Source organism: Podarcis raffonei, chromosome 4 (assembly GCF_027172205.1).
Source record: "Podarcis raffonei isolate rPodRaf1 chromosome 4, rPodRaf1.pri, whole genome shotgun sequence".
Taxonomy (NCBI): domain Eukaryota; kingdom Metazoa; phylum Chordata; class Lepidosauria; order Squamata; family Lacertidae; genus Podarcis; species Podarcis raffonei.
The window spans coordinates 53,603,317-54,180,032 of NC_070605.1; the positions used below are offsets into that span (position 1 = coordinate 53,603,317).

At 42.0% G+C, this 576,716-nt stretch overlaps 18 protein-coding genes, 1 long non-coding RNA gene and 1 other non-coding gene across 40 annotated transcripts; 12 read left to right on the forward strand and 8 right to left on the reverse strand.

The window, feature by feature from the left end:
- The first annotated feature begins 19,116 nt into the window (after positions 1 to 19,116).
- On the forward strand, positions 19,117 to 21,936 carry OLIG2 (oligodendrocyte transcription factor 2). The gene is made up of 2 exons (XM_053386609.1): positions 19,117 to 19,233; positions 20,918 to 21,936. The coding sequence occupies exons 1-2, from the start codon at positions 19,148 to 19,150 to the stop codon at positions 21,870 to 21,872; spliced, it is 1,041 nt and encodes a 346-aa protein (XP_053242584.1). The 5' UTR covers positions 19,117 to 19,147; the 3' UTR covers positions 21,873 to 21,936.
- Positions 21,937 to 47,577: 25,641 nt separating this feature from the next.
- OLIG1 (oligodendrocyte transcription factor 1) lies at positions 47,578 to 49,514 on the forward strand. Its single transcript, XM_053386611.1, has one exon. The coding sequence runs from the start codon at positions 47,777 to 47,779 to the stop codon at positions 48,473 to 48,475; it is 699 nt and encodes a 232-aa protein (XP_053242586.1). The 5' UTR covers positions 47,578 to 47,776; the 3' UTR covers positions 48,476 to 49,514.
- A 62,144-nt stretch (positions 49,515 to 111,658) lies between these two features.
- Positions 111,659 to 120,988, forward strand: IFNAR2 (interferon alpha and beta receptor subunit 2). The gene is made up of 9 exons (XM_053386616.1): positions 111,659 to 111,845; positions 114,399 to 114,500; positions 115,783 to 115,824; positions 115,977 to 116,097; positions 117,184 to 117,356; positions 118,084 to 118,226; positions 118,835 to 118,997; positions 119,231 to 119,352; positions 120,215 to 120,988. The coding sequence occupies exons 2-9, from the start codon at positions 114,458 to 114,460 to the stop codon at positions 120,941 to 120,943; spliced, it is 1,536 nt and encodes a 511-aa protein (XP_053242591.1). The 5' UTR covers positions 111,659 to 111,845; positions 114,399 to 114,457; the 3' UTR covers positions 120,944 to 120,988.
- Positions 120,989 to 127,299: 6,311 nt separating this feature from the next.
- On the reverse strand, positions 127,300 to 143,213 carry LOC128412980 (interferon alpha/beta receptor 2-like). 2 transcript variants are annotated; one of them, XM_053386612.1, is made up of 12 exons: positions 143,062 to 143,213; positions 139,234 to 139,330; positions 138,271 to 138,329; positions 134,967 to 135,008; positions 134,713 to 134,833; positions 133,429 to 133,500; positions 133,103 to 133,183; positions 131,521 to 131,693; positions 130,551 to 130,693; positions 129,763 to 129,925; positions 129,409 to 129,530; positions 127,300 to 128,583 (listed from the first exon to the last, which is right to left on the reverse strand). In XM_053386612.1, the coding sequence occupies exons 3-12, from the start codon at positions 138,311 to 138,313 to the stop codon at positions 127,855 to 127,857; spliced, it is 1,689 nt and encodes a 562-aa protein (XP_053242587.1). In that variant the 5' UTR covers positions 138,314 to 138,329; positions 139,234 to 139,330; positions 143,062 to 143,213; the 3' UTR covers positions 127,300 to 127,854. The 2 variants fall into 2 exon arrangements, with proteins under 2 accessions (XP_053242587.1, XP_053242588.1); XM_053386613.1 differs by lacking the exon at positions 143,062 to 143,213 and adding an exon at positions 141,032 to 142,098.
- Positions 143,214 to 148,039: 4,826 nt separating this feature from the next.
- On the forward strand, positions 148,040 to 162,842 carry IL10RB (interleukin 10 receptor subunit beta). Of its 2 annotated transcripts, none has more exons than XM_053386619.1 (7): positions 148,040 to 148,159; positions 155,171 to 155,300; positions 155,981 to 156,141; positions 157,762 to 157,940; positions 158,470 to 158,620; positions 159,694 to 159,836; positions 160,590 to 162,842. In XM_053386619.1, the coding sequence occupies exons 1-7, from the start codon at positions 148,108 to 148,110 to the stop codon at positions 160,806 to 160,808; spliced, it is 1,035 nt and encodes a 344-aa protein (XP_053242594.1). In that variant the 5' UTR covers positions 148,040 to 148,107; the 3' UTR covers positions 160,809 to 162,842. The 2 variants fall into 2 exon arrangements, with proteins under 2 accessions (XP_053242594.1, XP_053242595.1); XM_053386620.1 differs by having other exon boundaries at positions 155,171 to 155,294.
- Positions 162,843 to 163,840: 998 nt separating this feature from the next.
- IFNAR1 (interferon alpha and beta receptor subunit 1) lies at positions 163,841 to 180,213 on the forward strand. Of its 2 annotated transcripts, none has more exons than XM_053386614.1 (11): positions 163,841 to 164,036; positions 169,381 to 169,504; positions 170,185 to 170,378; positions 171,752 to 171,906; positions 173,470 to 173,608; positions 173,971 to 174,088; positions 174,736 to 174,935; positions 175,476 to 175,636; positions 176,207 to 176,351; positions 177,099 to 177,250; positions 179,554 to 180,213. In XM_053386614.1, the coding sequence occupies exons 1-11, from the start codon at positions 163,973 to 163,975 to the stop codon at positions 179,782 to 179,784; spliced, it is 1,683 nt and encodes a 560-aa protein (XP_053242589.1). In that variant the 5' UTR covers positions 163,841 to 163,972; the 3' UTR covers positions 179,785 to 180,213. The 2 variants fall into 2 exon arrangements, with proteins under 2 accessions (XP_053242589.1, XP_053242590.1); XM_053386615.1 differs by lacking the exon at positions 163,841 to 164,036 and adding an exon at positions 168,694 to 169,184.
- A 904-nt stretch (positions 180,214 to 181,117) lies between these two features.
- On the forward strand, positions 181,118 to 183,709 carry LOC128412987 (uncharacterized). The gene is made up of 2 exons (XR_008330214.1): positions 181,118 to 182,392; positions 182,460 to 183,709. It is a non-coding gene; the product is annotated as an uncharacterized LOC128412987 (long non-coding RNA).
- A 3,672-nt stretch (positions 183,710 to 187,381) lies between these two features.
- On the forward strand, positions 187,382 to 207,790 carry IFNGR2 (interferon gamma receptor 2). Its single transcript, XM_053386621.1, has 7 exons — positions 187,382 to 187,671; positions 193,566 to 193,701; positions 196,058 to 196,230; positions 197,939 to 198,087; positions 198,903 to 199,047; positions 202,319 to 202,473; positions 205,586 to 207,790. The coding sequence occupies exons 1-7, from the start codon at positions 187,602 to 187,604 to the stop codon at positions 205,742 to 205,744; spliced, it is 987 nt and encodes a 328-aa protein (XP_053242596.1). The 5' UTR covers positions 187,382 to 187,601; the 3' UTR covers positions 205,745 to 207,790.
- A 2,521-nt stretch (positions 207,791 to 210,311) lies between these two features.
- Positions 210,312 to 225,314, reverse strand: TMEM50B (transmembrane protein 50B). Of its 2 annotated transcripts, none has more exons than XM_053386623.1 (7): positions 225,240 to 225,314; positions 216,576 to 216,741; positions 214,741 to 214,853; positions 213,996 to 214,063; positions 212,944 to 213,036; positions 210,911 to 210,968; positions 210,312 to 210,598 (listed from the first exon to the last, which is right to left on the reverse strand). In XM_053386623.1, the coding sequence occupies exons 2-7, from the start codon at positions 216,672 to 216,674 to the stop codon at positions 210,553 to 210,555; spliced, it is 477 nt and encodes a 158-aa protein (XP_053242598.1). In that variant the 5' UTR covers positions 216,675 to 216,741; positions 225,240 to 225,314; the 3' UTR covers positions 210,312 to 210,552. The 2 variants fall into 2 exon arrangements, with proteins under 2 accessions (XP_053242598.1, XP_053242597.1); XM_053386622.1 differs by lacking the exon at positions 225,240 to 225,314 and adding an exon at positions 220,493 to 220,619.
- On the reverse strand, positions 222,708 to 227,733 carry DNAJC28 (DnaJ heat shock protein family (Hsp40) member C28). The gene is made up of 3 exons (XM_053386617.1): positions 227,699 to 227,733; positions 225,240 to 225,312; positions 222,708 to 224,061 (listed from the first exon to the last, which is right to left on the reverse strand). The coding sequence occupies exon 3, from the start codon at positions 223,969 to 223,971 to the stop codon at positions 222,850 to 222,852; it is 1,122 nt and encodes a 373-aa protein (XP_053242592.1). The 5' UTR covers positions 223,972 to 224,061; positions 225,240 to 225,312; positions 227,699 to 227,733; the 3' UTR covers positions 222,708 to 222,849.
- A 6,476-nt stretch (positions 227,734 to 234,209) lies between these two features.
- Positions 234,210 to 256,992, forward strand: LOC128412988 (trifunctional purine biosynthetic protein adenosine-3-like). Its single transcript, XM_053386624.1, has 21 exons — positions 234,210 to 234,665; positions 235,955 to 236,050; positions 237,271 to 237,445; positions 238,284 to 238,395; positions 239,231 to 239,299; positions 240,866 to 240,991; positions 241,915 to 242,002; positions 242,349 to 242,434; positions 242,856 to 243,024; positions 243,335 to 243,566; positions 243,887 to 243,981; positions 245,465 to 245,574; positions 245,980 to 246,178; positions 247,268 to 247,519; positions 247,958 to 248,110; positions 249,880 to 250,083; positions 250,905 to 251,054; positions 252,294 to 252,424; positions 252,719 to 252,860; positions 253,115 to 253,230; positions 254,732 to 256,992. Exons 1-21 carry the CDS (start codon positions 234,521 to 234,523, stop codon positions 254,963 to 254,965), a joined length of 3,084 nt encoding a protein of 1,027 aa, XP_053242599.1. The 5' UTR covers positions 234,210 to 234,520; the 3' UTR covers positions 254,966 to 256,992.
- Positions 256,993 to 257,010: 18 nt separating this feature from the next.
- On the reverse strand, positions 257,011 to 288,372 carry LOC128412989 (trifunctional purine biosynthetic protein adenosine-3). Of its 2 annotated transcripts, none has more exons than XM_053386627.1 (22): positions 288,249 to 288,372; positions 283,664 to 283,812; positions 281,514 to 281,609; positions 280,548 to 280,722; positions 280,277 to 280,388; positions 279,518 to 279,586; positions 277,890 to 278,015; positions 277,606 to 277,693; positions 277,201 to 277,286; positions 270,448 to 270,616; positions 268,684 to 268,915; positions 266,792 to 266,886; positions 265,973 to 266,082; positions 265,134 to 265,332; positions 263,347 to 263,598; positions 262,084 to 262,236; positions 261,040 to 261,243; positions 260,603 to 260,731; positions 259,615 to 259,745; positions 259,302 to 259,443; positions 258,424 to 258,539; positions 257,011 to 257,803 (listed from the first exon to the last, which is right to left on the reverse strand). In XM_053386627.1, the coding sequence occupies exons 2-22, from the start codon at positions 283,806 to 283,808 to the stop codon at positions 257,606 to 257,608; spliced, it is 3,027 nt and encodes a 1,008-aa protein (XP_053242602.1). In that variant the 5' UTR covers positions 283,809 to 283,812; positions 288,249 to 288,372; the 3' UTR covers positions 257,011 to 257,605. The 2 variants fall into 2 exon arrangements, with proteins under 2 accessions (XP_053242602.1, XP_053242600.1); XM_053386625.1 differs by lacking the exon at positions 288,249 to 288,372 and adding an exon at positions 285,804 to 286,826.
- Positions 288,373 to 290,969: 2,597 nt separating this feature from the next.
- Positions 290,970 to 326,871, forward strand: SON (SON DNA and RNA binding protein). 5 transcript variants are annotated; one of them, XM_053386628.1, is made up of 12 exons: positions 290,972 to 291,115; positions 293,244 to 293,410; positions 299,228 to 306,841; positions 308,085 to 308,248; positions 309,645 to 309,788; positions 310,427 to 310,609; positions 311,299 to 311,409; positions 312,405 to 312,521; positions 321,956 to 322,103; positions 324,171 to 324,239; positions 324,843 to 324,958; positions 325,951 to 326,871. In XM_053386628.1, the coding sequence occupies exons 1-12, from the start codon at positions 291,036 to 291,038 to the stop codon at positions 326,107 to 326,109; spliced, it is 9,072 nt and encodes a 3,023-aa protein (XP_053242603.1). In that variant the 5' UTR covers positions 290,972 to 291,035; the 3' UTR covers positions 326,110 to 326,871. The 5 variants fall into 5 exon arrangements, with proteins under 5 accessions (XP_053242604.1, XP_053242606.1, XP_053242605.1 ...); XM_053386629.1 differs by lacking the exons at positions 324,171 to 324,239; positions 324,843 to 324,958; positions 325,951 to 326,871 and adding exons at positions 318,675 to 318,753; positions 321,259 to 321,341 and having other exon boundaries at positions 290,970 to 291,115; positions 321,956 to 322,063; XM_053386631.1 differs by lacking the exons at positions 321,956 to 322,103; positions 324,171 to 324,239; positions 324,843 to 324,958; positions 325,951 to 326,871 and adding exons at positions 318,675 to 318,753; positions 320,491 to 320,608; positions 321,259 to 321,347 and having other exon boundaries at positions 290,970 to 291,115.
- Positions 326,872 to 326,999: 128 nt separating this feature from the next.
- DONSON (DNA replication fork stabilization factor DONSON) lies at positions 327,000 to 337,532 on the reverse strand. The gene is made up of 10 exons (XM_053386633.1): positions 337,135 to 337,532; positions 335,875 to 335,955; positions 335,109 to 335,312; positions 332,986 to 333,164; positions 331,012 to 331,190; positions 330,794 to 330,917; positions 330,497 to 330,601; positions 329,176 to 329,374; positions 327,901 to 328,113; positions 327,000 to 327,397 (listed from the first exon to the last, which is right to left on the reverse strand). Exons 1-10 carry the CDS (start codon positions 337,432 to 337,434, stop codon positions 327,260 to 327,262), a joined length of 1,722 nt encoding a protein of 573 aa, XP_053242608.1. The 5' UTR covers positions 337,435 to 337,532; the 3' UTR covers positions 327,000 to 327,259.
- Positions 337,533 to 340,376: 2,844 nt separating this feature from the next.
- Positions 340,377 to 367,511, reverse strand: CRYZL1 (crystallin zeta like 1). 9 transcript variants are annotated; one of them, XM_053386639.1, is made up of 15 exons: positions 366,369 to 366,506; positions 365,408 to 365,551; positions 364,154 to 364,225; positions 360,915 to 360,992; positions 358,976 to 359,048; positions 355,810 to 355,854; positions 354,736 to 354,804; positions 349,756 to 349,889; positions 348,030 to 348,141; positions 345,173 to 345,193; positions 344,361 to 344,459; positions 343,113 to 343,231; positions 342,146 to 342,251; positions 341,588 to 341,633; positions 340,377 to 340,565 (listed from the first exon to the last, which is right to left on the reverse strand). In XM_053386639.1, the coding sequence occupies exons 2-15, from the start codon at positions 365,408 to 365,410 to the stop codon at positions 340,466 to 340,468; spliced, it is 1,077 nt and encodes a 358-aa protein (XP_053242614.1). In that variant the 5' UTR covers positions 365,411 to 365,551; positions 366,369 to 366,506; the 3' UTR covers positions 340,377 to 340,465. The 9 variants fall into 9 exon arrangements, with proteins under 9 accessions (XP_053242614.1, XP_053242615.1, XP_053242616.1 ...); XM_053386640.1 differs by lacking the exon at positions 366,369 to 366,506 and adding an exon at positions 365,791 to 365,854; XM_053386641.1 differs by lacking the exons at positions 365,408 to 365,551; positions 366,369 to 366,506 and adding an exon at positions 367,178 to 367,354.
- ITSN1 (intersectin 1) lies at positions 366,992 to 454,331 on the forward strand. Of its 4 annotated transcripts, none has more exons than XM_053386636.1 (39): positions 366,992 to 367,016; positions 386,507 to 386,566; positions 387,514 to 387,606; positions 389,965 to 390,028; positions 394,107 to 394,267; positions 395,948 to 396,127; positions 396,393 to 396,486; positions 396,713 to 396,813; positions 399,405 to 399,468; positions 399,739 to 399,876; positions 400,791 to 400,906; positions 401,954 to 402,216; positions 404,374 to 404,523; positions 404,734 to 404,874; positions 407,250 to 407,337; positions 407,479 to 407,618; positions 410,930 to 411,051; positions 412,231 to 412,454; positions 413,992 to 414,113; positions 415,067 to 415,314; positions 416,228 to 416,387; positions 417,590 to 417,795; positions 420,723 to 420,802; positions 421,480 to 421,646; positions 422,370 to 422,415; positions 423,008 to 423,129; positions 425,136 to 425,253; positions 427,738 to 427,929; positions 440,233 to 440,354; positions 440,976 to 441,082; positions 442,202 to 442,385; positions 444,335 to 444,433; positions 445,641 to 445,808; positions 447,012 to 447,224; positions 448,930 to 449,051; positions 449,787 to 449,869; positions 449,956 to 450,039; positions 450,936 to 451,109; positions 452,049 to 454,331. In XM_053386636.1, the coding sequence occupies exons 2-39, from the start codon at positions 386,539 to 386,541 to the stop codon at positions 452,195 to 452,197; spliced, it is 5,133 nt and encodes a 1,710-aa protein (XP_053242611.1). In that variant the 5' UTR covers positions 366,992 to 367,016; positions 386,507 to 386,538; the 3' UTR covers positions 452,198 to 454,331. The 4 variants fall into 4 exon arrangements, with proteins under 4 accessions (XP_053242611.1, XP_053242609.1, XP_053242612.1 ...); XM_053386634.1 differs by lacking the exon at positions 366,992 to 367,016 and adding an exon at positions 367,539 to 367,635; XM_053386637.1 differs by lacking the exon at positions 366,992 to 367,016 and adding an exon at positions 367,539 to 367,635 and having other exon boundaries at positions 400,794 to 400,906.
- A 1,917-nt stretch (positions 454,332 to 456,248) lies between these two features.
- ATP5PO (ATP synthase peripheral stalk subunit OSCP) lies at positions 456,249 to 462,763 on the reverse strand. The gene is made up of 7 exons (XM_053386649.1): positions 462,719 to 462,763; positions 460,830 to 460,880; positions 459,763 to 459,873; positions 459,390 to 459,519; positions 458,668 to 458,780; positions 457,479 to 457,565; positions 456,249 to 456,440 (listed from the first exon to the last, which is right to left on the reverse strand). Exons 1-7 carry the CDS (start codon positions 462,746 to 462,748, stop codon positions 456,327 to 456,329), a joined length of 636 nt encoding a protein of 211 aa, XP_053242624.1. The 5' UTR covers positions 462,749 to 462,763; the 3' UTR covers positions 456,249 to 456,326.
- Positions 456,825 to 456,961, reverse strand: LOC128413279 (small nucleolar RNA SNORA2/SNORA34 family). Its single transcript, XR_008330301.1, has one exon. It is a non-coding gene; the product is annotated as a small nucleolar RNA SNORA2/SNORA34 family (small nucleolar RNA).
- Positions 462,764 to 512,533: 49,770 nt separating the features above from the next.
- Positions 512,534 to 529,435, forward strand: SLC5A3 (solute carrier family 5 member 3). Its single transcript, XM_053386650.1, has 2 exons — positions 512,534 to 512,643; positions 520,374 to 529,435. The coding sequence occupies exon 2, from the start codon at positions 520,669 to 520,671 to the stop codon at positions 522,811 to 522,813; it is 2,145 nt and encodes a 714-aa protein (XP_053242625.1). The 5' UTR covers positions 512,534 to 512,643; positions 520,374 to 520,668; the 3' UTR covers positions 522,814 to 529,435.
- On the forward strand, positions 512,539 to 541,447 carry MRPS6 (mitochondrial ribosomal protein S6). The gene is given in 4 exon segments (XM_053386651.1): positions 512,539 to 512,643; positions 532,393 to 532,532; positions 541,097 to 541,253; positions 541,256 to 541,447. Coding segments are annotated over 4 exon segments (381 nt in total). The 5' UTR covers positions 512,539 to 512,598; the 3' UTR covers positions 541,295 to 541,447.
- Positions 541,448 to 576,716: the final 35,269 nt, after the last annotated feature.

The following is a 576,716-nucleotide window of genomic DNA, read 5'->3' on the forward strand; positions in this document are numbered from 1 at the left end:
TCTCTGAGTGGAAAAAGGCCTATTTGTGGAGTGCAGCTGCATTTCAAAGGTACATTGTTGACGAGTTATGAATTTACATGCCTTTACTAATGTGTGGAAACAGGAGGATCCTTTTGCTTTTTCTTCAAAATTGATGTTACTCCTCTGCCAGTGGCACCCAAGGAACGGTTTTGTTCCATTTCCTCTCCTTTCATGCCGTCCTATTTATGTTTAGATCTGGTTTGCTGCCACTAAGAATCATTGTCATTACCACCAGTGTCTCTGGGCTCGCCAAATCTAGCAGCTGTGTGCTTAATGCCTGCCCTGGCTATGGTTTATTTCCTTGACAACACAAAGTTGGGTGAAAGCAACTTTCTGTATACATGTGTACTTAAATCTCCTCGTAGTGTGTTTTAATGGTGCCACTTTGCAGTCAAGTTTTAGTATTACAGTATGTTGTTGTTGTTGTTGTTGTTGTTGTTTAATTTTGCTTTGGAAGTTCCCAACTGCCATCGCCCCCTCACCAAAATAAGCTAGCTGTGCCTAACCCAGCATTTCAAATAGAATACCTAGGTGGCCAAATGGGACCCCCTGACCCCTATATCCTGTTCCTTTCTCCGTGCTTTGCTGCCAGTTTCCTTGATAAAAGGAGAGAGTGAGAGATAATTAACAAAAAACATGGCCTCTAGACAATGGAACAACTGGCCTTGGCGAGCAAGAAATTTATCCTGGTTTTCTAGGTGAACTTTCTCCCATCAATCTTTCTTTTAACCTCCATGTTAGTGGAAGCAATAGGAACACCCCCTCCCCTCCCCTGAGCAAATGCGCTCTTTTGACTGAAAACAAAAAAAGGGATCGGAGAGCGCTGAGGTAAAATCTGGGTGGTATAGTGCTGCAGTACAATGCCACCACTGTTCCATTGGCAATGGCTTGTGTTTTACAACAGGGGAGGGGAGAGCATGAATAGGCTGATGATGTGAAACCATTCTCCCAATTCAGGCCTACAAACCCATCTTCTGTTCCACAGAGTTTCTGAACAAAAAAGGGAAAAGCAGGGAAAGGAGGGGAAAGAAAGAAAGAAAGAAAGAAAGAAAGAAAGAAAGAAAGAAAGAAAGAATTTAAACAAAATGTGTTAATCTTAACAACAACAACAACAAGAGCAATCTCCTGGAAATACTTCTGCAAGATTCCTAGGCAGAGGTGGAAACTTCTCCTCCTTCTTCTATGGGTGTTAAAGTTGTTGACAAAGCTTAAAGGAGCTAAGGCTTGTGGATTTTTTTTTGTCTAAAGGATAAAATACAATAAGCCTAAGTGGTAAAATCGCTTAACTTTCCCTCCCTCTCTGAGAACCAGGGCAGTAGTAAAAAAATGATTGGCGGTGCTGATTGGGAGAGCATGTGACAATGCGTATCCACTTCAGGTCCCCTTAAGAGGGTATTATAGGAAGGGAAAATATTTGTGCTCTGAAGATGACACTCTCCATTTTGTTAATGGCTCTCATCTGGTGCTGATAATCGTACTCACTGCACTCCTGTCAGTTGTGTGCTTTTTTCCAATTAATGGGGCCTTGGAGAAAGCATCCCTTTTTCTGCAACCAAGACAATTACATTGTGTTCACCTACTTGAGATGAGGGAAAGGTGACTATGAGGGCATTGAGCATTGTAAATTACTATTAATACGAAAACAGAAGCAGCACCCCACCAATAAATCAAGATCCTTGGCTTCTGTTGGGTCATGGCTTTGGGAGGCTTTGAGTGTAAGGAATCAGCACATATAAACCAGGGCCAAGTCAGCACTTGTTACACCAAATGAGTCCCATGGGGGAAAAAACATTCTGTATTTGAGATACCCAAATACATTTTGTAAAATGGTGTACCAGCCTGGCCGGAGCTGAAGAGTGTGTTCATATCAGTTAATTAGGAGGCAGAAACAATATCATCAGAAGTCTGTGAAGTAATATCCTTTAAAGAGATTAAATTATTTTGATGGGAAGTGGCAACAATGCATGTTATGTTGTTCTGTTAACATTTTTGTCCTTTTAACTTTGATGAACTAAGGAGAATGACACCTCAGTTTCAGTGCTTGGAAGGGAGGGAGGTTCTCTTGGAAATCTCCATCTGGAAATGTGTTGGTATATTGTACTGCAAGGACAGCCAAAGTGCTGTCCTCTCCCAAATGTTGGACTCCAACTTCCATCAGTCTCAGCTAGCGTGGCCAATGATCAGGGATGATGGGAGCTGTAGTCCACCAATGTATGGAAGGCCACAGATTGTCCACTCCGTGGTAATGTATAAAGTGGGATATGAATGGTATAAATTGTTTTTCCCCTGCCATGTTTAATACATATTTTATGGGTGCTTTCTTTTAGGGATTAACTTCAGCTTCAACTTCAGCTGAGGAGAGCAACATACAGAATGTTACCTCAGCCAAGGAACTGCCCAGCAGAACAACAAGAGCAAGGATTCAGTCTAGAGACCTGAACCAGTAGGGAAGCTGTCCAGCAGATTTGGGCAGCAGACTCTGAGGAACACAGCTAGATGAGGGAGCTTCCAACAGTGTTGTTGCGCTATCAGCTAGTGTTGTGGTTCCCCAGCTATTTTTAACACAAACCACTTGAAAATCTATGTATTAGACTTTGGCCCGTTTTAGCAAGGGCCTTCAGGGATGCTGGACTAGGTGGACCTGAACATATTATGAGCATGTAGAAATGCCTCCCTAGTTCCTAACATTATAAAGGGTCTCCAAAGCTATTTCAAATGCCCTTCTTCAGTTCAGGCTAATCTGGTATGGCAGAGAGAATGCCACCCGTTCCTTTCTTTCATGTGTTACATTCAAGGATTTTGAATTTAAAACTATTATTATAGGCAGTAAAGTCCTGTAGAAATGATTGCACTGCAATGACAGTGATACAGCACAGAGACAAGATGTCCCTGCAGCAGAAACAACAGCGGCAATATGCTGCATTTTCACACAGTCTTCCCATATAAGGTCATGATTACTCGGTATCTGTGCTAACTGGAAAACATGTAAATGGGCAGGATGCCATCTTAATAGGAATAGCAAACTGCATACATAAATTGAGATAAGGGGCTATGCCCTGAAATCAAATCAGTTTGGAGACTTATACATGATGTTGGTCTGTACAGAAAAGATAACATTATCAGTGGCTGGATCTCTTTATTCTCAGAAGTAGGGATGCGGGTGGCGCTGTGGTCTAAACCACTGAGCCTCTTGGGATTGCTGATCAGAAGATCAGCAGTTCAAATCCGCTCAACAGTGGTGAGCTCCCATTGCTTCCCAGCTTCTGCCAACCTAGCAGTACGAAAGCATACCAGTGCAAGTAGATAAATAGGTAACACTGCAGCGGGAAGGTAAACAGCATTTCCATGTGCTCTGGCTTCCGTCACAGTGTCCCGTTGTGCCAGAAGCAGTTTAGTCATGCTGGCTACATGACATAGAAAGTTGTCTGTGGACAAACGCTGGCTCCCTCGACCTGAAAGCGAGATAATTGTTGCACCCCATAATCACCTTTGACTGGACTTAACTGTCTAGGGGTCATTTACTATTTACCTTTGCATAAATAGTAAGTCCTCCATGCTGGGGAGGACTTACCTAAACCATTCAGGCACCACAGAGTCAGATATATTGATACAGCCTTCTGTTGCCAGTTAGTTGGTAAAATATGATAACATCTGGCAGGCAGGACAGCTAGGGTGGGCTTTCTAGCTATGTTAGTTCAAGTGCTTCTTTGGTACCCTTGCACTGATTTATATTGAAACAGCTTTTTCCTCAAACTGCTGGAGGCTATTATTAAAGGTGAATTAGAGCAATAACTGAAAAATGTTTAAAAACAATTTACAATATCCGTAATACACTAAAGCAGCTGCAAAACACTAAAGCAGCAGAAAATGGAGATTAAAAAAAGCAAACAGCTTTCAGAACTAATTTAACCACACATCTTTTACCAACTAAATCAACTTCAAAGGTCCACCTAAAAATGATAGTTTTCACTCTCTTCCTGAGGGCCGTTAGACTTAGTTCCCTCAGGAGAGAGCTGCAGAGTCTGAGCACACACGGCTAATCAGAAGGCTATGTCCATAGGCCCAACGAATCACATTTCTGGAAATGGTGGGAGTGGACACACAGGAGGATCTCTGCCAGTGATCTCAATAGAAAGGCAGGTTTGTATAGGAGGAGGCAGTCTTCCAGATAACCTGGTCATAAAAACCCTAAAGGGCTTTTAAGGGTCAACACCAGCATTTTGAATTGGGTCTCGAAACTAACTGGGAACCAATGCATGAGCTCCATATATGCAGCCCCTGCTAACAGTCTGGCCACAGCATTGTGGGCCAATTTTAATTTCCATGTGCTCTTCAAAGACAGTCCTGTGTAGAGCACATTGCAGTAATCCAGAGGTGATGTGACTAAGGTATGAGTCACCATGGCCAGATCTGCAGTTTCCAGGCATATTTTGGCACACCAGCCTGAACTGGGCAAAGACTTCCCTAATTACAGGCAACACTTGGGTATCGATGATCAAACTGAACCTGCATTTTCAAGGGCAGTGCTAAATAATAATAATAATAATAATAATAATAATAATAATAATAATAATAATAGTACTCCACCCATCTGACTGGGTTGCCCAAGCCACTCTGGGTGCCTTCCAGCACATGCACAAAAATAATAAAACATCAGACATTTATAACTTTCCTATACAGGGTTGCCTTCTATCCAGCACTGGTAGGACTCCTATGGATCAGCCATACAGCCACTGGGCTAATGAAGGATGTGGTGTGGGGAAAGGCCATAGGGCTGAGTAGAAAGGGACATGTTTGGGGTTCTCCATCCCTGCACTAGATAACATTTCTTGGCAAGACCTAGAGTTATGTCATCCGAGGACACAATTCTACGTATTGAGGGAAATGGTGAGTGTTTCAAAGAAAAGTGTGTGAGTGCCTGATTTTAAGATGATCATAGCAGCTAGATTGTATTTACTGATCAAGGATTTCAAAGGTGTCACAAGTCCTTGCAACCACAGGAAGCAGCATGACAAAGTATAGTGCTTCTGAAGGAGCCCAGAGCACAATGATCCTGATCAAACATGTCCCCGTATGAAAGAAGCGACCACATAGAAAGCAACTTTTCAAAGTTAAAGAGATTTCAAGATTTATGTGGGTAAGTCAAGGCTAAAGGTTGACAAAGGGTCAAGCGTTGCCCCAACGGCCTGCCCACAATGTTGAAAAAGCTGAGAGCCAGGAAGTGCGCCAATAAATTGATCATTAATTAGAATAAACAGTTTCATTAGAAGAAAAGGCTCTGTCCTCAGGCAAGAATGGCCCCAATACTGCTCCAAAGGCAGCTCTCTCACTGATTTCAATAGCAGCAGTAAGTAGGCTGCTTACAAATCTTGTAGCAACACATTTTTCTTTTGCAGTGCAATCCTAGGCATGCTTATTTAGAAATATTCCATTGCCGTTCCATTGCATTCAATGGATCTTATTCCCAGATAAGTGTGCATGGGATTGCAGCCTTAGAAACTTAATTTGCAGAATTGTGAGAGAGATTCAGCTTTGTGCTCTGATTTTTCACAGCTATTTTGAAATGCCCTTGATAGCAGTTGCCTTTCTTTGTAGACATGTCATTTCATGAGAAAGGTTAGAACTTAAATACCTACTCAGATTCTCGGGGACGGGGGATGGGGTAGTGCAGAGCAATAAGAACAGTCCGTAGTAGGATGCACAATTAGATTTATTTGAAGTTACACAAAACACCAGACAAATCAGCTCATGGAGTCTAATCTGTTTCAGGGCACAAATGGTCCTTCATCAGAAGAACTGTGTATGTTAAGAAGATGCAAGGTTTAAATAAACAAGAGAATTTAAAAAGAAGCTGTGGTCCAAAATGCACTTGCGTTTTGAGCTGATGGTCTCTCCTGTGTTTTGTAACTTCAGGTAAATCTGTTTCTGATTTCTTTTACAGGTTACATAATTTAGGGAGCTTTTCCTTGTTGCATTCTGTTTTAAGTGTGCCTAAATGAAGATTTAATACTCATTTGTTGCCCACGGTTGGCACATCGTCCCTGTTGATCATGTTTCCACTGGGGGTGAGAAGGTGCTATCGTTTCAAAAATGGTGCAAATCCCACTTGGGTGCATTTTGCAAACTAGTTGCAGCTAGTTCTTCATATGCCTCCAACAAATCATCAGCTCATAATTTAAATTGTTAGGGTCCTAACTTCCTGTTAACATCTTTGGCATTAATAAAAGGATCCTAACCCAATGGGGAAATGCCTCAGCGTTGAAAGATCACATTTTCTCTTATTTTTGCTTCCCATGCGCTAGTAAGCAGTGAAGCACCTAACATCTCAATGCTGCCCTAAGTCCTCTCAAAGCTAGCGAGGGCTAAGGAGATCAAAGCATTTTATCTAACCAGCATTGCAAAAAGCTGTATCCTGACAGCCATCAGGGCCTCTGGCTGGGAAGTCTTGGGGAGAAGGAGGGGTTGTGGGGTTGGGTCTTTAATAAGTGCCATACTCACGCAGCCAAGCATGGGGGGAAGGGTGAAAAACGGGAATAGTTCATACACTGGGACATAATTTTAAAATTACAAGTAGCATCAATTCAATTTCTCTAATCAGTTTCAAAGGACTTGTAAGACTCCCGATACCATTGTGTGGCTGGTAATTCTGTGTCACAACTAATTACTGCCTAATAGCCGTTGAAGGGACAAAGTCCCCTGTTTAAAAGAGAAGTCTATTTCATCTCGCATTCAGGCCTAATCTGACCCTGAATGGTGGAGATTACATGAGGTAATACGGCAGTTATTTCTACCTGCTGTAGTTCATAAGCTCCATCTCCAGCTGAGGCAGCAACCCCCCTCCCCCTTCGCAAAGATTATTTGTCATTAAAATGCTCAGTAGTTTCTCCCCTCCCTTCAAATCTGGTTGTTGCCTACACTTTCAGAAAGGTTTTTGAAGGAAGATTAGCAGGATTAGGAAAGGTTCACATATGTTCAACTTCACTATTGGTATTCAAGACATCACAACTGCACCACCACCCAGGCAGCACAAGGGAAAATGAGTGCAGGGAGAAAGTGAGAGGGAAGAAAAGGAGGAAGAAAGAAAAAGTATGCTCGCTTCCAACCTTGTAGCCACCTGATCATTTTGTTTTGTGACAGATTGCCAAAGCTGGGTGTGTTCACATATCTGCAGAAGTATAATTAAGGTAATTAATATGTTAATATGAATTACATATATGTACAGGGGGTATTTTTCTGGACATTAGTTTATCCCCCCCCCCTTCGTTAACAGTTCACAGGTTGTGCAAATCCCTGTTTGGTTTTGTTCGAATAAATCGTACACACATCCTTTCGCTGGGTTACTTTCATTTATGCTGTTTATTTCGGTTGCAGAATTTCTGGCAATCAAAATGAGGTTGTTAAAATCAGAGCGTTTCGAATATTTATGAGGACAGTGAACTCAAGGATCTGTCTGTGCAGTTCCTCTTAAAACAGAGAGGGTTTCCTTCAGTACAATACGTTAAGAACCAGACTGTAAGTCCATAAAACACTACACTTTAAATTACAACTATGTGCAAACTTAAAAGAGCACCCTCACTATCATTAGCCCCATTCTGAGTGTTCGGAGAGCCTTGTATACATTAGCTCAGGCATTCTTACAACTAATTTATTAGGTTGGATTTTATTTGACATTTCCCTTTCCCCTTTAAAGAAATATGTGGGAGTTGGACTGGTATTTGAACTTAAAACGTAGAATGGAACTATCACATTAAAATGAAATGACAATAATTAGATCAAAGTAATCAAACCTTTCAACACTCAGACACTAATTAATAGTTGCTCAGATCTGTTCTTTTTTTTACAAAAGACAGAAACTGTGCTCCAGGTAATATAATATTACTTTTATTTCGATTGGCTGGCTAGCTCAGTTTGTCAAAATGTGGTGCTAATAATGGCAAAGCTGTGGTTTTAGGGCCCATGTTTGTCGCAGATGGAAGCCTGTGGATTCTCCTTTTATAAGAGATGGGTAGAATACATACCCTCTGTTCGAATCCCTGACATTTTCAGTTTTATATATATATAAAAAAAAACAATCAGAAAGCAGGTGGTAGAAAAAAAACTCTCTCTGCCAGAGACCCCAGAAAGTCACTGCCAGTCAGAATAGATAAAACTGGGGGAAATGGCTAAACAGTCTAAAGCAGCTTTTAAAGTTTTTAATTAAACTGCCTCTCATAGTGAACAATATGGAAAACTTTCGGGAAAGAATGTGATTTGGGTATATAAATCTTCATTGTGCACACTGCTTAAATCTCATTGGCCTTATAACTTTTTATTCCTTGTCTAGATACTGCTCTGAATTGTTTTAAAAGTAGTCACAAATATATTCTTATCAGCCTAAAGGACATCAGAAGGATATTAAATTTAGTGAATTATGTGAGAACACTATCCTACCTCCAACTTTGCCTTTGTAGACTCTCCTGTAAGACTCTATGTCACACCCTGCTCTAGTTTGTGACTCAGATTTTTTTTGCCACTGCCTAAGAGCTTTGCCATCCCCTGGTTTTCAGCACGTGGTGAAATGTAGCCATTTTGCATAATATGCGTCATCTAAAAAGTTCTATAGCATGTGCCTATCACCACAGTCATATGTGACTGAGATCTCGACATTCTCGGCCTAGCCTGTTCATCCCACAAATCCCTCTAGTCTTCTGCTTCCCAGAGGGTAAGTCAGATTCTAGCTTGCCTGAGCAGAGGGAGGAAGAGAAGAAAACACAAGCTTTTTGGCATGGAAGGCTCCCGTACAGTTTGAACTCCTCCCACCCGCTGGAAGTTGTTTTAAGTGGTGTGGCTTAAATGCATCCCAGAGCTGGAGAGGAAAAGAGTATGTATATTGAGATACTGTCAGGAGCTAGAGTCAGGCATAGGTCAGCAATAAAGCACCCAATGTCAGTGAAGTTCACTCTTTATTCAAAAAAACAACAACACAAACAGCTAAGTCATAGTGGTCACAGCAGCCTTTCCTAGTACAGTGGTACCTCGGGTTAAGAACTTAATTCGTTCTGGAGGTCTGTTCTTAACCTGAAACTGTTTTTAACCTGAGGTACCACTTCAGCTAATGGGGCCTCCCGCTGCTGCGGCACTGCCGCTGCACAATTTCTGTTCTCATCCTGAAGCAAAGTTCTTAACCCGAGGTAATATTTCTGGGTTAGCGGAGTCTCTAACCTGAAGCGTATGTAACCTGAAGCGTCTGTAACCCGAGGTACCACTGTATATCTAGATCTAGATTAATCTAGATATATATGCACACACACATATACACTGTTCTGTGTATGCGACAATGTGCTACGTGTTGTCATACTGAAAAGGTACAGCCTCTGCCCAATGGACTTACAGTCTTACACTGTACATACACAGCATCCTTCGGGTTTTAAGCAAATTTAATCTCTCTCAAAGGCAGAGACGACTACCTGCATAAGTTCCATTGAAACTGGAAGTTAAGTGATCTGACTAATAAGATGCAGTTATCTTTCACTCTTACCCTATTTATTTTATCCTTCACAAATTAATAAATTCTAAAAATATGGTGAGGTTCTGCTGTAACAGAGAGTTTAATTGCTCTTGTGGAATACGGTCTCTGAACTGCTTGAACTATTAGACCTGGCCACATAGAAAATGGAGTGGTCCAGTGGCCAGCCCATAATCTGAGAGGATCGTCTTTCCTGGGAGATCAGCTGTAACCTAAAGTGCAGCATCTTATGGAAATAGGGAGCATCATGTTCAAGTGATTCCCCTTCATGCATGCTGAAGTGGTTCAGCCTGTAGGAGGAGTTTACCACACGCCTCCTTTGCACACTTGAATGGAGCCTAAGATCCTTTCATTTGGGTTTCATCTGGTTGCTGGAGCTGGGCAAGTACGGAGGTGATTGGGTGTTGTCATTTTTTTTAATGATCTGTTCAATTCAGGTGGAACACTTGCTTGTGCAGGACTCATTGAAATGAGCAGGGTTTTGCGAATGAGTACATTTCAGTAAGCTGTGTACAGAATTTCCTATGAGATCTCTGCCCCTACAGCCCTTCCTCCCCTCCTTACCTTTCAGTAGAGAAGAGTGGGCAGAAAGTAGATGAGAATCTACTGGTAGGTGACTGGGTGATTTGTGGGAAACCCAAAAAGGGGCTTTGACCCCCCAATTATTACCACACTTTCCCGTTTATAAGACTAGGATTTTTTTACTGAAAAATAATGTTAAAAGGGGTGGGTAGTCTTATACATGGGGGCAATCTCTCCCCATTTTCTTAATTTTGAGTCCCCCAAAATAGGGAGCGTCTTATACACGGGGGCATGTTATACATGGAAAAATACGGTGTCTTTTTTTACCTTTTCCCCCACGTAGGCTGATATCTCCTGTACATTAGTGGTGCCATATTGGTTACATACGCAATGGTGCTCTTCCCCTAAAGACTGGAAGTAGAATAAATGATTATATACTGTTTTATCTCCAGGTCTTTTCCTATTGATTCCCACCACAGAATTTTCCTTTTTCTCTCTTGCTGCTGCACACCGAGCTGGCTAAATAATCCACATGGGATGTTTGCTAGCAGAAATAGAGAAGGACTAAAGACTCCTAGAGTTCCACGAAGTTGGAATGAATCTACGAGAGACATATGGTTCTAGTGCACCACCAAAAATGTAATTACTGTCTTCAGGTTGCACTGCTCCCGATTCCACATAATGAGTAAGATATTTAAAGTCCTAAACTATTTATGTGACATTTCAATAAATAAATGCAGAGATTTGACAACATTTCCATATTCCTCCTTTAATGTCTGAATGTCTCTGACTTAATCCAAGTTCCTTGGCATTTATTACTGTTTGTTACACTAACAAGTGAGATTATGAGAATTCTAATGAAGGCTTCCAGTGGAAAAACTCTGTGATTAAATGCCATAATAACAGTTGCATGCATTTATGTGCCTGATTATCATAATCTATTTAGCACAAGTAAACATACAAACAGAAGGAGAAAAGCAAGCACATTGACACTTCAGCTAAAGGAGAATTTGAAATGAGGGAGAAACAATGTAAATATGTAAATGTCTTTGTGTATTCCTTTTATCTTCCCCCTCCCTCATCCCTGCTTTCTCCCCCTGTTTGCTAATGAGACATCTATGCTTCATCACATGTGGTCCCCCTTTGCTCCGCCGAGGTGTGTTTTTGGGCCATCTGCTGGGGCCAGTACCCCAAACAATGCCTCCCAGAAAGCAAGGGATATATTTGCAGCAACCTTTGACATCATGGGATACAAGCAGGAGTGTCATACAGACTACAGCCTTTGATATGCTCATTCTCAACTCTTAGTTCAGCTGTTCCTCTATTAATGCATTTAATGTCATCCTGGACTCCATTAAGTCCCAGTGTGACATGATACCACTACATCCCCTTCCTTAAATCTTACTTACTTATTTAAATAATAATAATCCTTGATTTTCACTGTAGGCTTCTTTTGGTTTGCCTTTTGGGGTGCGGCTAACAGCCTGAGGTTCTGTTCCACCCCCCATAGAACTCAGTGGGAGTTACTTCCAAATAAACATGCACAGGACAGGGAACGTGGTTTTAGGGTTGGCTTATTGAAAAATCTAGGTTACCTAACAAAAATAAATGATTGACTCTGCTGAGCAGGGGATATACAGTGGTACCTCAGGTTAAGAACTTCATTCATTCTGGAGGTCCGTTCTTTTTTTTTTTTTTTAATAATTTTTATTAACAGGCCAATCACATCACATTATCCATATCACATTGATTCCAAATTATACAGCCAAATTTTAAATTTTGTTGGGGGTACCCATACATCAAGCTCAGCTCGAGTCCAAAACAGCATCACTTATCTTACTGCATTAATTGGACAGTTCTGTCCACTTTGATCCGGATAGTCCTTTATTACTTCCTTTCTCTTCTTGTTGTTATCATAAATTCCTTTCTTTGCGATCTCTGATGATTTTCACAAGCAGGTTAAAAGCTGGCATTCTATGTGGGTTTTGTACTCTTCCAAAAATCATATCGATCCAGGACAGCCTCTGTACAACGCTTCCATAAACAAAATTAATCTCCGATCTGTCCTTTATTTTTCTCAGGCTTACCAAATAAATCAAATGAGTCTGGGAGTTCTGTCAGGTCAAACTTACATTCCAGCATTCCTTCTCATTCAAACAATCCTGATTCTCCTCCCCCAGTCCTTTTTCCTCTGGCAGACCTGTCATGGCGAGACGCCATTTTTTAACTGCGTCATAAAAATTTTCCTCTTTTCTCACCGTTCTCCAGTCTTCTTTCCTGTTATACTCCGTCCCACATAGTTCTTAAAATCCTGCCTGTGATTCATAGAAACGCGACGATCTTGTTTCTATCTGGGGTGAAGGGTTATTAATGTCACATCATGCAGAGAAAAAAAGAGTTTTTTCCTCCACCCCCCCTTCATTCCAAACATACAGTCTCCTTATGGTAATTCATCAGAAGATTTACTTATCTGTCCGTCACTCCTGGTCGCAGAGATCCATTAATCAGCAGTCTTATCAGTCGAGCTTTACTTGATGTATGTGCTTTCAGCTTCATTTCCAAACGTATGTTTCCAATTATAATTCCAAGCTGCAGCAACCAGCATGCGCTGATTGGAATCGGCGTCAGGAAGATCTGACTTCACCGAGGGCCTGTGCCAAGTGTTCAGCACCCCCATCACTCGTTTCAGGGGGTGCATTGTGAACACCGCTGGCAGGACAGTACTCCCCCACATCCTGGGGGAGTTTAGGAAGGCTGCATACTTCCCATAGCAGCCCCTTAGTACCTCGTATGGGTCAGAGAGATGTTATTGTCGGCCATCTTCCAACACGCCACCTGGTGGCCCTCTGGAGGTCCGTTCTTAACCTGAAACGGTTCTTAACCTGAGGTACCACTTTAGCTAATGGGGCCTGTTCTCATCCTGAAGCAAAGTTCTTAACCTGAGGTACTATTTCTGGGTTAGCGGAGTCTGTAACCTGAAGCGTATGTAACCCGAGATACCACTGTAAGCAGTTTCAAATCCAAAAGAGAGGCCTTTCTTCCCATTTTATTTAGGGCTGGACTAGAAAGCAGGAACTGATTTTGACAAACTATTTACTAAATCACATGAAAATGAATTATTTCAGGTAGAAAATGAGAACTACTGACAGTAGATTTTGAAGGAAGAATGGGAATCTTAACAGAATAGAAAGCACTCAGTTCCTGCCTATAAGCTTCCCATGGACCTATAGTTGACCAGTGTGTGAACAGGATGCTGGACTAGGTGGGCCTTGGGTCTGATCCAGCATGACTCTCCTTGAGTTCTTATGCTATGTCACAGTTTATTCAGCAGGGGGCAGGTGTCACAGGATTGGTTTTCAGAAACCTGGGTGCCTTTTATATCAGATATAGGTAAAAGGGTCTCCAAACTTGCTTCCATCAAACACTGAAAAATCACTGTGGTATGTATGCCTGCAAGTATGTAGGCAATTCTAACTCAAGGATAATTGTCCCCACAGAATTCTGACCAAGTCTTACGTGGACTTGAAAAAGACCTTGTGTTAAAATGGACACTTACTGACATTGCAATTTAATAATTGACTGTGTTAAACAGTTACATGATTGTGAGTGTGTTGAATACCCTGAGTTTTTATCTGTTGTACAGCTGCTCTTTGGGATAGGGAGAAGTGTCAGTCCCACTTTGGACTGCCTATAAAGCATTTCAGAAGTCCACACATCACCTGTGCTGCTGAGTCCACCCTGTAAGAGAAAGGAGAGAGCCTTTTCAGTGGTGGCTCCCTTGTTCTGGAATGGTCTCCCCAACCAGGCTTAACTTGGCAGGTGCCTACATGAAGAACTTGTCCAACTAAGTTGGATCCCAGTCAGTCACTGCCATCTACAACCGAGGGTCTCTTGCAAATACCATCCCATCAGGAGGTCCGTTCTGTACAACACAGAAATCAAACTTCTGTGTGCTGGCACCTACCTCTTGTAACTTCCATTACAAATAAGACAGGCACTGTCTCTGTGGTCTTTCTTTTCCAACAAGCATTGGAGATTTTTAAAAATCGCTGTCTGTATCTGAATTGAACTTCAAATTGTTTTTATAGATGTTTTTATTGTTGGAGTCTTTACTGTTACATTGCTTTGGGGTGTTTTACACCCCAATGAATACTAACTTAAATCCAGTTATTTCAATAGGTCCACTCTTTAGATGTTTTTAAACAGGCATAGGCAAACTCCGGCCCTCCAGATGTTTGGGACTACAATTCCCATCATCCTTGACCACTGGTCCTGTTAGCTAGGGATGATGGGAATTGTAGTCCCAAACATCTGAAGGGCTGGAGTTTGCCTATGCCTGTTTTTAAATGTGTTGATTGCTTTCTTGCTTGTGTGTTTGCTGCCCTGGACTCCTTCTGGGAGGAAGGGTGGGATATATTTTTTATTTAAAAATACTCTGAGGAGTTGGCTCCTATGTCTACGACAATGACTTGACCACCCTTTCAGATGGTGAATCAGATCTGCACTTATTTCCACCGATCCTGGGTTGTTGTTTTTAAGGCAAATAAATACCTCTGTAAAAGGTAAAGGTGGCTTTTACCATGCGTAAAGCTGTCTTCTCCGGGAACCGGTTAGGGTTCGCTCCTGTGGGAGCGCTTTTGCAGATCGCCCTGGCTGCGGAGTTGGCAACCCAGTCAGATGGCCCGGATTCATCTCTCTTCTAGATGCGCCGACCAAGGAGATGTCAAGTCCCACTGAAAGCGACCAGATTCCCTTCCACGTCGAAACTCCAGAACTTTACGCAGCGCCCGGCTCGGGTCGTTTGGATTCAAGGGCTCCCGCCGTGTGGGGGCGCCAACGCGCTCCCTTCCTCTGCCATCCCCGACGCGGGGAGAAGACGAAGAGAAGATCGGCTGAAGAGTAATACCCAGTTTCTTGACCTGCTAGCTTAATGAAATGGGGCTAGCTAGAAAACAGCACAACAGTCAGTCGAAAGGGACCCGAAGGTCTTTCGATGCCTGGAGTCTGCATCGCTGTTCATTCGGCAGTAAGTCCCAATGAGTTGGCTTCTGAGGCCTTGGAATTGGTAACCTCAGTGTTAGATTACTGCCATGTGCTCTTTGTGGGGCTTCCCTTGGGCTCCACCCAGAAACTACAAGCTGGCACCGAATGTAGCAGCTTCTTGGCTGAGATACCCTGTTGACCCCAAATAACAACTTGCTGAGGGAGCTGCATTGACCGCCAAGCTATTACTAGGTGCCACGCCAATGCCCTGATGGAGGAAAGCTTCACCTGTTGGACTCCCAGCTTTCCTGTTAAAAGGAATCCAATTAGATTTGGAAAGCAAAATCTATGCTGCAGTAGATTCCTCTTTTCCCGGGGGGGGGGATTGTTGCTGCCCTGGCTGTCGCTAAGAGCACCACCGGGCAAGAGATTGTCCCCTTATAACTTTGGAATAGCAACCAGTACGGAATGACTTTGGACCAACTCAGACCACTCATCTGTATGAGGTAGTACAGGTAGTACCTGGGAATCATCCCCATTGACGTGACGTGCTTGTGGATCGGGCCGCTTAGCAGGGACAGTGATCACACCGAAGAGGCTTCTCCCCGGTTGGAGTAAGCCAAATAGAGGACCCTCCCGCAAAATAACTGGCCGTCCTGAGGAGTTTTTAAAGCTGCTGTATTCTCCAAGGACTGCCGTGCATTTTATTTGAACTCCTGATCCCGAAAGATTGGGAGCTGTTTAAAACGAAGGGCGAGGGAGGTCGGGACCCAGTGAGTTGGTTGGGAGCAACTGCCGAAGTTAAGCTGGTGTGTGGGCCAGATCCCGAACAGTCATCCCCTTGGAAAGAGGCGGATAAATGCAATTCTACTTCTTAAGGGAAATAAATACGTAATTTGCATTTGCATCTCGGGTTAGCACCTTTCCCTGGTAGAATTTCTGTGCTTTGAAGAGCTCAGCATGCCAGGCAGACATGCAACTGGGCAAGCTTTTAGGGTAGGTGCTTCGCTGAAGGTCACCAGGCCTTGACCGTCTGAATTCCTCCGCTCCGGAAAATGGACGCTGAAACGAAAATAACGTTGCGCAATAAATATCCCTGCAAAGGATTCGAATCCGCGTGTAATCTAAGGTGCGTTTTTATCCTCTGTATAGTCAAATACTTTCTGTTCCATTCATAGCGTCGGACAGGAGGCAGCACTTTTTCGTCCGGTCCATTTCAGTGGGGGAGAGTGACGGTTGTAATCGATGGGATTTTAAACAGTGCAATCCTATGCGTGTGTATTCAAAGGTAAACCCCAGATAGTTCAGCTCCTAGTTATATGTGTACAGGATTGCAGTCAAAGTTGAGCCCAACCGCGCATTAAAAATAAAAACCTGACGCACGGTGATCCGGTGCGTAAAAAACAAAAAGTAGCGTTCATCAAGGCGAATCTCCAAGGCTGGGGCTTAGTTATGAAACAACATGTCAAGCAAAATGAAAGGGAGGATCACAAATTACGTGCAAGAAATCGTTCCCAGAGATCCTGAACAATCATAGCTCATCCCCACAGGAGCAAGTATATAAGGCGTGGCAGTGGCTTCTAGGGTTTAAAGCGGGGTACTGCTCTTTTAAGAAATCGACCAGTCCCATAAAAGTGAAGGGAGTTAGAAACTGGCGGGATTAAGCAAAAGCTAAGTACCCGTATTTCACTGGATTCGCCTTGTGACACTGTGCGTGTAGACCCATAAACAATATCTATAGAATTTAGGACAGAATCTAGGATTCTCTCTCTCTCTCTCTCTCTCTCTCTCTCTCTCTCTCTCTCTGTGTGTGTGTGTGTGTGTGAAAGAGAGGGGGATCCATTATCCAGTTAAACAAAGACACGAATATAAAGCTGGAATGTAACTAGGGTTTCTATGCTATCCCGAGGACAGCCTAATTCAGACTTCTGGGAGACACTCTTCGCACGATCCATTTTCGGAGGGAAATGCTGATGTTTCAAACTCAGGTGCGGTCCTTATTATACCGAGCATGATCCAGAAAAAATTAAGCACCCAAAAGTCCCACTGAACTCGACTGAAAAGATGGAAACACGTGGAGAAGACTGCGGCCTTCCATCCTTCCTTCTCACTGAACCCCCCAGGACTTGAGCGCAGACGCTGGCGAGAGCGCTCTGCCTCTCTTGGATGCGGAACGGCTACGAATTTGTTGCTCCCACGGATTTCCAGGGGACAGACTTCTGAGGAAGCCTCCTTCCCTGTCGAGCGCCTAGAAGTTTGCTTGCAGCCGAGCCAAGGTGCGTCGACCTGTTTCATCTCAACCCTCGAACTCAACCTATTTCTCTCCAACTTTCTTTCCAGGGCTGCCTGGCAGACGGGGGTCTTTCTTTGACTCCCTGACGCAGACAGCCAAGCAACGAGGCCGGGAGGAGCCAGCCTGTTCCTGACAGATTTTTTTTTCTTTTAATCTAATTGCGTTGTTATGGATCATCACCAGAACCGTTAGAAGCAGCACACTTCCACGCGTCACTTCTTTGCGTTTTAAATGCATCTTTAACGGATGATTGGGGCTTTCCCGAGCCAGCTGGGAAACACACGAGTCTCAAAATTATATAACAAAAGGTGGCCAGGCTTTGGGGGCGAGCCGAGGACGACAATTTGTTCAAATGAGTGGGAAGACTCAGTTAGATCTATAACTGTCTTCCTCTGCCCGCCACCAACCGCCCCCCACCCAGTCTGTCAAAGGCCTCCCACCATGCAAGAACAAATAGGGGAGGCATTGTTTTGTCTTGACACCAAATTGCGCAAACCACTTTCCAAAGGGGTAGAACGTGCAAGGCGCTTTCGGGAACGTGGATCCTGAAGTGCACTTGTAAATTCTATAGACCCACGAAACTGTAACTGAAACTGGGCCCGCTGGCACTTGCTTCCGAGTAGACGGACGCAAGATCCTACGGCACAGCTCAGCGAATCGGGATGAGCGCAGCGTAAATTCCATTTAAAATTCGTGGGAGTTGCAGCCAAGGAAACGCACGCCGTTTCGAGACTTCTTACTTTCTGAAGGCGTAGGAAGTGTAGGGGTAGGAGGTCGCATATGCAGCCTTCTAACCTGTCGAAACACTAAACATTAATAGAGTTTTTAAAGATCTAAGCACCCCTCGCCTGGATGTGGCTGTAATAATTACTAAGTTTTGTTTCTTTTTAAAAGGAAAAAAAAGCCTGTAAAGAGTATTATGATCAAATTCATAACGATCGTATGGTTCCTGGTAGCCTTTTTCTACTATTTATGTCAAAATATTTAAATAGAGGGAGATATTTTTTAAGTAGCTTAGGTGTTTGATTTGTTCTGGGTTTGTTTTTGTTGTTGCCGTCTGGTCTTTAAAACCACACGTTTGACAAGAGAAAACGCTCTCTAGCCTACTTCCTTGAGCAAGCTCTCCTCATCTCCTGGCAGAAGGAGGCGATGCGGAGGGGAGCGGAGCAGGGTCCTGGGCGCATCTTTCCAGTTGCGCTCTACGGAAAAGGCAATCCAAGCGCCTTGGAAGAGAGAGAGAGATCTGGGTCCCGGGAGCAAAGGGAGTTTGCCCGGGCTGAAGATAAGTGGCTCAGTAAGTGCGGGACGGTGCCGCATTGTGACCCGTGAGTGTTTACATTGCAAGGGAGGGTGGAGAGAGAAGAGACTGAAATGCCCAAGTGTTTGTGAAACCCTATTAAAACTCTCCAGCCAGGGCGGCCAAGTGGAGTGGCTGGCCTCGGGTGAGTTGGGGGGCACTGCTCACCAAATGTTATTGTTGTACCGGGTCCGAGGCTTGTTTGCTCGATTCCCCCCCCTCCCCACTTTCTCCCCACCAGCTGTTGCGAGCGCTGTCATTGTGGCATTTCAGGCGAGAGGTGACAAAGCTCTCCCTCTGTCTCTGGGTCTCGATCTCTCTCGCCATTGGCCCGCAGAGCGAGGAGGGGCGTGCGCTCGCAGCCCGTTTCATTGAGCGGAATTCGCGGGCGTGACATCACTTTGCTGGCCCCCCCTCCGGCAGCGCCTCGCTCATTGGTGCAGCCGCCTGTCCCGGACAATAACATTGTTCTGGCCCAGCTCGGCTGCGCAAGGTGGCTATAAAAACACCAGTCAGGCGCGCAAAGATGCTTCTGTATTCATTGCGCTCTGGGACAGCCACCAGCGCTGCTGGAGAGGATCCGGCCGCTCAGAGAGATCCCCCCTGCAAACTGTAAGTGCTCCTCCCTTTCCATCGCGGGGCAGACTCGCCGACAGGGTCGCTTCGGGAGCGCAAATCCCCTAAAACACAAGCCAGGTGCGCTTCGGAGTGTGGAGGCGAGCGAGTACACGCGCAACCTTCTCCCAGCGCCCATAAAGAAGCGCCTGCTTCTCTGATCGGTTCTTCTCTCCTTCCCTGGACGCGCCGGGCCTGAGCCATGCGCATTTGCTTAGAAGGAAGTTCGTCTGATGGAACTTTCTCCCGAGTAAACGCCCTCTGGTCACTTTTGGGAACAGCGGGAGGCTGGCTGTGATTCCAGGTTAAGGGGAAATAGATGCGGGTGGCTCTTACGTTGCCAAGGAAATATTTAAACTCTGGAGAAGATCACATTGTCCACCTTAAAGAGCACAAGCGAATTTTCTTTGCAGCTGCCCGGAGTTCAGCATCGTGGAGCTTTCCCCCTTCCTCTTCTACTTTGGAAACAAGCAACACGCGATAAACTTTGGGCTGGTGTCTCGGTGGCCCTTCAGGCATCTGCCAGTTGCAGGGAAACAACCGAATAGCGGTGTTGTCGTTTTAAATGGTATTGCCTGTGATGTTCGAAGTTGGGAGCTCTGGCGGGATCTTGGAAGAACGTGGAGTGCAGTCTAGATGAGAGATGCGAACAGTACTGCTTAGGTAGAAAGGGCCGCATCCAAAGACCATTTGGCTTAAAAGGAGACTTCTGAAAGCTCGTTTCCAGATTGCTCCAGCCTGCCCTTTCTGCTTTGGATAGTTTTGGTAAACTGCTCTGAATTGAAAAGTGTGTGTGTGTGTGTGTGTGAGTGAGAGAGAGAGAGAGAGAGAGGGAGAGAGAGAGAGAGATGGAATCCTTTTGGCTCTAGTTTATGTTGTTTGGCAGGTGTGGGAAGTGAGAAACTACATGGTGGCCGAGGGGGTGCTTTGAGTTTTGGAACAGGAGGTTACAGCTCGATCAGCAAAGCGGATAACCCAAGACGCAGTTTCTCAGAATCCAACAAATGGATTTTGGCACAATATGTTCCCCCTTAGGGCACCTTTGCTCCCACAATGCGTTTTAACCAAACTTTTTTGAATGCACAATCTGGGCGTTTAATGAGTGCTAGAAACCTGGGAGAGGTTATTTCAATGGTGGTTTATCTGCGAATAGTCTAATTCAGAGTGACCGGGAGTAGAATATAAGAACAGGTTTCCCTGGGAATTTATTGATCCGGGATAAACTGTGATTTGTGGTTATGTCATCATAATTGGCCATAATCCAGCAATGCAAGCAGATAAATTTACGACTAAGCCCCATTGAGATCGATGGGAATTAACGTTCCGTTGCTTCCCATGGAAATCAATCCCGACTAACTTTTGCTGAATTGCACCCCTGCCCGGGTTTAAGTCCCACTGAACTGGAGGGGAGGCACATCTTAAAACACCTTTACCCAGAGGTGAGTCCCGCGGAGCTGCCTTTGGAGGGAGCGTGTTTTAAGACGGCAGCGAGCGATTTCGAAGCTGCCTCTTTCCAGCCGGATCCTGTGCACATTGGCTGGGAGGTCGACCTTTCCAGTTTCCAGTCACCGCGCACAGGACCCGAGCTTGGCAAGGCATCCCCTCGATTTCTGGGGCACGTCGGGCCGACCTGACCCTGACTGATGCCCAGCGCCTCTGTCCTCTTGCTCCCCCTCTGCAGGACCAGCATGGACTCGGACGCGAGCTTGGTGTCCAGCCGCCCTTCGTCGCCGGAGCCCGATGAGCTCTTCGTGTCGTCCAGGAGCAAGAGCGGCGGCGGCGGCGGCGGCGGCGGCTTCTCGGCGGGCGGCGCCGTGTCCAGCTCGACGCCCAGCGACTCTCCAGCGGAGCTGAGCGCGGAGCTGCGCAGTGCCATGAGCGCGGCCGGGGTGGTGATGGTAGACAAGCTGGCCTTCAAGTCTCCCTCCTCTTCCTCCTCCTCCTCGTCGTCGTCTTCTTCGTCGGCGTCCAAGAAGGACAAGAAGCAAATGACAGAGCCAGAGCTGCAGCAGTTGCGCCTGAAGATCAACAGCCGCGAGCGCAAGCGGATGCACGACCTGAACATCGCCATGGACGGCCTGCGGGAGGTGATGCCCTACGCGCACGGCCCGTCGGTGCGCAAGCTCTCCAAGATCGCCACCCTTCTGCTGGCGCGCAACTACATCCTCATGCTCACCAACTCCCTCGAGGAGATGAAGAGGCTCCTCAGCGAGATCTACGGCGGCCACCACGCCGCCGGCTTCCACCCCGCCGCCGCCGCCGCCTGCCCGGGCGGCATGGTGGGCCACTCCGCGCCTCTGCCGGGCCACCCGGCTTCGCACGCCGTGCACCACCCGATCCTGCCCCCCGCCGCTGTCACCAGCGCCTCCCTGCCCGGTTCCGCGGGCTTGTCGGCTGTCAGCTCCATCCGGCCCAGCCACGGCCTCCTCAAGTCGCCGTCGAGCGCCGCCGCCGCGGCCGCTGCTGCCGCTGCTGCAGCGGCGGCGGCGGCTTCGGGCCCGCTGGGCAGCAGCTTCCAGCACTGGGGAGGGATGCCGTGCCCCTGCAGCATGTGCCAGGTGCCCGCCCCGTCGCACCACCACGTCTCCAGCATGAACACGGCCAGCCTGCCCAGATTAACCAGCGACGCCAAATGAAGAGGCCTCGACGGGACGGGAGAGAGGGAAGGTGGGTGGGAAGGAGAGGGGCCGAAGGCGCACAGAAAGGACAAAAAAATAGGGTTGTCCTGGACTCCACAAACTGAAGCTCTCCCTTCCAGGACGTACAAAACTTGACCCCCACCCTTTATTGCTTCACAACAACTCTCCCCGGCCGCTCCCCCAACTAGGACTCCGTTACTTACTTGGAGAGGGAATAGAACTCAAGACCCCGGACGCTAAAGCCCCTCTGCCTTCTCCGCCGAACTGCTGCAGAAAGCTGGCCCGGGCGGGACAGGATTCCTCTTGTACTCCATCGCTTGGCTTCACTCTGATCTCAGTCCCTGTTGTGCGTAAACTCACCGCGCATTGCTTTCGGAACCTTCTATGTTGTTCTTTAAAAACGGTAGAAGGTGCGAGTAAGTTTAGGCCCTCGCCTTCAAACCAGAGGAACCCAAACTGCCTTAGCAGCCTAGCATCTCTCTCTCTCTCTGGGTGGGGGGAATATTCAGTCCTGCACACTTTATAACTGGACGTCCAGTCCTTTGGAAATCCGTGTGGTTCACTTCCCAGGAAATTGATCACAGAGGACTTTAATTCCACCAGAAGCTGAGCAGATTTGCTTACAAGTGGGCTCCGCTGCTGGTTTAAATTCCAGGTAGCAGCAACTGAATCCTGAACCCGCTAGGCTAGGCTGAAGGGGCCACTGAGACTAGTGAGTTGTGGTTCCAAAGAGGGGACACGATCCAACCAGAGTCAGGCAGCTTTGAGAGCCAACGAAGAATCTTGTGGCACCTTCGAGGCATTGATTTTGGCATCAGCTCTGGCGGGCTAAAGACTGCGTCATCAGGTGCGTGGCTTGCTACAAGGCTCTTGGTCGGTCTCGCTGCGCTGCCGCCCCTCTGGAAAGTGTGACTTTCCGTAGGTCCCTATACCTGATCCTACATACATATAAATAATGCAACCGGGCTTACTACCAAGGTGCTTGAGCGTGAAGAACTGCAACAGAAATTGTTGACTGGATCGTGCCCAAGCTGGTTAGGATCGCCACGCTAAAATGCCGAGCGGGATCACTTTGGGCCTGCGTCATTAGAACGGCCAAGCTAAGGGGGAAAGTTATGCATTTTGCTGCTGGGGAGTCGGATTTGTATATACGCCGCCAGATCTAGTGCAAATGGTTCCCTCTTGCGTTTTCTGATTGTGAGGGCTTGTTCTGTAAAACCTTTAAGGGCGGAGTGCGTGATAAGGGCCTTTTCTTGTTTCAGGGCGCGTGGCCTTAAGGCTTTCTTGATCAAACTTAACTGGTTTTTCGAGAGCGCCCCACAGACGAGATCGCCGCACTGTTTGGGGCTGCAGTATAGAGACACTCCCCCCCTCCCCCCGCTTGTTTCTGAATAACCTATTGTCTTCTTTTCTTAGCGCTGTCACCTTCAAGAGATTTTTTATCACCTGTTTATTTTTTTATATATATTATCTATATAAAATAAAGAAATGGAAAAAAGTTGCTAAATAATATTTATTGTTTGGTTGCAAAAAAAAGTGATCCACTGTTGACATTTTTAAATAATAATAAAAGAAATAAAAGAAAGAGAAAACACGACCGTTTTGCATTTATTTCCTTTGTGAGATGTTCTCCAGACAGGATAATGAAGCCATTCGGTGGGAATAAGACTCAGCTGAGGAATCGCCATCCTCACGGGATGAAGGCCAGCACCTTGGCGATGAAGCGAAGACCCCTCGCTTTTCTCCGAGCACATATTCTGAAAAACTAACTCCCCCTTCACTTAAGTAGGAACTTTATTCTGAGTACAAGATGTGTTGGATCGAGCTTCAAGTGCTCATATTATGGGCACTCAATGGGCGCAGGATCGGGGCCACATTATTAAAAGACCAACAGCTTCCGGCCCTCTCCTAAGCATGCCTACTGGGAAGGAAGCCCCGCGGTGGTCGGTGGAGCTTTACTTTCCAGTAACTGTGCCTTGGATTGCGGCTCCAAACTATCATTCCGGGTGCGTGCTTGGCTTTACAACAAACTCTTTCTGTATGCAGCCCAAGCCTTTGCACGTCCGTACGAAAGAGAAGCTGTAATCATACGCACACTTCACTGGGAGTAAATCCCGTTGAAATAGAAGGCATGGATAGGATTGCGCCTTTTCCTCACGCATAGTATGGCAGCCTTAAGGCTCGGGGAGTTCTGAATCAGCTGTATATCTTAAGGGCCAGACTTGTTTCTAAGGGGCGAAATTGCCACCTGGGGAGAACAGAAATAAGGGCAGGTGTCCAGTCTTTTTAAAGAGGGAGGAAGTCAAAGGCGCTCAATCTCAAGTGTGATCTTACACCTTGCGTATCCAGTGGGCTGTGCTGGGCAAAGAGGCTCTTAGTCGTTTTAGGACATTTCAGCCCTAGATGCAGTGATGGGTGAAATGGAATCTTCACCACCATCATCATGGTGCACCAACACCAGAGGCGAGGAACTTGAGGTTCCCCAGATGTTGTTCAACTCCCAACATCCCCAGCCTGCATGGCCCATGGTCAAGGTCTCAGCGATGATGTGAGTTGTAATGCAGCAACATCTGGAGGCCCACAGGTCCCCCGGCCCGACCCTACATAATTTGCCCCCGGGAGGAGCTAATGCAGGCGATCTCGAAGTTATTGGAATCAGCGGTCCCAAACGCACCCTCTCGGATCACACCATCTGTAGCCTTATGACTAGAGGAGTCCTTTCTGACCGAGCTCAGATGAAAAGAGGATTCCGGGCCGAATCACGGAAGCTCCATTGGATTTGCTTCCAAGGAGCTGTGTTTAGGATTGCGTGCTCCGAAGCAACTGCGTGGAAACCTCCATCCCTGCGGCAAGGAGTATTCCATTGGAATCCGTGCAGCCCTGGGCAGTGGCTCTGCCAGCTTTTTACTTTTCCATCCATCCATTTACTCTCTCACTCTCTAGAGCCACCAGTCACAGACAGCTGCAAAATGATGGCGCAGATTATTCCTGCTGTTTTAGATTGAAGGGCCAGGGGGTCGCAAGGGACACGCTCAACCCAAGACTTCCTTTTCCGGATCAGGTCTGACTTCAGTCCTTTTACACACAAATCACTCCTGCGCGCACTCCCCAAGTCTTTTTTGTTTTTAATATTTTCTTTCCCATTTCAGCAACTCGATTTGAGAGGGGAGAACGCTTTTCGTTCTTGCTAAATAATCGGGAGTCCAAGTACTTTTGCAGATCTATCTACTACAAATTACCAGTTAGTTGATCGCGGTCCATCTTCTACCCAGCCCAGGACCGGATTCGAAGCACAGGAATCGAAACTGCAAAGGGCGGGAGGAGGCGGGGGGAATTGCAATCCTAGGAACGTGAAAACCGGCTTCTTACGACGCCGTCCACGAATGAGGCAGGACTTTAATCCAATAATTCGAAGTTCGAAACTGCTCTTCTCTCCTCAAAAGTGGCGCACTGTAGCCATCATCTTGGTCCTTCCGTTCACCGACCACTTCCTTCAAGTTTCTAGGCCTCATTATTTTTCTTTTTTTAAGGTTAAATCACTCTATAAACATTTTAGCGAAGGGAGGGAACCATCCCTCAAATGCTGAGAGGGAACCCGACCCTTTCAAGTAATTTTCCAAAGCAAAGGTTTTAAACAATCTTGGTTGGATTCACACAACGATTTAATAGCTTCTAAATCATTAGAAGGCGTAGAAGTAAGTTTACGTTGCAGACATTTAAAATTAAATCTTTGCTGAAGCACGTAAACAGGCCCTAAGCACCTCTGAGCATGTGCCAAGTGTTGCTACTCAAACGCTGCCTATCTGGGATGAGTTCGCCAGGTCCCAGAGAGGGTGGATTTCCAGGTAGGCTTAAGTTTCTGCACCGGCCATTAAAAAAACAAACTCTGCCTCTCAGGTTTCCATGTGTTAATGCTCTGAGTTCTAATCCCGGGGGTTTGACTAATAGGAAACGCCTCCTTCAATCTGCTCCGCAGGAGGACTCATTAACAGATTTAGCGCTGGAGGAGAGCCGAGGTTCGAGGCTCAGGTCACAGAAGACAGCTGCCGAGTTCCCACCGGCTCGGATTGGTGTAGGGAGATCTAAAATATTTTCTCTTTCAGCTGGCTGAAGGAGGGCGACGCCAAAACGGTTCATACCGTCAAAAGCAGGCAGCGATCTTTGAAATGGCACCCGAGAAAAACGCGTTTCCCAGAATCTGATTTCCTCGAGACATTCTGCACAGCGCTGGGGGAAGCAGCTGGGCCAGGCTACCTAATAACTGGACGTTGCTGTCTCCTTAGGGGACGAGCAGATCGTACTTCTCCATTGCTTTCCATACGTATAAATTAAAATTATTTGTACAGGCAGCTAATCAGAACCTTTTCGAAACAAATTACTGCTGTTGAGATTAATCCAAGGTACTAATAAATCGAAGGCTAAGGCCAAATTCTCTTGTTCGGCCAACCACACTCCACACTCCCTTAAAATGTAGAGAAAGCATTTGCAAACACGCCCAATGATCCCCCAAGTTCAGAACCCTTTCCTGGAAACTGGTCCTGCCTCTCAAATTATAGGGTTGCCAAGTTTCGTGGTGGCCTTTTCGGCTGTGCTCCCGCGCACCTGTTAGAACAACCTGGCTTGGAGAAAATCGGCAGGTGACGCTTTTTCTTCACTAGAACCAAACTTACTTTATTTAGCAAAAAATTATATACCGCTTGCTTTCAAAACAAACCACTAAGGTAGCGGTTTACAAATTACCTGCTAAGCTGCTGCAGGGTGTCCGGTTGCTGTTGAAGATACTCAGGTGCAGGGCAGGCATAATGATAAGAAGAATAAAGGATGATGACGATTGCTAACCCGAAGTTAGCATTGCCTGCTATAATGGGGCAAGATCCTGCCCTCCCCCCTTTGGCTAATAGGCCCAAACGGAGGCAAAGGCCGGATCTAGCCGTTTCCCCTGACAATGTTTATGCCGCTCGCTTTCTTTTCTGTTTTCAGTCTGATCGAGGCTCAGAGCTGAACGCGACAAACAAATTGGTTTCCTGACCTCAGTTAAAAACCTCACACACCGAAACTCAGCTTTCTGCCTACAAGAAATGCAGTGATGTGGCGGAGGCTTCACCGGTTGAACTCCTGCGGGCCGGGGCAGCTCCGCGTTCCTGTCCGTCTCTCTGCCTGCTCCGCTCTCCTCGCATCGCCATTTGACCAGGCAGTTCCAGAAGCGAGACCCCGGATCAGTTCTCCTTAAATGCATGAAATTTATGGAACAAATATAGGGGAACTGGACTGGATTATTCAATTGTTTGCACATAGGTTATTCCTCTTCTGTTTAATCTGTTTATAGCGCTTCTGTGGAGAGAAGCTGGCGCTTGCAAACGACTGAACTGGGCAGAACAAAAGAAGTAACAGAACTCCTGAGCATGTGCAGAGTACGTGCGATTTGCAGAAGGACTCTGTCCGGCATCGGGCGCGTCTGAACCCGCCGGGATCATCCACCTGCAAAGAGGCGCTCAGCTTCGAGGACCAGGATGGCGCTTCGAGCTTGAAGGACTGGGCTGGGTTCCTGGTTTAAACGCCCCTCTCCTTCCAGCACCTGCTCCGATTCCAATCCGGTCCCTGGCACTGGCGCAGTTAGGTCTCCATAGGACTGAATGGCCTTACAGGGCGGGGGAGGGGATTGCTCTTTAGATGGATGTAATAAAAATAAAATAATAAAGATAACATATGTGTTTCAGGAGGCCCTCCTGCGTGCTCTTCCAGGTGGGTACGCCCTGCCCCCAAAGTCCGGCCGCTGCTCCCTGGTGATGACAGGACTTCCTTACTCCACATCTCTCGGGGCGAGGATCCCTCAGGAAGGGCAGGAGGGGCCTGGGGAGACGCCTCGCTTGGGGTGCTCTTAGGGTCTCCTAGGAGCGATCTGTGCGCTCCGAGTCTGCTCGCGGACTTCCTTTATTTGGGCATTTATTTATTTGGTTATATTGCGTTTATAACCCACCTTTCCCCCCCACGGAGCTCAAAGTGGCTTACATGATTTTTCTCCTCCTCATTTCATCCCAGCAACCCTGTGAGGTAGGCCAGGCAGTGACTGGCTCAAGGTTGAGTCCGATGCTCTAACCACTAACAGCACCACCAGCTGGCCACTGTGAGGACAGCTGGCTGGACTTGGTGGGCCTTCGGCCTCTTCCGTTAGCGGCGACCTGGGAGATGCACAGCAGGGATTTCTTTCCAGGTGGCTTGGAAGAAAGAGCCAAGGCAGGCAGGAGTTCCAGATGGGCGAGATCGTGGGTCGGGGGCTGCCAGGCTTCCAGACCTCATCTGGGTCTGGTCCCTCTGGTGGATCTCAGGATGTCCCATCGCTGCCTCTTCCTGGGAGACACATCCACCCCGTGCATTCAGAGCCCTTTTATACAGCCAGGAAGATGTCTGGGAATTGCATTTTGTTAAGCGCGCTGGGAATTGTAGGTCTGTGAGATCAGCGCCCTTCAACTACAGTTCTCGGGATTCTTTGGCCCGACCCCGTGACTGTTAAAGTGGCATAAGGGTGCATTAAATGTGGCCGTGGGCATATTTCTTGAGAAATATGCAAGTCAGGGCGCAGCTGGAAACTGTACGGGTTTCGCTTTGTTAACCTCCAGGATCGGAAGTTAAAGGAGAAAGCCAGCATCGCCTTAGTTTGGCAGGATAGAAGGGGGAAGAAAAGGACCGAGAACTCTCCAGGCTTTGGAAACGGGGCTCCCATCCGGGCAAAGGATTGTGCCTTGAGCAGCTGCAGAGGAACCTTGGAAACTGCCCTGTGCCCAGTCAGACCCGCAGATGCGGATCCTGCGGGAAAAGCAAGCGAAGAGGCGACAGCGCCCAGCCTCATCCCTAACGAGGCGTCAGCTGTGATCCCTGCGTTGCAGGCGGCATAGGAGCCAACTCCCTTCGCCCCCTACAATAAAATATTTGAGGGAGCACAGTCCATGGGCATGGCCATACAAATAGCGTGCCTGCACTGCGTCTTGTGATTGATTATGCGGGGCGGAGCTTACCTGCCCCTCCCCCATATTTTATTCAAGCTGGCACCCCGGTAGAAGGTTGAACTAGATGACCTTTGGGGGCCTCTTCCAAGTCTACAATGCTATAACTCTATGTAGTTTCCCTTAAGCCAGCCAGAGCAGAAAGCAGCCTGATGCCCTGGAAGGCGGCGAGAGAAACCCTGCAGGTGATTTTGCGCGCCTGCTGCCCTGCTCCCTCCTGGCTCCTCTCTCTTGCCTACAGAGCCATCGGGGTGAGGAGTAAGAAATGTCAAGCCACGCAAGGGTTTTCTTCGCCGATCTCATCAGCCGTGTGCTGTTTCCATATGTTCGCCTGCTGGCTCGACGTGATGAGCGCCCCAGAGGGACCTGCTTATTATATTTTCCGTAGGTCCTACCTTTAAATCGGATCGTATAACGTTGCAGAATTAGCAGGGGTAGGGTGTCGCCCGTATGGTTCCAATTGAGCCTAGTTAGTTTTATTTGACATCACTTCCTGCCCCTGCGCCACCCCATTTGGGGGGAAAAACCGGCAATCCGATGCATTGTGTGCACTCTCCTCAGAAAAGTCCCGTTGAAGGGGGGCGAGGGGAGCTACTTCTGAGCCAACATGTCTATAAGATGCCGTTGTTAAATCTTTGCACACTGATTAGCAACTAATTCTGCTCCTTTGCAAGATTACGTGATGCTACAATATTAAATTCAGCATAATAACTTACTTGGAGGTAAGTCTCACTGAATGCAAGATCCATCGGATTGCAAATGAAAGTCACCCAAGGGTGAGACTAGGTTGATTTCTTTGACTGAGTAATGTCACTGCAAACCCTGTTTGCTTGCTTGCTTGCTTGCCAAAGGCTTCCAAATGGGCCTGTTTGGAAATGGGACTTTGGTCGAGATGGGCCTTTCGCATCTAACCTGGCTCTTCTTAAATCAACCATTTCACAAAAAAATTAGTGGCAAGTAGATAAAAGAGCAATCCTAATAATAATAATAATAATAATAATAATAATAATAATAATAATAAATTTTATTTATATCCCGCCCTCCCCAGCCGAAGCCTGGCTCAGGGCGGCTAACAACAATAAAACAGTACAAAAGTACAACACAAACAACACTCTAAAATCATTCATTATAAAATTAATCCTAGGTTGGAAGGTGGCTCAGTCACTGGCATAGGACAGTGTAGCAATCTAGGGAAGTGAGGGAGGATCTTTCCCTTCAGAAGGCCTGAGCATCTGGAGTACAAATGAGATCTTGAAAGACTGGGGAACACGTGGCCTAGTCCAATGACCTGCTGTCAGGTAGTATTACTGTGAGAATGTTCAGGGAGGCAGGAGAGGATATATTGTTTCATTATATCCTTCCCAACTTGTGTTAACAAGTTCTACAATTTAGCAGAGTAACATTCCCCTTTTAAACTTACACAGCGGATAACGTCTTTGCCAGGCTTGTTAAACCTCTAAAATAAGTTTCCCGGTAATTCCCCTTTATTCCCTCTTAAAAAAGAATAGACATGACATAAGGTAAAGGTAAAGGTACCCCTGCCCGTAGGGGCCAGTCTTGACAGACTCTGGGGTTGTGCGCCCATCTCACTCAAGAGGCCGGGGGCCAGCGCTGTCCGGAGACACTTCCGGGTCACGTGGCCAGCGTGACAAAGCTGCATCTGGTGAGCCAGCGCAGCACACGGAAACGCCGTTTACCTTCCCGCCAGTAAGCGGTCCCTATTTATCTACTTGCACCCGGGGGTGCTTTCAAACTGCTAGGTTGGCAGGCGCTGGGACCGAGCAGCGGGAGCGCACCCCGCCACGGGGATTCAAACCGCCGACCTTTCGATCGGCAAGCCCTAGGCGCTGAGGCTTTTACCCACAGCGCCACCCGCGTCCCAGACATGACATAGTCTTGTATAAAAGTATAAAAGAGTTTACTCACATTCTGTTCACAGATGGATCCCAGAAGGCAGACTTAGGTTACAAAATATATACACGTGGAATCTATCCCATAAGGAGATAGTTCTTTTGTCCTCTCTTGGCTGGAAGAGCATCTCAGGCTAAGGAGATGTTGCTTCTTTGAGGAATGGAGTCAGAGAGAGATGGCTGCCTCCCCTGTCCTATTTTGTTACCTGTACAGGTGAGGTCACGCCCACCTCTGGTCACACATAGAGGAAGTTTGTCCAGCCCAGGAGGAAACAGGAAGTTCCGACTGGCTGGTCCAGACATCCCCTTTTTATGTCCACTCTAGGAATGTTGTATTTGACTGCTCTGTGTTTCACACCCCACAATTACTCCTTAGGTGAAGATCTGGGTTGAGGAATGGCAAACTGAAGGTGTCCATAGGGCAAGAACAATTGAATGCACCTTCTGTTCCACATGGCTTAAGTAGATAAGCCACTCTGAAAGAACGTAGACAGTCTACCAGCTTCATGAAGCACTTCCTGCCACTCAAAACTTTCTTTCTTTCTTTCTTTCTTTCTTTCTTTCTTTCTTTCTTTCTTTCTCTCTCTCTCTCTCTCTCTCTCTCTCTCCCTCTCTCTGTGACACTAGCCACTTCAACTCAACCCTTCATCTTCCAAATTTTTATTTGATTCTTGTGAGTAGGATTGCACATGAATGATTTTTACAACATTTTCAAAAATAAAAAAATCTGGTCAAGGCAAACCCAAAAGTATTTTTGGCAACTTGCATAAAGTATGAAAAACAAGCCCAATGGCATCTGTGCCTTTTGCAGCTGCATGAGGTGGGAATGGAAATTTTCTCCAGCATGAGGATTCAGTGACAGGCAGATTTCCCCATCTCAGCACCTGCAGGTTGGGGGGGGGGGAGAGAGCCTCACCTGTTCAGTCTCTGCATATCATTTTGTTTAAACGGTATAGGCAAGGGCTACAATGTTTACTGTGCAATCCACTGTATCTGCTCAGAATTAAATCCCATTGAATTCTGTGGGACTTACATGCCAGTCATTACAGGATTGCAGTCTCAAGTCAATTAATGGCTTTAGGTTAAAAAAGCCTGCTCTTTAAAAAGGAACCCCAGACAAATGGGACAACATTAAACAACAATGTTATTTAAAATGTAAATGCTTGTCAAAACTGCATATGGTGGTCACTATCTTAAAATCTTATGCTTTCTGTGACATGCATGCATAGTTCAAAAGGAAAATATTTATCTTTACAACTATTTATGTATATGCAAAGTTACTCAGATTTAATCAATGAATGGATAAAATCATGCAGTTAATTGACTGAGATCTCTTTTAATTGGGGATGAGCCCCAAGGTGGTTTTCCTTACAGCTGCACAGAAAAGTCAGAAATAACGTCAGGCTCAGCAAACGAAAACTATAGCTTTGCCTGCACTCTTGGTAGCACGTGATGTGAAACTTATAAGGCAAACAACAAAGCGTCAAGAAGCAGATGGGCGGAGGGATTAGCTCTCATGCTGATAGCCTTCCACCCGAAGTGGAATAGAAAATCTTGTCGCCTCAGCTGAGATGTGTGCCTCAAGTCTTCTGAGCCGCTCTACAGGATAAGAGAAAGGGATGTCATGCAAAGAAGGGTGGAAAACTGATCTGCTTAGCCAAGCAGGAAGGAAAAGATTTAGCAGCACTAAACCTCCTGTTTGCAGGCAGGGAGTGCCTTCCTCTCCAAAGAAACTGAAATGAATTAGCATGGTTCAGAGAAACTACACCAGTCTCTAAGTTTGTTGTCTTTTGAAGTTATTGATTCTATTGCTGCTGAAGCAGAAACATAACTTGCAGGAATTAAGCATGCAAACAGGGTGACCCGTTTCAAAAAGAACATTTAAAAGTTGTGCAGGAGAAGGCATATCAGTGAGGATAAAGGTAAAGGTAAAGGGACCCCTGACCATTAGGTCCAGTCGCAGACGACTCTGGGGTTGCGGTGCTCATCTCGCTTTATTGGCCGAGGGAGCTGGCGTACAGCTTCCGGGTCATGTGGCCAGCATGACTAAGTCGCTTCTGGCAAACCAGAGCAGCACACGGAAACGCCGTTTACCTTCCCACTGGAGCCGTACCTACTTATCTACTTGCACTTTGATGTGCTTTCGAACTGCTAGGTGGGCAGGAGCAGGGACCGAGCAATGGGAGCTCACCCCGTTGTGGGGATTCGAACCGCCGACCTTCTGATCAGCAAGTCCTAGGCTCTGTGGTTTAACTCACTGCGCCACCCGCGTCCAGTGAGGGTAGCTTCCTGCTAAAAGCACAGGAGTCCTGCCTTCATTCATCTGCCCAGTCAAGATGTGGAGCTTTCCCCACCACCTTTTTCTCCAGGCTAGGAAAAGACTGGGCTGCAATCCCATGCACTTGGGAGTCCACCCCATAATATAGTGGGACTTATTTCTGAGTAGACATCTATAGGATTTTGCTGCAGCACTGCAGCCACTTAACTATCAGTGAAAACCTGAGGTCAGGGGAAAATTTGTAGGCACTGGATCCACACTAAGGGCTTGTCCAGACTTCTACTTGTTCCCTGCCTAGAAAGCATGGGGCAGAGCTGTTTTCTACTTGTCCTGAGGTTTCTAACCACGGGTCTGATCAGACTTTTGTTTGCCTCACCACTTTCCCTGGGAAAACTTGATGATGTTTTCTCCAATTCAGCAGTAAAGAATGGGTTTTCCTGGGGGAAGAAGCAGCGGGACAAGTGGAAGTCTGGTTGAGCCCTAAGGGCTCATGCACACTTCCATTTGCCCCCCTACTTTCCCCTGGGAAAACTCAGGCTCAGCACTGAATCACAACAAATGGCAATCTGGTTTCATCGGATTGCCATTTGTTTCGATTTAGTGCTAAAGAGTGAATTTTCTAGGGGGAAGTGATGGGGCAGAGGGAAAACTGCTTGGACCCTTGCCTAGAAAGTATGGGACAAGTGGAAGACTGCTCAGACCTGTGCTTTCTAGGCATGGGACAAGTGTGGACAAACCTTAAGCTTATCATGTGGGATTAATGTTAGTCATAGTGACTAGCTTGTCCCATTCATTTCAATGGGACTAAAGCTTGACTGGCTTAACCCAGAACCCTAAGCTTGTTTTCTTAAGCTTCTGTGAAAGAATCAACACAGTCCTTCCTGAAACTGTGTGATGAATCCATTCATGCCGTGACCCTCCTGTTCATGATAAGGAGACTTACAGCTCACTCCTACAAGCGTCTACACAGAATTAAATCCCACTAATTTTAAAAGAACTTAATCTCAGGCAATATTGGTGTGATATTGCACCTTAGTTATGGTGACCAGTTACAATAGAGGACAGGACTCCTCTGCCTGAAATCTCTTACTCTACACAACTATTAAAGGTGGAAAAGCCTTGTCTTGTTTTGCACCATCCTGGACTGGGCATCAATAGGTTTGGAACAGCAGTCATGATTTTGGACTTTCAGGTCTTCTTTTAAAAATGGTTCAAGCCATATTACATGAAAACTTTCAACAGCCTTGTTCATGACTCTGTTGGATCAAAGCACTTAAATGGAAGGTGACTGGATCTCACCCTGTCTTTGATTATTTTACATTAGCTGTGTTATGGATCACTCAGGCTCTGCATATGTGACTATGACCCTGTAGAAGTACAACCATTGTTTGGCATGAATACTCTCATGGAGAAGGTGGTGGTTCTGGACTGTGTCTTTATTTATGTTTAATGGATGGAAAAAAAGAGCCAGCTTTTGTGTTAACTCCGCTGCATGCAATGGGCACCGTATACCATTTAGACATAGCAGGATGTTAATGTGCTAATGCAACACAGTCTGCAACAGATGGTTGCAAGAATACTGCCAGCTTTGATGGGCTCAGGGAGTGTTGCTGCAGAGTTTCTAGTTTCAGTAGAGTCAATAAAACCTTTTTGCCTTCAAGCAATGGGAAATTGGGCTGCCCTGAGGGAGGCCTAAGAGAATCCACTCATACGGACATCTGCATGGCTCGCTGCTGATTATGGGAGGACAGTTTCTGTAAGGCAGGAATAATGGCCTAACTACTCTTTGCTGGGTAGGCTGGCTCAAAAAGGAAGACACTGTTTTAAGAGAATTTACTACTCTGCCTTTAACAGACAGATGTGTTGACATTTGCAAGATATGCCATGGATCTCAATCCCTGACGAATTTCACTTGTCTTCCTGCTGAGCAGCCGCCTGTGAAAGGCACAGAAATAGGCCAGACTATTTTTGTCTTTCAAGTCAGTTGCCAACCTTAGTGATCCCGCTTGGCAAAGTAAGATTAAAAGCACCTCGTGTGGCATCTCTATGGGAATGTTCAGGGAGGCAGGAGAGGCTATATTGTTTAATAACATCCTTCCTAACTTGTGTTAGCAAGTTCTATAACTTAGCAGAATAACTTTCCCTTTTAAACTTACACAGCAGATAAGTTGTTGCCAGGCTTGCTTAAGCCTCTAAAATATGTTTCCTGGTAATTCCCCTTTATTCCCTCCTAAAAAGAATAGACACGACACAGTCTTGTGTAAACGTTATAAAATAGTTTACTCACACATTCTGTTCACAGATGGATCCCAGAAGGCAGACTTAAGTTACAAAATATATAAACTTGGAATCTATCCCATAAGGAGATAGTTCCTTTGTCCTCGCATCTCAGGCTAAGGAGATGTTGCTTCTTCGAGTAATGAAGTCAGAGAGAGAGATGGCTGCCTGCCCTGTGCTATTTTGTTACCTGCACAGGTGAGGTCATGCCCACCTCTGGTCACATGTAGGGAAAGTTTGTCCCAGCCCAAGAGGAAACAGGAAGTTTATCTACTGGCTGGACAAACATCCCTCTCTAGGAACGTTGTATTTGACTGCTCTGTGTTTCACATCCCACAATCTCTGCCTATGTAAAACATCAGTTGTCTGTAGGCTTTAGCTGGGTATTGTGGTGAGGATTATAACACCCCCCCCCCAATGTTTCAAACTGCTTCCAGACTTCTCAGCAGTTCAGCAGCTAGACAAAGTATTATTATTATTATTATTATTATTATTATTATTATTATTATTACTGTTATTAACATTTTAAAACTGCTTTTCAACCTAAAAGATCCCAGGACAGTATGCAAATAGCTCAATAACATACATCACATAATAACATAAATACTAACATCTTAAAACAAAAAAAAATATCACTGAAATTATTGCAATCCTGCAGCAAACAAGACAGCCCTTAAGCTCATTTGCCCCCAAAGTCCAAAGGTAGGTAATATGTCTTCACTTGATATTGAGAAGTTGCCAGCAAGGGGGGCAGTTGTACTTCCAGGAGAAGGGAATCTCCCGAAGTGTAAGAGAGAAGACTCAATGGGCCACAGGCATCTGTGGGAGGGTCTCCACTGCCAGTCTTAAGGCCTGGACCAGCAGTAGTCAGAAATGGCAGACTCGCCTTCAAATTATTGAGTCCCAAATTGTTTTTATGATCCATATCATATGTTTGTTACATAAACAGCCCTCTAGCCTAAAGGATGATCTCCCCGCCCCCCAAAAAAAGAAACTTCTCTTGAAGAGCTGTGTGTGTGTGTGTGTGTGTCTGTGTGTGTGTAGTACAGTGTAGGTGAAAAGACAGTTAGTAGCAGGTCTTATTTTGACCTTTCAAAAACAATAACTTTTTTCTTCTGTCATTAAGGATATTGGAGCCAGAATCGGTGCAAACAGATTGCTACATATTCCTTCTCTTTCTTTCTTTCTTTCTTTCTTTCTTTCTTTCTTTCTTTCTCAAAAAGTTCTCCTAAACTATAAATATTTTATAAAGCATATTAATAGGATAGGATATATCTTTGGGAAACTGAGTTCTTTCCAAGGTTTGGATTCTATTCTGCCCCATGCCCTGATCCTAAATAACACACACACACACACACACACACACACACACCATAAATGCAAAATAAAGTTTCCCTTCCCCATCCCTATTCTTGAGTTTATCCATAGAAGTTTTGTTCTGCCATTTATCTTCACTTGTTGGAGATGTCTTGACAAACTCTTGAGAATTAATTTCCCATCAGCTTTTTGCCACCTCTTCTTGAACTGGCAGGTCAGAACTTGCCATGTGCATTTGAAGGGGCGATTTGGATGGGCCACCCAGTCCCATTGTCCCTCCCCATGCATGTCCTGACACCAGCAGGGAGCCAGTAGAAAGTCCTCTTAAGACAAGAGACTCCAGGACTCTGTGCCTAAGCAGACCTCAGCTTCCCAGCCACCATCAATCATTGTATTCCCCTGCCAAAACCAATACAATTGGATCAGGCCCAATGCACAAGAGTGTTCCTTGAAAGTAAGAAGCGTGCCTTTCAGTTTAATATATTCCCTGGCTTGATCCTCTTGGAAGAGAAAGAAATCCATCAATGTCACCATACATTATCAGAGTGGAGATTGATCACAGTGTTGGATTGTCTGAGAGTTTTACAGATGCAAAAGCAATTGTGACATTCCTATTTTCAGTAAAAATGTACATCTTTAATTGGAAGCAATGTCAGCCCATGCCCTTTTGATTTGGTTACAAAGCTTTGCTCATATTCTACTCACTAATCTGGAGAACAGTAGGGCTGTCAACCCATTACAGCAATGTTTAGTCAATTACCTGTCTTGAATCTAACTGTTCATTGATTGATGAACCATTTAAAATAAATATTATAATACCTCCCTGGCAAATGAAACTGCCTGAATCAAAGTGTGCCTTTAGATGTTCTACCAAAGTGGTCTTTTCAACATCAAACACAAAGCAAATCAGATTTTACTCAGTTGTTACGATCTGCATTTTAATGTGTCATTTCTAGGATTAATTATCCCGATACAGCAGTTGTATGCTTCCAACACATTGATATCAGTGGGTTTTTCTGTGCTCAGCTTCTGCTACACTACTGACTGAAAGCTTGTGCTTTCAAATATAAGACCATCAGTTTAGTTGGGTAAGGTTGTAGAAGGGCAGAAACAGAGTAGAGGTGCTAGCAAATCTGTGTAGCCCAAAATGAAGATCCTCCAGTTGCTATCTCTCCTAAGATATCTCTCAAGTAGAAATGGGAAGGGGAAACCTATTTCAGTGATGTGACACATCTGTGGTCATGTAGCCTGAGAGTGCGCCTTAGCACAGCGATGGGGAGCCTGTGCCCCCCCCAGTCTTACTGGACTCTAATTCCCATCAGCCCCCGCCAGTGCATTCAATAGTCAGGTAGGATGGGAATTGGAATCCAACTATATCTGGAGGACCAAAGGTTTTCCCCACCCTCACACGAGTAATTCATAAGACAACCTGGTGGGGATAATATGGTCAGCGCATTGGAGCAATTCACACAGAGGGAAAAAGACATAGAAAATCTGCGCGCAATGTCATCCTTTTGTCTTTTCTGTCCATTTCCCCCCCACCCTCTGAGTTTTGAGCTGAAGAGTCGCACTGGGGAACATGGACCTTTCTTAAAGTCTTGCCCATTAGGTAAATAAGAAAAGCGCCCAAAACGGAAGAGTTTTAACAGGAAACCACCTTTGGTGCATGTCCAAAGTCCATTTAGGGGGCCAGTTAGTTAGCCCTATAGCAGTTATTCCTAGGGTAAAATCCTAAAAAACTTCAATCCTAAAAAAAGGTTAACAACTTTGGTCGGCCCTTCACTTCATCAGATCTGGCCCTCTTTGAAAAAAGTTTGGACACCACTAATGCATTGTTTTTTGAACTGTATTCTGATAAATTTGGGGTTCCTTGGATGCTTAGCAGGGATTCCTCAATGAGGTGATTACAAACAGTGGGCAACCTTTTCTGACGCCTTCACCATTAGTAATCTGCCCATGCAATGCGAAGCTAGAAAGACGTGTGTGTGTGTGTGTGTGTGTGTGTGTGTGTGTGTGTGACTTGAGTACCACGCACTGCAAAGACAAGGCCTATCAGGTGCATAAACTGATGGGGGAACCACCTGAACACATTTGATGTAGTCTCTTGCTTTTTCTAATCCACTAGAAAGCACTATTAATTATTCTAAACATAATGTGTGACATCATCTGTATTTATGTAATTTAGCGTTCAACGGACCGCTTTACTTTGTACTGTGCTGCTTGTTTTTGATGCTGTATATTTTGATGCTGTATATTTGATGTTAGCTGTCTTGGTCCCCTTTGGGAGGAACGGCTGGATATAAGAGATGCTGATCTCGTCTTTGTTCTCCACAGCTCCAGCCATTCAAGTGTACTTTACTGGTGCGACGATCAACCTTATTTTCTCTTTCCTCATACACGCAAATCCTAGCTATACTCTAGAATCATATGAGGAGACTGTTCAATTGATACAGAAAACCAAATGCACTAGTTGTGTCACAAAAAAAAGGGTATGTGAAAGTATCTGGATACATAAATGTTTCCTTGTGTGACTCAAAACACACTAATTGACTTTTTGTTATTTCTACTGATTATTTTTTTTTACCTCTTTTTTTAAAAAACCCCACAATCCTTGCAATCAGTTTACAGTTTGTTAAGAACACATCACCGTCTTCCTTTGGGTACTGTGAAGCAAAAAGATATATAACTTTTGTGTTGGAGGGAAAGAGATCGGTGAAGCTTTGTGTCCATATGTTCTTCCCTCTCATTTCAGTTAAGCTTGCACTGTGCGACCAGGCAGTTTTAAAATAAAATCCATATGCTCTTCATTGCTGGCACTGATTCAAGTCATTAGTTACTGTGCTAATATAGTGCCATCAAGATTCACAGCACTTTGTGAGCAAAAGATAGGTCTTTGCTTATCTTGCAAACAATCTATGATTATATTATTAAGGCTGCCACCCTACACACAGTTATCTAGGAGGAAGTCCTGTGAAGTCAATAGGACTGAGTAGGCAGCCAGAGGATTGCACTCTAAGCCTGTTTTATTTTCTAAAATACTAAAGAAATAAGTAAATAGCTCTGCTCCTTAGCCCTTTTCATGAAAAGCAACACTTTAGGAAGAGCAATATGGAAGCACAGCGCATCTTAACGGTTCTTTCGAATTTATAAATTAAAGCTTTGGGAGAGTACATTGTTCACATCACAATGTCCAGAGACTGAGCCAGCCTTCATTTTTTCTTCTTCTTGTACTGTCAACGAAGAGAATGACGATGTCTTGTTCAAAACTGCCCTTGTTATAAGCTATCATTGTGCAACTTAATTGAATATGCTACATGACTGTGCGAGAGACATATGTCTATTCACTATGACAAACATCGAGAGGCTGCCACAAGCTTCTGCAATGCTGAAATAAAAGCAGAGCAAGTGCTCGTTCTCCCAAGGACCTGTGGCCCCAAGCAGCTTGAACAAAATCCGGCAGTATTCACCGATTAGTTACAGTTTATTAACAGCCCATACATTTCTCATCTGCTCACAAGGACTTGTTAGGAGTGTCACCTGCACTGCCAAAAATAAAAAATACACAACTGATGTCCGAACGTATTTTCCTCCACAGTTCTTTTAGTTTGATTCTGTCTAATAAGTGATGCCCACACACTGAAAAAAGTATAATATTTAGACCTTTTTGCTGCCTTAAAAAGAAATAAGTATTTTAATTTTTTTCATTTAGTTCATATTAATCTGCTGTTCATAACAATGAAATAAAGAGACCTGAGGTTACAAATCAGCATCACACAAACCTAGCACAATCCACAATGTACTAGCATCATGAATGCACAATAAAAATGTATTCTGGAGGGCAGCCCTTGGACTGTGAATTGCATCAGCTCCAGCCTGCCTGTCCATACTGTAGATATTTGATATGGGCTGATATGCTTCTGTTTGCATGCAGATTGTTTAGGAGTTGAATAACTCAGAGCAATATTTCCCTTTTCGTCTGCATCAAAATATATCTTCTTTTCTACATTGTCTCTGGGGGGGGGGAGAGGGAGAGATTTGTATCCCAAATACTTGGATGAAGGGAGAAGTCTCTGCAGACTACAGACAACCCTTAACCACCATCTGCTCCTCACTGAAGCAGGCAGGCATTTTCTCATAGTAACTCCAACAGAGAAGCAGGTGCCAGGCATGACTGACAATCCCCACTTCACTCTGACACGGACTCTTGCCTTTTCCCCTTCTTCAAAGAGCCACTCCTATGACAGAATAAAACTTGGTTCAGTAAGTGGGATCTGATCTACAACAAAATGTTGTAGCATATAATGCTCCTGCTCAGCCAGGCCTGCCTTCTTCCATTCCTCCTTCCTGGTTTTCCTCCACTTCCCCCTAGCAGTCAGCCACATTCCATGGTTTCTGAGTATGCCCAGTCCTCATGGATCTGTTGTTGGGGGTTCTCTTTATACTTCCAGAGACCTTTGGAGTTTCCCCTGAAGCTGTTGATCTTTTCCTCTTGTGAGTAGGTCACACTCCTTTAGCTACATCCACTCTGCCTAGGACCAACAGATCCCAATCCAACCTTCTGCCCACTGCTGTCTTATGCCACCAGCCCCAACAAGATGCTCGGCACATTACGTGCTATGGCATCTTCTGCCTCCCTCAGTGGCCGCAGTCCTTCAGCACTAGCACAGCCAGGCCTGTTGGGCAAATAAATACAGGGTGTGTTTCTTAATCTTCTCCAAGGGAAGTAAAAGCAGTAGGATAATTGCCATGGATTGAGAGAGGTGGCATTCTGGGCCTGGGAGGGTGGGGTACTCGTAACTAGGTAAAGGGTAAAGGGACCCCTGACCATTAGGTCCAGTCGTGGCAGACTCTGGGTTGCGGTGCTCATCTCGCTTTATTGGGCAAGGGAGCCAGTGTACAGCTTCCGGGTCAAGTGGCCAGCATGACTAAGCCGCTTCTGGTGAACCAGAGCAGCACACGGAAACGCCGTTTACCTTCCCGCCACAGCGGTACCTATTTATCTACTTGCACTGGCGTGCTTTCGAACTGCTAGGTGGGCAGGAGCTGGGACCGAACAACGGGAGCTCACCCCGTCGCGGGGATTCGAACCACTAACCTTCTGATCGGCAAGTCCTAGGCTCTGTGGTTTAACCCACAGTGCCACCCGTGTCCCTTACTCGTAACTAGGCCTCACTTAAAAGCTCCCCAATTACTGCAACTGCACCACACCTATGTCCTGCTAGCTCAGTGGGAAGAGCATGACTCAATTTCAAGGTCATGGGTTCAAGCCCCTTATTGGGTGAAAGATGCTTGCATTGCCGAGGGTTGGACTAGACGGCCCTTGTGGTCCCGTCCAACTTTACAATTCTACAATTAAAGCCCATTGAAAACACACACAACCCCAGAATCCTGGGAGCAGTAGTTTGTTAAGAGTGCTATGGTTCGTGGTTCTGTGAAGTGTAAAGTACAGTTCCCATAATCCTTTGCAGCTGTGATGAATGGGCTCTAATTGTACAGTATGTATGCAGCCTAGTTGGGTAGGTTGATTGCGGATGGCGGATGCATTGGACGTAGCAGTACAGCTTGGGACAAATTCAGACCCCAAGTCCTTTTTCATTAGCCGTTTGCTGCCTGCCTGTCCCCCTCTCTCTCATACCCTGATTGAATGGTGTTTTATGCAGAAGGCCAGCAGGCCTGGCTGCTGCATACATTGATAAGGACTTTGAGCCAGCGGCAGAGGAACGGGGCAAAACTGGGAACAGTATCCCTCTGTGTCCGCTGCAGTCCGTCTGCTTCCAATAAAGAGAGGGCTGCTTGGTCCTATAAAGCCCCCCCTGTCTTTGCAGGTGTCCTAGGAACTTGGCCGTGGCACTTCAGCTAGACACATTTTATTACCTTTTGGATGCTATAAATTTATCATTCATTCCTTTCCAAGGGCAAAGAATAGAAGCCGGGCATCAAGCTGCCCCTGCCTTCTCTCTCAGGTCCCTCTGCCAGTACATTTGGCTGGTTTGTTCTCTTTCAGGCTTGTTCTTCCTGTTGCATTCTGCCTATTCATGGAAGAAAGAGTCAAACCGGATGGCTGGATTCAGTGCAGGGAAATGACTTCAGAGCTACCTTTGTTCTCCCCTTCGTTCCTTTGAACACACTTGGCCATGTGTCCTTATGAAAGGGTTCGTTTTAACCATTTGGAACATCCCGCAAGCGAAGCTGCACTGGCCAGAATCACTCACATCTTTTGAGTCTGACGGAGAGTCCGAGTTAAACTGCCAGGGTTTTGTCACGCAAAAAACCTGACCATGACATTGGGCACTGTGTTATAAATCAGCCACAGCCGTCTAAGCAAACTGTCTCTTTTATGGCAACAGGGAGAACCCTCTACAGTGTTTGGCTTAAGCTACCAACTTTAGAATGGCTCAAAGAATATCGTTATTTCTTTTTTTTCCTGCAAAGAAAGCCAGCCCTTTGAAATTGATTTTATAGACTTGTGTGTGCAATTTCACAGCACACTGGATCACACTGTTTTAAGGCAGCCTGGCTGTTCTATGCACAAGTACTCTTTCAAACCTATTCTGAAGTTTGAAGTGAATGTTTGATTGCCTATCTTAAACCCATTTATAAAGAAAAAGGAAACAGACATCTTTTTCATTGGCATTTCTCTCCCCCCACCAACCTTCCGTGTCAACAAAAGTATTTTGTCATTTCCCTCTCGTTTGAAACAGAAAGTAGGTTTTTCCATGGGCTTGATAGATCTAAGCACTGGGGTTTGTTTTCAAACTAGAAAACTTGACACTTAAGATTCAGTATCCTTGTTTTTCTTATCCTTACCTATTTTAGCCAACAACCCACAATTTGCAACAATAATTTATATGTTAATTTCCCCCAATAAGTGTGTTTTAACAGTTTTTGTTTAAAGTGCTCAGATCAAAGCGGTTTCCATCAGTTTGAAGAATGTGCTCTCTCCCAGGCATCCAGAGTTTGATAAGCTCAATTGTGCAGATCAATTTAAAGAACAACAGTTGAAAAGAAGATTTCTGGTTTTGTTTTGTTTTTTAAAAAACACATTTATTTATTTGTTATTAGAAGCATTAAGTTCTTATTATATTAAAATTAGATGCAAACATTGCAAAAAAATAACCACTGAGATTTTCTAGTACCTACATTGCAAACAAAAGTGGAGACCTGAACTAGCTAGTGAAAGGAGGGGCCTTGTTTATTTATTTACCATATTTATATCCTACGTTTCCTACAGCAATCTAAAAACGGTGCACTTGGACACTCGCACATCCTGGAATTTCATCCCCGCAACAACTCTGAGGGGTGGATTAGGCTGAGAGATAGATCACCCTGGAAGTTGCACATTTTATTGTACATTTGTGATGGTTTGTGCTCAGGACTGTATTGGGGTGGTTATATGCAATCCTGCTTTCCATACTGTTTGTGCCTGGGTGGACATACTGCTTTGTTTCTATCCAGCACATGTCCCATAATTTCCTGCTGAAATCCTGTAACTTTTTATACCACGAATGCTCTGGTTTCTTTCTTTCTTTTGTCCTGGTTTGGTAGCAAATGCCCCTCCCAGTGGCATTAATTCATGACACTGGAGAAGCAGTGTAGACAGTCTGGTATAAATCCACCACAAATCATAGCTATTGTATCAATGACCTGTTGCAGAGTCTTTTTTTTTTTACAAAAAAAGAAAACAAGATCAGAGGGACCCCTAGTCTGATACTCTAACCACTTTACCCCACTGCCTCATTCTTGTGCATATTCCAGTCTTGCCCCATCCTTACCTCCCATTACAACATGGCATAATTAAGAGTTTCCAGCTCTCAATCCTACCTGGAGTTCATGGCCTATAACTCTGGAGCCCTTCCTTCAATTAATGGCTCCCAGCTTTCAAAAGTCAGTGGCAAGACAGATGCTTGGCAATGGTTCTCAGATGATGTTATTATTATTATTATTATTGCTACTACATCATTATCAACACCATCAGCATATTTTCCAAAGTGACTAAGGCTGCAATCCTAATCCCACTTTCCTGGAAGCAAGCCTCATGGAATTCAGTAAGGTTTATGTCTGAGTAGACATTGCTCTGTGAAATAGGACTGGGAACTGTGCCTTTGTCCAATTCATCACAACAGTGCAGAAAACTCCATAAGCCAAGCCACACTAGCTTATAATAATGGACTGATGGAGCTCTGAAAGCTCCTTATTATCAACTCGAAGTCAGAGGCCATGATTTCCAAGTAGACTAAGTGCATTGGGCTGGGAAAAGAAAAGAAAAAGGAGGAAGTAGCCAGAGCCTACAAAAGCAAAGCACCAAGGTGGAAGATCAATCTGCAGGATCTCATCCTCTTCAGCCAAGGCTGGCGGGAGACATTTTGCTGCCTGAGGAGAAGAACAAGATGGTGCCCTTCCTCAAGGCACATACAGAAGCCAATTTGACTGGCAGTTGAATCTTACTCCAATACTGATGAAAGGACAGGATCTTCCACTGCACCTGAGAGCAGCAGGCTATCGTAAGAGGTACAGGGCAGGCCATATGATGCTCACGGTTCTGTCCACTCCCTGCCACCTGAGGCAGCTGCCTCACTTTGCCTCATCATAGGGCTGGCCTTGTTTCAGTCACCCACATGCCAGTCACCATACCCAGTATTTGGACACCAGTCTGCACCGCCATACTTATGAATGAGACCAAGGACAAACTTAATGACTATGGCTCAAGTGATCACATGTGTGTATTGAAGCTTATGCACTAATATAATGATGTGGATTGTCTAGCTCATGTTTAAAATAGACTTGCCTAGTCTTCTCAAATTGTGGACATACCTTTGAGAACCACCTCTTAATTTTCACCATATATTTGTATGGTGGTTGTGCTGCTGTTGTGACCAACCTTATGTCAGGCTGTGACCCAGGAGTGGGTTCCAACCCACCACTTGAAGACTAGCCTGTCACACCACAGGGAAATGGGCTTTCTACAACATATTCCTTTGCCAAACATGGGGGTGGTCCTGCCCCAGAATAATTCTGGCATCAGGAAAGATGTGGGGTCTCAATATTTGTTTATTCCTTGTATAATTGTTGGTTTATTATTGATATAATTATTCTTCATTTTAAAGAGTAAAAAAATCCAGTATGTACACTTAAGCCCTTGGGCATTTCTTAATGAAGCTTCCTTAGTTATGGCATAAAACCGTGAGAACATAGGAAGCAGCAATGTAAGCATGGCATTGTTATAGTTCTATTTGTTGCAATTTTATATCACATTATTACCAAGGCAGTTCACAATGGGCTATCTGAGAGTGGATGGCAAAAGCTGTCTTCCCTCAGGCCACAGAGGTTTGTCTTAAGCAGCCCCAAGGAAGGCAGGGCAGGGGCTGCCACAACTGTTCTCTCAGGCCATCAACTGTCCCTGCAGGAAAGGCTGGCATGATCTCATTTCCCCCAAAGTCCCACCCAAGAAAAAGGCAGAGTGTAAAGAATACAACAACAACAACAACAACAACAACAACAACAATGCTACTTCAGAGCTTAGTCACTCCATCAGGGCAGAAAAAACTTAAGTAGTCCCTGGCACCTACCACAGCCTGGACCTCTCCCCTTCTACTTTCCCTTAGGGCACACATGTCTAAAGTATCTCCAAGGAAAATGGGCTACAACTTACTTCTGTCTCCAAACCCTTTTATCTAGCTGTAAGGTATATACAATTAAAAATAAGAAAAACCATGGGCCTGGGCATTTTGCATCTATCTGATTTAACCTGAATTACATTATCCTGCTGTTTTATCATTTTGTTTTATTGCTTTGTATTGTCTTTGATTTTACAGAATTTTTGTATCTCAGTTCAATGTAAAAAAAGTTTTAAAGTTGTTCTTGACTTATGGTTTGCAATTCTAAGAACACTTACTATGGAGCAATGCCCATTGAGTTCAATGGGACTTACTTCTAAAGAAAAATGTTTAGGATTGCACTGTTTTTTACTGATACTGAATTTTACATTGCTTTATTTCATACTTTGAGCTGCCTTAACAGAACGGCTGAAGAATACTTATAATAAATACCTGAAATCAAAATGAAACAAGGCTGAGACACAGCAAAAACATTTGTGAAATATAGATGGGGGAGATCATGGCAAGTAACCACATTAGGCTTTTGAAGCATAAACAATTAAGAGTCTTGTGGCACCTTCAAGACTAACCAATTTATCATGACATAAGCTTTGATGGACCACAGTCTACCTCATCAGATGCGTGAAGCATTATCATGAATTATAGGTTGAATTTATATTCACATGGGGGTTGGGGGGGTTATAAAACGGGAGGTCAGAGGCAAGTGAAAAGGACAGATAATGATAAACTGATAGTGGTAGTTCACAAAACAGTGCTTGATGATGCAGACATATTGTCATCGGCAAGCCAATTAGCATATTCAATGGGCTATAAAATCCTTTGCTGTATGTCAAAGTTAAATAAGCATGTGGGTGCAAACACAAGTCCTGCAACGTCCCATTTCTACATGTAATATCTCAGCTCTGTCTTCTGCTTTATTTTAAAATAGCTTGTTTTTAACCAGTGGCAGGGGGGGGGCAAGTTATTTTATGACCAAAACAAACAAATATCAAACACCACTTTGCAGTCTGAAAAGCAGAGCAAGTTTACAGATCCCAGCCCTTCGGAAGGCATTTATATTCCTGCCAGCAGTCAAAACGCAGGAGAAGGAACCAGAGCACATATAAACGGGGGGGGGGGGGGACAAGCGCGCTCCAAAAGGTGAGCGGAATGGACAGAAGCCCTTGCGGAAGTTTGGGCGGCGGAACCCGCAGAGCCCGGAGGCGACAATAAACTTCTTGTTTTGCCCAGCGCAGCGTCTTCCCTCCACGCCACGCGGCAGCCAATGAGCGCCGCTCTTTGCCCAGATTTGCACTCCCATTGGCCGCCGGCCTGACATTCCTTTACTTTAACAACAGAGTTGGATTTAAAGAGGGTTCGGCCGATTATCCCTTTCCTCACATCTCACGGCAAATCACCGGCGCGTTCCCCGCCCCCCTTTTCCTTCCAGCTGCTCCCCCCCCGGCTCCTTTTTTGTGCTATGGAAGTTTTCTGCCTGCTCTGAAAGCGCAGCAGCGAAGCGATCATGCTGAGGCAGCCGCCCTTCTATGAACTGGTGAGCTACAGGCAGCCCCCTCCCGCCTTGCTGGCCAAAGCAGCTCCGGAGCGGCCAGACTTTGCTCCAGAGCCTCTCCATGGACCCGGGAGCGCCAAGGCGACCGCGGCAGGAGCCCCTGCCGGCGGCGTCACGCCCAAGAGTGACCAGAAGAGCGAGCAGCAGCAGCTCCGGAGGAAAATCAACAGCCGGGAGCGGAAGCGGATGCAAGATCTCAACCTGGCGATGGATGCGCTGCGGGAGGTGATCCTGCCCTACTCGGCCGCGCACTGCCAGAGCTCGCCGGGGAGGAAGCTCTCCAAGATCGCCACGCTGCTCCTGGCCAGGAACTACATCCTCTTGCTGGGGAGCTCCTTGCAAGAGCTCCGGAGGATCCTAGGCGAGATGAGCGGCTCGGGCCCCCGGCTGCTCCTGGCCGGCCTGCCCCTCTTCGCCGCCGCCGCCCCGGGCCCGGTGCTCTTGACGCCGGGGGCCGTGAATGCCCATCACCACCACGCTCCGCACCCGGCCAGCAAGTACCTCTCGGTGGCCCTGGAAGAGCAGCAGTGCGGCCAAGTGCACCTGCCCAGCGGCACCAGCCTCTGCACTTGCGCCATTTGCAAGTTCCCCCACTTCATCCCGTCGTCCGGCCTCAGTTTAACGGCCGTGCAGGCGCAGTTCTCCAAGTGACTGACCCGGGACTGCGGCGGAGTGGGGGTGGGGGGGGTTAGAGGAGAGGAGAGGCGGAAGATCGGACCTGGAGGGAGGGGCGAGGACAAGGACACGTGCGCAGCAGGAGCACTAGCGCGAGCGGAGGGGGAGCCTCCTCCTCCGTTTAGTCCTCGCCGGGGTCGGGCGGCGAGAGTGCAGACAGTTCAGCAACGGGAGAGAGGAATCCCCGGGGTATCCGGCTCTTTAACAGGACAAGTTGCATGCATTTCAGTGTCCTTTCAAATCAGATGTGAGATCGCTTCCGGGGCGCGCGTGTAAGGAGGCGGGAGACATTGCCAGGGAAAACGAAAAATAAAGCTGTTGCCCAGAAAACTTGCTTTACAGTTTTATAAGGGGCAAAAGACCAACCAAAGTTATGTACCGTGAATGTTGAGAACTTGTGCGCGTTCACTTTGGAATAAGCCACGAGGCTTGCTTCCAAAGTGAACGTGCTTAAGGTCGGGCTGCTTGTCCAATTGACGTAGTGCGCATGCTCCACAAAAGTCCTTAACTTAATCATGCCTCTGCAACTGTATTTGTCTTCACCCAGTGCAGTAACAAGCGAGTCTTGTCATTTACCTTGGCAACCCTGAGATGCCACCCGTTCTCCCTCATTGCCTAGTATTTAATTGTAGATCGTATAGTCATTAGTCGCCACTGATGTATTGTTTGAAGATAATACCACCACAGTTATCATGGGGCAGCCCAAACCTATCCATTTTTACTCAGAAGTAATTGATTTTAATGGGACTGACTCCCAAGTAAGTTTGCACATCATGGTAGCCCTCAGCACAATCCTAAACTTGCTTACTCAGAATGGAGCTTACCGCTTAGTAAGTGTTCCCAGGATTCCAGTTTTCCATTACCTAAAAGATAATGATAAATTTGTAACATTACCCTGAGCAGATAATCCATAAAGTCTCTATTTTAATGGTGATGAGTGAAACAGGAGAGCCATTGTCTTGGAAACAGAGAAAAATTAATAAAGAAATGCTTGTAATTTCATTTGATAGTTCCACCTCCTGATCTACTGCTTCTGATTTTAGTACTTGATAAATTCTGTTTCTAGCCTGGGTTTAAGAGATGATGTTAGAAAAATACAACTCAGAATGTTCTAATATGTTGATACCATAATATATTACAGAGTCTGTGCCACTGGAAGCCCCCCTTTTAATCCTTTAGTTATTTATACTTGATTCTGATTAAAGAGCGATCTTGAGACAGCCTTTTAAGATATCTTTCAATCCATTTTTCCAGTTTTATATACAAATGAAGCTCTATAATTCTAGAAACAATGGTGTTTTAAATTCACTTACGTCTGAATGGTTTTATTCTCCCCTTTAGTTTTTGTTCACTTCAGTTATTGTGAGTTTACCATTATAATGTGCACAAATAAACACCAATGCATCTGTATCAATGAGAGGCAAAGTATGTTGTCATAATCCATTTATGCCTGAAGGAGAGCCAGTAATTCACTTCAGTCTCAAATTTGACTAAGCTTAATTAGAGGTAGGAGCAATCTAGTATCAAGGAGAAGAGCCCCAGAATAATTAGGGACTCTGCCTCTGATGAAGTAGTCACATAAGCAAAGACCCCTGTGTAGAATCTGCAATTCATTGAAACTGTATGGTAGTTTCAGAATGTCTTGTTAAGATTCAAGATGATTAAAACATGGTAGACATAAATTAAATCTGGAAAGCTAGGTCAGTGAAGTGGGGAAGAGAGGATGGCTGAACATGGAGTGTAAATGAAGTCCTTAGAGCTGGCCTCCTTCTCCAGTGTCCAAATCTTCTTTCAGGTTGGTAACTGCTGGGGAGTTTTCAGATCTTGAAGCATGCACACCCTTTCCTTGCTTCTAGGCTGAAGCTGGAAGCCTTCTCTCAGGGACTCTCAGCAGGAGGGCTGAGAGGAGACTGATCCCAGCCCGACAGCTCAATCCCTAAGCAGCCTAACTCAACAGTAAGACCCAGTGTGTCAACGGGATATTCCCAGGTAAGTATGGACAAATTGCATCTTTGGCCTCCTCAATTCAATTTGATTAATTCTGCCCAGGTGGTTTCCCCTGTTCTTGACTGCTCGGTTTCCATTCAGAGGGGAGGAAAGAAGATCTAATACTCCGGCTCAGATAGCAGGGCAAACAAACAGCTGAAAAATTAAATGTGATTCACAGTGGAATCCATGTGTAATGGTGCCTAGGAATATAGGACACTGCATCACAGTGAGTCACACTCATTGGTCTATCTACCTCAGCCTTGTCCACAATGACTGGCAGCCGCTCTAGAGGTTTCAGACTGGGGTCTCTCCCAGCCCTCCTTGAAAATGCCAGGAACTGAACCTGGGATCTTCATTCAAGGCAGATGCTCTTCCACATACATTTATGTCGTTTGAACAGTTTTTTTTAGAAACATGAGTGCAATAGCCTAGGAAGAAAGAAAGAAGGAAAGCTTAACTTGCAAACATATCTAGAAAATGCTTAACTAATCTAGAAAAGGCCATGAAGAAATCCAGAGGGAGGTGGCCAAACTACTGAACGGTAAACCTGAATGCAGATGAAATACAACAAGATGAGAGTGAAAATAATGGGTAAGGAAAGGCTCATTTCTCCTGCTTCTTATAGAGGACATTTGCAGATTGAGAAGCACACTTGTAGCCACACATTGCAAAGCTCATGCCTCTTCCATACTCTGCAAGAGAAAGGAAGGTGTAAGGCAATTCAGGGGAGATGTTACGATCTGAGCTGAAGAGCAGGTGGGTGATAGCAAAATATAGTCCTATAGATAGCTTTTGGGGTTAGTTATTTATGGTGTGCTTTGGGAAGATTGGTTTGTTTCTAAAAGCTGATTAATGCATTTTAAAAATAGATTAACATGTATGTTTATAATATCATTTCCCCCCATTTATTCCTGCCTCTTTTATACCCGATTTAACTGTTTCAGAGTGAGCCCCTGGGGGAAAGAAAATCTCTTAACATTTGAGAAAACTGCTTTAAGCCATTCTGAATCCATGGGATTGAGCAGACTAGTTATTAAGTAAGTAAGTAAGTAATGGGACAGTATCATGTCTAAGTCAGGTAGTTTAATAATGTAACCAAATTCACTTAAATTATTATTTCAGATCTTTGGGGATACAAAAGACCCAGAGAAGTGGAAATTGCCAACAAGACAAATTGGAGGGTGCTTGTGTTTCTTGCCGTGGGACATTAATACTTTGGCCTGATGTTTTTGTTTAGAGTTCTCTGAATCCACAGAGAACCCTCCACTTTCACTATGAGAGTCTTCCTGCAGTAACAAAATATTTAGCTGACAAGAAACTGCTTACTTTATTGTTATTCATAGAATTGTACTTTGAGGCGGCACAAAAACATTTTGCAATAAATGCAAAATAAATTTTGCTGAAGATGCTGGACAGCAACCCACAGGAAATCTAGCTATGTTAATTAGTCACTGAATGAATGATTGAAAATATTGGCTAGGAACCATGAAATTACCCACAACAAATACTGACATGGGATCTACTGAGAATGATCCATCAGGAGCTACAGCCATTTCCCAAGAACTGGAAATAAGATAATATTAGTTATTCACCCCAAGTATGCCCATAGAAAACTGACCATTGTAGAATGAAAGCTTCAGGTGTGCCAGATAATAAGAGAATATGCAAACAAGAATAAAAATTCAATACCGAGATTAGCTACATTTTGTACTTCATTAAACATTGCGTTACTTGAGCTAAAAATGAAACTGTCCTCAGGGAGATTGCGTTATACACAGATTATTTTCAATCTCACAGATTAGAATAAGAAAGTAAAGCTGCAATTCTGCACATGCTTACCTTGGAGGAAATCCCTTTGAACTCAACAAGGCTTTTTTCTAAGTGGACATCTATAGGATATCATGTCAGTATGTCTTCAGAAGGTGAAGATCTGACGATGACATAATGTGAGGCCACATTATGTGCAATGCCTTGAGAGGCAGGAGCTCCATGAAAAATAAATGTTCTCTTGGCTTCCATGCCATTGTTTTACTTAAAGTGTGGGAGAGGAGAGGATATCTCCAGTAGTAACTGCTTTTACTGCCTCAGAGTGGCACCAAGTTATGAGGGTTACCTCACGGTTGAATCCTGGCATATGGATAAAAGGCTTATTTCGGGTGCCATTGGATCCAACGCTAAGGACAACGGTTTGGAGAGATAGAAACCTGTTTGTTTATGTAAGTCCTTACAATTATTATCTACACTTACTTTTTGCCCCACCCTTTCCAGACGCAGGCCTGTGCTTTAAAGCTCCTTGTCTGAGTGGGGTTCTTTGCCCCAGAGTTCTTAGTGCTCAGTCAGAACAGATGTCAATTCAGGTTTTTTCATAGATTGACATTTGCTCCGGTTGAGCTTTAAAGAGTGGGTTTTCTCAGGGAAAGCTCCAAAGCCCAAAAAAGGCACTCAGATATGGAGCTGTAAAACACAGACCATGCTTGTAAAGAGCAGGTGAAAGATAAATGTGATTAAGCCCTAAACGTGGTATCTAATTAATAATCTGTTTCCATAGGCACTAAGGGCTGGAATGGTTCAGTTTTATATTTTCTTTCTCTCTCATATATATATATTCTTATATTGATACATAAGAACCTCAAGGACGTTGTGCAAACCATTATCCTAGTGATTATGTCAATGGGTTTAGGTGTGCTTAACTCTGAATTGGTATGTGGCTGTTGTGTGGTGTGGTGAGGTTCACATAAAAATGGGTTCACTATGTAAGTCCCCCAACACGCCTGGCAAAAATTGCTATTAGCAAGGACAAGGAGACTTCTGTATGAATTAACTCTCATATAAATTAAATAACTGACCAAGAGAAAAGGCAATTTGGATCTGTACCTTTCATGGTACCTTAATGATTATGAACTAGCCTGCTCTAGGGAATTGGGAGAGACCTTGCATTTCTCTGGCAATGTGATGTAAATCATTCAGTTCTCTTCCAATTCCTAAATGACTGAAGGTACACTTTTAATTTCCTAGTAAAGGATGTATATGAAAGGAATTTCTCAACGGGCATACGAAAGATCAATGGAAGACCACTCTGGCAACGCCACTGTTCCAGCTGTGGTAATGAAAGTGTAAGTAGAAAGACAGCTGGCAGAAGACCTTGGTTTTTCACACGAAACACACATTTCTGCCTTTTTATTTCAGGTTTCTGAGTAGAAAAATAGCCTCAGTTGTCAATCAGCTAACTTGCAGTGCTAATAGATTCTGATGGTTGGGGAAGAAGGGGGGGGCAGTCAGTGCCGAATTTAATTTAACAACTTACAATACATCCACATGCCCAGAAAATGTGGACAGCTTGATAGGGTTCACTGAGCCAAAGAAGTAAGACCAAAACAGTGCATTAATGTATAGGGGAAGAATAGTTGCAATCAGCTCTCTTGTGCATTGGACAGAGAACTTGGAGATGAAGCAATTATCAGCCATCGGGGATTAATAGTAAAGTGTGAATGCCAAGCTGTATATGTTAGGGGCAGAATATGTTGCCTATAGAAAACAACAAAGAGCGTTTCTTACTATTAAGTGAGATTAAACGTAATGGCCTGATTTAATCACAAAGGCAGAATTAAATTCAGATGGCAACTTCAAAGTGGACACATGCACACCAGCTACTGCATACATTTACATATAGCTGGCATAGCTTGGCTTGCATCACAATAGGATAAAGTTTCTTTGGCCACTTAAACAATTTTCCATTCTTTGCCTTTCATTAACATTCACTGTATTTATCTCTAAATTGCTTTTAGTTAATAAGATGGTGCTAACAGTTATATTTATTCATGGAAGTCCATGAATAATTCCTCCAAGTAAATTTTTAATTCTACCAAGTAAAAAAAACAACCCACAGCAGCAGAGGGTCAATGAGAATAGAATAGCTGTAATCAGGTAGTCACAAAAAGCTGCTGTAGTAACCTCCAGTCCTGTTTTTCATCTCTCCTCCCCACCCCAAGGTATCAATATTCCTAAGTATCCATCTGAATTCAATACCTCCCATGAAAAGTGCCTTCTTTTCATTCTGCTGGTAGAACACCCATGTTTTAATGAATGCCAAGCTAATTTTGGGGGTTTTGTTGTTGTTTCTGTTTGAAATTAATTAATTGAGCTAGTTTGATCTTGCTTCTATGGTGCTCTGAGGAGTTTTCAGATGCCGTAAGTTATTTGTTTCCGAATTTAGCCCCACTTGAGGCTATGCAGTTTCCATTCCATAAATTAAGAATGTTAAATGCCCTGATCCTAGGCAGATTTACTTGGAAGCGATTCCCACTGATTCCTAGTCAACCCAAGATAACTTGCTTAGGATTGCTGCCAAAGTGTACAAAGGTCCAAGCCATTATATCAGTTCATTAATTGGTTGCGTTGTCTGCTTAATAGCTCATTAACTACAGAGTAAACTCCTGAAATGAAGGTTTTATGCAGCACATATGTTTTCAAATGAATGACAACAGGTTGTGCTATAAATGGAATTCAACAGAAGAAATGTTGAGTCCTCTCACACTGCATTCCAAATGCTACTTTTGATAGTCATACATGTATAGAGGAAATAATTTATAAAAAGATGGGCTAATGAGTGTTTCATTGATAAAAGTTTAGATATCTAAGCTACTAGCAAAGGCCTTTTAGAAATCATGGTATTACTACTGCAAAACAAAAAGGGAGTCCTGACCAAAAAAGAAAAAGAAAAAGCAAGTATGTGGTACCCCACAAATGAGGAAAAAAATATACCACCTCTGTCTAATCCACAATGGCAGTGAAGAGCATACAGTGGTTTAAACTGAGCCAATGTGGGTCTCCCCAGATACTGTTAGATTACAACTCCCATCATCTCTGACCATTAACCACACTAGCTGGGGCTGATGAGAGCTGGAATCCAACAAGCTCTGGTCAATGCCAAGCTATAATCTAAAATTGTTGGTATCACTTAGGTGAGATCAAAGTTTGTGCAACAATGGCGTGTGTTCAACTAAATCGTACTCCGAGTTAAAATTGATGAACCTAAGGTAGTTGTGTATATTAAATTAATAGGCTTACTGTGAATAGGACTAGCATTCAATGCCTGCAAGTTCAATTTTATATATGTCTGCCATGACCCCCATTAACTAAATAGCCCCAAACCAATTAGAGGTCAGTATGCAACTATCATGTTCCATCAATACAAGGATTTCTGATTGCTCAACCGAATTTCCCTCTCTTCTAAAATGTTGCCTAAATCTGTTCTAGGGGTTCGCCCCACCCAATACAGCATATGTGGCGTGGAGTGGGTTTGAGATGCTTGTGGGGAGAGGATGGGCAAGGAAGGAATTCTGCTGTGGCAGTGGAAATTCTTGCATTAATAGAATACATTAGTTACATACCACCCAGAATAAACTTTTTTGTAGGGGAGTTCCAGGCCTATGGTTATTTTGATTGCCCTTTTGGGCATTTTTTCCAGTTCTACAACCTCTTTTTAAATATGCCACAACCAGAATTGTATCAGTTTCAAAATATCAAGCCTGATGCCCAACCAACTCATCACAACAGGAATGTCCCTGGGACTCAGGTTGCTTCCCTGTGGGTTTTAAAAACTAAAATGTTTGTGAGTCAGAATGAATTTTCGAGAGTGCCAAGTGAATAAACTTGCTCATAGTCCTCTCTTCTAACAAGGAACATCTGCTTTTTTAAAAATTAGTATTTTAAATAAACCACTTCCATTCAATTTTTAACAGCCCCAGTGTTTAGCATTTGACAGCCAATATCTTATTAAATTTTAGGTTTAAAATAATGTATTATTTTGCAGTTTACTCCCCCAGAACTTGATTTGATGAAGGATGCTATAGCAGTGTTTTTAAGAAAAACAAGTTAAACATTGATAAGGTTTTACATTTTGAATTTGCATTTCAAATTTGAAAGAAGTTTATAAACTGAATTTTAAATATTTGAAAATCTTCATTTCAATTCTGCCCCCTTTCACATACTTTTCACTTTCAATGATTGATTGATTCACATTGATTTTCCAAGTAGTTTATATCATGGTGCAACTGGAACATGTCACCACCTCTGAGTTTACAATATGTTACCTTCATAAAATCAGATAATTCCATTCTATCCCAATCCACAAATCACAACAGATGTGACTCCAAGGTACTCAGTTTCTACAATTTTTCTATTTTTTAGTTTATGGTAAGCTGAGTGGTTTGGGGTTCTTGTCTTTTTAGTCTGTTTCAATTATTTAATCATATTTTAGACTTTATGATGTGCAAAGACAAGACGCTCCCTTGACTCTCGCCATTAAATGTGTTCCAGGGGAAAATGATGGTTGTAACAACCCTGTACAAATCCTCTCAAATGAAAAGAGGAAGGCCAATTTCAAAGGACAAAAGACTGAAGTCCTGGGGTGACAGGTCACTAAACACTTATCTACCACTGCTCCAGGTTAGAGAGGTCCTGCTAAGTAGCATAGAATATGGAACAAGGCCTTAACTGTGTTCTGGGCCTGCAGACCTTGGATGTAGAGGACTAAAGAATTTCAAATGAAACTCTGAAACAGGAGACTGGAAGGGTAAGGCCTATTCACATTGCTTCTTAGGCAATTGAAAGGGGTAGCTACCCCGGCTGACTTTCACCTCAGTAGGATGCGACTGCTGACCAGTGAATTCTGTATCAATAATCAAAGCACAGACATGAATGTCTTTTCCACCTGCTGTAACTCTGACGCAATCCATATTGTTAAGTTTTATTTCTTGTAAGTGTTAAGTTGACTCAAGTAAGCAACAGCAGTGATAGCTCTGTAGTTCATAGTTTCGTAGAGAAAGGCATTGAAAATAATCATGAGCAAATGAGTCTATCACATTCTTTCCAAGGTTTAAATCTGGATCTGTTAACCTGTGTCCCTCCATATGTTGTTGGAAGATGGGAGTTGTAATCCAGTAACATTTGTAGGGCCACAAAAAGCCAGAGCTGAGAGTTGTGTGTGTGATCTATAAGTTAGAAGCAAGGCTGCAGGCTGGGCAGTTGGGAGACAGAACCATACCTGATTTCTGCTGGAATCCAAGGCTGTGGCTATGGGAGAAGCAAGACCCTCTTGGTGTGCAGCTGTTGTTATTATTTCTACCCTGCCTATCTGATTGGGTTTCCCCAGCCACTCTGGGTGGCTTACAGTACATATGAAAAATTGTAAAACATCAGTCATAAAAAAATTCCCAATACAGGGCTGCTTTCAGATGTCTTCTAAAAGTCAGATAGTTGTTTTATTTCCTTGACATCTGACGAGAGGGCCTTCCACAGGGCTGGTGCCACTACCAAGAACGCCCTCTGCCTGGTTCCTTGTAACCTCACTTCTTACAGTGAGGGAACTGCCAGAAGGCCCTCGGCACTGGATCTCAGTGTCCAGGCTGAACGATGGGGGTGGAGACACTCCTTCAGGTATACTGGTACACAGTATACAGGTATACTGTGTTAATGCTGTGACCCCCATTATCATAGGTTCAGGTTGTATATATGTGTAAATAAACCGTATATCATAAAGACACCACAGACCCCTTATCCTGAAGAAACTGAACCCTGGGTAAGTGCGTAGAAACCCTGGAATCTCACACTGCTCCAAGATTGGGGTGGCATTCAACAATATACACACAGGAACAATAAGCAGACCTCTGTACTAGGGCTAGGTGTGGAAGCTGATATTTGGATCTTTTAAATACTGGTACCTAAATGCAACCACCCAAGGATGACACTCAACCATGAAGCATGCATGGAAGGCGGAGTCTGACCACAACTTGAAGAGACCTTCCATCCTAAACCCAGGGCTTAACTGGGAGGTGTGCCACCACTCTGCTTCACTTTCACCAAACTGGTGGGTCAGCTTTGGAGAAAGCAGCGCAGGCTGCATAGCTGTGAACCTGCGTTAGGGAATCCTGTGGATGTGGCAACCAAAGCAGCAAGTGAGCTCCTCTTCTGTGTCTGGTCTTTTGCTGCTCCTGAATAACTTGGGAAGAGAATGGCTCCAGCTTTCTGTTCTGGAGGACTGTCAAGGGCCTGCACCAGCACTGCCGAGGGCCCGTTAATGCATATTCTCAATGAGGAAAAGATTGTCACGACTATGCCTGTCAGTAGAATTAAAAGGGAAGGAATACAAGGCCGTTGTTAACAATTGCCTTGCAAAGAAGCAGCAGCATCTCCATTTCATGAATGGTCATTAACACAAAGCTGCACTTTCTTTCCCATCTGGCTTTGTTGCTGTAAATACAGTCCATGCAACATCTTGATGGTTTCTCTTTCCCAATAGGTTGTTTCTGGTGTTTTGCCAAATGTGTCAAACAGAACCATCTGGGTTTGGGAAGGTTCTGCACTTCCCCAGGCTTGGCTCCATATGCACAGCGCTGCCGGCCTCCTCTGCCCTCTCCAGGCCTGCTGTGAATCAAACTGATTGTTATTCAGGTGGGATGGCCCGGTCATGAACTGCGCTAATCAAAAAACAAACTGCACCAAAACACTGAGGCTCACACGCTGGCGAAGGCCTCCCCCTGACCTCTCTTCACCAGCCCCTTCCAATGGAGGCGGATTCAGGTTGTGTTCTCCTTCTGGATTTCTGCACCTTCCACAGTTACCAGGCATCTGTGTAAAATCCCCATCCCCATCCAGCCCCTCCCCTTGCCTTGTGCTGGGCACTAAGGTCAGTTAATGCTCAACAATTCAACGTGGGAAGTCTTCCTGAGGAAGTACCAGGCCATAAATTTCACCTAACAAGAGCCACTTATCACGTTTGGCCTTGTTAAAGAGCCTCTCAGATATTAATCACAATAAAGTCTACAGTGTCTGTAGTGTGGTGTGGAAAGAATGAAACAGTTGGAGGGTGCAAAAATGGAGAGGTTTTGTTTTGTTTTTAAAAAATGTAGCCTTGCCTTTATGGTAGTCTTGATGGGAGGCAACATTGCTGGATGTAAGCTAAGTAGCATGAGAAAGTGGGATGTATGTTATGGGCATATCCTATTTATTTACCTACAATAGCTCTGGGTGAATACCAAGACCCTTGCATCTTTCCTTACCAATTCATACTGGGATGGATGGTTTTCTGTGGAAAATTTAAATAACTTCTCAACCCAACTGAGCAACAGTGAATGACATCAGTGGGACTGTTTTTTATTCTCCGTTTCAGTGGTTGCTAATCAGTCTTTTGAATGCTAGGTATGTTTCTATATGATAGTTCTTCACACAAAATAATATCTGGTCATTTTCCTTTTAGTTTATTAGTGCTAGAGAATATCTATCTGGTCATTCTAAAATTCATAATTAAATGGACACTCATTCCCAGCTAGTGGACATAGGTAGTAAATACTGTATGCTTTGGACACAAAACATCGAAAAAGAAAACAATAATTTAAGACATAGTGACTATGAAATAAATTGTAATATATTTAAGTATACCATTTTTAGCAACATTAATAATTAAAATGAAGTCACAAGCCTTATTTAAAATGCTATTAATATATTACAAACTACTAAGCTAAACTGTATGAAAAATGTGTTAGTATTTGGGCTGTGCAGCTGATTTGGATGAAGCCTAAATCTTGAACCAGTGAGGGATTCTGGGCTTGTCCAAGGTGCAGTGAGATCTGTTCAAAGCACCCTGAACTGAAGCAGGCACCTCTGTAGTGTTTCGTGGTTGCATTGTAAGTGGACAGTGGACACCCAGTTAAAATTTCTTTAAAATTGGCTTGGTTAATTTTGGTATGTATTTGCAGAATCAAAATCTAAGAACAGTGTTCCTGTTCAGCAACAGAAGGTATGGGCACCACAGAATTACAGGGGTTGCCAACCTATTTTGCGGCCAGTGGGCACATTTGGAATTTTGAGAAGGTGCCATCAGTGTCAGTCACGAAATGGCTCCCACAGAGTATGTGGCAGAGCACACGATGGCTGCCAAATCCAACAGAGCAGAAAAATTGCCATCAGGAAGGCACCTACATCAGCAACTGCCACACTTGCCCACAGAGAGAATTTCTTTTGCACCTCTCCTTTGTACAGAATGGATGGGGAGCGTATGAGTCCAATCCTGGCATGCAATTAAATGTGTGCATGTTTAAGGGGGTGTTCAGTGTAGTAGAAACTGAGACAATGCAAATGGGAACTTAGCTGGACGCTAAGGGTGGATTTTTGAGTGGCTATTGACGGGGGCTTTTTCCAGGCCCCATAGAAGGCACTGGCAGTCACACTAGCATCTGTAGGTGTCATAGTGATAACTCCAGGTTTAGGAACTGCCACCCTACATGTCCTGCCATTAGGTTATGGTCATCCACAAGTGGCCATCTGGCATTACTTTCTTTGCTGTGCAATCATGCAAAGGGGTGCATAAACAAATGCATGCACACATTTGTTTCATTTAGAAACAGACACAAATAGCCAGACTCTTCGAATACAATCATGCAGAACAAAACAGACATTGGAATATGAGGCAAGTATCTAAAGCCTGGTTCATACATACTATCAGCCACTTTGAATCCAAATCAAGTGAAGGTTGCCCTACATTGTAAGTTGATTGTGTGTTCCCACTTGCCAGAAGGATCCACCGCTTTGGCCATTTCGCGACATCACTGCAATCTACTTTCATGCTGGTTTCCAGCAAGAAGGATGGCAAAATGGATGGACTCATACAACATCATCATCACCATCACCATCACCATCATCATCATCATCATCATTATTATTATTATTTATTTGTATCATCTGGCTGAGTTTCCCCAGCCACTCTGGGCAGCTTCCAACAAAGATTAAAAATACATTAAAATGTCAGATATTAAAAACTTCCCTAAACAGGGCTGCCTTCAGATGTCTTCTAAATGTCAGGTAGTTGTTTATCTCTTTGACATCTGAGGGGAGGGCATTCCAAAGGGTGGGCGCCACTACTGAGAAGGCCCTCTGCCTGGTTCCCTGTAGCTTTGCTTCTCGCAGTGAGGGAACAGTCAGAAGGCTCTCGGCGTTGGACCTCAGTGTCTGGGCAGAATGATGGGGGAGGAGACGCTCCTTCATGCCATGCGCATCATGGGCTCACCACCTGGAGCAACCTCCATTCACTTTGGTGCTTGTTTGTATGATTTAGGACTCTCAATAAGAAAGCATCTATCTCTTGTCATTGAAGTTAATGAAACACACTCAGGTTTTTAATATTCCCAGTACTAGATCTGAGTATCTTGATTCACAGTTACAATCAGAGTAGCTAGTAAAGTTGCAGGACTTCTCAGCCTGTTCAGAGCTAGTCTGGGAGAGGCAAGTTGTCTACAAGTCGAACAAAACCCTCCTAGTTCTTTCTTTCTTCTTAGTGGTACAGCACCCAGTGTCCATTAAGGCATCTGCCTGCCTGCACTTGCTGCTTATCCCTTCCTAATGTAAATCTGGGCATTGCCATATAAGGATGGCATATCCCCCAATCCCACCAGCCCCTGTGAACGTCAGGAGCAAATCTCCCACACTGAGATTTCCCATGATGCCGCTGGTCCAAGGAGAATGGAGAGAATTAAAAACCTTTCCAGTTTCAAAGAGTTTAAAAATCTGTTTGGTCTCCTTAGGATAGTTCGAAATGAATGGGGGGTGGGAGCGGGGGAGACAGGGTCCGTGCTGTGTGCTGACAAAGATTTGGTAATTCTCAGGATCACACTAATACCAGTTGTTAAGACACAGGTTGCTGCAAGCTCTTAATTGTGTTTGGTGTGATGTACAAAACAATATGTCTTGATCATCTGAATGGCTAGCTGGTGTTAGAATATTCCTGGCACCACTATAAAGCAAAGCTTTCCTTTTAGTTAACCGGTTAAGGAATGTGGGTTAATGCAGCCTCCCCTTTTTACCCCCACAGCTCTGTTTTTCGGAGGTTGGCAGTAACTGACACTTTTTCTTTTGCTTAATTAAGTTGTTCAGAAGAAGGCTGGTCAAACAGTTGCATCTACGTGGGGAGTCTTGAAATGAACAGAAAGCCGTGGGCGTTGCCAACATAGAAAGGGGGATTCTGTTATTGTTTGGGTGTAGACGGGTCATTTTTTCAAAGTTACTGCTGCCTGAGTGACCACAGCCCTTCAGCAGCAGCAGCAGCAGTGAAAGCACATTCAGCTGCTTAAATGCAACTACCTTCAGCTTCACAATGTGGGAGAGAGAGAGAGAGAGAGAGAGAGAGAGAGAGAGAGAGAGAGAGAGCCAGCATCAAGAAACATTTTCTGTATCTTCTCCTTTCTTCCCTTTTTAAAGGCAAACAGTGGGTTCTCTTACACTGTATTTGTCAATAGATGGTGAAGAAATTCAGCTGGTAGATCGGTTCTTCCTCCCAGTCTGCAAAATGAAAAGGGGGGAAAATACAGCAAAACCCGATTTTCTTTTTTAACTGCAAAACTCATGTTTATTGGTTCAGTCAGTTTACACCTGAACTGATTTACGCTGAATAATAAAATGCTTCACACTTTAGAACTGACATGTATTGAATAATGCCATCTTTAGAACTTGCTTTCTTCATTCTTTGACACAGGGCTGAATTCCAACAGTGGCCGTCCTCCTGCAAGCAAAGCAGTAAATTGACGGCCATGTTTTATGGAAAGAATGAGAGAGAGTCCACGCCTGGACATGTGCATTCTTTCAAGGTTTTCTTTGTCCTATGGAGCTTCTCAAGAGTCCTCTCAGTCTCAATGGCCTTGTTGAAATTCTGCTGGGCCACTTTGTTTGCATAAGGTTAACATCTGTCTGTCATATGGCCATTCAACAGGGAGATCCTAAACTGGAGAAAGGCGATTTTACATCACCTTAAGATGGGGACTGCCTTCTATTAGGGAACATTCTCTCCAACTGCTAAGTATAGCTACCCGACTTGTTTACCTTTTACCTAGGCACAGCTACCAAAATTACTTTGTGCCTTTGCTAATATAAGGACTAGCTAGTTTCTCTTGATGCTCATTTTCTGCCTATCGGAGAACCTGTATGTTTTGCCTGAGAAAGGAGATAGACTTGGGTAGCAACCAGTTCTTATATTTTCAGAGATGGGAAATCAGCCATTGTTATACAGGAGACTCCCCACTTACACGTGGGTTATATTCCAGGCTCCTGAGCGCATAAGTGAAATGTGCATCACTGGGGAGCACTGGGGAGAGTGCTGTGGCTCGTGAGGAGTCCCTCCCCAGATCATGAAGAAGACATTTTCCTCAGACTCTGCGGAGGGTCTCCTCGTGAGCCACAGACTTTCTTGTTCTCACCACTTCTGGGTTCTCATGCCACATGGTAATGCACAGGTGTGGAGTTGCCTGTATTTCTTGATCCCTGTAGGCCTTGGTACAATCAAATACCTGCATAGCACCTAAAGAACCATGTTTGAATGTCTGCTACCTTTTGCTCCCCATATGCCATCTTAAGACTGATCAGCTGCAGACTCCATGGCTTCAACACCAGGCAATTTGAATCTCGCCCCCGTGTTACTCCTCTTACCATCTAGCCTGATTTAAGAATTCTGGAGAACCCAACAGATTGAACCATGTTTTTTGATATTTTTGTTGATAAAAGCATTTCTCTAATATGGATTTTGGAATCTGTCAGATTCCTTACAGTTCACTTAGGATGAGTATAGCAAAGAGGAGATGTACCAGTCAATTTAGTGGTTTTGTTCTTGATTATATCCAAGTAACAGGGTAATAGTAGATAACAATGTAGATCTGCTTCTTCAAAACATCCCTGTTCTACTAGAAATTCTCAAGCTATTTGCCTAAAAAGATATGTAGTCACCTTTATATTCTCTATTAGGAAAGTGGAATATGTTTACCAGCACCTTATGTTTTTAAATAGCTTAAACAAATTGTTGACAAAAGTGGGCCAATGACCACTAGTAAATAGTAAAAATGTTGTATGAGGATCTTTACACTGGGTGCTATGGAATATGTGGTATATAACAGGCTGTCTCTGAGGGGTAGCTGACTTCTAAGCTAAGGACTAGGGCTGGTTAGCATCCCAAAAAGAAGAAAGCATTTATTTAGAGCATTACTTTAGTAAATGTGTAGTGAGTCCTAGCTCAAAACCAGACTATTTCAAGGCAACTGTCCCTCAGAGCTTGTTGGACTAGTTGTTGATAGTTTTTTATTTATTAAAATAAAAGGGTCCCTCCCCCTTAAACTCTGATTCAAAGAGGTTTCTGAATTTTGGAGTTGGGTTAAAAGGGGGGGGGGAATGATTCAGTTTAAGTTTAACAATGAATCTATCAAAATTGTTGGTAGGCATCCATCTGTCTCAGGAGACAAGCAAAATTGCGCTTTTCAAAACAATATGAGCACTGCAGCAGAGCTGTCCTTTGAAATTTGCACTTGTCTGAATTTTGTGATGCACTTTTCTAATATAGGTTTACAAAAATGCATATACAGTGGTACCTCGGGTTAAGTACTTAATTCGTTCTGGAGGTCCGTACTTAACCTGAAACTGTTCTTAACCTGAAGCACCACTTTAGCTAATGGGGCCTCCTGCTGCCGCTGCACCGCAGGAGCACGATTTCTGTTCTTATCCTGAAGCACTATTTCTGGGTTAGCGGAGTCTGTTTCCTGAAGCGTATGTAACCTGAAGTGTATGTAACCCGAGGTACCACTGTATTAGGGGAAAGTGTACAAAAAAAACAAACATATTAGTTAAACCAACATACAAAAAAATCAATATACTAGGGGTAATTTTTTTGCAAAAATGTGTACAGTAGTACCTCTGGTTACAAACTTAATTCTTTCCGGAGGTCCTTTCTTAACTTGAAACCATTCTTAACCTGAGGTACCACTTTAGCTAATGGGGCCTCCTGTTGCTGCTGCGCCACTGGCGCACAATTTCTGTCCTCATCCTGAGGTAAAGTTCTTAACCCAAGGTACTACTTCTAGGTTAGCAGAGTCTGTAACCCGAAGTGTTTGTAACCCGAGGTGTTTGTAACCCGAGGTACCACTGTATATTAGTCAAAACTGCATATAAAACTGCATTTATTATAAGAAATTCACACTAAAATGTTGATGAATTTTCAGTATGATTTTCATTCAAAAATATCACAAATTGTGGCATAAATGTGAAGAACTGCATTTAAGATTGGGAAAATGAGAAACCAAGTGGACCAAAATTGACAGATAATTAGTTACAAATAATTCTCTAGTTTTTCTCACAGAGTCTATTCATAACACATGTTACACTTTTGATGCCCTTTCAAAGCTTATTCTTCCTTTTGGTACATTTTATCTGATTTTCCTCCTCTCCATTCCGTCTGTTGTCTCATCTGCATATTTACATTTAGACAACAAAGTCATCAAACCTGTCTTTCTTGCTTAGGCTACACACTGTAAAGTACTGTGTCTGCTATTGATGCTGCGTAATATTACTAATATAATATTACCAATAATAATAATAATAATAGGTCAACCTTATTTTATTGCCTTTAATAACTCCCTAGATGTGTGACATACACATACAACATTAATCTCTGTGTATTATTTTTTTTTTTTAGGAGGGCAGAGTTAATTTGCCATTAACATTTCTAGGCATCCAGAGGTGACGGTTAAAATTGTATTTTTTATATAAAAAAAACAAAGCTCTTTTATAATTTCAAGAAATCCATCTGTTATTAATTAAAAACAACAACAACTGTGCAGATACTACCAAAACAATTCCTGGACAAAGTATCCCTTGACGACAAATTGTTAAAGATGCAGCTTCACACCCTGTTGTGTTGTGAGATACGTGTCAAATAGTTTAGTTTAGCACATCAGCCTGCTGCCTCTCCTCCTTGGCTAGCTGATGCAAATCGCATGCAGATTTTATGCAGCTCATACAGTGCTCTTAAAAAAGCCCCAAAGTTCCAGCTGCTCAGTTTGCTCAAATGAGCTCTCTCATTTTGCAACGACTCAGCTAAGAGGATGCCTTTACTCCCAGGAAAACAGAAGCCTTTCCTTGACATGGATAACCCAGCATGAGTTCAAACGCTGAAGTGAAGGTCCAGAAGACAGAAAGTCAGATTCACAAGGGCTGAACAGAAGCCATTTCACCATTCCTGGCACTTGCAGTTCCACATGGAGCTTTGTTGCTCCTCAGGACAAAGAAGAGCGCAGTTCCTTTTCGCCCCATATTCTGCTGACAAATGCATAATAAACTGACAGAGACCAAGCAAGATTTCAGAAGGGGGGGGGGGGGAGAAAACCCCAGTTACACAGGCGGTACAGCATAGAAGGACCGGGGGATGGTCACTTTCTGCAGGTGTTCATCCACTGCCCCTGTATTTGCATAAATTTGCATGCTGTCAAACAGCCAGCTGACAGGATCTCTGAGAAGGTCTGGACTGAGCCCAAACCTGTCAGTGACTTTCTCCTTGCCAGTCAAGGTTGGCTTTGGGTGCAATTAAAGAAAGGAAGAACTACTTTTGACATTGCACAGAAAGAAAGAGTCACAGATGGGGGCAGACACACATACGCACTCAGAGCTCTGACTGCCTAAAAACAAAACAGGAAAGTATTATACAGTGAAAGTTTCTGTTATCATCCTTTCTTGATGGGGGGGGGGCATTCTGTGAGCCAGTGGCTGCCGAGGCTGAGAATGTGAGATTGCATACAACCATCTTGTAACAGTTATTTTTTAAAAATAGCTGAGAGAGAAAGAAGCGATTCCTATTTTACTGATCCATAGTTAGCCCAATCAATTTATTTGTTGTCACAATTTTTCCAACTGTACTATCAGGCCACCACAACACACCCAAACTACAAGAATTGGATATTTATTCAGAATGTGTAAACCATTCCCCCATGAAATGTTTCTGAAGCAAAAAATAAAAGTAAATAAAAAATAAAAAAGTTTCTAATAACTAAGCATATAATATAAACACAGCAATTTAAAAGCAACTCCTTAAAACAGTGGCCCCAAAAGTGGGCCATACTACCCCCTCATAGGGGGGTGGGATTACTCGGGGGGGGTACTAAGAGGCAGGCAGGCGGGGGGCATTGAAGATGTAAATGACTAACAGACTTTGAAAAGCTGTTATCACTGGATAAAGTTCATCAATTTTGTCAAATAGTGTTAACTGGATTTTGAAAAAAATGTGCCGTTAATTGTTACTACTTTGAATTTTATTGTGTTAATATCTTCCTTAGTGGGTTGTGCGAACCTCTGCTATTCTGAATAGTGCTTTTTATACAGCAGGATGAGTTTATGGAACCAAGGAGGAGTGGCCCCCAAAAGTTTGAGAACCACCGTTTTAAAACATCAGTTTGTTACACAAGTTAAGCATACATTATAAAATGGCTAAGTCACACTTCACAAGCAAATTTAATTATTCTGTACTCAGTAGCGGTGGAAGGGGGCAGGGTGCCATGGGTGGCACGGGGGCTGCAGGGCACCCTCCAGCGGATGGGCCCAGCACTGCCTGCAAATGCAGCATGGATGTGGCATGGGTCACGTGAGGCGCGCAGCCTGCAGGGTACCCCAGCCACCACCTCCCTCATGGCTGCCCTCCAGCTGAGGGGGAGGCGGCTGGCCCCTGCCCCAGCTTGCCCCACCCAGTGAGTGGCTTGCCCCCCCCATGGGCAGCTAGCTCTGCCCCGTGGCATCTCATCCCGCCCCCTGTGTGGGTGTCCAAGAGGCTAGCTATGCCACTGGTGTGGAGGGGGGAGCATTCACCAGACTGGGGAGAGCTGAGTGGCCCTGCACTCCTGCTTGTTGTTGTTGTTGTTTAGTCGTTTAGTCGTGTCCGACTCTTCGTGACCCCGTGGACCAGAGCACGCCAGGCACTCCTGTCTTCCACTGCCTCCCGCAGTTTGGTCAAGCTCATGCTGGTAGCTTCGAGAACACTGTCCAACCATCTTGTCCTCTGTCGTCCCCTTCTCCTTGTGCCCTTAATCTTTCCCAACATCAGGGTCTTTTCCAGGGAGTCTTCTCTTCTCATGAGGTGGCCAAAGTATTGGAGCCTCAGCTTCACAATCTGTCCTTCCAGTGAGCACTCAGAGCTGATTTCCTTCAGAATGGAGAGGTTTGATCTTCTTGCAGTCCGTGGGACTCTCAAGAGTCTCCTCCAGCACCATAATTCAAAGCATCAATTCTTCAGCGATCAGCCTTCTTTATGGTCCAGCTCTCACTTCCATAATCCTGCTTCCCTGAGCGGCTAACTATGCCACTGTCTGTACTTCTAAAACAGGGGTCAGCAAACTTTTTCAGCAGGGGGCGAGTCCACTGTCCCTCAGAATTTGTGGGGGGGCGGACTATATTTTTTTTGGGGGGGGATGAACGAATTTCTATGCCTAGCAAATAACCCAGAGATGCATTTTAAATAAAAAGACACATTCTACTCATGTAAAAACACGCTGATTCCCAGACTGTCCGCTGACCGGATTTAGAAGGTGATTGGGCCGTCTTCGGCCCCCGGGCCTTAGTTTGCCTACCCATGTTCTAAAATGTGATGCTGGTGTCCAATTTTGACCTGAAAGGCATCACTAACAGTAATCTCAGCTCTCAGAGGGCCTGAGGAGGAAGGTATCAGCTGGCTTGCAAGAACCTCATTTATTATTATTTTTTGCACAAGTACAAAATATCTGGGAGGTGAGGGACTGCTCCCCAGAATAGTCTGATGATATCTGCGGCTGCTTAGTGGGCATGGAATTTTGTGTGGCTGTCTGCCACAGACACATGTTGTGTTGCATGTTGTTAGGAGACCCCTATACCCCCCCCCACATATTTTGTGTGGCTGTCTGCCACAGACACATGTTGTGTTGCATGTTGTTAGGAGACCCCTATACCCCCCACAAAACTACAGTCCTCGGTATGGTTTAACTGTCAGTCCTTCTTGCTAGGTAACTCTGGGAATTATAGGCCTGTGAGAGAGATAGCTGACTCTTCTAATTCCTCCTCCTCCTCCTCCTCCTCCTCCTCCTCCTCCTCCTCCTTCTTCTTCTTCTTCTTCTTCTTCTTCTTCTTCTTGCCATTCAACACCAGGCAAAGCCTCTCTTATTTTCCTAGGCTGATTATGTTTTACATTTTTAATTAACAGTGGAATTATTTTAATTGTTGCTTTATTTTGCTGTGTATAAATTGTTGCATTTAAAACAACAAGAACAATCTGTTGGTTTTATTGTGTTTCTGACATATTTGTACATTAAAGGGCAACATACACATTTATTAAACAAATGCACGGTTAAGAAATTCATCTTTCCCTTAATCTGGCCCTTGTAATATAAACATTGAGCAAAGCTCCCTGGAAATAGACCTCTGGGTTGATTAGGCTGGTGGGTGTCTGGTAGTTGGAACTACTCTACGGGGGTGGCAGGTTGAATAAAATAAGAGGGCAGGTAAGCCCTGCCCCACATGATCGATCACATGATGCAGTGCACACGCACCATTTGAATGGCAATGCCCGTCAACGGGGTGGGTACCCCCTCAAATATTTTATGGGGGGCAAAGGGACCTCAGCCCCTAGGAGTCAGCTCCTAAGGTACTCTAGACTTAAGAGGCTACAACTGCCTTCAGAAGTTTGTGTACCAGCACCATGTACTCAGATTGGTGTAGGGGTAACTGCTGAGGCAGTGACTGTGGTAACCACTGGCAGATTGACATTTTGACACCTGAGGTAAAGGACAAGATGGTGCATCACCCATTACATGTACAGAAACTTTGTGGAATGGCAGGTGAACTTATTTCAACAGTAGAAGCTGAATGACATGACCCACTGCACTTGAATTTTGGGAGTGCTTAATCTCCAAGAGAGGGGAATGCCCAGAGGGAGAGATGCCTCCAGCGTCTGTCACCTGAGGTGAAGGCTTCACTCTGCCTAGTGAGAGAGCTATCCCTGGCTACTAGTTGACACCATCTCTACAGATGCCCTTACGTCACAGGTAAAGGGGATATTGGAGGCTTGGTGGATCTTAACTAAAAATGGATAAATAAAAAATACATATTTTCAAAGCTCATGGTTGTCCCCTGGTTGTTTTGCATATTCTCACCAAGGCACGGAAATTTAATAGCTCATGTTTAAACAGTGACGGGCACTAGAGTTTCATGAGCAAGAGACAATCGGTTCTGTTTATTCCCCAACAATGAAGAGCCTGTTTAGCTCTGGACTGCAAGTGACTGAGCCATCTGGCCCATATCTTCACAGTAAAACATTGTCCATGACACAAAAATGATTGCATCCCCAGGACAAACTAATGTGACCTCCAAAGAAAGCCTTCCTCTGAAGCTATGATATCATACTGCATAGGAGACACCAGCACAATTGAATCTGGTCACCAAGGGCGCAAGTGAGATAGGACTATTTAAATCAAATTTTATAGGAGACTTTTTGTCCTCCGTGGCAAATCGTCGAGATCCGACGACAGCATTGAAACATCTTTTTTTATTCACTCATAAGGCAACAGTGCCGTTCTGTTGTGTGTTGGCAGGCATCTTTAGCTTGTGCTCAGTCCAGGAAGTACACATCCATTTGCAGAATTAGCACCTGCAAGCTTCCCTTCCAACAATGTTTTACTGATGGTTCACCACCTGCACCAGCCTTTTCTCTTGCCACCCCAGAAACAAGCAGCCCTTTCTCCTCATTGCCAACTGGGATGTCCAAAGTCTGCCACAGCCTTACAAATAATTTTCTGAGCTGAAGAAGCCACTCACAATGCTCCTTTACCTGAATGGCAGTTCATAAAGGAGTGGGCGGGGGGGAGGAAGGGAATCTAAAGAACAACTCATCTCAGTGAAATAAATGAAACTTTCTAAATAAGGTCAATGTATCTTTGCCGGTGCTGTGTTTGCTTTGCAGCAGCCTTTGAAAGGAACGTCTAGTTAAGAGGAATTGCAAATCCAGTTAAAGACTAACCCTTTTAATGAAGACTAATATGAATCTGAGCTGACTTGTGGAGATATGACTGGTGTTAATTGTTTGAGCTCAGCTAACGTCTCTTTTGGAGGGACGCGGGTGGCGCAGTGGGTAAAAGCCTCAGCGCCTAGGGCTTTCCGATCGAAAGGTCGGCAGTTCGAATCCCCACGGCGGGGTGCGCTCCCGTTGCTTGGTCCCAGCGCCTGCCAACCTAGCAGTTCGAAAGCACCCCTGGGTGCAAGTAGATAAATAGGGACCGCTTACAAGCGGGAAGGTAAACGGCGTTTCCGTGTGCAGCTCTGGCTCGCCAGAGCAGCGATGTCACGCTGGCCACGTGACCCGGAAGTGTCTCCGGACAGCGCTGGCCCCCGGCCTCTTAAGTGAGATGGGCGCACAACCCCAGAGTCTGTCAAGACTGGCCCGTATGGGCAGGGGTACCTTTACCTTTACCTTAACGTCTCTTTTATGACCCTGGCATCTCCAGTTTGCTCAAGTGTATTAGCCACACTTCTACGCTTTTCAAGGTATCAGTGTAACAAGTCTCATTCTGAAAAGATTAGCATTGTGTAAGTGCTAATTATCTCCTGCCATTAGTACAAAGGGCCTCGTTAGTCTTCAACCTGAGCTAGATACAATTACAAGAGTTGTTATATGATGAGTTTTACCCTTGTCTTTGAGGTCCCCACAAATAGGATATTGGATGGGAAGAGGTGCTCCTTGTTAAGAAAAAAAGTTCACCTACAATCAGAGGGTGGGCTTCCCTTCCTTGCTCCAGGAGAATGTTACACGTGTGTACGAGGCATGGCCATGTTTCCACTCATGTGTGCATGTGCATGTGTGTGTGTGTGCGTGCACACACACACACACACACACAACACTGCAGAATTTCTTTTACAGAAGTGTGTTTTTAGATTTTTACAGCAGCATATCAAAAGCAGAGTTTCAATAAGTTGCAAAAATCTGTGAACTACCTCTCAGCTTGATTGCAGTTGAAACAAGGAATATTTGTGGCTAAAATGATAAAGTAAATGCATGTCACATGGTTAATACTACTATATAGGTAAAGGGACCCCTGACCATTAGGTCCAGTCGTGACCGACTCTGGGGTTGCGGCGCTCATCTTGCTTTATTGGCCGAGGGAGCCGGCGTACAGCTTCCGGGTCATGTGGCCAGCATAACTAAGCCGCTTCTGGCAAACCAGAGTAGTGCACGGAAACACCGTTTACCTTCCCGTCGGAGTGGTACCTATTGATCTACTCGCACTTTGATGTGCTTTTGAACTGCTAGGTGGGCAGGAGCTGGGACCGAGCAACGGGAGCTCACCCTGTTGCAGGGATTTGAACCGCCGACCTTCTGATCGGCAAGCCCTAGGCTCTGTGGGTAACTTTAACCCACAGCGCCACCCGCGTCCCTTAACATTACTATATAGCCAAAGCTATATTTACTGCAAGAGATCCAGTGTTTGGCCCCCACCAAAAACGGGCCTCATGCTAAAGGTTGGAGCCAGCCCTGTACCATAATACATTAAACCATTAGAATAAACCCAAAAAACGGGCCTCATGCTAAAGGTTGGAGCCAGCCCTGTACCATAATACATTAAACCATTAGACTAAACCCGACAGGCTATATACATATATTTAAAAAATAATAATCAGTATTGACAGATGGGAATACGCACCACACACGCATATATACCCCAAGAAAAGTTCCTCATATCCCTAAGATTCAGTTGGCCTTCACTAGGGACCAAGTGTTTAGTGTGAGAGATACCCGCCCTGTGGAAATGTCCTGTCAGTCTATTCCTTCAGAATTTTTAAAACTGTATTGTTTAGACAGGCCTTTGCTAATGTGATTCTTTCTCTTTTTCATCCATCAATTGATTTACTGATGTTTTTATGGAAGCCTTGTATTGATGCTTCTATTCTTATATGTCGTCTACCACCTTGACACATTTTTATGAAAGTGAATATTATGAATATTATATTATGAATGTAACTAAACAAATAAAATGAGAGCTCAGTATTCAGTAGTTGAATATGAGTTTTGAAGGCGAGCAGCAAAAGGCATACTTAGCATAAGAAGAGTTCTAGGAATTTGTTTCTCTTTTTCTTACTTTCCGCTTCCTTCTGGGTTGACGCGCCTTGTTTCCTGGTCGCAGGGATTATGCAGTAACCAAATTCCCTGGAGAAGCTACACATCTCCTCAGCGACAAGGATCTGTTCTCTTTTTAAAACTTCACTCATTTTCAATTCCTTTGTTTTGTTTTGTGTTCTTTTCAGATATTTAAATCAAGCCTCCAAAAACAAATCAATTCATTGAAATGCAGCATGTTTTTGACTTACTTTTACATCAATAAAATTTAAGCTTGAATGTCAGCTAAGTTAGTGGACAAGCATTAGTAAAACAGGACAATACTACTCTGTTTTTTAAGGATACACATGCACTGCTTAATGCTGAAAAGGGCTTCCAGCTAGCTGACTACCACCCTATATTTTTTATGATACTTAACTTACTCAGAATAGGCTCATTTAATGGATGAAACTTAGTCATGTTCATTCATTTCAATGGATCTACAAGTAAGGGGTGTGTGGGGTGTTAGGAAAGGAGTAGTACCTCTGGTGAGGGACAGGTCATGCTCTTTCTGGGGTAGTTCGTCCACCTCTGGTCCCCACTCTGCAATCAGCTCTCACCTGTGGCTCCTAGAAGCTGTCAGTATGTGGCAGTGGCCACACCCCGGGAAATGGCTTTGGCTGGCTGGCTAAACCAGGTGAGGGTTGCCAATGGTCTCAAACCCTTAGTAAGTTAGGGAGGTCCCTTGAATGTGAAGATAGCCTCTGGCAGATTGAGCACACAAGACTAATAGTAGGTCCAACAGTCAAGAAAGCGGTTTCTGCATGTGCTGTAGAAGGAAGGAAGAGGAAGATGGGGTTCATCAACCTGGCAAGACTGCCCATCTAGGAGAAGGAAAATTCTGATCCTAAACCTCAGCTGCCTTGTGGGATATCTTGGGAGAGAGGAAAAGACTAAGGAGTAAACCCTAGTGGAGTCCCTAAGGTGGTTGGATGGCACCTTGTATGCCTCCTTCCAGCAACTCCTGCAGCCAAGCTGGTGCCAAATGTATTGCTCTGCTTTCCTTTGGACCACATCAGCAAGGCCGAGCAAGAGGGTCTTGTCTGGGCAGCCCAGGATCTCCATACCCATTGCCCATGTTTGTGTCCTGGGGAGGCCACTTCAGCACTGCTAACAAAGTAGTTTGGTTTCACCCCCAGAGGTGCACTCCATTGTCTCTTGATGCCAACAACTCTGAGTAAAAGTTGAATACTACCCACAGATATAAAATAAATGGCCCTCTCTAACCATCCAGATTAACTGTTGGAGATGAGAGTATGAAAATAACTAGAATCGAGTCCTCTTACCTGGAACTGCATTGTGAGAACTGCCATCACTGCCTGGCAGTGAACCTGGAGTCCTATCCAGCAAGAGGCATGGTCCAAACAGCCATGTGCATCATTTTGCATATAGAACAGGGCTGGGGAACCACTGTCCCTCCAGATGTTGCTTGACAACAACTCACATCATCTCTGGCCACTGGCCAGGGATGTCTGAGGCTGATGGGAGTTGGGAGTCCAACAACTCGTGTAGGAGCACAGCTTTCCCAACCCTGATATAGAATGGAGGCAGAAAGCTGGGCTAGATTAGGACCCTGCCTTGGAAGTTATCCACCTCTGACCTAATGAGGTGGTTGGAAAGCTTAGCTAAGGGTCCGTCTCTTCTTCCTTGCCTCTTCCTCTTTCTCTACGCATGACATTTTAAGGGGGAAAGGAAGAATGGGAACAAGCTCTAAAAGCTGCCCACTGTATGTTGGGGATATAATGTTTATTAATAATAATAATAATAATAATAATAATAATTTATTATTTATACCCCGCCCATCTGGCTGGGCCTCCCCAGCCACTCTGGGCGGCTTCCATAAAAGCCAAAAATACAGTAAAATATCACACGTTAAAAACTTCCCTGAACAGGGCTGCCTTAAGATGTCTTCTGAATGTCAGGTAGTTGTTTATCACTTTGACATCTGCTGGAAGAGCGTTCCACAGGGCGGGCGCCACTACCGAGAAGGCCCTCTGCCTGGTTCCCTGTAGCTTTGCTTCTCGCAATGAGGGAACCGCCAGAAGGCCCTCGGCGCTGGACCTCAGTGTCCGGGCAGAACGATGGGGGCTGAGACGCTCCTTCAGATATACTGGACCAAGGCCGTTTAGGGCTTTAAAGGTCAGCACCAACACTTTGAATTGTGCTCGGAAACGTACTGGGAGCCAATGTAGGTCTTTCAAGACCGGTGTTATATGGTCTCGGCGGCCGCCCCCAGTCACCAGTCTAGCTGCCGCATTCTGGATTAGTTGTAGTTTCCGAGTCACCTTCAAAGGTAGCCCCACGTAGAGTGCATTGCAGTAGTCCAAGCGGGAGATAACCAGAGCATGCACCACTCTGGCGAGACAGTCCGCGGGCAGATAGGGTCTCAGCCTACGTACCAGATGGAGCTGGTAAACAGCTGCCCTGGACACAGATTTGACCTGTGCCTCCATGGACAGCTGTGAGTCCAAAATGACTCCCAGGCTGCGCACCTGGTCCTTCAGGGGCACAATTACCCCATTCAGGACCAGGGAATCCTCCACACCTGCCCGTCTCCTGTCCCCCAAAAACAGTACTTCTGTCTTGTCAGGATTCAACCTCAATCTGTTAGCCGCCATCCATCCTCCAACCGCCTCCAGACACTCACACAGGACCTTCACCGCCCTCACTGGTTCTGATTTAAAAGAGAAGTAGAGCTGGGTATCATCCGCATACTGATGAACACCCAGCCCAAACCTCCTGATGATCTCTCCCAGCGGCTGCATGTAAATGTTGAAAAGCATAGGGGAGAGGACAGAACCCTGAGGCACCCCACAAGTGAGAGCCCAGGGGTCTGAACACTCATCCCCCACCACCACTTTCTGAACACGGCCCAGGAGGAAGGAGCGGAACCCCTGTATGACAGTGCCTCCAGCTCCCAGCCCCTGAAGACGGTCCAGAATGATGTTATGGTCAATGGTATCAAACGCCGCTGAGAGATCCAGCAGAACTAGGAAACAGCTCTCACCTTTGTCCCTAGCCCGGCGGAGATCATCAACCAGTGCGACCAAGGCAGTTTCAGTCCCATGATGAGGCCTGAATCCCGACTGGAAGGGATCCAAATGGTCCGCTTCTTCCAGGCGTGCCTGGAGTTGTTCGGCAACCGCTCGCTCAATCACCTTGCCCAAGAATGGAAGATTTGAGACTGGGCAATAGTTGGCCATCGTGGCCGCATCTAAAGATGGTTTTTTAAGAAGCGGTTTAATAACCGCCTCTTTCAGCGGGTCTGGGAAGGCTCCCTCACGGAGGGAAGCATTCACCACCCCACGAAGCCCATCGCCCAGTCCTTCCCAGCTAGCTTTTATAAGCCAGGATGGGCAAGGATCCAGGAGACAGGTGGTTGGTTTCACTCGTCCAAGCAGCCTGTCCACATCCTCGGAGGTAACAGATTGGAATTGATCCCACTCAACTTGACTAGACAGAACTCTAGCACTCTCCCGCCCCGGCCCTGCTCCCACGGTGGAGTCTACTTCTTCCCGAATCTGAGCGATTTTATCTGCAAAAAAACTTTGCAAAATCATTGCAGGAGAGCATGTGGCCTGTACTGGGCCCCGATGTTACAGGTGGTTCCGCTAAATTGTGAACCACCTGAAAAAGTCTCCTGCTGCTGTTTTCTGCAGATGCAATAGAGGCGTCGCTATCGCCACTTGGTAGGCTCCACGTTGAGCTCTAACCTGTGTCTGGTCAGATTCGGAATGAGTTATCCGCCACCAGCGCTCTAGCCGTCTCAACGATTGTTTCATTGCCCTCAGATCCGTGGAAAACCACGGGGCTGTCTGGGCTCCATGCAATCGGAGAGGGCGCTTCGGAGCCAAACAGTCAATAGCCCTTGTTAACTCCACATTCCAGCGGGCCACCAGGGAATCAGCTGAGAGGCCATCAACATGGGATAAAGCATCCCCTACCACTCTCTGGAAACCATTTGGATCCATTAAGTGGCGGGGGCGGACCATCCGAATTGGTCCCATCTCCCTGCAGAGGGGATGGGTCGCAGAGAAGTCCAGTTGCACCAGGAAGTGATCTGACCATGGCACTTCTTTCGTTTCGCTTTTACTTAGTGTCAGATCACCAACATCCATAGAGGTAAACACCAGGTCCAAGGCATGTCCGCGGCTATGGGTTGGGCCAGACTTATTCAGGGACAACCCCATGGAGGCCATGCTTTCCACGAAGTCCCGAGCGGCCCCTTGTAAGGTCGTGTCGGCATGGATGTTAAAATCCCCTAGGACGACCAAGCTAGGTGTCTCCAGGAGAACATCCGCCACAACCTGAAGCAGCTCGGGCAGGGAATCCTTGGTGCAGCGGGGAGGTCGGTACACCAAAAGGAATCCTGTACTGCCCCTATTGCCCAACTTCCAGAACATGCACTCGGAAAACTGGGTCTTCCCAATAGGACGCCTGGTGCAAACTAATGACTTCCTAAAAATCACTGCAAACCCCCCCCCCGCCCACATGACCTGGGTTGCTGTGCGTAAGAGAAACCTGGTGGACAAGCAGCGGCAAGGACAGGCCCATCTGCTTCATCCAACCAAGTCTCTGTTACACATGCCAGGTCAAGTCCTCCATCCATGATCAAGTCATGGATGGCAGTGGTCTTATGAATCATTGACCTGGCATTGCACAGCAGCACCTTCAAGTCATGTGGGTATCCCTTGATGATTCTAGTATCCATCCGGTCAGGACCAGACCCGGAGGCAGGAATAGTCCTCAGACAACGACTAAACCTGCCCCCTCTGTAATGACATGGTCTAGCCTTAGCGTAACTCCTCCTCCTACCCGTGATCACTGAGATCGGTTGTCCCAGTGCATCCCCCCCTGTGGAACATGCCCCAGCCATTTTGTGGGCTGGGGCCCACTCCCCAGCAGCCCTGACCCCTCCCCCTAAGAACAAAATAAGACCTTAAACAAACAAACAAAACCAATAAAACAATACAAACAAAAAATGTAAAAATTACATTGGAGGCAATAAAGTGTCTAAAATTCTGGAGAGGAAAGCATCACCCCCACTCTAGTCCATAACTGGCATACTCTGTATTCTTAAAGATAAAGGGCAAAAACATCTTTGTGTATGCTGAACAATACTAGACATTGCATGCCTAAATATCTGCCTCTAGATATTCTCTGCCATTCTGTGCTTCTCTCTCCCAAATGTCCAGCACATGCTGATTATCAAAATCTAAAGCAACATTACTTGCCTCTCGATATATCCATTTAATATGTCCGGTTCAGGCAGCTAGCTCCTTGCTTTCAAAGGACTATCTGACAGATCCTATTCATTTTCAAAGTAGCTCACTACAGTTTGGGTAATTATCTTTCATTTCCCGCTTTCTGACACTTTTCAATGATTTGCTGACATCTGAAGCGATACGTGCAAGCCTATAAGAGACAGCTGGACTCTCCAGCCAAAAGATAGAAATACACTTAGAAAGGATTCCCATACCGAATCTGAAATAACCATGTGCTTTGCAAATGGCAAGCTGCATCTGCATTTTAATAGGACACTTTTTAAAAAGGAAGAATTCATGAATCAGTTATCAGTTTTAACTTTTTCATTGCCAGTTAAAAAGTCATACTTGCATGCAAACTAGATCCAGATCAGTTTGACATATTTACAGAACATCTTTACTTTCCCCCACCCCAATAGCTTTATTCCTAGATTGCTGAAAAATAATTATCCAATATATATCCTAAGCTATGATTTTTGAATGGTGATAGCTGATAGGCACTGGGTTATAGGCAGCACGTCTAGCCTGACATAGTTGATTTGTCAAAGCTGGTAAGTACCTTTCCAGTCCAGCTGATTAAATGCCAAGTTGTTTATACCTAAATTCCACTAAAGGTGCATAATGCAGAACATACCATTGCCTCTAGTTTCAGTGTTCAGACTGTGTCATTGCTTAATATAGCCAATATGACACTATGGGCATGGACACATGCACAAGGCACGGGACGGCACAGTTTGCAGAAATACAAAACTTGGTGAGATTATGTGTGCATAGCATCACACTGTTGTATGTTTAGAATCATCTACATGTTTGCAAATAAACAATTACCAAGTAAGATTTAAGGAAGCGCAGCAACAAGTGTATACATGGAGAGAAGAGGGGAGTCATAAGACAAGAGCAGATTTTCTCTTTCTTTCTCTCTTCATCCAGGGAACTTAGGGGGCCCATGTAATATAATTTAGTGGGGGGTGTTAGGCTATATGCCTGAATCCCCTTCTAATTCCTGGATCCAGCAGGGGTTCAATTGCTGGAATAGCCAAGCCAGCTTCTTAGTGAGGTAATGGGCTAAGTATGGGTCGTTAAGGTAACAAAGGAAGTGGCTCTGTGCCAGGGAACAAATGGGTGGCCCCCACCCCAACTAGCTGATAGTTAGAAGGACAAAAGCCAGAGCCGAGTTGTGTGAGAGAACTGGAAGCTGGAAGCAGGCTGCAGGCTGAAGCCTGTGAAGGAGAGACTTTCGTGATTTTGGATGGAAGAAGCAAGACCTTATTGGGCTGTTAATGTTGTGAGCCCCTCCATCATAGGCTCAAGTTGTATATGTGTAAACAAACCATATATCATAAAGATGCCACAGTCTCCGCTATGCCTCATTCCCAAAGGAGAAACAAACCCTGGTAAGCACCTGGAATCTTGCACCACTCCAATGTTGGTGTGGCATGTTACAATCATCTATGTGTTTGCAGATGAACTATTAAGCAAGAATATATAGGGAAGTATATCAACAAGTGCATAAAAAGAGAAAGAGAGATAGTTGTAAGAAAAGAGCAGCTTTCTTGTTCTTTTTCATGTCCTCCAAGAACCTTAGGGACCCCGTGGAATTTAATTTAATACTTGGGAGTTGTTTGAAGATGGCAGCTGTACTTTTTTTTTGAATGTTTGCTTGTGTGCATATCAGTTCTGAAATGATGCTGCACACAAACTACCAGGAGAGATCACTTTGGCTCTCATTTCAAATAGACCAGATCCAGGCACTTTTAGAAGAAACTGATTTTCTGGATCCATTTCAATTGGGGTTTAGGCCCGGTTATGGCACAGAAACTGTTTTGGTTGCCCTGTATGATGACCTCTGTCGCGAGAGAGACAAGGGAAACATGTCCATGTTAATTCTTCTCGACCTCTCAGTGGCTTTCAATACCATCGACCATGGTATCCTTCGGGAGCGACTCTCCGAACTAGGGTTGGGTGGCACCGCTTTGAGGTGGTTTGAGTCCTACTTGGACGGTCATTCCCAGAGGGTGTTGCCTGGGGAATGTTTTTCAGCTCCATGGAACCTTCAATGTAGGGTTCCGAGGGCTCAATCCTATCCCTCACATTGTTTAACATCTACAGGAAACTGCTGGGTGGGGTTATCTGGAGGTTTGGATTATGTTGTCAGCAGTATGCTGATGACACTCAGCTCTATTTCTCCTTTACATCTGCAGGTGAGGCAGTGGAAATGCTGAACCAGTGTCTTGCCTCGGTAATGGACGGGATGGGAGCCAACAAACTGAAACTCAATCCAGATAAGACTGAGGCACTATTAGTGGGTGGTTCCCTAGACAGAATGGATGGGAGATTGCCTGCTCTTGATGGGGTTACACTTCCTCTGAAGGAGCAGGTTCGTAGCTTGGGGGTACTCCTGGATCCTTTGCTGTTGCTCAGGGCTCAGGTGGCCCAGGTGTGCCTTCCATCAGCTTTGGCTAGTGGCCCAGCTATGCCCCTATCTGGACAGGGCTAGCCTAACTACTGTTGTCTATGCTCTGGTAACATCAAGGTTAGATTACTGCAATGTGTTATATGTAGGACTGCCTCTGAAGACGATTTGGAAACTTCAGCTTTTGCAGAATTCAGTAGCCAGGATGCTCACCAGAGCAAAACAGTTTGAGCATATTACACCAATCATTGTCCGACTACACTGGCCACCATTTAGTTTCTGGGCCCAATTCAAAATGCTAGTTTTGACCTATAAAGCCTTAAATGGTTCAGGACTGCAATACCTCAAGGCCTGCCTCTTTCCAGATGAACCTACCCAGACTCTGGGATCATCTTCTGAGGCCCTTCTTTGTGTGCCTCCATCCTTGAGAGGTCCGGAGGGTGGCAACACGAGAATGGGCCTCCTCTGCAGCGGCTCCCCATCTGTGGAATGCTCTTCCCAGGGAAGTTCACCTGGCAACTTCATTATACACTTTTAGGCGCCAGGCAAAACCATTCCTTTTTAACCAGGCCTTTGGTTGATTTGATTTGATTGATTTGACTGACATCCTGTTTGGGGGGGGCTATTGGGTTGTTGTCTTTATTTTGATTATTTATTTTGTAGTTTTATATTTTGATTTTATTGTGCGAACTGCCCTGAGACCTCCAGGCATAGTAAAGTAAAGGTAAAGGTACCCCTGACCGTTAGGTAAAGTCACGGACGACTTTGAGGTTGCAGCGTTCATCTTGCTTTACTGGCCGAGGGAGCCGGCGTTTGTCCGCAGACAGCTTCTGGGTCATATGGCCAGCATGACTAAGCCGCTTCTGGCAAACCAGAGCAGCGCATGAAAACACCGTTTACCTTCCCACTGGAGCAGTACCTATTTATCTACTTGCACTTTGACGTGCTTTCAAACTGCTAGGTGGGCAGGAGCTGGGACCGAACAACAGGAGCTCACCTCATCACAGGGATTCGACTGCTGACCTTCTGATTGGCAAGCCCTAGGCTCAGTGGTTTAGACCACAGCGCCACTCACGTCCGTTCCAGGCATAGGGAGGTATATAAATTCAATAAATAAATAAAAATATTGGACAGAGGGGGGGAAAGCCTTATTAGACTGTAAGAAAATTGAACTGTGGAACAGGTGGAAGAAATGAGGTTTCATCGGCATTCATACTTAGTGATAAATCAGCTTGTGAACAACAAATGAGTCTTGTAGCAATTTAAAAACAAATTAATTCATTATGGCATAAGTTTACATAGACTCCTGTCCACTTCATCAGCTGCAGGAAGTGTTTTCATTGCTTGGCAAATCCTTAGATATGTGAGTATAGAAGAAGGGGAAAGGGTAAAATGCAGACTCAAATATTAATTAAATTCAACAATTCAATTAAATGCTTAAATGTATGCAATATAAGCACAGTGATGATAATAGTAATTGCTGATAGCATCTTTAGAATATCTCAATGCAACTTGGAAATATGTCATTAATTTACAATTAGATTCCTACAGTTGTGTGACCTGCGAGAACTGGTATATATTTTCCGTTTTGAAGCTTGGAGAACAGCACCTGATGTTTGTGCTTATGAATCAGTCAGTCCATAATGAAAACTGGTCCTTCAGTTACTGACCAATTACCATAGTTCTCACAACAGTGCCCCTTACTGGTCAGAGAGCTGAAAGAAGAAAGGTTTTGTCTACAATTCTTCCCACCCACACCATATATATGTGCCTTTCATAATAGTTTAACATATGTGTTTATTGCATGTTGAATGTAAGAAGGAATAAGAAACATTGAAATCTCCACTTGGGGATTAGTGCTCCTTTGCAGTCTGTTTCATGTTCCAGTTCTGGTAGATGTACGCTGCAATCCTATACCCATTTACATGAATGTATATGTCCCATTGAACTCAATGGGAATTACTGTGGAGTAGACATAGAATCATAGAACTGTAGAGTTGGAAGGGACCACAAGGGTCATCTAGTCCAACTCTCTGCAATGCAGGACTCTTTTGCCCAATGTGGGACTCAAACCCACCATCCTGGGATTAAAAGTCTCATTCTCTACCAGCTGAGCTATTCCAGCAGACATGTATAGGATTGTGCTGTTAACTTGATTATTTCTCAACCGATAAGCACTTCAAATCTATAAACACTTCAAATAATACAAATACAAACAAATAATTTCCCATAGTCAGACACCCTTACAAAATAACTGAAATGAAGTGTTCCAAATAAAGCATTTCAGATTAAGAATTTCAAACGTGAGAATATCTATAAATAAGGATGTTCCCTAGCTATGGTGGCATTAAACAAATAGTAGAGGGGAAAGTATCTTACAGAACAACTATCAAGTAGCAACCAGTGAGATGGGAGGAGGTTCTGCTTTTGTAGAAACCTTTCAGCCAACCCTCCTACTTCATTCAGGCCAGCAACAATAAGCAGGAACTCGGTGTTGTTCCCATATGGACTGCATAGAACAATAGTAATTGGAAAGAATTGGGCACAAGTCATCCTCCATTACTTGAAACAAAACTCACCAATTCATTACTAAAAAGTGCCACACATATTATTTTACACAGTAGCCATTTTATGTCGTGCCATGGTGAAAGCAGTGTAAGATGCCAGTTACCTATATTTAAGACACTACAATGACTAAGGCTTTTCCTTTTAAGATAAGCAACCACACACTAACACCAATCTATACCCAAATATCACTTTTAATGAGTTCTCATTTTGATCAGCAGATATCAGCCACAATTCAACCCCTGAACTCCAGTGTGATCCTACTCAGAAGCATGTCCCATTAAGCTCAGTGGGACTTATTCCTAGATAAGTGTGTACAGCAAAGGTGAGAAACATTTGGCCCTACAGAAGTTGCACAGCCACAACTCCTATTAGCCCCTCAAAGCCTGGCCAATGGCCAGATATGGACATTGTAGTTCAACAACATCTGGAAGGCCCAAAACTAACTACCAAGGAAAATATTAGGCTGCGTCTCCACCCCCACCTCCTATTTCTGCCTAGGAACTTCTCAATCATTTCTCTGACCCAGGGGGAAATGATTTTTAAACATTCCGCTGCAGTTTGCCAGAGATGGCGGATGGCACTTCAAGCAGCAGGACTTTCTGGAAGAGGCAAATCCCAGCCCAGCCATCTTAGGCCTTGTTTACATTGGGACTTTGCCCTGATTTCAGCCATCTGTGGCCAGCAGCCAATGCGGCTGTGTCAGAGAAAACCCCCGAGAGCAGAACAAGGCAAGCAGCAATTGGCTTGCCTTTGCTTTTTCATTTCCCCCCCTAAAAATATTGGTGATCCACACAGACTGAATTATCTAGGCCAGCTCTACAAAATTGAAGTCCACTAGGCAAAAATCAAATCAAAGATGCATGTTCTGGGGGGGAAAATACTCATTCAGATTTGATATGAGTTGGCAGTAGGGTTACTACCATTGTCACTGTCCAGGCATCTATGCCTATAACTGCTGCCTAGCAGGCAGGAATTCTACTGGTTAACAATGCCTTAGCATTATTAGGTGAGGAAAGCTTCACTTGTTGAATTTTAAAGGCAGAGAGAGGGAGAGCTGCATCTGTGTTGTACTAGGGAATGCTCCCTGTTTTTGTTAGACAGCATCATTGCGCTTGTGACCTCCACAACAGGGACCAGCAGGGCATAGCTGACTCCCTTTGCTAAGTATGAGGTCTTCCAGAGAGTGGGGCAACACCCATGATGGTACTCTTGCTAATTTAGTATCCTGCCATGCCCTCACAGCAGCCACATTGTGTTATGCCACACACCCCAAAGCAGTCGTTTTTTGACTGGGGGCCATAGAACTTCCTCAAAACTGAAAATGTGCCCACACACTGGTCCAGAAAAGTTGGCGACTGCTGGCTTACTAAAATCAGAAATCTAGTAAAATCTAAAACTTTGAACGTTCCTGTTCTGTTAAAGAACTGGCATAAGCATAAGAGAGAATTTCTGTTTCAGCGGAGAAGAACAAAAATTTTTAAAAAATGTTTTGAGGAACCCAAAATTCACTTTTCTTCTTCTCTAGAAGAGCTTAAAGCCCTTTTCAGGACAGTGAAGAGGCAGGTGTTCTGTTTTATTTTATCGCTGTGTCTAATTTTAGCTTCCTGTGCCTCATTACTGTGTTTCATGCAAACAATTGTTGGTTTCCAGAATAACAAGGGGAGCTGGTGCTGTCTGGGTTGAAGGCATTCCTTAGAGAATACCAAACCTCCAGTGGAGAAAGAGGTGGGTTCTTATTAAGGGCTGGAAATAAAGCTGAGATGTAAATGTGTATCCCTTTCTTACAACATGCCTAATTACCCATAAATGTCATTAAGTCAAGAAATGTTTTCCACCAAATTAACTTCAACTCGTCTCATCTAATTAGCTGGGGATGCTGAAAGGTAGCAACTTAGCAGTCTCTGTTGTAGAAAACATGTTTAACGGTTGACTTTTTTGTTAACTGCCTTCCTGAACCAGGTATTGCAGCTGTCAAAACTGAGCATGATCATAGCAATTAAATCCAGTGTCTCCATGCCACTTCAGACAAAGGTAATTTTGACAGCTTAGTCACAGGCAAGAAACATAGCGAGCCTAAACTTTTGGAAGGCAGTTCCAGACATTAGGGTTTTGGGGTTGTTGTTTTTAAGTTCTGAATATGCTATGATTTGCTGGATCTAATTGGTAGCCTGCAGTACTTTTTATTTTCTGCAACTGAAAATAGGATTTTATGGATTGTCATAATACTGCTGCAGAACAGACCTGGAAAATCCAGCACAGCTACTGAATAACATTTTCCTGCTGTGCTATATTGTTGCTTAGACCTGTTTATAGTCGTGGCACTGTGGATTAAATTATAGAGCCCTTTTCATTCTGTACAGTGCCATATCTTCACCCAAGCTGTTTTTGAACAGCAGCAAAACATTTAAAATAATACTAATTGTGTTTGTGATTTGGGGATTGTGTAGATATCCAGGAATACCGCAGATTAGTGTTTGGGACTATAATGAACTAGTTGGCATGAATCGGGCTTGAGGTGCACATCAGCTTGAGTGCCTCTTCATTGCATGGTTCTCAATATTTATTTTTTCAAACCCACATATTAATTTCAATAAATGAATTGAGGCCAAGGGGGAAAAGAAATGACAGAAATGAAGCAGGCAGTTTTGCAGAAGTCAGTGTTCCTGAGCAAGGCAAACAAGGTTGCCAGACACTACAAAATAACCCCCTCAATTAATCTATACATCGCTTACCACATGAGTATGGTTTGTTTGGTTTGACTACACACAGAGTTGCCACAGCAGTGGGGAGGGGGGCAGCACAATGAACACTCTCTGTAAATCTCAAGAATATATTGCATCCTGTATGGGGGAATCTTTCAGTCCTGAACATTGTCATGTCACAAAGAAAAAGTCAGAACGCCCACCTTTTTCCTGTTCAGTATTTTAACATTAGGGACGCGGGTGGCGCTGTGGGTAAAACCTCAGTGCCTAGGACTTGCTGATCGTATGGTCAGTGGTTCGAATCCCTGCGGCGGGGTGAGCTCCCGTCTTTCGGTCCCAGCTCCTGCCCACCTAGCAGTTCGAAAGCACCCCTAAGTGCAAGTAGATAAATAGGTACCGCTTTATAGCGGGAAGGTAAACGGCGTTTCCGTGTGCTGCGCTGGTGCCGGCTCGCCAGAGCAGCTTCGTCACGCTGGCCACGTGACCCGGAAGTGTCTCCGGACAGCGCTGGCCCCCGGCCTCTTAAGTGAGATGGGCGCACAACCCTAGAGTCGGACACGACTGGCCCGTACGGGCAGGGGTACCTTTACCTTTACCTATTTTAACATTATACTTATATGTGGTGTACAAGGAGCTAGAAAAATGGTGTCAACTCTGCAATCTGAAGCATCTCTTTAATGTTTTGTTGTAAGGACAGCTTGAGGGATAAGATTGCAGCCCAAATCAAATGAATTCAGGAGTGGGGAGAAGTGAGGAGAGGATGGGGAGATGAGATGAGATTATCCTATCCCAGTCCTGCTAATTCTCCCTGACCCTCCTCAGCATCCCCCCTAAGCCTGTCCCCCTCCATTTAGGGCTTACTTTCCATTTCAGAGACCAGCAGGAGGGTATTTGCAGGGGGAAATCAGCAGATAACAGAAGCCTTAAGCACCCCTGCCCAGTACTCATTGATTGATTGATTGATTGATTGATTGATGATGATTATTATTATTACTGATAAAATTCTTTACAAAGATGAACAGTCCAAAAAACCCTGTACACAAATGCTTTAGCACGAATGGTTTCTTAATTCATTGCTAGTCATGCCAATCAATGTTTTAAAAATCCGAAATGTATCCTAGGGCAATACCAATCAAAACGTCACAAAATAGTCATCAAGGTTTTGAGTTCTTCAGAATCCTTCATCATGCTGGTGTTTAGCAAGTTGAAGAGAAGTGGAGAAAAAGCTGGAGATAAAAAATAACCATCATGACTACAAGCTACCAATAGACATATCCTCCATGAATTGGTTTAATTCCCCTTTAAAGCTATCCCAGTTGCTGGCCATCATCACTATATTTTATGGTAGTGACTGCTTCCAGACCTCTCTTGGCAAGGAGTTCCACAGATCAGGCCCTGTCTCGCTTAAAAGCTCAATCCCTGAGGCAGGTCGGCCAAACCTAAGGAGCACGGGGAACCACTAAAAGCACCCCATCAGAAGATCTAAGTGACCGAGCTGGACCAGAAGGGATCAAGTGGTCCTTGAGGAGTTTGGGTCCCAGGTTGTTTAATGCTTTGTTGATTAGCACATGGACCTTGAACCTGTCCCAGTAGTAAATTGGCAACCAGTGCAGCTCTCTCAGCAAAGGAGTGACATGTTGCCCAGAGGCCGGCTGTGAAAAGAAGTGTTTCCTTTCCATAGAATTGTAGAGTTGGGAAGGGACCCTGAGGATCATCTATTCCAACCCACTGCAATGAAGAAATATGCAGCTCTCCCATACAGGGATCGAACCTGCAACCTTGGTGTTATCAGTACCACGCTCTAACCAGCTGAGCTGTCCAAGGGCATCTCCTGCCTCTCCCACTACCATTCATCATCACTGGATGATCCTGGATTCTATTAGTAATGCAATAGGAAGAAAATTTTCTCTCTTCCGATAATCAGGGGGACTGGGGTCTTTAAAGATTGGCAAAGAACAATCTCAAGATATATCTGGCAAGGAAAGAAGCCAAGAATTCAATTTAAGTTATTAACTGATGCAAAAGAAAGAGGAGGCTTTGCCTTGCCAGACTTGAAATTGTATTATGAAGCCTCAGGTCTCTGTTGGTTAAAGGAATGGATAAAATTAGAAAATACAGAACTGTTGGACTTAGAAGGATTCGACAACAGATTTGGATGGCACGCGTACTTATGGGCTGGAAAGAAGAAAATCCATAGAGGTTTTGGAAATCACATCTTCAGAGGATCATTAATAGAAATATGGGAGCGGTATAAAAACCTACTGGAAGCAAAAACTCCACACTGGCTGTCGCCATTAGAGGTTATGGCTGTTAAAAAAACTAATATGAGAAAGAATTGGATCACATATGGAAATTTGATTATTAAGGAAGGGGGGAAATGGAAAATGAAACCATATGAAGAAGTGAAAGAATTTATGTATGATTGGTTACATTATTTTCAAACAAATGAAATGTTTAAGAAAGATCTCAAAGAATACGGATATATAGAAAAAGATTCTAGATTTCAAATAGAAATAATAAACAATGAACATAAAAACTTATCCAAAATGTACAAAATATTGTTGGAATGGCATACAAAAGATGAAGAAGTTAAATCAGTTATGATAAAATGGGCCAGGGATATTGGACATAATATACAATTTGATGATTGGATAAAACTTTGGAAGGATGGTATTAAATTTACTGCATGCACTGCATTAAAGGAAAATGTTATGGAAATGATATATAGATGGTACATTACACCAGTAAAATTAGCAAAAATGTACAAAACATGTAAGAAATGTTGGAAATGTAAAGAAAAGGATGGTACATTTTTTCATATGTGGTGGGAATGTAAGAAAGTGAAAAGCTTCTGGGAGATGATATATAACGAGCTGAAAAAAATGTTGAAATATACATTTGTTAAAAAACCAGAGGCTTTTCTTTTAGGAATAATAGGAAATGAAATAAATAGAAAGGACTACAAAATTTTCCTGTATGCAGTGACAGCGGCAAGAATATTATTGGCCCAGAATTGGAAACAAGAACAAATACCAACGTTGGAGGAATGGAGAACAAAGCTGACGAACTATGCAGAACTTGATAAGCTGACAGGGAAGATTAGATATCAGCGAGATCAAAGTTTCATCGAGGATTGGAAAAAATTAACAGATTATTGGGAAAGTATAAGTGATAACGAAATAACGTTAGTGGCATTTAAAGAAGCTCTGTAATAGATTAAGAAATATTGCAAAAAAGCAGAATATAAGATGGGGGTAAGCATAAAGGTAATATTGAAATTGGGAAATGTGTATTAAAAAATTAGAATTCGAATGATTATCAGAGAAGCTGAAGGAAGTCAAAAAATTGGAAATGTATTACAATTTGTTAATGTGAAATGATTGTATGGAAAAACTAATAAAATATATTTTAAAAAAAAAGAAAATTTTCTCTCTGGCTGCTTTCTCTATCACACAGTGCGCAATCTTATGCACCTCTACCTCGTCCTTCCCTCCTTTGCCTCCCCCCACAAAATAAAAACTTTAAGAGTTCCTTCCTCATGGGGGAGTTGCTCCCGGCCCTTGATCATTTGGGTTGCCCTTTTCTGCATGACTGCACTATTCTTCCTGACTGCTGAGAGTCAATGAGGCTTGTTTTCCTGGCGCTGCTGCTACCTGTTGACCGGCTTCTCTCTCCCTCTCTGTTTCAGATTTTCTGTTGCTGTCAGGGACCCACGCTTCCTTTCTCATCGGGGCTGGCCCAGCCTCATTAGGAAGGGATTTGTGCATGTTTGTTAATTGAGTCCCATTCTCGCCACCTGCCACTCGCAAGTCTCATCTGCACACTAACTGCCTCTAATTGTCATCATACGGCCGGCTCATGGCAACAACTTGAGAACAGATCCCTGGCCGTACGTGTGCCGTAGGGCTCTGCAATCTTCCAGGGACCAACGGTGTGGTGAGGAGCGGTAACTGTAACAATTTGTCAAGGGACCAGATGTTTTGAGCGGAAAGGCACCCTGTGCTAACATCAGGCACCGAGGCCTTGATGTTTATTACCGTGTCAGATATTAATATAGAAGTCTAGTGTGATCAAGGCTTGCCAAGACTCCAAATGAACAGATATCACAGACCCTTTGCTCTCTCGCTGACAACGGCCATGTAAACAGGGGAACCAAGTACAATGATTTATTTCTACATAAGTGATGCTCTACAGCTCATTAGTCAGCAGTTCAAAAGCTCGGGGGTGGGAGTGGGGAACCTCAGCGCTGGCAACATTTATAGCCAGAAATGTACTGCTGAAATATGCTCCAGAGAGAGAAAATGCATTGCGGGCAGGCAGATGAGGAAGCAAAGGCACAAGCCTTGGACACCTATGTTGCCTACAATAAATACTAGTTCAGGCATAGGCAACCTTCGGCCCTCCAGATGTTTTGGACTACAATTCCCATCATCCCTGACCACTAGGAATCATGGGAGTTGTAGGCCAAAACATCTGGAGGGCCGAAGGTTGCCTATGCCTATACTAGTGTATAACGTACAGAAATGGATGCAGTCTTTTAACATCGGTTTGAAGAAAAGTGGCAGGAAGAGTAATGTGTCCTTAAGCATCAAGAGTTTGCAGATATAAAGCTGCTTGCAAAGCTTTATGTGTAATATGGAACATGGTGTAATATTGCTTCTTTGTCTCTGTATACATTGATGTTACCTGTGGCCTTTTATACCGAACACAATCTAAATTAATTAGCCTGCATACAGCTTCTGAAGTTGCCTTCTTAACATATTGCATTATTCCTAGCAGCAGCATTTTAGTCCTAGTCTTCCTCCCCTCCCCTCTCTTCCCCTCTCCATCACAATTTCTTACATTTAACTTTTTATTTTCATGTTTAACTAGAAGAGTTCGGTGAGGCTGGAATAGGAAGAGTTCTGTGAAGTTCAAAAGCTAGCTCATTGCTTGTGATAGATAGAGATGATAGATAGATAGATAGATAGATAGATAGATAGATAGATAGATAGATGATAGATAGATAGATAGATAGATAGAAAGAAGAAAGAGGGGGGGTTCTAAATAAAAGGTTTGCTGTAATTTTCCGTGTTTCAGTTGATAATGATGTCATTTGTTTCCTTTCCTTTCCTTTCCGAGTACAGAACCCTAAACATGCTGGTTACTATCCATACACATTTGAATGCAGAACATGACAGAATATTTAATGGTAAAAGCCAAAATATTAATTTTTAAAAAGAGAAAGAAGAAAAAGGAAGGAAGGTTTGTAGATGCAAAGGGCATTATCTTCTTTGGGGAAGATGAGATGTGTGTTCAATTCTAACATCTGGAGAGACACCCCTCTCTCCATGTATTTCTGTCCTTCACTTGTGTTACTTACATGACTGCTTTTTTTGGGGGGGGGACTTAGGCTTTGCACTCATAAGCAAGCACTCAATACCTATCTGTGTTCAAAACAGTAACTACAGTGGTACCCCAGGTTACATACGCTTCAGGTTACATACGCTTCAGGTTACAGACTCCGCTAACCTAGAAATAGTGCTTCAGGTTAAGAACTTTGCTTCAGGATGAGAACAGAAATCGTGTTCCGGTGGCACAGCGGCAGCAGGAGGCCCCATTAGCTAAAGTGGTGCTTCAGGTTAAGAACAGTTTCAGGTTAAGAACGAACCTCTGGAACGAATTAAGTACTTAACCCGAGGTACCACTGTATTCAAAAGTGCTCCCACAGTTGTGCCTCGAAAAGAGGAAAACCCCTCAGTTGGGGTTTTTGTTTTGTTTTTGTTTTTGGTCCATTTGACCATTATTTCAGGGCTCAAAGGATTCACTCTCTCGTTTTCTTGATGGTTAATCTCTGAAATTAAACTCTTCCAGTCCCTGAAGATTACTGGTACCTGACTTTCTCTGCAGCTCCTCTGAGTTCACTTCCCTTTAGATTACCTCATCAGCTACATTAACAGTTGGGGTAAAGCTCTGATTTTTATTTTTATTTTGCATCTTCTTGACTTTGAAGCAGCTGCCTCCAACTCTCATGACACAAAGCTTGTTTGTTTGACCCTGGTCCTTTCTTTCAAAAGAGAGAGAAAGAATCTAGTTATCTTCCTGCTTGGACATCTTCAGGACACCATTACATTTATTGAAATAGATTTTGAGGCAAAACATCTGATTGATTGGTTGGTTGATTGAAGACAAGAGATTTCTGCACTGTGCTCCTTAGAAATCTTTCTGATTTTTCAACAAATTTTCAATGACACTACTAGAAAAAATAATATATAGTGGGGTGAAAGGAAGGGCAAAATAAGTTCTGAAGTTACAAACTCCATCTCACACGTACACATAGTTAATGACATTGTGTCCAACAAATAATTTCAGCACAGCACCTGCCCTTATGTGAAAGGTAGGGAACTTCTGGCTGAGATGATGAATATAGCCATCTAAGATACTTTATCTGGCCTACAAGACTTTCCTCAGACCATGCCACAGACTTTGCCCTGACTGAAATGTGTCCTTAAACTGTGACAATACCTTGCCTTCATGGAGGAGTGTAGAGACCTCTGACTTTTTCCAGAGTGCAAATACAGTCTCTTCAGCTGAATAACCTATTAAGTAAACAACAACAACATGCTGGTACTCATGATGCATAGAGAAACCTCCAGGTTGTCCTTATCTTGTGCTAGGAGCAGCTTTACTCCCAAGATTGTAAACACATTCCTAAGTGTCTGCATTTGAAAAGGAGACATGCTCTGCTCAAATGTCCTAACCCCCTCAGGTAGAAAGGAACGCAAAGAGATCATGTGCAGCGGGGGTTGCTTAGAAAGAGTCATTTGTTTTGAGACTAAGGTAAAGGTACCCCTAACCATTAGGTCCAGTCGTGGCCAACTCTGGGGTTGCGGCGCTCATCTAGCTTTATTGGCCGAGGGAGCTGGCGTACAGCTTACAGGTCATGTGGCCAGCATGACTAAGCCGCTTCTGGTGAACCAGAGCAGCGCATGGAAACGCCGTTTACCTTCCCGCCGGAGCGGTCCCTATTTATCTACTTGCACTTTGACGTGCTTTTGAACTGCCAGGTTGGCAGGAGCAGGGACCGAGCAACGGGAGCTCACCCCGTTGCGGGGATTCGAACCGCCGACCTTCTGATCAGCAAGTCCTAAGCTCTGTGGTTTAACCCACAGCGCCACCCGCGTCCCTGTTTTGAGACTAATGAATAGGTAATGAAGGAAAGACCATACATGGTATAATTAGTATTGTGTTATAACTTTAGATTGGAGGAAGTTTATGCATATGTATTGCTTTAACAGATAACAGCTATGTATATTAAGGAGGCCCCACCCCTCTGGGGCTTGCTCAGCTTTTGGAAAGTAATCCCACTGAGGCTTTATTGCTAGCAATAAACACCCTTTGTTTTCTCACCGCGCGTGGAGATTTCCTTCAGCCTCAAACGTTGATTTCTGCAATGCTCATAGTGCCGGAACTGAGCCTATAAGGAAATTTCTGTTATGGAGAATAAGCCAAAAATTTTAAACATTTAATTCATTTTGTTTCTATGTCAATGACACACATATTTGAACTAGGACCCTAATTGCAGAAGCCAATTTATAGATGGTCAAGCCAGACAAGAAGGGTCTTCCTCACCTCAGTTCTGCCTCCACCATGGCCACTGCCCAACACAAGTCTAGAATAGGGCAAGAGAGGGTTGGGAGTGGCAGCGGGGCAATAGGCACTCCTGAGCCCAGTGGAGTATCCTTTCCTTCCAGGGCTAAGATTGGGACTAACTCCCGCTCCTACCATCCCAAGAAGAAACAGACTCAAACACATTATTTTCCCACTGGGGATGCTGAATCGTGTAGTTTCAGTCCCATCCCCAGTGAAAAAGGATCCTCCCTGCTGATACTGTACTGACGTTCCCAATACTGCCATTGCCTTTGCTTCCTTTCTCTGCCCCTGGTAAGTTTTGTGGGGCAACAGAAGGAGAAAGAGGCAGGGGTAGCAGTGGGGCTGCAGGATCTCAGCAGAGATTCCTTTCCCACTGAGGAAGGGACTGAGACTTTCATTCCCAGTATCCTTTGCAGATGCTATTTGTAACAATAACCAAGGCTGCCATACGTCCAGATTTTCCTGGACATTACTGGGATTTCAAAGGGGGAATTGATGTCCGGGGGGATTCCTGAAAGGCAGTGCTTTGTCCTGGATCTTAGACAAGTCAATCGAAAAATTGTGGGGGTTTTTTGGGGCATCTTTGTAAAAAAAAATTCCTATAAAAAACCTGAACAACTTTCAGGGTGTCCTGTTTTTGCTTTTTGAAATAGGAAACCCTAGAAATAATGCTGTTTGTATCTTCTTTCACTGCCACCTCCTCTTTCCCCTGCCCTCAGTAAGCTTTCTGGGTGCCTGGGAGACAGAAACGGCAGATGCAGTTCACAGAACAGAGGTGAGCACAGGCCAGCTCATCCTGCTGACCATCTAAAGTGGCCAATGCTTCAAGGCTGCACGGCAGTTTAAAGTGGACTCAATGTATCCTGTGTACACTCAGGTCCTGGTACTGGGACTTCCCATAGACATCTGGTTGACCACTGTGAGAACAGGATGCTGGGCCAGATTGACCGCTGGTCTGATTTGGAAGGCTTTGTCTTAGGTTATTTTGGTGTTCAACCTGTTCTAGATGGGGTTGTAGTTGTAGCTTCCACTTTAAGGATCAGATTTGCATTTTTAGGCTGCTATGAGATCCAGCCTGATCTCTTGATCCCCAATTTGTCCACAATGCAGCTGCTTTTACCCAAGACCATGCAAATGGGGGGGGGTGGGGGAAAATCTCTTAATAGTGTCTAAATGTTTATGGATAAATGTTTTCCCATCCTTTCTCACTGTGTCTGCTATGTGGTATATATAATGTTATACTCTGGGAAGTTTGACTGGCACAGAACATAATATTTTTAGGTGCCTAGTGAAAGACTTTATGTTTAACCAGGCCTTTTTAAATGCTTCGGTACTGATATTGCTATCCTGCTGCTTTTAGGTGTGTGTTTTTAACAGTACAATCCTGTGTTTACTGCATTAAATGGGGCTTGCACCCAAATAAACATGCATAGAATTTTACCTGCTTGTGTGCACTTTTAAAAACTGTTGCAGATTATATATTTTCTGCATTGCATTCAAATATTATTTGCAAGACATTGTAAGCTGCCATGGAAGTTTTTAAAATGAAATTCAGAGGGGAAATATTTAAAACAAACACATGTGATATAATCTGGATCCTGGCTACTGAATTTTATTAGATTATCTTAATATCTATTTTCTCAACCTCTTAACCAACTAGCCTTTTAAATCTGTTTCTATAGACACCCATGCCAGCCCTGAAGCAATGTTGCTGGAGGTTTCAGTATATAATAGCTCACAAATGCTTGCAACTGATCCCTTAGCAAACAGAACCACAGTCTCTTCAATGAAAAAGATCTATAGAAAATGCCCTCTAAGTTGCAGGGCTATTGCTTACCCACTGCAATTATTTCCCTTGATCTCTTTGCTTGGTCTGTCTCTTTATTTTCCATGTGTTCATTTGTGTGTTTGGTTGCTTAAAGAATTACCATGTCAAAGAAAAAAAATAAGATTTCATTGTATGAAGCTTTAGAATGACATTTTAGAGAACTTATAGTGTTGCACCGTTATGTACACAGTCCAAGACATTAATGCAAATAGAATGCAAATCTAAGTTAGCACTCTCCTGCTGCACAGTACCATAAATGCCACAGCAGTTAGTGAAATTTGGGTTTTAGCCAAACAGAAATAGATTTAAAAAGTTTAACACTTAACAGTGCAATCCTATAAATGTCTGCTCAAAAGTAAACCTCACTAAGTTCAGTGGGGTTTTCTCCCAGATAAGTGAGTATAGGATCGAAGCCTTATCTCCCAGGGCTGGATCCCAAATTATATTTTTGTCAAGTTCACCATATTAGTTAACCAATAAGTTAGCTCTTCTCCCCTAGGCTAGCAGACAAGCTTGCATAAATTAGATTTCTCTCACCATTACTACACTGCTATTTATGAATGAAAACTAGACTTTCTATGACAAATAGTATGTTTATCACATTTTAGAATTTTCATTTTGTACAACATGAAAGCACTGGGAATAGTGAAATGACACCAGTTAATAAACTTAACTTTAAATACATTGCTTTAGAGTTTCGTTACCATCTAGTCCAAGTGACATACTTTCAACTGAGTTTGGGATTCGGTGTTTCATATTCTGCACCTAAGTATTTTTAATTGATTTGTCGTTACGGTTTTCTTAGGGAAACTAGAAGTTCTGAAAAGCAACTTCATTCCATGTTATATCTTTGTCGTATTTAAAATAGATAAAAAGGAAGTGTTTCTCTTCTAAAAGTGGGACTCTCCCATTTACAGCAGATTAAAATTTGAATTGAAATATGTACTCTATTTTTTTGTCCCTTATCCTGTGAACTTGAGGCTAGGGGTTTGCTGCTACAAAGATATGACAGATTTTCTTTTTTTAAAAAAAGCAGTGAGAATGGCAGTTTGACAGTGTCCTGTCACAGTTAAAATGGGTCCTTCATGTGACCCAGGCTTGGACGCTAATGCTCTGTACCTATTAACAGCTGAAGCAGCATCTGCCACGTTTCGTGGTCCCGCCACTTCATGCTGTGCAACCAGCTGCTTCTGTTTATGCTAGACTCATTGCAGCCTTCTGACTGGGTTGGAGCAAGCAAGAGCCTAATATTCCATCACTGGACTTCCCTGCCCCCACCCTCCCTAAAGAAAATGCTGCTTATATTGCTTTGATATGGTGGAATAAAGTCAAGTTATGTCTTCAGTTGACAGCCTTGGCTGGCAAATTGCATTCCAAAAATGCAGTTAAGAAAAGCTACTTGATGGAAGTAGATCAGCCAGACATAAGTTCTGTGAAAATGGAGGCAGGAATCTTCAACTTAACTCTTTCTCTCGCCGTTTAAATTTAAAGGACACCCCCTTCCAAAAACAAACAAACAAACTGGGAACTTCAGTGTGTTAAGAGTCCTGGGAATTATAGCTCTGTGAGGGGTAAACTGCATTTCTCAAGATTCTTGGGGACAGGAGAGTGTGTCTTAAATGTGCTTTAAATGTTTAATATTTCTTAACTTGGTGTCTAACAAGGTGTTGCTTTTTTAATGGTCTAAAGATTACTTGTTTGCAGGGCTGCATGGTTGCATTTAAATCTCCCACAGGAACAACATCAAAAAGCAAACAGGTTAGCTGAAGTATCGATTCCTTATCAGTTGCAAAGTATTTTATTTAGAAGATGTATATACCACTCAGTCAAAGAGATCTCTAAATAGTGTACAAATAAGAAGGTAGATCAAACACAGCTAAAATCCACCAAACAATTAGAAATATAAAATCATAATAATTACAATCCAGTTTAAAAAAATAAAACTTTCCCCCCTTAAAGTTCTTAATTTTTTAAAAGTTCAGATCAGTGCTTTTGTATTGTCACATAGTTCAGATATCTTAAAGCTGTCTCCGAATGGTGCAAGATTCCAGGGGTGCCAGGCATGCTTACCAGGGTCTGTGTTTCCTTTTGGACAATGTGGGACAACAGAGACTGTGGTGTCTTTCTGATATATAGCCTATTTGCACATATATACTACCTGAGCCTAGATGGAGAGAGTGCAGTGTTCCTTCCACTGCTGCAGCCTTGGATCCTGAGAGACCTCAAACATCGTGCCCGACTCTCTCTTCAGCATAAAACAGGCAGCCTGCCTTCTCCCTGGCCTCCTGTCTCCAACTTTCAAAGCTGATGCTTCTTTTCTGTTCATTTACATCATCCTAACCGCAAACCTGAAACTTCCCTCCCCCCCCCCCATGCTCCAATCTGGCACTGTCTTTTGCTAACTACCCAAAGTGCAGGGTAGGGCACATAGTCTTAGTCTTAGGGTTTTTCTCTCTGTCTTCTGTTAGGTCAATAACTCAGCCATTCTGTTGAGTAGATCTTCATGGTTCCTCTTGATAACTCCTCTGTCATGCGGTATCCTGGACAGAGAAAGCTGAGTCCAGCTATTTAAAGTCTTAACTTTCAAATTAACCCTCCAAGAATAACTTTTATTAGACCCAGGAATTTAGGGGGGGTCTGCCCCCCCAAACTCTTTACACAATCATGAATGAACCTTGAAGGAAGTTTTGCACAGCTAGATCAAGTGAAAGAGAGGAAATGGACCTGTGAGGCAACTGGCCTTCGTTAACCAACAGGATAACTTGAAGGCCTGGAAACTGAGGGGTGGTGTGGAGGTCTTACCATCCCACGGGAAAGCGGTACAGCCTGAGCAGTAAGATGTTCAGGCAAAAGGATCCCTAGACTCAGCGCAGCAACAGGGCGACAGCAAGCAATTCAGCCATGTCACTTGCTTCCACCTTCCCCATGGTTTCTTTGTCTATTTCAGGCTGCCAAGAGTCCACTCAGCAGAAAAGATAACAGGCCAAGGACATTCCCCCTCAGAATACGAGGCAGAAGGCGTGCTATGCCATGGAGCAAACACCATCCGCCAACCTCAGATGCTGTCAGGAAACACCCCCTCTCTGCCCATCCAAGATTACAGGTCACCCTTCATCTGCTTCCTTAGTTCTCTAGAAGTCAGAGATGCAGAGTTAATCAGAAACTGATCAAAGACAGGCCAGCGCTTTCCTTGCCTTTTAAAATGCCTGTGACAGTCTGTTTAATTTGACCAGTTAATAATTCCTCTTCAGTCTCAGGCCCACACATGCCTTTCTGTATTAGAGTCCTGTGGCGTGTGGGCAAGAACTATTACATGGAGAATAATGCGAGTGCCCACACCAGCCTCCTGGGGTCACATTTGTCTCCCTTTCCATATGTTCCTCATTGCCTCAGGAATTTTTCCTTAACACATCCTGGGCCAACTTTGTCAGTTGCTTTGTCAGCGACCAATAAATTTAATAAATACATAAATAAATTAAATAATTTTTATTCATTTTCCAAACAAATTTTATACAATCAACAAATTATTTTGCACTCATTCTTCAATTTTTGACTTCCCTCAGTTTCTCTGTCAATCTTTCGTAAAATTTCTATTTATTGACACATTTCTAAACATGATATTGCCTCTCCCAACTCCTTTTCCTCTTACTCTCTTTTTTGCAATATTTCTTACTATCTCACAGAGTCTCTTCAAAACCAACAAGCGTTGTCTGTACATCACATATATTTTTCAGATATTCTGTAAATTTCCCCCAGTCCTCGATAAACTTTTGGTCTTTCTGATATCGAATCTTCCCAGTCAATTTGTCCAATTCTGCATATTCAGTCAATTTCCTTCTCCATTCTTCCACTGTTGGAATTTCTTCCTGTTTCCATCTTTGGGCCAGAAGTATCCTTGTGGCAGTCACTGCATATTGAAACAGTTTACAGTCTCTCTTATTAATTTCGTTTCCTACCATTCCTAATAGAAAGGCCTCTGGTTTTTTAACGAACGTATATTTCAACATCTTTTTCAATTCATTGTATATCATTTCCCAGAAGTCTTTCACCCTTTTACACTCCCACCACATATGATAGAAAGTACCTTCTTTTTCTTTACATTTCCAACACTTATTGCATGTTTTATACATTTTGGCCAGTTTAACTGGCGTTATATACCATCTGTAGAACATTTTCATTACATTTTCTTTCAACGCAGTACATGCCGTAAATTTTAACCTTTCATTCCATAATTTCATCCAATCATCATACTGTATATTATAACCAAAGTCTCTTGCCCAGTGTATCATTACTGCTTTTACCTCTTCATCTTTTGTATGCCACTCCAGCAACATTTTATACATTTTAGATAGATTTTTATACTCATTATTCAATACCTCCACTTGGAATTTTGATTCTTTACCTTCATACCCACACATTTTACAATCTTTTTTAAACATTTCATTAATCTGAAAGTAATGTAACCAGTCGTAAACAGATTCTTTCACCTCTTCATAAGTTTTCATCTTCCATCCCCCCCCTCTCTTGTTACCAATTCTCCATATGTTATCCACCTCCCCCTCATATTAATTTTTTTCACACTCATCATTTCTAATGGTGAAATCCAATGGGGGAATCTAGGTTCCAACAAGTTTTTATACCTCTCCCACACCTCTATCAATGATCTTCGGAAGATGTGGTTTTCGAAACCTTTGTGAATTTTTTTCTTCTCATACCATAGATAAGCATGCCAACCAAATCTGTTATCAAATCCTTCTAAATCTAACAGCTCTCCATTCTCTAATTTAATCCATTCCTTTATCCAACAGAGGCATGATGCTTCATAATATAATTTCAAATCTGGCAGGGCGAAGCCACCTCTTTCTTTTGCATCTGTTAATAACTTAAACTGAATCCTTGGCTTCTTACCCTGCCAGATATATCTTGAAATTATTTTTTGCCATTCTTTAAAAATTGATGCCCCCTTGATTATCTGCAGTGATTGGAAAAGGAATAACATCTTTGGTAGCACACTCATTTTTATCGTAGATATTCTCCCCAAAAAGGACAATTTCAGTCTTCCCCACACCTCCAAATCCCTTTTTATTTGATTCCACATAGGTAAATAATTGTTTTGAAACAAATCAATGTTCTTCGGGGTTAACCATATTCCTAAATACTTCACTTTGTTCACCACTTCTATCTCTGTCCTTTGTTGTATTTCCTCAATTAATTCTTGATTCATGTTTTTAGCCATAATTTTCGTCTTTTTTTTGTTGAGATAGAATCCTGCAACTCGTCCAAATTGTTCTATTTCTTCTAAGATTCTTTCAATACTTTCCACTGGTTCTTCTACTGTCATTACCAAGTCATCCGCGAATGCTTTAACTTTGTATTCATTTTTCCCTATAGACACCCCTTTTATATCTTCATTTTTTCTTACTGATTTTAGCAAAACTTCCAGCACCATAATGAATAATAATGGCGACAGTGGGCATACATAAATAAATTAAACCTGGTCTCCTCCAGATGTTTGGATTACCACTCCCCTCAGCACCCAGCTAGCTCATGGGAGTTGTAGTTCAATAATGTCAGTAGGCCTCAGGGTCAGTGTTGCCCTTATAGAATTTTGCAGGGAGGCGGGCAGATGGGGACCAACTAGAATTAGTTGGCTCTGCCTATCATTGGCTGTGGCTCCACCTCCTCCACCTGCATGGACCTAAAATCTTAATATAACCAGAGCAAAATGGGCAGAGGGAAGAAATGAATGAATATGTATAAAATCTTTTGTATATATTTTAAAATGAAAAGGACTCAGATAACAAAGGGCGAGGCAGGCGAACCAAATGGGTATGTGCAGGTTCAACTTTTTAATTAGAACATGAATAAGGTTCTGACTGCAAAAAAGGGAAGTGATACAATGGCAGGCTGGGGGGTATTGTGACCCATTCTTGTGACAGTTTTGTTTGTTGGGCTCCAACAACCATGAGCTCCAAGCAGCATGGCCAATGACAAGGAATGATGGGAGTTGTAGTCCAGCAACATAAGGACATTGGCTGCCCCATCGGCACCAGTTGTGTGGTTTCCTCAAACATAAACACAAGAGAAGCAGGAATCCGAGGGAAGAGGAGATGAAGGAGGTTTGATGAAAAGGGCAAAGGACAGTGGGAACAAGAGATGTTATGGTTTGGAGGACAGGGGGCTAGAGACAAGCATAAAGCTGCTAGGACTAGAGTTTAGGCCAGGGTAAGAAAAAGCGAAAAAAAATTCTTACCGTGAATTTCGGTTTAAAGATGGTGTCCCCTCCATTTGGTAAACCTTCCTATGAAGGGCTGCTGATCATGGCAGCCAATAAGGGGCCACAACCAATGGTGAGTGGAGTCATAGACAAAAGTGGGTGGGACCAGAGCCAAAAGTGGGTGAAGAATGGCCAAAATGGGTAGAGTTATGGAACTGCAAGATGGCATGTCTCTTAACTCTTATCACCACCCGATACCTTTCTCTTTCTCTTGCACTTTTAACAGTTGCATAGAAAAAAAATCCTGTCACTTGCAGCACTGTAACCTGGCAACCTGAAGGTCACTGCAGGGCAATGTAGGTCAAGAAGTATCATGTGTGTGGGAGGGGTAAATTTTACATAGTGATTTGAGCTAACTAGTTATTCTTCAACTTCAGGCTTCTAGTATTCTTTCGAAAGTATTTAAGAAGCCTGTTTACTAAGAGTCAATAATGCACAGAAAGGGGCACTTTCAGGGGGCCTCACAAATTCTAAGAGCGATCTAGGGATTTGGACACAGAGTTGCATTTGTAATTCTTTGAAAATTAGTTCCAAATGAATGATAATGAGAGCATGCGAGAAAAAGTATTTTTACAGCTGACACAAATGCCTTTAAGATGCTTTTCAGTTTCCTGGTGCCTATCTAGCTAGAAGATTAACAGTTTGGGGGATCCATTTGAACCCTCTGCACACAATATATGCAACCAAAACATAGTGATACAGAAATCACAGGGTTACGGGGGGGGGGAGGTGAGATAGTTCCGCTCCAGCCAAAGACAATGATCATCCAAGCATTGCTAACTCACACGAGACAAATGACACAAGGAGAGAGCAGGTAGCTATCAAAACCCAGGTGGGCTTTGAGAAGGTGGTAGAAGGACTCTTGGACCCGATGGAGCATCGCACCTCCCTCCCTAAGCCAGGGAGAAGCTTCCTGGGCTTTGGGAAGGAGGCGCCAGGGGAAGATATGGGGAACTAGCCTAGTCCCCCTAGTCCACTGACCACACACCACTGCCCCCTTGTCTGAGTCAGATCCCAGGCTGCAGGTCTTGACAAAAATGCACCTGGATGCCTTTATGCACTGAGTGTCCAGTTGCAATAGTAGAGCCAGGAGCAATGAGAACCTGTCAGAACCTTCCAGCTGCCTCAGCCTGAAGTGGATGGGACCTCCTTGGAAAATGAGTCCCAGCCAGAATGCATCACATTTCTGAATGGCTTCCCCAGTGTAGGCTCTGGGACAGCTGCTCTAAAGGATGCACTATCCTTAGGTAAAAATGTAAAGGACCGCTGGATGGTTAAGTCCAGTCAAAGGCGTCTATGGGGTTGCGGCGCTCATCTCACTTTCAGGCCAAGGGAGCCGGTGTTTGTGCACAGACAGCTTTCTGGGTCATGTCGCCAGCATGCTTCTGGCACAACGGAAACCCGTGACGGAAACCTGAGCGCACGGAAATAGCGTCTACCTTCCTGCCACAGTGGTACCTATTTATCTACTTGCACTGGTGTGCTTTCAAACTACTAAGTTGGCAGGAGCTGGGACAGAGCAACAGGAGCTCACCCTGTCACAGGGATTCGAACCACTGACCTGATCGGCAAGCCCAAGAGGCTCAGTGGTTTAGACCACAGCACCACCAGCGTCCCTACCATCCTTAGATCCCTAAACGGCACACCATTTTTGGACCCTGCTAAACCCAAGGCTTGTTAATTCCTAACTGATTAGGAGTTCATAATTCAAAACACATAGTTCTCTGATTTCATATGCAGAATCATTTGTGACATTCCACGACAGCCACAGTATTAAGATGAAAATGCTTGGTGATGCTATCTATGGTGCCCTCCAATGAAGACTCTTCAAAAGCTTCCCAGTCGTTACTGTCTTTACATTTCAAGATTATACTGCAGGATCAGTTAGGAAAATTCGCTCCCGCAGTCATCTCAGCTGCTTTTAGTTAAATATACTGTATTTAACCAAAGTAAACCTAATGTCAACACTTTGTAATTTCAATTATTTTTTTAAATGCATGCTTTGTAATAAATGCTGACTTGTATGCAAATCAGCATCTAATTGTTTAGTACTCCCCTGTGGCTCTCTGCATGCTGTAACTTTACAGATGTTATCAAATCGCTCCATGGATTATATAAAGGAAAGACAACAATTAAGGGTTGTCTTGTTTAAGGTCCACATGCACCATTAGTTCCCAACAGCTTATGTGCCTTCAATCAAGCAGAGATTTGATATACATCTGCTTCTTTTACACTATCCTTCCAAGAGAAACAACAGGACACTTGTTTGCTGATTCTTTTCAGAATTAAGAAACACTTGTTTCTTTTGTTCACCAAACAATAATTTCATGGCTGGAGAACTGCCAGTTAGTCCTGCAGCCTGTTTACTGCCGAGAGATGTATTGCCTGAGTAGGTGTCAGTTGTGGGCTGGATAAGAGTGTGTCTGTTACTCTGCAACTAGTGAGCACTGTGTCTGCAGAGTGCCTAGACAGCACTATCTGGGCAACAGTTTCAGCTCGGACTGTAGAGTCACTTTACTAATAAGATAGACGTTTCCATTCATTTTATAAGCAAGATAAGCCTTCTGTTTTTTGATGGATGACTGACTACTTCTAAACTTCTATCTCCCTTGATAATATGGGGAATTAGGAGCGAATGTTGAAGATAGGTGAGTGTGATAGGTTGGAAAGAGAAAGCGACATGGAGTCAGGTCAACATTTATAAAGTAAAACAGGCACGCACCAATATTAAGGTGAGGGTCTAATTTGTTTTTTGCTTTGCATGACAGCAATACGTTGTGACAACTTGCAAACCCAAGGGGATTGTTGGGCATGTACTAAATGTTCAGTTTAATTGAGTTACATATATGGGAAGTATTGCTTGTTTGGGGGAAGGACACCTCTGCTTCAGAGATACTACCTTTCCCCATCAATCAATCCTAAATATAGTGTTGGGGGGGGATGTGATTCTTCATCAGCTAGCAAAGATTTGGTGCAATTTGGTGCAGAGGCGCCAGCTTCTCCAGACGATTGAAGGGACCCAATGCGACGTCCTGACACTGCACGCATGATGTCTTGCGACATCCTGACATCGTGCACATGGCCCTCTGAACATTGAGGGGACCCAGCCCCCCCAAAATATATGGGGGGAGCAAATTGCCTTGGCCCCCAGAAGCTGGCACCTATGATTTGGTGTGTGCTGTCAAGAATGTTGCCTGCGTGCCACTGGGCAACTACTAGATAGCACTGGTAATCTCACTGATGATGAGATACAACTCTTCTAACTATGCACATGACACACACACACACACACACCTTGTACCGTGTTCATCTGGGAGTTTTCTTCCTGATGCCACCTTTCCATGCACAGAGAGATCTGGACAAGAGGGAGCTTTCAAATAAGCAGCCCCTACATGCATGTGAAAACTGTACATGCACCCTATCATATCTTCAGTTCTTAACAACTTCCTTCTCCAAATATGTAGTAAGGAAGTCGCGCTTAGAGGAGCTCATTTACTTTTTATAATATTTACAATATTTCCGTAATGAAGGATTCATTTGTGGAGAGAGAGAGAGAGCGCTTGCTTAATATGGTTGATATGCACATTTTCTGCCCCCATGTATCCCATAAAGAAACATAGTACATGGACTCTTTTCTTGGCCTTTCTTGTATTAGAAAATTAGGTGGGATTAGGATGGCGTTGCACAGATACAGGAAATTCATTTCTTGCATGAGCACCATAAGGTTGCATTCCTATACATATACCTGGGAGTAAACCCCATTGATCTCAATGGAAGTTACTTTTTAAAGTGGCCTAGAGAATGCATGCTCCAGAGCAGTGGACACTGGTGCTGATTGTGGCTCACAGAGAAGAAGGAAGAGAAGCCAATAGTAGGTGGAGCCATAACAAATGGCTGGTGGGGCCAACTCATTCCAGTATCCCCCCTCCCCAATCCTCTTCCCTACTGGATTAAACAGGAGGAGGTTGGGGGGCTATTAGGTTGTTTTTATTTTGATTATGTATTTTGTGGTTTTATATTTTGATTTTATTCTGTGAACCGCCCTCCGGGTATAGGGCGGTATATAAATTTAATCAATCAGTTGACAGCCAGTACAATATAGGCAGGTGTTCATCTGGTTCAGGGCAGACTTGAACTCCATGGGGCAATCCCTCATTTATTCTAATTCACCAGCCTCCATTGCTCCTGAGGTCTAAGTCATACGTGTATTCTTTCATCCAAAGATGTGTGTGGTAACCTGTGTACTTGTGGCATCAGTTTTTACACTGCACTTCATATGCAATACTGCATATTTTCTTAAAATAGGTTTATTTCAGTGTAGAAAATAAATGGCCCCATATTAAGCAACTGGTTTTGTACTTGTGAAAGTGGAGAGCATTTTTGTCACATGGAAAGCAGGCCTTTTCAATCACCCAAAAGAAAGTCCTAAGCATTCAGTCATAATGTGAAATGTCCCATTGATCCACCTTTCTCTATTTGTTTGAACAGACCTGGTTTTGTACATTAGGGGCACTAATTTTTTTAAAAAAATCTGGCCCCTTCTTGGAGCAAAAACTTAAGTCTGCCATCTCAACATTTGCAAATCAGGTAGTTGCTTGCAGAACAATCACAGAAATCCAGCAAATATAAATGGTAAGGCTGCCTGATATTTAGAACATTTTAGTTTATTAACCAATGGATAACTCAGCTGAATCATGCAATTTGCATATTGCCCAAACTGTAAGATTAATTAGTAATTTTTGTATCGCCTGTGAAAATGCTGTAAGGCTGTGCTCATATGTACGGTACATTTACTTTGCATAAGCTCCACTGACCTGAATGGGATTTACTTCCAAATAATCATGCATAGAAATTGGGCTTTTGTTAACTTTTTCAAATATACTTGTTGGGTCTGTTACTATGTTTTCCCAGTGATTTTTTATGAAAACAGTTTTCACACATCTACTGCTCGAACTCAGAAGTTGGCACCCAAAAATAAAATGAAACAATGGTGTTTGCCACCATAATCACCATGCACATATCTGTACATAGCTGAGGTCTGCTGCTCACACTTTGATGCAAAGTGGGAGAAGCAAGCATCTATGTTTGATACAAAACAACTGCTAAAAATTAAAAGAATTACCTGAAAACACTGTACATGTTTCTTTCAGCTAATTAGGCAATCTGCCCAGGTGTTTAGCACCAAGGCATCATCAGCGCCTTAATTGGAACAGCATTAATCAAAAGCAGAAGTCTAACAATAATTAACCATGCATCATTACCATAATCTAGCCCCTTTATTACATAAGATTCACAAATTACTTGAAGTATCACAATAACCCCTGTTAATAATTATTGCCTGACAAAACTACAAATTAGCTCTTAAATTACACAAAAGCTGACAGGCACAACTATTCTGTATGAAATGGGAACACGAAGCATTCCAAGAGCTGGCAAAGGCTTAAAAACCAAGAGGTGGGCGGCTTGTTTTGTAAAACAAAAAGAAAAAGCAACATACCTTCCGCTCTTTTGCCCTCTGTGATGTAGGAGAAAGAATGAAAAAATGCTATCCCCTCTCACCTCACACCAACATGTATACACACTGCAGGCACAAGTTAAACATTTCTAAGGTCCACTGTTTTCAACAGAAGAGATACTCACATGCCTTAATCTACTTTGCTGAAATCAGTGGGACCAAAAAAACTTATTTTGGCTGGATCATGCCCACAAAGTCATAGTTTCAAGTTGCACAAAGCTGGAATTGCTTCTGAATTTGGAGTCCTTGTAACCCAGCCTAAGCATTTGTTCTAATATATAGTGTTCCTTATCTTGGCTATCTTCTCATAAATTATGCTGAAAATTAGCCTGATCTTATGTTTTTGCACTGTGTTCGCATCTGAACTATTTTAAGCTCCTCTCCTTTCACTTTGTGTGGCAGAAACAAAGCTTATTTTTGCAGGGAGCTGAAAATTATTTTCACGTGTGTAGAAGGGCTATGGTCAGCTCTTGCCAGTTGAGCTGTAAATTACATTATTATAATATTAGCAATTATTTGCAGACACATCATTAAGTGATTATTCACAAGAAGGAAAACAAGGCAGAACTGAAAGCACTGTAACAGTGTGGCCCAATTTTAGGGACCACGGAGAGCTAATTCTTCAGACCCATACAACTTGCACAGATGAAATTTTAAAAAATATTTTAAAGTGGAACAGCTTTCCACATAGCTCTAGCCCTGATCCTAATGCCTTGCAACTGCGTATCTATCCAAACATAACTGATGATAACAGAAGCACTACACGGCATCCTAAGCGTGCCTTATGGTAGCATGCCCGTGCTAAATATTCTGCATGCAAGGTGGTGAATGAATTTGCTAAATCCACAGGCAGGATAACTAGATCCATAATCACCACATACTGAAATGGTTGTGAGGACCAGCCGTTAGGTGCCACTGCTCTTCAACGCTCTTACAACTCTGCTGCTTTCCCATTAATTTTCAGTACCCCATGCTGCACATTTTAACTGACTACCTCAACTCATTTTTTTCTGCTGGTCTTCCTGCCACAGCTACAGATAGACCTGGTGTCAGCTGCAAGGAACCAGGAGCCTTGCCAGGGCCTCATGGGGCTGATGCCAACCCACCACCACCATTGATCTCTCTTCCATTGTTGCCACGAACACTGTGGCCACCAGCAGCACTGCAGCTAGTAGTCCTTCCTCACTTGCACGGCCATGTTAATGGGTTCAGGACCTTGTTAGACGTGCAATAATGCTTGGGTTTTGCCTCTGTGACCTTGTTGGTCTGTTGTATATTCAGATAACCTCCCCCTGTTCCTATAGGGTAGTCCTCCAGAGTCGGAGAAACGCACAGGAAAAAAACTTGGAACATGGAAAATAATGCAATGCCAGTTGTTTTATGATGACCTCAGAAAGCTTTTTATTTCTTTTGTCTGTGGTCCAAAGCAGTTTGCTTCTAAATGCATATTCCACACCTTATTCCAGTCAAAAAGCTTCAGTAACAGCATCATTAAGCAGGCTATTCCCCAGAACTGGGAAAAGAAAACCCACTGTAAAATAACTAGTTATTAGGTAGCCCAACTGCACTATATAAGAGATACTGTGGTGGTTTAAAAGCGCACAAGCTCTCTGTTTACTCTTTGAAAGAAAAGGGGAAATAAAAGGAGAACTAGGAAGAGAAAACAACCATTGCAGTTGGTTTGGTTGCACTAAGAATAATTGCTGTCAATATTGATTAGTCCTTAGGGACCATGCTGAATTTGAAATTTGCAGGCGGTGAAATCCCAGATGATATGTACACCACTTGTTATGGCTCCTATGTTTAAACATCTCAGGAAAAAATGTGAAACTAATGGTCTCACATTGGGTATAATGTGTTATCCTATAGCAAGGCTACTCCTGTCACCAAATAACAAATTCCAGAAGGGTAGCCACGTTAGTTTATATAGCAGGGAAAGACAAATCAAAAGAATCTTGTAGCACTGTAAGACTAAGCAATTTATTGTGGCATGTGCTTCTGTAGGTTACAGCCTGCTTCATCAGAAGGAAAGCAGCCTGGAAAGCTGGAAGGTATATAGTTTTACCTAGTGAAGGTAAACCATAAGAGATTTCGGTACACAATACAATTTGTTAATGATGCCTTAGACCGTAATCCTATACTGACTTACTTGGGAGTATGCCCTACTGAACTCAGTGAGATTTAATCCTGATGAGATGTGTATATAATAGCACTGTAAAAGCCAGCTTAACATTTTGAAAGAAAGTACAAAACCTATGTGACTTTAAAATACACATAGGGCACCTTCAGGGATGTGTGAAAGGCACACACACATCAAAAGGGCAGGTTTCCACATAACATACATGGAATCCCTGACAGAGAAAGGCTCCTGCTTCACTGTCAATTGCAGAGAAAAAAGCATGAGGTATTTTGTTTTAGTTATCAGTGGAAATGTTATCTAAAATTTTTAAACTCTAAGGGTTCCTCCAGACTGTCACTATTATATGGAAGGGATTCATGATCATTCTCATGCTACTTGGTCTAATTTGTTGACATACATCAATTCAACTGAAAAGGAACATAGACTCTTAGTGGTTATGTTTTAGAAGATTAGGCTAAGGTGATTTCCTCAGTGCCTTGGATTGTGACTATAAAAGATACATCACATGAATTAAAGTCTGATATTACCTTCCCTATCTCCCCCCTCCCTCTTACCCACTCCATTTTTCTTCCCCCCTTTTCTCTCTCTTTCCTTCAGTATGTTTAATATTGTTTATATTTTGTCTTATTTTAAAAATTAATAGTTTCTTTGAAAAAAAAATCTTAGTAAAAATCAGGCAATCTAATCTAACCACCACATGAGTTTTGCGCAAGCAAATCAGGATGAATGCTGAATAAACAGGCTGTCCAAACAGTATGCATTTGTTTGTAATTAATTTGCAAAACAGATAGGTCTTTTTTTCATGGCCACTTACATATTTCATTGGAATGGGCTGGAGGACTTCCTAAGGGGAGTAAGCATCTTAAAGGATGAAGAAAGCTGTATTTCTAATGGAAATACAGACAATGTCGGCACCTGAAGCAATGTCTCCATCTTATTCAAGAGAGTGCAGTATATAGAAGGCATTCCTCAGGTATCCTAAGCCCAGACTATTTTGGACTTCGAAATATATAACAACATAAATCAAATACAATTTATTGTGTGAATGCATTAAGGACTTGGTTGTTGAATTATGTAGTCTTTTCTGAGAATTTGTTCCTAGAGAAACAGCACCGCCTACAGGCCAGAACACACTCAAGCAGGCTTTGGGAATCATTTTCCATTAACAAATTCTTAAGGCCTAATCATACGCAACTATGCCCCAAATCATCTCCTAAGTGACTTTTCGGAAGGGAAATAAATTGCTATCAGTGTTTGCTCAGATGTAACTAGTTAAATGATAATTTTACGATTATCATTTGCTCCCAACTATGGTCCAAACGTTTGTCGAGAACTTTTGACTGTTTGATTTTACATATAGGTTCAAATGCCAGGTGCAAATGTACATCTCACCCTGCATTTTTCACAATATGGGGCACAAGTCTGATATCTAGTACATCCCATTTAACTACTTTTGAAGACCTCAAGACGTAAATTTAATCACCATATATGGCGGAGTTTATTAAAAAAATTTTTGGAGATTATCGATTTGTACATTTTCTCAATATGTTTGGCAAAACCAGCTCTTTTGACACTCCGATCCAACCGTGATCAGCTGCGGTGCAGAACTCGCCGCCTGTTCTCATTTCCCATCCGCTCAGTGCTTGGTTTTGCAAGTTCGCTGCCGAGAACACCACATTAAAATGCATAAAAAATATATTTATTTCATTAGTTGGGTATACAGTATATGGATAACCTGCCTTTCTTTCCTCGCGGATGGAACTGCGCCACCAAGCTAGCCTTGTTTCCATAATAAGGGAAAGAGACGGGGCTCTTTCGAGTACGTATTTAGAATTCCCCTTCTTCGCCCTCCCCGAGCCCGGCCACTTGCGGCGCAGACAAGATAAGCCTCCCCGCCCGCCATGCGTGGCTTTCGCTTTCGGATCCGGCGGAGGCGCCTCGGCTGCCGAGCGAGCGACACGGCGTCCGCCTGGAGGAGAGCCTCGAGGGCTCGGCGGCTGCAGCGGCGCAAGCGGCGGGGATGAGAGCAGCGGGCGGGCGGGCGGGCGCGGCCAGGTGAGCTGCGGGTGGGGCGGGAGCGCTGCCTGCCCGCCTTCGAAGGCGAGGACAAGGTGCCCGAGTGTCCGCGGGGGGAGCGAGGCTGGCGCTGCGCCTCGGCGGGTCCCCCGCGCAGCCTGGAGCTTCTCGGCGAGGTGGTGGAGGCCGGGACAAGCCGGGCTCCTCCGCCGACCCTCGCAGAGATCGGGCCTTGCAGGCTGGCAAGGAAGGGGAAGGAGGGGAGGAAGTTAGCGAGGGATGGCGGCGCTCCTTTCCGAAGGAAATGCCGCTGAAATAAACGGGCTGGTCTCCTGAGCGATGCTGGTTATATATAGCTGCAGACTTGTGTTTAAAGTGTCTATGGTTTTAAAGGTAAAGGTAAAGGTACCCCTGCCCGTACGGGCCAGTCTTGACAGACTTTAGGGTTGTGCGCCCATCTCACTCAAGAGGCGGGGGGGGGGGGGCAGGGCTGTCCGGAGACACTTCCGGGTCACGTGGCCAGCGTGACAAAGCTGCATCTGGCGAGCCAGCGCAGCACACGGAAACGCCGTTTACCTTCCCGCCAGTAAGCGGTCCCTATTTATCTACTTGCACCTGGGGGTGCTTTCGAACTGCTAGGTTGGCAGGCGCTGGGACCGAGCAGCGGGAGCACACCCCGCCGTGGGGATTCGAACCGCCGACCTTTCGATCGGCAAGCCCTAGGCGCTGAGGCTTTTACCCACAGCGCCACCCGCGTCCCTATGATTTTAGGCTTCTTTAATTGCATATTTCTGTACAGTAGTACCTTGGTTCTCAAACTTAATCTGTTCCAGAAGTCCATTTCGAAACCAAAGTGTTCCGAAACCAAGGCACACTTTCCCATAGAAAGGAATGCAAAATGGATTAATCCGTTCCAGACTTTTAAAAACAACCCCTAAAACAGCAGTTTGACATGAATTTGACTATCTAACGAGATAAAATGAGAGCAATAAACAGTGTACTGCAGTCACAGGATCAATCAGTCAGCAGCTGAAGTGGGTTCCACACAGTCACAAAACCCCCCAAAAGAGCTGCAAAAACAAAAACGCAAAATAAATAGCAAAAACAGACAGACCTCAGTGTAACACTCAAAACGGAAGCATAACAATCAAAACAGAGCACGTTCAACTTCCGAAAAAAGTTCGCAAACCGGAACACTTCTGGGTTTCCAGTGTTTGGGTTCCAAGTTGTTGGAGTACCGAGGCGTTTGAGAACCAAGGTACCACTGTATTGTGTCTTACATTGCATATTCAGTGTTGTGAGCCACCCTGAGTTAATAATAATAATAATAATAATAATAATAATAATAATAATAATAATATCCCACCCATCTGGCTGGGTTTCCCCAATCACTCTGGGCGAATTACAGCACATACAAAAACATAATAAAACATTCAACATTAAAAAACAGAATATCTTATACAGACTATAAGTAACCAATAAATCAATAGAATCATAAACATAAAAATAATCAGTTTACAGTTATACCCACATTAAAATAACCGCCAACGGAAGAGCACAGTATAAAATCCACATAATAAGTAAAGTGTTCATCATTAAGGCCCTACAAAAGCCTTCCCTGTTTTTAAATAATGTTTATTTCAGTGGGCTCCAGCGAGGTCAACTTGCACAGGTTTGGATGGCGAGAGCGCCACTAAGTGTGTTTGTTGCCTTCATTGTTAGGGCCAAACTACAAAGCAGCTCATACATATTGTATTAGAATGAAAGGCATCTTTTTTGGATAGTGTGTGGCTTAGCATCTAAGAAACAAAACCCAAAATCAGTCCTGGGGAAAAAATGAATAATAATCAAATAATAAGTGTGCCCCAAGGCGTTGTTGGCGACATTCTTCAGGGGTGTGAGACTGAGCAGCAGAAATCACAACCAGGCATTTTGACTGAATGTGCATGGGCTGAAAGGAGGGGAGGGAACAGGTGCACACCCACAGTCCCTGCCCCAAACATCCCCACATGTTCAGCTGAATGCACTTCGAATCCTGAGAAAGTCTGAAGTGCAGCAAGTCCATGCAGGGATGGGGGGGGGGGCTTGTATGTCCCCAGTGTGACAAAATCCTGCCTTGACAAGAGAACCTTAATCTTAAGTGGCTGATGCATAAATATTGTTTCATAAAGACTATTATTATTGATTAAGGCTTTCTTTTTCAGTACCTTAGCCTCTTCTGTCACCTACACCTTTCTTTCTTTCTTTCTTTCTTTCTTTCTTTCTTTCTTTCTTTCTTTCTTTTTCTTTGGGGGGGGTCTGCCTTGTTTTTTCCTTCACTGCTAGTTCTCCTCTAAATCTTTCATTGGCACACTTTCCCCTCCCTCAGCCCAAATTTTCTCATGCATCTTGTTTTTGGAGTATCCCTGGTATGACAAGATCCAGAAGGAGAGGGAAAGAAATGATTTGGGACCGAGTATCATGGGCAAAAGATAATTAATGAATGCCACCCATATTAAATGCCAGTTTGGAAGAACGTTTCATGTTACCCTTTTGGAATCACTGTTTTTGTCTGGGATTTTGAAAAATAATAATTGTTTGGTATACATGCAGGAGTCACATCAGCGCTTACCCACCTGTAGAGACCACCGCATAGGATGTTATTTTAAACTATGATGACATTTTTCATGGGACCACTGCATTTCTACAAACTTGGTGAGTTAAATCTAGAAAGAATTTAACAGCACGCACTTCTTTTTCTTCTTGTCTCAGCTGCCTTCTTCTTCTTTGCCAAATAAATTTGATCCTCAACTAGTTTCTAGTCTCAAACTGCCCAGGCTGGAAAGAAGACAGCTTTTATAAATAAATAAAATTATGCTTAGAGCACCTGAGTCTCTTAAGATAAGGGAAACAGACTTTTGCCTAGCTGCTAAAGGAGCTGAAAACATGCACCCAAAGTTAAGCATTTAAAAACAGCATTTACTTCATTGTGTAAGTGGCTGTTATAGAAATTTAAATGGCACCTCCAGTTTCATTTGATTTTGAATTATTGTTTCTGGACTGTAGAAAAGAACATGTCAACTATTAATTGTAGCAGAAGGGGGATCCAAAATTGGTCCAAGGAAGCCTGAATTTGAACATGGAAATAAATCATGCTACTTTAAATTGAGCCCTAGTCAACTAACTTTTACTCAGAGTAGATCCATTGAAAGTAATGACCCTGACTAACGTAGGTGCATTCATTTCAATGGGTCTGGTTAGTTGAATCATGTTTTGGGGGAGGAGCGGGTAAAGTCCCATTGCACTAATGGCAATTTCTGCACTGGCTGCCAGCAGCTCAACAAATTACTTGAATACGGCCCGTTTTATTTATTAGACATGTTTTATATTGATCTCAGGATAATGTAGAAACATTAATATTTTAGAAAAAAATGTAAAGGCTAGGAAGGAGAGAGAGTGCAGATATGTGGGATGTGGAAGGAAAGGCATTTTCATTGGCTTAGGACTACTAGGAGCCATGGAAGAGGAAAGGGGCAGTATAGTGGTACCTCTGGATGCGAACGGGATCCGTTCTGGAGCCCCGTTCGCATCCTGAGCAGAACGCAACCCACGTCTGCCAGTGCGCGGGTCGCGATTCGCCGCTTTGGCGCATGACGTCATTTTGAGCGTTTGCAAGTGCGCGAGCGGCAAAACCCAGAAGTAACCCATTCCATTACTTCTGGGTCGCTGTTGAGCACAACCTGAAAACGCTCAACCTGAAGCATATTTAACCTGAGATATGGCTGTAGAACATACCCTAGACGTGATTGGTTGCCCTGCCCAAGGTCCCCTGACTTAACACCCATTCTTCTCCAAAACTTGTGAAAGCCACAAATCTCAGCTGCTGAGTACTTTTCCCAGGAAGTACATTCCACTCATCATACAAACAGTTTTAAGAGCGTTTTCTACATTGAACAGATACTTTAAAATTTCATATATCTATTGTTTTAATTTATAGTGTACATCAGTGCTCTGATCTCTGCTCTGTGCAGTTTACTTGGTAAGTATTTTTAAACTTCTTAACATTTGCTGCCTGGTTCACGTTGTATTTTGTTGCTTATGAGGAGCAAAATGCACAGCTATTTTGTCACGTATGATTGGCAAACCTCGTACTCACCAGTACTTACAACTGTTCTTTTTCGCCACCACAAGAAACCTCGGTTCAACTCAAGTTGAAAATGGAGCCACGGGATTTTGAGTACATATTGAGGTGGGAATCTGGAAATAATACAGGGACTCCCACATGCTACAATGTGATGTATAGAACGAGAAGGTACCTATGCTTTTTCTAAAATACATTCCCACATTTTGTAAATGATTGTGAATGACTGATATGGTGCAAGATAATTATTGGCGTAGGTGTATCTAGTTATGTTCCTGTTATATGAAGAACAGAAACAAAGCGTTATCTGGAAGATTAAACGCTAACAAATTTGATATGGCATGTGATTTTGCAGACTGCATTCCACTTTATCATGACCTTTGTATTGGCTGGGGATATGCACCCATAAACTGGATAAATATTGAGTCATCTGCATGCTAAGAGGAGTTGCCCTCTTTCCAGGGTTATACCTTGCGGTTGGCTAGGTTGGCCCCTGCCAAGGGCCAAGGAGGTACACTCTGGCTCAGAGGGGCTGAATGGGAAAGCAGTAAGCAGAGGGAGGTAAGAAGGCAGAGAGATGGATTGACTGACTGCAGAGGAGGCGGGGGAGACACAGCAGGGCAGTCCCAATGGTCATGAAGGAAGTCACTGGTGATGAAAAGCAAACTTTTTGACTTTCTGGTCCATGGTTTCTCTTGGCTTCGGAGGCACCAATACATCTCCTTGCCAAGGGCACAAGGGTCCCTAGGTACACCACCACCTCTGCTGCACTGCCTTCCCACAGACCTGAAAGCCATCTCTCTCACTCTCCCCATCCACAAATACAGCCCTCTGTCCTTTTCTCATCACTGGAGGTGGCAGTAGAGGAGTCCAAAGGAAGCATTTCCTCCTCAGTCCTGCTTCCTTTGGCTCCTCACACTGTCACATGGCCTAAAACAATGAAACATGGTAGATTAGCTATAGTTGCTTAAAAAACCCTAGTTATTCTCAACAACGAAAAGGTGGTGAATCTCAGAAACAGACTACACATGAAAAATAAGCATATATTTGAAAAGCCACCAAATGTACTTTTGCACTGACATCCTTCTCACAGAATGGGACACTTCATGTCAAATTAGGGGATGAGGGTGAGTAAATATATGCTCAATCTCACTCCGGCATTCTGGACAACTTTCATGTGATGCTTTTGAATTGCTGCTTTATATCTAGTTAGGAAGTACTGATTGTTCATTGGCTCCTCCTTGTTTCCGTTTAAAGTTATCCAACACCAGACATGAAGATTGTCGCAGAGTGTTCCAATATCACACGTTCATTCTGTAACTTGACAAAAGAGTTTACAGATCCCTACGAGTCATACAAAATAGTAGTGGAGCAGGTCACAGAAAGCGGAGTACATTCTTCAGATACTTCATTCAGTCCATATGCTGACAGTAAGTAATTTGCTCTTTATTTATATTTGAAGCACATGCCTTATGCTTCCTATAAGTCCTAGGTCAACCACACAGATTTCACACTGGCCAAGGTAGAGGCCAGTTGTCAACCCCCCCGGGTCATCTCCCAGCAGGCTCCAAAGCTGTCACTGCCCTGCCCTGCTTCTACTTGTTTTAATTGATGCTGCCGAGGCTTCCACAGTGGCAGAGCCCTGGCACCAGCAACCTCATGCAATTCTAGCCCCCCAAACCCCCAAGACTCGCTCCTTCTTCAGTATATTATTTTCAGTTATTCAGATCATTATTCTTTAAGTGCCAAGAGGTCCCGAGGTCCTGACAAGCTTTATCTCCAGCTCTCAATGGGCATCCTCTTGCTTTTCAATGGAATGAATGGCAAACTACACCACACTAAGATCAGAACACAGGACTAGGTGCCATATTCAGAGCAGGCTTTCGGGAACAGAAATGAGGATCAAAGAAGGTTGAAGGCCAACAAGCTAAGAGGCTGAAAGGTCGGTTTTTGGGAAATTTCTAATCAGTAGAACACCCGCCGTACCTATTTAGCCTTAAATCTGAAAGAAGCATACCTGGGAGAACGTTGTATCATTTCATTTGAGATCTTATGTCCAAGTTAGTAGTGCATTGGATTGTAATTTCATTAATTTCTCTAGGGCAGAGCTTCCCAACCACATTGATTCCTTCTTTTCTTCCTTTCTTTATTCAACAGCATGCCTAACACCACCCCAGTTTGAGATTTCTGCTTGTCCAAGCTGCGCAAATGTGACAGTGAAACTTTCAGCCTCGTTACTTCATGTATACCAAGAGCTTGATTATACGGTCACAGTGATAAGAGACAGTGTCAAGGAAAAGGTCGGTTGCTTATGATTAAAAGGGAAATGGTAGACAGCATCAAAATTAATTCAATTCATCTGTAAGAAAGCTGCTGTTTCTGTTTCTAGTTCAGGTATATCCGAACTTAATAATTCTGCTCCCTGATCCTCCAATGCATGCCTAGAGTTCCTGTCTGGGTGGGTTTCACCCATTCACTTCAATGGAGTGGGCAGCACCCCATGTTTTGCCCTTTCAGTGGCTGTTGACATTGAGATAGACCAGAAGGGCTGTATATATTTTGGAATGCCAGCAGGAATTGCTGGATTGAGATGTTTTGGATTAATAGGGTAGGCCACTTCCCAAGCCAGTTACGTGAGGATTGGGTATAGCAGCAGCTAAACCAGCAGAGTCCAAAGGCCGGAGGCTACGTTGGTATTGCAGTGCCTTTGCACTGTTGCTGCAAGAAGAATTGGCAAGGCAAATATTTAGCAGATGAACAGAAATGATAATGTTACTTATTTTAGCTTTTTGTATTTCCAGAGCACTTTAGGAAACATTTTCATATGGAACCTAACAATAGCCCATGACATAGGCTAGTGCAATTATCCCCACATTCAATTGTCAATCTTTTTCTTCTTCTTTTCTAGCGTGTTGTCAATACAACCAGACAAGAGAGTTTCCACACTATCATTGGAGATTTGAGTTTCAATACAAATTATTGTATTGCTGTTGATGTGAGAACAAGTCTAAATAATCCGTGCACTCCGTCTGTCCCCAAATGCCTTATCCTCAGCTCCAATAATATATCAGGTATAATGAATTAAGGGGTGGGGAGGGGTTGCAGAGAATTAATTTAAAATGATTATTTTCTTAATTTAAAAAACACTAATAATAGATTATTGATTTTAGTATTTCAAATAATGTTTTTTAAAAAATTATATGAATTCTGGTAATCTAGTGCTCTGTGTGCCCAATAAAACCAGAGTGTTTCACAATAGCCCACATATTCACTGTTCTTTAATCACGTTCTTTTTATCTTACAGGTCATATTATATTACCAGTGTTGTTTGGCATATTAATGTCGTTGGCACTAGTACTCACTCTATTTGTCCTGTATAAAAGGGGTGTTATTTGCTTAAGATGGAGGAAATGGCCAAGCGTCTTGGTATGTAGCCTTGGACAGATTCTTTTTTTAAGATAAATAGCTTAATACGCTTTACTGTATGTATGTATGTATGTATGTATGTATGTATATAGAATTTTATTTATTTTCTATCTTCTTTTCATGAAACATTCATTGTTGAAAAGACCTAAGGGTCAGTCCCAGGGTCAATGCCAGTTTCATAGGGTCAGGTGATATGAGAGTTTGCCCTCTCTGCCTGGAGAGCTGCTGTCAGTGATGTACAAATAATCTGACCAGTTTCTCTATCCTATTAACACTTGATCCTCACTGTGAGAAGCGAGGTAACAGGGAACCAGGCAGAGGGCCTTCTTGGTGGTGGTGCACGCCCTGTGGAACGGCCTCCCATCAGATGTCAAGGAAATAAACAACTACTGTGTCTGACTTTTAGAAGTCATCTGAAGACAGACCTGTTTAGGGAAGTTTTTAATGTTTGATGGTTTATTGTGTTTGAATATTCTGTTGTTGTTGTTGTTGTTGTTGTTGTTGTTGTTGTTGTTGTTTGATAGTACTTGTAATCAACAGCACCACAACATTTACATTTAGCCTTGTGCCCCAGGTATCTGGCCTCAAGACCATAAAAAGCTGGAATAAGTAAATGAAGAAAGAACCAGACTGTTCAGGGCTTTTTCAACAAAACCCCCTTTATTGAAAATGGAAGCAAATCCCAATGAAAGCCAAAAGATTCTCACATCTGTGGAGGGTTTTGGGATTAAGGCCAAACTATCGACATCCAATTAATATTTATTAATATTAATATTCAACTATGTATCACACCCCCATCTTTTTTGAAGGCATCTATTTTATTTTTCCATCTGTAAATTTCGAATTTGTTTTTTTTTTTCAGAACATCAAACCAAAATTAGATTATTCCCTTTTTAAATCAGAACCGGAAGAAGTGCACACCGTCCAGGTCACCCAACAAAGTAAAAAAAAAGTATGTGGATACGATTCTGATGAAGAGGACAGTGAAAGCGTTGCTGGAAATGATGATTTATATACTGCACGTGGTTTTTTGGGGCAGACTTCAAAGTCCTGCTCGCAGGAGGACAATGCAGAGCCACCGTCCCTAGACTGCTCATCCACTACAAGTACAATAGCTGACCCCCAGGATGATGAAACAGAAAAGCTTCTGCTCATAGGCTGCTCATCTGCTCCAAGTGAAATGCCTAAACCTGTAGATGCTGAAGCAGAAAACCTTCCGAATGATATTAGCAAAGAAGAAAGCCCAACAATTCAAATATTTCATCCTTCTCCTGAAGTGGACTCCGCTAATGAGCCAGACCTGGAGTGCAGCAGCTGTTCCAGTGTAAACTTAAATACTGTGGTGCTAGGAATATCTGGCAAAAATGCGACTGCTTCTGCAACACTAAGCTCTTGCCAAGAGAAGGCTGTGGGCTTGAAAGTGTTGTGTGTTTCTGATGCATTCGAACCGAAATATATCACTGATGCTCTAGAAATGCAGAACTCTGACATTCCTAAGCTCTCTTGTTCCTGGCAAAATTCTAATGGGTCTGGAGAAAGTGAGTCATCGGATTCAGAAACGGACTGTGTTGGTGAATACATGAGCAGATGAATCAAAGATGAATAAAAGAATAGCATCTTCCTGTACGATATATATTCCTATATATATCTTCTGTCTAATGCTATCAGTATTGTACAAGTACATATGAAAATGCAGCACTGTTGTGAATTCCCACAGCATTAATATCATTTTCTGTTCACTTTTTTTTTTAACGGGGGGCAAGCCACTTACTAGTCTGCTTCCAGTATAACTGAGTACCCACAATCTGTCATGGCCTGGTTGGATGCAGAGAAATGATGGGAGGAACCAGCTGGTGGACCACCAAGGGAAGAAGGCTCAGAGCCGAGGGAGTGGTGGTGGGAGGACAATGAGTGGTCAGAAGGAGAAGACAGAGAAGAGGTGTCACAAGCTAACAGGGCTTAGTGAGCCTGCAGAGTCTGTGGTAGAGGGAAGTCCAGAATCAGAGGCAGAGACTGAAGCAGGAGGGTGGGAGGAAAGAGGCCAAGAGACAGATATGAGTCAGGCTGATGAAGGCTCTCTGGTGTTTTCCTCTACTGCAACAAGCTCCCCTTCCCCTTGTCTCCTAGAACCAGAAGGGGCATGAAAAATGCAGCGGAGAGATTGGTGATGCGCAGACATAGCCTCCGATTGCTTCGGGGGGGGGGAATCCTGGAGAGGAGAGGACTTAGGTAGCTGTGGGTAGGTGGGGACCTTCAGTCTCAGCAACTGCTTTATGGGCGCAAACCCACCAGGCATGAGTTGCTGCACTCATTAGGCCAGGCACTTCTGTACAGATTGTGTTTTTGCTAATAAAGAGTTAACTCCAGCTTGCACAGTGTGACTTACTGCTGACTGACTCCTGAGACAACCATTTGTGAAAGCTGGAAAATAAATCCAGCCTTTTGTGTATCTAGAATAGAATTACAGTGGTACCTCGGGTTAAGTACTTAATTCGTTCCAGAGGTCTGTTCTTAACCTGAAGCACCACTTTAGCTAATGGGGCCTCCCGCTGCCTCCGTGCCGCTGGAGCACAATTTCTGTTCTCATCCTGAAGCAAAGTTCTTAACCCGAGGTACTATTTCTGGGTTAGTGGAGTCTGGAACCTGAAGCATATGTAACCTGAACCGTATGTAACCCGAGGTACCACTGTAATTGCAAACATGCATCGCAATATCTTCCGATCCTGTTCTATGTTCATTCTATATAACCTCTGTCTTGAGGTTGGATTTGTCGATCACAGTTGATCAGCTGTGCCACTTGATCATCAAGTGTTGTTGACCATGGTGAAGTACTTCGCTGGTAATTAATTGACTGTGAATGGATTTCCTGTTATCTGTAATACATAGCCTAAGACCCTGAGGGTTGTAACTCATTATGCCTCTTTATTCAGAGAACTGGAGGGTTCAGGGCCTTCAGATAGACTATATGTGAACTTATGCTAGGGAATGCGTTCATTGTGCCTTGTGATCCAATTCATACCTTTGTGTGTTTTTCTATCAGTATGAAGTATTCCCTCACCCTCAGATTGTTGGCAGGCTTTAAACTGGCTCTGTGATTTTTTGCGTTGCAAAGACATTAGAGAGGTGGCAAAGAGAGATGCTAATATACTTGACCTCTTTACTGTCTGTCACACTGGGATAATCTTTGATCAGTTTCTCATTGCAGAGAATCTGATTGTATCAATTGTTGGAGTGGCTGGACGTAGGAAGGGGTTAATTTCCTTCATGAGCATAAATCACCCCGTGGGTGAGGTAATCACAGGTGCAAGGTCAAATGCGCCAGTTGCAAGGTCAAATGGCTCAGAGCCCTGACTATATTTGTGATTAATGTATGCCAGCTAGTTCAGTCTTGGTTAGTTGGTGTTAGAGGAATGTTGATATTTTGTATATAGAATCATAGAATATGAAGGGACCCTGAGGATCATCTAGTCCAACCCCCTGCAATGCAAGAATATGCAGTTGTCCCTCACGGGAATCGAACCCACAACCTTGGTGTTCTCAGCACCACGTTCTAACCAACTGAGCTACCCGTATCTGAAAAGCCTACAAGCTGGAACTTCCTTTTCTGTGTATAACTTTTATCCAGAGCTGTTTGCTAAGCTTATTTACTTCTACAACAGTAAAAAGATTTGGACCTTAGTCTGCTTCTGTGTGGTGTCTGGTACTGCGAGCAAGATGCACACACTTGCACTGAGTGTGCATCTTATATCAGATTCCCAACAGCAGTGCGATCGTGTAATGTTAGCCTATCAAACTGCACTTCACTTTCAAACGTGTAGCTGAGGGAGCTTAACTATTAAATGTCCATTCTAAATTGCTCCTGAGCCACGAGGTTCCTTTTTAAAAAATATAAAGACATCTCTGTGGCTTAACTATGCATTTCAATATAAAGAGTAGTTAGCACCTAAAAGTGTCATTTGATATCACCATCTTTCTAAAATACAGAATAATTTATATCTTCTATATCAACTTACAGCAGGAAGAGCCATTATGAGTGGCCAGTAAGATTTCCTAAGGCCCAGCAGGTTGTTTCCTGTAGCTCTGGAGAGCTCTGGTTCAGACTAATGAAAGCTGGAGTAAACAACATCTGCGTGACCTATGGTTCCCCATCATTGCTGTGGTTGCACACATATTATTAGACTGTACTGCTTCCCATTTGCAACTATGGCAGATGTTTGTGAAGAGTCAACATATTTGGGGGAGAAATCTAGAATTCAACTTCCTCTTATCAGCACATCACACCTTAGATCAGGTAGTAAATAGCTAACTGATCCCCTTGAAGGAACAGGTGCCTAGTCTGGGAGTATTCCTGAATTTCAGTCTGCCACTGGAGTCCTGTTTGGAGTACTTACGTCCAGCATAGACTGATTTGTGAATAATAATAATTTATTTGTACCCCACTCCAGCTATGTCCATTCACAGACCTGGTAGTCTGGCCTCAGTTGCCCATGGTCAAGAGACCTCCTCTCTGCTACTGCCATACCTTCTAAGTGGGGCTGCCCTTGATGATGGTAGGGCTGGTGCAGAATGAGGCTGCTAGGTTGGTGAGTTGGAGGCCCCATTAGCTAAAGTGGTGCTTCAGGTTAAGAACAGTTTCAGGTTAAGAACAGACTTCCAGAACGAATTAAGTTCTTAACCCGAGGTACCACTGTACAGCCTACGTCCCATGCCCCCACCTCCTAACAGTTTGTATTTGCCTTATTTCGGTTCACCACTTCGTGACCTTAAGGCAGTGATGGCCAAACTTGGCCCTCCAGCTGTTTTGGGACTACAATTCCAATCATCCCCGACCACTGGTCCTGTTAGCTAGGGATGATGGGAGTTGTAGTCCAAAAACAGCTGGAAGCCCAAGTTTGGCCATCACTGCCTTAAGGTAAAGGGCAGGTGTAAATATCTATATAAATAAATAAATCCCTGTTGGTTGCATTACTGCAGAGAATTTGTTTCTTTTTCCATTGGTAGATATTGGCTACTACTTAAAACAGGGCATTTTGATGTGGGATATACCAAATCTGCTCTGTTGGTTCCTTTGACGCAGTTTTTGAACACTTTCGTTTTCTCGCAGGCATTTGCTCTTGTAAACTTCAGAGACCTATCCTGTTTATGATAACTTTCATTGACTTCCTTAATGGATTTGTTTTTGGAGACTTCAGTCAGACAGCACATCAGAAATCTGAGACTGGTTGGCATCTGTCTTGTCTTGGGAGACAATGGAGGCCTGTGCCTTTTTAGGTGAAGTCAAACTGTCAAAAGGTTACAGCTGCTGCTGCTGCTGTGGCTGTAGAGACCGATATGGGAGACACAGGTTTCATTGCAACTGGGGCAGATGCAGGCGTCCGGTTGTGCTGCTGCAGATGCACACTAAACAATAAAAGATGACTGGAGGCCTTACATTAAAACCACCTATATTAGTCATGAAACACATGCCTTGCGGTTAAACACTTGCATGCAGCTGTTAACAGAGAACACATCTAGTTTCCCCCATCTGCATTGCTTTTGTATTGGTTTCAGTATTATACTGCTTATTTCACCAAACACCATGGAAAAGTGATCATAAGCCCCCTTTAATTCAGGATATAGCTAGTGACCAGATTACTTTCTTGCTACAATTAACAATTAATTATTTTTATTAATATATTTCTAGCCCCCCCCCCCTTTCAGGGCAAGCCCTGATAATTAGACTGCAATTGACGTGGGCCTGTTTCTCAAATGTGCCTGCTTATTTCTATGTGGGCTTCCAACTGGCTTTCATTTTACTTGAACCACCATTTCAAAGCAACCCTGGGAGATTTGGCACACACTGCAGTATGAGGTTGAGTATTCCTACAGCTAAACCAGACCTTTGTCCATGTTATCTTATTGAAGCAAAGTCACATCTAGCCAAGCAAGCATGAAGGCTATGTATAATGTGCAATGTCATAGAGTGTGGTATTCACTTGTGCTGACTGCATTGTATTATTATAACTATTGCTTACTATTTTGTTAAATACACAGACACAGGGCAATATCAAACTGTTTTACTCAGAGTTGGTCTACTGAAATTAATGAACATGGCTAAGTTAGGTCTATTCGTTTCAGTAGGTCTCCTCTGTGTAAAATTAGCTGTGCAACTCAGTTTTCCCAATAGATTAGCCCATGCCTTCCTCACAAAGGGTTATGTACCACAAGGAAAATGAAGTGAACAAAATAATTTCAGATTACTTTAGTAAAACTTATGTGCAAAGTGAGTACAGTTATGATACTTCAAGACATACAAAATTATTAATCCTTTAAAATAGGTACAGAGAAAATACATATAATACTGAGGTAACTGCAAGAACTTCCGCTGGGTAAGAAAATATTCTGGCATTATTTTTCCTTAGTCCAGTTATGGCAAGAACCTCAACCTGCTCTTTCAAGTACTGGACAGCAGGTCTGCTCCCGTGAAGCAGGCAGTTGTTCTCAGAATGCTCAGAAATCACACAGAACATTGCAAGGAAGGGTGTTCCTCTTTCCCGCTGTGAAGGAATGAAACTATTTAAACCATTTTGTGTCCTGTTTGGGGTTGTCAAAGAGTTTTAGTTTGTTCTGACAAGGAGGATCAGAAGATCACAGAAAAGTCCACTGTTCAGTCCAAGAACCTGACATCTAAGAGGAAAATAAAACTTAAACACTATTGTAGGAGAAGTCCCAAGAAATTACACAAAAGAGAAAGCGAAAAAGAAGTCTCCTGCCTTTCTGACTGCCCAAAATGTTGGGAGGATACATTTAAAATAACGCGTGCAAATAAAGCTTGCAAAGAATGCTAAAATGAAGAAAAATGCTAACAGGCTGCTATGCATCCAGACTCCAGGAACAGAAGTTGCCAAACACTGTCATAGTTTAGGCCAGGTTTAGCTGGATGCTTTTCCCCATGTTGTTTTCATTTCCTGTAATGGTTAATGTTCAAGCTGTTTTAAAATAAGCCCTTCCTGTGCCTCTGCATGGAACATCTTTACAGTAACTGTTTAGAGAGCTGCTATACAAATCCATTGAGCAAATGTTACATTTGTTTTGCTCTAACTGTGTATGGCATGGCTATTCGCTCCATGCCTTCTTGCCTTATTTATTTATAAAAATGATTTATATACCATTGTATTATTTAAAAAAATCACAGCAGTTTACAACGATATTAAAAAAACCCATACAGTAAAACAATAAAAAGTTAAAACCAAGTTAAGGCAAAAATAATTAAAAACAACCATCAGTACAGCATTGTGTACTGCACAGCATTGTGTACTTCAATTGCCTGCACAGGCCAGGTGGAATAGAAACATTTTCAACAGGCGTTTAAAAGTTGGCACAGAAGGCACTCACTGAATCTCTCTTGGCAGAGTAGGACTGGGTTGATCACACTAAAGGCTCGCATTCGTGAGCCTACCACTAAGCTATACAGAAGTTGCCTGACCAGAAATAAGGCCAGTGGCTCCTGTCCATTTCAGGGACAATGTGGAGCAGACAAATGGTGATTAAACACATCTCTGCTCAAAATCCCTCTCCCCCTGCACAGAGTAGCTGCAACAAGCTTTTTAGACCCAACAAGGTTATAGCAGGGGCCCAGTACATTCATCATCCATCAGCCATTATTTCTGTGTTCAACATGATGATCTTGCACAGTATGAAGAAGGCTGTAGTCTTGATTACAGGAATGTTGAGGGAAATGTCTTCACATTAAATGGTTTTAAACTTCATGCAACTCAAGGGTGTTATGAAGATGGCAACATCCATTCCAGACCATTGCTACAATCAGATTCTCTAGAATGAGAAACTGATAAAAGATTATCCCACTACGACAGGCAGGAAGAGTTCAAGGACAATAGTATACCTTTTTGCCTCCTTTCGAACCACATCGCTGGAGCCCTTGTCAAGCAAAGGATCACACAGAACTTGCCAATAATATAAGGAAGGGTGAGAGTTACTTCATCCTCATAAAGAAAAACAGACATGGGTACAAATAGGACCAGTGAAAAAGGACAACTGAAGTGCATGTCCAAGTGTGAGTTGACAGATATTAAATGTGATGGCAGTAACATTCCGGTTCACAAAATAAACTGAGGTATAGATAAAGGGCTATGAACCCTGGGAGTCTAAAAGATCACTGGCAGGAAAACAGAACCATTCTGGAACAATTACCAGCAAAGTGTTGTATCATGCCTAAGAACACTTGAAGATCAAGCGCAATGGTTGATCATTGTAACAAGAGAAATTCATCCTCAAGACAGGCAAGGTCTCTGTTATTTTGGAAGACAATTAGTCCATGGGATTGCCAAAAACCACTGAAGAGCATACCATATTAATGCTACAGAAATTAACAACAGCGCTGCATTTTCATATGTACTTGTACAATATTGATAGCATTAGATAGCAGATCCCACCCAGTCCCATGACATGGGAATACATTGTTTTACTGGAAGCTGAAAAATGCTAACTTGAGCATTCATTGATTCATCTGCTCATGTATTCACCAACACAGTCCGTTTCTGAATCCGATGACTCACTTTCTCCAGACCCATTAGAATTTTGCCAGGAACAAGAGAGGTTATGAATGTCAGAGTTCTGCATTTCTAGCGCATCAGTGAAATGTTTCAGTTCAAATGCATCAGAAACACACAAATCTTTCGAGTCTGCTGCATCCTCTTCGAAAGGGCTTAATGTTGCAGGAATGTCCATATTTTTGCCAGATATTCCTAGCACCACAGTATTTAAGTTTACGTTGGAACAGCTGCTGCACTCCAGGTCTGGCTCATTAGCGGAGTCCACTTCAGGAGAAGGATGAAATATTTGAATTGTTGGGCTTTCTTCTTTGCTAATATCATTCGGAAGGTTTTCTGCTTCAGCATCTACAGGTTTAGGCATTTCACTTGGAGCAGATGAGCAGCCTATGAGCAGAAGCTTTTCTGTTTCATCATCCTGGGGGTCAGCTATTGTACTTGTAGTGGATGAGCAGTCTAGGGACGGTGGCTCTGCATTGTCCTCCTGCGAGCAGGACTTTGAAGTCTGCCCCAAAAAACCATGTGCAGTATATAAATCATCATTTCCAGCAACGCTTTCACTGTCCTCTTCATCGGAATCGTATCCACATACTTTTTTTTTACTTTCTTGGGTGACCTGGACGGTGTGCACTTCTTCCGGTTCTGATTTAAAAAGGGAATAGTCTAATTTTGGTGTGATGCTCTGAAAAGAAAAGCAATTTTGAAATTTACAGATGCAAAAAATAAAATAGATGCCTTCAAAAAAGATAGGGGTGTGATACATAGTTGAATATTAATATTAATAAATATTAATTGGATGTCGATAGTTTGGCCTTAATCCCGAAACCCTCCACAGATGTGAGAATCTTTTGGCTTTCATTGGGATTTGCTTCCATTTTCAATAAAGGGGGTTTTGTTGAAAAAGCCCTGAACAGTCTGGTTCTTTCTTCATTTACTTATTCCAGCTTTTTATGGTCTTGAGGCCAGATACCCGGGACACAAGGCTAAATGTAAATGTTGTGGTGCTGTTGATTACAAGTCCTATCAAACAACCACAACAACAACAACAACAGAATATTCAAACACAATAAAACATTAAACATTAAAAACTTCCCTAAACAGGTCTGCCTTCAGATGTCTTCTAAAGGTCAAACACAGTAGTTGTTTATTTCCTTGACATCTGATGGGAGGCCGTTCCACAGGGCGTGCACCACCACCAAGAAGGCCCTCTGCCTGGTTCCCTGTTACCTCGCTTCTCACAGTGAGGATCAAGTGTTAACAGGATAGAGAAACTGGTCAGATTATTTGTACATCACTGACAGCAGCTCTCCAGGCAGAGAGGGCAAACTCTCATATCACCTGACCCTATGAAACTGGCATTGACCCTGGGACTGACCCTTAGGTCTTTTCAACAATGAATGTTTCATGAAAAGAAGATAGAAAATAAATAAAATTCTATATACATACATACAGTAGAGCTTATTAAGCTATTTATCTTAAAAAAAGAATCCGTCTCAAGGCTACATACCAAGACGCTTGGCCATTTCCTCCATCTTAAGCAAATAACACCGGTTTTATACAGGACAAATAGAATGAGTACTACTGCCAACGATATTAATATGCCAAACAACGCTGGTAATATAATATGACCTGTAAGATAAAAAGAAGGTGATTAAAGAACAGTGAATATGTGGGCTATTGTGAAACACTCTGGTTTTATTGGGCACACAGAGCACTAGATTACCAAAATTCATAATTTTTTTTTTAAACCATTACTTGAAATACTAAAATCAATAATCTATTATTAGTGTTTTTAAATTAAGAAAATAATTGTTTTAAATTAATTCTCTGCAACCCCTCCCCACCCCTTAATTCATTATACCTGATATATTATTGGAGCTGAGGATAAGGCATTTGGGGACAGACGGAGTGCACTGACTATTTAGACTTGTTTTCACATCAACAGCAATACAATAATTTGTATTGAAACTCAAATCTCCAATGACAGTGTGGAAACTCTCTTGTCTGGTTGTATTGACAACACGCTAGAAAAGAAGAAGAAAAAGATTGACAATTGAATGTGGGGATAATTACACTAGCCTATGTCATGGGCTATTGAAAGGATACCTATGAAAATGTTTCCTAAAGTGCTCTGGAAACACAAAAAGCTATATATAAGTAACATTATCATTTCTCTTCATCTGCTAAATATTTGCCTTGCCAATTCTTCTTGCAGCAACAGTGCAAAGGCACAGCAATACCAACGTAGCCTCCGGCCTTTGGACTCTGCTGGTTTAGCTGCTGCTATACCCAATCCTCACGTAACTGGCTTGGGAAGTGGCCTACCCTATTAATCCAAAACATCTCAATCCAGCAATTCCTGCTGGCATTCCAAAATATATACAGCCCTTCTGGTCTATCTCAATGTCAACAGCCACTGAAAGGGCAAAACATGGGGAGCTGCCCACTCCATTGAAGTGAATGGGTGAAACCCACCCAGACAGGAACTCTAGGCATGCATTGGAGGATAGACAGGGCTATAGATCAGGGAGCAGAACCATTAAGTTCAGATATACCTGAACTAGAAACAGAAATAGCAGCTTTCTTACAGATGAATTGAATTAATTTTGATACTGTCTACCATTTCCCTTTTAATCATAAGCAACCGACCTTTTCCTTGACACTGTCTCTTATCACTGTGACCGTATAATCAAGCTCTTGGTATACATGAAGTAACGAGGCTGAAAGTTTCACTGTCACATTTGCGCAGCTTGGACAAGCAGAAATCTCAAACTGGGGTGGTGTTAGGCATGCTGTTGAATAAAGAAAGGAAGAAAAGAAGGAATCAATGTGGTTGGGAAGCTCTGCCCTAGAGAAATTAATGAAATTACAATCCAATGCACTACTAACTTGGACATAAGATCTCAAATGAAATGATACAACGTTCTCCCAGGTATGCTTCTTTCAGATTGAAGGCTAAATAGGTACGGCGGGGCTTCTATTGATTAGAAATTTCCCCAAACCGACCTTTAAGCCTCTTAACTTGTTGGCCTTCAGCCTTCTTTGATCCTCATTTCTGCTCCCGAAAGCCTGCTCTGAATATGGCACCTAGTCCTGTGTTCTGATCTTAGTGGGGTGTAGTTTGCCATTCATTCCATTGAAAAGCAAGAGGATGCCCATTGAGAGCTGGAGATAAAGCTTGTCAGAACCATGAGACCTCTTGGCACTTAAAGAACAATGATCTAAATAACTGAAAATAATATACTGAAGAAGGAGCGAGTCTTGGGGGTTTGGGGGGCTAGAATTGCATGAGGTTGCTGGTGCCAGGGCTCTGCATGCTCTGGCACCCGGGGGCGGTGAGTAGGCGGAGGCGGGGCTGGCGCACGTCCCAGGGGTGTGGCGCACTGTTCGCAGTGGGAGGGTGCGCGGCGCGTGTCCGGGGGGGCAGTGGTAGTGCGTTCCCTCCGCCCGTGGGGCAGGGCACTGACAGCTTTGGAGCCTGCTGGGAGCTGACCTAGTGGGGGTTGACAACTGGCCTCTACCTTCTGCCTTGGCCAGTGTGAAACCTGTGTGGTTGACAAGGACTTATAGGAAGCATAAGGCATGTGCTTCAAACATAAATAAGGAGCAAATTACTTACTGTCAGCATATGGACTGAACTGAATAGCTGAATAATGTACTCCACTTTCTGTGACCTGATCCACTACAATTATGTATGCCTTGCAGGGATCTGTGAACTCTTTTGTCAAGTTACAGAATGAACGTGTGATATTGGAACACTCTGCGACAATCTTCATATTTGGTCTGGGATAACTGTAAATGGAAACAAGAAGGAGCCAATCAGTACTTCCCAACTGGATATAAAGCAGAAATTCAAAAGCGTCACATGAAAGTTGTCCAGAATGCCGGAGTGAGATGAAGCATATATTTACTCACCCTCATCCCCTAATTTGATATGAAGTGTCCCATTCTGTGAGAAGGATGTCAGTGCAAATGTACATTTGGTGGCTTTTCAAATACTGTGGTACCTTGGTGACGTCATGGGGGAGCTTCCAGTTGTATTTGCATCAACAAGCTCCTCCCATTGGTTGTTAACCCTGTTATGACTCCCAGCTGTGTGGGATGGAGTCGTGTATTGCTGTTTAATCCAATGCCTAAGCCAGTACTACTCACATGCTGTAACCAATAAAAGTTGTGGCCTAATTTTGCCCATTAACCTAAAATAATGTGTCTGTGTGTCTTATTATAATTCTATGCGGGTGGAGGGTCCTCGACTCACAAATGCTTCCTTTGGACTCCTCTACTGCCACCTCCAGTGATGAGAGAAGGGCAGAGAGCTGTATTTGTGGGTGGGCAGAGTGAGAGAGATGGCTTTTAGGTCTGTGGGAAGGCAGTGCAGGAGGGGCAATTCCTCTCTTAGCGTGCAGATGACTCAGTATTTATCCAGTTTATGGATGCATATCCCCAGCCAATACAAAGGTCTTGTCTATCTCCAGAACCAAGTAGCTCCTTCCCTCTGCTCTTTCTTGCTCAGTTCCTACTAACGGTTGCCTTTCTCATTTCCATCCTGTGTTTCTTTGCCACAAACATCCCAAGACCATCTCTTCTTTACAGGGGATAGGGCAGTGGTGTCCAAACTTTTTTCAAAGAGGGCCAGATTTGATGAAGTGAAGGGCCGTGAAGGCCGACCCAAAGTTGTTGCCCTTTTTTTAGGATTGAAGTTGTTGACCTTTTTAAAGGATTTTACCCCAGGAAATAAACTGCCCACAGGGGCCTGATTAAACTGACCGGCAGGACAATAGAGGCAAACAGAGGTGTATATTTTTCTCATGCTGCACCACTGGGACTTTGGCTCCAGCCAAGACTGAACACTGTAGTTCAAGTTAGTCCTCTAGGCTGCAGTACTTCCTGAGTATTGTCAGCTGGACCCAAAGCCAACCCTTGTGTACCAGGCCACATTAAGGCATAGCCAAGGACTGAAGAAGCTGGGGCCCTCCACATGCTGTGGAATGTCAACTCTCATCAGCCCAAGCCCACACAGCAGATGGTACAGAATGATGGGTGTTTGAGTTGAGCAAGATGTGGAGGGCCTCAGGTTTCCTGCCCTTGCCCTAGCCTTGGAGTCTGCGTCTCAGCCGCTGCATCTCATCTTGTGTGAGGACTGTGCCTAGTTCCTACATATTGCCTTGGATCTCAACATCTGCTTGCCTTTGAGTGCTTACCGGTCTTTGCTGCTTTTGGACCATGCACCAGCTGGACAAATGGCCAGCTCCCCAGATACTGGAGCCTCATTTTGCTGGGACCTGGCAAGAAGGAGAAGAGAGGGTGTCTGTCTGAAGCAAGTTCCCAGGGGAGAGCAACCCCCAAACATAATTTCTTTTCCAGGACCAGCTACCAATTGCTCCTAGAATTCAATTACTTGTGCTTCCATTCAGAAACATGTTAGATTTCCCCTGGGAATTTGCCCCCAAGTTTGCCCTGATTGGGAAACATCACAAGGACAAACATATACGTATGAGTACTGACTACTAAAATATGCCTTACTTACTTGGACTTACTGAAAGAAGAATCATGCACCTGGTTTCTTCCCGCTGATTTTGATAGCCAAGGACAAACTGAGCTTTCAAAGGGGAGAGAAGCATATTGGAGGATTAATTTATTCTTATCTGTCTCCTGTGAGGAACTCTGTAGGAAGATCAACCTGTGACTCTTCCCTTATGTTAGTTTATGTGCAAATCAGATAATGTGCTTTGTTAATTGACCAAATAGAGGGGTGTTTGCTTCCTAATGGCTAAATGCTGTCACCTCACCCAAGTCCAGGTCTCATCTCTCTTACCTTCCTGAGAACTATGAGGCAGACTTGAGTAACAGCTGGTTATTATAGCTGCATCAATAGGAAACACAAACCTGAAATGACTGTTCTCCTATGAGGCCTCAGCACAGCTTGATACCTAAATAACAGTTAATGCAGCCTCATGTGAATGTCTGGTTTTGGATCTTTTCTATTTTGTTTCCATGCTGACCATTTCATGACTGCTGTCTTAAGACTGCAGTCAGATGCCCACTTGCCTGGGACTCTCATTGCAATGAGACTGACTTCTGAGAAGACGTAGAAAGGATAGCACTGCAGGTCTATTGCAGCAAGACCAACAAAGAGTCTTGTAACATTTTGGAAACTAAGTAAATTACTTATGGGATAAATTTTCATGACTGAGAATCCACTTTACCAGAGGCATCAAATGCTGGCCCAGCTACCAGTCAGATGTGGAAACAGGCCCAATCCAGCCCCACCTGTCATTCCAAACTGGAGTTGTCACAGCAACAAAACACAATTTTCCTGCCCCTGACCCCACCTTCCACCCTAGCTGGTGAAATCAATGGGACTCTGGATGTGGTGTGGCTTTGTCACTCTGCCAAGCCCCACTGCCATCCCACTGGGGTCCGGATTGCACTCTTATTCTTGTTAGCTCCCCCCCCCCTTATTGCTGTTAATTTGCTTCCATCAAAGTTTGGCTTGACTTAGCACGTATTGAACTTAATGATCATGTGACCCCACATGTGCAGGTTTCCCCCTCTACAGCCATGTGTCATGTGCCATATCTTCTAAGGATAATAGTTCATGCCTCTGATAAAGTGGAACGCAGTCTGCAAAATCACATGCCATATCAAATCTGTTAAGTCTTTAAGCTGCCAGAGAACTCTTGGTTTCTGTTCTTCATATGACAGGACCTTAACTAGATACATCCAAACCAATAATGATCTTGTACCATATATCAGTCATTCATAATAATTTACAAAACGTGGGAATATATTTTAGGAAAAGCATAGGTACCTTCTCTCTTTATACATCACATTGTAGCATGTGGCTGTCCCTGTATTATTTCCAGCTTCCCATGTTAAAATGTACTCAAAATCCTCTGCCTTCATTTTCAACTTGAGTTCAGCAGATGTTTCTTGTGGGGCAAAATAGAATATACAAAGTTCATCAATCATACATGATGAAATAGCTGTGTATCTTGCTGCTCATTCCCAACAAAATACAATGTGAACCTGGCAGCAAATGTTAAGTACTTTAAAAATACTTACCAATTAAATTGCACAGAGCAGAAATCAGAGCACCGATGTACACTATAAATTAAAACAATATATGCATGAGGGGGGGAATAAAATCTGTTCAATGTAGAAAACATACATAACACTGTTTGTATGCCGAGTGGAATGTACTTCCTGGGAAAAGAACTCAAAGGACAAGATTTGTTGCTATCACTCCAAATGGGGGGGGGGGTGGAAGTGGACTTTTGGGGAAGTTTGAAAATGTGTGCTAAGTCAGGGTGACCTTGAGAGGGGCTAGTCACCTCTATTCCCCCTCTCCTCCTCTATGCCTCCTAGTTCTAAGCAATCTATACTCCACCTCCTTCCAACCCCACATTTCAATCTTTCTCCTTCCTAGGTTTTAAATCTCCAATTGTGTCCAAAGTATTTCAAGTTTCTATATATGCAGCTATCGATATAAATCATGCCAAGTAAGTACAATGTAAATTAGCATAATTTATTCTGCAGGTTCAAATTTCTGCTTGTGTGGACCATGGGGAGGTGGTTGTTGTTGCAATCAGAGCAGACAGATCCCACCCACAAAGAAGTAATATACTGTATTTTTAGCCCTATAGGACGCACTTTTTCCCCTCCAAAAATGAAGGGGAAATGTGTGTGTGTCCTATGGGGCGAATGCAGGCTTTCGCTGAAGCCTGGAGAGCGAGAGGCGTCGGTGTGCACCGACACCTCTCGCTCTCCAGGCTCCAGGAAGCTATCCGCAAGCCTTATGCGCCAGGGGGGAGATCCCCCCGGGAGCGCAAGGCTTGCGGGCGGCAGCCTGCAGCGCTGAGCACGGGGCACCCTCCGGACGCCCCGTGCTTCGCGCAGGTGTCCACAAGCCTTGCACGCCCGGGCGGAGATCCTCCCGGGTGTGCAATGCTTGCAGGCAGCAGCCTGCAGCGCGGAGCACGGGGCGCCCTCCGGAGGACACCCCGTGCTTCGCGCAGGTGTCTGCAGCCTGCCGCCTGGCGCGTGGGGCGCCCTGAAGCAGAGCACCCCTCGTGCCGGGCAGACATCGGCCAGCCCCACAAGCTCGGGGGACAGCGGGGAGGCGCAGCGCCGCCATCCCACTGTTCCCCAACCTGGTTTTGGGGGGGAAATAAAGGGGGGGAAATTTTCCTTTATTTCCCCCCCCCCCAAAAAAGTAGGTGCGTCCTATGGGACGGAGCATCCTATGGGACGAAAAATACGGTAGCTTCTGCATGGGGACCCCCATAGCTGGTTGGGGTGAGAATATGCGCAGCATCTGCTCAGATAGGGCTCCTCCACATTCAGCTGCTGGGTGACCTTGGGCCAGTCACACTTCTTTGAAGTCTCTCAGCCCCACTCACCTCACAGAGTGTTTGTTGTGGGGGAGGAAGGGAGAGGAGATTGTTAGCCGCTTTGAGACTCCTTAAGGGGAGTGAAAGGCGGGATATCAAGTCCAAACTCTTCCTCTTCTTCTTCATACATATCTATGAGTTGCTAGTGTTAAGTCAGAACCCTTAAAAGGTGGTGGCCTTTCTACTTCCCCAACATCACACTTGTAACAGAAGACATGCTAAATATTGGCCTTTCTGCTACTTTCTGTTTAGCTTCATGCTGCCAGATGGTTGTTAGGGTCCTTCACCAAAAGCTGTTTCGCCTTACCCATTTTACTGTTTCTATTTAAGCATATGGACCAACAACCCTAGATTTTGAAGAATTATCTCTGTCTGTCATCAACGCTTTAAAACAGGGTAGATGTGCTTTTGAGAAAGTTGCTGAAAGGGGTTACAACGGATGAGATACTCAAAGGATGGTCAAACAGTGTGGGGAAGAGGAATTTCAGTCTGACAGGGTGTAAATAAATATGGGTAGCGCTTCAGTGAAATGACCTCCATTTCTTACTATAGTACCGTATTTTTTGCACCATAACACTCACTTTTTTCCTCCTAAAAAGTAAGGGGAAATGTCTGTGCGTGTTATGGAGGGAATGCCTACGGATGGCATGCCTACGGATTTTCCTCCTCTAAAAACTACGTGCGTGTTATGGTCAGGTGCGTGTTATAGAGCGAAAAATACGGTATCTCTATATACAAAGTTTCCTGTTTATTATCTGTAGGACAACACATATCACATTTAATTTATAGGATATTTTCATACCAGTTCTCCATTTGTTGATATGTATTAAACAATGTATTGATCTTCCAAGCAGTATTTTTTGGAAATGGCACACAAATCACCAAAAAACAAAGATCCGGTGCAATACATGTTAAAGCCTGATTTGAACATGCCCTTCCTTTTCCTCATTCTTTTTGCAAAAAGAAACATTATAAACAGGTGTAAACAGCATTGGCTAAGAGGACTACGTGAACCAGAAGCAGGACTGCAGATCTATTCAGATGGGACTTTTTACCTTTATACTATCAGTACTGCAGTGGATCTCAATCTGAAGTACACCTTTAACAGCAGTGTTAATTCTGCCAGTCTGCAGAATCAAAGGGCAATAAGTGCTGTGTCACCTCAGGGGCTGAGGCCACCATCCCACAAAGCCGTGTTGCGTTTGCTTAAAGAGGAGAACTGTGCATACAGCTGAAGGGGCCATTTAAGTTTATACTACAACTACATACAAAAATGAGCAGGGAAACTAGCTGGGCAGTTCAGCTGTGAAAGTAGTTGCATTAAAATCACAAAATACACCTCCCAAAAAGAGGTGCAACCACCTTATTATGCCACTCATCTGTAAGACTGCAACATAATTAATTGAAACGGGAGAGGAGGGTCATTGGCTCTAATTCGTCAGATGGAGAATGCTTCTGCCTAACATAGCTCATACTGCAGTAAAATTACTTAAGTCTCTCTTATATTATTTTAACAAGAGAAAGTCCAAAAACTGACAAAGAATGGCTAAAACGCCTTTCAAAAACAGGAATGCCATTGTTGCAGGACTCCTGACACAACCGTGATGTTACAGGTGTTTCCTTGTGGTTTCAAGCAAAAACCACAAATTTAGAGAAACTTGCTTCTGAGTAAACACGCACAGGATGAGGCTGCACATTCCTTAGGTGTATCCCATTGACCTAAATGGAATTTTTAAATGCTTAGTTTTGGCTTTGTGATTCCATCTCTTTTAGTGACTGAACACAAGTACATTTTCCCCTTATGGCAAGAGACTCAGGCAGTCTCGATGTATTTTCACTTCTTGGTGAAAGTTGTCTTCACTGAGCCATCTATGATTAGAAGTTAATAATCAAATTTATTTGGCAAAGAAAAAGAACCTGTAGCTGAGACAAGAAAGGAGGGTTGGGAGCCTAAATTATTTCTAGACTGAACTCACCAAATTTGTAGAAATGTAGTGGTCCCATGAAAAATGCCATCATAGTTTAAAACCGCATCCTAGAAGCAGGAAGAGCACAAACAAACAGGATGCAGATGCATTTAAGATCAATGAGGGGCAGTACAAAGCTTAGAATACAAAGAGTATCTTCAAATTTTAAAAACAGGCATTCAGGCAGGCAGTAAAACAAGCTTTCTGCTCTGTACGAGACAGAGTTCTTTTCTGCTTACAATGGGAAACAGCTTTTTTTAATGAATTCTGAGAGTACACTAAAGGATCCTCTTTCTTCTGTTTACAGCCTAGTGTATTAGCAAATCACAAGTACAGTTCCCTGAAAGAGCTTCTACAATATCTGCAGAATAAATGTGTGGCGCAACCACAGGTGCAGAGTCAGCAAGTTCAACGGTTTGCTTTCCATGTCTAAACTTACAGCAAGTCTAAGGATATGGGGGCAAAGGTCTCCAACCTTCTCTCCTTTTGGAGGGTGTGTGTGTGTGTTAAAATTACCCTTACACAGTTTTCACTTAATACTCACCTTCAGCCATGATTGGGAGGGCCAAAAGGCGAACCTAACCTGATGGCAGCAGCATCACCACCAAATATCAGAATGGTGTGGAGGCAGGTGGAGGTCAAGGTTGTGCAGGAGCCCTGCCAGAAGCAACTTATTGTTTCCATTTGCGTACCTCCACAGCCGTAGCCTTGCTACTCTCCTGCTCTGCCCTAGTACCAGGCAGTGATGATGCTGCTGCTGCTGCTGCTTGGAGGCCAGGCCCACAACAGCTCACCTCCCTGCTGGCTACTCCTGGATTCAACTGAGTAGATTTGTTATTGGGAAAATGGCAGAAATTGAGAATCAAATTTATTTGGCAAAGAAGAAGCAGGAGCCTCTGAAGGCTGCTCAAACAAGAAGCAAATGAAGTGATGGGGACCCAAAGAGCTCAATTCTTTCTAGGTTTAACTCACCAGGTTTGCAGAAATGCAGTGGTCCCATGGAAAGTGTCATCATAGTTTAAAATCACATCCTACTGGGTGATCCCTACTGCTGACGTAACTCTTGCATCTGCAATCAAATGAAACTCTTTTCAGATAAAAACAATGTTCAACCTGAACGGTTAACACTAAAATACAGCGTAACATCTTTAGTCTGACTTCTCAGGAGGCAAAGTTACTGGCAGGCTTGCAGTATTCTTGTACACACAATACAGTTTGGGATTTTCCTTAAACAGGTACTCCTTTGTCAAATGGGAAATCAACCTTGTGCCTATTCCCTTCATAGGGTTCAGGAACAGCTTGAAACACAGCATGTAAAAATAACCAACAAAATTGGACAACAGGTAAACACATCCACATTCAGAAAGAATATTAGGTGATTAACTATGGTTCAGCAAATGATCCTGTACATGAGATGTCATACCGGCACTCATAGGCTCAGCTCTCCTGCTTTACTCCTCATTCAGTCAAGTGAGAATACAAACTATGGTGTTACTGGCTTTGTGTTACTTTTGAACCAGCACATTTAGTTCTCTCCAAACCATGATCTGACCCTAAGCTTTGTTCTTGGCTTCTGAATGTTGATTTGCTTGTGATAAATAAATCTCAAGCATGGCTTTAGATGTGGTTTGTGATCCTACTCATTTAAGGAAGGAGAAAACAGAAGTGCTCTATTCACCGGCATGGAGCTTGTGCACAGGGTTTATTTAATCATAGTTAATGGCTTAGCATGACATCTAAATTCAGCCCATATGATAAACAGGTACCATATTCTTTTACTCTAGTTTAAGACAAACATTTTGTAAATGCCTTCACAGTAGGCCAGTGATATGGTTCCTTGCGATGTCCTTGACAAGCAGACACACAGCAAGCTGCAACACCTGTTAACTGCAGCTACACCATCATGCAATTCCTGGGAAAGACTGAAGTGGCAAAATAAATGTTTGTCTCTCTTTTCCCCCTGAACTGTTCCTGGCTAGAAGCATAGTCCAGTTTTAAGTTAGCTGTACATGTGTGTAGATTCCTTAGACAACCCAAGTGTGTGCAGGAATGTTTTCTCTCTTTCTGTGAAGTGTGAGAAGGGAGAAATTCCACACTCCTCCATTCTTTCATCAATGCAGCTAGACTTGGTTCCAGAATCCCTCCTGCCACTGCAAATCCCTTCCCTAATCTGAGACTAAGCCAAGTTGGGGGGGGGGATATCTACTGCATGATTGTATCCAGACCCTTAACTTGCTTTGCCCTTTGCTGGTATGCTAGTAGATATGGTAAGGGAGACTCTCTGTTGTGCATTTTTTTTTTTTTACTAGCTGACTTTTCTAATAATCTGAGTGCCCTGGATTGTGTAAAAACCATTTTAAATATCATTTGTGGATGCACCCTGACAAAAGCTTTGTCCTCTAAATCAGCCAGTCCCATTTTCTTTTTAAATCTGATCAGTGAGTGACCCCACATTAAGAGAAGTTAGTAATTGCAGCATAAACTACACCTGCTCATATTTTGATGTCTGCAGAAGCATATTACGAAAGGAAGATGTCTAATCTCTGCTTCAGATATCAGAGAGAAAGAAGGCAGGGAGCATTTGGAGATTTCTCTCTCCATCGACTTTCCCCCATTCAAATATCTTCAGCCTTAATACAAGATGAGCTGCATCTCAACACTTCTAGCATAAGCTATTTCTACAGATATCCCTTCTACTACAAAATGAGTCCTGTCCTCTGTTTGAGACTACACTTAAGAAGGCATCAAATTAATTAAACACCAAGCTTACTTTTAAAAACTTTCACATGAGGTGCTTGGTATAAGGTTGAAAGCATCAGGAAAATACCCTGGTTTCTGGTGAAACTCACACATCTAAAGACAATACTGTAATGTTTAAGTAATCACCATTTCCCTTTCACAAGAAGAGACTTAACAGGAAGTGAGTGGCAATGAAACCATAGGGCCTCAATTTTGAGTACAGTAAACACATTTAAAATTGCACTACATGTCTTCCTTTCACATGACAAGCCAACAGCCCTTTGAGGCAAAAGGAATTGTGGTCCCTTCCAACTCTATAATTCTATGATTTTGTGAATATAGAGATTGAACGAAGAAAGCTGTATATTTCAAAAATGCTCTGTAACGACTTTTAGGATTAAATTAAGCATGATGGTAGTTGCCATGTTTTCTCATTCACATAAACCAGAGATAGGGATCCAGACAATGGCCACTCTGCCAGGAGGGCAGGGCCATAATGTCAGGTGAGATAATTTCCTTCACACAATGGCCTGAATTAAAACCAGCCCACAAAATAAAAATTTGGCCATGTAGGAAAGATGCTGAATACAAGCTTCACTTCCCAAGGAACAATCCAATGCTCATTTAAAGCATCTCAATTTTTTCCTTTGCAATGACAACTTTGCCTGTGCCACATCTGACAGCCTATATGACATTAAGTGTGAGGAAGGTGACCATGGCTTAAGGAAAACAGATTCCTAGACCTAACAAGGCACAAAGGCCAGAGGATCTACACTGTTAACATAAAATTCACACAAGATTCACTGACGTCTTCCCATTAATGCAGGTCCATAGGTAAGTAGCATAATGCACAATAAACAATAAGGTCCTTCCCAGCCTTTTAGCATAGCTATCCATCCACCGGATTTTTAATGCCTTCCCAACTATCAGCGAAGGGGGAAATGGGGGCAGCCCCCAAAATCAAAGGAAGCAAGAGAGAGAGAGAGAGAGAGAGAGAGAGAGAGAGAAACGTGGTACTGTACTGAAAAATCCATCTTATTTCAAATAATAACAAATTAAAATGCCTCACACATTTGGTTGAATTCGAACAATTAAAACAATTAAATTAATTAACAATTAAAACAATTAAAATGCCTCACACATTTGGTTGATGACAACCTTCTAGAATTTCTGTTGTCAGCAGAACCTTAATCTTATACCCCTGAAGAAGGCTGTCAACAAGCAAAAGGCTTGGGCACAATTATTACTTGATAAAGATTCATTTTTCAGTACTGTTTCCAGGCTTCTTTTTTTCCTTTTGGATTGCTAGCACAGCCAGAATTTGCCTAGAAGCTAAGCCACACTTGCTAATAGAATAAGATACTTCTTTAATACCAAATTTATGAGCCGTCTTGTGGCTTCATCCTAGCAGTGAGGTCCAATGCCCTTACTAGCACGTCTGCCTTTCAAACTTAAGCTCACTGAAACCGACTGAAATCAATGGGCTTAAAAACAACAATCTTCTAGGAGGAACTGTTTCTTTGCTTCTTACCCAGATTTTACACCTTGCCCTTCCCTCATTATAGGTCAGGGCAGCTCACAAAACAGAATACAATACAAAATCCAGAGAGACTTTAAACACAAGCCAGCAGCCACAAATAACCAGCATCTGGATGGATCATCATCATTAAGGCTTCAGCTCAGGGGACCAGCCCGTTTATTTCAGCTGCCATTTCCTTCGGAAACGGGTCTCCCCACGGAGTTCAAGCCGAGTCCTGCGTGGGGGCACTAAATGGGCGCCCGTTTCGTCCCGCGAGGCGGCGCTAGACGACGCATGAGCGCCGCCATCCCTCGCTAACTTCCTCCCCTCCTTCCCCTTCCTTGCCAGCCTTCAAGGCCCGATCTCTGCGAGGGTCGGCGGAGGAGCCCGGCTTGTCCCGGCCTCCACCGCCTCGCCGAGTAGCTCCTGGCTGCGCGGGGGACCCGCCGAGGCGCAGCCCCAGCCCGATCCCGCCAGCCTCGCTTCCCCTGCGGACACTCGGGCGCCTCGTCCTCGCCTGCCTCCCCTTCGAAGTCGCTCACCTGGCCGCGCCCGAGCGCCCCGCCGCCACTCTCATCCCCGCCGCCTGCACCGCTGCCGCGGCCGAGCCCTCGAGGCTCTCCTGCAGGCGGACGCCATGTCGCTCGCTCGGCAGCCGAGGCGCCTCCGCCGGATCCGAAAGCGGAAAACAAAGGGGTCGGGCCGTCAGGGGGGAAGGCGGGCCTTTGTCTGCTCTGCTTGCGGGGGGGACGGGACTGACTGGGGCCTGGTTGGAAGGAAGGGTGGGTTTTTTAAAATTCTTCCTCCTGTGTTCATCCCCCTGGAAAAAGCCAGCTTACTTTAGCGGTCAGGTTTGTAAGAGGTTGAGCGACAAATTTTAATGCACACCCTGCTTGCGAGTAACGTTTGAACGAGGTGGTGCGTGTCTTGCTCCTGTTCCCTAGCATCTCTGCCCCGTGTCTGCTAAGCCCGGCTGAGTTCAGGGGGACTTGCAGCCAGGTGGGTGATAGGGTTGCAGCCTAATGCAAAAGAATGTAAGCCTTGTCGTGCGGGTCTTACTTTCATTTATTTACCGATTATTAAATTTGAGCCCAGGGCAGCAAGCAACAAGCGAGGAAACGGTAACAATGGCTTAAAAGCAATTCTAATACAGAGGCAGACTGGGAAAGAGCTCGGGTTAAAAGACCGGTTGAAAGTGGAAAGTCATCAATAGGCACCGAAAAAGCACCAGAGGCAGCACCTTGTAATCAAGGGGAGAAAATTCAAGGTCTTGATGCCACAACATTAAAGACCTGATTCAATGAGCTTCATGCCTGAGTGGGAACCTGAACCCTAGTCTTCCAGGTTCTAGTCATACACTCTTAAGTACTACCCCACAATATGGTACAGTATCTGTGATTAAATTATTTTTTTAACTTTTATTAAATTTATATACTTCATTTGAAGAATACAGGATGGTTTATAGCATAAAAATACAAAATGAAAACACAAAATATTATAATAACCAACAAAAACCAGTAACCCCCTCCCACAAATACATTTTAAAAGCCATAGATTGTTTAAGCAGCCAGAGGCCTGGCTATAGAGGAAAAATTCTTGCCTAGCGCCTGCAATCTCAACTATGTGGTATTCAGCGTAGTAAACCACTTCCGCATGGACTTCCACAAGCATTTTTAAACAGTGCTCACTGCAGTGTTTTAATCTGCCTTGAGTCAAAGTTCCTGCACTTGCTTTCTCAAACTGCAGCAAAATCACACACTGCATACAACTCCCTTTTGGATGCCCTCCTTGGGTCACACCCAACACCCTGGCAGGGCCCACTGTTGATGCCTCCCCTTAGAAAATTTTTGTTCCTAGCATTCCAAAAAGCACTAGGAGGCTGGACCTAGCAACCCTTTGAATTGCCCACAATGCCCCTGACCTAGCATCATCCTGTGCTGCCACAGCTGCAAGAGCCCACTGAAAGGAAGGGCCCACCAGAAGGCACTTTCCCCTGCCCCCCTTCAAACCTAGACAACCTAGCCCTGCATCCTGGGTTTCCATCAATTAATTAATTAATTAATTAAATTTGTATACCAACCTTCAGCTGAAGATCACAGGGCAGTTCAAATGCAATATGTCAGCCAACAGGAAATTGAATTGGAGAACATGGAACTGGGTGTGAATTAATGAATATACAGTGGTACTTCGGGTTACAGACGCTTCAGGTTACGGATGCTTCAGGTTACAGACTCTGCTAACCCAGAAATAGTACCTCGGGTTAAGAACTTTGCTTCAGGATGAGAACAGAAATCACGCAGCGGCAGCGGGAGGCCCCATTAGCTAAAGTGGTACCTCAGGTTAAGAACAGTTTCAGGTTAAGAACGGACCTCCAGAACGAATTAAGTTCTTAACCCGAGGTACCACTGTACAATAAATAAATAAGTATGAACTACTGTGAGGCCACCTGAGCCTCAAGCAACAGCCATGGATCCAGAAATACCCACAAGCTGAGTACCCGCCTCTTCAGAGGAAGTGAAACTCCAGCAAAAGCAGGCAACCTTCCATCCATCTGGTCTGCAGAACTAACAGTGCCTCAGTCTCATCTGAATTGAGCTTCAGAAATATAATAGGAGGTAGAGAGGCAAGGCAATCATATGATTATTTGTGTGTTGGGGGGGGGAATAGTGCTTTTATAACTTACTGGTGCAATAAGGTTCAAGGTAACCCACAGATATTGCTAGGAACTTTATGAAACTCATACTTTATTTGAGTGTATAACAGAAATTTTAAATATTTGTATACTTGTACTTTTGCCTGTTTGTTTCATGTTTACTGGATTAACTGTAAATAATGCAAATAACGTAAGTACCAGTTGCTTGGCTGGTATTTTCATGCCCTGATTGTGGTCTTCCTAGAACCAGATTGCCCATTGTGAGAAAGAGAATATCTGACAACATGGAACTTTTGTCTGACCCAGCTGGACTCCCCTTATATTCTTCTGTCCCCAGAATTGGATATTCTATCTCTGGAGAGGGATTATTAATTTCATTATTCTGCCTAATATGGCAGGAGGGACTTCCATTGGCAGTGCTTTAGGCAGAAGGAGCTTTCCATGGGTGGGCAAAGGAAAATGTCTCAAGAGTGGCTTGGCAGGCTGGGCAGATTGTTTTGAACACCACTTCTGGAGTGAGTCCCACTAGGGCCTTTCTAAAACATCCTGTAAATCAAACTTTAAGAAATCACTGAAACTGAATGTTAACTGACAATGTTAGGTCTTTGAGAAGGGGAATCTTTTTCATCGAAACTGTATGCACACTGATTCTTGGTGAGAATATTTGTATTTGCATCTTGTGAGTTTTTTCCTAATCTACTGCAATGCAAGTTATTGTGTTGTCTGAGTTTCTTTTTCAACAGAGCAGCTGGTTTTCTTTTCCTTTTTTAAAAAAAAACTGTACTGAGAAGAAGTTGGTAGATACCCGTCTGTCTCACTACCTCCTCAAGGAAGTGCGGCATTATGTTCTCACATAATGCTAAACCAAAGCAAGGATTAGTGTGTGAGCATGCATGTTTGCAGGTTTCTGGAAAGGAGATAGTGGACGTTGCATTTCTCCCTCAGTCCTCCTGCTGCCACACCACCTAGGCTAAGCCATGGTTTGACTTAACACGTCATTCAAACATGGTAGCGGAGCAGCAGTAGGACCAAGTGAAGAGTGCAGTGGCTGTAGTCTTCTGTCTGGGATTCCACATGCGTTTGTGCTAAGCCATGGTTTGGCTTAACGTCGTGTACAAACCAAGTCAATTTCAAGGCAAAGCAGAACAAATTTTCTTCATGCCTGCTACCCTGTTTGTAATGGCACAGATCTTCTGGTCTACAAAAAGATGACAAACCCCAAGGACAGTGGTGCTGTTCCTCAAATTAGGACTCTCAGAAGAAATTCTCTGCACAAATTCAGATTGCATTTGTCCATCACAATTTTTCTCTCTCAAGTATATTGCATGCAACACATAAATCTGCCTTAGATTTGTTAGGCTCAAATTTTGTTACAGTGGTTAAGACTGTTGTTTGGAATGATGAGTGTTGGAAAAGATGCAGTAGAAAAGGTTTAATAATAGGATCCATGGAGGGGAGGTGGGAACTCCAGAGATTAAGAGGAATCTGTAAATGTGGATGTGAATGGTTGTATTGTTATAATTATATACTTGTAAAATCAAATAAAAACTATTTCAAAAAAACAACGTTGAACTAGGACGAGAGAGACCGAAGTTTAAATTCCTCTCATCCACCATATAACTCAATGGGCAACTTAGGCCTGATCATTCTTTCTGACAAATCTACCTCACAGGGCTGTTGTGAGGGGAAAATCAGGGAGGAGAACAATGAGCTCCTTGGAGTAGGGATGGACTAAAATGGAAATAAATACAAGTAAGCATGTGGAGTTCCATGCTTACGTCAGAAGGCATATGAGGCCATCACCTTGCTGAAGCAAATAAGATCTGGGTCTGGCCACTGTCTGGATGGAGCAACATGTAAATTAACTTCAGCCCCATGATGGGGGGAAAGGTGGCATATCAATGCAAGAGAATCAGGTAAATGAAAGAGTGAAAACAGACATTTGCAGCAAAGTTACCCAGCATGTGGCTGAATGCACCAAGTGCAATATGCCAGCCAAATCAGCTTTTTATCCATTTATTATATACACAGAGCAGCAGTAGCAGCAAGTAATCAAGGGCACGTGTACTTGGCTGTGACTAAAGTTATCCCCCTGGATGAGAACAAATCAGTGAGAGGGCGATGTATTTTTCTGGGTTGCTGGTGGTGTGGGTATTTTCCCTGCTGAGTGGCCATAGTAGCCATGGATCAGTAGAGTATGCCTCTGAACACTATTCACTAAGAATCACAAGTGGCCAAAGTGTAGCTGCAGTCGGGTCCTGTTTGTGAGCGGCTGGTTGGGCTTCTGGCTGAGCAGTGTGAGAACAGATGCTGGACTAGATGGGCCTTGGGCCTGATCCAGCAGATCTCTTCATATGTTCTTGATTGAGGACGATTGAGGTTTTAATAAATTCAGTGTTGTTTCTTCACCTGGGAATATCTAATTATGAGGGGCTTGTGATGAGTTGGCTATGAAAAACAGTCCCCTATCTTATTTTGGTCCCTGCGTTCAGAGAATGTGATGGCTTGAGGCAGATGGGAATGATTCCTCTTTACAGTTCCTGAGCGGGCTTCATAGGCCGTAGGTACACACAGCAGCAGCACCTGCGATGTTTGCTGGGCGCTGTTGGCTCGCCAGGGGCGCGGAGGGCGCGGCTCCGTTGCTGCCTCCCGCCTCCCAGGGCAGCGTCGGGAGGCGGGAGTTCCCGTGTGTTTCGTCCGGGGAGCGAGGTTCACCTGGGCTGCTTCCAGACAGCGAGCGCGAGGAAGTGGCCGCGCTGGGCTGAGGCCACGCGGTTTGGGCGCTATGAGGGGAGCCAAGCGCAGAAAGGAGAAGGGAGAGGTCGGAGGAGGAGGCGCCCGGACGTGACTGAGCCGCTCCGCTTACGGAGGAGTCCGCCCAGGCGAGTTCTGGGGGGCATCGACTGCCCCCTCGAGAAGCGAGCCTTCGTGGGAGATGGACCCACGAGGCTGGCCCTGCCTCATTTGCAGCTGCCTCTTCTGGTCAGGTAAGGAAAGGGCGGCTCCTCTCGTCCAGGGCTTCCCGGGGTTACTTCTGGGAGCGGCCGGCCAGAAGCTGCTGTTTTCCCTCGGAATTGGGACGAGATTTCTCTGCGCCTCCCGCGCACGTGTCCGGCTGCTGCCCCCCACCAGGAGCCATCAGGGGTTGCTATATTTCGAAAAGTAAAATTCCTGACACAGCCGCAAAGTTGTTAAGGTTTTTTTTAGGAAACCACCCAAATTGTGTGGGAACAAACCCAGATTTTAAGCTACTTGAGCTGTTTCGCCATCGGGGATTTTCCGGATCTATGGCAAGCCTGGAGTCATCAGAAGGCGGGGGCGAGGGAACCAGTAAGATTTATAAAACATTAGTAGAAATGGAGGATCAAGAAGATCAATTAAAAGGGGTGTGGGGAAAAGAGATGACAGGGCAGATAGTCAAAGCTGGAGGAAAATATGGGGGAAAGTATGGGTTGAAAATGTTGTCCATAGGAATAAAAGAAAACTATCATAAATTAGTTTGGAGAAGGTATCTAACACTGGTCAAATTAAATCAAATAAACAATGAATATTCGATGTTATGTTGGAGGGGATGCCAGGAAACTGGGAATTATGTTCACATGAGGTGGGGGTGTAAATATGTACATTTTGGGGGGCAAAGGGTGTTTAAGGAAACAACAGGGTTATCACTGGCTTAAAAGTGATCGAAAGTCCGGAGGTAGCATTACTTACGATGGGGTGGAAGGTTCGCAGGCTATGAAGAATTTGCTCACAAATTTATTGACAGCAGCACAAATTATTATAGCTAGGAAGTGGAAGGGGCAAGCAGAATATAAAATGGAATACATTAGTACCTCACGTTACGTAACCCTCGGTTTACGTAAACTTTAGGTTGCGAATGCGGCAAACCCTGAAGTATTTTTCTGGGTTTTGCGGAGCTTGCATGCGCAGAAGCGATCCACGGGTTGCGGAAACCTTGGGATCCAACCGGACCTCCGGAACGGATCCCATCCACAGAGGTACCACTGTAATGGTATAAAGAGGTATATTAGTATGGTATAAGGAGGTGTAATGGTATGTTAATGATAAATTAACAAGTGCCTTTAAGGTAAGACAGGGAACATGCAGGAGAAATGATTCTGTTAAAACAGAAAAAGGGGGGTGGGGATGAGATCAAAGTCAGATTGGAGGCTCCCAGGCAATAGTTTGTTGTCGTAGCCTACTCTGCGCACATGTTGATGCACACGGCTGACGGTGTGTATACACGGAGCCTCAGAAACACATAGGGGTGTTTTTGCACAGGGCGCTTCTTCTGTGGGTCTTGCTGCTGCAGAGAACTAAGCCATAGTCTGGCATAGCGTTGCACCTGAACTCAGGTTCTGGTTTGTTTCTTTCCCATGAACCATAACTAAGGTTTGTTCTTGACTCATTTTTTTTTAAACAAACAATGAGCCTGGATTTGGAAGCAATGCTAAGTTAGACCACAACTTGTTTCCTAGAAGCTCATCAGGAGCAGGAGAGGAGTGAAGCACCAGCAGTTTCAGCTATGTGCACCAATATGTATGCAGTGCATTCCCATTTAAACCATAGTTTAACTATAATTTAAGTTCATTCATACCAGTCCTCCGAAGCAAAAGACATAGGATCTGGTTGCAATAATGAAACAAAAGTGTAATAATGATCTTTTTCACTTTTGCGTTGGTTGCCATAAATGGCCAGGCATTTCATTCAGGCAAGTGGACTTGCTGGACAGGTTGCTCTGTTCCTCCTTTGTGCTTGGCAAATAAACCAAATAGACAGCTGGAGGAGGGAGTCCTCTTCCATGCCCAGCATAGGAATGCAGTTTTATATCCCTGCCCTGCCAGCTCTCAACAAGGTAGTTTCCATGTCAGTAACTTTTGTTGGCTTTTTTACAAGCAGCTGTGAATTAACATGGTTTAGAAGTCAGATTGGCACCGTTGTTTAGGAAACATATAAAGAAGTATCAATGGGAAACTGATTTAAATTGGTCTCTCTCCTCTCCCCCCCCCTTAGAGATCTAAATAATTGATCTAAATCAACCCACTTGGCTTAGACGGTGACCAGACACACCCTATAGAAACTCCAGTGCCTGTCATAGTTGGATGGAACAGCTGTATCTTTCGTGAAACTTAAATCAGTTTTTTAGGTCACACTGTGCCTTACATTAAACAATTTTAAAGAAACGTGTTTGACACTGTCACTGTACGTTTGAAGAAAAAGCAGTTCGCCAGCAGTTGTTGCTGGTGCAATCAAGCAGTAAATATGACTCTCTCCTCGCTTCCTTTGACCTGCACTGGAAGCTAGAATGATGCAGGTGAGGGGAAACACACACAGCCATGAAGCCCCCTGGAGTACACACTCACCCTCCCAGTTTTTTCTCCTTTGAGCTGTGCCGCTTGGTTGGGAAGGAAGTTAGCAAACAAGACAAGTTACTACTCAATCCCATCTCTCGCTCATCCTCTTTGGACACAGCAGCAGTGAGGATGAGGTGCATGGAGCTGCCTAAAGAGAGTGCAAATAGCTACCTCTGCCCAGTTGCTTGCCCCTCCCCCAGCAGTGCAGCATAGCTGGTTGGTTGTGGAAATCTCATCTTTGCTGGCTTCCCTGTGCTCTCCATGTTAGTGGTGCAAGAACAGGCACTGGGCCTAAGGAGCCCAATCCTCTTCTCCATCCTCTTGTTGCCCAGTGAGAGAGGGCAGGTGATCAAGTAGTCCTCTTTTCTGGAGTAGCTGCTGCCTCCACATATTTGTTCAGCGTTCCTCTTTCACTTGCAATCAACACTTCCTCTGTTGCCTTACCTATTCTTTCCAACTGGAAGTTTCTTCCTGATCACACATCCTCTCTCTTTGGGTAACATACCAGGAAGGATTGATCTCAACGGTGTCATTCACAGTGAGCAAGCAAAGCAAAACAGTTGGTGGCTGCTCCTCAAGAAAGTGCCGCCTCATTGCCTTACACACCCATGCTTTGTCTGTTATTGGATGGCACTGGGTTCTTCATGCCTCTGAATGTCAGTTCCTGGGGATTACAGGTGGGCTGAGTGCTGTTGTACTCATGTCCAACTACTTGCAGGCTTCCCACACATCTGGTTGGCTCCTGTGGGAACAGGATGCTGTGGATTAGATGGCCTGACTCAGCAGATTAAGTTCTTAGGGAAATACAGGTGGTAAAATAGACATCCCTTTTGGGGAATTCCCTTTTGCTGAAGTGGCAACCATCCATTTCTCATAGATAACAAAATTTGACTACATACACCCTGACTGATAGTTGTGAAATTTTCCTATAATAGGCGGGTAGGTGCTGTTTACAAAGTGATTAAACAAATTCATGGAGAACAAATCCAGTCATGGTTCTTCTCAGTGAAGTCAGCTGAATGGAATGCCTGTGTAAAGGAATGAAAGAGGATTGATACTTCGATCGTGCTCTGATTATAAGGTTCTCAGAGCCACCTTGTTGTCCACAGCTGGAGACGGAATGATCAACTCCCTGTCTGATCCAAGAAGACAGTTATTATGTTAACAAATCAAAGGCTGGAGTGAGATTAGGACTGTTTATTTTTTCATAGCACAGTGTGTAAACTGGCAAGCACCTAACGGTTGATTATAGCCGCATGCTACTGAAAGTCATGTTGAAAACATTGCTGGCTCCAGGGTTTCATAGGGTTTTTTGAAGGGAGATGGGGATTACTGGTTTGTTTTGTTTTTGTTCATGTTTTTATTATGTATTTTGTATTTTTATCCTGTGTTTTTATGCTGTGAACCGCCCTGAGATCTTAGGACGAAGACTGGTTTTGTTGTTGTTGTTTAGTCGTTTAGTCGTGTCCGACTTTTCATGACCCCTTGGACCAGAGCACGCCAGGCACTTCTGTCTTCCACTGTCTCCCGCAGTTTGGTCAGACTCATGAAGAGTGGTATACAGATTTAATAAATAGTGGCTTTTGGGCAAGATGCCTTTCCAGAAATGAGCATACCTCCTTCTTGCCACTGCCCAGTCATCTGTTGTCTTCCTCTGTGTCCAGCCAGTCAGTCCAACTGGTCAGCCCAGTGGAAGAGTGAAAGATGAATGGAGGCAGTGGTTCCTTCTCATTCAGTCAGTGTTTGGGGAGGGCATGAGGATAGGCAGCAACAGCAAGGAAGAGAAGGGGCTCTCTAGCAGAGAGTGTGAGCCTCAGAAGGTGCCAGTCAAGGCTGACTCTTGATTCCATTCCCACTTGTAAGGCAAAACAGATGAGTTTGGATCTCTTTATTCTATGCAGATAGTGGCATAGCATAGTCCATTCTGCATCTTGCATTCATAGTTGTAGAAAGTTCTTTCATATGGAAACTTCTAGAGCCAAACATCTTTGAATCCCACATTATTGTGTACATTACATTGCAATTGCTTTTACCCAGTAATTAAACCACTGTGAACAAAAATGTTGTATAATGCTTTGTATTGTTAATTCACAGTACAGTGGTACCTCGGGCTAGATACGCTTCAGGTTACATTCACTTCAGGTTACAGATTCCGCTAACCCAGAAATAGTGCTTCAGGTTAAGAACTTTGCTTCAGGATGAGAACAGAAATCGTGCTCCAGCGGCGCGGCAGCAGCAGGAGGCCCCATTAGCTAAAGTGGTGCTTCAGGTTAAGAACAGTTTCAGGTTAAGAACGGACCTCCGGAACGAATTAAGTACTTAACCCGAGGTACCACTGTACTTACTAAAAGTGGTCTTTCACTGCAAAAGTAATGTAGTTGGTACATTTTGTGCATTTAAATCCTGCTGAAATAAGTGGAATTTCAGCCTTCACCGGCTTTCATATATCTTGGATTACAACACCCATCTGCCCCCCAGCCAGCACAGCTGTAAGTTATAGTCCAATCACCAGGTTGCCAGAGGCTAACTTAAAAATGCCAAACTACTAGATTGTGGCAATGCTTCTTGCTCAGCTGGGTGGAGGGTAGCTAGGGGTATGTGTGTAGAAACTTGACTACTGTACAAAGGAAGAATTCCCATTCATTGCTCTGTTCACTTTTGCCTCTGGACCTGCCCACCAATGGCATGTGGCCCCTGGGAGGTTGCCCAGAAGGGGAGTGTGGCCCTCAGACTTTAAAAAGGTACTCCAGCCCTGGTTTATGCCACACTTAATGGTACTAATCAGAAAGATATAAGGAGGAAAGTGAAATTGCCTCATAAGATCAAGGTAGTAGATATATTTCTTTTGCTATACAGTATTGTAATGACCTGCAGTTGTTATAGGCAATGAATCCGAACTGAGAGCTGAAATAATGAGATCAACATTAAAATACCTCTTGAAGATCATTTTTATCCACTCTGAAAATAATGGAACATTTTCTAGTTTCAGTTTTGTAGCAACTAAGATAAGTTGAAAAACATACAAAGAACAGGGAAGGACAGCCATGCACCATGAACTAACTGATGGGTGTAATATAATATGATTCATTCTCGAGTCATAGCACTTGAACAACCATGGTATTTTACAAGATTGAGTAAACTGATACTGAAAATTCACTGCTGATCAAATGCATTTTCAGACTGCAATTGAACTATTTCACAACATATTTTACCATATATTCTTGTATTTTACTTTTTTTAAAAAACCCTCTGTTTTCTGCCTTCTAGTTAAAAAACAAAAGTTTCAGCAAGTATTGACATAAATCAGCTCATAAATCGTAAAAGGGAGTTACAAGTCACCCTTCAGCCATCTATGCAGCCCTTGACTCTAAGAAAAATGCTAAAGTTTCACAAAGAGATGTTTGTTCAGCCCTTTCTGGATAACCTCCAGTTGAAGCCTTTCGTAGACCACTTTCATAGTGAAAAAAGATTTCCTAATATTTAACCAAATTCCATTTTCCTGTAACATATATGCCACGATTCATTGGTCTCTTATGAGTATCCTGCTTCTTGCTTCCCTCTGCCAAATGGCAGGGCTGGCTGCTCTGTGTTTTGTATTCAGTAATGCTGGTTAACTACTTTTATATTCTGTATTTCTGACATCCTTGATATAATGCTTTCTTCCATCTTTCAATATTCCTTATTACATATCCCTGTATTTTCTTCCATCTTCCTTCAATCCTTCTGTGATTTAAATATGACCTTCCTTCCATACCTTCATTTTCTGAATAAATTTATCATGCTGTAAATCTCAGAACCAAAAATAACACAACAGGTGAGATGATACAGATGAGGTTGTATCTTAATAAAGAAGTAGCAACAATGACAAATGGATGGTGACGATTTAGAACAGCCTTTGCCAACTTGGTGCCCACCAGATGTTTTAGACTATAACCCTAGCAACCCTTGCTGGCTGAAACTGATGAGAGCTGTAGTCCAAACATCAGGAGGGCACCAGGTTGGGGAAGAGTGCTTTAAGAGTAGGAGGATTAATAAGCTTGGTATACAACAAAACAATTGAAATGCCCCCTGCACTAGCACTACTTGGGCTTAGGATCCCGTCTGCTCATGATTATTCTAAAGTTCACCTCTTAGTCTTTCTTTTGACTGCTGCTCTTATGGAGATAGCCAGATGTTGGAAAACCGATGATGAAAACATTGATTCTTGGTATAACAGACTATGGTCAATAGCATTGGCTGAGAAACTAACGTGCCAGGTGAGAGTGGCAAAGAGCAAACACAATCCATATACCTTTTATAACATATGGCAAACGTTTGTTGAATACATCAATTGTTCAGACTGTGGCAGGAATCCACCCGGCACTCATGGGGAAATGTGGTAATCAAACGAAACTTTAGCATGATAAAAGTCTGTAATTTTATCAGGACAAGTTACTTGTGGTTTACTGTTGTAACAATTGTTTTCTCAAAATTTATCTTCTGTACCATGAAAATAAATAAAAACAGTATTTTTTTAAAAAGCGTAGGAGGAAAGAATTAACCACATTTGTATCCTAAATTGTTTAAATGCATTTTTCCAACCAGTGAAAGAAATTCAAGGCCACATGCCGGTATTTAAACAGCGTATCATGTTTGTATTTACAGTGCATGGGATGGTACCAGAACCTCAGAATGTAAGACTTCATTCAGTTATGTTCGACACTTTTCTCCAGTGGGATCCACCTAATTTTCACAAAGGAAGCATGACTTACACAGTTCAGTATAAAGTGTATGTGTGAGTGAAATGGCTTATAATTTTAATAGTTTATTTTAAGGGCACAATCATATGATCTATGGAAGGGCATCACAGAGGCCATAGAACAAAGCAAATCTTCTTTGTTGACAGCTAGTTCCCCGCCCTCCCCCCCCCAGAGACCCCCTTCTTGTAGTTGTGAAGACTTCCACAGCCACCCCTCCCCCTGTCTTGGATGCTTTGGTGCAAGGGAGGGAAAAAGGAATGTGCCAGGGTCAGCTCCAGGTTTGTGGAGCCCTTGGCCAAAGTTTCCTGTGTTGGGCACCTTTCTCTATCAGTGGTCCCTGGTGACTGTTGTAGAGGCAGCGCTTTAAAAAGTGTGGTATGGCTAGGTCTAGGCACCCTATTGATTTCTCACTATGCCCCAGAGATGCTGGGGCAGGGGGATAAAGGGGAATTAAAGAATAGCTTGATGCAGCCACTCAGCACTGATCAGAGTGTGGAGCCTGGGAGTGGGGGGATAAGGGTCTCCAGAGCAGTCATCGCTACTGGGCTCTGTAAGGGCACTGGGAGCTGCCCAAGGATACCACATGATAGATGGTTCAAATGATGCATTGATTATACAACTTTTAAGAATTGAAAATGAATTGTTGCCTGAAATGAGAGAGAGAGAGCGCTATTCTTTCCTCAATAACACATTGATTTTCTTTCCATTTTTACAGATATGGAAATGGGTTCACTGATTTATGCCAAAGAACTGACGTCACAAAGTGCAATATTTCAAATATCCCTATACATGGTAGTTACATTGTAAGAGTTAGAACTGAAGTTGAGGAGGAGCGATCAAACTGGGTAAACATCACCTTCACACCATTCAGTGACAGTAAGTGAAGATTCAAGTTCACTGGAATATTAATTTTAAAGGTTGTGTTGTCTGGCTTAACAATATGGTTTATTTAGAACAGCATCATGGTGAAGGGTTAGTTAAGACCAATTAGAGCAAAGAAAAAGGCACAGGGTGATATCTACCTAAGTATGCTCAGTGGACTCAGCTTATGTTGGATACTGTGCATAAGTTCCAAGACCATGTTCAACTTAGTAAAATGTCTGTGTTTTTCATAGACTATGAGAGTTTCCCATGGACAACCTTTGCTCTGATTTGGCACACTCCTAGGATTCCGCTCCTTTGCTTGTACAGCTTCCTGTGGGCCTCTTTGGCTTGTTGTGCCCTTTGGAATAGTTTCACTTTTCATTTTAGTTTCCATTTATCTGATTTACCTGGATTACTTCATCCAAAGTACTCTTTCAGCAGCTAGTTTTATAAGCCCACAACCACAGGTTCCCAATCGGTGTTCCCAAAGGATTTATAATTTGATCCCATTTATTTGTCCACTTAAACAATTGTATGCTATCTGCAAACTTTCTCTATAGATCTTACCCTGAAGGCACTCCCCTTCCTACACCCACGCTCTGGATAAAAAAAGCAGGGTATTTCCCTGCTGTGTTTGAACAATGCACTGAGAAAGGCTTGTGAAAGCTAAGTCAAAATAGCTATGTCAAAATACTGGAGGGTTGGGACATGGCCCCACAGTCATTTTCACATTCTGTCTCTAAAGCTAGTGTTACTAATTGCAGTTTCGGAATATTATGATGGTTAGCTTGTTGGTGTGCATAAAATGTGACATGCATTTGGACCTTTTTATAACCAAAATAAATACTTCTGAAACCATTCAAATGCAATTGGAGCCAGAGAATAAGTGGGCCTGTATATATTTTATATTTTATTTCTTCATTTCTGAATCCAAAAGCTAGTTGCAGGCATTATTTCTTGGTAATCGATTCGCAAGGCATCCATTAAGAAACAACTAGAGGTAGCTGAGGTGCTTTGAGAGGAAGTGCAGATCATTTATGATATAATGAGAAATATGATGTGCTTGATTATACTCTGTGATAAAGCTTCAAAAACATATGTAGGCTATGATCCCAGACCTTTCCTGGGAAAATCCACAGGAAACCTGTTCTCAGTCATGGACATAGAAATTTGGTTCAGTAGTCATAGCAATGAAGCTGCTTATAACTAGAGGCATTTTGGTAGAGCACAGTCGATTAATGCATAAACTATCAGTCCCTCAAAATTAAGCACCATTCTTATTCATGTTTAACAAACTGAACCTGCATCCATCTGTTCAGCAGAGACGATGTAACCTCAAAAGAAGTTGAAAAGATGAGGCAGTGAAAACATTCCATACTCCTGCTTTTGTTCTTAGCAAAAACAGAAATAACATAGTGTTCTTATGGTGCCACAACTATTCAGGTGCCACTTCCTGCCCTCATCCTTGGTCTCCCCTAGTGTTTCATTCTATATACGGTAAAATGCTTTCTCGTGCTTTCTCATGTGAAAAAAGCAAACTTCTTATATGGTGTACTGCATATTTAAATGGATCTAAGAGCAAAGTAAAAACAAACAAATTTGTTAACTTTTGTTTTCCTCCACTTCATTTAGCAATCATTGAACCACCTGCTGTACAAGCTGAAGCTACAACACCCGGGGTCTTGATTGTACAAATCACAGACCCACTTGTTTCTAGAGATGGTGGCAAATATTCCATAAAACATTTTTATGGCCATGGTTTTGTGACTTACAAGATGCGAATTTGGAAGAAAGATTATGATGGTGAACAGGTAGTGTGTCTCTGTTATGGTGATTAAATATGTTGCTACATAAACAAGTACAGGAAAGCTTTAGTAAGTTCTGAGTCTCAAAAACTTAAACTTGATCATTAGATAGCACTGACAGGGTCAACCAGGCTACGTTAGTTTCTAAGTAAGTTTTCCAGTAGGAGTCTATTCTCTTCTACTAGCATTCTATTACTGGTACAGAAGTGTGCTGCTGGTAGTGATTTGTAATGAGTGATTTGTAGGATGGGAGAATCAGGCCTCTCTAAGATAAGGATTTAACACCTTATTCTTTCATCACTGGGAAGGGTTGAAAAGGGACAGCATCCTTTGCCATATGTTTTTTGATGTACAGAAACCTTAAGCTGTGGCACAAAACAATAAGAGGTTTTGTAGGAAGTGGGTCAGAGCCAGTAGGCTCCAGCTAGCTTTCCAAGCATAGCCTTCTGATTTAAGGTAAAGGGCAGGACCTAGAAAGGAGGATAGGATTGTGCTGTTAAGATTCTCATTTGTCAATTTCCTACTTTCATACTAGGTTAGATATGTGAATATAACACAGTCTTCTAAAACATTGCCTGATCTGGATCCTGGGACAACATATTGCCTTCAGGCTCAAGCATTTATTGTTGAATTAAATAAAAATGGGGACTGGAGTAACGCTTTATGTATCACTACAACTGACAATGGTAATATTTAATGGATTGAATACCTATTCATAAAGGACATTTTTAAACTCTGTACTCTTTCTCCACCCCACACCCCACTTATTGATTGAATTAAAGTGAAACCTCACTGATTTGTGCTTAGATTTATATAAAACATCTAGGCTAATCCTATGCATGGTCGGTCACTCACAAATAAATCCTTCTGAATTTCATGTCATTTACACTCAAGTAAGTGAGCATGAGCTAAGAATCTTGGTTTTAATACTTCAGTTTTGTGCTCCTGAAGCACATCCAAATTAGGAAGAACTAGGGCATCTTCCTATTGAAGCAAAAACAAAGGTCTGATTTGGGCCATAGGGTCAGCACTTGCCAATCTGAGATTTTGATCAAGTCATGTTTGAATACACTTAATAGCTACTATTCACAGTGGCTATGTTCTTTATCCACTGTCCGGCAGTGTATCTCTGAGTGCCAGCTGCTGGGGATCAGAAGTGGGAAGGATGTTGTTGGGCTCATGTCCTGCTTTCAGGCTTCCCATAGGCATCTGGTTCGCCACTATGAGAACAGGTTGCAGGACTAGATGTCCACTGAGCTGATATAGACTCTTGTGTTCTTAATGCATATGCCCATTCACATGCCAGTGGAATGTTAGCATGCAGGTGTCCTCATGCTGTCAGCAGTTGAATGGACCACCCAGCACACTTGGTAACTGCATTTAAGTTAGTACAGGTGCACGTGAAAAGCTTACGTGCCTAAGGACTTTACCCATGGTCCATGTCCTATAACATGTCAGGCCTCTCAGACTTTGATTTGAAGGCACAAAAAATTATTATATAGAACAGAAGAACTCTACATCTGAAAAATGGCTGGCTAAAATGAGACAAGCTTACAACAGACCAAATTTTATCTTCATTTCTTCTGTGCCCGTATCAACAAATATAAATATTGTATTAGTTGTAATTTTGTTATTGTGGAATGTCTTATGAAGTATTTAAATTTTCAAACAGGAAAGTGAGGGGTTGGAGAATATGTACCTCTATGATATACTCCAAAAGGAATTAACAGTTTCTTTCCCTCCCCCCCCCCACATGTAGGTATAAATACAGTGCAGCTGACTATTATCCTGCTATCAGTGTTGGCTTTGTTACCTTTCATCTGCTTTATGATTTTACATGTTTATCGATGGGCCAAATACATCTTCTTACCTTCGTATTATTTACCACAACATTTCATAGAGGTTTGTTCATTTGTACTTTACAGTTTACTTAAGAATCTGTTGCTAAAACTAATTAAAAACTCAATCCATCCATCAACCAATTATTCTCCATGGAGATCCAAGATATGTAAATATAAATACAACCCTCTATAGTTTCAGTGTGTTTAAGCCCAGTTAAAAAAAAAATCATGGGAAAGCTGCAATAATGTGGTCATTTTTCCTCCATTGGTGTATCATAATCCTTTCTTCTGAATGTCCGATCAGATGGTGACACTCACTGAAGTTCTCTACGGTGTCAAAACGTACCATTATCTCACCAAATTGCTCTTTGTGAGGCACAAAGAAGCTGCTCATTTCAGATATGACTGAACAGTGCACTTTGACTATATGCATATGGCTGGGGGCCAGTGGGGGAATGGGACTCCAATGGCTCCATTGAGCCTCATGCAGATCCTCTTCCACATATGGATGAATAATACCTACTATTTATTTGCCCACTGTACTTCAGCTTAAGAATTTCTTCCATGATGGTGACACCTCAAAAATATAGTTTATAGGGCACTATCTGTAGCTTGAGGGTAAGAAAAAGCATTGAGATTTTGAGATTCTTAGAATTGTAATGGACAGTTAGTCACCTGGATTAATGTTTTAGTCTTTCCTGACAACCAGAAAATTGGAAATTTGTATGCCTGGTTTAAAGCGTCTCTTAAAAGCAGCAGGAATGATTAGAAAAAAAAAGTTCCTTCATCTTTCTTCTCTTTTTCCCCCTCCCAGTTTTTAAGCAAGCCTTTTTACAGTTCTCAGTTTCTTGCATCTCAGTCACAAGGAGAAGAACAGGCCTATGACAAGATAATTGTCCTTTCAGAGGAGTCAAAAAGCGATAATGAATCTGAGGAACAAATGAGAAATGCAAAGCAGCTGCTCCAAGGTTCTCATGAAGAAATCCTTAGGCCAAAAGAAGTTTCAGATTTTACGCCTCTGGTACACTCTTAAAAGTGGAAGAAAAAAACGTGGAAAGTGTGTTTTGAAGGCAGTTGGTGGCACTTTCAAGGAAGCAACAAACACCTTGCACATTACAGATTTAAAACTGTTAACTTTGTCAACATTTTTTCAAAACTATATTTATTCTGTTATAATATATTTTTAAATAATCTTGTAAATACAAATTATCTATTTTAAAGATTTATTTTTATATATATTGAAGCCTTAATTTTAGAACAAACCATCAATGAAGTATTAGTTAAGCAAGTTCACTCATATCAAAATTGTGAAGTTCCAAATCTTTTATTACAAGTGGATTTTGTGCATTGTGTAGAATAGTTCAAATTCATTATGAGAAACATACTGGGATTTATAAAATAATGATGCTCCCATAGTATTATGTTTTCTGATCCATATTTGCTTTAAACTGTGTCTGTATTCAAGAACACCATCATACATAGGATCTGGGTAAGAACATCTATCCCTGTAAGCAAACTCCTATGTGCATCTCACTTGCTGGATTGGATATAAATCTGATGTACATCTTGTATAGCTGGCATCTATCTACACAGCATTGTTTTCAATGTGATTTGCATTGCAAGATGCTTTCCCAACCTTATTCTGGCGCATCTATTTGCATCTTTTAAAGGCACAAATAGAGTTGGGTTGGGATTGCAGTCTTCACACCATTATCCAGCTAGATACATATGTTCACAGTAGCATGTTTCCATATGTTCTGAATGTTAGCTATATAATGAACACCAATTAGTGTTGCGCATGCAAAGCCAGGGCCTGAGAGGAGTGAATACTGAAACCAGCCAACTATTCACTGTCCTGTTTCACTATGTCCCTGAACAAGATGATTTTTGGCTATTGCTGAGCCCTGGAAACATAGCTCCTGGGCTTGGCTTTTCAACCTGGGGATACCTGTTCAACGGCTCAGTTTCTCGTATGTGTAGCTCGTATGTGCCTAAATCCCTCTTCAGTAGAACCTAGGGCTCATTCATACTTCTGCTTGTCCCACCGGTTTCCCCAGGAAACCCCTCTGTTTACTACTGTATCAGAGCAAATTGAGTTTTCTCTGGATTGACATTTGTTCCGATCTAGCACGAAAGAGCAGGGTTTTCAGAGAAAAGCAGTGGAGCAAAGGCAAAATCACTTGGATCCGTGCCTAGAAAGCACAGGACAAGTGGAAAACCACTCAGACACATGCTTTCTATACATGGGACAAGAGGAAGTGTGGACGAGTCCTTAGTCATTACGAACTTCCACTGGATTCTTTCCAATACACGGAAGTAATCTCCATTTATTTAGACTAGTACTATGCACCTATGGGATGCGGGTGGCGCTGTGGGTTAAACCACAGAGCCTAGGACTTGCCAATCAGAAGATCGGTGGTTCGAATCCTGTGACGGGGTGAGCTCCCGTTGCTCGGTTCCTGCTCCTGCCAACCTAGCAGTTCAAAATCACTTCCAAGTGCAAGTACCTTCTGGCGGGAAGGTAAACGGTGTTTCCGTGCGCTGCTCTGGTTCGCCAGAAGCGGCTTGGTCATGCTGGCCACATGACCCGGAAGCTGTACGCTGGCTCCCTTGGCCACTAAAGTGAGATGAGCACCGCAACCTCAGAGTCAGTCACAACTGGACCTAATGGTCAGTGTTCCCTTTACCTTTACTATGCACCTGGGAGTAAGCCCCACTGATATTCGCAGAATTTACTTCTGAGTGGTTGTGTAGAAGTGCACTTTGTATGGCATAGCTGCTTGATCTTAATTGTTTTTTTTACCGTTTTAAATGGTTGTTTTTAGCCTTTTTACTGAGAATTTTATTGTTTTATTCTTTTTGTAAATAACCTCAAGGTTTTATTACAACACTTACATGCATATAAGTGTTCTGAAATAAATGCACACTTCTTCAGAGACAAAGCTATGTTTTATGACAAATGTGCAGAAGAGGACATTTATTTATTTTAAAATATTTGGCATGTATTTCAATTTTTAATGATGGTACCTGACCTCCTATTTTGATTGAATAAATGTATGGAAGCCTTTCAGAAGTTCTCTCTCAGTCCTTCCTGAAGCTGATTAATAGTTACATTTGGGATGCAATGCTCAAATCTAACAAATTTAACAATTCATACCCTTACTCATATTAATGATTAAAGTACAATCAATATAGTGCTCTGATCTAGCAGGAAGATTTAACCGTCTACTTATATTTGTATGTATTGCTATTGACCTTTGAAATTAGATCAACTACTTGCTATGCCTGTATTGGAGACTAACTTGAGAAACCTGCAGATGGCATTTGTTTTCCAATTGTACTTTCATCACATAATAGACAGGCGAAGATAACTGGTGCAAGAAAACTTATTGGGAAAATATTTTGAAACTCCCCACAATTCTTAACATGTTTCATGTCTGTGTTGTTCCCCATGGGAAGCAGAATTATATGTAATTTTTATTATTATTTAAATTTGTAGAGTGCTTTTCCATATAAATGTATGGAACATATTAGAGGGAGCTCAAAGTTCCCGCTACCTGGAGCACTTGTGCATTAGTTATGTAGCTGCTATTTTTGTAGCCCCAGTACTCGGTGGCTGGAACAGAGTTTATTCCTGAAACCAGTATCGGTCACAATGCAATGAGATCTTTTCCAAAAATGCCAACACAGGCTTCCTTTGCCCTTCGACTTCTCGCACATTAGGGGTGCTTTCGTCTCAAAGGGACCATCACAGAACTTTCAAATGTATTCCAACTGAATGAGGACGTTTGGTTTATACAGTTCTCGTGGTGTTTCTGAAGGATTTTGGGCTAATTGAAGAATTGAACTTCATTTAAATTCGAGCCGCGCTCCCTTTCTGCGAAGGGAATCCCCCTCTCATACGAAACGCGCCTTTGCTGCGTCCAAGGCAGTTAAACCTAATGAAATCCCCGCCCTTCTCCCCCACCTGCACCCTTCCAAAAGCCCCCAAACCAGCTTCCATCTGCTCTGCAAGGTTTTATCTCTACGAGCTCGAAGAGTCTTGCGCATGCTCCGCGCGGAAGCGACGCTGCCGGGGGCGAGCCTCCTTGTTGTTGACAGTGTCGCGATCACGTGGCAGGGGCCGGCTTTGGGGCAAGCGGCGGCGGCGGAAACGTCACTCGGCATTTGGGACTTCTCGCTCGCCCCGGACTCGCCATGAAGGCGGCGCGCGCTCTGCTTGTAGCCGTAGCAACGCTGGGAGCGGCGCCTTTCTGCACAGGTGCGTTTGCAGGGCCTTGCTCTGTCTGGGCGCCGCCGCCGAGCCCGCCTTTTCTCGGGACTGAGGACGGGAGGGCGGGACGCCTGTGTGTGTGTGTGTCTCTTTCTCCCTCTCTCCTCTCAGCAAGAGGAACTGGGGGTGGGCGCGGGCGTTCACCTGGGCTTCCCGTTGCTCGTGGGCGACCCTCCTCCTCATCTCTGGGGCGGGCGAGGGTCGGCAGCGAAGCAGAGGGCTTTCGCTTTGGTGCAGCCTCGCGTTGCCGGATAGGAAGACGCGCTTCCAGGAAAGGCGGCGCGAGTTCTCTCCGCTCCGAGCGCTGGCACGCGCTGATAATGCAGGGCTTCCAGGAATCGGGCTCGCTTTCCGCTTCGCTTGCGCTCGTAGATTTGCCTGCGGTGGCTTTTGGGGGAAGGGCTGTGGCCCGGTGGAAGAATGCAGAAGGTCCGTCCGTCCCCCTCAACTCCGCTCCCGGAATCTCCAGGCAGGGCCGGGAGAAAACGCTGCCCGAAACCTCGGAGAGCTGACCTGCGTGCTGGTCAGTGTAGCAGACAAGACCAGATGAACCAATGGCAGCTGCTTGGTGGGATCATACTGGGGGCACGGGTTAAGTAGCATGGCTGGGTAAGTTAAGAGGTGTGTTTCATGGAGTAGCTTGCAAAAACGCACAATACAGTGGTACCTCAGGATACATACGCTTCAGGTTACAGACTCCGCTAACCCAGAAATAGTGCTTCAGGTTAAGAACTTTGCTTCAGGATGAGAACAGAAATCGTGCTCCAGCGGCGCGGCGGCAACAGGAGGCCCCATTAGCTAAAGTGGAGTTTCAGGTTAAGAACAGTTTCAGATTAAGAACGGACCTCCGGAACGAATTAAGTACTTAACCCAAGGTACCACTGTAATAGCAAAATAAAATAGGCGCTGAAAATATGGATAGCTATGGGCATACCCTGCTGTATGTTAAACCGCTGTTTCCCTTTGCTGTCGTTATCAGGGTTTTGACCTTTACCACAAGCGCAGGGTGTGAAGGCTTGTAAGCAGTGTTTTTTTTCTTTTTAAAAATGTTTATGGGTACTCTCGTTTTCCTACTCATATTGAAATACTGCCCCTCAATGAGGCCAAACTGAGATTCACAAAATGTTTAGGGGTATGTGTACCCCTGCACCCCCCCAAAAAAGCGCTGCTTGTAAGTAGTAACATGCATGAAGGAAACAGCACTCTATATTTAGTCCTAGAACTTTATCCTCGTGTGTGTTTTTGTGAATAGATATTGCACCCTGTTATGATGAGTACATAAGAAAAACCTTGCTGGATCAGACCCAAGGCCTATTTAGCACAGCATCTTACTTACCACTGTGGCCAACTTGATGTCTATGGGATGCTTACAGGCAGAACACCTCCCTCATTGGTGTTCTCCTGTGACTAGTGTGCTGCCTCTGATCTTGGAAGCTGTATGGACCCATAATGTAAAACATGCAGAACTTTGAATCCTGCTTTTTAAAATGTGTGTAATATTTTATTCGGTAGATACTTGTGTATCTATACTACAGCACTTGTGTACCTGCCCCTCCCTAAATATCTGTGATACTACCTCTCCCCTTCAGTGCTCTTCTCAAAACCCACACAACCTTTGCTATATTCACTTAATCCTAATTCCAAAGCAGCCCAAATTTTAAGTGTGTTGGAACTTCATTTGACTGCATTAATCTTCTCTACCCTCAACCCTCCTGGTGTTGTTTTCCCTTATTGTCTGGTTTAAATTGAAAGCTCCTTGGAACAGGGAGATGCCTGTTTTTCCTTACAACACTTTGTAAGGTGCCATGTATGCTGATGGCACTATATAATGACCAGAAAACATGTTGGGACATGACTGAGCTTTCTTTGACCAAGGAGCCCTCTGCATGTCTTGGACTACAACTCCCACTGTCCCTAACCATTAACCATGTTGGCTGGAGTGGATGGCAATTGTAGCCCAAAACATCTAGTTGGCGAAGGCCATTCTATGCATTGGCATGGCCAACTGTAGAATTGTACAATAATGTCTTTATCTGTGGTATCCTGTAAGGGAAGCCTGACAATTAGGAGCAATACAGCTTTTAAACAGTACTTTGGGTTGCTACCTTAAATATAGTAAAAGAATGTCAGTCTGTTTCTTATAACCATCACTGAAGGGCTCTTCGTGTCAGTGATATGCAGCAAACAATTTTCCAGTGCTTTATTTTTGCACCCCCCCCCCTTGTATAAACTCTTTAGTAACAATGAATGGATGCCAATTGAAAATGTAATAAGGAGACTTGGCAGTTTCAATACTTTGGGCATTGTTTACTAATTGCAAGTTAAATAAAAATGCTAGATTAGATTACTCTAATTTTCCAGTGCAAATTATCCTATTAAGATGGCCCTAATTGGAATTAGGACGCGGAATTTGGAAAGGGACGCGGGTGGCGCTGTGGGTAAAAGCCTCAGCGCCTAGGGATTGCCGATCGAAAGGTCGGCGGTTCGAATCCCCGCGGCGGGGTGCGTTCCCGTTGCTTGGTTCCAGCGCCTGCCAACCTAGCAGTTCAAAAGCACCCCCAGGTACAAGTAGATAAATAGGGACCGCTTACTGGCGGGAAGGTAAACGGCGTTTCCGTGTGCTGCGCTGGCTCGCCAGATGCAGCTTTGTCACGCTGGCCACGTGACCCGGAAGTGTCTCCGGACAGCGCTGGCCCCTGGCCTCTTAAGTGAGATGGGCGCACAACCCCAGAGTCTGTCAAGACTGGCCCCTACGGGCAGGGGTACCTTTACCTTTAATTGGAATTGGAAATGTTTCCAGGAAGTTCACATTACAGCTGTAGGTGTTCAGTTTGACTGTATGAAGAAGCAAATGGATGCCAAAGGGGTAAACCACAGATACTGTGTGTTCCAGCCAAAGGATTCAACCAATGCATGATCAGTATTTGTCTGAGGGAGGCTGCAGAGTGTTCCCAGAAGGAACAATGATTGCCCTGCCTGTTCCTGCTTGTGTCTTAGCACATTTAGACGGGAGGGCTAAAGAGGATTCAGTTTCAATAAATTGGAGAGGGTACAGATGTATTTCAGGGTATGGTGTGGATGTAGTAGTAAATTGCAGAGATGATTTGCAGTAGCTGCTGGCCGGAAGTAGGAAACAGTTTTAGAATGTTATGGGGAAAGGATTGGAATATAACAATAGAAAAGCATTCTGTCTGTGGGATAAATTCCTGTATAGATCAACCTCAACCATGTTCAGAGAAACATCCTTCCAAATGGTTCAAAAATTGTATTTAACATTTTTGAGACTGCCATGTATATCTAAAACCTCCTTATCAATCTGTCGGAGACCATGTGGCAAAGTGGAGTTGTTCACCCATATGTGGGAAGACTGGGAGATCTCGGAGATAAATGGAACACCATTACAAAAGACACCAGAACTTGCTTTTTGAAATGTGTTCCCTGGAAAAAATCAAGATGTTGTGAGAAACTGGTTAGGTTTTTATTAGTGGCAGCAAGAACTCAGATTGCTAAATACTGGAAAGATTTACAAGGACTTCCCTTATTGAAGTGGCACAAAAAAGTCTGGGGAAATACCTCTTATGAAAAAGCTGACACAGCAGTTATGGATCACAAGAGGTCACAGGAAGAAAAGTTCTTTTTCAATGTATTGATTTAACTTTATAACAGCAGAATCACACAGCTATTAAAGGTGCAGAAGCCCTGTCTCCTTTTGCATCTAGGTATTCTTTTTCCAGCAAGAGTTGTAAAACTAGATGGCATTGGTCCCCTTTTAGGCCTATTCTTTGAATTTTTTCTTTTAAATACATGGATATTGGGTGTGTTTTTTAAAAAAAATATGTGGACTTCATAAATAAGTGAAGTCCAATGTTTCATTAGATCCTTTGTGTATTTCCCCTTTAATGGGGAATAATGGGGAAATATTAATGGGGAAGCTAATTCACTCAAAGTCTTATTTTCTTCTCTGGAATTAGGGGTGAGCAATAAGGTGGTCAAGTTTGCTGATGATATCCAATGATTTAGGATGGTTAAAACAAAAAGGTGTATAGCAAAGCGCTCCAAAAAGATCTCTCCAGCCTGGATGAATGGGAATTAGAATGACAAATGCAGTTCAGTGCAAATAAGTAAAAAGTGATGTATATTAGGACAAAAAAAAATCCAGCTTCACAGATATACTGATGAGACCTGGCCAGTGACTGACCAGGAAATGGATGTTGTAGGTTGTGGTGGATAATGTGATAGAAATGCTGACTCAATGTACAGCTGCTGTGAAAAAGGTGAGCTTCATGTTAGAGATCATTAGGAAAGAGTCAGAAAACAAATACTGTAAATAACATATTTTCTTCATACAAATCTCTTGGAATAAGGTATGCCAGAATTGTGGAATTTTGTGTGCTCTGTGGACAAATCTGTATTTTTTTGCTCTATAAGACTCACTTTTTCCCTCCTAAAAAGTAAGGGGAAATGTGTGTGCATCTTATGGAGTGTATGCAGGCTGCGCAGCTATCCCAGAAGCCAGAACAGCAAGAGGGATCGCTGCTTTCGCCGCACAGCAATCCCTCTTGTTGTTCTGGCTTCTGAGATTCAGAATATTTTTTTTCTTGTTTTCCTCCTCCAAAAACTAGGTGCATCTTATGATCTGGTGCGTCTTATAGAGCGAAAAATACGGTAATTATCTGGTCCTAGCTGTGCAGGCCAAAGTGAACAGATGGGTGGGACCTCCCACCTGCAAATCACTTGATGTCACAATGACGGCAGATGATTGGGTGCTTTGAAGTCTAGTAGTTGGGACCTCAAAGCACCACAAAGGGCCTGCAGATATCCTGCATAATGCTTTAAAGTGCCTGAGGCTTTAGTAGAGCTAAAGTCTACTTTCTGTAGGCATCAGCTACAAGACCTAGTTTCCCAAACTATACATGTAATAATAATAGGCTTCAAATTGCACAAAACTGCTGAAAAAGCAAGTGCACATTTGCATGGGTGTGCTTTAAACTGTTCTGATGACTTTGCTGGAGCAAACATTAAAAACTGACTACTTCCTCAGAAGACATGAATAGAAAGTACCTTGTCTAGAAAACATAAGAATCAGAAATGTTGTCAATATTATGCCACCTCAACACAGGGTTACTCTGAAAGAAGGTAAGGGAATCTCCATATTTCACTTCCTTTTCTGCAGATGTTTATGATCTGCTTACTTGCATTTCATGTCTGTTTCCTGTTGCTCTCTTAATAAGTCCTTCAGTAAAGTGCAGAAGGTGGTTAATGGCACACTGCATGCAGTTGTGTCTATTATAGCCTTGACATAATTCTTTTCATTTTTCAAAAATATCCATAGGGTTGACATGTTTGGAACCACCTCAGAACATTACAGTTTTCATTGTTGATACGAACATCACTCTGAAATGGCTCTGGAATAATTCATGTGGCCTCAATGGTACCTTTTCAGTTCAGTACCAAAGGTAAGTTCTCAGTTGTACTGTGACTCACATCAACGACTTGTAACAGAGACTTTTGAAATGTTGCTGGAGCTTTTCTTCAGTATGTGAGTTCCGTCCTAGTCCGTGAGTTGCTGTATCTGCCAAAGAAATGTTTACAAGACACCAGATAGACAGAACAGCCAGTTGTGCCTGTTGGAGGGGTAAAACTGCAAATGCTATGATGTAGCATATATTTTGGACCTATCCCAAAATTAGAAAATTCTAGAAAGACATAGCAATGGAAATTGAAGCAATAACTGGCTTTACTTTACCCACAGATCCTCTAATTTTGCTATTTGGATATGTTAAAGAAATTGTACTAATAGAAGACATGGGATTAATGCAACATCTCTTAACTACTGCCAAAATTATTATTTGTTAAAATTGGCAGGGGCGGGGGACGGACACTATGAGAATACCATCCCTGAACGAGTGGACAACTAAAATCAGGGGCATATATGTATGGCTCGGCCTATGTATATGTTGAGAACTACACAGCAAAAAGACTGATACTGATGAATTGGAAAAATAAAAATGCGGCTCCCTTCTTTTTGCATTCCAGGTGCTGTGGATCAAAATTGAAATGAATTTTACACAAAGATACTGTAAGGAATGCTTACTGATCCATAATGTCTGATGACTGCTTTGCTTTGTTCTTTCAGTGAATCAGACAGTGAAGAGAGCAATGCTGAAAGCTGGTCACTTATTCCCGAGTGTCAGGCTGTAAGAATCACAGAATGTGACCTTTCATCAGCTATAACAGACTATTTTCAGCTTTATAATGTGAGCGTAAGAGCAGACACAGGAGAAGAGCACTCTTCCTGGGCTTATTTAGTATTTTCTCCTTATACAGAAGGTATGAATGTGTGCCTAGTTTATTCAAGTTATGCTTTATGCAGTTGTTAAATATGGGACAGGTAACCAGTTGCAAATGCCTAGTTGTTTTATTATCTGACTTCCAGATACCAAACTGTTCCTCTCTGAGGCTTACTCCCTAGTAAGTGTGTTTAGGATCACAGCCTCCATCCACTGAAGGTGGCAAACAGTGGCTGTTCAGAATTATGGGTTGTTTTTTAAAGTGAAGGAATATCTTCTCATAGAGGAGAGTGTCACACAATTGAGTTCTGTTTTAAAGTCCAGGGTGGGGTGGGGGAACTCATTGCTGCCCAAAAGGTTGAGAAACACTGGTGTGAAATGTTATTTTTCACTGTGAACGATAATGAGTAAATTCCAACTTCACAGTATTGGTTGCTTCATAGTTCATTGAATAGAGTATTAGTTTCAAATTTCAGCTGTGGTGTTAGCATTCCAAGCAGTGCTGGGTGGCTTCGACTAGCCCCAGAGTGGTGCTAGGTCAAGTGTATTGTGGGAAATGCCCCAGAGTGGTGCTAGGTCAAGTGTATTGTGGGAAATTAAAAAGCTAGGTGCAGCCACCACCTGACGCTGCTCAGTCTTGGGGCCCTGACAGCCGCCCAAGAATGCTAGACGCTGGTGCTAATCCTGCTTCCACTCTCCTTTCCTGTCTGTTGTGGTGGAGGGGTGGGATTAGAATCACGCCAGCTGCAGGAGGTAGGAGGGAAGGTGAGCAAGGAGTTTATTGTTTCTTTGCCTCCATAGGGCCAAACTAGAGGTGACATATGCTATGTAATATGCACTCATGTAATTGTTGGGTGAGCTGGAGTGCATCCGTGGCACACAGGGAGGGTACTTACTCTTTGACCCTGCTATGGTCCCTGTTAGAATGAGACACAGCTACCTCACACCTGCTGTTCACAATGGAATAAAAATTCTCATTGTGTATAACCTGCAAGGAGGGGCCCAGTTTCAACTGGGACTGGCAGGGGCAAAAGTTAAAGCCCCTCTCTCTTCCTGCTACTGTCACGGTCTAGTTTTTCTATTCCCCCTGCACTAGCTATTTATTTTTTAGGTAAAACAGCTATGCAAGAGTGAACTTTGTGGCAAACATCACTTAGGGAAGTTTTTAATATTTAATGCAGTGTTGTTTTTAACACTCGATTGGGAGCCACCCAGAGTGGCTGGGGAAACTCAGCCAGATGGGGGCAGGGTATAAATAATAAATTATTATTATTACTATTATGACTATTATTATTGTGGTTGGGAGCAGAGTCACCATAATCAGAATGTATGCTGCTTCATCAAAAGCACTATGAATATGAATAGTACAAAGTTTTAAGTGTACTTAAGTTATGTTGTTATCTTGGTCTGCAGCCCAAGTCGGTCCCCCAAGAGTTCAGTTAGAATCAATATATGGAGGAGATGTGAAAATCATCATTTTCAGTCCTGAAGCAAACCAGCAAAGAAAAATGTGGGACATGTCTCTAAGCTACAAGCTAACTATCTGGAAAAACTCATCCTATCCTCAGGTGCTAAATTTCTCCACACTTTGCTTTGTTTGCAGAAATATTCCTTCACATTTAAATCATGTGTTACATGTATTCACTTCCAGAGCAAAAAATGCTAAATATCTAAAACTGCACTCCTATGACCATTTATTTAGAAATCCCATGGAACTCCATAGTGCTTTCGCTAGCCTGCAAAATCACATGGTAGTGGTTCAGTTTGTGTTGAGAGCTCTTTGCCAGTATCTTAGCTTACTTGTGTAACCTGAATGCATGAGATGCTTAGTTGCTTGCTTTCAGCTTTAGAGGTGCCAGGAAGTAGTCTACAGGCTCAAATCCAAACATGTGAACAGCTCCCCAACAGGATCTAGATCTGTTTACATCTGGCAAGGAATTAAACGTTATATCAAAATGCATGAACAGAATTCCATAGTATAAATAACACTAGAAATAATAAATGCAGCATTTTATGTGCATATCCTATTGCATGTTATGTTTAAACCAATGTTATTATTACTCTTTATTAAATTTATATACCACAGGGCAGTTTACAGTATAAAAACACACAACATAATAACAAATGAAACAATAACACCCCCCAACACACACTCACTTTAAAAGGCTATACTGTAGATTGTTTAATTAGCCAAAGGCCTGGGGAAAATGTTTTTTTTTTCTTCTGGTGCCTAAAGATATGTAATGAAGGCGCCAGGCAAGCCTCCCTGAGGAGAGCATTCCACAGACCGGGAGCCACTGCAGGGTATTGCCACCCTCCAGACCTGATCACAGGGTTTGTGTCAGTTCATATGGAGAGAAGTGGTCCTCAAGGTATTGTGATCCTGAACTGTTTAAGGCTTTATAGGTCAAAACCAGAACTTCAAATTGGACCAAGAAGCTAATTGACAGTCTGCAGTTGGGCAGTCTGCAGTTGTTGTATGCTCAGACCATTTGGCCCTGATGAGCCTTTGTTGTACAGATTATCTTCCTGATAGTAAGATTTTTAAAATACAATATAGTGATGGATTTCATTGCAGAAACAGAAAAACTGAAAAAGAAGCTCTGTCTTACGCACAATGGTGCCATTTTTATGTTGTGGATAAAATTTGACCTAAGCAGATACTCACTTTGCTGAGTATAGTAAAACAGAGGTGGCAGACCAACATGTTTTAAGCTGGATCTCTTTGCATCCTAAGTCCTTTAACTGGCATTGAATGATTGAGCATGTTTTTAAAATGTTCAAATAATAATAATATTATAATAATTTATTCCCCGCCCTTCTGGCTGGGTTTCCCCAGCCACTCTGGGCGGCTTCCAACAAAATATTAAGATACCATAGTCTGTTACACATTAAAAGCTTCCCTAAACAGAGCTGCCTTCAGATACATAATAAAATACAATCTGTTCATTCAAGCTATAGATGTCATACTGTATATCTGTCTTTCTGAAATAATGATACCAATATTAGTATTGTTGACCCAATAAAAGATTACTTTATCTTAGCTTTTTTTCTGGATTCACATAAAAATAACTGCCCATGGAAGTAATCAACAATCGTAATATGTTACATGCAACTGTCTGTTTCTGCAGGAAAAAATCCAGGATATTTTTCCAGGACAAAGCATTCAAGACCTTGAGCCAGAGACTGCTTACTGCATGAAGGTTAAAGTACATATGGTTGATCACAATGCTTTCAATAGTCCAGACACCTGTATACAGACACCAAAAGGTAATTATTTTCTATTGTTCTAGTGTGCTGGGCGGGGGGGGGTGGGGAATAAATCTCCTTGAAGTGGGTATTCTGTGGCTAGAATCAAGCAGGGTGCTTCTTGTTTTTTGTTTGTAAAGAACATGCTTTTTGTTTGTAAAGAACATGTCTTGCATAATATTAGTGGCATTTATTTGTATAATATGGTATATGTATATGCCCTGGGCATGGTTTGGTGAGCAACTCCTGAGTTTCAGAAGCTTCGTGACCTTTTGGTCCTGGCCTCTTTATAGGATTGGAGTTCCAAACTATTGACGTGTAACATTGTTCATGAACCTAACTGGATGGATTGTTTGTAATTTTTTCTTTCCTCCTTTTTATAGCTTGGGCTGGTCTGCCTCGTCCTGAAAAGCTCCAGGTTCACGCACTGAATACAAACTTCATTTTGCATTGGGATAATATGTACGATGGAAATGTGAGCTTCATTGTACAGTTTCTCAAGTAAGAATCCTTGCCATGCCTGTCTTCAGTCTTAGCTTTTTACATTCCATCTAATTTAGGATTAAAAAGCAAGCCTGATAGGTAACTTAAGGAAGTTGTGAAGCTTTGAGCAGGAGGACTTGAGAAAATGAGCAATTTGATTGGACCAGTTTGCAAACCATTATCTGATGTGTGAGGAGCTTAATTCTGCTTGGATGGTATCTCCCCCCATCCCCAAGGGCCAATTTTCACAGGTATGTGGGCCAACCTACCTGCCAAGCACATGATGTCAGTATGATACTAGAGGATAGGCAGGTGGGCTCCACCACAGGCGACCAATGGGCCAAAAAGGTTCACCGCTATGGGCTATTTTTCTGAGGGGTTATCCTTCCATTGCATGGGCTGGAACACTGCAAACCAAAGGATTCAAGCAGGTCATTGATTGGGTGAAGTATGTGGTGGTTACTTGCTGTCCCTTCTATGAAAAGACGACATATTAAATTGTCAATTGTGTCAGATCAATTTGACTGCCAAGTCTGATTAACCCTGCAATCCCATGCAGCTCACATGAGGCTCAGTGGAGCTAACATTCAAGTAAACATCAACAGTTAGGAACTGTCTGCTGATACAGGTATTGTACTTATTTAATCAACCTGTTGTTCTTATAGTGGTTTTGAAGCACAGACATCTCATGATATCTCAAAAAACTGGCGTAGTGTATCTGGATGTGAAAACGTTACAACCAAATACTGTGATTTATCACGTTCCGTCAACTTCATTGGAATTTACTATCTCCAAGTACAGGCTGTGAATAGCCATAGTAAATCACCTTGGTCTAAAATGCTAAAATTTGAGCCTATAGAAGACAGTAAGTGTCACCTTCTTCTGATATGCATTATCATTTATAGTTGCTGCTTTTTGTGTATGTATTTGTTAATTTTTGCAATCTTGTACAGCAGCCTATACATCATCACATTGTTACATTTTCTTCTTGTATGGTTAGAAAAAATTAAGACCTTCACAACTTATAGCTCATAACAGTTTGAAAGTTCAGCAAGCTCTACTGCTGTGCAACCTCTTGTGTACCACAATGGCACCAGGGCCATTGAAATGAACTGGAGTTACCTATCACTAGTTCCTGGTGGCTGCTTGCTAAAACTCCCAGATGTCCTCAAAAATATGTGTTTAGATTTAGAACTTGCCCCCAGAACCAATAGCAACAACAACAGTGTGTATATATGTTGCAACTTAACATACCACAGTATCACAATTTCCATCAGTTAATTCATTTTACATTCTACTGAAGCAGAGATTTTGCCTTGTGCTTGAGCTTTAGCGACAGCATTATATTGCAACATGTTTTGTTGAATTCAAATGTTTTAACACATTGTATAACATTGTTTTTAAGCTAAACTGGGCCCACCAGGTGTCAAGATTAATGCCAGTGAAAATTCACTTAACATTTTCATTACTGCTCCGGGAGAATCTGAAAAAAATCCGATGAGTAAACACTATAAGAAGTTGATTTACCAAGGTTGGTACTGGGCAGACTCTTCACCACAAGACAAGGTAATGCATTAAAAAAATAAATAGATAAAAGCATGTATTTAAAAATTGACTCATAATGTAGCCCTCCTGTTCTTTCTCTAGGCCATCTATAACCCCTTCAGGTTTATGCTGAATATGGTTTCTCTGGCTAGCTAATTCAATGTCAAATGTGCCTGTATGTAGTGAAGTGCTCCAGCATCATACAAAATACTAGACACACACTGTCCCAAATGCACTGAGGGGTGCCCATCTGACACAGATAGCCAATCTCTGGCTAATCCTACAGGTGTTTGAGGTTGAAAGAATGCATAGCTCAGCAACATACAACAACCAGGCCTGCTGCAACTGGTTGGAGTAGTCATAGGCACTAAGGTTCTAAGGATCAGTGCCCCACCGGCACCTGTCAGTTGTTGCCAAGTCCTGGCTGTATGTTTTCTTGACCCTCAGTACAGCATACCTGGAATTTGCAGAGCCTATATAGTACAGCCATTACAACTTGCACCCAAAGTTAGAATGTCAGTCTTCAAGCTTTGTTTTCAATAAGTGCTTGCTCTGGTTTACATTGTTATGTATTTTGTTGTTGTTATACAGAAGAAACTGGAAAATAAATCTTCACAATTTATAATCCCAGACTTGAGCTCTTCTACTTTATACTGCCTAAAAGTACAAGCGTTTGCTCCAGCATATAATAAAAGTAGCGAGTTTAGCAGTGAAACATGCACTAAAACTGCCAAAGGTATGAAATACTTATTTTTAGTGTTTGGTTTTTTAAAAAATGATACATTGCTTTGTATTTTTAAAAAAAATCTAAAGTGATGTGTTTTTCTGAAATCCTATGTTGTACAACAAAACAACAATTCCGTATAAAACCATAAAACAGGAGTATGTATACAATCCAATCTCTTGGTTGTATATGCAGACAACATCACCAATTTTTAACATTTGGTTTAGAATATATTAACCTTGGCTCATATTTGATTATTAGTGGTATTATTACCACTAGTGGTAAGATTTATACCCTGCCCTTATTACATTATCAATACAGATTATGTATATAACTTTATATGAAGAACAGAACACAAATTTGTAAGCTTAGTTCAAGTAACTGAACAGAAGTTAATTGTAAACTAAGATTGGCACATTGGGATAATTATGAAAAATACCCCAAAACCATGCACTTTTTATTTAACATGGAATGTTTACAAAGAAAGGTTGACAAAGAAAGGTATCTTATATGTAAATTTGACAATTATTAGCGTGCACTTTTACTGGAACCGATTTAATTTTTGAGGTTTTGTATAGGGAAGAGTGAGCAAGTGCACTATATCTCCATCTCTCCCCCCTTCACAAAATCTTTTCTCGCCACAACAACTTTCCAAGTGCCATAAGTTTAAGTTACTGGCTTTAAAAATAAGCTTAAGAAAGTGGTTATTGCAGAAGTTTTTTCAATATATAACTCATTTTAATTCCTTTTTCTTTGCAGGAAAATCTTTATATCCAATCATTTTTAAAGTCTTTGGAATTACTCTTGGTGTTATTGTTTCAGTAGTGGTTTTAGTTGGTGTTATATATTATATACGCAAGCAGATCAAATATGCATTCTTTCCATCATGCCACCCTCCACTGATCATAGAGGTATGTATATATGGCTTTTATTACTTTGCTATTTGCAGTAGTAAAATTATAGGACAAGTATTCTAGAAATCACATCATGGGTGCTTATTATGTATGCAGTGCTTACAATAAGCATACATTTGCCATTTACACAGAGAGAAAGAGAATGTGTGCGCAAACTGAGATATTCCCAGTGTTCTTAACAGATAGGTCGTTGCAGGCTCAAAAATGGCATGCCTGCACCTGGAGTTCCTCTTCATGGAAGGATCTCTGGACTGGGGTGTATATATTGCATTACCCTTGAATATATTGTGTAGTGAATCTGCCTGACATATTACTTGGGACATCCTATAGATCTAATAGTGGGTATAGAAATGGCATTTTTCTTACATCTTGCTGTGTATAACATCCAATAGCAGCTGGCGTGGCTGTGCTGTTTTCTCATCTTCCGAATGTGAAAGTTGACTTGCCCTTACTGAGACAGAGAGGAGCAAGGCAGCAGGAATGTGGTGCAGGCACAGTGCAGACACAGCAGCAGAAGCAGCAGATTGGTTCCACTGCAGCACCAGCACAGGGATCCTGCTGCCTTGCTCTTCTCCCTCTATTGACTACAGTGGGTCTACTCTATGAATAACATCGGAGATCACACAATGCATTCAATAATGTATTTACAGCATGAGTTCAGAACTTCCGGCCCATGGGTGTTTTCATTATTTGAATGTACATGTCGACCTTCCTTCTAAAGTAGCCTGGAGCCATAAACACACAATGATAAAACACTCCAGACAGATCGTATGGGGAAACTTTTCACATAGTTGTCTCTGAAAAACTTGCTTCTCATCTAAAGTTCTGAGTAGTGATGCCGAGCCTGAGGACTTTGCTGTTATGTAGTGGACCTCTTTCTTGTATAGGAATAAACATCAAATAGACCCATTATTCTTGACAAATAGGATTTTTGGGGGGAAATACTTGAGACATTTTGTTAATGCACTTGTCCATCCTGTATAACACCCCCTAGTCTGGATTTAGACTCCTTACATTATTTTAGTTTTTCCTCTTGTTTAATGTATAATAACAATAGTTAATAATAAATAATAATAATTGGCCTAATAACTGGCATAGGTGCCAGTTTTGCCTGCAAGGTCACCCCCCCCCCAGGGGCAGGTGGAAATGTGGCTGTCAGTGCATAATCATAGAATCTTAGAGTTAGAAGGGATCCAAGGGTCATCTAGTCCAACCCCCTGCAATGCAGGAATCTCAGCTAAAGCATCCGTGACAGATGGCCATCCAACCTCTGCTTAAAACCCTGCAAGGAAGGAGAGTCCACCACCTCCTGAGGGAGCCTTAAAGGGTACTTCCAGTTGCACATCAGGGATTGAAAGTAAACCTCTCTTGCCAATCAGCAGATAGGCACTGATCTCAAGCTCCTTGGGAACAGATACACCAATCTTTGAAAAGGCTTGCAAAAGAGCCTTGCTCAGCGCAACAGCCTATTACCTGCTGTCACTGTGACTTTGGGTGATGGACAGGTGGGCACCCTGGCTGTTTGTACATCAGAAGGCTTTTCCAAGGAATCAGCACTTGAGTAATAATGCACCTGGCTGTTGCCAATTTAGTCAATGGGCTACAAGCTGAAACCAGATTCATCCTTCACCACATAGCAGTCAGCATGTACAGTCTTGCATTGCAGCCTGAGCGCAACTCTTTCCTGTACTAATTCCTTTTGCCTCCAATGTGTCTCTTTACCACTACTTCTCTCTTGAAAGAAGCAGCTGCTTCTTGAAAGAAGCAGCTGTTACCAGAAACAGAAGCTGCACAGTTAACTTCCCCATCTCCCACTAGGACATCTAGGAGAGCTTAACTTGTATACTGATGTTACAAAATTCTGTGTATCACTTTTCTGCATCTAACTGATTGTCCCCATCCCTACTTGTGTCATATCAGTGACTGGAGGGGTACGGGGAGGTGCCAAATATTGTGACATCAGGGCACAAGTTAGGAGCCATTATGGATGGGGAAGCAGAAGCTAAATATGTGGGTACAAACTTTGGTGTGGGCAGCCATGCATTAGACATAATGTGTACCGTGGTTCTAAATCGCTTGTTCCTGATCTCAGACTGTATTCTAGTGACTGGTGTTGCCTGTTTAATGCTTCAGAGCAGGGGTTTTATTATCTTTTTCAGTGTTTCATATGCCAACCATACCCCCATCCTTAATAAATATTAATAGTACATTATTCTAACCAAACACAATAGCTTTTTATAGCACCCTGTATGTAGACATCAGTAATTCTCATTACTTTCTGTGTACTTTCCCACCTGCAGAACATTGAAGGAAAAGATTTGCGCAGTTCCTACTTGCTAACTTCAGAAGAGCCAACAGAAAATTGTGTTGTCATAGCTGACAGTAGCATTCTAAATGAAGTTGATCTGACCGACTTTAAAGACCAGAAAGAGTTGGAAGAGATCAGCCAAGACTCAGGAAACTATTCCAATGATGATGGTATCTCTAGGACTAAAGACTCCCATTTAATCCAAGAACAGAAAGCAGAATAACTCTGTAAAATAATGAGTAGAAGCCATTATTATGGGTAGATGAGGGGGGTGCATAAATAACAACTTGCAATTTATGCATCTTGCTGTTAGCTTCCATATAAGAAAGACTTTGTGCCAAGACATGACCTGACAACTGGTTCTTGCACCATAGATTTTGAGTGTTATGTATTGCTATTGGCACAAAGGCTCAGGTATGGAGAACACTTGATTTCACTACCGAAATGTTTACTTCATTTTGATGGGAAGCTGGTGCTTAAATGGAAGTTTACAAACATGTAATATATGTTTATGTGTGAGTGTGTATGTTAAATACCAAAAACATCCTAAGACAATCCTAAAGCTAGACTTTACCACTGTGGATGCTGTGTTGGTTGATAAAGCATAAATAACTGTGAGGATTACTGAACAGCTATAGGTTACAGCGGAGTAACACATTTCGAAATGTACTGACAGGATGGCTTTTCACAGGGAAATAATTTTTGCTATAACCAAACGCATGCAAATATTGTTACCATGTTGTTGACTTTAGGTAACTGACAGAGCACAGTCTTAACCCAATGCCTTCTCTGTGTTGTATTTCATTGTTTATGTGACCTTATTCAAGATCATATATAGTTTAGCCAGTATTAGTTTATACCAAGTATTCAAAACAGATAAAGGGTTTCAGCCATGTGGATACTTTGGAGAGTAAGTGTAAAATGTCTTTCTCTCAATGGTGGTCGCACTTACTATATTGAACAGCCTTCCTTCAGAATTTAGATATTTGCCACCTACATTTTTTTGTTTGCCGTATGTTAAAAACATGTTGCCTGACCGTTAGTGCATTTCAGTTTTAATGCAAATAAAGCAAACTCCTTTTGAGAAAGGTTTTTTTTAAAAAAAGAAAAAGTCTTACCTATAATTTAGTTGTAATAAAAAGTACAAAAAATCGAACAAAATGCTAAATTAATTGTAAACAACGTGGTTACGGAACAATTTAAGATAGGAAAAGGGACACGACAAGGGTGCCCAATTTCCCCATTGCTTTTAATATCGGTCCTGGAGGTCCTGCTGAACATGATTAGAAGGGACCGGTTGGTTAAAGGTATACAGGTCGGAGCTAAACAGTATAAACTGAGAGCATTTGCAGATGACCTAGTTTTAACGTTACAAGAGCCAGAATCTAGTACTAAAAGAGTTTTAGAACTAATTCAAGAATTTGGTCAGGTGGCAGGATTCAAATTGAACAAGTCAAAAACTAAGGTTTTAGAGAAAAACTTAACATTGACTGGAAGAGAGAAGTTTCAGAGTGAAACAGGTTTAACTGTGGTTAAGAAAGTGAAATACCTGAGAATGTGTGACTGCAATTATTGCAATCCATTGCTACTGTTATTTCAGTTAGTTTGTGCAGTTCAGTTTCACAATTCACTATCCTGTTTAGAAGTGTCCAAATGGTAGCATAGCGTTGTTTATTCAGTGTTAACACACCAGTGTACTTAGCCCCATCAGTGAATACCTGTTTTTGCTGAAATGTGAGTTCCTAAGGCACAGTTATACTGGTGTCATCTGGCTGTTCTTCTGAGTAGATGGCTAGCTGATGTGGAAGCAGAGAAAATGTTTACAGAGCACAATCTCCATTTACCAGTAGAGCCGGGACAAAAGGGGGGTCCGCACAATGCTTAGGTGCAGGCCCTCATTTAGCTTTATGTTTGATTTGGGGGGATGTGTGTACAAGCAGCATTGCAACAGGTCACCTACCCAGCATATTATCACCCAACTGCCTTGGTAAAAAAGAAAACAAAAATGCCTTTGTGTAAATAGTTGTTTTTTTAAAGTGAAGTGTGTACGATGATTGTATTGCAGTATTAACTGTTGCTGATAGTTAATGGAAACTAAATTAGGTGACCTTGGAAGGTCAGAATGCAAGTGTGTTTGTGGGTGGGTGGGTGGGTGAGAGAGAGAGAGAGAATTTGGCATGCCTGCACCATCTGTTTTTAGGTAGACGCCTCCTTTCCACATATAATGTGGAGACAGGGGCTTGATATGTTTTCTATAACTATGAAGGGCTGGGGAAGCAAGTATATGCTTATGTTTATATGTGAAATAACTCCGTGTTCTCACTATGGATGTCAGGTAATTCCAACAGAAGCGGGAGTGGAAATTGCCAGTTTGCTTTTTTGTCCCCTGTCCAGAACAGAAATCAATCCAGCAATCAATGTTCGCTTTTGTTGCTGTTTCAGTCCACAAATGATATATACTTGATCACTGTTTTTCCCATTTGCATAGCATTTCTTTTACATTGAACTGAATAGTGTGAAATAACATAATAAGATCAGAATTAATTATGTAAAATTGCACCAGAGCAGACAGCAAAACAAGTAACAGTGGAATGAATGAATGAATGAATGAATCTTTATTTGCATCAGCTACCAGCCGTAGCAATAAAAACAAACAAAATGCAGTATATAGAGGATAAAGGTAAAAAAAAAAATCAGTTATATAAACATTTGGGGAGATTTGGATCAATAGTCAAATAGTGGATCTTATTCTAATTGCCCTGGCTAAGAACCTTGCAACCTTTGCTGTCACTTGCTCCTCTTGGTCTGCTAAGAGAAAGGAGACTGTGGCCGTGGTTGGGAGACCTGGAATGGATAATAATAGAGGGGTGATAACCTCAAATCAAGTAATTGCAGAAGCCTAACTGCAGCACTGCATGTGATGAACAAGTTCTGAAGGGGACATCCTGAAATGTTCCTGTCAAAAGTAAGGATGTAAGGAGTCAGCCATTTCCATCCTGTCTTCAGTTCATTGAAATCAATGCTTTTCCCATTCTGCTACATTTCAGCTTTTGATAAAACCTATCTTCATCTCGCTAACCACTATGGCCAAAACTAATGTAATTAATTAGGTAATTGATTATGTAATCAATTTCAGTGGAAGGAAAAGGTCAAAAACAATTCAGGAAATAACACAGTTATTTACATAATGTTTGCCGATTAAGAAAAGAACAATAGCAAACCTAACTCATATTCACATTTCTGTTACTGACCAACAAACATGCAACTTGCAGCAATTTCTGCTTCCACTTCTGTTTCTGGTGGAATTCTCAGACAACCCTAGTGTAAGGGGCTCACTTGTGTTCTGGCATGTATGTCAACAGGATCTTATTTCTGTTGTGTTACTAGGGTTGCACTATCGACCAAGAAACTATAATGCCTAAACCAAGTTTCCCATGCTTAATTTAATCCTAAAGATGCTGATATGTAGTGCCTTTTAAAGTTAAAAAGTGTGAAGTCCTTCAATCCTGATTTGTATGGTACTCTAGTCTTTATTTAATCTACTCCATCACAGCAAAAAATATTTATTATACTTCCTCATATTGAACTCAATGGGACTTGAGTCTGAGAAGGCATTTGTAACACTGTGCTTTATCCCCACCCCCACCCCGTGTCTTCTTGTTGGGTTTATAGTTATCTCAGGACTTAAAACAGGAAATACATCAGATTTGAAACCAACTTGCTGTAATAACTAAACCCACATGATGCATGACTCATACTCTCACCTATCCATAAATGCTGTTATGACAAGCAACAATCAATGCTATTCCTCTGCACACATAACTGATTATTTTTTATGTTTCCATGTATTGGTACTTTGTGGACATTGTATTGCATTTACATGTGGAGTGGGACTCCTCTGCAGTGTCCTTAAGTTCAGTGAGCAATTGTATCCGATTGTGAGGATAAAGAGATCTAAAGATGTACTGTTAAAATGTATAAATATAACATATTAAGACTCTGTGTTTTGTTTTTTTACCCTAGTGGAATTTTTATCCTGTTACAATGTACTCCACTTTTCTATTGTGGCACTTAAGAGGCCAACTTTGTAGGAGTTTTATTCATAAGGAAATTTGTGTTGATAAATAAAGAAATAATGCCAGATACAACCGATTCTGCTCTGATCTTTGTTCCAGGCAACCGGGCCGTTGTAACTTGATCAACATATGTGACACAATCTCTCATAGTTGAAATTTAAAATCAGCCTGTACCAGGAAATGAGGCTTTTCAGGGGCCAACTGCAGCCCTGCAGGCCTCTCTTTATTTGGTGGTTGGGACCCTCCCCAGACCACCCCCCTTCTTCACCAGTCCTGTTTTGCCACCTCCTTGAGTGTGCATACCTGGCTAGAATGTATCCTGGAACGCTGATTATGCTTCTTGTTTGCCTGGATGGAGAATAGAGAGGGATGTGCAAGTATGTTTACACACTTTTGGTCCTCACCTGGTGCACCACTGGCCTATGCCTCTAGAAGGTTGTCTATAAGAGAATGTAGCATTTGGGCTGAGAGGGGTTCCCCACCCCCTGGTCTATACCTATAGTATGAACATATAATGCAACTTCTCAGGAACTATATACCACAAGTCCCAGGAAAAAGCTACCCTAGAACCATTCTCTAGGCTAGTTTGGAGAAGCAAACACATCCTGCCCTGCTTGTAGTCTGGGGCTTCTCAACAATCCCAGAAAAGCGTTATCACACGTTTCTACTGTATATGTAGCCTGAAACTGCCAACTGTAAGAGTGATGATCTTGTAGCACAGCAAAACTACATAGATTTTTAGCTCCTCAGGATGGACAAATGCATTGTGGCAGAATCTGACATAGCACATAGGGTGAGACATAGGAAAAAGTTACACAAAGCATGAGCACATCCATGTCAACGTGATCATAACCATCACCTTGCACTAGGGCGATAACTAAAGCGTTACAGTGGAATACAAATATGAAAAACCTACACAGAGTAGACAAAGCCGGGCTGTCTTGTAGAATATGTGTTACAATGACACAAAAAGGGAAAGAGAATGGAAAACCTTGAAACAGAAGCTGGGGTCAGGAGGATGGGTTGAATACCTGAAATGAAAGAGGATGGGGGCAAGAGACAGTACTCCTTTCAGTTCCTATCCTCTCAAGTAAACCATTCAATATAATAAAATGATAATTTGCAAGGTCCACCTTCTGCTCACTCCTGAATGTTCTGTGTCCAAGAGACAAAGGTTCCTCTGCTGGGCTCACCTCTCCAGGCTCACCCCCCTCTGGCAGAGACCCCCCCCCATTTTTTATGACAGTCTCTGCAACAGCTGTGGGATGCTTGAAGATGGCTCTGCCTTGGTTGGCCATCTTCCACATCCAACTCCATACTCTGTTTTAAGTAGAGATGCACAGGTAACGCCACCAGTCCCCCTTCTACAAATAATGAGGTGGGAGAGCATGTCAGTGGCCTATGCAGGTCACTGAACAGACTGAGGGAAGAAGGTATGAAATGCAATGAGGAGCCACACGAGCAGCAGTTGCTCTTGCCACGACTGCTTTCTTTACTGCACCTGGAAGCTACTGGAAGCGTCTCTAGGAATTTAGAACCAGCTAGTGCAGGTGCGAGGAACCTTTGGCCTTTCAGGTGCTACTGAACTACAACTCTTGGCCATGCTTGCTGGGGCTGACAGAAGTTAGGTTTCGCAACAGCTGGAGCACCAAAGTTGGAGCTAGTGCAAGGGTTTCTCACAGCAACCACATGTTGCTTGTGCTGTGTAAAATGCACACCACATATGTGGTTGCAGAATAAAGTGAAAACATACTGAATTCATTTTGCCTTTTTTATTCCCACTTTCACTTTCTCTAGTCTCCAAATGATTTGACTCATGCAGTGAACTAAAGATATGAGCACGTTCTCCGAGTTTCTTCATAGTCACAGGTATTGCTAGAGGGTAGGGAACAAGAGTGTGATCTCTGAATCATGATGACCCAGCCCTACATGGAAATACCAAGGATTGAACATGAGACTTTTATAATAATTATATAATATATTTATTTATTATTTATACCCTGCCCATCTGGCTGGGTTTCCCCAGCCACTCTGGGCGGCTCCCAACAGAATATTAATCCAAAATATTCAGTCCAGCATCCTGTTCCCAGCAAAGCCAACCAGATGCCTATGAGAAGCACACTATCAGGACCTGCACACAACAGCAGTTGCCCTTCCTGCAGTTTCCAGACATCATGAGTTAGTAGCCACTGATAGCCTTTTCTGCCATGAATTTTTCTAAGCCTCTTTTGAATTCACCCAAGTTGTTGGTCATCTCTGCCTCTGGTAGGAGCAAGAGAAACAATGGGAAGGAGGGAGCAGAACAGATGGACTAAGGGAAAGGGAAAGATCCCAGGGCTGCTGCTGGGACTTCTAGCGCCATGCTTCACATGTCTGCATGCACACACACTCACCCCCTAGTTCTCCTGCCTGCCTGGTCTGCTACCAAGTCAAGAAGTGTCTTCTCCCTCCTCTGGCAGACAAGGCCCAGAGGGGCTGTTGAAGGAAATAAAATGTTAATATTTTTAAATGTAATATTAATAAACTGGAAAATGAGAATTGGAAGTTGGTGGCACTGTGGTTTACTGAATAGTGTTGGGAGATTATCGTATGTTTCGGCCCCTCTGGTAGTTGTGCTGTGAGATGCCGTGGACCACAGTTTTCCCCCCTTATGCTAAAATATGAAGCTACTGGGAGCAGTCATCAAGAGAGTCGGGGCACGATGCCAGTTCTATGTCTATTACATCTGAATCATCCCTGGCTTCACACTTACTTAATTTACATACTTCAGATATGGGCCAATTAGGAAGTCAGAAATTAAAAGCACATTTATGAACAGCAGCTAGAACGGTAATAGCCAGAACTTGGAAAACCTTGCAATTAATGAATATTGATCATTGATATAATATAGTCCAGCAAACAGCCATAACGGAAAAGTTGTCGCAAAAACTGAAAGTGGCAGAGGGGGAGAAAAGAACAATATAATTTTTACACTGTATGGTGGTTGCTGGCATCAACCTTTGACTGTTTAAGATTTTTACCCCTCTAGTGTCCCATTTTTTGTGAGTCATGTCATGGTTTTATGTGTACACAGAAATTATAAAGCATGACATGACTCGATATATGACTCCAAGGGTCATCTAGATCATCTCCCTACAATGCAGGGATGTGTCGTATAACTTCCCCCGCCAGGTGGACCTTGGTATCACTGAATTCCTGTGCTCATAGCAACTTTTACTGCTGGGGTGTGTGTGTCTCCTTTAGTGAGACCCAACTTCCTTCTCCTTGATCCCTTCTGCCCCCCACCCCAGGGGCTTCAAACCTTCCAGGGGGCACCTTTTCCACTGCTGGCAGTGGCAGTAGCAACTCCTAAAATGCTGTGGCTCCAGGGTGTCACTGAGGCACCAGGCAAGTGACCTCTGACCCTGTTGCCCCTGCATTTATAGACTACTTTTCTGTTTACAGAACCATCATTCAAAGCAGCTGACCAAAAGGCAATGTGCGCTACTTTTCAGAGATGGGTTCTGTATTTAAAGGTCTCATCCCCTTGGAAGAGCTGCCTGTCTGTCCAAACCTAGTTCAGAGCGGAAAGCCAGCGGGGCCCCCAAAGGCTGTTTTCCTCCCCTTTATGGTTCTGCCCGAGACCCCCAGCCTAATAGCAAACGCGGAGGCCGGCGCCGCTACTACGTCCAGGCCGCGGCCGGCTCCTCTTCTTCCTCCTTCTGAGGGCGTGCAGCTTGTTTCGCGTGCGAGGGAGCTGCCCGCCCCAACCTCCGAGGCAAGTCCGGGAAGAGGCCGGCCTTCGCTGGGAGGCGTGCAGGCCAAGGAGAAGGCGAAAGGGCGGGGCGGCGTCAGCGTCTAGTCGGAGGAGGCGAGAGCGTGAATGGCGGGTGAGGCGAGCGCGGGGCTCTTCCCCCAGTCAGGGGGCGCCTGAGAGAGAGCGAGAGACCGAGACTCCAGGCGAGGCCGGAGCTCAGCTGCTGCTATGCAGCCCCTGGGCGCCCTGTGGGTGCTCCTCTGCCTAGCGAGGCCGCTGCTCGGCGTGGCCGTCCCAGGTGAGACCCGTCCGCCGCCGAGAAGGGCGAAACGAGCGCGCGGGGGGGGGGAGAGGGGCAAAGGTAGCTCGCAGGGCCCGTGGCGGCTTAGTTTTTATTTTTATTAAGGCGAAGTGGAAGAAAGACCCTCGTCTCCCCGCGCCCCCCTCTTCCTCCTCTAGCTTCCTTCCCCGATAAGAGGTGGGTGGGTTTGGGTTCACTAAGGAACTCTCTTCCCCAGGAGGCGGTGGTGGCCGCGAACTTTTTAAAACAGAGGGCTAGACACGTTCTCGTGAAGTTGACGGCTATGCTTTGCCTCTACGTGCTTCTGAATACTAGTTGCTGGAAACCCCAGGAGGGGAGCGGGCTCTTGTGCCCAAATCCTGGTTTCCCACAGGCATCTGGTTGGTCCCGGTGAGAACAGGATGCTGAGCTAGATCCATCAGGCTCTTCTTACGGTCCTTCAGATTTGAGTTGCTGTTTCTTCCACCCGGAAGGGTTCCTTGGTGTTTCGGGTGTTTTGGTAGGATTTCCCTGGCATAGAGATACAGTCGTGGAAAACCCCCGCGCCTGCTGTACTTTTCTGTACCGTTGTTAAAAGCACAAGGGGGGCTCCAAGTGTGGTCAATCTAGTGTGGAAGAACTTGCGCTCTGGGTATGGCTCAGAAGGCTGGCATGGCTTAGGTTTGACGTTGGAGCCGTGTCCTTGGAAACGGTTCCCGGGCCTCATCCCTGGAGAAGTTGCGACTAGAATTTCCCTTGCGCACTTAAGGGTGCACTGAAATGGCCCACACTTTTGCATGTCTGATATGTGGGAGTCGGAGGTGTATGCACAAGGCTATCACAAATGAGGGTGCAAAATACGTACAGTGGTACCTTGGGTTAAGTACTTAATTCGTTCCGGAGGTCTGTACTTAACCTGAAACTGTTCTTAACCTGAAGCACCACTTTAGCTAATGGGGCCTCCTTCTGCTGCCGCGTCGCCAGAGCACAATTTCTGTTCTCATCCTGAAGCAAAGTTCTTAACCTGAAGCACTATTTCTGGGTTAGCGGGTCTGTAACCTGAAGCGTATGTAACCTGAGGTACCACTGTAGCGGGGGGGGCGTTGCTGCTGTTGATAGTACAGTGGTACCTCGGGTTACATATGCTTCAGGTTACAGACTCCCCTAACCCATAAATAGTACCTCGGGTTAAGAACTTTGCTTCAGAATGAGAACACTCCGGTGGTCCGGCGGCAGCAGGAAGCCCCATTAGCTAAAGTGGTGCTTCAGGTTAAGAACAGTTTCAGGTTAAGAATGGACCTCTGGAATGAATTAAGTACTTAACCGGATGTACCACTGTATTCTGCTGCTGCATACTGATGTGATTCTGGGGTATAGTGTGTGTATGCCAAAATGAAAACAGTGTTGATTAGGATTGTGTGGTGTTTGCGTCCTGGGGCTGAGAAGTGGCATACAGTGGCCTGGTATGGAGAGCAAAGCGTTGTGAAAATAATCTGTGGTTGTGGGTGCTTTCTTGATAATGGGGCAGGGGTTTCTAGGCCAGTGGATTGAGCTCTGGACTTTGGAGTTGTAGAATTCTTGTAGGATTCCTAAGAGTCCTGCTGGACCAGACCAGATGCCCACCTAGTGCAGCACCCTGTTCTTCAGGGGTCTATGGAAAGCCTGCAAGCAAAACGTGAGAGTAAGAGCACTCTTCCCAGCAACTGGTCTCCAGAGGCATACTGCCTCTACCAGCGAAAGTAGAACAATGGCTAGCAGCCATTGATGGCCCTATCTTTCATGAATTTGCCCAATCTTTTAAACAGATACAAACCAGAGTAGGTGTTTCCTGACCAATACTACTACATGCAAACAAAAAGACAATGTAGTCAGTAATTAAAATGCAATTACAACTTAAAGAGCCACTTGAAATTAACAACTGCAAACATTGAAGGGCATCCACTTGAGCATGAGACAAGAGGACATGGCCATGTTTGCAATTTACTGCAACAAAAATAATTTACTAATTAGAAAATGTAGACTTTATAGTCATCATAAATACAGGAACAGCTAGACCCACATAATAATTTATTATCTTCAAACAATATCATATAGATAAATTACTGACATTGTTGGTTGCCTTTTTATGAATCCTTTTCAGCTCTATATTATTTTGAGTTGAGACGATCAGAATTGTACAGACTTATATAGATTTATATAATTGTATTATGCTATTGGCAATTCTATTTCCACTCACTTTTCTAAATCTCTAGTATGTTGTTTGCCTTTTTCACGGCAGTCACACACTGTCAACACCTTCATTGAGGCATCCACTCTCACCACAAGAACTTGTTCCTTGTCAGACATCACCAGTTTAGACCCCTTTAGGCAAAATTAGGATTTTTTGCCCCAGTTTTCATCTCTTCACACTGGCCCACACTGAAGCACATTAACCATTTTGCTGCACAATCATCCCGTCTGGAGAGATTCTTTTGGAGGGGTATGAAAGAATAATAATCAGAAAGAAGAAATGTCCCATTCCACCCTCTTTTGGGTAGACTAGTTTACTTACTGCTTTGTCTAATAGAAGGGTATTGTGATGTTTTCCTTTTGAAGGGGATTAGGAGTGAGGGAGGAAAGCCGCTTTGGTTATGTTAATACAAGCTGATTTTTTGCAATTAGTTTTGCTGAGAATGCTTGCCCCCAACCTACTTGGATGACACACAGGTATTCCCACCACAAATCTGGAACTACTTCAGTTGCTGTTCAGTTAATAGCATGGTGGGACGGATGTTCTTCATAAACTATGCAGCTAGCTTTTAAACTGGACCAGGTGATCCAGACTACTTGAATTAGTTATTTCAACATTATTTTCTTATAACTAATCTGATGAAGCAAGCAGTGTATTGAGCATTTGTAAAAACTCAAGCCATTATAAATTAGATTTAGGGTGCCATGGGCCCCTTCCTTTTTCAGAACTGATAGATGAAAAATTGGATCTAGTGAATTTGTTTCATCTTCCTTTTTAGTTTTATTTGCTAATATGCTTTGTCACTTTTCTATTTCCCTGTTATTTCTGAAAGTGTTGTCTGTAGCTCTGAAATATTATAGCTGGGTGGAAACCAAAAGCAGTAAGTCTCTTAAGACACTGTGGCATTCACCAACTCCCCTCCCCTTACTGTGTGACTACTTATGCACTGAAAAGCGATCATCGTTTGGAATTCCTGACTGCAACACCCTTTTTATTTCTTTTTTGTCTCTGGTGTACCTTTCTAGGTTTTATAGCAATGGAAGACAAAAAATAGGGGTGCTCCCTTGTACTAGCAAGTATTCTCTCTTATTTGTTTGGCAGTATAAAACAAAGACCAGTGACCAAGCTCTGGTGTGTTCATTTCCCCATTTCAATTCAGAGAAGAGAAATTATGTGCAAATATAAATTAACTAGTTACTGCAGTGTTAAATTAATGACTTCTCACCTTCTGAATCAGAAGAAGCCTTCTAGAGTTCCATCTCTGAAGTTAAAACTGGGGTTGGTCAGTTCCTTGGAGGAAACCCCACATATGCTACCCTGATAATCTAGATTGGGGTGGGGAACCTGAGGCCCTCAAAATGTTGTTTGACTCTGACCCATCCGGAACAGGCTGGCTTCCGTAAAGGTCATAGTACATCTGGCCAATGTCTTGTTCTATTTACATTGATTGATAAATACCTAAACAGGTTCAACTGCAAACTACACGCGGCTTTTGTGGACCTGACCTCTGCTTTTGACTCCATCCCTAGAGATAGGCTATGGCAGAAGCTTAGTTACACCAACATAGATAAGAGACTCATCCACCTTCTTATGGAAATTCATAATGACATATCGGCCAGAGTAAAATTTGGCCCTCTGGGAGCTCTTTCTGATTCTTTCCCTCTGAATAAAGGGGTCAAACAGGGCTGCCTCTTGGCCCCTTTTCTATGTAATTTCTACATTAATGACATCGTTACAACCATGAAGGCCCTAAACCAATCTGCCCCCTCTTTACAACAGCTTAAGATCCCCATATTACTCTATGCGGACGACATGGTGATACTGTCTTTAACCAAGCAGGGCTTAAACAACATGCTCAGAGGGCTCATGACATATTGTGACACCAACTCCCTCAAAATCAATTTCGCCAAAACCAAAATTCTTACTTTTGGCACGAAAACTCGGAAGCCATTCTGGAATTTTGAGGGCCACTCTATTGAATATTGTTCAGCATTCAAGTATTTGGGCATCACTTTTCAGCATGGGCTTAGTTGGTCAGCTCACCTAAATATGACCATCCTGGCTGCCCGTAGAACCATCAAAGCCTTGGAGAAATTCTTCTATGCAAAAGGCGGCCAGTTGGTTCCTCCAATCAGAAAAGCATTTATCAGCAAAGTCCTCCCAATGTTACTGTATGGGGTTGAAATCTGGGGGTGGAATTTAAAAACACTACAACGGCTCGAGATTCTACAAAACTCTTTTGCACGAAAATTACTGGGCCTCCCCAAGGGCTCGGTTGCTGCACAGTTAAGAACAGAACTGGGCCTCCCCTCTATTGTTGCGAGAGCCCACATTAGAATAATTAGTTTTTATTGTAAATTAATCAAAGCCCCAGGCTCCCTACTAGCCAGGCAAGCCTTTTTAACTTGTGCTCATAACAACAAATGGTCCAAGGCCATGGAGATTATCACGGCACGCTACTCCCTCCCAGATCTTGACACGCTGTCATCTTGGGACCATCATAATATCCGGGCCTGGATTCTTACAAGAGACGAGGCCATGGACCGGGCACAGTCCACCACAGCTCGCCTCTCCAAGTGGCTCCCTAAAGTGAAAGTGGTAAGATCACTTGCTAACTACTTGATAGACCTGACGGAGCCCAATTTGAGAAGAGTGTTTACCATGGCCCGTTTCCATTCTATACCCACGGCCTTCTTGCAGGGGATTTACTTTAAGACCCCCATTACTCAGCGTCTATGTCCATGCACAATGAATGAAGTAGAGGACTTCATACACTTCTTTTTCTACTGCCCTATTTATGAGCTAATAAGAACTAAGCTCCTCCTCTTGATCCCGCCCACCATCACATCTAAGGAAGACTGTTTGAAATCGCTTCTTGTGGACGCAAATCCCCAAATTTCACGTGGGGTGGCAATCTTTATAGTGCAGGCTTTGAAACTCAGGGCTACACTGACTGGGTAGTGTGTCCCAGACCTGGACCTGTTTTAATTCTTTGTATTACCTTTTTAACCTAATGTGCCGAGCCTATTTTGGGGCCATTATATGTTTTATATACATCTGCATTTTAGATTCCCGGCGCTGGCAACTAAATTTTTACATTATTGTTTTAGGGTAATTTAAATGTCACAATGCCAGTAATATCGTTTGAATTTTGTTAGGTTGCTTCTCTCTAGCATTTTTGTCTTATCCTGCTATGGCTGTATGCTAATGCAATAAAGGTTTGATGATGATGACTCTGACCCTATCATCCCCTGCCAGTATGGCAAATGTTCAGGGATGATGAAAGTTGGAGTCCAGCAACCTTTGGAGTCTTCATCTACAGGTTCTTCATCCCTTAGATGTAAGATTGTATAGTAATTTGAACATTTTGAACCAATAATGCCTGACCAAAAGGGCAGTGAACCTGTATGCAGCCTCTGTGCAGTACTTAAACTGGATGGCCTGTGCATAAAGGTCCAGGCCAAACTTTATTGTGTGCCACACCAAATTCCATTGTCATGGTCACTTGCAGTTTAGCTTAGCTATGATTATACCTATTCATATTCTACCTGCACTAGCATCAGGGCCCAACTCACTACTGCCACTATCAGTATTTTTATTTGCCCTGAATTTTGGAGGCATCTACATTAAACCTGTATTTTTGTTAATGTGTATTAATACTCTGTTGTTAATGTCTTTATAGAATCTTTCTCCTTATCTGCGCCAGAGAATGTGACAATTCAGTCATATAATTTTGATAATGTATTGAAATGGTCTCCAGTTACAGCAATCAATGGTTCAGTGACTTATAGTGTTGAATGGAAGTTTAAAACACGCATGTAAGTAAATGGTTCCTGTATAACTCCAAAATTGCATTCTATGGTGTATAGTGTTTGCTTTTGTAAGATCTGTATATATTTGTATACAAAATTGGGTTTTGCTGTTTAAACATATGTACTGAAGTTTATTTTAGCAAATTGTGTTGGAAATAATGGAAATTAGAGTGGTGGTTGAATTAAAGAAATGGAAATGTGCAAGTTTTCTTTAAATTAAAAGTTCATATCCTAATACGAGACATAATCTGTACTTTATTTTAGTCCTTATTGTCCCCTTCTGCTCTAATTTTTCTAATGCAGTTTGAATTGAATTGTGCTTCTATTTCAGGCTTTGCAAAGAGATTCCACTGGAAACCATAGTACTTGCTCCCAAGTAGAGTTTCATTGTATTTATTTATTTCATAAAATTTATACACCTCTTGATTGTAAAAAAAAAACCTTTACAAAAACCTTGTAAAGCATTAAACATTAAAATTAAAAGATAAAACATTAAAATCAAGGAAAATTTCTATCCTACTTTAAAATATACAAAAGTTAAAATACTAAAACAGATTAAAATTACCCCAACTTTCTAAGCTTCTGGGTAGGCTTGTCTGAACAGGAATGTTTTTAGCAATGCCAAGACTGTATGTAGTTGGATGCACACTTGCTATTGAGTGGTTATGTATAGAATTACTCAGTAAGATAAGCCCCATTGAACTCCTCATTTCTTCTTTCTGACTACAGTTGTACCTCGGGTTACAGGCACTTCAGGTTACAGTCACTTCAGGTTACAGACTCCGCTAACCCAGAAATAGGTACTTCGGGTTAAGAACTTTGTTTCAGGATGAGAACAGAAATCGTGCGGCGGCGGTGTGACAGCAGCGGGAGGCCCCATTAGCTAAAGTGGTGCTTCAGGTTAAGAACAGTTTCAGGTTAAGGACAGACCTCTGGAACGAATTAAGTTCTTAACCCGAGGTACCACTATAATCATGTTTAGTGTGGGCTTGTTGTTCATATAATTGACAAGCTACTAGCTGTTGGTAAATTTATAGTTTTGCACATAATATTGAGGGATAATGCAATGTTAATCTTACTCAGAGTAGACTTAATGGATATCCTTGTGCAGGATTTTCTGTTTGCACAGTGGGTCTTTGTCTCTCCCCCTCCCTTAAATTTGCTCTGAATGATTAAAAGAACCCCCAGAACAGGGGCATGGGGACATGGCAGGGAGAAGAAAGGGGAAGTTCATTTGGGCAGTCAGAAGACCTTCTGCTAATGGATCCATTCAATTCAATACTGCCCATTGGCTTCAGTGAGTCTACTGTATGACTAATATTATATTGCACCCAATCTATGTGAAGATTTTGAACACATGAAATGTACTATGTATTAAGATGGCACATGCCTGTTGTAAAACCTTGTTGTAAATTGATTGCTTAACTGAAGCTGGAATCCAGTACATTCTTGGGAGTAAGTGCTGTTGATCAAAGAGGGACTTCTGTATATAGGACTGGACTGCATGTTAGGGTGGTTGCTCTTGAGAATGGGTAATCACTGTATTTTTCTGTGTATATTCTTCCCAAATTTTTAAAGTTTAAAATTGGGGGTCGTCTTATACACGGAATACTTAAAAATATTTATTTCTTAATTTTGGGCTCAAAAAAATAGGGGGCATCTTATGCATGGGGGCATCTTATACATGGAAAAATACGGTACATAGTTGTAAGTAACAGTTAAACAAATTTGAATTTGGCATTGTTGTTTCAAACGTTTAGAAATAGTTCCCATTGAATTTTAAAGAGGCTTACTTCCAGTAAAAGTTCCAGATTGAGGTTTCAGTCATGTTTATACTTACCTGGCTGCTTATCTGGGGAAAGTGACAGGTCTTAAACTAAAATAGCCCTTATTTGTACCTGTAAAGTAGTACTTGATGTAAATGGGAGATAAGAGGACAGGGAAAGGAAGTGTGGCTTCTCTGCTCACCTTTCATGGTAAGATCACATGAAGCCATATTACGGACAGTTCTTTTTCTCAAAATGGGCAATTTTTTCTGTCACTATGCATAACTGATTCATGTATGGTAATGTAACCCCTTTTCATTTTGAGGCAGAGATGTCTTATACTGTGTGACTTTATGGAACTACAGGGCACAGGGTGGCTTTGTGAGCCCTGTCATAGCTATTGCCTTAGCGTTGTTTGGTTTTTCAACACTTGTGCATTGCCAAGCAGCAAGATATTTCTTTACCACTAATGTAGAATGTATAAACTGGTATTTCAAGATTCAGCTAGATATTTCAAAGGAAGTTTTTAATTGATCATACACAAATGCAACAATAAGGAGTTCAAATAATGGTGTGTTCTTTGTATTTTTTTGCAGAGCATCAGAAGAAAAAGTATGGAAAAAAGTGAATTGCAAAGATATTACAAAACCTGAATGTAATTTCAATCATGAGAGGAATCATGACTGCATCATTTTACATGTTAGGGCTGAACAAGGGGAATTAAAATCTGCCTGGACTGAAACTAAGCCCTTTCGAGCACGGGAAGACAGTATGTTTCTTTATATTTTCATCTACTGTATTTTATTCAGTACCTCTGGGGGGAATTTTTTTTTCAGAATATCATTTTGTGGAAGAGAAATAACAGCCAAGGGTACCATGGCATCTTAAAGTATTTAAAATGCCACAAGACTCTATAGTCTGATGCAGTAAAAACAAAATGTTGCTCCTCCTTGGGGAAATGTGTTTATGAACATCTTATATTTCAGTCACCATAACCTTGCTGATGCTACAATAGCCCTTCTAGATTAGGGTTGCCATCTGTCTTTTTTGCTTGTACAACTGTGTTGTCCAATTCCCTTTCTCAGCGCAAGAAAGAATGCAGACAATGGCCTGGTTCACACACCATGCAAAGCTTTGGTTTAGTGCAATTGTGTGGACTCCTGGAGAGGAGAACACACCCATTTTGCTCCTCCTTGGTACTGCTGTAAGCCACGGTGTGGCTTAGTGGGTAGTGGTCAACTTTGTTTTACTCAGAGTATACACACTGAACATGATGTAACTTGGGCGCATTAATTTCAATTGGTCTAAACTGAATACCACTCAGTATATTGTCTGAAACCAGGATTGTGGTTTAGTTTTCTTCAGAGTAGCCATGAGCTGAAACCAAGGTTTGTCCTGCGGTTTATATCTTATGGTTTATCTGGGAAACCTTAACCAGGAGTCTTGGTTTGGATGATATGCTAAGCAAGCCATTGCTTAGTGCAGCACAGTAGCAGAACAACCAGGGAGCAGCAGCAAAGCAGTCATGATCGCCGTTCCTGGTGCCCACATGCTTGTGCATTTGTGCTCTGTCATGGTTTGGTTTAGCATGACATAAACCAGACCAGTGTTACACGGATGTTGCTGAGTGGTAGTAACAAATGAGAACTTTTATCATTTGCCAGAATGAAATATTCCCAACACATGTAATTATATTAACTTGTCCAGATGTTTTAAGAATACCTGTCATATCACATTCCCTACCAAATTCTACAGAGGTGTAGGGAACCTTTGCACCTCCAGATGTTGGGGAACTCAGCTCCCATTATCCCATTATCCATGCTTGCTAGGATTGATGGAAGTTGTAGTTCAGCAACATCTGGAGGGGCAACAAATTCTCCCCTTCTGTTCTATATGAAGGTGAATTCTTGGGTGCATGGATAGGCAATCTGATTTCTGGTCCCACTACTGCTTTTGTCATCATAACTTCTCCAGGGTTCATGAGATTTTCTTGCAGAGGTTTCTTGAAAGGTATCAGAGACCACCAAGATATTCCACTCCTGCAAAGGCTGCTCCACTTATGTAAATGACAGTAGCAGGAAATGCTGCAGCTGTGCACTCCTTTGTGAATGCAGATCTGCTGCCATCATTGAAATGAACTACACTGGTACCTCTGGATATGAATTTAATTTGTTCTGGGAGTCCGTTCTTACCCCATAACATTCGTATCCAGCGGCGCCTGACCTGCACAGGCACGTGTGGCGGTAGCCCGCTTCTGTACAGGCGCGGGTGGTGGAAACGTTCCCACTACTTCTGGGTATGCTGATCCTGAAGGATTCGCAAAGGGGACAGTACGTAACCTGAGGTTCCACTGTAGTTAGTATACCCAGCACAAGTCCATCCCAGAATCCATGTGAGACTTCAGATTGGATTATGTTTGATCACAATTAGTAGAAAATGTGACTTAACTTATACTTGTTTGCATTTACCCATTTCAGCTATTTTAGGACCTCCAAGAGCAATCAATGTAAGCTCAGACGGTACCATGATTCATATAAGCTTCTTGCCTCCCTTTGAGCCTGCAGAAAATAAAACTGAATATTTTGAATATTTAATTGAATACTGGGACGAATCAACAAGTGAAATAGTGAGTACTTGCCTTTGCTCAGCAAGCCAGTAATTCCCGGAAAAGTTGAAAGACTTAAAAAAAAAAAAAACAAGTAGCAAAAAGCCCTATTTATGATATGGGGTGGGTATGGGTTTGAATGTGAATACATACACACTTTAGGGAGAGAGGGAACTACATCTAAAGAGATGTTTCAGCCTGCTATCAATTCTAGTAAGAATGGGATGGGCTATTTCAGTAGGAATTTTCTGAAAATAGTGTTTTGCAAATTTTATTGTTTACTTGGAAAGCTTCTGGAATGCACCTATATTTTCTTCATTTCTGCTGCAGATGTTCAGGTACATTTTGATCATCTGCGTATTGTTTGTATCATTTCTAAAGTACAAAAATATCTGAGCAGCTAGTGAAGGACAAATGACAATCACTTGGGTGAGATGGGCAGAAATTAGATCACCATGTTTTTTGGGGGGGGCAGCAGCTACACTGTAAAAAATTGGGATAAGAAATGCCAACTTTGCAACATAGTCAAACATGGCATTAGATCTCTGTTGCTGTGACATTATGCTAATGGCCAAGGAAAATTGTGGTTTTAACATATTATGAAGCATAAGTTTCAGCAGTCCAAAGAAATCCTGGTGACTTTCGTCTAGTTTTTAGTGGAATCAGAGTAAAACTATTTTGGAGAATGGCTTGTGGAATGTACATGCAAACTAAAACATATCTCCATATTCTAATAAGGTCTAAACTGTGCAGCTTATATGAATAGATGTAAAGTCAATTTGCTTATTATTGCTATATAATACCGCCTTACTTTTTCCATCTTCCCATCTGCACAGCTGAGAGTTTTGAGCAAGAATAGGAGGGAAACATTCAAGAATCTGAAGGAAAGGACTGTATATTGCTTTCAAGTAACAGCATCAATCCCACATGTAATCCTAACATGCCAAAAAAGTGAAATCAAGTGCAAAGAAACTACAACTGGTGTGTATTTTCTTCATAAGCAATACAGTTATTTCTGTGTCATGAAACTGATGTGGACTTAAGATGTGAGGTCACTTTGGCTACTTATTTCCTAATGCTAAAATTGTTTCAATTAATATATTATGGAGGAGTTTTGGGCACCTAAATGACTTCATTGAGCAGCTACATTGGCAATAAATATAAAATCAATAAATATAGCTGTAGGTGTGCAGCATTCAGTTTTCAAAAAGCCTTGGGCTCTGCACTTGGAATAAAATGTTCACACTGAGCATGTTTTCATTAAACTTCTGATTTTTTGATATTTTTTTTACAGAATTGGAAATTCTGTATGCCACATATTTTGTAAAGAGATCAGGGTTGAGAAATGTGTTAAGGGTCATTTCTGCTGTCTCGTTCTGTGTAAGATTTTTAAAAATGTGTGAAACAGATTTCCATATTTGAAGACAGAACATATATATGTTGCTGTGTGTACACAGTGCTTTTTTGTCTCAAGGGTCATATCCACTCTTGGTCAGTTCTGTGGGGGGTGCATGCTACTGGTGGATGTAGCTTCCCCACACATACACAGGTGCAGACTGCCTGATCCGTGCAAAAGGGGGTCATTGCTTCCCCTCCCCTCATCAAATGATCAAGCTGATGACCATGGAGAGGGCGAGTTGCATCTTCATCAGAGCACTGAGCTGTCTCTATTTTAACTCCCCCCACAACCACCACCCAGATTGGTGGGATCTTTGCAGTGTGTGAGAAATAATTTGCTTGAGGGGGTTGTGGGTTAGCTATCCCTGCTCCAGAACCTACAGCCATCTGCATCTTCCTAACACATGTATACTCAGCAAAACAGATGTTAGCAATTATTGGACATGATTATCCTCATGCTGTTTTCATACATTCTCTTAAACAAATATACTTCCTTATATAGGTAATGTGAAGGACGCGGGTGGCACTGTGGGTTAAACCACAGAGCCTAGGACTTGCTGATCAGAAGGTCGGCGGTTCGAATCCCCGCGATGGGGCTCTCATTGCTCGGTCCCTGCTCCTGCCAACCTAGCAGTTCGAAAGCATGTCAAAGTGCAAGTAGATAAATAGGTACTGCACCAGCGGGAAGGTAAACGGCGTTTCCATGCGCTGCTCTGGTTCGCCAGAAGCGGCTTAGTCATGCTGGCCACATGACCCTGAAGCTCCCTCGGCCAGTAAAGCGAGATGAGCGCCGCAACCCCAGAGTCAGTCACGACTGGACCTAATGGTCAGGGGTCCCTTTACCTTTATAGGTAATGTGTAAAAAAATAAAATCTAAGTATTTCTAATTGCTACATCTCTGCTTTTTTTGCTCCCTTTCCAAATGCGATGGCTAGAAAGTATGCTGCTGTTAATAGTATCTCACATATTAATTTTTTCTGCTCCTACCAGATTATATATTACTTAAAGCTTCACAAAGAGACTATTGCAATGTAGGTTCCTATGGACTATGAGGCAAAACAAGGTTCCTGCTTCCCTTACCTGTGCAGCAGGTCTGCAATGTGATGCTTGAGAGTAGTGTTCCCCAAATGTATAAACGTGCTACTAAATGTAGCTGTTAATGAATAAATAACTCATTGATGTGCTTCCATTTTAACAAATGTCTAGGCTTCAAGGGCAGACTTGCTGTCCTACGAGGCTTGTATGTTATACTCTGTGCATTGGTGGTCCCTCTTTCCTTACTGGTTTTTAGGTTTTCAGCCTTTGTACACTGCTATGCTGAAATACTCTTTGGTTATGCACAGGATGAAGCTGGAAGCAGTGATTGCTTCAACATGTTCCATTGAATTTGCTGATAGTCTTCTATTTATTTCGTTTCTAAAAATATTTATATCCCGCTAGCTCATAGAAAAATATCAAAGTGGTTTACCATAATACAGAAAACCATGCAATAAAAACCATAAAGGTAGTAATAATTAAAACCAGAGATGTATTAACTATTGTGGAAAATTGTACAGTATTCTTAAAGTTCTTTGGTGAAATAGAAAAGTTTTCAGAAGTTTTAAAAAGTTTTAGTAGGTGCCTTCTGAATCTCTGTTGGCAGAATATTCCACAGGGCTGAGTTGATGACACTAAAGGTTCAGTTTCTTCTTGTTGACAGGTGGGCCTTAGCAATTTGAGGAATGATCAATGACACACCTGCCGTTGATCTCCATGATCAAGCTGGGATATAAGGGTTCCGTCCCTGAAGTACCTTGTACCTAATATAAGGACCTTAAACTTGGCTTGGTAGTAGATGGACAGCAAGTGCAGCTGTTTTAACAGCGATGAAACATATTATTGGCCCCCATCAGCAGTCTGGCTGTCACATTCTGCACCAGCTGGAGCTTCCAAACCAGACCAAGGGCAGCCCCACATACAGCATGTAACAGTATCCAACCTTGAGGTTACCAACACATGGACTATATAATGGGCAGTATCCAACTAAACAGTTACACTAGCCTAATGACTTTAAGCTTTGCAGTTGAACTTCCCTGTCCTCTCCTCTCCCAGTGCTACCCCTAAGTATTCTCTGAAGGGTTAGGGGGAAGTCCATGACAGATGTAGGGGCTGTACAGGGAGTGGCAAGGGTGGAGAAGTTCTGCTGCACACTTCAAATTCCTTGTGCTAGTGGAAATGTTCAGCTGGATACTGCACAATGTGTTCAGGATAGTGGTGAAAATGTTAGTTCTAACCCTAACTGAAGGAAACAGTTCTTTTTTTGGTACAATTGTCATGATCTAAAATTCATTGCTCCCTTTCTCCAAATATAAACTACTAGGGACTGTTTAGTTCAACTGTTAAATTCAGCCTTGCATATCCAAAAGTCCCCTGGCTCCCAGCCTTGTAGTCCCCTGGCTCCCAGCCTTGTAGTTCCCTACCTCCAAAGCTCTCTCTTTTTCTGTTCTGCTGTTAGTATACTGCACCTTGTTTTCTCCCCCACCCCAGAGTTTCTTTTTCCATTGGGGTTTTCTCTGCTTATTCTGCTGTGTACTACCCCCGTACCGCTTGCCTTTAACAATCTTGTCTATGGACTTTTCTGCCCACCAGTCCACCTTTTTCTGTCAACAGCTCAGACAGGAAGCACTGCATGCAGTTTGGTCCGGATGGCAGGGTCTTTGTGGAGTTTATCTAGATAAACTCACATTTCATTTCCCTCACAGAAGCTGCCTTTGTGGTCAGTGCTGTTGTCCTGATATTGTGAACATTCTGATTGAGAAATTGTTTCATCTATAATTCTTGAGATAAAATTGGTAATAATTGTTTTTTCCTCCAGACTTAATGAGAATTCTGCATATCGTACTGATATTTGCATTTGCAATATTTATACTCTTTGGAATATTTGTGTGCATAAAGTTTATTCAGAAATACAGAAGTGTAATCAAAGCACTTTGGAAGCCGCCTCTAACAATTCCATCCCACTACAAAGAGGTATGTATACTGGGATTTCCGCTGATTTTAAAACCAGTGTGGTTAATCTGTAGTGGCATAGACTTCGAGCCAGACTGGCTAACCTGTGGCCCTCCAAATGTTGGACTCCAACTCCCATCAGCCTCAGCAAGCATAGCTAGTGGTCAGGGATTATGGGAGTTGTTGTCTTCCAACATCTGGAAAGCCTTGGTTAGTCCAAGAGTCAACTGAGTGTTTGAGCAGTTGCAGTATTTCTTCACACAACCTACGTCATTCAACTTCTCTTTCTCAGTTCCTTCCTGACTAGATGGAAACTTCAGTTAACATTTCACTGGGTAGTTTTTCAATGACCTCAGAAGTTAGCCAGATATAAAATGCAATTATGAATATAATTATTGGGTTTGGCCCACCCAGCAGAACATCTCAGATTTCTTGTTTATTTAGCACTCCAAGTCTTTCCTTGTGAAAACGATGAGGTGCTCATCTGGTAGGCTGCTGTTGCTGTAGAGATTAATAGGGTGAAATAAAGTGGATAGCCTACAGTAATAGTAGAGTTTAGAAAGTTGGTGGTTGGGCTCCCCAATAAAATAGTGTAGTATGAAGTGCTTCTGTTCAGGATTCCAGCCACCAATTCCTCTGCATTCCTCCCACATATTTCCTTTCTTTTCCTGTATGTAGTCATTTAGCATTCTGTGCCCTTTTGCATTTTTGCAAGTTGTTGTACAACCATGGAAAGTGCTGTATAGTTGAGGAGTTACCCACTTTTTAGTATTTTCCACTTTATAAAGCAAAAGACTATATTCCTTATAAAAAAGATATAATTCTTCTTGATGAAGTTAAGCTGTCCATGTTTCAGGGAACCCATGTGAACAATTGTTGAGTTACAGTGGTTCACAAAACTCTTGGTTCACAATTCCTGGTGGGTTCTTTTTTTTACCAGTAAATAATGTACTTAATCAGTAGCTTTTTGAAGGCTAGGATTTCCAGAACTGAAGTATTAGTGTTGGCTTGATGAACATCAGTTGTGCAATGTTGAAGTTACAAAGATGGTCTGATCAATTTCTCTCAAAGAGAGAAGGTAGTCTGGGGTGGAATAGAATTGACATAGATGAGCTTGTTACTATTTTTAGAAGAGCTCTGAAGGCAGCCCTGTACAAGGAGAATTGTAATGTTTGAGGTTTTTTGTGCTTTAATACTTTGTTGGAAGCCACTCGGTGAAAAAGAAGCCTAAGGGTGGTTTAAGCTTGCTAGTTTAACACCCAGCGAAAATGTTTCAGGAATAGATCAAACTTATTTCCACCTTCCTGGTGCTTATCAGTGGAGAGAGGTATTTATTAAACACACACACAATTACAGCTGCCAGTACTGCAACTATGTGCTTGAAGACGGTGCAGAGCTGAGCCAGGAAGGGGTGTGGCCTAGAGAGAGACCAGAGGGCTGTTGTGGATCCCATGGCAGGGGTGGGATTATGATTATTTTGTTTTTATACTGTTATCTGATTTGATAGCTGCCTTGCGTTTCTTTGGGAAATTAGGTGGGGAAAGTTAGGTATGAAAAAAATTAATGGGGAGAGTGCAGAGATCAATTGATTTTCCTTCTGGAAGCAGCTTGAGAGTAGTGAGAAAGAGGCAGTATGTTTGTAATGCATTTTCTGCTTTCAGCCAGGACTTGGAAGTGGCAAGTGAGTTGTTCCTCACTTGTATCTCAAGGCATATAGGATGCTGATGCTTTGGGGCCAGGTCTAGGTCTGGGAAAGAGGCTAAGAGCAATGTATCAAGTGGAGAACAGCATGGGTTTAGGCCTGCTTCTCCCCTTGGGAAGTATGACTAGAGAAGGGATTGGAGCTCATATATAAAACCTGGATAAATTATAGGATAAGATGTAACCTACAGATTTTTGAGAACATTGAATTTTTTGTGGAGGGTGTTTGGCAGGAGAAAATCTTAATTACACTAATTACATTTTGAATACCTCATTAGATCTTTTGCTTGTTTGTATTAAACACTCCTGGCTGCTTCAGCACAAGCTACTCCTTTTAAAAAACAAGAGAGCTGAAATTCTGTTGATCAGCTGCTTGGTAGGAATGAATCCACCTCTTCTACTCCCCACCCAAGCAGCTGATTAGCAGAATGTCAGCATGTGGTTTTTTAAAAACAGGGTCATTTTCTGTAGCCCCTGCATTTTGGCTGCTCTTGTACCTGAAAATGCTTAGAGCACCTTTGAGCCCTGCACCTTCCCCAACTCTTCAAGCTCCTTAAGGCTGGGGCTTGTCCATCTTCTGTTCAGTCATCTCTAAAATGCATGGGGATAATGGATGAGTTTCAACCCTTTTCCACTGCTTGGAATTGTGGGTGTGCCCTTCACTTTTCCTGCTGCAGCTTTAAGCTTAGGATGTCTGAGTCTTGGCTGTCTCCACTGTGGCACCTCCTTAGTGAGCAAATTTGCAGACACTTGATTTGGCCATTTGGATACCACTGTTTGACCAGTTGGAGATACCTGAATGGATATAGGTTTATGTGCATATTTATTTAGCAGCTTGCTGAATTAGGGGAAATAGTAACATGGGAACATACCATGATCTGAAGTGCTACAACTTAATTATGCCGCTAAATTTTGCTTTTTATCATTGCATCCACCTCTTTAGTATCGTGACGGTTCATTGGCATTTGTATTTATCTGTCTTACAGTAAATATTTTTGTTTTGATGTAGTGAGATAACTTTCAGGTATTTGAAGAAATGCTTTTCATAGATATTGAAAACGCCGGCCTTGAAGTTATCAAAATATTACATAACAGCAAAATAAACCAGCTGGAATTTGGAGCACAGTGGAGAGGCTGCAAAACCCAAGTTGAATTAGTAGATATCGTGCCATGAAACCTCCTAGTTAATTTGAAGTTTGAACTCCAAAAAAGTCACTCTTGGTTTATTAATCCAACCAAATGAAGATGTGTTTACATGACATTAGATGAAATTCCCATTGACTTCAGTAGAATTTGCCTGAAAGCAAAAGTTCTGAAATTTGCCTTTCTGTATGTGGGCAGTTATAATAGCAAACCATATACATTTAGGGCAGAACTAAACCAGCAGAATAGAATTACTAGATTCTAACAATCTAATGCTGCTTTTTTCCAGGATTTACAAAATCTTCACATGACTGTGGTTGAAGAATTTCAGAACTGTGCTGGAGAAGACCACTGGGACAATGTGTCAGAAATCTCTGAACAAAGAGAAACTATGACAGACAATTTTACTGATCAAAATCAAGAGTTGACAGTGGAAGAACATAGATGACAAGATGATTAAGTGCCTTCAACTCTCATGTACTGATGCTAAACCTCAACGTCAACTTGTGGACTTTCACTCCAGAGAAATTGTATTAATGCCCTCTGTTTAAGAACAGTTAGCTGCAAAACACACACACACTATCCATGTGTGAAACTGTGAACGAGAAACCAGCAGTAAAAGCATTAAGAGGACACACATGCTATATCCTGTGACTTGATTATGGATGAATTTGAACACTTGTCAAATTACTGTGAAGGGTCCCTCTTACCCGCAGGCTTTTTAACGACCTTGCAAACACACAAGAGTGCTCTGATTTAGTCTCAGAGTGAGTGAGTGAGAGTGTGTGTGTGTGTGTGTGTGTGTGTGTGTGTGTGTGTGGTTTCTAAAAAGCCTGTGGCAGTATTTATAGCAATTGACTGCAATAGTAAAGTGAAATTGAATTGTATAATTTATATTGATGGAATGAGGTTAGCAATTTTACCTGTCTTGGTTGCTGAAAGAGCAGAAAGACAATCTGGAGGTGCCAATTGATACTCCCCTTTGCTGCTTAATGTACATAAGCTCTTTCCATGGATTTTGGCTAGTGGGGCTGCTGCAGTTTTTGGATGGAATTCATGTTAGTGGTCGGAGATTGTTCCACCAGCACAAGTGTTTCTGCTTGCCTGACAACCATCTCCCCTTTCCTCCACTTGTATGCCTTTTGTTCTGGGTGTTCTCCCAACCCTCCAGAGTAGATTTGGGGGAGGAGAGCAGGGAAAACTCTGTTCTGCTGCTTGCGAATCTTTGTGCCGGCATCTACCAATGGAAACAAGTAGTTGAATCCAGCCCTTTCTTTGCTGATTGGGTACTTGCTTCCATCATTCATGCAATATCCTCTCACTTAGGTTACTGTATCCATTCTGGAATAAGGTGACCTTGAAGATTGTTTGAGTACATCAGCTGGTACAGACTACGTCGGCCCTTACTCAGACTACAGCGCAGAGGAAAAATCCACTGAAATTATTTGATCTTTTTCTAAAGCACTGGGCCGTACAGGTTTTTGCTCTTCACTTGGAGCCACCTGAAATGGTTTCCTCTGCATTCTTTCATTTACTATAACAAGATCTAAACTGGTGAACCTTTATTTTGCAGCACTTATGTTGTGTGATGCTTTATCAAGTAATTAAATTACACGGAGGTCCCACTTTCTGAATGCTTGCTATGTGAAAATTCACTTATCTGAACAGGAGGAATTAGTACCCAACCCTCACTACACAGCACAGATTCAAATAACTAAGGAGAGAGCATTTATTATTTCCTTGTTTGCCTTTTTCTGTTTGGCTGAGGAATGCAGTGATACCTTTTAGTAGGGTTAAGAGGGTTTTCCTGGGTGTTTGCTTTTAAGGGTAAAAATCTCATTGTAAAGAACACATTAGAAATTTTCCTATAGGAATTGCCAACTTGTTATGTGAATGCTCACCTATCAAACTATTTCCAGGGACTGCATTATGTTCAGAAAGGGGGACCTGCGTATTCTGCCTTCACTTTATAATTTCTAGTCACAGATGAAAATGTTTGTTTCTAAATGCATTTGCACTCTTGCACATTTTACATGTTATTTTGGATAAATTTTGCTTGAATTGTGTGCCCTTATTTTTAAATGTGTTTTTGAATCTGTTTTAGTTTTGCCCATTGCCTTGCAAGCTCCATTTTAAAAGCCAAAATCTATTGTCATTTTGTGATAAAACCCTAGAAACAATACTGGGAAGAAGGTACAGAATACAGGAATTCAGTTGCAAAGTATAAAGGGTTCTTAATATATTTTGTCTGAGATACATATTAACCCATTATTTTTCGGCTAGTAACGGGTATTTATCGCTATCAGATCAGGTCGTAAAACTAGTGTACATTCTTATTAATTTAATGGTGTTACTGTATTCTTTTTACTTGTTTTTTATTATATGCTATTTTTGTTTTTAGACTCATCTATTTTTGTGTTCTGTTTTCTATTTACCATTTTGGGCTTCGCCTAAAAGAAAATGTGGGATATAAATAAATTAAATGACAATGAAATAGGCCACCTCCATTTCATTTTTAATCTTTAGTAAAAGAAAATAATCTAGAAGTGCAGGTTAATCCTGAATGTAATATATTCAGTGGTTTGTGTGAATGCATTCTTTCCGAGAAGGAAGCAGCCATACCCTACAAACAAGTTCCTGTCCACTTCAAGTAGTGTAAACATTACTGTGTAATCCTGACTGATTTCTTGTGGTTTTCAATCTTTTGTAAAAATTAATTCCTTTAAGAAGAATAGTTGCAGCTATCTTCTTTTTGGAGACCCCCAGGGCAGTATGCTACTGATGTTCAAATCACCTTTACCACTTGAATGCAAATGCTTCAGAGATTGGGGAGGGGATGTTGCACTTATGGAATAAAATACCTACTTGAATTGTGAATCCTAAGCTGAGACCAAATTAGTGAACAGAAGCAAGGACATTAGGTTAATTGATTTCAGAAGACTAATTTGGATATATATGCTTTTATCAAAGGACACTGGCAGGTTTTTTTTTACCAATTATTGTTAAAATGTTATGTATTCAATCAAATCAACTTTAAAGTCTAGCCTCTCAAGCTTTGGGGAAGCAACACTGCTGTGTTTTAACAACTAAAAACCCCAACTCTTCACTATGCCATGCTGGGCAGCCTCACATCTTGTAAAGCTCATATGCCTATAGAAATAGAGCAATGTGAGGCTCTGCAATGGCCCTGATCTGACTTGGGTCACTTCACTGACACTGAAGTTCAACTCAGAGTTCACTTAAAAGCACTTTATCCAGCCTGAGCGGAGAGTCATTGTACAACAGATATATCTATATGTGTTTGTGTGAAAGAGAGAATATTACACTGTAGACAGAATACTGAGCAGTTTTAGCATTTGTAAAACAAAATACATTACCAATCTTTATTGGATTTTAATGTATTTACAATACACAAGCAAGATAGTCTAATGTCATAACAGGACAACTCTTAGCATAGTATTTGCTTCATAGTCTGTCCTGAAAAGGGCTCTGAAGACAAATGAAAATAGTTTCAGAAAATAAACTAACACAGCTGTATTTCCTAGGTGGGGAGAGAAGTCCAAAAGTCTGAAAGTGAAGAATGTTTGGAGAAGGTCATTTTGCAGGGTCTCCAAAAATCAGAATGTAGAGTACCTTTACCTCATCTGATTCTTCTTCATGCCCCTAGACCCTGTCTTGCAAAAATATTTTTAACATGGAGTCCTTGTTACATTTTGCAAAGGATGCAGTTTGATATGCTTCTCAGTACACAATTTGGCTTGGGTGAAATAAAATACAGATAGTTCCAGTTAACATCACAGTACCTTAACATACATAGTGTAATTCGCTACAATAAAGTTCAGAAAAACATGGAAAATAGATGATAGTCTCATCAGAGAAGCTGATTAGATTCTGGACAAAAGGGAGGAGAAAAATCTAGTGAATCGTGTTTAAATATGCTTTTTCCTTGTATAAAGGTAAAGGTACCCCTGACCGTTACGTCCAGTCGCGGACGACTCTGGGGTTGCGGCGCTGATCTTGTTTTACTGGCCGAGGGAGCTGGCATACAGCTTCCGAGTCATGTGGCCAGCATGACAAAGCCGCTTCTGGTGAACCAAAGCAGCGCACGGAAATGCCGTTTACCTTCCCGCTGCAGCGGTACCCATTTATCTACTTGCACAGCGTGCTTTTGAACTGCTATGTGGGCAGGAGCTGGGACCGAACAACAGGATCTCACCCCGTCACGGGGATTCGAACCGCCGACCTGACCAGCAAGTCCTAGGGCTCACTGGTTTAGACCACAGTGCCACCCGTGTCCCTTTTTTCCTTGTATAGTAAGCAACAAAACAAGCAGTCCTGTGATGCTTTGAACTTGGGATGGCTCCTTTGTTCTGAATATCGATTGCACAAGCATGTGAAATATCAGTCAGTCTCATGGTAAAATTGGTAATGTCTGACAAGACATTTTGATGGGGGGGTTTATGACAACACACCTTAAAAGGTCAAACCTAGAATTCTCCTACAGCTTGTCAAACACAATACGTCAGTCTTAAATATTTTTCACAGTGCATTCACTGAGAAAGGATTGGCCCATTCCATTTTAAGGCATGCTGCGCTACCAAATAAATGCTTAAGATCTTTTGGTTTTTCACGTGAGTTTTTTTGCTAAATAGAATTTCCATACATACTTCATGCCTCCTTTGTTCAGTACACATTTTGTAGTATGGCGTAAAACATTCTTAGTAATTGGGAAGTTAGCGCTAGATGAAGTTTCAGTATATGATGCCAGAGTATACTACACTTCCAAATAACGTATTTTTCTACTGGGGGTCATGCATCAATGGCTATTTGGAGATGCCATTCAGATTAATATTCTTTAACTTCACTTTCTGATCACCTAATCAAAATCTCAACTCTTCAAGAAGCTACTACAGCTCATTTGTGCTTAAGAACAGTATATGATCTTGAACAAGCTATGAGCCTTAATCCTAAAACATTATTCACATATCAGAGCAGAAAAAACCTGCCAAGTGCAATGAAAGTTTAACATTCACTTTTATATTTTACAGATAGTCATAGTATGTACATATTCACATTACTATCCATTCTATGAAAAGATAGCTAACTTTGAGCAGAATATTTAAATCAGTTCACTTTCCAAAAATAAGTAAACATACAAAAGGTGTAATGCAACATCTATTTGGCAAAATATAAAACAGAAATGTAAATTATATTTACATTCAAGGCTCGCTAAGCAAGATGAAGAAAAAAGTACTCTTAAGCCCACAGTTCTTCAGTTCTTCCAAATTTGTAGATAAGGGTGCTATGAAAACAAAAGTTTAGATCTGTAAGACAGACATTCTTTCCAATGATGATATGGCAAAATCATCAAAATTCTAGAAGATGACATGATAACTGGCACTACTATACTGGTGGAGCTGTGAGTATGCCTTATCTCTGTCACTTGTGTATTATGATTAATGAACATTACTTGGCTTCTAGTAACATCATTTTTCACAGAGATTTAGAACACCACAATGAACCCTCACATACCCATTTCTATCGTCTGAGTAAATTGTGTAAACCGAAAACATCTGTATCGTTATAACTATTAGACTTTGGAGGCATTACTTACCTGAAAAATATCAAAGCATTCTGAAAAAACACTGCTAAGCCTGGGTAGACATTAATATCTATAAAATAAAAATGCAACAAATAAGTAAGTAAGTATTGAGACAAGTCTTCAAAACCTGTCACTACTAAGTTTATCTTGTGCTCATTTAGCTATGAAACAGTATTTTTAAAAGGGGGAGATGGATCATGATAATTCAGTTCTATCTACAAACAATTAAGACTTGATCTATGGGAGAAATGCTGCAAGACTGAGGAGGGAGCAAAGTCTCAAGAAGGGGATATTTGGATTGTGTCCTAAGTATGCACACTTCCATAAATAGCCATCATTCAGCTTATTTACATTAGCATATTGAACATTTACAGCTACAGGATAGGACTTGAGACCACATGGGTTGTTTTTTTTCTGGCTTCCACGCTTTGACCCTTTGCCCAAATTTAACAGGTAAAGGTAAAGGTACCCCTGCCCGTACGGGCCAGTCGTGTCCGACTCTAGGGTTGTGCACCCATCTCACTTAAGAGGCCGAGGGCCAGCGCTGTCCGGAGACACTTCCGGGTCACGTGGCCAGCGTGACGAAGCTGCTCTGGCAAGCCGGCACCAGCGCAGCACACAGAAACGCCGTTTACCTTCCCGCTATAAAGCGGTACCTATTTATCTACTTGTACTTAGGTGTGCTTTCGAACTGCTAGGTGGGCAGGTGCTGGGACCGAAAGACGGGAGCTCATCCCACCGCGGGGATTCGAACCGCCGACCATGCGATCGGCAAGCCCTAGGCGCTGAGGTTTTACCCACAGCGCCACCCGCGTCCCCATCCAAATTTAATAGTTCACCCTTTTTTTCACTGCCACAGAGTCAAAAACAGTCTGTGGGTAAATAATGGAAGGACATCTGTTGTTTTCCTTCCAGCAGGTGGCAGAAGCCTTTCTGGGTGAAAGGAACCCAGAGAACATTTTTCTTTCGCAGTGTTTGAGAGTTGTGGCTGTTAAGCAGAAGAGGAACAAAGGAGCTTGCAGTTCCCTAAAAAGCTCCGTTGATTCTTTGTAAGAAGCCGATTTATACTCTGTGACTTACAGACATGTGCATATTTCCATACTGTAGCCATGTTAAGACTGCTGCAGCAAAAACAATATAGAATAAGCAGCAACAACCTGGAGTGCAAAGTGTCGACTTTTCAAAAATCTATAGAGGGTGTTGGTAATTTTGTCATGAAACAATGTATTTGTACACCAAGTCAACTGAACTTTAGTCACGAGTATTAGGCCAGCAGGATCTCTCTCTTCTGTATAGAACCTGATCCTGCATGACTCACAGCAGTAAGGGAAAAAGCTAGGTAAACAGGTTTCTAGGAAGTACCATGAACAAGAAAAGTAATCACTTTAACTCTTATCAAGGCCCTGATCAGACCCATTAAGAGTCTCAAGAGCACCTTTCCACCTGAGCTTCACCCAATTCCCTTAAAGATCTAACAGCCTAGACCCCACTTACCTCCAGGAACATCTCTCATACAAACCTTCCCCCCATCCACCCCAAATCATCCACAAGGAAGCCAACTTTATCATCGACATTCAGCCATTAGACTATTTTTAACATTTACCAATACTTCTAATATACTGCCACCTGCTGCTTTTATTTAGACTGTGTTTATCACCATCTCTTTCTTGTTTTAACATTGTATCTTTTATTTTATTGTTTTTACATCCAGTAATTCTGCCCTTAAAAATTTCTAACAGAAAATAAGCAGCCAACAAAGCAGCTGGATGAGTCCTACATCATTTCGGATTCTTCAGCAAGTGGAGTGGAAAATGTTGGTCAAAACAGCAGGGGCATGATCCAGCCAAAGTGAAGCACTTTTAAGTACCACTGTTTTTAAGAAGAGAACTACGCATACCTTGATTTGATTTCGAAAGAAGATATTTAATTTTATTTCAAAATAAAATAAGGTATTTAATAATGTGATGTGTGCATCTCTCTCCTTTAAAACAAAGGCACTTACAAGTGCATTTCTTTCCCCTTGATTAAAAATAAATCATCCTTACTGTGGGTAACATATGCTCCAAAAAGGATCCACATAGAAGCAATAAGTGAGCCAAACATCAACATGAAGCCAATGAAGAGCCAGACACGAGCACCTGCAAGAACACATGAAGTTAAGCACTAGGCTAGGGTAATAATACGCAGAAATAAGGGGGCAGTGGGAAACAGCATCCCTCATCATCCCACTGAAGCTTTCTTCAACTCATAAGATTGGAGCCTGATTTACGTGCATGAATCCCCTGAATGTTTTATTTGCTTGTATACTACTATTTTATTTTGTTTTTTTCTGCTGTATATACTAAGAGATTTTTTAAAATACTCAGCAGTTTACAAATGCTTTTAAATGAATTAATATCACAAGACTTGCATTCATCATCACAGCATGCCACAGCATGACATAAAGGAGAGTTTACCTTCAACCGCTAAATCAGTGATCCATAATAAATTCTAGGAAAATAAATGTACTACCAGGTGTAAGTCAACTGGGAATATGTTGCCAGGGAAATATGCTTCAGTCTAAGCTTTTTGACCTGTAAGTTCAATGAGGTAGGTGGTATGAACAACAACATTGGCAACGCTAATACAAAGTGATTTAGTGGGGGTGGGAAATTTAGACTTGAGCAAAGGAGGCTTGGGTCTATAGCCCCATCATGAAGTTTAGTTGATAACTCTAAGAGCATCTCTCAGCCTAACCTACTTAACATGCTTGCAAAGAGGATAAAACTACAAGAGTCCCATGGAAGGCAAGAAAAGATAGTGATAAACCAAGTGAGCTTCTAGGATTCACCAATAAATTCCACCCCCTCATTTGTTAAATCTGAAATCTCTTATAAAATCTAGTTAGTATTAGAAATCATTACTAACATTTTTTAACGTGAGCATGAAAAGATCTGTGCACCATTGACAGCACCACCAGCACCAGTCTAACATCTTGCTTTTTGTGACATGTGCCAGGACAGAACATTTTGTTATGTTTTCTTCGCTGCTTGCACAGCCAAGTTTTGAAATGAGGACTGAAGTGTGAATTTATCTGCATAAATAGGAGTACCCTCACCTGTTCTTCCTAAACATCCATCACCATAGCTGTCTCCTCTCACTTGAGCATTTGATACTGCGTTTATCCTGCAACACATAAAAAACAGCTGCTAAAATTACTTTTTTAAGAATTGTGCAAAAGACTAAAAGGCAGCAAGTCCACTATTCTGGATCCACAAAATACTCCCTCTCCAATTTTAAGTATTTTCTTTTCTTTCCCAGTCTTCCTTTTGAATCCAGATGCTAAACCTGATCAGTTAACAAAACCAAAATGCCCAGTATATGCATATTCTCTCAGATACTAGAGTTGTCATATTTGTTTAGTCATTTATCTACTACAATCCTTAAATCTCTTTTTGACTGTTACCAATGACAGTGTCTGGTGAGCAGTACTACAGTGCCAAAAAGTAAAAGAGGGCTGTCACTATATTCTAGTGGAGTGGATACCAAGCATGAGAACAAATTGAGTAGGAAAAGAAATGGAGGGATAGGGGGAAACTGGGTCCCTGAAGAAGATGAGAAATACATTTATGTATGCATGGAAACCTTTGTTTTTAGAAAGAAAGCCTTGTTTATCCTCATCCCACAAAACAAACAGTAAGCTGTGCATGCACACTTCTACAATTTTAAAGGATGAGAAATAGTAGTAGAACACAAGAGGAAAAGAGAAAAGAAAGATGGGGGGGATTATTTTGTACGTGCGCTTTGCCATTTGAGATGAACAACTGCTATTTTTGTATGGACCTATCATTATATGTACTTACATGAAAAAAGCTAGAGTAGAAAACACTCCACAAGTATGGAATGCGTGGTTCATTTGCTCTGGCTTAGGGTAAACTACTGCCGCATCTATCATTATCCACCAACCTGTAAAAAACTGTAAAACACATGATCATTAAACCATGGCAAATATCTACAGAAAGGTCAGCCACATAACTCTGCTGCTTCTCTTCTCCTTCACTCCACTGGTTTGGTAATCATCTGAGTCCCAGCTACCCACTCCAATTAACAGAAACTTCCTAGCCCACCCCCCCTCCAAAGTGCAATGTTTTTGCTAGAGGCTCATTTCCATCCCAGCCACAAAGACTAGAAGGTACCACTAAAGTATTCATGTGAACGTGTACTATAAACCATACTACCAGATCTACCTGCCATAGAGGAGTTCAATATGGAGGCCACAGTGAAGAACTAAACAGATTCCATATTTATTCAAATGGTAAGTAAGGCCTCCCAGCCAACTATTAAGGGGCATCGTATTTTGGTATTGGCTTCTAACTGTAAGATTCAACAGCCGGCTTCATGAAAATAGTGCCCCTCTGTGGTAAAAAATAAATAAATGGTAGTGCTTTTTGAACTTTTAAGACTGCTTTTCCATTAAAACACACGTACCACAATGTACAATAAACGCAATATTAAAACAGCACACAATCATACTCCCTTTACCATATAAACAATATACGAATGCACAACCAACACCTATTTGTTTATTTTAAAACATGCTTGTTCGTGAATATAGATAAGGTTGGGGAGATGTCTTTCCCTTATATGCTCAATATTTCTGCTAATGATTAACGTGAAAACAGAAGCTGATTTGATTAATAATTTATACTATCTAAATTCATAGTGACTGAAGACATCACTTGAGGAGGAAAAAAATTAAACATTAATCAGGAATGCAGCCGCCTCTTCTAAAACATTTACAAAGTGTGCCTGAAATAAAGCCAAAGTAGCCATCAATGCAAATATGCTTATCTAAGAAATCTGTGTTCTCAGTACTCCAGTTGTATGGGCAGGAAGAAATTGCTGCTAGCTCTTAAGACAAAAAAACCAGTAGCTCCCCACTTTGCAATTCCTACCACACTCAGAGCATTTTCTGGCAAGCTAAGAATGCTAACAGCAACATCCTTGCCTTAACCAACATAGCAAGTGTTGTGGCTCCTCTCAAGTAGACACAGTTGTGTTGGTAGGGGTATGTGCCTAGCATGCAAAATGGGTGTACACAAAACACATGTTCAAGAGATAGACAACTAACAGTGCAATTCCAAGCTTGTTTTTTCAGAATCCCTCTCAGTTGAATGGAACTTAACGGTAGGCAAATATCCAGCACTGCAGCCTGGTGGCAGGCATGGCCAGCCCTGATGGCGAATGTGGCCATTAACATCCACATGCCCAACACTCAGATCCTCCCTCTGCCCGTCCCCACTCACACATATTCTCCCTGCTGCCCAGCCACCAGCAGGGGTACATATATTGTTGGGTTCCACTGGGAATGCTAGAGGTGATGTTAAAGCCCCTCCTGTTTCTAGTGTACAGAAGAAAGTCGCTCCCACATGGGACAATAATCTTTTCTCTGCCACGCAGCTGATGGCGGATTATCAGCAAACTGAGCAGGCTCTCCTGGACCTGGGAGGGTTTCATGGGATGCCCACCTGTGATTTAGCACAAGAACTCACAAGTTGGCTTTCAATACAAACAAAGCAACTGAGCAAACATCCTGTAAATGTGACCAAAAATTTTTTTTGCCATCAAGTGAGGCACTGGCAAATCTGATGTACTCCCAACAGACCAGTTGGCATATTGCATTTGTATTAAGACTTACCAGAATCCCAGCTACCACAGAAGCAACTGTATTTCTTCTTTCACTCCAATCAATACACTCACATTCAGGCCACCGGAAATTGTCTAGGAAACCAGCCATTTCTCAAGTTCAGGATGTCTCTTTTACCTGTGTTATTTACATTAGATTTTCATGAATCTTCCAAGTCCTAAATAAAAAAAAGGGAGGGGGGAGAGAGAAACCAAAAGATCAGTATATTATTTATTTACTTATTTAGTCTAGTTGTAGCCATTACAAAAGATAAGATCAGCGGGGCTACATTCATGCTTTGTCCTGGATAAGGCTGAAAAGGACCCTAAAACTAAATGAACTGTGGGTTAGATTTATGTTCCTTCTATTTCTTGGAATTTAGAAAAAAGCAAAAACTTAGGAACATAAAGTTTTATGTTTATGTTGGGCAGAATTGCTGGAGGCAGGCAGGGGGGCAACTTAAGAGACAGTGGCTTAAGGCTTTCTTGCAAGCTCACAGAAGAGGAGAGATTTCATCTGGGGACTCCCTGGCTCACAGCTCTCACACAGCTAATACTAGCTCTAACTCCTTTGAAGAAGAGCAGGAGAGAAATATAAAATATATCAGCAACTTTTTCTTATGAGTTGATAGAGTACACCACCCAACACATAAAAGTAGGACAATAAAGAGATACTTAAGGCTGAACTGTTGTATTCCACAGCTATATCAAGTGTTGCAGCACTTCACTAAAAAAAAAAAAAATCTTAGTGCACATTTACCCGGGAGCTCCACAGAACATAGTGGGGCTAACTGATAAGTAAACATGCAAAGGACTGCAATATAAGAGATTCAGTGTTATACAGAATCAAAAAGGCAGTGGAAACCTGTACTCTAGCTAAGTCCTCAGCAAGCAATCTTAATTTCTCTGCTCTTTTTTCAATTGTAAATTATTCATAAGTATTAGGCATTTAATCGATCTATTAAAAGTTGATGCTTGCCATCTAAGCATGCTAATATTTAAAAAAGCAAACAAAATAAGGAGGAACACCTTTTTAAACTTAAAAAGCCCCCTCCATTTTTAAATAAAAATGGCATTCCCTCTTCTTATAGGATTATGTGTGGTGCAACATGTATACCCTCAAAAAAAAAAGCATGCTTCTGGAAAGAGGCAGACAAAATGAAAAGAGGTTTATATGACAGGCCTAAAATGTGTTCACTGGTCTAAAAGGATGCAAAACTAGGAAATGAAAATGCCTTTGAAAAACAAGAAGCACTTATTGTGTATTAGTCACCACAACCCCCCAATTTTTGTCTAATGCAGCACAAACTAGGGCGGGGCAGAACAGTCCCATGCTTTCTTAGAATACCACAGCTCAAGCCTATCAGTATTCAAATTCAAATTACTCCTGTACCGATCAGGGGTATCCCAAGCCATTCGATAAATATTTCTCACTGAGGGATTTCAGCTAACACAGGATTCAAAGCAGACTCCTATATTGTTGGTTTCTGCCTTCTATGAAGATAATGCCCAACTCCACATGCCTTGTAACACATTGAGAGGTTGTAATTACAGTACAAGAAAGAATCAGAAGATCATCAAACCCAAACTATAGGCTTGAGACAGCATCACCCACAAAGCAAAGTCTCAAAGACTGATCCTCATAGTCCATAACAATGTTATAACAAACACCAGGAGCGAAGAGGTAAGCCACAGCAAATATGGCACTCCACTCCAACCTTTGTGCTACATGCATTATCCTAGGCCTCCACTCCAATCTTGGTGCTATACTCATTTATCAAGAATGTATTTATCAAGAATGAAAAACACATCCCCACAATCTCCATTAACTGAAACACTAAAACCTACTCTAGACATCCTGAGTTAGGCTACCAAAGAGTGTTGAAAACATGGCAAGGATAATTACACAGACTTATAGAGCAAAATGTATACTTACAGAGCAAAAGCCAATTAGACAACATAGCCAAATTCTATGGAATAGCTCTCCAGATTTCCCTCCACAGGCACTTTAGTAAAAATAGTAGAATGTGAATATACTTGTGGTCAGCATCTCAGAATGAAGATGACTCTCACCATCCATCCATCTCTAATCAATGTATCCAGTAAGCCTTTCTCAAAAACTCACTTAAAACAGGCTTACAATACATATCAATCATTCAGCAATTAGATCATCAACTGATGATGGAAGACAGCCACTGAAGATCAGAAATTGCAAACAAAAGGCATTATGCAGCCAAAGGTATGCATTTCAAGGTTACAATCCTATGCATGTTTCTACTGAACTTTTAGGGACCCATTTTCTGAATAAACAACTTGCAGGACTGGGCTGCAAATTTCATTTAATTCAAATGGGGCATGGGAATTAACCATATAAAGATGCTTTAAAAATAACCTCATTGAAATCAATTAGATTGAAGTGCTTAAATGTTGTTTTGACTGTATATTCCATATTTGACTTTCTTCAAATTGTTTTATTGATGTTTTAATATTCTGTAAACTGCTTTGAGATTTTTTTTAAAAAAAGCAGTATAGAAATGAAATTAATAATAATAGTAATAATAATAAATCAACAATTTTCAATAAAAACAGTTCACATATTCCATTGCAAGTCATAAAGAAGTGCTTTAATGATATATATGCATGTGTGAATCATTAGTTAAGCTGTACACCTGCTAACTTTTACTTCCACCGCTTTTGGCTGCTTTAAAAACACAAACTTGCAAGGCGAATTTAAGAAGTTTAAAGTGAACCTTTAAATTATTCCAAAAGCGCTGATGGTGACTGCCTTCCTTTAGAACTCAGCCCAGTCAACCCCCAACATCTAGCAAATAAGCAAAGCTCTCTTTGCTGCTTGTGTTACATTGCCCCAAACAGCAACTTGACAACCAACCCATCCACACAAAACATGGTCCATCAGTGAATCCTCATAGCACCGCTGTTTAAATCCCTGCATTTCAAACACTGGTTTGAAATATTTAAAAGGGAGACGGGGCGGGGAGAGTTTTAAAGAAATTCCAGTACATGCTAGTAAGGCTTCATTCAGTTGATGATTTTTGCCACTCGTAAGAACCCAGAAAAGCTTTCGTCACCGTCTCAGGGCATGGTCCCACAAGTGGAACCGGTTTCAGGAGATTCAAAGATAATGCGCAAGGTAATCGCGTCTGTAATTTAGTTGAAAGCTCTGTGGATGCACACCTATGAGCGGAGATCGCATCCCCAGCTATTCCCACGAACTACTTTAAACTAAAAAAAAAAGGGGGGGGTCACATATGCAAACGTGCGAGCAGACGAAGCCAGAAATGCATCCATGCATGCAAGAAGCTTGGCGAGCGAAAGTAAAAGGGGAGTGTAAACCCCGCTTTGCAGGGGGTGGGGGGGGAGGAAATATACAATTAGATGCCTCTGTTCTTGGTGGATAATAGACTCAGTGGTGTAGTGAAGTAATTTCAGACTCCAGACCTGATGAATTTAACCCAACCCGCCCCCCTCTTTAGATATTTATGCTTCCCTCAAAGTGTGGCAAGGAGGCAAGAAACTTTTCGGCCTCCTTCCCTTTCCCCTTCCTTCCTCTTGACATTAAGGAAGGTCAATCGACCAAGCAGCCGAGCGCCAGGCTCCCTGCCGCCCCCCCACGCCCCCCCCCCCGGGTAGCTATGGGGGGGGAATAACGTCCCTCCAGAAACGAAAAAAGTGAGGGAGCGGCCCTCGGAGAAGAGAGGCCGCAAAGAAGGAGGGGCCGTGCCCCTAAAAGGCGTGACGGGGCCGGTCTCTCTCCAGGCCGAGGAAGAGCCACCTTCACAAGGGGCTTGTTTTGAATTACGGAGGTGTGAGGGAGGGGGGAGAGGAAATATTCGCCCAGGCGTCTCGTTATCCCCTCAGAAAAAAGGGGTGGGGGAAAAGAGCCGCAACCGCCGCGCGAGACCCCCTCACCTGGAAGACCCCCCGCTCCGCTCCATCCGCGGCCGTCACCCGGCTTGCTCTGCCGGCCGGAGGCGTGGGGAGAAGTCGTGGGGAGTTCAGCCAATCCACCTCCGGAGCTCCTCCGTCACAACGCTCGGCAGGGAGCGCTCTGATTGGGCCGCCCAACGCCGCGCGAGGCTTGCCGGTTGGCAAGGGGGGCTCGCGATAGGCTCTCGAGCGCTGTCGCCCTCGCTCAGATCCCGCCTCCGTCCTCCTCGCGAGCTGTTAGCAAAAGAACTCCTCCCGCGAGGGCGAGGAGGGCAGGTGGCTGCCGTCGCCGGAGCGGTTTCGCCGCCTCCAGGATCAGGGCGCGGTGCAGAGGGAGCTCGCGGTATAGGCTCGCCCAAGGCCTCAGCGCACGCAACCTCGTCGACTTTTTTATCCCCTCGTAGTTTTTGAACCCGGTGTCATTCAGTAAAACTGAACGTTGGAAAATAAGGGAGAGAAAAGAAAAGTGCTGCTTAGCACAGGGCGAAGTTAAACAGTGGAACTCGCTGCCACAAGATTTTTTTTGGCGGGGGGGGGGAGGCAGAGGCCTACCTAGGCTCCCTTGCGCCCTTGGCAAGGAGCTGTAAGGCGGGCAGACTCCTAGCTATATGTGGTGGACGTGGACTACACGGCCTATTGAGGTCTTCAAAATGAGTGTAGTTAAAACACGTTTCCCATATTCATTTCCATTGATACTGCTTCTTTTCTGCAGACTTCAAATGATATTGACAGAGTGTGTGCTAATAATTTTTTATTCCCTCTAAACTAGAGCTGGAGAACCTGTGCCCCTCCATACAGTTTTGGACTTCCAACTCCCCTTAGCCTTGACCTTTTGCCATGCTGGCTGGGGCTGATGGGACCAGCAGCATCTTGTTCTTAGATGTTTTTACACTTTGCCTCTACTACCTTATTCTTTTAATTATACTGCTCTGCTGATTTGTTTTTTGCTGTCATGGTCTCCTTTGGGAAGAAGGGTTGGCTAGGCATTTAATGAAGACATACATACACACACATGTGAAGAGCCACAAGTTTACTAAACAGGCAACCCTGATTAGGGAAGTTTTTAATGTCTGATGTTTTATTTTTTAATATTCTGTTGGGAGTCGCCCAGAGTGGCAGGGGAAACCCAGCCAGATGGGCGGGGTATAAATAATAAATTATTATTATTACCATATCAGATCTAAACGTCAGAGCCTTCCTCAAGCCAATATCCTCCCACTGTTTTGGACTGTATCTCCCATCAGTAACAGCCAGCATAGCCAATGGCAGGGGGTGATGGGAATGATAACCCAAAACTTTTGGAGAGCACCAGGTTGGGAAAGGCTGCTAAGATCCTTCATAGTGCTTTGCCACACAGTGTTTTACACAATAACCTTATAATTGTTACTCAGCTGTTGAACTGGTTGTTTTGTTAGTTGCTATGGCTATTTTCCCTGGAGGATGTATGCCCTGCCTTCCCAGTTGTCATATGCACTGATTTTTTATTCACCTTTGTTCACACTTTCCTCCGGGCTGGTTAAGCATAGCTGCCATAGACATCTTATTCGTATTTTGAGGTGTGCTGGTTACTAAAGCATACAAGTAGATCTGATATCATAACCATCAGCTCCTATTAAATATGATTTTATTATAATAATATTTTACTACCCAGGCTAGCCAAACTACATGTAAACATTTAGTACACTTAGTGTTCTGGACCCAGTACAATGGAACTCCACCCTGCCTGGGCTAGGATGGGTGGTATTCAGATAAGCTTTACTCAAAGCAAACCCATTGAAATTAACTGGTCATATTTATTAACTGCACTAAAAGCACGAAAAGAAAGCAATATTGTCATCATTGGAGAAATCCAGAAACATACATTTTTAAAATACTGAGGCCAAGTTTTCACTTTTTCTCACCTTGCAGCTAAAAGCAACAAATGTGGAACAACAGCAGGAACCATGAAATAATATGCAACAGCTGTGTCAGACAGAATTTGCAAATTCATTATGTTCTCAACTGCCTTCACTTACAAGTCACAAAATTGAGTGGAGAAGGAATATCATTTTTTTGCCTTTTGCTTCAAGAACAAAAACTTGTCTGTTTTCCCTTCCATTTTTAAATGTCCTAATTTGCAAATGTAATCTAACATTTTATTTTTCTAAAATTTAATTCAACATACCCAAAAATAAAGGAATGCCAACCAAAACAATGCTGGCAGGTATAAATGTGTTTATTTGTTCCTACACTTCTACAACACTGTTAAGACAGTAAACAGAAAAATGTATTGTCTTCTGGAAGTAATATGAATCTTAGTGTACATTTAGTAGCTAAACCACATGGCTATCAGCGTAATCTTATTTCAAAATAAGATTCATCCATTTAAAAAAACTGGCTTTAATGTCAGATGATCTGCTACTTTCATTTTCTGTTTTCTTTGTCTCCTTTTCAGAATTCCTTTTCATCTGGCTTTTGCAGCTCTCCTGTGCACGTGAAATTTCTTTGCCAGCATTAAAATGTACCATCTGCCTGCTAAGAATAGGAACAACCAAGTTGAAATCATTAATTCTTTTGTTTAGTGTCTGGATTCTTTCAGTAAACTGTTCACAAGATTCCTTCCATTGTTTCTCTTTTTGTGGTGTCATTGGCTCACCCAGTTTATTCCTAGAAGCAATCATATCCTTTCTCAGTTTTTCAATTGTTTCCCGTATTTCTTTCTGTATGAGAATCCACTCTGGTTGGTATCCGTTGTCTATCAGAATACGGTTCAGGTTGTGAGTCATAGGATCAATATGTGGGCAGTCTGAAAATTTTTGCAATGGCTTTCCTTTACCACTAAGGTTCTCAAAGTCCCCTTTTGCCATAGATTCTTGAATGAGGTCTTCAACCAACCGTTCGATCGCTTGAGTGATTTTTGCCTTCTTACTTTGCCTTACATCTTTAGCTAACATAGCCTCACTCATTATTAGTTCACGCTCCATTTTCTGCTTTCGGTATTCCATGACCTGTTCAGAAGCCCGATCAACTCTAAATTGCATATACTGTCTCTCTCTCTGACTTGGAGTTCCAAAACCTACACCCTCAAAACTTAAATACTGTCTGTGTTGTGGTGTTTTAGATTTGAATTTATCTTCCTCATCCTCCTCATTGTTTTCACTTGATTTCATTTTCTTGGTCATATAGTTAAGCACAACTCTATATGCTTCTTCTATTTGCACAAAAGTTGCAGAATCTGCTATAGCAGATCCACTGTCTGGGTGATATTGCTTAGCAAGGTCTCGAAAGGAATTTCTGACATCATCCAGTGAACAGCCTTCCTGAAGGTTAAGCAGCCTGTAAGAGTCTTTGATGTTTTTAGGTCTGAGATCTGACAGCAGTCTATGGTGATAGATAAAATGATGTAGAAATGGTTTGTCTTTCTTTGGAACCAATGCTGAGCACATCCAGACACGACACTGTATTTTTCTCAGCATCATCATACAGTGCCACTTCAGAGCTCTTCAATGCAGCTTTTGTATAAACCATCTAACTGCAAATCTGAACAAGTTCAGATGGAACTGAGCTCTTTTCTGTGAGATAATATTAGAAAAGAGAAGTTAATTAAGACATACAAATACATGCACTTATTTTGGAGCCCAGGCTGCAATCTTAAGCAGCAAGCTCCATTAAGTTTAGTACGGTTTAAGTCTGAGTAAATATGCATAGGATTGTTTTTGCAAGCCTTTGTGCTTTGTGTATTACATCTTATAACCATGTTTGAAACTTCCACGGTAGCAATGGAATTTGAACATTTTTGAAGCTATGCTGATTGGCCTGCTGTGTATTAGTGTAAGAGGAATCACTCATAATGAACTCAAGTTGTGAGTGATGAAAGAAACCGAGCCAAAACAGGATCACTGAGAAACAAGAGGAAAGAAGCAGCACGCTCAAAAGAACCCCAAGATTTTCGGAAGTTAAACCATCCCCCCAAAAGGGCGCACCCCCATAAAAAATGGCTCAGTGAGGAGTTAGCATAACTCACATTGTTATTTGTATGCATATGCATTTCTACAATGCTCAGTAGCTACAAAAAAAAAAAGTAACATAGTAAAAGGCCCTGCTTGAGCTCTTTACATCTTACAGTACAGTGGTACCTCAGGTTAAGTACTTAATTCGTTACGGAGGTCCGTACTTAACCTGAAACTGTTCTTAACCTGAAGCACCACTTTAGCTAATGGGGCCTCCCGCTGCTGCCACGCCGCCGGAGCACGATTTCTGTTCTTATGTTCTCATCCTGAAGCAAAGTTCTTAACCCGAAGGGTTAGCAGAGTCTGTAACCTGAAGCGTATGTAACCCGAGGTACCACTGTACCTTGGAGTGGAACATAGCTTGCTGGCAGAAACCTGAACAGGAACACTTCTGCGAGGATATGCAAAGATACACAGCAACTTTTTGTTGCAAATCTCACTTGTACTGTATATATAATGTTACAGATGGGTTTTCCTCCAAACAATCAATGTTCATTTTTGTTTAGTAATTTGTAAAGGTACAATCTAGCTACATGTAGGTATCACAAAATTTCAATTTAACTGGTAATTTACCAGGATTTTAATCAACTAAACAAACATGTAATCAGGTCAGCTACATACAGGTAATTCCACTTCAAGCAGCCTAATCCCATTCATGCAATTACAGCAGGAAACGTGTTATTCCATGTGCAATTATGAAATGTTCTTTATCGGAAAGCAAAAAGCTACTAGCATGTTACCTTCCATTCTTCCAGAAGCATGGTTATTCTGCATGTCTTGAACACTCTAAAATCTCCCACCAGCTTTTTTAGACTGTTGAAAAATGAAAATCCCTATCAAAAATGCTATCAAATGTAAATTATCAGTTAAGATGAGTAGCTGGTGCATCACTTAAAGCACTTACATATATTTTGTTATACCAATGCATTGAACAGTGTTTTCATTGTATTACCCATCCTGGCCATTTTCTAAATTTATTAAGGACAATCTCCGGCCCCATGTGTACCATTTGAAGCAGTATGATACCACCTTAAACAGCCATGTCTTTCCTCAAATAATCAGGAGAGCTGTAGCTTAAGGGTTAAGGGTGCTGAAAGTTGTCGGGAGACCCTTATTCCCATCACAGAGCTACAATTCCCAGAGTTCCATGAGAAAATGAGGTCTGTGAGAGGAACAGGGTTCACCCAACACCTCTCACACCCTAAGCAAACTATGTCTCCCAGGGGAAGCCATGACTATTTAAAGTGCCATGATACTGCTTTAAATGTAATAATAATAATAATAATAATAATAATAATAATAATAATAATAATTTTTATTTATATCCCGCCCTCCCCAGCCGAAGCCGGGCTCAGGGCGGCTAACAACAATAAAACAGTACAAAAGTACAGCACAAACAACACTCTAAAATCATTCATTATAAAATTAATTCAAATCAAGCCACTGGCAACCATTGTGCCAGAGCTCCACGCAGATTGCCGAGGGAGGGAGTCAGGCTGTGCCCTGGCCAAAGGCCTGGTGGAACAGCTCTGTCTTGCAGGCCCTGTGGAAAGATGTCAAGTCCCGCAGGGCCCTAGTCTCTAGTGACAGAGCGTTCCACCAGATCGGAGCCACAGCCAAAAAAGCCCTGGCTCTAGTTGAGGCCAGCCTAACTTCTCTGTGGCCTGGGACCTTCAAGATGTTTTTATTTGAAGACCATAAGTTTCTCTGTGGGGCATACCAGGAGAGGCGGTCCCGTAGGTACGAGGGTCCTAGGCCGTATAGGGCTTTAAAGGTTAAAACCAGCACCTTAAACCTGATCCTGTACTCCACCGGGAGCCAGTGCAGCTGGTATAGCACCGGGTGAATGTGGTCTCGCAGCGAAGACCCCATAAGGAGTCTCGCTGCCGCATTCTGCACCCGCTGGAGTTTCTGGGTCAGTCTCAAGGGCAGCCCCACGTAGAGCGAGTTACAATAATCCAGTCTGGAGGTGACCGTCGCGTGGATCACAGTGGCTAGGTCAGGGCGAGAGAGGTAAGGAGCCAACTGCTTAGCTTGGCGGAGATGGAAAAGGGTGGACAGGGCCTCCGCAGTTCAGTGGGGCTTAATCTTAAGCAGATACAGGATAATTCTTCAAGCATGAAGGAGACATGCACAACCATGTCAGAAAATGCTAGTTAAGCCTTTCCCGCAGCTCAAAATTGTTTTTAAATAGGGCTGATACATTTGCTGTATATATATATTCCACTTCCCCACCCAGCCTTTTGCAAAGGTAACAGCTGCTCTCTCTCTCATCATCATAACTCATAATAACATTCCAAGGTTAAAACTATAACCTTGTTATAGTTTAACCGGGTCCTAGGCCGTATAGGGCTTTAAAGGTTAAAACCAGCACCTTAAACCTGATCCTGTACTCCACCGGGAGCCAGTGCAGCTGGTATAGCACCGGGTGAATGTGGTCTCGCAGCGAAGACCCCATAAGGAGTCTCGCTGCCGCATTCTGCACCCGCTGGAGTTTCTGGGTCAGTCTCAAGGGCAGCCCCACGTAGAGCGAGTTACAATAATCCAGTCTGGAGGTGACCGTCGCGTGGATCACAGTGGCTAGGTCAGGGCGAGAGAGGTAAGGAGCCAACTGCTTAGCTTGGCGGAGATGGAAAAGGGTGGACAGGGCCTCCGCAGTTCAGTGGGGCTTAATCTTAAGCAGATACAGGATAATTCTTCAAGCATGAAGGAGACATGCACAACCATGTCAGAAAATGCTAGTTAAGCCTTTCCCGCAGCTCAAAATTGTTTTTAAATAGGGCTGATACATTTGCTGTATATATATATTCCACTTCCCCACCCAGCCTTTTGCAAAGGTAACAGCTGCTCTCTCTCTCATCATCATAACTCATAATAACATTCCAAGGTTAAAACTATAACTATTCTTTAAATATATATTTAGTCCCCCTTTTTTGACAGACTTTGTAAATTCGTTTACATCTGTATGACTGCTTCTGTTCTATATTCTTGTTTAAAAACAAACAAAAATGATATACAATAAATAAAATAATTGTTTTTTAAACGTAGGTTGCATTAAAATATTATTTCCCCCTTTTCCCCCCTTGGACAGAGTGAAATAACAGGAGCCTGGATGTCACCAGCAGCCCAAGCTACCCATCCGTCCTGCCAAGCCCTCCACTCGCCTTCCTTGCCCCTGCCCCACTTCCGCCCACTTCACCTTCTCTTTGCCCTTCCATCCAGCCACCTCTCTCGCGCCTGCTGCGTTTTATGTATTTATCATTGTGCCCTTTAACGAACGGCCTTCCCCTCCTAACGCCCCCGCTGCCCTAGACCAAGGTCCACTTGCGGCTCGTTGTGCCGCTTAGGATTGTGGGAGACGTAGTTCCTGTAAAGGCGGCGTTTGCGTCATCCGCTCTCTTTGCAAAGGAGAGGAAGGTGAAGCCTGTTTCGTGCGGCGGACTTGCTAAAAAGGAGAGGAAAGCAGGGCGGAAGTAGATGCACCATCTGCATTTAGAATTACTCACAGCTGCTGGCTTTTCTTTCTTCTCTTTTTCCCTGTGTGGCTGGGCTGAGATTCATTTTTAATTTTACATTTTTGGTACTTAACCGTGGCTCCTTTGTGCACATAAAATGTTGGTGATGCTTGTCATAGTTGTCGTTATACCCGTCTGAGGCAGGTTGATGTTACTCGCCGTTTGCACCTACAGTTTTAGATAATTTACACGTTAGCAATCTCTGTAATGTAATCTGGGTTTTCCGCCTAAAACGGCTAATCGGTTCTCGTTGCAAGGACTCAGCTGTGGATTACGTGTACAGCAATGAGTACCTCTGAGTATGCACAGGGTGCTAGTAAACATAGCCAGTCTGCGATTTGTAAATCCATGGACGCTCAGTGGTTTCTTATTTCTGCCCTTGTTTCTTGAAACATCTGCACTTGTGTGGAGAAACAACAGTCTAAATGTATATATTTGCAGTACATTTGCACATCAAAAACAGATGGACTCCCCTCAGGACTCTAACATAAGATATCTTTCTGGCCACTCTGTCATTCACAGAGTTAATCACTTCAGGTTGCTAGTCTCTTTAGCGTATATGGGTTGCAGACGATACATGAGTGATGTGAATATGTCAGAAGAATATATTTAAAAAGATTTTTGTCTTGTAAACCTTGTGAAACATCAAACTGCAATATGTCTTTGAAATGATTAATAGAATTTTAGTCGTTCACTAAGATCTAATTCTGGAGACATAAACAACCGCCAAACTGGGAGCGGCAAGTTTGCTCTGGTCAGGAAATTTAGGATGACAAAGAAAATGTTATTGTGAAGGAGCACAAAAAATTTCAGAAATGCTTCTAGCACCGAAAAGAACCTGACTCCTGAAATGTTTCTAAACAATCATATTTTAGAGTAATAAATCAAGTATCTTTAGTAAGATTTTGTTTTTTAAATTAATATTATATGCTTTATACTATTACAGTGGTACCTCGGGTTAAGTACTTAATTCGTTCTGGAGGTCTGTTCTTAAGCTGAAACTGTTCTTAACCTGAAGCACCACTTCAGCTAATGGGGCCTCCTGCTGCTGCCACGCTGCCGGAGCATGATTTCTGTTCTCATCCTGAAGCAAAGTTCTTAACCTGAAGCACTATTTTTGGGTTAGCGGAGTCTGTAACCTGAAGCGTATGTAACCTGAAGCATATGTAACCTGAGGTACCACTGTATTAGGTTTTAAAATTGTACTGTGATGTATTATAAATAATTTTGTGAAGCTTATGCTTAAGAAAGTCTAAAACCATTTAAATAAAAATTTTAAATGAATAATGACTAGAGCTTACTCTCGAACTGTACCTTGTTGGCTAACAAAATTTGACTGCCTGTTGCATTTTGAATATAGATCTTGCAGTCTTGTAGTCTGTGTTGAACCATTACATTCTGATTTAGATCCCTGACAAGTTGGGCTCTTTCCTGATTTCTGATGGTTTCCTTATACAGTATAGCAACATAGCTCCCCCCCCAAAAAAATGGTTTGTTCATTATTTCTTTCTCATACCAGACACATGTACTTTAAATCAGTCAGTTGTTTGAGCCACATTGTACAATGCAATTAATGCAAATGTATTGTATCTTCCTCTGTTGTGATTGGTCACAAGGAGATGGAGTTTTAGGCACTGGGTTCTCTCAGCTATTTGGACCAAGGCATTCTCTCTGCCAGCAACAAAGCAATCTTTTCCTCCCCTTCACCAAATGTTCATGTAACTTAATCTGGTATCAAGTTGAAGAGTTTCCTTTTAGTACTTCTTAGTACAGTATAGAAGAAAGAACACAAACTGTTGACTTCCATACATTGCAGAATACCTTAGAAACATTCGGTAAGTTATGTTTACATATGTTTTCATAAATGAGGCTTTCTATGAGGTCCTAAGATAAAATATCTGCTAATTTTTAGCAGGCAATAGTTCTAGGGGGAGCATATTACATTGTAGTCTTTAAATTTACATCTGGTGTGTCAGAATGAGAGGACTCAAGCATGAAGCAGATAAAAGGAAATACTGAAAATAGTCAACAGTTTTATATGTGAGCAGGATCTCAGCACTATTTTTTGTTTTGGATTGATGAAACATTTTAGGCTGAGTTTCACCACAGATTGGTGGTCTACTCAGGGAAACTGTTTGGAAATGTTATCATGTTGAATGAATGTCTGTGAGAATCACAAAGGGTGAATGCTAGCACAATTGCTATGGGGTTTTCCACTTGGGGGCTTAATGTTGCAAATGGGTCTTTGACAATATTGTTTCATAACTTTCTGGATTTTCTACAGAAAGGGGAAAGTGGAGGGAGGGGGATATGGTGTGGCATTTTGATGTGAATTTAATACTCGCAGGATCATGTGGATGCCACAAAGCACACAAAACCACACATGCAGGCAACACACTGATCCCACAATAAACACCAGTCTGGAAGCACCCAAAATTTTTTGAGAAGGGGACAGAGTATAACTAGGGTGGGGCAATATCAGCTTTATCCTAAATGCACCCAGTTTACAGACACAAAATAGGTATCAAAGATTATGTAATATATTGACTTGTTTTATTACATTGTGCAATGCTTTCTTTTTTGGTATTGTAAAATTAAGCATCCTTTTAATATGGGAACTTGAGTGGTGGACATTGGCTTGCTCAGAGGCTTAATGAGGGCTACAGGGGAGGGCAAAGTAGCCTCATGGTTGCTTCTCATTTGGTTTTCCGCCTGCAACCTAGAAAAAGAAAAGAAAAGTACAGATAGGCCACTATGAGAACAGGATGCTGGACTAGATGGATTTGGCCTGATTCAGGAAGACTCTTCTTATGTTCAAACTCAGACATTGGAATCTTCGTAAACAGAAAAACAAAGATTGGTGGCATTGGACAACAGCAGCCATTGGGTTATTTTGCTCAACAGCTTCTAAGCAGCAGTACTGCAGTTGAGTTCTAAAAAGTAAACAGTACCCTTAGAGCCACAGCATTGCTGTTTCCTGGAAATTACAGGATTGGGATATAGATAGAGTATCAGCACTGGGGGACAGCAGCAAAGGAAATTTCGATTTCTTTGTAAAGGTGGTAATGGATCACCACAATGAAATGGTTTACTAACACCAAGAAGGGGTCTCCTCAGCTCCATATTGTAAGAATATCAATACATGCTCAGACACATACCACATATGGATGTTGGTGGGTACATGTCAAGAGTTCGACATATTAAGTTTCTGTGCAGAATTCTCAGATTTGCAGGAAAGTTACTCAATGCCTCAAATTGGTACCTATATGGTAAAAATAACTCCAAAATAGCCCTCTTTCTAATCAAAACATTCCTCTGGGTGGTGATATGGATTATCTTTAATATATAGTATGTTGTGTATATGTCAGGGACAAGCACATTTTGAGAGCTGGCATTGGGTAGTGGGGGCAACCAAATCCCTCTCAGCCGGTGCTGATGGGACAGTCACCACGGCTCAACCTAACCTACTTCACAGGGTTGTTGTGAAGGGAACACCTTGAGCTCCTTGGAAAAAGGAGGGAATAATGGAGTTGTTAATGGAGCTGTCTTGCAGCATTTTCATTTATAGGAATTATATCCTGCCCCTTATCACAAGTTATCTTGGGGGAATGGGGGTGTCATAACAATCTAAATTTTAAGTCATTGGCCAATCCATCTCTCTCTCACACACACCCTTCCTCTCCATAGCTCCCTTTTAAAGTTGTGAAAGAGAAAGCAATTTCTCCCCATAATTTAAATTATGTTTGTGGGGAAAATTGAGCTTGGAAAAAGCACAACAATATGTTCTCCAAGGCCAGTTCCTCCTCCCACCCACAGCTGCTTGTTTTTCAGCCTGATAGTCTGTCTGACTGAGAGACTTTCTATTGTTGACATTTCCTGTCAATAAAAGGGACTTGCGGCTCCGTGACAATTTTTGAAGATTGTGTATGTGGGGCAGGGGGTAAATGTTTTTCTGAAGGACATTTTAACAGCCCAGTATTTTTCTGCAAAGGTAGGAGGTTCTCTGGTTGCATCCTGTTCACTTATACTTCATTGTCCCTTGCATACACATCCATATGCCACATTCTATTGGACATTTATATCAACTGGTTATAATACTTTTTTAAAAAATCATTTTCAAATTTGATTGCTTTGGCAAAGAAATATAAGGTACATTTTAAAAGATGTGGAGAAAGGTTTAATCAGAAAGGGACTTTGTTTATCTTGCGTTAGAATGATAGGCACAGCACAATGTGCAGCCTTATGTTAATGTGAATAGAGAAATTAATATTAATTATGGCATTCATCATAGTGAATGATGGATTAGTTTTCAATGTAGTTCTTCACAATTTTGTTAAAACTTTTTTTTAATGAGAGATTTTTTAAAAATTCCTAAATATATTAAGTGAATATTAATACTTAAAAGCAAGTAGAAATTTCTGTTGTGATAGAGCTACTTGTTACATTTGTTAGAAGATAGAACCTTCTACTTAGTCATTCTTTAAGTCTTCTTCAGAACATTATATCTTGAATCCCTGGCTTCTATATATTATTCAGCAAACTCATTACAGAGGTAATGTTGGCATATTTCACAGTATTTAAATTATGTATCTTCTTGGCAATAGCTGCTTAATGTCAACAGCATATTTCTGAAAGGTCAATTGATGTGTGTCTCTCCCTCTCCCCCTTGGCATTTATAGTAGCTTGTTCCCATTTCATATCAACAACAAGGGCACTAAATGAAGGTGTGATGTTATTGAAATAAGTAAAAAAAAAATCATTTGAAAAAATAATATTGGGATAGTTAAGTATATTGTTCTTTCCAGACAACATCCCTCTTGGTTTCTTCTTATTATTATTTTTGCTGCTGTTTTGACAATTACAGTATGAAAAGCAATACACAGCAAAATTGCACGCTGCAGTGATGCCTGTTTTGCAAGATACATAACACACAACCACATCCATTTTTGCACTTCAGCTGTGATGCTGTGTGTGTGCCCCTTTGGCTATTTGTGTTAACAGTCCTTGCATCTTGGGTGAATTAGATTGGAATATTCACTTAGTTTCTGGAGTTCAAAGGCTTTATTCATGCAGGAACTATTTACAGCAGTGGTTTTCAACCAGTGTGCCATGGTACTGTGGGGTGCCTTGAATAATGGTCAGGGGTGCCCCGGGCAAAACTGGCCCCCATCCCTTTTTTCTTCCCTCACTCTTCTGATATCCTCTTGTGTCTCTACCTCCCAAAGGTTTGCACAGCTCTTTGTTGCATCAGCCCTGGCTACAAGCTCCCCAGGCAAATGGTGCCTCTGGGGTTGGCCAGGGGTGCTTCCCAGGCCCCTGTAGGGCACTGTAAGGAGGCACCTCACTTTGGGGCAGGGGGGCAGCTCAAAGATTATGGTGGCAGCTGGGCGGAGGGGAGAGGAGAGGAGGCTGAGGGAACACTCACAAGGGAGGGTGTTTGAAAAAGGATGAGAGGCTGCCAGCTCTGCAGTCAAGGCATGACATAACTGGGCTCCTGAGCCCCACAGGGGTGCCACAGAAAGAAAGTAGTTGGTCAAGGGAGCCGTGGACTCAAAAAGGTTGAAAACCTCTGATTTACAGTATGAGAGGAGATGAGAGCAAATAACATCTTGTATCAAAAAGCTGTGAAAGAACAATACACAAAATGGCTCAGCTTTTAGGGGTGAAATTAACTCAGACAAATCAAAGACCACAAGCAAGTGCTCAGAAGAAGGAAATTATTTGGTTTTTTCCAACAATTTGTCAGAGCAGCAAAGTGTGCAGAAGCACAAGCTGTTCACATTCTGATCTCTCAGCGGTTGATGAAATTACCAGAGTGGGGACTTCAGAGATCCAGTGTGGTGTAGTGGTTAGAGAGTCAGAATAGAACCTGGAAAACCAAGGTTCAAATGCCACGAAGCTCACTAGGTGGTTTTTGGCCAGTTGTGTTCTCAGCATTTTTTGAAAAGATAAACATGAGGGGAGAATTGTGTGTACCAAAACCTTGGAAAACCACTACAAGTACAGTACAGAGTAAACAGAATTGAGATAGATGGATCATTGATATGACTTGGTGCAAGGCAGCCTACTATAACTTACATATTTCAAGGAAGGTGAGATAAGTAGGTTCTTGCCTCTTACAGTGAACTCCTATAGATACCTACTCAGCAGTAAATTCCACTGATTCCAGTGGGGCTTACACTCCAGTAAACAGGTTTAGGATTGCAGCCTTAAAGACATTACAAATACTGATTTATGTTTTTGCTTATTCTCTACCAAATGGACAATTGGTATAAAATGCCTGTAGCTGCTTCAAATGCTTCTGTTTTAGAGGATATTCACCATTAATATGATGCCATTTTAAAATGTAATGTGTAATGTGTGAGATGGCTACCAAGCATCTAAATTTACCTCAGTTTAGAAGTCAGTTTCTTCATAAGTAATTGGTTTGCCTTCCAAATAAAAATGCTAATGATTGAGGCATTACACCTATAAATGACAATGCACCTCTTATTTTGAGTATCCAGATGGCTGATCGAGTGCTTGTGATTGGCAGCGGTGGCAGAGAACATGCTCTGGCTTGGAAATTGGCACAGTCTCCACATGTGAAACAGGTACTGGTTGCTCCGGGAAATGCCGGTACAGCTAATGATGGCAAAATCTCTAATTCAGGTGAATAGCTCGTAGTATTTGGTGACTTTTCCTGCATTGGATATATTTTAATGTATTTGAATGGTCATACAGTGGAGGAACACACCCATGCCACCTTTCCAAAACAGTGTACAATGTATTGCATAAATGCAAATGCTGGGTGATAAAAATCAATGCTTCAAACATGTCTGACTTTTTATTTTAACTCAGCAGAATGCATATACAAAATGCAAGCTCTACAGCAGGGGTAGTCAACCTTTTTATACCTTCTGCTCACTAAAGCATCTTTCTTGATGGTAAAATTTCCTTACCGCCCACTAGTGCTTGATGGAAGGAGGATTCAGCTTGTGCTGCAGAACCCCTACTGCCCACCTAGAATCCTGAAACGCCCACTAGTGGGTGGTAGGGACCAGGTTGACAACCCCTGCGCTACAGGATAAAAAAATATAAGACATTCATTGAATCTGTGATGCACTTTAAGTTCTGCAGATCGGGGATGACTGACTGACCTTGACCGCTTATGAAGGAGTAGGAGTGTGTAATCAAACATGTTCAGCCCCTGAAACTCTTACCTAGATAACAAAGTGGTTTTTGGAAACACAATTTTAGTCAATTTCTGCTTCTTCAGATGGCCCACATGCCTACATTGCTCAGCCTTTTAAGGGGTGCATGCCCACCCTATTCCTTTCTAATGGGAGCCCAGAGGGCAGGGCACTTGTTGGATCAATGTCTTAGCTTGTGTAGCCATGCCTTGCACTTTCAACCCTTGTCTTGCTTATGTACTGCTTAGAGCATTAAAATTACTGTGGGAGCCAGGGCGCATAGACTTTTGATGTAAGTTATCTTGGAATCCAAGTGAAATATACTCAGAGTCGCAAAGTGATTTCATGCTCTTTATTCAGCTCATAGTGGTGAGGAGGAATGAATGAATGTCCCCTCAAAGTATCTGCTTTATATACATTATTTACACAATGGGCTGCACATGATTGGCTAATTCCAGAATTCTACTGTAAGCCAATCAGGTTGTGGATTCACTTCTATCTGGAGCATGATTGGGTGGTTCCTGCCAACCAATCATACTGCTGCATTGTTCTAGGACCAATCAGACTGCTGCAGTTTGGATCCTATTCAACTCAGTACATAACACCAAGCTACCAAATTCTTTATTGCAGATCCATATGCACAACTATATCTTTACTTAACATATTGAAATAAATCTTTATCATGTTTTCCTTTTGTGGTTCCCGAAGCCACATAACTGTCATACATTTTGGATCCTGGTGTTTATTATTATTTATTATCTATTTCAGGGGTTTTAATTAGCAACCATACTATCCTAGCCCAGTTCTGCAAAGATCATAACATTGGGTTTGTGATCGCTGGACCAGAATCTCTCCTTGTGACAGGTAAAGTTAGAGTAACTCCTTTCTCAGGAAAAAAAAACAAGTGCTCTAGATTAAAAAATAAAGGTCCAGCCTTGGGTAGCATAGGAACCCAGTACAGTGGTACCTCGAGTTACAAATTCCTCAGGTTACAAATGCTTCAGGTTACAAACTCCGCTAACCTGAAAGAGTTACCTCAAGTTGAGAACTTTGCCCCAGGATGAGAATGGAAATCGTGTGCCGGTGGCACAGTGGCAGCAAGAAGCCCCATTAGCGAAAGCATGCCTCTAGTTAAGAACAGTTTCAGTTTCATGGAATACGGTACCACTGTATTTGGTATCATCAACTGGAGAGCAAAATGGGTTTCAAATAGCTGGGGTTTTTTGCAACTGAGAAATGGCATTTTTCTTCTTCTTCTTCTTTCTTCTTCTTCTTCTTCTTCTTCTTCTTCTTCTTCTTCTTCTTCTTCTTCCCTTTTTGAAACTCTGGACAGTGTGATTCCGACTGATAATCCTGCACGTAGATAGACAGCAGACACCAGCCTCTTGTATGAGCATATGCATGTAGCATCTTGGAACATTACATAAAATAACTCCCTTGTTAGACCAGAGTTCATATTGATGTAGATTCTATTTTAAAAACCATGGTGTTACAGTGGTACCTTGGGTTACAAACACCTCAGGTTACAAACACTTTGGGTTACAGACTCCACTAACCCAGAAGTAGTACCTCAGGTTAAGAACTTTACCTCAGGATGAGAACAGAAATCGCATGCTGGTGGCGAGGCGGCAATGGGAGGCCCCATTAGCTAAAGTGGTTCCTCAGGTTAAGAACGGTTTCAGGTTAAGAATGGACTGGATATATGTGCAAATATGAATAAAAAAATTTATTAAAAAAAAAAAAGAATGGACTTCTGGAACGAATTAAGTTTGTAACCAGAGGTACCACTTTACTAGGCATCAAAACATACCTTGGCTACAGGTTTGATAACTTTATTATAGATGCAGGCAGACTTTTAAAAAGAGAGTTCAAGGTGACATGATAAACTGCATCGTTTTTTGTTTCTGAACTATAAAACCCCAAACTCTTAAGCCTTCCTCCATACTGATGAGCTGCCTGCTGATAATTTTAGTTGCTCTTTTAGCACTGTGATACCATTCTGAGACAGGCAAAGAGTATTAATAAAAAAAAAATCTGAATTCCATAGCAAGCTTTGTCTGAGCCTTTCAGTATTTTGTTGTTAGGAATTGTTGATGACTTGGTAGCGGCTGGAGTTAGATGTTTTGGCCCTACAGCCAGGGCAGCACAACTGGGAACAAATCGAAGTTTCGCTAAGGTCTTTCTTGATCAACATGGAATTCCAACAGCAAGATGGAATGAATTTTTAAATCCGCAAGACGCTTGCACTTTTATTAATAGGTAAGCATTATTTTCTCCATTAGCTTACGCTCTTTAGAGTTGATGGTATAGCTTTTTCGTGAATTAAATTAAAAAGGGACCCCAAATGTCTTGAAAATGAATGAATGAATATTGATGAATATTGTAGAATGGCCAAAAATTGACAAGTTTACTGTTCTAGATCTCAGTCTCTCCACGTTCACCCTCAACTTTCTCTCCCTCACTACACACTAGACCTGCTTGGTTCACCTGCTCCCTCCACAGCTAGGCTCTGCTTGCAGATCACAACCACAAGGCTCCGCATTCAGCTACTGGGTCCCAGAAAACAGGGGCACTTCTTCCTCTTATTTATTCATCAGCCTTGACTACAACAGCAATTTTTTTATTGGTTGTTTCTTTTTTTTGGGGGGGGGATACCAAAACAAAATAAGGAGGATGATAAAGCCTTTCACAATGTTTATTCCTTAGATACTTCTAAAGAAGGTTTAAAGTGCAGTAATTTATCAGGGTGAATTTTCTCCTCACACCTTTAATCACTCTAAGCAAGGCTGCATCTCATACTTAGATGGGAAACTTCCAGAGAGGCCTAGCCCAAGCCTTCCTTGAAGAAAGGCTGGATAAAGTTTAGAATATAAATAATTAGAATATTTTCACACAGCTCAGTATTGCCTACACAGACTGACTGTAACTCTCCATGGTTCTCTCTCAGCCCAGCTTGGAGATGTGTTAAAATTCTCCTTTCTCTAAAATGTTGTGTTCCAGACAGTCCAGGAACTATTTTTTTTTCAAAAGAGGAATTTTTTGACCATATAATGAAAAGGAGTGATTTTCTTCTAATATGCTCTATCTTAATTTAAAGTGCTGCTTTTCCTGAATTGGTGGTAAAGCCTAGTGGCTTGGGTCCTAGAAAAGAGATAATTATTGCGTCCAACAGAGAGGAAGCCTGCAATGCAGCGCAAGAAATTCTGCAGGTGATTTATGCCTCTTTGTTAAGCTGTTGTGTGCTTCAATTTCGTTTATCATGGTTTTTTTATGTAAGGATAAATCTTACACTCAGGAGTTAGATTGTAGTCCAACCCCCTGCAGTGCAGGAATATGCAGCTGTATGTTTGTAAGGTAAGGTAAATGGGGATGCGGGTGGCGCTGTGGTCTAAACCTCTGAGTCTCTTGGGCTTGCCAATTGCAAGGTGAGCGGTTCTAGTCCCTGCGATGGGGTGAGCTTCCATTGCTCTGTCCTAGCTTCTGCCAACCTAGCAGTTCAAAAGCACGCCAGTGCAGGTAGATAAATAGGAGAAGGTAAACAGCATTTCCATGCACTCTGTTACTCAGCACAGTGTTCTGAGGTGCCAGAAGCGGTTTAGTCATGATGGTCACATGACCTGGAAAGCTGTCTGTGGACAAACACCAGCTCCCTTGGCCTGAAAGCGAGATGAGCGCCACACCCCATAGTTGCCTTTGACTGGACTTAACTGTCCAGGGGTCATTTACCTTTTACCTTACCTATGTTTGTATTTTGGGGAGGTTTTTTCTTCTACTGTGACATTGTGCAGTGACGTAATTATATAGTATTTTAAATAGTGTTCTGACGTACAAAAACCAGTTATATGTTTAACCTGCAAATCGTCACACCTCATAAAAATTTAGCAGGGACTCTACTTGAGTAGAATGTGGAGTACATGAAGGTTTACAGGTGAAGAAAAAAAGTGACTTTATTGGAAATGATCTAAAAAGAGCTTTCTCATTAAAAATGGAAGATGGGATGAAAGTAGAATCTGACCAGTGGATTTTTTTTCTTTTTTAATGCAGGGCAATGTTTTTGGAGACACCCAAGATACCGTAATAATTGAAGAACTTCTTAAAGGGGAAGAGTTTTCTGTGCGTTTTCATTAAGTATTGCAGTCAGAGTTTTGTTTTTGTATAGTCCACAAACTTTAATTGTTATTAATAGAAATAGCCAAGGCTAGCCTGAGGCAACTGGAGGTGGTAATGAGCCCAGAGAGGAGCAGTTGGGGCATTGGAGGCAGCAGCAGAGGAGATACTGGTGGGTAAACTGAGGAAGCGTTGAGCAACAAGTACGGGACGTGGCGAGCAGTACACTCCTGGGTCCCCTGGGTCTGTTGTCCCCCGCAGCTGCCCTCAGCCTGCTTCCTGAGGCAACTACCTCACTGAGCCTCATGGATGGGCTGTCCCTGACTATAGCAATGTGGTTCACTTAGCATGAAGCACAATGTTAGCACAACATCAGCATTATTTACTACTATTTCCCAGTGTGGTTTAGTGGAAAGTTTGTTGAACAGGGAAGATGTAGATTCAAAACTCAACTCTGCCATGAAGCTTACTGGGTCACCCTGGGCTACTCACATGGTCTGAGCCTAACTGCCTCCCGGTTTTGTGGATAAGAATAGGAGGCCCATAAATCCTTGGGGGAAAGGGCAGGGTAAATTCCAGAGGAACCACATAACTTGCTGAACCACAAGGAGTTTTTGAGCTTTTGGGTGCTAATTTTTTGGGTGCTAATTGGGTGTCTGATGAGAACTATCAGCAAATATAGGGATTTTACTGTGCATTGTTATCATAGTTTTTAGCATGCTGTAAACTTTGATACACAATAATTAGTATTTCCTTCAAGGGATACTAAGGGGATTTGCTTTGCAAACCTTTGCAGGGTAAAATGCAGGCAGGATTTTCAAAGTCAGCAGTTTCAGGCACAGAAGGGGAAGGCACAGAAACACAACTGGATACTTCTGCTTTTCTTCCTTGTGAAGCAATTGGTAGTGACCTGCTGCACAGACTTCCATCTCCCCACAAGGATTCCAAAGAAAGGAAAAGAGACTTGGCGACTGCTTGTGGATTTGGGGGAGGAAGGAGCTAACAGATCTGCCTAAGGCATTTTCTTGCCTGAGATGAAGGACAAGATGATCCCAATTCCCCTCCCAGTTCCACGCACAGAAGTCAGACAGATTGGCAGCTGAATCTTACAACACCAGCAACAGGACAGCATTCTCCATTGCATCTGAGGATAGCAGGCTACCTTAGGGAGTGTGGGGCAAACGATGCATAGCTCACACAGCTTTTTCCTTCAACAGATCACTGCTCCCTGTCTCCCCCAGTTTCTGCTGCCAGAGGCAGCTTCCTTACTCTGCCTAGTGGTAGGGTGGACTGTGGCAGTCAGAAGGTGAAGGAGTAGAGAATAGCATGGGCCAACTTTTCACATGGTAACTTCGACTCTGTGACCTTAGCTACAATTTGAGCTGCAGCCATTAGCTGGTGAAAATGTTCACCTCTGTGTGGTGAAAAGCTCTTGCTAATTTCAGCACCGCTGTGAAAGGCAGGACTTCAAGGATTGAATTAATAAGAGAGAAACTTATGCATGTTGATGTATAATGTGTGTGATTTTAGTTTGTTATATTTGTTGCTCAGTTTCATGTATTTTCTTCTCAGTGCTTATGCTTTGTGGATGGAGTCACTTTTGCTCTCATGCCACCAGTCCAGATCCAAAAGCGACTATCTGATGAAGACTGGGGTCCAAGCACTGTTGGAATGGGAGCTTATGGTCCAGTACCTCAGGTGCCAACAAGTTTTATTCACTATCTGCTTAGGACTCCGTATGCCTTTCCCCTGGAAATCATATGGTCTGTTTTCTAAGTAATTCCTTGAGTGATGCTTTCAAATCTTTCTGGGTAATCCATGACAACCTTTGACCTTGGAATAATAATGGATATAGGCGTCATATCCTGGGGCCCCTGCTCTTTTGCCCTCCCAATTTTTTTGGAGGGGGGCAGCCCCAAATGAAGAACGCACATGTCATTGCCTCCCCTCCGGTCTTCTGTACAAGTCGGTGCATCTGTTAATGGAAAATCATATAACAAGATTCTAGCATGCTAATGCTGTGCCAACAGAGGTGTGTTGTACTCCACAGTCATACTTCAGAAGCACATAAATTGGTATTGAATGTGAAATTTAGCAGCTTGATAATCTCTGCTCCATCCCCCCCCCCAGACTGCAGATGTAAACCTGATAGTGGGTGGGGAACTTTCAGCAGATGATGGGCAGGGCTCTGAGCAGACTCTGTAGGGGTCAAGAGCAAGACTTTGATGGCCTCCATGGAGTTGTCTGTCCTTCCGTGTGACTAGCAGAATTAAAATAAATTATTCTAAGAAATGGACTTAATACATGTAATTGATGCAAACTAGAGAATGGTGTGAAACTCTAATGTTTATTTTTGTTGCTCGAGTATGCGCTTCCTTAGTCTTAGCGTTGCCCTTGTAGATGATGGCAGGAAGACAGATGGAGACAAAACTTGAATTAGTTGCCTCTGCCTTTCATTGGCTTTGGCTCCATCTACTGTTGGTCTTTGTTTGAACAGTCCCAATGGGAACCAGCCCCTACTGGTGTTCGGTTACTTTTTTATCACTGTTTTGATTTTTTACACTGAGGAAAAAATTGTCATAAAGCGGTTCTCCATGTGTCCTTCTCCTGTTGCTCATTAGATTTCCGAAGTCCTTCTAGAAAAAGTTAAAGGTACACTTCTTCAACACATTATCAACAGCATGAAGCAAGAAGGCATATCTTATGTAGGTAAGAAGTTACACTCAACATCAGGTTCCTTAGGAATGATCATTCTCTCATATGACATTACTCCGTCTGATGTTTATGTTTTGGATTTTCATCATATTGAAAACTCATTATTGTCTTCACATAACAACTTACCATTTTTTGAGTCTTGCTTAATGAATGACAACTTCTGGAGGAGTTATTTTATGAATGGAGAACTTGATCTTCTACCAATAATAATAATAATATGCAGAATTTTTTAAAAAATGCTTCACTTCATGTCATACCTTAGTCTAGCTGTATGCATTTTAAAGACACATTAAAATATATACTTTGATTTTGTTATCTATAATACTCTGATTCCTTTCAGGTGTGCTGCAGATAGAATTAATGCTTACCAAAGATGGTGTGAAAGTCTTAAGTTTTGACTGCTATTTTGGTGACCCCCAATGCCAGGTAAATCAGAGATACACAACCTAATCCTGTGAACCACCAAGACAGCAAATTAATATTTCAGATTGCATGTAATTTCTGCTCCGGCAGCATAGCATTACAGTTTGTAGTGCTGCATGGTGGACAGAATCAATATAGTCTCTGTGCTATGCTAGTCTCTCATTTGAGGAGTTCACAGTAGTATAATCTCCCTGCAGTCAAATCAGATTGACTGCTGCAAACTTTATCCAAACAAATAAGGACAAACACTCTGTAAACAGGTCATCTGGTTTTAGGCTTGCTTTCTAACTTGTAATCACTGTAAGCTAATTGCCACTGGTTTTTGGAAATAGAAAAGCATTGCAAAAGCAGTGATTTGAACTAGATATAGTTGCCGAATCGTATATAATCGTATATAAAATGCCACCTATGTCCACTTTTGCAGGTGGTTGTTCAGCTTCTTAAAAATGATCTTTATGAAGTGATCCAAGCCACTATTGATGGCAGGCTCTGCAGTTCCATGTTGGCTTGGTCAGAGAATTGTACTGCTGTGTCGATTGTCATGGCAAGTGAAGGGCATCCGGAATGTTCTAATCAGGGCAAAGAGATCACTGGTAATTCTTTTTTATTCTGAACAGTTCAATTACAAGGTACAATGAATAATTTTGTTTTATGTTTTCTGACAGTCATTATTCCTTTTTTTTTAAAAAATACCACAATAATCATCTTTCAGTTACAGTATTTTGAATTATTTACTAAATGTATTTCTTGTTAAATATTTCAACAGGGAAACTTAAGTGAAATGTGAAGTGTGGACTTTCCACTGATATTTTGAGACCTGTGAAATGACAATACAACCACCTACATCTATAGAATATGTTCTAAAAATAATAATCGAGCCCATTTTCCTTTCAATTTTTGTAGGGCTCCTTCAGGCAAGAGAGCTAGGCCTGGAGATCTTCCATGGAGCTACCATAGCAGTGGATGACAAAGTGCTGGTTAATGGCAGCAGAGTCCTGACAGTAACAGCCATGAAGGAGGACCTTGCGTCAGCGCTTGAAGTTGCCTACAAAGGACTGGCAGCCATTTATTTCCAGGGTGCAACTTATCGAAAAGATGTTGGTTATCAAGCTATGAGGTTTCTCAGACAGTCTGCGTATGTAAACATAGGCACTGGCAGATAATGCGTGCTAACCCAATGTTTATTATTTTGCCCAGGATCAGAGGTGGATTTAAGGGAACATGACTGGTTCACCCGCACTGGGTGCCCAGCTGAGAGGGTGCGGCAGAGGCGCTGCAACAATGCCTTAGACTAGAAGGCAAGAAGTGGGGGGCCACACACACACCAAATTTTGGCATCGCACAGGGCGCTACTGACATTTGAAAGTCCAAAGTCTGCCACTGCCAGGATTCTCTTGCAACCACAATCGTAACTGAAAAATGTTTTAACAACCATGACGTGTGCTTCTGTTTTAGGAGTCCATCATATGAAGACAGAATTGCAGATCCTATTGTTTGCAATGTCTTGGTTCGCCCATCTAACCTAACAGCTGCAAGTGGTTCCAAATTAGGTAAGGATCAGATGAAGTGATGAATTCCCAAAGGATTTTGAAGACCAGTTTTTCAAATTTATTCCATGTGAACCAAACTATTAAATGGATATACTAACCAGCTTCTGGCAAGAGCTCACTTCACTGTCCTTCCTTATCCTCAGAAGTTACTGCTCTTTACATATCTTGCACAAAGAGTAGCAGGAGAATTATGTATGATTAGGGCTACAATGTTGAATTGACTAAACTTTAGGAAATTAACTGATTAAAAACATTTACTCATCTAACTAGATGCCCCTAATTAATTTGACAGCAGGGGTGCTAATTTGAATAAAATATTGGGGGGGGCAGATAAGCCCCACCCTGCCTAATCAATCACATGATGCTGTGCACACACACCATTTGAAGGACAATGCCCATCAACTTTGGGGGATTTCGCCCCCTCAAACATTTTATTGGGGGTGAGGCAAAGGACCTCAGCCCCTAGGAGTTGGCTCCTATGTTGGACAGCATATATCCATATCATTTTACGTATCTAGCTTTTTTTTGTTATAAAACTTTTTTTGTAAAACAATTACAGGTGGCAAATGCTATCTCATAAGAATCGTTCTCATTTTCCCCTCATACAGAAGAGAGAGCATCTTCTGATATGATGCCTGAGATGCATCATCTAAAAACAAAGAAAATAAGCTTCTTGCTTTAGAAATGTTGTTTTTACCCATGGGTAGAATTAATTGATAGCGTAAGAACATAAGTAAACCCCTGCCAGATCAGACCAAAGGTCCATCCAGTTGAGTATTTTGTTCATAGTGGGCAACTAGATGTTTGTGGGACATGAGTGATAGCTCTCTCCCCCTGCCCCATGTTTCCCAGGAACTGATATTTATTCAGAGCCATAATAATGGTGATACTAGATGTGGTAGAAAGCCATCATAATTTTTAGCCATTGATTAATCAAGTAACTAAAACAAATATGATAAATCAATTAAAAATATTTAATCGGGATGCGGCTGTCATGATCTTTGTATGGAAATTCAGACTGTTACGGACTATTTCTGCTTTTGTATGCTGCTCTGTTGCCCATACCTAATTTGTCATAGGTCAACGACATAGCAGGAAGCCAGTGCAGGCAATGTTTTTATCTATGGAAATGTCAACTTATCTCTTTTCTTCTTGCTTCACATATTGTAATAGCTGAATGGAATGTGTAAACACCTGCCTGACTATGGTATCATATTGCACATGGGGCTGAATGTGAAACCTGATGCTCTGCTTTTGCTTCTGTTAGCAACAGCGGTAGCCTCTGCTATTTTCTAAAGATATTCTATATAAATAGAATCTAAAACAGAAACAGGAAGCACTCCTATATTCCAACCTTTTGCAACATCTCAGCCTTGTATCAGTGAACTATTGCAAACATGAGGATTTGCAAGGGGGAGTAGTAGTAAGTTTTCAGAAGCAATGCTGTTTCCCACAATGTTTTTGACTTCTGTGTATCTTTCAGGCAGCTGTGGGCATCGGGGGAGTGTTTCTGCCTTCTTTGATTTGAGAGCATCTGGTTATAATGATCCCATTCTAGTATCCCAAACTAAAAGCATTGGGACAAAAATGAAGGTAAACCAAGGCATGTCCCTACTGTAGCTTGTGCTATGCCCATGTCTCTTGTGATGCATCATTTTTCCATGTGAGACCACAAAGCTACACTGGTCAAAGCAAGATGGAACGGCCTTTCCATAAACACAGAAGTAACCGGCACTTATAAATGTTTCAGATCAATATAATTATACAATTTTGAGCTTTCTAAGCTAGCCCCTATAGAACTTGAAATGTACTAAGCTGAATGCATCCCAGCTGTCCTATATGGTGATCCACCACAAGCTCCTGCCTTTTGCTTGGCATCAGTTGCTCATATAGGAAAAGAACATCAATATCAGTGTCTGAAGCTGCCTAAAGTAATATTTTATACCAGAGTAATGCATTCACATTAAAATCCCAGACTGATTCCCTTGTTCATTACAGATTGCCCAGCTGTGCAATAAACATGACATGATTGGTCAGGACTTGGTGGCCATGTGTGTCAACGATGTCCTGGTTCAGGGAGCTGAGCCTCTCTTCTTCCTTGACCATTTTGCCTATGGAAAATTGGATCCTGGTGTGGCTCAGTCAATAAGAGATGGGATAGATGGAGCCTGCAAACTGGCAGGATGTACTCTTCTGGGTATGACCACGTCTCAGTATTTCTCTTCTCAGTTTTGAAATTTCTTCTTTGTGTCCTAGGATCTGTAAGTTGTAGTGGTGGTGGTAGCATAAATTTCCAATTGAGCTTGAACATTATTTGGGGGTTCTTCCAGATGAAAAAAAACAACCCCAACCCTGGAAAAACATTGCCCAGGTTTGGGCTGGCGCCATCAATATCATGTTCCCATTTTATAGAGGGGGAGCAGATAAGACTTGCTGTGATGCAAATAGCTATGCTTTCCAGCCCTTCACTAGTATATATTAGAACTAGAAGCCTTCTCACCAACGTTGATCAGAAATTCTAAGAAACAAAAAAAGATGCAGTTTTGAAAATCAGTGATTAAACTCAGTGCAGTCTTGTAAGGTTCAACCCACCATCTTGATTCAAAATATAATTGTATGCATACATAAACAAAAACCTGCTATTTGATCTTAGAAACCCTCGTGCAAAATTGGGATCCAGTATCTTAAGAGGTGCCCAAGTGCATAGCGAACAAACTAGAATTGGTGGAGAGGCTGTAGAAACTGTTTCATGCCAGCCTTAACACACTGGGTGGCACAAGTCAGCTGTAGGGTCTTTGAAATGGTGATGCATGTGAGTTGCTGGTGCATCTGTGTCTGCTGTGTGGCATATGTGCAGGCTTTGGAGGCACATGCACACACCCTTCTAAACATTTTTATCTTGTACCAATATGAGCATCTTTCTTCCACTTCCCTAAAACCAGACATTAGGAATTATTCCAAAATTCATCAATGCTGTAGATGGATGAAGATAGGCATATATTTATTAACATCCTTCATTTACTGGTATTTACAATCTATGCAATCATAAGCATACCCAATGCCCCCCCACACACAAAAAATGAGGTGTTGGTACTCATACGTTGATAAAAGTGCTGTGTTTGCCAAAGCAAAATGGCTGCCATAGGCTGGGGGGAAAAGAGAGGTGACGGTACTCCATATTTGTGACTACTGCTGCACACTAAGCACTGAGTATACCCATATAGAATGCAAGTTCCATGGGCATTTATGGTATTTACAGCTGTTGGTTTCTCTTCCGTTTTCCTAGGAAGAGAGACCAGTGAAATATCTGGCACCTTTGCACCTGGAGAGTGCAACCTGGTTGGCTTTGTTGTTGCTGCTGTGGAACAAGAAATGGGATTTCCACAGCAGGAGAAGATTGTCAGTGGTGATCTCCTCATTGGCATAGCTTCTTCAGGCCTTCACAACCAAGGATTTAGTCTTGTGAGGAAGATTCTTTTAACATCAACCCTACACTATTTCTCTTCTGTTCCTGGTGGATGTGGTCCCCAGACTTTAGGTATATCTACTTCCCCCAATTTCTTACCCTGAACATTTCTTGTAAATTAATACCATACACTTATTATTTACTTTCTTTCTTTCTTTCTTTCTCTGCTGTATATAATTGCCTGATTTTGAAGCCATTGCAGACTTCTTGGCTTTAATTCTCCATCATGATTTTTACTGCACCTTTTCCCCACAGTGTCTTCAGAGACATCCTTGTTGTCCTCTTCTTTTCCACAGAAAGAAACAAAGGAGACCTTATGACAGCCTTCCCCAACCAGATGCCCTCCAAATATTGTTGGGCTGGGGCTGATGGGAGTTGTAGTCCAGCAATATCTGGAGGGCATCAGGTTGGGGAAGGCTGCAGCTTGGTGAGGAAGGAATCTTGTCCTGCTTCTTATAAGATTGTATGAATGATTTTATCTACAGTTTAAAACTTCTCATACATTCACAGGAGAGCAGTTGCTAACCCCGTCCAAAATCTATAGCAAAACTCTGCTGCCTGTACTCCGTTCAGGAAATGTGAAAGCCTACATCCACATTGCAGAAGGAGGGTTGCTGGGAAGCTTTTCTACAATCCTTCCTGAACAATTTAGTGTGGTTTTGGGTAAGTAATTTTTGTTCTTGTTGTATTATCTATATGTAATATACACATGACCCGGAAGCTGTCTGCAGACAAATGCCGGTTCCCTCGGCCTATAGAGCGAGATGAGCACGCAACCCCAGAGTCGGTCACGACTGGACCTAATGGTCAGGGGTCCCCTTTACCCCCCTAATATACACATGATTCTTTTTTAGCATGATGTTAATAAAGGCGTTTTGGAAACTAGCCATATGCACACACCCTCAAGTAAACCATCTTGGCTGTGAGTCCTGGAAGACTTGCATTACTTTTCCCACTTGACCTGGGAGGGCAGGATGCTGACTGACTCCAGCTATAAAAGCTGAGGCTGCTCAGCAGACTTTGGGACTGGGGTGTTGTTTGGAGGGGTTGTTGATGTTGTTGCTATTCATTTTTTGAATCTTTATTTTAGATCTTTTGGTTTATGTGGAATTTGTGCAGTTTGGCTGTGTATTTTTTGTGTTTTATTTATTGTTTATGACGACTTTTGTTATGTTGCAGTTGTGTGTGGTTTTTTTCATGTTACAAGCCACCTTGAACATGGTTTGAACTGCAGAAAGACAGCATACAAATAAAATTATGTATGTATATATGTAAACATGTATCTGAAATACTTCTGGCCTAAACGCTCCAAATAGAAGGCAAGCGAGATGGGATTTTTTTACCCTCTGCCCCTCTGAACAGCAGTCACCAGTGGTGTGTATATCGTGACCTTCTTGGCTGGAACCCAGTATTTCTTTATCTGGGGCAATTGACTCCAAACTCCATATAAGTTTTCTGTTCCAGATGGAAGACCACAGGGGCAACTCTAGCCTGGCATGACTATTCAGTGAGCCAAGAACCAACACCATGGACAGCTCATTGTGGGGCTTTGGATTTGAAGTCAGGCCAGAGCCAAAACTGATTGAGATTGTTGCTTCAATGTGGTTAGCAGCCAATGGATGTTTAAATCAGGAGCCCCTAAAGTGATGTTGCTGGACTGAACAACTCCTATCATCCCTGAACATTGATCATAATGGATCACCTGACAGAATTAGAATCCATCAGGAGGGCACCGTATAGGCCTCCCATTTTCAATATTCCTGTCAAGCCACACCTTCTTAAAGGAGACTTGCCTAATAACAAGAGACTGCACTTTTCTTATGCCGGCATGTGCTGTGTTGGGGGTGAAAGACCTCTTCCAGACCCTGGGCTTAGTGGGGTGGAAAGGAGAGTTCTCAGTTCCCAGTGGGGTGATGCATGCAAGTCTAAAAGAGCTACTTTCTAAGGGACAGTGTCTGGAAGCTTCACTGTGTCCTGGAGCCTCTCCTCTATATAAGTGTCTGGAGGGGGTGGCTATTTCAACTATTGTCTCCTATAGCATTGGAGGAACTGAATATTCTCCTTCCTAGGAGTCTCAAGAGACCTCTGCTGACAGATGGAGTTCCAAACCATGACAATAGGTCTCTTGAGAGTCTGGTCATGAAATAACTAATCTGAGAGTATTTCACAGTTGCAGTCCCTCATCCCAGCATTTGAGAGGAAAAATCAGAACACCCCTTTGAAATGAATTTCTTCCTCTTACTCATATGTTAAGGTCTCTGTATGTCCTTCACATAGATAATTTCAGCATGACATAGTAGTGCCTATCTTTTGCTGGATTGTATCCAATATTGCTAATGAAAGTTGAGGCTGGAAGGATGAACCTGTGCCATGGCTTTAACAGGGATGGAATTAAGGACAGTGTTGTTCTTTACAAATTCAATTATTTGTAGATGCTCATAGTTGGAATATTCCTTCAATATTTTCTTGGCTTCAAGAAGAGGGAAGCCTTTCAGAAGTGGAGATGTCTCAAATGTTTAACTGTGGGATTGGTGCTGTGCTGGTGGTACAAAAGGAGTTTGCTGGACAGATTTTGAAAGATCTCCAGAAATACGAGGATGCGTGGTTGATCGGGAAAGTCATCCACCATCTTGCAGGTTATTGCATTTCTTATTCAGACATACAAACAGCTTAAAATCCAAGAAAAGCATTTAAAATGTTCTAAGGCTTCAGTTCTATACCAATTTATATGAGAGTGAGGCCCATTGAAAATGATGGTGTTTACTTCTGTGTAGACATATATAGGAGTGCACTTTAATTTGTAGACATACATAGGATTGCACTGTGATTTGGACTGTAATTGTATTAAGTTTCTACAGCTATGTAACTTAACTTCGGTAGCAGGGGTAAATTCAGCACCTCTCTTCTGTTCCTGCTGCTGCCACACCACAGCCAGAACAAATCAAAGTCTAGGTTGCTATGCTTTCTGAACCCAGGCTTATGGCTTGTTTTCACCAAGCTGTGAGTGGTAACCAAGGTTTGTTCTTGGTCATGCTTGTAATTTACTTTGGGGAAACAAGCCATGAACCTCAGTTTGGACAACACAAGCTAGATTATGACTTGTTCTGTGCATGGCATCAGCAAGAATGGGAAAGGAGCTCTGAAAGAACTTGTTCACATTAAACCATAGTTTGTTTTAAACTATGGTATAATATGACATGTGAACTGGGCCAATGTTTAGTTTGTATTTGGGTGTCCATTTGCAAGTCCTGCACAATGCAAAAAATATATATGAAAACACCAATTAATTAAAGGCTATTTGCTTTCATCTCTTTTGTAAGCAAATGGATTAAGGAGAAGAGCTTTCAACTGGATATTATAGACATTCCTATTCCTTTGGCAGTTTAGTTTTCCAATGTATGTGCTTTTAGCTACTATATTTTAAGCATGTGCACTGAATTACCTTTCCTTTATTCAGGGTGTTCTCGTGTAGTAATCAAGAATCTTCTTGAAGCATTGCTGCAAAACAAATATCCATTTATGAAGAATCTTTCCAATGTAGACAGCCAGATCCAGACCACATGCAGAAAAAGCAAAGTGAAAGTAGCTGTTCTTATCTCAGGAATGGGTGAGCTTGCAATTGCTACAGCACTCAATAACCATCTCTGCAATGGAGATTTTGTGAGAGCATGTAGACTTTGATATATTATGGCAAAGTTGCTTGTGTGAACTTACATCTGATTGAAGATGCTTTATAAGATGCTTTATACAAATCATTCAATATTAATAGAACTGATTGCTATTAATATGCAGATAGTTCTTATATTAATTGCATTTTTTATCAGAAGTGAAATCCAGTTGAACCCCTGATATCCAAATCTTGCATCACACCACATTGTTCAAATTTACTTTGAAATTATGTTTAATATCATATCCTTGCTGGTAATCTCAACAATATGGCCATGAAACATCCTCATGTCTTAAGGACTTCTAAGCAAGCCAGATTGGGACAAACTGGGAAGATGATATGAAGGGGGGAACTCTTCTGTCATTGACTTGTTTATGTTTTAATTTCTTTATAAAAATATTTGTATCCTGCAATTCCATAAAAATAAATCAAAGTTTATCACAACTATTGAAAAATGTGCAAGCACACTTTAGTTGCCAGGGCAATTTACAAGAATTGAAGAATTATCCATACTGGTTTATTAAAAATAGGCAGAAAAGCATGTTTCAGAAACTTTCCTACACGTACTCACTTGGGAAGAAAACCCCTTAAACTAAATGGGATTTACTTTGGTTTAGAAATGGACAGAATTACCTGTATGTTATGGATTAACTGGGAATAAGAGCAGGGGGAGAATATTAAGAATGTTATGAAGATATTCACTAGAAGCTGATAATAAAAAACACCAAAACAACAACCAACAACACAGAATCATTAACTGAAGATCAGAAAGTTATCATCCAGTTTTACTGTGTTATTGTTAATTTTGATATATTAGGTGATGCAGAAACTTTGTAGAACAAAATGAGGCATATGCAGGTCTTGGTATTCTGCCTGAATATAACAGAGAGCCCTCTCTGCTCCAGCCTCAAATATGCAAAGTTCTGATGGTTACTACAACCATTTATACAACATGAATGTTGCCTATCTTTCCTTAAAAGCACAGGAATTCTTAAGCAGTTGTATAGTCAAAGAGCTAAAATGCAGTGGCAACCTATGTAAAAGGTTGACAGAGAACATGGGTTTGTTAGTTCACAATGATATTATAAGTGCATACTTTGGAGGTCACTTGCTGTTTCCCTGGGCACACGTTTGCGATGTCTACTAGAAACTGGCTGTGTCTTAATCTTCTCATTTGAGGTACAAGCCTGACAGCACTTCTCGGATATGCAAAAGAGCCAGCAAGCTGTGCCCAAGTAGTCCTTGTCATCGCCAACAGGTCTGGGGTGGAAGAACTGAAGAATGCAACCCTGGCTGGCATCCCCACCAGAGTAAGGAGAACATGGCATTATAATTTCATCGCCAAAAAACCCCACATTGCCGGAAAGTATCTTCACTTACAATATTTCTCTGCAGAGTACCGCCCCATGCCTCATATTTAGATAAGTATTCTTGAGACAATTATGTCTACGAGTAAAAAAACCCACATCATCTAGAACCTGGTTTGTATAAATTTAATGTAAATTTTGAGGGTGTTCAAAAGGTTGCCCGTGTTCTTCAGTTTTGATTTGCACGGTGCTTGGGAGTTTCTCTTCTTGCCCCATCTTTTGCATTAATTCTTGTAGGTAATTGACCATAAACTGTATGGAAGCAGATCCGAATATGAAGGCACACTTGACAGAGTCCTTGAAGAATTCTCTGTGGAACTGATTTGTCTGGCAGGATTTATAAGAGTTTTGACTAGCAACTTCCTTAGGAAATGGAGTGGTAAGCAAGTGGAACGAACTATTGTTGTATTAAGTTTTTTGTTGTTTTTTTAATTGCTCAGAAGGGCTGACAGCTGCTGAGGATTCAGCATGTATAAGGCAAACTAGGATCATAAGAATTTCCAGGCTGGGTTCATATACTCAATCAAAGCAGTGATTTTCAATTGGTGATCTGCATGTGGGGCTACCATTTCCATTTTGCACATTCTTGTTTGTCTCTTTGATATGTCTGAACAGGAGTTTCATTAATTATAGGGAAAATTCTGAGCACTTATCCATCACTTTCACCATTAACTAAAGGAGGAAATGCCCACAAGCAGGCACTCTCATCTGCATACAAAATTGCTGGCTGTACGGTCCATTTTGTGCTTGTAAGTATCTTCCTGTGAATAAAGAAAACACCTCTTTCTGTTTTCTGCACACCTGCAAATAATTCTCATTCTTGACATAGGCAGAGATGGGGTATCTAGGTCAGAGATGGGTTTTTTTGTGATCCTCCTGATGTTATTGGGCTACACTTCTAATCATTCCTGGTCATTGGCTATGCTGGTTGTGGCTAATGGGAATCCCAACAACATTGGAAGGGCCACAGGTGCCCTATCCCTGAGTCTGATGTTATTTAGAGTAACTACCTTCTAGTTATAAATGTTGCCTTGGTCCCCCCCACCAAAAGGATTATGGAATGTTGCTATTCTTCCAATTTGCTTTGAACAAAGGAATCAGTTCACTAAAGCAGGCATAGGCAAACTCTGGCCCTCCAGATGTTTGGGTCTACAGTTCCCATCATCCCTAGCTAACAGGACCAGTGGTCAGGGATGATGTGAATTGTAGTCCCAAACATCTGGAGGGCCGGAGTTTGCCTATGCCAGCACTAAAGTCTCTGAGACCTCCCTGTTTCTGGTGACATATACCTACACCTTGTTCTCCTCAGCCCTTGATGGATGTTTTCTAGCTGTCGTAACAATATTAACTCCAAGCTCATTTACATTGCAATAAGTGCATGGCCTGTTCATCCAGAACGAAGTCCCAGTAAGTTTAATGGTCCTTATTCCCTTGAAAGTGGGATTAGAACTGCAACCTTAACCGCCTTCTCAAATACACATCTCCAACCACCAATTCCTAACCTGCCCCTCTGCCTAGTTGTATTACCCATTTGTCTTCCTGCATGCCATTTCTAAGGACCTAACTACAAGGGATGTGGGGGGCGCTGTGGGTTAAACCACAGAGCCTAGGACTCGCTGATCAGAATGTCGGTGGTTTGAATCCCCACGACGGGGTGAGCTCCCATTGCTCGGGCCCTGCCCCTGCCAAGCCAGCAGTTCGAAAGCACGTCAAAGTGCAAGTAGATAAATAGGTACCGCTCCGGGGGGAAGGTAAATGGCGTTTCCGTGCGCTTCTCTGGTTCGCCAGAAGCGGCTTAGTCATGCTGGTCACATGACCCGGAAGCTGTACGCCGGCTCCCTCGGCCAATAAAGCGAGATGAGCGCCGCAACCCCAGAGTCGGTCACGACTGGACCTAATGGTCCTTTAACTACAAGTGACTGTAAAGATGAGATGAACAACTAGGTGGCATTTTTTTAAAACCCCAAATACCCAGGGTGTGTGCGCGCGTGTGTGGAATTGTTATCAAGCTCACTTTAAAAAGTGGTTGCTACTTATATCATTAAGGTTGGATGTAGTTTGGGCCATAATGTGCTCCTCATCCCCTTTCAACCTGCCACCTGTCCTTTATATTGCAACTTAAATTTCTGCTAATCTTTTCCAGGCTGAATTTCAGTAACATTACTCTGCCCCAAGCACTTTCTGCTTCTGTTGCTCTTCATGTGGAAAGTCACCTATCTTAATGAAATCTCTCTCTCTTTCTCTCTGGAGGATACTAGTCTTGAAGCAGTAATCTTACAAGAGCCCGTCTCTGTGAAGGCAGAAGACACAGAAGAGACCTTGTCAGAAAAGGTCAAAGAAGCAGAGAGCCGGGTATTTCCTGTTGCCCTGCAGCTGGTTGCCAGTGGAATGGTGCAACTAGGAAAGGATGGCAAAACCTACTGGAAACGAGAGAATCGGGAGCTGGTCCATCAAAAGGAAAGGCAGGATTGCTCCTCCTCTTAAACTTTCCTATAAGCAGCTACAATGCAGCAATGAATAGTGACAGTTACAATAATTAAGGCTGAAACTATCAAATTCCTCTTATCCAAGTGCTTTTCCTTTGCTAAAATCAGAGCATGGGGGTCAATACTGCTTCTGCAAGTGAGGAAAGCATGCTCAGTGTACACAATACGGTGCATTATTAGCTTCAGGGCAACCTAGGTGGGGATTTTACTCTCCCCCTGACTCCATGAAATTCATGTGCATACCCCACCAGATAATAAGCATTAGGAGGGGAAATCTCTTGCACCAACATAGCTCCCCCCCAAAGGAATTAGGTGGAGAGGGGCTGTGGCTCAATGCAGAGCATCTGCTTTGTATGCAGGACGTCCCAAGTTCATTCCCTGGGATCTCCAAGTAGAGATGGGAGGGAGCTGCTGCCAGTCAGTGTGGACAATACTGAGGTAGATGGACCAATGGAGATGGCGCTATATAAGGCAGCTACCTAGGATTCCTTTCTCCATCCTCCACACAAAGTTTTATCATTTTGTTTCTCATTCTGCATTGTCTTGGCCACATCACTGCTGACCTCAGAGGAGAGGTTTCTGTGGCCTTTGCTGGTATTATAAAAACTGTATGGGTTTTGTGGCGCCAGCCACAGCAACAAAAATCAGATAAGGGGACGTTGCAGCTGGGTTTTGCCAACTGCAGGGAACAAGAATGAGAAACTTGAGCAGGCACGTGCTGAACTGCATGAAAACAGTGTGTGTTTGTGTCACTTGTAAAGGCAATGGATATTATTTTCCCCTCAGGTTTGCAACTGGATTTATATTCTAAAGATCTTTAAACCAGAGCTTCTGAGAGCTCTCTTATATGCCATTCGAAGGACACCTGAATCACCTTTTAAATAACTTCCCACATAAAACTAGTCAGTCAGTCAGTCAGTCAGTATATGATGGATATCCAGCAAAATATGGGTGCTGGTTGATAATTTCCCCAAACTTTCTGTATTTAGCTATGATAGTTTTCACTTCAAATGATCCTCAGCTCTATTCTCACAAGGTGTGCCACAATCATGTTTCGGAAACTCTAAGATGGTACATAGTAAGAAGAATGTTTCTTGTACTTACTTTTCGTTATGTACAAACACATTGGATGAAATTGCATTGCAAAACCGTTTTTCACACACGGTGACTTGAGTGTGCACAGCCGTCTCTCCTGGAAGGACTGGTTTGTACAGTTTAAATGGGGCAGCGGTTCATGAGTACACAGAACCACCCTCCTTGAAATAACGGGTAAGCTTGGGCTGTTGATGGAACATGGTGCTCTGGGTAGGGGCTAACAAGAGATTAGTGTACCAATGTCATCTCTCTTGATAACAATATATGACATACTCTAGCTAAAAGCTAGATACAATGGGTAAGCTTGTCTTCTTACATGGCCTGACCATTAAAAGCAGAACACCTCTGGTTTATTTTTGGCTTCAGGTTGCTTCTTTTCTGGAAGGTTTCCACCAGCAAGACTTGCTTAGGAACTGACAAGACACTGCAAGGCATCTTTAGCAACTGTAAGGAGAGAGATCTTTTAACTATCACCCAGAAATTAACATAGATATGTATGTAATTTCTTAAATTAATGATTTTTATTAGAATGGGGTTTGATATCACTGAACATTTGGGTACAAAACAGATAAGAGGAATGTAACAGTATTGTGCTATATAGTCCAATTCCTATGGAAGCTTAGCATTTGAACACTGATTAGTTTTGTAAATAGCAAAATCATAACACAATGGAAATATAGTATTCTCTCCTTTAATGAACCATCATGATGATTTTTTTTAAGGCACATGTAATATGTAGCTACCTACTTCTTTTCTTTCAAAGTTAGGTCAATTCCTTCCTCACTCTGCTTTCTAGCTATGATAAAAACATACTGAAGAACATGTTGTTGCATGTCTCCATGATGCCATGGGTTAAGTTTTAATAGACAATATGCTTCATAGTATAATATATTTAGAAAACGGGTAGGGATTAATTCTCCCACATGTGATTAGCTGTGGGATGCCATGTGTTTCTTTGATTTTCTTGTGCTCACCAATTGCTATGAAATACTTCAATCTTTAGCACTATGGCCAAAAAACCTGATTCTGATTCACCTTGCTATTCAGAAAGAAATGTTAAAAGGCTGGATATTAAAATGCTTAATTAATGCTGTGACCACAGATAGTTTTATTGTATAGTCCCTTTTCCTGGGAGTAGGCACCGTCTGTTTGTGAAGGCAATGCCTGATTTAGACAAGGGCACTGCCATGTAGCTGGCCCCTTGATACAGGCGTGGCATAGTGTGTACTAGTGTTTACTAGGTGGCAATCTGTTTGAGTGAAATGGTTGCCCACAAGGGCTTTGGCTATTTCAGTGCACCTTTCACGATGCTGTGGGTGACCCTGGTGTTAATCATACGTATGGCTTACCATGAGGACCTGCATCTGCAGAGGTCCATTTTAAGAACCTGTATTATGGCAAAAGTATTTGAATATTTGAGATGGCAAATTCATCCCCTTCCCAATTTGGCTCTGTTTGGCTTTCTCATCTTGCTGCCCTGTGCTACAGAATTAAAGCAAAAATTATGCATCGTGGTTGCTGCTGTTTTCTTGTCCTCTGCATTTCAGTTGTGCTTTCCCGAATTCCAGCGTAACTTCCCATCTCCTCCTAGCTGCACTTCTCCGCTTGCCACTAGCTGCATAGCAGCAGGGAAGGCTCTGTGCTCCGCCTCCTTCACCCTTTCGCATAAAGTCTCCTCTGTGTCTCCAATCTTCACGGGGACTGGCTCTTGAAAAATGATTGCTCCAGCATCAACTTCTTCCTAGAAAGGAAGGTCAGAAACGTTGACAAGATGGAGAGATAGGCAAAATTAGGAGCTCTAGAACATGGCCTTGGTTTGCTTTCATGACCTCTCAGGGGACTCTTTCCGCTTTAAGAAATTATCTTCAACACTACAAACTATCTTGAAATTGGCTAATTCACAAATATTTAGTCTGACTCCTGTCTGGTCTAGCTGTAGAAGAGAATTCAAGAGAAAACTGTAAAACCCACACCACTATGAAAACCAGGTAAAATATTATTACAGTTCGCAATAATAAATTATTTCTAAATTGTGAAGTAAATGAAGCAGTCTAATGACCATGCTCACCAGCTGCATAGATTCCTTAAGTTAACCTTGACCTGGTCTGCAGCTGGCAGCAGTCAGGCTGGATTCAAAAAGATTCCCCAATTACTGAGCTGTAGTAGACTTCAGGCTATGCTGAAGTGAGCAGGAGGTGCAGCAACTGTCTAATTAGTACATTTTGTGCTCAGATCACTGGCCAACCCTTTCACAGTCTGTGTAAATTAATCCCTCTGCATTCATTGTTGGCTGAGAAGCGATCTGACAACCAATTCAAACTAAGATTATTATTAACAGAGTAGCAAAAAAGGAGAACATACAGCAACGAAGTGCACAGTACAACCAGTGACTCTGACTCCAGCCTCCAGTACCAGTCTATGGGCATTTGCTCCTTTAAATGAAGGCAGCAAAGATGGGTGAATATTCAGTATTTTTCCTAGAAGTAAAAAACAAAATCCATTTTTTTTAGTTCTCCTAGCATTACAATGCTTAAACAAGAAATTATTGATGTACTAATTGCAAAATATGTAAAACGAAGCAGGTTTTTTCTGCAACTTCCATCTTCTTGAATGAACTGGTAACAATTAGATATAGACTAGAAACTATAATGTCTGAATCAACATTACTGTATGAGACAAACCTCAGCCATCAACTGAGAATCTGAAACCAGCTGCATTTTGGAATCAGAAATAATGGGACAGCTATGATACAGCTGGTTCACTGGTAACATGGAGAATATCAATGTCCCCTTTTCACATCAATAATGATTACAGTGGTACCTCGGGTTACATACACTTCAGGTTACATACGCTTCAGGTTACAGACTCTGCTAACCCAGAAATAGTGCTTCAGGTTAAGAACTTTGCTTCAGGATGAGAACAGAAATCGTGCTCCAGCGGTGCAGTGGCAGCAGGAGGCCCCATTAGCTAAAGTGGTGCTTCAGGTTAAGAACAGTTTCAGGTTAAGTACGGACCGCCGGAACGAATTAAGTACTTAACCCGAGGTACCACTGTATTTTTAAAATGTAGAGATATCCCTCTAAATCTGTGGGAAACACTATGCTGTTTTTAAACTAGGAAATTAGCAAAATCTCCTAATTGAAAATGAAACTGTTGTCTAACTGGTTCACATACTATACACAACATTTAATGGCATGGGCATTTCTAGTTCCAAGTGCAGTATATCCAGATGCATTTACCATTCCACTTTCTGACAAAAGGACCAGATAAGATCCGCATAAAGCCTGCAAGGCAGACCAGCTCAACTGAGAACTCTTCAAGGACTTTATCAACTGCGCTGTCAAACTCTGTGCGACTGCTGTACAGCTTGTGGTCAATTACCTAAGAAAGGGTAAAACATTGTGAGATTATGGGATACATTTATTTACCCCCCCCCCCATCATTAATGCTGAATATTTCAGAATATTTCAGAAACGCTGAGCATTTTGAACAGTCAGACACAAACACCTAACTGCTAAGTTACACATGCCAAAGTGTTGAACATTTACTTACTTTTGTAGGAATGCCAGCTCTTTCAGCTTTTCTTAGCCCTTCTACACCAGCTTTGTTAGAAATGACAAGGACTATTTCTGCATAGCTAGTTGGCTTCTTTGTACTGGTTATTAAAGCTTCCAGGTTTGTACCTGAAGGATCCAAGACAATCAAGTGAAAATATATTTAAGATGGACTCAAATATTCTGAAAACATTTTTAAAAGCAATAAAATAGCAACTTGATTCAGTAAGTATAGAACTATCGCCAGGTTGGATGAAAAAATACACTTTTGCAGCACATTCCACACATTTAAATGTTAAATATGTTTTTTCTTGAGGCACGAGTTTTTCATTATAAGTACATCCAAAGAAACCTGTGTAATTTCAAGGGGTTCTTTCTATTGCAACTGTATGCCACCCAAACTCTAAACAAGTGCCTTTTCTCTCATGGTTCTTTTAATTTCTGTTTCATAGTGCATATTTTTAAAAGAGAAAAAAGCTGCAGAAATCCTGTCATTTAAACCTTCGGTATTCGACTGGATTTCTTTCAAATTAGAAGAGTTTTTGAAAGCAACATCTACCCCATAAAATCCTGACCCGGTTTAACCCAGCCACTCTGGGCAGCTTTCCAACAAATTAAAACACAATAAGGCATTAGATATTACAAACTTCCCTATACAGGGCTTCCTTCAGATGTCTTCTAAAAGTCATATAGTTGTTTATCTCTTTTACATCTGATGGGAGGGCATTCTACAGGGCTGGTGCCACTACTGAGAAGGCCCTCTGCCTGGTTCCCTGTTACCTCACATACCACCAGAAGGCCCTCAGAGATGGATCTCAGTGTCCAGCCTGAATGATGGGGTAGAGACGCTCCTTCAGGTGTGTAGGACCAAAACTGTTTATGGTATGGTCTGACTAAACTACTTCAAAGCAGTCTTCCAGAATACCCTAACCTATGGCCTCAAAGATAGCATTCATTTCTCACAATGGAGAATGCAGGAGTCTCACCTGTTCCAGAGATGAGGACGCCGACCCTTGTTTTGCTTGGTTGGGTTTTGCTTCGTTGGCTGTGGAAGGACTCTATCTTATTTGCCTGTAAGGCTTGAAGTAAGTTATTCACTTCAACGTGGGCAGACCCTTCAATTAAAAAAAGAAACATTAGCTGTAAATAAATAGAACTAAAAAATTAGAATCAAAGGGAGCTGCCTTCTACTGGGTCTGACCATTTGGTCCATCTAGCGCAGTACTGTCTTCACTGACTGACAGCAGCTCTCCAGGGTTTCAGACTGGGGACATTCCCCTGGAGATGGCAGGGGATGAACGTGGTACCCTCTGCATGCAAAACAGATGCACTCCTAATTCAGGACTGCTGCAGCACCATCACCCCATTAAAAATAATCACCCTCACAAGACATTCCCAAATAGATGAGGCTCTGCATAGTGACCTGCTTGATGGCGTACAACTTTTCCAATCAGCCAGGCCTCTTCATGCCTCTGGATGTCCTTCAGGACCTGCCCAGCCAGCTCCTTCTGCACAACCAGGACTGAGCCAATCCCACAATTAAATGTTCGAGCCATTTCTTCCTCTGACAGATTTCCCTCTTTCTGAAGCCAAGAAAAGATGTTGGGTATCTTCCAGCTTACGGCATCTGAAAATAACCAGAGTTGTATTGTAACACACTTTTTAAAAAAATCAGTCAGCAAGCATTACAGAGAAATTAAGCTGACAGTTCTGATTGAACTTAATAAACATAGAAGTGATAAGCCCAGTAATAGCAAAAGATCCAATGGTTATCACTGGCAATTGAAGGAAATGTATTTAACCAATCTAACCACCTATTTTAAAAATTATTATCTTTTTCAATTGATTCAAAATCTTTTCAAATAAACTAAGGCTACATTCACACCATACATTTAAGGCATAATAATACCACTTTAAACAGGCCTGGCCTCCCACAAAGAATTCTGGGAGATGTAGTTTGTTAAGAGTGCTGAGAGTTAGGAGACACCTACTCCCCTCACAGAACTACGGTTCCCATAGTAGTTTAACAATTGTTTTACACAGGAAACTCTGGGAATCGTAGTGCTGTGAGGGGAATAGGTACTTCCTAACAACTCTCACACCCTTAACAAACTACAGCTTCCAAAATTATTTGGGGCAAGCCAAGACTGTTTGAAGTGGCAACATAGTGGTTTAAATGTATGGTGTAAACATAGACTGAGTGCCCACAGAAAGCCATATGAAACTGGGATGAAAGGGAATGTCTAAATTTCATTCTACTCTTTATTAGTGAATGTGAAAATCCATCCTTAAAAATATCTTCAATCAGTCAATTTTGAGATAAAATGTGGATTTCAATAAATGGGGGCAGGAGGAGAAGGGAGAAACCGAGTTAAAGAAAGGAAAATGGCATCGATAAAAATTAAGAAATATTATATCAAGCTTGCAAGTTTTGCCTAGGTGTTCTCCATGACCAAGACGTTCTTACCTAGAACTACCCCAAAGGATGCTGGGAGGACACGTGGAATGTTCTCCAGCAGCCCTCCTCCAGTGATGTGGGCGTAGGCCTTCACGTAGCCTGAACGAAGAACCGGCAGGAGAATCTTGCTATAGATTTTAGTGGGTGTAAGCAGTTGTTCTCCTGCGAATATAAGTCATTAGCAGGTTATTATGCAAAAGCATGACAAACCACAAAAGCACACGCAGGATGAAATGCATCAAGGAGGCCTTACGAAGATATTGCTGTGGTCCTTATGTGTTTACTGCATGAAAGGGGCTCCATATTAATTGCATTTCATGGCTTCCGCAGTCCTGCACCTGGGATCCACGTTCACTATGGGGGTGTCTATAAGTGCTGGGGGGGGGAGGGGAGAAAGCCTACACGCATTGACCTCTACATGCATAGACTTCCACAGGAGCTGGAACTCTGCATGACTGGTACTCTAGCTTACATTTTATTATTTCTATTTATTTCATAAAATGCACACACTGCTTGATTGTAAGCAAGCCCAAACCAGTTTTACATAGGATGCTTATGCACAAAGGCATTCCATCTGCAGATGTCTATGCCTAATCCATGGATGTTGGAGGCAGGACTGGGGGGGAAACATAAGATTAGCATCGGAAGGCGGCTAACGAAGTGCAAATGTCACACAAGTACAGACAAAAATGGAAGGAGGTAAAAGTATTCCAACAGTTGCACATACAACAGATGCACGTACTCATTTTTCCTCACTAGTTGCCCTTTGATAGAAAGCTGGGTCAGGAGTCTTTTCCAACGTGAGGGCCACATTCCCTCATGGACAGTGATCTGGGGGCCATATATTCCAGTGGCTAATGTGGCTAATGTGGCCAGAGGCAAAGAAGCAGATGGAGCATCAAGTGTGACTCTTTTGTCTTAAGTTAGTTACATCCAAGCTATGCGAAATTGAGAGGCTTCAATGCACCTCCCCACACCCAAGCAAGTTGGAGTCACTATCACAACTCGAGGTCACATTCCAAAAACATAGGAAAGAAATTAAAGAAATGAAAACACTCAGGGAGGGGCTAGGTCTGTGAGGGGGGGCGGCCTGGAGAGAGTTCCAGGGGCCAAAGAGAAAAGAGAAGCCTGGAAAACTACATTTGGCCCCAGGATCTGAGTCCCCCGCCCTTTGATAAAAAGACCCAAAATGTCCTAATAACTGAAAATTGACCAAAGGTTGCTCCCCGTGACGTAGACAGAAGAGGAAAATGCTGCAATTACTGATCTTACCCAATGTCTGGTTACCAGAGCGGCCCACTGGAGGAGAGGAAAAATCTAAAGAGGACTTTTCAACAATCTTTCTCACAAGGCTAAACCCGTTGCTGTGAACACCAGAGGAAGCTATTCCAATAATCGCATCTCCCTCGACAATTCTGTCTAGCTTGGGAAGCATCTGGTTTTGTTCCACAGCGCCAACGGCAAAGCCCCCCAGGTCATACTCTCCCGGTGGATACATGCCAGGCATTTCAGCAGTTTCTCCTCCTGAGGTGGCAATAGAAGACAGAGAAGGGACTGTGAGTGTTAAAGCAAAACCACTAGAAACCATTATAGGAACTCTACCTCCCAGATTCTTACATATACTGAAGTATAGCAAGCACAGTCTGTCTTAGATGGGTTTTTTGTGGTTTTTTGCTTGTTGATTACATTTTATTGAATTTTCAAAGTTGTACATCCAAAGGAAGAAATGAAAAACAAGAACAACAAAAGGAGTGCTTTTGGCACTCCTAAGGAATAGCACACAGAAAAACAGGAAACTGCCTTAAACAGAATTCTACCACAGATCTATCCTGCTCGATACCGCCCACACTGCAAGGTTCTCAACAGGAGTCCTTCCCAGCCCCATCTGAAGATGCCATTGGACTAAATTTGGGACCTTCTGTGTGCAAGGCTGATATTCTGCCACTGAGCATGTTCCCTTCCCATGTTGTGGATCATGCCATGAAAAATGATTCAGTTTCTCATATTCTGCCCATTTTAAAATAGAGAAATCAGTCAACAACATGTGTGAGGTATGTGTGTGTTACACGATTAAGTAAAGAACAAAGAATTTCAAAATGGAACAGCCAGAACAAGCAAAACAGCAATTCTGATAAGTAAATAATCTAGGAAAAGGTCATTATGAGAGTTTGCCTAAGTACAAAGTCACGGTGAGTCCACTCATGACGCAAGGAGAGGTGACTGTCTCGGGCAGCAGAATCCACAGGGGTAGCAGATAAAGATCTTTATTTTCCCTGTTGTTCCTGATGTAGATCTTCACCCACCCCTCCTTCCCTGGTGGGGACGGGGTTGCCATTTTGTCATTTGACTCAGGTGCCAAAATGTCTGTACCAAGTTACACAACCAGGAGAATCACACAAGACAGCTCTTGCTGTTGTGCCACTTCAGAATGCAGATTGGGGCTGGTGGTGAACAGATCATGTGTTTGAAACCTCACCCATTATATAAATGCTTCCTGCACACAGAAAACTAGCATGCTAGAGGGAAAGGACTGGGACTGAATCCAGCCTTCTTTAGAGGCAGATTTAGGGCAGTGTGACTGGTTTCCCTGCACAGGGTGCTGAGCTGAAAGGGGGCACCTTCCCACCTCCTTCCCAAAGCCTAGCTAGCACTTGCCCAGCTTTGTGAAGGACACAGGAGGGCTCTAAAACCCTGAGAGAGTCTTGCAACTCCTTCCCAAAGCATGGCCCCTTGCTTAGCTGGCTTTGGGAAGGCAGCGCAATGGCTGGGGGGGGGAGCATGAATTTTGGCCTGGCACAAGGCGCCATATTCCAAGGCTTGCCTCTGCCTTCTACACTTCACCTCTTCAGAAGATTCCCCTTTTAAACTCCCCCCACTCATAAAACAGGGCACACTGTGATGACCCACTGCAAACTGAATGTGTAAACTGATTCTTGGATCCATAGCAGCCGGACACAGTATATGAATCAACCTTCTGCAACATTAAGGTTTGCTTTTAACTAAATGCAGGAACCTGAGAATTTTCTAATCACATACAAGGAATGAGTGATCATTCCTACCGAGGAGCGCACATCCTGCCAGTTTACAAGCTTCAGCTATTCCAGCGATGACTGCCTGAGCCGTCCCGACATCAAGTTTCCCACAGGCAAAATAGTCCAGGAAAAAGAGGGGCTCAGCTCCCTGAGCTAGGATATCATTGACACACATGGCAACCAAGTCTTGGCCAATGGTGTCGTGCTTATTGCATAGCTGGGCAATCTGTAATGAGAATTAGACAAATCACACCCGAGCTTGGCAAGACTTGGGAGCATCAGAACAGCCTTCCTGGATCAGGCCACAGGCCCATCTAGTCCAGCCTCCTTGTTCTCGTGGTGACCAACCAGATACTTATATGCAATAGCCCTCTCACCACTTCTGATTCCCAGCCACTGGTATTGAACATAACTGAGATTTCATTTTTAACTGCCATGGAAGGTACATAGGTGACTATAATCAGAGGAGACCCCATGGTACTTTTATGCAACTCCTATTTATATCAGCCAGGCTTGGGAAAGGGACATTGATGCTATATTGTGCTCTTGGACATTTTTTTATACTGGAAAATTTGTTGGTTGCCAGGCCTGAGAAACTATGCCCATTTGGTCTCCTGTGAAGGACAGACATCCGTTTCAGACACATATCTGAATGTGATGCAAATAAAGTTTTTCATTGGGGGGGGGGGAGGAAAGAGGATATTGTAGATGCCAAGGACTGAAGCAGGGACCTTTTGCATGCTCTGCTGCCAAACTATGATCCCTTTGCGTAGTAAACACTCAGTTACTAAGTAAAAATCCTGTTGTCGGCCTAAAACCTTCAAAAATCCATTAAGCCTGCCCAGCCCACACAACCTTCCCATTACCTTGAGCTTTGTTCCGACACCATCAGTTCCAGATACCAAAATTGGATCTTTATATCCAGCTGCTTTCAAGTCAAAGAGGCCAGCAAACCCTCCTAGGTCAGCATTACAGCCTGCCAAGCAGGAAGAAAAGGATTCATTCACCAAGGTCTTGTTCACATGATGGAGGTGATTTAGAGGCGGCTATAGAATTATTTGTCAAACCACATCCCTGATTGGTTTTGCCCTTCTTCAGATCTGGAAGCAGCACAGCAGAGCGAACTGGGCAGGGAAAGGGGACAAAATATCTTCTCACCATGGATCTCCCTGGTGCCTAGATTATTCTGCAGCCAATCAATTGGAATTAACAGAGGGATGAGCCTCTCCCTCCTGCTCTCCTTTCTCCTACATTTAACTTGCTCCACAATGTAATCCAATGCATTTTTACTCAGAATCAAGTCCCACTGTATTCAACTGGGAGAAAAGTTCACCCTGCTCTGTTAACCTCTGCTTTACAAAAAATGTTAGGTGAGGGGTGGGTGGGATCCTGACGCTGCAGTCAGATAAAGGGTATCTATCCAATATGGTACAGATATGTTAAATGGAATGATTTCCCTTAAATATATTCTGCAGGTCCCAACTACAGCACAATTCCAGTATTCTAAAATCTCTGCACGATGGCTAAACTGCATGCCTCATCTGGAATTCTTAGTGCAAAACGTAAAATACAAGAGTTGCACATATATTTTTACAAAATAGTAAGGGGTATGGGTATAAAAAACTCAGTTTTTCATGAACTTATTCTACAAATGTTTTAATTAGAATGTACAGATTTTATCTTACCTGGCCTAGATGTGGCCGCTGCTAAAGGTTTAATGTTCTGAACCAACGTGTTACCAGCTGCAATATCTACACCACTGTCTTTGTAAGTCAGGCCCCTAAAAGGGCAGAATAGCCAATAGTCAATTGATTCATACATACAATCCATTTATAGCAGTATTTTCCAGTGCCAGTATAGAGGTGTAAGAATTCGTTGGGAACTTTTCCTGTGCCTTTAAGAAGTATGAGTGAGAGTGTTTGCTCCAAAAGGCCTGATTTCAAAGGTCAGTAGCTCTGTGGCAGTCCTTATGATCCCTGTGCTCTTGGAATGAGTGGTCCCTCAGCTGGGACTAGTTCCCTGCCCATCCCTGCTCCACACTTTTCAAATTCCCAGATGTGTATCACAGCAACTGCACGCTATTGAAGGAATAGGTCTACTCTGAAGTAAGTAATTCCTACTGAATTACGGACAGGTAAGTGGGAGTTAGGACTGCAGTCTTAGTTGACATGTGAGCCCAAGACTCCCGGGTCCCAGTCCAGTATCTGTTAAATGGATCATGCTGACTTTTGTAATCAACAATATATTTTTCAGGGGTTTCCAGGCTTAGCAGAATTAAAAAGGGAACATGCCCTGGAAAATATATCTTACATATAACTTGTAATATTTTTAAAGCTACACATCATCTTCATCAGCTAAGCCCAAATGTATTTTGAGTACACCATTTACTCTCCAGGCATAAACTCAGATGCGCTAGCTATAAACTCAAATACACTATCACTGTTTAGGATTAGAATGTGCATGAACATGCATAGAAAGAGTCCTCTTACATCTGGCCAAAGATTGCCTTGTCTGCTTTGAGGGGGGGTGGAGAGGAGAAATCAACTCAATGGATAGAGCACACTACACAGATTCATATCATTTACCACTTCTAATCAAATACTACACATTCCGTAAAAATAAAGCTAGATACTGCACCATTCTTAGAAACTTTATTGCATATACAAAAGACTAGTATTACAGTATACTAACACCTGATGCCATATGCTTTCAGTTTTATACTAACAGTGTATTTCATTCATAGTAGAAGGCTATTTTATAAAAAGGTAGTACTTCTTCAACAGTTTATATTTTGTGGCACTGACAAAAACATTTACGTTAAAGGTTGAATTAATTCTACCAGTGTAGCTGTATTAGTGCAAGACGGCAATTGATGCAGTTATACTGGTAAAAATGTCTTTGCTTGATCTTTATAAGAATAGCCTTCAAATGGCTGTGTCAGAAGATTTTCACATGCTAGGACAGGGCTGGGGGTGATGGGAGTTGTAGTCCAATAGTATTGGGGTGGTGGTGGTGGTCAGATTCCTATCCCTGCTCTAAAGCCTAAGTGTACCAGCCTCTTGCATCCTCAACTTTTATTTCCCTCAAAAATGGATTAATTCGTAGTAATATGAAGAGATGTCAGTGTAGTCACTCTTAAGCATTTTGGGAGTAGCAACTTCATGTAGGTGCATGTTGCTGTTTCATTCTTCCCACCCACTAGTTTTTCACTTGTTAACAACAAATCTACACAAGCTTACAAAGAATTCTGGGCAATGTAGTTCCAAGAGGAAACAAAAAAGGGTCTCTCTGTGAGAGCCCTAATCTTCTCAAAAACAGGACAGATAAACTGGTTTAATATTGTGTCATGAATGTTGCATTAGTAGCTGTGGAAAAAGTAAGTTTAATTAATCCTAGTTGTTTTTGCGATAATACACAAGGATATCCATTAAGAATAGTTATATGAGGATATTGTATAATATATTGATACAAAATTTTACTGAAACATGGAATGATTATGTAGTGATTTGCATGGATTATGGATTATGTTTAACACATATTCTTACTATCGCCTTCTGATTTGGCCTCAGATAGGTACCTGGATTCTTTAAGGAAAGCTATAGCCCGATAACCAATATCCTTTCTATAAATGGCCCCTTTGAACTGGATGACTCCGACTCCTTTGTTGGCCTCTTCTAGTGCGGTGACAAGGTCCTTCTTGATAGCTGTCACAGTGAGGACTCTGCCGCCATTGGTCACCACTTTACCATCTTTCATGGCTGTGCCTGCGTGGAACACCTGCAAACCCAGCTCTTTCGCCCGAGGAAATCCTATAAGGTGAGAATTTATTTATTTTTTAATGTTTCCTGAAATCTTTTGCCATACATCTATTGAGTGCACAAGCAATTATAAATATGCCTAACCAAATAAAAATGGCAGTGAACTCAACCCATTAATAAATAAAAAGTTGGTGAAAAAGGACACGTGTGGGCCAGAACTGATCTGTCTGAAACCTCTACGGCAGGAGTGGCTTATATGTGGTTGTCGCGAAGTTGCTGGTTCACATGTGGCATCTATCCTAACATCATCCCCTTTTGTGTCTGCCTCCCTCATTGAGACCTTCAGGAAGAATTTAAAAATATGGCTGAAAGATACTGTTCCCGACAACCCTGAAATCACTGGCTGAGAGAATGTTTTGAAACTGTTTTTAGAATACTTTAAAATATGTCTTTTTCATTGCTGATATCCCTGGGCTCCTTCAGGAGGAGGGGCAGAATATCTATTGAGATGTTGATGATGGTACTATTAGCTATGTTGGCTGGAGTCCAATAATATCTAGAGAATCATAAGTTAGGTACCCCTGTTCTATGAAATTACATCCCGACATTTGACACTGTACTTTGACTTGAGTGCCAGGAAATCAATCAGTGCTAAAACAATTAAAAATAAAATAAAAAGCCATTGAAAACATTTATGGTAAATTAAAAACATGTAAAATGCATGGCTTTCTCTTGATAATGTAGGGCGAACAAAGGCTTCAGTTTACTTGCTGGCATTCACACACGCGCACACAAAAAGGACAGAGACAAAAGCACCCACCCACCCAAAGACCTCCTCACTCCCTTCCACCTTATCTTCTTTGAGACATATGGTTTACTGCAGGGCTGGGCAATAGCATATCTCCAGGTGGCCAGACTGCCTGTATTTTACAGTTGTTGCTGTTCCTTCTCACCTTCTGATAAGGTGTTATTCCCTAAGGTGTCTATGGCCACCAAGACATCCATGTAAGTTACCAAGATGGCCCCATGTTTTGCAAAGGGATACCAAGCAGAAAGGGCCCTAAAGCAACTGCTCTGAGGGGGCCGAGTTAGTGAGAAGCTTCTCTTCTTTTGGCAGCCTGTAGATATGATGATTGAAAGTGGGAGTGGTGCGAGGTCTCAACACCCTGGGGTAAACCTCTTTGACCTCGGTGGGGCTTACTTCAGAGTAGACATGTATAGGATTGCTCTGTAATGCTGCAGTCCCAAACACTTTGACTACGGAGTAAACCCCACTGAAATCAAAGGGATTCACTACTTACTTAAGTAAAAGGAGTTATCTATTACCTAAATATACAACCAGTGTCTGGCTATACTGTAACCAGTCTTTTCTTGCAGAAATTAAAGTTGCTCTTTGTATTATGAGACAAAGTGGAAACTATCGCTTTAGGAATCAAAAGCAGACACACAACTGGTTAAAACCAAAGCGTTCGTTATTTGAGATAGCCAGCCTGCAAGAGACTCACATAGTCTCTTGTCAATCACATGAAAGTGGAAGGATATAATTGTTCTACATGTTTAGAACCTGGGTGTCAGTTTCCTACCGGTTATTTCCAAGCCCTTAGGATAGCTTCCTGGATAGCCTTCACTGGCCATGACTACAGTCACAGCTGCCCAGTCTTCTAACCATACAGGCATGTGGCGAGATAATTTTTGATCCATCGTTGCTTGTATAACCTCATAAAGGTCACTCTTAAGTAGCGGGAGAATTACCTACACAAATATAGACCAGAGTTAGGCACATCTTTCTGGTGTTACTTAAAAAAAAACAAAAACTAGAGAATTACCGTATTTTTCGCTCTATAGGGCGCACCGGACCATAGGGCGCACCTAGATTTTAGGGGGGGGAAATAAAGAAAAGGCTTGCGGATAGCTTCCTGAAGCCTGGAGAGCGAGAGGGGTCGGTGCGCACCGACCCCTCTCGCTCTCCAGGCTTCAGTGAAAGCCTGCATTCGCTCCATAGGATGCACACACATTTCCCCTTCATTTTTGGAGGGGGAAAAGTGCGTCCTATAGAGCGAAAAATACGGTAACTCCCAATGAAATACCATGGAAGTGACAAGAAAGTTAAGAAAGCATTTCAATGTATATTACGGTATATTATGTATGCCAACCCAAGCTCATTGATTAGGAAACATATTTTATTAAAACATGTAAAATGCGTTGGTGTGGACACACAAGTATACTGAACTTTAACAATATATTAAATATACCTTGCAGTGAAGCATAGTACAGTAATGAAGATCAGAGAATTAGACTCTGGTACTTTCCCATTGTGGCTATCATATATATATATATATAATGTGTATATGTATGTATGTTTGTGTGTGTGTGTGTGTGTGTGTGTGTATGTATATATATATATATATATATATATATATATATATATATATATATATATAATGTGTGTGTTGGTATACTTTTATTTATTAAAGATGTAACAAAAACAAAACAAGAATCCTCAAACCAGAAAGAAAGGGTAAGTAAATATGTGATTATTAAATGATATTGCAAATAAACCTGCTTGATCGATGCTCACAATATGATCACACATTACATTCAAACCCTTGGTACCTTGGTTGTTGAACGCCCTGGAACTCGGACATTTTGGTTCCCGAACGCCGCAAACCGGAAGTGATTGTTCCGGTTTGCAAATATTCTTTTGGAACCCAAATGTCCAACAAGGCTTCTGTGGCTTCTGATTGTCTGCAGGAGCTTCCTGCAGCCAATCAGAAGCTGCGATTTGGTTTTCGAATGTTTTGGAAGTCGAACGGACTTCCAGAACGGATTCTGTTTGATTTCAAAGATACTACTGTACTCAAAATACATAAAATAATGCAATTGCTATTTAATCATTCAGAAGAAACCATGGTTTAGAGCCATGGTACCACGACATGATGTGCTACTTGTACTGGCACATTTTTGGCTTAAATTGCAGTGCAGTACACTATCTCCATATGACAGCTTTCTCTCATCTACCTGTCAAACCTGCTTCCCTGGGAGTACCAGTTGCCCCCCTCCAGTCACTAACCCAGAGGCAATGGAAGTGTATGGCAGGATTGATGGTTGTGAGAATGAGATTTGCAAGGCTGGTGGAGCCTTGGCCCCTCCCACAAAGAAGGGAGGGGTTCAGTTCAAGTGCACAAATTGTGACTCATCATTCAAATACATCTTTGATGCAAAAAATACAAAAATGGCAGGACTTTTGCTATTGCACAACTGCAGGAATTTTATTAAGTAAATCAATTAAAATTCTGGCTGCTGGAACTTAGCAAGAAAAAAAGAACAATGAGTTTTCTGTGTTAGAAACTACTGCTTCTAGGTGCTATCATACAAATCGGTCTCCCACAGCATCTCAATTACTTCCACTCTTCCAATATTGTAAGAGTGCATAGTAACATTATTTTCATGGAACTTTGAAGTGTCAGGCATAGCACTAATGGCTTTAGCCCAAACGTAGCAGAGTTTTCCTGCACAGCGAAGAAGCTAGTTGAGGTGGAAATGACTAGTCAGCTAGACTCAGAATAACTATTTACAGGATTTATTAAAAGGAAAAATAAAACCAGCAGAGTTTCTGCATACAAAACAAAGCAAAATAAATCCTTTCTTTCTCTCTCTCTCTCTCTCTTAACCACACACAGCACTCCTACTCCTAACACACCCCACATCACACTGTGCTAGCAATCCCTAGATAACAGAGTTGAGTGCTGGTCGTTAACCAATCAGAGTAAGTAGTTTCTAGGTCAAGCTGACCTTGGCTTTCTGCCAAGAGTAAATTGACACTGCCTTGAGTTAATTGTGTGAAGCCAGAATCTGTAAGTTTCCCATGAGAACCAATTAACAGAAACTCAACACCCCCTCACAGATTCTGCTGGACAATTAACATCAAATACACCTATGTAGGAGATTATTTTTCCAGCAAACCTAAACCCCTGCACATTCGTTTGTTCTTTACCTTTGCCAATGGTTTAGTTAACACATCTGCTACATTTTCTTCACTTGATACATAAGTACAGGTGATTACATTGTCTTGTACACAGCAACGTACATTTTGGTATTTTACAGAGATATGTTTGGAACGTGATTTGAAACCCTCTGTTTTACTTAAGGTTATACAAGCTTGATTATCAATGTGAACTTGTACTGGTTCTCCACAATTTACATTTAAATCTGCTAACAAATGCTTGAAATAAATCACCTCGTTGCACAATTCACTCAACGCGGCGTACTCTGATTCCGTTGATGACACACTTACAACGTCTTGCTTGCGTGACCGCCAGCTGATTAAAGCTCCACCGACCATTATAACCAGTCCTGTGACAGATTTTCTATCCGGCAAATTTCCCCAGTCACTATCACAGTAGCAACTCAACATTTCATCCTCTGAAGAATTTAATTGTAACATGTAGCCAATTGTCTGTTTGAGGTATCTCAGAACTTGTTTTACCCCTTTCCAGGCATTTAGTGTGGGTTTTGAGACCAATCTACTTAATATGCCTACTGCATAGCTAATATCAGGTCTGGACCACTGTGCTAGATACAATAAACTTCCAATTACAGAATGATATACATCAGGATGTTCAAATTCAGGACTCTCATCTATATGAAGTGTTTTTATGAAACCTGGATCCATAGGCACCACTGCCCCTTTGCAATCCTGCATCCTGTATGTAGTCAGTAGTTGTTTAACTTTGTTCTGCTGACTAATTAGGCAGCTGCCATCTTGGGCCCAGCACACTTCCAACCCTAGATATGTCCTAACCGGGCCCAAGTCTTTGCCCCCTCAGGCGCTGCTACTGGTGTAAAGACCTTGTGCTCATTCAGAGAGGACATCTCTTCCTCCATTGCCTCTTTCCAGAGCTCTGCCTCCTCTTTTGGTAACTTTAACACCTCCTGAAAACTCTTGGGCTCTGCAATCACACTAAACACATTTGCAGTATCTGGAGAAAAACGCACCGGAGGCACTCCTTTGTTTTGTCTTTTAGATCTTCTGGGAGAAAATTTTTCTTCTGACCCACTTTCCTCCTCAGAACTATGACCTCTCTTTTGTTGCTTAACAACTGGTCTTTGGGCAACTCCACTTTCTTGAGAACTCTTATCTGAACTTTCCTCCCCCTCAGACTCTGATTCTCTATGTTTACCTTCAGAGTCATGAAGCTCCTGGGAAGGTTCAAACCAAACCTCAGTATTGGCATGTAGTCTCTCCCAGCCACTATGTTCACAAAAAGTGGCATTCCTGGAGATCACAATGCCATTTGTCCCTTCAGCAAAGCGGAAACCTTTTCCCAGCTCCTGGTAACCCACAAACACTAACTGTTTGGTCTTAGGATCTCCCTTTTTTCTCATTTGTTTTGGAATTAATACCCAGGCTTTTGATCCAAACACATGCAAATGGTCAATTTTGGGTTTTTTCTGAAACAATTTAAAGTACGGGGTTGTACCTATTGTTTGATGAAAGAGCCTATTTTGGAGATAACACGCGGTGAGCATGCTCTCCCCCCAATAAGACATGGGCAAATCAGCATCATCAAGCATGGCAAACATCATGTCTTGTAAAGATCTGTTTTTCCGCTCTGCAATGCCATTCTCCTCTGGGGAAAAAGCGTTCGTTTTTCTATGCCCAATGCCATGCTTTTGTAACCAATCTCTAAAAGCATTTGACATAAATTCGCCACCTCTGTCCGTCTGAATCCTTTTGAGTTTAGTGGACAGAAATCTTTCCACAGATGCCACCCAGCCTTTAAACTTAGTGAACACGTCACCCTTATTCTTCATGGGAAAAACCCAAGAATAACGCGTGGCGTCATCCACAATTGTTAATGAAAAACGCGATCCACCCCTGCTTACAGCAAATGGACCAATTACGTCCATGTGAACCAGCTGTAGCGGTGACTCACTAACTCTGTCACTTCTGGGGTAAGAGACTCTGTGGGTTTTAACCTTTTTACAAACATTACAATCAAGGTACTTGTTACAACTCTTTAAATCACCCCCATCAGCCAATTCTGACATTTTTAGTACACTTTTCCAGCAAGCATGCCCCATTTTCCTATGCAATAAGTGCACACAGTTGTCATGTATAGCTTTGTTATTCACTGCAGGCTGAGATTTACTGACTACTGCTGCAACTTGAGATCCTGCTTTAAGCCAAAACAAGCCTCCCTCTGACTTAGCAGTGCCTAAAATCTCACCAGCCTTCTTAATAATGCAACTGTCTCCTTCAAAATACACTTTAAACCCAGCTTTTAGCAAACAATCTACAGACATCAGATTGCTCCTTAATGAAGGCACACAAAGTACATTTTGCAGGCATTCACGAAGACAAGGAACAAAAACTGTACCCCCCGAAATCACTTCGGAAGTACTTCCGTCTGCTAGAGCCACCTGGCTGCGCTGTGCTGAGTTCTTGGAAACAAACAATTCATCTGAATTTACGATGTGCCGAGACGCTCCCGAATCGACCACCCAGACAGCTTGTTTCTCATCAGCAATCTTGACCTCGGCGGTCACCAGTTGAGCCGACTGTTTTCGTTTGAAGAATTTCTTTTTCCGCTGCTGCTGCTGCTGCTGCTGCTGATCTCGTCTCTGCTCCTGCACCGGCAACTGAGACTTGACCAACTCTGGACATTGTCGTTTTAGATGCGCTGAAGACCCACATCGAAAACAACGCCTAACAGCAAACGCTGACTCCTCACCGGTACGCTGCTTTTGCTTCACCCCTGGCACGGCATGAGAACTCCTTCCAAACCGCCCGCCTGTAGAAGCCTCTGCAGCCAACGACCTTTCTTGCCTCTTCTGCCACTCTTCAATCAAACGCCCAGTAACGTAACTGATTGATAAATCACGCTCCTGTATGCCTTCTAGAGACAAAACTAAATTATCCCAGCTTTCCGGGAGAGAACTCAAAATAATAGCCACCTTCTCCTGCTGGTCTAACGCACAGTCTCTTTCCTGTAGCGCAGCAAACTTTAACTGTAAACTGTGTAGGTGTTCCTGCATTGTAACCCCAGGCTGTAACATTGCCTTGTACAATGCCTTGCGAATGAACAGCTTGGAAACCGCTGTCTCACGCACATGGAGTTCTTTAAGTGCTTGCCACACACCTCTAGCTGTCTTGATTCCCCTCACATACGGCAACTGGGAATCTTCCAGCCCCAAGACAATTGTGGCCCTTGCTCTTTGGTCTTTATCAAGGTCTTCATCATCAGGCTTCGCAGGAAACTTACTCACCACTTGCCAGAGACGATCCCTCTGCAGCACTGCCTGCATGCGTTCCGACCACAGCAAGTAATTGGAGTCATTCAGACGCTCAAAAGCCATCTGAACTGGTTGTGAGGCCATCTTGAGAGCGATGTCCCTGGAACCCGGAACCAGCTACTCACGACCACCGAGAGAGAAAACAGGAACCACAGCACCCAGCACTCACACGCTGCAGCTGTTGTCCTTGTGTCTGCTGCGTCACCAGCTCACCACAGTCAGGAACCAGCCAGTGTCCATCTGCTGCACCAACAGGAACAACTTCTGGAACTACTGGAACCAACACCGTTGATGCTGATACCACCACAACTCAGGCTGGCAGCACAATGCCCATAACCTCATGGAACTTTGAAGTGTCAGGCATAGCACTAATGGCTTTAGCCCAAACGTAGCAGAGTTTTCCTGCACAGCGAAGAAGCTAGTTGAGGTGGAAATGACTAGTCAGCTAGACTCAGAATAACTATTTACAGGATTTATTAAAAGGAAAAATAAAACCAGCAGAGTTTCTGCATACAAAACAAAGCAAAATAAATCCTTTCTTTCTCTCTCTCTCTCTTAACCACACACAGCACTCCTACTCCTAACACACCCCACATCACACTGTGCTAGCAATCCCTAGATAACAGAGTTGAGTGCTGGTCGTTAACCAATCAGAGTAAGTAGTTTCTAGGTCAAGCTGACCTTGGCTTTCTGCCAAGAGTAAATTGACACTGCCTTGAGTTAATTGTGTGAAGCCAGAATCTGTAAGTTTCCCATGAGAACCAATTAACAGAAACTCAACATATTTTGCAGGAGTGTTTTAATATATAATAATAAAATAATAATATATATTTTGAAATAAAAGTTTGATCTGCCCATGCATTCTGAGGGATAACTGAATTAGTCCAGCATGATCCAATCCATAGAGGGATTTGGGAAAGAAAAAAGCTTAAAGCGCAATCTAACACATATCTGTTCAAAATTAAATCCCATTGAGTTGAATGGGGCTTTCTCCAAGGCAACTGGATGTACTGCAGCCCAAGATATACAGTGTCACTCACCTGACATTCCGGGTCACCAAATCTACAGTTGAACTCTAAGACTTTAGGTCCATCTTTGGTTAGCATTAATCCAGCATACAGGACACCTAAATGAAAAAGGCACAAGATATTGAGGACAAGCACAACCGGTAAATTTTAAAAGAATGTTGCATTGTTTTAAGATTATGACTATTATTTCCACCATCTAGAGAAGTATGTGGAGCTTTGCCAGCAATTGTTTGCATTCACTGCAGTTGTCCACAATTAGTTGCATTTTTGGACTGCTGTCATTTAAAAAACAAAACACTGCTGTAACTCATACAGCAGATGCTCAAAGTAGAACTACTGAAATCAGTTGACTTCAATGGGTCTGCTTTGCGTATGGCTAATGATGGATATCACTCGTATAATGATACTCCCACTTACCAATGTAAGGAATACCCTCTTTTCTCATACCATCAACTGTTTTCTGGAGAACAGAATTTCTGATTTTCAGAAGAAGTTCCTTGGACAGCTAATAAAATGTGACAAAAGTAGAGCTTTTAAGAATGTAGAGAATTTAACCAATTCTAGTAACAAGAATCTATTGTGTCATGCTTTTTTTTTAACTCCTGGTGTCAAGAATCTGTTTTTCCTGTTACTCAGCTCTGATGACAGGTGCTCTTTAGTAATAAGCTCTAGCAAAGAAGCACTGTAAACATGAGTTTTACCTGAGGTGCTGGGGAATATGCACCCATGCCGCCTGTGTTTGGGCCCTGATCTCCATCCATTAAGCGTTTGTGATCCTGGGCAGGTGGCATCGCGGCAACAGTGACACCATCCGTAAAGCATAAACACTGTAAGAAAAACAAGGTAAAACATGGATGGTTTATAACTATGCCAGGTAATAATAGAAATTAACTCAGGTCCAGGTTTACAAAGATGATGATTAATAAGTTGCTAATTACAAGTAGTGCCCTCCGAATGATGGGAGAAAGTCCAAGGTATAGGTAGGTAGCCGTGTTGGTCTGACGCAGTCGAAACAAATTGAAAAATTGTCTGCTAGCACCTTAGAGACCAACTAAGTTTGTTCTGGGTATAAGCTTTTGTGTGCAGGTATCTGAAGAAGTGTGCATGCACACGAAAGCTTATGCCCAGAACAAACGTAGTTGGTCTCTGAGGTGCTACTGGACAATTTTTTTAATTTAGTCCAAGGTATTTTACTTTTACTCAGTTGGCATTTCTCTAAACAATATACAATGGTACAATACTTTTAAACAATAGGTTTAAATAAATGCAATATTTGAAAATGGAGATTTCTTATACAAATTAGGAGCCAGGCAAATTATGTAAATGTTAATATAATTCATAATATTTTTCTGAAGGTGCTTGGTGAAATCCAATAATAGTCATACTTGGAGCAGACCCCTTGAAATCAGTGAACTGAAGTAATTTGATTTCAATGGGTCTGCTCTAGTATGATCTAGCAGGATGCCGCCCACCATTTCTGGAAAAGACAAGTTTTAAATTCCTTTCTAACAATTAACTATACATTCCATGCTTAATGGGTGGCCTCAGGAGCGGGTGTTTTGTACTATTAATATGCTGCTGCTGTTGTTGCTGGGGGGGGGGGGTTTGGCACAGGGTTCCCCCTCCCCCCCCCGAAAATTCCATATTTGATTTGCAATGGAGTTCTTACTCTTATGACTGATCAATAATATCTAGCAAGAGCCAGGGATCAATATTTAGGATCAGTCAAAAGGAAGCCAATTTGAAAGCATGGAGACAGATTCAACTGAACAGTTTCACTAGTAGATGCTAATATGATGAGTCCCGCTAGTGTAACTGGGTCATTCCGACCTCCTCTTCTCCCCACATGCCCTCCTAAATCAGCTCTGAGCAGTCAGTACAGTCCATGTTGGGAGGAGAGGGGAAATTGTTCTGTGTGGAAAGCAGAAATGCTTGCACTGATGGAACAACTGTAACATTGCAAGGCCAAGTTCCACTCAGCAATGCAATATTTTGATTACATAAATAGAATATATTTTGTTTTGGCAACTCACATAGGTAGAGCTCAAAACAGTACCACCATAGTCTATCTCAGTGAGTAGCTTTTGAGTCCTTAAGTAGTAAGGACTTGTACTTAATATACAGAATGGGCATTACCTGGCCAAAGTTAAGAACATTTGCTGAAAACAGTAAGTGATAAAAGTGATTAACCAACTGGACTTGCTTTATGCATTGCATGATGGACATCAGGTGCGATCCATCAGAGCTGCTCCATGAATGGGAAGGAATTTCAGTGAATGGAAGAAAAGCTGTGTCAGAAAGGCTGCCAGACATTATAGGATATACTTACAGAGACCTCTTCTCCATCAAGAAGCTCCTCAACAACAACCGTTTCTCCAGCTGTTCCAAAGGTTTTATCCTGCATGAAAAGTATACATACATATCTGAACACAGACTTTCCTTTGTAATAGTTTTCTAACAAATAGAATCTGCCTGATCCAGCAGAGAAGAAAGAACAAATGCTTTGAAACGTGTTCTCAATCTTCTTCAGAAACCCAGCAATATAGCATAGACCTTCTCAAACTGTTTCTATTTTAAGATATCATACATTTCAAGTTCCATGGAAGAACTCGCTCAGATGAAAGCAATAGAATAGACACCCCCTTAAACCATGGATAGAGAACTTGTGGCCCTACACATGCTGTTGGGCTCCAACTCCCATCATCCTCTGTAATCACGGCCAATGGTGAGGGATGCTGGGAGTTGTAATCCAGCAACAACTGGAGCTCACAGGCTTCTTACCCTTGCCTTAAATGATAGTTCTACACATCCTTAATAGCACAGTTAATGCTTACTCTGTAGTAAGTCTCTCTGCATTTGTTGGGGCTTACTCATAGGTAAGCATACATAGGTTGCAGTCTAAGTGGCACTGCAATTCTAAACATGTCTCAGAAGCAAGTCCAGTGCATTCAGTGAAATTTACTCTCCACTAAGTGCTTTCAGGAGTGCAGCCTCAGTCCTGGTTTGGCCCAATACTAGGCTCCCAGAAAACAATTTTAGGTGTAATCTTAATGATAAAATTGTTTTTATTAATACATTCCTAACTTACTTGCATTATTTCATGGACAGCTTTGCACGCATCTTCTTTATTAGAGGCCACAATCACACCTTTTCCGGCTGCCAGACCACTTGCCTTTACAACTAGGGCAGGGAAAGCCGCACTTAACGGGGGGGGGGGGGGAGAGGAAAGCAAGCAAGTAAGTAAGTAAGTAAGTAAGAGGAATTTCATTCAGATTTCAAGCTCTATGCACATTCTCAAAATCAGGGAAGATGCAACAAAAATAGACAAAGAATTATCCCCATGCTGAAAGATGCTGTACCTGGTAATAAAGGCACAGGCTTCTTTTGCATTAGTGAAAGCTTTCCATCTTGCAGTTGGAATGCCATGACGATCCAAAAAGGCTTTGGAAAAGCTCTTGCTGGACTCTAGTTGAGCTGCCTTTGCAGTAGGACCAAAACATCTAACGCCAGCAGCTGTCAAGTCATCAACAATTCCTAGCAGCAGAAATAATCCAAAGTGTTATGGGTTTTATGAAAAGAGTTAATTGAAAGACAATCATGGATCTAACATTCTACTCTGAGTACACCATCCACACAGAGGAAGGTCTTCACAGCCTCGGGGAAACCTCAAAGGTAGCAGAGGTACCAAATACCGCCCCCCTTTATAGAAAAAGCCCTAAGGGGGCAGTCACCATCCTCTGCTCAGAAGCAACAAACTCTGAGCATGCACAGTGGCTGTGGAATATTAGCTGCCTTTTGCATAAGAGGGAATAAAACGGAATGGATTGTCATGGAAGATGCAAAAGCACTTCACACGGCAATATTCTGTACAAGTTTTACTTATAAGTCCTAATTTAAAATGAAACAAAACAACTGGGATGAGATTACAAAAATGGTGTCCAGCTATAAATGTTGGCAGAAGTAGCAGCTAGAGAAATTTGAGGCCATAGTAACCAAATCAATTCCTTGGCTATCATCTAGAGTAGCTATTTCAAAAGCTGAAGCAGACAGACAACGAGCAAAGAACTGTTTGAGGCAAACACTGTGACCAAAACAGAGTCACTCCAGATCTCTGAGCTGTTAGCCAACCACAAAGGCCAAAAAGTACTTTTCCACTTTAATGTCTGCTCCCTTCATTACCATGTTCTGGTAGAAGAGATGCCCTATACCACATGCATGTTAGCATACTTGTGTGTTTTTATACACTCAGATCGGCATATAGAAGTCATAAATTAGTAGATTAAACAGGAGGCAGGAATTTGCAGAATAATTTCTTTTAGACATACCGGCAGCAAGAGGGACTTCTGGACCAACCACCACAAGTCTAATCTTCTGGTCTTTACAGTATTTGGCAAGAGCAGTGTGATCACTGACTGAGATAACTATCAACGGACAAAAAAATTAGATCAGTTGCAATTAGCTGTGGTTTTTATTTACTGCTTACATTTGTTTCTTGCCCTTCCGCATGGCTCAGAGAGGCACTTAACCTTCAAAGCATCCCACTGAGGTGTGTTAGGCTGAGAGACAGTGATATGGTCCAAGGTCACACAGTGAGCTTCAGAGCTGAGCAGGGGTTCAAACCTAACAGCTCCATTATGCAATCTTCCCTTTGCAAATATGAATGGTTCAAGTCGCATTGTACACAGAAAGCCACATGTCTAAACTGGGAATTATGAGTTCTAGGTCACTGACTGCAGTTAATATTAAGTCCTGGTGTTACATTAATTCCGGGACAATACTTGGGGAGACTTTTCTGTGAGTAAAGATGGCAAAGTTGCCCTACTTTTTGTAAGGAGATTTTTGAGAGTAATTTTAATTTTAATAAGCAGGACCAGACAGGCACACACAAACACCAATATGTGCCAGCAAGGGAAAGAAAACCAGGTAGCACCCCCCCCACACACACAGTAAAGAAAATGTTACTCTCTGACTTTTATCAAGAATAAATAAATCCAAAGTCTGAAGTGAACTGGGTCATGTGAACCAATTGGCCAGGAGAATTCCTACCCCCTCGTTCCACATGACAAGCATTGGGCAGTTTCAAGGGGTGTTACAGAGGCAGAAACTGCTCATCCCTTGACAAACATGAAGCAATATGTTTTAATTGGCCAAGCGTATTTAACCTGTAGCCTTCTTTCCTTCTGTGATGTGATTCCTGATATGGATTTGACAACTCTTAAATAGCAGAGGGGGTGGGCGCTGATAAAGGTGCTGTGTAGCATTTTACGATAGCTTGAGAACAGGCCTTCTCTGCAGTGGCTCCCCATTTTGTGGAACGTTCTCCCCAGGGAGGCTTGCCTAGTGTCTTCATTACATATCTTGAGGTGCCGGGTGAAAATGTTTCTCTATAACCAGGTCTTTGGTGGATTAAACATTCTAAGACCTTTTAAATGTGTTGGGGGTAGATTACTGATCTGTTCGTTATTGTTTTATTATGTATTTTGTGTTCCCACAAAACTGTCCTGTGATCTTCGGATGAAGGTTGGGTATAGAATAAATTTTCACTTTGGTTAATGCTAAATGAACGTTTGGAAAAACTGCCCTTGAGTGACTTCCCCCATTTCTAAAAGAACCATACCAACAGATTAAGAATGCTTTTTTGTCTTCTAGGATTTAATTATTCCACAAAGGTGAAATGTAGAATATAGTTTGTGGTCAAAGGAGGTCTGGGCTTTATGGAAATTTGAATGTATATAAATGCCTCCAGGGACCAAACATTACCACTTCCTTTTCCCCACAACTAATCTGCTATCTCTTCTGCTTCAGATTTAAAAGGCAGATCATAGCAAAAATGTGCACCTTAAAAGACAGATCAGGTTGTCATCAGGAGACAAGTTTTCTTTTTAAAAAATTATTTTAAGAAGCTGTTTTTCTAATATATAGAAGCAGACAGACACACAGACAGACAGACAGACAGACACACAGATTACATTTCTGCATCTTCTATTTTCATTGGGGAAAACAACAGGAAAAACGTAACACTTATATAAAGGAAAATACAGTAATCTTGACCATAACATTGGTACTGTCCTGTGAAAGACAAGGTTTTCGGAATAGGAAATCAACATTAATTCAATGAGCACAGAGACAAAGATTTTTGTTTCATGCTCTACATCCGAACAGACCACATGAGTGCCACGTGAATGTCCAAGGCATCTCTTTCATTCTTCATGAAAAGGATAGCTAAATAGAGCATATTGGTCTTTATATGATGCAGCAACCCTTCTTTTCAACTTAGGGGGAAATGCCATCTCAGAGTTTCTGGCACAGAACAGAGTAATTGATGCTAGCCATTTTAATTTTTGCTTCTTCTAATAAACTCACAAAGTAAAGAGTCTGAAAGATGAAAATGGCCACAATTTATCAGTGGGAGCGACTGACAGATTATTGCCGTGAAGCGAAGCATTTCAACTTACTCTACATTTTCTTCAATTACCTGCATTAGAGATTTTTCCATCCTTAGCTGTACCAGCATTTCCAGGTGCGACCAGTACCTGTTTCACATGTGGAGACTGTGCCAGTTTCCAAGCCAGAGCATGTTCTCTACCTCCGCTGCCAATCACAAGCACGTGCTCAGCCATCGGTCTGTGCAGAAAGAAGCAGGACATGCAAAATATTGAGTGCTGTACTGAGCAACAGCTGTAGTAGCATAACGTGCCATTTTGCTTTCCATATCACACTGCTGTTTGCAACATAAAGTATACAGTGGTACCTTGGGTTAAGTACTTAATTCGTTCCGGAGGTCTGTTATTAACTTGAAACTGTTCTTAACCTGAAGCACCACTTTAGCTAATGGGGTCTTCTGCTGCCGCCACGCGGCTGGAGCACGATTTCTGTTCTCATCCTGAAGCAAAGTTCTTAACCTGAAGCACTATTTCTGGGTTAGCAGAGTCTGTAACCTGAAGTGTATGTAACCCGAGGTACCACTGTATAGTGCAACGATTTATTTTCAACTGAACCATAACAGAGGATTTTCTTTATACATACCACACTAATTTTAAAAATATTTGAAAATGCCAAAAATAACTAACGGTTGGTTATTTTTGCTGCTGAAATGTGCAATATAGATTATACATTTTTAAATGCATGGTTAATTGGCTGCCTTTGCTATGAAAACCTTTGTATAGCTCCTGAGTGAATAGGTTCCGAACTAGTTAAGAATTTCACTTAAACAAGGAGTCCCCCTGTTGCAATTTTTGCAAACATGGCATTTACCCTTCCCTACCCCCCTCCAGTATAATCCTCAAGAGCGGCTGGTCATTAACCCCTCTAGTCAATGTGTACAGTTCCTCCCAACGTCAGGCACAGATAAAAAGCAAACCCTGCCAAACACTTCTTCCTGGGTATGCAGAGACGCAATCCATTTGGAGAAGGGGGAAAATAAGATCTGTTATGCTCCTTTCTAAACTCAATCCACTTTGCATAGTAGCACTACGTATGCATATATCCCACTTCCAAGTCAATGACTTCCCAACTTGTCACAACTACAGTCGGCCAGAAAACAGGATGAAAGAGGCTACAGATTTGCATAATAGTAGCAGATGCTAATCTATTTGTATATTAAATTTGTATAACAATTTTAGAATAATGACTATAATAGAAAAATAAATGAGTGGTATTCAACTCAGAGCAGATCTAGTGAAATGAGTGGACCTAACTTAGTGATGTTCATTAATTTCAGTGGGTGCAATCTGAGTAACATTTAGCTGAATACCATCATAATAAGATAAAATGTGCCCTATTTATTCGTTCATTTTATAAAAATTATATACTGCTTGATTGTACAAAAACCTGAGTAGTTTACAAAATAATAATAATAATAAAATTATCAATTAAAAAATAACTATGCATACAGAAAGTCATCAGCTGCTTCCACAGTAATTCAATCACAAATCTGCAAGAGGAGAATATGGTGTATTGAGGTTCTTTCAGGATTTAATACACCTATCAAGACTCATGTGTAGATGTGAATACTTTGTTGTCAGGAAGCAGACACAGAACAGGTTGTTACAGATCTTTGCAGAGGTTGCTTTGAGGACAAAAATGGGAATTATGGTTAAGTAAACTAGGAAAATACAATGAAGTAATGCTTTATTTAGCAATCATTGGCATTTTAGCAATAAATGCAATATACAACTCAATTTTGCTCATCTCCCTTACAGTGCTCCAGTACTTGTCAAATAACTAAATTGTCCTTTAAATGTTTTAGTAACTTAATGTTACTAGTAAATATTTTAGTAACGAAAGCATTTAATCTGTAGTGAAAAATATATACTTTCGTATGATAAATAATTCAATTGATGACTGATTTATCATGCCTGAAGTGCAAGTTAAGAAAAATCAACACAAAATAATATGCACTAAATCCTCAAGCCCAAACATTTGCATTTGGTAGCAAATCCAAGAGACTTCTGATGAAAACATCTCCTGGTATTCATGCTTAGCACTGCAGTAAATCAATGGGATTTACTTCCAAGTAACTGCATTTAGGACTGTTATAATAGAAATGGACTGGTTTTACATAAGTCATTCTCGCTAGAACTGGAGGCTTACACTATGACACACAATGTACTTACTGTGATCTTGACAGGAGCAATCTGGAAAGAGTGGGTTTCCAATAGCCATGCAAAAAAGAAAGAAAGAAGCAGCCGCCTCTGGCTATATGCCTATCAAAACCCCACTAATGAGTGACCAATGAAGAGGAGACATCAGCTTAGCGTTAAAGAGGGTGGTTACAACATTTTCCAGGGTAGATAAGATCTTGCTCTTTTTTAAAAGAAATCTAAATTTTAAAACTGCATTGCCTCACAATTTCGCAAAGACTGGGATCAAAGAGCCATGCATCTAGGTCCAAAACTCTCAAGGGGCATTTGACTTGCGCTTCTCAAAGAACAGTGCCCAGAAGCCACTTGATAATCCATTTTTAAAACGTTCAAAAGTAACAATAGATCCCCTCAAAATTCTCAAATAAACACTCCCAAATTTGGGCACACTGAATGCAACTCTTTGGATCTTGGCCATATTTTATGAGCTATCTCTATTGGAAATTAATATGCACAATATTACTCCAAACCTCCATGAAACTAGCCTCCTATGTAACACGGTACAGCTGGGGTGATGATATAGAAAGAGATCTATTCAAAATGGGTTATAACCATGCTTGGATCTCCGTGCACAGAACACTTCCTGCAGTCTAACTTGGTTACGAACTTAATTTGTTCCGGAGGTCCGTTCTTAACCCGAAACCGTTCTTAACCTGAGGCGCGCTTTCGCTAGTGGGGCCTCCTGCTGCTGCGCAATTTCCGTTCTCATCCTGGGGCAAAGTTTGGAACCCGAGGTACTACTTCCGGGTTAGCGGAGTTTGTAACCCGAAGCGTTTGTAACCTGAGGTGTTTGTAACCCGAGGTACCACTGTTGCAAATGAAACAATAACCCAGTATACTTTTGGTACAGGAAGCATTCCTAACACAAGCTACTTTTGTACAGTATCTTAAGGAGAAAAACAGAAAGATATGGAAGCTCAGATGCCTTTAAAAAGAAATCAAAAAAATCCTTGAAATATGTTACAGTTCAGAGCTCTGAAACTGCACCAGAAACTGCACCAGTTTTGGTGTTATGTGCTGTTTGTGGGAGGGAATGGAAGGGGGAAATATAATCTACATCAATAACATTTTAAGGTTGAAGTCAAAAGTCTTTGCAACCCTCTAGGTAACAATTCATTTTGACATGAATTGGCCACTACTAGGCAAACAGAATAATTACCCTATGCTGAGAAGGACACACTAAACATAAAAAGATGTTTATAAAGATGTTAAACAACAACAGAACAGAAACATGTGGCACCCTTCTTTTCACTTTTTTCCAGGATGACAAGGAACAGTTAGTGAGCAACTCTTTGTCAACCAGGCTACAAATCCACCTAACAGTTAGCTTGTCCAGTTCACATTTTATCAGCTTCTCTGCAAACTGACTGTTTAATTATCTGTTCTAGGACCTTTCCTGGTATGATGACAAGGTGACCAGTTGGTAGTAGCCTGGGTCTCTCCCCCCCCCCCCCGCTTTTGAAGATAGGGGCAACATTTGCCCACCTCCAGTTCATAGGGACCTCACCAATTCTCCAATAATTCGCAAAGATTATAGACAAGAGGCTCTGAGATTGTATCACCAAGCTCCATTACTACTCTTGGGTAGAAATCAGGCCCTGGATGTCTGAATTCATTTAAAGCAGCTAGGTGTTCTCTTACCATCTCTTTTCCTGTCTTGGGCTGCAACTCTCTCTCCTTGCATCATTTATTTTGTCAACACCAAGTTCGGCACCGCTTTCCTTTTAGGTGATCTCAAACACTCAGCTCCACCCCATATAAAAAACAAACTTGCAAGGCATTGAACATCCATAACATGGTACTTAGGAATTAAGTTAAACTTTATTTATGCTGGTCACATTGCTTATGATTAAGCAATACCGCTTTAATGTGAAAGGAAAGATGGGAAGCTCATCCCCAATGTAAATGTTTCTCCATTCTTGTGAAAAACGAATGGGATCAGTTGTCTTTAGAGAACACACAATTCATGCATTACAACAAACACCCATGAAACTTTAAAAGAAAGTTGCACCGTAAAGTTGTAGCACCCATTGATCTTAAATCAACAACAGATATTTTAAAAGTATGCGAAATTATATTCATACAAGTTATAACATTTTGGAGGGATGCCAGTACTGCTGGCATCTTGCTTACTTTAAAAATGCCTGTATCAAACTGAAATGGAAGCAACCCGTGAGAAACGCAAAAGATATTTGACATTCCAAACACGGGTTTTGTAGGAAGTGTAAGGAAGCCATGTAAAACCTCAAAAGCAAAGCAAAGCAAAACACGTGGTCACGAAAATCTGAAAGAAGAAACTTCTCTCACTGCAAAGTAAGGGCAACAGTTTTGTTACGCACTGTAAAGAAGCACATAACACAGTCATGTATTTTTATCGATGTCCACCGCCCCCCCCCCAAAGCGAAAGCAAAAACTTACTTTTCGGGCAGCTTTTTAAAAATGGGCAGTTTCCCGGACCATACGGCAAAAACTACATTTCCCAGAATGCTTCAAATGCAGCAATCTTTAACCCTCTGCGGAGAAGAAGAAAAGGAACGGATTTGCTAATAAACGGAAGGGATTTCGTCTAACAAATACTCTAGAGCTGAAAAGTAACAGCTACGTACGTAAGAAGCTAACCAGATCTGTGTCAGAGCACTTTGAAAACAAGCAGATGCTGGGCCGGATCCTTGTATTGTAGCAAACTTCTATCGTTACTAATAAGCTACAGGGGAGCTGTGAGCCAGAGATCGAATTCCATGGCTTTAGGACACGATATGGGTTGCATAACACAAATAGTTAAGAGACAAATGCACACCAATTTATCTCGCAGTTATAAAACTCCAGCCCAAAGCCTACTACAGACTTTAGTTCTATGCATTTACGTGGGAGCAAGCCCCTTGCAGCAGAACTTAGACCTCAACTGTCTTAGAAACACTCACTCTGCATTGGAAACTTTCTTTCCTCTCCTTGCAACTTGCAGAGGAACTCCATAAATTCTAGGGTTGAGCTCGTGACACTGAAAACAAATTATGGCGTTGAGTTGCTGAATCTTGGCACAAATAAGCCAAGTAATTCCAGCTGAATTCATAATAATTTCCGAGTAAAAAGTCCATAGAATAGTATTTAATTGACAACATTAAATCCGGGTTGTAAATTGGGTTATGCTGTTTCAGTTTATTTTGCTGTGTTTTATGGTTTACTATAATTATTTTGTATTGTATTTTTAAATTTGTTCTATTTGTAAGCCTCCTAGGGAATGTTTACTGATGGGCATTTAAAATGAATATAGAAACAAGCACCACCTCCAGAGATAACTAGTGAAGTTAGACAATTGTGAAGAATAGGTAAAGGTAAAGGGACCCCTGACCATTAGGTCCAGTCGTGGCCGACTCTGGGGTTGTGGCGCTCATCTCGCTTTATTGGCCGAGGGAGCCGGCGTACAGCTTCCGGGTCATGTGGCCAGCATGACTAAGCCGCTTCTGGCGAACCAGAGCAGCGCATAGAAACGCCGTTTACCTTCCCGCTGGAGCGGTACCTATTTATCTACTTGCACTTTGACATGCTTTCGAACTGCTAGGTTGACAGGAGCAGGGACCGAACAACGGGAGCTCACCCCGTCACAGGGATTTGAACCGCCGACCTTCTGATCGGCAAGTCCTAGGCTCAGTGGTTTAACCCACAGCGCCACCTGCGTCCCATATTTTGAAGAATATTCTTATATTAAAAATGCAGTATCTAAAGGTTAAGTCACCACATTTATTTTGTCAAGATTTATGGGCTGCTTAATAAATGCTTCTAAGTGGATTATATAAGGCAAAGATAATAATTATGTGCACCATAAAGCAGACTATTGTTATGAGAATTATATTTTTCCTATAACACTATATTAACAATCCAGATGAAACCAATGTACTTTCCACTTAAAACTCTCGTTTTAAAACCCTGTGACATGAAAATATTTCCACTAATACAGGGATGTGGAGTCTTGTGATCCTCCAGCTGTTGTCAGCCCAAGACATGGACTAGGTTTATATGGATCTCAGGTTCTGCCTACTTTCAAAGATTAAACCCAGACCTTCTGCATGAGCTGCGGTCCTTCCCTCAACTGTGTTATAAATGTGTGTACATGCTCCAGGCGTACCTTAGCCTAACATATTCATTTTTTTATTTAGAAACGCATTTATTTAGTCTTTCAGCAGTGAATAATAACACGACTGATGCCTTTCAAGGCCCGTCTCGGGAGCTGTTGTGTATTTATTTTTAGCAGTTCTGGGCTAGTGGTGTGCGCGTTAACATCTTACGGAATACAAAGCACTGAATTGGGAAATAAATGCTGCGATCTTATGCAGAATTACTTGCGAGTAAACATGCACGGAATTGGGTTCTCAGCCCGCCCATCACGTAAACTCTGAAAGCTTTTGGTGTCGGGGGGGTGTGAGAGAAAGTGGTGTGTTTGTGCATATATCTGTATTTCAGACTGTGCGTGTATATGGCGTCCTTCCGAGCCGGGAAGCAAGGACGGCGGCACCTCGCCTCCAACTGCGGCATCAACAACATGGCCGCTGTTCCCCGGTCGGAGGGAGGGCAGTGCAACGTCCAACTCCGAAGGACTGGGCCTCTCCGCCGAGAGCCGCCAGAAGCGTGCTGCACCTTGGGGTTTTTTTTGCATTCAGTTTCATTGACCTTGTGCACAACCACGTCTGAAACGGGGGGCGGGGGGGGGCGGACGGACACAGAGAGGACCGAAGCGTCCCCCTTGGCGAACAGAAGGACAAAGTGCGGGCCTTTAGATTTTTTTCCAGCCCCGGAATCAACCGCTGCCATTGTCATTGTGTTCCCAACTCCGGACGTCGCCTGAGCTGACGAGAAGCCAGAAAGCGGCCATATACAGTTACGCAAGGCGGGGAGGGGGTGCGCCCGTAGTCACGTCCGCCTCGCACCTCCAAGGCATCCGAGTAGGCGCTCTATGGTTCACTTCGACTACAGAGCGCCCATCCTCAAGCCGGCTTAGGCTCCGCCCCTTGTCGGAACGAGCAATCAGGAGAACGAGAGGGCAATCCGGAAGTGGAAGGCGGGACGAGGAGGAGCGGGGGAGGGGAAGAAGAGCCCGGCCGCGTCTTCTTCCGGTGTTGCATTGTAGAGCGCAGGCGGATCTGCGTCTCGGAGAGCGAGTGAAGGGGGGGATAAGGGGAAGTGGGGGGGCCTGCGCTGCGCGAGGCTGTCATGGCGACTAGCATCGAGCAGATTTTTCGGTCTTTTGTCGTTAGCAAGTTCCGGGAGATCCAGGAGCAGCAGTTCGGCAGGTAATTGGTCAGAGGCACCGGGTTTTCTTTTGGCGGCGGCGGCGGCATTACGCGGAGTAACGGGCGGAGTGGGGGAGGGGCAGAGCGAAGGGACCGGAAGGGATGTCGAGGGAGGGGGATGCGGGGGGGGGCTGTGGGCGAAGAGCTTATGGCAGCGGCCGGGGGGGGCGCCGGGGGGGCCGAGGCGCCAGGGAGAGACAATGAAGGGCAGCTGCTGAGGGAAGCGGCGGAGCAGAAGGACGGCGTCTGTGAGGATTGGCGCTCAAGCCGACTTCGGACCGGCGTGAGGCGTTAAGAGCAAGTTTCGTGGAGGAATTCGGGGGCACCCAGAGGAATAAGGGTTTACAAACGGACCCTGAGCTGCGAAGCCGCTGAAGCGGGCCTTGCGAACCTTAGGCCTCTCCAAAAGTTGCTGAACTACAGCTCCCATCACCCCTGTCTATTCGCTGTGCTTGTTGGGGCGGATGGGAGTTGTAGTTCAGCAGCATCTTGGGAGGATCAAAGGTTCTCCACTCCTGCTCTAAGGAAGCCAGTGTTTCGAAGAACTGCTCTCGAGGAAGTTAGCTGTTCCTTCAGTGGTTCTGGCAGGTAAACAAAGTATTAAAGAAAAGAAGAGTCCAATGAAAGGATGGTGTTCATGAAGACAACATTTTGTGAGGCTAAAGAGCCAATTCTAAATATGCATAGCATTTTACAGTAAACATCAAGAGTTGATTCTCTCTTAATCAATATGTAATTGCTTTTTATGAGAATTAAGTATTTTCGGAAATGCTGGGAATGTTAACTTAGTTGTGAAGGTTGGTAGAGGTTCCTAGTGGTTTTTTCTTAGTGGATTGTTCTACTTTGTACTGTAGACGTTTTGGAGCATGTATTGCAGGGTTATTTGTTGTTGATGCTTATAGTGTAAACAGTAGTACTGACTCCTTAATAATATTGCTGTTTTGTGGGGTTTCTTTGTTAAGCACTGTGCAAAGAAAAATAACACAACTTGACTGTAAAACAGTCATCATTTAGTCATGTAGTTCATGGTGGAAGTTTCATTCACTGTGCAAACTCCTTGACTGGAATGGATGAGAAATTTCATTTATTAAAACGCCTAGCATTTTATGCAGACCACTTGGATAAGCAGTTTACAAATTCTGTTAAATAAATAGAAAAAGTAACCAAAGTGTCACATGAAGTATACCGTCCACAAAAGACAAAAAATAGAGTTCTCAAAGATTCTGTTCATCACATAGTGTCAAATCCCATTGCTAAGTACTGTAGAAACAGTAAATGAAATACCAAAATGAGTTAAACCATATACATCTGTTATGTTAGGAAATTTTTTTAGTACAAAAGTGGTTTTTTAAATAGAAAAATAGGATATTATGGCGATACATGTAGTCTGCAGTTGAGATCAGTGCTATAATAGACACAGAAGCAAGCTAAACTTGTAAACAACCACATTTCTTACTGTACTCTTTCACTTTCAGTTAGCAAGATCTAAAATTCTCCACTATTACACAGTTAAGTGTCTCAGTGCAAGGCCCTGAAAATTTTCAAAACCGTTCCAAATGTCCAATAGGGTGCCTGTCACTAGCCTTATACACTAGCACCCAAAAATCAGTACAGTAAACAGAAGATACTTTAATGAAGCAGTATGTTAATCCTTAATTGTTAACTGTTTTCCTTCCTGTCTTAAATCACCACATCTAACCTAAGTTAGTTAGTTGAAAGGGTATGTATCCAGAAGATACCTTAATGAAGCAGTATGTTAATCCTTGTTAACTGTTTTCTTTCCTGTCTTAAATCACCACATCTAACCTAAGTTAGTTAGTTGAACGGGTATGTATCTACAAGGCTTCCATAGGGAGTAATATTGTATCAATATCCAAACACATCTATGTCCATACCACCTACTGTACAGCAATATGCTTTTTGTCCTTGAATGATGGTGTATAGCAGTACGCCACATGTGAGGCACATCCAGCTTCTTCTTCCTAGTTGTGTTTGTACAGTACGCTGAAATTCCTGTCTGTTCATGAATGAGCAAGTCTGCATCCAATTCTATATGTTAATTGAATGTTATTCTTTTATATTATTGCCATTTATTTTTAATGTATACCTGCATATTTTTCTTTATTAGTGCAAAGTTAGGAAGCCAGCACAATGGTGAAATAAACTCATCTGAGCAAGTGAACTCTTCAGATGATACAATTTCGTCTATTGGGAATCTTCAGAATGATCCACTAGTGCAGAAGATAGAACAAGTATTATCAGAAGTGTTGGGTGCAGAGTCACAGTACAAACCAGGTACATAAAAAATATTTTAACCCTTGTATATAATTTTCTTGCAGTGTGCTCCTTCAGGTTGAAATCTAATGCTCTACATTCTCCAGTGGAATGAATTCTGTCACCACTATGGGACTTCCCCTTCAAATTCTGTCCCCCCAGCAGTCCCTCATGTGTCTGCATCTGCTCCAGAGGATTGTGGGATCCTCTGGGGGGAATGGGGAACCTCAGCGGGAGCCAAGGAAGAGGGGAAGTCTGTTTGCACTACGTTGTCCTCAATTTTATTTTTATTTTAACAGGAAGCTCTTCAATATGTTATTTGTGCCATCTGTGCTTTTTGGTCAGGCTTCCTCAAACTCGGCCCTCCAGATGTTTTGAGACTACAATTCCCATCATTCCTGACCACAGGTCCTGCTAGCTAGGGATCATGAGAGTTGTAGGCCAAAAACATCTGGAGGGCCGAGTTTGAGGAAGCCTGTTTTTGGTGGTTTTGGCAGTTTTACAGTTATGTCTTTCAAAGTATTCTGCTTTCCAAAAATGAGTTAAGTTATTGATCTTTTACATTTGGGAAAACTAACAGTGTATCGATGTACTGTGTAAAACTAGTTAGAACAAGTATATATAAAGTATTTTCATGTATATGTTAAATTACGGCTGCAGCTCTCTATGCACACTAGGGAGTAAAGCATATTGAAATTACTAGGATTTATTTGTAAGCAAACAGATTTAGGATTGAGTTGTAATTGTCAAATTCATTTACGAATAGTAAAATACAGTGTTATTTTTTCTGATTATTTGAATGGGATTCAGTGGGTTATACGCAGCTAAGTAAGTTAGTTAAATGTATGTTTGAGTCTGACTTCATTGAATACAACCCAGTGTGAATGTGCTTATTGTTGAGAAAGCTGGTGGTTAAGCTTTCACACATTTCACGTGTGTGAAGGCATTGCCATATACCTATGGTATTAAAACACATGTGTTTTTAAAGTTATATGCACAAAACCAATATATTGGACAATAGCTGATTTCTCAGATCACTGTTTTGTTTTTTGTCAACTCAACTGCTGAATACAGTCATACCTCGGGTTGCGAACATGATCCGTGCGGGAGGCGCGTTCGCAACCCACAGCGTTCGCAGCCTGAAGCACCGCATCTGCGCATGTGCGTGACGCGATTTGGTGCTTCTGCGCATGCACGTGACGCCATTTTGTGCTTCTGCACATGTGCGAGCGCCGAAACCTGGAAGTAACCCATTCCGGTTCGGCGCAGTCCGCAACCTGAAAACACGCAACCCGCAGCATTCGTAACCCGAGATACGACTGTAATTTCTGTAAAAGATAGTGCACAATTTACTCTGGCCTAATGTGAATCATTTGAGTTGCGTTTAATTATTTAAAAACTATTATCATTCATTTATCTTTTGTAAAAAATTAACATATCACCTGAATAGTGAGACCTCAGACATGGTGTCAGAACCCAAGTCCCAGAAGTATTAATGCAGTTATGGTAAATTGTACCATAAATTATTATGGCCGGACTAAATTAATCTTATATAACCCTGAAACCTCACTCCTAATAGGAAACTCAGGTGTGAGTGTTGACACCAAAATAGAACCACTGATAAACAAGAGGGATATATCGGCATGCTCAGGAAATCCCCAATGCTTGCAGAAGTACAAAAATATTTTTAAAAACCCAGTGACACCTAAGGGGGCAACAGTCTGCCCCCCACTCAACAGTCCAGTGTGGACTGACTATGCCAAGTAATCATGGAAGTTAATTGTCAAGTGAGGAAAGTAAACTGGTGAATGGGGTGGGAATGGAATGTAGTATCTTGAAGCAGGGCATGGCTAGCTTCCTGGCTAGAACCCCAAACAGGAACAATCCTGTTAGCTGAGGATACACCACAATGTTTTGCTGCAGGTCTTACTTATAAACTTCTGTTCCTCAACTTAAATCAGCTCTCTTTTTTTCATACTGATGTATTTTTTAAAATTAGTGTTAGAGTGACTAGTGAAGTTAAAATTTGCAGTGTTAATTAAGTCTAGCTCCCTCCTCCTTTGTATATAAGAAGATCTGAGAAACAGCTTTGTTTTTCCTTTTGAATGAGCCACAGTTACTTGTTTCATTAGGTACATGGGTGGCGCTGTGGTTTAAACCACTGAGCCTAGGGCTTGCCGATTGGAAGGTTCAAATCCCTGCGATGGGGTGAGCTCCTGTTGCTCTTTCCCAGCTCCTGCCAACCTAGCAGTTCGAAAGTGCAAGTAGATAAATAGGTACTGCTCCAGCAGGAAGGTAAACAGCATTTCCGTGTGCTGCTCTGGTTTCGTTAGTCTTGCTGGCCACATGACTCAGAAAAACTGTCTGCGGACAAACGTCAGCCAGTAAAGTGAGATGAGCGCCGCAACTCCAGAGTCGTTCGCGACTGGACTTAACTGTCAGGGGTCCTTTACCTTTTTACTTGTTGCATTAGAACTTGGAGAACTTGTTTATTCTGATTGTGATTAGTTAAATCAAACATGGTTTGATATCCTAGTTTTTTAAAAATAACAACAACAACAACACTAAATACACTGAATAGCTGTATGACATATTCAGAGTCTGCAAAAATGTGTTCTTATAGCAGAGCTTTCCAAACTTTTCAAGCTAGTGACACATTTTTTGGACATGCCTCATTTCGTGACACAGTAATTCAGTTTTACTAGCAAACCGGAGGTTAAACTACCGTATTTTTCCATGTATAAGACGCCCCCATGTATAAGACTACCCTTATTTTTTGAACCCAAAATTAAGAAAACAAAACACTAAAATAGAAGTGAAAATCTGGATGATCTGCGGTGGCAAGTTTATCTTCTTTTTGGCAATAGCCTTCAAAGTTTCCAGCATGAGGTACATACAGTGCACCATGGTGCAGAAGCAAAGGCAGCAGCTGGGGCACCACATGCTTTCCTTCAGTGGTAGGTGCTGCTGCTGCTGCGGGGAAGCGAGGGGAAGGCAGCAGCCATGCCGTCGAGCAAACTGAGCTGAGGAAGGTGGTGAGCGGGTCGGGGGCAGGGTGGGAATTTGAGAGGGGAAGAAGGAAAAAACGGAAAGAAGGGCAAGGAGAGGTAGTTGAGGCAGCTCTCAGCAGTGGTGGTGGCAACTGCTCTTGCTCCGGTGGTCGAGCCAGTGGGGGCTTCAGGAGGCGATCCAGTCACCAGCATGCAGCCCGGAGGGGGAGGAGAAAGGGGGGATGCCTCAGCCCACCCAAGTCAAAATCCCAGACATATGCTTAAATATTTAATAAATCCCCCCCCCCAATGCCCATGTTCCGTCTATAAGATGACCCCCAATTTTTTACAAAATTTTTTAGCAAAAAAACCTCGTCTTATACATGGAAAAATACGGTAGCCCTTTCCAGCCCCAGGGGAGCGTTTGTGTAACACACTGACACACTGCAGCTGACACACTAATGTGTCACAACACACAGTTAGGAAAGCTCTGTTTTAGAGTTACATCAGGGTTATCAAGGCATGTACAGATTTGCATAAAAAGTAACAACAACTGAGCAATTCTAACCTTGCTGAAGGGGGTTAGGATGGGTGGATCCGTAAGTTTGCTAGAGCAGCATTTTCACCCTGGAGGCCCCTGCCTGATACATCCATTGAAAGCTCCACAGGCATCTATCGACTCTTGGTGGTAGAAGCCAAAACAGGCGTTCCAGGGGCTGATGCACCTATGGTTCAGGTCCTCCTCTTCTGTCCTAGCATGGAGCTGGTGTAGCTATTTTCCCTCTTGTTGGAGTCTGTTAGCACACACATATTTATTAACAGGCATTTTCTGGTAAATGTTGCTTGCACACAAAGCCATCAGATTGTATTGTGCAAGTATTTCTGTTTTGTATTGATTTATTATTTTGTTGTGCTTTACAATACTTTGTTGTATGGCATTGACTCCACCATGTAAATCTCCTGATCCATTTCTGAAACTCATCAATGTTACTTAGGCTGCACTCCTAAACAGACTTACTGGATAGTAAGGCAAATTGAATATAGTGTGATTTTTTTCTGAGTAAGCATGTATAACATTGGTAGGGGACCCACCTACTTAGACCCACCAGGCCATTTGGGCCAAACCATGCCTACCTTTCCTGTGGCTGATGTCATGTATGATGGGTGCAGGAAAATTCAAGCTTTTAAATCTAAAGGGGTTGGATCTAGAGAGATCATTGAAGAGTGTGAGAGGAAGGTGCTTTTCCTGCCATTTCTAGTCCTTAGAAACACTCAAAAATGTTGCTTTAGGGAAGTTGATAGAAGCACCATCACAGAAGATTCCTTGGCCCAATTTTCTGCTATCTCCCTCTTCCTCGTCAGCCCTTTATGCCATAACCTGTCTCATTCAGCAGGGTCCCCTTAAACTCAGGTGAGCCTTTTTGAGGGCCTGGGGCACGCCTGGGAAAAGATGGGACAGGGATTCACTTTCCATCCACCCCTTTCTGTGAGTAGATCTCTGCATACAGCCCAGTACATTATTGGTTATCTTAAGTTATAATATATTTTGTTTACCAAGGGTTGTGTTATATTGTGCTTTCATATTCTCTTCTTTAAAGGTCAATTCTGGTATTTCTTTAATTTTTCCATTTCTTATAAGCTCATTTATTAATAATAACCTCTTGAATAAGACTCTGTAGTACTCCATACAAATTCAGGCCCTGACAGTTCAAGAAGCCAAATTTGAAAATATTTTCAATTTGTACCTGGGTCAATGAGGTTCTTTATTTCATAGCTACATCTACTTTTTGGAAACCTGAAGTTTTTTTAATGTAGTGAAATTTGTAATCCAAGAGGTATTACACTTGTATCACATGGGCTATAAGAAGCACCGCAGTTATGCATTAAGTAGGTGAAGAGTGAAGAAGAGTATTAGCTTTTGCTTGTGGTATCCATCCTTAGTTTGACATAGATGTACCTTTGTACACCAACCTGTTCCCTTATACTCTATAAACCGCCATGCATACTAATGGTGCTGTGTAATTAAGAATAAATAATAATAAAAGATTGGATCCAGAATCTCATGAATGGAATTCTTCTAATGAGACCCTATTCCCAGAGGAAGGGATAAGGGAATTTTAACTGATTCTTTCTTCTCCTTTACTTCTCAAAAAGCTGTCCTATAGAGTTAGGCGAAACCCCCAGGACAGATTTAAGGGAGAGGAGGAGGAGGGGATGTTCTGTTGCAGAGCTCGATGTCCTTGTGCTGATGGGATACCTCCCGCTGTTTATATATATAAAAGAACATTCCAGTTAAGCAAGGACAATGTGCATGTTCATTCTGTGTTTAATTAGAAATTGTATATGTAGATTCTAGTTCTGGACTGTTTCCCAAATCCAGTGTATGATATGTCACTGGAGATGTGAAGACCTGGAAAAATTGGGGGAGAAATGGTTCCTCCTCATTTGTTTGGGCATCTTTTCGGGTCTTTACATCACTATTCTATTCATACTGTGTGTCGAGTACAATTGAGGTGATTGATGCTGGCAACTTTGACTATGCCAGTCACCTGTTCTAAATGTAGCTGAATATGCATTTTTATTTATCTGGATTCTCCCCTGTGTTAGCTATACTTGAAATGGAGGAATCAGCGGGCATGGAGAAAGGTAATCTTGCTTGGGCACCTTGATTTAAAGCTATAATTTTGTAGTAAGTATTTTCTCTGTTTGATCAAAAAGGATCTAGTTTGTACATGCAACATAATTTTTCAGATTATAGCTACAGCAAAAATGTCGAGTTTCTTGCTCAGTCTTCTGAAATCTGGCTTCTGATTTTTAATTTTAACACAGTTTTTTCTTCTTTTATTAGATGGTGGCGAGGATACAGTGAGAAATAAATCTCACTCTACTAAAAGAGGCTTATCCGAAGAAGTAGAAGATGAAATTCCAAGGAAAAAGTCTAAGAAGGATAAGAAACACAAAGATAAGAAAAAGAAGAAGAAAAGGAAGAAGGAGAAAAGGGAGAAAAAGTATAAAAAGCAACCCAAGGAATCAAAACTAAATGAGCAGCATAAAGAATGTGGAGATACGCAGTCCATTTCTCATTCAAAATCAGAAAGTTCGAGCTCCATACCAAGTGCAGAAGATGTAGATCTACAGCCTGTATCTTCTTCGAAACAGACTTCTGGGTGGCTTCTGGAAAAAACTGTATGTGAAAACCTTAATTTAGCCACGTCAAATTCACATAATGCAAATAATTCAGTTAACAGCAAACTGGATACAACTAGAGATTCTGCTTTAGCCAATATTCAAGAACTCAGTGAAGTCAAGCTTACAAATGAGAGAGAATTGGAAAATAACACCTACCAACCTACCAACGTAGCTTTGAATTTGTGCATAGGGAATGAATCTTTAAATATTGCTGATGTTGAAGGTAGAGTGGCTAACATAAAAGAATATGAACAGCCCGAAGCTAGTTTGACATTGGAGGCTATGGAAGAAACAAGTGCTCCTGAAAGCAGTCCAAAGTCTGTAGCAGTACAACTGGAATATTTGGAAACAAGTTCAACATCTGACACAATGGAGGTAAAAGATTTGGACTCTGTCTCAGAATCTTTCAATCCTGAAATCTTGAAACAAGCAGTAGCAACTTCATTTGAAACTGCTGGCTGTAATTTCGCCAACCTTCCATCAGAGGCAGCTGCAGAAGCCAAAGATTCAGTGACAACTCTGGGGTTTTTGGCTATGGTTGTAGGAAAAGATTTTGAAGCCACTTCAGAATTTTTGAATACAGCAAAAGTGAAAGCTTCTGAAATAAGCCCCGATCAGGCTACCTTTATGGATATGAAAGAGGATTTACTACATGACTCTGAGAGCATCGTCACAGTGAAAGATCTGCAACTGAGTCAACAGTTTGAATCAACAGCAGCGTTGAAAGACTTGGAAGCAGCTTCAGAATCTCTGCATACAATCTCTGAAAAATATTTTGAACCAGCTCTAGTAACTAGACTGAAGCATCATCGAGAAGAATTAAAAATAATTACAGAGTTGGATGCCCAGAAATGCCCAGCAGCAACCCCTGATGTTGAGACAAGGGCAGGGGTGAAAGAATTAGGAGCAGCTCAAGCTTCGCCAGTCAAGACAACGTTGAATGATGCAGAAAAACATCAAATACTTTTGCAAACTGTAGCAGATGCAAAAGATGCACCAGAATTAGAGGACATGAAAAGCACAGATTCAACTTTAAAAGTGAGGACTATGGAAGTTGGGGAGATGGACATGAGATGCTTAAAAGCAAAATCTAAACATACAACGGAAATGGAAAAGTGGATTGCTGTGCCAGAACCTCTTAGAATGAAGGGTGTGAAGAATCTAGATACTTCTCCAGAATTTGAGGGAGATAGGCAAGTGAATTATTTGGGAACTCCCCTAGAAGCGGTGGTAGGGAAGAGAGGAGAGTCAGGAATTACTGAAGATTCTAAGGCAGTGATTGATGTACAAGTTCCTGAAAGCATTTCACAATCTAAAACTGTTCTAAATATTAATAATTTAGAAATGGCTCCAGGGATAGTAAAAACACAATATCTGGAAGCTTCAAAATATGTGGATGTAAGAGAAAGTAATACTGTGGGGAATGTAAAGGATTTTGGAAAAGTTCCAGAATCATTAATGACTGTGAAAAATTTGGACAGCATTTCAGAATCTCAGTACCCAAAAGAAATGAAAAGTGCAAAAGACGTTTTGCAACTTGATGCAGTAACTCAGAGAAAAGATTTAGAAACTAGTCTAGAGACAGAAGAAGAGCAAGAGGGGAGAGAGATGGATGCTACTTCAGATTCACTGCATATGATATTTACAAATTATTCAGAACAGAGCCTAGAACTTGATACAGAATCTGAAATTATGATGAAGTTGAAGAGTTCAGAAAATGTTCCTGAGTCACTGCACATGGTGGATGCAAACAAATTTGAAGCACTACAAACTGGGGAAATCCAAGGCATTAAAACTGTAGATCCTGAAACAATAGTTGAGTTGAATGATTTACGTAAAAAATTAAAACCACTGGACAGAGAGGTGAAAAATATGGAAGTAACTTCAGTGCCACCTGGAAAGTATTCTGAGATTCCTGTAGCATCTGAAACTGTGGCCAAAAGCAAAAGCACTGAAACTGAATCTCATCCTGTGCCCCGAATACAGGAGAAGCCTTCTGATGCTATAGCGCATGTGGAGAAAAATCAGAATGGTGCTGAGGCAGCTGATTTGAAAACTTTACCAAGATATCAGAAAGTAACTAAAGAAGTATCTGTAGGAATATCTGGCAATAAGCTGCATGCTGAGAGTGAAGGCTCATTACTCATTTCAAAATCTCTGCAAGAAATGGATATAGTAAGTTCAGAAGGAATTCCAGAACTGGAGGATGTAGCAGTGATGCAAGAATTAAAAGAAACAACTGTGGTGGATGTGAGCAGTCCTAAAGAACCCTTAGCATTGAAGAATTTGCCATCAATTCCTGATTCTCATGCAGAACAAAATCTAGAACAACTCCAGTATGTGAAGACAAAAATCAGGGGAGTTGGTTTGGATTCTCTGTATTCTTTGGAAGTTAAATATGAAGGAACAAGTCCAGAGTTTCTGTTTTCAGATGAATTAACTAGTCAGGAAGAGAAGCAGAAATTGGAAGAAAGGACAGAATCAAGAGGATTTACAGCTCCAGAATCTCTCTGTGTATCAGAGAAAGAGAAGATTATAGTTCTAGAATCTGACGAGATTAACAAAGTAATAGATTTGGAACACAGTCCAGAATCTATGAATGTGACAGAAACATTTTCAAAGACCACCCTGACACCTTTCTATTTGATTCAAGCAAAAGATTCAAAAACAGCGTCAGAATCTACAATCATAGACCTAGAAGCTGATTTAGAATCTACTGTTCAAGCAGGTGTAGAAATTGCAAATGATCCTCCAAAACGTGAATTGTTGGTAGGATCAGAAATTTTGGAAATTGCTTCAGAAAGTCCCCACCATATTGAAATGTCACAGTGCACACCAGTATTGCAAGTGTCAGATGCAGAACCCAGAGGTGAAGCACTGGCAGGTACAGATTTGGAAGCAGATTCAGAAACTATATGTGTGATTGATACTGAAGAATTTGAAGTAAAAAAACCAGAAATGGCTCTAGCAACTTTATTTGCCCCAGATGCGTTAGATATAAAAGCAACTCCCAGCTTTCTCCATGGAACTGACGATAAAGGATTAAAAGCGGCTAAAACAATTGAAATGGTGGTGGATATAGAAAAATTGAAGGCATCCTCTGAATCTGTGCATGTATTGAAAGATACATTTGAACCCATTCGCATAACGGGTGTGAAAGATTTAGAAACCAGTCAGAAGGTAGAAACAAATCTAGCATTTTTGGACAAAAACGAGATGAATAATGTGCTCACATCTACTCCCAAAGCTGATGTGACTGGTTCAGAAACCTTTGAAAGACGTAAACCAGTTTTGGGTGCACATATTTCAGAAGGCACGTTGACAACTGCAGATAAAGCAGAACAGAAGGATTTTGGAGTTCTAAAACCAGACACAAAATTGGCAGTAAAATATTCTGAATCAATTTCTAAATCTGCAACTGTTTCAGAAAGAAAGGATAGTGACAAAATTCAGTCTGAGTTAATGTTGGATGTCATAGATTTGGGAGCAAGCTCCAGTACTTTAGATACAAGAGGGATGAAAAATTCAGAAGCAGCTATGCAGTTTGAAACAACTTCTAAACTCTGTGTGCCACAGGTGAGGGATTCAGATGGTGTTGTAGAATCCATATCCATACCTGAAGCAGAAACCAAAGATTTAGGAAATGCTCTAAATTATGAAACAGTATTGGAAATAAAAAATTCAGTAGCTACTGCATCACAGCTAAGTACACCAGAATTGAAGTCTTCAGAATCAGTCTCTGTATTAAAACTAGTTGACTCTACAGGAACCCGAGAACTGGAAATTACTCCAAGAAATCTAGGTACAACAAATTCAGATTCTTCTGGTACAATTAAAGGGACAGAAGTACTGGAAATAATAGACTCTCAGAAACATAGCAAAGCAGAAAATACTTTGGAAATAAAATATTTAGAATCGGCTTCAGAAACAGAATATGCCCTTGAGACACATCAGTACAAAGCAGCTCCAGAATCTGAAAGTGTGATGGAAGAGAAACTTTCAGAAACAACTTCAGCAGTTGTAGGTTTGGTCAGTAAGGAAGATTTAGAAACTATTGCAAAATCTAAACTTCCTCCAGAAAAAACCTACTTAGAAACTCCTCCACAATCCCTGTGTACTGTGGAGGCACGTGATTTGGAAGGAAGTGGCACATGTAAAGAAGTGCCACATGTTTCAAAAACTACCCCCCAATTTTCAAGTATTGTGGAAGAAAAAAGTTCAGGAGCCACAATATCATCTCTGGCTACAGAAACAGCAAATGATTCAGAAAAACAACTAGAATTACAAATGCGTTTTGATGAAACATGTTCAAGAACAGCTTTAGAACGTACAGAAAACGACTCTAAACCTATTGTAGAAATAGCATCTATTGTGGATGGCAAGAGTTCTGAGGCAAATGCAGGGCTTATGAATATAGTAGAGTTGAAGGACACTGAATCCTTATTAAAATCTAAGATTGCTCCAGAATCAGTACACTCAAAAGAACCAGAAGATTTTGAAGCAACCACTAAATGCGATTCTATAGGGAAAGTAAAAGATCTGCAAGTTGCCCAAACGGCAATGGGAAAAGAGAAGCAAATGGATTTTGAAGGAATTTCAAAATCTGCGTTAGCTTTGGGGACTCAGGATTTGGAAAGAAATTCAACTCCTATTTTGTTGTCAGAAAAAAAGATCCCTGAAGCGTCTTTAGAATCTGCCCATGCTCTTAGTACAAAAGATTCGGTACCAGCTCCTATGACTGCAGAGAACATAGACATTACAGAACAAAATTCCAAAGAGAGGTGCATGGCAGAGGTGATAGATCTGGAGTCAACTACAGAACAACAAGCTAAGAATTCAGAAATGATTCCACAATTCACTGTGGAGGTAAAAACTTCAGAAGCAACTTCAGAGCCTTTGCACAAGCCAAAGGAAAAAGACTTAGATGGAATGAAACCAGTTTCTTTGGAAGAACAAGGTTTAAAGGCAGCTATAAAATCTGTAAGTGCAGCAGCAGAAAACCTGAAATCAAACCAACAATTGTTGAAAGATTCAGAAGCATCTCTTGAACCTTTGCAAATGGCCAAGGAGAAGGAATTGGAAATAACTCTACAGGATTCTTTGAAGGATCAGGATTCAGACACCACTCCAAAGTCTTCTGATATAATGAAGGAAAAGGAAGAAAATATTTTAAAAGACAAGAAAAGTGAAAAAGTAAGCAGCAAAAGTAAAGATAAAAGTAAGAGTGGGAAAAAAGCAAAAAGGAGTCGATCAAAATCTCCTTCTAAGTCTAAAAAACGTAAAAAAAAATCTAGATCACGTTCCACCTCTAGACAGGTAGCATCAAGAAGAGCACGTTCTAGAAGTAAGAATGATTCTCGTTCAAGAAAAAAGGACTCTACCTCACGTCATAAATCTAGATCAAAATCCTCTGACAAAAAAGAGAGCAAAGAATCTTCAGTAAGGTCTAGACGGAGACGTTCGCGGACTTCTGATCGGCTTAAATCTCGATCAAAGTCTGTTGACAAGAGAGAAACTTCTGTAAGGTCAAGGCGAAGACGGTCCAGATCTTCTGATCATCACAAGTCTAGATCCAGATCAGTTGACAGAAGAGAATCGGTCAGAAGAAGGCGAAGATTGTCACGATCATCTGATAATCACAAGTCTAGATCCAGATCAGTTGACAAAAGAGATTCTTTGATAAGATCAGGGCGGAGGCAGTCTAGATCTTCTGATCGCCGCAAATCCAGATCACGATCAACTGACAAAAGAGATACCTCAGTGAGGACAAGGCGGAGGCGGTCTCGGTCCTCAGATCGTTGCAAATCCAGATCCAAATCTGTTGACAGAAGAGAGTCTTCAGTAAGAACAAGGAGAAGAAAGTCCATATCCTCTGATCGCCATAAGTCTAGATCCAGATCAGCTGATGACAAAAGAAAAACTTCAGTGAGGTCAAGGCGGAGACGGTCCAGGTCCCCTGATGTTCGCAAATCTAGATCAAGATCAGTTGACAGAAGGGAAATTTCAGTGAGGACAAGGCGAAGGCGGTCTCGGTCCTCTGATCGTAAATCTAGATCCAGATCAAATGAAAGAAGGGAGAGTTCTGTGAGGGTAAGGCGAAGGCGGTCCCGATCCTCTGATAATCGCAAAAGTAGATCCAGATCAGTTGACAAAAGGGACACTTCATTGAGAGTAAGGCGAAGGCGGTCCAGATCCTCTGATCGCAAATCTAGATCTAAATCTGTTGACAAAAGGGAGAGTTCATTGAGGACAAGGCGAAGAAAGTCTGTGTCTTCTGATCGCAAATCTAGATCTAAATCTGTTGATAAAAGAGAGACTTCATTCAGGGGGAAAAGGAGACGGTCCAGGTCTTCTGATAATCGCAAATCTAGATCCAGATCTGTTGATAAAAGAGATACTTCCATCAGGGCAAAAAGGAGACGGTCCAGGTCTTCTGATAATCGCAAATCTAGATCCAAATCAGCTGAAAACTTAGAAACTTCATCAAGATCAAAAAGGAGACGATCCAAGTCAGCTGATAATAAATGTAGAACAAAATCTGCTGAAAAAGAAGATCCCTCCCTAAAATCCAGACACAGAAAATCTAAGTCTAAATCAAAGTCCAGATCAAAATCACCTGAAAGAAGAAAAGATAAAGACTCTTCAGATGTTTCAGGAAGAAAACGCTCCAAATCTAGATCGAAGTCCAAATCGCTTGAAAAAACAGAGGGAACTGAATCTGTGGAAGCACCTAATCATACCAAGTCTCCTGAATATCATAAATCTAAATCTAGGTCTAAATCTTTGGAAAAAACGGGAGAGAGAGACCCTTTGCGAAGATCAAGGAGTAAAGGCTCCAAGTCCTCTGAACCATCCCGCAGGCATAGAACAGCATCACGATCTAGAAAAAACCGTTCTCGATCAGCAACACGGAAGAGGTCCTCAAGATCAAAATCTGATCATCGCTCTCAAACACGTTCCCGATCTCGCTCCCGATCATGTTCAAGACGATGGAGGAGGACTAGATCAAGATCTGTGTCAAGACAAAGGTCTTTATCCAGGGAAAGGCGTAGGAGATCTCGGCGAAACCGGTCAAGGTCTATTGACAGGAGGAGGAGGAGGTCTGATTCAAGAGACAGCTACAGAATACCCCTCAGATTACGATCTCGAAGCCGAACACCTGTTCGTCCAAGATGCTCTAGATCCACAGGGAGAAGACGGAGCACCAGTATATCACCTGATCATCGAAGATCCAGAACTTCAAGCAGGTCACCTAAGCGTCTGACTGACTTGGGTAATTAATATTCAGCAATTTGTTACATAGATAATGTTATGAACATAAATTGGTATCTCTTAATTTCTCGGGTTTTTCTAAGATTCCTTTATTTTGAAACAATTTCTTTTAAGTGTTGTTAAAGAGGGACATTCCAAAAGTGGCAGCCTGCTTGTGCAACAGAATTCTGCTCACACATATCAGGCTTCTCTTTCCTGCTCTCTCCTTGCATCTCCCTGCACAGCTTCAAAATCTGCTCTGGAAGCTTGGGGGGCCCTTTGCAGTAGAGGAACGGGAAGTCCTGTTTCATCTGCTGGTACGATGTTGGATATTTCCCAGTGTCGGTATATTTCAGAAACCAAAACTTACATACGTGTTATTGTAGATAATTTTAATGCCCATGCTGAAGAAATGAGAAATAATTTAAAATTTGGATGGGGAACATGTGGCCCTCCAAATGCTGTTGGACAAATTTACAGCTGATGCTTTACTATCGCCCTGCTTGCTTGCTCACTAGGACTGGAAGGGGGCAGGGAAAACACTGGGTTGGTGGTGGCAGCATGTTCCAATTCACACATACTTGGCACCTGCTGCCAGTCCAGGGCTCTCGCTGTCACCTTACCTCTCACATCACGTCGGGTGGTGCAGGGGGCTGCTCAGTGGCAATGCCCCACTTCACACACGGTGACTGGGTGAATCCTCAGCTCCCATCAGCCATGACTCGGGGATGATGAAAGTCGTGGTCCAACAACATCTGGAAAACCATAGGTTCTCCCTTCCTATTTTAAGATAGCTGATTGTGCAAAGTGATCTGTTCTGTGAGTTTGTCTGAATTGGTTTCAGAGATAGGAGAGGAAACGCTTTTAGAACTGAATCTTCTATTACAGTGGTACCTCGGGTTACATACGTTTCAGGTTACATACGCTTCAGGTTACAGACTCCGCTAACCCAGAAATAGTGCTTCACGTTAAGAACTTTGCTTCAGGATAAGAACAGAAATCGGGCTCCGGCGGCGTGGCGGCAGCAGGAGGCCCCATTAGCTAAAGTGGTGCTTCAGGTTAAGAACAGTTTCAGGTTAAGAACGGACCTCCGGAATGAATTAAGTACTTAACCTGAGGTACCACTGTCCTTTAGCGTTCTTTAGAATAGGAGCCAGGCATATTTCCAAGTTCTAAGTGCAGTTCTGGAATTCTAAGTGCAGTGTAGGAATTCATCCTGAGAATGGACATGATACGAAGTAATAAATAAATTCTTATTTTTGTAGACAAGGCACAGCTACTTGAAATAGCTAAAGCAAATGCAGCTGCCATGTGTGCGAAGGCTGGTGTTCCTTTACCGCCAAGCCTGATGCCTGTTGTTACTCCAGAAAAGAAGGAAGAAAAGGTTGCACAAAAGTCTGCAAAAGAGACAATATTGGAACTCACTGAGGTAAGAGAATCAAATGAAACTTGCAACTATTACTATTTCAATACAAAATGCAGCATATATCCAGTAAGATAACTAAAATCTGTTTTAAAATTGCAGGATTTCTAAATAGCTTAATGAGGGATGCGGGGTAGAGATAAAACATTTCTGTAAATTTTCAAGCCGTGGGGAAAAACCACATCCTTTCAGTATGTTTTTGGGGGGACATTGGCATATGTTAAATCCTTATTTCCTTATCAATGTAAGCTTCTTCTAGGCATCTGATAGATTATGTTGATTTTGCTGTCTACTGATGGCATGCTTTTGCTGCTGCTTTATTGGGTTGGTTTTATACGTTGTATGGTTTTTATTACAATGTATTCTTTTTTCCTGATTTTATGTTGTTTTTATGGTCTTAAAAATGGTAGGTTGCTTGGAGATACTTTAGGTGGTAAATGATTAATACTTTTAATAATAATAATAATAAACTGCTTATTATTTACAACACAAATGTATCACTTAGAATATAAAATCATAGCATTTTGCATATTTAGGAAATTTAAAACTATAAATTCCTTTGTTTTATAGAAATAAAAACTGCATATATACCCAAATGTCATATACAGTCGTACCTTGGGTCCTGAATGCCTTGGGAGTTGAACGTTTCAGCTCCCGAACAATCAAAAACCGGAAGTGATTGTTCCGGTTTTCAAACATTCTTTTGGAAGCCGAATGTCCGAGGGGGCTTCTGCGGCTTCCTGCAGCCAATAGGAAGCCACACTTTGGAAGTTGAACGTTTCCGGAACGGATTCTGTTCAACTTCTGAGGTACGACTGTACTTCCTTTTGGTGGATCTTAGTTACAGTTTATTTTTCGCCCAGGTTTTCAGATTTCAGGCTTCACACCCATAATAGATCTCTTCTACTTTCTGCCCAATCTTGTACTGATCTTTTTATCCTCCAGGAAGCAAGAGCAATAAACTGCTTGTTTCTCACTCTGAGCAGCGTGTCTGTGTCATAGGTATTTCAGGTGAGAGGTGGAGCACATGGTAGGGGCTTTGTTGCTTTGCCTTTGGCATATGACACTATTTCAGTTTAGTGATGGGCATCGTAAGACTGAATTTGTCATTATGTGGTGTAAGATAAATCCATTTATATTGGAAGCAAGCCAGATGGCATTAGATCTTCTGCACGTGATGATTTCACAGCAGTCTTAGTAGCATCTGTTGTATTAGGACTATGGTCTTGCAGATATAATGGATATCATCTCCAGGCCTGGTCTTGAATACGGTGCTGTTGCCAAGCGGTCAAAGTCTTTGATTCCCATAATTTTCAGTATTTGGCAACTGATGTTATATAGATTTAGTTGCTCAACCGTTGCCTCATTCCTATTATTTTGGTGTTTTTTGTTTTTTTTTAAGAAATGCAAGAAGATTGCACAAAGCCAGGAGGATGATATTATTGTGAACAAGCCTCATGTGTCTGACGAAGAGGAGGAAGAGCATCCTTTTATCAACCATCCCTTTAAACTCAATGAGCCCAAACCTATTTTCTTCAACTTAACTGTGAGTACTGCAGAATTGCAGCGTCAAAAGTCTTTATTTGATAATTTTATAGAAAATAATTGTGACAAATGAGACTCAGTAATAATGGTTTATTATAAAATTATTCCTTGCAATTAATGTTAGAGCAACCAATCGTGCTATAATGTATAACATTAATAACCATGTTCAACAACTTTTGAAAAATGTTTGACTGCAGTAGTTCATCCTGTTTAGACACACTCTAAATTGCTTAGGAAATGGCTTTTGGAGCTGAATTGCAGATGTTCAAACATCTAATTAGCATTGAATGCACAAGCATTTTATATTAGTGCTATTCACATGTTTACTGATGTGGAGGGCAGTTCTGTGGCAACAGACATGGGTTGGTGCTTTGAGCCCCGTCCATGATGTTGCATCCCTGTTTCCACACCATCCTACATTTGTTTGTTAAGTGTAGAGGCCTCCATTTGGAGCAGCTTTACTTGTTTTATAATTGCGAGAGTTTTAGCTGTTTTTTATTTGTATGTTCTTGAGGCAGATGGATGCCAACAACAACATTCTATTGTTGCTACCTGGGACCTTACGATGATTAAATCTTATAAGAAATCTTAGAAATAAATGCTTATGATTATAATACTCTCTCCCCCCCTCCCTTTAAGACTCCTACTATAAAACCGGCAGCTCCGAAAAATCAGGTTACTTTGACAAAGGAGTTTCCTGTCTCTTCTGGATCTCAACACCGGAAAAAAGAATCAGATAGTGCGTATGGAGAATGGGTTCCAGTAGAAAAGAACAAGGATGAGAACAAGGACGATGTGTTCCCCAACCCAGCCAATCTGGAGGTAAAAAGCATAAAGATCTTAACACATGGATACCTATTCATTACCTTATAGATACATGAGTATTTAGAATCTACAGCTCACTTAAAAATCATGGTCGTGTTTAATAAAAACATCATAAAGTTATGAAATCATAAACAGAACAGATGACAAACACAGAATCAGATTCTCTAAAAATGCTTGATGAAACAGATATAAACATGTTCCCCTGAAAGAAATAAGAGTTACTAGCAATCTTTGAAAAGCAATCTGTAGAATTTAGACCGCAATCCAGAGAACATGCAGAGGCATATTTAAAGGATTGGTGTGCGAGCAGAGGAGATTCTGATTTAGCCTCAGCACTGTTCCTTGTGCTGTGTTAGTTTTGAACCTCTCTGTGTTCAAAACTGGCTTGCCAAACCATACCTGTAGCTGTCAAGGGAGTGGGGTGCGGGGAGGAAGACCCTCTATATGCGTATAAGTCATTTGTATGTCCATCTGAATTATAGTCCTATTTTCAGTAATTTAAAAATGATAAAGCCCACTGCCTTTTCTTATGTATATTCACTCCTAGTTTCTGTTTCTTGGTCGTGCAAAAGTGTGTTCAAATTTTGGGAACTGCCTTCTACATAATTTTTAACACCCTCTATGAAGGATGCATTGCCTTAGCTCTGGAGATCTTCAAAACAGATGATATCTTTATTACTTTTTAGCCTGTGGACATCTCATCAGCACTGACTGAGCGGACCATAGCCCAGAAGAGGCTTACAGAAAATACATTTGACATGGAGGCAATGTGTTTGTTAAATCGTGCACAGGAACGGGTAGGTTGCAGCTTCTTTCTTGTTGATCTCCCCGGAAAGGGAAAGTTGAAGACATGTTGGGTTGGAGCCAGACTACCTGTGGGCAGAACGCAACCCATGAGATGCTGTGCTGGAGGAAGGGGGCCGTTTTTACCCATTCCCCCTGCAACCCTCTGCGCCCCCTCAAAAGTGACTCTGATGGGTTGTGGGACTCTCTAGAACAGCGTGGGAGGTGGCCCTGGGGGCTGCAGTGGGGAAATTGGCAAAAATCGCCTCTCCCTGCTCATACACAGGTGGAGGAGCCTTTGATGGATCTCAGTCCCTTCCGTGAACAGAAGGCGCCTTCCAAAACATAGAAGGACAGGTCTGGATCCAACCTGCTGTGTTTTCTGAAATCGTTTTACTGTTTCATATACTAGTGGCAATATTAATTTTCAAATTTCTTATACTTTGAAGTTTAGTCTGAACTTACCATAATTCTGGGTAGAATGTGGACTAGAAACAACCAAGTTAGCTTTTGTATGTTCTAAACTTAGACTTCCAAACATTGAAAGGATGCTATAATTCCTTTTATTTTTGCAAGTTAGATTCCCAGTACAGTACCATGCTTTGAAATGAAGTGGTTTACAAAGAAAAATGCTTTTGAGGTGATTTTTTTCTTTAAGGAAGTACCTGGATAACTCAGTTGGTTAGAGTGTGGTGCTGCAAAGACCAAGGTTGCAGGTTCAATCCCCATATGGGACAGCTGCATATTTCTGCAATTCTATGATTCTGAGCAAAATATGGTTTTTCTTCTCAGTTAAAGAACGACACCACAAAAGAAACATAGCAGTAGGTGAAGAGGCATTAGCCAGAGGGAATTGTCTCAGAACATCAAATTTTAAGTTATTTTGAAATGGATTATGATTCTACTGTGTACCATGTAAAAGTATATAGCGGCTGTTGCTACCACAGTGGGTGTCTGCATTTGAGAACTTAGTAATTAATTATATTGTTATGTTCATTTATGGTTGCAGATTGATGCCTGGGCCCAGCTGAATTCCATCCCAGGCCATTTTACAGGAAGCACTGGAGCACAGGTCTTGTCATCAGAACAGTTATCCAACAGCGGTCCCCAGGCTTGGATTAAAAAGGTAGATGATATTCAGACAGATGAGTCCAAATGTCACATGATAAATTCCTTTGAAATCACTGGAAGAAGTGACAGTGACCCACTTAGGACACTAATAGCTTCCTAAAATAGGTGCAGAAAATAAATGAGTTAATTTACTTCTGTGTTCTGTCAAGATGTGTTGCACTCTTGTTTTGGAATCTGTATCTACTATGCCTAACTAGCTCTGTGTTAATACTGGTTTCGTAGGTTAACTGTAGAAACTGGGAGAATGATCTATGCTCACGTTTGAAAAGAGTTGTTTTAATTACTCCCACGGTTACTGTTATCTTGTGCTGAAATTGTCCTGAAATGCGGGGTACAATTAAATGATGCCGTTCCATTACTTACCTAGCCAAGAGATCAATCTGGTTGCGATTTCAGTAAAATTTTGACAGTGAATTCAATAAATGATTGCCAGAGGGCTGTAAAAATCCACTTGCTTGCTTCTGTTGGCGGAGACATGAGAATCTGAAAATGGCAGGAGAGCTTTTTCTCCATAGTTTAATGTCCTTACCACTTAGTAAGAGGCAGGGGACTTAACTTTTCTCTCATTTAGAGAGAGAGAGAGAGAGAGAGAGAGAGAGAGAGAGTGTGTGTGTGTGTGTGTGTGTGTGTGTGTGTGTGTGTGTGTCAGGCTCCTAATCCCTGCCTGATCTTGCAGCACCATCTGGACTTGCCTGATCAGGTATGAACAGAGGAGGCTTTGCCCTAGGTTTTCCCAAATTGTGGGGGTAGAATAGGGAAAAGGCTTGTTTTTGTTGTCCTCCCTAAGGGAGAATTATTGGCTGGCTTGATGAAGTTAGTATTGGTGAGGGATAGACAAGTTGATCTGAGCATCTTACACAAATATTAGATGGAGGAGGGAATTGCAGTCTGTTGAGCAACGGATTAGCAGAGTGTATGTGTTGGTAGGGTGGGGGCAGAGGAAAAGCTGAACATATTTATTTGCCTTTCAGTTAAGAAGGAAACAAAGGCAACAAAAAAAGGATGCTTGGATACTTCACTCACAGCTGATTTTTATAACTCAAGCCCTGACCCGCTTGTAGAACTTAATGGTGTATTTGATGACTTTAAAGGGAGAAACATCAAAGGTGCCTTGAACGTATGAGTCAGAATTTGTGCAGCTAGGTTTCAGAATTGACTACGCAGTACTGGAGAGTTCAAAAGACTGGGGTGGAGTTAGCTTGTTTGCTTGGCAAGTATATTTTTACAGTCTCAGTGAAAAGTCTTTCTCCACGTACACTCCTCCAACAGAAATAATTTTACCTTCTAGCTCTGATTGGTTTTTATGTAGCACTATTTCTTGGAGCCGATGGTTTGAAAAATGGGCTGTAGTTGAGTCAATATAAGCGCTTAGATACAGTAACCAGAGAGTTTTTTAACTGTATTCTGTTGATAAAATGTACTATACTCTTTTACACTTTTGTAATTAAACTGTATGGGAAATACTGTAAATATATTATTATCTGTAAATATTACCTGCTGAAAAGGTTTTCTTTGTGGAAATAAAAGTGGGGAGCCAGGGGTAATTATGGAATGGCTGCCGCCATTTTAGCGAAGGTTTTGCTGAAGCTTCCATTGTGTGTTTGTCTTTCATCACCCATGTACAGTTCACAAAAAAGTCATACTTGCTATAATTTAATTGGTAGTGTATCAATTAGGCATACACCAATTATTTTTAATAAAATCTAGAAGATTGAACAAATGATTCTTGAATCATGACATCCTTAAACTGAAGAGTTTCAAATAATGGTTTTTTTGCCCTTTGTAGCAAGAAGTGTCTGGGGGTCTGTCCATCTTCAAGCAGTAATGGTCCCATATTTGGCCCTATTCAGCTGCTAGAGATTGACCTTGGATTGACCATCTTAAAATGCTCAAAAGCAAGGTGTTGTTGATGATGCCACCTGATAGCAGTAGTGCTGCTATCTTCGCTTAAGATTCTCAAAACAGGATATACTGTCCTTAGACTTAGAACAGACCAAGAGTTCTCATTGGTTCTCCTGTGCTGTAATGATTTTCTCTACTTGATAATATAAGCTTATCATGTGGACTGTAGGCACAATTGCTTTCTGCCCTTTTTGAAATCTGCTTAGTTATGCTGAAATCCAAGTCATTGGTACTCGTGATGCAAGGAGCACTGAGGGCCTAGGAGCATGGCTCTGTCAGGAGGAGGAAGAATCCTGCTGGGGAACTTTTCAGTTTGCTGAATTGTAAGCATAGGTGGGGATGGCAAAGCACTGGCGTTTGCATCCTGTGTCCCATCCCCCCCCCCACTTTGTATCCTGAGTCCTCTATCACCTTAGATACCAAAGAAATGTTGAGTAGAACATTTCTCCTGAAGTCTGTGAGATCAAATTGCCAGGCTCTCTGGTAATAGTTGGCCCTATCTTCACATGCTTCTTCAAGTTCAGAGTGTTCCTGAATTGTTTTCACATAGGGTTAATGGAAAGTCCGTCAGTGGGCCCCCTCCTTGTAAAGTTTAAGTCTTTCCAGTTACAGGCAAATCAGATGTATATGGAAAGCAGTTCCTCGTAGGTTTTCTAGAATTTGTTATTCAAAAAGTCACTTCATTTGAAAAATTAAAATGTTAGTATGAGGAGATGGATGCTCCTTTCCTATTCAAAACTTTCTAGCTGAGTGATGGAAGTCAGGCTGTGAGATGCAAAGGAGACAAGATCTCTCTGCTGCCCACAGTGTAGAATTCCTGAGGTTGAAAATACTTTCCTACAATGTATTTGGACTTTCTTCATTTATCCTGTGGGTACTAGGTGCTTTTCCTTGGAAGTAAATCTCATGGTGAAGTCAGTAGGACTTGTGTCCAAGTCAACATGAATATGATGGGGATTTTCTTTGGGGTGGAGGTGGGAAATGAAACCATAAGAAAATCAAATTCATTCATCATTACCCAGATTAATAATATCTCACTTTACTTTCTATGAACGCAGAAATCGGGGTGCTTTGGAGTCTTCTAGATATTGTACTACTTTGATTCTGTGGTGAATTAATTAAGGAACGTAAAGTAGAATTAGTGATTTGTTTGAGAAATGAAAAATTACATCAGTGTTGCATTATTAATTTTTTTTAATTAGTTTTGGCAGAGCATAACAAAATTCAGTCACTATAGAGTTAACTTCAGATATTCTTGTTAATATGCTTCATGGGATAGAAAGAAGGCCACATTAAAAAAAACCCAGTAGCAATTTGTTGTTTGGTTTTATTTAAATTTGTTTGACTTTTAGTAGTGTGATATCAAATGTTTGGGCATTAGGTTGTTGAACAGTATTCTGAAAAGAACACTTTCAGGCAGAAATTATTTCTGTTTTGCATTATCATCAATGATGTAATCAGTTCACAAATGCAAATATATTAAACTCTTCACAGCACACGTGCAAGACATTCATTCTTCCTTTAGGATTATTTTATTTACTTACTAGGCTTTTTGGAGGGAATGCTTTTAAAATACTTGTGCCTAGTTTCAAAGAACTGCACAACTAATTCCATGTGCCTGTGGGAAGTCTGTTTCTGGAAAAACGGTCCTCCATGCCACATAGAAAGCCTCTTTTGAAACTGAAGGGAAGCTATTTGTGATATGGGCTGGAGTGAAAGTTTCACTGGGAATGCCTAAAGTATCTCTTTGGAGTCTAGCCACAGTCCAATTCTGCACACGTTTACTCAAAAATAAGTTTCATAGTATCCACTGAGGCTTACATCTTGTAAGTGCTTGGGACTACAGTCCTATTTTTTTGTTCAACCTATATTGTATTTGGACTTGTGTGCACAATTGGATTGATTACAGTCGTACCTTGGAAGTCGAACAGAATCTGTTCCAGAAGTCCGTCCGACTTCCGAAACGTTCGACTTCCTGAAGTCAGTCGGAAGCTGTGGAAGCCCCATTGGACATTCGGCTTCCGAAAGAACCTTTGAAAACCAGAACACTCACTTCCAGTTTTTGATCATTCGGGAGCCGAAACATTTGACTCCCAAGGTGTACAATGACATAGTTGTAGAAAAGCTACTGTAGTGTGTCACCATGTACACAAAAAGAACTTTGGGCACCCCAAGCGATAGAAAGTTTATAATAGTCTTCTACATCCTGTTTGCTAAATGAGAAAGTGAAAAGGTTCTGTGAAACGAGAACTGGCACTGTATGGTATTACTGGAAGGAAGGGGACAGCCCTTCCAGAGCTCTAGCATGATGCAGAATGTTGTGAATGAGTGGAGGGCGAAGAGGTGAGAATGTTTGCCTGCATGCTGTGGCTGTTCTGGATGCTGTGCTGTTCTGAAGCTTCCCCTGTCCCAGTACTGTGTCCCACTTCAGGATCTGGAGGGCCTTGACTACGCTGACCTTTGTGATTGCTGCAATGAACAGGATTCGTGCTGCTGAGAGTGCCCAGGTGAAACAATTATAGGAGAGAGGGGTAGTGCTTCATTGGTGTTGGACTGTAATGATGATCTTCCCTTACTTCAGAAATCAGTGACTGCCAATATTAATGTTTCCTGAGAGCAATTGCAAGATCTCCAACAAAGTAAGCATTTTGTGATAACAACAAACAAGGAAATTGTGAGCAAGGACAGACGTTTTAATTTCTCTTAAGGAGCTGGATTGGTGTATACGTTTCAAAAAAGTGGGGAAATTGTTTCACTAATTCAGGATTCTCTCTGGAGGCTTAAGCAGTAGCCCATGTATCTAACCGTAAAAAACCCCCAAAAAACTTGGAAGTACATCAGGCATGAGAAACGTGAGTTGTGTTGCTGGACAACAACTCCCATCATCCCTGACCTGGCCATGCTGGAGGACCACAGGTACCTCACCCCTCATGATATTTTTTCTCTACATGCAAGTTAAACATGATGATATGTTAAATATCTATTTCTCATGAAGTCACAAAAGTAATCGTTGGCTTTCTATGGGTAATATGTTTTAGGGCAAATAGTTTCAGCTGCAAGTCCACACACATACAAATGTGTGTGCACTTGCACACATGCACACCCACCCACTTTAGAAATGCAGAATATGGCAATTAGCATCCTGGAAATTTCAGCGTTTTTTAAAAGGTGTATTTCTGCCATTGTGGTTGCAGAAAACAGCTTGGGAAAATACATTGTGCCTTTTCTGAAGACTCAGAAAGCAGAATGGAACTAGGTTGTGATTTCTAGTGATCAGGAAGCAGGAGTTAATTGAAGTAAAACCTTGCACAAGTCCATTGATTACAGGGGGTCTGCTTAGGGTATGACTTTGTTGGATACCATTCTAGAATTTCACTACCCTATGCAGCTCCCAATCCGTTCACCAAGATTGTATTCTTTATTTTCACATTAGTGGCCATGTTACACCAATCTCAGCATCCCGAATTTAGAAAGAAGTGTATTATGGAAAGTAAACATGCAAAACCTATGCTAAGTGCAAAATATTGGATTGTCTGTTATTTGACTGCACTGGCAACCTTTCTTGCTGTTTTCCTTCTCCGTCTTTGCTTTTTTGGCAGCATGCTTGACCTTCTGGGCTTGTTACCCATAGGTACAAGTACGGGCATAGAGCAAGGATGGGGAACCTCTGGCCTGTAGGGCAACCTTCGGCTGCCAGGGAGTCCAGTTTTGCCTGCCAATGCCATTTTCCCCAAATTACACCCTTGCCCATGGTTTAGGGTCTAGGGCGAAGCAGACCCCTACAGAGAGCAGGATTGAATGTTTCTCCCATCAGCTGGTGGGCAGAGCAGTTGATTCCTTCATCTACTCTGCAGGTCAACTCTTGACAGATGGGTGGGACTGCCCATCTATCTGTGTATGTCATAATGTCAGATGATTGAAAACTGAGTAGGTCCCACCCACTTGCCAAAGTTGACCCATCAGGCCTCTGGGCTCAAAGGTTTCTCCACTCCTGGCAATTCAGTGCCGCCGTCCATTGTAATTCACGTACCATATTACCATGCCTTTATCCATGTACAGAAAACTATAATAACCACTATGTTTGTAGACGGGGGAGTCCTGGTGTCTGTGAGAAATATTTATTTGGATCAGAAGAGGTTCTCTGTAAAGCACTGGTATTAAGTTTAACTTCTTTATAAATATTGCAAATACTATCAGTGGCAGACTTGGTCTGCTCACTGTAGTCCGTTCTGTGTTTTTCTTATAGGTATTCACCCTTGCACCCAGGATTGGGTATTCCTGGAGTTCCCATTTGTGTGGGCTTCTCTTGGCATTGAATGAATCTGGTAAATTGTAATTTCTTACCTCTTTGGTTTCTAACTCTGCTTGTGCCAGTCTAGTATTGCATTGGACCTTTCTTTTTTTGTGCCAGTGTCCATTCCCTCCTCTCCTTGTACACACAGTTCTTATCACTAGGTCCTGCATATTAGGTTTCAATTCCTTGTCCTGTAAATTGAAGATGAATCTATCAGCCCTTTCCTACCTCATGAAGAGGAAATAGCTTAGCACCATCTAGTGGTAAAAGACCTAAAGCTCAACTAGTTTTGCGTGGCGTAGGAAAATTTGAAGATTCACACATGGTAAATTGCCATAGAAGTGACAATATTAAAATGAAAACATAAATGCCTTTGGGTAGCTAACAAAATAAAGTACCAGTTTCCCCATTGCTCTTTCTTGCTGCTTCTATTAAGCATTTGCTTTTAAATTAATCTTGCTGTTAATTATATCTAACTTTTAGAATATTTTAGACATTCCCCACATGATTCAAATTGTTGGCCTTGCTAACAGAAGCTTTACTTAAGTGGAAATTAATCCTACTTTGACTATACCACACACTCTAACTATACCAATTAGTACTTTTGTGTGAATTTTTAGAACAGATTGAAACAGAAGGTTTAGTGACATTGTGAATTATGTCAAAATGGAATTGTGTTTCTGTCACTTCAAGCAGTGGTTCAGTTTCCACATAATGTTTTCTGTGCTTATAAAAAGTCTATAAACATTATGGTGGCATATAAACCTGACATTCTGCTTTACTATTTACAGTTGCCATATATAATAAACATTATTTCTCCCATCTAGATAGTGAAACCTACGTATCGCTACCTTTAGAAAAGTTTCTGAAGTAACTTGTGGGACTTTAGAGGCTTGCTTGGGTGGTAAATATCTAGTTAACAGAATGAGCTTCCTTGACTCTGCTGCATTTGATAAGGAGTTGTGAGGTACTATCCAGAGAGCAAGGTATGCTGAAGTCCCATTGAAATAAATACCACCTCAATGCACTATTAAGTACTTAGCAGTGCGGGCCTACACACCTGCTTAAAAATAAGTCCCATTGAGTTCAGTGGGGCTTACAATAAGTGGGTACAGATGTAGCCTAAGCACTACTGTTTTCATCTGGATTTCATCATAAAATGTATCTGGATGTATCTGTTATGACTATCCCGTCAAGCCAATTAGGAAAGGGGATGCCGTTTTTTCAGAGGTGCTTTTCAGAGCTGAACTGCATTTAAAACTTTCGCCAGCTGTATCCCTTTGACTGGCACAGGTTTCTATGAAGGGAGGTGGGGGTGGGTGGTTTCCCCAACACTCCCCCTCCCAGTCTACTTTAGTGGGTTGGGAGACTCTTTTGAACAGCCATGGGACATGGCATGAGCAGCTGCAGGAAAAAGATTTTTTTTAAAAAAACACACCACTTCCTTCCCTCTTCTGTTAATGGAAGCAAAGAGCATTCTATGAGCAGCGGGACACAATTGACTAAAACCCTTAATTTTATTAAAATTTATATCCCACCTTTCTAGGCAAAATACCCATTAAATATTATTATTTTTTGCTTTTACACCTGAAAGGGCTATTTTTGTAACGCCCAAATATGCACACCCAATGATTTTGGAAAGTATATGAGAAGTTCCTGCAACCTTCAAAAGACCTTGGTCAGAAAGTTGGTCTCTGTCGTCTTTGTGAACTGGATACACATTGGTGATGAACCAGACATTGTTGATGAACATTCTATCATTACAAAGCAGGTGCAAAAGAGGAGTCGGAGCCCTGGGTGACATTGACTGGGGTTTGTATCCTCTGCATGGTTGCCCTTTTCTAATGAGAGGTTCCTGGAAAGGAGAGGGGAGGATGAAAATGGAAGTAAGTAAATGCCCTTCTAGGTGCCTCAACTCAAAGCAGTTGGTAACTGGCAACAGCTAACATGTCTCTGTGTACACAAACTGCATGGCTTGCACCAGTCAAAACGTTTCCATGAGAGGTAATATCTGTCTCAGTTTTGCCTTTCCTTATACCAGAGCATTTCCCCCCAGAGTAATATTCAATTATTGCATGATTACAGGCAGCAGTTTTAATTATATTATGGGCATAGGATGCCTATGGAACTGAAGTCACACATGTTCTGGAAATGTTGCTCTTTGGTTTCTTAACATCACCATATGGGGATTCATATTGAACTGGGTGTGTGCCATAATTGTCTGCCATGAAGAGGAAATCATAAGGAAGATTGTACTCTTCATTTGCTTTTGCAATCTATTTTCAGTAAATGAAAATGAATGGAATGTAGAATGAAAGCAAAGAAATACTTGATGTGTAGGTTGATACCCAAATACCAAGCTTTGTGCCTTTGTAAAAGAGAACGTGAGAATAATATATTGTGTTGATGCTACCAATGTATATTATTAACACAAGCCGTTCGTTGCGTCGGGTCATTGGGTGGGGCAGAAAAGAGAGATGATAGTTCACAGAATAGCCTGTGAACTTTCACCCCTCTATATGGAAACTTGTTTCAGGGCCAAATCTGCCTTGTAGCTGCCTTCTTGCCACGGTCAATGCCAGCCCTACTATTCACAACACTGCGGCCATCGAGGCCTAGGTACGTAAAAATTTAAGGAGTTTTTAAAAGTACTTTAAAGCTGATAAAATGTTTTAAAACCTATGTTTGATCTTACAGCATTTAATAATAATAATATGACTCTTGTGGTTATTTGAAGCAGTTGTCACAGGTTACTGTTGAGTTGTGTGGCTAAGTTCTTTTTTAAAGAATTGCTTGTATCATGCACAGGGATTTTCAGGTGGAAAATGATCATACAGTTGTGTAATAAAGTGGGAGAAATTGTTTTTTTTTAAATATTTAAAATATGTGTAAATGTTTGCTTTTTCTATTCAGTAACTAGGTATACATGGCACACATTTTGCCAGTTAAATGTTTCCACAAGATGAGAAGAGATGCATTGGAACCAAAGTGCTATTATTTAAAATGCTTGTAAAATATATTATGTGTATATATAAGCAGTGGATATTTATATTTCCACTTACTGATTGAAACTTTTACTTTAAGAATATGTCTAGGTAGATTTCTTCAATGTATGCAATGTAAATACATGCCTATTTCTTTGATAGTTAATAGTTAGAAGCTTTAGAAAGTTCTGTAGTTTTCCTCCAGAGTGCTAAATGAAGGGTTCCTTTTTACTTTTTTTCTTTGGGTAGGATCAGTTTCTGAGAGCTGCCCCTGTAACTGGAGGAATGGGAGCCCAACTTATGAGGAAAATGGGATGGAGAGAAGGAGAAGGCTTGGGTAAAAATAAAGAAGGAAACAAGGAACCAATTCTAGTGGATTTTAAGACTGATCGGAAAGGTGAGTTGTTTTCTCTGATGTTAACAACTTCATACTGATTTGTCCCAGTCCACTGGGGAAACAGGTGCCTTTGTGAGGATTCTTGTTCTGAATAGAAATCCTGTGTAAGCCAGGAAGGCTTTGGTACCCTACATTCAGCACTTTCATCCCAACACTTCTGATGTACAATACATACCACACGAAACGATACTGTGCCAGTGCCTATTGCCTGTTGTAGTGGTTGAGTGAATCAGATGTGTGCAGCTGAATACCGGCAATAATGTCTTCCTTATGAAAGAATTTCTGTATCTGGGTCATTGCTTCTCTGGTACAGAAAGAGCCCTCTTAAAGTGATGCAGAAGATCAGGAGTCTCTGTAATTACTTTTTTTCATAAGATACCAAAATGATCTAACTCTCATTTCTTAAACAGTTCTTTCTTGAGTGGCTGACCCAGAAATCAAGCCTAATTTTTCTTTAGTAGTTCCATTTTTATGTTAAAATGTTATGTACTGTCTATTTTCCTAGAACATTTTCTCTGTACTAATTTCTAGTTTCACTTAAGACAGGCAAGGGCACATTTTGAATGTTTTATACATTACGTTGTATGTTAGCTTCACTACTCCTGCTGAGGCCAAATATGGAATGTAAAGCCTGACAAAGGTCTGGGCCAGGGCAGTATTCTAAAACATGAATTTTGTTTTATTCTAATTTTTATTCTTTCTTCAACCAGCTCCCGGCTAACGTATAAAAATAAATTTATTTGCTGGTTTCCAATAGTTGTATACCTTTCAACAGATGTTATATATCTTAGTTACGCTTGGTTCAATATAAATATTACAGCTTCAGTTAAAACTTAAAAGAATTGAAGATGGCACCCCTGAGAAGACTGTACTTAATATAGTGGATGTTTGGTACTTGAAAGGATATTTTAATAAAAACATTGGTTTTGATCTCAGTGCGCTCTTGTGCAAGCGGAAGGCTTATACAAGGTGACATTTTTCATCAAAAGCTCTTCCTTCTACAGTCTTCTGTGCTGCATGCCAGCCTATCTTGGAAGATTTCTTATACCCTCACAGGTTTCTTTTCCAAGCCATGGGGGAATGCAGAGGAGGTGTGGGAAAGCCTTGAGTTCTGTTTATTGAAGGAAAGTTACGACCCAAGTCATTCGATGACTAATGGAAAATTACTGCTTGAAAATGTTCATGGTTTTCTATAGCTCACCGTTGTGTGGCCCAACTAGCTTGCCTGTTAAAATACGGAATTCACTGCCAGAGGATATAGTAATGCCCCCAACTTGGAGAGCTTTAAAAGGAGCTTATATTTTCAAGGAGGATGTCTCTTATCAATTGCCTCTAGGCATTATGACCTTGTACTGCCTCTATTAGCAGCAGCATGCCTCTGAATACCAGGTGTTGGGTCACCAGTGAGACGAGGGATAATTGTGTTTGCGGGCTTCCCATAGGTATCTGGTTGGCCACTGGGAGAACAGAACAGTAGACTAGATGGGTCTTTGGGTGATAATTGTATGGTGGGTAGGTTGTTCAACTCTGCAAAAAAAAAAACCAACAAGCCAAAAAACTGCTGTGGACTTTGTTGTCTGCATTCCTGTGTTTACTGGAAATTTATGTCATCTGCTATGGTTTTGTTCAATATTTGGCTTTCATTCAAATAAAAGCCAAAGTTTGCTCCCATTGGTATGTGAATTCAAGAATACCAGTTTCTGTGGTACACTGTTCCACTGACTTGAACCAAATGGGGTCAGGACTTGCATTTATATTTGGATGTACTAGAGAGAACATCTGATGTGTGATCACTTGAGCTTACAGGTTTCAGAACCAGCCAAGGGCCAGTAACTACATTGCCACCACATCTCATAGTATGAGCATTTACTAGGTATTTTGATACTAAAGAAACCCTAGCTAAGATTTAAAGAGTGCATTTGGTCTGCCCAAGAGGCTTCTGAGTATGTATGGTGTGGTTGCCAGCTATACCGGTTGATTCCTGCTTTGGAGAGTCCCACAGTGCTGGCTTAAAAGACCAGGTTTCAGTAGCTTATGAAAACACACTTTTTAATGTGCTTTCTTCAGGCTTGGTTGCGGTGGGAGAAAAGACACAGAAGAGACATGGACCTTTCAGCGCAGTGAAAGATCTTTCAGGTGAGACTTAAAAATTCAAGGAGAGCGACCATATCTCATGGGTACAGCAATATTGAAAGTCTTGGGTTCAATCCTTTGCATTTCCTGTTAAAAAGGTCAGGTAGCAGGGTCCAGAGACCCGGGAGAGCTGCTGTCAGGACACCAGGGGTGGGGAACCTTAGGCCCAGGGACCAAAGATGGCCCACCAGTTGTCTCTATCCAGTTCTTGGGACTCTCCCAGCCCATGTCTGCTCTGCAGGCCACACCTCTCAAGTGCTTTGCTTGACTGTGATGATGCCTCTGGCTTACCTGAATTGAGGTTGGAGAGGTTCGTGTGTGGGTGTAGGAACCTGTGGTGTTTGCATGACTGGCCTGTGGCCTCCTGTGCAAAGGTCAGAGCCACTTCCAGTGTCTGGCCAAGCCCACCACTGGCATGTGGTTGCTGGAAGGCTATCTATGAAGGAATGTGTGACCGTTGAACTGAAAAGCGTTTCCTACCCACCTCTTAGCAGAGAATATGGCCAGATGGACAAAGCGTTTGACCTGGTATGAATGAGGCAGAATTAGTAATTCTGTTAATTGTGGTATTTCTACATTTCTAAAACAAAACCTGTTGTTATTAAGGCAAACATCCCGTTTCTGCATTGCTGGAAGTTTGTAACAAACGAAGATGGTTGCCTCCCATATTCGCATTGGTGAACGATAATCGACCTGAACACAATAAGCATTTTCTCTTTAAGGTAAGCTAGAATGTTCTTGTAATGATCAGTTATCTTAGAAATTACTTTTAGCACTTAAAAGTGGATGCTTACAATAACACGAAAGGAATGTTGATCTATTCTACTCTTCCCATGGCTCCAAACTGCCACAGCAACAAAGTGTCTGTTTTGTTTTCTTTTTAACCTCATATTCTATTATTTGTATACTATTTTGTAACTTTTTATTATATTTTGTACATTGCTTGGGACATATGTGGAAGGTCCTTAATAAATAATAATTTCAAAACTTGCATTTTGAGCCCACAAAGCAAATACTTGCCTTTTTAGAAAGTGCATTTTGCTTTGTTTCCCCGTTTGCAGTTTTTACTCAGGCTGTGATAATGTGAAGTTCTCTGGACAGAGAAGTTAGTGGACTATTTTGAAAGAAGACAGAAAATGTGCTTATTTTGTAGGGCTGCAATGCTTGCTTGATTTAGATAATCCATTTTTAAAACTTATTTACAAAAAGTGCACCCAAAGTGACAGAAGGTATAAAAATATAATTAAGTACAATCACTTACAAAAAAATGCAGACGGGAAGAGGAATTGCCCCTTTTTCATGCAGCGAAGGCCTAAGATGATGCCTCACGTCACATGAAAACAAATGGTTGGACCTGGAGGTTCCCTTCTGCTGATGGAAGGAGACCTTCTGTTAGATGAAGGGAATCTTTGTTTCCAATCCAAAGAAATTGCGCTGAGCACATCAGAAGGATTAATTTTTTACCCAAACTAAGGTTTTTATCAAGCAATTATACATTGCAAGTCACATGAACAATTTGAGTCCTATTGCTTAACTTTGTGGACAAGCCTTAGGCTTGGGCTCAGATGTGAGGGATAACTCTTTGACAGCACCTGGGTTTGGAGGTATGCAAGAAACTAAGAGAGGTGTGTGGCCTTAAAATTTTAATCTTCAGTAGGAAGGAGAAATGTGATACTTAATTCTTACATGCATCCTCTTTTTATTTGTCTTGCAGGTATTGGTCAATGGAATTGAATACAAGCCTAACAGTGTCAGTCCTAATAAGAAGCATGCTAAAGCCATGGCCGCAACTGTGGCTCTGCAGGCATTGGGACTCGTACCAAAGGAGCTCTTGGCTAATGCCACCAGCTTCAGGAGTGCCTCACACAACTAAACAACTGTTTTTATATTGACATCCTAGATATTTTTATTCTACGCAAAGGATATTTCTCTTTTGTGGTTTTGTAAATACATTAGCAGCTCATTGTAAAAACTGTACAGACACCTTCAGGCTTTTCTTTTTGTACATGGAAAATATTTAAATCACATGGTTTTGGTATGTATATTGATGTTAGTGATGCCATCATTTCTTAAATTACTAAAAATCCAAACACATGACTGTGGAGTTATCTGTAATTTGTTTTAAAGCTCAACCGATCTTTACCTTCAATATAAAATTTAAAGTTTTACTGTTTTGTACCATGATGCAGTTCCCATAGTTTTTGGTAAACTTTCTGTTAAAGCTGTGTAGTCTTAAGTTTACAATGACAATGACTGGTAGCTCATGCTAGACAAGTGCCAGGCCCTCCTATTTTATCTGCAAAGAGAAAATGGATACGGTTGCTGGATGATGCTAACTACTGCTATTCCCCCTATCCAAATGCCATTGAGTCTAGCAAAATTGTCTAGCTCAGAAAAAAAATTACACTTGTGAGAATGAAGCACATCCAGCAACAGAAATAAGAAGAACTGCAATATAAATTTATCTGCCTGCATGTTTGGTAGAAGAAACATGAAACTGTAATTTGAGTCAAACACAATGCCTGATGTTGATTGTATACATTTGTGGTAACTGAATTTTCAGCTATAACTGGATGGGGATGTAGAATGATGTTGTTGTACTCGGCTTGGTCAATAAAGCAGCACAAGTTCCTTATTTACTGTCTAGTGCAATTTGTCCTGTTTATAGTGAACCAAATGGCTTACTTAATTTGTTTTACCCTGAAGAATAGTCCTGTATAATTTCAGACTTCCATCTTTTAGCTTCAAAGAAAGCACACAAGATTCTAGGGTTAAAGTTTAATTAAAAATCTATAAATATAAAGGTTTCAATCGGGGGGGGAAAAGGCAAAGGTTGAGTTCACTATACAACACAGAATAGGCAGTTTTCCATCAACTCTGCTTAGGAAGGCTAATCTAGCCAGTAGGTTTTGCACATTAACATGTACAGTTTGTTATTGGCAGAATGCTATTGTACCCACCCAACATGGCTTAAACATCTCAGGAACACCAATGGCAATTCTTCATTAACCGATATTGCTTGTTTAGGCTTTCCATGTGTAGGCATAATTGTTCATTTCTAGGAGCCTTATGGATGACTTTCCTAATGTTGGAGAAAGAGTAAGCTGTTCTAAAGTGTTAGGATGCAATCCACACTTCTTAAGGTCCTTGCTATGGGGTTCCTGTAAAAATTAAGAAAAGTATTACTAGTACAATTTCTTATTGTTTAACATGCCATTTCACAAGTCTACCAAACACCCTATCCTTTGACCACCTATGGAACCATTGATTTTAAAAAGTTCACATACCACTTTGTTAAAAAACAAAGTGGTTTACAAAGAAAATAATTCAATATAATAGTAAAAACTAATTCTTTAAAACAATCAAAAGATAAAATCAGCAATGAACTAAAAACATATTAAAAATACACCATCATTTTACATGTGTGGAGTAGGCTTGTCTAAACAAAAATGTTTACAGCAGTGTCAGAATACAGTGAAGGCATCTGCCTAGTGTCAATAGGCAGGGGGTTCCAGAATGCAGGTTGGCACCACACTAAAAGATCAATTTCTTACAAATGCAGAATGGGTATTATGTGACACCTATAACAGGGCTAGCATGCTTTCTCTTTTCCGTTAATCAGATTATTCCCAATTCAGATGAATGTTAAGTAAAATCTCTTTACCTCTTTTATGCTCTGTTCATTACTGATGCTTGTGTTGAACACTGCTGTTGGGTCATGTGTATAACACACAGCAGAGTAAGATCCATTCTGAGCAGATTTGAGCAGCATGGACAAGGAATGCATAGAGTGAGGCATGACAGGACCAACAATCTCCAGACTAAATAAATCTTTGTAACGTGATTGGACCTGTGTCCGCACATTTATGCTTCGAGCCTGTGGAAAAATATTAAGCAATATGACACGAAGGTTCAAAAACATTGAAATTAAACCTAACCTTTTTAAGCACCCAAAGCTTAACAGTGGGTCAATTCTACATATAGGAAAAATGCAAGGCAGCAATTACAGGGGGATGGTACTGGAGGAAAGTCAAGAAATTGAAAGTATGTGGCCATAAATGAGAGACTAAGCATTTAAATGGTTGCAATCTACAAACCAGAAGGAATGTGAACACACCATTGATAGATGCTCAAGAAGTTGGGTGTAAGCATGGTGTCTTCATGCGGATGAATTATGGAAAAGGGAGAATTTACAACTTCAAGCCCTGCCTATTAAAAATTCTAGCAGAATCACAAAATATCCACTTAGATACTGCCCTCTGCCCGCACGCAAAAAGCCCAGCTACCACCTCCAGTATTAAGAACTTAAAGCATTACATAATTTGAGTGCATGAATGTGTGATCTACTATAGGGAGTGGCTAGTACAGCTGATTTAGGCTAATGGAGACAAAGCAAATGGTTGCTAAGAGCAAAGTCTGCAGCAACACAAGTTTCTATCTCTAGATTCTAAGAGAAATTCTTAAAAAGTTGGGTCTTGCTGCACCATATGATACAATACTAAGGCAAATGTCTGGTAGCAGCCTGCAATCATTTCATGTTATACCGATACACGGGAAGGGAACACGGAATCATAGAGGCAGGCATTTTGAAACACATGGTAAATTATCAGACCAACAATGGTCATGCTAAGTGATAATGATTAGTAACAGATTCCAGGAATTAAATTTGGCAAGTTGGATCTTCCACAAAGAGGTCTCCTTTCTTTCATAGAAGGCTTTTGATCCAGTGGAGGACCCCACTAAGAGGACTGGGTGAAGCCCATTTTCTCCAATTATCCTTGCATTCCACCCCCCAGAAGAGATTTTTCAAAGGGCAAAAGAAGCTGCAAGGGGAGGCCAAATGAGCTTCCCCATCCTGCCACCAGTGTTTGTTCACACAAGCCATTCCTCCCCGCCATAAAGCCAACAATATGTGAAATCATGTTGCAGTAATTTTTACCTTGAGTGTTTGCATTGTTGCCCCTCTAAAGGCAACTGGTGACAGCAGTGTTGGAGGGATGCCAGCCTGAGGGCCTGCAGCAGCCACTAAGCTCTTGCAATTTATCAAGAAGTTTAGCAAAGTGAATGTGTTTGTTCCTTTCACCAGCACAACAGATTCGGGCTTGTGATCCATTTGTACCTCATTTCTTTCCTTACAGCTACAGACCAAATGTCAAGGGAAAGGTATATATCTACACACACATAACAGCAGAAGACGAATACGAAGTCAATACAAGTTGAAAGTCATAACCTTATTTAATTTTTGCGTGTGATTTACAAGGTAAAGACACATTTCACCCTTGTCTCAGAGGCAAGGAATGTGCTTCAAGTACACATTAATACTGTGCTGTTACTATTTAAATTTTAGCTAATAATTCGCCAAGCTACGAAAAAGCTTTAATCTTGTCATGTTTGCAAAGAAACAATCCCTGCCTCCCGAAAAAACCTGCTGTGGAAAAAATTGTGATTTCCTCATACTCACCTTGATGTGCTAGTCATACCACATCAAGGGTATCTGAAACTGCTAGCTAATATGACTCTTGCCTACTTCAGTATTATTAATTCATCTACATGCTGCTTATGAACCAAAATGGCTTCTAAGCAGTTTACAGGTGTGAAACGAACCCATAATTAAAATGTGCAGCAACATATGGACATCCTTAATTAAAACATAAAATATTAAGAAGCATAGTTAAAAGTTAACATAAAAACACAAGCTCAGTTCAGGGGAATGTCTGCCTAAACTGGTGTGTCTGCAAGAGCTGCAGGGAAGGCAACTCCACAACACCTTCAGGTTAGCACAAGCTGATAGGACACCAGGAGTGAGTTCCAATTGTGAGTTCCAATTACTGGTCATAGCTCCCTTACCGGGCAGTGAAGAAAAAGATGGATTTTCAGGTAATCCGAACCAGAGATTTTTTAGGGCTTTGCATGCAAAACTGTCTCAGTGGCTAATACACAGCTGCTGCAAATCCCTCAGCACTGGCATGTTATGTGTCTGATAAGGAGCAGTAGAAAGGAAGGCCCTTTCCTAACCATCCTTGGCAATCATCCCACTTGCACTGATTATAATCCGTATCAAAATGAGTTTAACTGAACATAGTACATGTTGAAAGCGTTTTGCAGTCAATGTACCATGTTGACTCCAAATATCAGGAACAAGCACCAAATGTTCCTGCCTCTCAGTAGTTGAGTGTTGCTTTCTCAGCTGTATATTAGACAAGTCTTACACACAGCTTTAAATCACAACTTAAGGAAGTGTTTCACTTTTGAAAGGATACAGTTTAATAGAAATTGTATCTGGCTTTTTAATCTTGTCTTGTACTCCCATCTCCTCCAACCATGAAAATCCTTCATCGTCATCAACATCACTCATTCCTCGTCCCCTAAGCAAAGAGACACCACTTTAGTAGGTCGCAACATGTGAGCCATCTATCAATACAGAAATCAGTTCGGGAGTAAAAAAAATATATACACGATTTATCTTGCACCAGAAAGGTAGTTTTTGTGCTAGAAAAATGCAACAAGACAGAGCCAGCTTTTCCAACGAGAAAGACCCCATAACAAGAACTACATACTCTTCATTCTCAGCATCCTTGCCTGCTGTTTCAGAGTCACTAGCAAGTCCTGTTTCTAAGTGGGATGCCAACACATTCGATTTCCTTTTTCTAACTTCTTGAAAAGGTAACAAAAATTCAATACCTGAGAAGGGGTGGAAAAAGCAAATTAATGGTGTAGAGACAATATACAAGAGGGCTTTTGTAAGTCATTTGGCTTAATAACACACTGTTCTCACCTTCATTTCGCATGGCTTCCCTTAAGCCTCTAGTTGTGGGTGAAATTAGCGCAGTGATCACATCACTTCCAGCAAGCCCTGCTGCACGGAACAACACAGTGAACTGGTAAGTGCAAACGTAGAAATAGGGGCAAAGCTTGGCTCTCAGCAGATTATAAAGGGAGGTAAAACTGAGACACCTGCAAGGTAAAGAATCAAGGTGCAGAATGATCAGCCTGCAATTTGGAAACAGCAAAACTGAGGGAAACAAAACACAGAGACAACAAAACTACTCGCACACAGAGAGTAGTTTACAACAGGAAGTCGGTACGTAACCTGAAATGTGCTTCTGGTGTGTGGGGAGTGGAAGACAGTTGAAGGACAGACCAATCTAGCTCCTGTCATTTCCACTAGCCACAGACCAAGGACAGGATGGGGGACTGGATTCCCACCCCACCTTCTGTCATTGAAATTCTACTCAATATTGATCCACAGTAGATTCCAATGTATTGTTAGCAGAGTAAAAACTTAAACACGTTGCAGTATTCCCCAAAAATAGACCTGAGGCATTTCATTCAGCAGAGCTTTATCGCCACTGAAGGCAAATGAACATAATGGTCACAAATCCAATACATTCAGGATTGGCACTGTCCATAAAAAATTTAGCTGCAGCAGACTTAACGTAAACTTACAGTAACTTATAGTAAGTCTAAATCTTAACACTAAGCATACAGAACACCACACCAGAAAGAGAGACAGAAGGAGAGAGTGAAACCCAGGCTCCTTCTGGCCTCACTATTATTGTTAGCATGACCTTGACAGAAAGAGATAACAGAACCAGTTTAAAGCAGCTGTACTCAGCTGCTTCTTTCACACAGAGCTTCCAGAACCCTCCTGAATTAAGTAGAACAGGAAAGATCTCGACACATCAGATCAATACTTTCTGTACCAAGAAATGCAAACTGACACCTTCAAGCATAAAGAAACAGCAAACCAGCACACACAGAGTTGAGGGGAAGTTGTTAGTAGCACAATCAAGCTACTGATATTTTAACTGAAAATCTAAACAGACTGAGAAAAGCAATAATAATGATGAAATGGCAGAATGCTGATTAAGGGAAGCCTGAGATGTACACACACGCATTCACACAAATGGACAAAATGCCTTTAAAAGAAAAATCACCAACCTGAGTAGATAACCCGAGTGTGTACACACGTACACACGCAAACACCTTCTCCAGGTCAAAAAAGGAACTACTGGCCAAGTGAAGGGCAGCAAGCAATGGACAAAGATCCTTTGGTCCTCCAGAACTTGTTAGACTCCCAACTCCCATGCAAGGAAGATGGGAGTTGAAGTCAAACAATCGCTTGGAGGCCACAAGTTTCTGACAGTGGGAAATCAGGATATCCTTATCCACAGTAGTGCTATCTTGAAGACTGACATTGTGGATTAATGCATATTTTTTCCATAGAACACGGCTTGTAATGTTTCTTCCTTTCACAACTTGAAGTTGCAAAATAGCGCCTTACATAACACCGCTTTTTAAAGTGGAAAGTTGCTTTACAAAGGAGAGAAATTTTAGAGTAGGACTGGAGGTGTGAAGATAATGGGATGCTTAACCCTTTCTCTCCTTCAAATTTACATATCAGCCAAACCAATGTTCTGAACATTATAGAGGGGAAAGCTGCTTGGGAGCAGAGAAAGGGTGGAGAGGAAAACAAATACATCCTCCCTTCTATAAATTTCCCCTTTCCAAATTCAGCTTCTTATCTGAAATAGAAGTGTCCAGATTTTTGTAAGCATTTGCATGCAAAGTGCAGTTGGCCCCAGAACCAAAGCTGCTATACTGATTATTGAGAATGAATTCCTTGATTTTGCATTATGACTCAACTCAAATTTTGCAATGTGGTGGTAGTTATGAAAATATCCTGAGAGTATCAGTGCTATTTGACTCTTAGCTGCTTGGCGATGTATTTCCATTCACTTCAACTCACCATTCACTCATGAGAACTTGTTGGAGCCCTTCATCATATGACCAAGGATTATTTTTCCCAGTCATTTTTCTATCCGCTCCAATACGAGGGAACAGCTTTAGCCACGGCAGGAAAGGATGAAGCCAGTATACAAGGCTTTGCTGGAAAGCACATCGGAGTTCTGTGGAGAGCTTCGGTTCCTAAAATAGCAAAGTGTTGAAATTACATTTTTAAAGCTATTCATAAGATGCCTGAAAAACCTTCATTCATATTTACCCTGTAGGCTGAAAGGCCACAAAAGCAAGTATTTTTTTTCAAGAGAGTATGAGAAGTATTAAATTTATTATGTGGAATTGTAAGGCATCATCTATCTACCCTGATTCAACACAAATTTATGCAGCAACTGCAATCAAACTGCAAATGAGTTACCAGCCCAATTGCCATGAGGGAGAAACATTACTAAAAGCTGATTCACACTTTACATAGAAAGTGGACTTGTTGCTGAGTGCACCTCTGTCTATGTTTAGGAAAGGAGCGGGAAAGAAGTGCATTTTTAAAAACCCTAATTTTTTTACACGGCAATCAGTAAGAGGCCAGGAACAAATAGTATGACTTTTTTAGGGAATAGCAAAGCGACTGCGAGAGCTCTACTTCAGATCAATAAATTCATTGCAGTATATAAGATACTCACTGTGTTACAAACTTATTGTATGTTATACTGCAATCATTCCTAATCTTCATTAAGTTTGGTAGTTTGACCAGGCCATTTCTGCCACATCCCATAATCTCTATAACAACTCCAGTCTGAGTGATATATTTTGCATACATTTAAAGGGAGCTATAGTGGCACTGTGGTCTAAACCACAGAGCCTAGGGCTTGCCGATCAAAAGGTCGGCGGTTCAAATCCCCGCAACGGGGTGAGCTCCCATTGTTTGGTCCCTGCTCCTGCCCACCTAGCAGTTCAAAAGGACATCAAAGTGCAAGTAGATAAATAGGCACCGCTCCGGCGGGAAGGTAAACGGCGTTTCCGTGCGCTGCTCTGGTTCGCCAGAAGCGGCTTAGTCATGCTAGCCACATGACCCGGAAGCTGTCTGCGGGCAAACGCTGGTTCCCTCGGCCTATAGAGCGAGATGAGCGTGCAACCCCAGAGTCATCTGTGACTGGACCTAACGTTCAGGGGTACCTTTACCTTTATAGTAGGTAGAAGGTAAAGGACTCCTGGATGGTTAAGTCCAGACAAAGGCGACTATGGGGTGTGGTGCTCATCTTGCTTTACAGGTCGAGGGAGCCAACGTTTGTCCACAGACAGCTTTCCAGGTCATGTGGCCAGCATGACTAAACCACTACTGGTGCATGGAGGACCGTGACGAGTGCCAGATTTATCTACTTGCACTGGTAAGCTTTCAAATTTCTAGGTTTTCAGAAGCTGGGACAGAGCAACAGGAGCTCACTCTGTCAAGCCCAAGAAGCTCAGTGGTTTAGACCAGAGCACCACCCTTTTGCTATAGTACTCTTCAAGGACAGTACCATGTATTGGTGCCAATGAGTACAGTGGTAGGTCCCTTTACAGCTTATGCACAGGGTCTCAAAAGTTCAAAGAGATTCTAAGGGTTAATAAGCTGAATAAGAAGCCTATTCATATGTTTTGGGGTAGGCACAATCCTGTTATAATTTCACTACGTGAAAAAATACCACCATTTTTATAACCATAACCTAGTATCCTAAGATTTATCTTTATGACACACAAAACATCAGGTGATTCAGAATATTCTTTACAGGCAAAGAACATTCCTTTCCGAATAAAGTTAGCCTGGTAAGTTACCAATGTCACTGTTAACACTGGAGGACTAGGGAGTCTTATATCACTTGTCTCAGCTTCACAGTGCTACTGAGAAAAAGGATCTATATACGGCAGAAATCCATCACAGAGCCAAGATCTTTTCATCAATATTGTCCTGCTCAATATACACCATAAAACATTGAGAAGAAGGCAGTCTGAACATGGTAGGAAGACATGATTGGCCATGCAAGTTTTAAAAATATATACTGTGCTGAACATCTCACTGCAGGTGTGAATTGGCACCTTTCTACCTCAGTGTCTCTAGTCTATTCTCCTGATCAACGGTTCAACAGAACGAATTACCTGAATACTTTGAGGCAAGTTTATTAATGCTCCTCTACAATGCTGGACGTATCCTAGGGATTCTTCTTGTGCTTTTAAGTGATCTGCCCATGCAAATGATTGGGAAGATGTGAACAGAAGGCGAGTTTTAATACTCCAGTCCGCAGGAAATTCATAACTTGGTGAGGAAGAAACATCACTATTGGAAACGGCCAGATATGGGTCCTTGAAAAATATAAACATTGAAAAAAATTACAAGGAAGCAGCTCCTTCATTAGAATGCCATCACTTAAATGTTTAGAAGAAGCATGCCCTTCCTTTGCTAGCATTTAAGGACAGCGTCTTTTTACATATACACCAATATTAGTGAAGAGTAGAACAGATTGTTGCTTTTTAAAAAGCGTAATAGGAGTACTCTAGGGCTGTAGAAAAGAGCACACACTATCAGACCCCCGTCAATTTCTCTGACCATGGCCCAAGCAGCATGAATGGCTCAAGTCATCCAGCAAAAACTGCAGCCTTTCCTTTCTACATACACAGTTGCATTTTTTATGTTTGCCTTGCTGTGAATATCACAAGGGGCCCAATTTCAGCTGCATCCTTATTCACATCACTAGGAATAAATAAGCTGTTCTACAAGCGCAGCTTTCTGCCACGAAGTCATCCCCACTGGAGGAGTGTGATTAGTGGGGGTGCATTCAAAAGACAACGGGCTTGAGCCCTGCGTGATAAAATAAATCCAATATTCTCATATATAGATACATTTAACAGTTACAATGATTCTTACATTGATCAATGAGTCAACAGGTGCTGCTTCAGAAAACTCTTCTTTCCAGATAGACTCGTCGTCTTGCAGACCATTTATAAACTGGGAAAAGTTTCAAAGTTAAGAGAACACCAATGATTCAATGAACAGTGAATAAAATAATCCACTGCAGTGTTTAGCATAAGATTTTTTTTAAAAAAAATAGTTAAAATTCTGTCACTCTGCAAAGTTTAAGCCTAGATATTCTTATGAAATCCCTTAAGTATCAATGGGCATACTTTATTAATCTGTATTTACTTATTAATTTTTATACTGCCCTTCATCCAAAGATTACAGAGTGGTTTACTATATAAAAACACAAAATATGTAACATAGTAACAAAAATGAGTAACAATTGTGGACTGTTTTTCTAACCCAATTAAATTAAATTAGTTAGTAAAATGTCCCTCAACAACATTACATGGTTTGTGTCAACAGACACTTCACACTTTCTTAACCATTCCTTCACCATTTTCCTATATGCGCGGGGGGGGGGTGTTGTTATTATCCCAATCTACTAACATTGGCTGGTGTAGTAAACACCCCCCAACTCAATGCATTCCTAGGACATTATATGCCACATGTGATTTTTTTTGTTTTGTTTCCAGAAGGAAAACAGTAACCAGTAACTGGCTGAAGTTTGGGGACACTGTATAGGTGACATTTATGGGAGGAGGAGGGGGGGTGCCCTACTGGTCTACTTGCGTGTAAAGTGTACAATGGAATGTGTGCCTGGTAAGTTTCTTGGATGAAAGCTAAAGACTCCACCATTTAACCTCTCACAACCTAGGGTCCTGCTTGATTACTGTTGATCCCGACGTTGCGTCTCCTCCCATGTGCTTTCCCGCATAAATATTATTAGAATAATGTATGCGCCACCTTTTCTTTCAAGAAGTATCACCAAGGCGCTTTTACCAAGTTATCGAATATTTCCCCCCAAAATTACCAGAACTGCCCAAAGCGATTCACAGAAACCGCAATGCAAAAATAAAGCAATAATCATAATAATCATATCGTGTCAATATAACATTTCGATAAGCGGTCTTAATACTAATCCGTTTCGAAACGATCTAAATAAATAATGCGCTTTGGCTGCCCTATGATAATCGAAGAGTTTAAATTCGGAGGCGGGGCGTGCACATTAACAAACGCAAAAAAAGGAGGAAAGAGGGAAACGGCGATCTGCAACGCAGCGCTTTCCCGCCCCGAAGGCTCCGAATTCCGTTCGTCGCGACTCCTTACCTGGGCGCGGGAGCAGCTGGGGGCGCCGCCCGCCCTCGGTTTCCGGGCCGGAGAGAGGGACTGGCCTGTCCCCGGCGGAGGGCGCGGGCTGTTCTCCCGGCTCGAGAAGGGGTTGCGCCTGCGGCTCCCCGGGTAAGGCCGAGGGGACAGAGCCGAGCCGCCCAGCGCGCAAGGGGCGGCGGCGGCGCTGGGAGAGTGGCCGGGCTCCGCGTCGCTTCTCCGCGCCCTTTTCCTCTTCAGGCGCAGCAGCTCGGGAGGCTTCTTGAAGCCGGGGGAGTAGCCGGGGACCACGGAGCACATGGCGGCGGCGGAGGCCGAGAACAAGAAGCGGAGCGGGGTCGGCGTCCGGCTGCAAGATACGAACTTGGCGCGCGGCAGCAGGAGGCTCCGCCTTGAGGGCGGGAAGAAGCGCCTCCTGGTTGCCGCGCAGAGACTGGCCAATCGGGAAACCCGTCGGCCACGCCGCGGCCGCCTTTCCTGCCCTGGCGAGGGCGCCGTAAGCTGCGCTGCACACACACGCGCTCGCGAGCCGAGAGCTCCACTATTTGGTCCGTGGGCGCAGCTTCCATTACACCCCAAGCGAAATCCTACGCGTTTCCTCTCCGGATTCCTGTCTCTTTACTGTTTTTTTTCCCTTAAGGAAAGGGCTGTGCTGTGTTTTTAGTAGCAGTATTTTAATACAGTAATTTGTTTTGATTCTGTTTAGTTTTTAATCATTACATGTCATGTTTTTAGCTTTTTGTATTTTCTTTGTTTTTAATGTATTCTTATTAAAGATTTTCTTGATTTACAAAGGTATGTGAAATGTCTCTCGTATTTTTTTACACGTAACACTTTAAAAAAAAACAAAAAAAATCGGTTTCATTTCTTGAGACATTAGGAAGAATAGGGGGAAAGAGGTGGAGGGAGGCAAAGATGAGTGGGGGTGGGGTCGGTGGTGATGTTTCTATTTTACTTAATATATGTGGGGTTTTGTGTCAGCGTTGTTTGTGCAGGTTCTCTGCTGTTCACTTGTGTTCCTTTGGCTTTTTGTATTTTCTCTGTCTTGCTTCGTGTCAGCCGCCTTGAATCCCAGTCCCAGGGAGCAAGGCTGGGTATAGGTAGAATCCATGGGCATAGCCAAGGCCCCCTCCCCAAATCAAGTAAATAAATATACTTCACTGACCAGTCGCATTGCAGATAGCTTGATTCTGCCCCTCCCATAAAAATCCAGGCTACACCCATGATTGAATCATCATCATCATTTTATTATTTGCACCCCATCCAGCTGACTAGGTAGCCCCAGCCACTCTGGGCAGCTTCCAGCATAAACAAAAACATAATTAAACATTAAAAACTTCCCTAGACAGGGCTGCCTTCAAATGTCTTCTAAATGATACTTCCTGCTTTGTTCTTCTTGGTGATTGACGTTTCATGCATATAATACTTAAAGCTTTACATCAGATTTCCTTGAAATAAGAGGCAGAGTGTTCGCAGCTGATACATCCCCATAAACATGCCCTTATCCCTTCTAGGGCTATATGACTTGGCCAATGCTGACAATATGGCTTCAATATTAAGGGAGCTGTTTTCTCAGCCCCACCTTCTTCAAGTCTGAAGAAAAATTCCAGTCCACTTAAAAAGTTTGCTATGAAGTGACCTTGGAAATTTTCAAAATAAAAGCTGTTAACCCTTGGGCCAAGCATGCCAATGTAACATACATCTTATCTAGTTGGCTTCTTTAAAATATATCTTCAAAGTTAGAAAAGAACTATGAAAAGCAAGAAGCTAGCTGAACATTATATTGAATTCTCAAACTGTGTTTCTGGGTTCTAGTTAGCTTAATATTTCCACACATTGAAAGTGTTGAGGAGCATAATATGAAGCTTTTCCATATTAGTTGTAGAAATACACAGTTGTGGAGAAAGGCAGAACATTTTCCCTTAGAACAGTTGTTAAGAGAATTTGGCTTGTCAACATTCAACTTCAGTTGTGGGAAGCCACATTCTCTCTAGCAATTAACAGCAATCACTTGATGCTGGGAAATTTTTTACCACACATATCTACTACAATATCAGCTTTCCATAGGGTTTGTGTGGTACAAAGTTTCACACAGTCCTACTGTTTATGCAGGGGCTGAATTCATTGATTTTAATAGGACTTGCTTCCATAAATCTTCTTGCAATTGCGGCATATCTGAGAATGCAACCATCTTTTATTAGCAGTGAAGGGACAAATTAAACAATATTGAGGAGAAGAACAGAGGACAGTCTTAGATGAGGAGCCAAAGTGTGACCACTATCCCACAGCAGCAGGGCATATCCCACTATGGTGTGGCAGGTGATGGGAATAGCCCTGTTTGCCTTTCCATCCCTCTTTTGTAGAGTGGGCTATATGCATGAACTATATATAACACAAGGCTAAATTTATAAAAGGGAAAAAAGCAGAATAGCTGGCTTTTACTCAGAGCAGACCCACTGAAATTAATGACTGTGACTAAGGTCTATTCTGCCATATACAATTTGAACATTTAACAATGGTAAATCATAAATTTACATGAGTATAGATTACAAATTACAACACAGAATATACCCAGTAAGTACTTGTGACAGTCACAAAAACAACACTTCATCAAGGAATTGCAATAACAGAGTATTGTGCTGTATGAAAGCCTATACTGCATTTTCTCCAAGTGCACATATTGCACTTAGGTTCTTAGTAAATGCAGTATCCTACCCACTGTAGTGCTGTCTTAGAGACAGAAATGTGGATTGTGCAAAACAAATGCCTAACAAATGTACACTTATTCCACAGAACGCTGCTTGTATAAAAAGACCCTTGGCAATGCATGTCATCTATAGGTGCTGATAGATCCTGTGTTTTCTAGATGGAAAGGCTAAATAAAAAACATAGCAAAATCACCATAAAAATAAGGTCAGATTGAGAAAGCACATTCAGAATCTTGCCAATGTTACAAATGTGTTCCAGGGACACCTTTCCACCCCCATAGTGTAGAGATGGTACAAGTAAAACAAAGCACAGCAAAATGCATAAAACTGAGCGGACAAAAGGAAAGTGTTGTCTGCTAAGCACAGGAGTGACCGGGGGACGGACAGACGGCGTGCTGGAGGACCACAAATATAAGTAAACTTTCAATTGCTAACAGAAATACTCTTTTAGACATGGTAATGGGAAAAAAACCAAAGCTCTAATTTCTCCCCCAGAACTTGTAAAGAATATTCAAACAGTAATTAAAACATTAGTTGAAACTCATTGACCAATCCTTTATAAGCAGGCAATTGAGACAAAGTTCACAAATTTACACTTCACTTAAAAGCTAAGAATCTGTGCTTCAGAGCTGGATAACTTGTCTTTTTCTTGCTTCGTTCTTCTGAACCATTTCCATAGAAACTTTGGCTTCATATAATGGGATTGGATCATCCAAATGAGGCCTAAAAGAGAATAATATCTCAGAAGTGTCTTAATGTATGCTCAAAAGAAAAAAGTACACAATTCAGGACAATTGCCATAGACTTTACTTTTTAGTAATGCAAACTTTACAGCTCAAACACACTGCAAGTGTTATAGGTTGGCTAGGATTCCTGGAACAAAGAGCAGAGAAAACAGCAAATAGGAAGCAGATGTTTAATGTGCTGCATGCATTTCAAAATAGCTTTTACTAGCAGTTTAAAAGATGTGCCATTTTATATTGCTTTTGAGAACAAGTCTTCCAGCTCCTGCCCTTCTGCATCCAAAAACCCGACTGCAGTCATAGCAGACAAAGGAAAAATAAGCTTTGTCATAACCATTAGTAGAATATTAACTATTGGAAAGAATGCCTTTAGTATCTTATTCATACAAGAACAAAGACTTTTATTTAGCTGCAGTTCACAGTGGTTATTATGAATATGCACTTGGATTGTAGACAAGTATTACGCACCTGCAGAGTAAGTCTGGTCCAAACTGGATTTATTTAATGTACAGGCTAACGGGCAGATTGTATTAGAGCAATTAGGATTGCAGAGAAGAGGGCTTTCTCCAAGTCATTTCCTAAGATGGCTAATTGAAAATAAAAATAAGAATTTTGCCCAAGTATTTGATATTAATGGGTGGCATACCAAGGGCTGTTTAGAGTCATTAAAGGAGCTTGCAGTGACTTAGTGGCTCTGGTATTTATTTATTTTTAATCAACAGCTAATCCCTATGTTACTGTATTATAACGCATAGCTTCTGAAGCTGCCTTCTGTTAGAAGAGCAGTTTCTCATGCAGAATCCAGGGCTCGCTTTTTGAGAAAAGTCAGTCTGAAACCTATTGGGCTCATGGAACTGGCTTCAGGACTCTTGGAAGTTCTGGATCAATAACTACAGCCACAAAGTAGGTCTCCAGCAGCATTTTAATTATGTGGAGCTTCATAACTTATAATACTTAGATTAGTTTTTAAGCTTCCATTTCACTGTAGCACACCCAACTTACCTGAAAACACCACTGGATAGTTTCTCCATTACATCTTCTAGAATGCGTATAAGAGAATTGTTAAGAAAAACTGTGTGTACACGTGTGACTGGAGTGGATTACTAAACACACTAGCAAATCCCAACAAATCTGTTTTGAGGAAACATGGCTAGGACTGAGATGCAGATCTTTAATTTGTGAGATTGGCTTCACCATATAGACCCTGCATATCTAGGTAGAAATGCCTAGTAGTGTTTTAAAGCATTAATGTGATTTATAATCTATCCAGGTTTACTAAGCACTCTGCACAGCTTAAAGACAACAGTCCATATCCCCAGGTTTACAATCTAAAATTATATGCTTATTCTAAAATAGCAGAAAAGAAACCCATATGTATCACACTCTAAATGGCAATTAAATTCCCCATATCATGATATTTCCAGTACTATGACAGTCAGCAGTAAAGATCCCTTAGCTGTACTGAGTTCCAATATATGCAATATATGTTGCATTTCCCCCCACTCTCTTTAAAACAAACCAGTTACTTATCAATTTAAAATATAAGCATAAAAAGGATATATAAGTATTTCCCTTGTTGCATATTTGACAAATTCCACACCTCATCATTCAGGAAAGAGACTGTAGCACCTTTGAGGAAAAGGCAACGACTATCTGGAGGATCCAACTTTTTTAAAATATGAAAAACAGTTAAGCTACATTTGCCAAAACAAAAATGGCACAACCAAAGCACATTAATTATTAGTTGACATAATTTTCCTGGTAACAGGCAGTGCAAGTGATTTTCAACATATATGAAATTGGCTTCTTGTTTTACAAACATTAATGACCTGGAAGGCACAGAACAAGTAGTCATTCTGAGACAAAGACAGTTTACCTTTTAGTGCTCCAGTGTTTGATTCACACTATAGTAGCAATTTCATTTTATTTTAATTATGAAGTGTGCTAGATTATTACTGTCAAGTAATGCGGCACTTGGAGGACGCGGGTGGTGCTGTGGGTTACACCACAGAGCCTAGGACTTGCTGATCAGAAGGTTGGCGGTTCGAATCCCCGCGATGGGGTGAGCTCCCGTTGCTCAGTCCCAGCTCCTGCCAACCTAGCAGTTCGAAAGCATGTCAAAGTGCGAATAGATAAATAGGTACTGCTCTGACGGGAAGGTAAACAGCATTTCTGTGCGCTGCTCTGGTTTGCCAGAAGCGGCTTCGTCATGCTGGCCACATGACCCGGAAGCTGTACGCCGGCTCCCTCGGCCAATAAAGCGAGATGAGGGCCACAACCCCAGAGTCGGCCACTACTGGACCTAATGGTCAGGGGTCCTCTTTACCCCCCTATAGATATTAAACAGTGTTGCACCACAGTTCTATGCAAGTTTACCTGGAAATAGGTCACTTTGTGTTCAACCAGACTTACTCCCAGGTACATAGGACTGCTGCCTTAATAGTAACTTAGTTTTTACAGGCTTATGATTATCAATCATCAATGGCAGCATATTTATAGACATGGTAATTTCAGATTTTCTTCTCACCTGGAGATTTTCTTCCATGGTAACCCAATGGCCTCCAACACTGAGCAATGAAATAATGTCATGTTTGTGTGGCAGCAATTGTTGTGAAGTTACTTCATTTTCTTTACTGTATAATCTCACTAAAAAGAAGCAAAGGAAGCAAAGAAGCTAAGGAATTAAGAGTCACATTTAACTGTGTTGAACTGTAAAAAAGACTTTATGATCTGAAAATACAGTAGAGACGATGTCTGTACTTTTGTAACCCAAGGAAAGATTCAATAAAAATGTTTCATGTTTACATTATATCAATATAAATTCCCCCTTTTCTGGTCTATTTTAAAATGACTTTCTTTACTCAGAATTCTGGGCACAGCATACACTGAGGAAAAGGTTCCATTAATTAGTTTCACCTTGTCTCCTGTGAATGTTTGATGGCAGGGTCAAGTGCATAAATCAGTGCAGAAGACAGTTGAGTGGTTGCATGGTCAACCTGCACATACAGTCTTAAGTCTCCTTCCCTGGACCATTTTTAAAAAAACCCGATCAGTTTCCCTGGAATTATTTTCATCCCAACATGCTACATTGACTGAGGTTAAAAAACAAACAACCCTCAAATAAAAGGATTCCGTTGGAATTTTGGAGGTATTCATTCGTCCAAAATACTCTTTGAAAGAAAAGTGTACAGAAAACTACAGCCTGTAAGTGCCTGAAACTTGGGTACATTTTTAACTACCACGTAGGTGACACTGTGATAGGACTATGCTGTAGATCTGCTGCTGTGTGAATTCTGCAAGGAAAGGTGTACTCGGAGTGGATTGTACCTCATTTTTGTTAAGAATTAAGTTATGCAATAACACACCAACACAATATATGTAACAAACATTAAAGAAAAAGGTAGAAAAACAGAAAATATATACATATTTTGATTAGGACTACAGAAAACCTATCCTAATAAACAATATATGGATTTTAGTACTGCAGAAATTTCTCATTTGCTTCTCCAGAGGACTTTATATGCAATTAACAGCTTCACCAGCATCAATAGGTCTTCTGTACCAAATTCCATACTGATAAAATTTTCATGATTTTAACAGACAGTGCCTCACATACTAACTATAGAACCACTCCTCTGACACTATAGTATACAACAGCACTGTATAAAACTGGGTATGTTTTTGATGATACAAAGTTTTAAAAATAATAAAATACTATGGAACTGTTGGTAAATATTTTGCTGTATCAGTAAAGAGTTATGTAGCAGTTACAGACCTCCTGCGTCAAGGATGATATCCACTCCTAATCCGCCTGTCTCCTCCAAACAGCTTTCTGTCAGATCACATGTTCCATTGGTTTCATCTATAATACGAGCTAGATGGGATGGCAAGGTAATTTATAATATTTTAAGGGGGGGGGGACCAGCGCATACTTTGTATTCTTCAGACTTACCCAGAAACCAATATGTAGAATAACACGAGAACAAAACAGTTATTTTTCCTCAACAATATTTACAAAGAATGTAGAAGTGTGCAGAATTCAACAGAAAACACTTGTCAAATACTTAGGTTGCAATCCTAGTCCTGGCTGCAAAAGTAATTCTAATTACCACAGTGGGTTTTACAGACATCTCAGTGAACTTGCACAGAACTGGGATTTAAGACCAGGGACTCATTATTAGAAATATTTAAACTCTGCAGAACATAAATACTTCTATCATCAACATTCAGGCTTTGTTCAGACATAATCCTAAACTATGATTTGATTAGCCTAAATATGGTTTGCTTGAACATGTGAACCCAGCCCAGGAAACTAAATGGTAGCTTGTTCCTAGCTGACAAACCACAGCTTGTTTATGAGCCACCATGAAGGACTGCTAGGGACCACCCACCGCATCCTGTGTTTCCCACCTGCTTCGAGGCAGAATCAGGGCCCCAATCAACAAGGCTTGCTGAGGACAAGGCAGGCAGCTTCCCCTCCCCGTGTGGGGAAAGAAACAATCTGGATTTTCTTTCATGCAGTGTAAGAAATACTTGAATATAATGAAGATCGTGATTAAAAATGGCAAGGTTCTTTCTTATACTCACCTACTAATGGTTGCTTGACACCTGTAAAGTAAAATACCAAAATGAGAACTGGAACATATGAAACGGTAAGAAATACTCCAAATATTTAAATACAATGCATTTTCTTAAACACTGTGAGGCTCCTGCTGGCCTACAGGAAAGGGATGACATGGGCTGAATGGAGTCGTCTTCTTCCTCAGCTCCTAACAGTCTTTCAGTGCATGGATACCACAGCATTCTGGTCTTTATTCACCAGAAAGCCAGTGGATGGCTTCTGCCACTCCTGTTCAAAGGAGGGGTGATCTGCTACTAGGCCAGCTACATATCATTACAATTTTAACAGCACAGTATATTAAAAACAATTACTTTATTTTAAATTAATTATGATTCTATTCTTACATTTTGCTCAGTGGAATGCACTGGGGTATTTTCTAAAAGCGATTCACTGCTCCCATATTCCAAACTGGTAGCAAGTTTTAAGTAGAAATGTTCAAGCCTCTAAGCAAGTTCTCTGTGTGAAGTTAAGGCCCTTTGCTTGTTTTGAGTTTGAAGCACCTCTGTTAAAATATTTTGGACTGCAAAAATTATACAAATACATTAGAAAAGAAACTATATAATACACTGATTTGACTGTGCCAAAATAAGAGCTTATTCTCAAGCTATCAGGAATCGCTTAAAGACTTGATAGAAAACATTTCAAGCTGCATTCAGCAAAAAGTTGGGAGGCTGTTATTTGGGTCAATGTGTTCCATGTTTAAACCTCCTTGTGCTTACAAAGCACTAGCTGATATGCTCTGCTTCAATATACAAGGCCTGACTGAGTAGTAAATATTTTACAATATCCTGTTCCAATTTCAAGTCCAATCCTTCATGGTTAATTTCATGTATAGACCATTTTTAACATGGTTCAGAAGTGCAGGCTGCTTGGCTTTGGAAGTCATATTAACTAGCAATTAGCACTTCTGTTTTATTATACTGATGCTGCATAATGTGGACTGTTTTGTCACACTTCCAGGGAATTTTAAGTAGCAAGAAGAGCTACCCTCAAACTAGATTCCACACATTATATAGCAGTATCTAGAAGCTGCTCAATCAGGTATCTGCCATTTACTTTACTGCAATAGACACAATATCAGATATCAAACCAACTGTGGAACAACATTTCAAAATTAGAAGGGAAAAGGAAAAACTGTGGGGTTCTACAGAGACTGGTTTTTCAAAGCAAAAACTGAAGGTAGAAAACACTTATTCATTACTTATATGGGACTGTGATATTTTACAATTAAATGTAAGTTTTAAATGGAAGCGGTATGTGTTTTAAAAAGGACATCTGGCACCCTATAATAGCAAAGTTGACATTAGCACAGGGAGCTACTAATGGAGAACACTTTGCAGCTGCTTACCATTAAAAGAGATTTCTTAATCATGCCATGATCCATCTGTGCAAGACATTGTTTTGTCCAAATTCTGCTTGCCTCCCCTCTCTTTGCAGCTCATCTGTGGGAGGATACTGCAGGCTGCTAAAGCCCTCCACTCTGAAGTCCAAGACCAAGCTTCACCCACCATGCATGCCATTCCAACACAGCGCTTATATGAGAGATAACAGTGTGGTCCTGTCCATGAATTTATCCTTGCACCCCTGAGGAGAGCTGATATGCTTGCCAGATACTTCAGAAAACTGTTTCTCCCACAGAAGCAAGGCATGCAGAGCACATCTATCTTTTCATGTCATTCCCTGAGCTCACAATATGTAAACAAGCCGGGATAATAACGAAAATGTTTACATGTGCGCACAAGTCAGCGGTGGCTGTAGTTAGTGTTCTATTCAGCCTAACAGCTGCTGCCCTACTTATTTTTGGATGGCCAAGAGGGAAAGTAAATAAGATTAAAAATAAATCAAAGGCTGTGGAAAAAAGAAAGTCGCCTGCATTTTAAAATAATCCTCAATAATTTGTAGGTCTGATTATTGTAATACTTTGAGGGATGCGAACAATTTTGGGCTCAGGTATTGAAGTAGACATTTCAGCGTTTAATAAGAGGCTTGTAAATTTTACAAAGCTGAATGTTTGGTATCCATCTATATATAACAGGAGTTTGCAGGCCTGTTATATAAGTCCAGGTCTGCCTGACTTGTGACCCACTAAACTGAAAGTAACTCATCAGCCATGTACTATGGCCTGATATATTTTGACATCTCTCCACCCAATATTTTTGCAGTTACAGGTACAGAACCAAACAGGAGCCTTGCTGAGCCCTGGTGGGCAGCCATATATAGATGGTAGGCTGCATGTAGCTTGCTAGGTCAGATGACAGAGCTTACTGCAGCCCAATCTCCCCCCCCCAAAAGGAATAGGAATGTCAACAGCCAGCTGCATTAAGTTTCACCAACAAAGGCTTCATCTCAGTTCTAAATATTTGCCATTTATTTTATCCATCAACTGGGGAATGTACATCAATAAACACAACATTCAAAACAGCAGCACACTAAAACAGACAACAAATAAAAACTGCAGATAAAGCTCAAGTACAGTACTTAAAATACCTGGCTGGGGAAAAAATGTTTCTGCCTGATATCTACATGATAACGTTGCCAACATTGGGGAAGAAATTCTGTAACCAGGGCACAAAGGCCAAGAAAACTCTTTCCCTTATTGCCATCAGTCTCGTCTCGTCTCTGATGCAGGAGGCATTTAGAGAAGAGCACTCACAGATCACTTTAAAGTTTGGGTAGGCTGATAAGGATGTATATGTGCACTCCTTCACGTACCTGGGTCCCAAGCCAGTTAGCACTCGTGAAATGCAGACGAACATTTCAAAATAAAAACATGTGTTTTGAATTAGCTCTCTCACGCAGCTAGAACCAAACAATGTAACTCACCCACAGATGGCGTAAGCCTCTCAAGATACTGCTTGTCTTCAAGACTATATATAGTAGAAATGACTTTGGCTCCTCTGTGTTGTGCTAGCTGAATAGCGATTGTACCAAATGGCTGCAGGAGGAGAAATAGATGGAGCATGTGCATATGTTTAAATATATTGCCTTGGTACCAGTGAACTAAAATACAGAACTATTACACCCGCCTACAACTTTTAACACCAAATAGAAGGAACAAGTACATATGTTTAAAAATTGTTTGTGTATTGGTGAACTTATATACACCCACCCACCCCTTAGGACCTTAACTATGAGCTGCAATCAGATGAAGTCCCTTCCCCAATAGCTCTATCTTTAGGTTCACACACCTCATCGCTGAATATTTGGAAAGCCTGAAAATGTTGTTTCGAACACATTTCATTCAATGGGGAAATACTTTAGAATGCTTGGAAAAAAACACCATATCAGCAATAAGTCTGGTATGCTGTACATGTAGTCCAAGATACAGGGATAACTTGGAAAGTCTGGACATTTTAAATGTTGTCATTCATTGACCAAACTTCAGGTCCGGAAATCTGTTACTATGGCAGCCAGTACTCCAGCAGAGAGCAGGATAGGCCATGTTGCATGCAGATAGATGTGTGAGTTTCTTTTTTGAACACTTTACGTAGCCTTGCCTTGAGGGCTTCCAGTGCAAACGAAAGCACACATCACATTTTTTAATCAGTCTTTCATAAAATATACTGCAAATAGCTTCTGGGGAAGGGGGTTTCTCAGCTAGACCTGGATGCAGGTGCTACAGGTGGATGCATGGCTGCTGCTGCCGCCTCTCCTCCCACCACTGATGACCTCAGCAATAGCAGTTAGCAAGAAGAATCCCAGAGCTGGATAGGGTCTGCTCCAACCCTTACTCAGTGCAGAAAATCCAGAGTTGCAGCATCTCCAACTCTTTAGCCTCTGCTTGAAGACTTCCAGGGAGAGAGAGCCTACTACCCCTTTAGAGAACTGGTTCCATTGTCAAACTGCTCTTACAGTCAAAAGATTCTTCTGACGTTCAGCTGAAATCTACCTTCCCATAACTTAAAGCCAATAAATCTAGTTCCGCCCTCTGGAGCAGCGTAGGGCAAGTCTTTCCTTTTAGTATACAATAGTTCTCCAGGCATATGTTGCTATTCTCTTCTCTAGTTCCTTCAGTCTTTCCTCATAGTGGGATCCCCAAAGTGCCAAGCATAGGGCTGGTAAAGCATTCTTTCTTCCCTTCCCATCAGGTGTTAGGGAGGGGAGAAAGAAGCTTGCCTTTTGGTTGCAAGCAGAAGAGTCTCTTTTGCTGATGACGCCTGCAAAAAAAAGGGGGGGGTCCTGCCGGTGCAGTTCCCAACAGCGGACAGGCTTGTACAGCCAAATTCAGCAGGATTTTAAACCCTCCCAAGGCAGGATCATCTATCTACTTTGGCTTTGAGCCCAGTAAGGAACAGGTGAGTTCAGCCAAAGTATAATCGAGCCCCACCCTGGTACCCATCAGCTGATTTGGTGACATGAACTGAATGACAGGTGCGGGTGGTTTGGGGGGAAATGGCCTGGTGGGGAAAGATGAGACCATGGGTTCCTGATTTATCAGAAAGAGCACAGGCTATAAGACTTTTCAAGTCCATTCCAACAAGACAAGTATATACTGAATAGGAGTTTAAGAAAAGATATAATTGTTTCTGAAGTAGTTTCTTGTACCTACACTTGCTCCATCCATCACCAGAACAGTTTTTCCTGGAGTGGCGTAAGAGAGGTAATGTAGAGCTGTATATGCACGAAGACCATCACGAATGGTACCTGCTGCTTCAAGCCAGGAGACCTTTTCTGGCTTATGAGCTGTTTCATAATGCGGGGGGAGGGGGGAAAGGGAGGAGGAAGGGAGAGAGAAGCAGACAAGAGATTTTAAAAAGCAGGGCTGGCGATTGCCTACTTTTGAAACAGAACCTTAAATTTGTTGTTTAACCTAACAGACTATTACAAAAAATGGTGGTCAGTGTTCTTCCTCCCCAAAGATCAAAATTAAAAGAAACATATTGCAAAGATAGAAAAGACAGCATGGGTTTCCTCAACCCAGTCATATAAGCTTGCAACATTTTTAACAAATCTATTAGCTTTATGTTTTAAAGGGTCACCGTATTTTTATAGCATTATGTCTTGTTTCTCAGTGAAAGAAATAAAAGTCAGAATATAAACATTGGGTTGATTCAAGTAATTACTGTACATTTAAAAAAAATACTTTTTTTGATATATACATATTTTTAAGTGCTATGACAGATTATGCTTGGGAATAATATCACTTTGAAAAATGAGGCTCCTAAGACCAGCTTCAGGGTTCTAAAGCTGTTCCAAACCAGTGGAAAGTACTGTATAAAACAATAAAAAAGGGAAAGGGAAAAACCAGAACTTTATTTCGTTAAGGTGAGGTCTGGAAAGATAGGCTATTTATTAGCCTGCTTGGTTACTTAAAAAAGACATAGGGCAAGGTATTAAGTGGGGAACACAGGGCAGGATTCACCTAAAGAGCCTCATCAATGGAAGCACAAGGCTGCCATCTGTCTTACTGCAGGGCAGATTCAAAGGTAAACCATACGCAGAACGAGTCTGCCCCTGCGGCTTGATGAAGGTAGAAGCTGTCTCTCATGCCTTGTTACACTGCTGTTTCTATGGGGATATACGCTCAGTATTTATTACCCCTGCTATGCAAAAATCTCCAATTGAATCCAAACTTTGATGTCTAAAATCCCTGGTAGAGGACAAGGATCCTGAGATCACGTTAAGGGTAGCTAAATTCTGTGCGATTGCCATAAAACTTAGGGAACAAGCTGTGCTATCATAATGATTAAGGCCTTAAAAGATAATTTTAGGTTATATTTTAGTGACTAGTTTTAATTTATATATTTTTTAACTGTTGCTATATCTGTATTGTCCCTGTAATACTTAATTGCAAATTCAAATGTATCCCTATCGTGTTTTATGACTTCCTTGATATTGTATGTGGGCTGGAACTGGTCTGTGACCGAAATAATAAATTCATTCATTCAATGGAAGAACAAGGACTTCTGCTCACACAATGGGGCTTCCCCTGGGCTGTGCCCCCAAATAAATTGGCTCTAGGTTGGGAGAACCTCTCAGAACAGCAGGAAGAGAAGGGGATCATTTTATCTGACTTACACAGAAAAGCATAACACTAAATTCTGCCCAGCGTCTTGGGATATTCAAAATCAATGTGAAATGTGCAAGGAGATTCTTAAAACTACAATGAACACTTGCATGACAGGAATAGACAAACTCAGCCCTCCAGATGTTTTGGGATTACAACTCCCATCATCCCTGACCACTGGTCCTGTTAGCTAGGGATGATGGGAGTTGTAGTCCTACAGCAACTGGAGGGCCAAGTTTGGCCACCACTGGTTTAGATGGTTAAGTAATTTGGGAGCTCTTAACTCCACACCTGACTTTGTGTGTGTTGGGTCAGAGTCAAATTTATACTGGCAAGTGTTACACAGGCCTGCCTTTTCTGGAATACTCTAAGTAAATACTGCTTTCTTTTTCCAATATTCCCTACTCTCTGCCACTTCAATGTTTTTCAAAGTAAGCTTAAAAAATCAATACAAATCCAAATTACTTGAAAACCTCAATCTTGATAGCACAATTACATGACATAAGTAAGTTGAGAAAAATTAATTACCATAACATCTATTAAGAACAGAACTTGCATTTCTGGAAGGCCACAGAACACACAAAAACCTGAATATAATATAATTTATCCAGATATTATTCTAGCTGTCTATGTAAACACCACGCCAGATAGCTTTGAAACTTTTATGCCATACATCAGACCAAAATTTAGAACGGATTTGCTAACGGTGGTTTAAACTTCTTAGTTTGGGGCAGAATTCATTTCTGAACCTTCTCGAAGGGTGTAGACAATGGTGTCCAAACATTTTCAAAGAGGGCTAGATTTGATGAAGTGAAGGGCTGTGAGGGCTGACCAAAGGGCCGACCAAAGTTGTTAACCTTTTTTTAGGATTGAAGTTGTTAAGCTTTTATTATGATTTTACCCCAAAGTTGTTGACTTTGGACATGCCAGGTGTAGAGAGACTTAATCTGATCAGCCTCCTTATGTTTCATCAGTGGAAGCTTGGGTTTTGTTTAGTTTTATTCTTTGAGTCTCTTCCGTAACAGAGAGGACAAAGCCTCTTTCATTATTATGTGTATGCAGATGTTGCCACCCACTTCTCTGGGTCAGTTCCAGGAGTGGCTGCTGTCCATTGGGACTGGTAGGTTAGAAGGCAGCAAGATCAGCAGGAAGTGAAGTCAGAGCCAGTGACAGCTAGAGCCTGTAATTCCCGTTTTGTTTCCATCCTCCTCCCTGCTGAGATGAAGAAGGAAGCTGCCAGGCAGAGCTAACCTCTGGGCTAGTTGTCAGAAAGAAGGCAGGCAGGTGGGGCTTGGCTGAGGACAGGATGAGGTTGGTGGGGCAATGCTCCATTAGCTATAGTGAATATACCACCACTGGTCAGGTCCATCTCCTGAACAACATTTATTTCTATCCATATATAATTGAACAATTGACTAAGGTTCATTAACCAACTAAGATTTCTTTAACTGTGTGAACAGCCCTATGAAGGCACGAGTGCTTGCAATCCACATATTTTCGGGCAGCTGCTAGCAGTCCTTTATACAGTCGTACCTTGGTTGACGAACGTCTTGTGAGTCGAACGTTTTGGCTCCTGCAAGCCTGGGAGTGAGTGTTCCGGCTTGAGAACTTTCTTTGGAACCCAAATGTCCGGCGTGGCTTCTGCGGCTTCCAATTGGCTGCAGGAACTTCCTGCAGCCAAGCGGAAGCCGCGCCTTGGTTTCTGAACGCTTTGGAAGTCTAAAGGACTTCCGGAATGGATTCTGTTTGGCTTCCAAGGTATGACTGTATTAGAAAGGCTAGAATGCCACAAAATAGTGAGATTCTTTGTTATCCAGCAGGACTTGCAGGACTCAAACATTTCAGTATTGTTTTCCTTACTGTAGCCCCCTCTTCAATGTACTGCATGCTAATTTTGAAATTTCCCTAACTTTGAAAAAAAAACCCTACTTGTGATGCATTTCGTGGGACCTGCTGTTGGAAAAATACGAACCCTGCTGGGTTTACAGCAATGATAGTTAAAATTTCTGGGTTGTAGCCAAAGTACATAGAGTTGATTTTTTTAATGTTTCTTTTTCTGTTGTCTTTTACCATGTATTGAGTACTACAGAACATAGCTATAGTTTCAAAGGATGCCGTTCTGCTATTGAACTTTAGTTATACAAAATATTCAGAAAGGTTTGTGTTACACAAAAATATAAAGATTCCTGCAAAGGCCACAGTCGCAATCCAGCAAGGGAGACAAGGCTGCAGAAGCAGCCTCAGATGCCTGCAGTCATTGCAAAATGTAAAACTGGATGCATAACTAACTTGCATCACAAAGGCCACCCAGGACCCAATGATCTGGCACCTGCAACCTTTTAATGTACATGGCAAAGCACATCTGCACCTGGACCCCCAGTTGAGTGACTTAAGTTTACAAGACTATAGGCATGTTGGGGCTTATGACATCATTGTCATGTTGAGTAACATAAAAACAACAGACTTATGATTTTGTCTGATGCCAGATAGCAATTAAAGTTCAAAGCTGGGGGTGTGGAAAACTCCACAGGATTCGTAATTGTCTGCAATTCTTCCATGACACCACAGGCCAGGGAACAGGGCCCTGCAGCAAACACAGGGTTAATCCCTGCCCTCCCATCAGCTAATATTACCAGTGGGGGAAATGGTCTTGAGGGCTGGAGGTTGCCCACCCCTGAAATAGCATCTTTCCTAAAGGGAATGTTTCTGAAACAACATGCCCCCTATTCATGCCCTCACAAGAGGTTAGATTTGTAGATAAATTATGATGATACATTACAGTTTGGATCATAAGATTTTTTAAAAAAATTCTGTGACACAGTTCTAGATTAGCTTTCTCCAATTTGGTGCTCTCTCAAAATTTTGGACTACAACTTCCATCATCCTTGACTATTAATCAAGCTGGCTGTGGCTGATGGGGGCACTAGGGGGCACGAGGCTGGGCAAGGCTGCTCCAGATCCTTGGTTGAGTAGACCCTTCCCCTAGTGCTCATGCAACCTTTTACGGAACGGTGATAACTTTGGATTCAACCCAATGCTCTTGACCTTTTGGATTTGCATGCTACTTTTATCTATTTAGTTTAGTTTGCAAAGGCACGTTCTAACTATTGCACCAGAAGAAAACCAGGATGTCTGGCCTAGAATAATCGAAGAAGTTTGAGAAGAATGCAAAGCTCAAAGCAGGGCTGGACACTGCTTTCAGAAATGCTTGCTTTTAGAATTTAAGAGTAAATCAGCAAAAATAGTTGAGTGAAGCAACAAGAGCAATAGCTTAGGAGAAATGAAAGGGGTGAGTCAGCTCTTGTGGTTTTTCTTTGAACATTAACTCACTGAAAAGTATGTATTGCTGCAATTTCTTTAGAAGAGATAAATTGTGCAGTATTTAAGGCGTCAGTTCTGAGGACACTTCAGCATTATATGCAAATAAACTGAAATACATACAAATAAAACAAATTTGACTTTTATAAATAGTTTTTTTTGAGCCAATTGGGTTCCATGTGGTGCTTAACACAAGATACATACCTAAATAATGTTCATGAACTAGAACAACTTCACACAAACCAGACTCTTCTGAATCCAGCGGTAAAATTCCTATGAAATCAAAACAAAACCCTTCAGCTCAAACCACATATATACTGTATCACATGTCAAATAAGAATTGCATTTCTAAGGGAAAGCTATAGTCCTCACCTCACTGACCTGGGAGTAAGACCCACTGAATTCAACAGGACTTGCTTCTCACTAGATACATTTAGGATTGTGCTGTTCATCCTTAGTCTGCACATCACCTTTAGCTTCTGTCACCTCTATATAATGCAGCTGGAAGGGATGAAGCTGTAAAATTTGCAAGCTCTACCCTAAGTGTCGCTGCTGCTGTGATAACAGATTGGCTCAGACTCAAACACCTCTTCTTTGACCCTTTTATGAGAGAACTGTACAGTGCACTGTGGTACCAATGAGTGATAGTTATGGAACTCAGTATGAACATGTATTATGTGTGCAGTTCCAGGAAGCTTACTCATGTGTACATAGCAAAGCCTGCCTTAGGGCATGTTCAGACTAGCAGTTTGTTACACTATCTGCTCACAATATGGAAGTAAAGAGATGATACAGGTGGAAAGAAGTCCAAATTGCATTGGTGGATCATTTTCACATAGGTAAAGGATCACCTTAAAATAGCTAAGTTTTGATTTTACTGCTAACAATTCCTATGTATTCTTCAATACCAAATTTATCACATCAAGGCATCATGGGGTTTCTCATAAAAAGGCAAATTCAGACTTAAGATTTAAGAAATGAAAGAAATCTAAAATTTCTGTTATTTTAATTTGCTATTTGTTCGCATGTAGCCCCATGTCAACATATACAATCTGGATGCAGACGTAAGGCTCATTAGCCTCAGACATGTCACCAGCCCTTGGCCTAGCCCCTCACCTGTGTCACAGTGTTACTGGGAAGCTAAAAATATGGTTGTGCTGTCTGGGGCTGATGCCCAAAACATCTGGAGAAGGCCAGGCTAAGGAAGGCTATTCTAACCCAATGCAGCTCTTTCACTTAAAAAGTAGTCACTGCTTAGATTAAAAAACTGCAACTTACCAACTACCTCATCATTTGGTTGAAAGAAGGTCACTTTATTTCCAGCTTGAACGAAAGAAAATAAAGGGATTTAAATAAATAAAACCAAGATAAATTACTATACTTTGAAAACTGTATTTGCAAAACAACAATTTACAAGGCAAACTTCCTGCCATTCCTGATCCCCAAGCAGATGTCAGTGAAGAGGTAGTGAAAGTCCATGTTAAGCAGTAGCAGAAGGAAGGGTGTGGTGGCGCCACTTACCCCATCTCCTGGCAGCAGAGTTGCAGCTGCTTATCAGGATAGGGATGAGGGTGTCAAGGGTTCACAGAGGTCGGTGCTGTGAAAACACACCTCCAGAGCCAATGAGGTACTTCTGTTGGCAATGCCAGGGTGCTGAGCCGAGGGTGCATAAAATACAAATAAAAACACCGGTGTGTGTGTGTGTGTGTGTGCAAATTCTGCCCCTGCCTGTAGGTGTGTTTAAACAGCACTAACCTCCCTGCTGCTTTGCCCCTCCCACTATCAGGTAAGCAGCAACTCCGCTGCCAGGTGATCAGATAAGCTCTATCCCACACCATCTGCTGCTGTGTCCATGAAGGAGGAAGAAAAAAAAGGACTTTCTTTGGTTTGCCCCGAGCTTCTCATTGTTCCACTCTACTGAACTACCTGAGGTTCTAGTACTGAGGAGAAAAGCTTCTTTCTACTTTCTCTGCAACATGCATAATTTTGTGTACCTGTCAAGTCCCCCTTACAAACATTTTTTTTAATAAACTAAAAAGCTTCAAATGCAGGACAGTTGTTTCAGCCCCATAATCATTATGGTTGGTGTTTTCTGAACCTTATGTATCCTTTTTTGAAGCACAGCAACCAGAGCAGGACAGTATTCCAAATGCGATCGCACAACAGATTTGAATAGTGACATTATTATGTTGGCAGTTTTATTTTATTTGGGGTTTTTTTGCACTTGCTTACAGTGAATCACAATTGCCATTTTAATGCCCATTTACCTAGTTTGTTCTTAACCTCTTGATGTAATTAGCAAGCTTGGCCATCTCACCTTTTACCCTAACTCCAGTTCACGCTTAGTTTAATAATAGGAATCTGCCCTACATTTTTCATGGTGAAGACAGATGGAAACCATTCAGTTTCTCTATAGTCTGCTTGTTTTCCTTTAGCACACCTCTGACTCACTTGTCATTCAACTACTTCCCTAGCTGGTTTCCTGCTAATAATGTATTTAATTACATTTTTTGTTCTTTCCATTAGTGTTCTTAGCAACGTACTCCTCAATTAATTGTTTTTAATGTCTGCTTGTATTTATTTTGAGGAAGTTTGTGCTCCTTTTAGTTCTCCTCAAGACTTATGTTTTCTTGCCTCCAATAACTTCCTCAACTCTTAAAAACACTGTTAGCCACCTGGCCTGAGTGGTACCTTTCCTGATCTGTGGTATATATTCTAGCTGAGCTTCTTTAATGTGGTTTTGAATAACTTCCATGCATTCTGGAGTTATTTGACCCTCTTTGCTTTCCCTTTCAACTTCCTCAACAAACAGAAACCGGCTGCCCTGGCAGAAAGGTACTTACAAGGGAAAAAACCCAAGTGACTCTTTCAAATGAGCTGAATCACAAGGCACAGAGAAACACAAAATACCTGAAGTCATTACCAGCAGGACCTGGGAAAAAGCTCTTTTGACCCTAAAGCACAGGCAAATCAACACTCTCATACAATTATTATTATTTTTTTATTAAATTTGTATACCGCCCTATACTTGCAGATCTCAGGGCAGTTTATGAGAAGATCATAACATAGAAACACAAAATATATAACAACAAACAAGAAAAACTCAATAATCTCCCCCCTCCCCAACACATTTTAAAAGGGCATTCATTGGATGTTAATCAGCCAAAGGGAAGTGTAACTGGGTGTATCTGCATTCCACTCAGGATCCTATCCCTAGTTCCTAATTTCTTAGAGCAGGGCTACACAACATGTGATACAAGAACCAAGAGTTTGATAAAGCTCCTGTTTATTCTGTCTATCTAGGACTGTGAAAGCAGTCAGGGCTCTGTTTGACTTGGTAGATCACAGGTTGGGCAGGTCTGTCTGAGAAGAGTGGGGTGAAAAGAAACAGCCAAATGCAAAAGCAACTCCTTCCTAACTTCTACCAGCCTCAACCAATGCAAACTTAGTTGACAGGAGGGTCCAGTTTAGGAGACCACCTGGAAGGGATGGTTTCTCACCTCTGTCTGAGCCATAATAAAGCAGAACGGCATCAGACCATAGAACAGACTCTGGGGTTTTCCAGATGTTCAGAGATCAGGAATGCTTCAGTGGAGCCTGGAGGACACTGTCACTTCACAGCAAAAAGGGCTTGAACCACATTTGGAAAAGGAATCCTGTCGTGTCCTTTGGTAAAAGTCTTTAATAATGGACAAGATGGCAGGGGATGAAAGGAAAAGGAACTCTAATGCCTTTCCTTGCCACCCAATTCATCACTGAGCTTGCTGTGTTTGCAGAGGGCAGAGCAAGGTCAGGTCAGCTTCTCTGCTTGTGAGATGAATTAGTAGGGTGTAGATCTCTGTGACCCCTCCCCCATTCTGTCATATGACCAGGAAACAGTAGCCAACATAGAGCTCTTGCAGATTCTGCATGTTTTATTCTTCTTGCCTTGGGGTTCTTTTAATGGGGAGAAGTTACAGAAACACACTGTCCCCTCTCTCCCAAAGCTTGTAGGTGTCTACTCATGTATTTTGCTCAGCCATGTGCCAAGTCACTTCTTTGCCTCTCTTCAGATGTAACAGAATGCCATAGATGAAAGTCCTTGACCTCAACAATAAGGTGAGATTTTCATACTCTCACAGTTACAGAACCCATAAGACGTGTTAATACTTTCCAGGAATTCACAAACAAAATATTTATATAGAAGAAAGTAAACGGAAGCACTCAGGAATTCAAGTGGCCCCAATAAACCCAGCCATTAACAATCAGCATAGTCCCACTGTGGCTTGTTTCTTTGCCACACTGTAACGTGACCGAATGTCAGGAGAAGGTCACAGAATGTTAAGAACTGGGTTTCATCTTGAGAAGATTAATGGGGTTCAATGTTGTATAGTACAAATAATGTTTACAAGGCATTTTTCATTGCCAAAGAAAACAGCAACATTATACTAATTAGTATACTCACTCTCCAACACAACACCAGCAATTTCCCTCCCAACAGGTAGAATCTCCTTCTTGATCTTGATTTCTGACAAAAGCTAAGTCAAATAATGGTTAGAATGCCTACTGTAAAGAATAATAAATGTTGAGAGCATATTAGTACAGTAAAATGCTATTACGGCCTCCCACCAAACATTTAATGGCAGATTAATACAGTATAGTCCAGTAAGGCTGAAATCATACACACATTTTTCTTGAAGTAAGTTCCACAGGAATTTAGAGTAACATGATTAGGATTGCAGTATAAATCTTACACATTTGAAAAATACTAACTTGACTGTGCTATGAAACCCCAGGTCTGTACAGTTACCATGTTCTGTCTTCTCTATGTACAAAAATGATTAAAAAATGATTTAGTAGTTTAGTTATTTATCTAATTATTGAAATGCTATGAAAATGTCACACACAACATCCTTTGCTTTTAATAATTTTAATAAATCACGTCATAATGGCAGTAACACTTGGCAAATGCCTTAATTTTCCTTGCTTTGTTCCCCTATTTTATTTTTTCTTCAATACAAGATAAAACGGTTCATGTTATGGGCAGGCCAGATATCCCTCTAAAGCAAAAAAACCTGCACTAACAAATAAAAGAAAAATCAAACATAAATCCGTTTTTAATTTTTAAATTATGTATTTTTTTTAAAAAAACATAGTAAGCTAGATGAGTTCTAAGAGGCAGGTAAATGTAATAAGAAAGGTCTTTATGCTGCACACATTTGTATATTTAGCACAGCACACTAGCTCTAATCCCAGAAGCGATGGGGTACATGTTGTCCAACTGATTTCTGTAACTATGGGACCATAGAACTAACCAGCGTACCCGAGGGGGTGCTTAGCTTTAAGTGTGGGCAGATAGCATTCACTTAGGCCTCTATTAGAGCCAATTTATATGCAGTCCTGGGAATGGCGCTTGATCCAGCCTGGTAGCTGAAGGAGGCATAACATGTAGAGAAAGGATCATCCTTGAAATTATCATTCATAATGTGGAGAATCTCCACACCAACAGCAAACGTTTGTAGCAGTGGGGCGCAAACTTTGCAGGAAACAAGGGCAATTCACTGTCAACCATGTCTATCGTGTGGGCCAACTCTAACAGGGATTCTACCCCCCCACCCCCGCAGCTAGTAATGGCTGTAGTGCAGGGGTCAGCAAACTTTTTCAGCAGGGGGCAGGTCCACTGTCCCTCTGACCTTGTGGGGGGCTGGGCTATATTTTGAAAAGAAAAAAAAAAAAGAATGAATTCCTATGCCCCACAAATATCCCAGAGATGCATTTGAAATAAAAGCATACATTCTACTTGTGTAAAAACACGCTGATTCCCAGACCGTCCACGGGCCGGATTTAGAAGGCGATTGGGCCTGATCTGGCGTCCGGGCCTTAGTTTGCCTACCCATGCTGTAGTGGTATGGAAGCCAGCCATTTGGGTCTTAGAACCCCCTCCTTCATTTATACTACTGTTTTACATAGTTGAATAAGGTAGATTTCAGTAAAAGGTGATCCTTTAGTAGAAAAGGGGCACCTTATATAAATAGCAGTTACTTTAACTGTTGGACCAACATATGACTTGGAAGTAACCTCCACTGAGCATTGTTGATTTCCTTCTGAATAAACGTATAGAGAGTTATGCTGTAAATTATAAGGGTGCCTCTGTTACCTTATGCCAGGGATGGGAACCTGTGGCCCTCCAGATGTTGTTGGACCTCAACTCCCCCCATCCCATGCTGGCTGGAGCTCAAAAATGGGAGTCGGAGCCCAACCACACTTGGCGGGTCACAGGTTCACCATCCCTGCCTTATGCAAACAAAAATGCCACCAAAATGGGTTAACAGCATTTTGATGTATTTGAATCAAAGAGCAGGTTCATAGGTTCAACTTTCCATGAAGTAAAATAATACAAGTACCTTATCATTGATCCGACTTAGAGCACAGGCTTTCACTTGCACTTTCACATAGTTGTCTCTTGTGACAGGAAGGTTATCCTAAGATTGAATTGACATGATTCACCCACTATAGGACATGTAAGTATGTCACAACTAGGTATTTCAGCTTAACTGATTTTGTGGATAGAGTTCTTCCCTTCCCTTAGATTACAGTGAGAAAGACAGCTTAGCGATAGAGTATCAGCTTTGTATACAGGAAGTCCCAGATTCAACCTCCTGCATTTTCATGTCGGGCTGGGACTCAACCCCATGTGAAATCCTGGAAAGCTGTTGCCCATCAGTGTAGACACTACTTAGCTAGTGAGGCCAATGATATGACTCAGCAAAGCAGCTTCCTCTGTTCCTATGCACTGTGTTGCAATCCTACCCTGCAAAGTTTTAAAGCTACTTAGAAGATTATGTATGAGTTACGTCTAGGGAATGACTTTAGTAACAATACACAGAATGCAACACACACACAAATGAACTAAATTCTATGGAAATCTTATGCAGAGTTCTTCTGATTCAGGCAGTTAACTCAAAGTTTCCAAGTCACTTTCCTCTTTGAGAAGGAAGTGAAAAAGTTACCTTATAATAAATCCAGAAAAGGGATGCTGTACTATATGCAATTATTACAATAGGTTGTAAATTATAAATAAGTAAAAAAACCTTTTACAATTCTGATTGTATTTCTGATATTCTTTTCTCCATCTTAGGCTCCAGTCATGAACACATACATATATAGGGGTTGTTCTGTCAGTCAAAAGTGGAATGCATGTTTTAATATTTCTGGTTCTGAAACTATTTTCTCATGTATTTTGTTAACTGGATTGAGAAACAAATTTAAAAAACCCAGTTACTGCACTCAGATGTTTCAAAGTTAAAAAAAGGTAATTTGTTTGTTGTATAATTTCCCCACTTTGAAAAGCTTTAAGTCAAATCTGAGTTTTTCTTCATAACTCACAGCCAACCCATAGTTTGACAACCAGGGCTGTTGTTCAGGCTCATACTCTGAGTCCTCACATAGTCCACTTTCTCATGTCATGATTTAGGCAGACCATAGTTTATAATTAGATCTGAACCAGACAAATACAAGTCTAATACAAGATAGTACAAGAACACTTGGCTAGTCTAGATGTATTCAAGTCTCCAGGGCCAGATGAACTGCATCCAAGAGTATTAAAAGAACTGGCAGATGTGATTTCAGAACCACTGGCAGTCATCTTTGAGAATTCCTGGAAAACAGGCGAAGTCCCGGCAGACTGGAGGAGGGCAAATGTTGTCCCTATTTTCAAAAAGGGGAAAAGAGAGGACCCAAATAATTACCGCCCAGTCAGTCTGACATCAATACCAGGGAAGATTCTGGAGCAGATCATTAAGCAAACAGTCTGTGAGCACCTAGAAAGGAATGCTGTGATCACCAATAGTCAGCATGGATTTCTGAAAAATAAGTCATGTCAGACTAACCTGATCTCGTTTTTTGACAGAATTACAAGCCTGGTAGATGAAGGGAACGCAGTGGATGTAGCCTACCTTGATTTCAGCAAGGCATTTGACAAGGTGCCCCATGATATTCTTGTAAAGAAGCTGGTAAAATGCGGTCTTGACTATGCTACCACTCAGTGGATTTGTAACTGGCTGACTGACCGAACCCAAAGGGTGCTCATCAATGGTTCCTCTTCATCCTGGAGAAGAGTGACTAGTGGGGTGCCACAGGGTTCTGTCTTGGGCCCGGTCTTATTCAACATCTTTATCAACGACTTGGATGATGGACTCAAGGGCATCCTGATCAAATTTGCAGATGACACCAAACTGGGAGGGGTGGCTAACACCCCAGAGGACAGGATCACACTTCAAAACGACCTTGACAGATTAGAGAACTGGGCCAAAACAAACAAGATGAATTTTAACAGGGAGAAATGTAAAGTATTGCACTTGGGCAAAAAAAATGAGAGGCACAAATACAAGATAGGTGATACCTGGCTTGAGAGCACTACATGTGAAAAGGATCTAGGAGTCTTGGTTGACCACAAACTTGACATGAGCCAACAGTGTGACGCGGCAGCTAAAAAAGCCAATGCAATTCTGGGCTGCATCAATAGGAGTATAGCATCTAGATCAAGGGAAGTAATAGTGCCACTGTATTCTGCTCTGGTCAGACCTCACCTGGAGTACTGTGTCCAGTTCTGGGCGCCACAGTTCAAGAAGGACACTGACAAACTGGAACGTGTCCAGAGGAGGGCAACCAAAATGGTCAAAGGCCTGGAAACGATGCCTTATGAGGAACGGCTAAGGGAGCTGGGCATGTTTAGCCTGGAGAAGAGGAGGTTAAGGGGTGATATGATAGCCATGTTCAAATATATAAAAGGATGTCACATAGAGGAGGGAGAAAGGTTGTTTTCTGCTGCTGCAGAGAAGCGGACACGGAGCAATGGATCCAAACTACAAGAAAGAAGATTCCACCTAAACATTAGGAAGAACTTCCTGACAGTAAGAGCTGTTCGACAGTGGAATTTGCTGCCAAGGAGTGTGGTGGAGTCTCCTTCTTTGGAGGTCTTTAAGCAGAGGCTTGACAACCATATGTCAGGAGTGCTCTGATGGTGTTTCCTGCTTGGCAGGGGGTTGGACTCGATGGCCCTTGTGGTCTCTTCCAACTCTATGATTCTATGAAATTATGGTGTGTTCAAACTATAGTTCACCTGCATGCAGCACTTGGAAATCCACTTCAAAGTATGACTTCTAATTCTGCCTAAATACAGTTTTATGCTAACCAGGAAGGAAGGGAATCTAAGCTTGAGACATAAAGTGGAGCAGGCAAGTCCAAAGCACACCCCAATGGCCAAACCATGGGTTGGCCATTATGGGTTGGCCACTGAGATGGGATGGCATTTAGATGTAATGCTAAACCATGGTTCAGAATTACAAGAATAAGTCTAGAAGTCTCTTCTGGAGCTAGTGCAAGGAGAGTGGAAGTTTCTGCTGTTGTTTTAGGTTAACTTTAGCTTAGCTGTTTAGCTTAAACAGAAAACTGTGGTTCGTCTTAACACTTGGCTGTATCAAGACATTTTATAAACTATAGTTTGAAGTTGGCTTCTTTCAACTAGCCACAGGTTGTCCAAGATCACATGAGATGGCAAGCTGTAATTATTCTAAAACAAATTATGGCATCACATATTTTAGATGTGTATGCAGTCTTATATTTCTTTAAGCAAATAACTTACCTTTTCCAGGAAAACAAAAGTGGGCTCTTCTCCAGATGAATTCTGCTGCCAATATAAGCCTTTCATTCCGACCTTTAAAATATAGAGCGGGAAATGAAATACCTAAATACGAATTTAGGCCAATATCTAACTCATCAGTTCTGCTAACACAAGCACTTTGAACTTAGCAATTAAACTTCCTCTTCCTCTCCTTGTGCCCCTGTCCCACAAATCTGTTCTGGAGCGTTGCAGGAAAACCCAGAACAAATTAGGTGAGAAAGTTTGGTTGCTCTGCCAAAAGTGCTTGCACTAGGAACTGTTTCATTAGATACTTCCAAGTGTTTCTAAATAGATTTTAAATAAAAGACTTTATATGTTTTGTATAAATTTAGAGATCACAGATAAAATCTGTGTTATTACCATTGTTTCTGATAACTGAAAGAGCAATCAAAAGAGGTGAATTTTTAAAACTTCCTGTTATAATATTGTATTATTATCCATTAGAAAGATACGTCACCTCATAACATCAGCTCCACAGAAAAATTATGCTTCTGATTATGCCCCCATAGCTCAGTTGGTAGAGCATGAGACTCCTAATCTCAGGTTCGAGCCCCATGTTGGGCAAAACTTTCTTGCATTACAGGGGGTTGGACTAGATGACCCTTGTTGTCCCTTCCAACCCTACAATGATTCTATGATTGAGCAATACAAGCAACATTTTTCTTATTGGAAAAGCCTGCTTTAGTAATGTAAGTCTTGATCAGCAATTATCAATGAACCCTGATAAACTTCTAAGTACCAGTAACTCAAAGGTTCTTCCGATCACAGTCTGAAAAACATTTATCTGTTTCTTTTAATTTCCTTCCCTAATTCAAAGATACTTCACGAATATACATTGACTTCTTAACCATGGAGTAGTTTATTACATTACAGCACGCTGGGTTTAGTTCTGGGAAATCTAAGAAAGAAACTCATTTACTAGCTTTAGGGAAATCTGTTTCATTTCACTCATCTGAAAAATGGGAACAACACTAAGTTGATTCAGGTTGCATTATTACACTCACTTACCAAGGAGAAAGTCTCATTGTACTCAATGGGACTTAAGTCTTAGAAAAAATATATAGGACTGCACTACAAGAAATTGAAAATTAATTGTAAAACATTTCTGTAGAATTTTACCACAAACTCAAACCTTTTTATTTTTATGATCACCATTTATTCCAATGGAATGAACAACTTTTACCCAGAAGTATTCTCAGCTTGGCTAGTACCTACCATAACTGATCTTTTTTCTTAAAAGCACAAATCCTGAAGAGCATTGAGTATATTCTAAGGTGTGCTCAGTTTGTATTATTCAATGCCCAAGTCTAGCCAACCATCTGTATAAGCATAGTTCGTCCAAAGCAAAACCACAACTCTCTGCAGACAAACGGATGCAGAAAAAATGAAGTGATGGTATGGTATGGTACTTGAAGACTACAGATAGGAGCAGCTTGTGATGGGACTACTAATTATATAAAATATGCATATATATACACAAGGATATGGAAGGTGATGTATGCACTGTCACACAAAGCACCTAATATAATTTGTAAATCTGAGCTATTTTGTTCTAATGGTAAAGATGGCCCACTTAGTAAGGATTATTTATCTGAAACCTTTACTGTTTCTTGTGCATTTCATTCATCCTCAATCCAGTAACTCCTCAGCTTCCCTCCCTCTCTTAAGCAGATATCCTATTTTATTCTAAGCAGGCCCATCTGGATTTTATTGGTCAATAAGATCTACCTGTGGAGCCACTCTTCTGGATTCACCTAACCTCAGATGGGAAGGGGGCTGTGAGTCAAACAAGGCTTTTCAGTTGTAGGCCTTGTTTTTTGCACATTTGCCAGACACTGGGCTTAATGCCTTTTCAGCACCAGGTGAAGTCCTTTCAATTTGTGCCAGCCTTTTAGACATTTTACACAATACTACTCAAAGCACATTTATTCAAAGTTTCAGCTGAGTTCCATTCAATGGGACTCACTTTCTAATTAAGTGTGCCTCTCTAAGTGAAGCATTGCTGGTGCATTGTGTTTTGCTTTAGCAATCGCTGGCATGTTTTGGAAACTCCACTTTTTAAATTGTTTTATCCTATTACTGCATTTCAGTTTACGCTTCAGCTCCATTCTGAAGAGAAGGGTATAAACGTTCTCAAAATAAACCGGTGCAAAACAAAATAACCAAATGTCCCTACCACAGCGCCAGCACTTTACTGGGTCTCTTAAATGCAAAACTGCAAGATCTTGATTTTCCACCACCAGCTAAAGGGAAGGATATGAGATGAGCAATAGCTGCAGGGAACCTCCCGAGCTCAGGAACCTCGCCCTTCTTTAGCAAGTGCGGATGCTGAGCTGCTACGGGAGGTCAAAGAAGGGCGGCTGCACGTCCCGAGGGCTGAAGGCGCCACAAAGATCAGCGCTGCTCTGCTCGCTCCCTCTGCCTCGCGCGCCCAGCCCCTTGCCCCGCAGAAGAGACCCGGGTGGTTGTCATGACAAACCCATTACCTCTTCTTAGGCCCCTCTCTCTGATTCTCGCGGGAGCGCGAATCCTAGCTTGGAAAGCCTTAGAACGGAGCAGCGCAGAAACGCAGATCCCAATAGGCCAAAACGGCTGCCACTCTATACGGGGGGCGGGCGACAGAGGGAAAAACTAGAGGAGCCCTCCGGAGCGGCGTGCTCTAATAGCTTATCGACGGGAGTTCCTGGCCTGTTAAAACTACAATTCCCAGCAAGCCTTGCAGCACGGGTTGCCTCATTGGTCCCAGCATGCAGCGCCTCTCCAATTATTGAGTGGGCAATAAAAAGCCGTATTAGGCGTGTGAGAGACAGAATAAGGATGGGAGGCAAGTCAGCTTCGCCGCGGTCTCCTTTCAATAAGCATGACTTTCGGAACACCAGGCGTGCTTCTTTCTCGTCACATGCAGCCTCGCTCGGTTCCCCTTCGTTCACACAATTGCTACGAGCCCGTGCGAAACTTGCGCGCCCTCTTCGGCTTTCCCCTCACCTCGCGCCCTTGGGCTTATCTCCTCTTTCCCAGAGCGCGCTTTCGGCGACCAACTCGGCGGAATGTTCCCCTCTCCTAATGGTGGCTGGGCGCGTCCGTCATCGGGAGAGGGGTGGGATCTGCGGGCTGGGCGAGGGCTTGGTTGGCTGCCTCGGGATTTGCGCCTCTCTTCGGGTTGCGCAGTCAGGCGGCGGGTGTGCGAGAGAGGGAGAGCCGGGCAGGTCGCTCCTCTCTCTTTCCCTCTCTCCGCCCACACGCGCCTCCCCCACCCCACTCCGCCCGAGACAGCGGCGGTGACTCTGAGGCGGCGGCGGCGGTTAGACCAAGAGCAGACGCGGGCGGGGATGGTGCGTCTCGGGGAGGCGGTGGCTGCCGCGCCGGCTGCTGCTGCTCCTCCTGCCGCCCCTCCGTCCTTGCTGTGGGGGTGAAGAGGACACCCGAGACCCGACAGAGATGAGGTAGCGACGTGAGGCGGCGGCGGCGGAGGGGACCCGCGGCCAAGGGGCTCGGCAACGGGCAGGGCGAGCCTGGGGGGTCACCCTGGTGAGGGGAGCGCAGGCGCGCTGGGGAGAGCGAGGCGGGGAGGGACCCCTCCACCAGCCCCAGCGCACGCGCGCGGCCCTCTCGCCCTTCTTCGGGGGCCCCGCATTCGCCCCCGCCGCCTGCCCTGTTGTTATTCCCAATGTTATTCCTGGTTGGCGGCCCGTTTTCCCTCCCTCCCCGGTATGATTTTTGTCCGTGTTCTTCTCTCCCTCAGTCCGCCCCATTGCCCGGCCCACCCACCCCCCTCCATTGCCCGGCGCCCCTCTCTCCTTCCATTCGCCTCCCGCGCGAGAGGAGGACGATCCGTGGCCATTGACCCGGAGTGTGTGCCGGGAGCTCTTCGCCGGCGGCCGTGATTCCTTTAAAAAAAATCTCCTAATGCTGGTCTTCTGGTGCCGATAGCGGCGCCTTTGATTTCGTCTCCTGCTCCCGATCTTTTTGACTCTTATTTCTTAGAGGTGGGGAATATATATATAGCAAGCAGAAGGGAAGAGTGTGCGGGATGATGAGCGGGCCCTACTTGTAGGGGGTGGGGAAGAGAGAGCTTATTTATGCCCGGCTCGGGCAAACGAGATTGCCTTGCCTGCAAAAGCAGCCGACGTCTTTGTCGTGCCTGTTTTAACAAACACGCTCTCGCTCGTGTCTGTTTTAACAAACTCGCCGGTAGACTGTCGGTGCGAAGAGATGCAACGAGAATCCGAGGTGGAGCATGCAGAAGTAACTTATACAGTAGTGTCCCTGGCTGAGATTGCTGCGCGCGGGCAGCCATGGTTTCCAAAGAGGAATCTCCGTCAGTGACATTCTCCGACTAAAAAAAAGTGTCTGGATTTTTGCATGAGGTTTGGCCTTGCACTTTCTAGCCCATGCACCTTTTTTTTTGGGCCTTCACAGCCCTGTAATGAAGGAAACATGTCCTCCACTTCAAAGATTGGCATTTAGCCTTGGAAGAAGCAAGGTCTTTATCACGTCACTTCTATTTGCTCTGAGTTGAACAGCAACATTTATTTGATTACATTTGTACCTATAGATAGTCTTCATCTTGGATGTGTTTTCCTCATAGGAAATTGACTACTGAGAACAAATTGCTTACCAATAATACTATATTAAATAATTTCTCCTTGTAGGCATTCCCAGCTGGAGTAAGTGTTCAGTAATGAAACAGCCATGAAAATGTGACATAGTGACTTCTTGCTCATAGCCATCCTTCACAAACAGTAAATGTTTTTTGGCTGCTTGTTAAAGACAAATATATATTCAGTTCAGTTTATTATGCTTGAGGGTAAGACCAAGGAAATAGTTAAATTCTTAGATCTCTTATGAAACTCTGAGCTCCTTTGGCAGGATTTAAGATGTCAGTATGATGCTGAAGTCCAAAGAGATAATTAGTTAGATATTAATACTCTAATCAAAGATGTGGGATTTATAGAGCATCCCAAATTAAATACAGTGGTACCTCTAGTTACAAACTTAATTCGTTCCGGAGGTCCGTTCTTAACCTGCAACTGTTCTTAACTAGAGCTGTGCTTTTGCTAATGGGGCCTTTTGCTGCTGTTGCACCACCAGCACACAATTTCCGTTCTCATCCTGGGGCAAAGTTCTCAACTCGAGGTAACTCTTCCAGGTTAGCGGAGTTTGTAACCCGAAGTGTTTGTAACTTGAGGTACCACTGTACTTATAAACAATAGTGTGTTGCAAAATGTTAAAAGCTATATCAGAGTGAATAGCAGAACCACAGTATGCTCTAGTCTAGAGGCTGGCTGTTGAGAGGTACTACCTAGCTTCCCAATTGACACATCCCAGCAATGATAAAAGAGAAATATGTACAGAACTTGCTGGGAGTTTGCTTAATGTGATAGCAAATTAACATCCCTCCCACACATCTCAAAGTAGCCCTCCAGGAAAACTATTTTTAATAAGGGCTCTTATTAGTTGGTTTGACCCTTATATTCTTAGTATATACTTTGTAGAAAATATTGAGGGGAAAATAGGTATTGGAAAGTTAAATATAATAGCAATGGATTCTGAAAAACAAGGCAAACAAGAAGGCATGTTCGTTGGTTAAGAAATGACTGTGGTAGCTTAGTGATGGGGAAAAGGAGAGAAAATGGCAGAAAAATTAAATTCTCCATTTTCTATCTTTGATACTGATGGCGTGAAAAATATTTTTGAACTAAATATGTGGAAATAGTAAAACATAGACCAAGCATTAGGACAGCTTATTTGCAAGAATGGTACAGGATACTTGGCAAGATTTCAGAATTTATTTAGCTGCTCTACTGCTGAAGCTTGGGTGGCTTACAGGAAGTTAAAGCAAATATAAAATTATATTAAAATAGCTGTAACATACAGTAGAGTAAGATTCATTCATACCATAAAATATATTTAAAAGATCTAAAAGGCCCAAACAGATTATATAGCATCAAAAAGAATGCAGGAATAGCGACTGGTCAAGTTCTCCAGAGAGGGAATTAAGAGGCAGAGTGCCTTGATTGAGGGGACACTAAATTTGGTCACCATCTACCTTCTAATGACTAGGACCAGTAACCTAATGCCAAGCCAGATCAACGGTAGCAGGAGGAGATTCTTTAGATTCTCTGTTCCCAAGTTGTTTAGTACTTCAAAGGTTAAAACCAACACTTGACATTGTCCCATGAAAAGACTGAGAGCTGGTGTCTGGCTGTCTGAGAATTGGAAGTTCCATGTACCTAATTCAGTTAGGAAACCTGTTCCTGTATTTTGCATAAATTATAGTTCCCAAGTGGTTCTCAAAAGCAGCTCCTTGAACAATACATTGAAGTACTTTAAATAAGCTGTCAACAGAGCATGGATAGCAGCATTTTTTCATTGAATATTTTTCATAAAACAGGTTACCGTATTTTTCGTCCCATAGGGCGCACCGGCCCATAGGACGCACCTAGTTTTTCTGGGGGGGGGGAATAAAGGAAATTCCCCCCCTTTATTCCCCCCCCCCAAACCAGGTCGGGGAATCCAAACCAGGTCGGGGAACAGCGGGATGGCAGCGCTCCACCTCCCCGCTGTCCCCCGAGCTTGTGGGGCTGCCCGATATCTGCACGAAGCCCGGGGTGCGCTGTGCAGCGCGCCCCAGGCTTCGGGATGCAGGCTGCTATCCGCAAGCCTTGGGAGCCCGATGGGAACTCCCGTGGAGCTCCCAAGGCTTGCAGAGAGCTTCCTGAAGCCTGCATTCGCCCCATAGGACGCACACACATTTCCCCTTCATTTTTGGAGGGGAAAAAGTGCGTCCTATAGGGCGAAAAATACGGTAATATACAGTATTGGTATAGAAAGGAATACAGTGGTACCTCGGGTTACAGATGCTTCAGGTTACAGATTCCGCTAACCCAGAAAAAGTACCTCGGGTTAAGAACTTTGCTGGTGACGGCGCAGCGGCAGCGGGAGGCCCCATTAGCTAAAGTGGTACCTCAGGTTAAGAACAGTTTCAGGTTAAGAATGGACCTCCAGAACGAATTAAGTTATTAACCCGAGGTACCACTATAACTGAGATTCATACATGATTACTCTAAAGTAATGTATTGGAACTTGCAACACAATCCACACAGCCTTTTCTGTGGCTACCTTTCCCCTTATTTGATGGCCTCCTCTTACATTATGTGAATACTTAACTTCTTAGGAAGTTATTTGAACTCTAGCAGCTTTGATGAACTCTGGTTTTTTCCTATTTGACTCTTCGGAGTGTATTTAGTCTGTTTGAGAGTTTTTATTAAAAATGTATCAAATGAGGAAATTGAATTACATTCAAAAAATATGTTTGTAGCTGCTAGTTTAGATCTAGATGAGGTCAGTTGCTGTTAGAGCTCACTGAAATGGTGAGAAAAGTTAGTCGTGGGCATGAATTAAATGACAGTCTGGATTCAACTGTCTGCTTTTAATTGAGATGTGTGTTTGTGTGCAACTTCTTTGACTTGTTTTTGACTGCTTATATCTTTTTACTGTTTTTTATTTGGTTTGAACTTTTTGGAAAATGGGATAGAACTTATTTTAACTTACTTACATTTCTATGCATGTTTATTAGAAACTAAGTATTCAGCAAAGACAAGGATTGTGATCCTAGTGTCTAGGATTTATGTTTAGATTTATAGACTGAATTACTGCTGGAGGTGTCTAAATCTTGTGAGTTTGCATGTATAATGTATGTGCATAGTAGCATACACTGACATATACGTTACTGAAAGCCTATTTCTCCTCAGTTCCTGAAACTTAAGGAATAATAAATGAGAATGCATGCTTGTTGTTTCTGTGGTTTATAGCTAAGTATTACTTTTTAAATAAATCCCAACTTCTAGATCTGGTACTACAAAGATGGTGTGATTAAAATACTGGAAGAAACATTACAGTACAGTCATACTTCGGGTTGAAGTAGTTTCAGGTTGAGCATTTTCGGGTTGCGCTCCGCGGCGACCCGGAAGTAATGGAACGCATTACTTCCGGGTTTCACTGCATGCGCAGACACTCAAAATGACGTCATGCGCATGTGCGGAAGCAGCGAATTGCAACCCGCGCAGACGCGGGTTGCGTTTGCTTCAGGATGTGAACTGGGCTCCAGAACGGATCCCGTTTGCATCCAGAGGTACCACTGTATCTCAACACTTCTGTGTAACTAAAAGTGGGCCTGTAGTTTCGTCTAGATAGAAGGGAAAGCTGCCAGTGGCATGTGGAGGAAATGCTTATTTCTAGCAAGGCAGGCAAAAAGATGGAAATGGTCTAACTTAAAGGCCTCTTTAATTCAAACCATAGAACCATTGGCATTTAGGCTCAAGCAGCTCACAGACCGTTCGAGCTTGTATGATTAGTACTTGTATGCTCTCACTTTGGCAGTTTTACAGCAGTCATGTTTTCACACAGATGAGCTGTTTGAGAACAATTTCACCAGTGTATTAAGCCCAGAATCTTTGCTTCAGAGTTAACAGACAAAGTGTTGCTTAAAACTGCAGTAAAAGGAATTGATTGTTTTAGAGTCTCTCTTTAGTTGTACTCTAGTTGGACATTAGCTTTTTCCAGGTTTACTTGATAAATCTTCAAATGTCTGTTTTTTGCAAGCTTTTTAAGAAGTAATAATTTACTCAGAGCTATGTTTCATAGGAATCAATAGGGGATACCTGTAAGTAAATAGATAAAGCTCAGGGTTGGGATGCCAGTAAATAGATCTAGAAAACAGCTAATAATTGAAACTGTGGTCCAGGCCAGATGTGATAAAACAAGCTACATCGAGCGAGCCACAAGGTTTGTTGTTAAGCCAAGGTTTGTTCTTGGTTTTCCAATCATAGCTTGTTTGAACAGAATATACTCTGATCCCTGGTTTGATATATTGCTAAGCCAGATATATATTGCTTAGCTAGAAGGGAGTGGGCACAATCTCTGCATTTGTGGTGGACCATTAACTATGGTTTAGCATAATGTATAAACTTTGACATTGTGTTTTAAGTGTTATACAGTGGTGCCTCGCAAGACGAACGCCTCGCAAAACGAAAAACTCGCAAGACGAAAGAGTTTTCCGTTTTGGAGGTGCTTCGCAAAACGAATTTCCCTATGGGCTTGCTTTGCAAGAAGAAAGCCAATAGGGAAATCTCCGCCGGCCTTCAGAAGAGGTCCAGGACCTCTTCTGAAGGCCGGCGGTGGGCCAAAGTCTTTGCTCCCCCCGCCTGCCTTCCCGGGACAGCGGAGACTTCTCCGCTGTCCCGGGCGATCTGAAAATGCTGGCGGGCGGCAGCGAACGCTTCGCTGCTGCCCGCCAGCATTTTCAGATCGCCCCGGGACAGCGGAGAAGTCTCCGCTGTCCCGGGGCCTTTTAAAATGCTGGCGGGCAGCAGCGCAGCGTTCGCTGCTGCCCGCCAGCATTTTCAGATCGCCCCGGGACAGCGGAGAAGTCTCCGCTGTCCCGGGGGCTTTTAAAATGCTGGCGGGCGGCAGCGCAGCGTTCGCTGCCGCCCGCCAGCATTTTCAGATCGCCCCGGGACAGCGGAGACTTCGGGAGGAAAGCCCTCCTGTCCCCGGAGTTTGGGAGGTGGGGAGAAGGGCTTTTCTTCCCACCGCCAGCCTTCAGAACAGCCTTCTGAAGGCTGGCGGTGGGAAGAAAAGCCCTTGTCCCCCCCCCCCCAGCCTTCAGAAGAGGTCGGGGGACAGACTGTCCCCGGACCTGGTCTGAAGGCGGTTTCCATAGGAACGCATTGATTGATTTTCAATGCATTCCTATGGGAAACCGTGCTTCGCAAGACGAAAAACTCGCAAGAAGAAAAAACTTGCGGAACGAATTAATTTCGTCTTGCGAGGCACCACTGTATTTCAATACTCTCTACAACAACATGATCTATAACATAACATCATAATCTATAACATAATTTTATTGGTATAGTGCACAAAATTCACAATATGATGGTACTTTAAACCAAATAGTGCTTATATGATGTCCTAAACTCAATATTGGTAGACATGCAACATACCAAACATTTCTAACTTTGCTTGTTAGCATTTAGCTACACATTTCTGTTTTTCCAGTAAAATTCTCTAAGCATACCTTGATTGTCTGCGTATATATGCGGCTAATTATGAAATATTTATTAGATGTATATGGCTTCCACTTCTATATTATAGTACAAATATCTGTCTGACCTTTATCTGAGGATAAGTTCTTAAGACCTTGTTCTTAAGACAGCTTTCTAAAGGTGAATTGTGAGTCTGAGATGAATCTGGCAAGGTTCCTAAGACGTCATTAGACTTGTAACTGACCATTCCCATATACAAATTTTATAGTAAAGTACCTTAGTATGTAGCTTCTGATCCTTGTTCTTTCTTTGACTTTGATTTTGATAAAGTGAAAATAAATGAAGATTCTAGCTTCAAAATGGGAATGACAGCTATTATATTAGACTATCATAATTGCTATTATGCTGTTGATTCGCTCCTGTGAGTGGGAGCATCCCTGAGCATAGCATAACATTTTTTAATTTCAGATTTCTTTTAGACTTGGGTTGGATTCTAATTTCATTTTCCATGGATGAAAAGATTCCTTTGTCTATGTATGGCTTTTGAATCCAGTGGAGGGATCCTGCTGATGGAAGTGGAGACTATTTTTGCTAATCCCTGTTTCCCCTACACAGACCCCCTTCCACACACATCGTGTGGGTGGCCAGAGTATACTGGCTTTCAGCTCTGCAGTCCGTAAGCAACCTTTACTTACCCTTCTCCACTAAATGCTTCTCTTGACATAAAAGCCAGCATCCTTGCACACCTTTTTGAATGTTTCATTAATGTAAAAAATACGAAGAGCACATGTAAAATGTTTCAACATAAAAAATTCATAGTGCCCTATAAAGGCATCCATTTTGAGCAGATGCAAGTGTTATGTGAATATTGTATTTCATCTGGAAAAGACATTGAATGACCATTACGCACAGGGGTTTCATTCCCGGCCACTACGTCCATCAGCGGAGTGCATATAAGCGTGCCCTGTTCTGCCCCCATTCCACCCATTTAGTGACATTTTTGGGTTACTTCCAGGTTTGAATGTAAGTCATTCAGACACACATTAATCAGTTGTTGACAATATGGCATATGTTGGCAGAAGGAAAAGCCTTGCATTGGGCAGACATAAATAAAAAGAAAATTCTCAAGAAAATTCCACTTACCATTCATCCTATATCTGAGGATAAGTTCTGCACTGTGGATTAGTGGCTTCAATGTCTAGGAATTGGGTATGAGAGTTCTTCTAGGCAGGATTATGCTCCCTCTGAAAGATCAGGTATTTAGTTTGAGGGGAGTACTCTTGGATTCCACCTATTGCTGGAAGCACAAGTTTCCAAATCCAGCTGGTTCTCCAACTAAGGCTCTTCCTAGAAGGGGGTAGCTTGGCCACTTTGCTTCATGCTATAGTAATTTTCTATATGGACTATTGCAGTTCATTCTACATGAGGCTGCTCTTGAAGATTGTTCAGAAGCTGCAGCTAGTACAATATGCAGCTGTGGGGATCTTATTGGGTCTCTTACCTAGAGACCATATTGCATCAGCCTAGAAGCATTTGCAGTGGCTGCCAATTAGCTGTCAAGTCCAATTCAAGGTTTTAGTTTTGACATATAGAACCCTATATGGCTTTATCTGAGAGACTGTCACCCAGTATTAACTGACCCAGGACTTGAGATCTGCTCTTTCAGCTTTGTCAGTAGTGCCATCAGCAAGGGCTCTTAAGGAAGCAAGCCACCTCATCTGTAGCATTCCCCTCAGAAATTTGGCTGGCGCTAACTTCACTTGGTTTTAGGTACTAATTGAAAATGTGTTTTTGTGGGGGGTTTTTTGGTTAGGCTCCTGATGGATAAATACTTGGTCCACAGAATATAGTGACTATATGGTTTTAATGGGTTTTAAGAGCAGAATTTTTAGGGACGCGGGTGGCGCTGTGGGTAAAACCTCAGCGCCTAGGGCTTGCCGATCGCATGGTCGGCAGTTCGAATCCCTGCGGCGGGCTGAGCTCCCGTCTTTCGGTCCCAGCTCCTGCCCACCTAGCAGTTCGAAAGCACCCCTAAGTGCAAGTAGATAAATAGGTACCGCTTTCTAGCGGGAAGGTAAACGGTGTTTCCGTGTGCGGCACAGGTGCTGGCTCACCAGTGCAGCTTCATCACGCTGGCCACGTGACCCGGAAGTGTCTCCGGACAGCCCCCGGCCTCTTAAGTGAGATGGGCGCACAACCCTAGAGTCGGACACGACTGGCCCGTATGGGCAGGGGTACCTTTACCTTTTTAAGAGCAGAATATAAATTATAAACATTAAATTTGAAGAGATTGCAAGGAGTATTGCATCTTATTTGAGGCTGAATTGCTGTTGCTTTAAAAAAAATATTTTGTTACTTATGTAAAGGAGAACTGGTAATCATAATGAATATTTAAACTACTGTGATACTGTTGTTTGAAAATCTGTAGCTGTGTAATCAGATCAGTAGCTGTATAATAAATCAAACCAATGTAGTGGTAGTGCTGAATATTTAAACTATACATTGTTATACTGGCTAGTTTGTGTTAGCAACCTTGCGTTTAGATTTGTTTTATTTAAAATTGTACCCTGCTTTTTAAGGAACTTCCTCCACAGAGCAGTTATGATCTCATATATATAATTCTACTTATTCTGACAATAAAACATTCAAAATTCAGTACAATTAACCAATATATCAGCAGAAAAATAGAATAGAAAACAATGCAAATAATAAAAAACAGCATTAAGACTAACAAGGATTAAAAACTGCAGACATCAACATATTTTCTGAGTGTATGGTTCAAGAGCTGAAGGTCATAAAGGAGGAAGAATTCAGCTGTCTGCTTTCTAAATGCTTTTCATATGCGTAAGGCTGAATAGATGCTGTGTAATCTGACTTTCAGCCTAGCATGTCAACAATCTTTAAAATGTAAAGCTTCTTTTAATTGTATTCAGTTTCATGTTCCCTAAAATATAACTTATATGGGCAAACTAAAGAAATGAATTCTTGATGGTAAATGTTCTGTATTTTGCTGTAGTTAAATAAAAGCACTTCCCAACCCTGCAAATGCATGTAATCTTAGTTGGGTTGTCTGAAGTTTAAAGGAGATCAGGTGACCATTCCTATACATCTATAACATCTGATATCTCTAATTAAAATATCCACAAAGAGGAGGCAAACAGCTTATGTCTCATTTACAAGATAAATCAGTTTAAGAAGGCAAGCATAATAGCTCGGCCAAGTCCGTATTGTTGAAAATAGCAAAATAATTGCCTTAAGATAGATACTCCTAAGTGTACAGTACGGAAGAATTAGCAAGACACTTGCTCGGAATGAACTACAGTTTAATTGTAGTGTTCAGCTCCCTTTATTTCAGCAGACATGGGCTTTCTTGGTAGCAAATACCCCATATAGACCATGTAATTAATACCCTATGTAGATAGCTAATGCATTTTTTCACATTTATATTTTAAAAATGCAGTGTCTGTATACATAGGATATAAATTACATAGTCTATATAGAATATATATTATGAAGAAAGCTGGTAATATTAATTACGTTTGAATGATATTTCACAAATTACTAAAGATCACCACAGAATTGGATTATAAACTGGTTATAAAAGAACTATGTTCTGGCTGCTTTAATCTTTTTGGTGTCTGAATTTATTTCACATGTAAAACATAGAATTTGGGTTAATAATATTTGAAAGTAAAGTTGTGCTGGAAACCAATTTGGACCAGATGAAGTATATCTCTAGATAATGGTTTTCAGTAATTGAATTAAAGCTTCATTTATATGGCACTTTTGTGGCTTCTCAAGGTAGAATTAGACCTTATGAATGATGCAAAAACTTTAGCCTTGTTCTACATTTGCTCCTATAGTGTCTAGCTGTAAAGAGTGATAATGTGTGTGGTTTCCCTGCTCTGTTTTATTGATTGGAAGGATGGGGAATGTTGAAAGATTCAACATAGATAAAAGAAAATACTTCTTCATTCAGCATACACTTAACTTCGTAACTTGCTCCCACGTGAGGCCACTAACCTAGATGGCTTTAAAAGTTAAGACAAATTCATGGAGGAGAGGGCTGTTGCTGGATACTAGCCATGATGGCTATTCTCTGCCTCCACAGTTGGAGTCCATAATGCTTCTGTGTATCAGTTACCAGAAACCACAGGAGGGCAGGGTGCTCTTGTGCTCGAATCCTGCTTAGTAGTTGGCTACTAAGAGAACAGGATGGTGGACTATGTAGGCCTTTGACCTGATCCAGTAGGCTGTTCTTATATTTTGCCTTAACCACAATATGTAGCTAATGTTTGCTCCTGGCTCCTTAAAGCTTGGTTCTGTTCTCCATATTCTGAACGTTTAGATTTGATGAGCTTTGCTTTGCATGCACATGTAGTGTTTTACATCTGGGCAGGAGATACTTTTGCTGGAAGGCTTGTACAGTGGTACCTCGGGTTACATACGCCTCAGGTTACATATGCTTCAGGTTACAGACTCCGCTAACCCAGAAATATTACCTCAGGTTAAGAACTTTGCTTCAGGATGAGAACAGAAATTGTGCGCCGGCGGCGCGGCAGCAACAGGAGGCCCCATTAGCTAAAGTGGTCCTCAGGTTAAGAACAGTTTCAGGTTAAGTACGGACCTCCAGAACGAATTAAGTACTTAACCCGAGGTACCACTGTACTGTAATGTTTCTTCCAGTATTTTAATCACACTATTTTTGAAGTACCATATCTGGAAGTTGGTACCACTGTACACCTCTCTTCTGGCATGGCCAGGAGAGAAAGGGTGTATTACTTTTGAGGTGTGTTTGGTTTGAGGTATAAATAAGGGCTCATTTGCATGTTTCATTGTATTGGAGTTTCTGAACCGTCTTCAGAGGCAGCCCCACAGGGTTGCAGTAATCTGACCTAGAGATTACCAGAGCATATACAACAGGAGTTAGGCTGTCCCTGTCTTCCAAATAGGGGCACAGCAATACTTTGTATTGCTTACTGTAGGAATGGCAGAGCTAGTGCTTTCCCTGCGCTGTTCTGCCATCTGGATCTTGTGTTTCGGTTTATAATTGATCCACAGTTCAGCTGACCCATCTTTTTAAGCTGCTGAAGACTCATGCTTAGTTGTTAGAAGCACATGTGATGGCTCTGTGCCTGAAACAGCTTAGAAGCTATTGGTTTGCTGAAGAATTGTGTTTCATTAAGCAGACTTCCCTTTGGATTTATGCAAGGGTAATTAAACTAATGAACTACTTGATTATGCTGTTAATTTGCAAATCAAGGCTTTGCTTGAAAAATTGCTATAGAATCTAAAAACAAATTATTGTTCTAAAATTAAACGTTGCTAAATGTTTTATTCTCAAGTTAAATGCAAGAAGTGCACAGTTGCATTCACACACAACTTTCTGAAAAGTAAACATTTTGGCTTCTTGAATTAGAGTCTTGCCGTACGTATGAGACCTGTGCAGTTGTACTGTAAAGGTAAAGGGACCCCTGACCATTAAGTCCAGTCGGGGGTTGCGGCACTCATCTTGCTTCACTGGCCAAGGGAGCTGGCGTTTGTCCGCAGACAGCTTCCAGGTCATGTGGCCAGCATGACCAAGCCACTTCTGGCGAACTAGAGCAGCGCACAGAAACGCCGTTTACCTTCCCGCCACAGTGGAACCTATTTATCTACTTGCACTTTGGCGTGCTTTCAAACTGTTAGGTTGGCAGGAGCAGGGACTGAGCAACGGGAGCTCACCCCATCGCGGGGATTCGAACCGCCGACCACCTGATCGGCAAGCCCTAGGCTCTGTGGTTTAGACCACAACGCCACCTGTGTCCCATTATCAAGTGAATTTACTTCTAATATTCCTAATAAAATGCAGAAAGTTCATCTTCAGCACCAAGATGGTATTATCTTATGTGGATAAAAGTATTTATTTAACATTTTATATATTTAAGGTGCTTATATATCACTTAATCATTAACATTTCTAAGCAATGTACATAAAATTATATCCCAATTCCTTACAAAGAATAAGAACAGGGAAAATTCATCTCAGTCCTGAGCACTTCCTTTAAACATCTAGTGAAATAACAAAGTCTTTGCATGTGCCAGCAGTTCAGCAAAGAGGATGTCTGGCTAATCTCAGTCTGGTTAGAGTTCCACAATAATGAATGTATTTTTTTTAACTGAATGCATAGATTCTAGTAGTTACAAGCTGTGCATTTGAGCCATGGAGGACCACCAACCAACAAAGACTCCCCCAAGAATCATGAACTTGGGCTGGTAACTTTAGGCAGCCAGTTCAAGCTTTTAAGCACCAGTGTTACATGCTGTCAGTAGCCTGTTCCCATGATCCTCAGGGTCCCTTCCAACTCCACAATTTTATGATTCTATGATCAGCGGTTTAGCCACAATATTCTGCACTAGCTGGAACTTCCAGATCAGGCGTGCTGGTAGTCCCACATAAAGTGCATTGCAGTAATCAAGCCTTGAGGTTACCAATGTAAGAATTGCTTTGGCCAAAAATGGTTGGAGCAGCAACCATACCTGCTAAAATGCACTCTTAAACACTGAGGCTGCTAGTGTTACTTGTCAACAAATTTAATTTCTATTTACGCCTTGATTCTTGTACTGTGTCTAATCCAGGAAGTCTGGATTACAGCTAGTTGTGCAGTGAACATGGTATACAATCTTTCATAACTTATTACTCACCCTTCTGCTAATATTTACTCATGCCTCAACCTTGAATCATCTGCAGAAGTGAGATAATCTTTTTGTTCCCACAAGTGTGTTCACTATTTAAAAGTGCATTGCTTTTTAAAAATCTCAGTTTTGACTGTGGTAAAACTGCCAAATTTTCTTAATATAGTGTAGCAATTGAGAATTCCTCTTTTATCTGCTGTCGTTACTCAATATGGTGCCAGAGTTAGGTTTCAGAGTTGCAAAAAAAAGTATCACTGATTTTTACACAGCTTGGAATGTCAGTATGGATTTCCTAGTGCTTCTTTTCTAGGGGGAAAAAGTGCTGGTACTCACATTAAAAGATGGAAGTGGGGGCACAGGCAAGGGGAGGGGGCAGTGTATGAGGGAGGGACATAGCCTGATTCAAAGTTTGGGCGGTGGAGGCAAGTTACCTGCTTGATGCTTCCTTGCCCACCCACCTACCAGGGTGCCTGTCACCCAGGTGAAGAGGTCTCCCCCGCAGGGAGCACCATCACCACCATTGCTTACCTTCTGGCAGCTGCTTTGGTGAGGGAAGTGTCTTTCCTGCCAGTGGGGCTCCTCAGGCCAGCTCCTCCCCTGTTCTGCGCTCTTATTTTCTCTCTTTCCTGCGTCTGTCCCCAAGCTGCCATGCAAGGAAAAAGAGGGAGGGCGCAGGATGAGCAGCTTTGTCAATGTGTGGTGTGTGTGTGTATTGCCTGCAGGCTGTGGGGGGGAGGAGGACACTTTCCTGAGTCCTTCCTGTGCTCTTCTCTGGGGCGGCGGCAGCGTGGAAGCCTCTGACTTGCCCAGGCTGCATCTGATCCTTCATTTTATTGTAGCTGCAAGGAGAAGCCCCAAGTTCACTCACTGCCACCACTTGTGTGGTGCCTGGTAGAGTGAGTCTGATGTAGCCATCTTGTATATGAGTGTCATTCTAAGGTGGGAGCTGATCTATTTGGTGGAGCATTGAATTGCCATTATATAGCTCCAGAAGAAGATTCACGAAACAGATTGAAATCCAGGTGTCTCGGAGTTCAGTTGGGATCACACCAGCACAAGTATACACAAAGAGTGTTGCTCTCATGGACTTATTTCAGAACTGTTTGGTTTTAAGATACTGAGTTGTGCATGTTGTTATTTTGGCACTGTATTATTTAAGATTTTATGTAATAGACAGTATGGAAATGCTCTACATTATTGTTAACTGTTTTTGTGAACTGCATACAGAGTTGTCTAGTTTGTGATTTATGTCTCTGTGTTCCTTGGGTGTGACATTTATGCACAACTCTCTGAAGGTCTTGTCACAGCATTTCGATTAGGTTGATGTCTGGAATTTGACTGGGCCATTGCAATACCTTGATTCTCCCCCCACCCCCAGCCATTCTGTTGTAGATTTGTTGGTGTACTTGGGATTGTTGTCCTGTTGCACAACCCAATTTCAATCAAGCTTCAGCTGTCAGGCAGATGGCCTCACATTTGACTATGGTCAGCTCAATGACTGCAAGGTTCCCAGGTCCTGTGGCTGCAAAACCAGCCCAAATTATCACCCCTCCACCACCATGCTTGGTAGTTGGTATGAGGTGTTTGTGCTGATATGCTATGTTTGGTTTTTGCCAAATGGAGTGCTGTGCATTATGTCCAAACATCTCCACTTTGGTCTTGTCTGTCCAAAGTCTGTCTGTTCCAGAAGTCTTATGGTTGTTAAGATGCAACTTTGCAAACCTAAACCATGCTGCCATGTTCTTTTTAGAGAGAAGAGGGTTTCTCCTGGCAACCCTTTCAAACAACCATACTTGTTCTGTCTTTTTCTAATTTTACTGTCATGAACTTTAACATTTAACATGCCAACTGAGTCCTGTACAGCCTGAGATGTAACTCTTGGGTTTTTTGCAATTTCTTTGACCGTTGCAGAGCTTGACCTTGGGGTGAATTTGCTGGGATGTCCACTCCTGGGAAGATTGACAACTGTCTTGAATCTTTTTCACTTTTGAATAATCTTTCTCACTCTAAAATGATTGACTTAAAATTGGTGGTGATGGCCTTATAAACCTTCCCAGTTGTATGGGCAGCAACAGTTGCTTCTCCAAGAGCATTGCTGATGTCTTTCATCCTTAGCGTTGTGTTAAAACACACCTGAATGCTCCAGACCAGCAAACTGCTAAAACTTTGGATTTTATAGAGGTGGGCACACTTGCTGATGATCAATTAAGCAAGGGCATTTGATTACCAGCACCAGTCTCTTACTTATCTTCTTAATTTCTATGGAAGCAATAACGGTATACTTAGTTTTTCACACATGGCTTCTTCATTTTGGCTTTGTTTTTGTTAAATAAATCATGACACAGTGTAACAAGTCACATGTTGTTGTTCATCTGAGGTTGTATTTACTAAGTTTAAGACTTTCTTAAAAAACAGATGATATTACCGTATTTTTCTGTGTATAAGACATGTATAAGATGACCCCTAATTTTTTGAACCCAAAATTAAGAAATCAATATTTTTTTGTGGAGGTCACCCAAAGAGGGAAGTTAGCCAAAGTTGTTGATATTTGGGGGCAAGATCGTCCTTGAGTTGTTTACCTTTTTTAAACTTTAGAAAGGGAGGGGGGATAGACAAGAACACCCCAGTTCTAGAGGTGAAAACAAATCCCTACACAGACCATCTTGCTTATAATCTCCCCACACCAATAAACCTATTCCATTTTCAGCACTTGGGCCAATATGGTCATCATTGAAGGATCCAAGGGAGTTTATACCAGTCAAATCTACATCTGAAGGCAAGATTAAGGTTTATCATGCTGTTATCTGTGTTTCATTGCCCTCTTGATGAGCATACTAGTTTTATGCACCCAGAAGTTCATGAATGGTTTATATACCACTCTGTACCTGGAGGTCTCATTACAATTGTCACAACATTGTCCATGCAATTAACATTCAGTCTTGCAGTTGGATGAAAGCCCCGTAGAAACGTCCTGCTGTAGGTTAGTCCAGGCCTGGACATCTTGCCAAGTACTGGTTGTCATTATGTACTTTCTTGCTCGCTCTTGCTAGGCTGATTTATTCTTGCTATTGAGCTCTGTCTTGTTTGCTCATTTGAGTAAACTTCATGCAGACTCCCAAATAAAACTCACTGACCCAGCTACCAGCCTTGGGATCTCACCCAGGTGGACTGCTGACCAGAACTCATGATGACTGTGTTCTTTTGTACCTGTTCTTTTGTGATTTGTAAAGCATCATGCACACTGATGCTGTATAAAATAAGAATTTTAGCATTCCAAATAAGTAGCCCCTTATATGATGATGATGGGTTTTCCCCCCTCTTTGATGTATTTCTAACACCCTCATTTTTGCTTAGATTCTTCTAAGCTACAAAGCAAAGTTAGCACTGTGACAATGTTAGTAACAACCCTAATTGAAAAAAATCTGTCCCTTTGCCAGACCTTATGAGAACTCCATGGTGCGTGGCTTTTATTTCTCAATTACCGGTATATTGCATGAAACTTCCTTAATCAACTGAATCAACTGAATCAAAATGATTTATACGGATGTAAGACTGGAAATTAAACTCAGACTGTAATTTCTTCAAATCTTTAATCTTTTCACTTTAACAACTTAAAGTGAAAGAAAAACATACTTTTCTTTTAAGCAAATGGGTGTGGTTCTAAGTTTCTGTTGTACGTACTTCTATGGTAGTAATTTGGTAATCTCTGTGTAATTTACTATGCATTCTAATTTATTGTTGGAATGGGGTCTATCCTGTTCAATCTTTTTCCTTAGGGGTACAATGATCAACAATCATGGGGGCATCTAATGTGGCTAGCATATTTTAACATATTGAGCTATGCAGAGTCTATAAAAGATTAGGAGAAGATTTTGCTTTACTTCAAGGAGCATTTGGGAGAGAGTGAGTGCCATTCATTTCTTGGAGTACTTAGGCATTTTATGTTGGTGAGCATTTGAAGGGCTTCCTTACTTGGAGTCAACAGGCTCTGCTGACAATGAAACCTGGGCAGCTCCTTTCCCATGTTCTGCTGTTGTGCAAGGTAAGGAGCAGAGGCAGGACTGGAAGCTGCCCAGAGTGGCTGGGACAAGGAATCAAATGGGCGGGGTACAAGAAATAAATTACTGTATTATTATTACTACCACTACACTTCATATTCCCTCCAGTCTGAAAGTTTAAGAAAGGTTTTATGCTTTCAAACCTTAGCTGACAAATTTTATGAGCAGGGCTATGGAATCTGTGGTCCTCCAGATGTTGTTGGGCCGTTGGACCCATCATCCACGCCCCTTAGTTAAGCTGACTTAGCTTATGGTAGTTGAAGTCTGACAATATTAGGAGGGCAGTAGGTTCCCTATCCTTGTTTTACAACAGATTTTGGCTCTGTAGAACAGTGAATCTTGAGTGTTAACATAATAAATGGCTATTAGGTCTACATTTTTGAGTCACTTGTTTTCCAAAGCTTGCTATTGTGTGTGTTAGGAGGTTACCTAGCCTTTTGTCCTAAGTGATTCACCAGTTCCCTCAAACCACTTGAGACTTGGTTGAATACAACCCTATGCATTTCATTAAAGTTATTCTCAGAGTAGCTGCATTAAAATTAATGGACCTCAGTTAGTCATGTCCATTATTTTCAATGAGCCTGTTCCTAGTAGAACTAACATTGAATGCAACCTACATACTCAAGGGTTTTTTACTCATTTTACTCAAGGGTGATGTCTTTCTCAAACGGGTTGCCTCTGGATAGATATGGGATGTACATATTCTTAGTGTTATTTGGGTGGATATAAGATTTTAGGGAAAACAAAGAGCTATTAGCATTCTTCATGTTGTAATTGCTAAACATCACATATAATTCCAGTGGAGTTTTCTGGGAAACAGTGAAATATGGCTAAAATATATTTAGTATTTTAGAAAGTGACTGCAAAATTATTGTAGTCATAGCAGGCATGCACATATTGTAGAGCATAATTGCTGATTATCATAGTAAGAAAAACTTGTACCTCATTTTTCCCCAGGCTATGGATAAAATAGCTTTCACTATATTTGCTGTTTCTCTGTCTTAATAATGTGATACTCTAGAACTTGGTGATCCAAATTCAATCTTTAGTATATGGACAGGGGTCTATATTGATTATAATACACACAGAAAGGGAAATTCTCCAGAGCTGTAGGCAGAGGTAATGAGTGAGGTTTCTGAACTGGTAACTGGCAGAGGGGCCAGTGGAGGACAGAGGCAGGGTAACAATAGGGTAAAAATAAAAGGCCATTATAAGGATGCAGCTAAGTGCAGATGCCTGGGTATTTGATGGCCAGGAACAACTAGGTTCTGAAATAAGGAGCAATCTTGTAACTGGGAGCAGGAAGAAAGATGAATATTGTATTTCTTTAACATTTTATGCTTGCTGCCCTGGGCATATTTCATATCATTTGGAAACCATTTTTGTCTTGATTATATTTACATGACTACTGCATTTATAAAGAAGTTCTCTTTTTCTGTATATCAGTAAATTATATGATAGTAAGCAAATACCTCTGAAGTAAGGAGTTGTTTTTGTATACCTGCTTGTCTTAATGTGCCACTCTTTACTCCCCAGGCATCTATTAGCAAGTTAAAGGTGATTGAACCATGGCTCAGTTTCCAACACCTTTTGCTGGTAAGTATTAGGATTCCCCCCCCCCCCATGCTTCTTGTTCATGCTTGCTTTCCAGCTTCCTGAGGAAAAGATAGTTGGGCTTGAACACACTAATAAACTTAGTGTGTAGTTGCAGTTGCTGAAAAAAGCACCCTACTGCTTATATGTGTTGAGTGTTCTTGGGTGGTTGTTGAAAGTGGGGGAGGCTGATGCAGGGGATGGCTGAAGGTAAAGGCAGCAAGAGGTTGTTGCTCAAATATAACCTGTGCCCAGGGGTCTGATAAGATTGTGTCATACAATTTACCGGTAGATGGGGGTTTATGCCTTACATTAGTTGGGGGCCCACCTGCTGATCCAACTCTTCCACCTTTGCTGGAGATTCACACATTTTGACTGGCCTTGGTAGCCATTTTTCCAATAGTTAGATGGAAATCAGGCTTTTTGCTTCTTGTTCAAGTACCTGCTGCTGACTAGAGGGATGTTACAGGGTAGAGGATGTGTGCATTGTAACAACTTCTTCCCACCAACCCATACAGTGATGCTGCATCTTAGCATAAGATACATCCTGATGCCATTTTAAAAGACTAAACCACTATCTTGTAATACAAGAATCTTTTTACTGTTTTGATCACCAGAACGATATTTATGGTTGCCAATGGGTTCTGGCAACTGTATTCATAGATTCTAGATCTTCAACAGCAAGCTGTAGCTGTGTTGCTAGCAGCCTGTGTTACCAGCTTGCTGTATGCACAGCAAGGATATATGCTTATTGGTCTCTTTTATAACAGTTGCTGAGCTTTCCTTCCTTCAGCATCCCATGAGGCAATGAGAGTTGTTTCAGCCACTGTGGTGGAGGGCTTTTTTGCAAGTGTTTAGATTCTTCAAAGCACATTGAGAAAATAGCTGATGCTGTTATTTGTAAAGCCTATTTTTCCTGACAATATCTCAATCTATTTCTTGTGAATTAGGCAACCTGGACATCTGGGCCGTAACTGTGGAAGAGAGAGCTAAACATGATCAACAGTTCCACAGTTTGAAACCAATATCTGGATTTATCACTGGTAATGCCATAGCTGTCATGTGTAATTTCCATTGCGAAAATATGCACCATCATGCAATTTAAGGTTTTCCTTGGGCTGCCCCAGATCAAGCATCCAAGAGGCAACTTAGCAATGCTACTTGTTTTCTAAGACTGCAAGGAGAAGCAGAGGAAGTACCAGTCCTTTAAAAATATATGGTTGAAGTGAAATGTTTGTAAATGCATTGCCAAAATGAAGTTAGGAAAAATACAAAACTCATTGCTGTGCGATTTCTGTGATTCTGATCATATGTATAGTTAGCTCATAGATTATCTCCTATTTTTCATACTGGAATCTAAGTTCTAGAATAATTATAATATTATTAAATAAAAGAGAAGCAGACTCTCTTGTGCATGGGGGGGGGGGGAGGAAATGTGTTTGATTCTTGTCTGTCAAATTTGCCTCTTGCATGGTTCTCCATAAGCGGCAGAAAGGAGGAGCAGATGTAGTATGAAAGTGAGGCAGTTTGCTAATATAAAAATGATGGTTGGTGCCTCCAAACATTTGGTTCTGCAAGATCCACCACAACTTCCCTTGGCCCTATCAGCCAATGTTTCTTCTATTTGCTGCACCCCAGCTTCTTCAATACAAGTGCCGCTTACTAGTCACAGTAGTAAAATGTTCAGAGGTAGTGTACCTCTTAATTCTATATACAGGGATAAACCAAAGAGGAATAATGTTGTCTTCATGTTGTGCTTGAGGGTCATCTAGTCCAACCCTCTGCAATTCAGGAATCTCAACTAAAGCATCCATGACAAATGGCCATCCAATCTCTGCTTTAAAACTCCTAGTGAAGGAGAGTCTACCACTATCCGAGGAAGTCTGTGTCATTGTTGAACAGTTCTTAACCATCAGGGAGTTTTTCTTTGTTTAGTCTGAATCTCCTTTCCTGTATGCATTCATAATTTTATACACATTTACTATATTTCCTCTTTACTCACATTTTCCCCACTAAGCTAAATAACCCCAAGTGTTTTAATCTTTCCTTATAGGGAAGTCGCTCAAGCCCCCTAGATCATTTTGATTGCCTTTTACTAGAAGGAATGGAGGTTTTGATCAGACTTACAGAGTGACCATAGCTGGTTAAATCTTATCCCCCAAAATGTAACAAGTTGGCAGTTTTGCCTCATTTCTGTGTTGCTGTGTCTTCTAGCCACACATTTTTGAATGAAAAGAACATTAATGCATATCCAAGTTTTATGAGAAATCGTCATTCATATGTTTTAAGAACAGTTTCTGTGGAGAAAGTGTTTGCTTTCTCACTTTCACGAGGCACATAATTCAAATAAAGGAAGAGTTGCTGCAATGGAGAGACAGCAGGAACCATATGTTTCCCTTTTATCTAAGCTGGTGTTAATGCGATGTGAATTTCCTGGTAACTAAAGTGAGGATGTTTCAGTTTGTAGTAATGTTCAGTTCAGAATTTGTTCACGTCCCCTTTAACACATTTCAATATAATATCTCAGTATTCATCTAATAAAATGTAGTCTTTGGTGGCTGTAGTGTGGTTTTTTAAAAACTAGTGTGGCATTGTAGCTAAGGGGCTTGGAAGTGCCCAGTTCAGATCACACCCTCTTTATTTGTTTATAATTTTTGTATCACAGAGGAGTTCACATAAATAAAGATGAGATATAGGCCTGTCCCTCAACCTTACAAACTAAAAACACAAAGCATACAAGGGAAGGGAAGCAGAGGTAAAAGAATATTGGTTTGACATTGCGAGGAATAAAGAGCTCTAATCAGACAACTACATCCAGTTGAGCCACAGTGTTCTTCCCTTGCTGTTGGTTTTGCTTGGACAACAGAGGTGCTGCTGATAATCCAGCCATTGTTCCTCTTGTTAAAGCCAAGGCCAGAGAGTTCTTCCCTTCAGTCCTGCAATCCCAGGGCAATTGGTAGTTGGAACCAAGTTTTCTTTCTGGCACGGAGGAGGTAAGCAGGCACCATACAGCTGCTCTTTCTCTGACTGATGGATGCGGCCAGACTGAACTTGACATAGGGTTCTTTCTGAAGGTAGAGGCTCCTTCAAGGCAAAAGGGAGCAGATTGCTCAATGGCGTAATCTCTCCTGCCTCCAGTTTATATAATACTGATCTACCGTACATGGTTGATAAAAGGCAGGGGCTTCTATTAGCCCCAGCCAGGATAACCCTGGGTCAAGGATGATTGGAGTTAATCAAGTGACAAGCAGAGAGCTACAAGTTCCCCATCCCTGGTGTAAGGATAACTGGCAGTATACTGAACACCCTAAAAGTGCAACCTAGAAATTTTATTTATTGTACATTGGTTCTCTTATCATTCTTAAGACATTCCATTTGAAATACTTCCTCCTTTCTGACAGGTGATCAAGCCAGAAACTTTTTTTTCCAGTCTGGGTTACCTCAACCAGTTTTAGCACAGATATGGTAAGTGTAAATTTCAGGAGTTTATTTCAGACAAAAAATGCACAAGCAATATATTAACTTTCTACAGTTACATTTCATCTATTTTATTGAAAGTGCACTTTTAATCTTCAAGACAAGGACTTTTGTCAAAATGGTTCTCATTGAGGTCTTTGTGAAACCATTTTTTTAACAGTCCAAAGAACTAATAGAAATGAAGAAATGAAATAAGTTGTAAACATGAATACAGCAGTTGAGAAACTGCATTCTGATATCTTTGTGTAGGCAGCCTTAAATTAACCACCTGAAATACTTGCTGAATAAGTAGAAGCATGATTCTAAAATTAGAAGCTGAAAGAAATTCTATACATGCGAGTTTTTTTATTGTCTAGGGAAGAGCAACAAGTCCCCTAAAGCATAAGCTCTGACCTGCAAACTGCCTTTATTTACTGAATTTTAGGATTTCTGTGTAATTGCCTTTTAAATATGCATATCTGTTGAAGCCTTAATAAAGTTTTGGCATATAACTTATTTGCTAAGGACTGCTATGTCACAAAGGTTTCCTTGTTTTAAATCAAAGATACTGCAAACAAATTTGACAGCCATGGTGATGCAAAAGGTGGTTGTGCTTTAAGATGAAATAAAAAAATATATATTTACATTTGTACAGACTTGTAGAATGTATGTTGACATTCTTAAATTCTTGTAAAATGTGTAGAACTAACAAACAGTATAGCATCTATTGCTTGAATCCTTCTTTTACTGGTCTCTTACAGTATTTGTAGTTGGCAAGCCAATAATCCATTAAGAAGTGTCTTACGTAGGCTTTCAAATCAAACTTTAATGGTTCTGAAGACAGTAACTGCATTTAAGCAGGTATAATCTGGATTACTGGATTTTTGCTTTACTAGGATAATTGTACTCCCTGAGAACCACTTGTTGGGTGTATCCTTCCCTCTGGTGAGCATTCATAATTAACAAAAGTTCAACGTACTTTCAGTAGTGCTTTTTGAGACCAAGCAGGTTATATTTTCCCGAGTAGCTAATGAATTGATAACATAAACTTCAAATGAAAGCAAAGGTTTTATTTAATCATAGTAAACAAGATGGTAATTTGTGGCACTTGCAGTTTGAAATGAGACATATCGCTCAATGTGCTACATTTCAAACATTGAAAATGGTAGATACAAGACATCACCAGAGCAGAATTCATAAAGTAATAAATATGTTACTGAATTTATTGCCATAGATTGCTGAGGTTTTCCATGACCATTTCTCTAGACTGTGGCTATGATCTGTCTTTGTGAAAATGTTACCTGGGAAGGAGCAAAAAAAGCTGATAGTAGCATGAAGAAGCATAGCCAGAAATTAGGCCATTTGCTCTGAGCCTATTCACTCATTACATTCCAGAGACACAGCTCAACCCAATAGGTTTATTGGTCTTTTCTACACTCAACCTCTTCACCATCAGGAAAGTAGTGGGTATCTCTTGGTCTGTACCGTGTCTTTGTTTTAACTTGGCATCTCTTTGACATCTCTGTCTGTCCTTGGAGACTAGGGGGACCTCAATTAGGGGTTTCCAAGTAGTTTTCTGAGCACTATTTGCATTGATGGAAGACCATTTACATTATAACTCAATTACACACAGGTCTTACTATCCAAACATAACATGCCCCCAGGAAATTGATTGTTAGATGAGTGTTCACATAATTAGCTGATGATTTCAATTATTTCCTATGGAAACATTTCTTTTTTCTTTTCTTTTTTGCCAAATAAATTTTTATTAGTTTTCTAATATTACTCCAATATTACCCCAGTTGTACAATTTATACAAATAAAAATAAATTCCAAATACATTCCAATTATGCTATGGAAATATTTCTTATCTATATGATTTGTCCAGTCTCCCCCCTCCCTGGTTTCCACCCCAAACTGCTGCAGCCAACTAGCAGAATACAAAGCAAAAGCAGTTCACAGTCCAATCTTTCCTGCTCTGTTTTGTCACATCTCCCCCCTCCCTTTCTCCATGGTTTCTGCCCACCGCCAACCTGCAAACAGAAAGAAGTAAGGAAGTGGTCATTTTGGATAACAAGTGCTCCAATAGCAGGACCTGTGTGTAGTTGTAAAATGGTGATAGAAGTACATCTTAAATAAGGAAAGCATTTTGAGACACTACAATGGAAAATACAACACTCCAGTAAAACTGATTAAACTCAGCAGAACTTACTTCTAATTAAATCTGCACATGAAGCTGAGTCAAAGCATTGGTCTATTTTGTTCAGTATTATTCTCAAGTGGACACTAGGACACCACAAAGTGGTTTGTAATCCTTCAGTCACTTAAGCGGGAAATAATGTCATCACTTCAAGGGAATCTCTGAGTCATCACCTCCCTTGGTGTGACAGTTCGTTTTTCCTGCCTCACTTGAAGCAGACCTGTTTTCGCTGATGCTCTTCTGGTCTTTTGTTCTGGTTCAGTGTGCGATCTTTGTTCTGGTTCAGGGTTGTGAGCTTTGTCACTGGGTGTACAAGTGATTCTGTGTTGAGGATTTTGGTTACATTTTCCTCTCAGTGTCCCCGCCTTCAAGGTTCTTTCTTTCTTCAAGGTTCTGTTTTTCTGTCTAAGGTATTTTCTCTGAAAGTCTGTGTTTTGCTGCATTTTGTGGTGTCTGTGTGAGATTCACCTACAACTATGTAATTGATTTGTTTCCTTGCTGATTATACAGTTTCTTTTAACACTTTATTGCACTGTTTTTAGCTGAGGAGGGCAGGGCTTTTGAACCTGGGAACTTTTGCATTCAAAGCATTATGCTTTGGCTCCTCCCCTAGAGTAAGCATGTTGTTTTTGAAAAGGAAAAAGGTTGAGTAGCATTATATTAAATACAAACATGATGTGTATCTTAATAGCACTCTAGGTTTAGGGCAGGCTTCCTCAACTTCGGCCCTCCATATGTTTTTGGCCTACAACCCCCATGATCCCTAGCTAGCAGGACCAGTGGTCCGGGATGATGGGAATTGTAGTCTCAAAACATCTGGAGGGCAGAGGTTGAGGAAGCCTGGTTTAGGGTCAGACTTTGAAGTGTCCTTATACTCAAGTCAGAATGATGTCAGTCTTTCATCTTGAAACATATGAAAACTGGAGGGAGGGAAGACAAACAAATCACTAAATGGTAGTATTACACTATTCCTGTTGTAACCATGATCTTACAATTTCTGTGAAATCTAATACCACCTTCATTTGTGGAAAAACTAAATATTTTTAACATCAGATCATTTCCTGGACTTTGTATTTCCATCTCTCCTTTTGCAGCCACAATACTCTAGAGTCACTGACATCTAGTTCACCTTTGACTGAGGAAGTTCTCAGTCTAGAAGGTGATAAAACAGGCTTCCTTGAGGTTGTTTACTATGTTAAACATTCAAGCTGGATTTGATTAGTTGGGCTGACTATTTTATACTTGTGTTTTCTGTTAGGCAATAGTACTGTTTGCATAGTCTTAAATAGTTGTTTTCTCTGCAGGGCATTAATTTATGGAATTGGTAGGAAATACAGATGAAGTAAAAACATTGCACCTAAATAATATGAGGAATAATAACTTTATGGACAACCTGAGACTAACATCAAAAGAAAATAATCTGATACTGAATTTTCCCTCCCTCCTTCCTCTTTGATGTTTGGGCATGTATACCTGCATCACAACATAATGTTTTTGTCCACCACTGCTCAGTGTTACTGACTGCTGATGGTGGACATAAGGAAACATATAAAAAGGCAATAATGCCATCATAAGGGTAAATGTACAGGAGAGAAATCTACATACGGATGCTGCCTTTGATGTTAGTGCCAGGTCACAGAACATGTGTGTTTCATCCTGAGCTGCAGTGCAGCACTTTATCTTTGTAGTAATATGATCTGTACAATATAGCAGAATTGCATCATTTTGTACAGGTAGCATATAACAATATTATTATTTAATGTATTGATTTGCAAAATTGTTTATTTTTATAACATAAATGTAGTGTAGATTCAAATTTATTTATTTATTTATTTTACATCTTTTGGAAGGGTGTGCAAGTCATGAATTACCTTTATTTGTATGTAGGGCTCTGGCAGATATGAACAATGATGGGAGAATGGACCAGCTGGAGTTTTCTATCGCTATGAAACTTATCAAACTAAAACTTCAAGGTTATCAGCTTCCTTCTGCATTGCCTCCTATTATGATACAGCCTCCCATTGCCATTTCTACTGCACCAGGATTTGGTAAGGGCAGACTTCATTTATGTTTATGTGGTATCTTACTTGCCTTTCTCCCCTCCCTCCCCCGTTTCTTGATGCTCTAGTCAACTCTCAAAAGTCATTGCAAAAGTCATAGTACTATCAAGTGCAACATTGATCAGAGATACTAGAAGAGGAAGGGACACGGGTGGCGCTGTGGGTTAAACCACAGAGCCTAGGACTTGCCGATCAGAAGGTCGGCGGTTCGAATCCCCACGATGGGGTGAGCTCTCGTTGCTCGGTCCCTGCTCCTGCCAACCTAGCAGTTTGAAAGCGCATAAAAGTGCAAACAGTTAAATAGGTACCACTCTGGCGGGAAGGTAAACAGAGTTTCCGTGCGCTGCTCTGGTTCACCAGAAGCGGCTTAGTCATGCTGGCCACATGACCCGGAAGCTGTACGCCGGCTCCCTCAGCCAATAAAGCGAGATGAACACCGCAACCCCAGAGTTGGCCGCGACTGGACCTAATGGTCAGGGGTCCCTTTACCTTTTACCTTTACTAGAAGAGGAAACACTACTAATTTTGCTTTTTGATTGCATTCAGCAGTCCAAGGAATTGGGTTTTGTTTTGTTTTGTTTTTTAGTTTCCTGCCTTTTTTCCTTATAGTGTACAATATTTACACCAATAAACTAGTTTTTTGGCCTAATTCAGTTTACTTCATACTTAACCACCACTCTGCAAGCAGTTCTTCCAGCATATTAGTTTATTCTCACTGTTAAGATCTTCACATTTTAATCTTTTAAGAGTATTTATTTTCAGTCTAATACAGAGTAAACCCAATTTCTATAGGAGATTCTGAGGTGGTTTTGATAGCATTGCATTTGATTTGATGGAACTGAGTGCCCTCATGGAGTCCACTTAGCTCCCTGGTGTACTCCAGGGCTTAGGACAAGGAAATAAGCTGGGTATTGCATGCATGAACCTTGAGGCTTGCACTCCACTCTGCTCCCCTGGTGCAACAGCAAGAAAGAGACTGGCAGACCTTGCTTTGTTTTCAATCAAAAGCAGTTACATTTTTGCATACAAACCCAAACAATGGTTTCAATAAGCATAGTTAAGACCTAACTTTGAATGATTATGAAGTTGTCTTGTTTCAATATCTCCAAGGTAAAGGTAAAGGTAAAGGTACCCCTGCCCGTACGGGCCAGTCTTGACAGACTCTAGGGTTGTGTGCTCATCTCACTATAGAGGCTGGGAGCCAGCGCTGTCCGCAGACACTTCCGGGTCACGTGGCCAGCATGACGAAGCTGCTCCGGCGAACCGGCACCAGAGCAGCACACGGAAACGCCGTTTACCTTCCCGCTATAAAGCGGTACCTATTTATCTACTTGCACTTAGGGGTGCTTTCAAACTGCTAGGTGGGCAGGAGCTGGGACCGAACAACAGGAGCTCACCCCGCCGCGGGGATTCGAACCGCCGACCATGCGATCGGCAAGTCCTAGGCGCTGAGGTTTTACCCACAGCACCACCCGCGTCCCTATCTCCAAGTTAAGTTATTGTTATTGTCAAACATACTAATAAGCAGAAGCTAGTTGAAAATGGAAGTGAAAGTTTCCAACCTCTTCCTAGTAGCCATGTTGGTAGAAGACACAAAAGAGGTAATTGGCAAGCCCAAGGCCATTCAACTTGTAAATGATGGTAACTATGAAAATCTCTCTCTTCTAGGTATTGGTGGCCTACCCAGTATGCCTCCTCTTACGGCTGTAGCTCCAGTGCCAATGGCGTCTATTCCAGTAGTGGGAATGTCTCCACCTTTAGTATCTTCTGTTCCTACAGCAGCTGTGCCCCCCCTTGCTAATGGAGCACCAGCTGTTATACAACCTCTACCTGCTTTTGGTCATCCTGGTAAGCTGTGTTACTTGCAGTATCATTCTAGTGTTCTTTTTCTCTCCTTTTGCTTATAGTTTTTTATTGTTTTTAAAAAGTGCTTTTGTTGTAAGCTGTCTTAGTGCCTATTTTAAAACAAAAGGCAGCATGCTAACCTAAAAAAACAATTCCTGAAGTTGACAGCTTGTCCTTTACTTACCAAAATGTATTATGTATCATTAACTGGTTGACTGTACTTTATATTTAATTGCCCTGACCTGAAAACATAATTGTTCTATTTCAGCCACATTGCCAAAGAGTTCTTCCTTCAGTAGATCTGGTGCAGGGTCTCAGTTAAATGCAAAACTGCAAAAGGCACAATCATTTGATGTACCTGGGTAAGTATTATTGTTTTCTTTTTCTTTTTAATGCACTTTGGCAGCATTGTTACAGGTGACAGTCCTGCAGCTACTCAGACACAATGTTCCCATTCAGTTTAAGGGGGTTGGTTGTAAATGAGTGGTTTCAGAGATGTATTCATAGTTTAAAATTAAGCAGATGCTCTGTCATGTTTGATTGTGATGGAATGATAATGGGATAACTGTCTCTGTTTTATAACTCCAGTGCATCTCCAGCAGCAGAATGGGCTGTTCCTCAATCATCAAGACTGAAATATAGGCAGCTTTTCAATAGCCATGATAAAACAATGAGTGGACACTTAACAGGTATTCTTTCGTTTTTAATTTTAAAAATTTGTGGACTCTGCTAAATGTGTTAGAGATTGTGTAGCGCAGGGGTTAAGAAGCAGGTCCATCAGTGTCTCTTTGCCATGATACTGAGATGAAATTTCCAGATTCAGAGGCAACCAGTTGCTGGAGGAACAAACAGCAGTGGAAGGCTTTTATGCTCTGCTGTGAGTCAACATCTAGTTGGCCACTGCTGAATATAGGGTACTGTACCAGATGGGCCCTTGATCTGATTCAGAGCCCCCAACTCTGCCATTTTATGAAAATCTTGATGTTGAGCTTATCTGCATAGATTATTTTTTTCTAAGTTTTGTTTTGTTTCTTAATCTCAATTAGAAGCAAGCTTTCTCACTTCCTCTAACACTCAAAATATGAACAATTTTTACCTTATATGAGTTATTATAAGTTTAATATTATATACATATACACTCTAAGTTTTCTAAAGTAACCAGCACATAAAAATATACATACACCTGTGCATATAACTGTATAAAAATGTGCATGTATTAATATACTTTAAAAATTATGCTACAGATATAGTTTCTTTCTGTGGAGATCACTTGTGGCTGAGTAAGATTGTCTTCCATGAACATGGTCTTAACCATGTGTCCGTAAGTGACTGTGGAGGCCAATTCTGGATTCACATGACCTTTCACAGTGGGGACATAGGTTTCCAGGTGGGAGTTGATCACAGTGAGGATTTGCCAGACATGCCTTCATCTTAGCTCATTCCTCCCTTTTGTCCTGAGTTTGTGCTTCTTCAAAGTGCAGAAATAGTACATCATGGAGCTTGACTCATTTATGTGTGTAATATATGTAAATTTTTTTAGCATACAATGAGTCAGGCTTTTAAAAAACACAGCAGACAATATATGAGCAGCTCAGACATAAGCAGATGCTTGATACAAGACGTTTCAAGCTCAGTAGGGTCAGAGCTGCCAAATTCCACGTATAAATCCTACTCTCAGCTATCTAGGTTGATTTAGGCAAGCTGGTATTTGTGCAGCTTCTCTCCCATGAGCGGGCGCCCGCGCAAATTCCAGCATCTGCGTCTGCGCAGACGTGATTTCCAGCGCTGCAAAAGTGAGTCCCCATGCTGTGTTGCGCCGGTTTAGCGCAGCACGTGGGGACTCACCAAGTGGGTGGCTCAGTTCAGGGGCAGCTCATGGGCTGGTAAAATGACCCCCATGGGCCACTTGTGGCCCGTGGGCCTTAGGTTGCCGACCCCTATGGCCCTGTCCCCAGGAAGTCACTAGGTTGGTCATTCACCTGCTCGCTGAGTTCAGACTTCCCTTGACATACCTGTTGCTGCTACATATATGGGTGGAGGCAGACTTCCCCTAGAATCCACCCAGGCCAGAACACAGATAATTAAAACAAAAACAAATATTTAAGGAAGATAACATCCAGAAAAAGTAATCATTTTTACAGGATACTCGGAGTTCTGTTATGCTGTTCTAACACAAATCTCTTTAATGATGGTGCTATTATATGCTTTCATTATCTCTCTCACCTCGTTCCCTCTTTCTTTTTGTATCTTCAGCCACTATTCTTTTCAACTGTCATTTTTTGACTGTCATTCTCCTTGTTACTCACTTGAACTCCACCCAGCATTCTGTCCCACTGCCAAACATTCACTCTTCTGTCACAAGTCCCTACGCAGTTTGGGTCCTGATTATCTAGAGAACAGCTTATCTTGTGTATGTGCCATCTTCACTCTTGGCAGCATTTTGATTCAGGCCCTGCTCTGAATTCCTACGAAGAGGCCAAGTTTGCCTCCACTGCCTCTTCTGCAGTGTTTTACTTTTTAGTTAGTTAGTTTGAAAATAACTGCTTTCTTCTCTAGCCTTTGTATTGTTATTGTGGTACTGTATTTTAATGTTGTACAGTTGTACCTTGGATCTTGAATTCCTTGCGAGTCGAATGTTTTGGCCCCCGAACACCGCAAACCTGGAAGTGATTGTTCCAGTTTGCAAACGCTCTTTGGACGCAGAAGCTTCCTGCATCCAATTGGAAGCTGCGCCTTGGTTTCCGAACATTTTGGAAACCAAACAGACTTCCGTAATGGAATCTGTTCAACTTTCGAGGTACCACTGTATTGGTTTATTTAGATTGTATTATGGGTGTTTGTTTGTAGTTTGTGGACAGTATTTGAAATTAATAAGAAGCAGAGTATATAACTATGTAAATAAATCTGAGGACATTGTTGGGTTGGTGTGGTAACTGGCTATGACTTAGAGCTGCTTCAAGAGGACCATCAAATGTGCAGCTTCCCCACAGTAAACTCTGTGGCAACTCAAAGTGTAAAATGCTATATACAACTTCACTCATTACTTAAATAGGCGCATCTACCTTTCCCATAAAATTAGACTGATAGCTTTCAGAAAGGTAGATATTGGAAGGCTTTATTTCTGTTGCAATTTAAAAGATTGACCCAGTGTTACTGTTTATGTTGAAAATAGATACTGTAAGATCTTAAAAGCTTATCACATAAGTGACTGTTTTGAAAATCAAATACTAAAATTTGAACATTTTGTCAGTTTCATGGTCTTATGTTTCCAATGCTTTAGGTCCACAAGCAAGAACTATCCTTATGCAGTCAAGCTTACCACAAGCTCAATTGGCTACAATATGGTAAATATTTTTCATTAAATTGTACTTTAAGCGTCAGAGCTACTTTTATTCTCCATATCCTTAAACTTTTTCAGTCATCTTCCTTGTTGTTATTAATATGACAGTTTAGTCTGTACTTGGCAGGGCTTTCCAGAAACAGAGCTTATCCCACCCTAAGAAAGTTTTCAATATACTGTATTTTTCTAGGACCAGGTGTTGTAGATTGTGTTTTTTCCTGGTTTTGATAGTGGGCAAAAATTCCAAACATGTAATTGGATCTTTTTTCAATAGGAATCTTTCAGATATTGACCAGGATGGAAAACTTACAGCAGAAGAGTTTATTTTGGCTATGCACTTAATTGATATGGCTATGTCAGGACAGCCATTGCCACCTGTCTTGTCTCCAGAATATATTCCTCCTTCATTTAGGTAAAATTATTATAGCTTTGATTTTAATTCTGAACCGTGATTAATTAGAAGATTATTTATGTTTTTGCTTGATTTCTGAAAAATGCATTAAGAAAAGGTTAATGTTATAATCTCCTGTGTGCATTATGCAAAAAAAGAGCCATCTTCCTTTATGTTGAAGTTGGTTGTTCTCTTTGTTGAAATTGTACTGAAGAATGGTAGTAGTTGTTATTTTTGAGTGAATGCATCATTTTAAGGTAGCTAAATTAAATATTTCATTAGGCCAGTACAGACATTGACTGTGTGTATTGAAAACTGCTTTTCTTTAGCCTGGATTGAAATATTCATGGCATTGTCCCAATCATTAATCATGAATGCATATTGTAGTGTGTCATGGCATCACAAATCCTTTTAAAGTTGTGGCAGTGTGAAACACTGACATGCAATCTCATAATGAATTCACTGGATGACTTGTTTGCATCAAATGCAAAGAAACTAAAAAACAAGATGTGCGCAGTACTTGTGTGCCTAGGGCCACAGTAGAAATTGCCTCCTATAGTCTAGTATTTACATTGACTGTGATTGGTCATACAATTGATTCACACATGCACATTAACTTGCCCAGACTAGCTTGCAAATTAAATGCACCATCACAAACAGAATACTATCTCTCAAACCCACCACAATGTAAGCGGAATTGGTTTATATATGAATTAAATGGTGAGGAATCAACAGATAGGTAAACTGGCCTGTTGGTGGCTTTCAAGGCAGGCCTTGTTGCAGTTTTACTTATGCCAAAAGGTATTGAATTTTAATTTTATATGAGTAAGTTAGTAGCCTGCACAGCACTCTGACTAGGTAAGTAAATCGTAATGGAATTAATAACAGAAGCATTATTCATATACACGTTTTAACCTACTATCTCTTCCTGACAGAAGAGTTCGCTCTGGCAGTGGTGTATCTGTTGCAAGTTCGGTGTCCACAGACCAAAGGTTACCAGAAGAACCAGTGTTAGAAGAAGAACAGCAGCAATTAGAAAAGAAATTGCCTGGTGAGTGTTGCTGTAAATAAGCACACTTTGACCATCTTTTGGGGAGACACTAAAACATTTGGGAATGGGGGTGGGGAATGCCACCTGGAGTCAACAGGTGAAGTGCTGTAATTCCTGGAAGATATGTGTTGGTGTGAGTTAGAATTTTGGTAATTTGTGTCTGTCTGAACCAAGAGAATGTTTGAATGAACCTGCAAATTGCAAATGTGATTGTCAAATTTGTTCATGGTAGCCTTCCTTTCAGTATCTTCTGATGTTACCTTCATAATTGCAATATAGTTTCTTATGTTCATGGTGCCCTAATGTCAGAAACTCGTGGGAGAGAAGCTTGAAATACAGCCTTTTCCAATATTAGTGCCTCCTGCTCCTGAAAACATGCATGGGAAGGAGATGTATCATGGGCTCCTCCCACATTACATGAGCCTTGTGGCATTCTCTTTGCACAGTAATAGCTGTAGTACCATAAGGGTCTTTTTTGACTGCTCGGGTCCTTTTTGATATGAATAAATTTCATTTATCCAGTGGAGAGCATGCTAACTTAGTACTTCAACTATTTCTCTATGAGGTCTTAATTAAAGATAGCCTCATATGTTTCATAGGAATTAGTTCCTATTTAACTGCTTTACACCTTTACAATGACCAGTATAATATACAGAGAGGAACTGCATGTCTGTGCCTAAGAGTTGTGACTAGCAAAACCCGTTATCTTCCACAAATTATTGTAATCAACATGGAGGTGAATTTTTAGCAAATGAGAAGTTTTCCTATCGCACTCCAAGTCCATTTAACTTCAAAACATTTTAGAATATTTTTGTCTTGTGTAACCATCTGTAGGAATACTGAAATGAATGAAAATAGGATGTTTGCTCAAATTGTTAATATTTTAAAGTCAATTCCAGTTGGATATTATAGTATTATTATATTGTATTGTATTGTCTTGTATTGTAGTATTTGTGTGTGTCAGTGTATATGTGTGTGTATATATATATATATATCTCTCACACACACCCCAAAACTAATTTCTTACTGTAATTCTTTTTCTTAAAGTAACGTTTGAAGATAAGAAACGTGAGAACTTTGAACGTGGCAATCTAGAGCTTGAAAAGCGGAGACAAGCCCTTTTGGAGCAGCAAAGAAAAGAGCAAGAGCGCCTTGCCCAGTTAGAAAGGGCAGAGCAGGAGAGGAAAGAGCGTGAACGGCAGGAGCAGGAACGGAAAAGGCAACTGGAATTAGAAAAACAGTTAGAAAAACAGAGAGAGCTGGAACGCCAGAGAGAAGAGGAAAGGAGAAAAGAAATAGAAAGGCGTGAGGTAAATGGACAATTTCAGAAGAAATACCTACTTGTCTAAAAACAAATTTTAAAAGGTATATTGGGGAATATTATGCTTTCTTCAAAATGTGTACAAAGTGAAATCATTTTTTAAATAAAATTAGAAATGATCTAATGTCAGTGCAACATTTTCTCAGGAAGGGTGTAGGTAATTACCCATTTCTTCACTTGGATCTGATAAATGATCATGTGAGTTTTGAGACTATGTTGAATTAAATCTACATAGATTCATCATGTATTCTCCCTTGATAGCTACATTGTACAACACTGGCTATTCCTTAGCTTTGGAACAAAACTGAAACTCCAGATTTTGACCTTTTTAAAGCCCTGCACATCTTGGTTCCACGTTACGTTAAGGACTGCCTTCTCCTGTATATACTCCTGCATATTTTATGAGTATCCAAGGAGGCCCTGCTTTGAATTCCATGCCACCACTTCCTTCAGAGTTAAAACAGGTGATTTTTCTCTCCACTGTAGAGCTTGCTTCCATGAGTGGCCTCCCAGGCTTGTTTATTGGGCTTCTGGTAGTGTCAGGCATATTTAGGATCATAGAACTACAGTATAGGGTTTGGAGGGACCTCAAATCTCATCTAGTCCAGCCCCCTGCAATGCAGGAATCTCAACTAAAGCATGCATGGCAGACGGTCATCCAGCCTCTGCTTAAAAGCTTCCACCACTTTCCAAGGGGAGTCTGGTACACTGAAATAGCTCCTACCATCAGAAAGCTCTTCCTAATGTTCAATCAGAATCTCATTCTTTGTAACTTGAATCCATTGGTTTGGGTCCTGCCCTCCAGAGCAGAAGAAAACAAGCTTGCTCCATCTTCCATGTCACAGCCATTTAGATATTTGAAGGTGGCTCTCATGTGTCCTCTCAGTCTCCTCTTCTCTAGGCTAAACATACCCAACTCCTTTAACCGTTTCTCATAAGGCTTGGTTTCCAGACCCTTCATCATCTTGGTTGCCCTCCTCTGCACACATTCGAGCTTGTCAATATCCTCCTTAAATTGTGGCATCCAAAACTGGACACAGTGCTCTGACCAAGGCAGAATAGAGCAGGCTATTGCTTTCCTTGATTGGGACACCAGACTTCTGTTGATGCAGCTAGAATAGCATTACCTTTTTTTGCTGCTGCATCATACTGTTGACTCATGCTAAGCTTGTGATCTACTAATTCCCCTAGATCCTTTTCACATGTACAATTGGTAAGCTAGGTGTCCCCCATCTTATATCTGTGCAGCTGGTTCTTCCTGTCTAAGTGTAGAACCTTACATTTGTCCCTATTCAAATTAATTTTGTTAGTTTTGGCCCAGTTCTCCAATTTGTGAAGGTCATCTTGTGACATTTATCGTGGTAGTTTAGCTGTAAACTGCTTTGAAAAAGACTGTTAGGACTAAACATATTGATTTAAATAGAATAAAAAGCAGTCAGCATAACTAGTTGACTAGTGTTTTATTTGACCCAAGTTCCCTTTTAGTTATGGAAATTAATATGAGAAATATTCTTAGTAACACACAACAACCCTCTATAACAGGGATAGTCAACCTTTGTATACCTACTACCCACTAATGCATCTTTCTTGATGGTAAAATTTCCTTACTGCCCACCAGTACTCGGTGGAAGGAGGATTCAGCTTGTGCCGTAGAACCCCCTACCGCCCACCTAGAATTCTGAAACGCCAACTAGTGGGCGGTAGGGACCAGGTTGACAAACCCTGCTCTATAACATAAAACTGCTTGGAAGTGGAATAATGTTTCAATAGCCTCTTAACCCCCTCCCAGTGCTTTGTAATTTCCTTCCCCCGCCCACGTAAATCTTTTACTTCAGAGTAGTAGTAACATTTGAACCAGGATATTCTCTTACCTGTCCATTCCACAGACATTCTCTATTGATGCAATTTCCAGATAACAGTGTTTTGTTTACGTACTCACAAAATCTCCTGGTTTAGATGATACTTTGTACATGGTGGGAAAGGGAGAACTTAGAGAATGTATAGAAGCCCAGAATCCATTCAGTCTTGTTACACATATAGGGATGACAGGAAGCTAAATTGTAAAGTTTGCATTTGAATGGCTTGTAATATGGCACAGATTACAAAAGTCTACAAATTATGTGTACATAATTTTAATCTTCTATAGGCTGCAAAAAGGGAACTTGAAAGGCAAAGGCAACTTGAGTGGGAACGCAATCGGCGGCAAGAGCTCCTGAATCAAAGGAACAAAGAGCAAGAGGATATAGTTGTTCTGAAAGCTAAGAAAAAAACATTGGAGTTTGAATTAGAAGCTCTAGTAAGTGAGAAATACTGGCCAGAATCTTTCAAAGTAATGTGTTTCACCTTGGATATAACTAATGATTTGAAACAACCATACAAACCTGAGTCATTTCCATAATGATTGTTTTTCTTCTTTGACTTACAGACCAGCCTAGAAGTATTTGCAGCAAATATTGCATTCTAATTTAAATTTTGATTAAACCAATTCTTTATTTTCTTGTTGAAGAATGATAAAAAACATCAACTGGAGGGCAAACTTCAGGATATCCGATGCAGATTGTCTACTCAAAGGCAAGAAATTGAGAGCACAAACAAATCTAGAGAGCTAAGAATTGCAGAAATAACACATTTGCAGCAGCAGTTACAAGTGAGTATGCAGTTACTGAAAATATTTAGTTACTATACCCTGTCTGTTCTGCTGTTGATGAAACAAAATAGAGCATAATGCAATAAGGTTGAAACTAGTAGTTGTCAAATTTTATTATAACAGAAAAGAACATGTTTAATTTTTGTTACATACTTCTTGTGCCATTTATCATATTGGGGCACCGCTAAACCATAGTTTATTGCATCATACATAAGCAAGCACTGTGAGCTTTGGATTCCCTGCCACCGTACAGCCAAGAGGAGACGTTTGCAAGCTTCTGCTTCTGCTTTTTGGTTCACTGCATTTTATTGTGCTATTTGGAGCAACGCATTGTGGTTAACATTACTGTGGTACCTCTGGATACGCACATCTCCGGTTGCGTATCCTTCAGGATGCGAATGTGGCAAACCCGGAAGTATTTTTTTGGGTTTCGCTGCATGCACAGAAGCGGTCCCTCCAGTTGCGGAAACCTCGGGATCCGACTGGAGCTCCGGAATGGATCCTGTCTGCAACCCGAGGTACCACTGCAATAATACATAGTTTTAAACAACAAAATTAAAATGATGTTTTCTGAAGTTAGCTTGTTTTAAACTAACCACAGATAATGTTAACCACTGTTCTAGGTAAAGCTGTGCTTTACTAAATGTGGAAGTGATATCTTTTGAGCTACTCGTTGGCTGTGCTGGAGAAGGAGAAGTAGGCAGCACACAAATCCAAGACGCGCTGTAACTCATTTCTGCTTGTGCACATTACCCTAAACTTTGATTTTTATTTTATTAATTTACACAAGAGGATTAATACTGCTTCATCATCTATAACCTCTAAGCAGTTACACAGAATATAAAATGAGCATTTTAAAAAAAATCAGAAGCCGGATCATTAGAAACAAGTTAACCTAAAAAAAATCTCAAAATATAAGTAATAAGGGGCTGCCATCCCTGCTCACTCTGCTCAGCAACTCAACCTAGCAGGCAACCCCTTTGCCAATGCCTTTCCTTACACACCTGACCAACCTCTCCTCCCTTTACACCCAGGCAGACCCCCCTCTCTTTACACCTCATCCACCTCCTCCTCTGTACCCTCACATGTCTCCGAACCTTCACTCCCCCTCATAGCTTGGCCCAAACCCCTCCTTCCCTCACAGCTCCCCCCAATGCCTTTTAAAGGAGGGTGTGAGGCATTTCAGAGAGTAGTTTGCCGATCTCTGAAGTGCCTCCTACCCTCCTTTAAGCAATACTGCATTGATGCTTAACAGAGAGGGAGGTGCTTCAGAGCTTGATTTGCAAACGGCTCTCGTCAGTTGTGCTGCAGCATTCTGTACTAACTGGACCAGGAACAAAGTAAGCCCCCATAGAGTACAATACTCCGACCAGTTGCTCAGCTTATCCTTCTAGACCTATGGAAAATTGCTTATTTTTGAACACTGGCTCTCTTCTCTCTCTCCCCGCCCTCCCCCAGTCTAGCTAAAGATAAATAGTACGCCTTGAACACCAGTTTTTAATGTTGATTAGTATGATAGGTAGGAATCAAGTGGTGGTTACATGAGCAGGTCTTCAGTTCAAACACTCCTGGCTGCAGGGCAGAGATCAGAAGCTTTCACTTCTATTTTCAAGTAACCAAAGTTCAGTGTTCCATCTAAACCCTAAACTGTGGTTAATCCTATCTGAGGTTTACTTAAATAAGGCAGCTTCCTGATCAAGTGACCTTGTTTCAGTAACCATAGTTAAGGCTAACCACATATCACATGACCACATGTCATTGCTCACCTGTGGTTCATTAAAAATGAAATTAAAAGCTTCTAATTTCTTCCTTGCAGCAGTGCTGGAGGAAGAGAGGGGAGCTGATGTGTCCAAGACTCATTCATGCAACAAGAAACCATCATTTTATTATTACATCTGAATGAAACCATTGTCGAAAGCCACTGTACATTTCAGCAATAAATGGTGCTTGTGTAGTTTTATATAGATTCCATAACCTCACCTTTTCCTCACCTTCACAACATCTTGATATTAATGCTTTGGAGTTGATCATATTCATCTGTCTTTCTCCCCTCCCTACAATCAATTTTCAAGTGGTTGTCTACTTTTTCCCCATTCAAAAAGCATGATATGAATGGGGTTTTTTTAACTATTCGTTTGTAGCATTTTCTAAATAAGAAAAAAAAATCCATTTAAAAAGAGTGACAGAACCTCTCTGGAGATGAGGTTGTGACATGTGAGGACATTGCTTTGGATATTAACATATAACTCACCCAGATCTGGTTTATTGACAGTAGTAGGTGCTGATTTTTGCCATAGTACAGTCGAGCAATTAACAACATGGTATTTTAGTTGAAGCTGAAATTGATTATTTTTTGCTGTTTTTTATTTTTGTAGGAGTCTCAACAGATGCTTGGAAGGTTGATTCCAGAAAAGCAATTACTCAATGATCAGCTGAAGCAGGTTCAACAAAACAGTTTGCACAGTAAGTATAATTAAAACACAGTTCTATGTTTGAAACATACATTTATTACTAACCTCTTTTTTTTGCCTTGAAAATTGCCAAACTGTGTGATCTACGTATTTGGAAGGAAGTATCTTTATTTCTCAACGTTTTTAAAAACAGGAGACTCACTTCTTACTGTCAAAAGAGCCTTAGAAGCAAAGGAGTTAGCACACCAGCAGCTTCGTGATCAGCTGGATGAAGTAGAAAAAGAAACAAGATCAAAACTTCAAGAGATAGATATTTTCAATAATCAGCTAAAGGTAATCATGTCTACGCTGTGACATTTTCTGAGTAAATACAGAAAGCCCAAGAATTTAGGACTTTAGGAAGCCGCCTTATACTGAGCCAGACCATTGGCCCATCTAGCTTAGTACTGTCTTCACTGACTGGCAGCCCTACCTAGAGAGGTTAGGGATTGAACCCAAGATCTTCTGTATGCAAAGCAGATGCACTACTACTGAGCGACAGCCATGCCCTACCACTGCTATGGCTACAAGGTAGCAGAATGTCTTGTATCCTTGACCATTCAAAAAACATTGTGAGCACTTTGCCTAAAAGGCAGGCAAAACATTAAATAGAATTACCATGAAAGTCAGACGTCTAAATTACAGAATTTTACTTGCTTTACTATGTAAGTTCATCGTACACAGAATAAATTGTGGTAATATTTGATTTAAGCTTGTAAATCCATTTTTATATCAACAGACACATAGCACTTACTTTCTTAGTAGGTTAGATGCTCTTTTCTGTACTAAAAATGAAATAATTGTAAGGCAAAAGAAAGGATGAGTTGATTGTGCAGATAGAGAGCATTGAAAAAAGATCAAGTTCCTCCTTATCCTTGCCCTTCATTTCACCCTTTCTAAAATGAATATTGCTCTGAATAAAAGAGATACGCTGAATGTGATGCTAAAAGCACAAATCCATTACTTGTAGCATAATCGTAGCCATACAGTAAACTGATATCCTTAGGCATTAGTGAAAGCTTTTTTTCTCTCATCCTATGAATTCTGTGATTTCTCTTAAAGCTAATTGGACCCTTTCCTTTCATTATTGTAAGCTGCTTTCTGGTCAAAGCTGCCTTTTTCACTTCAGCATTGCAGACAAGATTAGGACTTTACTTTTGATGTGAGATTTCATAACCCACCAAACAACTCATCTAATTAATGATTTTTAGAGATTACTTAAGTTTTCAACATAAATCGCTCACCAGTAATTGAGTTAGTTCTTAAATAACATCCAGAAATATTTGAGCTCACCTTAAGTGCTTGCTATTAACAAGACATTCAGTTAAGACACAATAGATCAGTTGAATAATTAGCAAAGGTGATGGCTATCTCCTTTACTATTTAAGAACGTAACCTGTTACTCTTGAGGTTACAGTGATTCCAGCATTATGTATGGCTTGCTGTTGTGGCCATCATAACCAGACATGATTCAAATGTTCATTGAGATTCAAATGGTCATCACAAGCAGACATTAAGATTCAAATGGTTATGGAGGCCATGAAGTCTTGAGCCTGCCCAGTAGCAGCCTCTGTATGAATTGAAGTCACCCAGCACTACTGTACCCAAGACACTGTCTCCGCCAGCCCAATAAAGAAGTCAATGGAAGTTTCAAGGCACCGAGAGCCTTTGAAATCTAAGCCACTTATTCTTTGAAGGTATCCCCTAATTTGACTTTGAGCATGAAATGTGTCCCATATTACTGTCACCAACTTATATCCCTGTCTGTAGTACACAAATTAGCTTTCAGGCTATATATTAAAATTACATATATGAGCTTCCATATGCACCACATTTGAGCCAAGTGATTAGTAAATACTCTGCTTTACTGTTAGCACTCTCTTGAGTAAGCAATGTACACATTGGGTGTTGACCAATTGAACTTTGCATTCAGAACTCAAAGATTGAGAGGTATCTTTCCTTTCAGTGACAGCTTCCAGGTTCAGTAGTCCTCCAAGAATGTCCCAGTTTCTCATCAAATAACTTCCTTCCTCATAGCTGGGGCAATAGTGTTTCTGGAGGCCACAGGATATTCCTTTTAGCAGCAAAATTTGATTACAAGCCTTGTGTACTGATTGTACTAGAGCTTGTGTACTCTTGCAAACTCTTGTTCCTTGCGAGCCTTTCTAACATCCTAATTAAAAACTTAAGGCTTGGGACAGCAGACTCAGGAAATTATTAAAGGGATGTAAATTTGGATCAATAGTCCACAACAGGGTTGGTTACAAGAGCATAAATGAAGTAATACAATTTTAAATTAAACACAAATGCAACAATATTCACATATTAACAGTTTTTATGTAGATCACAAAAAATACTTTTATAGCTGTGTCTTCAGCTGACGATGAAAACTCAAGAACTATGATGCAAGATGCACCTTAATAAAACAGGAGTTCCACATTTTTGAGGCTGCCACAAAGAAAGCCCTTTATCATGCCTACTACCCCATGGTAGGTATGTTAGAGTGCTCTCGTCCATGTTTCTTCAGGTTCAGATTGGGATGTACACCACTCTAGCCTTTTACTGTCCTGCTTCATTACATGCAGGTCACTACAGTACCAAGGTGCCCTGTGAACTCCACAGTGGCAAGGGCACTCAGGAACAATAATGTCAATCACCATATACACGTCTCAATTCCATAGCAATACCCTCAGTAGAAGTACCAGCCATATCGGCCAGAAAATCCCCCAGAGTATTCAGGAACCATTTCGTAATTCTCCCATGAGTGGACCATCTCAATGGGTCCTCCACCCTTGCGGAGTGGGATAGTTGCTCCTAATTCAAACCTCACCAGGGAATGATTTGTCCATGACAGTAAACTCCACAATCAACAAAGTACTGCTGACTTGCTGCGGGGAACCAAGTTGAGGGTGTCTCTGAGCACATGGATTGGGCCATTGTACTGGGATAGGCCCATGCTTGTCAATAAATCCTGAGTTGACCCATTTGAAGCAGTCTTAGCATGAATGTTGAAGTCCTCTAACACATCCAGCTTGGTCGGGGAAAGTTCATTGCGGTGGGCAGTACACTAACAACACCACTGTTGTGTCCCTTTGAGCCAGTACCAGAAACTGCCCCTCACAATGTGGATTGGTCTCCTGGTGTGGAAGACACACTTTTAATAGATGATTGTCACACACACACACACACACACACACACACACACACACACACACAGCTTAGACTGGTGGTGTACCAAGTACCCAGACAGGCATGGCTCATCCACTCAGGTTTCTGTTATGCAGACCAGATCAGATGTTTGTTTGTTAAATGGACTAGATATTGTTTTGAAAAGTCAATGAATATTGGGTTTTTTAAGGGATTTACGAGGTTTATGAGGTTTCTGTTACTGTTCACTATCAATCTTGAGTCTCTTCAGAGAAATAGGGTAGAAATTTTAAAATTAAAATCAATAAGAACAGCAAACTTTAACTAGCAACCCATGTTGTAACCAGTCCTGGTTACCAAAGTAACGTTTAACAATATTCCTAATACTAGTTCATTTGGCTGTTCAAAACATGAATGTTTGTTCTTTATGCTGAAAAACATGCCACCCTCTGTTGCAGGAGCTGAGGGAGATACATAACAAGCAGCAGCTGCAGAAGCAAAAGAACATTGAAGCTGACAGGCTAAAGCAGAAGGAGCAAGAGAGGAAATCAGAACTGGAAAATCAAAAAGATAGTCAGAGGTAAGTAAAATTTATTAAAAATGTACTTTTCACATTTTCTATGAAAAGGATACAATCAGAACTTTGTGCATCAAGATATTTGGCATTCTAGAGAAGAACACATTGCCTACAAATATAGGAAAGGCTGAGTAGGGAACCTCTAGTCCATCCTTGGCCTGGCAGGGTTTCTGATTTGACACACAAGGCCATTTTCTGTGAATCACACCAACCTGTCAGGTGATGTCACCTGATTGGTTGGGATCCAGTCCTGTTTAGCTTGACCATATATGCTAGTTCCCTGGCACACACAGTTGATCCCTGTAGAAAGCAGGTGTGAATCTTCCACCAATCAGTTGATTGGTGGAAGATTCAGTCCTTGGTATGGCTGCACAGTTCAGTTCTGCCCATAGAGAACTAGCATGTGCAACCAACCCCTGCCCAAAACAGAACTTAACTGTGTACAGGCTGCTCAGTTCTGCTTGATTTGGGTGAGCAAGGGAGTTTCATGCAAGGAACGCAGAGGCCTCAGCCCTACAGAAAACAGAATTGTTGTTATTATTAATACTAGAGGTGCCTGTTCTGCTTTTGTAATAACTTGATTGTTTAGTGTGGCATCGCCTACATGTTGGAACTTCCTGCCTATTGAGATCAAGCAGGCAGTTTCACTCTATTCTTGTTTAGACAAGCCTACCCTGATGCTTAGAAATTTGAAGTAATTTCAATCTCTTAATATTTTAAGTTTTTTAGGTTTTAAAGTAGGGGTGTAAATTTTTCTTGATTTTCTTTTTGTAAACCACTTTGAGGTGTTTTTTTCTCTCAGTCAAGTGGTGTATATATTTTATGAAATAAAAATAATTTTATTATCTACCATTTACCATAAGGTTCCAGGGAAGGTTATAGCAATTTTAACAATATAATATTTAATACACCTTTAAATCAACAGGCGTCCACAGAAACTACAGGAATTCACGTTTCTCTTCTTCTCCCTCCCGCCCTCCATGCACCCCCAACATCTGTTCTGCAGATACTCCCAATCTTCAAGAGCAGATTTTGGGTGTGCAAGGGGCTGCAGGGAGGGGCAGGGAAAAGAAGCACCATTACATGAAGAAACACCCACTCACACTACATTGGATCTCTCCCACTGAGCTATTCAGGCAACATGCCTATATCATGCCTGTTTTATTCTTCTGCACCAATTAGAAGAACCCGAGAGAGACAGTGGCTAGACAGAATACAACAGGAGGAAGAACTCCCACGGCCAAGAAAAATTCAAGAAGAAGAAAAGCAAAAATGGGAAGAATTAAGCAAAAAGAAGGAGAATGATGAGAAGAGCAAACAGGAAGTGCAAGAAAAATTAGATAAACTTTTTCATCCATTTAAAGATGCAACAAAACCAGCTCTCCAAGCTCCCTGGTCAACTGCAGGTACAAATCCTGTTATGTACATGAGAAGCGTTACTCCCGTCATATTATTATGTACAGATGTGTATCTTTTTAAAATAAAATATTCACGTTTGGTCAGGGAGGAAAACTTAATCCAAAACAGAAGCAAGTCTGAATCTGTATTTTATTTAACCCAGTTCCAAATGAATCTGCACCATTACCTGAAAGTCTCTAAACCCAAACTAGAACAGAACTCAAAATACATTCTAGTTACTGGGTTCAGAGTTTGCCTCTTGTGGTGAAAATCTATTCATTCTTCCCACCCCAAACTAATATAGACCTGCAGGATAGGTAAATGGCATTACTTGGAATGTAAGTTCAATAAACATTCTCCATCACTGGGAGAAGTCAATGTTAGATGCTACCAGGGCACATTGTTTCCAGTCTTGGACCTCTTAGAAAAATGTACAGTCATACCTCGTGTTGTGTTTGGTTCATGTTGCGTCTTTTTGGCTTACGAATGTGGCAAAGCACTGGAAGTCATGTCGGAGGCCTCATGAGACCTCAGAGATGCTGTCCAAGGGTTTGCGAGACCTTGGAACCCAACTTCCAGTGGCACCAGAAGTCAGGTTCCAAGGCCAGGTGGGCGGGGGGCATGATGTCATGATGTCGCACACACTGGGCACCCCATAACCTGGGGCCCAAATTGGCTCCCCTCTTTCCCAGCAACTGGTGTTCAGAGGCATAGGGCTTCTGATACTAAAGTAATAATAGCCATCATGGCTAGTATCCATTGATAGTCTTATCCTCCATCCTTGACCCTCTTTTAAAGCCATCCAGGTTGGTGGCCATTACTCCATCTTGTTGGAGCAAAATCCATTGTTCAGCAGTGTTCTGTGTAGAAGTGCTTCCTTTTGCCTGTCCTGAATCGCCCACACCTTGGGGTTGTTGAATAGCCATGGTTATAGCATTATGGAAAAAAGAGAGACTTGTCTCATGACTTTCTCTACACGAATGATAAATTTATACCCCTTTTATAGTGCTCCCCTCAGCATCAATGCTAGCAGCCACACTTCCTCCCTCCTAGTGTAAGTAAAGAGTGGGAGTACTTGGTGTTCCAGAGGTTAGCTTTCCCTATATTCTTAGTTAACCTTATCTTTCATAATGCTTTGAACATGTTTTCCCAAAACAGGCATTATATTTTTGATAGATTTACTTTTACATGAATATACTTTTTATTGTATGCATGGGTGTGCAATTTACAAAGGCCTTAAGTACGGTATGTATGCCATAAGGGCTGTTACACTTCAATTATGATTTTGTTGCAATTCATCCTCAATTCTTTAGATACAACAGAGTAAAAAAAGATCACATACAGATTAGATTCTGACTTAGTTTCAAATGTTTTTAAATGCAAATGTGATTGACTTTCCTTTGTTTCTCCTTTGGTAAAATGAAGACAACATTTATTCTGTTCAGCAGAAGTATAATGAAAAATAGTGTAACATTTGGGAAGCAAAAATGCCCTTTTTTCTAAGATATAATAAACCTTGTTATGCTTTTGCTTTTGTGCATATAGAAAAGGCTCCATTAACAATTTCTGCTCCGGAAGATGTAAAAATAGTCTATTATCGAGCACTTTATCCATTTGAATCCCGAAGTCATGATGAAATCACTATCCAGCCAGGAGACATAATCATGGTAAGAGAAGAATACAGTGTTACACAAAAACACAAATGTTGTATCTATCATAATGATAGATAACATGTTGTGAAACTTTAACGTCCTAGAGGCTGAAAGGTCAAATTAAGATGGAGTGGTGTCTTAAAGTAGTGTACTTAGCCTAGAGGGTTAAATACAAGAAGGAAATAGAACTGACAATGGAAATGGAACACTGTCACCGCCCTAGCCTGAATGAAGTTGATGCTCCATTAGTAGGGCCAAAAAGGTAGTGTGTTGGGGAGGAAAAAGGCTTGGATCTGAAGAATCATTCGTCCCCAAACTGGAGAGAGATTTATTCCAGATCAGGTTCCTTCCTGCCCACAGTCTTAGTAGTGCAGCCCATAATGCAGGCTTCCCCAATGATCATAAAGGTCTTCAGCATGAGCTATTGCTCCACCTTTTTGTCAAAGGCAGGAAATCAAACTGAGGGAGGGATGTGGCTGTCCCAGAATGCACCTGTTTGTGTTTTCCTACCTTCATTGAAGCATTTTTAAGTACTTATGATCTGCAGTTTCATAAAATATATGAAGTCGGCTTACAACATAAAACATTAAAACATCAATCTATAGATATCAGTACAATTACAGTTGTTCCAACTCATTGTGTCTCCTACCCTTTGGAAAATCTAGAAAGATTTAGATTACATTGCTGCAAGAATTTTGCAGTCTGTAATCGATTTATTGCAACTGGTTATTTTGAGACAACAGCAGTTTCTGCAAAATATCTGCTTTAATTTCACATTTGGATTTTATCAAAGCCATAATCACTACAAATGTACTTTGGGGTTGTTGTTTTTAAGTAGCTATAACATCATGGAATAGTTAGTACATGCAGCAATAACGCTGGTCCTTAACTTTCAGATGCCATGCTTTTTGGAGAAAATTTATTAATTGTGTATTGTATCTTATATAATATATGGTTTATTTGTACAGGTGGATGAAAGCCAAACTGGAGAGCCTGGGTGGCTTGGAGGTGAACTGAAAGGGAAAACAGGATGGTTTCCTGCAAACTATGCAGAGAGAATTTCTGAAAATGAAATTACAAATTCTGTAAAGCCGGTAACTGATGCTGGAGCTGCACCTAAAGTTTCGTTGCGTGAAACCCCCACAACACCACTGGCACCGCCTGTTCCTACAGATTCAAGTACAACTGCCAACAACTGGGCAGACTTCAGTTCAACGTACGGTTTCATTGGGGTTCAATTTTCCTTTCTTTCTTCTTTATAACTGTAAAGGTGAATAATCCACATGGTTTAAAGTAGTCTTGCAGTTAAGTCTGCAAAACATTTGAGCCACCTATAATATCTTAGTTGTTTATGGCATATTGGTAGCATTATGAAGTTAATTCAGCATAGCAAATACACTTACAAAAGTTCATACTAACAAAATTATTACTAGCCTGCCACATGTAATGAATTGCTTTATTGAAAATATTTTCTCCTGTGCATGTAAGAGTACATCAGGATGGAATTCAGATCCACCTATTGGTGGCAGGAAGAATTATCTCTCTTAAAATTCCAAAGTTCTGGAGCACCAGTCATCTCACAGAACCAGTTTAAGATTCTGCTTCGTTTCTGTGGTAGCAATTTTTATGTATATATAATTTGAGTAACATTATATTATTACACTTTGTAGCCAAGACCTATACATCAAACAAGCTTGTTTGTCAGGAAAAACCTTGCTTTTCTCATACTACAAACTTAAAAAACCCCAAAGAAATAAAATGGTTTCTTTTTTAAAAAAAATGTTCATGTAGCTTCAAAGGCAGTGAGACAAAATATGATCATAGTTGCCTGGGAGCCTTTCATTGCTGGTTCCTCTTAGCTGACCCTAAGTGTCTGAAGAAGAAGCACCAGTGCCCAGCTAATACCTGATTGCCGCAAAAATGTGCTGGTGAATATCAGTATCTCTTTCTGAGGTTTGGATAAAGATTGCCACAGCAGTAGTGAATATTTTGTAGATGAGGGAGATTTAGGATAATACAGTCTGGGGCAGGAATAAGCATTAATTTGAAGAGCATGCAATAGTCAAGAAATAAGAGGAACAGAATTGTGTGTGTCTTCAGTTCAGACCTGTCATACCTTTCTTTTTCAGATGGCCAGCAAGTACTAGTGATAAACAAGAGACTGATAACTGGGATGCTTGGGCAGCACAACCTTCCCTTACTGTTCCAAGCACAGGGCAGTTGAGGCAAAGATCTGCCTTCACCCCAGCCACTGTTACTGGATCATCTCCTTCTCCTGTCTTGGGTCAGGTGAGTTGTCATTTCACAACAGGTGTGGAGTAGTACTATGTGGTTGTAAGCCTAAAGTTATGTTTAATGTTGTGTACTGCATATGTCAATGAGTTAGTTCTTCTAAGATTATCACACAAATAATTATTACACAAATAAATGGGGGGGCTAAAATAGCACAAATTTGCACATATAGAATCATATAATTGTAGAGTTGGAATGATAAGTGTGATTAACATTTCAGGTACAGTCATACCTTGAGTTACGAACGCTGCGGGTTGCGCGTTTCCGGGTTTTGGACTGCGCCAAACCTGGAAGTACCAGAACGGGTTACTTACGGGTTTCGGCGCAGAAGCGGAAAATGACATCACGCGCATGCGCAGAAACGCCAAATCGCGTCATGCACATGCGCAGATGCTGCACTTCAGGCTGCGAACACTGCAGTTGCGAACGTGCCTCCCGCATGGATCACGTTCTCAACCAGAGGTATGACTGTATTCCTGATTCTCCAGGAAACCCCAGGGCTTTCCAAACTGTGTGTCGCAAGACATTAGTGTGTTGGCTGAAGTGTGTAGGTGTGTCGTGCGAACACTCTCCATGCGACTGGGAAGGGGTTAGTTTAACCTTTGGTTTGCTAGTTAAGCTAAGTTACTGTGTTGCGAAGTGATGCATGTCTAAAAAGTGTGTCACCAACATAAAAAGTTTGGAAAGCTCTGGTGTACACAGTAGTGCTACCCTGATACCATGTAAACATCGTGGCAGAATGACAAACTCAAAATAAATTTGTATATTTGCTATATGCATTAAAGTCAACCTTTAAATTTATTAAATATTTTTCATGTGTGTTAAATATAAATAAGCTTCTCAGTAAAGCAGTGTTTCCAGGAGTAGTTCAATGGGAGAGCACATGCCTAGCAGTTGACATCTCTGCCGTGGGTAGAAATAACTCCTGCCTGAAATCCTGGAAAGCCACTTCCAGACAGTGTAGATACAAACTTGATACAAACAACCTTGATGACAAACAATACAGCTTTTCATGCTAAGTACTTGCAAATAAATGTAGAGCTGCAGATAGAATGAATTGTGGTATACAATTCATGCAAATGCAAGAAACAATTTACTCTTACAGAGTAGATGGGAAGAGCTTAGAAATCATGATAAACCACCCTTGTTTCCTGAAACATATTGCATAAATTACTGTTCTCTTCATTATATCTAACCAGGGTGAAAAAGTGGAGGGACTTCAAGCACAGGCCCTGTATCCTTGGAGAGCCAAAAAGGACAACCATCTTAATTTTAACAAGAATGATATTATCACGGTGTTAGAACAGCAAGACATGTGGTGGTTTGGAGAAGTTCAAGGGCAAAAAGGCTGGTTTCCTAAATCCTATGTGAAGCTTATTTCAGGTCCTATAAGGAAATCAACAAGGTATTTGATTTTGTCAGACGTTATAGGACCTTTTTCTATACATAAAAGTTTAAAGCTGCCATCATGTTCTGCAGTTCATGTGCAGTTCATTGGCAGCTACACCATCTCCAGTGTGACAATCGGCAGGCAGAAGGGTGAGGAAGCTGCACTAGTGGCAGGCGTTTACTGTGGGAAGAAGAGATGCTTCACAAAGCAGTATAGTAAGCTGTGCTGTGAAGCACACACAGAGTCTGTGTTAAGTGCAGCTGCAGAGAGGAGGGGGGCAGAGACGCTTCACAGAGTGTTTAGCAAAGCGCTGTGTAAAGCACTCCCCTCTTTTAAAAGTGGGTGAAGGTTGAGCTGGGCTGTGAAAGGAGAGAGGGGCAAGCTGTGGGGGGGGGGAGACGAGAGGGGTGGGTGAGGTGTAAAGGGAGGGGTCAGGTGTGGGGAAAGTGTGATTGGCACAGGAGTAGGCAGAGCTGGTGAGCGCAGCAAGCAGCGACAGAAGCCCTGGTGTGTAATAACATTTGAAAAGAATCCCACTAAAATTTTATTTAGGCCCTTGCCATGTTTCTCTTTAATGTGCATGTATAGGACGGTGGTCCGAGTGCCTTTAACAAAAGAGAGGCAGAGGAAGTATTAAGTACCTTCAAAAAACTGTTGTTTTTGGAAACTTAATAGGCACAACACAGATAAAACAAAGAACAAGAATTGTGTGGAGCACATTATTGCATTTAGAAAAAATAAACAAACAAAGTTCAGTATGTTTTTCCAGAAATCTCAATAAAGTAGATTCCACAAAGGGACATTTTGGAACATATCAATAAAATAGCCTCACCACACAGAGCTTTGTGTTGTTGGAGGCCCATGCAGTTCACTATTTTTATTTATAAAGCATATAAACGGAGACCCATCTTAGAACCTTCCTTTGATGGGTTAAATGCCAAGGCAGTGTCTCACACCCTCAAACTACCCATCCCTAGAGGGGACTGATGAAGACTTAACTACTTTTGTTTTGTTTTTTAATAAAATATTTATTAAGATTTTTTAGAGTATTACAAAGAAGTAAAAAAGAAGAAAAAACAGATAAATAACAAAAATACAAAATAAAAATAATTAAAAACGCATAAATTTTCAATTGCTTATTTTCCTTTAACTTGTTTCCCAGACCTCCTCGTACCTCCCTTTTTTGTATTCCACCACAAATTGTTGGTTCAGCAAATCCTTACCATTATATTATTACCTATTTATAATCCTTTTTTTTCATATTCTCTTAAAGCATTACAGCTGGAAACCACATAATTTCAATCCAACATCATTCTAACATTCATTAATTTTACAATATTTCTGTAGATAGTCTTTAAACTTCTTCCAATCTTCTTCCACCGACTCTTCTCCCTGGTCTCGGATTCTGCCAGTCATTTCTGCCAATCCCATATAGTCCATCACCTTCATCTGCCATTCTTCCAAAGTGGGTAGATCTTGTGTCTTCCAATACTTTGCAATAAGTATTCTTGCTGCTGTTGTGGCATACATAAAAAAAGTTCTGTCCTTCTTTGGCACCAATTGGCCGACAATGCCCAGAAGAAAGGCCTCTGGTTTCTTCAGGAAGGTATATTTAAATACCTTTTTCATTTCATTATAGATCATCTCCCAGAAAGCCTTAATTCTTGGGCACGTCCACCAAAGGTGAAAGAATGTACCTTCAGTTTCTTTGCATTTCCAACATTTATTATCGGGCAAATGATACATTTTTGCAAGCTTAACTGGGGTCATGTACCACCTGTATATCATTTTCATAATATTCTCTCTTAAGGCATTGCATGCCATGAATTTCATACCTGTGGTCCACAACTGTTCCCAGTCAGCAAACATAATGTTATGTCCAACATCTTGTGCCCATTTAATCATAGCAGATTTCACCGTTTCATCCTGAGTATTCCATTTCAACAGCAAGTTATACATCTTTGACAAAATCTTAGTTTTGGGTTCTAACAGTTCTGTTTCTAATTTTGATTTTTCCACCTGGAAGCCAATTTTCTTGTCCAAATTATATGCCTCCATTATCTGATAATAATGAAGCCAATCTCGCACTTTGTTTTTTAGTTTCTCAAAGCTCTGCAGTTTTAGTCTATCTCCCTCTTGTTCCAAAATTTCCCAATATTTCGGCCATTTGGCCTCCATATTGAGCTTTTTCTGGGCTTTTGCTTCCATTGGTGACAGCCACCTTGGGGTTTTATTTTCCAATAAATCCTTATATCTTATCCAAACATTGAACAAAGCTTTCCTGACAATATGGTTCTTAAATGCTTTATGTGCTTTAACCTTGTCATACCACAAATATGCATGCCACCCGAAAACATTGTTAAAACCTTCTAAATCCAAAATGTCTGTGTTCTCAAGAAGCAGCCAGTCTTTCAACCAGCAGAATGCTGCTGATTCATAGTAAAGCTTAAAGTCTGGCAGGGCAAATCCACCCCTTTCCTTTGCATCAGTTAATATCTTAAATTTTATTCTGGGCTTCTTGCCCTGCCAGACAAATCTAGAGATATCTTTCTGCCACTTCTTGAAACAATCCATCTTGTCCACAATTTGCAGTGTTTGAAACAAAAACAGCATTCTAGGCAAAACATTCATCTTTATAGCTGCAATTCGGCCCAACAAGGAAAGCTTCAAATTTGACCAAATTTCTAGATCCTTTTTCACTTCTGACCAACATTTTTCATAATTATCTTTAAATAAGTTCCCATTTTTTGCTGTCATGTTAATCCCCAAGTAGACTTAACTATTTTTGTACGATGTGGAAGTACTATTAAGATTGCAAATAAAAATTAGAACAATGTTTATAAAAGAAATACTTCTACTTTTATCATTGTGCTCTGTACTCTTTTCATATTCTGTAACCATATTAATTTAGACAATAAAATGTTTACACTTGTTTCTTTAAGCATGGATTCTGGGTCTTCAGAGAGTCCTGCTAACCTGAAGAGAACATCACCAGTTACAAAATCTTCAGTTTCAGGGGAAGGTAAGAATGTTTTAACTGGAGAGCCCTGAAAATACCATGATTTGTTGCCCAGAGTGGCTAGGGCAACCCAGTCTGATGGGTGGCATGTAAATAATAAAGTTGTTGTAGTTGATACTATTGCCTAAATACTGGGTGTTTGAGAGCAAAACTATGTGAAATAAACAGTATTGTCAAACTTTCCTGTGTTACATTTTCTGCAAAGCAATTGTTTTGATAACTAAATTGCACAGTTTGCACATTATGGCAAACTATTATTGATTGTTATGAGCCTCAGGCCTTGTTTTCATCTTGCACTGGCTTGAAGTCATTTTGTGAGAACAGAAATAGCTGGTGGATTTCAGTACAGTGGTACCTTGGGTTACAGATGCTTCAGGTTACAGACTCTGCTAACCCAGAAATAGTACCTCGGGTTAAGAACTTTGCTTCAGGATGAGAACAGAAATTGTGCTCCAGTGGTGCGGCGGCAGCAGGAGGCCCCATTAGCTAAAGTGGTGCTTCAGGTTAAGAACAGTTTCAGGTTAAGAACGGACCTCCAGAATGAATTAAGTTCTTAACCCGAGGTACCACTGCACTTGAGAGCAGAATGTATCCTGTATTACATTACCCTTTTTCTATTGGGCATTAGGACAATATGATTGACAAGTACCTTCTCATTTCTAAAAATTTCCTCCCTCCAGAATATGTTGCCATGTACACTTACGAAAGTTCTGAACAAGGAGATTTAACATTTCAGCAAGGGGATTTAATTCTTGTGACCAAGAAGGATGGAGACTGGTGGACAGGAATGTTGGGCGATAAATCAGGAGTATTTCCATCTAACTATGTTAGACTCAAAGACTCTGAGGTAAAATGCACACATATGCATGCATTTTATTAAAAAAACTAATAATTAGTGGGCCACATGTGGAGGGCTAATTTTATAAAGCAGAGTTGAAAGTAGAATGGATTTAGATTTCAGTATACCACAAGGTGGTATTATGTTTGACTTTCAGAATTACTGAATATGACTTGACACATTTAAAAATTGCCTACGTTAAACATTCATGTAGACTGTAATGTGTGACAATCCTGTAAAATTGCTTGTGTTTTTACATGTTATATCTGCATGTAATACAGTAGCTGTGTCATGTGTGTGTGCAATTGCTGTCGTTGAAAGTCAAAGTGAAAAGAACCCAGATGAAATTATGCAAATTAAATTAAGCAGATTTGCCCTCATGTCTGCAAACTTTCTTGGTGCCCAGTTCGGATTGCCAGAACGCAGGTTCTGTTTTCCTTCATCAGAGTATACATAGCTCTAACTCTAATGTTGTCATTTAAGATAGGAATAATAGAAAAGGGCTCCCATATATGAGAACCATCAATTTTCCTTGCTCTATACCTAGCCCAGGAATGAGGACTTGTAGTTTGCCCAAGGCCTTACATGAACCCTGTGAGACTTTTGCCACTTACTTTCAGCAGCAGAATATCTTGCCTTACAATATTACAGTTTTGAAAACTTCTCTATTTCCAAAGCAGCTTGCCATGTTCTCTATGGAAGTGTGAGTTATGTTTGTTCTATTATTTAAAGGTCCCTGGAACAGCTGGAAAAACAGGAAGCTTAGGCAAGAAACCTGGTAAGCTGTACTCTGAGAAACAAAATAACATTTTCAAAATAATTCTTTTCCTACTCTTGTATCATTGTACAGATATAACTATACAAAGGATTTTAAAGAATAAGTGCATTTGCCCTACAGCTTTTTAATATCATACCAGTGGCATGACTTACAGGCACTTCTGCATGAAATATAAATGTGAAGATTTTGTAAGATGGGGTGCCTGACTCTTTATCCTCTAATTGATAATGAGCTTTGAGACACATGACTTTCTTTTTAGAACACAGTGTTGAGGACTGACATTACATTTAGCTCAGCACTGTGTTGTTGGAGCTCCTATTACAACTGACCTTCAAGTGATTAGCTTAAGAGGAAGCATAAATTGAAGTAGTGTAGTAGAACGTTCTGATTACATTGCATCATATCATTCAATTGTTTCTGGTGCGGTCTAATTTTGCTGTTTAAAAAACAGCAACTCCCTGATAGCTATATTGAAAACTGTCTTATTTGCAATCTGTAGATGAAATGGCAAGAACCACACTAACAATTGGAGACACAATACAATGGAAGTGATTTTCACATTAATGAAAATAATTTCTTTTTGAATTAACAGAAATTGCTCAAGTTATTGCTTCGTACATAGCAACAGGTCCTGAACAGCTTACGCTTGCTCCTGGTCAGCTAATACTTATCAGGAAGAAGAATCCTGGTGGATGGTGGGAAGGAGAGCTTCAAGTTAGTGACTATTTTTGGCTCTTACCTTTTACTTATGTATAAAGAGAATGAAAGCTACAAAAACTGTAGACATAAAAGGAAAGATTTATCTGGTGCTGTTATTTATTTATTTTTAAACCTAGCCTGAAATGAAACTGATATCTTTTCAAACCAATCATTTTTTTCATCAACAGCTTCCTGGCACTTCTTTTCCTTTTTAGGTTTGGGGTAACAATTCCATCACTCATGAGAAAAATAGCATGTAGTTTTTAACTTGGTATGGAGTGAACTGCTATGCTGCCCTATTTAGACTATTAAGTAGGGCAGCACAGCAGTTCACTCTATATGAATTAAACCCTTGAAGAAAAGATCACAGGCAATGATAGTAGCGCTCTTTAAACTGAAGAGATTATGGTGCTGTGGCCATGGCAATCATGCTTGCCTGTTGCTGTGTATTTATACCTTTGCTTAATTAGGCTTTGCACATACACATTTAATGGCATTAAAACTTAGAAAGAATGGAAGTATATAAAAACAGCATATAAAAACCTCCTGTTTAAAAGGAGCTATAAGAGAGTGATGATTTAAGAATTATTTCTCCCTGGATGATAATGAAAGCCAAAACAGGACAAAATGAATAGTTGTTACTGAAGAATGTTTATTGCTCAGATAAGCCTTGGCGTCCAGCCCGCTTCGGCTGCGCAGTTCTGCTAGGCCTCCGGACTTCAAAGGCCACATTCCAAAGGCTCTGAGCAAACGCAGAGATTAAGCAGCGGTAAGAGAAAGCTGTAAACTCAAGCGCTTTCTTCAGTGTGCTTAAATAAAGTCCACTCAGGATCTTAGCAGCTAAAAGCAGTTTTTATTTACAGCAGACTATCCATTGTCTATCACAGCAAACAGCATCGTGAAAACACATCCTCTCTCCTCAAAAGCGAAAGTAGAGAAAAAAAACAAAGGCTGGAGACTCTCGGAAATGACGCACAATCTCCCCCCTCCCATCTTGTAGGAAGGGCGTACACTCTGAGCTGTTTAACCCTGTAAGCTCAGGTTCTCCTCAGTTACCTCAACTATTAAGAGTTGCTTTTGAAATCTGTGGTGCATACTAGGGACTAGAGGTCCTTGGCAAATTTTTTCTTGATAATGTCAAAACTATCAGATCTGTAATTCACTTTTTGCAATGCAGTAAAGGAAGTGTATTGAAGAGGCAGCTATATCTACTTAACCAATTACCATACCGCAACAGATGTCATTACATTTACAGCCATAACTAATGGAAAATCAGGTCAACTTTATTAGGAGAGCCATACTTTAGGGTACAGTATTGACAATCTAATATACTGTTTTCAAAGGCATAAGGCCAAAGTCAACTAAATAGTCTCACTAATGGGAGCCTGCTAGTGCAACATGGTTTCCCCCCTTTGTCCCCCCGGCAATTGGCTCTGTGGGGAGATGGTTCTGTCAGTTCATTTCTGCTTGCCTGAAATGAATTCCAAAGTTGAATTCCATCCATAAACTTAGATCCAAACAACTCTGGGTGGAGTTCCATTTGTGCAGTGGCATTTTCCTGACTCACCCTTTCTAGTCTGCCTCTTGCACATCCAATAAGCTGTTTCTGTGGGTCAGTAGGCACTCCAGAACAGCATGCTCCATCTCCACAGTTGGAGGCTGTATGCTTCTGAATACCAGTTGCTGGAAATTGCAAGATGGGAGAGTGCTCCTCTGCTGCTTACAACTTTCCCATAGGCATTTACCTGGCCACTGTGAGAACAGGATGCTGGACTAGATGAGCCATTCACCTGATCCATGAGGCTGTTCTTATGTGATATATTGAGGGCTTCAGGGAGGCATTGAACACTGCACATTGCTTCTGTTCATCCTGGATCCAAACTCTAAACTTTGAACAAGTTCAGAGCACTGCACTGTTGAGTGACTGGTTTTTTTGTATTTCAAATACAGAATTCAGACAGAGCTGCTCCTGCCAAGATAATTTTGATAGTCAAAATGCTAAGCTATTGTTTTCTTACTAGGCTCGTGGGAAAAAACGACAGATAGGATGGTTTCCTGCTAACTATGTGAAACTCTTAAGTCCTGGTACTAGTAAAACTACACCAACCGAGCCATCTAAATCAGTAGTGTTACCTTCAGGTAAGTAATACTGTAGCATTTGATTACCTGTTATTGCCTATGCTTTAGATCAGGAGATTTCCAAATTTCCATAGAAAAATTTCCATAGATTTCCATAGAAGGAGATTTCCATAGAAAATGTTCAGAGTATAAATTTAACGGTTGCATGAATCTCAGCTGTGGAAACCCCAGGGTAATGCAGAAGAGTGCTGGACAGGCTTTGGGGACTCATTATGTCACTGTGTGACTGGAGAGTGTGCCCTAGAATATACCTAATGCTCCCCTGCAGCCTTACATTGCAGATTTAAATAGGTAGTTGTAGCCAAGCTGTCTTTCAGTTAAGCTTGTCCACCATGCTTGACTTTTCTCATTAAGGAGCCCTTTATAAGCTTCTAAACTCTTTTAGCAGTCCATCAAACATAGATTGAAAACCATTTAAATTGATGATGTTGATGAAATAATGTCCTACATCTCCTTCCTAACACCTACTTGCCTGGTGCTAGCTTTATAAAAGTTTGTACTTTTAAAATGGTGCTGCATTTTATTTTATTACACTGGGAGTTACCTCACTGTTTTAATCGTTATTTTAATTTGTGCATTATCTAATATCTATTAATTTTAATGGATTTATTGTATATTTTATAATTATTTTGTTTAAGTCATGTTGGAAACTGCCCTGTAAAAGTATTGTGATGGGTGATACATAAATACCCTAAATAAATATACTATTCATTGCAGGGGGCAGAAGTTCATATGGCTTACAATCTACTATTGTGTGTTGTTTTCAGCCAAGCTAGTTGAAAGATGAGAGAGAAATATCCATCCAAATGGAAATAGTTTCTGTAATAATTTTGGGCTGCATATCCAGTTGTAATTCTTCATAAAGAATGATAGGTGCAACAGTGGGAGTAAGATGGTTCTTCAATATAATAATTAGTGATTAAAAATAAATGTACATATGATGGTAATTTTGGTGCAGATGTAGAATGTATCTTATCCACCGATCTAACACCATCATTTGCATGCTGTTGAAGAATTGTTAGATACATTATCACAACTCACATCTAAAACAGGAGTATAGGTCAGAATCTTAAGTGATTTTAAAAGTACATAGATATATATAGACTTTGTTTGATAGCATTCGGTAGACCAGGGGTAGTCAACCTTTTTATACTTAACGCCCACTAATGCATCTTTCTTGATTGTACAATTTCCTTACCGCCCACCAGTGCTTGATGGAAGGAGGATTCAGCTTGTGCCATAGAACCCGCTACCGCACACCTAGAATCCTGAAACACCCACTAGTGGGTGGTAGGAACCAGGTTGACAACCCCTGCTATAGACTATGGGTGGTATCCAGCTCCTTTGTCCTATCAGTGAAAGGATTTGTGCTTATGCAACAGGACATCCCACCCTGTCCTCCACTGTGTGCACAGCACTCTCTCCCCAAATCTGCTTCAGAGGGTTAGAAAAAGGAGAGGTTTGGGGGGGGAGTCCTATTATGCAAGTGGAAATCATTGTGCTAGCTGTGTGCACAGCACTCTCTCCCCAAATCTGCTTCAGAGGGTTGGAAAAAGGAGAGGTTTAAGGGGGGGGGAGTCCTATTATGCAAGTGGAAATCATTGTGCTAGCTGGATGCCGATTTAATGCTACATGGAATACAAGCTCCTTTATCATAGCACTCTATGGAAACCATCAATTTGAATGTTTACCCCTGATAGTATCTTAATGTATTGATCCAGTTTGATGATGATTACCTCTGGAATTTCTAAATGTTGAAATATTCCCACACTCTGTTGTATTCTTTGACTCGTGAAGTCAGCCTGCTCAGTATGGTCATTTAAAGTTGCTGTGTTAGTCACATTGTAATACATCATTTCTCTTTATGGTGATCTTCTGGCTGGTGTATTCATCACCACATTTCCCCAATTTTGCTAAGCATTTCAAAAAAACTTGGGTTAACAATATCCCTATTTTTGGCCCCTAGTAAAATAGCAATTAGGTGAGATTGTCATAGTTTAGAACTGAGATGTGCTAGAGTGAGGTCAGTGGGTGCACTTATACCCACTTTCGTGAGCTGAGAGGTAGAATTAACTTTTTAATTGGTGACCTGATAGCTTAGCTTGCTCTTTTAAAGCACAGAGCCAGTGTGGTGTCGTGGTTAAAAGTGGTGGACTCGTAATCTGGTGAACCGGGTTCGATTCCCTACTCCTCCACATGCAGCTGCTGGGTGACACTTCTCTGAAGTCTCTCAGCCTCACTCACCTCACAGAGTGTTTGTTGTGGGGAAGGAAGGGAAATGGAGATTGTTAGCTGCTTTGAGACTCCTTAGGGTAGTGATAAAGTGGGATATCAAATCCAACTCTTCTTCTTATTATTATTCTTCTATGTAGTAACAATATAGTGACTTAAGGGGGGAGATGTTTTAGGAGCACTAGCATATTGTTTCAAAAATATGTAGACATGAATATTACCAGTTTGAAATGTTGTTTATTGTCTTAACAGTGTGCCAAGTAATTGGTATGTATGACTACATTGCACAGAATGATGATGAATTAGCATTCAGCAAAGGCCAGATCATTAACGTCCTTAATAAGGAAGACCCAGACTGGTGGAAAGGAGAAGTGAATGGGCAAGTGGGTCTCTTCCCATCCAACTATGTGAAACTGACAACAGATATGGACCCGAGCCAGCAATGTAAGTGACTATTTTATCTCAGTAGTTGCTTACATAGTATTTTTTTTAAAGAAACATGCAGCATTGCTGTGATTCTGCTGTGTTTTGCAGAAGCTTGGCCACTGCTATATATTTGCCTAACTCTCTTTGAAGACCTTCTATATTGCAAGCCTAAACTTGTGTTGGTTTTTAGTTCCATCCCCCTTGTAGCATGTTACCTTTATCATTTTTGCACCATGCTGTGTACATGCCTGGCTCATTTTCCTAGCTTGAATTTTGCTCATTGTTTTGTTTTGCTTATGTGTTGTTTTCCTCCTTTTTCTAGGAATCATATGTTGTCCATCCCCCACTCAGGCTTGAAAGTCCTCAAAGAGACCCACTATCCCATATCACTGTCCAGAGGGATGATGGGAGATGCAGCCTTGATCATGTGACTTCCAGCATGATCATCTACTGCCTTCTGAGTAGAAGAACACACTGCAGAGCAGTTTACCTCATTTTACATTAGTTGCATGTAATCGCAATGTTTTTATTTAATATCTACAGATATAGATGCAAAATTACAAAAAGACAAAAAAAAACACAGGATAGTGGGTCCTTTTGTGGCTTTCATAGTTACCCACCTATTTTTCCACCTTGGCACAGGTGCTTTCAGTAGTAGAAATATTTTTAAATGCCTATTTTAGCCTTTTAAAGAAAAACAAGCATTTTGTCATTGCAATTTTGTTATTGCAAAAAGACCCACTATCAAGGAATGCTGCATGTGCTATTAAAATTGTTCCAAATGTCCATAAATCTGAGACTTGTATTTTTGCTTTTTCACTTGTCCCAATGTTGTTGGTGTCTGTCTTTTTTTTCCTTTTTGTGTACTACTAAAACAGGATTTAGTCTGGTTTAACGGAAATTAAAATGTGCTCAATTACAAGTTCAACTAAGGTATTTTGTTTCTTGTACTGTTACATGTTCTTGTAGTGAATGTTTGTGCGTGTAATTCATCATGGATAAGAAATTAATTTCCTTCCATGTGCAAGAAAGAATATACATGTATAATGCAGTTATTCCCATTATGTTATATTTTGCACTCTTATTTGTAACTACATATAGTAAGCACCTTTTTGTTCTGTGTCTCAGATTTTATTTTTTATTTTTTTGGCATTTTGGTATAAAATCAAAAGAGTACATTTATCTGTTTCTTCAGAATTAACATGACTTTTTTCAAGTTACGTTTTATCATCACTGTTACGTTAATAACTATGGAACAGCATCCCTTGAGGAAGTAATTATCTTATCTTGACAAAAAGAATGTATAGAAATACCTTCCTGCAATTAATTTCCAATGTTTACATTTTTTAAACTAGACTGTGGAATTTATACAAGTAACATTAAATGGAGCTTATAGTCAAATTTTATGTAGCTGTGCTGTACTCTAAGCTATGTTTGTCTTTTAAATATTAGTTATAAGCTCTTTATTGCCTGGTGCGGCCAGCACATAGGAAGAAAAGCCCTATGCCTCAAGCACAATATAGCAACTCTACTAATAACTTTAACATTTTTCTTTTTGTTTATGTATTTCTTCTATTTCTAAATTTCATGCTGGCGATGTAGAATTCCTTTTATCTTCATTCATGTGGTGCAAAGAACAAGTGAAGTTCCTTATTCAATTGCACTTCAGTATTTTAATTGATATGAATGTAAAATATATAAATATATGAAACCTGCAGCTTTAACAACTGTAATACAGCCTTTACAATTAGCTACATGTATAGATAATTAAATTCTTCATATAAAAGCTAGACTAAATGTCTCTGTTTTATTGTTACTGTGTATATTTAGCAAGTGACACTAACTGCAAGAGAATAGTCCAAACTTCAGGTTTTTCATTGCTGACCATGATCAGCAGTGGCTACTTTTTAAATACTCAAGGACAGCTGGTTGTTTTTCAACATGCATCTCTAATGTCAGTGTTTCAGTAATGCCATTTTTAAATGGTTGCTGTGGGGTTTTCATCTTGTTTACTATAAAGGTGCTGCTTTTTATCCATTATATATGAGGTCACTTATTTGTTTTCTTTGCTCCTTCTCGATTGTGGTCTCTTTCTCTGTCAATATATTTTTGATTACATAATAGAACATTCCCTTACGATCTGCTGTACACTTCAATAGGGCCACATTATTTTATCTAGCATAATGTTTAAAATACCATTCTATACCCTTTATATCTAGAGTGCCTGCCACTTAACTTCCTAACAATCACTTAGCCAATTTCATGTGTGTTGCAGTAAATTAACAATTTAAAATAATAGTAGTCTAATTATAAACAACAGTTCTGGGCTATATAGGATGATAAAAAGATGCAAAAAGGCAATTGAACCTGGCAGTGTTTTTAAAAAATAAATATAATGATAATTAAAATGTGTTTTGTGAGACCATAGTAGAGTCAACCATTTGAAAACAGTGGAGCCCAGCTAGCACTGTGATGTAATCTTGTCCAGCATAAGCAACAACATGAAAATTGGCAATGGGAAGGCAGTGAAGGGTTAGCTGCAACAACTTTAAATTAACTTACCTTACCACCATAACTAGGGCTGCCAAAAGACTGAAATGGAATTAACACCCTAATCCCCAGTGTATTTTGTGGTAACAAGTTCCCTTGATTTTGATTAAATTGCCATCCATGTTAATATGTTCACTGCAGAATGTTAATACACTGAGGTTCCTCAAAGTGGTCAGCGAATTTAATGTTCTGGACTGCAGAATCTCAGTGCAGAGTAGGCCGCCTTCAAAGTGCCTTGTGGCCTTCTAGGGCAAGAGAAATCTAATCCTTGAAGGAGTGTGGAAACTGCATGTTAAGATTCCTTTAGGAAGCTTTAACCTTATCCTCTACAGTTTTATGCACTCATGCAGAAGTACTTCACTAGACAAGAAAATGACCTTGTCCAGTTGTTGATGAAATGGTTACTGTAAAGCCTTTGCACAATTAATCCTTCAGAAATGCAAATGCTAATAACAAACTAGACTGAATATTTCTTCTGGCCCCTGAGGGATGTTAAACTCTGAAGGCATGCACTTTGTGAAGACCCTTTTATAAATTAAACTGGATTATTGAATGATAAGGTATCTGAGGATCAAAATGGAGATTTTACATTTTATTTTTGCCTTGGGACCCAGCATTGTGGACTGTCTCTACATCTCTACAATGGAAGCATTATCTTAACACTGAGCTGCTACCATGTAGCTGTGATGATTGGCTGGTGGTCTTTAAAGTTTCAGCAGACAAAAATAAGCTTTAATAGCACTCTCCAGATAGTAATAATCTAGAACTTGGAGGCACAAAGCACCTTAAATGGAACAAGACTTTGATGAGAGTATTAAGGACAAATTCAACAGGTTTTCATATGTGTTTACAGAACTCATGAACCTTGAGAATTTTTCTGCCAGCGTTTAGTTGTGCACAGAGTGATAATGGGGTATTTTAAAGACACTTTTGGTAGCTTCAACTAAATGCCCTAATTCTTTTTCTAGGATTGATCCACCTGATTCAGTTTTAAGTACAATGAAGATAAGGTTTGAGAGCTGCATAAAATTGAAAGTTTAAAGTGGATAAAATTGAAAATCCAGCTTATTTTATTTACTTATTTTAAAAAATAGTCCTCTCAGTGGTAGCTTAGTGTCTGTGGAATGACCTCTTCACTGAAGAACTGCTGCCTCCAACCTTATGTACTTTAGATGCCAGGTAAAAACTTACCCTATTTGTCAGGGTTTTAGAGGCTTCTAATGCAGCTAACAATGTTATTTAGGTAATTGATGAGAGATTCTTAATGTTTTTGCTTATTATGTAATTCATTTATTTTTTGTAACCTCCCTGTGGCTATTTTAGTGAAGGGTGGCATGGAACTCTTAATAAAGAAAGAAAAACAAGCGTGACAGCTAAAAGAGCTTCTGGACTTGAAGAGACACTCTGTAAACTATCTCTGTTTGGATTTTGCTCTCATACTTCTTGGAATGGTGCGTGAGAGGTGCTGCAGCTACTGCCGCTCCATTACTTCCAACCTCTCAAACTTGGCATGGGAGCATCATTTTTATTCTGTGTTTAATAAGATGTCATCGAGCTATGATGCTAAATAAATTGGTCTAACCTGTAATCTGTGTACTGGGAGCCTTACAAGACAGTCAGGCAGTTGAAGTACAGAAGCAAGTACACAAATAATTTTGTCGAAGTTGATAAATCCAGTGAAATATTTAAATTCAGTATGGATCAGCAATAATTCATCCAAAGGAAATTGTTCTGTTGGACTTGTGCCTCCAGTTCTATAATTCATATTGTTCCGATACAAACATGAGAGATCTGGAGGGTGGCAACATGAGAATGGGCCTTCTCTGTGGTGGCCTCCTGTTTGCGGAATGCTCTCCCAAGGGAAGCTAGCCTGGCACCTTCATTCATATCTTTAGGTGCCAGGCAAAAACATTCCTCTTCTCTCAGGCCTTTGACTCAAGTAAGCATTTAGCCTTTTAAGCTCTGCAGGGTGGTGGTTATTGCTTTATTTGTTATAATGTTACATATTTTGATGTTTTTATACTGCAAGCTGTCCTGTGATCCTCTGATGAAGGGCAGTATATACTTTTAATAAATAAAACAGAGGAACAAATATAGCCTGAAACTATAGGCCTGTTCATTTCAAAATTCTGGCAAAGCATCATCCCAACATTTTGCTGTTAAAACTTCAGATGTGGGCTGAATCTGAGGGAGGGTTTTTCCAGATGGAAATGCAGGCTTTAGAGCTGGGTATTCTTACACCTCATGTGCTAGGATTTGTAGTTCATGTATACATTAATGCAGATGTCAGTTGGGGCATGCTCCCTTCGTGGACTTCAAGGCAGCCTTTGATAAAGGTGATTGGAAAATCAAAATAAAAACTTCCTGAAAGCATTGTTGACTGCAGATTATTGACAGCAATTAAGATACAGTATGGAGAATAAGTGCTATCTTCCATAGGCTTGCTGATTAAAAAGTGGTCCAACTACCTAGGTAGTGAAACAAGATTGTATCCTTGCCCCATTTTTCTTGTTTTTGGTTTTATTATGAGTATTTAGTGCTGCTCTCCCACCCTCACATAGGCTTAACACCACTTGCCCACTGCCCTGAGCCAGAAGTCTTCGGGCCGCAAATTATTATAAGGCTAAAATGATCCTGTTTGGCCATAAGTCACCAAAGTGCATATGATATATTGAAAGCCATAGAACTGAAATGTTATTTTCTAGAAGCGTCTTCTGTTATGTTGAAAATAGAGACAAAGTCTCATCAATTTATATGGACTTGTTAAAGGACCTGGCTCTACAAAATCAAAATTTCATCCAATGATATATGGCCTTTTCAATGGAAGACTTCTACATTTGCTCCTATAAGTTCATAAAGTTTGGTCCAACCACTAGAAATTAATTATTCACTAATACAAAAAAAAAAATTTATTGTACAGTGGCTACTTTTGCGCAGATGGCTGAAGTAACAGCCACCTTAGATTACACTGATACGTGAAGCTTGTTTGCTGTTGTGTGTCACTTGACATTGGGCAGTTTTAACACCAATGGGGCCCTTTTGTATGTGCTCCTTTCTTTACTGCCCAATTATTGGTTTGTTTTATTGTTTTTGTTCTGTTGCATGTCTGTTAGAGCCAGTGATCAAAACAAACTGAACTGAATGGATAAACTAGTTACCCATGAACTGCATGTGTTGAGTAGAGAAACGAAGTCAGAAAGTGTGCCTTGGGATAGGAACATACTGTGATTTCAGCGGCTCTACTCTAGAGTATTACAAACACTGAACATTCGTCTCCCCTCTCCTATAGATAAATCTCTTCACTGCCCATTTAACCTGAGTATGAGTAGCCCATGCATTCCTTACTTTCAATATAAATAACTAACCAATTACTTCAGATCATGACTTTGAACTCCTCTTCAGAGAGTGTGTGAATTCAAAGAAGCAAGAGATGCTTGATTTGTATTGCAGAAGACCTATTGTTTTGGACCTGGGTTTGTTTTAATCACTTTGCTGCATCTCCAGAGCAGTGAAAATGAAAACAAGAACTGGTTTTCTGGGCCAAGATTAGGGAATTCCAGGTGTAGTGGTTGAGAGTGGTAGACTCGTAATCTGGGGAACCGGGTTCGCGTCTCCGCTCCTCCACATGCAGCTGCTGGGTGACCTTGGGCCAGTCACACTTCTCTGAAGTCTCTCAGCCCCACTCACCTCACAGAGTGTTTGTTGTGGGGGAGGAAGGGAAAGGAGAATGTTAGCCGCTTTGAGACTCCTTCGGGTAGTGATAAAGCGGGATATTAAATCCAAACTCTTCTTCTGTGTCAACAGGAGCAAGAAAGAAAGTAAATGCAGGGCACTTTATCAAAAGCTATTTGTAAGGATAGTTCTTTGGAACCCAATCTGTTCAGAGGTAATGTGCTTTTGAGTATCAGATGTGTGCTGCCACTGCGCACACACCCTGATGGCGAGAGAAAATGTTTCTGTGAACAATTGAGGCCACAAAATAAAAGGGCTGGCAGTAGTTCTATGACATTTTTAAGAAGAATTCGAATTTATGTGCAGTAATTTGTTGCTTAACTATTCTATCATGTTGACCAGAATGGCGGAGCAATCAATTTACAAGGTCCCGAGTTATAGTAACTTGCATACTTTACATCTGTGAGCTGACACCAATGGATCAATTGGTTTCATCCCACCACTGTCATTGGGTAATAACTCCATTAAAACCAAAGGCAGGTAGAGCTGGCCCCCTCAAATTCTAGCTTCACTCTGATGTTCATAAGAAACCACTCCAGGTCTTTGAAGTTTCACAAGTCGAGTCTCTCCCATTTCTAGAATCCCACCCCTTGTCTCTTCTCTAGCAAATCACCAAGTTTACTAGATTAATTGGATAAGTTAGTGCAAGACAGCCAGAAAAAGAGAATATTGTAGCATCCAGCAGCATTCTAAGAATATGGCCTTCCATTGAAATGGTACCGTAATTATGCTGGTCAAGTGTACTGAGCTCTAAGGTGCCACAAAGATTGTAAGATATTTTGCATATTTGAAATACTATTAAAACGATCTTCATACAGAACTTGTCATTCATTACAAATTGCCATATTAAGATTCTGACCTAATCATATACATCAAGGGTAGCTAACCAATGACCTGTGGGCTGCATACAGTCAAGAGGTTTTGGGTGATCCACAGGGATCTCCAACAATTATGTGTCTTAATTTTTATTTATTTGTTGGTGATTTTCTCTCTCCCCTGCTCCTATATACACTTTTTCTGTCGTTAATTACTTTCCTTGGGCTTCCCTGATTGTCCTTGGGTTATTTTCTCCACTTTTAAGTCAGCTGGGGCTTCTAAACTAATTGATTATTTCCTGTTGCTGCTTCTGTGTTATTAATAGTGCTACTTAGCAGACTTATTAGCAGACTGTTCACTAAAAAAAGGAAAAGGAAATACTGATAGATGGGAACAGACTGACTTTGGATGGAAGACACAATACGTTATCTTATTAACCTTTATTTTATTCGGAAAAATATAATTGAATTTAAAAATTAAAAGAAAATACAAATCGAATGTGTTTGGGAAGGGATTAGACTGACTTTGCATGGAAAGAAAATGAAATATATGAACTTTCCACTCTTTTCTGCCTCCGCCACACCCATCATACCATGCAGCCCTGCTTAGGGAAGTTTTTAATGACTGATGTTTTAATGTATTTTTAATCTTTTGTTTTAAGCCGCCCAGAGTGGCTGGGAAAACCCAGCCAGATGGGCGGGGTATTAAAAATTATTATTATCATTATCATCATTATAATAATAATATTATGCAGCTCTTGGAGGGTTGGTCACGGGTCAGTGCAGCCCTTGGCCTAAAGAACATTAATCACCCCTGATATATATCATTAACCTCCCTTGGAGATAGTTATTGTTCTGGAAAGAGATGCATTCCTAAATAGAGAAAAAGGAGGTGGCCGAGTGATACGTGATTTTTCATTTGCAAATGACACAATGTTTCATTTTTGAAATGTGTTACTTATTTTCACAATAAAGTAGAGAAACCTGCTGCTGTTGGAACTGAGTTTTGCTTCTTAAATTATTTTCCTCACATCCCTAAGATTCTTACTGTAAGAGCTGTTGTGTTTTATCTTCAATTTGATTAAGAAGTGGCTATAACTTAGATGACACTTCCTCTAAGTAAGACAAGCATTTCACTGACATTTTATTTGATAAAATATATTAACTGTATTTGATACTTCCATGTTGTTGATGGGCAACTGAAAGCAAAACAAGGAAATATCCATCTATCTATTTGCCTGTCTCATGTTCATATTGGTCTTCTAGTAAGATGCACCCTCCTCCACTATACAGGGCATTCATATACCAGAAGCCAAGCTGACACTGGAACAGCTGTCAGAAGAACATGAGATTCTTAATATCAGGGTCATGGGTTTGAGCCCCACACTGGGCAAAAGACTCCTGCATTGCAAGGGGTTGGAGTAGATGACCCTTGAGGTCCTTTCCAACTCTACAATCCTATGACACGCGACATGGATTCTTCATCACAGCAGGGAGTCAATTAGTGGAGCACAGCATTGTCTGTCCCTGTGCTGCTAATTGCGTTCGTGCTTATTCTGAATTGCAACCAACCTTCAAGTAAATGTAATAGCTTCTGCCAACGTTATTCCGTTCCTTACTATTTTAGGCTGTAGATTCATTGGGAACAAGAATATAGCTATCTTACCTACGAAACTCATTAAGGAGTCATGTCCACTGGTGGCACAGAATACATAATAATAATTTCCTATTGACGTATTTTTCGCTCCATAAGATGCACTTTTTTCCTCCTAAAAAATAAGGGGAAATGTCTGTGCATCTTATCGAGCGAATGTGTGGTCAATCGCTGGCTCCCTTTCTGGCTCCGCTCCCTTGCCCAGGCCTCCATTGTTGAAGACGGAGGCTGTTTGTTTCCCTAGCGACATGTGACTGGCTGATTAGATTATCTGTCTGGAAACTGTAGAAACGGCTCCCTTTCCTTTCCTAAAGAAGATGCAGAACTGTGAGTTGAACCCCATAAAAACAGAATTTTGTCCCTTTGCAATGTAAGCTCAACAACTTTGAGCTAATCCTCAAAAAAGGGGCTTTCCCCCTTTGCAAAAGAAGCTGCACAACTGTGAGCTGATCCTCCCAAAACGGGGCTTTCCCCCTTTCCTCCTCTTAAAACTAGGTGCGTCTTATGGAGCGAAAAATAGGGTACCTGCTGTTGCAAAGGCTGGGAATGCTTAAAATCAAAGCCCAACCCAGGCATTCACGGTAGAGCAGCAACTGCTTCTGTGGGACATCAGTGAGCCTAGTTCCTGCTGTGTGAGAACCAGATCTGTCTTTGCCCCTAAAATGTCAGCCTAGCAGTTCCCACCAACTTCCAGCAGTGGTGCAGGCTGGTGGGATAGCATGTCAGCTGGAGACAGAAATACATCTGCTGCAGTTTGCCCTCCACATCATCACAGTATGCTGAGTGAGGGGACACAAAATAATAATATTTTTATACAGGGACCTACTCAAAGCTAGGCTGTGGTCAGACGTGTGATAGAGTGGCCACAATTATTATGTATTTAGGGCACCAAATCAGAGGTCCATACAATGGTACCTTGGAACTTGAACAGAATCTGTTCCGGAAGTCTGTTCAATTTCCAAAATGTTCGGAAACCAAAATGTTCGGAAACCTGCAGCCAATCGGAAGCCGCGGAAGTTGCATCAGACATTCGGGTTCCAAAGAACATTTGCGAACCAGAACACTCACTTCTGGGTTTGCGGCATTCAGGAGCCAAAACGTTTGACTCACAAGGTGTTCGGGATCCAAGTTACGACTGTATTACTAAAATCTGCTCCTGTCCACATGATTGCCATGATTATTAAGTATGAGTTAAGTATCTCTGAACTGTCTTGAAAAGCCCCCTACTGCTAACTTGTCCCTCATTATGCTGAAATACTATAGGTTGTCGTTATTATTTTTAAAAGAAAACACTGCTTTAAAAAATGATGAAAACTTCTAAAAAGTGATATTAAGAATTAGTATAGTATATGATTAGGTCAATACTATGGAATTAGTATTGGTGTATTACCTGATGTAAGTACTTTTTGTTACTTAATGGCAGTACTCTTCAGTCATTGGGCTGCCGTTGTGTGGTGTAGTGGTTAAGAGCGATGGACTCGTAATCTGGGGAACCGGGTTCGCGTCTCCGCTCCTCCACATGCAGCTGCTGGGTGACCTTGGGCCAGTCACACTTCTCTGAAGTCTCTCAGCCCCACTCACCTCACAGAGTGTTTGTTGTGGGGGAGGAAGGGAAAGGAGAATGTTAGCCGCTTTGAGACTCCTTCGGGTAGTGATAAAGCGGGATATCAAATCCAAACTACTCCTCCTCCTCCTCCTCCTCCTCTTCTTCTTCTTCTTCCTTACTGTCAAATCAAAAGGCAGGAGGCAGCATCAGAAAGGGGACGGCATGTGAAAAGATGCAAACCAAATCCCACTGAACAGAATGGGTTTATTGATGAAGAACTGAAATAGTAATAATACAATACATTTCAGCTAAAGTCTTCCTCCAGGATGAATCTGATACTGTGTTTCTTCAGAGAGAATAGTGCCCCCGTATTTGTTATTTGGCTCCATCTGCAATCAGCCCAAGCTGGCATGGCCAACAGCCAGGGATGATGATGAGAGATGTAGTTCAGTGTCTGGAGGACCACAGGCTTCCAACCATGACCTTGTAGATCTAATTTCACTGATAACCCTGGCAACCAACTTGAGCAAAAAATACCCCACTTAAACTGCCTAAAATTAACTGTGTTATTGGGGCTGCAAACTGACGTGAGATTGTGACTTCTGTTCTGTGAAAGAAACAACTTGGATGAGCTATTTCTAAAAAAATATTTTTGGCTAAAGTCAGCTACCTGCATATTGTTAGAGCTGGCTATCAAAGAAAGGCTACCTAATTTAAAAAGAAGCATTGAATCGGAATGCCTCTGAGGAATATTTTGAATCAAAATGCGTTTTATCATGATTTTTATGCTACAAGAACAAACCTCCTTATTCAGCAATCAGCATAAGCTTGAGACTTGCCTCTTATTGCTGTGAGTACAGATTTTAATAATATAGTATGCCTCTTTTCATCTTGCACATGGGGCTCCAAGGTGAACAATTGCTCAATATAATTTTTCCCTAGCTATAGGGCACCTCTCCAGAAAGATCTGCATTTGTGGGTTCGTCAAGCTTCAGATTTGGATCTTGGGAACATACGAAGCTGCCTTCTATTGAGTCCAAGCATTGGATCATCTAGCTCATTTTTATCTACAGTGACTCTCCAGGGTGTCAAACAGGCCCTTTCCCAGAATTAGCTAGGGATGCCAGGGATTCAACTTGGGACCTTCAGCATGTAAAAATTGTGCTCTACCACTGAGTTACTGCCTCTCCCCAAATGGTGTTGGCCATTTGTCTAGTTGTTAAAGTCTGTATACCAGAGTAGGCTCTCAACTTTGGCATCTAAAAGCATGACACTCAGATCCTGGTGGAAATGAGTTGCTTGTCACATCAGAAAGAAGAGATCACCCTGAAGTCTTAATGTAAGCTTTTTTTTTTTTTTAATTTAGCAGTTTTCTAGATTGGGCTTCAGTTAAGCATTCTAGGTAGCGTAAGATAAAGAATGATAAAATCTCAGTGTAAATTATAAAACTGAATTTAGATAAGCAAAACGGGGCACCTGTGTAAAAATTCAGTCCAAAATTTAATGAAAGTATTAAACAATCAATATCGCCAGTTCAAAGATGCTTTCCAAAGTGCTATCAACTGAAAATTGAATCCAGTGTACAATCTCTTCAGAGAATATTCCTTCCTAGGTGTATAAACATAGAGAGTTCTGTCTCAGTAACACAATGCAATGGAGGTGGTTCCAACCAATGCCTTATAATTTACCTTTTGCTTTGTCTGAAAGCTTAGTTTATCAGCTTTAAATAGGTCAGCACAATAGACCTAGTTCTGGCTGACACTGTAAGTCGTTGTCACTTCAGGCACATGTTAAGCCTCAGCCTGCACTCTGAAGTGGTTGAATTCAAACACAGGTTTACCATTTCCAAGAAAATTATGCCTTGGGTGCAGTTTTAACCCTCTTTTCAAACAAGCCAGACATCCCACACATTCCATTCTGTGCTATTTGTAGCACAGATAACTCAGCATCGTAACTTGCCTTTTATGAGGAATTGGGTTAGTGTTCCAAAGAGTGAATGCTGTTCCTTTCCTTGTGTTTTCCAGGGTGTGCTGATCTGCACCTCCTAGACATGTTGACACCTACTGAAAGGAAACGGCAGGGCTACATCCATGAACTCATAGTAACAGAAGAGAACTATGTGAATGACTTGCAGTTGGTAACAGAGGTGAGGCTGACTGTACACATTTTAACAACTTCTCCTGGTGTGTTTTCTCACCCTGGCCTCATCGTAAAAGGGGTCAAAGATGAAATTTTTGAAACCCTGAGCTCTGGAGACCTTTGCAGGATTGTATGGGAATTGTGCAACTTGAGAACTTTGGAAATCAAAACTGTGTGTCCCAGTTATCCCGTGACCAATAGCTTCCCTGAAGGAGACTGCAAACTAATAGGAAAATAAAAGGCATTTTTTGTTCACTGTTTTTCTGAAGGCAGTATTTTTGGAAGGGACTAAAAAAATACAGGCTTAAATCTAACAGTTTATTGCAGTTTCCTATAGGAGAAGTCAGCATGTAGTGTCCCCCCCCCAACTATTCTAATAGGTGTGGATATGATCCCGCTGCAGTTAAGGCTATTGAGCTCTGATTGCTTTGAATGGGAGAGTTAAGTATCTTCCACTGAAACCAAAGGAATTAAAAAGTGCTTATCTTTGACTGCATTTCACTCCATCAAATGATCAGAATGAGGCAGGAAGTGAGATCTGCAGAGCTTTAATTCAAAGCAGTGGCTGCAGATGAATCACGGTGAATAGGCTTATTGTGTGTTCTAAATTGTTCATTTGAATCTGCAGATCTTCCAGAAGCCACTGATGGACTCCGAGCTGTTGACAGAAAAAGAGGTTGCTATGATTTTTGTAAATTGGAAAGAGCTGATTATGTGCAATATCAAACTACTGAAGTAAGTTGCTTTTGAAAACATTTTATTGCCAATTACATATTTGGATGCTTTCTCCTTCATTGTCCTCATTTTTCAGCAGCACTTGAAAAGAAAAAAAATATTGTAGGGATTGAAATAATGCATTTTTCTTAAGTCTGGTTTTTCCTTTCATGATGATGGCTGAATATGGTTTGTGCAAAGGGAGGGTATATAAATCTTTACATAGGTAGAACGTAGTTGCAAAATATGATGGTGCAGTAAAGAATCAATGTGCATTTACAAAAATTTTCACCAGATATCTTTTGAAGTCATAGTCAAGTTTTTAATGGGCATGTTTCTAGTGAGACACATTACACTCCAGCAACTTATGAATCCTACCATGCAATTTATTTTCTCCTTTTTTAAGCAGTCTCTTCTTTTTGTGCAGATCTTGGGTTCGTAAGTGATGGGCATTTTTAACAGGCCATTTCCAAACAAGCAATGGGAGATCACTACTCACGTCATCCTCTATAACCAGCTGGCTGTTAGGTGCTTAGGAAACACACTACGCAAGGGACAGGTAGGTGGGACAAGCCACGTGTCAATCATCTGGTGTCAGGAGCTTGACAAGTGTGCTGTTGCACCCACCTGCCAGAGTTAACCTGCTAGGCCAAAGAAGTTTCCTACCCCTGTTCTATATTAACACATAAATTATGGCTAACCTGTTACGGTTTGATTGATCTGACTTCAGTATCACTTTATACTACTATAAAACCTCAAAGCAATTTACAATAAGATAGCATTGTTTCATTACCATAATAGATCTCTGCTGCTTTTATATGGAAACATAGTAAAGGTAAAGGGACCCCTGACCATTAGGTCCAGTCGTGGCCGACTCTGGGGTTGCGGCGCTCATCTTGCTTTATTGGCCGAGGGAGCCGGCGTACAGCTTCCGGGTCATGTGGCCAGCATGACTAAGCCGCTTCTGGTGAACCAGAGCAGCGCACGGAAATGCTGTTTACCTTCCTGCCAGAGTGGTACCTATTTATCTACTTGCACTTTGACGTGCTTTCGAACTGCTAGGTTGGCAGGAGACATAGTACAACTATATTAAACTGAACATGTATCAACATCTCTCCCCGTTTTCTGTTTTGCGTTCAGGGCACTGCGTGTTCGTAAGAAAATGTCAGGAGAGAGGATGCCTGTCAAAATGATTGGCGATATCCTGACAGCACAGCTTCCGCACATGCAGCCTTACATTCGATTCTGTAGCTGCCAGCTGAACGGAGCAGCCCTCATCCAGCAGAAGACAGACGAAGTCCCCGAGTTCAAGGACTTCGTTAAAGTAAGAAAATATCCACTTCGTTAATTTATTCAAAGAAACTCGTGCATCTACTTTCTGGGTTTATTTAAAAAGAGCCATATAGGAATTGTAACCAAAAGCAGCTTCACACATTTTAACTGATTTCTCTGCATTCGTCCTATACTAGTGACCAATTGACTGGAAATTAGCTGAAAGTAGCAGTAGAGATAGTCATTACACTGCCACCTAGGGTTGCCAATCAGGATCCTGATTCCGTCATGATTCTCTATACCTGGGTCATGGTTTAGAGATCTGTCAACAAGCCTTTTGACATCTTTTCAAACTGGAGTCCTCTATACATTGTGGCAGGTTGCTTTTGAAAATCGGCAGAGTTTCAAAAACAGTTTGTGATTTGGCATGGCAGACTGCATATATATTATATATATATCCCCTTGAGTGCACAAAAGAGGCATGAAGAGTTCTGCTTGCTCGGGCCAAGGACCCATCTGTTCCCAAAATCCTGTTTCCAAAAGTGGCCAACCATATCCTTCTGGAAGGAGGATCCCAATAAAAAGCTGTTTGTATTTCCAACGTTGTGAAAAAATTCTGCACTCTTGCTATGAATAGACAATAGAGGTTCACGGCAAGCGAGCGAAGAAAATATATCTATTATATAATATTACATGCTCCCCCAGGGCACAGTGCCTTTGCGCTGAAGGACATAACAGAGCCTTGGTTCTTCCCCCACCCCAGTGTGGATCTTAGTCTTTCAGAAGTAACGACAGAACTATATGAGTCTCTCATATTCTGCCTAGCACTTCCCTCCTCGTGGTCACAGGATATTAGCTCTCTGTTCCCCCTAATGACCTGATGCGGTAGTTGTAGTGTGCCTATACACATGCACCAGGGTAGTATAGAGAAATCTTCTGCATGTGGGTATTGTGCCCATTCAGAAAAGGATTGTACGCAAGAATTGGAAATGGAAATTTTCTTTTTTACCCTTGCTTATGTGAATTGGTTGTAAATACTCTTCGGCTTTGTATCCCCTTCTTTCCATTCTGGGAAAGGAGCATGGGGTGGGAGGGGTGTCTTGCCTTGCCCATTGTACCGTATTTTTCACCCTATAGGACGCACCGGCCCATAGGACGCACCTAGTTTTTTTTGGGGGGGGGGGGATAAAGTCTCGCTCTCCAAGTTTCAGCGAAAGCCTGCATTCGCCCCATAGGACGCACACAGATTTCCCCTTCATTTTTGGAGGGGAAAAGTGCGTCCTATAGGGCGAAAAATATGGTACTTGTGGAATGATGGCGTTATTTTGAGAGTTCTGTTTTTAAAACCTAGTTGGCTTTCCCCCTCCCCGCCTTCTCGTTTGGCCTTGCTGAAGCATGTGTGTTGACAGATAATTAGATACAGGAAGGTGTTAAATGCTGGATTTTCACTGCTCTACACATTATAGACAGTGTGATTCCTCCCAATACAACACATAACATAAATGAAATAACGTGTGGTATACCAACACAGGCCTGAAAACACTTGAACAGTTCTTTCCTTGAGGCATACGCTTAACTGTTTTACAGAATCTTAGGATACAACAAACAACTAGTAATTGTGATCCAGGCCTCATTTTTAAAGTATTCTGTCTCTGCCACCTAAGGGAAACAATGTTTGAGATCACATAATAAAAAGTCTACTTGGATTAAAAATGTTGACTTAAATGTGCCAATAAAAGAACCGCCTGCTTATTTCCAACCACAAAAGACCATTTATGGCCTCAAGAACAGACCTAGCCTTTGTCAACGTTCTGAAGGAAGAACACTTCACAACTGGTGAGCAACCACTGAAATTGCTTCCTGGCATGTCCTCACCACTCCAAGGAAGCCACATTTGTAGAGAATAAATGGAGACCACAGTGTGCTTTGGGCATTTTTATAAATACTTGTGTCTGACCTTCATAAACTAGCTGCCAACATTTCTTGCTCTCAATATTTCAGAGGTTAGCTATGGAGCCTCGCTGTAAAGGAATGCCGTTGTCAAGTTTTCTGCTAAAGCCTATGCAACGAGTAACGCGATATCCTCTGATAATTAAAAATGTAAGTCCTTTTGCTAATGTGTAGAAATATGTTGCCAAAACTGCTATAGTTAAGAAGCCACAGTCAGAGTTTAAGTTTTTCTTGCATGGGATCCGTATTTCTATAGTCTATTAACTCATGAGGATGTGCAGTATGTCCGAATTCAAATCGGGGATGCAAAGGAACAATAGGGAGCACATTAAAAGTTAGTATTCTTTCAACTGGGTGCCTTGCACAACTTCTGGTGTCTTCTATAGGACAACAGAAAAAGACAGCAAAATGCTGAATTTTTGATGCAAAGGAAGATCCGGGAACACGCTTAGAGTGAGCTCCTGATTCTTCTTCTTCTTCTTCTTCTTCTTCTTCTTCTTCTTCTTCTTCTTCTTCTTCTTCTTCTTTTTGGTCATGGCTTGAACTTTTCCACACATGAAATTGGGCTCAGGACATGGTGGTCTGCCCAGAATGGCCCAGCAGGCCAACTGCTTGCTGGGCCTACTGACTGTGAGTCAGTAGATTAAGAATGACTCCCCTGAAAACCTCAGTGATTGGACAGGTATATAACCAATTAGGTGGCTCTTGGGGTATCTTGAACCCAGGTTGGTAAAGGCCTTATAAATTAATACAGGTACCTTGAACCTGGCCCTGTAGTGTCTAGGCAGCTGGTGCAAGCTTTTGAGCATGGGAGTTATTTGCTGGCAATAGTCTTTTCCCATCAACAGTCTAGCTGCAGCGTTTTGCCCCACTTGGTGCAAAAGAGAAATCTTTCCCCTTCTTAGTGCAAGTTGTTTTCTTTAGTTATGTGAATTGTTTGTAGCCTGGGGTAAGAGGACTGTTCTCTTCCTCATCTTTCTTCACCTCCAGCATGCAGTTTAATCAGAAGGATAGCCCCTGACCTACAGGGCAAAAACTCCAGTGGGGACGGATCAGGCCCATTTTTCTTTAAATAAATGATTGTGTAAGAGAATGAAATGTTCCATTTTTATTAGATTAACACAGGGAAGATAAAAAAGGGATTGATTTGAAGAGAAGTAATCTTTATAGCGTTTTGGCAATCAAGAGGCAGTGATGTTTTTCTTTTCATTGATTTAGGGCAGGATTTATTTAATAACATTTACTTTGGGTGCTTAATGTTCTTTATATCTGTAAAGATATATTTAATTTTTCAGGTGCTTAAGAAGGAATAGATATGCAGTTTTATAAGAACCTGATCCAGTTTATTTGCCTGCAGATATTAGAAAATACTCCTGAAAATCACCCTGATCACAGCCACTTGAAACAGGCTTTGGAGAAAGCGGAAGAACTTTGTTCTCAGGTTAATGAAGGGGTGCGTGAGAAGGAGAACTCAGACAGGCTTGAATGGATCCAGGCTCACGTTCAGTGTGAAGGACTATCAGAGGTAAAGCTGAAATACGTAGAATCAGACTGTAGTTACTAATCTTCCAGAAAAGATGGCTTATGAAACAATGTTGATAAACTTCTCTAGCTAAAGAGATGCTGGTAAGTCTTCACAAATTCATTCTGCTCTTCATTTGGCATTTTTTCCTGCCAATTTTCTCTTTCCACTTATCTCTTGAACCCGTTACATCAGCCATCTGTCACTTAACGTTTCTGCAATGAAATGAAGACCACAGCTTTTATTCAGTTCATAATTTCCCTCTCCTCTCCAAAATAAAGTATGTTGCAAAATCTAGCTTTGATTCAGAAAAGTTAAGCAAGTTCTGTATACGAAGGATGCAAAGTGGAATTGCTAGCCATATTACTCTAGGGTAATTGAGAAATTTCTGGAATGTATAAAGTAGGCATTCCAGACAAATAACCACTTGAAATTGTTGTGCATTTGTTTTTTACTTACTTACTAAGGCCCATCAATGTGCCTTGTGGTTTTAGCATTTTGTGGTATAAAAGCAAGACAACTCCCTGCCCCCAAAGAGTGTACAGATTACAATTCAGCAGAGTGGAGGGAAATGGTCAGCTAAACTAAGTGAATTCATTTCAAATCTTTGACACCAATCTGTAATAACTCACCTACCATGTTTGCACATCAGGTTAAGGTACAGTGCGCAAGACAGAACGAGCTGCTGCCATCTCATGTTCCCCCTTTTTCACTGCACATGTGTGTGGAAAGGAGATGGGGAGAACATGAGCCCAATGATCACGGCCTCTCATTCCTACTTGTGGACATCACATTAAACTATGGTTTAGTTTGATCTGCTAATGCAGCCTTTAATTAGCTCTACACATTCCTCCTACTTCCTATACAAATGTGTAGCACCAGTGAAGAAAATCAGGCATCAGTCAGAATCCTTCTCCTCTCATCGTAAGTAAACCCACCCTTGTTGAAGGGTACAAGGGCAAAGGGATAGTTCTAGGAAAAACAGAAGTGTCCCTGCCATTCCACCAAGTGCTGGCACTTCACTGCTGAGAGTCAAGCACTAAGCCATCATTATGCCTGCAAATGAGCTGAAGCTGTTGTCAGATTTCTGCAGATTCTGTCAGTTTTCTGCAGCTGTATCCAACGGTATCAGAACAAGTATATTTTTATTCATCTCACTTGTTGTGGTTTCCCCCCCTCCCCACCCTCCCTTTCTGTTCCCATCAGCAACTTGTTTTTAACTCTGTTACAAACTGCTTGGGGCCACGCAAATTTCTACACAGTGGGAAACTCTACAAGGCCAAGAGCAACAAGGAGCTGTATGGTTTTCTGTTCAACGACTTCCTCCTGCTGACGCAGATAATAAAACCTCTCGGCTCGTCTGGCACAGATAAGGTCTTCAGCCCCAAGTCTAACCTGCAGTATAAAATGTACAAAACGGTAAGAATTTCTTTTAAATGGAAATTCAGAAATATTGATAACGTCCAATTACTTTTTCACAAGGAAAAGGTGTTTATTCAACACAAGAAATTTCTTATTTGGATATATTTTCTGTATAGGAAAACCAAATGGACACCACAAATGTGTCTGTTTTACAATATGAAGTGAGATCTTTCCGGGCATATTTACCAGTGCAGGGAACCTTTGGCCCTCCAGATGCTGTTGAACTACAACTCCCCTCACCCTCCATCATTAGCAATGCTTGCTGGGGCTGATGGCAGTTGTAATTCAGCAACATCTGGAGGGTCAAAAGTTCCCCATACCTGATGTATACTAACAGTGAACTCGCCTGATGATTGCCAACAGGACTGTAGTCAAACAGGGCCACTGAGGTGTCAGCACAAGCAAGGAAACAGCAAGACCTGCAAACATACGAAAACCTTGGAGGTGGCAACTAAGGCAGAATCCCTCAAAAGAACCTAGTGAGGGTGGAACAAACAGACACAATGATGAACTGGGAGGGGGGCAGGAAGGGAGAATGGAATAATAGCTTCCTAGATGACTGCGACATTGTAGAGGAGCACTCCACTCCACAAGTTTTGATGCATCTTAAATATAGCCCTTTTTTAAGGTGCACACATAAGTACACAATGATGATGTAAAGGTGTGAAGTGAGAATGCAACAAATCGGTTTCAGAAGACATGCCCACCATGTAATTGGCTGCATGTAATAACCCTGGTTTAGTTAATATGTAATATATTCACTGTTTTTACCATGCCAGTGAATAAAGAAAAGCATAGGTTGCTACTTGCTATGAGTGGGAGTAAAGCTGACATTTAATGCATTATTGACACATTCCTTGAAGGAAAAACATCACAACATTTCTAGCTGTAGAGTCCCCACCCTGCCCTATCATCATTATGCTAAAGTGTTGTGTGGATATTGGCCCAGGCCAAAGCTTTATCTGGATTGATGCCCAGGCTAGAAACTCTCAAATATTTTCATGGTTCAGGCAGATAACGCCAATGAGTATATGTATCTTAATCCAAAAGAAAAGCTATACTGTGTTAAGGGTCCAGGTTTCTGTTAACTAGCCATAGATGGTTGAAAAACACCTCTTTCTTGTTTACTTTTGTTGAGTTTTGGATTTGCTTTTGGGATACCATTTCCCTGGTGCAGTCTGGTAAGATGTTTACCCTTTTTCTTTATGGTAAAGTCTGTGAATGCTAAAAATCACCTAGAAATTGAACCATGCTAGTAGACAACAGTGGGATCTGCAACAAAATGTTGCACTGTAAAGTTTTTGTAATTGTTTTGTTTTCTCTATATATATATTTATATCAGTATATTATTGAACTATGTGTTTTCTATAAGAAGATTTTTTTAAAAGTATCTTAACAATCGCAACAGCTAAAAAGCTTCGTACTCTCCCTTAAAAATTGGTTTCTGAAAAATGGTCCTGGGTGGAATGGAGACCCGAAATGATTTTTTGTGTGAAAGGATGTGTGATCTTTCTTCTGGTACTGATCACAAATTCCTGGGCTGAGCATGTGCTCAGAGGCACTCCTAGTTCTTAAGGGTATGTCTGCCCAGCTGTCCTGAGCACAGCATGCTAGTCATTTTTTTTGCTGAACTTGACTCCTGTTATAGAGCATTCATTCTGACTTGACCTAGCTTAACACTTAACTGTTTATTTTTTTGCAGCCCATATTTCTAAACGAGGTCTTGGTTAAACTACCCACGGATCCTTCTGGCGACGAGCCCATCTTTCATATCTCTCACATTGATCGAGTCTACACACTCCGTGCAGAAAGCATAAATGAAAGGTAAAAAGATATCTCTGTATTGGCACTGAACATAATGGGAATATGTAAAAGCTCTTACACACACACACACACACACACACACAGTGTTTCATAATGAGATTTCTCCCGTTTCTGATGTTGCCATCTTTTTTACTTGCACTTTCCCTGATTTGTTTATCCTCCCCTAGCAACCATGGGCTGCCTGCTTTGAGTCTTAGAGAAATTTTAACTGGGAAAACAGTGCAGGGAAAAGGTTAAACCTCCTCTGTACCAGCACCACTATCCCAAACTGAATTGGGGTCCCCGTGGCCAATATTAACTTGAAAACATGCAACAATGGCAGGGAAGGTCCTATTCACAGATCTCTGACATCACATCCAGATTTCTCCTGAGAACTAAACATGCAGTCGTACCTTGGTTTTCAAACAGCTTAGTTCTCAAATGTTTTGGTTCCTGAACACTGCAAACCTGGAAGTGACTGTTCTGGTTTGTGAACTATTTTTGGAAGCTGAACGTCCAACGGGGTTCCGCAGCTTCCAATTGGCTGCAGGAAGTTCCTGCAGCCAGTCAGAAGCTGCACTTTGGTTTCCAAATGTTTTGGATTCTGTTCAACTTCCAAGGTATGACTGTAATGCAAAGACGTTAATGCCTTTATCTAGATCTTCTTCCTACCTGCATGCAGTCAGCTTTGCTCACTTGCACGTACTTCATAATGATACGTAATTTCCTTTTCACCTTCTCTTTCTCTCTCTCAAGGACGGCCTGGGTTCAGAAAATCAAAGCCGCTTCTGAACTTTACATAGAAACAGAGAAGAAGAAGAGGGAAAAGGCCTATTTAGGTACCGCAATGGGGGTACAGTATTTAGACGTTTTCCCCAAAATTTCAAGAGAGTATTTTAATGACTCTTGCCTGTTCTTGCCACAGTCCGATCCCAAAGGGCAACCGGTATTGGAAGGTTAATGGTGAACATTGTTGAAGGTATTGAACTGAAGCCCTGCAGATCCCACGGTAAGAACTTCATTTCTCTGTGTGTGTGTGTATATAAAAGTGTGTGTTGTGTGTAAAATGTGACAAAAAGAAGGGAAACTTCATGGGTGCTTGGATCATTTAATGTAAAACAGGTTGTCAAGGGGAAATGTTAAGTTTTGTAAAACAGTGTTTAGTTGCACTCTATATAGACTGATATAGCCAGCAAATTTTAAAATAGCGTTAGTGATTTTCACATGGTGAAAGCCTCCCATCTGCATTAGATGCCCCCTTTAGCCATGTTTTGTGGCTTGCCAGTCCCAGCTCTTTTTGCATTCTCAGGCACACAGTCAAACAGAAGGATTACCGACCACTACACACCCACACACCCCGGAGAAATGTCCACCCAAATTGGCCCCCCATGGTATTCATGGCCCTATTTATTGGCCAACACCATGAGGCAAGGTGAGCCCGACCTCCTCAGGTGGCAGGATCCACAGGGGCAGATCTGGCACCCAATGAATGCATCATTCACTATTGCTGCTGCTGTTCTCCCTCCTCGTTTCCAGTGTAGAACTTCACTCCCCCCTTGTTTCTGACGTAGGTCTTCCGTCACCCCTTCTTCCTTGGCAAGCTGGTGGGGTGCCATTTTGTGGTTCCCTTCTGGTACCAAAATGTCTTGGGCCAGCCCTGGCTGGGTCAGATTTGATGTAGAAAGCAATCTTGTATACCTGATGCCGGATTCAGTTTTGGCATACTCACCCACAGGCAGCACAGGCTGCCCGATGCATTTGATTATTTTCTTCGCTAAATCAAATGGGGGAGGTACAAAAAGCCTTTTCCGATTCTCTCGTGTCAAAACCACAGAAGCAAGTTACCAAATTTGTGTGTGCAAATGTTTGATCACGGCTGTGCATCTACTTGCCTTCTGCTTTCAGGAAAGAGTAACCCATATTGTGAAGTGACGATGGGCTCTCAGTGTCATATTACCAAGACTATACAGGACACACTGAACCCCAAGTGGAATTCTAACTGCCAGTTCTTTATCAAAGATTTGGAACAGGATGTGCTTTGCATAACAGTGTTTGAGAGGGATCAGTTCTCACCAGATGGTAAGTGACACTCTTACTTCTGAGCTTGGTCTTTTGGTTATGTACATGTCTATGAGAGTGTACGACAACTTAGGGTAGCTCATTTTTGCTGTCCCTCTGCTGAGGTCCATGTGTGTGGGCTGAGTCTCCACCTTGGTCTCTAGGCAGCAGTGAAAAAAACTTCTAGATACAGTACATGACTGGGGACGCGGGTGGCGCTGTGGGTTAAACCACAGAGCCTAGGACTTGCCAATCAGAAGGTCGGCGGTTCGAATCCCCGCGACGGGGGTGAGCTCCCGTTGCTCGGTCCCTGCTCATGCCAAGCTAGCAGTTCGAAAGCATGTCAAAGTGCAAGTAGATAAATAGGTATCGCTCCAGCGGGAAGGTAAACGGCGTTTCTGTGCGCTGCTCTGGTTCACCAGAAGCGGCTTAGTCATGCCGGCCACATGACCCGGAAGCTGTACGCTGGCTCCCTTGGCCAATAAAGCGAGATGAGCGCCACAACCCCAGAGTCGTCCATGACTGGACCTAATGGTCAGGGGTCCCTTTACCTTTTTACAGTACATGATTGGTTCCTGCTTAGTTTTTTGCTCTGGCCTGCACGTAGCAGAGGAACTCCCCATCTCCTGTTTCCATCCCTTTTTCTGTCAATATTCATTTTCTTGTTCCTATTGCCTCTATCCTCACTGACTGCTTCCATTAATTGTTTAGTTTGAAGGTTTTGCTGCAGGTTTATGTCCCTGCCCCTTCTTCTCTAGCACTAGAACACCAGTGAAATGAAACTGAAAATCAAGCAATCTCCATTGACAGATTATAAAACCCCTGCATGCGTAGCAAGATTTTCTGCTTCTGTTTTTGGTTTGCTCATGCTGTTTCTGAATTAACATCTTGCCAGAGGTGGTTCTTCATGGGAGCAGGGAATATGTAATTTCTAACCATTATGTATGTTTTCTGTTTCAGACTTTTTAGGCCGAACAGAAATCCGAGTAGCAGACATTAAGAAGGACCAGGGCTCAAAGGGACCAGTGACAAAGTGTCTTCTCCTGCATGAAGTTCCAACAGGAGAGATAGTTGTCCGACTGGATCTGCAGCTGTTTGATGAACCTTAAAAAAGGAAGACGCTTCTTCTAACCTGAAAACACTGCAATAGGCGCCTACAAAATCTGTCTAGGAATCCTCAGACCTTTTATATGAAACAAAATACTTATCAATGCCACACAACTCTTTGTAGCTGGATAATCCTTGCAGAAAATTGAATTCCAAGTTTGTGAGGAAAATGTAACTTTTGGGGGGGGTTGATTTGTTTTTTGTTTGTTTTATTTTCTGTGGAACTTCTGCTGTAGCTTTCAGGATTTCTAGAAAAACAGAGCTGTAGCCTGTGCTAAAACACTGCACATTTTTCTGGGTACTGCAGCAAGTGGTGACAAACAAGAGAGGGTGGAACTGACATGTCTTTGCAGACTTTCTGTAAATTACCCCTAGAAATGTTGTGCCTATTGCCCCACAGAGTGGTGTATAAACATAATGTGAATATATTTATATAGAAAATACCTATGACGTGAATGAATTCTTGCCATGTAAGATATTTGGGTTTCTTTTAAGAAATTTATGGTGATCTTTGAATCTGTTTTTGAAAAATAAAAGGGGTGGGGGTGGGGGAGAAGAAGAAAAGACTATTCCAAGCTGAAGTTTAAATGACAGTTGCCCATAATCTGGAGGGCTCTCAATGAGTGGAAGGTTGGTTTTTGCAAGTATTTATTAGGAAGCAGCAAATATTAGGTGGATTCCCGGTCTAGGGACCAGTAATTCAAAGCGTACCCCCTGTTTAGGAAAAATATAAATGGGACCTGATCCCTGCTGCTTCCCACTGGCATTGGGGTGTCTTTCACCCAAATGGAGTACTGTGTATCCACACATCAATGCTTTTTGTGGTTACATTTCAATTGGGTTGTAAATAATTGTAGACCAAGGTTTGGCGGAGTCGTTCTGTGTGTTCTACTGTACCATTTAAACATGATTAAACTGCTGCTCAATTGCGCAAAGGCAGTGACCAGAAAACAGCTGCTCTAGCTCAGGAAAGCTGAGGCTAGCAGCAGTCAGAAAGGACTTAATTTATTGAATAGTACTGTGCCTAAATAAATTTGACACCATGGTTTTGAAATCAGGGTGGTAGCATACTGTAGCTCAACGAAGTGTTAACTGCAAAAGTGGTTCACTAAAAAAATTTCAGTTTCAACATTGGGTGTCACAAGTTTTTGCAAAGGGATTTATTGCTATGTTGCAGATGTAAGGATTCACTCTCACAGTGACCCACATAGGACAACCTTGATTCAGCAAAGTTATTCAAACAAGAGAAGGATGTTCTTGAGAACTTTGCTGAAGTAGGGACAATGTTAGTGGTGGAATTTTGCGAGTGGGTTCATTTCAGCACCAGGCACATTCATTCTTTGTGTTTCCAGTTCTTCAGTTTCTTACCCAAGGATCATGCAGAAATGGGTATTTTTGTAAGGAATTTAAGAATGGGAGGTGTTGACTGTTCTGTTAGCATGTCAATGTTCTTGTGAAACGTGTTGGCTTTACTGTTCTTTGCATGTTGTTTTTGGTATCAGTTTCCATGTTTCCTGTGGAGATGGTGTTCTCTAGCACAGCAAAATTTTATGATTTCCTTTAGGAAATTAGGATAGCTTTATACTTGATAGGTAGCTAAGGTCTGGTGATAAGTGTAAACTGTGCTTGAAAGTGTCTGTGTACTATTATTTCGAAGGAGACCACTGTATTATTTTCAGCAATTATTTTTTAAAAATCCTGTATGTTGGAGGGACGAAAAAGTTTACATTTCATACTTTTAAGAATCGCTTTATTATTTATTTATTGAAGATAGTGTAGAATTTTGTATCAGAAATGACATACTTATGTATTTTTTGGAACAGAGAAACACACTTTAGTTAGAAACTTTCAAATGACCAAGTTTTAGAGGAAGTTTAACTTAACAGGCATGCAATTGTTTACCACTGACTGGTTGAAAACACAATTAAAAAAAATTTTAAGTTTCTATTTTTCAATGTTGGTACAAAAATGTTTCAATTAAAAGTATGTAAATAGAACTAAACCCATGATTTCCTTTTTCCATATCAAAACATTTTATGAAATATAATGTATATGAAAATAACACATTGTTGTGGTAGAGGAAAAAAGGTACAAATCCTTTAGTGGCAGAAAAGTATTAAATGTCATCGTTCTAAACTTCTTTGGCTGGGCTAATTTTACTCAGAGTTGTAATGAAGATGAGTGTTACTGTATTTTTATAGATACAAAAATAATCATAATGTGGAAAGAATCCTATCATTCAGACTGTGAAAAAAGCCGGGACCATACTCCCTGAGGTGAACATGAATTATCTGTCTTTGGAGAAGCTGGGGGACTCGCAGAGGAAGAAAGGGATTGCCTATATAACCCTGATAGTATATTCTAGGGGTGGGGAATTTGTGGCCTTCCAGATGTTGTTGGATTAGAACTCCCAACAGCCCCAGCCAGCCTGGCTAATGGTCAGATAAGATAGGACTTGTAGTCCAACACCACCCAGAGGACCGTAGATTCTTCACCCCTGAGATAATTGCTTTGCCAAGCTCCTTTCTAAACCGCTCTTGCCATTTTTTAACTGCAAAAGAAAATATTAATTCCAGGTTTAAAAGGAAAACAGAAGCCTTAGGGAATTAAGCACTTAAGAGTAATAGACGTATGGAAAAACTTTCTGACAGTAAGAGCTGTTAAACCGTGGAAGAGTCTCCCTCAGGAGGTGCTGGACTCTCCTTCCTTTTAGGTTTTTAAGCAGAGGTTGGATGTCCATCTGTCATGGTTGCTTCAGCTGAGATTCCTGCATTGCAGGGGGTTGGACTAGATGACCCTTCCAGCTCTAAGATTCTACAACCTTGGAAAGACAAATCGTAGGTCCAGTCTTGACCCCAGTCTTTGTAATATTCTGCAGAACTCTTAACTTCAGCCTATTAACAGTAATTCCAGTCACTCTACACAGATCTCAGCACCCTTTAAAAATTACGTTCCACAAACATGGGTCCTTATCAGTCTGCATAAATAAGGTTCCATTATAAAATCACAGAACTGTAGAGCTGGAAGGGACCCAAGGGTCATCTAGTCCAACCCCCTGCAATGAAGGAATCTCAGCTAAGGCATCCATGGCAGATGACCATCCAACCTCTGCTTAAAAACCTCCAAGGAAGGAGAGTCCACCACCTCCTGAGGGAGACTCTTCCGCTGCTGAACAGAAAGGTCTTCCTCATGTTTAGTTGAAAGTTCTTTTCTTGCAACTTGAAACCATTGGTGTGGGTCCTTGGGTCCTACTCTCTGGAGTAGGTTAAAAAAAGCTTCCTGTATCTTTCATGTGACAGTCCTTGATATATTTGAAGATGGCTATCATATCTCCCCTCAGTCGCCTCTTTTCCAGGCTAAACAAACCCAGTTCCCTCAAGGCTTGGTTTCCACACCCTTGATCATTTTGGTTGCCCTCCTCTGCACACATTCCAGCTTATCAATATCCTTCTTAAATTGTGGCACCCAGGACTTGACACAGGACTCCAGGTGTAGTCTGACCGAGGCAGAATAGAATGGTACTATTACTTCCCTTCATCTGGACACTAGCCTTCCAATAGGAGGTTATGCCATGTCAATATCGTTAAGCTGTGTAATCTGCATGCAAATTATTACCCCTGGCACTGCATTTATATTTGAACAGATGAATGGCCAGCAACAGAGTCCATTTAGTGCTTTAACATTAATGAGTAAAAATAAGCCAAGGTCACGTAAGCCATTCCTTTGGAAAGATTCCACACGTAACGTTCATAATCAAATATTTATTTAATCATTCAAAAGTGCCATTTTAAAAGTATGCTGGACCATAAGAGCATCAGTCAGTTTCGGGGGGGGGGGCTGATCACTCACAAACATTTGTCAAAACCAAGAAAGAAATTTCAATATGATTGCAACTGCCAATTTTGCAGTCACTAGCACTTAACAGCAAACCTATGATAAAGGAATAATTCTTGCAAAAAGGTACTGAGATGGTGACTTAAAGGCAAAGGAACACTAAATATTGATCCATTTCAAACTACCAAATCCAAACACTGAAGCACCAACAACAACTGCTTAAGGAGAACCATTTTTATTGTTTTCATCATACAGCTGACTAGGTTTTTTGCAGGATGAGGAAGCATCTCAAGATGTTTAGACAGTCTCTCTCATGATCTTGCTTAGTTTCTGAATCTTGGTCTTTGTCGACATGTCAACGAATTTCTCTCCAATGCTGACAACCATTCCACCCAAGATTGTTGGGTCAGTCTAGGGGGGAAACCAAGATTCCTAATTAGAATTCCCTAGTAAGAATAATGGGCTACATGATAACATAAAAGACTACAATGCTTGGGTTTAGATCTTGACAAATCAATCGTGTTAGACATATGTTCAAGTTCCTTTGCAAAGAAGTATTTTTGTAGGCTGCTCAGGCCAAAACTCATTATGTTTGGCTGAGGAACGGTTCTTATCCTGCACAAGACAGGATAATATAATGGGTTTTTTTACTGATACCTCTGTTGTCAACGTTTAAGTTTTCAGAGATCAGAAGAAATATTACGATTACGATTAGCGCTACATTAGATTCCACCCTATGGCTCTTATGCCTCTTTGTCCCTATGGGTTTTTGGGGGGACGGGGGGGGGTAGATTTGCTTGTTGCTTCCAATTGAATTGGCTATTCTAAGTCTAAAGCAATTGAACAGCCAACAGACCATAGGAAGACATTTCTTTGGGCGCCTGTTTGAAACCAGTGGCTACAGCAAGCCAGCAGCCTTGATTCAGGGCCAAGTCCCTATGGTTTATGAGAGCAATGGGGAAGGCTCCAGCCATCAGGCCAAATTTGGTCCATGAAGCTCTTTCCCCAAGTCATGCCCATCTGCTTCACACTTGATATAATAAGTGATGGCCGATGTGGGGCAGATAAAGAGATGTGGTTGGATCTGCTGTACAGCAAAGCTCCCTGTAGGGAACTCAGCCGTACAGGTATTCCCTGCAGAAGACACGGTTGAATAATGGTCAGGAGACTGAAAGGTTAGTTGGCCTGCCTGCCAATGTTGACATAAGAGGGTGGGAACAGAGTGATTTGACCTGCCAAGTCATAATGATACCTCATCCCTGGCTTATGATAAGCTTGGACAGCTAGGCTGCCCAATATGCATTATCCACATCTGGAAGAGGGTGTATTTTCCTTTAAGGGAAGCTTTCTATGGCCGATGGGGAAGTTCTTATAGATTGTTGAGATGGCCCTTCTTAGTCACTTTTAATTTATTAGAGAGTGTTCTGTTTTACATAGCTGTAACCATACCTTTATCTCCAGTTTCAGTATTTCTCCTTTAGCTAAAAAGCCATTCAAAGCTGCCTTCAACTCCGTAAGATTAGCTTCATCCAAGGGCTTAACATATTGAGACAAAAACAGAGAGCTTCAGAAAGTCAACAAGCAACGATGTAACAGAAAGATAAACGATCAGCCCCCATGACTAACATACAATACAATAAGGTTGTGGCATTTTTCTGCTTGGAAACAGAAAGTGGCAGCATCCTTGCTTGGCTTAGTAAATGGCAATTTGATATTTTACACGAGTTAACTGAAATTCACTTTTTAGGAGTCAAAATGTCTGCAATATGTGTTTTAATCTGTGACATCTTCTGAGTAAAAAAGGTTTTAAGATGTACCATGCACTCACAATGATGTTTTCAGTATAGGGTCTGGACTAACATTAAAGTTAGGCTGCAGTATGGTTTATTTATTTATTTATTTAAAAAAACTTGGCTAAGAGTTTTTCACAAATCCCAATGCTAAAAGCAAGGCGAAAAATAAGATGACTTCTTCCCTTGTCTCATGTTGCCCTCTCCACTGCAGAGAACAAGAGTGGAAAACTAGGAAAGCTCTAAGGAATGGAGTGGCAGAATTGTTTAGAGGATCTAGAATGCTAGAAAATGTTGAAAAAATGCTGAAAACAGGAGTACTAATTAATGACGAATCCAAGTGTTATATAGCGTCCTCAGTTATTACCAAAAAAGCAAGATGTTGGTCCTGTCTCAGAATATGAACATTTTGCCACCTAAAATTAAGAGAGCATATAAAGTGAACAGGAAAAACTGTTTGCTAGCTATTTGTAGAGATGAATTTAAGAATACTTGACTGGGCTAAATAGATTAAAGTCAGAAGAGGAACAAGTGCTTGCAACAAGTTCAATGTGACATGAATACTGAAGTTCCAATAACCCTTTTGCAGACATATGTTAAGTGCTAGTAAACAAAGTACCATTCATTTTGCAAATATAACCCTTCCCCAACTTCTTTACACTATAGGTCAGACTGCGGTCCTGTAGATGATGCTAAGACTACAAGCTCCATCTTCCTGGTCAATGAGAAGGATGAAAGTAGTACTCCAAAACATCTGGAGAACATCAGGCTCGGGAAGGCGGCTTTAGACTAAGAAACCCTGAAGACCGCAAAACCTCTAAATGAAGTTTTGCATGCCATTTGCTTACCTGAGCAGTGGTTACGGAGCATAAAACTTCTCCACGGAATGCACTCATAATCTTAGCAAATGCAGAAATTACACCTGGCGTGTTTTTCAAGCGACCATTTTCAGCAAGCAAATCTTGGGAAAAGATTGAGCAGGTGTTACATTATGTACATTCTAACTGTACTAAAAGTGTAATGAAACAGTGCCAAATTACGAAGAAAATCTCCTTCCAGTCTAAACTGTGTTTACAATATTACAGTCCTATTATTCGAAGCCCATTTGTGAAACTCAACCCACTTTACAGTGGTGCCCCGCAAGACGAATGCCTCGCAAGACGGAAAACCCGCTAGACGAAAGGGTTTTCCGTTTTGGAGGTGCTTCGCAAAACGAATTTCCTATGGGCTTGCTTCGCAAGACGAAAATGTCTTGCGAGTTCCTGCGGGGTTTTTTTTCCTCCCCCCCCTTTTTCCCAAGCCGCTAAGCCGCTTATCAGCTGATCCGCTAAGCCGCTTAACAGCTGATCCGCTAAGCCGCTTAACAGCTGATCACTAAGCCGCTTATCAGCTGATCCGCTAAGCCGCTTATCAGCTGATCCGCTAAGCCGCTAATAGCGCTAATCCGCTAATGGGCTTGCTTCGCAAGACGAAAAAAACGCAAAATGAAGAGACTCGCGGAACGGATTATTTTCGTCTTGCGAAGCACCACTGTACTGTGTTCATCCACAGAGAGACTGCTACTACTTACTGATAAAGTTGACAGTGACAGGTGACATTTTCTCTTTAGCTAAAATTTCATTCACGGTCTTTTGCTTTACTGCACTCTTTACGTGAGGATTCATGACAACGACAGATAATTTAGGGTCCTTCAGAAGTGTCTGGATTTGGAACAAGAAAAGCATCTCTTGGTCAAAATCAGGTTTGCTTCTAGTCAAAGCAACATAACTATAATGCAACATAAAGGTATTTAAGTTGCCCTTTTAACTAAATATAACAAACCACGGAGAAAAGATTTTCCCCTAAGAAGGAAACAGCATAAGTAAAAAAAGGACTTGCATCAGCATCTTCAGTGGAAATGGATGCTAAGTGGTGTGCAATAGGACTATATAAAATCACATTACCAGAACTCGAGTCAGCTCTTTCTCAACCTGGTCCAACTTCTTCTGCTTAGAAGCAGCAGAGTAGAGCGCAGTGGCATATCGACCTTCCAGCCCAAATACTTGAATTGGTGGCTTCAGAGGGAAAAAAATACAAGGTATAAAAATTAATGCACAAGACAAAACTGTCTATTTCAATTGATTCTCAGTGATCCATTGCCTAGGAAGCATACTCATTCCTCAATGTCCCCTTTTTGTGGGGAGTGGGGTTCTTCCTTAAATTAATTTCAATTTTTTGTGAGTATTTCTGTAAACTTCTGAGTTCTCCCAGGGATGGCAATACTTTCCTTTTGTACATCAGTGGTGCTGTGTTAGCTACATAAAGATTGGCACCCCCCCTGCCAGCACTGCTAATAGAGGGAGTGATAGGTGTAATACCAGAATTTTTTTTTAAAAAACCCCCCACACAATTCCCATAGTCCCTTGCTGTGTTTTAAGAAAACAAAAATGCATACTTAGGAACTCTTAATATTAAGGCATAACTAATTTGTGTTAAGTATTTGCCAATTTGTACTCTTGCTTAAGAACGTAAGAGAAATCCAGCAAATGAAACCAAGATTCATCCAAACCCCCAGCCTTCCCAGGAATCCCAGAAACTGACAGGTGCTAGCTGATCCACTGGAAATTGGTCAGTAAGACAATGCAGAGGCATAAGATGGTTCATTAAACACACTACACAGCAGCTGCAGCCACAGACCCTAAGAGTTGATTTTCAATTGTGACTGGCCACATTATAAAGCCTGCATCTATCATATTGAGGTTAGATTCTACATGACTGCTAGCTATAAATATGGACATTGACACTAGTTTAAGTGGCACACAAGGCCCTGCATTCTGCAATCTAGATATATTTATCTAGAACCCTGATCTTTAATTGGAAGTAAATCACCCTAACTGCAATTGAGCCTCTTTCCTGGTAATCATTTTCAGGTTCTTATCAGGTTGCTCCTGTACACTTGCCACCTGCAACAATATCCACCTGCAACTTGGTGCAATTAATCTGCACAGTTTTGTAAAATAAATAAACTTACCTGTACCAGTTTTGATGCTGGCCTGATTAGGGAGGTGCTGAAGTGGCACACCTACAGTAAGAAAAAGTTGTCATTTACATTATATTATTTTAAAAACTAGTGAAATCCAACATTAGTCATAAATGGATTTTTTTTATTTAAATCGGATTTTTAAAAGAAAATGCTTTTGGAGGAAAAATCTTTCTAAATATAGTTTTCTATTTAAGTTACATTATAGTCCAAAGGCTATTCACCAGGAAATAAGGATTTGTTTTAAGTTTTTCATGTGTGATGAAACTCCTAAGGTTTTTTTAAAAAAAAACTATTTAACCACATGAGTTAACAAACATGGATACATATACTATAATGTTATTGTTTTAGTTAAATAAATTGTTTAAATTGTTATTAAGGAAATTATTATTTTTATCCTTCCAATAAAGAACTGTACAGCAGAAAAGTTGTCCAAATATAAACAGTTAACTTATTAAACCTCACAATAATTTCATAATTATCTGTTTAGGTATTTCTAATAGTACAGTATAACCAAATCAGTAATTTTTGATGTAAATGTAAAAACTCTTGAAAATTTATTATTCCAAAATGAAACCTTCATCTGGTTGTAAATATTAAGATTATACCAGCAAGAATGTCTTTCTGTAAAAAAATGGTTTAAATCAAGGCTTACTGACTAGTGATTTAAATTGATTTGATTTAAATCAAATCCACCCTGCTCCTTCCCAAGCGTTTCTTGTGTTGCTTTCATCTTTTGGTAGGCAAGAAACCACACAGGTCTCCCATCAGAACCCTACGCTTATCTACCATGAACTACAGAGGAGAGGTCAGGGCTGGGGCAAGATCCAAGGAGGCAAACCAAACAGGACCAATGGGCCACAGGTCAGTATGGCAGCACATCTCTTTTATGGAGACGGTCCCAGCATCTCCAGTTGGGCTGGGAGAGACCCCTACCCAAAACCCTGATCAAAGCCAGTCCTGAAAGAAGTCTTGAAAGTCCTACATTGGCTCCCAGTATGTTTACGAGCACAATTCAAAGTGTTGGCCTTTAAAGCCCTAAACGGCCTCGGTCCAGTATACCTGAAGGAGCGTCTCCACTTCCATCGTTCTGCCCAGACACTGAGGTCCAGCTCCGAGGGCCTTCTGGCGGTTCCCTCCATGCAAGAAGGTTACAGGGAACCAGGCAGAGGGCCTTTTCGGTAGTGGCTCTTGCCCTGTGGAACACCCTCCCACCAGATGTCAAGGAAATAAACAACTATCTGAGATTTATAAGACATCTGAAGGCAGCCCTGTTTAGGGAAGTTTTTTTAATGATTTATGTTTTAATGTATTTTTAATCTCCTGTTGGAAGCCCCCCAGAGTGGCTGGGGAAACCCAGCCAAATGAGCGGGGTGTAAGTAATAAATTAGTAGTAGTAGTACTCTAGATCAGGCACCCCCAAACTCGGCCCTCCTGATGTTTTGGGACTACAATTCCCATCATCCCTGACCACTGGTCCTGTTAACTAGGGATAATGGGAGTTGTAGTCCCAAAACATCTGGAGGGCCAAGTTTGGGGATGCATGCTCTAGATAGGCCAATGGTTTGACTCAAGAGTCAGGCCCCTTCCTAGGTTTCAGTGGCAGGAGGACGTAGCAGAGGAGCCTGGCTTGCTGAGCTTCCTTCCTTATCTCTGGCATCAAGGGAAGCCCAGGCTGCAGACAGGCACTCACACAGCAGCCCCGGAGACCCTCCAAGTCCTCTTGGGGCCACTTGGGTTTAAGACTTTCCCCTCTCCTCCTCTTCCTCCTTCTCCCAAAGCCTCCAGGCTTCAGTCTCGGAAGCCAAGTGAGGCATCCTCAGGTAAGAGACCTGCCCCCAGCAGAACCCCCTCTTCCTTCCCAAGGTTTCGTTGCTCACCTTCTGAGCCAACCCTGCTGCAGCAGCCATCTTCTTCTCCTGTAGGTCAAGCCGGGCCCTTTCCCGTCCTCGAGACGAGAAGAGCGCAGGCGTAAGGTCTCGGCTCCGGGCACGCAGGCGCAAGGCTTTCTGGGAATCGTAGTTTCTGTAGAACTAGTCGCCCGAGTGGGCGGGGCGGAAAGAGGCATGGCGGAAGACCATAAGTTTGCGTGGAGGGAGGCACGTGCGAGTTTGGGATCGGAGAAGGAACGTTATTTTTTTTCTTCTTGGAATCGCAAGGTTCCGGGGAATGCAGCTTCGTGTTCCGAGTACTGTATCCTGCTTTGCAAATCGCCGAGAGAAGAAAGTGTGCTTAAAGGAAGCAAGGCAAAAGTTTTGTGTTTTTTTTAATGCATAAGCGTAATTTACGCGGTAGGGAAGTTTTTAATGACTGATCTTTTAATGTATTTTTATTCTTTTGTTATAAGCCGCCCAGAGCGGCTGGGGAAACCCAGCCAGATGGGCGGGGTATAAATAATAAATATTATCATCATCATCATCATCATCATCATCTACCCTGAATTTATTACGTGCCTTTTTCGAAGCGGTGTTTAATGCTTATTACACATGAGGCATACACGTTGCGGTCGTACTTAATATTAGCACGCTCGTTTCTCAAACGTGCTGTAAGTTTTCATTTTGTTTATCAGGTGACTGGTAAGATCCTCTCTGTGTTGCCAACCTGGTTTCTTTTAACCATTATTTTTCTCACTGGTGTGACTCCTGTTTTCAGCAAATAGCTTTTTGCTTGCCAAAACTGCCAGTCCCCTTTTTTCATCTAAGTTATGGCACCTGCTTTCCAGTCCTAAAGCTTAAATCATCCTGGATGGACCTGAGTGAAAGCATGTTGTAGAGTGTTTGTCAGAGTAACATCTTGTCTACACATGCATCAGAATCAAGTGGCAATGCGGTGGCAAAATATTGAGGGGGCAGAGTGGATGGCATAATGGACTCAAAGCCAAGATGGTCTGTAAATGATGCTAATTTCACAAAATACTTAAATTTGGTTTAATCCTTTTAAAAGTGCCTTTCCCTGTCCTGGATCAATAGCTATACAGTGGTACCTCGGGTTAAGTACTTAATTTGTTCTGGAGGTCAATACTTAACCTGAAACTGTTCTTAACCTGAAGCACCACTTTAGCTAATGGGGCCTCCCGCTGCCGCCGCGCCGCCGGAACACAATTTCTGTTCTCATCCTGAAGGAAAGTTCTTAACCTGAAGCACTATTTCTGGGTTAACGGAGTCTGTAACCTGAAGCGTATGTTACCCGAGGTACCACTGTAGTTCAAACCACTTTTTTTAGTACTGTTTTCTGTAAACTTCATGATCTCTCTCTCTCACACACACAACCAATTTGCTTTGTTAAGAATGTCGTATTGTGGTGTCAGTAATTCCTAAATTGGAATTCCTAAACCTATACAATTACTTCTCTGTAGTGAATAATATTATGATTATACAAGCAGTTACCTACTGAAAGCTATAGTGAGTGGAGGGGTTGTATTACAGGTTGGGAAATGATTCTCTCTTCCTTTATGTGACCATCCCTTGCTCCACTCCCTCATGCATTCACAGAGTTTCTTAACCCAACACCTGCTGCCCCCATAGCTACCAGCCCCCATTTAACCTGATAAAGCAGAGCATCCCTGCGAGGCTCAAGCCTTCCAAACAGAATTTCAGCTAGGTATTTGGGGAATGGCTAACATGGCTGCCTATTTCACACACATCCCACCTCCCCATCCAAATACATCCAGTCTGATCTTTGTTAGAAAATACTTTGTTTTTATTGTTTGAATGATCAGTTATGCTTTCATTACTAGATTTTAATGTAGCTTTGTTGTTTCATTGTAAGGCATCATGGAGTCTTGTTAATTAAATGACCAGGTGAAAAATAAGTGACTAGCAGCTTCAGCATTTAACAAGCACTGACATTCTGTTGGAAAGGCTTTGCTTAAGAAGGAAAGCCAGGTGCTTTAGGTATAACTGAATAGTATGTGACGGATTTTGTGGGTGGAGGGTGCAAGAGTCAATGACAATGTGAGTAATTATCCTTCCATCCCATCCTAATGTAACCAGCATCCCTCTTCACCCCCAGCTAGCAATATATACTTACACATGTATATGGAACACAATGTTTATCAGACATGTATTTGTTATGAAACAACTTAGGAGTGGCAGAGATGGGCTGTTTTGCCTTAATTCTGGTCTGAGGCCTGCATTTCTTCAACTTGCATGGTGTAAATTGTGCAGGAGATACTTTGAACACTAGATGTTGCTCTTGTTACAGATTGAGAGGCCTGATAACTAGCAGAGCCATATTTGGAGATGACATTACTGTAATACCTTAGCCTTGATGTAAATGCAGGGGGAGTGGCGAATAACTTAGGGCCTCTCCGCTATAGATAGCAGCTATCATGTTGGATATTAGTCATTCTATCAATCACTTCCCCTCTCATCTGTGTAACAGCTTTAAGTAGAGAGGCAAGAAGAAATCGAAGTTAGTGTGTGACCCATGAGAGAAATTGAAGCTTCTTTATACTAATGGGAAGGGCTGTGGCTCAGTGGTAGAGCACATGTTTTGCACATGTTTTGCATTTAGAAGTTGCCAGGTTCAATCCCTGGTATCTCCAGGTAGAGCTGAGGATGTGAGATGGAATGTTGGTCTCACATGGTAGAAAGCAGCTTTTCTATGTTCCTATGAACCTTCTCACATGCTGAAACAATGCATGGGGGTTGCGGGGCCACAGAGGGTAGCCCTGACCCCTGCTGGCCATGTGCTCAGAGACTATGAGGAGGAGCTTTAAACGTGTACCGAATCAATGTACACATGTAGAGCTTCCTCCACAAAAGGAATCCCCTTGCATGAAGAGTTCTGTGCACATATATTCCTATATGCATAGCCCCTTGTGTGCCAGCAGGGAGGTGGGCCTGGTGCACATGTTGGTGGCCTGGAGGGTATGGTTGCCAGGCACCCCTGTAGTCCCCCTTGACATGTGTGGGGTGTAAGTCTGAGACTCCTACTGCATCAGACCATGGGTCCACTTACCTCAGTACTGTCTCCAAGGTCTTGGTCAGGCCCCTTTCCCAACTGTACTAAGATTGAACCTGCAACTTTCTGCTAAAAGCATATCCTCTGTAGCCAGTACCTGAATAAGGAAGTAATGCATGGTTGTGAGGCCTACTTGTTTTCCTTTTTCCTTTAGCATGCTTGCCCTCAGCTTCATGTTTCTCTTTCCCATCTTCCAAATGGTTTTAGACGGGACAGATTGTTGGCCAAGAATGAAGATTGCAGTGCTATTTTTCTAGAAAAAGAGGTGCCAGAACTCACGACGAACACCTCCCTTGTTCTCTTACAATGGCAATGGCACCCACCTGAGAGGTACCGGAACTGAATTCCGGCAGGTTCTGACTGAAAAAAAAGCCCTGCTTTGATAGTATGTGCTAACTTTTGTCAGGCACATGCTACCACACAGGGAGCCGTAGAAAGGTAAAGGACCCCTGACAGTTAAATCCAGTCGCGAGGAGCTAATCCTGATCCCTGTAGGCAGATTAGAATTAGCAGTGGTGTGGTCCAACAACATCTAAAAGGCCAAAGGGTCCCCCCCGCTTGTTCTAGTGCCATAAAGGCCCAGCTTACTGTTGTTCATTTTAGCTCATGTAACAAGGCCTGATCAGAAGATTTTTACTGGGATGAGGATTTATACAGGATTAGTTGTATCTCTGGGGTGTTTTGGTCCTAGACTGTGAAGGGTGTTAGGGACAGATTAGACATGCCAGTAGCAGTTATGTTTGTTGTTCACGTATCTTTCTTACTCATGTGTAAAGCTGGAGGAAGGGGTAACCCTTTAACATCAAAGAAGTGTGAATGTGTAGCTAGGGTTCGGGCCTTATATGTTGCTTATATTTCACATATGTGTTGGAAACAGGACTTTCTCATCATTGCCAGAGGAAAAAAATGCATACTAAAACAAGTCCTGACTCCCTGTCCAGACAAATAGGTAAAGGTAAAGGTACCCCTGCCCGTACGGGCCAGTCTTGACAGACTCTGGGGTTGTGCGCCCATCTCACTCAAGAGGCCGGGGGCCAGCGCTGTCCGGAGACACTTCCGGGTCACGTGGCCAGCGTGACAAAGCTGCATCTGGCGAGCCAGCGCAGCACACGGAAACGCCGTTTACCTTCCCGCCAGTAAGCGGTCCCTATTTATCTACTTGCACCCGGGGGTGCTTTCGAACTGCTAGGTTGGCAGGCGCTGGGACCGAGCAGCGGGAGCGCACCCCGCCACGGGGATTCGAACCGCCGACGTTTCGATCGGCAAGCCCTAGGCGCTGAGGCTTTTACCTACAGCGCCACCCGCGTCCCTTTTGTCCAGACAAATACCGGTACTTTATTTCCTTAAGGCAGATGTGCATTGGGGCACTTAAAAATAATGTTTGTTGAATGTAGTGTAAATTGCATTTAATGGTTTTGCCGGCAATGTCCAAGCAGCTTGTATGAAGCTGAAAGCTAGGACAGCACAATATTCATCATTTTTCTGGTGAATTTGAACAGCCTACTCACACGCAGAGGGAAACTTGGCTCATATTAAATCTAGTAAGTTGAAAATTCTGTTCCCCCTCATTTGACCTGAATGCTCTCAGACTTCTAAGGCGTAAATATTTTTAACAAATCCCATGGTCATTTGGCTTCAGAAATAAAGCCTTTTTGTTAAGATGAGCATCAACATTTTGGATATTTGTGGCTGATCTAGTAACATTTAGTAGAGCAGTCACCAAGTAAGTCTGGCAGCTTGAACATTTTGGGCAAGGGAGCAAGTAGCCTCTGTTGTGATTATAATCAAATGGGATTTGAAGCATGACCCTTGATGTACTTAGTGTTCTTATTGGGTGCAGGCATTAAAACATTCTTGTACAACCTTTTCTAATGTGTACCCAGGAAATAGCCAGTGCCAAGCTTCTCCAGCAACAGGATGGGGTGTAACATAGCAGCTGTCAATTATTTAATTAGATAAGTTGTTTTGGGTGGTGTTAAGTGTTTGGACTGAAATGTTGATGTTTAGGAAGGGGCCTGTTTACGGCTCCTCTGTATAGCACAGAATATTTGCTAGCTTTGGGAAACATTTAGAAATGTTGACTAACTTGGGAGATCTTCAAAACTTGGCATATCAGAATGCTACTGTTGAGCTTTGGCTGCCAGAATTGTGGAATAACATAATAATAACTAATAATAAACTTTAAAAACACAGCAATATTAAACATTAAAATGTTGTCTATCCCCTTGCTGTTGCACAAGAAGCAGTGAAACACAGACCTATTTTACATTGTGTTTCTTGATCAGTGGACAACATCCCTTTCCCATAACTCAAACAAATGTTTCATTAAATGCAAATACAGAGTTACGAAAATTAAAGTACTGAAACGCTATGCAGTGCTTTTGCATTTCTGTCCTTTGCAGTACAGTCTTAGTGAACAGTCCAGTTAAATCCAGTACACATGTATCAGACATGTACCAACACTTGGTCTAGGCCATAATCCTGAAGAGCATTCCAGTGCACATATATTTTTTTCCTGAAAGGGAAACTCTCAGAGACTTCCCCTGCAGAACCTCCCAGCTACAATTTAACTTTCCTTGTGCTGCATAAGTAGTTGGGGAGGATGGTGTGAGATTTTTAAGGGGAACCTCAGAATGAAAAGATAGTGCATGCTATTTAACCCTTTAAAACATTGCCACTCTAAATCCCTAGATGTCTTTTTCAGAACAGGGAAGTTTAAAGAGTTGTTGGTGATGACTGTGGTGGCAACTTCTGAGAATTTTTTTCTCAGAAAAATGTGGGTGGATATGCAGAACTACGTTTGAGATCCTAGCTGAGATATGGGTTCAAGAATCTTTCCGCCTGTAGAAATGCAGCGATGATAACCATATAAATAATATTTGTGAAGTGTTTTAGATCAATTATGTGTGGTGTTTTTATTTTGTTCTGTTTGCAACTGCTTTTGCCTTAGCAGTTTCAGTTTCTTTTTATTAAAAGGGGGTAGAGAACTGCTAGCCCTTGAGTCATATCTGGCCCACAGTACATTCCTCTCTGACCTATGACTTCGCCCTCACTTTTTTCACGGGAACTAAGTAACCAACCAACCAAAGAAGAGATGGAACAATCTCTCTCTCTTCCTGCAGGTTGCTGAGCAGGGAGGCAAAGGAGCCTCTTTCAGCTTGACCAGCTCTTAAACTAAACAAGCTGCAGGAAGAGGAACAGAGCAGTCTGTCCCTTCTCTGGCAGCCCCTTATGTTCCTGTACTAGGTGGGAAGGAATAAAAGTCTTTCCCCGCCACTGGCTCTCTTATCCTCCCGTGGATGTAATTCGTAGACAGAATGTGGATGAGTGAGACCTACCTGGCTTAATGTGGAAGAAGCTGTTGTGGAAGTGGAGGGTGGGGGATGATTGACAAAATCAATCTTCCTGGCAAACTGGGAATATCCCCTCACTCACCCAAGTTTAGGATATTCTATCATTCTTCAGCAGAGTTTTTTTCTTTGAGAAAAAGAAGTGGCTCAAGTAAATGTAAACTAAGCTTTAATAATAAAGAAAACTGTAACAAAATAACATAATGAGAGAAAAGTAAATACAACAACATGAGGCAAGAAACAAGAAGAGGCACTTGGTCCCCCTTAACTGACATTCTTTACTGAACACACACTGAAGGGATGGCCTGATTCCGGAGCAAAACACATAAGCCCCGCCCACCAGATACCATGCACTCTACTATTCAAATTAGGCCCCAGTGTTTTTCTTACAGAAGTACAGCCTAAATAGCTAATTGCTTGCAGTCTTCTAACCACAGAGGCATGATGGATGGGTATAATTACACAGGACTTCTGATAATGGGCAAACAAATATAGTGGTCCCTTGGGTTACAGACGCTTCAGGTTAAAGGCGCTTCAGGTTACAGACTCTGCTAACCCAGAAATAGTACCTCAGGTTAAGAATTTTGCTTCAGGATGAGAACAGAAATTGCGTGGCGGCAGGAGGCCCTATTAGCTAAAGTGGTACCTCAGGTTAAGAGCAGTTTCAGGTTAAGAACAGACCTCCAGAACGAATTAAGTTCTTAACCCGAGGTACCACTGTATCGCTTTGAGGAAACAATTGGGGGAAACTATTTATTTTGCAATGTTCTTGCATATACAACCCTCACTCTTCAGTAAGATTCGTGGGGTAGCTAAACGTTACTGTGTTTAGCCATCGGAAGAGCCTTACATTGAAGCATTAGGATTTGCTTTCAAGGCTTGATTCTATTTCTGTTTAAACAATGTGGGCGTCAGTCACAAAATGGCTGCCAGTAAAGGTGTGGCATAACAAAAATGGCTGCCGTGGGGTTGCTTAGGAGAGGCCGAATCAGCGTAAGAAGGAACTGAGCAGAAAGAACAAGCAATCTCATGTATTGTGGATTTTTGAGGGAATATTTACTGAGACCTTTCGTAGGCATAATAGGAAGTATTGGCAGGCACACTAGAGACCAACTAAGTTAGTTCTTGGTATGAGCTTTCGTGTGCATGCACACTACACGAAAGCTCATACCAAGAACTAACTTAGTTGGTCTCTAAGGTGCTACTGGAAGGAAAAAATTTTTTGTTTGTTTTGACTATGGCAGACCAACACGGCTACCTATCTGTAACTGGCAGGCACACTGTCACTCATGAGGGCAAATAGTGTTGGCCTTTTAATCTGTAAAAATCCACTTTAATTGTGCAAGTCCCAGCCCTTTCTCAGCTCATTTGGCTCTTCTGAATGCCTTTCCCCTCCCCAGTCTTCTGGAAATATTTATGGTAAGTACCTGTTTACTCACCCACACACTAGCCTAGAAGAAAAACCTCCAAATGTCATGGCGAACTTCAAGAGAGCAGAAAAACAAGCAAACTTAGCATGCAGAATTGAGGACTGCTTTGGCAGCGTCTATCTTTAGCTGCAATAGTGAGTCACATCATTGTGATCTGACTATGGCTAGGCTGAGGTAATACGCAGGCCAGGGGACTGAGACAAAGCATGATGGGATTAAGCTGTAAAATTCCACTACTCTCCAAATCAGGTTTATGGGGACTTAAGAGACTATGGTTATTTGTTTTCAGTCAAATAATAATTACAGAATGTTGTATAATATGATGTAGCTCCACACATCTTCAAGGAGTTATAAAATAGAATAATATATGGAACCCACCCAAAATTCCCTTGAGCAAAGTGTGTGCATTTCTATGTATCTCGATCTGCAAAGTGTCACGTCCAACCGACCCCACCAGCCACTGCAAGCTAATGCTGGATTTTCTTGGATGGTGCCGTGTTGCTTAGCAACATTGCTAGGCAGCAGGGCTATACATGATGCACAGAACTGGCTACTGTGTTGTGCAGGGCAGATTTCAATTACTGTTTCTTAAGCTGTAAAATATAAATTCTCAGTTTGCAAATAGAAACTATGCTCAGAGATTAGGGGTCTACTTCTGCTGCCCCCACCTTCTCTGGCGGCTCGCAAGCTCCTGTTGACTTTAGTGGAGACTACAGGCAGCCCCAGGGGGAATTTGGCCTCAGACATGGAAAACATGGGATAGAATTCATGAGATACAAATACATTCTCATGCCTGAGGTAAAAGAGGCTGACGTATACAAACACTTCTCAAGGTGACATCGCACAAATTATATGGCATTTATGTACAAGCACTCAAAGGGGAGGGAGGAATAACCCCTATTTTTCCTAGTTGCATGAACATGTGATTGGGAAGGGTGGTATTCAGAGGGAGAAAACACAGATAGATCTTTGGTGGAACTGTTAACAGATATATTCCTATGCGTAGGTAACAGCCTGCATTAGATTTCCAGTGACCAACTAGTACAGTTTCCCCAAACTCTACACTCCTGTTTCTGAAAGGTGTACCTAGATCAGGGGTCGCCAACCTTTTCGAGCTAGTAAACACATTTGGTTGGTTGATTAAATTTCTGTGCCACTTTTCATTCCAATGAATCCCCAAAGCGGGTTACCAACAATAAATAACATAATAAAACATCATGAAGAACTGCTGTGGGTGCCAGTCACAAAATGGCTGTTCTATGTGTGTATAAAATGGCTATCACAGTGGTACCTCGGGTTAAGAATTCGTTCTGGAGGTCCGTTCTTAATGTGAAACTGTTCTTAACCTGAGGTACCACTTTAGCTAATGGGGCCTCCCACTGCTGCCGCACCGCCACCACGCAATTTCTGTTCTCAACCTGAAGCAAAGTTCTTAACCCGAGGTACTATTTCTGGGTTAGCAGAGTCTGTAACCTGAAGTGTCTGTAACCTGAGGTACCACTGTATATCCAAAAGAGCTGTGCTCTCCCATCAGTGAGGAGAAAGACAGCTACATTAGCCACCACTGCACTCACTCACAGAAAGAAGCTCTTTGTACATTTCCTCTGTTTAGAATGGCCGTTTACCCGATCCAAGGGTGGACGGTGGTTATGACCTGGCACGGTGGCTCTGCATCCTCCTGGAGACACATCATTTTTTCCTGTGTCCATTGGTGCTTCCCCCAGCCATTGCAGAGCATCCTGGGTTTCTGCCAAACCCAATTTTTAAATCTGTCCAATCTGCAGCAGGCTCAGGGTGCGGGCCGTGCAGCGGGAGTCTACACTCTGGTCCACTCTCATCCCATTTAAGTTGGCTGGCGCTACACACTGCAGTGCGTTCGGCCTGGAGCCAAATTTCCTCTGTTCAGAACTCACGGAAGGGTGGGCATCCAATCCTGACAAACAATGAAATGTGAACATGTTTAAGGGTGTGTGTTCAGTGTAGAAGAGGTCTTCACGTGGGTACCAGGAGATACTGGTGAGCACAGTGACATCAACAGGTTGGTAACCTCTGGTGTAGACTTTCTCCATATTTTGAAATCCCAAATAAGCAAGGTTGCAGAATGATGGGGAAAGTCTAGGTGCATAGAGGTTTCTTTGTGCATAGAATTTCACTTGCAGACATTGATGCTTAACATATGGATGTTGGAGGCAGATCTAACAGTGCCACACAACCTTGGTGGGGAGACTAGAGGCTCACTCCTCCAGCCCAAGTTCTGTGTATGATTCATCCTCACGTATAAAAGGAGCTACACAGACAGCATTTTTCAGTGGAAGCATTTGCACCTTCTGCAGAGAGCCATTAGCTGTTGAGGGATCAAGTAATGAGAGTCCAAGTGCTATATCTGCATCTGTGAAACTGCTCTCACAGATCATGCCAAAACAAAATGATCAGAAGTGAGTGAATAGCAGAAGCAATGCTGCAAAGGGTTGGAGGGGAGTCATTGTGGATGAGAAAGCAAACTCAAGCTTCCAGGGAAATTTTGTAGCAAAAAGGTGTTAGAGCCAGGCTGCGGCTGTTAGCAGCCATATCTGTGTCCAGTTGTGGATTTATTTTCTTCAGGTCAAGGCACCTGTGGTCAATCTGCTGGAGCCAGAAGTGCGGCAGGCATAAGGTACTGCTTTATGAATCAGGCAAGGGCTTCTAATATTTATACCAGTGACGGGGAAACTTTGGCTGTCCAGATATTACTGATCTGCAGCTCCCACCACTAGATTCAGATGCGGTCACCACCCCATCATTCCTGATGGGAGTTGTAATCCAGCCCATTGGCTGTGCTAGCTGGGGCTAATGAAGTTTGGAGTCCAACAACGTCTAGAGGGGCACATCTTTCCTACATCCCTGATTTATACCATGCTTGGCTGATCAGATTATTCATACTTCTAATTACAAGCTTCTGATTAAATAATAAAGTACATAATTTCCAATGACTGCAAAATATGTTTGTTTTGTATATTTATGAACGATTGAGGAGCATTGTCCACAGTACAGTGGTACCACTAGTTACGAACTTAATTCGTCCCAGAGGTCCATTCTTAACAGGAAACTGTTCTTAACTAGAGGCGTGCTTTCGCTAATGGGGCCTCCTGCTGCCGCTGCGCCGCCAGCACATGATTTCCATTCTCATCCTGGGGCAAAGTTCTCAACTCGAGGTAACTCTTCCAGGTTAATGGAGTTTGTAACCTGAGCCATTTGTAACTCCAGGTACCACTGTATTATGTTTTGACTTAATACTTTTTTATCATACTTTCGCAATTGGACCAGTCCTGTTCCTGGCATTCTGGAAATAATGCAGACTGGCAATACTCCTCCCATGTTCCTTCCCTCCATATCTATTGGATCACACTCTGATTGACTGCATTCCTGGAGCAGCTAGTCAGAAGAAGAAAATATGGGCAGTTCAACTATTCACATGACTTAAGCCTTAGGGTGCACCAAATTGCATTCGTATCTACTTGTGTGTCATGTTAGGCCTTACAGTGCATGATTACAGGAAACCCCTGATTTGCACAGGGCTTGTGTTCCAGGTCATTGTGCGCTTGCATGAAGTTGTGTGCAATTGAAACACCCTGCTCTGCCCCACCTCACCCTGCCCTTTTAATGACATCTGTTATGATACTTCCGGGCAGTGCTTTCTTTTCTGAGGGTACGCAGGGGTACGCATACCCCTAAACATTTTTTGACTCTAAGTTTGGCCTTGTTGAGGGGCAGTATTTCAATATGAGTAGGAAAATGAGATTACGCCTAAACATTATTTTTTTTTAAAAAAAGCATTGCTTCCAGGTTACTTGCGGGTGCTATACGTGTTTTTGCAGTTGTGCACGTATTGGTCGTACCTAAAACGGGAATTGTCTGTACACCCACATAGATACAATATCACAGCTGTGATTCTGTTTTTCCAAAATCTCAAAAATCTACACTTCTGACATGAGCTGCCATACATTTGGATGTTCCCAGATATTTAAGCGATTTCCGCCCACACACTGTTTCTGGCGGCCAAATTCCAAATCCTGGATGTATGGTAGCCCTACTTACTGAGCCCTCTGCACTGTTGCAGTGTTGGAGATTTGTAATCAGTATGCGGATGATACCCAGCTCTACCTCTCTTTTAAATCAGAACCAGTGAAGGTCCTGTGTGAGTGTCTGGAGGCGGTTGGAGGAGTGTCTGGCGGCTAACAGATTGAGGTTGAATCCTGACAAGACAGAAGTACTGTTTTTGGGGGACAGGAGGCGGGCAGGTGTGGAGGATTCCCTGGTCCTGAATGGGGTAACTGTGCCCCTGAAGGACCAGGTGCGCAGCCTGGGAGTCATTTTGGACTCACAGCTGTCCATGGAGGCACAGGTCAAATCTGTATCCAGGGCAGCTGTTTACCAGCTCTATCTGGTACGTAGGCTGAGACCCTATCTGCCTGCGGACTGTCTCGCCAGAGTGGTGCATGCTCTGGTTATCTCCCGCTTGGACTACTGCAATGCGCTCTACATGGGGCTACCTTTGAAGGTGACCCGGAAACTACAACTAATCCAGAATGCGGCAGCTAGACTGGTGACTGGGAGCAGCCGCCGAGACCATATAACACCGGTCTTGAAAGACCTACATTGGCTCCCAGTACGTTTCCGAGCACAATTCAAAGTGTTGGTGCTGACCTTTAAAGCCCTAAATGGCCTCGGTCCAGTATATCTGAAGGAGCGTCTCCTCCCCCATCATTCTGCCCGGACACTGAGGTCCAGTTCCGAGGGCCTTCTGGTGGTTCCCTCACTGCGAGAGGCCAAGTTACAGGGAACCAGGCAGAGGGCCTTCCCGGTAGTGGCGCCCGCCCTGTGGAACGCCCTCCCATCAGATGTCAAAGCGATAAACAACTACCTGACATTCAGAAGACATCTGAAGGCAGCCCTGTTCAGGGAAGTTTTTAATATGTGACATTTTAGTTTATTTTTCATCTTTGTTGGAAGCCGCCCAGATGGGCGGGGTACAAATAATAAATTATTATTATTATTATTATTATTATTATTATTATTATAAAGTCATTGCTGACATGAGCACTTGGGTATAATCCTATCGTGCTAAAATAAAGAAATGCAAGGTGTGAACCAATGCTACCGATCCTCTAGAAGGTTATTAAAACGGGTAATCATATAATATAATGATGGGGAAATCTATTAGCTCATCAGCCCCCTGCCAGCACAGTACTGTTCCCTACAGGATATTCGCAAGCACTTTTTCCAGTTCAGTTCTAAATTAATCTCAATAGCTTTGGCAATTACCATTCAAATCTCTTGCAGTGCATATTTTCCATGAACCCTGTTCAAGTTAGCAATTAGCAATAAAATATTAAACTTGCCCTGCTATGACAAATATGCAAAGTTAGGAAAATCTATGTACCACATGAACAATGGGACTTAATTCCAGGCATACCGTTTAGGATTATGGTTCAAAACTACCATCTATTGGATTTAAAAATCAGTTTTGTCGTTTGGGTTGGTTCTGGTTCTGGTGCTATTTTTCGATAGTCATATAGAAGTGATTGCCAGGAATGCTTTTAATCAACTTAGATTGGTTTGCAACTATGGTTTTTTCTAGAGAGGACAGACCTCATTTGTGTCTTAGTAATATTTAGGATATGGGACGCGGGTGGCGCTGTGGGTTAAACTACAGAGCTTACTGATCAGAAGGTCGGCGGTTCGAATCCCCACGATGGGGTGAGCTCCCCTTGCTCAGTCCCAGCTCCTGCCCACCTAGCAGTTCAAAAGCATGCCAAAAATGCAAGTAGATACATAGGGGGAAGGTAAATGGCGTATCCATGTGCTGCTCTGGTTCACCAGAAGCTGCTTAGTCATGTTGGCCACATGACCCGGAAGCTGTACGCTGGCTCCCTCGGCCAGTAAAGTGAGATGAGCACCGCAACCCCAGAGTCGTCCACGACCGGACCTAACGGTCAGGGTTCCCTTTACCTTCACTATCTAGGCTACTACAATGCAATGTGAGGCTGCTGTTTAAAACTTTTCAGAAACTTAACTGGTTCAAAATGCAACAATGCAAACTGCCAGCATTTTACAATAGGGTTCTCACACAAAGCCATAATAGGAAATTCTCACAATTCTTTGCACTATCATTTAGACATTTCTGGTAGCCCCTTATTCCAGAACACCCCCTCCCACACACCTGCCAACATTCCTGCCAAGGGCAAGCCTGCTTTCCTTCACATCCTTTCCAACCGTTTGGGGATATATTTTTCAGCATGTGTATGTCCGCTTGACAGAGTACAGTATGCAACGTTTTCACAGCATTCTCCCAAATGCACAGCAACAGAGATTTCATTACCCACAAGTTTAGAAAGGTTGAATTTCTAGTGCAACCTTCCCCACGCTGGCTGCGACCAATGGGAGTTGTAGTCCAAGGGGAAAAAAAACTGGGGGAGGCTGGGATGAGGATTGCAAGCTGAGTGTCTTGGCAATGTCAAGGTGGGTGTTGGGAGCAGGTCAGCAATAACTCACAAGGTGTCTGTAAAGTTAACTCTTTATTCAGAGAAACAAAACCTGGGCCTAGTGAGCACAGCAACTTTTCCCAGTAGGTCTTGCTCAAATGAGGCAGTTTCGAGGACTGAAGTCCCCGCCTTTCCACAGATCTTAAGGCTCCTCCTTCCCGGTTCCTTCCCAAACAACCTGAGACTCTGACTCCTTGTCTGTCTCTGTTCCACCCTCTTCATACCTCTGCAGGTTCTGGGAGACCAGGGGAGAGGGGAGCTAGTCGCAGCAGGAGAGGGAGGCCCCCTGGCCTCTTCAACAGCCTGCTATATCTCTGCCTCTTAGCTCCCCTCTTCTCCAGCCTCCGATTCTGGACTGCTCACTGCCATAGCCTCTTCCTGCTCACTAAGCCCTGTGACTTCTTCAGCTTCCAACTCCTCCTCCTCCCTGTTTGCTCCCTCTGACCACACATCCTCATCCCCCTGGCTCTGAGCCTTCTTCCCCTGGGGGTTCCCCAGTTGGTGCCTCCCATCAACTCCTCTGCATCCAACCAGTTCATGACAGGCAAGCACTAGAGGTTTATTCTGAGAGAGGACTAATTGATTTTTCAGGACCTGAAAGGAATCACCTGCAAGTTTCCTTTCAAAACCTGTGTGCCAGGATCTCCTTGGTTTGGAAGCAGAGGACTGACCTGCTGGGAGCCTGAAAGGCCCTGCCCTGCCTCTCTCCACCTGGCTTGGGGCAGGGCCTGACAGGCTTCATAAAGGCCTGCTGCTGCTGCTCGACAGAGAGGGCTCCTTTTTAAAATAGTTTTTATTTTTTATCTATGTCATTTTAAACTGTAATTGATATTAATGTTGTATTTTTAGTTTTAGATTTTATGATTTATGTGGAAATTGTTTTCCATTTGGTTGTGTACCTTTTGATGTGTTTTATTTATTGTTTGTGATTTTTGTTATGTTGGTAATTATGTACATCTTGTCATGTTGTAAGCTGCCTTGAGCACTGTTTTAACTATGGAAAGGTGGCATACAAATAAAATGATGATGATGATGATGATGAACAGTACACAATGCTGTATAGACAAATGAACAAGACATTATGGTGGAGGAACAAGTAATAGCCCAGGATACTAAACCGTAATGCCATGAGCGTGAGCTTTCTCTTCTACTCTCTAATGTTTCAAATTGCGTTTCTGCATCAGTCTAATAAATATATAATGGCAACATTTGCCACCTCCTCATACTTTTGCATAATTGATAATAAAACTGCGGGAGACCAGGAACAGTCATATTTCCCATTATCCACAAAACTAAAATGGAATCAATCCGGTAACCAATTTAACAGCACGTGAGCAAGGTAACTCTTACATCAATTAATTTAAGAATGATCAAATAAATCCAGGGTGGATTCTCCATGAGTCTTCTGTCACTGCAAAAGGTGTATAAAATTGTAACCTTCTGAACGTTAGTCCCCTGTAGCAACTATTCAGAACGCAACACTTCAGAATATGCAGATTTGGGGAATGTGACATTAACTCCTAGCAAATTTATAGTTTGTGTCTGGGGTTTCAGTGCTCTGAACGTGTCTAGTCTATGGTCCTTGATTCACAGATCTCTGCCATATCTCCGAAATGTCACAGGCTAATAGCTTAAAAGCTATTTTAAAGTGAGCTGATAGATGTGCTATTTTGCCAGCAGCACAAACTGGTCTCCAGTTAGCTCACTGATTCAGGATTTGTTTTCCAGAGAAACATAACTAAGGCAATATCACCTGTGAACTCCCCACTCCAAGGAAAAAAATAAAAACCAATGAGATATTGTCACTTTTTCCATATTCCCATTACAATAACCTCGTTGGTTCAGGGAAATTTCCTGGGGATTAATGTCCAGCTGGAGTTAATGGCTCTCTCAGCTGTACTTCAGTTCCTCCACACCCACTGGCTAGTTATTAATCCCCAGGAAATGCCTGGCACCTAAACTGCGATCACTAAATGAAACTGCTGTCTGACAGGACAAAAATAAACAAATCATTAGAAAATCCAATTAGCTGTGTCACTTCAAATTACAAACCTACAAACGCCTCATTTCAGTATGCATCAAGTGTTGATTCTCCTTTTGTGCTGTTTTTCAGTGGGGTATCACCATTTCTAATAATTGCCAAAGGAGGGAACTGGGTGGGTTCTCCACTGTAGATCAGCTGATCATGGATGGCTCAAATGGGTAAACTTCATCTCTTTATAGAAAAAAGAACTATAAAGCATGCGCGCGTGCGCACATATGTGTGTGTGTACACACACAGGCTGCTTTTCTGGGCAAATGCTCATCCAAAGTGGTTTGCAATTAAAATAACTGTAAAACTACAATTTAGCAAATATATATTTGCTAATAATAAGGTAGCTGTAAATTATTCAACACTATATCTATGTATCTATATATTTTTCCAACACAGCTGGAATGAACATAATTTAACCAGGCCATTACCCAGCTAATAAACATCATGCCTGCAAGGCCAGGTTTTTTTTGGGGGGGGGGCGGAATAGGTTTGGGATCTTTTGAAAAGCTTGCAGTGTAGACATTCTGTGCAAGTCCAGTGAAAGGAAATTGCATAGCCATATAGCATATGCACTCTGAACTAATTTTAAAGTATGGAGCTACTGACTCCGAGAAGTTGGTTACTTTTAACATTGTACTTTTTGAGTACAATTAATGCATGTCTGGAAATATCTGGATTGAAGATTGTCTAGAAAGAACCTGAAATGTCATTTTAAAAGTTGGAGTCCAATAACATCTGGAGGCCAATTGTTACCCCGTCCCTGCTCTATATTATATTAAGATCTCCAGAAAGGCACTATAAAGCAGGAAGGAATCAAATGGAAAATAGAGGTGAGTTGTACACACATATACATTAGCAAAATGCAGTTGCTTTAGGCAAGAACCTGTTAGGAGGATATGTACAGATATGTTCACAGGAATTATTGCATTTAATTGAATATTTGCATTAAATGGCATTTTACATATATTTTACCTAGAATTTTTGTAACTTTAGGGGCACACCTTTAGTGCCAAACACCCATTTAAAACATTTTTAAATATTAACAAGATTTAATTGAGGACACTTCCGTCCAAGACACAAATTAATTGCTAAGTGAGAGTAGCATTGTAACTGCCAAGTAGTTTACTCATGCCTTTGGCTGGTCTATTATGAATGAGAAATACTTTCGATGATGGTGAATGGGGTTGCCCTTTGCTCCTTTCCTGCCACTGCTGCAGAAGCCTTTACCTTACTATATCAAGTTTGTGACATCACCTTACAGTCACATGGATTGGTTACATGGAGGCTCAAAGTTTATTGCTGTAAAGTGACGTGGCTTTGTAGAAATATATCCATTGAAAAAATGTGGCTGCTATTTTGATGCATATCATTCTTTTGTATTCCGGCAATACCTTTATAAGACCAACTAAAATATCGCAAAATTGTGTGTAAGCTTTTTGAGTTCTTTGTTGGGAGAAAGGCAGGCTATACCTGTATTGAATAAATAAATACAGCTGCCTGCTCGAAGCAAACCATTTTCTTTGCAAGACAGGGCCACAAGCCCAAAGCAGAGTGGAAACCACTGCAAGAAGTTCGCAGGGACCTGTGCTATGAACCATCTCATAGCTCAGTGGGAAAGTGCTTTTCTACAACAGATGTGTTATTATGGGAACACATTGAAGGCACCAATACAAGGCAAAACTTACCTGTGAACAATTCAGACAGCAGCAATGATTGTAGATACAAACAGAACAGAGGCGGCAAGACTAGAATGCAAACATCCCACTCACAGAGCTAATTCTTAGCCTACAAAGTTATATAGGAGCAGATGAGAAGTACAGTAAATTACAACGCTTATGTTGCCCAATCTTGTTTCTCTTATCTTCCTTTTCTGTTGATTTCTAGTGACTGCCAATTTTGTTCCCCGGCAATCTTGTTATCAAGGTTCTCCTGCGTTGTATTATGGCAGTTATAAACTTGGGTGCTTTTTGAATCTTTAGCAAACTAACCCCCACAGCTCCCCATGCCATATTCTGTTGACTTCCCAGAGCCCAGAGCCTTGGATGGGCTGATAGGCTGCCTGGCCTATCTGGAGTGTTGCTTGTTGTTTTGGGTCCTCCACAAACTTCCTCTTGGAGCCTAGCCAGTTGCCTGCAGCTGCATTTGTACCTCTGTGGAGCTGTTAATATGGCCTCCAGTTGCGGGGAGGGGAAAGCCAGGAAAGGTTGGCCCACATCCAAGTCACCAGCTCAAAAAAACAGTTGACAGTAAAGCTTAATGCACACACACCAATGTAGTCACAGCAGCTCTTCTGAGAAGAATTGGCAGGTGGCTTTCAGGAAGGAAGGAAAAGAGGCAATTTGGTGGAAAATGAGCCTTTCATGTGCACTGGATAGATGGAAATGGAAAGGGAGGGGTGGAGCTATTCAAGAGGGGTGGTTCCCCTATCTCCTCTCGTGCACAACTGATGAAAGGCACAATTCTTTCTGCAGTTTCTTTCCCTGCTCATTATCAGAGGGCACTATGCTCTAGTCTTTCCCATTTTGTCTGGCAGCCTGCTTATCACAGGTAAACAAGCAGCAGAGAGCATGCACACAAAGAACCTTTCACATGACTTTGCAGCCTCTCAAAGTTTATGTTTACTGGCCTTTCTGTAAGGCGGATCAGTTCACACAGTACTTTTTTTTCTTCATGTGGGTAGTTATATTCATTCCAGGAATGCATTTGTAGGGGTCGTATGTTTCTGTGATACGGCAATCATCATTATGACCACTACCACCAATTCCTGTACAGTGGTACCTCGGGTTAAGAACTTAATTCATTCTGGAGGTCCGTTCTTAACCTGAAACTGTTCTTAACCTGAAGCACCACTTTAGCTAATGGGGCCTCCCACTGCTGCTGCACGATTTCTGTTCTCATCCTGAAGCAAAGTTCTTAACCTGAAGTACTATTTCTGGGTTAGCGGAGTCTGTAACCTGAAGCGTATGTAACCTGAAGCGTCTGTAACCCGAGGTACCACTGTATTAGTGGCAGCTGGGGAGAGTACCCCTTTGAAACACCAAACTTGATGCATGCTGTAACCATGATTACTCAGTTCCTACTAGGAATTCTATCCACACTTCCTTTTGCCCTGCTGCTTTCCCCCAGGGACACCCCCCCCCCATGCTAAATTGGAGCAAACGGCAACCAGGTTTTCTAGAAAGCATGGGTGAAGCAGAAAACCTCTTGGACCTGTTCTTTCTAGGTATGTGACAAGCAGGGTGAGCCCTTAACATGTGCCTTGAACTGCTTGCAGGGAGAATATGAATTATGCAAACTGGTTCTAAATAGAACCGTGTCACAGAACTCTAAAGAATTTGCCTTCTTTCATAAACGGGAACATTCAAAATTTATACCTATGTGTATGAATCAGCTTGCAAAGGGTGCATATTGCATGTAATAATTGGACACACAGCCGTTTTACTATGTGCACAGAGAAGAGAACCAGAGAAAGATCTGTGTCTTGGATCTTCCTGCCATGCATTGTGACCAAAGAGATACCAGAAATACGTGGTAACCCCAAGATGCTTGTCTTTTCCTGAAGACTGCAACATTCCTTTGCTTGGTCCTGCACCAGTCCATGCAGTTGTATATGGCAGAAATGGCTAAATAGGCCACAGATGATTGGTTTGTATTAATTGTACTAGCGTGGTATACTGGAAAATGGCTTGAGGGGAGATTTGAACTCTGGCCAAGAAATACGTGGAACTCTTTGTTGACTGCAGCTGCCTCTTGTTCTTGCTTGAGTAAAAAGTTTCAGGCCTCCACTCCTTCAGTGTCCAGGTCTTATATGGCATTTCTGTCACAGCTGCTAAGAGAAAACAGATTTCCTGGTTCTGGTCATATGCCTCAACCTTAACAAGAAGAAACTACATGCAATGACAGAAAGGGCACAGAGGACATGTTCTTATGCACATATATCAATCTCTGATTTGCTTTTGTTCTCTCTTAGATACATAGGAGCATATGTGCTGCCTTATATTGTCAGATCATTGGTCTGTATAGCTCAGTATTGTCTACACGGACTGGCAGCAGCTTTCCAGGATTTCTGGCTGGGATCATTTCCATACATCTAAACGCCAAGGATTGAATCTAGAATGTTCTGCATGCAAATCAGATGTTCTGCCATTGAGCTATGACTTCAATGGCTATTCCTCTTACACAGAGTGTGTGGAAAGTGTGGGGTGAGCCTTGTGTTTTCCAACTCCACATGAGAACTAAGTGAAATTAATTTATCATTCTTTCTAAGATGATATCTCAGAAGCTCATTATCAAATGTATTTTTAAATTTGGAAGCTATACATCTAGTACAATATGGAGCAGGGCTGACTATAGTCTCATCCTCAGGGATGAGTGTTAATGTCTCTCGTCATTACAAGATACAAGAACACCTCCCCAGGTTGCATAAACCTCAAAGACCCATCTTAGTGACTGTGTTGTGTTGTTGTGAATCCAGAATGCCTTGCGAACTTGTCACAAGACTAGCAGCCAACATTAATTAAGAAGGTTATATCAGCCTATGTCAGTCTAATGAAGTAAGTGGGAGCCTTCAAAGGGTATTGTGTCAGCTCAGAACCTGCAGTGAGGGTTATCAGACTCCTTCTTTTGTTTGATGTTTCTGAAACATTAGAAATCCAGAAATAGCCTGGGCAGAACTATACTTTACATGCAAATGTGGATAATGAAAGCCCAAAAGCTTCTTCTTCTCCTCGGGAAAGCTGTTGCAGAAGAAGGATGGGCATTGCTTAGATCAGGGGTTGCCAGTTTCTTTTTGGCCTATGGGCATGTTTGGTATTTTGAGATAGTGCCATGGGCACCAACTCCTTGGGCTGCTTCCCTTTCCTTCCCCTGGATTCTTCCCCTCCCATTAGATGGCCAAAGAGAAAGTTCACACACACTATGTTCATGTACTTTTCAGAGCTTAGATTGGCAGCTTGGATATCGATCTGAGGCTTGAAAAGCACATACAGCTAAAAGGAAGTGGGTGATACCGTCACCCTTCCAACTTCCTCCTTCAGCTTTATGTAGTTTTCAAGGGGAGGAAAGGTCACCAGCATTGCCACCTCCTGGGAAAGAGGGAAGAGGGTGGGGATGCTACAAGGTTTTACAGGTGCCAGGGGAAGTCCCTGAGAGTGCCACAGTGACTGTAGTAGGGTCACCAGACATTCCCGGGGATCGTCCCTGGATTTGCAAATCTGTCCCCAGGAAACGTGCAGTGGCAGTCTCATCAGCCCGGAGCCAGCCTGGTAGCGCAGTTGTCTCTGGCTAGCTCCAGGGGGCTGACTGCCGCTGCCGCCACTGCTGAAGGGGAACTGGGGACATCCGGCAGTACAGATCTCCTTCCCCCTTCCCCCTTTGTTTTGACTGCTGGGGGAGGCTCAGGAGTTGCGGGCGGGCGGCCGTTGCCCAGGAGGGGCGCAATGCGCACCGTTTTTCTGCTGGGCAAGGTGCAAAGCCCTTCTTTTGCACCCTGTGAAACATAAATGCACAGAGTTTTTAAAAAGCTGGGCAATGGCGCACTGCCCGCCCATGACTCCCGAGCCTCCCCTGATCTCCTACCCCCTTCTCCCTTTGTCTTGACAGATTGGGGGAGGCTCAGGAGCCACTGTAGGGCAGCAATTTATGTTTCACAGGGTGCGAAAGAAGGGCTTTGCACCTTTATACAATATGCATGTGTGCTTGGGCCCAGGGTCTTTTGCCTCACCATCCCCACTGCTGACTCCCTGTTGCTACTCAGCTTCAAAATAAAAAAATAAAAAAATGGATTCATTGAAAAAATCTGGTAATCATAGACTATAGGTGCCACACAGGTGACCCCAAACTTAGCCTTTCCCATCACTTTTTGGCTGAAACTCCCACCCAAGTCACTTTCCCTCCGCTGAGGTTCCAGATAAGCAACTGAATGATAAATATGCATCTGGAATCCCACAGGAGAAAAAGCAGCTAGAGTACCAGTGAGTTTGCTGTGGGGAAAAGCAAACGATTGTTGTTTTTCCACTGCAGATGGCTCCATCTTGAATCTCAGTTGCTTAGGACAGTATGGGGAACCTGTAGTCGTCCTGATGTTGCTGGACTCTAACTCCTATCAGCCCCAGCCAGCGTGGGCGATGGTCATGGATGAAAGGAGGAAATGCAACAACATTCCTGAGTGCCACACCTTCCCCATCACCGCCCAGAAGAAGCCGCCAATACTCTACTCTCTATTGGCCACCCAAACACACCCAAAGTCACACAGTCCTTAGGAAAATGGGCTTGGAATGAGGAGAACAAAGAGACTAGAAGGAACTAGGTCATGTCAAAACCAAGATGAAAAATGGAGGGTGATGTCAATGAATGGAAGAAAGAAGAGGACCTCAGCATGTGCCAGGAAACCATTTGTTAGGGGGACAGGAAGGCTGTTGCCATTCCATTATAACAAACTAAAATATCGAAACCACACACATTCGAGATATCAAAAACAGTGGAGATCAAGGCTTTAGTCCTGCATAAAATGGTAGCAGAAGCTCTCCTGGGAAGAATTGATGATGAGAGAGAAGATATGGAGATGAGTTCCACACTGCAGCTCCCATATGCCCTCAGCCAGGCAAGCTTTTACTGGAAACAACAACAACCCAAAGAAGACTGAACTTCAACCAGAGCACAATCCAGCCAGCTATTCTTGGCTGGCATAACTGTCCCTGAGGGCCTGTTACCAAACCCAGCAGAATTTGAAGCAGACTGGGATTGGGACAGAAAATGCAAAAATAGCTTAACATCACCTTTGTTCCATACTCACATTTCTCTGAGCCAAGTACTGGGAATGAAGTGTCTGACCTACACAATGAGGATGGCAGGGGCTGTCCCCAAACTGCCCCAGGAACAACCATCCTCAGTTTGTTTTATGTGGATTGGCCCATTGTTATTGGATATGAAAATGTATATTCTACTTTACAAATAGGTAGAATAGCTTTTTATGGGCCTCTTAAGTGAGATGGGCGCACAACCCCAGAGTCTGTCAAGACTTTACCTTTAAAAGGCCTGCTTATGTTTATTTTTTGAGTGTGCTATATGTATTCTAATTTTCAACTTGAAGTTCCACTGGATGAACTTGAAAGTTTGATCTTTTATGTATTCCCAGCAATGAACTGGAATGAACAGGTGTGTTTTACTTTCCCATAAGCTTCTGTCAGCAGAATTAGAGTGGGAAGCCATTACTGATTTCCCACCTCTCTGTAACCACCCTAAATCTGATCCGAGTGCAGATTTACGAGTGGGGCTGAAGAGCGGAATTAGCTGAAAACGGATTCCCTTTCTGTTCTACTGCCATACTGAGCAGTGCCATTGGGTACAGCACTTAGGACTTACATGTACAGTCCTGCAAACACTGATATTTCTTTGTCATGAGCCAAGGGCCTCAGGTTCATGGTGCTCAGTGAAGTCTCATAGGGTATAGATAGATAAAAGAAAGCTGGTGATGGCGCAGGAGGGGATACCAATGACCTTTTATTTCCTAGCCTAAAGAGAAGTTTGTCGGTTTGATTATTTTCTGCCATTTCCAGGGAAATGCATTTCACAACTGAGCCATTTGGGTCAATGAGGAAATATGTGCAATAAAAAGTTGTGTATATTAGAGCAAAATATTATTGTTAAGAACAATCTGCAAGGTACTCTGAAAGAATTTTCTGTATCAATGCCTACTGAAATTATAGTCCTTTGCATAACATAGGAAAATCTGTGGTGTACACCATAGTTTCACTTTTCACAATAAAGTTGCTGACATATAGTCATTTATGGAACAATATTCTGCCCTAATACTTTCTGCCAGCGGAAGTATTGTGCTGGACTCATAGATTACATCTCGGGCAGCCATGCTATACCATGGCTAGGCCAGCATAATGTAGCCACAGTCTTACGCATTCCCAGCAGCCAAGCAGAAAGTAAAATAATGCTGGTGGAAAACAGAACTTAGCAACAGCGGCAGACACTCCCACACTGTGTTCATGGAAATCTTGTCACCCATTCACTAAACACAATGTTGTGCACGGCAGCTGACACTCCCACATTATCTGTACATGAAAAGTATCAGTCAGGTTGGCAGGTGCCTCTATGACAGTTAGTGCACACCAGCCCCTACACAAACACTGCAGGCTGGAGAGGAAAGTCGCAGCACATATCTGAAGCCACAAGCTTGAGGCCTCTGGGGAAGCTGATAGTTTAGATCCGAACTAGGATAAAAATCAGAGGTCTTGCAAAACTTGCCTCTCCTTTGAGACTGGCATTGACAAGTCCCTGACTCTCCCCCCCCCCCGGAGTCTAGCTCAGGAGGACATATATATGGCATCAGATTGTGACAGCGCATGTTTTCCTCCTGCCTATCGGAGAGCACATGCAGGAGAAGTGCTGCTTACCATCTGACTTGGTTTTCTTGGCATTTGCGAAATACAGCGGCTTACTCTGAGAATAGAAATTTCAAGATATGCTCCACTGCAGGAGAAACAAAGAAGGACATGGTTATAATTTTACGAATTTTAAGTGTTTTGTGGAATGCAGCGTCTACTGCTTTTTCATAAAGGTTTGTATGTACTGAATGTAGTAGAAACCAGTAAGATTATTGTCATTACTACTATACTAGTCTGTATGTTTTAACTCGGAGATTTTTTAACATGGCTCATCTTATTTATATCCACTTGGCACCATACAAAAGCCCCTTGCCTTCATGCAATACTTATGGGCCAGGATCCAAGGATCAGCTCCACTTGTTTCACGCTCCCAAAGGTACTTCTTAAGAAGAGCCTACATGTCTGCATACTCCATGTGAAGTCCCTTATGTATCCAGGGGGTTTCCTAGAGTAGGTGATGCAGAATGGGGAACTGCAAATCAAAGTAAAAAATCCACCAGAAGAGCCCTAGTCAGGGATCTTGTAACCAGTAGTGACTGGTGCCCATTGGGATTGGTGGTTTGGAAGGCAGGCAAACCAGCTGCAGGTGGAGATTGAGCCAATGGCAGGCAGGAGTCAGCTCATTCTAATTTTTCCTTCATCCTCTTCCCTGATGGGTTCTACAAAGGCAACACTGTGAGACTTAAGGTGGATGAAGCTGACTGACAGAGCCAATAAAGGAAACTGGGAGCTGGCTGAGGACAGACTCAAGTTGGTGGGGCAGCACCTCATTTGCCCCAAAGGACTAGCCTTCCCTGCAGTATCTAATAGCATCTCTGTGTTGTGTTTCACACTTCTCCTAGCTGCTGAAGAATAATGCAAAACTTTAGGGAAGGGAAGGAAAACAAACCACACACATATTGTAACACTTTTATTGACTGTGAGGAAATCCAGAATAATCTATCTATAAGCAAATTTAAGGGTTTTATATGAAAGGCTAGGCATCTAATCCTTGCATCCAATGAAATGTGGGCATGTTTAAGGGAGGTGCTTAATGTATCTGAGGTCACACCCACTCCATCTAAAGCACATGGCTTGCCCCAAAGAATCCTATAGTTTGTGTCAAGGGAATTGTAGCTTTGTGAGGAGCAAACTACAGCTCTAAGAACTCTTTGAGGGAAGTCGTTCCTGATAATGGGGCATAAACATGCTTTAAATGTGTGGTGTGGTTGTGACCTGAGCTTCTACTGAGCAGGTAGAGCAAACAGTTTCTCATATATTGTGGGTTTTTAAGAGGATATTTACCAAGACCTTTTGCTGGCACCATAGGAGGTACTGTTGGGCACACTGGCACCCACAGGTGCCACCATAGGAGCCAACTCCTAGGGGCTGTGGACGCTTTGGCCCCCACAATAAAATATCTGAGGGGGCTGGGTGCCCTCAAATTTGATGGACATTCCCATTCAAATCGTGTGTGTGCACTGTGTCATGTAATCAATTATGCGAGGGAAGGGCTTACCTGGGCCCCCACAATATTTTATTCAAGTTGGCACTCCTGGGTGCCACAGTGCCCCCCCCCCAGTGTAGAACCAATCGTCCAACTCAGTATAAGGCAGCTTCATATGTTCCTGCTTTCCTTTTTCCTATTGAAATTTCACAGTCCCCCCCTAAGTACCCAGGTGCCATCAGCCCAGCTCAAAGCTACCAGGTCTCACTATGAGTGGTCATATCAGAGAACTGGTCCTCATGCATGTGGATAGGATCCACACCTTGGCCATAAGAACCTTGGGCAGGCCATAACCAATTTCTTATATTTCAGCAGCATATCAGTACAAGTGGCATAGCTTCTGAGCTGCCGTTTCCTACTCTCCAGGATTTCAAAAGTGAGGCTGGCACAAGGAATAGCTTGCTTGAAATTATATCCAGAATTAAGCCTACTTGTTAAGAAAGACACCAACTAAGAAATCATTAGCCTGAGGAAAGGCATACATTTTGAAAGGTTCTGTGCAGTGGTATTTCGTGTATCCTCATGATTATCTTTTTCGCATCAAGAAACTAAGAAGGTCACCACAGGATTGGTCTAATTCCATTAGTTTTGTTTTGTTTTGTTTTACTGAGGCAGTCACCATCTGATTGTTTCCGTTTATGATTGTAGAAGGTAGGGAGTGTGTGTGTGTGTGTGTGTGTGTGTGTGTGTGTGTACTTTTGTGTGTTCCTGATACGTTTGCCAGTAAAAATTGAAGATTTTTTTCACTGTGTTTGTAAAATCTTTGTTAATCTTTTAAAATGAATTTCCATAGGGTTATTATTGTGATTATTGTCAAGATTTCAGTTCAGAGATTGGGAAAGAGTAATAAAAAGGGATAGCAAAATACTGAAGCATAGAATTAAACTGTACTCCATGTACACACTGTACCTTTATAGCACATATTTCCCCTCAAATTGCTCTGGGCACTGCAGTTTCTTAAAGGGTACTGAGAACTGGAATTCTGTGTAGGGTTAAACTACAGTGCCCATACAGGGGGAAAATGTGCTTTGAATGTGTTTTAAAGGTATAGTATGTGTATAGGTAAATCAGGTCAGTGGTCAACTGGCCTGGACACTTGGTTACTTTCCCGAAGGCTGTATAAATCTCCTTGTTTGCCAGTAATTGTTAACATCTCCTTGATTTAAGCAAAACTTAATTCTTAATGTGTATATGTAGCCTGAATTTCTCTTGATTGCATATCAAATAGCAGACTCCAGTCACATCAATTAAATTTGATCCTAGTCAATTCATTAGAAAAGATAGTCAAACATGCAGTTGGCTCTTGTATACCCAGTATACCTGAAGGAGTGTCTCCACCCCCATCGTTCTGCCCGGACACTGAGGTCCAGCTCTGAGGACCTTCTGGCAGTTCCCTCACTGTGAGAAGTGAGGTTACAGGCAGTGAGGAACCAGGCAGAGGGCCTTCTCAGTGGTGGTGCCCGCCCTGTGGAATGCCCTCCCATCAGATGTCAAGGAAATAAAAAACTATCTAACTTTTAGAAGACATCTGAAGGCAACCCTGTGTCAGGAATTTTTTTATGTCTAACGTTTTATGATTTTTTATGTGCTGGAAGCCGCCCAGAGTGGCTGGGGAGGCCCAACCAGATGGGCGGGGTATAAATAATAAAATTATTATTATAATAACAACAGGCCACCAAAACACCTGTTTTTTTATTCTGTGAAATCAGTTGCCAATTAAGACTCTGAGCCTTTGCAGATGATAGTTTTTAGCACTTTTCCGTCAAAGGAAACAGAATACCATTGCTAACACAAAGCTCCATTATCCCCACTTCTCAGAGAAGTAGGACATTCCAAGGGCAGACTTTTACAGGATCTGTTTCCCTCGGAGAAGATGCACGTGTGATGGTGTGGGGCAGACACAGTAGACATAAAGTGGTGTCAGCATCCTTATAGCTCCCAAGGCTGCTGCTCATTGGCCAATTGCAAAAACTTGACTCTCTATCTCTCCCTGGCGACTTTCTAAGGCTGAAAAACTGTTTCTTATAGCCTCATCTTTGCAGGTCCTTTTAAGCTCCCAATAAATAAGCATCTTTAAAAAGCAAGGTATAGAAAAGCCTAAAGAGATGGACACTTCCTCACTTGACACAACCCCATTTATTTATTTAGTTGCCACTTATGTGCCAAAGTGGCTTCCACGTGGTTTGCAACCATAAAACCAATCCATAATTATAACACACAGTCCTGTTCACAAATATTCAGTGAACAATAGTCTCCAATCCTGTAGGAAAGGGTTAGAAAAATACGTGAATTATTGTTATGTATAAAAGAGCTCTTGGGACACTCCCCAAGCACAACAAGTGATATTGTTCATTGCAACACAAAAGACTTATATAAACAAAGGAGCCTTTATTTTAGAAAATATTTCCATTGCTGTTACTAATGTAAAAAAAAATTCCATAAAAGAGTATAAATTGGCTCTTTCATTTTAGAAGAAAAATAAAAATACCCACCCACTTGGTAGCGCACATAAGTAAGAGTCCAAAGCGAGGAGTTTGTTTTGAGGCATTTACAGCTTTAGGCAGCCGCTCAAGAAAAAGTGGACAGGAAAGAACGGATTTGGAGGAAAGGGCCTAGAAACTACATCTTGCGCAGTGCAGTCCCTTTGAAAACATTGGTGTGCTCTATTTGTATTATGTAGCCACAGATTAAACATTTTAAAAGAAGCAAGGAGCTGGAGCGTTTGCTTCGTATGCACTTGGGGAGGGGAGGGGGAGAAGGGGTGTGTGGGAGAGGGGAAGTTAATTCTGTGAAGTCTTCCAGATCTATTTTCTGTGTTCCTGTTATTCACATGGGAAAATAACTGGGCATTCCAACCACATCATTTGGCAGAAGCAAAACCTAAAAGCTTCAGTTGGAGTTTCAATAAATCAGCACTGAAATTGGCACAGCCACATTTTAAACTCTGGGGCATTCGCTTGACTACCCTTTGGATCCCTCTGTTGTCACGAGGCAGTGACTTTTAAAATCTGTTGACGAAGAAGGCAAGGATTTGTATTCACCCTAAGAGGAACAAGTGGCATATTATTTTGCATGTTTGAGGGGCAGGAGTGTGTGTGGCAGATTACAAACACTGAACAGAAGGCCAGGATTTCCATATTTCCTTCCCACCTTTATTTCTGCCTTGATTACTGGCATGAGATAAAATATGAGGCCAGACATAACCCACCCACCCCCCCACTGTTGAACTGGTTTCTCTGAGGTTCAGTGTATGCGGGAAGTCTATATCTGTGTGAATATGCAAAAGGTTAAGAACAGAGATGAGGGCTAGAGCATCACACAGATCCCAGCCCCCAACATCCTCAGGCCTGCTGGCTGCTCTTCAGACAACATCCCTAGTCATGCTGGCTGCTCTACAGGTTTATCAGGGTTCCGATCGCAGGAAGATTTCAATCAAAGTGCTTAAAAAACTCTTCAGGCATTTGTGCTAATCACATGAAGATTGGAAGAGCAGGCGGTGTTCCTTAGGACACTGTGTGCCTCTGCCTCTTTCCCAGGTTTAATCCTTCATCTGAACGTGGCCAGTGGAATTGAGGCTAAAAGCTAATCCCATGGCTATAACATTTAACCTAACTTTTCTACGTTTGGTTCTCCCCACCCCTCCCCCAATTCCACCACTTTCTGGTTTCTGCAACATGCTGCCTGATGAGGAGTGCTGGAGGCTTTGAAAGCTTCAGGACCAGTGCAATCATGAGATGAACTGAAAACATTATCTCAAACAGTGAGTGTCGGAGATGGTGACTTGCTCTCCCATCCTTCTGCTGGTCCAGGCCCTAGACATCTTTGCCTATTATTTGGCAGGTTTTATTTACCATAGATCAGCTACTGTGCCTGCAAATTTAATGTGCATCTGTCAAAAGTAAAAATAATTATAGCTGCAGGTTTTATTTTTTCTTTACTGTAGTTTAAACAAAACTTCAAGCTGCTATGTGGTGGCGATCTCCTAGCCACCTCACTCAGACTGCATTGCTCTGATGAAGGATTCACCCTGGCCTTTTCTCAGAGTGAAGCAGGTTTTATTTATCATAGACCAGCTACTATGCCTGCAAATTTAATTTTTTCTTTACTGTAGTTTAAAGTGGCAGTAGTTGGGAGAACTACAAGGCATACACTTTCCATATAAAATCATTCCTTCCGATTACAGGTTTGACCTGGCAGTTACAATGAACCTCTCCCCCTGCCCTCCCTTATACACTAAGGTTAGCCATAGTACTTTCATTTTTAGCAAATGCTTGTCTATAGCAGAGTATTGATGTCTGGGTAGCCAAGGCTACACGGAACACTTCAAAGACTCATGCTGCCTGGTACAAATCCCACTTCACCTCCTGACAAACCCCAAATCCCCCTCAGGCACCTCACTTGAGCTTGGGATTCAAGATCCATCCAGCGCTGATGAACATTCTCAAGTGGGGAATGTACAACATTATCTACATGGGGAAATTGTGTGAATATGTGGAACAAAGAACAAGACTGCTGTATCAAGTGCATTCTATTTATGCTACACATACTTACTTATACTGAGCAAAACCTGATCATTATTGCCTGTGAGTAATGCTTTGAATTGTACCATTCACCTTCTTTGTGCCCTTTGTTAATACTCCTTGCTTGAGGTAAATTGATGTCCAGTCATGTTGATCCTTGATATACTGTCAGATTTATTAGCCTCAATTGAACGTATATGAGAAGAGGTCATAATTTAGGTTTAGATATCACTAGTGGTGGTGTAAATCAAACTTTGTTCATAAGATGGTTAATCGCCATATTTCACTTCTTATCACTTTAGGCAAATAGCGTACTATTTAGTATACTGGATCTCAATCAATCAATCTTTATTGTTATGATCTCAAATCAGACCTTAAATCTTGTATCAAATCAGACAAGAAAGAGCTAGGATATGCATGTGCACTGTCACATATTAACATATTGGTTATAATTAATTACAGCATTCCAGACTCAGCCTTTATATACCACCTTACCAGTTGGTGTGGCATTAATTAGATTCTACTATCTACTGTGAGTGGTACAAGGGTTAGCAAATTATTTCAAAGATGAAAAGGACAACCTTGGCATTAAATAGTACAACTATGGAACCTGCAGTCCAATCTAGCATGCCACCCAAGTTGTTGATCTCCAAAAAATATTTCCATTAGTGACCTCAATAGGTTTTTTTTCCCTGGGACCCTTTTTTTGTTGTTGTCCCTGCTTTCTGACTGTCCACAAATGTTATTTTAAGACTGGATATGCTAATTCGGATTGTGATTTGCTTCAATCCAATAATTTGAATCACTGTTGGTTTTCCAGAGCACTCTTAAGTTGCTTAAATTTTGACCCACAATTTATTGACTGCTGTCCTATGGGTTAACTCCTCATTTTAAGGGGGTATGATGCTGTTTCTGTTAGTCTTCCAGAGCATGAAATCTTCTTGTCAAATAAATATTGTGAGGGAAGCCTTTGATTTTATTTCAAAAATACCGAAATCTGAAGAGAAAGACTAACTCAGATAGCTTCCATACTGTGTGTGACTAACAGGGAGGGGATCCCTGTGGAGAGGTGCTTCTGTAAGATCAGTCACTGCCTGCCACTGCTACCTCCCAGCTTGTCCCCTTGCTCAAAAGGAGAGAGGTGCTTAAGAGCCATACTGTTTCATGAGAGTAGGGAAGCAATGCTTCTCACGCCTGCCAGTCCCTACCCACCAGCCTCACATTTGTTTTCCTTCATGAAACTATAGCATGGATTCAAGCCAAATAAATGTGGGTGTGAAGTTCCAAGCTACAGTATGTGTCAAGTTAGCCTGATTTAATGTGTTTTTATTAGAGTCTTCAGTTAAGGAAAGAAAGGAGATAGTTCCTTGATTTTAAAATAAAAGATAAATTGAAGGTGACAGTAGTTGCTAACTGATCCTAGATTGTTATAGCCTCCAGTGACGAGTCACTAACTTACATAGGAGCAGAGCGTGTTCTATGAGCATGAGAAAAGGCCCCACCGGATCTGACAAGCAGCCCATCTGTTCCAGGGTTCTGCTCTGCAGCAGCCAATCAGATGCCTATGGGAAGCTCAGAAGAAGGACATGATTGCAATCTCTCTCTCTTATTGTATTCTCTTGCAGCTGATATTCAGAAGCATATTGGGAAGTAATGGGTGGCCCCCATGACTTGTAGCCATTAATACTCATATCCTTTATGAATCTGTGTGGTCTCACTTTAGAATGTTTTGGCTCACTTTGAGGATCATGGACCAAAAGATTCCAAGGGGCTTCTGAGGGAGAGAGGGATCTGCTCTGTTACGCTGTAATTCAACTGGTAATGTGAGCAGCATACTGCACTTAGGATTCATACGAAATATGAGGGCTGTAGCTCAGAATAGAGCATTTGCTCTGTATACAGAAGGTCCCAATTTCAATCCCTGGTGGATTCCCATCTGGAATCCTGGAAAGTCACTGCCAGTTAGTGTTGTAGGCAATGCGGTTATGTTCCACCCCAATCCCTGAGTGGTGAGAGACTCCAGGAGAACCTGTGATTTACTCAGGGTTCGGTTTCCTTGGAATGCAGGTCAAAGGAGACTGTGATGTCTTTAGGATGCATGGTTTTATTTACCCATATATGCAACCTATGCATAGAATGGAGTGGCTCACAGCTTTAACACCCCAACAGATCTTGCTTTCTCCATGAGGTTTCCAGAGAAGCTCTAAAGTCCAGCACATGTTCAGTGCACAGCAAGATGTTTCTCTCTGTCTACAGATTCTAGCATTCAGCTTCTAGTTCACACATATAACAACTCTGGCTGTTGTTCTTCTCCCTAGGATCACCTGGCCTCCAGCCAGGTATGGGGAGAGTGTGTATGTGGAATGCCTACCCCCTTTCCCAGAAAGCACCATCACTCGGCTCATACTTTGAGATGCTGATGAGCACTTAAAGGTAAAGGTAAAGGTACCCCTGCCCGTACGGGCCAGTCTTGCCAGACTCTGGGGTTGTGCGCGCATATCACTCAAGAGGCCGGGGGCCAGCGCTGTCCGAAGACACTTCCGGGTCACGTGGCCAGCGTGACATCGCTGCTCTGGCGAGCCAGAGCCGCACCTTCCCGCTAGAAAGCGGTCCCTATTTATCTATTTGCACCCGGGGGTGCTTTCGAACTGCTAGGTTGGCAGGCGCTGGGACCGAGCAACGGGAGCACACCCCGCCGCGGGGATTCGAACCGCCGACCTTTCGATCGGCAAGCCCTAGGCGCTGAGGCTTTTACCCACAGCGCCACCCCAGCTAAAGCCATTACCTTGGCAAAGGGACCAGTCTGACAAGCTTCCTCTGGTACATTCTGCCCTCACAGGTACAAGACTACAGGTTTGGAAGAGGACATAGGGCTTCATCCAGACTGACCCCTCCAGACTCATAATGAACCTCAGTTAGATGGATCAGAGGGAAGCTTCCTGTGTTCCTAAATATGAAGGTATTGTGACATGGAAGAGGCATGAACAAAGTATTACAGGGCATTACTATGTATTTCATTGTGATTGGGCCTCTATATCATATGATCTACACCATGATTCTACCCTAGCAAAGGTGAGTCATTTTCAATCCTGCCTTAACTTTAGACCCCTAATACTACTGTAATGACATTTTATTGCTTCAGTTTTAGCTCACCTTTAGTAACTTGGATACTGACACTTCAGATAAAACACAGACGTATAGGAAAATTCCACTGACTATGAATTCCTTTCCTGTTTTCATCAGAAAGCTCAGCTCCCATTTATCTTTACAAAATTGTTCTGTTCTTAATTGTTCCATAGGATTGTGTGACAGGGTTCTAATGTGATTTTTAAAAAAACAATCAAAGAAGGGGATCTGTTGGGGAAAAGCATAGCAGTAATTGATAGTGCATGTGATTTTGGAGATTGATATTGTCTGGGTCGTGAGCAGGGTATGATTTGTTTTATGCAGTCAAATATGTAGTCCTCCATTTTGCATGGCACACCTCATTTGAGAGGGATCAAAATTTGCAAAGCAACTTTGGATGTGGGGTGGGGTCTGCCACTCAGATGGAAAAAGCAAATAACCCCACATAGAGAAGACCAGGGAAAGGAGACCATGCCTCAAAAGCAGGAGTTCCTCTATTCCTCTGCTCTTCACTCTAAGCAAAGAGGTGAGTTTGCAAGGCATCCAAACACCTGTGGTGCCAAGCTCCTCTTCCTCCCTTTGCAATTGAGGAAAGCCACTGAGCTTTGATAGCACTGCTAATTCATTTGGGCACCATGCTTATGCCCTCTGCGTGGGAGTAGGTAGAGAAGGTGTTAAGTGGCATCATGGTATTTCCACTATTGCTTGTCTGTTCGTTAGTTATGGAAGACACTCATTTAGGGAGTGCCTTTGCCGCCAATGTAATGAACAAGGGATGGAGATGTCATTGACAGGGACTTTGGGGGTGGCTGCCATTTCTATTGTTGGACACCACCCCAATCTCGGAGCGGTGCGAGATTCCAGGGGTTCCAGGAGCTTACCCAGGGTTTGTTTTGTTTTGGGAATGAGTCACAGTGCGGACTGTGGTGTCTTTATGATATATGGTTTATTTACACATATATACAACCTGAGCCTACAATAGAGGGGTTCACAGCATCAGCACCCCAAGAGGGTCTTGTTTCTCCCATAGCCACAGCCTTGGATTCAGACAGAAATCAAACATCATGCTCTGACTTACTGGCCTTCCAGCCTGCAGCTTTACCCTCTGGCTCTTGACCTCCTCACTATGTAAGAACTGGAGGAGTGGCCCCACCAAATTTCTCCTCTGGCACAGAGTCCCCCCCTCCTTAGTTCTCTTAATGGCCCTTCACCCAGACAATTACCTGAACATAGCAAGCTAGCCTAGCTTATATTTTAGCATTTGCTGGATCCAGGGGTTCAAATGGGTCTGCAACCCACAAACTTATAACACTATGCTAAGTCCCTTGTCTATTGCTATGATTGTGCTTTTTAACATTGCTGCTGCAAGAGCACTGGTGTAAGTTCCAGAATAATGGTGGCCATCTAGGCTGGACCATAGAAGAATCCTGTCTGCCATTCCACTGATGTGCAGTGCTTGCTTGGCTCACATGATTGAGAAGCAAAGGAAAATTCCACAACTTGCTTCTCGCTCCGCTTTCTGCCCAATCAGAGCTATTCTCTTAAAGAAAGAGCATCAAATTACAGATCACAGCCAGCAGGCGTGAAAAAGAAAAGGTAACAAATGTTCAGTTCTTAAAGAACAGCACAATCCCATCAAAGACACCTGATATCTTAGTCAGAGAGGAATGTTCTCTTTATGGAGAACTGTGAAAATGTGTTCGGGTATGGACCATCATAACATTTCCCATTCTGGTTACAATTTCCTAAGAGATTTTATCAAATTTAAATTTTCTGCATATGGAAACTGCTTGTGCCTTACAGAAATCTAGATAAGGTTCACCCAAATGTAGTAATGCTGTAGCAATAATATTGCAAAAATAAAAAATTAGAAAGCCACTAGGAAAACATCTGTTTTACTTAAGAGTGCAAAGCCCAGTACAGATGGTCATAACAGGGGGAAATATACACATGGAGGGCAGTTTCACCCATGGGATCCTGAACAGGATGATGCCCAGGAAGTTTCAGCGAATGGGAGTCCAATATGGCCAGAGTGGAGTCTGGGTGCACAAGACAGAGCCCAGGGACACCAATAGGATTTCCTGGGCATGGTCCATTGCATGTGAATGGGGGCCCCTGCACCCACCCCTGCAATCTAATAGCAACAAGTGTAGCTTATGTACATAACTTAGCCTAGCCTACCTCACAGGGCTCTTCCAAATATAAAACGGGCAGAGGAGTGCACAGCCTTGCCCTCTTCTGTGAAAAAGCAAGATACAAATATATGAAATCCCACGAAGGCAGTGATGGGCATCAACTTGGATGGCTTTAGAAGAGGATTAGACAAATCCATTGAGGATAAGGCTACCAATGGCTATTCCTAGCCAAGATGGCTGTTCCCTAGCTCCACTGTTGGAGGCAGTAATACTCCAGTTGCTGGAAATGGGAGGAAGGGAGAGTGCTGTTGTGCTAAGGTCCTGCTTGCAGAATTCCCATAGGTTGGGCACTGTCAGTGGCGTAGCGTAGGGGGTGCAGGGGGGCCGGCCGCACCGGGCGCAACATCGGGGGGGGGCGCTTGCACTTGCAGCTCTCTGCCCCTACCTGGCTCACTCTCTCTCACGGGTTAGGGGGCACAAATTACTTGCCTTGCCCTGGGTGCTGACAACCCACGCTATGCCACTGGGCACTGTAAGAACAAGATGGTGGACTGGATGGGCCACAAGCCTCCTTGTTTTAACTGCAACATTTCATAGTCCTGATATTTAAAGCAAAATACCAAAACAAACACACTGCTGCTAGTCCGGCAGCTGGACTCCAGAGCTAGCAAGCAAAGGAACTGGTCAGTCCCATCTCTGTTGTTCAAGGGCAGCATCAGGCAGGCTTAGGCCCAGCACACATCACTGTACAGTTCCCCATGAAAATTAAACAAATAACAATATTTAAGGCAATATTAAAGCTTGGTAAGAGTTGCAGCACACACCACAGTTGCTGCTCCCCCCCCCAACAGTTCTAGTTGTAGTGTAGATTAGTGGTCTCCAGTAAAAGCAGAATGCAAAAGATAAATGCAGACATAAAGGTAAAAGCCAGTTATATGTTCTTTGCTAGAAAGTAGGTGCCAGCAGTGGTGGACAAAAGTCATACTTAACCAGGACTTCCGGGTTGGCGCCATCGTCTAATGGCGGATTCCCTCCGAGCTCCGGAGGGAATCTGCTCAACAGGGGTCGGGTTCTGCCGCGGCGGCGACGCGGGGACCCTTAGAAACCACAGGCGCTGAAGCCTGTGGACCTGGTGACTCGGTGGGCACCATTTGCGCGCCCCCCCGACCCGCAAAGAAGCCTTTTTAAAGGCTTCGGAACGGGGGACGGAGGGAGGTGTGGTGCTGAGAGTTCGACTGCTTCCCCTGCTGAGTGAAGCCGCATGCCATGGACGGAGAGCGTTAACTTCTTCTTTTGAACTTTTGGATCAAGGTAACGACCCGTGAGTAACACGGTAATTGGACTTAAAAGGGAAAATTACTTCTGGGAATTCGGCAAGATCGGGTAAGGTGCTAAAAAGGAAGTCAACCTGCCCGCCTTGTAAGCATCGTAAAGCAAGGATTTTATTACTAAGGTTGTGTGAATGTCTTTTGTTTTTTGTGGAAAAGCGCAATTAACTTTATATTGGGCCAATTTAAGTGACTGTGCTGGAGGATAAGAGAATGGAATTCACCCCTCCCCCAAAACCCGGGAGCGATCGGGCAGAGAGCCTGTGGAAGAGGTTTATAGACTTTGACAGCTGTCAAATTAGCTGTCAAAGCTGGGAAAAAAAAGGAGAACTGTTCGTTGCTGTCTTTGCTGGTTACATTTGATACAATTTGGTAACAAATTGTTAAAAACAAAGAAGAAAAGGTTAATTTGTCATTAAGTAACTAGAATCCCTCTAGAGGGGGTTCAGGACATTACAAAAATGGCTGTAAGTGGAAAAATACTGGCTGAACTGGAAAAGACCTTTCGTCTTTTGGGAAATCTACAGAAGCAGACAGATGTTTTGACTATGAGTGTAATAACAATGAAGGGAACAGTAAACAAAATTGCTGAACCTGGAAAGGATATGATTCAAGCTCCTGTAGATGAACAGGGAAGTGTTGTTGCTGATACAAAAATCCTTATAGCCAAACAGGAGAAAGAGTCTGAGTCATTTGAGATGCCATTTAAAGAATATGAGAAAGAAGGAGGCGCTGGGATGTTGCAGATGGCTAAAGAGAGCCAGAGGCCTGTTAAGTTGGAAACAATTGAAAATAAGAACATGACAATGAAAGTTTGGCTGGAAGTGAAGAATGGAATCTGGAGAGATCTCCTCTTATGAGGATCTGAAGACATATGGAGTATAAATATGGACAGTACAGAGTTTGGAGTCTTTGGGACATTTGAACTTATGAGAAGCAAGAAACAAGATTTTGGCTCCATTGTTAAATATGGAGGTCTGGCTGGAAGAAATATGGATTTTACTGGAACAGAGCCTCTTCGAGATTCAGAATTTAAAATAAAGGACTATCAAGAAAACCAGCAGAGAGAAATTGAGAGAGGGTTAAGTGCCTCGGATGTGAGATCGCCAGGCTGATTTTGGATGGACTGATGGACTTTGGTTGGGGATCGAAACCGGGAAAGGGGGTGGGAGGGCTTCGGGAATTTAAAGGGTGTAAAAATATGATTCTGTTTTAATTAAGTTGGCTTTTGCCACTAACATAAAAATGGGGAATTTGGGGAGAGATTTGGGGCCGACCTTAGCAAAAGATTATCAAAAATAAGTGTTTCGTGTATAAAGATTGGGATTTTTAAGTTTAAATAGGTTAATTAAATTGATGGAGGAATTTAGGGAAAGTATGTTAAGAATAAGTTTTGAAATATAAAGATAGAGGTTTAGAAGTTAAAATTTGTTTAAGATAATTGAATTAGAGGAAATAAGGTAAAGTGGGGGGGATAAAAATTGCTGAGCTAAAAATTGGAATTGGAATACAAGAAGGGTAGGTGTGGGGAAGTCAAGGAAATTAGGTATGGAATATAATTATGGTAAACTTTTTAAATTGCTGTTCTTCTTTTTCTTTTCTTTTTTCTTTTTTCTTTTTCTCTTTTCTGTTTTCCTTTGTATTCTTTTTTGAAAATTTTAATAAACATAATTAAAAAAAAAACACCAAAAGTCATACTTAACCAGATTATTGCAGTGCTAGGCATCAGCAGCACCACTAGACCTATTTGTTTGTTGTTGTTCTCCGTGCAACACAAAATGAACCAGCCCAAGCATGTGTCCTGTCTAATCTGAAATTACAAAGATGAGGAATAAGCCTGGAGAAATGTTCCCCTTTAAAGTTCACTTGTAAATTCTCCATTTAGATTTGCAAAGAAGACCTTATGCATAAGGAAGTGCTGTACAAATCAGGAGGTTGTGTAGCCCTTAAAATAGCTTAGCCAACCTTGGGTATTATGAACCTTGTCTGGTGGTGATGGCGGAGAACATTTACTGTTCCACCTGAAGCAGCAACATTTCTTGAGTTAGTCCTGAATGTTCACCCCCAGCACTTATGTATGAATGACATCTACCTGCCTTTGGTGTGCCTGCCTCCCACACAGCACTATTCTCAGACAACACTTACTCTGTTGGCATGCACAGATCTTTAGAAATCTTGGGCCGCCCGTACAAGAAATCATGGAATTTTTTTACTCCCTTCACGATTGCCAGACCCTCCTTGTCGATTTGCGAGTAGTTCCGCTCGGTTGCGTTGAGTGTCTGGGAAAAGTATGCCACCACTACCTCTCTTCCATCCGGGAGTTGGTGTCCCAGGACAGCGCCAATGCCATAGGGTGAGGCGTCGCATGCTAGCACCACCGGCAGCCTCTCGTCGAAGTGTGCCAAGACCGAGTTTGAGACAAGCAAGTCCTTGACTGCCTGGAATGCGGCCTCCTGGCGCTGGCCCCACTTGTCCAGGAGTCTGTGTAGGGGCTCCGCTATCGCCGCCTTGTGGGGAAGGAAGGAATGGTAAAAGTTCAATAGTCCCAAGAAGGCCTGAAGTTCAGTCTTGTTCTTGGGCGCTGGGGCATCACAAATGGCCCGTACCTTGTCCCCAGTCGGGTGGACCCCTTCTGCGTCCACCATAAATCCCAGAAAGTCCACCTGAGGCACTCCTAGTAGACATTTTTCCCGCTTCACCTTGAGACCCGCCGTCTGGAAACGGTGCAGAACGGTGCGGAGGCGGTCCTCAAACTCCTCTGGTGTGGGCCCGGCAATCAACACATCATCGAAGAAGGGGGTGACACCAGGAATCCCTTTAAGGAGAGAGTCTATTAGATTCTGGAATATGCCTGGTGCCACGCTGACACCGAATTGCAGCCGCTTTACCCTGAACGCTCCTCTGTGCGTCACAATTGTCTGTGCCTCTGCTGTGGCCTCATCTACTGGCAGCTGTTGATATGCTTGGGCCAAGTCCAGCTTGCCAAAAATTTTCGACCCAGCCAGGGTGGCAAGGACATGGCTGACCACTGGCACTGGGTATGCATGGGCCGTGAGGGCCTTGTTTATGGTACATTTGTAGTCTGCGCAGATGCGGACCGAACCATTAGGCTTGACGGGTGTGACGATTGGGGTTTCCCAGGGGGCACTGGCACCGGCTCCAGCACTCCTTGCTCCACGAATCGGTCCAATTCCTCGTCTATACGGGGTTTCAGAGCGAATGGGACCCAGCGGGCCTTGAGCCTGACCGGTCGTACTGCGGGGTCAAGCTGTAGAGCAATGGGGGGCCCCCGTATACTGTCCCAATTTCCCATCGAAAACCCCTGGAAATTCCTTGCATATGGCGTCCACGTCCACTTGTAAGCTCGTGTGGTTCACCCCGGTGACGGCTAGCCCCAGTGGTCCAAACCATGCCAATCCCAGTAAGCTAATGTAGGGGCCCTTGACCACAAGCAAGTCCAGTTGCCGCGTCCGCCCTCGGTATTGCACCCTGAAGGTCCCCACCCCCATTGTGGGGACCTTACCTTTCTGGAAGTCCCGGAGGGTGAATGGGGCCGGCCTGAGTTTGGGACCCCCAGTAGGACACAGTTTCCTTAAGGTCCTTGCCGAGATTATGGATAGAGTTGAACCCGTGTCCAGCTCCATGCGGCATGGGGCCCCCTCTATCTGTACCTCTACATAAATTTTCTCTACGTTGGGGTGGGGCAACTGGTATACCTGGAAGTCCGTGAGCTCCGTCGAGTTGCCTTGCTGCGTTGGGCCCCGGGACCTGGGGCTCTTGGATTGGTCATCTGATGCCTGGCGTCGGGTGGGCCAAGCTCGACACACCCAGGCGATGTGTCCCAATTTTCTGCACTCCCTGCACTCTGCGTTGCGGAAACGGCAGGTCCTCCTCTCGTGACTTTCTCCACAGCTTGCGCAGTTCCCTCCTTCTCGTCGAGGCAGCTGTGGTATGTGGGCTGCTTGAGTGCGCTGCTGTACTCGGTGCACCTCCTCCCTGTTGGATCCTGAGTCGTCGGTGAGGTCTTCATAGTAGATCCTCGGTTGGGACGGCTGGCTCGGCCGTGCCTCTTGCGTCGACCTCTCGGCAGCTTCCGTTGCCAGGGCCTCCTCCAGAGCGACCTAGAACGTTAGGTCCTTCTTAGTGTGGAGGCGTCGTTGCAGCTTCTCATCCTTCAGGCCACCGACGAGGCGGTCACGAAGCATGTTCTCCAGCTCTGAGAAGTTGCAGAACCGGGCGGCTTGGTGGAGAGAGGTCACAAACCCAGTTATGGTTTTCCCAGGGGCTTGCCGCTTTGCGTAGAAGGCATTTCGACGAGCCACCACTGAGGGCTGCGGTGAAAAGTGCCCCTTCAGCTGTTCCATTATTGTTTTGTATGGAACAGTAGCAACGTCCTCAGGCGCAAGGAGAGCCCGGGCGATTTCAAACATCTCCTCTCCACAGACGCTGAAGAATATTGCCCTCTTCTTGGCGTCTTCTTCATCGGTGACCCCTTTGGCTTCTAGGAGGAAGGTGAAACGGGAGGCGTACGCTTCCCAGTCTCCAGATGCTGGGTTGAACGGCGAGAAGCTGCTGTCGGTTGCCATTCTGAGTTCCTTGTGTCCCGGAGCTGAAGCCTGGATACACGGTGCAAGGCAGCGGTGCGGCAGGTGGCGGTGCTGCAGTGCTGTGTGTGGCAGTCAGCTCAGCGGGATCCCACCTTCGTCGCCAGTGAAATATACTCAGAGTCGCAAAGTGATTTCATGCTCTTTATTCAGCTCATAGTGGTGAGGAGGAATGAATGAATGTCCCCTCAAAGTATCTGCTTTATATACATTATTTACACAATGGGCTGCACATGATTGGCTAATTCCGGAATTCTACTGTAAGCCAATCAGGTTGTGGATTCACTTCTATCTGGAGCATGATTGGGTGGTTCCTGCCAACCAATCATACTGCTGCATTGTTCTAGGACCAATCAGACTGCTGCATTCTGAATCCTATTGTTCTAGGACCAATCAGACTGCTGCAGTTTGGATCCTATTCAACTCAGTACATAACATTGATCAAGATAAATCTGTTGCATAGGTCAGAGCTACCAGTTCAGGGGCTGAGTATGATGTCCTCAAACAATTTTCCTGGCCCTCTACTAATTTGGGCAGCAACAGCAAAAAAAGTGGGAGGACACCCAAAATATTATGCTGGGTAATACTGCCCCCTCACACAGCTGAGAGTGTGTGGGGTGGCCACACAAATCGTGGTATGTGGTTCCCTGAAGGCTATGTTTCCCTTGCATAGGTAATCTCAGGTCTCAGTGCAATTTCCTGTTATTTTCACACTGTTTCATTTATTTTGAAGAACAAAATAGACTATCGTTTCACTTCAATTGATTCTATTTGTCAGCTCAAATAAGAATCCAAAGTAGGTTCATTATCTTAAAAGGTTAAACTAGAATTAGCCAATACATTATTAACAAGGAAACGTTATATTTTGTTAGAATGTTATTCACAATTTCATCTTACACATTGGCTCCCCCCCCCACCTGCCCCGACTGACACAATGTGAGAATTTGTTGTGCCTTGCCAACAAAGATGCCACAGTACTGTGGAATTCATATCGTGGGCTGTAATAATGCTGCTTCTTTTATATCCTAACACATCCCCAGCCTGTACTTGCTGCTGCCTGCCAGCCAATTAATTATAATGGATAGACAAGTTGTATCAAAACATTCTTCTGGCACCTCTTCCCTAGCATGCTGCTTTCATATTCATATGTCATGGGGAAATGTCCTATGGGAGTTGGGGATGTTTCTTTTTTTAAAAAAATAATAATCTATGCTGGCCTTAAAAATAAATCTGCACCCCTATATTGGGTGACGAAGCTGGTTCTTCTATGATAAGCCAGACGAGGAGTCTTCCCAATTGAACACATAACCATAGGTAATACTGCCTTATTCAAAACACAAGAAAAAGATTTGATAGTCTGGAATTGACTTAGTCTGTACTCTTATATACCTGGAGTAAGTCTCATTGATCTCATTCAGGGCCCCCCTCCCCCTGTGCACCCCACTGAAATTGGCTTGGAGGATGTCGGGAGGACCCCCCAGAACAGCATGAGGGGGGAAGAGAGGGGGCTCAATTCTTCCGGACTGCTGCAATGCTTGTGTCAGTCAGTCAGTCACAATGCTTGTGTTGACAGGATGTTCAAAGGACATGACATTGAATTCTAGTCCCTATCTATACCATCTTGAGTCCCAGACAGGATAAAAATGTAATAAATAAATAAAAATAATGAATAACTTAGTTTTAGCAACTTTAAAAATGGTAAAGGACCCCGACAGTTAAGTCCAGTTGCAGACGACTCTGGGGTTGCGGCGCTCATCTTGCTTTACAGGCCGAGGGAGCCGGCATTTGACCACAGACAGTTTTTCTGGATCATGTGGCCAGCATGACTAAGCTGCTTCTGGTGAAACCAGAGCAGCGCACAGAAACACTGTTTACCTTCCCGCCGGAGTGGTACCTATTTATCTACTTGCATTTTTGGCGTGCTTTCAAACTGCTAGGTTGGCAGGAGCTGGGACAGAGCAACAGGAGCTCACCCCATCGCAGGGATTAAACTGCCGACCTTCTGATTGGCAAGTCCAAGAGGCTCAGTGGTTTAGACCACAGCGCCACCCGCATCCCCCACTTGCTAAACCAAATGTGTGTGTGTTTTAAATAATCCCTAACCAGCAATTTTTTTTAAGTGAGAGCTGAACCATAAAGAAGAATTGATGCTTTTGAATTATGGTGCTGGAGGAGACTCTTGAGAGTCCCATGGACAGATCCTGAAGCTGAGGCTCCAATACTTTGGCCACCTCATGAGAAGAGAAGACTCCCTGGAAAAGACCCTGATGTTGGGAAAGATTGAGGGCACAAGGAGAAGGGGACTACAGAGGACGAGATGGTTGGATAGTGTTCTTGAAGCTACTAACATGAGTTTGATGAAACTGTGGGAGGCAGTGGAAGACAGGAATGCCTGGCGTGCTCTGGTCCATGGGGCCATGAAGAGTTGGACACGACTGAACAACTAAACAACAACAAACCAGCAATTAATTATAATGTACTAATAGAGGTCTGGAACAAAAAATTCAAACCAAAACCTCTTGTCTAAACACCACCGTGTAAAGTTTCTTATTGTGATACCCAATGATATCCAGTTATAAACTTTGATTCCATATTTTAAAAATCCTGTTGCAAAAGCCACCTCTCAAATCCTACCAGATCTACAGCAGAGTTAGTGGGTGGTATTCAGCGCAAGCCCAGCTGAGAGTAGCCCCTAGACTGTGGCTGTGAGTTGCAGAACTTCCCTCAATGCGTGGAGAGCATGGGGGTAGGGTGAGCTCAGCAGCTTACCGCTTCCTCATGTGGAGAGAAAAACACTTGACTAGGCCATAAAGCCAGGTGCCATTCCATCAGGTTGCAATACTGGGGAGGTGGGAAGCAGAGCTGTGCTATCAGTTTGGCTGACAGACCAGCTCCGTTAGGCCCCTTCCTCCCTCAACTGTCTTCTAGAAACAGTCCTTGGATCGGGCTGCAGCAGAGGCAGAGTTGAGAAGCAGCCACCCCATCAATTTTACTGAAAGACCAGCTCAGTCCTCCCTGCCCAACAGAACTATTTCTGTTGCAGCTGCTCATTTTTAAAGGTAACTTTAAGAACTGGTATCTTTCTTTGCTTGTTTTCCATATTGCACTTGCCTTTTTGTGTTGTGCCTTTTAAGACAAAGACATACATTATGGTGTGAGCTTTCGCAGACTCAAGCTCACTTTGTCTTTTAAAATTCTGTGCACATTAAGTGTTAAATTGTGGCTCTGAAACAGAATTGATAATAATCCTAGCTTTCAATTTTTTTAAAAAAAACACCATGTTCCTAGTCCTCAAACTTTCAGGTATAATTTGAAAGCACACCAGCAGCATCTGCAAGTGACTGTAGAGCTCTTAGAGTGACATTTCTCTGCCTAATGATTTATTTACAATGAGGCAAGGTGAGATAATTGCTTAGGCTGACAGATTTTGGAGCATTGCTAAGAATGGCAGAGTGGGAGACAGTCAGATCTGAATCATGGACCCTGGTTTGGACTAGGTGTCCCTCGTGGTCCCTCCCAACTCTATAATTCTGATTCTATGATTTACCAGAAGGCTCTCTTGTGTAAGCTCCACTGCAGTGAACTGGAGCTGCACAAGATCTAATGGAATGTGCACAAGAGAATTTCTAGGTGCATTGTGCCCTATGGAGTACTATTTCGATACTTTGCCAAATGTTTTGGGTTGGCCTTGTGTATGAAGGTCTACAGTCATGCACTCCTAGAAACTAACATTTTGCTATCACATGCCTCCCTGTCAAAACAATCCAGACTCCATAAAACTCCAGTTGAGCAACTTTAAGCAAAATAAGGAGCTGTAAACATGTAGGTTTTTTTTTTATCATCATGGATTACTTTTAAGTGTAAAAACTTGGCTTCTTCAGCATCGGATTTGATGAAGTTGGTACAGAGACATTATGGCCATTTTCATCTGTTAAACACTGGAAAGTGTTTCATGCAGGCGGACTGAAGCACAGAGATTGTACTACAGGTGGGTTACAAAGAGAGAAGGGAGCTGTTAATCCCTAACCACCTGGGGATTGCTTAGCAACCACAACACTTGACTTCAGTTCTGTCTTATGCCTTGCTGGGAAAATGGCCTATAGCAGAACAGGATGCTAAGCAGCTAGTTTTTCAGGAGCTCCTGCTGGGATCTGCTATATATGTGACCCAAGCTGTCTAAAGAGAAAGATTAGTTTTATGAAATTGTCATTAAAGGACTGGAATACACACAGAATAAGAAACGTTTGCGAATGTTGGTTCATCTATGCTTTACTGCCATCCTCACCAGGCATGTACAGTTTTTAACATTTGCTTTTAATTTAATCTCATGGGAAATCGTGCACTGGTACGTGTCTAAGGAAAACACCTAGAAAACTGAATAAGTGTGCAAAAGATCAAAATCCCCTCTGCTTTGTCTCCCTGGAAACTAGCTTAACTGTATGACAGGAGGCCCTGGTTAGTGAGTATTACAAGCAGAATAGCAGAAAAAAGTCAGATAAAATGTAAGGGTGGGCATAAAGTCAAGCTCTAAAACACCACACCATAAATGGTGATGGTCAAATATGGAGTTAACTTGGGATTTCACTGTCTATCTTGTTCAGTTTCCAAGGAGAAATAACCTGATCAATGCCAACCCAGTGTTGTTTTGGGGACAATTCCAAAGAAAAATCTCAAGAGAGACCTTACATTATAAATTGAGCTTCATCACACCATCTCACAACATCAAAGTTAATCAGGTCTTTTAAAGAGATGGTAGGACTGGTTGTTTATGTTGAGACAATTTTAAAAGTGGTTTAAAAAGAAGAGTATACAATTTCATGGAGGAAAAGGCTAACAATGGATACTAGCCACAATAGCTAAGTTCTCTCTCTACATTTGGTAGCAGTATTTTTTGGGTTCCTTTGGGTCTTCTCTTGGCAAAGTGTCCATCACTGTACAGAAACAGCAATCATTGTGTCATGCCTGGACATCAACTTAAATAGCAACTATGGAAACTAATTTTCCATAGCCCTTCTCCTTGACCACCACTTAACACCACTGTAATATTTTGGAATTTTGAGGTTTCCTTGAAGATGTTGCGGAAATATTTCTGGTATGCATTTATACCCTTGAGACTTGAACAAGACTTGAGACTTAATACATTGAGACTTGAACATAACCATTTGTTTCCGAAAAGTCTGGGGTAACTAGAACAAAGATAAATCAGAAGTACATTTTATCATATGAAGACGAGGGAGTTCACATACTTATATCTGAACAAATGTTAATTGACATAAACTTTAATAAATAGCATGCTAACAATAGGCTAATTTTATGAGTTTAAAGCTAAGTAGGCAAGCTACCAGTTCTAAAAGCACACATGAAATGTTATAATGCAGTATAATTAGGGAAAGATGGGGCAGGGAAGGATGTTGTGAACTGGAATATTTGGCTGAAGAGAGGAAGGTAGTATCAGAAGGCAAATGGTGATATGCCCGCAGAAAGCTCTGGGCTGGGTGGCATCCATATGCCATCTTCAGTTTGTTTGGATATATTTGCACTTGCCCAAAGCATATTATGGGGTGGGCACCATCAGTTCCTTTTTTGGGGTACATATTCTGGCTATAATTGGTGTGCACAGATGCCCTTGTTTGTAGTATGTGCTCACACTAAACTCTGGGCTAGAAGGCACTCTCCCATTTCTGGAGTGTATGCTGTCTCAAAGCATATTTTGGGGTGGACACCCAGAGTTTCGTGTTTTTTTTTAAACGTATATCGGTGATTGCTGGTTTGCTTCAACATCCTTAACTCTGCCATGATGTGCCCATGGAAAGCTCTGGGCTGAGCAGGACCCACAGGTGTCTCTTAGAGGAGAGTTTCCTGTTTGCTTTTGTATATGAGTTGTGCTTGCCCAAAGCATATTTTGTGATGGGTACTGCCAGTTATTTATTCCCCCCCCCCATATACTTTAGCTATTGTTGGTGTGCCTAGGTGCCCTTGTCCATGCTATGCAGCCATAGGAAGCTCTGTCCTGAACAGTCCATTGGCATCTTGTAGTAGAGGACACTCTCCCATTTGCTTAAGTGTGTGGCTAGTGCTGTCCCAAAGCATATTTTTGGGGTGGACACCTTCAGTTACCGTACTTATTATATTTATATATTGGCGACTGTTGCCTTGCTTTGATACACTTGACTGTCCCGTGTCCACAAGAAGCTCAGGGCTCAGCAGGATCCATTGGCACCTTGGAGAGGATGATCCATTTGCTTGTGATTCCCTAAAGCATATTTTGGGGTGGGCACCCCCAGTTACTTATTTTATCGTGTTCTACCATCATATAGAGACATCACCTTGCCAACAAAGGTCCGTATAGTAAAAGCCATGGTTTTCCCAGTAGTGATGTATGGAAGTGAGAGCTGGACCATAAAGAAGGCTAATTGCCGAAGAATTGATGCTTTTGAATTATGGTGCTGGAGGAGACTCTTGAGAGTCCCATGGACTGCAAGAAGATCAAACCTATCCATTCTTAAGGAAATCAGCCCTGAGTGCTCACTGGAAGGACAGATTGTGAAGCTGAGGCTCCAATACTTTGGCCACCTCATGAGAAGAGAAGACCCTGATGTTGGGAAAGATAGAGGGCACAAGGAGAAGGGGACGACAGAGGACGAGATGGTTGGATAGTGTTCTCAAAGCTACCAGCATGAGTTTGACCAAACTGCAGGAGGCAGTGGAAGACAGAAGTGCCTGGCGCTCTGGTCCATGGGGTCACAAAGAGTCGGACACGACTAAACAACAACAACCATCATGTATTGATGAGCATTTTGAAAGTATCATTTTGACTGAGTAACATTAACTGATCGTGTACATATACATGGTGGCCCAATGCTTATTTTGGGGATCAGGGCATATAAAATTTAGAGTTTAGGGTCAGATTATACGTGTTGCAAAAGAGACTCCTGCTACGTGTACGTGTGTGTGCAGGCAATTCCCTTTCCCCTCCCTAGTTTGGCACTACAGAAATACTGGGCTGGCGGATGCATTGGAGGAACCGAGTTGTGCTGACGTTCCTGCAACACCGAAGCACCTGCGTGCTTCGTGGGAATTGTCTCAAGCGCTCTTGCCGTTTGCGTGTGCGGAAATGTCCCTTTCCTTCCTAACGAGGATTTCACGCCGAAAACCTGCGTAAGCGACAGGTGTTTCTGGAAGCTTCGGGAACGCCAGCGAGGCGTGTAGGAGCGCAGCTCCAACCCACGTCCGCGTCTCGTGGATGTTTCGAGAACGGCTTGCAAGCAACCGGCAATGGGGGGTGTGGAATATACGGTGTTACGTCGCAGAGGCGGCTTTCACGTGTAGGGCCAGAGCTTTGCCGCTGACTTCCCCTCAAGGGGGGAGAGGAGCGCACGAGGAAGGGAGGCGGGACCGAGTGGAAATTTCCACTCCCTGCAGTAGCAGCCGCGGCTACGGGGGGAAAGGGCGGGACCGGCGGCGCTGCAGGGATGGCGAGGGAGGCGGCGCCTGGAGGTCGCCAAGCCCGCTTCATTCAGCTTGACCTTCAGGACTCTCTCGCTTAGGATAAAAGCGCCGCCCTGCCTTCTTCCCGGCGCAATTGGGAGCGCTCCGTGTCCGAAGGAGCCCCATTCATTCAGCCCGGGAAGAGCGGAGCGGCGAGGGAGCGGGCGCCTGACGCCATCGAAGGGGGGCGGTGCCGCCGCGGGAGCGCGCGCAGACCGGCCCCTTTTAAAAGCGCCCCGCGCGCCTCGCGCCTCCTAGTCGGCACAGCGCGGGACCAGCGGCGTGTCTGAGCGGCACTTCCACGGCACCACGCCGGCGCTCTGCTTTGCCCCTTCCGCCAGCCGCCCCACCTACTTCACCACCTCATCTGCAAAAGATGCCTCGCTATGAGCTGGCTTTGATCCTAAAAGCCATGCAGAGAGTGAGTATCTGTGTGTGTGTCCGTAGTAGGGGCGCTGCGCCCTCGCCCTTCCTCGCTGCCCTTCTCGCGTCCCTCAGTCGCAGCTGCTCTCTGAGCTTCCCGCGCCTGCCCGGCTTCCATTTCCCGGCCGGGCCTCCCCTTCCCCTTCCGCCAGCCCTGTGCGTCCGCCCTTCCTCTCGGCTCGGACAGAACGCGCTTCTTCCACTCCGTTCCCTTTTCACACGTGCTCGGGCGCTGTGGTGGTGCTGGCGGAACAAGGGCTCCCTTAAGGGAAACGTGGGGACGGCGCTTGCCCCCCACGCTTTGCTCTCCCCGACCCCCAGCGCACTTCCACTGGCCAACAAAAAATAAAAAAGGGGGCAGGGGAGAGAAATAGTGTCAATAGAATTGGTTGCGCTAGTTTTAAAAGGCAAAACCTTCGAGGGGGCGGGTGTTCAGGAGGCACGGGCTGCATTGGGTCCAGCGAGCCACATGCGAGGTTTTCCTTTTTCACGGAGACGTGGCGCGGCGGCCTCGTGTCGTTCCTTGGCAACGTTTTGTGGTCGCTGCCCAAACACCCCGGTTCATTTTCGCGCATTTGGAGGAGGGGTTACCAGGGTGCATTATTGCCGGGCGTCGTTTACGATTCCCTTCCCCTCTTAAATTTTCAGTATGTACGGAAGCATGAATTAATTCCGTACATCTGTACCGGGGACTGCCTATAGCGGAGAACTTCTTTTGAATATTTGCCGCCATCGTAGCTCGCTGAGCTTCCGGGATGCTGGCGGCGTTGTACAGTAGAGTAGACCGCCTGCTGGGTTTCTTTCTTTCTTGTCAAATAAGCGAGTGTAATTGGTGGTCTGCTAAAAAGCTGCTGGTCGGTGCTGCTGGCTGTAATAGCCCTAGCAGAGGGCCCATTACATAGAAGCCAACTCCTTGGGGCCAAGGTCCCTTCACTTGCCCCTTAAAATAATTTGAGGAGGCAGCCCCCACAAGTCGATAGACATTGTCATTCAAACTGTGCGGTGCACCGCATCATGTAATCAATTATGTAGGGCAGGGCTTACCCCCCCCATATTTTATTCAAGTTGGTACCCCTGGCTTGTAACAGCCTCGGAGCACCTGCTTTTCACGCTGAACGTCCCAGGTTTAATCCCCAGCAGCTCCAGTTGAGAAAATTGCCTGTTTGAAAGATTGCAGGGAGTGAGAGAAGACTGGACTAGTGATCTGACTCTGTATAAGACAGATCTCTAGGCAGATGAAAACTATCTCTAGGTGTGTGACATAATATTCCACAAAAAATGTAGACTAATGTACATATGTGACAAGTAAGTTCCTGCCCATTTCTCAGTTTAATCAATTTCACAAATACAGGGATTATTGTGCAGTATGTTTTAACAATTTCTTGCCAGTTCAAACCTATGCATGCATGCATTCTCAGAAGTGAGTCCTACTGATTTCAGTGAGATTTAGATTCTTGGATAAGTTTGTATAGAATTTCAACCTGAATACAGCAACCTGTAGCTTACATAGATTTTCACTTAGTAAAAGTTAGCTGTACAGATTAGATGATGAAGTCTGTGCGTTCTGTGCACACACTTCTTGAACGTAATTGCCAGGTTTGATTTGGATCTCGGGTTATTTGAAAAATTGTGTTCATTCCTAATTTTTGAATTTACTGGAGAGTGTGGGTGCCCAGTTATTTCCATTTGGTTTAGGTCTGACCTCAATATTTTAGCATAGAACATCACAGATTGCATATTGAAAGACAAACACCTAAGTTTGAGATACGGTCTTGAATACTGTGGCTTTTGTGAACCTCTGATGTTCCTCTTAAGTACAGAGAGATGCTCAGTTGCAGACTGAATCTTGTTTCTCATTCTCAGATGTTAGAGCAACTTTCTAAAATACCTTTCAGAGAGCGTGAGGACAGAAACTGTCTAAACAATCGGCAGTAACCAGCCTTCTTAGCCAACAGTGCATGGGGATCTTTGGATCAGTGTTAGGATAATCTTAACTAGAGATGTACAAGGAGACATGGCAGCAGCTTCAGAATAGCACGTTTGGGGTTCTGTGCATGGTCAGGGTTGATGGAAGCACCACATTGGCTACCCTGTAGTAATGAGTTGGTTCTGTTCCAATCAGCGGTACAATCTTAAGAGAGAAAGGATGAAAAAGAAGCAAGTATTTTAAGTGGGCCCTTTGATTCATGTTGGGTGTACAGTGTACCCTGAACTTTAAAAGGCTATGGAACCTACTCTTTTTGCAGTAAATCTGTGTTGTAAATCCCAAATGTTCACAGTATTTGCTAGCTACATAGAATATGGAAATGCAACATAGAGAGTAGGCTGCCTTGTGATCATAAGCTCAATTTCTCAGTTCTGAACCTATTTTGATGTTGGAAGTAAGCACCCTTTTCATTGGAAGTCACTTCTATATAAAAATTCTGTTTAGTAGGTTTGAGGTGTCTGTCTTAATTGCTGCTCTGTACATTCACCAGGAGAGGGTGATAAGATATGCTTATTGCTAAAGCTGTCTTCCTAGAAGAGGAGGCTTTTCATTTGACCTCATTCATAATAATCTGGCTCACTCTGCTCACCTTGTTAACTCATCAACTTTATGAGCAAATATTCTATATCTATAGTTAAATTAACTGATTTTCAAAATACAGTTAAGCAAACATATACTTAAATTATTTTGGGATTTTTGAACTATTTTCCTTTTTAATCACTATCAGTTTTCAAAATATGGTAATACAATATAGTACAATATAATACAATATAGCAGCTACTTTTTAACAAAAATTTCAAGTATATTTTGGTTTCTCATTTTAGTGGAAGAGCACATGTAGAGGTGTAGTGGACAGTGTGTTAGGCAGGCTTTGTTACAGAGGTGCAAGTTAATAAAGGAAACAAAAAAAGAAGAAAGGAAAAGACATTAAATACATGAAGGAAAGGAACAAGAGTGGGGGAAGAACACAAAACATTTTGCTTTACCTCTTAGCATTATGAGTACATGCTGTAATTCCTCAGTCTCCGTGTGAACTAATCTGGGAAAATAGACTTGTCTTTATTCACCTTGTTTGTTTTTTCCAAGACACAATTATAGTTTTCTATTTAAAAAAGGGGGGGAGTACTTTCTTAGTTGCATTTGGCAAAGCTAGTATAGACCTCTTTGTATTTTAGGGGTGCCCACTATTATGTATTGGTTGCTTTGAGTCCTTCCATTAATTGATTGCTTTAAAAATCGACAAATATTGTATTGCCTATAAAGGTGCTCTGCAGTTGGACTATGTCAGACGTGTGATTTGCCATGCTTGCTTACCTAGTGGTTGATTCGAGATGAGCAGATGAATGTCCAACTACATTCCACCTAGCCATGTAGTAGTAACCCTTTAAGGCAGGGGTGGTGAGTACTCAGCAGTGAGTAGGGATACCTCATTCTCTCCTTTTCTTCCTGCACTGTCAGCTCTGTTGGGAAGGTCAGACTCCAGAGGCGTGAATTGATAGGTTGTAGCAGGATCCCATTCCCTCACATTATTGTCACTTCATCTGTTTGGACTTTCCTTGTGTCTTCCCGCCCTACCTGCCTTCTCTCCCTCACCTGCATGAAATTAGGCTGACAGCCTCAAATGCCCATCTGTTCATTTGTGGTGACTGTAGAGTTTGGAGGCCCAAATGTGATTGGTAGCAGACCTGTGCCTTTAAATTTGAGTCTGTTTCACTCGTGTAGTGCTTGAGATGAGGACTACAAGTAGGGCAGGATGTGCAAGGGTAGATTTCAGCAATTCCCACCCACACATTTGTTTGGCAGTTTCAAAAAAAATTTCTGCTCTACGTATACACCTTTAAAGACATGGACCTGCTGCCATCCTGTTTGCTTGGGGTCTGTATTGTGCCTGAATTATATAAACTTGTTCTGAAAACTTGTTAAAACAATCTAGGGATGCTATTGTTTTTAGTCTCTGTTCTTAGTTCTAGTTTTTGCATTACTTTGTTCTTACAGTATTTAAATGTTTATAATGAGTTACTTGTAACCTGCCTTTCTCATTTTGCAGAAAGGTGAGCTAGAAATATTGGGCATAAAAGGATGAATACAAAGGTGTCCTAAAGGATCTGATATTGCTGATCCGTTACTGTTGGGTGCTTGCATTTCATTGTAGTTAGTTCTGTAATAATAGCAATGAAAAATGTTCTCATTTAGTACTGGCACTAATATTGAATAATTATAGTTCCTGTTACTGTTGAACATTTGATAACAACAATTCACTTGATGCCATTAGGGCTGTATAAACAATTTCTTAGTACAGGTAAATATTTATTTAAAGTAACTTCTGTCATGTGGATCACCTCGTATTTTGAGTAGAAGGATGTGATCATACGAGAAAATTAGTCATATGTATAGTAAGGCAAGAGTGGCAAAAAAGTAGATCATAGTGGATCACTGACCAGTTTCTGTGTAGATGATCTAGTGTCTGTTGGTTGCTGGGACTCTTGTGAAGAATGCAGATCTAAGTCTGAAACTTACTCTAATTGGAACTTGGTGCTGTCCAGGTTGGTGCTGCCCAGGTTTTGATGGGCTTAAGCTTTCATCAGCCCCAGCCAGCATGACAAATGGTCAAGTATTTGTAGGGAGTTGTAGCAAATGGTCCAACAACATCTAGAGAGTACCAGATTGGAGAAAGTTGATTTCAGGGCTCGTGTAAAGGCTGAACATCTGACAACAAACAAATGAAAGGGTTACAGGAAAGAAGAACAAAATGCACCATTTTAAATGCAGAGCTAGCAGTCAATTTGCATTGTTAAGAACCCAGTTAACAGATAAACTGATTATAGTATAGTGTACAACATGTACAATAAACTATTTGTAACACAAAACTTTGCCACTATATTTTATCCAAGGCTAATGAAGGAATGACATTTTTATTTAGCAGTGTTAAACAGCACTTTTGAGTAGAGTTTATTTTTTGTGTGCTAGAAGATTTTAGTTTGGCTGATTGGAAAGGGTTTGAAAGGGATCTCTGAGGATCTCTGCTGTGCCCAACTGCAGCTTCATTTGCAGAGACCTCTCTAAAACAAAAAAATGCTAAATTGTTGATAGTTGGCTGTTCAGAATGGGGTCTAGCTGCTCCTTATGGGCACCATTGGATCAGAATATTAATATTCTTCAGTGTCCCTTAATATTTTACCTTCCTATTGTAGACAGCTTTATTATATTGGTTTTGCAAATCTCCAAGCCTGGCATAGGCAAACTCCAGCCTCCAGATGTTTTGAGACTACAATTCCCACCATTCCTGACCACTGGTCCTGTTAGCTAGCGATGATGGGAATTGTAGTTCCAAAACATCTGGAGGGCTGGAGTTTGCCTATGCCTGCTCTAAGCCAAGTAGCAAGGCTTACGCTGACATGTATTGAATTTTGGTAAACTTAAGTTTTATAGGTTTATATTGGCAATCTGTTTCAATGTATGGTTATGTGAACCATGCACACCAGTCATCTAACATGGAGCATTTTAGTTTTGTACGTTTGAGTTCACATCTGCTTGTATCCTATTCTTGCTTCTTTCCTGTGTGTTTACTTACACCCACTCCCCCGCCTTTGATTTCCTCATTCCCTATGCTCTTGGAACTTGTTAATGACTTACCTTGTTTATGAATATTTTCCTTTTCCCTACAGTTTCCTGTTGCTAGAAAAATGGGAGGCCTTTTCAGCGTTTAAGGAAACAAAATGGGGCTTATAAAAAGGAAACAAAGATCAAAGCTCTATTGATTTTATAGATTGATGCACAAGACCCCCCCCCAAAAAAAAACCCCAACAACACTTTCTGCAAATGTACAGAGATAACTTATGGAACAGAGTTAGGTAGACACATGGGCACTTACAAAGACAGAAGAAGGGCAGGTATATTGTGCCGAGTTCTGTAGAAAGTAATTAAACCACAGACGGTGGAACTGCAGTGGCACAAAACATGATCTAGTCCAGCTTAGGTTTCCATGCTGGAACTAACTTTTGTCAGGCCTTCCCTGTTCTTGCCTTCCTCAGCCCCATTACTTTACAGTCTTTTTGAACATGTTACACAAGTCAAACCCAAAGTAAAAGACTGTGTAATTGTACAGTACATTGCAATATCTATGCAGTGTTGGGCTATGATGTGATTTTTGCCTCTAGTGTATTAAGGGCAGCACTGGAGAGTCAGGTGGTGGTGTAGACCTATTTCATGTCATAGAACATTAGTCTTCATACTCCATTTCAGTGTTAGAAACTTGGATATATAAACCAGGCACCAAATGGCGCCTTAAGCTGAGGTTACAGGTGCCAAAACAGAATGTCTAGCTGCCATTTTGGGGCAAGACGGCTCTAAAGTCTTTATTTTTCAAATGATGGACTGACTGTGATTGATTCTCAGTTAAACATCTGGGTAGTTCAGATGACAACCTTGAGCTAGGTTAGGAGCTTTGTAGAACTCAAAGAAGAAAGTTCCTTGATCCAGTGACAGTCCACATATATATTGGTCCATTCCGACCTCTCTTTCTTAATGGTGACACGGACTATTCATAATGTAAGAATAGTCTTCACAGCTGTGAGCAGGGCAGCGGGGTAAGTGAAGACAAGCGACAACAATTAGCTATAATGTTCGCTGCTCCTGCTCAGGTTGCAAAGAAAAAGCATTTTGATTCCAGAAATTCATTCCTGTTGTACAGATAAAATATAACTGATGGAATTCTGCAGGGTGGGGCATTAGTGTGTAAAAACAGTCCAGATCCAAGGATCCCCAGGCATGCACCTCCAGAATGTGAAGATGTCAGGCCATCTTCACTTGGTCGCAAGTGGCCAATAGCCAGGTGCAAAATGCGCCTGGTGCCTGGCTAATTTTGAACACTGCTCCAGTTACACTATAAACCCCTACTGCCTGTGCCATAGATTATTCATCCATGTCTTATGGACATTTACATGCTGGATTGTCTAGGCTCCCCCGTCCTATCTCCTCCTCAACACTTTCTAGGTTGTTACCTACTTCCTATTGTACATTCCCAACTGCTGTCATCATTATGGTTGGGAAAGTGTAGCACAGTGCTATATGATGTGTGTGAGAGGATACATGGTTTTTCATTCTAGACTTTAAGTCTGTAATAATACTGCATTCAGAGAGATGGTATGTGCATGTAGGTGCCCTAACACTACATTTCTCTGATCTGGGGAAGTGTAGTGGACTTGGCAATTGGAGAGGGAAATGTACGGTGAAGGAACATAGTGTGCAGTGTGCCACTCAGTTAAATTTTTGTTGCAATTGTGACAGTGGTGTATTATATATGTAACCTACTGCTACAGCACTATACAGTGACATTGGCTGTACACAGAATCAGTTTGAAAATCAATGATAAATTTAGATGAATTGTAAATGTGATGTGATCATGTATATCCTGAATAAAGTCTGATAGTGACTGTGTGGTGTTGATGTATCATTTTGAATATAAAAATTTCTCTGGCCAGAAAGATACATATCTTTATACTGCTGCAAATCTGCCATCTTGTTCCAAGAAAACAATACACATTCTGTTAGTTTATTAGTGAACTCTGTTTACAGTCTATGAAAGAAATTTCATGCCTGAGATGCAGAATTCTTCATAACATTTACAAGGGAAGAAAAGCTCTATTCAACTACTTGTTATGACAAAATTCAATTTCTTTCCTGATACTTGGTAAAAGCCTTTTCTAATTCAATCTCTGTCTTTTGTCTTTGCTACCTTGCAGGGTTGGTACTGTAGGCCTCACTAGACTTAGCTGCAACTAAGAATTTCTCCTACATCAACCAAGTTAATGGTGATGCTCTTGTGGATTGGTGAATAAAAGTGCGTGCTAAATATTTCAGAAGCGCAGAAAACAATTTTTTCTTCTCAAAGTTGTACCACAACCACTACCATCAAGATAGCAAACCAATGGACAAAGAATTTGATCCACAGTATTTGTAAAACTAAAGATTTGTTTTACTAAGGCTTGAGGTCTGTGACCTGGACATCAGCTTTCGGAAGCTCCTTTGTTTACAGAAATGAGGGCGGCTTTGGAACCAGCAGACATTGCCATTGTGGCACTGTATTTTGTGCTTGTGCTGTGCATAGGCTTTTTTGCCATGTGGAAATACAATCGGAGCACTATAAGTGGGTACTTCCTGGCAGGGCGATCTATGACATGGATGGCAATTGGTGCTTCCTTGTTTGTGAGCAACATTGGGAGTGAACACTTCATTGGGCTTGCAGGATCTGGAGCAGCAAGTGGATTTGCCGTGGGAGCATGGGAACTCAATGCCTTAATGCTTTTGCAACTCTTAGGATGGATCTTTGTTCCGGTTTACATACATTCTGGAATATACACCATGCCTGGATACTTATCCAAACGTTTTGGAGGGCATAGAATTCAAGTATACTTTGCCATGTTGTCTCTAATTCTGTATATCTTCACCAAACTTTCAGTGGATTTGTATTCAGGTGCATTGTTTATTCAAGAATCACTAGGCTGGAATATTTATTTGTCGGTAATACTGCTGATTGGAATGACTGCACTGCTGACTGTGACTGGGGGTCTTGTGGCAGTTATCTACACAGACACTATTCAAGCTTTGCTTATGATTATTGGTGCCCTCACCCTTATGATTATAAGTATGGTAGAAGTTGGTGGATTTGAAGAGATGAAAAGAAAGTACATGTTGGCAAAACCAAATGTTACATCGATCTTGTTGACCTACAACCTTTCCAACACAAATTCCTGTCATGTTGATCCAAAGCCTGATTCACTGAGAATGTTACGTGAACCAACAGATGAAGATGTTCCGTGGCCTGGATTCCTTTTTGGACAGACACCAGCTTCTGTTTGGTACTGGTGTGCAGACCAAGTCATCGTTCAGAGGGTTTTAGCAGCAAAAAACATTGCTCATGCCAAAGGATCCACCCTAATGGCAGGTTTCTTAAAGCTTCTGCCTATGTTCCTTATAGTTATTCCAGGTATGATTTCACGAATACTGTTTGCAGATGATATTGCATGTATCAATCCAGAACATTGTATGCAAGTTTGTGGAAGCAGAGCTGGATGTTCTAACATTGCCTATCCACGTTTGGTAATGAAACTTGTTCCTGTTGGCCTGCGAGGCCTCATGATGGCTGTAATGATTGCTGCACTGATGAGTGATTTGGATTCTATCTTTAATAGTGCCAGTACCATATTCACACTTGATATCTACAAGCTCCTCATACGGAAGAGTGCATCATCTAGAGAACTGATGATTGTTGGAAGAGTTTTTGTTGCTTTCATGGTGGCAATAAGCATTGCCTGGGTCCCAATTATAGTGGAAATGCAAGGAGGTCAGATGTATCTCTATATACAAGAGGTAGCAGACTATCTGACTCCACCAGTGGCTGCTATTTTTCTCTTGGGTGTATTTTGGAAGCGTTGCAATGAGCATGGGGCCTTCTTTGGTGGAATGGTTGGATTTGCATTGGGAGCTGTACGACTTATACTGGCATTTATCTATCGTGTTCCTGAGTGTGACCAGCCAGACACAAGACCATACTTTATCAAAAGTATCCATTACATGTATGTTGCTACCGCACTGTTTTGGATCACTGGAATTACTGCTATAGTAGTAAGCTTGCTTACACCACCACCCTCAAAAGAACAAATTCGGACGACAACGTTTTGGTCTGTGAGAATCAGGACCGTAAAGGAAAGCGCTTCAGCAGGCAGTTCGTTCAAAGCACAAGGGAAGGCCGGCTTAAAATACAGCGACACTTCAAATCATATCACTTCAAATGGGAAAAATGAAGAAAATATTAAAAGTGATCAGCCTGAAAATGTCAATCTCTTAATTACTTGCAGAGATGAGAGCAATCCAGTGATATCTTTAAGCAACTCTGAAGTTGAGACTCCAGTTGATAGTTACTCTAATGGACAGGCAGCTCTTATGGGTAAAGAGAAGACTGGTGAAGAGACTGAAAGTAGTAACAGACACTGGAAATTCATAGATTGGTTCTGTGGCTTTAAAAGCAAAAACATGAACAGTCCAGTCAGAGATAAGGGGGAAGAAGAGACTATGTGTCTACAAATGCTGGAAGAGACTCCAAAAGCTAAATTAATACTAAACTGTGGACTAGTTTGTGTGTGTTCAGTTGGAATATTCATGTTTGTTTATTTCTCCGTGTGAACAAATGATGAATTTTATTTGGTCAGATATACAGAAGTAGAGATAGAGGTCCTTGGAGAAATATTTATATATCTGTGTGTGTGTGTCTTAGTCTTATATCTCAGGATTCCTTTACGCTTTTATCGTCAGCCAAAATATTTTTCAACCTTTTTGAAAATCATTAGACGTTTTATATGTTAGCATTTCTGTTTTAATGCAAAATGTTTGTGGGATTAAGTGCAGTACTAAATGTAGGGTTTTTGTATACCAAAGTAAGAGATAAATGTGTGTTGAGAGGTAAAATATTAAAGCACTCTCAGAGGTCCAGCAAAAGTGAAAATAGTGTTAAAAGGGGCAAAACTGTACATTATGAAGAGCATTCCAGAGTATTTTTGAGTGTCAGAAGATGATATCTTTTAAGAATCGTAATCAAGTAACTTTCTGTGATTTCTCCCTATATTCTTAAAACATCAGATCTTCCCAACAACAACAAAAAGAAAAAAGACACCAGTATTCTAATTAAATGTTATGTGATCACTGAAATTTTGCATTGCTGAATCTATAATTCCCTTTTTTCCTTTCTAGATAAAACCACATATTTTAAAACACTTCAGTCTTGCTAGCTGTTAGAAACCTGAATATACAAATAAAAACAGAAGAGACAACTAAATTCTACTCAGAGTAGACCCATTGAAATCAATTGACTTTTAAAAAAGTTGAATATTGCCTATTAGCCTTCAAAGTTATGCAGAAAGAATGTTTCAGATGATGGACAAGGGAGTCTGACTTGCATATTCTCTTCACAAAACCAAATACTCAGTGTATATCTGAATTTTCTTGTGCTTGAATTTTGCACGCTAAGAATAAAAGAATTACAATTGCAAAAGGAAATATCCTAGCGCCGCTTCACAAAGCCAGCTTCTTTATTTGTTGTATAATGATCTGTCTGAAACAGTTCACAATTGGATATGGAAGCAACAAATAGCACAAGCCTTCGATGATGACAATGAGTCTGTACAAAATTAGGCAAAATAATATTCCAAACTTCTTTTTAAAACTGTATGTCGTTTTATTTTTGTTAGGCTGAGTAGGAACAGAGAGGGAGAATTAAACTACTTCGCTTTTCCCTTTTAAAAAAAGAAACATCTCCACCTACTGGTTCCAATATATGTGTAGGCTGCATGTTGAGACTACATGTCTCCTACAGATACTTTGAGAAGTGTAGTATAGTAAGTAAGGCTCTGGTAATGAAAGCAGAACTGATTTAAATGGGGTTATTCCAGCACATCCATGGATACTCAGCAACAGTAATATTTTTACTTCAGTACGCAGGCAAGCATATGAACTGTTCCTTGTCCTCCCTCTACCCCACCCCACCCCACCCCCAAAGCTTAGAGTATAATACTAGAGAAGAACTCCCAGTTTGGTGGCTGCTGCTGCTGCTGTAGCAAGAAGGACTGCCCCCCCCAAATCCTGGTGCCTTGAATGCTTCCATAGCAGTGTGGAGAAGGATAGGGGAGCATCCCTTCTGCAGCATTGCAGCCACAAGGTTGTGGGCCCATAGAGGTGGGAACCAGCAATTAAGAGCAAATTTGGAACTCTTACTGAGAACTCTTTCCCAAAGTCAATTTTATTGCTAGCCCCGATTCAAAAAGGGCCTAGTTTGTCCTAGGGTTCAAAGCTCCAGTTTAAAAAAAAGAGCATTCCGGTAATAGTTATGGAATGTAACACTGAGAGCTGAGATCCCATGCCGAATAAATATTTTTTATATATACAAACTTTGTGCTTCTGCCTTGCAAATGCAAGGTGTCCTGAAATAGCTGAAAACTATTCTTTATTCAGGGTTTCCCAAACTTGGATCTCCAGCTGTTTGGGGAAGTACAGTTCCTATCATCTCTGACCACTGGTCCTGTTAGCTAGGGATGATGGGAGTTGTAATCAGCTGGAGACCCAAGTTTGGGAAATCCTGTATTTAAAAACAAAATCAATTTGGTATCATTTTCAGTTCTTTTCAGTTTCTTCCATACTACTTATCAGTGGAACAACTGGCTTACTAAGGTGACAATTTTTACTAAATGGTTGTAGACTATGTATAGAACTAATGCATATATTCTGAACTATTGATTTTAAGCTTGTATAACTGATATAGTTTTTAAAGAACATGCTGTTTAAATGCACTACAGAGACTTTGGCTTGAACGGCCTCTGTTGATGATTATGAATTGAGACCTTGCTTGTGTACTGGGCCAAGAGTTTACTTAAACCAGTGGCCTTCCAGTGTCAAAGGAAGGGGGTGATACAAGCTTTAAGATGGGTAAGTACCATCATTGCTAAGTGCTAGAGGAGAGTTGCTATTTCTGGCACTTGTAGAGATGGTTGTGTTGACTGCATTGCCAGTTGTCATGTTGCAGGTGGACTAACTCAGGAATTAATTTGGCTCCCACTTTTCTTCCCTAAGATGCCTTGTGTAAACTAAGCCATTTTCCGGGCCTTACAGCCACATTAAAAGAGCAATGTCTAATACTTCCTCGGTCCCAATCCCAAGTCATTTAATACGTTTGCAGTATTATGAATGTAAATGGCAGAGTTTGTGGATCTATTTTAAATGGACTCTTAATGCAATACAGCCATATTCCAAGTGACAATGCAGCACTTAAACACCTAAATATTGAATCATTTCACAGTTTTAACAATAGTTAGAAAGGTTTGCCAAAGTCCACAGAACAAATTTACCTGCCAGTTATCCATTTGGGCCTTCTGTTCTCTTTCCTTACCAATGATGCATGGTTTGTGCGGATAAATAGCTTGCAATATTATGTCTTCATTTAGACAGCTGTATGGCAACTTCTAATGTTTTTTTCAGCGTACACTTAACCTCTCTTTACTTCGGGGCTGTCCTGGGATTGTGTTGTTCTAAAACAGAGACTGCCTGTCACTTTAAGTTGTGTGAGATAAATCCTGCTGGTTAACCACAGTGGTTGGGAACCACAGTTGTTGGGAACAGTCTTGGGATGAAACATGTTTTAAGAGAACTGTGCTGGATCAAACCAAGGGTCCATCTGTCCATCTAGCCCAGTACCCAACTTGCCACAGTGGCCTAGGGGTTTGCTGCCTTGCTGTATTCTAGACTCTTAAGACTGGCTCCAAACCAAGCTAAAACAAACCAGTACATCAAGCCATGGATAGCTTGATTTGTTAACTAACAGGTTAGAACTAACTATAGTTCCAAGTTCATACCTAATACGGAATTCTTGTTTATTTTTGTGTGGGCCAGAGGAAAATGGGAGCATGCAAGTCTTTCACTTGCTGCGGCTTGCTCATCCTCCTCTTCCTCTTCCTCTTCCTCCCTTATACTAGTAGAACCTGGGACTATCCAGTAAAGCTGAATGTTGGAAGACTAAGGATAAACAAAAGAAAATACTTTGCCACACAATGCATAGTTAAACTGGTATTTGCTTCCACAAGATACATTGATGGACACCAAGTTGGATGACTTTAAAAGAAGATTAGACAAATGCATGTAGAATAAAGCTGTGTTTGGCCTCCACTGTCAGTGGCAGTATGCCTCTGCTTACCAGTTGCTGGAAAGAACAAATGGGGGAGAGGTGGAGCACTCAGGTCGTGCTTGCAAGTTCCCCAGAGACATCTGGTTGGCCACTGTTAGAACAGGATGCAGGACTAAATGGACTTTTGATCTGATGCAGCATGGCTGCTGTTAAGTTAACCTGTTTTACCCAACCTGGTACCTTCCAGATGTTGGGGGTTTACAGTTTACATAGTCTCTAAGCATTAGCCATGCTGCCTTGGGCTTTTTGAAGTTGTAGTCATCAACTGGAGGGCACCAGGTTGAGGAGGGTTGAACTATAGCTAGATTGTTTGAATCCAGCTATTCATTGATGGGCATGCTCTCAGACTAGAACCTGGCAACCCCATTTCCTGCTGTTTGTCTCCTAGCAGACCTATATCCTAAGTGTAACTTAGATTATGAGACTTCCTAATTGAGTCCTCCTTTGTTGTAAGAACCATGAACTGAGTTTCCCATATTCCTTTTCCTACCTAACATTCCATTTAGAATATTTTGTATCTATGGTTTTCCTTTTAAACTGAGAAAGTAAACGTGTAATAGTGCCTTTTGGTAGCAGAATATAACCTTGTTAGGTTAGTGCATCTCATCTGTGATGAAAATACTTATACCTTGCTGATTCTTCACATTTCTACCAATGCCATTAGGGAACATTATATTTTTCTAAATCTTTCTCTTATTTGTCTTTCTAGTCATGACTAGAAATTTATTTAAACAGCAGGTCGTAGCCTAAATTACTCATTAATGGCTGTTCTGCGTAATGATCTGTTTTGCTTTAAAACGTATAGGGAACCTGTGACCCGCTAGATCCTAGTGGCCATTGATCAGGGAGGATGGGAGTTGCACTGGATGGCCACAGCTTCCCCCTTGCTGCTTTAAAAGAACACCCAGTATGTAGAACAAGTAATCTCTAAAGAATAAAAACCTTTGCTATTTATCTCTGGATTTCTGCATGTTATATAGCCCTCTGATGCTTAACTGTATTTAGCAATGTATACAAGAGAAATTAGTTTCATCACAATGTCTTTAGAGCGTACGTAAAGTAGCTCATAAGCAGACCCTTTTAGCAGTTCATAGAATCATAGAGTTGGAAGGGACTCCAAGGGTCATCTAATTCAACCCCCTGCAATGCAGGAATCTCAGCTAAAGCACCCATGACTGATGCACATCCACCCGTTGCTTAAAAACCTCCAATGAAGGAGAGTCCACCATCTTCCAAGGGAGTCCATTCCACTGTTGAACAGCTTTTGCCGTTAGATAGTAGTCGGAATATCTTTTCTTGTAACTTAAAAGCCATTGGTTTGAGTCCTTCCCTCCAGAGCAGGAGAAAACAAATTGCGCTAAGTGGGAATCTGTTTTAATAGCATTTGAGATTAACACAATGAGCATTCTTAAACTGCTGTAATATCGCCTGCTCTTTCTAATAAATAAATCCTGTCTATTTAGCAGAATTCTAGCTTTGATCCTCTGAACTCCAGTGGATTTTGTTTGTTTCATTCTATGTTGAATATGCCTTTTATCAGTCTGGAGGTTTGTGGTGTAGACAGAGGGGAACTTTATTTGTTGTATTATACAGTTGGGTGTGTGTTTTCTTCCCATTGATCAATACTACTTCCATAGGACCTAAATCTTTTGACCACTACCAGTGGCTATAGCCCTGCAATCTGAAACTAGGCAAGCATTCCAGTGGTGGGCCTAGTTGTTTGTGTGAACATCATTCTGGGTGTCTGGCAATTTATTGCCTTATGTGTGAACATGACACTTAAACCAAGCCCTACTTTAGATACCCACATATTTTCATGAATTTAAAATGATGGTTTTTAAACGTTCATTTGCTTATTTAAGCCAACAGAAGCATCAGTCAGAAAACTGTACGTGGGCCTTATTTTTGCATTGTTTTCAGGAAAAGCGTAGCTTCTGTTTAGGCAAGTGTTCTTAATTTCCTTTTGTCACCATCTAGAAGTGACAAAAGACTAATGATTGTGTGCTATCCATTCCCTCTTCCTCTCTCCTTTCCATCAGTCATCTGAAAAGTACAATATCTTCCTGGGAAAGGAACGGGTTGGATTGTAGGCTAACAATTACTTATGAAATGTAGACAGAAAAATGTGCTTAGATTAATTTTACAGCTTTATTTTTAAATCATTGTCATAAGGCAAATTGCAGTGTACCGGGTTTGTTTCAGTCTCGCCCACCCCTATAAAGTATATATATATATTGAATTCACAAATCTAGTCTTTTAAGGAAAAGATTAAATTGTGTGACGTATTTTAAACGTAGATAGCCACTGTTCGTTTGGTATGCTGTCTGTCTGTGCCTTTAAAAGTATATGTTTTGAAATAAAACTAACATTCTACATGTAATGTTTCAAATCAAAGATGTGTCCGATGTTTAAGGGTTCTTTTGATAGAAATTGTGTATAACTCAGTGGTTTTAAATCTGTTTTAATTAGCTGTAGGGTCATAGTTCTAGAATGAAAGTATATATAATTCAGATGTTTAATTTCACTGTGAGGTCTGTAAATTCTTGTTGGCAAAAAGCTTTTCTTTCCTACAAAACAGTCTGGGGTATGGAGGGTGCTGGTTTAAAACAAAAGGCTTTATTTTTGTTCTGATTGTATCTAATACAGTATAAGATGTTATGTAGTGGCATTTGGTGACACTACTTTTCCATAGCATTTATCAGCTTCGCTGGGCAAAACCAGACACTGAGCAATGATGGAAATGACATACAAGAGTACTAAGTGTCTAAGAATACATGCTTTTAAATGAGGTGGATATAAAAATAGTTGCTGTGCAAAAAAATTAGTAGTCTTCTTCAAGAAGAAAGCAAATTCTTTTCTAATAATGCTAGGTAAATCCTTTTTGTTCATTCTTGGTTTTAAGAACTGTCAGTGTAATGCTACTTATATCGTGTATCTTTTTAATATAACTATTACATTTTTTTAAAGAGACGTGAAGTGTTTTTATTGCTGTTTTACTTTCTGTAGCATTTAAATAAATTACAATTGCTTTGGTTTTTTTTAAAAGAAACATTAAAAGATTTTGCAGACCAAAAACAAATGTTGTGCAGCATGTCAAATCTTGAACGCCACCCAAACTTTGGGAGGGGGGCAGGAATTAACCAAATGGGCATATAGATGTAATAAATCTATTTGATTTCAGAGCTCTTTGGCCACTTTTTTTAAAATTAAAAAACATACGTATGATCTGGAAAGAATGAAATTTTGAATAAGACTATCTAAAGTGTTAAGAAAACAGATTTTGTAATTGTCCATTGCTACCACCCACAATTACAAATTTGTCATAGAAAATTGGTTTAATCCAGTGTATAAAGGTAAAGGTACCCCTGCCCGTACGGGCCAGTCTTGACAGACTCTAGGGTTGTGCGCCCATCTCACTCAAGAGGCCGGGGGCCAGCGCTGTCCGGAGACACTTCCGGGTCACGTGGCCAGCGTGACATCACTGCTCTGGTGAGCCAGAGCCGCACACGGAAACGCCATTTACCTTCCCGCTGGTAAGCGGTCCCTATTTATCTACTTGCACCCGGGGGTGCTTTCGAACTGCTAGGTTGGCAGGCGCTGTGACCGAACAACGGGAGCGCACCCCGCCGCGGGGATTCGAACCGCCGACCTTTTGATCGGCAAGCCCTAGGCGCTGAGGCTTTTACCCACAGCGCCACCTGCGTCCCCAATCCAGTGTATAGAACATTGCTAATATGACAGTAAGTAAATTCTGATGAAAAATTCAGTTCTTATTGCTAGCCCTGTGTTTGTTTGTTGTATATTGTGTACTTATTTTGCCTTCTGCATTAGTCTTCAAAATAAACTCTTATTAGAGTATTTGTATAATTAAAACTGTATTTCTTGCAGTTTACATTCCTTTTGAATGTGGAATTTTTGTCCTCTCAGAGTTATTATATGGAAATGTTTCAACTTCTGTTCAAAGGTTAAATAAAAGTACAAAATAAAGAAACAAACTCACAAGTATTTTTCAAACTGTTTTGGAACTTGGTAGACAATGTATTAACTTTCCAGTAATATTTTTAAGTCCCAACCACTTGTTTTGCACCTTTCATTGTGAAGGATTCCTAACTGAATCTTCAGTGGTTTATAAACACTCATTTCAGATCAGTTTTGTTTTGAGGGACGGTTTTTGTGAGGCAACAAATGTGCATGACTTATTTCTGATCTCCAGATGAAGAGAGTGAGCACTGTTCACCTAGTGGCAAATATGCTATGCAGGCACACCTTGTGAGTATTAAACATTCTTATCCATTGGCCTTGCTTCACCTACCTTGCAAGGCAGGATCCACTGCCCACCTCTCACTCACTAGCAGCTTCTACAGTTTTTCTTCCTTTTTGCTACCCCCTCCCAAACCTCTTTGCAGTGGCAGACCTTGGGATCTATTTAAGTTGCTTGCAATAATCCTTCAGAAGCAAGCAAGGATTGTGGTTGTAAACTTAGAACATTGGCTATATTTCTGTTTTGTCCCATCTGCTAAACATACTCAGTATAACCTTATCATTTAAAATACGCTTCAGTGCTATTGTGGTTTGGGGGTGGTTTTTTTGATACGTGTTCAAGAGCTGCATAGGGTCTTCAGCCAACATTAATTTTAAAAAGGCCTTTAACTACAGGCTGCACAACTTATTGTGAAACCTCCCCTTCAGATTTTGTGATCCTGTTTCCCCAGTGGAACATGAAGTAACTCGCATACCTAAAACAATGGTTCTATTGTTGAAACAGATACTTATTTCATACTTGCAAAGACTTCGGTTGCATGCGAAAATTTCTTTCCAACTGGTTCTGTTCTTTTTGTCCAAAGCCATCCTACTTTGTGGCAGGAGACACCAAGGAAAAACTAGTGAACACATCGACACAAATGCATTGTCCCAACACATACAGTGGTACCTCAGGTTAAGAACTTAATTCGTTCTGGAGGTCCGTTCTTAACCTGAAACTGTTCTTAACCTGAGGTACCACTTTAGCTAATGAGGCCTCCCACTGCCGCCATGCCACTGCCGCGCGATTTCTGTTCTTATCCTAAAGGAAAGTTCTTAACCCGAGGTACTATTTCTGTATTAGTGGAGTCTGTAACCTGAAACGTCTGTAACCCAAGGTACCACTGTACACCCACACTACATATACTTGCACATTCAGGGTCCCTTGGAGATGAGAATCTGCAGACTAAGTTGTATTCTGGAAATCTAGTTGCCGAGGAAGCAAAATATCACAGACACACACACACACACACACACACACACACACACACACATCAAATTCATACATGACAAAAGTATGAAATGCAAGCAGGACAAAATCAAATATAGAGAATGGTCCTTTAATTGCAGGAGATGGGTCTGTTCTCCTTGAGAACCCCACAGCTCCTGCCTTCACATTATTTCAGATTACTTGTTCACAACAAGGAATTTCACTGGAGGGAGACAAGAATGTTGGTGGGGGGGGCACACACTTCACAGATATGGAATGCACTTCTCTGAGTGCTCGCTTTCACCGCAGATCAGTCTAAAACATTATATCCTTTTAAATTTAATGTAATGCAGTGATCCTTAAATGGAATTGAAAGAAATTATCAGCCTGTGTGGTGTAATAAGACAAGTTTGACTTCCTGAGTTAATTACAATATGGGTATAGGTAAAACACACTTCAGAAGTGCATTCCTGGAAACTTGCAGCATTTATAAGTTATTTGCAGTTGTAATGTGCAGTATATTAAATATATTTGATGCTGTCAAAAATGCACATTCAGTCTAGAATGTCTCCCATTGAATTCAGTTGGGTGTAATTGTGAAGACACAAGTGCACTATGTTGCTGTTAGTGATTGTTATAGTCTGATACAGCACCCTTGGAGGTGATGAGAGAAGAATCAGAATTCCCCCCCTCCCCTTTGACATCTATTCCAGTTCCTCCTTTATTATTTTCTTGCCAGGTAAGTATAGGGGGCAATAGTCATTTACTGCACTACAAACACGTGTCGTCTTCTTTGTGTTTAAAGCCTGAGACAGCTGCAACACTGAAACGCACAGTGGAAGCTTTGATGGAGAGAGGAGCAGTGGTGAGGAATTTGGAAAACCTGGGCGAAAGAACGCTGCCATACAGAATCTCAAAGCACAATCAACGTCACACCAGAGGAGGGTATGAGTTTCACAAGCCTTGAGTCTAGTTTTTAATAGTATTTCTTGCCATGGAATATTTTTGAAAGGGGAGAAGTTGCAGCCTGACAACATTGGGCGGAGCAGGCAAGCAAAGTAGACAGGCTGGCAGAGTAAGTGGGCAGGTGGGTGGCCCAAGCCGGCCTTCACACTTTTCTCGCATTGCCTCCACTTGCCTGCCCGTTTGCATGCGCACACATACATCAGGGCAAGGGGAATCCAGGATTCAAATGAGCAGGTGGTCGTGCTGGGCAGGCAGAGTGAGCAGGTTGTTGGGTGGCTGGTCCAGGCAGAGCTGCAGGCCTTCACATGCTCACTTTTGTCACCCCCACCAGCAGTCCTCTCAAAACTCTCCCACCCCCTCTCCTCCATCCTAAGATCTCACTGCCGCACTAAGGAGGAGAATGAAATAGAAGCAAGTCTCTTTACCCTGTGTTGCTGCGCACTTTCTGTTGGCGGTGCAAAGTCAAGAGGAGATAGACACGCATCTTCATTCTCCTGTCTTCCTTGAGTGGCAGCGGCAACAGGTTCTTGGGATTTGGGCAATTAGTGAGGGGATGCGAGAGTTTGGGGTGCACTGGGGGGGATGGCAATTGGCAGTGGGGTGGCAGGTGGGGATGGGTGTGTTGAAGAAGCTGTGAGAGGGATATGGGAGGAGTTTGAAGGAGCTGTGGTGCTATTGGGCGGGGGGAGGTTGGCAAGCAACATGAGTAGGTAACCCTTAGCTGTTAAATAAATGCTCAAATCTGTGATCTAAAGACAAGGTAGGAGCATAGGGGAGAACACTGTGTGCAGCTGAGATTTGGATGTTGCTGCAACTATTTCTACTGATTAGGGACATGGTGGTCATCAGTTAAAGCTGTGTGTGCTGTTCTTTTCTGCATACACATATCACTTCTTTGGATTGAAGCCCAGGTACAGAATTTACTGTAATTAATGTAACTTACATACACTTTTCATTTCAGAATTAAACTGTTTCTTTCCTGAAGTAGACTCCACAAAGTACACAAATCTGTTTACTTAACAATTCCAAAATGAGGCACACAGTAATTTGGGTAGATAATTTCATTGTTCATATTTATCTGCTAGTTAATGCAAGCATTGATTCTTTACTATTTCCTTTGTTAAGAAATGCCCTTCATGTAGACACTTCGTTTCCAAGGTAACATTTTTATTTTACCAAAGCCAGTTGGAAACAATAATTATTTATCTTTTGAGATACTAATTCTGGGTTGATTTTATTCCCTTTTGCGTATCTGAACCAAAGTATATTTTTGAGGGTGTTTTTAATGGTGAAATCATTATTAAAGATGGCTGTGCACAAGTAAAAGAAGACTTATTATTGTAGTTACTGATTTTAAGAGAAATATCTTCAGCCCAAGAAAATAATGCCTTGGCATTTGAAAATTAAGATGCATTAGATAAATGATTGCAATGGACTGCAGAGTTTATCCTATAATTGCTTAACATTTTGCTGTTGAACTCCCTGAGAATATCTTTTGAAAGAGAAATGCCTGTAAGCAAGGATGGAGAAATGTTGCTAGGCAACCAGGGTCGCACAGAGACTTCATTCAATAATCAAAATAACAACTTGCAGTCTTTCTCCCTGGCATTTGAAGATACAAATGTGCACACCTTGATAGGCAGCCAATGCAGCTTATTACCTGTTTTCCCTTGCGGATATTTCAAATGATACTGCTGCACAAACTGCAGAGATGCACCTCTGAAATGATAGCCACTCAAAACATGTTCATATTTTAAGAGTTTATTATCTTGTATTTCCCTCCCTTACAATAATCTATATAGTTATATATTTATAAAGAAATATATTTCTTTATAAAGAAACATATTTCTAACCTGCCCTTCAGTACTAGCTCATTTCCCCAAGGGGGGGGGCATGTAAAACACACATTAAAAGCAAGTTCGAAAAACAAACCAGATTAAGAGCATATCTTGCAAACCATGAGGAGTGGAATCAAACCTTTCCAAGTTAAAAAATAATTGAGAGCAGTGCAGAATAAAAGCATTTTTAGTGTCTTCCTGAAATTGCGGAGATGAGGTCCATCTAACCTGCCTTGGCTTGTGGTTTCCATAGTCAGGGCACAGCCACAGAAAAGGCCCTGTACATTGCTAAAGAAAGCCCACACCATGGTTTAGTTTCAAAAAACAGAACAAAACACTTTCTCTTGCAAACACCCCACACAGGAAGCATTCCTGTGTGGAGTTTGGAACTGACAGGGTCAGAACTCCGTGGTGTCCTGTGTCTGGGAAGAAAAGGAGGAGGGGCCTGTCGCAGAGCAGTGACGCACAGCGTCTCTCTGTTTTCCAGACTGGCTTTCACTTCTCTCGCTGAGCAGCAGAGGCTGCGGATGTGCTTTTGGAGCACGGGCTGAGAATGTCACCAAGTTCCGATGGAGTGTGACTGTTTTATGGCTTGTAAATAAACGCTTCTAGAGATAAGAACCGAACTGTCTCTGGACTTGATTTATCCCTCATCTCACACGGACAGGACCGCTGCTACTCTGCTCTCCTGCCAGGTCAACTTCCGAACAGAGCTGCGCAAAGGGAAGCGTGACTGGACGCAGGGGTTTGGTTTACGCAAATCCTGTGCCTAAGGAGCTGCATGTCGATAGGCATGTGGTGAGATAGGAGCAGAGGAAACTGTCTTAAACTGAGCCAGACTATCTAGGTCATTATTGCCTACACTGACTGGCTGTGACTTGGAAGGTTTGCATCTAGGTCTAGGACCGTTTTCAGGCAACCTCACCAAACTCAATAGGTCCCTCATGTTTTGCATCATCTTCTTGATTGTGTGAGAACAAGCAAGTATTGATGTGCGTTGGCATCCAAACTCTGGCAATAAGTGCTACAGCTTGTGCTGTGTCTGGAGTTGCATAAGAGTTCAACCCGAGTTTAAATTTACCACTCGCATTTGTGCTGTTAAACTGATGATGTGACACAGGCGCACAGCGTTCTGTTCCAAGTATTTTGCAAGGTGGGAGATACTGTGCATGTGCTAAAATCTGTTGGTGCTGTACAGCAGATGTTGAGTGCACTTAAGTTCCATTAGCAGAGCACTTGATTTCAATAGAAGTGCATCTACTTTCTCTTTGAGTGTGCCTTATGAGAAAAGGATTGGGGATTAGGTAGGTAGTGGCACTTCAGAGGCAGATTTCTAAGTTGCAGTGAATAGAATCTGCATTGCCAGTGCGAGTCTACCTGAAAGGCAAGCAATTAAAGTTGATGGAGTCCACTAACACTGTTCACTTTTGTATTTTCATCCATTACAACATTTCACTTAGAAATAAAAAAGCTGATCCATACAGGATCTTTATTGTGAGCAGTGTTCACACAATGTAGTGATGGCCACTTGGTTATGATTTTCTGGTCATGCCATTTCTATACAGTATTGGTCTGGTATTTGTAAGGGTGAAGGGTGGCTTCAAAACATTTTTAATCAATAAATAGCTTAGATAGCTTTAAAACTAGGCTAGACAAATTCTTGGAGGATAAGTGTATCCTTGCTATCAGTCATGATGCAGTCCCCTGGTCCAGAAGTAGCAGGGCCAACTGCTCTGGACCAAACGTTTTACTATGTTTTTATATGTGCTGTAAGCCGCCTGGAGTGGCTGGGGAAACCCAGCCAGATGGGCGGGGTATAAATAAAATAAAAGCAATAACAACTGCTGCAATAATAAGGCTATTGTCTTTATGTCCTGTGTGTGGGCTTTCCAGGAAATGAGATGGCTGACTGAAAGAACCATCAGCTTGATCCAGCAGAGTCCCATCTTGCATTCATACAAAAAAAGTTCTTTAGCTTGTGTACTAGAGGCAATTCTGCTATGTAGAAAGCGTACAAATAGATATGTTGCGGTGGAAATGATGTTACAATCTGCATGTATACGTTTTGCACAAAAAGCCATAAAAGGAAAATAGATGTCTTTTGAAAAAGCTTAAGGTACGAAAACTGAATTGAAGCAAATTGTCCTCTGTGTTTGCTATGAAAGGGGTGGTTTGTTGTTCTTGTTTCTTCTTTCCTGGATCATGGCAATTTCTCTTAGTGTTGCTTTTAAAAAAGAAATTCAGTTGTGGACATAAACGTCTACCATATGGCAGGTTTCCTAGCACATCGAATCATGAAATTATTGCTTAACATTTTTCTTCTCGCTTTCATTCTTCATAAATAGACTTGCATTCTATGGGATACTAGAAACTGCCATCAGTTGATGTTGGCTGGTAGGTATGACTGTGCTTTTCAAGGGCTTTGCCTGATTCTTCTGAGATGAAATATCCTTAAAAAAATATTTTCTTCAGTACATTGGATTGGAGTACACCCTATACTTCCAAATGTGAAGCTGTTTGTTTTGCCAAGTGTGTAAACACTTAAGTTGCAGTTGTTGCACAAAAGGCAGCTAAAGCTGCAGTCCTAATCCCATTTACCTGTGAATAAGCCCCATTGTACTTGGTGGAACTTGCTCTATGAAAAAGCTTCGTCCTTACGATCTGTGCTGTGCCCAGCTCAAGGATTCCTTGCCCCCTAGTCCAGGTGGTATTTTGAGAGGCAAATGGAGGGTTCTGTCCCACTTCTCTTGCATAGCAGTCAAGAGGGGATGGACTTGGCCTGCAAGCGAAAGCTGACCATGTTTTAGATTCAGTTGTTAATATGGCTCATTCGATCTTTTCCAGAAGTGTCCAGCACCTTTGGGATTCCCAGTTTGGCTCTTGCCCATTAGTAGACAAGAAGTTATTCTAGTGTGTCTCTCAGCCACACAATCGGTGATATTCATCTTGACTTAATAAGCCTTCTGTGGTGTAGTCTAAAAATTGTGATGGCATATTGGAAAGCTGAAGCTGACTCTTTATAAAACATGGAAATTTCCTGGGCACGGTCTTAACCAGGTTCTCCCTTGGGCCCTCATTCACACAAGATCAGCTGAGAACTGCTTTTCCCAATAGGATTCCAAAACAAGCCTGGTCCAGGTGTTTCTCTGGTGCTGATTAACTTTGATAAACACATTCGGGAATATAGTTGTCTAGTAGACTATATTTTAAATCCCTGGATTTAATCTTGGCCTGGATACAGTTCAATATCCAGTCCTCTTTTCTTACCACTTGTTTGATCTGAAATAGGTCTTCATTTAACTCTTTACAGAGATGTTATTTTGGCAGTAAAAAGTCTTAACTGTCCCATCACATTTTATGCACAGTGCACCAAAATAACTATGGTTTCTGTACTGAATCAGCGGAATCATCCTGATTTTTTTGTTTTTCTGTACCGGTTTTTGCTGCTGGTGCCTGGAGAGTTTGAGCTGTACTTCCATCAGTTTTGCCTGCAAATGAACATTATATCTTTGTAAATAGATCTTTGCCGCCGCCTCTCTTCCCCAACCACCTTTCTTCCCATCCCATCCTCAAACCGCATGCACCAGGTCTTGTTACTTTGCATGAGAAACTGTAGTGCTACAGTACTTACATACCCGGTCACAACTCATTGCTTAACATGGAGCTGCTCCACACATTATAGAGCTGCTGGGTTGCACAAAACACAATCGGTGCTGGCTTGATTGCCTACGAACAGAAAGTAAGTTCCAGCTCAGCTCTTAAAGTGCAGTTGCTTTTTCTTTTGTTTGTCTGCCTGGGGCATACCTGGGCTATAATTCCAAAAGACAAAGATGGATTTTCCTGATCTCTTGTACACGGATACATACCAAATCCATAGACTGGCTCCAATACTGGGGGTGTTTGATACATGCTGCAAGTTGCTATGTTTCTTGTATCTCCAGATAACATTTATTGCTGAACATTTCTTGCTGCTGAAATGGCAATGGCAAAGACAATGCAGCAGCAGCAGCATCTCATCTCCCCCATCCCCCAATGCTGCCTTCAGTTATCATCAACAGCAGCACAGTGGAAATTTCCACTGCCTGCCTATATGAGCAGAAGAGAACACGAGTTGCAAGCCATTCCTTTTGGAGCAGAATCCATTTCAGTTTTAAAGACACAATGGAAAGCAGCCCGCTATTCTCGTTTAGCAAGGTAGTAGAAAAATTAGTAAAATGTAAAAGGGGGTTATGTTGTGAGTGTGTCATAATTATTCCCCAAAAGATGCAGACATAGAACATACATTCTATATCTTTGTTTCAGGAGGATTAGATGAGCACAAATAGCAGGAAAATGTTAAGGTTTTGTTTCTTTAAAAGACATGGCTCTTGAATTTTTCTCTCACTCAGTTTACACTAATGCCTCATTAAGATTAAATGCTGCAAGCTCCATATGAAAGGAAATAGAGCAAACCTCATTTATCGAAGTCAACTAACAGCACAATCCCTTAGATGTCTACTCAAAAGTAAGCCCCACTGTGTTGAATGGGACAATCCCCAGAAAGTTAGTATTGGATTACAGTCTACTAGCGCACTAAAATATTATTATTTTCATTTCCAGAGACTTGGCAGTTGAATATCAATAAAACAGCAGCTAAACACACTAATTTAAAATGTGCCTTTCCAAAGGCTTTTTAAAAATTGTGGCATGGGGCAGTCAACTTGCACATTCTTAGGAGGAAGTTTCATAATGTTGGGGCCACTACTGAAAAGGCCCTGCCTTAGAGCCTGCCAGGCTTAACTAGTCTTAATGGCGTGCCAGTAATTACTTACAAAAACAGAGAACAGAGAATTATATTTTAAGAAGCATTCTCACTTTTCTTCCTCTCAGGATAAAGTGCCTTTTCTAACATGATGCTTCCTGCAGTATGTGCATCATACCCCAGAATTATTGTTTTCCCTCATATAGAAATTTATGTAGTTGTAGTAGGTTGATCATTGAAAACTCATATGATGATGATTTATTTAACCAAGCTGGTATCCTAGGATACTGTTCTACTTTTCTGAGAGTTTGATTTGATGTCATACAAACACGTGTGAATTTCTTTTTTCTTATTTACTTCAATTCACTGTAAAACTTTGAATAAACTATAAATTGAGCATGTGCATAAAAACACCAGTGGCTACTTTCAAGGGGAAAATAGATTGTGGAAGGGGAGGGGTCAGTTTGGACTGGAAAAGTGGTGAGCATGTATGTTTAAACCATTCCCCTGCTTGCTATCTTTCCACTACTTCAGTGGAAACTTGGCCCTCCAGCTGTTTTGGGACTACAAATCCCATCATCCCTAACTAACAGGACCAATGGACAGGGATGATGGGAACTGTAGTCCCAAAACAGCTGGAGGGCCAAATTTGGCCATCACTGCACTACTGGTTGGCCTTCACATAGGGTTCCAGATGCATGTTTGCTTATGCAATCTTGCCTAGAATTCTACTGGAGGGAGACTGCAGTAGAAAAGAGGTGGGAAGAGCTTGGGAACTTCTCCCATCATTCTTTATTCCAAGTAGTTGCTTCTTCCTAATGGAACCAGGCACTGGTTTTGTCTCCCATTTTAAAGCCAGTAGTTACATCCTCAAAAAGAAGCTACTACAGCTTGTAGAAAAACGACTGGGTGTTCATATCATCACAGTGAAGTTTTGAAAATCACTTTGCTCCCATGAAAGAAATTTCCGGGATTCTTCCTTGCACTTGAGTGAAATAGAAGATCTGAAATGTTCTTGCACATGGTAAACACTCTGTTCGTCAAAGTAGACGTTGGCAAACGGGAGAATGTTTGCCTTGATACCAAGAATTCCAGGCAGTACTAGAAGTGTGTGAAAATTAAATCTCTGCATAGTTGCCAAGGTTGCAGAGAACTACAGTATGGTATGCAGAGCCTCTGAATGAATGCCAAGACTCTTAAGTTGGTGTTGCCTGTCTTTAGATGTGACTTCTGTCCTCAGTAATCTGAACTTTTAAAGCAAAAGGACAATAAATACCTGCTGCCTTGACCTGGTTTTTTTTTTTTTGCTTCCCATTTCTAAATAAAAAAATACCGTCTCACTATAGCAAATTTTTTGATGGGGAGCCTGCATATCTTACAATACGTAACTAGATTCTCTGATATCAGGTATCGGTACTCGGTGGCATATGTGTGACACGATGGTGCTCTCTAGTTGTATAGGGAGGAAGAATGCGTGGAATACATAGTCTCTCATACAAGCTCTATCCTTGTTCAGAGCAACAATAAAATGATACTTTGGGGGCTTGCCCTAAATTCATAAAATCTGTATGCCTCTTAGAAATGCATTTCTTTTCTGGAACTTTGATCTCTAGAAGTTCAGACACTCTCAAGATGAGCTTGGATGTGTTGTGATTATAAAGGAAAGGGTTATGTAACTTCTGGCATTTTTAGTGGATGCCAACATAGAAGGCTTTAAAAGGGAATGGGGCAAATTCATGGAGTATGAGTCACAAAAGGTATATAATGCCTCCGGGACCAGAGGTGTGATGTCTTTGCTTACCATTTTGTGGGGAACAGCAGCAACAAGAAAGTGTTGCTGCCCTCATGCCCCATTGGCATGTAGGAAATGCTGTGCTAGATAGACCTTTGGTCTCATCCACCAGGGCTCTTGCGCTCTTTCATGCTTGTAGCTTTGTTTTTATTGTATTCTTCTTTATTTCCAGGTATTTTTTGGTAGACTTCAATTCTCCACCAACAGTTGTTTCAGCCATAAAGGACCATTTAGGACGTGATATTGATGTGATCCGGTCTTCCATTTTAAAGCACCATGTGGCAAATTCAGAAGAATGCATGGGCATGATACCAGACAGCACTGAAGATAAACTAACAAAGATGAAGAAATAAATAGCCGAAGACCATAGAGGCATTGCTGCCCCTAATTTGAACCTAGTTGTAAGGATCTGTGATTTATGCAGCGTGCCTAGGTGTGTTACTTTTGACTATTCTGCAGTAAATGACGTTTTATATATATATACTTTGTATTTTAAAATCAGGGCATTTCCCCCCAAAGTATTGCATCCTGCTGTAGAAAATTCAGGCTGCTGTCTTAATGCATGCTTTAAAAAGAAAAAGGGAAAAGCAAGTCCCATTGAACAAAATAGGACTTGATCCCAAGTAAACATGCACAGACTCAAACTGTCAAACTACCATTGTTTTTTCCAGTTAGGACCTTTCAGATATCATATACTTATACAGTTATAATGTTCTACCATGATGTAAATAACATTTAATGCAAAATTTGTTAATGAATGTAATAAAAAAATACAAAAAGAACATTTAATGACTGATTTATAAAGGAACAAACATTTAGTAAATTAATTCTGATCACTAGCATATTGTTTTCAATGCATTTCAATGCTGCTGGGTACTAGTTCATGGAAGTTAAAAAAATGATATGGCTATGCAAAAATGTACATTGCAGTGTTGGTTTTATTTTTACAAAATAGAACCAGACACTATCTTGATATTTGTTTTTAATATATTCCTAAATATAACTGCTGGCATCTTCTTCTCCATTTAGAAATACTAATTGTGTGGATTAATAATAACAATTACATTATCCTAGTGGATGGATAGATTCAATAAAGCCTTAGCAATTTCCTACTTTTATTTCCATGTTTTTCCTCCACAAGACCCCAGTAAGATTTCCAGTGCTGCTCCTTTTTTAAGGTTAGGGAAGACTTTATTTTTTTTAATGTTTACATTTTTATTTGTTTTCAATGTAACAAGTAACAATAAAAAAATAAGGAACAACACCCTTCCGCCAATTGAAAACAAAACAGCCATACACAAATAGGATTGTATACACATGTATAAAAAGGGTGTACCGAATAATCTTGATATATACCAAGACTAAAGAAAAAAAGAGACCACACAACGAAAGGACATATGAAAGCTCAGAGTCAAGGTAAGTGGTCAGACCAAAAAACCAAGTGGCAACACAGAGGACATTTAGTACATCCTGCTTGCGTAAGGTAAGGCAAGAAGGGCCACCCACAATTCCAAATTCATCGCATTTTTATCAATCCTTTGCTAAGCCTGCTCCATTGGGTCAGTTACAGAAGACGGAAGGTTTATGTTTGAGGTTAAAACAAACTTTGTACTGTGGTACCTTGGTTCCCAATCTGTTCTGGAAGCCTGTTCCAAAACCAAGGTGTGCTTTCCCATAGAAAGTAATGCAAAATGGATTAATCTGTTCCAGACTTTTAAAAACAACCCCTAAAACAGCAATTTAACATGAATTTTACTATCTAACGAGACCAATGATCCATAAAATGAAAGCAGTAATCAATGTACTCTATAGGGGTACCTCAGGTTAAGTACTTAATTCGTTCCGGAGGTCCGTTCTTAACCTGAAACTGTTCTTAACCTGAAGCACCACTTTTGCTAATGGGGCCGCCTGCTGCTGCCGCACCGCCGGAGCACGATTTCTGTTCTCATCCTGAAGCAAAGTTCTTAACCCGAGGTACTATTTCTGGGTTGGAGTCTGTAACCTGAAGCGTATGTAACCTGAGGTACCATTGTACTATAAAATAAATAAGATAGTATTGTAGATGATAGAAATTAAAATTACTATTTTTTCTTATGTGCACTGATGATAGTCATTGTTTGGAAGGGGGGCTTTTATCCATTTCTTCAGTCACAATCAGCTGAACTGGGTTACACACAGTCACAAAAACGGAAGTCACAAGCCACAGTCACAGGTCAGTTCCATAAAACGAAGAACAAGTCATAGTCAAACGAAAAAGCCACACAAAAATGCAAAAAATAGCAAAAACAAAATCTCCAAATAGCACCTCTGTGTTGTGTGGGTGCTCGGGACTCAACAGCCAACAGACACTGATTAGCAGTGGGGGACTCAATTTACAAACAACACACACACAACAGGAAGTAGAACATGTTCAGCTTCCAAGGCAAAGTTCACAAACCGGAACACCTACTTCCAGGTTTGCAGCGTTCAGTTTCCAAGTTGTTCATAAACTAAGCTGTTCTTAAACCAAGGTCCACTGTACACTTCAAGCCTGGCTTGAGCCTGAAAGTTTACTGTCATATCTGCTGGTAATCTGTTGATTTAAGAACAGGAATGTTGTGAAAACCCTACTATACCACTGTTGAGGTAAAAACAGGTCATCGTGCTAAAAAAAACAAACCCCAAGGAAAAGCTAAAATTGGGAACCACTATGTGTCCTTTCCGGTGACAGCTAGAGCAACCACAGCCACAAAGATGATGGATTCAAAATACTAAGCGGGTGCCTTGACCAGTCATCCTGCCAAATACAGCAAAGCCTTTATATACTAGTGTTATCTTAGTTCATAAACGTGCTTCTCTAAATCAGAACTTTCTGTGTGAATAGTCCATTTGATGTAGTAGGTAGTTCACACTGATACATACTCGTGTCTTCCAATCACCCCATTCCACATGCACACTTTCTTTTTCTGTTCCCAATATAAATTAACTGCTGCTCAGGTCAGTAATTAGCTATTTTAAGCCACTAACACGCAGGAGCTTTTAAAGCCCTGTATAACTAAATGTCTGTTTGGAGTATATGTTGACTTAATGCCAAGGGGTTTGTTTATTTTTGGGTAAATGACAGTTTCAGTAAGCTGAGCAAAAACCCTGCTGTAAAGTGTGCTAGCAATAGTGAACAGAAAGTCCCATTAGAAACACCTTGAAAATCCAAATTTTCCAGTGATATACCTTAACATTACTGGTTTTCAGTATCACTTTTGAGTTAGCTTGTATCACTAATCTTGCCAATGTCCAGATGTGTTGCATGTATACTTTGAAGAGCTGGAATCTCAGTTATTAAAAATGTGTTGGCATTTTCAAAACATCTGTGCAGTTGGTGGCAGGAGTAGAAGGATATTAGCTAAGGGTAGGAAGCCAGGGGTAAGTTTCCACTGTCAGTGATGGAAAATCATTTTAAAAAGGTACACAGCTCCCTTTTAATGCAGCTGGAGACTAGGCCAGCCAGGTGTCTAGGAATCATGATTATGCTAGGATCTCTATTAGCATATATAGGAGTGCTTAAAATGTGGGGTACTTGGTCCACACATACCATGTTTCTTGCCAGAAACACTAGTGCCAATGCTGCAAACAGAAGAATAGAATTATCCAAGGCCTAACAGGATCCTAACTGTACACTATATATTGTTATGGGTTTGCTATCAGATTTCTGCTGGTAGGGCTGTCAAGGTAGGTTGCCTTGGGGCAATGCTTCTACTTGACAGATGTTAGCAGCCTACTGATGTGTTTCCATGGGAACGAACACGTAAACCACTTTCCTGAACACTGAAAGGGTAAAAGGTAAATTTCCCACTCTTCTAGACAAAGGCAGCACGATCCAAATGTATGTGTGCAAAGAAGGAAACCAGCTCAAGCTGGGGGTGAAGAGAGGAGAGCTGTCTCTTTAAGTAGGGTTGCTTTGTAAGTAACAGGATGAATGCTGTGTCTCTGGAGATTCAGCACGGGAGCAGTGTACTTTGACTTTCTGATGGAGTGTTTCATTTCTCTCTGCCTATGCTCAAACCGTATATTTGCTAATAAATGCAAATCATTTTAATGTGCTAATAATGCCTTTGCATAGGGAACCAAACCTGGGTAAACACTGTTCTCCCAGAACTTTGCAGCACGCAGAGAAGTAGGGTGAGCATAATATGCAGACGGGAGTCTATCAACTTATTAAATGATAAACTGCTCTTGCATGGAGTCTGAAGGCTATGCAAGACTGCACATGACGACATCCTTCCCCAGTCTAGTGTCCTCTGGATCTTCTAGTCTCAAACTCTCATCAGCGCCAGCCAAAATGTTCAATAATCAGAGACAATGGAAGCCAATATCTGGAGGACACTGGGCTGCTAGGGAAGGCTAGCTTATGGTAACCCATGATATTTCCTCAGAAGTTTCCTCAGATTTCAGTGTGATCTATTATATGCACATTTACCTGGGACTAAGTTCCATTAAACTCAGAAGGACGTTTCTGGACACACACAGAGAGAATTGTAAGGAAAGCACAGCAAGTTTTTAAAAGGCGCTTTGGTAACGCCATATGTTTCTTCACATAACTTTGGCTTGAGCCCTGACAGTATAAAGGTTCTGGCCTGAGTTCCAGCCAACCCTGGCTCAAATTAAAAATGGGGCAAAGGAGAAGATCAGGCTATTCAGTCAGCCCTACACAGTTTTGTTGTAAATAGAATTCATGTTTTGTCTGTAGTCAGTTTGAACTTGTAAAGGGGCCCGGAAATCTCCTGTGCGACTCTTGCTACATAATCATTTGCACTTCTTTGAAGTTTGAGGAAGCCAAGAATAAAATTAATCTCCAATTTATTTCCCTGTTAGGTTTTTCCTTTTTCCTTTGGAACAGCTGTACTTTTGAAAAAGCTATGTTTCTTAGATCTCCCTACCCCCCAATTTTTTTAAAATAATGGGTGTACTACAGGCAATGACCATTTTGCATGGTGGTTGCATTCCTGATCCTTGACCGTGTTGCTGGAGCGTATGTAAACCCCCTTTTTCGGCCACTTACGGGTTGCGGTAATGCACATCTGTCATTGCTTGTACTAGGTTGCAATCATTATTGTGTGGATGCTATGCTGCTGCTGATGCATAAGTTGCCTTCCGTTTTAAAAAGTGCTCAGAGTTGTAGGCATATATAACAAAACAAACATAATCTTACAACAAAGCTACTTTAAAACCAATACCACTAGCACAGTTAGATGCTATACTGCACATTTCTACAGGCCTACTGGATTAGATATATTTTCAATATTTACTAATAAAAATAATATATAGTAGCATCTTTGGTCCTGAATGCAAAATATTAGTACTCCAAAGCAAGCTGCGGATGTCTTCCAGCCCTTTGGTGTTTGTCTAGAACAGGGGTGGAGAACCTGTGGCCCAGCAAATGTTGAAGTACAAGTCCCACCATCCCTGACCTTTGACCATGATGTTTGCGGCTGATGGGAGTTGTAGCCCAACAACCTCAGAAGTGCCACAGTTTTCCTGTCCTTGGTCTAGACTCTAGAGCATTTACAATTTTCTTTACCTCTTTTCTGGAATATTTTAAATTATGACATCTCACAAAGGAAAATGTTTTCACTGGCAACTCTCAACACATAGAATCTGGCTAAATCATCCCTTCAACTGTCCCATATTTTTTTCAGGAATATGTAAAGACAATAAACAGAAATCCAATGTAAAGTGCTAGAGGATGGCATTAAGTGGATGTTGGGATAGTTGCAAACCTTTTTTAAAGAAGGCTCTGCAGATAGCCTAACAGGCTCAGAGCTCCATATACATGATTGCACTGAAAAATAATCAATTACAAGTACAGTGGTACCTCGGGTTACATATGCTTCAGGTTACAGACTCCGCTAACCCAGAAATAGTGCTTCAGGTTAAGAACTTTGCTTCAGGATGAGAACAGAAATCGCGTGGCAGCGGCACAGCAGCAGTGGGAGGCCCCATTAGCTAAAGTGGTGCTTCAGGTTAAGAAAAGTTTCAGGTTAAGTACGGACCTCCAGAACGAATTAAGTACTTAACTTGAGGAACCACTGTAAGCAGCATCTGCCTTTGCAAGGATAATTGGGGCCACCAGGCACTGATTGTCCCACCATCACCTGCTTTCTACCAATCCCTGAGCTGGGATATATTTCTTTGACAAATTCTTACTTTATTGACCTGGGGAAGATTCATAGCTCAGTGGTAGAGTATTTTATTTTATCACAAGTTCAGTGCCAAGGATCTCTGCTTATAGCATATCTGAGAGCACCCTGAAGAACTGCCCCACGTCAGAGGAGATAGTACCAGACCAGTTGTACCAATGGTGTGACTCACTCTAAGGAAACTACTTGAATAGGCGCCGTATGAGAGATCTGCTTTTAATTTAACCAGAAGCATGCCTCTACAGCTTTCTTATGAATTGTGAAGGGGATGTACAAGGGCAAAGACTTAGTCACAACTCAGAATACGCAATGACCTTGTTTTGTTCTGAAAGCTTGCTGGCAAAAAAATACCCACTTTTAATTCACCCACAGAACTATAGTTTAGTAAAAAGCTAGCTTCACTGATCCTCAAATACAGTCCTATCACCATTGCCCTTCTTTAGAACTTTAGCTAAGATAAGACTGGGCAGTAAAGGATATGTAATGTGTTTACCTAGAGTGTAAGTTTCTGGTGACTATGGGACCATGCCCAGCAAGCTCACTTTAACACAAGAACCAAGGCCATGCCAACCTTCTCAATGTAAATCAAATCCAAACTGCTTGATCGTTTGGCTTGTTAACTATTAACACTTTTCTTCTTCTTTCCAAGTTGCAACAGCCGTTGGGTAAGAGCAGACTGTGGTGATCCCTGAAATGCGCTATAAATATTATTTGTCCCCCTCCATTGATTCAAAGTTACATTAGTGGCTTGCTGGGCCTAAGGAAAACTAAATCAAGGGTGGAAGGGAATAAATCAACTCATGTAATTTTGATCCTGGTTGGACGGGCTTCTCTTGGCCATGTTTGGAAGACAGGCCTCCTGCCAAGGCACTGCTGCTGCCTAGACTCTGGATGGGAAAGGTTTCGTTCCCAAAACACTTCAGAGCAAAGGTTAGAGTAGAAGGGCTCTGCTTGTTTGTTTGTAGGGAAGAGGCTGAATGAACACAGCAGAACTTATGAATCAGAGGTTTTCATTTGGAGGTCAGAGGTCTCTGTTCTAACCAGACCAGGTGTTTGAAAGAACCTTTTCATACGCAGCATTTTTAAAGTACACCTCAGCGGGACAACCACGCACTTTGACACAGATATCACAAAGGAACACAAACAGGAGAGGCAGGACAGGCTATAATCAATTCTGTCAGGTGTCTGCATGGTGTCAGACTTGAGCTTGTGCTGTAAGAAACATACACTTAAAATCTAATGCTAGTATTTTGTAGAAACTTAGCAGGAATGTTCATGGGTACCACTTGTAGGCTAGACTACAAGACTATAGGTCATGAGGGTATTGTCATTTTTATTCGTTGAATTTCATACATTGTATGTTGCAACAAACCCTGCCTAAAATGTCATGTTACATTGCATCATAGAAATAAACAGGCATGCAAGAAGGACATTCTTGCTGAATAATCTGTGGAAAAAAACATACTGTATTTTGTTTATTTCAGCATACCGTATCCCATGTTTTCTTTTTTCCTTCTAAATAACTTTTATTTGGTTCCACAAATTCATTCACATTCATATTCATCCATAGTAAGATAATAATAATTCACAAGATTCTTCTGAATATCAAGACTTCCCTCTTCCCCTCCGTGGGTTCTTTGAGTAACTTTTTAACTTTTAATAAGTCCATCCAGTTTACCGTCCTCCATAGTATCCAAAATCTATGTGTCATTGCAAGAGTTATTTAAAACCTGCTAAGAGTTCAAGTGTTTACAGTGCTCTTTCAAATATAATATCAATTTGTCCCAATCTTTACTGAAGTTTTGATCCTCCTGATTTCTGATTTTCCAGGTTAATTTTGCCATCTCTGCGTAGTTCAGTAGTTTCGTCTGCCAATCCACCCTGGTAGGTACCTTATCGTCTTTCCAGCTCTGGGCAAGCAGTATTCCATGTTTTCAATCCAACAGGCTTTTCAGAGCAGTTTACAATAACACATTAAGTATCTTTAGCAAAAGAAATAGATAAAACTACAAACTGGCAACAATATAAGTCAGTTCATATAGGAAGCTGCCTCACACTGAGTCAGAGTGTTGGTCCTCCTTGCTCAGTTCTCTGTACACAGACTGGCAGTAGCTCCCCAGGGTTTTAGGTAGAAGTCTCTCGCAGCCCTACCTGGAGATGCTGGGGCTTGAACCTGTGACCTTCTGCATGCAAGGCAGATGCTCTACTACTGAGCTACCACACACAGAGACCAACTGCTGATAAAATTCATTGCTGGTCATTAGATGCAGCATCTTTTGCCAGCCTGGTGCCCTCCAGCTGTTTTGGACTATATCTACAAAGAAGCTTAAGGGTACTGGGTTGGCAAAAGGCTGGAGTACAACAATACAATGCAATTTATATGAGTCAACTACGATTCCGAATAAATTAACCACATTGTGACTAGACCCAGTAGAGCCCCTCTGGGTGCTTGTGAAATGGCTGAATATATTTTTAAAATGTAATGTTCAAATAAAGATCCCAATCAGCTTCAAAATTAATTCTTCTGTGAAGATCATCTTATTTTCACAGTCTGTTATCAGTACTTCTTTTATATTCTTCTAAGCTTCTGTAGAATAATATTTGATCATTAAACACCACAGGAAACATCTTTTAGAGATGGCAATCACAGGCTCTGTTTTTCTGCTTCATTAGCAGAATCCTTTAAGTTTATAAAAACTGCTTTCATTTCCTTAGGCTCTTTCCCCTCCTCACTTTTGGCGCTAAAAATTTCAGATGTGACAATAAATTGGGGAACACTCTCATGATCCCTTTCGGAGAGAACAGCACTCTATCTCTTTTCCCCTTTGTTTTTCTTCAGCATTGAGGCAGATGAGCAGTTGATGTTAAGTCACAATCTTGTTTCCCTTTAGCATTCCTTATACTAGTTGGCTCAAACAAAAGGCAATGGCTTGTTTTGTATTGTATGGGACATGGTGAAGTCATTGTGGCTCCCTTTGTTTCCTTGATTATCTTAACTCTAAAAAGTGTTTTGATACGGACCTTCCATCTCTGAACAACAATGGTTCAAGAAGTATGGTGTGGAAAATGCAAATGGGAACTTTGGGTATGATCAGACCAGCTCTTTGTGCAGGTTGTTTTGTCTTCCGTTTGTAATGCTAGGAAGCCCTCCCCAAAAGCCTGTTCTGTGCTACTGTACATATGGGGCTGGGAGGGATCCTGCTGTCAGACGCGTCCTGTGATAGCAGAATCCAGGATGGCCTGAGCATGCCAACCTAGCAGGCTCCTTCCTCTCTTACTCCAGCCCCAGCCTCAAAGACAAAGCCCACTAGGCTTAAGATGTCTTCATCTCCACAGAGCAGCACAGCATGCAGGGTGCTCTCATATCACTTGGCCCCTATACATAACAACAGGACAGGTGTGTGCTTTAGTCTGGAGCACAGGTAAATGCCATATGGTTGAAGGATCATCAAATAGTTTGGACAGTAGCTTAAGGAAGAGACAGGAAAGCCATAAATACAACTCTGATAGGTGGCATATGGGAAAGTGGACAATTGCAGTAGTGTTGAGATGAACTGAAAAATGAAAGCAGAAAGTACAAATCCTATTTATATTTACTCAGAAGTAAATCCCATTGAGTTTGATGAGACTTGCTCCCAAGGAAGTGTGTACAAGTTTGGAGGTTTAACCTTGAATCATTCCCACATTTCAGTAATTAGTGGAAAGGTGACGTGAGCCACAAGGATGAAATGCCATATTATATAAGAAACATTTCTTTAGGGTAGGGAAAATGTCAGGGAAGCAAAAATGTGTGACTAGAGAACAACAAAAAAGGATGGTAACAGATGGGGAGCAAATGATAAAAAGGAAACAGTTTGGAAATGATGAGGTCTCTGAAGGTGATTATTGGTGTGGAAAAGCCAAAAGGGAGACGTGATAAGAGAGAAAGGAACATGACCAATGATGGACTTGAGAGAGAGAATTATTAGCAGTGAGGTTAGCAGGTGAACAGGCAGGGATTCAGTGAGTGGATGCATGTATAGATAAGAGTGTGAGAGAGAAACAGATTGCTTGCAAATCTGTAATGTGCAAAAGATAATAAATGTCTCCACTAGAACAGATGTCCCCATAGTGCAATGTTGGTGTCAAAAGAAGGGGAGATTAAAAGAAGCCTCAGATGCAGCAATAGCACATTCGTTAGGAACATTCCACAAAGAAACAAGTTTTGTGAATATCAGTGAAAAGTGCCTCCATTCCATGAATGCAGAAGAAATGTCTAAGACAAGAGTTTGAGGGGGGGGGCTGCTATATTCGGATACCTTGTAAACTTCAAGAAGATGAATGGGCAGATGGACTTCAACTGCGGATGTTTGGATATTTAGTTATTTTGCAGTTTTCTAAATAAGAACATCCATCTATCAAATTTTTGGGTTTGAATCCATCTGTCCTCCCTCTCCCTGCTCAGCCTGAGTCTCACAGCTGCAAATTCCAGTTTTATCTTTTTAATGCTCTAAATATATCTACTGTGGGATTATTTTCTGAGCTATTTCAGATGGTATGTTAGAAACAACATGCTTTGAGTGAACTTCCATATGAAGTAGAACACCTTTTGCCCTCAAGAAGGTGAGCTGCCAAAAGGTGCTGGGCATACTAGATTTTCCAGTAAATCTCTCCATTTTGAACATTGGCTTTGCTTCTTTTCTTTAATATCCTGATTGTGAGTGCCCACAATACATTGACCTTACTTATAGCAGCCGAAACATAAGTTTGATATTTCAAGAGTTTGAAGTTGCACCCTTGGTCCTTTTGTGTTTCTAAGCAGTGATGTTGGCATTATATTGCTCCGCCCTCAGCACAATAACTTGTGCACAACCATTGATTAAAGCTTCCTATTGATCATCTGTATGCTAAACTGGAAGGGTCTTGAAAAATCAAGTACCTGGTCAGACAGTCTATCCAATACTAGTCATTCAGCTATCTGCAGTATGGACAGCTGGGAGCAGCTAGAGGACACAGCATGAGCTGAGATCACAGACGGGCATGGAACGTTGCCACTGCTTCCATGTAGCTTGCAGGTAGTGGGAATTCTGTGAAACTCTGCAACCTTAGATAAAGCTGTCAAATTCCTTCCTGTTAACACATTTTGAATCCTACAGAGCAAAACCTTGCACTTGTTAATGCCCAAAGCAGAAACATTCAATGTGAATGCACAATTGTAACATAAAACTGAGAGTCTGTATCTATTTTCTAAACCGAAAACCCACAAATGTTGCAAGCTTTGTATGTTTAATGTTGTTTACTGTTTACATTTATACTTTGTTATTAGGCTGCAACACTTCATTAGTTGTGACTCCTCTCAAATTCCCTTATTTGAGGCATCTCTGGATTTCTTACATACAGAGAAACCTGTGTGGTGGTATATATGTGAGGTTTGGTTCTCCTGCTGTGTTTGCTGAGACAGAAGATGAAGCTACGCATCATGAGGCAAACGTAGGGTTCCTAGCCCTGTGCTCAACTTTTAAACCTAAGTCAAGGGGAAAAGGGAACTTGTCAAGAACTGATTTTCCCTCACAAATCTTCCCATGCTCCTGTATATGTATTACCTTAGCAAATTTCAGTCTAGGAACATACATATCCTTGAACCAGTACATTCCACAAATCTTAATTTGTACTTCAGAAGGATAATCACACACTGTAGGGAAAAATGCAGACAAAGTACATTGACAACATTTGGGTTGCCAACTTTGTGGGGTTTAGGGGTGGGGTTGAAACTTGGTATGTGGATAAAAGTAAGATGAGTAATTTGAAATGGTTACTACTTTTGCACTATTAACAATATGCTCTCTTCTTCTTCTTCTTCTTTCTCCTCCTCCTCCTTCTCCTCCTCCTCCTCCTTTGCCCATGCAAAAACTCCCTCTCTTGCTCTCCAAATCCAATCAACCCCACATCCTCTGCCCGTGCAAAAACTCTCTCTCCCTCACTGGACCAAGCCCCTGCAAACCCCTCTCTCACCCTCCAGGACCCACCCTCTGCACATGCAAAAACTCTCTCTCTCAAACTCCTCCTCCTGGCCCCACCCCACCCTCTGCCTGCATCCCACCACTCTTAGCTCTCCTCCTCATAGATCCACCCTCTGCCCACACAGTTTTGAAAATGAGGATGAAGATGAGCTCGAATATGAAAAAAGCCATCCAAATGGGACAGGGAACACTTTTCTCCGAAAAAAGGACGACCACCTTTTTCTAGGGACAGATTGCAACCCTAACTCAGGTCCTGCTTTTAGGGTTCCGATAGACATCAGCTTAGCCACTGAGAGAACAAGATACTGGAATGCACGGGCTAATGGCCTGATCCAGCAGAGCTCCTTCTATATTCATATGTGGGATTTGCTGCCATGAATTCAACTTCTCTCTGTGTACATCTATTGCATATACATAGGATTGTATTAATAATGCTTCTGAGTTGACAACTTCTTGGTTTGTTGTTGTTTTATGCTGCTAAATCCAACAGGGCATCAACTTCCTGTTATATTCCATGTTTATTTTCGATTTTACTTTTCTCCAATCTTGGTTTTAATTATTTACTTTTCTATCGTGGATTTTAAAATGTTTTTATATCAAAGACAGGAAGCAAACATAGAGACAGGCTGAAGGAAAGGCCCTGTTTTGAGAAATATATAAACTGTCAGCAGTTATAATTTTAAAATGAATTATACGTTTTGGGCCCACACTGTTAAATGTAATTTTGAAGAGTGTAAATAGCTTTCTGCCACTGATAAAAAAAATTCTCTAAAAGGAGAATTGACACTATGTATGACATGACTGAACTGTTCTCTGGAATGAGAGTGGGTGGACGCAGGTGGCGCTGTGGGTAAAAGCCTCAGCGCCTAGGGCTTGCCGATCGAAAGGTCGGCGGTTCGAATCCCCGCGGCGGGGTGCGCTCCCGCTGCTCGGTCCCAGCGCCTGCCAACCTAGCAGTTTGAAAGCACCCCCAGGTGCAAGTAGATAAATAGGGACCGCTTACCAGCGGGAAGGTAAACGGCGTTCCGCGTGCTGCGCTGGCTCGCCAGATGCAGCTTGTCACGCTGGCCACGTGACCCGGAAGTGTCTCCGGACAGCGCTGGCCCCCGGCCTCTTGAGTGAGATGGGCGCACAACCCCAGAGTCTGTCAAGACTGGCCCGTACGGGCAGGGGTACCTTTACCTTTACCTTTTATGACATGACTGAACTGTTCTCTGGAATGAGAGTGTGCGAGAGCAAGTTGGCACTCATTCTTAATATACACCCATAATTCTCGGCCATTACTAATATTGCAGCTTATTTCTGAGCTACTTATCAATCTCTGTGTTTGGAACAGTACAAAGCAGATGAGAAGTTATGCACAGCAAATCTGCTGAAGAAATTACTGTCTAACTAAAGAAAGACACAAAGGAAAAAGACAGGGAGAGGATAGGAAATAAGGATTAACTGTTGAGTTTCTAAGCTCATAACATTGGTATTCAGTTCTACCTATGGGAATGGTCTTCCCCTTTTGCATACAGGGTAGAGGGCATTGTTTATGTTTTTTTTCTGAAAACAGAAGAACTAAATTCTTTTGGTTCATTTCTAAAGGCAGGGGCTTATTTTTTATGATTTTTTTCATGCAGTGTTTTTAGAATAATGATGAATATTGTGCATTCCCCCCCCCTAAGAAAGAACAATCCATGTGTTTTATGGTGTACCCACTAAAGAGGACTTTCTTTTGAAATGTTTTAGCTGTGCAAGAAGAATTAAAATGGAGTTTACTTTTGTTCTTCTCAAGAGCAAATCTCTTTAGAAGCTTTTCAAGATTGATACAACCTTTGGCAAACCTTTGTATTTTCCTCCTGCCCTTGTTTTGGGTCAGACTTTTTTCTCTCACACTCCTTCTAACAGCCAGACAGCATACTGTTGGTCCAACTCAGTAAAATTGTTTTGATTTCTGCAGACAGACCATGTGTCCAGGACCAGAACACAAGCTAAGAAAAAGGGAGGGAAATGGAAAGAATGTTTTGTAAAGTCAGAAATCTGTCCTCCTCCTCCTCTCCTCCTCCTTGTGAGAAAGAAAAGAACTGTGAACAGAGAGGCAGGCAGAGATACCATCAGAGCGTGCAGCTGTCTGACCGTTGCTACACAGCTGGGGAACAGAATCTGGTTGGTAGGCTGAATCCTGAGCTCCCCCCCCATAGGCCACTCTGATAAGTGGGCAGGACAGCTAACCTATCAATCACCCGATGTCACCATGTCCCAACTTTGGAAGGCCAGAGGTTTCTCGCTCTTGTTGTAATATTTGCATTTATTGACAAATATACAGATTCAGCATAGGTGGAAGTACAGCTTAAACTCTCCAACAGATGGCAAATGCTGTGTCCTGCATCAGATCTCCACAGAGAGGCAGCTGGCAACACCAGCTGTATTGTAGCCTCTGCGGGTAGGGATGGGGAGACAGGTATCTTCTTATACCTTTCTCTGGTCGTTTCCCCCTGCTTATAACATCTCGGAGTGGTCCTCTCTCAAGAAGCAATTGTCTCACAATTAGATCCCATAGAGACACATCATCCTGGACTATTAATACTCATTTGCGAAATCTCAGACTCTATCTAGGGATTGCCTTCAGGCAGCCCATCGTGATAATCATATTCGCAGAAATCTTGTTAGAAAACCAATTACAGTATTAATGTGAATTTTTCTCGCCAGCAGCATATTGTGTTTTCTCCACAGTTTGTCATTTTTCGTACTCCCCTGATTGAAGTCCAAAGCATGTTCTCCTTCATGGAGAGCACGTGTTGCGGTGGGGTCTGCTGAGCCACCCCTCTGTTACCAGGCAGGGTCTCTAAAGCTGGCCTGGGGCAGTGATTGGTTCACTGGGTTGCTGGGGTAAAAGTTATGTTGCAATTTTGGTGGGAGGGGTAAAATGTTTAAATACTCTGCACGCAGCCTGGAGCTTTCTCTTTGCTGCGTGCAACGGATCACCTGGAGCACTTGGACCGTCTGGAGGACAGTGGAGCGATCTTCTCATTGTCTCATTGTCTGGTTCCATTTCTTTATTTTCCCTTCTTTTTAATCTTCTCTAGTCCCTTAATTAATTTAATCCCCCCTTTTTTTCCTGTTTGATTTCCCACCCCACCCCTTACCCTGCCCTTTGGGAAGATTCTCCCTGTACCTGTGAGCGCTGCCTGTGCATAATCCTCCCGGGCTTGCCTTTCCCAATAGGGAGAAAGCCCCCATTAGGGGCTTTCTTTTGCAAAAAGGTTTTTCCCCATTTTCGCCTGTTTAATTGTGGGGCTAGTCAGGGCTGTTCACAGCTTACCTGGAATCACTTTCATTTATAGTATCCCCAAAGGTTGGCTTTATTTTGGGTGTGTGCAGTGCTGTTGGCCAAATTTTAATCTAGCCTTGGGCGGGAGCACTATTTTGAGTTCCTTTAATATTGCAATGAGACAAAAAGGCAGAGAGCAGAAGCAGGGAGGCCTGCACGGCCTGCACATATCATTTAAGCCTGCTACAGTTAGCAGTACAGTAAATTGTTAAGTTTCTGTGACATGTGACTCATTCTCTCTATTAAGAATGTATCTGTTTGTTTGCAGGCTCACTTGTTGCTAATGTATATCTTAGGCAGACAGAGTGGAGCCAGAGGCTCTCTGTGCCTCCAATGAGCACTCTTTGTATGCTCTTTAACTATGCTGTTTCTGAACAAGTTTATTTTCTTCAAGTTTGTTTTTCCCTGATAGTGGCGACTGCCGTTTTAGAGACGAGCCATTGTGGCTTAGTGGCTAGAGTACAGGACTAGGACCTGGGAGACAGGGTTCATATCCCCCACTTAGCCATTGTTATAACAAAGCAAAACAAACTGCTCCTTTTGGACTATTTTGTTGCTGGGTAGTTTGGCCCATTTGTGATATTGCTCCCAAAAAGAATTTTGGGTTTCTTGCCTCTAAAGGGCAAGCAGGGGTACCTGGACAGGCGGTGGGCTGCCTCGAGAAACATTTATGTCTGGCCTAGCAGGTGATCTTAGGGTTTGACCCGCTTGGCCCTAGAATTTGATGGCCTCTGGCAGCGTTTCTGGCCTGAATAGCATCCCCATGTGGTGCACAAAGCATTGGTTTCACCTGTTCCTCACATTGTTTAGGTTTTTCTTTTTGCAGACTATGACAGGACCTTTGCAGATGCCTCCAGAGCTTGCCTCTCCTGCAGAGGATGACTTGCTGATGCCCCAGGTGCCTTCTTCCAGAAGGAAGCGTCTTCAGAGGCAGAAAAAAAGCGGAGCAGGGATGATGCTTACACCTCCTTGCAGGTAAATCATCCCTGGGCTCTGATGATGATTCAGACATCACCTTGGACCTCTCCAGGGGTCAGGGTGAGGCTGTTCTGGGTCTTTAGGGATCATCCTGGATAGCTCAGCTGGTCAGCGTATGGTGCCGGTAATGCCTAGGTTGCAGGATTGGTCCCTGTATGGGACAGCTGCATGCTCCCTCATCACTCTACCCGGACACTGAGGTCCAGCGCTGAGGGCCTTTCTGGTGGTTCCTTCACTGTGAGAAGCCAAGTTACAGGGAACCAGGTGGAGGGCCTTCTTGGAAGTGGCACCCGCCCTGTGGTACACCCTCCCACCAGATGGCTACTACCAGACTTTTAGAAGACATCTAAGGCAGCCCTGTTTAGGGAAGCTTTTAATGTTTGATGCATTACTGTATTTAATATTTTGTTGGAAGCTGCCCAGAGTGGCTGGGGAAGCCCAAGGTACAAATAGATTATTATTATTATTATTATTATTATTATTATTATTATTATTATTATTATTATATTGTGGGAGAGTGGACTAGATGATCCTCGGAGTCCCTTCCAACCCCACTATTCTATAAGTGGTAATTCACTATGATGGGAATGTTAGACGCAGGGCTGCCATCATCCCCTCAGCTTGCTAGGATCGCAGGGACGGGGACATGTGGACCACTTGCGCAGCTCCACATTTCAAATGGAATTTCCCTGAGCAATAGAACCGGAAGCTGGTATGCAGGAAGCTGGCCCGGTGGCAGCTTTGTTGGGACTTCCTTAGGGTTTCTGGCCAGTGTTGGCCCTATAAATTTATACATCATGGTGGCAACACAAGGCAGGGCATCTTGCCCAAGCGGGGGCTGGCAAGCAATAACTCAATACCTCTCGCCCATATTTCCATAAAAATATCTCCCTTGAAAGCCTGGCTAAAAGGTTATCTAGATGGGTCAGTAGCTTTGTGCTTGTGGGAAGGGTTTTTCCCAAGGTTTGGGATTCCTCTGGCTTTTCAGCCAGTGGCTCAGAATACAGCAACTCAAAAGCCAGTTAGAGAGCTACCTGTGGTAGCTAGAAAGAAGGTGAGGAAGCAGCTTGCATTGGGACGTATGGTGGGATCCCCTTGATTCTCCTTCTAGTCCCGATTTTCATTTATCCCCATTGGGGATCGTCCCTAAGAAAGCCCCATATAATTCCATCTGATCCATATTTATCACATCCCAAAGGCACCTCAGTGAATGATGCTATCCCTCCGGAATTGTTCCGTGAAATATGCATCTTTGGATCAGGCAGTTGAGCTTACCAACAAATTGGGGGAGGTGCCTTGTTGGCATAATGCGATATTGAATCGGCTGTTAGGCTGCTGCCGCTTCACCCTCAAGATTTTAAGTAGTTAGGCTTTAATTGGATGGTCCTTATATTGATAAGGCGATGCCAGTGGGTTGCTCAATAGGCTGTGCAGCACTTGAGTCCTTTAGCGCCTTTCTGGATTGAACATTGCGAGTCAAGACTCGTTTAACTGGGGGTATCGTTATGTGGATTATTTTACTGGCTGGTTCATGTGACACCAGCCTCTGCTTAGCTTACTAGATGCCCCTTTATTCCCTGAGGAGCAGGGTGTTCTGTTGGCAGTGGAGGACAGTGGGTCCTACTGCCCCTTTTAACGTATTTGGGGGCTAGCTGGATACCGTTGCTCAAACATCTGCTTGCCTGTGGAAAAGCTGTTTGCCTTGAAGGATGTTATTCTTGTAATAGTTCCTCTGAAGCAAGTGTTGCTTTGTCAGACCCTGTCATTCCTAGGTCAGTTAAATTTTGCATGCAGGGTGGTTGCTCCAGACTGCCCCTTCCATTCCTGCTTGGCCAGGTGGTCTCATGGCCCGGGGTCCCTTCATCATCATGTACAGTGGCCTTGAGCCTGGCAGGGCAAGGCAATCACATGTAACCTAACTTTTCTCGAGTTTTCCCCATTGTAGTGTCAGCGCACATCTGGACTGAGGAGTTTAGGGACCGTCGGGTCTGTCTTGGTCTGATAACCAGGCAGTGTGAGAGTCCTGGCAAAATGGTCCTCGTGCTCTGGCAGAGTCTTCGCACTGCTTAAGGTTTAATATTGCGTTTCTGCTCTCTTTATTTCGGGATCATCTAATGTTTTTGCTGTCGCTCTATCCCGTTTTTTCAGTTGGAGAGCTTCAGATCCTGGGCTCTGGACGCCCAGCTATAGCCGGATTTTTCTGGAGCTCCTGTGGCACTTGGCAACAATTAATAATTATGAGGAGTAGTAGCTGACGTTTCCCCATCCGCTTTCAGGTCTTATGAGAAGGCCTGGACTGATTTCTTAAAATTTAGCTGGCAGTCCTCGGCCATTCAGAGGAACCTGCCCCCATCCTCTGAGCAGGACCTGCAGTAATTCGCCCACCTGCTGCAGATCGGATGCAGTGTTAAAACTATCAGAATTCAGTCCGCTGCAATGTCTGCTAGAGTAAAGCTTTAATTTTTCAGAGACCCTTATAAAGGGGGTCGTGTGCAGGGTCTCGGAAGGTTGGAATAGGCTCCAACCTTCACAGGACAGCAGGCAGGAAGCCGGTCAATCTGACCTATGCAGTATCCACTACAAGTTAAGACTTGTCGGCTGGTTCAAGATCAAGACGAGACTTATTTCAGTATTCCATTGTAATTTTGGTGTACTGAGGGTTGGGGAAATTGTGTTGGAGCCAGCACGGGGCTGAGTTTGGAGGCTTCTTGCCTCAGGACTTTTCCTTATCTGCTTTGGAGCTTGTCATAAGTGTCTGGAGCTCTAAGTCAGACCTAGTGAGCAGGGTTGCCACCATCAGGCTTCCAGTCACAGGTGAGGTGGGCCCTTGCCCTGTTATTGGATACCGGAAATATTTGGCTTTTCGTTCCCCTGGGGGCTGGCTCGATCCTAGTGCACAGAAATGGGTTCCGGTTCAACAGGCATCTAATGGCTCACGTCGTGCGCCAGTTATTGCAGCCTGCGGTTTGCCTACCGCTGAACACGCCACATTCCTTCCAAATAGGTGCTGCTGCAAAGGCTGCGCACTGGGGCCTGTTAGTAAACAGGATTGTGAATACGGGTCATTGGAAGTCTGACGCTGACAAAGATTATGTCAGGAAGCATCGCCAATGATGCCTGTGCTGATGCCTGTCTGTTATTCGTTTTTTCATAGGAGCAGCTGTGCGCATTTGGATTGTCGGCCACAGCATCATGCACTGAGCTGGCAAGCACCCTGACGAGTCTGGACTGGGGGCGCCATCTCGGCTTTCCTGCCCATGTTTCTAGCTCCAGTCCGCATCTGGATTGTGGGGCACAGCATCGTTTACTGGGCTGGCATCAGAGCTAGGCAGTCTGGAAGGGGACTGGGTCTTGGCCTCCCGCAGGATGTGCAGGTGTTGTGGATGTCCAGGCACAGAATGCAGTGGAGCGAATTCATCCCGCTAATTAAGCAGAGGGTGCTTTCGGATGGCCCCCCCATGGCAATTGTGGTTCAGCTGGGGGAGAACGATGTGGCAACTTATGATTGCTTTACTTTGCGCACCACGATTCAGAGAGACTTGGGGGAATTGGTGACCTTAATACCCACAGTTAAAATATTTTGGTCACAATTGCTGCAAAGGCGCAATTGGCACGGCATTTCTCGACCTGAGGCTGCTGAAAGGGCCAGGAAGCGCATTAATTCCGCAGTGTGTAAGAAGGTGGTGGATTTGGGTGGATTGGTTATTTCCCGCCCGGATATTACCTTCAAGGCTCTGGCCCTTTACTGCAATGATGGAGTACATCTCTCTGTACTTGAGAATGATGTTTGGTTGGATGCGGTAACTGCAAGGTTGAAGGTTGGGTTGGGATTGTGAGTGGTTGGCGGCGAGCGTAAAGGGCTCGATTGGCGGTTAGGCATTGGTTATAAATTGGTGGAGGAGGGGTTAGGATAGGCTGGGCCTGCCCCTCCATGGTTGCTGCGGAAAGGGAATTCCGTTAAAGGAATCCTGGGGCTTGCCATCTTTTCGTCCAATCCCTGGAATGGGACTAGGGCCGGCAAACCTTCGGGGAGCATGCGGATGAGAATTGAGGGTCTGTGACTCAGCTCCATTTCTCCCCAACTTGCTTTCCCCCGCACTGTCTTTCGGTGGTGCCCGGAAGTCAGTTCTGTCCCCAGGCGGGGGGACAGATAGTCTTAACCAATGCCTAAACAACCACTCACGGTTTTGTATTTAAATAAAGTTGTGGCCAAAATTATGCCAAAAACCTTAAACAAAAATTAAGTGTGCGTTGTGAGTTATTTGGGGGGTGGCTTGGGGACCTCGACACGCAAATGCTTTCAATGCCGTTTTAAACTTGAAAAGATGCTTATTTCCCCTTCCAGAGAAATTATATTTTGTATAAAAGGCCTCTGATCTCCAGTCTAAGATCCTAACCAAGCCAGCACATTCTCAGTAGTCAGATGTGAATGCATGCAAGAAACCTTCAGAGTCTTTCAATGTACTAGTTGCTTGGTGGGGAGGGGAAAACAATGTAATCTAAACCCAACACTGCCCTAAGCAGCTGATTGACAGCATTCGTCAAATTGTGTGTCTCCATGAATGTACGGTAACTCAGGCTGCTGTTTTGAGCAGAGGAATCACATATACAGCAGTAGCTTGAGCATGTGGTTCCATATTCAGCTAGGTATACATGCATGGAAATCTCAAAATGAAATACATTTGGCACTTGATGGGCTGAGAGAATTCAGGATAAAAATGTGCACTTCTGAATCATACAGGCAAAATTAAGGTTAGGTTACAATTATTTCATTCAATTCTGACTGATGACTAACAACTATTTTGAATTGTTGAGTGATGATCCTTATCTCACCATCAGAAATATTTGGGCTTCCTTTCTAGCCATATTCCTTAATTATCTGAAATGATCATTAGCGTTTTCATATGTAACATTTTCACCTTTCTTTTATCTAAAGTTCAAGTATAAAATCATACTGCTCTACATTGTGTACATTGGTTTTTTAAAGGTCTCTTTCCCTCTTCCTGCCTTGAATTATCCACATTCATGTACACATGGAAACATAATTTGGGAGGGTCAAAAAAGTGTTTGTTGTCACTCCAGCTATATTCATCCTCCCATGTGATTGACATCCGTCCTCCTCAGTCTTTTTTTTGGAAATCATTTTTATTGCTTTTACAAATACAAAATACAAATAAACAGAGAATAAAAAAGTATATCTATATACTGTAAAGAGATTCTCTGAATCTCAAGGCTTCACCCTATCCCCTCCATGGGGTCTCATTTTAAACATCTACTACTGCATATTCATCCATACTTTTTACACTACAAGTGAAATCAAAATCCTGCTTTTGTTTCCATCTGCTTACAGTGGTCTCCTAAGCAACTTATACATTCCCCCCATTCTTTTATAAAGTTTTTGTCCTTTGGTGGCTGAGTTTTCCAGTTAGTTTTGTCAGCTCGGCATAGTCCATTAGCTTGCTTTGCCATTCTTCTCTGGTAGGGACTTTGTCTCCTTCTCTCTCTCATCCGCCTCAGTCTTGACCAGTGGCAGCTGGTGCCCATTGGGGCTGTTAGGGTAAGAAGCACAGAGACCAGCAATAGGGGGAGCCAGAGCCAGTGACAGGAAGAGCCAATTAATTCTACTTTTGTCCCCATCCTCCCCCCACAGTAGGGCAGTGCTGAGATACACAGCTAAAATGAAACTACTGAGAGAAATGCTCTATTTCAAAATTTCTAATGAAATAAATCTTGCCATAAGATGAAATAAACCATGTCCTTGGAGTCCGTTTAAAGTACAAAATAATCCAATTACATATACTGTAAGGGGGAAATAATTGAGCCACATAAATAAAGTACTAGATTTGATTAACAATAAAAATGCCACCTTGCCCAGTCTATATTCTTATTGTGTTTCAAATATTTTCTCTGCTTGAAACTCCTCTAAAACTGTAACTGCATTGAGCTCATGAGTCACACCATATTCCCAGGCTGACAGGATTGCACCTGATTACCTTGGTAGTGCCTAAAAGATCTCCTTTTAAAACATTTTGCCCTCCTGTAGTCTGTGAATGGTTCCGTCACAGAAAACAAGTTATAGTTCTGTGACAGGACACAAGCTTCTGCAGTCAATGAACTAACATCTCTCAGACTGATTTTATCCTCCTCATTCCAGCCAGCTAATGGAACCACAATGATCCAGTGCTGCTCAGGTTATGCGTTGAAAGAGAACTTTCCCTCAGCCCAAGATAATTTGTTCTCATGGCAGAATCACAATAACCTTTCTGACCCTTAAAAGCTGCCTTCATATAGTCAGGGAGAGATATAATAATATTGGCTTCAGCAGGCACTCAGGTTGTATATATGTGCAAATAAAACAATGCATCGTGAAGACATCCCAGACTTCGCTGATGTTCATTCCAAGTAAGTCACACATAAGTATGTGTACACACACACACACACACACACACATGAATGATGATAGTGTGGTCAGAGGTATGCCCAAGGTGTGAGTTGATTTCGGCTTAGATTTCTATTTTCTCTCTAATCATAGTTACCAAATTGCTGTTGAAGGCTAGGTCCTGGTTGTTGTTTAATTTACTGTGCTATAGTGTTGTTGTTGTTTAGTCCGACTCTTTGTGACCCCATGGATCACAGCATACCAGGCACTCCTGTCTTCCACTGCCTCCCACAGTTTGTTAGTAGCTTCGAGAACACTGTCCAACCATCTTGTCCTCTGTCGCCCCCTTCTCCTCGTGCCCTCCATCTTTCCCAACATCACGATCTTTTCCCAACATCAGAGTCTTCTCTTCTCATGAGGTGGTCAGCTTCAGGATCTGTCCTTCCAGTGAGCACTCAGGGCTGATTTCCTTAAGAATGGGTCGGTTTGATCTTCTTGCAGTCCATGGGACTCTCAAGAGTCTCCTCCAGCACCAGAATTCAAAAGCATCAATTCTTCGGCGATCAGCCTTCTTTATGGTCCAGCTCTCACTTCCATACATCACTACTGGGAAAACCATAGCTTTAACTATACAGACCTTTGTTGGCAAGGTGATGTCTCTGCTTTTTAAGAGACATCACCTTTTTAAAAAGCAAAAAGCTATAGTGTTAGCCTGCTTCAATTCCAAAGTATGTAGCGGTGCTTCCAGATGCTTGAGGCTCCCAACACCCGTGCGTGTTTCAAAGAGTGATCCTGGGCTAGCACTGGATGCTGGTTAAATGCATCTCCTTGGAATGCGTACCCTACATATCGCTCAAAGGATTACTTTGGAAACCCAAGCAAACTTCAGAAGCCACAGTAGAAGCTGTAGCAAAGAGGGCAACCACAATCTGTTTACAGGCTTGAGTGCCGCTTTGGCTCACAGCTCAAGAGCGGTTTCTTGGTCCTCCTTGTGTGAGCAATAGGTTAGCCACCAGTCATTCAGAACAAGTCATTTTGAAGTCAAAGCAGAAGGACACAATCTGTGTAACTAATCTGGAAAGCTCTCTGATTAATGGTCATTTCCCTCCCTCCATCTCACCTCCTACTGCTTCCTTCTGCTTTTCCTTCCTCCTGTAGAATACCATTCTAGAAATAAAGTAAAGTACTGCTGGAGTATTAGCCATTGCCCAAGGGTTCCAGGAAACAGACCACATTAAAGTAGCACTTGAATATAAACTGTTGAGTAAGGTTGCTAAAAGGAGTGTTTGTACTGTTTAAGAAAACTACTTGGAAGCTCTTGTCATGGAAATTTGCATCATCACTGGAAAAGCGACCCACCTAGGCAACACCGAAAACATAATCAATGAAATGTTTGGCACTCATGGAATTCTTGAGTGTGACACAAACAGATCCAACACAAGCTGAGCAAACGTCATTGTGCCAAAGGTTTCATTAAGAAATGCCAGTGAATCTACCTGGCTCAATTAAGGGGGAGGTGGCAGTGGACCGGGATCTGAATAGAAGAGAGAAGACTTACCAAAAAAAATATGATGATATTAAGTATGTTATTTTGGACAGTTATTTTTTGCTTAGGCTTGTTGTTCCTCCAGACAACACCATTCAGAGGTGTGTGAATCTTTATAATTTTAAGCCTCTGGCTTGGAATGAAAATATTGATGCTCCTTCATAGATAACTAGTTCATTTTGCTGATTCCTTTTGATGGAAGCATACCTCATGTATATTTTCAGAATAATATACTACATGATGATGATGATGATGATGATGATGATGATGATGATAATAATAATAATAATAATAATAATAATAATAATAATAATTTATTTATACACCGCCCATCTGGCTGAGTTTCCCCAGCCACTCTGGGTGGCTTCCAATCGAGTGTTAAAAACAATACAGCATTAATGATAGGCTGCTATTATTATTATTATTATTATTATTAAATGTGTATACAACCCTTTACCTTAAGATCACAGGGAGGTTCACAACACCAGACAGTTCTCTACCTCTGTCTTCTCAATATGATTTTGATAATAAAGTGTCTTGTGGCTACCCAGCTTACATTGACATCAGAAGTCATGGGAGTTTTCCAGTGGTCCTTTTTTTTTTTTTTTTTTTGCAGAATAGCCCTTGGTTCATAAACAAGAGTTTAATTGTAAGTAAACACAGGATTTTTATAACATCTTCATCTGATACCCTGAAGGTCAATCTCTTTGTATTACGTGTTGTCTCATGAAAGGCCCTGCCTTTGGGCTATAGAACTTCAAAGTTAATCTTTAGTATTGTGTGATATTGTAAAAAAATGTGCGCTGCGAAACAAACACACTAAAAATAAAAAATGCCTTCATATTTTTGTTACAAAAGGGGATCTGTGTGACAGGATTTGGAATAACAAGCTCAACTTTTTTGGTGTTAAATTTGGCTTCCTTTAATTTTGTGCTACTGTAAATAGAAGAATCCAAGAGCTGGAATGAACATGTGGTAAAAGCAACACGTATTTCAAATAACTCTCAAAGTTAGGGCAAATCTGGCAAAACTCATGATTTGATTCACATCCCTATTCCTAACATCTGTTAAAATCACATAAAGGGGAAGCAAATTGGTCTGGTTAAAATATCAAGGAATCATTGGTCAAATTCTCTTGGCTTTGACTGAACCTCAATGACGATGGCTAATTTTTATCTTACGTTGCTTCCAGACAACCTGTTTATTGAGCATTTATCCTGATTTGTTCACTGGGAGATTAGATTATATCAGCTATTAAGTGAGCATGTTTGTGAGGAGGCTATGCAACATTGCACTCAGCAAATGCTGTCTTATACTTTCCAATGCATTTTCCAGTCGCTTTCCTCAGTGCAAAAAGTCTGATTTTGTAGGGGAATTGGATTGTTGTGCAAGAGCTCCAATTCAACTTCAACTGAGCAACCAGAATTTGCTGGTATGTGACAGAATCCCACCCCAAAATAACAACAGTCTGGAAGCTTCAATCTTACCCCATTCCCACCCTAAGTGGGAATACCAGGGGCCACAGGATACATTGAATCTCCCTCTCTGGCATGCTCCCAAACCTGGGAGAAATTTACACCAGTGCCGCCACAGCTGTGAATTAGTTCCATTTGTTTTCCCCCCATTGTTTCTGGATCCACTGGAGGCTCAAGTAGCCCAGAAATGCTACTGCAAATGATGTACTGCAAATGGTACATTAGCGATGACCATTCCTGGACTGGGAGAACATGGCGACTTCAAGGCTGGATTACCACAATGCATTCTTACGTGGGGCTTCCCTGCAGTTAGCACAGAATGCTGCAGCTCAATTGCTGACAGGAGTGAGGCCTTGTCAGCATACAACACCTGTGCTCAGAGATCTGCATGGTTGCCGATTTGTACCGGGCCAAGTTCAAGCTGTTGCTTTAAGTCTGTGACACCTTGGGACCAGTTTGCCTACAAGATTGCCTTGCCCCATATATGCCTTCTCAAATACTTTGATCAGCAGAATTGACACTGTTACAGCTGCCACATAATATTTGTTCTGCATTTGTAAAACGTCAATCTTTTTGTGTAGCAGCACCTACACTGTAGAGCTCCCTGTCTACTGACATCAAGCAGGCACCTTCTCTGCACACTTTTTGGTGCCTGCCGAAAATACTTTTGTTTAGAGGCTACCCTAACATGTAGAATGTGAAGGTATGTTTCTTTTTTTAAAAAAATAATTTTTATTCATTTTCCCAACAATTTTACACTGTCAACAGATAATTTAACACTCATTCTTCAGTTTTTGACTTCCCTCAGTTTCACTGTCAATCTTTTGTAAAATTTCTATTTGTTAACGCATTTCTAAACATAATATTGCCTTTTGGAACTCCTTTTCCTCTTACTCTCTTTTTTGCACTATTTCTTACTATCTCACAGAGTCTCTTCAAAACCAGCAAGCGTTGTCTGTACATCACATATGTTTTTCAGATATTCTGTAAATCTCCCCCAGTCCTCGATAAACTTTTGGTCTTTCTGATATCGAATCTTCCCAGTCAATTTATCCAATTCTGCATATTCAGTCAATTTCCTTCTCCATTCTTCCACTGTTGGAATTTCTTCCTGCTTCCATCTTTGGGCCAGAAGTATCCTTGCAGCAATCACTGTGTATTGAAACAGTTTACAGTCTCTCTTATTAATTTTGTTTCCTACCATTCCTAATAGGAAAGCCTCTGGTTTTTTAACAAACGTATATTTCAACATCTTTTTCAATTCATTGTATATCATTTCCCAGAAGCCTTTCACCCTTTTACACTTCTTTTTCCTTACATTTCCAACACTTCTTTTTCTTTACATTTCCAACACTTATTGCATGTTTTGTACATTTTAGCCAGTTTAACTGGCGTTATATACCATCTGTAAACCATTTTCATTACATTTTCTTTCAACGCAGTACATGCCGTAAATTTTAGCCTTTCATTCCATAATTTCATCCAGTCATCATACTGTATATTATAACCAAAATCTCTTGCCCAATGTATCATTACTGCTTTTACCTCTTCACCTTTTGTATGCCACTCCAGCAACATTTTATACATTTTGGACAGATTTTTATACTCATTATTCAATACCTCCGCTTGGAATTTTGATTCTTTACCTTCATACCCACACATTTTACAATCTTTTTTAAACATTTCATTAATCTGATAGTAATGTAACCAGTCATAAACAGATTCTTTCACCTCTTCATAGGTTTTCATTTTCCACTCCCCCCCCTCTCTTATTACCAATTCTCCATATGTTGTCCACCTCCCCCTCATATTAATTTTTTTCACACTCATCACTTCTAATGGTGAAATCCAATGGGGGAGTCTAGGTTCCAACAAGTTTTTATACCTCTCCCACACCTCTATCAATGATCTTCGGAAGATGTGGTTTTCGAAACCTTTGTGAATTTTTTTCTTCTCATACCATAGATAAGCATGCCAACCAAATCTGTTATCAAATCCTTCTAAATCTAACAACTCTCCATTCTCTAATTTAATCCATTCCTTTATCCAACAGAGGCATGATGCTTCATAATATAATTTCAAGTCTGGCAGGGCGAAGCCACCTCTTTCTTTCGCGTCTGTTAATAACTTAAACTGAATCCTTGGCTTCTTGCCCTGCCAGATATATCTTGAAATTATTTTTTGCCATTCTTTAAAGATTGATGCCCCCTTGATTATCGGCAATGATTGGAAAAGGAATAACATCTTTGGTAGCACACTCATTTTTATCGTAGATACTCTCCCCCAAAAGGACAGTTTCAGTCTTCCCCACACCTCCAAATCCCTTTTTATTTGGGAATGTGAACGTATGTTTCAATCTGTTTTTAGATTATAGTTGGTTTTATATTTCGAATGATTCAAAGAGTTGTTGAATCGGGTTGCAGAAATTATGTAAGTGGAATGTTTTCATTGGGCAAGTACCCTAATTGTGTCTTTATGTTACCCACACAAGTGGTTTAAAATATTTGCTTTGTCAGCCTAGAATAGATGCTTTTGTCATACAGATGTAACACCGGTTGTTGCCTAGAAGGCTGTAATGCAGAATGATGAAGCCCAAAGGAACATTTGTAATTTGAATGGGCCTTCTCACTGCTGGGACATTGCGAGATACTAAAAGACATGGGGGCACAGGCCCATGACACAAATTTGCCTTTGGGCAAATTAAGATGATAAAAGTAGTGTTCAGTCGCCCTGAATGGTAAGCAAAGTTTTAAAAGGAGGAAGAGGCAGGAGATCCAGGATGCAGTGCAAAAGACTCTGGCCACCCTCTAACAACATTCCTGCAAAGGAGTGTTTCTCATAATGGCCTATTAATCCTTAAAATGAAAGGTGGGTTAAAATTCCAATGCTATAGAGGCCTAGGGTTTTCCCTACAGTGCAGGATCATGCCATATACAGTGGTACCTCGGGTTAAGTACTTAATTCGTTCTGGAGGTCCGTTCTTAACCTGAAACTGTTCTTAACCTGAAGCACCACTATAGCTAATGGGGCCTCCTGCTGCCACTATGCTGCCGGAGCACGATTTCTGTTGTCATCCTGAAGCAAAGTTCTTAACCCGAGGTACTATTTCTGGGTTAGCAGAGTCTGTAACCTGAAGTGTATGTAACCTGAAGCGTATGTAACCCGAGGTACAACTGTAAAGACTTGGGACACCTTTGTAGCCAGTGGCATATTCTCTTTCTTTTTTGTGTCTGGTTCATTATTATTCTCCCTTCGGCCACTGAAGTTTGAAAGTTGTTGGTAACCGCCTGTCTCGAGAGACAACGGAGTGTGCCTCCTGGGGTGAAATCAAACCACTGAGTTAGCGGTACCAGTGACCTCCCTGGGTATAAGCCCGGGCAGTGTGTATTGAGGTCCTGGGCTGCCCAGAAGACAAGACCCCCCTCTTGACCTTGCTGTTGTGCTCCAAAGGAAATCAGAGCAATACATCTGGCAGCAGCTTGGCTGCAGTTTGGAAGACACCTGTGCATTTTCCCAATCCCTTCCCCTGTTCCCAGCTGCTAATGAAGCATGAAGATCACTGGTAAGATAAAGAGACTGCAATGTCAACAGAAAAGGCAGGCGAGGATTTCGGTTGCTGTTTTCTGAAATAGAGCCAGGTCAGATACACCCTCCTCCTCCTCCTCTGATATAAAGTGTTGCTCACAGAGAGCTCATCCTTTCATGGAAAAGTACTGAGCCTTTCCACTGCTTTGCTTTGCTATTAATGCTAAGAACGAAGTACAACAGCAGGTCAGTGGAAAATCAGAGAAAGTCATCTGCACGTAGAATGTCGAGGGCATTATTTTTAGATGCCTCTTTTCTTTCTGACTTCATCTAATTCCATGTGAAAAAGCAAAACAGCCCCCATAACCCTGCTGCCCATTCTTGCAAGTTTTATTGGCAGCTGAAGCTTTAGACATACTGCAACTGCAATGGGATGCACAGCAAAATAAACAGGAGGGAAACAAAGATATAAATATGCCCCATATATTGAAAGGGCTGTGGTTCAGTGGTAGAGCATCAGCTTTGCATACGCAAGGTCTCAAGTTCAACCCCCAGCATCTCCAGGTAGGGCTGGGAATCTCACCTGCCCCAAATCCTGGGAAGTTTCTGCCCATCAGTGTTGACAATACTGAGCTGCATGGACCAGTGGTCTGACTCAGTATTTGCCATCTTCCTGTGTTCCTAACAGGAATTTCCAGCACAAGTGGACCTCTGGAATGATATGCCCATGAGACAGTATATATCCTATTTTACGCACGTTTTCCCTCCTAAAAAGTAAGGGGAAATGTGTGTGTGTGTTATGGAGCGAATGCAGGCTGCGCAGCTATCCCAGAAGCCAGAACAGCTCTTGCTGTTCTGTCTTCTGGGATTCAGAATATTTTTTTTCTTGTTCTCCTCCTCCAAAAACTAGGTGCATTTTGTGGTCTGGTGCGTCTTATAGAGCGAAAAATACAGTATGTGTTTGGGAAAAGTAGCGCCACTGTTTTCTACAAACAGGGAAATTTCATTGCTCTGCTAAAAGGAACTGCATCATACTGAGACATGCCATTGTTCTGCCTTGCGCCCTGCTGTCTTCTCTGAGGGTTAGTTCACACATGATGTGACAACAAACATATGCTTGCCAGCAGAGAGCTGTAGCTAAATCCCAGCTCCCTGGGATGTGTGACTGTAAGATACACTGCAGCTAAAAGCATGCATTTATTATGTGGATACATTGCGGTTTTTTAGGGGTCTCTCTCAGTTTTGCTATAGGAAATTCAGTAATAAGAGATGGTACGGTTCAGTTCTTTGAGGGGGGGGAATGTGCTTCAAATGTGCTTTAAAGTGTGCATTCAGACACCACTTGGAAGAGGGGACATTCCTGAGATGGCTAACCTGTGGTCCCCAACCAGTATGAATGGTCCGGAGTCCCTCACCATCTTCTAGGGGGGAGCCTACTCTTAGGAGTCAAGCTACATACAATTAAAGTAAAAGCTTCAGAAAAGGTTTCATAATGAGAGCGCTGCAAAGATCTCTAGCATTGAGTTGTTCTGTGAATGAATCAGCTGAAAATTCTCTGAATGCATCACTGCAAGGACTTAAACACAATGACTAATAATTAGGCACTGCTATCTCCTGCCTTCAGCTGATTCATTCACACAGCACCCCTGCTGTTCTGCTTTACATAAAGAGAATATTAATAGCGACTTTCCGGAGCGCAGTCAGTAAGTATGCAGCAATGCAAACCCAGGTGAACTAGGTGCAGACCCATCAGACTACCCTGGGGATCACAGAATCATAGAATTGTAGACCCATGAGGGTCATCTAGTCCAACCTCCTTCAATGCAGGAATCTTTTGCCCAACGTGGGACTTGAACCCACAACCCCGAGATTAAGAGTCTCATGCTCTTCCGCCTGAGCTACCCTTGCTTGTGTCTGCTCTTGGTTGGGTGACAAGTTTTCTCTGACCTCCTCCATGAAGGTTAGAAGTATTTTATCATCAGCTACATGAACTGCAACCAAAGAAGACAAAAAGAAAGCTGTCTGACCTTCCTTTGGAAGGAATCTGCAGTACTGCCAATGGCAACCAAGAATGAATAATCTGTATCCTTTCCTCTGAAGTAATGACCGTGGCTGAAAGAGAAACATTTTGTTTCTACTTCTAGCGATAAACGAAGAGTGGAAACCCCAATTTTGTCTTTAAAATTCCATCTCGTTTTGTGGAGCTGTCTTTCTTCCCTTCTTCCTCTCTTATAAGGGTCAAACCAGAAAAACATAGGGCATAGCAATTTCCTTTGTAATGCTAATCAGAATGGGTTTGTAGGGAAGAATTCAGAGGTAGGAGTTCTCCCTCACAAATGCTCTGTCAGTCATTTTAAACTTCTTTTGCCCACCAGGTTCCAAAACCAAAAGTAAAATGTGAAATGAAGTTATAAAAAGGGGGGGGGACATTAGGATATAGAGATAAAGATATATAATGTCCAGATATTTATTTTCTTTACCCCTCAGATTCTCATATTTCAGAAGTAAGTGGTTCATTCTTGGGAGTTACATAAACCTTCCTATCTGGACAAAACAACCAGCTTGGCAATCAAGTTAGTGGCTTCAGCAGGTCATGTTAAGGCAGAAGTTGTAAGGCAGTTTGAATAAATACTTGATACAGTTTTCATATTAGCTTCTACAGTGTAACTCTTGCTTGCCCATAATAAACAGAGGAGAGTGGAGCTGCTTCTGTCAAAATGCCTTGAGATAGGTCTGTGGTGTATCTTTTTGAGAGATGGTGACTCTTCTGTTTTGCTTGCCAAGTAAAATATAGAAATCAGAGGCTCTGAGAAATATCAGGGAGGCTCGCACTCCTCAAGGTTGTTTTGATTTGTTCAGTCCTCTTAATTGAATACACAGTGGGAACTGATTTCATTTCCCTTCTCCTTGACATTGTTTTGTACTCCCTCCTCCTGTAGCTGTAAGTAGCATTATTATGCCCCCGTGATGATCTCTTTCTGGAAAAAATGAGCATTGTGCACATGTCATTTCCACCAACGACATGTGACTGAAGTCTCTTTTAGAAGTCTCATTTACCAATGTAACCTAATCTGTCACCTCACTTCATCTCTGCTGAATATACATTCACAGGTCATTACAAAAAAATTAACACTTGACTTTAAAGAAGCCTCAGCATTTGAGAATGAAAAGGCAGGGTCCTTGCCTTGGTTTGAAGTTCAGGCTTATAGGAAAATACTGTGCTTAATAGTCAGGTGTATGTTAATGGTGTAAAGGGGTCTGTGAGATTTGTAAGCCATGGCACCTTTTATGTGTGGAAAACTTGAAGCTGAAAGCACACTGGATTGCCTTCCATATTCCCCACCTCCTGCCAACCTAGCAGTTCGAAAGCATGTCAAGTGCAAGTAGATAAATAGGTACTGCTCCGGTGGGAAGGTAAACGGCATTTCCGTGCGCTGCTGTGGTTTGCTTGAAGTGGCTTAGTCATGCTGGCCACATGACCCGGAAGCTGTACGCCGGCTCCCTCGGCCAATAAAGCGAGATGAGCACCGCAACCCCAGAGTCGGCCACGACTGGACCTAATGGTCAGGAGTACCTTTACCTTTACCTTTTATTTCCCACCAGTCAATCAGCTTTCAGAAGCCATTGAGGGAGAGTGGTTGAAATGCATAATGATCACTATTCAAAGAGGATCCCATCGCAGTTATTCTGCTATTCGGCTCAGACACATGCTGAGTAACAAATATCACTTTATTTGGCTTGGTACATCTTATGTAGCTTTGTTTACCATTAGCACCAGTGATGTTATTTACACTTGCTTCATACCTACACAATCCATATATTGTTCCCAACTTTTGCCACAGTCTCTCTGGATGCTCTGGTTGATCTCTGGTTCCTTAAACATATGGAGCACTTTGCAACCATGTCCTCTGTTTGTGAACTCATGCCTGGCCAATACAATACATCTTCAACTCTCTTTTTGCACCTCATCATTTCAGTAAGCCTTTTGACAAAGTCCCCCATTATATTCTTGTGAGAAAGTTGGTAAAATGTGGGTTGAACGAGGTAGCTGTTAGGTGGATTTGTAGCTGGTTATCTGGCTGACTCCAAAGAGTACTCATTAATTGGTTCCTCATTATCCTGGAAAAACGTGACAAGTTGGATGCCACAGGGTTTTGTCCTGGGCCCATTGTTGTTCAACGTCTTTCTAATGACTTAGATGAAGGAATTGAGGGGGTGCTCATCAAATTTGCAGATGACACCAAACTGGTAGAGATGGAGAAGGCCACAGAAGACAGAATCAGAATTCAAAATGACCTTAACAGATTGGAGAACTGAGCACAAGCTAACAAAAGGAATTTTCATAGGGACAAATGTAAGGTTCTGTACTTAGGCAGGAAGAAACAGGTGCACAAATATAGGATGGGGGACATCTGGCTTATTAGTAATACATGTGAAAAGGATCTAGGGGTCTTGGGGGGGCACAGGCTTAACATGAGTCAACAGTGTGATGCAGCAGCAAAAAAAGCTAATGCTATTCTAGGTGCATCAACAGAAGTATAGTGTCCAGATCAAGGGAAGTAATAGTACCACTCCATTCTGTCTTAGTCAGACCACACTTGGAATACTGTGTCCAATTCTGGGCACCACAATTTAAGAAGGATGTTGACAAGCTGGAAGGTGTGCAGAGGAGGGCAACCAAGATGATCAAGGGTCTGGAAACAAAGCTTTATGAGGAACGATTGAAGGAGCTGGGTATGTTTAGCCTGGAAAAGAGGAGACTGAAAGGAGCTATGATAGCCATCTTCAAAGATCTTAAGGGCTGTCACATGGAGGAGGGAGCATGCTTGTTTTCTCCTGCTCTCGAGGGTAGGACTCAAGGCAATGGCTTCAAGTTACAAGAAAGGAGATTCCAACTAAGGATTTGGAAAAAAACTTTCTGATAGGAAGAACTGTTCAGCAGTGGAACAGACTCCCACGAGAGGTGGTGGACTCTCCTTCTTGGAGGTTTTTAAACAGAGTTTGGATGGCCATCTGTCATGGATGAGATTCCTGCATTGCAGGGGGTTGGACTAGATGACCCTTCCAACTCTACGAAAAGCCCCATGTGGATTTTCTACAACATGTGCCATTTGTGTAGAATTGCTAGTCTTTCTCCTTTAAATGTCAGCCCATTTTCAATAGTTAGGTCTTCTTCTATAGTCCACTATTCTGTTATTTCCTTAGGGACCTTTGTTTTCTTCTCTGGTCTGGTCAGCCTCCTTTTATGAAGTTTATGAGTTTCTGCATGCTTTCTGCCCTTTTAATTTCCTCTCTGTTTTCCTCTACAATGTTGTCAGTAGCTGGAAGATTCTTGAGCACCATGTGCACTAGTTATCTGAGATCTGTTTCCTCTGTTTAATTGGAGTTGAAGGATATTATCCTAGCTAGATAAAGTGTAATCTACTGGTACTTCCTTGCCTGGTTCAAAATTAATATTGGACAATATTTTAACAACTTTAAGATCATTCTTGGTAGCCTGACTGGAGTTTGTGCTAATGACTTTCTCATGATACTCTCCAGCTTTGTGGTCAGTTCCTATGGTTACTGGTCTGCTGTAAATGTATTGGTGGAATTTTTGCATTCCACAACTGTGGTGAACAATTCATTTTCTATTTGGGCATAGTTCTGTGTGGGTGTCATTAAGTGTGATATGTATGCCACTGGCTTTCCTTCCTGTTGTAGGACTGCTCCTACTTCATGCTGAGATGCATCTACTTGTACTGTGACCTCTTTCCTTGCGTCAAAGTACTGACGCATTTGTGATGAGTTTCCTCACCTGCTGGCATGCAGTCTTAAAGGTGGTAGCCCATGTCTATATTGCTTTATTTTTAATCAGATCTCTCTTGTGCTGGTCCAGTGATAATTCTGCCAAGTAAACATGCCCACCCCTGGTTCGAACTCTTATTACAAGGACTTTCTAACCATTGCACTGCTGAACTTTTCCGAATCTGGTTTTAAGCCAACCTTAGCATGTGTCAACTCCAGATTGCATCTTATGTGGGTTGAGCTTTAGTTTCTCTCTCTGCATCTTTCCAGTAATGCCATGAGATTGTCACCATGCTCTTTGTGTGTGGCCCTACCCATTAGCATGCCATGACTTTACACTCTTGCAGTCCTTCAAGAACCTCATGTGCGTTCTTCTGGAACATGCCAGAACACTAGTTGAATAGCCATCTTCCAAATGGTGAGTTAAATGTGGCTAGGAGCCTGCTTTCCTCATTAAGTTGTAGTTGTTACAACTACTACTACTATTAATTTACTATTTATACTCTGCCCATCTGGCTGGATTTCCCCAGCCACTCTGATTGTTCAGCTACTGTTTATTAATATGCCACCTTTCAGCCAAAAAGGTACCCCAAGGCAGCTCACAAAGAATAAAC

Coding starts and splice junctions, on each gene's coding strand:
- SLC5A3 (XM_053386650.1), top strand. CDS start 520,669: ATGAGGGCGGCTTTGGAACCAGCAGACATTGCCATTGTGGCACTGTAT.
- DONSON (XM_053386633.1), bottom strand. CDS start 337,434: ATGTGCTCCGTGGTCCCCGGCTACTCCCCCGGCTTCAAGAAGCCTCCC. Junction 335,313..335,874: donor CTGTTGACTCATTGATCAAT/GTAAGAATCATT, acceptor ATATTTTTCAAG/GACCCATATCTGGCCGTTTC. Junction 331,191..332,985: donor CAAGTTCTCATGAGTGAATG/GTGAGTTGAAGT, acceptor TTTACCTTGCAG/GTGTCTCAGTTTTACCTCCC.
- SON (XM_053386628.1), top strand. CDS start 291,036: ATGGCGACTAGCATCGAGCAGATTTTTCGGTCTTTTGTCGTTAGCAAG. Junction 293,411..299,227: donor AGAGTCACAGTACAAACCAG/GTACATAAAAAA, acceptor TTCTTTTATTAG/ATGGTGGCGAGGATACAGTG. Junction 312,522..321,955: donor CCCAGGCTTGGATTAAAAAG/GTAGATGATATT, acceptor TTCTTTGGGTAG/GATCAGTTTCTGAGAGCTGC.
- LOC128412989 (XM_053386627.1), bottom strand. CDS start 283,808: ATGGCTGAGCACGTGCTTGTGATTGGCAGCGGAGGTAGAGAACATGCT. Junction 270,617..277,200: donor TTGGTGACCCGGAATGTCAG/GTGAGTGACACT, acceptor ATATTTGTGTAG/GTAATTCTCCCGCTACTTAA. Junction 260,732..261,039: donor AGTTGTACGCCATCAAGCAG/GTCACTATGCAG, acceptor TTTTAATTGAAG/GGTCTGCCCACGTTGAAGTG.
- LOC128412988 (XM_053386624.1), top strand. CDS start 234,521: ATGGCTGATCGAGTGCTTGTGATTGGCAGCGGTGGCAGAGAACATGCT. Junction 239,300..240,865: donor TTAAAGGGGAAGAGTTTTCT/GTGCGTTTTCAT, acceptor TTTTCTTCTCAG/TGCTTATGCTTTGTGGATGG. Junction 252,861..253,114: donor CTTCCTTAGGAAATGGAGTG/GTAAGCAAGTGG, acceptor CATTAATTATAG/GGAAAATTCTGAGCACTTAT.
- ITSN1 (XM_053386636.1), top strand. CDS start 386,539: ATGGCTCAGTTTCCAACACCTTTTGCTG. Junction 399,469..399,738: donor GCTCAATTGGCTACAATATG/GTAAATATTTTT, acceptor TTTTTTCAATAG/GAATCTTTCAGATATTGACC. Junction 421,647..422,369: donor TTAGACTCAAAGACTCTGAG/GTAAAATGCACA, acceptor TATTATTTAAAG/GTCCCTGGAACAGCTGGAAA.
- OLIG2 (XM_053386609.1), top strand. CDS start 19,148: ATGCTTCTGTATTCATTGCGCTCTGGGACAGCCACCAGCGCTGCTGGA. Junction 19,234..20,917: donor AGAGATCCCCCCTGCAAACT/GTAAGTGCTCCT, acceptor CCCCCTCTGCAG/GACCAGCATGGACTCGGACG.
- TMEM50B (XM_053386623.1), bottom strand. CDS start 216,674: ATGGCTGGTTTCCTAGACAATTTCCGGTGGCCTGAATGTGAGTGTATT. Junction 214,854..216,575: donor CTGTGGTAGCTGGGATTCTG/GTAAGTCTTAAT, acceptor TGTGTTTTACAG/TTTTTTACAGGTTGGTGGAT. Junction 213,037..213,995: donor TGGATGTTTAGGAAGAACAG/GTGAGGGTACTC, acceptor GTGTTCTTGCAG/GTGCTCGTGTCTGGCTCTTC.
- IL10RB (XM_053386619.1), top strand. CDS start 148,108: ATGGACCCACGAGGCTGGCCCTGCCTCATTTGCAGCTGCCTCTTCTGG. Junction 155,301..155,980: donor GTTCAGTATAAAGTGTATGT/GTGAGTGAAATG, acceptor CCATTTTTACAG/ATATGGAAATGGGTTCACTG. Junction 156,142..157,761: donor CTTCACACCATTCAGTGACA/GTAAGTGAAGAT, acceptor CACTTCATTTAG/CAATCATTGAACCACCTGCT.
- LOC128412980 (XM_053386612.1), bottom strand. CDS start 138,313: ATGATGGCATTTTTCATGGGACCACTACATTTCTACAAATTTG. Junction 131,694..133,102: donor TCCAAAAGCAGCAAAGACCG/GTAAGCACTCAA, acceptor TTCCATTTACAG/TTATCCCAGACCAAATATGA. Junction 129,531..129,762: donor CAGCTCCAATAATATATCAG/GTATAATGAATT, acceptor TTTATCTTACAG/GTCATATTATATTACCAGCG.
- ATP5PO (XM_053386649.1), bottom strand. CDS start 462,748: ATGGCTGCTGCAGCAGGGTTGGCTCAGAAG. Junction 458,781..459,389: donor TGTCACTGTCAACTTTATCA/GTAAGTAGTAGC, acceptor TCTTTTCCCAAG/ATTTGCTTGCTGAAAATGGT. Junction 457,566..458,667: donor GCTCCGTAACCACTGCTCAG/GTAAGCAAATGG, acceptor CAATATGTTAAG/CCCTTGGATGAAGCTAATCT.
- CRYZL1 (XM_053386639.1), bottom strand. Junction 345,194..348,029: donor GAGGCTTACGCCATCTGTGG/GTGAGTTACATT, acceptor TTTACTTTACAG/GTGTCAAGCAACCATTAGTA. Junction 344,460..345,172: donor TGTCAAGCAACCATTAGTAG/GTGAGTATAAGA, acceptor CATCCCATCTAG/CTCGTATTATAGATGAAACC.
- IFNAR1 (XM_053386614.1), top strand. CDS start 163,973: ATGAAGGCGGCGCGCGCTCTGCTTGTAGCCGTAGCAACGCTGGGAGCG. Junction 175,637..176,206: donor ACTCTTCACCACAAGACAAG/GTAATGCATTAA, acceptor GTTGTTATACAG/AAGAAACTGGAAAATAAATC. Junction 177,251..179,553: donor ACCCTCCACTGATCATAGAG/GTATGTATATAT, acceptor TCCCACCTGCAG/AACATTGAAGGAAAAGATTT.
- IFNAR2 (XM_053386616.1), top strand. CDS start 114,458: ATGATGACATTTTTCATGGGACCACTGCATTTCTACAAACTTG. Junction 116,098..117,183: donor GTGATGTATAGAACGAGAAG/GTACCTATGCTT, acceptor TTCCGTTTAAAG/TTATCCAACACCAGACATGA. Junction 118,227..118,834: donor GAGACAGTGTCAAGGAAAAG/GTCGGTTGCTTA, acceptor CTTCTTTTCTAG/CGTGTTGTCAATACAACCAG.
- DNAJC28 (XM_053386617.1), bottom strand. CDS start 223,971: ATGATGATGCTGAGAAAAATACAGTGTCGTGTCTGGATGTGCTCAGCA.
- IFNGR2 (XM_053386621.1), top strand. CDS start 187,602: ATGCAGCCCCTGGGCGCCCTGTGGGTGCTCCTCTGCCTAGCGAGGCCG. Junction 196,231..197,938: donor CTTTCGAGCACGGGAAGACA/GTATGTTTCTTT, acceptor TACCCATTTCAG/CTATTTTAGGACCTCCAAGA. Junction 199,048..202,318: donor GTGCAAAGAAACTACAACTG/GTGTGTATTTTC, acceptor TTTTTCCTCCAG/ACTTAATGAGAATTCTGCAT.
- OLIG1 (XM_053386611.1), top strand. CDS start 47,777: ATGCTGAGGCAGCCGCCCTTCTATGAACTGGTGAGCTACAGGCAGCCC.